General features: G+C 39.7%; 23 protein-coding genes and 3 long non-coding RNA genes across 48 annotated transcripts in view; 14 read left to right on the top strand and 12 right to left on the bottom strand.

Moving 5' to 3' along the window:
- LOC309694247 overlaps positions 1 to 14,679 on the top strand; it is a 16,214-nt gene extending 1,535 nt beyond the window's left edge. The window contains exons 2-4 of one of the 3 annotated variants that reach the window (XR_014272829.1): positions 8,799 to 8,850; positions 12,556 to 12,621; positions 12,722 to 14,679. This is a non-coding gene — a long non-coding RNA (uncharacterized lncRNA). The remainder of the gene's footprint in view (positions 1 to 8,798; positions 8,851 to 12,555; positions 12,622 to 12,721) is intronic. The other 2 variants (XR_014272830.1, XR_014272831.1) reach the window with 2 other exon arrangements.
- A 26,057-nt stretch (positions 14,680 to 40,736) lies between these two features.
- On the bottom strand, positions 40,737 to 42,992 carry foxc1a (forkhead box C1a). Its single transcript, XM_082512271.1, has one exon. It carries the CDS (start codon positions 42,639 to 42,641, stop codon positions 41,223 to 41,225), a length of 1,419 nt encoding a protein of 472 aa, XP_082368397.1. The 5' UTR covers positions 42,642 to 42,992; the 3' UTR covers positions 40,737 to 41,222.
- A 6,109-nt stretch (positions 42,993 to 49,101) lies between these two features.
- foxf2a (forkhead box F2a) lies at positions 49,102 to 52,156 on the bottom strand. Its single transcript, XM_082514804.1, has 2 exons — positions 50,907 to 52,156; positions 49,102 to 49,640 (listed from the first exon to the last, which is right to left on the bottom strand). The coding sequence occupies exons 1-2, from the start codon at positions 51,895 to 51,897 to the stop codon at positions 49,474 to 49,476; spliced, it is 1,158 nt and encodes a 385-aa protein (XP_082370930.1). The 5' UTR covers positions 51,898 to 52,156; the 3' UTR covers positions 49,102 to 49,473.
- Positions 52,157 to 53,308: 1,152 nt separating this feature from the next.
- On the bottom strand, positions 53,309 to 54,626 carry foxq1a (forkhead box Q1a). Its single transcript, XM_082514982.1, has one exon. It carries the CDS (start codon positions 54,431 to 54,433, stop codon positions 53,612 to 53,614), a length of 822 nt encoding a protein of 273 aa, XP_082371108.1. The 5' UTR covers positions 54,434 to 54,626; the 3' UTR covers positions 53,309 to 53,611.
- A 32,149-nt stretch (positions 54,627 to 86,775) lies between these two features.
- Positions 86,776 to 95,569, bottom strand: irf4a (interferon regulatory factor 4a). 2 transcript variants are annotated; one of them, XM_082512270.1, is made up of 9 exons: positions 95,010 to 95,569; positions 94,125 to 94,331; positions 93,736 to 93,922; positions 92,865 to 92,950; positions 92,595 to 92,766; positions 91,989 to 92,069; positions 91,231 to 91,623; positions 89,714 to 89,826; positions 86,776 to 88,904 (listed from the first exon to the last, which is right to left on the bottom strand). In XM_082512270.1, the coding sequence occupies exons 2-9, from the start codon at positions 94,320 to 94,322 to the stop codon at positions 88,752 to 88,754; spliced, it is 1,383 nt and encodes a 460-aa protein (XP_082368396.1). In that variant the 5' UTR covers positions 94,323 to 94,331; positions 95,010 to 95,569; the 3' UTR covers positions 86,776 to 88,751. The 2 variants fall into 2 exon arrangements, with proteins under 2 accessions (XP_082368396.1, XP_082368395.1); XM_082512269.1 differs by lacking the exon at positions 95,010 to 95,569 and adding an exon at positions 94,473 to 94,666 and having other exon boundaries at positions 94,125 to 94,322.
- A 239-nt stretch (positions 95,570 to 95,808) lies between these two features.
- dusp22b (dual specificity phosphatase 22b) lies at positions 95,809 to 100,764 on the bottom strand. The gene is made up of 7 exons (XM_082514142.1): positions 100,572 to 100,764; positions 100,108 to 100,141; positions 99,921 to 100,003; positions 98,987 to 99,036; positions 97,452 to 97,526; positions 96,347 to 96,518; positions 95,809 to 96,198 (listed from the first exon to the last, which is right to left on the bottom strand). Exons 1-7 carry the CDS (start codon positions 100,590 to 100,592, stop codon positions 96,058 to 96,060), a joined length of 576 nt encoding a protein of 191 aa, XP_082370268.1. The 5' UTR covers positions 100,593 to 100,764; the 3' UTR covers positions 95,809 to 96,057.
- A 2,367-nt stretch (positions 100,765 to 103,131) lies between these two features.
- Positions 103,132 to 113,240, top strand: ripk1l (receptor (TNFRSF)-interacting serine-threonine kinase 1, like). The gene is made up of 11 exons (XM_082512135.1): positions 103,132 to 103,372; positions 103,637 to 103,799; positions 104,917 to 105,073; positions 105,218 to 105,355; positions 105,437 to 105,668; positions 105,770 to 105,919; positions 106,685 to 106,761; positions 106,926 to 107,001; positions 107,157 to 107,753; positions 107,885 to 108,034; positions 110,438 to 113,240. Exons 2-11 carry the CDS (start codon positions 103,639 to 103,641, stop codon positions 110,734 to 110,736), a joined length of 2,037 nt encoding a protein of 678 aa, XP_082368261.1. The 5' UTR covers positions 103,132 to 103,372; positions 103,637 to 103,638; the 3' UTR covers positions 110,737 to 113,240.
- A 2,073-nt stretch (positions 113,241 to 115,313) lies between these two features.
- Positions 115,314 to 123,429, bottom strand: opn7a (opsin 7, group member a). The gene is made up of 6 exons (XM_082514591.1): positions 123,380 to 123,429; positions 121,012 to 121,099; positions 119,380 to 119,542; positions 119,159 to 119,286; positions 117,611 to 117,945; positions 115,314 to 116,081 (listed from the first exon to the last, which is right to left on the bottom strand). Exons 2-6 carry the CDS (start codon positions 121,097 to 121,099, stop codon positions 115,440 to 115,442), a joined length of 1,356 nt encoding a protein of 451 aa, XP_082370717.1. The 5' UTR covers positions 123,380 to 123,429; the 3' UTR covers positions 115,314 to 115,439.
- Positions 123,430 to 133,844: 10,415 nt separating this feature from the next.
- On the top strand, positions 133,845 to 137,336 carry LOC309694339 (piggyBac transposable element-derived protein 4-like). Of its 2 annotated transcripts, none has more exons than XM_082514358.1 (4): positions 133,845 to 134,370; positions 135,266 to 135,457; positions 135,650 to 136,587; positions 136,677 to 137,336. In XM_082514358.1, exons 2-4 carry the CDS (start codon positions 135,328 to 135,330, stop codon positions 137,223 to 137,225), a joined length of 1,617 nt encoding a protein of 538 aa, XP_082370484.1. In that variant the 5' UTR covers positions 133,845 to 134,370; positions 135,266 to 135,327; the 3' UTR covers positions 137,226 to 137,336. The 2 variants fall into 2 exon arrangements, with proteins under 2 accessions (XP_082370484.1, XP_082370483.1); XM_082514357.1 differs by having other exon boundaries at positions 135,289 to 135,457.
- Positions 137,337 to 139,339: 2,003 nt separating this feature from the next.
- LOC309694394 lies at positions 139,340 to 143,190 on the top strand. 3 transcript variants are annotated; one of them, XR_014272857.1, is made up of 5 exons: positions 139,340 to 139,374; positions 139,496 to 140,112; positions 140,489 to 140,641; positions 141,003 to 141,090; positions 141,673 to 143,190. It is a non-coding gene; the product is annotated as an uncharacterized lncRNA (long non-coding RNA). The 3 variants fall into 3 exon arrangements; XR_014272859.1 differs by having other exon boundaries at positions 139,345 to 139,628; positions 140,049 to 140,112; XR_014272858.1 differs by having other exon boundaries at positions 139,345 to 140,112.
- Positions 143,191 to 147,969: 4,779 nt separating this feature from the next.
- Positions 147,970 to 156,205, top strand: LOC309693489 (meprin A subunit beta-like). 2 transcript variants are annotated; one of them, XM_082512745.1, is made up of 15 exons: positions 147,970 to 148,006; positions 148,468 to 148,558; positions 148,684 to 148,702; positions 148,797 to 148,847; positions 148,958 to 149,001; positions 149,118 to 149,196; positions 149,815 to 149,932; positions 150,755 to 150,933; positions 151,209 to 151,319; positions 151,541 to 151,693; positions 153,637 to 153,852; positions 153,974 to 154,441; positions 154,568 to 154,747; positions 154,990 to 155,131; positions 155,686 to 156,205. In XM_082512745.1, exons 2-15 carry the CDS (start codon positions 148,484 to 148,486, stop codon positions 155,903 to 155,905), a joined length of 2,055 nt encoding a protein of 684 aa, XP_082368871.1. In that variant the 5' UTR covers positions 147,970 to 148,006; positions 148,468 to 148,483; the 3' UTR covers positions 155,906 to 156,205. The 2 variants fall into 2 exon arrangements, with proteins under 2 accessions (XP_082368871.1, XP_082368870.1); XM_082512744.1 differs by lacking the exon at positions 147,970 to 148,006 and having other exon boundaries at positions 148,441 to 148,558; positions 155,686 to 156,204.
- A 27-nt stretch (positions 156,206 to 156,232) lies between these two features.
- Positions 156,233 to 203,441, bottom strand: phlpp1 (PH domain and leucine rich repeat protein phosphatase 1). Its single transcript, XM_082512743.1, has 17 exons — positions 201,486 to 203,441; positions 171,337 to 171,533; positions 170,086 to 170,211; positions 169,138 to 169,286; positions 166,309 to 166,455; positions 164,829 to 165,056; positions 163,843 to 164,045; positions 163,435 to 163,495; positions 162,718 to 162,813; positions 161,906 to 162,061; positions 161,398 to 161,598; positions 160,500 to 160,662; positions 160,273 to 160,403; positions 159,875 to 159,988; positions 159,318 to 159,512; positions 158,981 to 159,209; positions 156,233 to 158,852 (listed from the first exon to the last, which is right to left on the bottom strand). The coding sequence occupies exons 1-17, from the start codon at positions 203,113 to 203,115 to the stop codon at positions 157,533 to 157,535; spliced, it is 5,346 nt and encodes a 1,781-aa protein (XP_082368869.1). The 5' UTR covers positions 203,116 to 203,441; the 3' UTR covers positions 156,233 to 157,532.
- Positions 203,442 to 203,576: 135 nt separating this feature from the next.
- LOC309693493 lies at positions 203,577 to 222,234 on the top strand. Of its 2 annotated transcripts, XR_014272656.1 has the most exons (3): positions 203,577 to 203,781; positions 204,612 to 204,696; positions 222,006 to 222,234. It is a non-coding gene; the product is annotated as an uncharacterized lncRNA (long non-coding RNA). The 2 variants fall into 2 exon arrangements; XR_014272657.1 differs by lacking the exon at positions 222,006 to 222,234 and having other exon boundaries at positions 204,612 to 206,101.
- Positions 206,940 to 255,604, bottom strand: LOC309693491 (phosphatase and actin regulator 1-like). 5 transcript variants are annotated; one of them, XM_082512752.1, is made up of 13 exons: positions 235,923 to 236,246; positions 235,550 to 235,826; positions 232,632 to 232,796; positions 226,367 to 226,447; positions 224,488 to 224,691; positions 223,596 to 223,944; positions 218,759 to 218,958; positions 216,883 to 217,039; positions 213,457 to 213,512; positions 212,315 to 212,376; positions 210,568 to 210,708; positions 208,018 to 208,094; positions 206,940 to 207,893 (listed from the first exon to the last, which is right to left on the bottom strand). In XM_082512752.1, the coding sequence occupies exons 2-13, from the start codon at positions 235,785 to 235,787 to the stop codon at positions 207,878 to 207,880; spliced, it is 1,746 nt and encodes a 581-aa protein (XP_082368878.1). In that variant the 5' UTR covers positions 235,788 to 235,826; positions 235,923 to 236,246; the 3' UTR covers positions 206,940 to 207,877. The 5 variants fall into 5 exon arrangements, with proteins under 5 accessions (XP_082368878.1, XP_082368877.1, XP_082368879.1 ...); XM_082512751.1 differs by having other exon boundaries at positions 235,550 to 236,039; positions 236,136 to 236,188; XM_082512753.1 differs by lacking the exons at positions 235,550 to 235,826; positions 235,923 to 236,246 and adding an exon at positions 255,429 to 255,604.
- Positions 255,605 to 256,124: 520 nt separating this feature from the next.
- LOC309693492 (NAD-dependent protein deacylase sirtuin-5, mitochondrial-like) lies at positions 256,125 to 261,633 on the top strand. Of its 5 annotated transcripts, XM_082512756.1 has the most exons (10): positions 256,153 to 256,403; positions 256,529 to 256,553; positions 257,390 to 257,494; positions 257,806 to 257,939; positions 258,148 to 258,373; positions 259,044 to 259,131; positions 259,239 to 259,292; positions 260,077 to 260,200; positions 260,360 to 260,475; positions 260,654 to 261,633. In XM_082512756.1, coding segments are annotated over exons 2-10 (921 nt in total). In that variant the 5' UTR covers positions 256,153 to 256,403; positions 256,529 to 256,552; the 3' UTR covers positions 260,727 to 261,633. The 5 variants fall into 5 exon arrangements, with proteins under 5 accessions (XP_082368883.1, XP_082368885.1, XP_082368882.1 ...); XM_082512757.1 differs by lacking the exon at positions 256,529 to 256,553 and having other exon boundaries at positions 256,125 to 256,245; XM_082512759.1 differs by lacking the exon at positions 256,529 to 256,553 and having other exon boundaries at positions 256,129 to 256,186.
- A 13,815-nt stretch (positions 261,634 to 275,448) lies between these two features.
- LOC309694122 (adenylate cyclase type 1-like) lies at positions 275,449 to 315,120 on the top strand. 2 transcript variants are annotated; one of them, XM_082513904.1, is made up of 20 exons: positions 275,449 to 277,751; positions 280,807 to 280,956; positions 281,254 to 281,372; positions 292,709 to 292,820; positions 302,265 to 302,392; positions 303,433 to 303,591; positions 304,064 to 304,205; positions 305,813 to 305,968; positions 307,724 to 307,921; positions 308,025 to 308,122; positions 308,277 to 308,361; positions 308,871 to 308,960; positions 309,453 to 309,715; positions 310,462 to 310,588; positions 311,211 to 311,372; positions 311,456 to 311,602; positions 311,693 to 311,791; positions 311,906 to 312,020; positions 312,183 to 312,307; positions 312,441 to 315,120. In XM_082513904.1, the coding sequence occupies exons 1-20, from the start codon at positions 277,143 to 277,145 to the stop codon at positions 312,864 to 312,866; spliced, it is 3,510 nt and encodes a 1,169-aa protein (XP_082370030.1). In that variant the 5' UTR covers positions 275,449 to 277,142; the 3' UTR covers positions 312,867 to 315,120. The 2 variants fall into 2 exon arrangements, with proteins under 2 accessions (XP_082370030.1, XP_082370031.1); XM_082513905.1 differs by having other exon boundaries at positions 311,211 to 311,327; positions 312,441 to 315,119.
- A 138-nt stretch (positions 315,121 to 315,258) lies between these two features.
- On the top strand, positions 315,259 to 321,336 carry LOC309694123 (insulin-like growth factor-binding protein 1). 2 transcript variants are annotated; one of them, XM_082513907.1, is made up of 7 exons: positions 315,259 to 316,488; positions 316,584 to 316,943; positions 317,024 to 317,127; positions 317,225 to 319,590; positions 319,730 to 319,872; positions 320,031 to 320,159; positions 320,294 to 321,336. In XM_082513907.1, exons 4-7 carry the CDS (start codon positions 319,245 to 319,247, stop codon positions 320,417 to 320,419), a joined length of 744 nt encoding a protein of 247 aa, XP_082370033.1. In that variant the 5' UTR covers positions 315,259 to 316,488; positions 316,584 to 316,943; positions 317,024 to 317,127; positions 317,225 to 319,244; the 3' UTR covers positions 320,420 to 321,336. The 2 variants fall into 2 exon arrangements, with proteins under 2 accessions (XP_082370033.1, XP_082370032.1); XM_082513906.1 differs by having other exon boundaries at positions 315,260 to 316,488; positions 317,041 to 317,127.
- Positions 321,337 to 321,383: 47 nt separating this feature from the next.
- On the bottom strand, positions 321,384 to 326,744 carry LOC309693348 (insulin-like growth factor-binding protein 3). 3 transcript variants are annotated; one of them, XM_082512455.1, is made up of 4 exons: positions 326,107 to 326,744; positions 325,215 to 325,453; positions 324,324 to 324,443; positions 321,384 to 322,417 (listed from the first exon to the last, which is right to left on the bottom strand). In XM_082512455.1, exons 1-4 carry the CDS (start codon positions 326,585 to 326,587, stop codon positions 322,292 to 322,294), a joined length of 966 nt encoding a protein of 321 aa, XP_082368581.1. In that variant the 5' UTR covers positions 326,588 to 326,744; the 3' UTR covers positions 321,384 to 322,291. The 3 variants fall into 3 exon arrangements, with proteins under 3 accessions (XP_082368581.1, XP_082368582.1, XP_082368580.1); XM_082512456.1 differs by having other exon boundaries at positions 325,215 to 325,330; positions 326,107 to 326,743; XM_082512454.1 differs by having other exon boundaries at positions 325,215 to 325,456; positions 326,107 to 326,739.
- Positions 326,745 to 333,996: 7,252 nt separating this feature from the next.
- On the bottom strand, positions 333,997 to 366,191 carry LOC309693685 (tensin-3-like). Of its 2 annotated transcripts, XM_082513141.1 has the most exons (27): positions 365,781 to 366,191; positions 360,116 to 360,283; positions 359,861 to 359,911; positions 359,571 to 359,693; positions 357,842 to 357,906; positions 356,647 to 356,730; positions 355,700 to 355,812; positions 355,138 to 355,198; positions 354,868 to 354,943; positions 354,648 to 354,777; positions 354,331 to 354,396; positions 352,416 to 352,517; positions 346,735 to 347,925; positions 343,271 to 343,428; positions 343,058 to 343,175; positions 342,539 to 342,622; positions 341,047 to 341,176; positions 340,416 to 340,939; positions 340,233 to 340,319; positions 340,026 to 340,157; positions 337,776 to 337,871; positions 337,252 to 337,329; positions 337,041 to 337,118; positions 336,650 to 336,818; positions 336,505 to 336,573; positions 336,142 to 336,171; positions 333,997 to 336,023 (listed from the first exon to the last, which is right to left on the bottom strand). In XM_082513141.1, the coding sequence occupies exons 2-27, from the start codon at positions 360,263 to 360,265 to the stop codon at positions 335,879 to 335,881; spliced, it is 4,110 nt and encodes a 1,369-aa protein (XP_082369267.1). In that variant the 5' UTR covers positions 360,266 to 360,283; positions 365,781 to 366,191; the 3' UTR covers positions 333,997 to 335,878. The 2 variants fall into 2 exon arrangements, with proteins under 2 accessions (XP_082369267.1, XP_082369268.1); XM_082513142.1 differs by lacking the exon at positions 346,735 to 347,925.
- A 713-nt stretch (positions 366,192 to 366,904) lies between these two features.
- Positions 366,905 to 382,844, bottom strand: dspa (desmoplakin a). Of its 2 annotated transcripts, none has more exons than XM_082513139.1 (24): positions 382,404 to 382,844; positions 381,318 to 381,402; positions 381,016 to 381,134; positions 380,623 to 380,764; positions 379,091 to 379,216; positions 378,653 to 378,712; positions 378,347 to 378,514; positions 378,144 to 378,248; positions 377,960 to 378,055; positions 377,741 to 377,866; positions 377,404 to 377,556; positions 377,159 to 377,313; positions 376,805 to 376,931; positions 376,516 to 376,702; positions 375,879 to 376,117; positions 375,513 to 375,694; positions 375,216 to 375,354; positions 374,234 to 374,427; positions 373,945 to 374,107; positions 373,698 to 373,781; positions 373,497 to 373,604; positions 373,094 to 373,192; positions 371,101 to 372,915; positions 366,905 to 370,702 (listed from the first exon to the last, which is right to left on the bottom strand). In XM_082513139.1, exons 1-24 carry the CDS (start codon positions 382,637 to 382,639, stop codon positions 367,481 to 367,483), a joined length of 8,130 nt encoding a protein of 2,709 aa, XP_082369265.1. In that variant the 5' UTR covers positions 382,640 to 382,844; the 3' UTR covers positions 366,905 to 367,480. The 2 variants fall into 2 exon arrangements, with proteins under 2 accessions (XP_082369265.1, XP_082369266.1); XM_082513140.1 differs by having other exon boundaries at positions 372,418 to 372,915; positions 382,404 to 382,840.
- Positions 382,845 to 384,897: 2,053 nt separating this feature from the next.
- On the top strand, positions 384,898 to 425,973 carry LOC309693686 (solute carrier family 22 member 23-like). The gene is made up of 10 exons (XM_082513143.1): positions 384,898 to 388,869; positions 396,620 to 396,723; positions 396,824 to 396,978; positions 413,107 to 413,275; positions 415,266 to 415,393; positions 417,124 to 417,226; positions 418,717 to 418,952; positions 419,862 to 419,894; positions 420,687 to 420,810; positions 421,515 to 425,973. Exons 1-10 carry the CDS (start codon positions 388,435 to 388,437, stop codon positions 422,905 to 422,907), a joined length of 2,880 nt encoding a protein of 959 aa, XP_082369269.1. The 5' UTR covers positions 384,898 to 388,434; the 3' UTR covers positions 422,908 to 425,973.
- Positions 425,974 to 426,659: 686 nt separating this feature from the next.
- LOC309693791 (tubulin beta-2A chain) lies at positions 426,660 to 431,300 on the top strand. Its single transcript, XM_082513334.1, has 4 exons — positions 426,660 to 426,974; positions 427,378 to 427,486; positions 428,583 to 428,693; positions 429,908 to 431,300. The coding sequence occupies exons 1-4, from the start codon at positions 426,918 to 426,920 to the stop codon at positions 430,990 to 430,992; spliced, it is 1,362 nt and encodes a 453-aa protein (XP_082369460.1). The 5' UTR covers positions 426,660 to 426,917; the 3' UTR covers positions 430,993 to 431,300.
- A 2,176-nt stretch (positions 431,301 to 433,476) lies between these two features.
- Positions 433,477 to 441,275, bottom strand: dsg2l (desmoglein 2 like). Its single transcript, XM_082514359.1, has 14 exons — positions 441,083 to 441,275; positions 440,444 to 440,566; positions 439,641 to 439,796; positions 439,423 to 439,564; positions 439,144 to 439,307; positions 438,741 to 438,875; positions 438,423 to 438,608; positions 438,053 to 438,333; positions 437,804 to 437,946; positions 437,486 to 437,707; positions 437,000 to 437,230; positions 436,583 to 436,710; positions 436,152 to 436,490; positions 433,477 to 436,047 (listed from the first exon to the last, which is right to left on the bottom strand). Exons 1-14 carry the CDS (start codon positions 441,134 to 441,136, stop codon positions 435,034 to 435,036), a joined length of 3,318 nt encoding a protein of 1,105 aa, XP_082370485.1. The 5' UTR covers positions 441,137 to 441,275; the 3' UTR covers positions 433,477 to 435,033.
- Positions 441,276 to 444,196: 2,921 nt separating this feature from the next.
- LOC309694341 (desmocollin 2-like protein) lies at positions 444,197 to 449,181 on the top strand. Its single transcript, XM_082514360.1, has 10 exons — positions 444,197 to 444,291; positions 445,097 to 445,187; positions 445,292 to 445,500; positions 445,593 to 445,697; positions 446,037 to 446,192; positions 446,444 to 446,588; positions 446,676 to 446,830; positions 446,932 to 447,066; positions 447,213 to 447,398; positions 448,320 to 449,181. Exons 1-10 carry the CDS (start codon positions 444,253 to 444,255, stop codon positions 448,512 to 448,514), a joined length of 1,416 nt encoding a protein of 471 aa, XP_082370486.1. The 5' UTR covers positions 444,197 to 444,252; the 3' UTR covers positions 448,515 to 449,181.
- Positions 449,182 to 455,074: 5,893 nt separating this feature from the next.
- On the top strand, positions 455,075 to 462,848 carry dsc2l (desmocollin 2 like). Its single transcript, XM_082512375.1, has 16 exons — positions 455,075 to 455,690; positions 455,827 to 455,917; positions 456,027 to 456,235; positions 456,328 to 456,432; positions 456,772 to 456,927; positions 457,179 to 457,323; positions 457,411 to 457,565; positions 457,692 to 457,826; positions 457,961 to 458,146; positions 458,293 to 458,540; positions 458,638 to 458,780; positions 459,242 to 459,460; positions 460,033 to 460,254; positions 460,456 to 460,571; positions 460,696 to 461,025; positions 461,398 to 462,848. The coding sequence occupies exons 1-16, from the start codon at positions 455,652 to 455,654 to the stop codon at positions 461,593 to 461,595; spliced, it is 2,697 nt and encodes an 898-aa protein (XP_082368501.1). The 5' UTR covers positions 455,075 to 455,651; the 3' UTR covers positions 461,596 to 462,848.
- A 107,455-nt stretch (positions 462,849 to 570,303) lies between these two features.
- Positions 570,304 to 576,716, top strand: part of cdh2 (cadherin 2, type 1, N-cadherin (neuronal)) — a 61,512-nt gene continuing 55,099 nt past the window's right edge. The window contains exons 1-2 of the mRNA XM_082512376.1: positions 570,304 to 570,668; positions 572,305 to 572,413. Coding sequence (XP_082368502.1) covers positions 570,609 to 570,668; positions 572,305 to 572,413 — 169 coding nt within the window. The 5' untranslated portion in view covers positions 570,304 to 570,608. The remainder of the gene's footprint in view (positions 570,669 to 572,304; positions 572,414 to 576,716) is intronic.

Genomic DNA, 576,716 nt, shown 5'->3' on the forward strand with positions numbered 1-576,716 from the left:
ACTAGTAATGTAACTAAGTTACTATTTTAAAGTAACTTACCCAACACTGATTACCACATGCCGATAGGTGCTTAGGGGACAGTTTGAAGTTCGGTATCTTGCCCAGGAATAGTCCAGCATGTGGACATGGAGAACTACCTACACGGCCTCTCAAAGTAAAGTTTAGTGATCTGACAAAAAGGTATTAAAGTAGTCAGTCAAATTAACCATGCTTTGTAAAAATGTGTTTATATCCTAAAAATGATCCTAAGAAATTTGAGTAAATTGAATAGTTCTAGTGAGGATAGTATGAGAGAACTGTATAAATTTTAAAGATATATTTCATCAGTATATGGAACTATGGGCTCACACTAAGTTTGACTTTTTTAAATATATGGTTAATGTTTAAGTCTCCATCATAATAAAAGTGTTGGAATAATCCATCCTTCATCAGCTAATAGCACAAGGGAACTGACATGCAGGGGTCTCTGCAGACTTGCGCTTTCAGTGTTTATGGACACACCCGGTAGTTACCGTCTGTTTCTTATAAAGGATATCAAAGAGGGAGCGCTGCCTGAGCCACAAAGCACCTGTTTCCTGACACTTCCATAACACGTGTTTGCCGCCGTCTTCAAAAAGCTTTCAAAGGATGAAGACACCGGCCGTGCTGCCTTAGCTTACTACATTACATGTTAGATCTAAATCACAGAGCTGCGTTCATTTAGTTGCTGACTGAAAAGTTACATTTGTTCTACGCTGTCACCACACTCTGAAATCTCTCTTAATTTTGCTTTATCTTTGCAATTATCTCCTGAGGTATTCACATGTTATACATTTGGAGTTTTTACTCTTCCATCTGATAAAACTACAGTCACAAATGCAGAGATCAAAAGTACAAAAGGACACAGACGGTGTTGTATGCTTTGATACTGATGGTCAATATAGTCAGTATTGTGGCCGTGATAATACCTGAGGACAAACATTAGCAGGAAGACAGGAGGGTTTTTGGTCTTGCTGTATGAATAGATAGTTCCATTTATAAACACACATGTAAAGTGATAAAGTCAAACCCAAAGGAAGGAGAGGAAGCAGTGTTATCTCCCTTGTTGCTGGTAACAACAGGGTGTCTCAGGTAGGATGTGATTGTTTCTCTCTCCATGTTTGTACATGTGTGGTGTTTTTAGAAGATCTGACGCCTTGCCTGCTTGTATTTGATCTAGTGACTGTAATCATGCCTAAATTAACCTTACTTACTACCAGGGGTTAAAGTCGGATTTGGCAGGTGGGGGGAGCCCTAAGATAGATTTATAGGGGCACACTCTGAAAGAAGAATTGCTTAGGAATAAATGAGAATAATTTGTTTTGCAAGCTCCAGTGAACATTTCTTTTTGTATGGACTGTGATCAGTGCTGCTCCTATTGTATTGTGTATTTAGCCAAATGAATTCAACAAGATATAAGAATATACCAACCACTAGACACTGTAAAGTTAGTATAAATGTCAGTGTTGGGCAAGTTACTTTGAAAAAAGTAATTAATTATAGTTACTAGTTACTTCTTCAAAAAAGTAACTGAGTTAGTAACTGAGTTACAATATTCTAAAAGTAATTAATTACTTGAAAAGTAACTATTGCGTTACTTTAAAAAAAAAAAAAACAACCTTTAACCCTCTGGGGTCCAGGGTATAATTGGCCATTTTTAACTACTTTTGATTTTCCCTCCACATTTTACCTTTAAAATCGATTTACTTTGCCTTGTTTGGTATCATCCTTTTCAGCACAACCTCACGTGTCTGAATTTACAGTTATGTTTTCATTTTGACATACTGTATTAACACAACTGATCTAAAATCAGATAAAAAACATAAAATCAGAGTAGAAAAAGTTATATTTTTTACTGTAACAACCACAAACATGTTTAACGAATCATATTTCATAACTTTAAATGCAAATATAAATTGTCAATTTTAAAATCCTATGCACAAGTTTTGCAAACAACAAAGTTATTTGCATCCATTTACCTTTTACCTTAATTTTTTAAATAACCATTTCAAACTATTTACAGAACAATCAGCTGTTCTGCATTCAATATGATGCCACACAAATTATTTGTGCCACTCCAAATATTTCTGTCCACTATAAAGGAGAACATCACAGCCTGATACCTGCAGGTCTGACAGCAGCAGGTGTATCACTCCTTTTTCTACCTGGAGACAGCAGTCGCCTCATTGTTTTGACACACAACACAAAACTATCCACAACACTACATGCTAACTACACAAGACAACACATTAACTACACACTCCAAACACGCTAAACGTCACAAATCTCTCACATCTTAAACCTCGCTCTCTCTGTCAACTTACATTAAAATTGATGTCTGCTGAACTCGATATAACCAAGTAGTAGATGAAACCAGTGCAACATAGTGCATCCCTGTAAGTTTTATCATAGTACTGCAAATTAACCAGTTTAGCCTGCACTAAAATGAATTAGGACACTGTATTACAGTTTAAATTTCAAATTCATAAAGATCCACTGGCTGAGCAGTGCTTACCTTTCAAAATAATATCTTGTCTTCCTCTCCTTTCCTCTCTTTCTTACATCTTTCCCCATCTTTTAGTGTTGCACACTTTCTCTCTGTCCATGTGAAATACTAGCAGGGAAAAACATGCGCACAGTTGGTGAATTTGGTGATATTTGTTGAGCTGCTTGAAAAGTTGTGTTTAAAATTACCTGTGAATTTTAAAAAACGAACAAGATGTTTAAGTACCATGTCCGCAACTTTACAATTGCATAATGAACACATCCCGGGAATGAGAAGGAAAAAGAACATGTTTAAGGTGTAAGCTCACAATGAAATGTCATTTTTTGGTCTTTTTTTACTGAGCAAATATAACTATGCTGTCATTGGAAGCAACATCAGGCTGCACACGAACAACAAAGTCAACTCATTCAGCAGGAACATGCATGAACCTGCCTATTGGATTTAATAACTCATTAACTGAAGGTGCCAGAATGCTGCTCCCCTGCTTTAACCCCTGCTTACTGCCTTGTGGTTGTGTGCCACTAATAATCAGTCAAGGCGCAGTTTAATTCCATGTTGGACTCATAAAATATGTAGTGAAGACTTTAACAGGTGGACACCAATTCAGTATTTTACCAAATATGAGATATGGTCATAATCTTTCCTTCTGTTCCTGAATAATTTATAACATTGCATAATATTTTTTTGCCAAACAATGTAATTTAAGAACAGCACAGTGGTGAATGAGTTTGCATGTTCTCACTGTGTGTGAGTGGGTTCTCTTTGTATAGACCGTCTTCCTACCACAGTCTAAACAAATTCAGGTTAGTTTAACTGGTGTTTTTAAACTGGCCATGAATAGTCATCCGTCTCACTGTGTTGGCCCTGAATTAGACTGGTGACCTGTCCATGATGACCACACAGTTTCACTTCCATTATATACATAAACTGTTAACACTTTGTAATTGATCAGCATTAACCCAGCAATTCCTGGATTATGGTCAAAACACATTTTGTGAGCTCACAGTTAGCTTAAGTATTTAGTGACAAAAAGCAATCAGTTCCGAATGAGTGTGAAGTTAACCCCTAAGGGTGTTGAAGAGCTATCACATTCCCAAAATTAAGATGGACTGAAGCATGCAAGAATGATGCTGGTGTAGAGGCATAAAAAATCAACACTGTGTTTAGGAAGACATTTCATGATGTGGCAATCCAGCTGTCACATCATTAACATCTACTTGTTAGATCTATTCACACACTGCTATAATGCTTTAAATAAATTCTCCTCATTTTAAATACTAAAGATGGATTTCTGCTGCTTATCCACCTGACTTGTAAAGACCTAACCAAATTACCCCGAGAAAATATCAGACCACATACTTTACATGCTGGTCCCACTAGTAAAGCGTTAAGAACCTTATGTAGACTTTAAGTCTGATGTTTTGATGTCACTGTTTTTGAATCTTTTCATTTTTCCACACTTGTGTCCCATCAAATTCCCCAATCTAAAGTCTAATTTAAAGTTCTTGCATTGCAGTTTCCTGATTTGAAAATGTTCCCAAAATCCAGATACATCAAACAACATGTGGCCACAGTCATTCATGCATATCGAGTGTAATATAAACAAAACTCTGGATTATGTTCAAGCTTTAAGTTAGGCACACTCAGACAGTCTGTAAACATGGCAAAAGCATCTACTTTTGCAAGAAAAAAAATTGGCTGAATTTGCTTTTCAGTAATTCTCCACTCTTAGTTGTGGAAATTGATTTACATATGGGATATTTGAGAAATTAGGTTACCTCTGTAGCCCAGTCAGCTATGTGAATGTGTCTGCACTGAGAAACTCACACTTATAGTCACCTGCTCCTTCTTTTCCAGTGAGAGCATGTTTAGCAAAGCAGGGTACTGCATGAAGAGATTTCCCCCCCAGTTTCTGTCTGGCTGTTCAACTGCCAACCCCATCAACAGACATTACCTACCTAACTTTGTAAAAGTCAAAGTATTTCGTCTGAACAACCAACCAAGCCAAGGGAATCAAAGTCAGGCAAACAAAAGGCAACTTGTGGGAGCAAGATCACTTAAAAGTAATTACAAAAAGTAATGAAGCTACATTAAAAGGTGCTATTTGTCTTTGAGCAGTGGTCTTGCTTTAGAAGTGAACTGAAGGGTGTAAGTACATGAACCAGTTCTTCACAAACCAGGTCTGTTGAAAAGTCGGCGGTTCATGAACGAAAGCGGTAAGGTGGTGAGGTCAGGCGAATCAGGAATCAAAGGTTTGTGTACAGTATGTGCATTCTGGTGTGGTTCACAGGCGAATCTTGATTGATGCTGCTCTGTAACTGATTCAAACAAGAAGTTGTCCCAGCAGAAACAAAACAGGATGCTTAGTAATGTCACATGAGTTAGCCACAGTTCCTTGATGACAGATAGCTCTGCATAAAGGGTGATGTTTTGTCATCTGGATGTCGTCAGCTCTGTCTGTCTTTGTCCTCACAGTCTCTGATCCATCTCCCTACAGGGCTAATGGCAGTACTTGTGTTGACCATTACATACAAAACATATTTACTGTTCACATGCATACACACAGACACACACGCAAAAAATCAGATAAAACATCCACATTAAACTACTACCTCTACTCCCCTTTCTTTTTTTTCTCTGCCCTCCCCCCACCCCTGCCTCTCCAGTAATGAAAACAAGATGTTCTTAGTCTCCATAGACAGAGAGTAGTAGCAAGTTAGGGCTCCAGTCTCCGCTCCACAATTCTCTTAAACCCTCATCTGACTTTCTTAAATATGTGACAAAAATGCATTAACGGAGACTTTAGGGGCAGCACCTTGACTGCTGTAAATAAAAACGTGCTGCTCAATGCGAACTTTCCCTCGCCTGTTAAAGGTGGGGAAGTGGCTGAGCCTCATGGAAGTGGGTACTCTGAAGGACTGAGATGAAGCTCGTTGAATAGGACATGAGAAAATTGGGAGTTTCTCTGCCGGCAGGCATCTCTCTCTCTGCATATTTGTGTGTGTGTGCATACTGTAAGCATCTGAGTGTGCACTTTCCACTAAAAAGAGGTGAGTATTACTACCAGACTCTGCACCTGACCTTCATTTTTCAATTTGTAAACCAATCTTCTCACAATTGGGCACCAAATTAAAGGATAAACACAGAAGATATTCATCGTGTTTACTTCAAAGCCCTAAACATCACTATACCTTCCTTGCTCTGTCCCCTTCACTTAAGCCCCCATCAGCAGCATTCCCACCCAATCACTGCTTCTTTTCCTGCCATACATTAGTCCTAATCACGGTCAGTCCTTTTTTTTTTAAGCCAGTTATCGCTTGTCACTCTGTAGCAAGTGTGTGATGAAGACATATAGTTGTTGGTGCTTTCATTTTACATGTACTTTCTCATAATCAAAGTGTGTGCTTGTGTCCTCCTTCTTTAAGACTATGTGCAATTTAAAATATGTGTTAATTGTGACTGATGCACACTGTTAATGGTTCCGATCAAATATTCCTATATTCCCTGTGTTGCATGTCACTGTTTTTTTTAACATGTTTTTTATATATGTAGCAATGTTGCTTCTTTCATGTGATTTTATCTTAGCAGAGGTTAAAACAAGAGAATGACTGTTATCATGTAGTTGAGTAACCCTGTGTTAGCAAGTTACAGGTATCCATGTTTATCCAATTTTAATACAGGAAATTCGTTTTACTTTACTTATCATTAGCAGTTATTTAAAAATTCACTAACAGCAAAGTTAGCAATGTAATATCCTCAACCCAATGTTTCACTGTGCTACACACGACACTATTTTTCCTTATTTGACACAGTTTAATATAGGCCTGGCCATTTTAAAATTTGATTACACTACAGAAATTGTAGGAAGATATACTACATAACACAAAAGCAAGTTGTGTTATGTCTAGATTGTTTCTGATTTGTGAATGTCTGCATGTTGTTGTTTCCCTGTTTCAGAGCTTTCAAGCTTGAAAGCGCAAAATGTGCGTATGTTTACTTGGACTGACACTTGTGTTTAGTTAGCTGCCCCTCAACACATTTTGGGCAGACTGTGTGAGTGGGTGTCTCAGGCCGCCAGTTTTTCAGAGCTTTCAGACATTTTAGTCTTAAATTAATTTAGTACTAGTTTACATGGTAAAAGTGTTTGGGAGAGACATTGATCTCAGTCAACAGTTCATTATCTTTAGTGGGCAATTATCCACATTGTCACGTTTGCATTTATCCCTGTGACTCTAAGGTCACAGGGGTCTAGTGTAATTCAAGCTGCATGGATGACTCCATGGCCTTAGTCTTTAGGGTAAAGTACACCCAAGGGAACTGTCTCCACAAGCACACAAAAAGCCAGTTTGGCTCAACCCATTTTGATACCTTTGCATTTTTTTTAGTGTAGGTTATTTATCTTGCTTTTGTATTTGCAAATACAGATGTGTTCAAAGTCACCTTCACTGGTGTTTTCCTGTAACTATAATAACTCACCATACCATAAATGTCCATCTATCAATTTATTTTCTGCTCGTCTAGTTCAGGTTGGTGGGATGGGGCTGAAGTGTACCTCAGCTGTCATAGGGTGAGAGGTATAGCACACCCTGGACACATCGCCACTTTGTTGCAGGGATAACACAGAGAAATAGACAACCATCATGCATATTGTGAAGAAGCTGAAGGAGAGAACCCACACAGACACAGGGAGATCATGCAAACTCCACACAGAAAGGACTGGATTCAAACCTAGGACCTTCTTGTTGCAAGGCAGTGGTTATTCCCGTCACACCACCATGCTATCCCGTGCCATAAATAATTTTGTAACTGTTGTTTTACATACTTATCTACAAGTTTAAATACCCAATCTCTACTTGCTAACACTTGTTTTATTATGTGCAAATCATTTGCCAAAAAGAGAGAGGGAGTTAAAATCATTTGATTAAGAACTCATTTAAAAACTTTTTTTTTTTTGGCGTAAATACTGAACAGATATTTGATTGATTTGTATACATGATTATAATTAGGACATTATTTGAGTTGCAAGTGCAACCTTTAAAATGAAAACTGTTGTAGCAATACAACATCATAGGAAAATTTATAATAAGCACTGGACTTGTATTTCTAAATCCACCAGATGAGTTACGGATGTATTTAATATAGAAATGCACTTGAATCACATACTTGTTTCTTTTGGCAAGTTATCGAAGATAATATTCGTATGTTGATGATTATGAGCAACCATGTTGTGGTTTTGCCAGGCTAGATGACTCCCCCACCACCACATGTGGCATTTGGCCTTCAGAAACTCCTTAAACAATTTCTCCCTATGACAATACACAATACTTCATACCATAACTGACCCATATGTGTGCAAGTTCTACAGTTGTGTCTGGTAAACAAGATCAGATTTCGATTTCCCTGATTTTGAAGCCAACCATATGTGTTCAGACAGAACGTGCACATTTTCTGATGTGGTTTGATTGCACATGAAGTCAATGAAAATACAAGAGAGGCATAACCAGTTAAGATCAAAACAAAATTAAAATGTTACAGCTTGCAACTCTGGCAGACGCTGGCATGCTGTCAGTGCATTTATCTCTACCTCGATCACTTAGTATGCTGGTTGTTCGAGGTAAATATGCTCAAAGGTCAAGCAGTAGACTGTGAACTGCAAGAGGCAATCCTATATAATCAACAAATCTATACACTGGGCCAGCTTTACTGACTACACAGCAAATTTAAGGATAAACAAGTTACTTTAAGCTACATCATGAACCTGAATGCATAACTAAAACTCTGCACAGTATGTATGTGTGAGTTGTAATAGCACAAAAATAATATCTGTGTGTACAAAGCATTTTCTCTAGGTCCAGAAGCAGATTATCCCCAACATTTCCAGTTGTTTTGCAGGTTTTCAAGTGAGATCATACTAACAGCATAAGCTTATGAATGACTCATTTTTAGTTCCAAAGAGACATGAGGGGTACTTACTAAATCTGACATGCACTGACTCTTCAGCACAAACTTCTCAGTTATGTTACATCAGTTGCTGCTGCTGTTTAGTTTATATGGATCCTTATTAGGTACACCGATGCAGCTGCTATTCTTCATATGGTCCACAAATAGCTTCACACTATGACAATATAATAACTTAACAGAGAACACAGAGACATAAATTCTCTGTGTTAAGCCGTTACAGTGCACTGCTGAAACACTAAACTACTAAACTACTGTTAACTGAATAATTAACTTGAGCAGCAATAACTTAACTATAACTTAATTTGCTTACAGCTGTAAATGTATACCAGCAGAACTGAACTCCCTGCCCTGGTCCCTCCCACCTGTAAGTATACATGCACTGGCACGTAACTATCAATCCAATTATTCATCCATCTATCTATCCATCCATCCATTTTCTGATGTAATGTAATTCAGGTTAGTGTTAGAGTAAGGCTGGGGCCTGTCCCAGCTGCCATAGGAGGAGAGGCTGTGCACAGCCTGGACAGGTTGTCAGCCTGTCACATTCTGACACATAGAAACAGACAAGCATTCACGCTCATATTCACACCTATGGCCAGTTTAGAATAACAAATTAACCTAACGCTCGGGTCTTTGGACTTTGGAAGTAAAGCCAGAAATTTCAAATGTAACTTAGTTCAAGGTTAAAATATAGCAGCTGCACCTGAAGGCAAATACAAAGGTATAATTTGCATGTATAACGTTTAAGGTGTTGAATGATGCTTGGTTATGCAGGATGGAAAGGCATTATGCGGTGCACTCTCAGAAAAATCGCTGTGGCTATATTTCATTAAAAATTTCAGGGGAATATTTAAAATAGAGAAAGGCTATCCAGCACAAATATGAATGGCTGACTTTAAACACCTTAATGGCCCTCAGACCAGAACTTGGCAGTCACTGGAGTTGTGAGTAATATCCGTCTGCAGGCAGCTAGTTCATTTAAGAGACGAGCAATAAATGGCTCAAGTGAGGGGGAAGAAAATACTGTGGTTCATTTTAAACAAGGTATGGGCTTGTCCATTTCCTTTGTTTTTCAGTTCCAGAATGGAAATCATAAATAATAAATAATAGCGACTTTTTTTGGTTTTATATATAGTATGGCACAACAAGGGTGCACTAACAAATAATGGCATCAAATAACTTGTAAAAGATTAACCAAATCCAGATTTTAGGTCACAAGTTCAAATATGCATCACTTATTTGAAGCTTTGCATTCCAGCTTTGACCTTCTAAATGACTTAAAAGTCACAATGAGAGAATGAGTCACAGCGTTAGTACTAAGCACCATCTCCCTGCAGTGACACATTTTTTAAGCAGATCCTCATGTTTTCTTGAGCATTGCCTGTCTTAATCTTGGGAAAAAGGCCTATTTCCTTCTGGTTCCAAGTTCTCCCACTGAGGGACAAAGTGTGTCCCTAAGTTCAAGCGGAACCTCGGGCAATGTAAAGGGGTGAGGAGGACAAGAGGTAGACCCATGTTAGAGCCAGGATATACTGTGGGAGTGTGTGGGAGAAAACTGAGAGGTTACTGACCTTACAGGGAAATAAGTAAAGCTTGAGAAAATACACAATAAACAAGAGACAGATTACAATCATCTTAAGTCATGGAACTGAAGAATATAGCCTCCATGACATAGAAAGGTTGCAGCAGAGAAGAAGCAAAGAAGAATATCCTGCACAGATACAGCACTGCCATCACTACTGCCACCATCCCTGGACTGCGTGTTGTTGTAGATTTAACAACATTAAAACACAATAAAAATTGTATGAGTGAAATGTCTACATAACAAAGCTTAACCAAACATTTAAACATGCTAGCTTAAGTAAAGAACTGTTTGCTGGTGTGACTTTAATGACAACATCTCCCAACAAAGAGACCATGCTTCCAGCAAAAATTTATGCTTTTACAAAATCTATTGAACATTTGATTAATAGTTCATCATTACAAGTGTTCATAAGAAAAGCAGTTATTGAGGAGGAGATCTTTGCTCTAGTTCACACAAAAATTGTTTTTGTGTCATTTGGATTCTTACTTGAAACAAGCAAACCACAATTTCAAATAAAATTCTAGATAACAAAAGAGCTCAGCGCTGTTTCTGATGTAACAAAACCGAAACAGTTTCCTATTAGAGTTTCCAACAATTATGTGTCACCACTTCCCTATACCTCTTATCAGAGCCCATGTACACAATGGAAGTGACTGACCTGTGCAGCTCCGATGACATACAAAATGCTCCCAGAGGCTTTTGGTCATGTAGCAGCACCAACAACCTTAGTGGACGTACTTGGGAGGTTAGCTGAACTCCGCGCAATTATTCAGTATCTCTGGGCATCTGTAAGACATTTTCTATGATATTACACAACTGTAATATTTTCTGTTAGTCGGAACATGTGATCAGATATAAATTACACAGACTTCTTACATTTCACAAATTCATGTTTAACCTGATACTTTAAATGAAAAATGTATGATTGTGAAATATAAATGGAATCACTGCAGCACACACAAACACATGCCTGGATGCCCATTAGCAGTTTAGCAAAGGAGATAGCCCCAGTGTGCAGAAGGGTAGAAAGAGAAATGTTGTCACAGGCCAAGATTAGAAGGTAGGTTGATAGATCCTCTCCTGCTTCTAATGAAGCCCTGCCTCATATTAGCCCTGGGTGAAGGAAACAAAAAGGGAGGGTAGCGTAAGAGGCTACAATAGGGGCCAGGAGGAGAGAGTTATCTCATGCTAACTTAGTTAGCTGATAGGCTCCAGGGATACAGGAGAAGAAGGGTCAAGACCCCTACCAACATCCCTCTGGGGACCAAAGCACAGAGAAGTCAACATTCCTGAGAAACTCGGAGACTTTCCTTCCCTGGAGAGATGGAAAGATGAGGGAAAGACTGATTGAAGGGGGAGACACAGTGGGCCTAAGAGAGCAAAAGAATGAGAGAACTTTGCATGTTCTTTCCATTTAGCCTCCTCACAGAATGACTGCACACACAGACACTCACTTCACTTTATGCATCACATACGTTTTCCAAGCCATTTACAATCCCAGGCATTGTTAGTGACTCATAAACTCACATTGACCTATGTACACTCATTCCTGTCATTATTTGTGAAATATTTTTAGGCGAACTCCTAAAATAGTCTTTCTCTCTCTTCTCCCCTTGGGTAAGTAATTTCCAGAGCAGTGGTGAATGGCGCCTGCAGAAGTCTGAGGGCCAGGAGGAATTCGTACTCTTTGGCAGAGAGCCTTTGTTAAAGCGATATATCAGGCTTATCGGTTGCATGTGCATGCAAAAACAATTTGCATGATCTGTACCTGTGTTTGTTTACAGACAATATGGGGACGCAGCTAAAGTACCAAATACCATGCGGGGGGCTGATTTTCACTTAATCATCAGCCTTGTGTTAGACCTCTCTCAGCTGATGTTCAGCTGAGGCATGAACTGCCAAATATGTGAACATTAAATTTTGGAGTTCTTGAAATCAAAAGATTGAAAAGGTTTAAGTTTGAGACTTTTCCCTCTGTTTCCTTAAGCCTTTTTTGTCGATTCAATGAACAGTGAAAACCATTATAATCAGGGGATTATTTTGACCACAACCCCCCCCCCCCCTTTTTTTTTTTAAAAAACAAATTGTAATATTTTAGAGTCTTTGAAGAAACTACTTAGCATGAATGTGGCCCAGACTGTGTAAACTGTGCCGGAGCCAAGACCTCTAAACACAGCAGATTTCAAGGTCTTACAATGATGCATTTTAATGGCACTTTTTCTGACCTCCCAACTAAATCCCCATCACTCCCCCTACTGTACAGATAGCACACAGAGGAATTTGAATCTCAGCTTCGTGTGGGTTTGATCGTGTTGTGAAATCAGGAACACTTAAGGAGAGTACGCACACTGACACAATGGACATTTGTGTGTGTGTGTGTGTGTGTGTGTGTGTGTACTGTTTTCATGTTTTCAACATTCAGCTGGCAGAGGTGCAGATCAGAAGGCCAGTGCAGAATAACAAAAAACCAATCTTCTGTTTCAGAGTCATTTCCCATTCCAGACTGAGTAAGCACCAAAGAAGGGAACTCCGCCCTGACAGACTGAGTGAGTAAGTCACCGAAAGCAATCATTTGTCTTTGTTCTGCACAGCAGGCATTATTTTGTCCTGTGTGTAAGCATTTGCCTTTCTTCATCATCATCTAATACAGCGAAGCTTTGACAGCCCTCATTCTGCTCTAGAACCCAGCTTGTTGTCTGCATCTCGCTCATGACAGCCCCCACAGCAGAGTCCTATGCAAACATGTAGGAATGTATGAGAAATATACCCTCCTGGAATGCCCCTGGCAATCACTGCTGGCCAGCGAACGAGCAAGAAGGCGGTCACATGTCTTCACAAAGGTCCAGGCAACTTTACAGCATTCTCAATCACTCATCGATGGTCCCTTTTTTTGGCAGTCATCTGTGGGCTCTGTGCAGCGAGAGAAAGTAAATGTAGCATTGCCAGAAACACCGCACAGCGCTGCCGCGCTGCTCCGAATAGGAGCAATGCCCTCCAGGCACCCCTAGTCTGGGCTCAAAGCCTCCAATATCTGGCAGCAGTTGTTAGTGTGCTCAAGGGGTGGAAGGATATTCAAACTTTCATCCCTGGTTAAAAATAGGCTGGCCCTCACAAAAAGAAGGCCCTGCTAATAATCACAGCTCTGTACTGGCTGTCTGAAGCATCTGGTCTGAGAATGTGTCATTTTTTAGGAGGGGCCTGGGAAACTGTAGACACCATGCTTGCTGCCCAGAATAAGAACCATGGGAATGATTGAAGGGGTCTTTTTTTGTGTGTGTGGGCCGCTGAACTAGGACTAGCCTGTCTGCAGGATTGGACAGCCTTCCTTGCTGCCTCCCGGCTGCCAAGTCAGGCATAACTCACTTAATGGCTGGTTTGCCAGAAACAGATGATTTTATGGTAACACATAAATGGCTGGGGACACAATGAGGTCAGGGACTCGTGGACATGGGAGCGATGTCAACTCTTGAAGGTCAAAAAGAAATCTTATATCGACAAGAGAGCGTTTCAGCTGGTTGCGGCACATGTATTCATGTAAATTAAATACTGGGACATTAGATTTGGGCTATTATTCCAGATATTTCCTTTAAACTTGAGGCTCACTTGACTTTTACATGGCGAGAGTTATTTTCTTCTTTTGAATATGTTTAGACAAGAGTTCATTTAGAAGATCCATGCCATTGTCATGTTTATATGTGTGGTAAATGTAGTTGCTAGCCATTTAGGGAATAGAACTGCATTTGATTAAGATTAAAAATATGTATTTTTTGTATGTAAATATGTAGATTTATGTATGTAGATTCTTTTATGTATAAGAAAGATAGCTGTTGCCCTTATTTCCAGTCCTCATATCAATCTAAGCTTTTTGGGGTCTACACAAAATCACATAAAATAATAAAAAGGTTCAATTCACAACGTACCAGCCAACTTAAAAAAGTTTAAAAAAGGAAGACAATTTGTTTTTTCCTGTGTTTTAAAGTGGAATGTACTACTAAATAAATGTGTCACTGTTGCTGACTAATTCCAAATAAACCACTTTGTCTGTTTATATTATATATTACAAAGTGTGGGAATGCTCAAGTATTACCACTATTCTTAATTTACAGGAAATGTGACAGGTGCACTGTGAATTGCCTTTTCTTGAGGAAGCAAACTTGCTGCTGTCATTAACCTGGCTAACAATTAGCTTTTAAAACAGAGAGAGGTGTTCATGGGAGACAAACTGGTTAATGAGTTGTCAGACCAGTACTTGGCTTGAAAAGCTTCCAGAGCTGAACCTGGGAGGGATGAAAACCATCGCAGAGCAAAATGTCACAAATAGTCTGAATAGAAAATCCGTGATCTGCAACTTACATAACCTGTTGTACTTTTATTTATTTATATTTGTGACCCAGTAGTTGTTGCTCTGAAAATAACCATTGCAGAAATGTGTTAAATTTTATAAATAAATGGCATTAATCTGCAACCTAATGCGAACAATGCATGAACAAATCCATTTTATTAAATCCATTTCATCGTGTGAACGAGCCAAAGCTTTTCAGCAGTGCTGCAGTATTAATCAATCCAAATTTCGGTTTAAATGGATATAATACTTGTTTGTTTTTGTAACTGTATATTACTTACCCCATTACTTGTGTTTAAATACTCGAGATCTAAACAGTTTTTGTATTTTTCTCTAACTCTAACATCTTATATTTTAAATGAAACTTTGCACATGTTTGCCAACAGTTGTATCCAATATAAACCTGGCTTGTTGCTATACTAATCAGTTATGATCTGTTATTGATTTTCAATTTTTCTCGCTCATTATGGAGTATGGCCATAATGAGCAAATGACAAACTGTGAATGAAGTACTTGATTTATTTTTGGATTATGGCCCTGCTGAGTATAAAACTGTCATAAACGAACAGAGGATGACCACAAAAGCTTTGTGTCCGTAATTTGTGAAGAATTAACAAAGACACATGCAGTCTCTGTCACGTAGTGAAACTCGTGACCTTTGACACCCGCTGACCCACAAAAGCACAAGCACACTTGGAGCTGCTGGACTTCTGGCTCGGTTCTGGAAAAAGGTGTATAATGATTGGCTGGGTGAAAAGTTTAACATCAATAGCACTTTAAATGAAAAATGACCGAAGTAGGACAAATATAACACGACTTAAAAAAATTGCTTTTGAGAATATTCATTTAAAATCATGCCTGAGGATGGTTTTTTTTTCTAAATCTGTACATTTTGTACTTTCCTGGTAAATAACCTTGCGGTAATGTACAACTTTAAAAATTTATCAGCTTGTTTGTTTGACAGTGAACATGTGTGTCAGTACTGCCTGACCTTTTTTCCAATAAAAATAAATCACATATAAAGTCCAAATCTGTTACTCCATGGTTAGTGTATAACCACAAATGAAGAATTCACAGGAGGTGAATCAACACACAACACCTTTATAAGAACAAAAAGTACATTTCAGATTAAAGAAATACGAATCATTGGTTAATTAATCAATGAAAAATTTTACAGCTTTTGTTGAGTTTGTAAGTCTGTCCTTATTTTGATATTTTTCACTTCTAATAGTTCTGCAGAGGTGAGGAAGATTGTAGTACATTGAAGGAGCTCTGTATGTGTGTTTGTAATGTGTGTGTATCCACTTACTACTAATAAAGCTCCATTACTCTTGCGTTTTAAGGCATTAGAGATGTCAACATTGTTAAGGCATGTGTATTGTTTTCTCAGTCAAGGAAAATTAGAAAATGAATTCCTCTGGGCTGAAGTGGAGTGTGTTCACAAGAGAGGGTAAGTGAGGGTGGTGCTCATGTGTGGGGGTCAGAGGGGAGGTGGTGGTGCTGCTAGGAAAGGGATGCCAAATTGTGCTCAGTCACTGGCAGATCATTTGCACTGAGACAGCTGAATTGTGGGAAAAGAGGAAGCATGGTGGCTCTGCCATTTGTTTTACTTGTTTTAGCCTCTTACCCACACATGCTGAGTACATCCTGGCGTAAACTCACACTTTTCTATTCGATTTAGTAGTAATTTTATTAGATAAAAATATTCCTGGAAACTGACTTCATCAAACTCCAACCCACAGTCTTTTTTATATGATATTGCAGTACATTGTAGTATATGTGTAAGTAGCTTAAAATATTTGTCTTTGCAAAAATGGTGCATTAACTAAACCATATGCTCATTATGTGTTATATTGGTACTGACTGACTGTATACAAAGAAACTCTCTCTCTGCATCCCCTCCTTTCTCCATCCCTGGCAAGGAAAGAGCAGCTCAAGCACAGTTGAGAGCAGTTATGGCATTAGGACAACAGAGGCGTTGCCTGGCTTTAAATGAGGGGACTAATTGTAGCACAAGGAGGGCCAGGAACCAGCAGTGGCACATGGGAGGTGGCCCCTGAGCAGCTCGGCAGGGTCAACCCGGCCTCCCAACCACGTGAACAGGAAAGGTGTGTGAACTTTTGCCTTGCCTCGCTCAGTCCATCATCCAGCAAATGGAGCACATCAGCCACACTGCAGGAGAGAGGCGGGCTGGGGTGGGAGTAGGTGAACACCTCACACAGGCTCCCTTTGTGCTTTGGGCAAGACTTCGCATTACTGTGAGGGGCAGCTGTGGACTTCAGTTAGGGACATGGGCAGGGTATTGTGAAGCAATTCAAGGAGAGGAAAATACTGCTGGAACAATTACCACTTTGGCATTATGATACTCACATGTCTTCTCCATATTTGTTCATTTTGTGTTTAAGATGAAAACTGATCTAATCAGATCTGTGGCTTTAACTACGACCACCTCAACTGACACATACATAACAATTAGACCAAGCAGGAAACGTCTGTGCAAACTCATGTGTTGCTTTCTGTGGCTTTAGATGTTTCTACCTAAAACTCATTCAAATACTTGCCTAAAATAGATCGAACTTTTTTTGCATGTGTACTTAAATCAGGTCCTAAGATGGATTATTAGCCTGTATGTTTATTTTGTATAACTTCTCAGACTTGTTGGTGAGATGTCTCAAACAGCAGCCATCCTAAAATTACTCTGACTTTTCACAGTTTGACTGTCAAACACTGGCATCTTACAATAATATATGAAATCCATTTTTGTCTGTCTGTTTGTGTGTTTCTTTGTCCAGTAACCCCTCCTAGATGGTCAAAAGTTCAGTAACCACTTGGAATTCAGGTACATGTTAGACCTATGAGGGTCTTTATCTATATCAGATGTTATGGATGTAAGGTGCCTAGCAACTACCTAGAAGTGAGCTAGAATTAGCATAGATTTAGCATTTCTACACCTAAAACACCATATAAAAATCATATCATTTTCATTTCACAACAGTCACATCTAATTTATATCCACAAAAGCTGAATGATGCCTGATGTACTATGACATATTGCCTGGTAACCACCTATCGACAGGCTAAAATGAACTGTTTTTTAACCTTTATTCACCTACAGCAACTTATGAAAGTAGGTTGTTGTTTTCATTTCCCTGCAGTAACATCTCATTTACAGCCTCAAAAGAATGATACATGCCTAGCAACCGCATAGCAACAGGCTACAGTAAACCATTTTTTGCCATATCCACAGAACTGACCACTTGTAATATTTTACTTTTCTAAATGCAATTAAGAATATCAGTTTGCTGACAATACCAAAAGCCCAAATAGTACTACAGCATGGGAATGTACAAGTAACAAATAACACAAATTATGGCATTTGCAATGCAGTTGTTCAACAAAAGGAGTATTCTGCAAATGGCTCACAATACATAGTTCACTGGCACACCTTAATAGAACATGGCCATGGTTAATGTTATTAGTCGCTTTCCTTCCACAACTGGTGAGTAAGTCCTGCCACGACTGGTGAGTAAGCCCTCTTTTATGGACTTCTAACTTTTAATTATCTGTAGTGAAAGTACTGGTAAAGTATGCAATACAGCCAGTTTATTTTACAATGCCAATTCCTCCTCCACTCAAACCAGAGACGAAATTTGTTAGTTGTGCACCTGTGAGCAGATTTTCAGACTGTGAGACATCAAAATTAGATTAGAAGTGAATCTTGAGCCAGTCTGATGTGGAAACTATAATTTTTCATCATATGTACACTAAAGCCATTTTGACACATCACCTCTGGAAAGTATCTGGAGAATCGGTTCAGGGCTTTGTCCAAAGTTAATTTTCTTACCACACAATGGGCGCTTGCCTGAATCAGACATGTTCTCACCACTGGAAAAGCATTCTTTAGTTTACGGCGTGTACCTCAGTAGAGCGTCCAGAGCATTAAGAACACATAACTCTGAATTTATGAAACAACAGGATCCTGTGCTATTACACTGGCTCAGTGTGACCTTATATGGCCTTTGTATTAGGGAGCTGGCATGGTAAAATCGATCTACTGTAATATTCTACTGATTTGGACATTAACATTCTCACATAGATCTCTGCCAGGTAGATATTTTGGGCATGTCATTATATTTATAATTTTATGCCTGGGACTGGGGGGTACAATGCTAGCATTGTACCACGTTTGCATTCCTATTTGGTGCTTATATGTTGTATTAAAGTTGGTAGATTTTGTAAGGAGCAAAGTAATAAACTTGTAAAAATGACTCAAATGATTCTTCTGTTCTATGTAGATCAACTGCTGATAATCTATTTATCACATTGCCTCCTACAGCCCTGTGCTTTAATAAAATCAGGGATAACTAAGCCTTTAATATGGTCTTTATAAGTCTCTGATTTAAAAAGGAAAGGAAACAACAACTGATTGTGAAATTTATTTGTGTAATCTAATTAAGATGTCACTGAACAGACGGAATATTGGAGGGGGAAAAGCCACAGATTTTGTCAATCTTTACAATTGATTTAATTAACTGCAAATCTCTTGCTGTGACCCCTATAATCCTGTTTTTTTGCCTTTTTTCACCCGCTAAAAATTAAAGTTTAACTATAAATAGAGGTGGATAATGCAGTTGACCCGAGGGGTTAATTCTCAGGCTTTTGGATGCTTTCATCCCCTAGAGGCCCCCGGTCTATGCTCTCCTCATGTTACATTACCATGAACTCGAGAACCACCACAAGGAAATTAGTTCATATGAAGAAATCAAGCCAGGATTTGGTCTGCTTGGGTACCTTTGCAGGCGCTCCTAAGACAAGAGGCCCGAATGGGCTGTGCCTAAGTCCCGGTTAATGCTCTGACTTTGTGCAGCGTCATGAGGTCAAAGGGAATTCAGACAAAAAGAGAAGCTGGGGAATAAAAGAGGCGAATCGCTGATGAGACTACAGCACACAGGATTGGTGTGTTAGAATGTGGAGTAGCTTTCTTCTCTCAACGCCTGTCAGAAAGACAGACAAACACACGTGTGAGATGGAGAAAACTTAAATGAAATATCTCAATTAATACCAGATGAAAGTTCTTGGTGAGTTCAGCCAGTGTGAGCAGCCTCTGTGAATACTGCACAGCCAGCAGCATTGCTGACTAATTGCTCCTTTACATAATCTTAAAATGTTTTTACATAATCTCCAATAGTGTTTACACGTGAAAACTTCTTAGGATTAGCGTTATAAAGGACTTCCCAGTGCCAGGATAAATATACATCTTGTGCAAGCGAGCCAACCGTTTTAGCATTTATCTTTCTCAATTTGTTCACCTAATCAAAATAGAGTTGGATAAATAGCTATATATGGCCTGAGTATACATACAGAAGTCAAACAGCAGATGACATGTCAGTCAGTCCACACCTTTATTTGCAGTATTTATTTGACCGTGTTAGTGACACATAGAACCTGAGGCCATTGGATTTATGTCACACCAATATGATAAATGCATCACGCTACAACACATTCGCACACCACAAGCTACACAGAGTCACAGTGTACAAACAAACACACGTGTGTGCGCAGCTACAGTCAACCCAAATTTAAGAAACCAAACTGATTGCCTGAGCAGCTGAGGTCTGGAAGCTCAATTCAAAGTGCTACTGTTGGACCTCCTGGAGTGCTGAAGTCTGGGAAAAATGGCCACTGAAGATTTGTTACTGAGGGCATCGAGTGACACAAGACATTGGAACTTAATGGCACGTGCACTTTTTTATTGAGTACATAATTTTACAACAAGCTGGAAAAAAACCCTGTTATTTCCCTTGTATTTTAAATGCAAATCCAAACCATGTGTTTTACACATATATACTAGATAGTCGATCAGAACGGAGAAAGGAAAAGAAATTTTAACTCCCAAAAAACTTGAAAAAATATAAAGAGAGGTCAAATAAAGTATGCATTAATTCCATTAATACAATACGTCCATGCTTTCTTGATTACCTTTAAAAAAAGAAAAGCTTTTTCATTTCTTGTTTTTGTTAATGTTTGTAATGCTGTTGGTCATTTTTTCAACACCAACTTGCAGATTTCCCTGTTACTTTGAAGGCTTCAATTCATTTTTGGGGGGGAAACGTGTTATAGACAAGTTTTCTTCTAAATCTAAACATAATGTGAAGAGTTTAGATTCATAATCTGATTAGAAGATATTCTTAGTAAATGATTGCCTGTTTTATGTTCCAGCCCTGTGATTAACCTGTTCTCATATCAGCTGGGAAATTTCCTTTCCCTGCCACTACTATCTAAAAGATAAGCAGGTATATTTGATAGATGGATAGATAAAACATTTTCGTTATACTCCTTACAGTTGCATCCCTGTACTACAGCAAGGGGGAATAAAAGAAGGTGTAAGATTTCTTCATCCCTGGGTTGTGTACATGTGTGGGTGTGAAAGCAGTGTTGTGATGCCCAACTGAGTCAGTCCAGCCCTTGCTGTTTATCCATAGCTAACTGCATTATAAATGGTCTCAACTGCTTGTGCACTCAGTTACAATGACTTATCACGCTTCAGACACCTTATGGACAAAGCCTGCAAATTCTTCTGCCATTGCAGGACATCCTATATGAGCAGCTCACAGTGTGCAGAACTGTCTTGAATCATTCTTGGTCCAACTGCACATGCCCCCCAAAGTTCCCCCCAGTGTCTCAGAACCCTGAAACCCCCAGTGCATGCATTAATCTTGTACACCCGGGAGGGAAAAATCCAGCAGCTGCCAATGTAGTCCCACCCAGCAAGCTGTGTCCCAGGAGTTCTACTAATTTCAAGGTCATGTGGACACCGCCGCCCCTTTCGCCTTACTTTGCCTGCTTACCTCAGCTGTGAGGATAGGAGAGGAAGTGAGAGAGCAAACAGCAGAAGAGCATGGAGAATGCAAGGCCTTCAAAAGTAGCACTGCCACACGGAGCTCGTTGGCTGTCAAGTGAGAAGTTCCCTCATGCAACAAATCCGAGAGCACAGATTACTGGGGTGTGACAGGGCATGTATTTCTGGAAGAGGGAGGACAGGGGAGGCCCGATGCTGTCTTCAGAGTTCTCTCCATATTCAGTGATTGAATATTTCATTACTGGCGCCCAGACCAGTACCAGACATTCCTAAACCTCCCTCCTCCTCAGTGACCCCTCTCAGGTGGCAAAGGCAATAGATGTGGCTTCTATTAACCCTTGTGTGGTGTTTAATGTTTTTGCTACTCATTATATTTTTGGGTTTACAGCTATAAAAATATATGTAAAAATACTTCACAGATGTTTGCTTTATTTCACCTCCAAGCAGAGAACATATAAGAGTCTACTTATAAATAAAAGTGCATTTTTTACGTGATATGTTATTATAAAATAAAAAAAATGATCATAATGGTGGTATAAGTGAATGAAAAGCTAAAAATGAGATTTTATGTCCTGTACATCAGATGTTTGTGTTGGTCCTTGTTGTAAGACTAATTCCTTGGGCAATGAGACCATTAAACCTGACAACTTTTTGACATTCATATTTCTCCACTTTGTGACTGCTGAGACTAGTTTTGGAGCTGACTTCTGGTCAGGCTCATCCTTGTCTTCAAAGTCACTGTAAGACTCGAACTGATGGTGCTGAATTGATAGGTCGAGGCTGAGTACTGAAGGTTTCAGTCCTGGGGTTCTGGGTTGCCCCAGACCATTTCCTGTGTTTCATTCCCCTTCACTATCTCCCCACCTTCTTGTTTAAGTTTCCTGTCTAATAACAGCAAAAATAAAAATTTTGGCATCTCGGTGAATAAGTGGCTGCATAGGCAAAGGTGTTTATTTATTGTGTCCCATCTCCGATATGCAGCCGGTAGGTAGTGTGAGAAAAAAATCGAATGGTTCCCACAAGACAGGATAAAATGTGTGGGAAGAAGCAGGTGTAGGTGCCTAAAATGTAACAATGTTGGAATTTGTGCGGCAAGAGCAGGAACGCACACACATAGACACACAAACTCACACATAATATTAATGCGGACAAAAGCATTCTAAATGTGTTATTTTATATGTTCTTCACAGAAAATAAGTCAAAGGTAAAGACTCTGGGGTTGAAAGACTAATAAATCATATTTTTTTTCTTTTGGTAAATGTTGAAACGGGTCCCAAAAGACACACAAGAATTAGTCCACGGTGGAGACACAGAGGCCTGACCAAAATCTGCCTTGCTTTTGCAGATGTCTGAGAAAAAGCAGAAAACAAACATGCTATATTGGTTAAATATCAACTGTGTTTTGTAGTAGTTTCCAGTGTTCTTTCGAACAGCTGTGTTAGATGCTACCCAGTCAGGATGCTGACGTTTAGAAATGTTTATATAACAAATATGTACTAAATTAAAACACAAAATAGTAGAAATAATATACCGATAGCATGGGGAATGGATTCACAGAGACCCATTACATGAAAATTTTGCCTAAATTACATAATAGCAAATAGAATTACTTTCATTGTTCTATTATTATATGCTGTATGTATGCAAAACAAATATTTCTTAGTTCACTTGAATCCAAAGAAACGTTTTTTGACCTTTTTGAACAAATTTGACCCTTTGATTGTTATTGACTGCTCACAGTCACTGTACCGTTAAATAACATTTATAAGTTTATATTACCAACAATGTCTGCATGGAGAATGCAAGCTATGTAACAACAACCCAAGACAGTGTGTTCACAAAAAATTTATTTTGCCTGCTGTAAGTCAAAAGGAGATATTTAAAACAAGAAAATAAATGTTTTATTTTGGTGTAAGCCTTTCTTTGTCGTTTCGAGCCAACTCTTATGACTCTATGCTTACATGTTGCCATGACTCACATACTTTGTTCTGCATGAGTGAAGTCTTTTAGCCCTGTTTTCTCAACACTTCTTTCAGTGTAGGAAATGTGTTGAAAGGATGCCTTCTTTGTCTTGGATATAAGTGAGATACTCACAGTAATAAATAACTCCTTCTGTCAGCAGGATGAACTTTCTTGTCGACCTGGGATGTGCAGCAAAAAGTCAAACTTTGGACAGAGGTCTGCGACTCCCTCTCTGCAGAGATGCCTGCTATTTTGGCATAGCACAATATAGCGTTCTGAAAAAATGGAATTACATCAAACTTATCACCTGTTTTAAGTCATGCATAGAGAAAGAGTGTGCTTAACATGTACCGTGGCTAAGCTTTTGTTTTTGTAAGTAATCAAGTACTTTTTTTGTCCATTTGCCAACCCTATGTTTAATTCTAATTCAATCAGCAGGTCCATATGTTGCAGCTTTTTTCTCTTTCAAGAATGGGGCCTATGAGGCTGTTTCATTAATCATGCCTTTAAGTCAGCTCTCCCACCACTGTCCAGCAGACTCATTAGCTGAATCTGAGATGTGGTAGTCATAAATTGTGCTGGGTGGGTAGGCAATGGTATGTGACAGCCATGGGAGGAATTATAAGCTAGGTGATCCTATTGTTAAAAGAGAGCATGGTTACCTCCAAGAGAGGGATGTAGAGGCTGGAAGAGAGACGTTAGGTGTCAACAGACCCCAGTACCCGATTCTCAGCGCAGGTTGGTTAGTAGTAGGACACTGACAGTGGGAGATGAATGGGAGGGAATTATCTACTCACTCGGTCAGATAATTGCTCCATTTGGCCCTGAGTTAGAGAATAGCTTCTAATTAGCTCCCTGCAGTCCCCTAGACCTTCACTCCTCCCCCAAAAGTAAACACTCTCACACATGTTGGATATTTAACCAACTGGGTCACTTTGATGAAACCTACAAAGATGCAACCTCCTCAGCCACTTGGCAACATGTCAAATTTAAATGATTTTCCACTTCTTAAAAAAGTGAGGTTATTTGTTACTTACAACTGATTACCAGTTTGGTGCAGGTTTACTTCCACAGTAACAGAATCCGATAGGTGTGAATGATTTGCAGCTCTGCAATCTCATCTGCATATATGGGAAATGTGTCAACAAGGTGCCAAGTGATATCAAGTAAAATAAAAAGCTTTCTTTGCTTTAAAAGGACTAGTTTAGGGTAATGCTCAGAATTTGGTGTTTATATCATATACTGCAGAAAGCCATTTTCAGGTGCTCCCTTATTCACAACAGGTCCGCACAGCGGGCAGCTATGCATATTTGATTTTGCATATTTATTTATTTATTTAATATACTGGATGCCCTTCCTGAAACAACCCCCAGGGGAGGATCTCTTGCTGGTTAGGTAAATGTGTAAACTACTACACTGTAGATTCCATTTATATCGTTATGGTAAATGTGAAGCTAGCCAGCAGCCAGTTAGCTGTAAAAGAAAATGTTGCACTGGCCAAACCCGGCTCCACCCTCCAAATTAAAAAACTAAATAAAAAAATCTGCATGCCAGTACCAGTAAAACTCACCAATTACTAGCTTTTATCTTATTTGCACAATCCTTATAAAACCATGTAGAAATAACTTCTGGTCTGAGTCAGATACTGAGTCATCCACTGTCTTAATTTTAGATTTTCTCATCAAACCAGAAAGTATTTTCCTCTAATGGTGAACTAGAAGAAACCTCACTTCTGCTCAAATATAATTCAAAATTAATCACCCTTACTATGGAGCTATTTTTTCGTCACCATTAGCTATTGTCTGTGATATGCATACACCTATCCTCTTCCGTTCAGCTGAAAGATTTAGAAAGAAAAACAAATCAAATTTGCTACAACAAACTTGCATGACCTTTTGGGCTGTTATCACATTTACAACCGCTGAATGGCCGTTTTCACCATCAGCGGGAGGCCATTTACAACTGAACTTCTCTAATTAGCATTCTGTTTATTTCTTCTCACAGTTCAAGAGCAACAAACCTCGCCCATTTCCTCCTGTTGTTGATAGGATCCATAAACCCACAGTCTCATCAGTAGTCTAGGCTTTACACTACAACCACAGTCTTCTTCAATATTTGTTGCTCTGTGATTCAATACATCTCACTAAATCCTGACCTCTGTTGAAAGTTGATGAATATCTTTGTGTGAATTCAGATCCCTTGCTTAACCCTTCGCAAATCTCAAATCTTGATTTAAAGACATTTTAAAGCAGAGGAAATAAAAGTCATTCAGAGGGCCATTTGGGACTTCTGTGGGGAAGATAACCTCAAGCGCTGCTGCAGTAGAAGGCGGTGACAGCTTTAGTGCACATGCCTGTGTCCCTGTGAGTGGACTGCGTAGGGACCTCTGACATGTGCAAGCCTGCAGAGTAGCCCAGTTTTGTGCTGCTGCTGCTGCTGCTAGGGTTGAGTGGGGTTAAAGTGGGTGATGATAGCTTCAAGGATTAAAAAGTCAGGAAGGGTTTATAGCACTGTGATAACCACCCTGACAACTTCTCCTGTTAGCTTGAGATGTAATATGGACACCATGCCACGAGAGGCATGATGTGAGTGGGACACTACATCAAATGTAGACATGCTACATTAGACAGACTATGACATTAACACTGTCACTGATGCACCGAGTGCTCTCAAAATGGTTAAACCAGGCTTTGTATTCATGAATTTCTCATGACAGTCTCAATTTCAGGTTCATATTTTTATATTTGTGGAGGTCCATCTCATCTGTCAAATGTTTATTTGAAGTGACTTCAGATATCTCAGGGTAACACGGGAACTACGGGCTTCGGCGATTTCTTTGGCAAATGGGTGGAGATAATGGGGAAAGCACCCTGGGAAAATAAACTGCTGCCAATGATCCTTGTGTGCAACAAAATCCCTTCTCAAACTCCACTGTTTATGGATGTTGGGATTTCTTTCTGCAAGTGTGAAATATTTTTTACCGAGGTCATGTGACTGCTTATTAAAGCAAAGATGGCTTTAAGGCAGGGAAACAACAAAATGCTTTGCTCATTGCCAAAGCTGACATAATTGTCCCAATTTGTGAGTTTAGCAGACATGTTCAATTGCAGGCAAGGATTCACTTCTGACTACAATTAATGAGGGTTCGGCAGTGGTCCTTAGAGACAGGGGGATATCATTAAGTCATTAGTATTGTTTGACAACTAGGAATTTATCACTTTTCCTTTGGAGGACAGTTGGAGTAAATAGGGGGTGAAAAGAACATAAAGACTTAATATGCCTTTAGATAGGAAAAGTGTAGTTACCTGTATTGATAACATTTTCAAGTCAGATATTGTGAGCATGTGCAAAACTCTGGATAAAAATTAAAATAAAATTAAAACATTAGCAGGACATAACCTAGTTTTGGTTGCTCAAATAAGCATAAATCATAATTTACAGAAGATATTGGTGAGTTGAGAATGTGTCACACGTCACCTGTGGGAGAATGAGTGTAGCAGAGCTCAGCAAAGTGGATGGAGCTGATAAAGCTGGATTGTCTGGCTGTAATCAGAGCCAGATGTGGTCAAGCCCCCACCACGGTGGTCCAACCACATCTGCTGTGTCAGAGGGACAGGAGAGGGGGGCACAGCTGGATGACCTCTAACCTAAAGAAGGGAACCACGAGCCTAGGTTGACAGCTGCCATGGATGAGGCAGGCGACCTGCTATCATATCCGTTGTTTGCGTGTTTTATGAAAATTTCACTTCAACGGTGATACTTTAAATGTCGAAGTTTAAAAAAGGAAAAAAAATGAAAGGAAAAAGAAAAAGTGAAAACATGCTTCAAATGTGGACTGAATATTATGTGTAGCTTGTAAACGCACATTTTTGGCCATTATGATTTAAACTGTGTTTCCATGCCATTGTTATGGGTATATCAAGGTAGTGTCCTTTCACACTAAGTCGGCTTCCTGTTGAAATGCACATAGAAGCGTTTCTTTAAGTTTTTGTCCACTGAAGGAGTTGGGTGCAAACAGCAAGAGGAAATCTATCACTACTGCAGCTAAACTGACTGACATTATCTCCACGTTCACTCTAGCCCAGAGACGAAGGGAACTGTAGCCGGGTGATGGACAGCTTTGTGCCTGGAGCTATTAGTAGATCATGGGAGAAGTGTACCCTTCCTATTCTCAGTTCTCACTGGGAGGAGGGGGAAAAAAAGATACTGATGTGATTTAGCTTACACGACCACATTGCTGCTGAGGTTAGCCATTTGTTCCATCTCCATGGAAGGTGAAATCCTACATAAGCATTCATTTGTCTGTTCATTTGTTCTTCAAGTTTCTCTCCATGTTTATCTTTCTAATATTCTGTGTGTTGATTTTCTCCACCTTTTTCCCCCTGAATAAATAATAGGCACTAATCCTCTCTGTTTTTTAATGTATTTTTTCCCTTTAGTGTGCACTGGACTTTATGTATTTTCATTGCTAAACAGTCTTACCCGTATACATGGAAAATATTTGTTGAATGTGTTTAACATGTGTCATCAGAAGCCCACAGTGTAACCCCCCATTTCAGCCAAAAAGATGACACAAATCAAGGCCTTTCATATTTGGTCTTGATTGATAAGAAGGGCAGGCAGTCAAACATAACTCCCTATTCTTGAGGTCTGTGAGGTGCAGTGATAGGGGTGGGTCGTCATCACCGTGGCAGCGGGTGCTCTATCTCCTATGCCTGATGATGGAATTGCCATAAAAAAAGAGATTTATCTGTCTTCACAGCACCAGAGATGAAGGAGGTGGTCCATGAAGTATCACCACCAAAGCCTGTCTCCTTAGTTTCACTGCTTCAGGTGCCTCATATTTCCTTCTCCGTACCCCCTCATTTTACTCCAGTCAAGGTATGCATTTATCAAGAGGAAGAGAACTAAATCATTTCTTCCACCCAAGCTAGGGGTTGGAATGCCATGGCTGATATGGCTGAACACACTTGTGCTTGAGTGTGCATGCCTCTGCTTATGTGCAGTATGTCTTGTTGCTGTTCAGGTTTTCTCTTCAGTGTGCTCTAAAGGACACTGGAGATGACTCCAGGTTAGCCAGGAATTACATATTTACATTTCAGTTTAGGATTTACAGCCTTCATTTAGAAATAATCTACAATGTGTTTGATGCATTTTGGGTTATTCAAGCCCCCCTTTATGCCTGATTAAAAGTAAAAATGTTCCAAAACTATTGGTCCCTGTTACAGTATCCCGAGTTCAAGTCTGCCCCAGGTCATTTCCTGCCACTCATCCTTCTTGTCGAAGCAGTGGAGGGCAATAATAGCAATAATAGCTTGCTGTACATGTAGAATTTCTCCATTTGCTGACGTCAAAAGTCTCAGTTCAGTACAATATCTTATTTGTCTGTCACCAGTTCTCTCGGTGCCATAATTACCAACAGTAATTGTGTAGGAACAATAGGAAGAGAAGCTCAGAAGGGGTGTGATTTTTTTCCCCTTCCTGTTATCAGGACCCAGCACTCCATTACATAAAAGCAATAACACCCAGGACTATGCTAAAAGTAACAGAAGGAGGAGGGCTTGGGGGTGGGATGTAGAAACCACATACACCTCCTTTAGAGCTCAGGTATTTCCTTCTGGGATATTCCCCTATTTTGACCTTTAATGGTAAAAGAAGAAATGGTGTTAAGCAGGGAAAAAGTGAGTGTAAAAGTTGCAGTGTCCATTAAAATGTTTCCTCCTGAGGCTCTGAGGGTTGGAGGGTAGCAAGCTACACTGACCTTTAATGGATTTGAGTGACAAGCAGTCAGCGGTGGATCAGCCAGAGAGGAGTGGCTGGAAGGAGGCTCTTTGTCCATTGTTCTCTCTGTGACGTTCCCTGCCATGCTTCAGTGAGGGCAGGTGCTTTAGGGTGTCAAAATAGGAAGACCCACGGACAGGCTTGGCTGCAGTCCATGCTCCTTTGACATATGACAAAAGCCCCAGTCTCACTTCAGTACAAAAGGGAGACCAAAAGTAAGAGCAGGTCATTTACAAAGAGCTGCTGGAGATTCTCTGTGCTGTGCTTAAACGGGAAAGGGCTGACTAACCTTTGGACCTAAATGAGAGCATTCTGGAAAGATTTTCTCATCTCCTTTTTTTTCTCTCTCTCTGTGTGTGTATGTTGTTGTTGTGTAACTTTGCCATGATACAGGTCACACTGATAACTGTTTCTCCATGGGAGATGGATGATATCACCATCTAATAATTGTTTTGTTTCTTTTTGACTTTCCAACAAAGAGCTTCCCTTAGTAACTTTAAAACATCGTCAGAAATCAAGTGACCAAACCACACTTTAATGGCTTGTGCATGTTTTTATTGAATCATTAAAACACATTAAAACATGGCAAAACCAACGCAAGATAAATAAATAAAAGTCACAGATAATACCAAGCCAGAACTGGACACTACCCAACTGAAGACTGCAAGAAAAAGCCAAGTTGTTATCAAAGCCCAAGTTATTATTTTCCACAAGATTTTCCTGTCAGGATGTTATGAATGTCTCCATGCTCAGTGGTCAGTGATAAATAGTGTCACTTTTGCTGTGCTGATGTCACCCGCAGCCTAAAGCCCTCTTGTCCTGTCCAGGGCAGATGGTATATATGTGTGTGTGTGTGTGTGTTAATTCAGCATGGTGTAGCTTTGTGCTTCCATACTTTCCACAACTGTATAAAGCCTTTAGGAGGATTTTAGCCACGGCTAACCCGCACAATCCTCACTTTTTTCAAGTATTAGAAGACTGAATGCAATTCTGTACAGAAGCAATTGGATCTATCATCATTACAGCTGCTCCAGGGGACATTATTTACACTAGTTACTACATTATTGATTGTATTTTATCCCTAGTATGTGCTATGGGAGAGTGGAATGTATTTTTGTTGGCAGTGAAAAATCCTTCCACCGCAATAATGTATGCCATGGCATTGCATTAACAAGTCTCTATGCATTGTTTGTTTTTATAGGGTATCTGGCCTTTACTTTGCATTTAGGTAATTGGGGTTAGGTTTCCTGCTGTGTAAAGAAAGACATGGGAGGAATGTGAGCATTTCACTGATGCACTGTGGAGGACAGTCACATAAAGCATGTTGAATGGAGATTTCAGTGGATCATGTCACTGCCTTCAAACCGATCTGCTAACTTTGTGCGCTCTAATTGTGGGAAAGGAGTAAAGGTGTACTATCATTACTGTAGCATTAGTAACAAGAAATCCCCTAGAACCCACTTTTAAGTCTTCTGTCCTTTTGAGATAGTGCATTAGTTATGTAAACTCCAAAGAAACAGAGGGGAATCTAATGTGTGCGCATGCATGGAAGTGAATATTCCAGGATTCCTTTCCCTTATTTGCCTCTTAACGTTATCTCTTCTCTCAGTGCCAGCGAGATTGCAGGCTGAGTAACTTTTCCCGATGCCATGGGAGTCTGCGGCTATTGTTCTAGGCCCTGACGGCAGCATAGCTGTCGTTGATGGACAACACCACTGATTCGCCTGTGTTTCCTGTGCAGACCCAGACAGAGCACACAGTTTGCTTCGCTGGCCTTATCATACAGGTCACAGTGCCAAGAGAGAAGGGGAAAAAAAGGGGGGGGGGGAGTCGGGGGAGTATTAAGAGCAAGAAGAGGGTTTTTCCTTTATTCTTCTTTGCTGGACAAAAAGTCCACAGTTAGCCTGAGTTGATGGCGTATTAGTTTCAGAATATCCAATATTTATGGCAGAGCAAGTAGCTAAAACGCTGCTTTCATTATGATTCGGTTTCTCCCTGTTTGGGCACGATGAGGTGCAAGATTGTTGCTGCTGATAAGATAAGAATGTAGCAGTCGCTTTGCTGGTGAAGAAGGAGGAAATTCCTATCTGATAGGATTTTCAAATTGGATTTTGAATGGCCAGACAGGGAAGGAGAAAAAATATTTACATAAGTGACATCTCCATCAGTGGGAGCTGTAGGCATGGGCCCTGGGCAGTATTATAAACAACAGAAACACATAAAATTAAACTGCTGACGTTTGCAAGATTAGGTGACACTTGGCTTTGGGGGATTTGCTGATGTATTTGTCATAGTTTGACTCACTTCTCTCCTTTGTCTTTTAAACTCATTTGATATATGAAGTGTATTTTTTTAAGTGTTGACATGTGCTAAAAAATCCCCTAACTGAACGTTTAAGGTGCAAATTGTATCAATATAATTCAATCTGATGAATTACATTCCATGCTATGATAGCATAACATGTGACGAGAATATTAACACCTAACCTGCATTTACATAAGTCTGAGCATAACTTCAACCCTGTTTTAACTTTAACAATGTCCACTAAAATACACACAGTTCTTCCTCTTTATGAAAAAATACCAAGCTATTTTCCTCACAATAGAAAAATAGAAAAAGTTTTGAATTGCTTATATTTTTGTAGTAAAAGATATTGTGCATAAAGACTCCAAAAGAGAGGGGAAAAAAAGTTTATTAACTCTAATGAAATTTTATGGTTACCCATCAACTGCACTGACGCTGGAAGCACAGCCATGGAGCCACCAGCCCGCATCAGGAAGGTGAAACCTGTGTATACTCCCACATGGCCCCTGTCTACCTGGCCTTACTGTCCGCTAGCATTCACCACCCACCAAACATATCTCTTTCTTTACTCGCAGAGAAAAGGCACTTGAGTTGAGTTGTCCAGATCAGATATGCAGGATGAGGCTTGTGAAGGAAACGGGTTCAAGCATATGTGTACATGAACAAAAGCAAATTTTGTAACAAATAACAGAGGAGACACAAGGCTTCTATTGTGTCTGTTTTCTTTAGAAGTAACATTTACGCTGCGCATTATCCAAGAGTGTTCAAATGCTTCTCAGTTGCTTTGCTAAATAGCAGAAAACCACCAACAGAAGCTAAATTAAAGGCACTCAAATGTGGACCTACTTACTGGACTCTTGACCAGTTGTCAGACCCCATATGTCTGCCCAGTAGTACAGCAAATGCAAGTCAGTTATAGAAAAAGTGCATGAACAGAGGGGTCAGTGTTTTTTGAGAGTTTGCAACCTCCGCACGGCAGATTGATGGCTCCCTCACAACAGCCAATGAAACACGCATCCTGGGACTTTTAAACTTCAGAGTGGCCAGAAACCCTGGCGCTCAATTTGAAGAAGGTGCTGTGCCAGGTGGCTCAGGAACAGAGCTGTTTGTTTCTGTGAACTGCAGGGGACTGCGGTCCTGCAAGCAGTCCCAGAGCCTTCATGTTTCCCCCGTACACCACATGCCCTATGCAATCCGCCTGTTATGAGCATGAAGTAAACAAAACATTAGGTCATCATAAATCACTGGCCAATGACATGTCTGGAACTGAGATTAGACAACCAGAGTAGAGCAGTGGAGCACAGGGAAGCCAGACTCTCCTCCTGCAGCCTGCAGCTCCTTCGCTCCTCCTCGGTCCCAATGTGTAAGATCATTATTAAAATTGCAGCTCAATTAAGATAAGACTAAATTACTTTCTCTGTCTACCTCTTTGATGTACAGGGGATTTTTCTGCTTTCTCCAGATGAAAAACAGGCAGTTTAAAAGGAGCAGGGGCAGACAATTGTTCTGGCTGTGCTTTGATGTTGGAGTTGTAGCATTGCATGGGGCTTGGATTTGATTGGAAATGTGCATGATTATTTTTACCAAGATTATTTTCAGACAAAGCTCTATTTTCAAAAGTGAATGTTACATCTCATTTGCTTCATTGCAAAGACAATTTAACCTTCTGGCAGAATTGTGCATTCACATGTGTTTGCATGTGTGTGTGTTTCATTCCACTTTTCCTGAACTCTTCATTTTGGTGGCCAAAGGCTCTGAATGCTGAAACGTGACTTTTTTTTTCTGGGTCAGCCCCTGGCTATGCTGAAGTCATGTAATTGGGCATGTTTCCTATTGCTTGTAGAGTGTGGTGTGCAGACCAGTGGGTGTAGAGTGTGGTTACAGCTCCCACGATGTTGCAAGAAGGGATAAGAAATAAAATAATAATATTTTAAACAGAAAGGAATTTAGCAACATTGGCAGTGTTTTTAAATGTTTGGTAAACAGAATGAAAAATTAAAATTAGATTTTTTTATGCAATTACTAATGTTTTATCATAAATAAACACCCATTTGCGCGATGGAACAATTATAATGTTTCTCTATAATCAATTGAAGCATTCGGCCACTCAGTCTATTGTTCGCCCTTGTTCTCTTTGTCGTAAAGTTAACATATTTGCCTGACTTCTCACTGTAAACACAAAGGCCGAAACATCAGAGGCCCATGAACTGGGGATGTTTATATGAGCTGAGAACCTGGAGATGGAACAGAGATATGAGTGCTGATCTGTGAAAGGAACCACCGCTGTATCGCTGTTGCTCGCCATCACACACAAACACCATCTGGCTGTCTCTCACCGCACAGAGAAAGCCTCACACCTGCGCACATAACAGAAATTCATGGAAAACCACTGGCAATATTTGAATTTGTCCAAGCAGTTGGCAGTGCCTTTTGAGTGTCAAGTTCTGACTTTTGGGGTATGTTAGGTGTTTTCTAAAGTCAATACTAAGAATGAGAGAAAGCAGAAAGCCTTCACCCCTGCTCCTACATATATGTAGCACATTATATATGTGTGCATGCGTGCGTGCGTGTGTGAGTTAATTTTCTTAAATTATCATACTCACCCCTGTGTTTCTATTTCGAATTCTGCTTGTAGCACAACCAAGAATGAAAACGGAGAAAGGATTACTTAAAAAAGAAAATTGTTAACTGGCTGAAAAGTAAACAACTGACTGCTGAAACGGACCGTCGGGAGGAAGGCTTTCCTTCTCAGAGGTCAGAGGGCAGTTTGTCTGCTTGACACAAACTCAGACAGCTGACATTTGCACTACATTTCGAATCACTGTACACTTCAAATGTAAGAGCACTGCATTTTCCACAGATGGGTATATCGTATTACGAATTTTGCAAGAATGTGTGAGAATGATGGAAGTTTACTTTGTGATTGTAAAACGTTTCATTGTTCTCTGTCTTCTAATATTTCAATTGACTTGCTTCAGGTCACAAATTACATGAATAATGGAGGCAATAGAGCCACTGTTGATGAAACTTCAAATTTGTCCTCATCAGTTACTCTTTTCAATGGTAGCGATTTGTTTTTACTTGCCTGTGTTTGACTGTGTGTGTGTCAGTGTCTGGAGGGGGGGGGGGGGGGGGGGGGGGGGTGCAGGTAAACCCCTGCTTCCTACTATTCTGGTTGGAGATGTAACAGGAAGCAGCATGTGTGAGTGCAAGCCTGTCTCTTGAGCACAGCCACACCAATGGGTCAGCACATACACACTCTCTCTCTCTCTCTCTCTCTCTCTCTCTCTCACACACACACACACACACACACACACACACACACACACACACACACACACAGAGTTAGTGAAACATTGTGTTGTATACTTTTTTTTTTTAATGCAATTTTGACAATTGCTGTTTCTGACCTGAAGGGAAATTCATTAATAAGATCAAAAAAAAACATTTAAAGCTTGATTATGTTTCAAGCTTCAAATTGTGTTTAATCATGATGCCAGCTATCATCACATAAATAGGAGGAATACAGCCGTGCAATTACTGAGTGACTGAAATAAATCCAATGATTACTCTAAACCTCATTTGCCTAAACATCACTTAACAAATCTGTCAGCAATATTAAAAAGGCAGGAAGGACTGAGGATAAGAGGGAGGAAAGAGTGGCGTGAGATTTTCCCTAATTACATGTGTTATTGTTGACATTCTGATTAGCTGTAGTAGCTCTGAATTGTCAGCACTTTTTAATCAGATAATTTCATGACCTGTTGACCACCATGTAGGCCATGACTGAGAGAAGCAATATGCTATCAGATATTTTCATCTCTGACTCGATACATTATATTGGATTAGTGTAACCTCAGGGGCGCAGAGCTGTTGTCAGCATTGTAGTCTTTTTGATTTTAAGATTTTATCTGAAGATATAGCAAAGACCCTTTATAAGACCGTAGCAGACAATTTGGATTGCCATGCGTTTTTTACAAAAACAAACTCTGAATTAATTATTACACACATACTGAATATTACAGAAGAGCGCACTCTGCCAAAGTCTAAATGACAAAATGATGGTTTAAAACCATGCACTGATTTACCTCTTTAGTCACATGTTTTCCTCAGTGATCTACCTCCTGTGTGTGTGAAGCCACGCTCCTATTTCTATTTTAAGAGAGATAGCTTTTACTCTGAAACCTAATTCATCACTGTCTCTGCCTCAGTTGGTGTTACAATCCTTTTTCTTCCATGGAAGTACTATAGAAGAGGTGGAGTCGCGAGTGGGTTTGAAAGAATCACTTCCAGGACTGTCCTTTTTGTGTGTGTTTTTTTTTGTTTTTTTGGTCACCCACCCACCTTCCTGAGTTTAAAAGATGTGAGGAAAAGGTAGGAGTCTGGAGAAAACAAATGAAATGTGTGTATTTGGACTGATCAACTGAAAAGAAAATAAATATTTTAATCGGCATTTCTTGAAAATAATAGTTATATTAACCTTCAATTATTTTTGGAATGTCATGAGCAAATTTATTTCAACAAAATAGCGTTGACCTTTGTTTTTCGGTGTCTTTTTATTTTCCGAGTTTCAGTTTCTTTAATTCAATTATTTTTGACTGGTAAAATGTATTCAGTAAATGAACAAAAATATATATAAGGAAAACTACGTTTGCATTTTATAAACTATATTTTATTCAAATATTCCGATATGTTAGTTTAGTTCTCATGATAAAAACAAATATTGTAGAGTCATAATAAAAAGAGTTGAAGGATTCCGGTTGATATATATATATATATATATATATATATATATATATATATATATATATATATATATATATATATATATATATATATATATCGGACTTACAGCAGTTTAAGTCTCCTGGCCGTGTTTTCATAGCTCAGTGGCCGCCTTGCGCCATAAATGAGAAGAGACCCGCGAAAGACACAGACAACTGCTACTGTGGCTCAAATAGCAGTAGCTCGACAGCTTTGAAGTGTCCCTCTCTTGACACAATGTTACGAAGTTCAAGTTGGTGCACTTTACTGCCTGCCATCAGAAACACTGCAACCGAATCCGTTCGTCACAAGAAAACTTTTTTTTTTTTTTTTAGCTAAGAATTGTTTAAGTATGTAGGTATACATGTATAAGCGTCGTATTCACCCCTTGTAAGTATAAGGCCTGGATTTTTTCAAGTGTTTGTTTGTTAACAGACCGTTGGGAACTTCTTAGATAAATATTGTTAATTTTAAAATTGTGTAAACCGCTTTGTTATAACGTTTCAACTCCATATATGTGTGTGTATATATATATATATATATATATATATATATATATATATATATATATATGTAAAATGTGCTATAATTAGAAACCGCAGGCCTGAGCGGCAGAAAAGCATGTTTTGTGTAACTTGAAGGCAAGTCTGTTCGTTTTTTAGGTATTTCGCCAGGGCTGTCGGGTTATTCGCAGGTCGGCCGTTTCCCAACGGTATGAATTCACAGTACTCCATTATCCCACCCTCCCAGTGGTTATGAAGTCTGCACAAGTACATTTCTTTTTTTTTTATTTGAGGATGCTTTACGATTTCAGGATCATTATTTAATTCAGAAGCTTTGTTTACAGCTCGCTACTCGGCCTGTTTTGACAAAGCGGGGTGAATCATTTCTTTGAAAATTATCATTTGTCTCGAAAATGAGACGTGCAGGATGAGAGGCTGCATGCGGCTGGACCTCCAACCTTTCACTCTTTTGGCCGCAGAGCAGACAGAATTTGAGTCTATGGGCTCCTAATTAGAAACAGATGGCGCTTGTAGCAACCGAGAGCTAAAACACAGCATTTTCCATACTGGGCTGTGCTCACTCAGCCATACAGGTGCACAAAGTCTGCAGGGGCTCGCTGAGCCTTTACCTCATTTACTTTCTCCTTTTCTGCCCTCCCCCCTTTAAACCCAGCGGAACAGGGGGGAACAACTAAAAAAAAAGAAGAAAAAAAGGTGCATATCCGAAATTACGCATTAGTATATTCCTGTTTGCAGGTAGTGTTAGGAGGAAAAAGTTCAGTCAAGGTAGACCTACTTTACGCTTTATACACAGCTGGTCGCAGTCAAGGCCAACGTAATAATCCAGTATTTAAATAGTAGTTGGTTCATGAGTTATAAAAAACAACTGCAAATTTTATAAAGGCCACTGTTTTACGACCTTAAAAATACTATAGAGATGGCGAAAGGAAAGTGAACTGTCTTTTGTCCTGGTAAAATATCCGTGTTTATATCAAAGAAAACTTCAAACTTTTATCCACAGCCATAACAAGTTATGATAAAACAAAATATAAACCTCTAATCTGCCATTCTGCCATCACATTGACTGAGACAAGTCAAATCTAAAGCTGGAGTGAAGCTTTGCCTCTGACTTGCTACCTGCATGCGCATCACTGTTTTTCGTTAGCTGTAATCTATACATTGAGGAGAATATATTATGTAATGTTGTTGCATATATAAATATGCAACAATATATATATATATCTTTTGACTAACACGACGTTTGTTTATATATATATAATATATATATATATATATTATATATTACTCGTATATCAGTTGTTTACTTCTTAGGTGCATTTGTTGAACTTTGACCTGACCCACAAACAAAACCTCCCGCTTATGGACGCCGTAGTGTGTCAGTCAAACCTATGAAACATAAATTACGACCAAGCTGTATTTGACAAAAATCATACTCTATAATATATTTCAAAAGAGGAAGCTCGTGTAACACGACTTTTATCTGCTTTCAAATCAACGATGTAACATATTTAATTTTTTTTTTTAATTCTTTATTGTTATATTAAAGACAGGACCAGCACTGACTCTTTTATCTTTGCTAGATGACCCAAAGCAGTGAGGGATGTTGTGCATTTTCAGGAATGTAGCGGAACGTTTCAGGGAGAAGCAGACTAAAGCCTCTACACAGACTCAGACAGTAGTCTCCAAATGTCTGCTTGTTAGGGAGCCATAAAAAGACGTGCCATGTTTAATGACAATGAGCTCTGAGCAACATCTGATTAGAGTGTTTTGCTGTGAGAAATAACGGTCACAGCCATCTCTACTGTAGGTGGAAATATAGCTGTAAGCAAATGAATAAGAAAAAAAAATTCATTCTAGTCCTTCCTTCGAAAAAGGAAATGAAGGCGAAATTTAATTTGTACCTATTTTGCTGTGGGAACCCTCGGGATGGATGAAAGCCCCCGGGCCCCACGTAGGAAACTTCCAGCATGCTGCTGATTCCCCTGCAGTATCATTCTAGTACCACCTATAATCTTTTTCTTTTCTTTTTTTTTTTTGTGGCATGCCTAAATTCTGCACATTTGAAAGTCGTTTCTGAAACATTTTGTTCACCATGTTTACAGTTTTAAGCAATCGAAATCATATGGGATAAACCAAACTAACTCATCATCCTCTCCCTCTCTCTCTTTCTCTTGCTCTCTTTGTATGTGCTATGTCCTGTTATATTGTTGATGGTGCTCTGGCGACCGACATCCTCCTCATTGACCCCCGTCTCCCTCTCTGCCTTTTCCGTCTCATGAAAAACGATTCCAGCTCTCTGATTGAATTTTATTCCTTCCTGACCTGGTCCATTCTGTGAGAGCGCCATCAATCTTTTGACTAACACGACGTTTGTTTATTAGGCCTACACTTGAGAAACTATCTAATGACTTTTATGAGCCTGATTATGGTGCAATCGGAGACCCGGAAGACGCACATAAGCAGGCTTTTGTGCTAAGTTGGACTTCTATTCATAAAAATATAAACATGCTTTAAGGCCTCATATTATATTCACGTGGCATGCAGTTATTTTGTTCTATTATCCTTCATGTTGATCTAAAGGACTGCAGCTGCCGAAAGAAAAAGATCCAAACCATTTTCCATTTTAGAAACTGGGTTTTAAAACATGCAATAAGAATTGTCGTCAGTCACGGAGTTGTAGACGCGTTGTCCTCCGTTTCTGTTCAGTGGGAAACTATTTTATAGAAATCCTCTAAATTATCCTCAAAAAGTAAGTAAAACGGCGTTAACAGAAACTCGAGTAGAAAATCTGTACTGTAGCTTATTACAAGTTATTTGCCAGCTAAAGGCTATCATTCCTGTTTCATTAAACCATATATATATATATATATATATATATATATATATATATATATATATATATATATATATATATATATATATATATATATATATATATATATATATATATGGTGAGATGCCTTTATTATTATTATTATTATTATTATTATTATTATTATTATTGTTGTTGTTGTTATTATTGTTGTTGTTATGCAAACTGTAGATCTTTATCAAGGCTATTTCATAAAAGGCTACTAAAGTAGAAAAATATTTAAAATAAATTTGTCTGCATTTAATAAATATAACTCGCAATAAATTATAAAGTCAAATAAGATAAAATGACGCTTTAATCATAAATTAGAGCAGTGGGATACCTTTTTTTTTTTTACCTTTTTAAAGGAAATTCGTGAGCTGCATTTTAACGCATGTAAGCGACTCTTACCATTAATCCTACTAAGGAAAAACAAAACTTATGCTATTAATAAATATATATTTACATCACCTTTCAACAAGGACTACAGTAAAACCTCAATTGGACTAACTTCTACTTATTTGTCTTTAGTTAAATACCAACAACCTTTTTAAAATAGCGGTTTACATATATTGAAAAAAAAAAACCGTGACGGTTATGTTTGTCAGCGTCACGTCAGACTAGTCAGAACTCAGACATCAAAACTGAAGTGACAACGGGACTATCTTTGGCATGTGCGGTATGATATTAAGTAAGCGCTGGTATGCGCCAGTAAACACACAACGCAGTCCAAAACAAAGTTGTGCTGTGTGCAGGCTCTTTCCAGGCGCTCTGACTAAAGATCGTTTTGAGTTCTAATCATCTGTTATAAAACTCAACGCCTCTTGCTTGAGATTGAAATATATATATATATATATATATATATATATATATATATATATATATATATATATACGTATGTTGTATGAAGTACGAACAAGAAACAGTACATCCTAATATTTTTCATAATTTCTACATCTCTCATGAAGAAGATATAAGGCGACCTCCAGGGAAGTTTTACTTTTATGTGTAAATAAGGTCGTGTCCTTGCAGCAGATCACAGTACGAATATAGTTAATTGTCTTTAAATTATTTGGGAAACAAAACACACAAACACACACACACACACGCACACACACACGCACACACACACACGCACACACACACACGCACACACACACGCACACACACACAATTAAATGAATTAAATCCGAGGGGTCACTTCACTAAACTAACAGCTCGGGTGTAAAATATCGCGAGCCTGTTTTCAAGTCTGCAAGAAATGAGGCGTAACTTTAACTCTCATAAAATGACAATTTATTAAACAAACAAACAAATCCTTCAGAATATTTTTTTCAACAAATGAAGATTCTTTGAAATAGTACGGCGATATACACGTTCCTTTTTCTTACTTTTATAATGGAACAATTATTTAGGACACTTAAGGCAGTTCAATTTAGAAACACTTTTTTGGTGTTTGGTCCATAATATCCGGCTACAGTTTAGAAATAAATTACTATATGCATTTTACACGTCCATGAAAAGTGACATATATTTAACACATCACATAAAGCCACAAAAGCAAAGGGAGACTTACGTGTTATTTGCAGTAACACTGTTCTTTAGAAAGATCAAGTCTTTTTTTGTTTTCTTTTCTGTTTCATATTAGTCCATGTGGGAGTGAGGGAGGTAAGGAAGGGCAACAACGCTGGATTTAACTGAACGAGTTCAAACACCGTGAGGGGGAAATACTGACCCTGTTTTTGGGCTCTTTTTGTTTTGTTGGTCAGAACTTGCTGCAGTCGTACACGAATGCTCCCGATGTGCGATAGATGGACTGGCTTGGTGGGAATGACATCTGACAGCTGCTATTCCCATTCACAGGTGAATTATTCAAGCCAATTCTTTGGGATTCAAACATCTCTCTGACCGCATGGAAGTTCTGCTGTTGTGCTGGGTAAGCTGCACCCAGATGGCCCAGGTCCCCGGCCTGGTTGAGGTACCATGAGGTCAGCCTTCCTTGGTGGGGATGGTGGCTTTCCTGCCCAGAGTTTAGATTACCGTGGGTCAGGGAGGATGAGGTGGTTGTGACTGAGTAATCTGGCAACGTTTCGTCCACGGTGGTGCTCGGTGCCAAATGGCTAGATCTGTCCCCAGCGTAAAGGCTCATGGCTTGCATGTTACAATGATAAGTTGCATTGGAGGTAGTGGAGATGGAGTTTTGGTTACAGGGTGAACTATAGACAGATGTCTGACTTGGAGAATAGTTTAAGGACAAAGACGGTGTTATACCTGTCCTGGAGGAGGCGGTGAGGCTGGAGTTGAGCTCAGTGGCCCCTTGTGGAGATCCCCGGAGGGAGGTCATGATATTGTCTACGCTGAAGCCCTGCGTCGAGGCCTGGCCGTGATGTTGGTGGTGCTCGGTACTGTCCATACCAATGGACCTATTGGAGGGGATGCTGTGGGGGCTCCCGCTGGACATGCTGCTACTGTCTGGACTCTCGATTTTGCGAACGGAGCTCAAGGAAGGCGACTCGGCCTGTGGTGGCGTGACCGCCCCGTTCTCGGTTTTTATATCCTGGATCCTCACAGGCTGGGAGCCCTGCACCGGCTGCTCCTGCTCCCGGCCCTGTTGCCTCGGCGGTATCTCCTTCTGCAGCCGCTCTTCTTTCTCTTTTAGTGCGTCCTTCTTTTTGAAACGCCGTCTCCTTCTCAAGAAGCTCCCGTTCTCAAACATGTTGTAAGAGTCTGGGTCCAAGGTCCAGTAGCTGCCTTTACCGGGCTTTTTATCATCACGGGGCACTTTAACAAAACACTCATTCAGAGACAGATTGTGTCTGATACTGTTCTGCCAGCCCTGCTTGTTGTCTCGGTAAAATGGAAACCTTTCCATGATAAACTGGTAAATCCCATTCAGGGTCACCTTTTTGTCAGGCGAGTTTTGGATAGCCATAGTGATGAGCGCAATGTAACTGTAAGGGGGTTTGACCATATCCTTGGGCTGAGGCTGGGGTGTGTAGGGTCCATACGCCCGGGCCATGCTGGCAGGGTACTGGTCATGAGCCGCGTGAGAGTACATGTTCATAGGTGCTGGCATCCCCGTGTATCCCCCAGTGGTTGCGGCCCGATAGTAGCTCGGGTCGCTGCTGATGTACGGCACGACGCCCAGTGAGTTGGGACTGGAGACGGAGTAGCGAGCCTGCATGTCTTCACTTTGATCCGGCCAAAATAACGCTCCAAAAAACGCAGAATGAGTGCTCCTCTTCTAACTCCTTTGGAGATAGTGGCGCTCAAATCACAAGACTTCGTTCCTCACTTAAAAAAAAAAGCAAAAGAGGGAAAAGTCTTAACCGCAGTGCAACTTGTTGTGTTTAAGCTGTCCCCATCCTTGTGTCCCAATGAAACGCACACTGAAAAACTTCTGAACTTCGGACATCCGTCACTACAGAGGACTTTTGCGCAGTTAAATTCTTTCCTCCTTTTTTGCTGCCAGGGAAGCTCCGCCTACAAAAGCGCAGGAGCTGTCCAATGGGATGTCCGGGCGTGCAAAGGGAGCAGAAAGCTGCTGGCCAAACTCAGGGATTTTAGAAAGACAAAAAAAAAAGAAAAAAAAAAAGAAAGAAACCTAGGAGGTGTAGCTAACTCCCAGTCCGCTCCAGCCAAAGCTTCGGACACGACAGAGCAACATGTACACAGTCAGCTCATGGAGTTCATTTCCCCGCACTCTGTGTTAAGATCAGACATGGTCTACAAGACATTTAATTAAGCTGAAATGGCACAAACATGGTATTTATATTTCAAATGTAGAAGTGCAGTAACTGTCCGCTATTTTCAGTGCCAAAATATTTCTGATCCCTTTAAAACAATCACATTGTATTTAATTTACATTTTCTCCTACGGTCATTGCTCTGAAAAATAAATTATTTCATTGCAATATTTCCTTTTTGTTTTTGCAGAAAAGGCGCTGACACCAGCGAACCAAATGGTGCAATTTAACATCTTTAAAGTGCATTTGATTGGTTAAAAACATTCAACACCAGCAGTAGGTCAGTGTGAGATCAAAGCGGGAGAGAACCTCACAGTGCTGGCAGTGGGCGTTAAGTGCGACCTCATTACAGCGAGAATCAGAGACAATTTGGGCTTCAGGTGACCAGAGTTGTGAAAGTTTATTCAGGGAGAGCATTTAGGACCGGGAACCAAATGGGACGACACCTTCCATGTGTGGCTTTTCATCAAAAATATCTGAATATTTGTTGCGCGGTGATGGTGAAAGCTCATCTGGAAATTATTATCCTAAAGAAAACTGGACTGTAGAGAATAATTTTAGCATCAGCAAACAATTATTTACACGCACAGTTCTTCCGTTTCTTTACCCAGATTTAATTCTTTGTGTAATTAAAAAAAAACTCTAATGAGTTTATAATGTAAAAGGTCTGAAGCGCAAATCAGATAAATAAGACATTTTGACCAAATATAAAAAACAGTTCAATAAGTCGACCCTGAAGGGCCATAGATGTCCCCTAACTGTCAAGAGCGACGGTGCATGAAATTGTTAATGATCATTTTGAGACAAGGTTACAGTCCCAATATCGCTGTAATCCTTCGCAGGTCGTCTTAATTAAATATCCGTGCAGTGGCCTGGTTTCTCCTTACATGGACCCGGGCATGAACTTTTTCCACCGCCCTGGGCTGTTTACACAATTCACGACGGGCCTTTTACTTAATACCACGGCCTGCTCACCCACTCCTCCCTAACCCTTTATTTACAAAAAGAAAGAAAAGAATTCACGGCTGGATCACAGTGAAAGACATGATATAGTGTCAAATCAATAAACACAACTTCAGGCGCTTTATGTGTGTCTTTTCTCGAACCAGTGGCAGTACAAGTAATGGAGATGTTATTCTCAATAAAAAAATATATATTCCTGATATAATTTGTTTAAAAATTACATTTGCCGTCAGTTTATCATATTTGTGTGTTTATGTTGATCATCACTTTCTGTCTTTCGCCTTCATAATTACTAATAACATTATACTAAGGGCCGAAATCATAGCAAACCACATAAAGAAAATATAAACAAATATAATGGCAACAGCCTAAAAGTGTGAATTTTGAATGAACTAACTATATTGTAAGCTGTATCGTTTTGCTAAACAACCGATGTTTCAAAACACAAATACAATACTGTGAATATGAAAAAATATGTATATCAAACTTGAATTTTTAGTGGAGTGTAAAAAAAAGGAGAAACAGAGCGGGGGGGGGGGGGGGGGGGGGGCGTTGGAGGGTTTATCCCAATCACTATGAACGTGGCTCCCTCTAGCGTTCAGAAAGGGTACAGTTGCAGTTGCAGCCTGCCGTCATGTCAGTCTTAGCTGAGTTCATGAAGTTCAGCTGATTTCTACAAACGCAATAATTTATTAATGAGACAGTGGCGACACTGAAATAAGAGCTGTTTGTGATCACACCACATTTCCCACATTGACAGGGACTTGCTGGTGTTTCGAGGATCAGGAGAATCACAAACCAGTGAAACAGTAAAGCAGTGCCAAGAGACATAAACATACAATTCAACAATGTCGCCGATGCGCTCTGAAACATATCGTTTCCTAAGGCTCACACCGCGCACGAACGATTTGCCAGTGCGATGAGAAGTGCGCCATCCGGTGAGCGCTCTCGCAGTATGACGTACGTTCTCCCAACCAATAAAACCGCAGAATGACAGGGAGCGAGCGTGACCGAAAAAAGTACGGATAGAGCACAGAAGCAAGCGCAACACAAATTTCTGGCCATTCATCCAGTCTAGCGGTCAGTGCAGCGCATACAACTTCCTGTGTGAAGGGGCTACAAGAGTGGTCATGGTGCACAGAAGGCAAAGAGGTCATATAGGGGTCAGAGCTAACTGAGATTAAACTAACTGACCATTACCTCAGAATAAAACAATGATTAATGGAGAAGTTGGGCGGTGACCAGGTTATACTTTTAGGGCGCCTGAGCTGCCATTTCACTGAGTGTGGGAAATGCATGAGAAAGTTCCACAGACAAGTTTTTGGGTTTTTTTTACCACTCTTTGAAAGCAATTTTTATGTTAATTAATGTGTGAATTAATATTGGTAATACTATGTAGGAGTTATTAGATTGTTTTATGATATAGCAGTGAGGATGGTGTTAAATCTTTGTAACGGTTATACATAATAAATGCCAACAGTTCCAGTATGTTCTTACCTTGTCATGTTTTCAGGTCTTGCTATGGCCTCTGGATCACACTGTGAAGGGATGAAATATGACCAGTATGTAAGAATTATTTCAACTCTTGTCAGCTGTTGCTGTTGTGGCCATCAACCCTTTAACGTTAAACCTAACTTTTCAGAGGAACTATAATAAATATGAAGAAAGAAACTTCCTAAAAATCACCCATAGCGGCCAACGAACTAGTCTGTTTATTTTTTTGTGTACATGATAACGGTATATATATTCAGGATATTAATTATATTCAGTGATCCACATGAGCCCCCTGAGCAGCACTGACATGGGTTTCAGAACATTTTTTAGCGGCTGCTGCCATCTCCCGATTTAATTCTGTACTACAGTTGCTGACTGACTGAGCAAATCAGAAAATACAAACAAGCACCTTCAGTTATGTGAAAGGAACAACCTTAAATACTATGAAGCAAAACTGATCATAAAAGCCTGCTTGTTGTTTTCATGCACTAAATGTGCGAATAAACTAAAATAATTTCCACAGGTGTTTCAGGATACCAGAGAAGAGCATTTTCTCTGTGGCTCTCTAATGTTCCAGGTCAGCGTGTCAAGCAGGACTAAAGAGATTCATTAAATGGCAAACAGACAATTTTTGTTGGCCTATTTGAAAGAGTAAACAGGTTGTATATGGATTATGTGTATTTAACTTAGTATGCATAAATAGCATACTAAAGAACCGTTTGGGTTGCGGTGTATAAGCATGACCTTTTAGGTTAGTAAAACAATTCCTTCATAAAAACGTGTATTTTTATCTTTACCTTAATTTTAACAATGACAAGTGTAGTGCCACAAATTCCTTTAAATATTCAAACAAATAGAAAAATAAAACAAAAACAAAACAAAAAGCTTCTTACTGTAGCCAAAGCATTACGATCAGTATTTCACAAGTCATTTGCCTAATAAAGTGACAAACGAAACAAAAGAAAACTGTAAAATTTTACAGTAAATTACTGGCAGCATCGGTGATTTCCTGTAACTTTACAAGGACCATACTGTAAACATACTGTTTATTTAAACATATTTAATTTAATTAATTAATTTATTTACAGGATGATACCCGAGTGTTTATTGGAAAAAGCTGTACAATTCTAATGACGTTATACTTTTATATACATCTATCTGTCTATCTAGATAGATAGATAGATAGATAGATAGATAGATAGATAGATAGATAGATAGATAGATAGATAGATAGATAGCTGTGCTGTACTTTTTAAAGTATTTTCTCGGGTACTACTGTATTTCACTTTTTTTCTGAATCTAGACTTCTTTACAGTGATATTCCGTTTTCTGCTTTTACTTTCTTTGCTTACAATAATAACAACAACGACAAAACTAACAATAACAGTCATTTATATTTTGTAAATAGTTATAGTTGTTAATGATAAAAAAAAGTTTGTCTTATTGTAAGTACTGTATTATGGTAATTTGTTTATATGCAATTAAAATATCTCATGTGAATAACTGTGCTTGTCACTGACACTGACTGTTTCAAGGCGCAAACCACTTCTCTGACCCATATAAATACAGCGGCTCGTAGCTTGGACCATTGTCTCTTGCGGTCTTTGGTCTCATTCCCTTCAGTGACATGTTGAATGAAATTATTTTCATGCGTTTGATGAATTTTCTGCTTAGACCTTGTTTTATCGTCTTTAGCTGCTCCGACGCATGCCTTTCATTCTCTTGGTCAGTTAGCAGTCACTATAAAGAGTAAAGTATAAAGATGTCAGTCATGACTGAAACAAACTAAACCACATCAGAGCACTGATCGAAACTGGAGTCCCAGAATTCAAAATAACCATGTAGTTAATTTGTCATTTGCTGGGCTAGTGAGGAGAATTTGACTGTTCCTCCAGAAATAGAACAACCTCCTATTTCGGTTTTTGTTTGAAATGTTTGTTTTTTCTGACTGCATGTTACGTTATGTTAATTTGTATTAAAAAAAAATAAGAATAATAATGCCAGAATTTTAATCTGTGACTTCCCAATGAAATTTAACCTTGAAGTGATTCATTAGGAGAATGCTTGGATAAAGGAATACGCTTGATGACTCTTATGCTGTCAGCAGTATCACATAAAATCACACCTACAAACACCTCAATATTTGAGATGCAATTTAATACAGTTAACCTTTGCCTTTATCGGGGCTGGACTTGTAAACCCACCAACTTTGAATTACCGATCTCTATATCACATAAACACAGTGTGTGTATTCTTATATACCGAGGGAGTATTACAATCTTAAAAATACAGAAAGTGCCCCATTACTTTTGCGTTTATAATAAAAAACGTATCAAAATAAAAAACACATATTCAGCACCATGGACAGCAGAGCCGTTAATAAGGTTTATGTAGGAAGAAGCCTTTGCTTTTAGGAAATTTAAAATTATGTAGTAACTTTCCAAATATATATACATATGAACATGTACTTTCATACTAACAATGTGGATTATGTTCGCAATAATGTGATATAAATCGATATGTATGACGATAGAACGAGACCCACGTGTGGGTAATTAAGCGAGAGTATGGCTGTCTAAAAAAAATCAGGGTGTACACTGTCATTAGTCTATGTGACATATAGTTTATTCACCTTGTCACGTTTTTATGTCTGGAGGTTCTTTTGGTCTGAAGGTTCAGTTTATACCAGAAGAATTGTTGGGTTTCTTTTCATGTTTTCATGTTTATGTTTTTGATCGATAAATACCGTTTCGTATACCGTCTGCTAAAGTGACTGAATGTCCATCTGGCTGTTCTGTGGGACCTTTAGAATCCTCTGCAAATACCAAACGCAGAAATTTTATTTTAGAATTCCAAAAACTTTCACTTACCACGAGATGGCAGTGCAAGTCAAACCAAAAAGCACTGAAGAAAAATGTAAGATTTTGTCACTTCACTGTTGCTCACTGTACGTGGCCTCCTCTCCCTCTTCTTTCTGGCTACTAATTATGTCAGTATTATATTTTACATCAGTGATGCTGTTGTGGCAGCAGTTTAATGCAAAGAAGTCACAACGTATACATAAATTATCCTCAAAATATGAACAACCTTGAAGATGAACTACTTTTCATTAAGCCCAACTTTTCACAATAAAAAAAAGTGCAAAAGTCGATATAACATTAAATAAAATAATCTATACTTCGTTCATATTTATGAAACTGAGAAGAAAGCACCCATAACACAGCTGGTGTTCCCTGATGAGTGTGTCTTTTACTTTTGCTTTCTCATGGTTTCAAATTTGTGCCTCTGCAAAACTTTAAAGATTACTGTTCTGCTGAGCTCCTGAGAAACAAAACTTACTTTTTAAATCCAACATTTAAAAAAGATCTATACTGTTTCTAGAAAACACGGTGTCTACCCTTTCTTATAGTCATTTAGTATTTAAGACATCACTTCGAAATGGTCCTTTCAAAAATAAATCTCTTTAATGATTAGGGATTATTACAGGCGGGAAGCAACAGTTTAACCATCAGAAAAAACACAAAACAAAATTAAGTGAAAGGTTCAGATATATTGACGTTTTTGGTACAATATAGATATTGCTTATCCATGTGTGTGACGTCAGTCGCATAAGGAAAACGTGAAGTGCTAAAACAAGTCCCCACAACAAAATGATTACTAAAGAAATTGAAAGGTCAAAGTTCATTGGAAAGAAAGATGTGCTTCATAAGCTGCCGTATAAGGAAATGTTATGTTAGAATCACTCCGCCAAGGGCTTAACTTAAATGAAGTGGATTTGTGGGTTTTATTTTAGGAACCACTTTGCCTCTTCTTGTCACATTACACATGGCTTTACGTCCTGATAGACGCTTTGATGATGATGATGATGATGATGATGGAGCTGATGATAATAAGATCCACTGGTGTTGGGATGAAGGTTTAAAACGAATTCCTTCCTGTCACACACGGGAGCTGAGTGGCTGGAATATCGAGACAATCCCACTGTAAACAAACAGGATACAAGAGGTCAAGTAGTCATTTCTTTGGTCAAGCTGTAGATTTATAGAAGCACGCAACCAAAAAAGGAAAGAAAGAAAAAGGGCCACAACTTTAGAGCATTTCCTTTTAGACAATTTTAGACCTAAAATTGGTTGGCGCTACTTTTGAACAACATTTATTTATTTCTGTCTTTCTTTTTATCTTTTTTCTTTTAAAGTTGTCATATTTTCCATAGCTGCCTTTATCCAAAGGATATAAGAGCAGTTCATGTTTACACTGTTAGGCAGTTGATGATGCAAATTCTAGTGGATTCCTCACTCTAACATCCTAAAGTCACAAATCGTAATAAAACAACAGATTTTTCCCATTGCAAACAATAAGGTATTAAACGCATTTTGAGACAGATTCTGATAAACAAATCAAGTCTGCTGATTTTCCTAATTTTATATTTCTAAAAAGAACTACTTGTAAATATATATATATATATATATATATGTATATATATATATATATATATATATATATATATATATATATATATATATATATATATATATATATATATTAATGAATGTTTTTCATTGTATACAAATGTGCCTTTTAGCGTATTTTAACAAAAAAAAACGTGTTTACAGACTAATCAATAATACAATAAAAGCAGGTTTGACATTTTTAGTGAAGTTTATGAATCTGCTTGAAATTTTTTAAAAAGGTTTGTTTTCATAATTAACAGTTTTAATGAGCTGCTGTTATTGTGTATTTAGACCTACATTTGTGTAACACGGGGACCTCTGAAAAGGCTTCTATGCAGACGCTATGGCATGATAATAAAATGTGAAATAACAATGATAGCAATAAATCAGTTAAATGAAACAAAAGCCACGATTGAACACCAATATTTTGATGCGTGATAAAAAAAATAAATAAATAAATATCAAAAAATATTTTATAGCCTTAAAAACTACTTTTCTGTTCATCTTGCTGCTTTTCAATTTTAATTTTAAATATATTACAAATTGATATGTTTTATGTATAGATTTTTAAATAAACCTGTTCGCATAAAAAATACATTGTAAAATCTTGATTTTTCTATGTATTTTTTATGTGTGTGAAACATGAAAATCTGTTTTTTGTTTTGTTTTGTTTTTTGTTTTTTAAAAAGAGCGTTGACTTTATCTGTGATAGATAAATGATCAGTTATTCACGGCCTCAAGTGACTCACTGTGGTAAGCAGAGAATATAAAACAGTGTAGGTAATAAAATGCATACCTGAAATGTCAGAATCTCGTGCATTATGGTGCAAATAGCCCTGGTCCAGCGCGTAAGACGTCATTCCCGCATGTACGGCTGAGGAGTTTGGACTGCTTGATCTCACCGACTGCTGTTTGATGTACGATGACACACCAGGTGTACTCCAATGTGAAGCTGCATTTGCATATGGAGACTGACAGTCCAAAGTGCCTATCATCGCTTGGGAGGACTGCAGGGGGCTGCTGCTACTGTCGGGGCAATAGTCTGAGTTAGAGGCCACCTGACATGCGGCCATATATGACGACCCGGAGCTCGATGACATGTGCGGGAGGTGATGTCCTCCTCCGAGTCCATCGAAGCCACCTGGAACTGTATTACCCATTAAATCTAAGTTGTAGCTGTTATGACATGCTAATGAGCCTGCGGGTGATTGGAAATCAAAGTTCTGGGACAGCATGGATGCACCAAACCCGATCCCATTCATCATCCTGTACATTGGTTTTAAAGCTTGGCATTTCCTCCGGAACCCCCGGGGTCTGCGACGAAACGAGCCCTCCTCAAACATAAACTCACTGCCAGGGTCGATGGTCCAGTAGTGCCCTTTGCCAGGTCTGCCTAGACCCTTGGGTAGTTTTATAAAGCACTCGTTCAGAGACAGGTTATGTCTGACAGAATTTTTCCATCCCTGGTATGATCCCCTGAAGAAAGGGAATCTGGCCTGGAGAAACTGATATATTTCGCTTAAAGTAAGTCTTTTAGTTGGCGAGCTTTGAATAGCCATCACAATTAAGGCAATGTATGAGTAGGGAGGCTTTTCGGGGCGCCTCAAGCCGGAGTTTCCCTTTTTCCCTTTTGCTGATTCATTATGCGCGCTCTCCATCACTGGCTGTGGGCTCAGCCCAGATGCCCTTAGAGCACCGGCCGCTGGACTTGCGCGCAGAGGACTGGGTAGATCCAGATGTTGCTGGGAATTCTCAGTCGTCATAGCCGTGCCTCTTTCTGGTTTCATACAACATGCAACTCTCTTTTCCTGTATTTTAAGCACCGTTAAAGGCTTCCTAACGCAGAATTCACGGAGGTCAGTGTCCCGTTGCGATGCTCGGTAAGATTATAACCGTGAAAATCAAGAAACGCAGGCGCTGAGCCTCCTTCCTCTCTCTGCCCATCGCTGGCAATAATCCCATCAGAGAGGGGAAATAAAGCTCCTAGACTTTGCTTGCGCATATCCACCCGGCCAAACACAACTCGACCACCTATCAGTACTTAAATCTCTCTCTGCCCCTCTATTCCCCCAAATCCCTCCAAGAAATCGCCAGGAACTACTCCCTCCCCATCTGGCAAGTATCCAGCCTAGAAGCCGGACACTGCACATTGGAGTAAGACAAATCTCCTCCCACGACTCACTTTCCAAAACACTTCTGTCCACATTTGACAAACCGGTATTTGTCACGACATCATGATGAATGAAGTCTCAGAGTTCGATTAAGATCAAATTATTTCCTTTTACCTCCCTTTACAGCAAACACTGAAGGTGCCCAATTGCAGCTTTAGACTGTAAAGTTGTGCGGGAGAAGCACCGACTCCTGATTTGGTTGGGATCTGTTCAGGGTTAAGGGCTCTGACATGAGAGGCCAGAGCATGTTTTTTCCATCAGAGCGTGCCAACATACCACACACAGCGCCCAAGTGTCAGTTTACCTCTCGGAGCCTGGATTACATCCCTGGAGAAATGAAAGTAGCCACTCTAACAAAAGTCTTTGGAAGGATTCAGATGATAAAATATGAACATGTCGCTATGCAAAGTTCCTTTCTTCTGTGAAACGTTTAGAGCAATTCGAGTGGCTTAAGACGTGAAATAATGTCACCATCAGTGAAGTTAAAAGCACAATCTGCGCAAGCTGTTACCAACACGAAACTCGTGCGTCCAGGATGCACAGCTGCTTTAGAGGAAATTTACTTTCTAGTGTCAGATGAATAGCACAAACTGGAATACCCTTCTTTCTGCTCTGAATTTGAGTTGAGCTCGCATTTGTATAAACCCTTTCCTGAGTATGTGTGGTGACTGAGGCGACAGCTATTTGCAGCGCCAGACAGAAAACATAAATATTGGATGCCCCTATCCGGCAGCAGCGAGCTTCATGAACATGAAAAAGTAAATACTACTATATGATATTTCTTTTGGCAGCATGAAGCAGAAAGAAAGAGGGAAAAAAGAACAATACCAAGTTTATTATTATTATTATTATTATTATTATACAAATATTGGGCAATGCAAGATTTAGAAAATAGTTTCGAGGAGGCGTCAGACGAATACGCCCTCATGAATAGTGCGTTCTATAATTGCACTGGCAGTTAACTATGCTTTTATGAAGTATCTATAATTCCAGTTATAGATATATACACAACAACAGGAAACAGATATCAGCACAACTTTTTTTTATTATTAATTTCACATTTCTCAAAATAAAAAGACATAAAAACAGTCAAAGTGCATATTTTTAACAGGTTTGTTAAAGAAATAAAGTTAATGCTCTGCTCGGTAACATTTCTAACAGAGTGTGAAATTTCAAGTTTGAAAACGCTTTAAGGATAAACTACTACAAAAATAAAAGGGAACCACCATCCCGCCACAGTTATGTCAGATTAAACTAGCGACTAACTCAAGGTGATCATTTTGAGTCACCGAACAGCAAGTCCACATTTCTTTGTGATATTGCAAATTGTCTATGAAAGAAACCCACCACCATAGGGGGTTGATACATGCTGGGCACTGGAGTCCACATGACAGGGTGACTTAACATATAGATATGAGGCAGGTGTGTTTGAATGATAGGTCATTAGTTCAGTGTAGTAGGGCCAGGGGAAGGCAGGAAAGGGAGGCAAACGTTCGTTATTTAAGTCTCTCTTGAACGGCTTGCTGAGGATGCTGTCAATAGCGAATGAACTGGTAAACTTGGGACGGGAATCAGTCTTGGTGCTCGGGGCAGACTGGTGAATGAGCTGCGGCTCCTCTGTGTGCTCGGGCTCCTCTTGTTCCCTGCTGAATTTTTTGTTAATGCGCTTTCTTCTGCGCCGGAATACCCCGTCAGCAAATGTGTATTCGCTGTGAGGATTGAGCATCCAGTAATTGTCCTTTCCCCAGGGTCTGGAAGGGTCCCGGAGCACTTTGAGAAAACAATCATTAAGAGACAGATTATGACGAACCGAGTTCCTCCAGCCGGTGTAAGTGCCTCTGAAGAACGGGAACTTTTTCATCAGATAGTCGTTTATCTCCGCCAAAGTCAGACGTCCACTGGGTGAGTCCCGGATGGCCATAGCGATTAGAGCGATGTATGAAAACGGGGGCTTGGGTCTACGTGTGTATGGCTTGGACTTGCCGCTGCCGCCGCACGGGGTGACAGGTGGAGGACTGTGGGCCACGCAGTCCCCATCCGACCCCAGCTCCTCTTCAGGAGGGAAAGGAGATCGCCCATGACCCTCAGCATCACTGGACATCTCGAAATGCTTCATGTCATAGTGACTCCCACACAGCACCTCCAGCTTCATTGTTAGTGTGCTGCTCGGTAGAATCTGTCCAGCAATAAACCTCGGAGAGCTCTTTGCGTAAAGTCCGAAGCTTTAGTCAAGCTTTAGTCAGCTGTGAGTCAAGATGCGGAGAGTCTTGGGCTGTATCCAAAGGAGTGTGTCTTCTTAATCATACCTGCCAGAGCGCTGAAGCCCTTCTCACCTTGGGTCCGTGTTAGCGGCACTTTATAGGCGGCTTACCTCAGACCCAACCCAAGGGGGCGGGGCATGTGAGTTTAAAATATTGAGAATATCACAAATACCTTCACATTGCGTTCCAGTGTCTTTAATAAAAAAAAAAAAATCATAATGACCATTTAATATAATATTCCGAACATTCCAACCCACACCTCATTCAAAGCCAGTTTAACAGTCTCACCTGTGAAATGTTAAGGAACACACACTGGGACTATTTTACCTGAGACAACCAGGGGGCGTATATTTCCTTTGCATTTAAGGTGCGGTGCCTACAGGTAGTTTTATTTGTCCCATTCAGGAAGCGCCGTAATCACAGCAAGGGCTATCTGTTTTCGTGTGTGTGTGTGTGTGTGTGTGTGTGTGTGTGTGTGTGTGTGTGTGTGTGTGTGTAATTATTTACTTCATCTTTTTTTTTTTTTAAACAACCGTTTTATGATGAAAACAATCAACTGCACAATCTTTCCATGCTGGTGTGTAATATTTAAACAACACTCGGGTCTCTGTGCCAGCACTCGTCACACATTCACCTGCTTTCGAGATGTCTCATATCAAAGCTCAGTGTTTAGGTGTGAACTTTTAATGTCATGCCAATTTACCAGCCCACATGGAAACTTGTGTTATTGTGTTTTTGTCACTTAAACAGTGCATTCTGTCCTTCCTGTTGCCCAGAATTCACCTACCAAATGATCATTAATTTTCTGTTTTTGGTAATTGCGTTGAGGTTTTGGAAGGCTTTAGAAATGTCTAAGTCTTGCAATTTCAGCCTGAGGAAATTGCAGTACAATTGCACCAGGTGTATCAATTGAATCATGGAGATAGGAACAAACAAGACAAATTGTTGATTTATATTGTACTCTTGTTGGATGATGCCAGTCATCTTCTCTCAGCTACTCCCCCAGGTCAAACTCTGACTTCTGCTGAACAACCCATCTTTGTGCAACATACCTCCGGGAAAAAGATGCAACCAATTGCCATGACAGGCTGTGCAGCCACAGTGTCATCACATAAACGGAAAAAAATATATATCCTTGTAAAACCACCTGGAACTCGGTGTTGACATTACCCTCATGCTGTCACTGTGCCAAGTACAAAATTATTCAACTGCTGTTTATGCAAACTGTGCGTTCTGTAAGTGTTTGTAGAAGGTAGGCCGAGCATGTTTGTGCTGGTGTGAATGTTTTGATTTTCAGGTAATAATCTGTTTGCGTTGAGTGTGACACAGAACCTGTAGTGAAGTCACTACTTTGAATGGTGGCATGTCAAGGATGGAATTCTGTAAGCTAACCACACAATGACAGCAACTCACATACCACCGTATTCACTCTGCTCAGTGCATGTAGTAGCTTGTGACGCCATGTCTCAATGTGTACATACATGGTGATATGTGTATAAAGCTTTAAATCATTTATTATGGCTTTATAATAAGATAATTTAAAAAAAAGTATACAATATCACAAGTGGAGTAATTAAAAGTTACATACAAAATCATAGATACGTATTTATGTGTGTAACTGTTTCTTATGAAGGAAAGACTGTAAATATTCATTTGATAGTATGGTGTACTTAAAGCCAGTATACTAATGAGCAGTTATAGTAATTCTATGCTACTCCAATATTTCTAAAGGCATGTGTGTGCAGTGTTCATACTTAAACAACATATAATTTTGTAAAAATACACAATAATGCAATAATTTAAAATGGTCTATTTTAAGATGATTAGATAATAAATCTGTTTTATAAGCTTCTTCTTTGTGTGTTTGTGAGTTTAGAATATAAAATTAAATGCATGTAGTGTGAAATATAAATGAATTGCATGAAATTTTATTTATGGTTTTAAAGCCCTTAAACCTGCAAAGCTATAAAATTGAAAAACCTCCAAAGAATGAAGAATGCTTTTCTCTGAACAGCACAATAATGATAACATTGTTCGCAAGCATGTTCGTTGAGCAACGGAGACACATTGGCCGTGAAAGCGCCATCTTCCTTTGTCAGAACGTCAACGTTTACTGCCAGCATGGCCCTGATGTTGTTGTTGAAACATAACCTGTTGATATGCTGGAATGAGGAACACGGTAAAGTACATAGCCAGACACTTAGTGACTAATGCCCTGATGGTTGTGAATACTGTGCAGTGATTCACTGGCACCATTTTCAGTTCCAAAACATTCAAGAATTCCAAACTTTTGCCAAAATAATAAAAATGCATGCCAAGATTTTTCAATTCAGTACAATAAAGTCACGCCTATTCACAAGCATGTAGTAGTTTCATGAGAACCCATTTAAGGTAGAGCATACCTGTGTAGCACATGCGATCACTCACAGACTTCATGTGGCCAAATTCTATGAAGTTTAAGTTCAGTCAATCAAAGTGTTGGTTTTGACTCACAAAACAGTCACAACCCAATGATTTTCCAAAGAATCGTTTGTTTAATTGTTTGTCAAGGAAAATAGTTTCCCACTCATTTGTCAGTGAGCACACGGAAGAAGTTAAATAGTTTTAGTTGACTGCACGATTAAAAGACAAAACAGCACATGAAGGGCAACAAATGTGTTGTGACTGTAGATTTAACAGCTATGTTGAGCGCTGCTCATTTCTCAGTGATACACCTGCTTCATTTTGCTCAAGCTGCTGAGTCACTAAGAGCTTTTGATTTTTAAACTAAAAAACAATGCACCCTAGTATAAAAAGACATGGGACAATGAAATAATAATAATGGATTGCATTTATACAGTATATTTATATTTTTAGACACTCAAAACGCTTTACAATTCCACTATTCATTCACTCTCACATTGACACACTGGTGGAAGCAAACCACAGTTGTAGACAGCTGCCCTGGGGCAGACTGACAGAAGCAATATAGCTGCCATATTGTGCCATCGGCCCCTCTGGCCAACACCAGTAGGTAGAGTGAAGTGTCTTGCCCAAGGTAACAATGACCTGGACAGACAGAGCTGGGGTTACAAGATGCACTTCCCAACCCCTGAACCATGGTCGCCCAGTAAAAAACAACAGTGAAATGTGCTTACCTTTGTATATGCATCAAGTAAATATGGCTTCCACTTATAAAAATATGATTGCTTACAGACAGAGTTGTCATGGTTTTCCTTAACTAATATTTATCAGTAGTCTCACTATTGTCTCACATGTCCAGGACAGATAATGACTCATCATTAAAACATATAAGAGAAAAACATTTAAACCCTTCTTAGAATCTCAGTAATCTCAGTGTGTGTGTGTGTGTGTGTGTGTGTGTGTGTGTGTGTGTGTGTGTGTGTGTGTGTGTGTGTGTGTGTGTTTATCCAAACACATTTTAGTTTTTCAGTGCAAAGCTGCAGATCATTTGTGATGCGTTTGGTAAACAATTATAAATGTAAGAGCGAAGATCTAAAGGTAAAGGCATCTTCAGAGGTGGAATTAAAATTAAGTGGTTCAAACAAAAATATAATTTCTTATCTATTCCAGGCTTTTTTCAGGGCTATGTGTGGAAACTATGTTTTAATTATCATTTTAGAAAAGTCTGACCTCAAAATATTTCGTCAGTTACTAATTGCTTTATTTTGACAGCTCAGTTTTGAAACCAGCTTGCCAGTGTCTCAGCACTTAACTGGAGCATTATGGTTTTGCACAAACATTCTTAGTCATACTCAGACAGCTTATAGACATTGCTTCTTCATGTATATTTTGCTCCACATGTTGGGTCATGTATATCTCGCCCCGGCCTCTGAATCCACACATTCTGTCTCTCGTGTAAGAAAGCTGTAAAGTTTAGCCGTTTTCTTTCCCTTTCAATAAGTAATTTGTGCGACACATATTTAAATATGTCAGAAAACAAATTTCAAGTTCTTTCATGTCTCTCAGCAGTTAAAGTATGAGAGAAGGAATGAAAGCAGGCCATTGCCTGTTGCTGGTTTGGGAAGTTTCTATTCCTGAGCTTTCCCTTGGAAGGCAAAGGGTAATGAGGTGCTGCAAAAATGAAAAGAAAAAGTATTGGAGACACAATAAAAATGTAAGAGAAGCTTTCTGCAGGGAAATGAAGATATGTATTTATGTATAATATTACTATTAAACAAGGCAATTCAAACATAGTGAATAATATTACTGAATAAATTAATACTATTTAAAGGAGAATTGCAATACTGCGAACAGAAGCCACTTGTAGAATGCATTTAAAAGTTAAAAGGGGGTGAAGGAGGTAAACATTGCCAAAACAGCAGCAAGATGGAGTTTAGCTTTCAAATAAGGAACAAATTTCCACACTAAATGTGGTTAATATGTCAACAGTTTGAGCGATGATTGTAAAAAACGTTGAGAAAAGGGGTCAGTCCATTATTTATTCTCTCTAGGGCTCTGTGTGGTGAGATCTAGGTTGAGGCCTTGTGTATCAACATACAGAGTGTCATAAGCTGTTACTGACAAGCAGCACGGCTACAAAACCGTTACCACCATTATTCTAGAGTAGAGAAATGCCACGTCAACAATGTATATACATATATATATATATATGTATATATATATATATATATATAAATGTGTGTGTGTGTACAATAAACTCTTTTGCACCTTTGTCGACGTTATAATTTACAGTTTACAACAAAAATAAAATGTTCAGTAAATGCTTTCCACACATAAATCCAGCAACTGTTGAACATTTATCAGCTCTCTTTATCTCACAGTTTATAAACTCAGCATCCAAGAGAGAAACTTAAAATGAAATATGCGCGACGATATGATTAAAGGCCAGGGTTAATCATTCGTGATTCATAGAGTTTTACAATTTACCATTTATTCTACCTAGTGCTTTAGTACCCAGGACATGTTGTAAATCTATATGAGAAGATAACGTTTATTTATGCTTTGTTCTGCGTGGTTTTTACCACAAGCTACCAGTCTGATTAGTGTTAAACTTGCAGCATATAGAAATGTAAAAAAAAATGCAAGGGTAAATTAAAATCAAAGGCAGATTTGTAATAATCAGAAAAGTCCTTACTATAATGCTAGATTTTCAGTGTCTCTGGATACATATTGTGTTGTTTCTATTCACAAAATCATAATCTTACTTTCTCTCTGTCTACAGTGCAACCCTCAAATGTCTGGAGTTTTTAGTTACCATCTGTTTTTGTGCCTAAGGCTTTGAAACGTGGCTTCACTAAAAAGAAATCATTTAAACATGTAAACAAGCGCTCATTTTCTTCCTGTGCCTGTACTTATGATGCCATAGCAACCGGTAAATTCCGTCAGATTCAATCACATGAAATACAAAGACCCAACAAGGAAGCTGTGCCATCAGCAACCACAAAGATCAAAGGCAGGCGGCATGAAAATGTAATAAAATCATTAAATTAACGTATCAAGGCAACCAGCTGATCCTACATTTATAAATATGTTTTGTCAAATTAAACATAATTGTATTGATATTAGTCTGCTCCCTGTATTATTTAAGACATGAACTTTGTGGCTCATCTGGTTGTTTCCTCTCTGTTTGCATGCTTCTGCTGCATGTAACACATGCCATCTCTGCAGTTATTTGAAAGCTAGCATGAAGCTGTGCCAAACTTTACGTTGCAATAAACAGTTATTGCAACTTGTATAAAACATGCTACATTCATACCATCATTATGATAAATCTTGTTGCCTTTTATTTCTTTGCTTCAGTTTTACATACTTTCATCTTGAGTAGTGTCAAAATCTTTGCAAGAATCGCTAATGTTTGTATGTATTTCGGGGTTATGCTTGGATTTTTTGTGTATTATGTTAATTTTAGGTTAATTTAGCATTTGAGAAAATCATCTATAAGCACTTTTCTTGTGCTCACAGAAAACATTATATATATAAGATGTTATTTGAATTAATATACTAATTATCCAAAAGTATTTTGCTAAAGAAAATAATTTTGGGTAAAACAAAAAACTGTAACCGTCTCCGGTCATTACCAGAGTACCTTATCTCTGCAAAGAAGGAATGTCAGGTTAAATAGAAACTGTATGTATTTCCATGCTGGTTAGTTTGTTTTTTCCTTTCTTTTTCTTTTTACAAACAAGTGAATATACCAGTATGACTACTGACCAGAAATCTGGGGCCATTATCTACAGGGACAACAGTTGCGTGAGGCCACGGTCTGCTGCCCTGTGCCTAAACATTTAAGGCAGCTTTTGTAAATCTACATGTGGGATCTTTATGGGAGTCAACATACTATCAATGGTTTAAACATGCCTCATTTGAAGTCTTGGTTTTTCAAGTGTTACACATATAAGTACATACATACATAAAGGCAGACATGGATATTTGTGCCTTTACATATATATAGATTTCCTAAGAACAGCCTAACCCTACTGGGCTTCAGGAGAGGAGAGATGTTTTTATGTGTGTGTGTGTGTGTGTGTGTGTGTGTGTGTGTGTGTGTGTGTGTGTGTGTGTGTGTGTGTGTGTGTGTGTGTGTGTGTGTGTATTAGCACAGAACTTGTACTCCATTCACTGCAGGACATGTGTTTTAGAGTTCATAAAGCCTCCGTACAATTTATCATCTTAACTGCCATTTATCTGATCTGCACTAAACAAAGGTTTTGGATACTTTGAGTCTATAAATCAAGTGAACTTTGTATTTACAGCAACCTGTTAAAAATATTCTAAAAGCTGTTAAGAGCGCTTCGCCTGCCCCAACTCAACTTGTTTTGGCTGCCTTCAGGCCTCCCCAGTCTCATTCATGCAAGCAGGAAACCAACAAAAAAAAATCTCAGTGTTGGGATCCCCTTCAAAAAAAAGTATGCTTAGATAATATCAGAGTTACTACGCCAACAGGACTTGTTTGGGTTATGTACAAATGAGAGAAAAGAAGACAGGAGAAAAAAAGCGCCGGCAGCACAGACAACAAAGAGCCTGCGTGCCAATAGGAGGAACTACTCCCTTTAGGTGAGTGTCTTTAAAATGCTAGCTTTGCACGAAACCAACACAGATCTACCAGCACACACCTTATTTACACCCACTCAGATAGAAGTCAGTCAAAGGGCAAATGCCATCCTGTCAAGAAGATTTAATGCAATATGAATCTAGAGTGATCATGATCTTTATTACAGTGTTTCTTTTTAGTGTTTGGTTGCTATATTATATAATTGTTGCTTTTGTTACCAGGGTTTTCTTTTTTAATGTAATTGCCTGGTCTCATAAGAGATGCAAAAATTATATTCTATTTACCTAAAGCTCTGCCTCATTCCCATGTTTGTTACCTTCTTTATACCAGCAAAACCTTGTCAGTGATCAAAGCATAACTTACCCATTATCCCTAAAGATAAAACTAGATTTTGGATGTAAATAAATGAGGCTATTTGGACGTTTTTCTGCATAAAGTGAAATAAAAGTGACATCTGCTTCTCGTGCAGCCTCTGCCGGGATACATAAACAGATCTCCCAGGTGGTCTGTGTGTGCGTGTCTGTGTGTGTGAGTTTGTGTGTGGATTTCTCTGTGCATGTGCTCACATCTATTTCTTTGTGAGCACTGCGTGTAGCATGTTAGAATGCATGTGTGTGTTTCGGAGAAGAATCTGAGAAAACCTTAAGTGGAAGGCAGCCAAGCCCTTATGAACGGTGACACATTAAGCAGAGCCAAATGCAGTCTGACAGTTAAGTTTAATGATATTTGTATCCAAGCAACACGCTTCCAGACCTGCACTGGATCTGTTCTCTCGACAGGACCTGACCTCAATACAATGCCTCAAGCCTGGTGTGAGTTTGCTCATAACTTGTGTGAGAGAGGGAATGTTTATAACATATTTGATGAGACTGTGTATGAACTGCATGTGTGTGGGCGTGCACAGCCAACACTGCATGTTCCGACTCTTCGTGCTGTCTCAAAGAGTGTTATTGCACACATGCTGACAGCAGTTGTGAATCTTTTATGAAATTTTAGATACAGATACAAACCTGGATGTGTATATACCTCCCATCCCCAGAAGATTTAACATCTTTTCTGCAGTCCACACACCTCCTTTGGGCCCACCACAGAGCCACATCAAGCTGGCGCTCTCCTTACTGTAGCTCAAAATCTGCAATCGCAGGCAAAAAATACAGCACCACCCCCCAGGATGGCAGTGTTGGTCAGCTGCACCACCACATAAAGGATTTATGGGATTGTGAACCAATAAAATGTGAACCAGTGTTTGAGATACTCTTTAGTTGGTAACATCAATTATATTTTCCATGAAGTGATTAGTAAAATAACTTTATTTTATACCTAAATATGACTATTGAAATACTGGCCAACTGAAAAAAAATTCCCAATATGAGACATGTCTGCAACCATGTACACATGGACAATTACCTACTGGTCTTAAAAGACTTTATGATTTTGACTTCTGGTCACTGGTTAAATAGACTGTTAACCATCACTGAAACAATCACACTAAAAGTTGGTGCATATAAAGCAACAATCTGTGGGTGTGTAGGTGTTTTCAACCAATCTGATGTTGCTGTAAAAGAAAAATTTTAGGGTTAGGGTTAGCAGGGCGTATTTGATTTTTATAAGGACACATTGTTAGCCGTTTCATAGTTTGTAGGTCAAGTAAGTAATCCGGTATGTCATTGACCCATTATGTAATTTTGTGGCTTACAGCCATTCAAAAAAATCCTCATTTTTATTTCATTTTGTTGTTTTGTATTCATTAAACATGCTTTCCTTATTTCAACAGAGCGAGAGAGAGAGAGAAATACACAGATAAGAAACAAAAGTATTTTGGTGATCAGCCGATAAGAAAAAAGACAGGATAATTTAAATGTTTGTGGCGGTAGAGAGCGTAGTAGCACATGGAGATTTGACAGTCTTTGACAGTCCAGGATGAGGTGGAGATGAGAATGCTGCTGCATGAATGGGTATCTGGAAAGTATTTTATCTGGAGGATTCTTGGAAAAGGCAGGCATTTTGGGGCATTTCTCTGATTTTTGGATCAAATAAATGACAATAGTCTTAAGATGAGGAAATCCAGACAGTGTGGGAAAGCAGAACTGACAAAAATAATAGAACAGCAGGAAAAGCATAAGCACTAAAGAATGCAGGACTTACTTACCTTAGTTCCTCCTACGCCGGGCGGCGCATCGGGCAGCTAGTGATCTCCATCGATGTTGGTCAGCAGCGACTGCTTCAGCTTCGTCCCAGGCAATGTCGACAGTTCTCAGATCATCCATGAATGTTCGACGCCATGTGGTCTTTTCTCGGCCTTGCTTTCGCTTGCCAGTGCGTGGACGCCATGTCATGGCAATCTTAGCTGGGCAATGAGGGGGTAGGTGTAAAATATGGCCCGCAAAGCGGAAGCGCCTTTCTGCAACAACATCGGCTAATGGACGGGTGCCTGCTCTTCGTAGGACCTCCTCATTTGTTATTCGGGCTGCTGGGCTCGACTCAGGAAGACCTCCAAAAGTTGACCGCGGCCCTGCAGAGGGAGGCGACGAAAGTTGGATTAAGAATCAGTGCCAAAAAAACCAAGGTACTCCGAGTTGGCTATGCATGTGCCCGCATTCCTGTCATGATCAACCAACAACGTGCTGAAGAGGTGGAGAATTTTACACATCTTGGCAGCATCATCTCGAATGACGAGGTCTCTGATCGGGATGTCGACGCCAGAGTAGGGAAGGCAGTTGGTGTCCTGCGACGTCTCCAACCTATTTGGAACTCGACCTCCCTGAATGTAAGGGTCAAGATCAGACTCTCTATCGTCTTCCCTACTGCACTTTACGCTAGTGAAACCTGGCGCTCAACAAGTGCAATTATTCAACACCTGAACGTGCTTCAACAACGTGGCCTGCGGCGAATCCTGAGAATTTCCTACCGGGACCCAATAACAAAGAATGCAGGAAGATGTGAAAACAAAGTTGTTTTTTTATAGCACTTATGCAAAGGCTGTGCTAATTTGAGCTCTGAAACCAGACTGAAGCTCTTTGAATAAACAATTCCTCTACAGACAATTAGTTAGTTGTTTTAAAACTGCTCTTTCAAGATTTTTTGAGATAAAAGAAAGGTTAAAGACTGGCCTATAATTACTTACTTGGATCAAGTGATGGCTTTTTGAGTAATGGTTAAATTGGTTTAATTACTGCCAGCATGAAGGCCTGTGGTACATACCCCATAAAGACAACTCGCAATAAGCTAAACAGCAACTTGTTATAAGCTAACATCATGCCAGCTAATGTTAGGTTTGAGTGTTCTTAAAATCACTCTTTCCCTCTGATAACCAGTTTAATTCGTGTTTACTGAGTTTATGTGCCCAAGTCCAACAGTGCTAAATCGACTTTAAAGAAAGTTTCACTGATTCAGGCTAAAAGCAGGAAAAACAGCAACTGTTAGCTGTTAGCTGTTAGCAACTAAGGATATTCTCAGTATTGCTGTCACAGGACAGAAGCTAGTTTTACTGACTCACTGGCTTGTATCTGACTTTTTTCAAGTTTTTCAGTCTCCTCCAGAGTAAAGAGACATGGACATCCAGCATATTGATAGCTGAGGTAAACAACAGACTGACAACCTATACTGACCAGAGTTGCTTTTCCTTCCTCGACTACCATCGCCAGAATTATACACTTTAATTGGGAGGGTTAAGAAAACAGAATTCAGCCGACTGTAATCTGCAATCTACTGACATCTATGGTAACCTTTACCTTTAAACATTGCACACTTAATGATAAAAGTTACACAAGTAGCAATATTGTCAGCAAATCTTTTGGTTGCCATGTGTGCAGTAATAATATGAACGTGGCACCAATAAAGCAATCCTTACCTCAGCAAGCCAAAAGAGTCTGACAGTGATGCAACATGTATGTATATATGAGCGTGACAGGAAGGAAAAAGGAGAGATGATTTGGTTCTAATTATACCTTTTGTACCACAGTTTTTAGGTAAATGACAAATGGTTGAGATATCTCTCTCTCGCTCTCTCTGTATCTCTATAGAGATTTACTAGTTTGACAAACAAGTGTATATTTTTGGAGGGTGGAAACGCCTTGGTGGAGCTTCTTTAGCGTCCGTGTAGCCTTTTGAAAGTCATGTTTGATTGTCAGGCACCTGATGTCATTGTAAATGACATTTAAAAGAATGCCACTGGTCTAGATGTCTCACCCATTTTAACTATGGATTTGCGTAATAACATCTGACAGATAAAAATAAGTTAGAAACATATTTTGAGAGTTTTAAGTGGAAGTTTCAATTCTCAGTAAGCAGTAGCTTGATCTACATAAAAATAACATGCGCAGATTGCTGATTTGAAGCAGTCTGCTTATTTCGCCAAGTTTTATGTCTCAGTATGCCAGAAAGTGTGGTCACAGCTCAATAGCACTTTGATCTTTAAAACCCAAATGCGATGAACTCAGGACCCAATGTTGACAAAGGATAAAATATCTTTTATAACTAAAACTGTGTTTTTGTTTAATGCTGGTGTGTCAATTTATAACATCTATCTAACTGATAAAAGGCCATATAACAAGAAGAAAATGAAGAAGAAAAAGAAGAGGCAGAAGAAGAAGAAGAAAAGAAGAAAAAATGACTTACTTTTACTTACTTTTCACTCACGGAGTAAGTAAAGTATGTGTCTTGGTGTGTGGTATGTCTACAATGAGGAGAATGTAAACTGTGGTGAAATGTGATCTTTGGCCTCTCATAGTTTTCCCAGGTTTGGAGATCAGAGCGATTAATGGCACGCACACACAGTTTTTCAAGTTTGTTAGTGATTATGAAAAAAATGGCTTCACTGCTTATATAATTTCGAATTAATGAGTCCTAGGACAACATCTTTTAGTTGTGTGAATCTCTATTTGTTTATTTGTGCTTTTCTGTTTGTTTGATTGCTTTTTGTTTGTTTGTTTCTTGGTTGGCTGACAAGGTCAAACAATCTTGCCAGCATGGGTTTCATAAAATTTTCAAGGACAAAATTGCACTATCACCTCATCACACATCAACGAGCGTCAGTCAAGGTGCGTGAGAGACTCTACTCCACCTCTTTTTATGAATCATTTCTCAACCAAATGATCAGTAACATCAGATAAAGCAACACAAATCAGTTGTCTATATAAACATTCCTGATTGTGACGGGTGTATATGAGTGTTTGAAAACGAGCCAAGTCTGTGCATGATTCATGCAGGCAAGGCTCAAATTAGAGTCATATGAATTCATATGCTAAGCTGGAATCCAACAGGTGTAAATGGAAAAATCAAGTCTCATGTGATCTTGTTAGAGCCGCTATTGCTGTGATAGATCAAGAGAATCAAGATGTGTACTGCTGAATATGAATTACAAAATAGTCTTAAAAGCACTACAAGAGTTCATTGTTATCTATCTAAAAACTAACATATATTTTAGGTTAAGGTTTAGGTTAGGTTTAGGGATGTGGATGGAGATGAAACAAAGATCTGGGCTGCATGACAAAAGCACAACATCTAATGCTGAAGTGTGAACTGCCTATTATGTTATATATCAGATGTATGTTTGATAAGAATGTGTTGTTTTTAATATGTTAATATGTAAACATACATTATGATGATGTGATACGAAACATACCACAAGTCCTCTGCAGAAAGGTTAACACAAAGAATATACAGAATATTTCTTCCGCTAATTTCTTATAAGTCTGAAATTGCATTCTTTCTTATGGCCACCAGGGGGCAACTTCTCTGGTTCAAAGAAGGAATCTGGTTGCATTGCAATCTATGGGAAAATGGCCCTATGGCTTACGTGAACTATGATCTCTAGAAACACTTTCTCAATGAGTTAATTGCCCCAGTTATTAGTTTTAATTCTTATTTAGTTCGACAACTTGTTTATACAGTAAATTATGGTCCCTATTATGGTGAAAAAGGAGAAGGGCAAGGTGTCCTTTAGTGAGGCCTTACCTTGGACAGTGAGTACAATGCCATGTCCTGGCCTGCTAGACCAGCAGTCCCCAACCTTTTTTGCGCCACGGACCGGTTTATGCCCGACAATATTTTCATGGACCGGCCTTTAAGGTGTCGCGGATAAATACAACAAAATAAAACTAGTACCGGTACCAAAAAAAAGAAGGTTTATTCATAACACACGTGAAAAGATCCAGGAAAACCGAGTAAACGATAAAAACGATAACAAAATAACGCTGGAACCCGATAAAAACCCTGAAAACTATACATTTGACACCTGAGCCTCAACTCTCGCGGCCTGGTACCAAACGACTCACGGACCGGTACCGGTCCGAGGCCCGGGGGTTGGGGACCGCTGTGCTAGAGTGTTAGGTATAGCCGATGTAGCTCACCAGCTACAGGAACTTACCAACTACTACAGCAAATATACTTCATCAAGTTTTTAGCACCACCTATTTCACAAGGAAGAATATTTTTTTTGTTTATTTTTTGGGCTGCACCAGTTTATGATGTGATCAGGCCACCAGAAGACATTATGTAAATAATAAGTGCTGCGTAAACATTTGCGGTTCAAACTAACTGTCAGTGGTTAATTTCCAGTGAGGATCACATGCAATGACTCACCAGCTGTTGCTGCTAAACTGGGGAGTTCAAGTTCTGAGACACTCTGCATAAGACTGTGTACGTCTTTCCCAGGAAACTGGAAGTGGAACAGCTCGTGAAAGGATGTTTTCTTTGCTACACCCAGTGTTTGTTAGGTTTGAGGAGGGAAGGTGGGTTGTGATGAGGTCAAAGGAGAATTTGGGTGAATTGTCATTTCTATTTTGGTTTCACTAACAGACAGCAACTCCTGTCCTTTGAGGGTTTAGAGTCTGTTGCTTACCTTTGACCCAGACCTATGGGCCAAAAGAAGAGTGAGAGAACCCTGAGGCTTGGACAGAGAAATTAAACAGGCAGATGAAGACAAACAGCACATCTTTGTGATGTCGATGTTGTTCTTTATCTTAAATCTGTTAATATATTTACAAACAAGTAGTAAAATGTGCCTGTTCAACCTTTAAACAGGAAATCAGCGTTTTATAGTATTTATCATAACAAGACGTAAACATCATACCTCAAATTTGTAATAAATATTCAGTGATACTGCGCTCTTTACCTTATAATGATCTGGGAACTCCATCAAAAAGTGTGAAGCCCATAAACACAATGGAGGCCTAGAGTCAAAGAGGCACACACACGATGAAAGCATTTCCTGTCCATTGACCTCTTCTCATTCCCAGACTGCTGTGTTATGTAGGGAGATCAAAACAAACTTTGAAATCTGATCCTCATTTAGCATCAAAAAGCCACTACCAACAAAGAAACAAATGATGAAGTAAAAGGGTTCAAAAAATAGCTGGAGAAAGGGATGTAGCACAATGCTATTGTAAGTAGTTAAAAAAAAAAAGAGGGAGAGACTGGCATTTTGTTTGCTTTGTGGTCAGACACACCTTTGTTTTTTCACAAACACTGTTTTGATCATTTGGCAAACACTGAAATAACGCAGTCAAATATTCCCAACAGTGCAAAAATTTACATCTGGAAAACAACCCAGAGATCGAGTTACAAAGAAGCTAAGAAGCAATACTTGGAATAGCCGAAATTCCATAAACCACAGATGTAAAGTTAGTGTGAAAAAATCTACTCTCCTTAAATCGTCCTTTGACATATTCAAAATGTAATTTAAAAAGTATTAAATTACATGTGAAGTATGTTTGGTGATTTATAGCCCATGTGATCCATGACTCTGATTACTTTCTCTATAGCTAAACTTTGTAGCTTATACTCCTGACAGGTCAAAAGATTCCGTCTTTAATGATTGCAAAGGCCAGTGTTTACTTCAGGGCCAAACGAGTCCAGCTCCACCTCTCTGTGGTTTGCTCTAGGGTGGGGGTGTGAATGGAGTGAGAGACGGAGCCTGACTTGGCTGGTGTCTCAATCACAGTTTAAAAATCAGCAAGCACTCCCTGAAAATATCAGATGATGATGTACATTCGGAAAAAAAAACATGAATGCCGTTTAAGTCACCATGACGCACGAGGTAACAGCAGAAAAACATTTTTCAGTTGCTTCCATTTGCTAGCAAGCCATTCAGAAATTATCAGGAAGACCACTGTTTTGAGACATGCTGTATAAAGAAAAAAACAAGAGCAACGTGAGCAGCATGATAAAAGGAGCGAAATATCAAGTCCTGATTATGCGAAGTGGGTGTATACAGATTGTAATTGTTAAGGTAACATAAAAGAAGTAACAGGCAGATAATACTACCTTGAAGAATCACAAGATAAGCCCAGTTTCAGAGTGTAGGCCAAAAGCGGGCCTGTTATACATGTCACATATGTTACATGGTGATATGAACCTAGAAAAATGCACTTTTTGAAGTTTTCTTCAGTGCTTGTTTGTGTTTCTCTATATTGGTGATGTCAAACTAATATAAACTAGACTGGCGAAAATCCCCCTTTAAAGAAGTTTAATTGCAATTTATACAACAACAAGTCTCAGGTTTAATACTCGATAAAGAAGTGCTGTGGTAGTAATGAAGGAAATGTATATGTATGTGTCTTTGAGCTTAAATTGTTAGAAATAAATGTGTAAAATCAGAGGGAAATTTATGAAAATACAGTCCAAATTTATGCTCTCCTTTACATTTTCCAAAAACATTTAGTAAACAACATTGGTATCTTTGCTGGGCCGATTCTGACCCCTGCTCTAGACTTTAAATCATTTACTTTGGCTATTGAAACTATGACCTCGCTCATGATATTTACGTTCACGTTTGGTCATTAAAAATAATTCCCAGCAAAGACAAGATTTTGGCTCAGATTGTGACACATGCAGTGATAACATGCCGAACTAAAAAGTTTAGACCCACACTTATTTTAAGGGCCTTCATATTGTGACCTTAAAATTTTGCATGTCTTCATTAAATATACAGGGTGGGCCATTTATATGGATACACCGTAAACATTACCAATAAGTTTGATATGTCACATGGCCCTCTTCCTATTGAAAAAACAAAAGTTGTATCCAAGATGGCCGACTTCTAAATGGCCACCATGGTCACCACCCATCTTGAGGAGTTTGCCCCCTCACATATACTAATGTGCCACAAACAGGACTTTAATATCACCAACCATTCCCATTTTACTACGGTGTATCCATATAAATGGCCCACCCTGTACTTCAGTTTAATTTAGCATTTTCTCTCTTTCTTAAATGGTATTTGGCGCTTCTTTGAAAAGTTGTTGTTGTTTTGTTTTGAGGTTTTATGATCGGCAACAACAGAAAGGTTTGCTGTGGTAGCATCACAGCTACTGATTAGCAGAGGCAGTTTATGTCCCAGGGGTATCATAAAAAATGCCGGTCATAGGACAGCAATCTCTCTGGCATACACCACAGGATGTTCTCAGCTGCTATCACATACAGTAACAGGTTATATTGTCTGCCAGTTATTTCTGCTGTGTCACCATACGATCTTTGAAAGGGTTTATGGTGACAAGACACTGTGTCAGAGGATACCATATTAACATATGAATATAAATAAATGTTGTTTTTTAACTGAATTTTTTTGTACTTAAGAAAGACAACATTAGGGGTAGTTCTAAGCTCTATCTCCTTTATTACTCCTGTTATCGCTTTATTACTCCTGTTTTTAACACAGTTTTGTTTGTTTTCAAGGTGATATGTTCACAGTGACCCAGAATCATAAGGTGCATAAAATGTAATAAGTCTGACTCCTACTACTCCAACACTTTGCTTCATGCATCCCAACTTTTTCTTATTAATTTCCTAGTTCTCTCAACTGTAATTATTTAAGTAAATAAAGCAGAGAAAACTTTATTTTTTAAACAGCTGCATTAACTAGAAGAGGAGGACCATAAAGATGAACATTTGTTTCAATGTTTTTATGTCATTAAGGAGTTTTCTTTGTGTAGGCCTTTAAAGACATTTTGTGTGCACTTACTTTTTGGAAAAACTGCCCAACTGGTTCATTTTTACAGCCCCATTAGATTCATCTGTAATAACTGAGTCATGTTTGAAGGTCTTAGATCTGAGAGAGACACATCAAACCACTTTATAAACAAACTTTAAAAAGAAACCGAAAAAAGCATCATCAATGTCATATTTAATAAATGCAAAAAAATGCTTATTTGGTATCCAGATTTGTCAGATGTTCATGATACAGTCAAAATTATTTGTAAAATTGCCCCAAATTCAAAAAAAATCCAAAAGTTTTGTGCGATTTTTTCTCAGGAGGTAGAGCAGGTCATATACTAACCAGAAGGCTGGTGGTTTAATCCCCGGCATGCACTATGCCAAAGCATCCTTGGGTAAGATACTGAACCCCAGGTTGCTCCTGATGCATTCACCTAAATGTGAATGTTACAGAAGGTAGAAAGCATAGAAGACGCAGAAAAAAGTCTCGATGCATGCTCAATCATCCTGGTAAGTAAATCTCAAAAGGTTGATTCTGTTCATCTGGCTAGTCCAGCTCCTCGTAGTCTTAATATAAATATATAGATCTGCTTGTATGAAAAAAATCAATGGAATCAGTTTTCCCAGTGTGTATGAGACGCAGCATTTAATCACCATATGGTTGTCATTTGTAGAGCGATTATTAAAGAGTAAAATCTAGGATTATTGTTTTTTTCAATAAAAGGTGTGTATCCTTGGTTATATAATCACTGAGTATCAACTTCATATAGGCATATCTGTTTTAAAGGTTATATTATGTCTACTGCCCAGGGACAAAACAAAACATGCAAAACATTATTGCAAAACAGATGGATATGATAGCCAAGACTATGCAATGAGACCAAAGTTATAATAAACTGGAATTTTCCTTAAAAATAAAGAAACATGCAGTGCCACAATCACTAAATGTTTGATCGGTAATGCATGTTTATTTGGGAGAGTTAGAGTATGAGTATTTGGAAGGGAGAGTATTAATGAGTACTATACAAAGCATAGTATCAGGGTGGATGTTTTTTCTTTCCCGCACAGTAATGTGATGATTGTAATTGTACAACATCAGTGTCTGTGTAATAACGGCTCTTTGGAAACTTAAATCACTGCTATGTCTGAACAACAAATGATGTTTTATCACTGTTTTTAAAGACATACAAAGTTAAACATGAGCTACCAAGAGACAATGCTAAGTTGAACTTAAAAGACATTAGGTTAACTATAGTTATGAAAAACATCTTATTAACATTTTGGCAAAGGCTGACTGTAATAAACACACCCTTTTAGCATGCAAGGCTATATTTGGCGTGCCATGGTTACTAGTTTTATATTTATAGACTATAAAAAAGTAAAATTATTGTCCAATAAAATCCCTCAGGTGCAGATTTCAGCGGTAGAAGTTTGAAGTTTGCATGCCAGTCAGGAAAAATAAACCTGTCTTACACTTGAGCACTGACATGTGTGGTGACAGAGAAACACTTCAACAACAAAAGCAGCATTGCTTGAATGAGGGCTGTCAGTTGGGGTGAGGCCCAAATCTAAGCAATCGGATGAGAAGCAGTGAGGAACACATATACAAACAGCCCTAAAATTCCTCAGTGTTATTCTTCTAGGGATTTTAAAGCTTACTTAATAAGCTTACTGATGACTAAGACACACAGTAATGACACAAGCAGTGCCTATAGTAAACAGTAATGACTAATGTCTCTATGGAAGGGAATTCTAAGCTTTGGGTTTGGTGTTGACATGGATGACTGCTGTCTGGCACGCGATGTGGGATTAAGGACATAAACAAGTGTTGTCTGACTCTGCCCAGGACTCATAGGCCCAACTCTCTGGCAGGAATGATCTGCCAGGTCCACACAGAGATTGGTTCTGTGTACAGTTCACCTGACACCCCCACTAGTCCAAATGCTTTACTTTTATGGCCTTATCTTCATAGTTTCAGTTCACTGACCCTCCACTTCTCAACTGCCTTTAGCTCAAAAATCTCACTGTTTATCTGTTTAGTGACTCACTTGTTAACATAGTAAATCTTTTAACAGCAAGAGAGACAGATAGCATCTACAGATACTTATAGAGCACAGCTTACGTGCATGAATATTGGATTTACACACTCCAGGTAATGCAATAGTCATAGTATACAATATTATAATACATCAGTGTTTTAGTCAAATAATCAAATAATATATTAATAATATATTAATGATAATTAGCATAGTTAAATAGCATGACAGTGTGGTGGTCAGCACCATCATCTAACAGTTTTCCTCTTGTGTTCACGTGGGCTTTCTTCAGATGCCCCAGCTGCTTCCCACAGTCCAATGACAAGCACATAAAGTAAACTGGTGACTCTAAATTGGCCATAGATGTGAATATGAGTGTGAATAGTTGTTTGTTTCTCTGGGTATAATATAAAATATATATATACAATACATGTCTCCTATTTGTTGTTACCCAAAACCCAGAAGGGATCGCATATTTTCTATTTTAACCTCCTAGGACCTGGCGTCCACATATGTGGACATCACATTTTGGGTTATTTGGACCAAAATACTCAATTTTGCTCTACAAGGGCCTGATATCCACTTACGAGGACATTATACTGCAACTGTTCTACTGAAATTTTAAACGAATGTCCTCATATGTGGATGTCATTTCTCTTAGAAACAAAAATTAGGTAAAAAAAAAATAAAATAAAATCTGATCTGGTAATTCTTTATTTTTACATTCATCGGGTCCCAATCAGCCCAAATATCAAAGAGAAATTAAAAATGCATGCCGTGGAAGAGTACGGGTCTTAGGAGGTTAATGATACCTGATATATAGTCATTCTTTCCGCTACTTCTTCCTTCCCTTCACATTGTATCATAATGTCGGGTAATGCTATCTTATCAAGCTGTTGAACTAAAATGGGCAGTGCCTTGGTTGAACATTAAGCACATTCACTTTATACTGGAAAGTAATTAGGGCGTTATTGCACTCTATGGTACAGCAGTTGGGAAACAATATTTCTTTTGTTGCCATGTGTGGGATTTTAACAAGACATGTCCTGGTTAAACTTTGGCTGTTATGTAAAGTGTTTCATTTATTCCCTTACATACAAGCGGTGACCCTACATAAGCAAAGAGCATTCATGTATTCAAACAGAGCCTTCACTGTTTTTTCCTTATTGCTGAATCCTAATCCTTTTTAGCTGCAGATTGAGGATAGTTTAATTTTCAGCTGCATTACCTCCACCAGTTTTGCATATTACACTGTGAACTTCTGTGTCATTTTATGCTTCCTGTTATCTTCTTTCTTATTCTTATGAAAGTAGCAAATGTTTTGCTCGGATGCATGTGATCGTTCTGTTTTTAAACACGATAGTGCAAATATTTTTCAATTCAGAGTGTGGTCATGTTAACAGTCAATTTAAACTTGGCTTACATCCATGAGGACTTAGAGGTCAACCTGATGATTTATTGGTCACAAACTGACCCAAAAGAAAAAAAACAAACTAAACTTGTAACTTAGAAACTCTGATTCTTACATGTGGTGTGTATTCTGAACATACAGGAAGGGCCAGGTTTAAAGATTTAAAATATTGTGTCACAGTTGACCTTTGACCTCTCCTTCAAGGTCAATAGATTAATCTGAAGGTCAGTTTTTTGGGGGCAACACTTTGTCCGCTTCATATTTATTACTAAACAAATGTACTAAACAGTGAATGAATGCTACACATGCACCGTATCCACATAAAAAAATATATATCTATATATATTTTTCTCAAAAGTATGTCAAATATGTAAAAATGGGTTTTAACAAAGTAGATAACAAAAGCCTGCACTTTGCACTTAATTTTACTGTACAAACTTTTTAAAGTTAAATGAAAAAGAACAACGAAAACAAGATGAATATGTAGAAAATGCAATGCTATTCCCTTAAAAGCAAATACTGCCCGGAGAGTGTGCTGCCTTGGTGGAGGTTTGTGGTTTTGAAGCACTTCTTGTTTTATTAAGCAAATGCAATAAGCTACAGCTAGTATCATGTTTCATACCCTTTTCAATTAGCTGTTGTCAATGTATATGTTAAGCAGACAGAAATAATAGTAACGATATTTAGGTTTTATGTTGTGGGCACCTGCTAAAATAGGCTCTGAATACATCAGGCTAATCTCATTTTATTAGACCATTAGTAATGTATTGTGTTAAATACAACTTTTTATTGCAACCTGTTACATGATCAGGACTTATTCATTGACAGACAGAAGTCCCAAGATATAATATAGAAACAACTCTTTGTGTGTCTGCGATTGTTTGTGTGGATCTGTGTGTGTGTGCGTGTGTGTGTGTGTGTGTGTGTGTGGGTGTGTGTCTGTGTGTGTGCGTTAGTGTGTTTGTGTGCAGCCTCTTGCTAACTGTTTTTGCAGCTGATGACAGCAGAGAGGCCTTTCCACACATCTTGACAGCTGTGTTGTGCTCAGTCACGCTATAGAGGCACTGCAGTGGGCTGCACTTCTGACTACAGAGCCCTCTAGAGTTGGACATATAAATTAAGAGTCCCAGAATCTTGAACTAAATCCTGCAGATAGAATATTTAATAAAACCACAACAAGGTAAGGTGTAAACCTCACCTCTAACTTTGTTCTTTTGTTTCATTTATAAATGAAACACTGACAAGAAGCAAAACAGGACTGTTGGGATAATTAATGCATGGCTTAGATTGATATTTTAACAGGGAGGAGAGAACATTTTTGTCATTGTTATCAAGTTAAAACACTTGTTGAATTAATGATCCACCTACTGCATTTGATAACCCTATTAAAAGATACTTCCTAGTTAAACCCAAGGCCACTCCTTTTGTTCTTACTATATTATAAATACAATAGTATAGTTCTTATAGTACTATGAGAACTTTACATTAACAATGATTAATAATAAATGATTAATCAGGCTGCTTTAATCAAGACTGAAAAAGCAACAACAGAAGATAAAAACAGGGAGCTGTAGGCTGCAAACCTGGTTAAAAACTATGAAACAGTCAGTTCAATATATGACCAACAAGCACGTTTTGATGCTGTTTCCCTTTTTTTCTTGGTCCTCTAAGGTCAAAGCTTCATGTAGAATGTCTCAGCAGAAATCACAAAAAAGTCTGAATCCCTGACGTTAATTTGGACTTTAAGAGTATAAATATTAAGGTAAGAAATGCTTTGAATGTTGTCAGAATATCAGAAAGATACAGCAGAAAAGTAAGACCAATGGTCAACAACCAAACAAACAAAACAAAAAAGAAAACGAACAGTAAATTGAGTCATAAGTCACGTGAGTTCATGATATTATTTACCATTGTGGGAGTTTTTGTTATAAAAGGGTGTGAGTTATTTAAACATTTATAGTACAATTGATATGGACAAAGGCAATTTAGTGACTAGTTAGTGCAGTATGAAGGTGAGGCTCAGAGATGCGTCATGGAGGATTTTATGTACATGTGGTTAAATGTTTTTGAATTGATGTTGCATAATGACTTTGACTTGACATTGGGTGACAATAGCAGCTCCTATTATTTGATCTACCACTGTAGTCAGTTTGATATGAAAGGCTGTTTGCACATTAGTTGTTCTGTTGTGGTCAGTATTCATCAGTCAGTTTATTTGTAGCTTGTTTAATTTGTTGTGAACAGAGTGAAATCAGTTAGTCAACCAATAAATCAATCAATCTCTGCTTCCAACCTCAGTACCTGAGGTTACATTTTTTCCAGTGCTAGTATCCCTAGAAACTGTCCATAGATCATACTCTATGGATGACTGTGTTACATTTCTATATTTACAAAGACGGGGTTCCTTCTAAATTCTGGTTTAGTTTAGTTTTTTGTTTTTTATCTTATCGTACATTATGTAAAGTTAACATGTGCACTAGTACAGCAACTAAACCCAAAAATGGATTGTCACTGTGGAAATGTGTTCTTACTCAATAAGATGAACACTTCATATAAAACTTGTAGTGTCATGTTGAACGCAATATGTGTTATAAAACTTATGTGCTCTAAAGACAGAGTTTCTTCCATTGCTTGCTTAAGAAGGGATTTGTTGAGCTAGCACAGGGGGATTTTTAAATTGACAATAACCAGGAGGCATTTGGAAAAACGAGAAATAGTGCACAAGAACTTTCACAGTAAATTCTGGAGTTTAGTCGATGTAAGTGTAAGGTTAGGGGGAGATTGTGACCCCAGTAGGGTACAGATAAGCTTTGTTTGTGCCACAGCAAGGCAGGCAGGGACACAGTGGGAAGATCAAAGGTCCAGTGTTGTGTCCAAACTGAAGTGGCATACTGACTCTGTCACACCCACACATACACTTGCACTCCCACCACTATGGAAAATTCATATGCTCTTTCGGCTCCATTTGTTTGTATGGGCAGGACAAACATCCCATATTTTGTGGTGTAGTGAACGTCATTTATTGTGTACATCTAATTAACGTCTGATATTCCATTGCCTGCTGTACCCAGAAATGGGAAAAAAAACAAAAACGTATGTCCATCCTTTTCAAGTAATTCTCTGAATGACATTCAGGGAATGAGGCAAAGAATATGTATGCCTATTTTTCGTGATTTAAAACCAAAATTATGCAGTATGTTAAATTCCATGTTTAAATAGTTTAAAATGATGTGTTAAAACATGCCCCCTGCTGGGCACAATGACAGCCTTGGAAACTGCATACAGTTGGTTTGTCTAGTTTAAGATCAAAAGTGTCCCTTGTTGTAGCTACCTTTACACTGCCTTATCTCACAAAGAGCCAAGAACAGCAAAAAGCAGTTTTTCAAAATTTACTGTAACTCAAATAATAGCTGATCTTGAAACAATCAAGTCAGACTGCATCAAAATGTTGCCATTGTACACATTATATATTAAAACAATAATAAAATGTAAACGAAAGAGCAATTTTTTACCCTTTTTGAAAATGTGTAACCATATACCTACGAAACAAAAAAGGAAAAATGTTATTTTGTCAAGTTTGTTATACTTCTGACTTGGAAAATTGTGAAATTTGGAAAAGTCTAACCACATAGCAGTTATTAGAATTATACAGTATAAACAGTCCACCTTAAGTTATGAACAGCCCAGAAGTAAAACAAGTTGCACAGTTCACCTGTTATTACAGTAAATGTCTCGTTTACTTTACTGAATTAAAAGAATAAACTGCCTTAATGCATTAACCAAAAATAAATATACATAACACTTCTATTCCAAATCTTACAAGTTAAAAATATATTAAAACTGCTATTGTTACCAGTAAGCAATCAAACCTGTATTTAGTCATGTAGGGTGAAAAAACAAACAAATTCTAAGTACAAAGGAAAAACTGTTAGTGTGTTTCATGGCAGACGTGTTGGCTGCATGATAATAATTTTTTTTTTTCTCTTTTTAAGTGTAACTGAACCATTGTAGGTAACTTTGTGTGCATTAAATTGAATCAAGTAGAAACATTTTAATGAGAATCAATGCTGGCACTCACAGCTACTATGACCTAGATGACTAAGAACCTGCAAAGACACTGAATAAGAGGAAACATGTTTATTTATATTTATAGTGGGAAAAGTTTTTTTTTTTTTCAAATCTGAAAAAAAAAACATTAACACTAAACAGCAATAAAACTTTTTTCATGTCAGTTGCTTTATAATATTTCTACTTTCAGTTATTAAGCTTTTTGCTTTTTTCTTCTACCGGGCAACCTAATAATAATTAATAGATAAATGTATAAATGGTATTAACAGTAAAACATGCATTACAGACTCACATTTAATAATTTCTATTTTTAAAATAGTTCTAAAGTTCTCAGCAGTAGTGGTTACATTTTACACTGGAAAAACAAGCTTTATTTTTGCATATATGGCCAAAACACACTTAATGTTTTTAATGTTTCTAAAGTGTTGCACTTACAGTGCACAAGGAGTGCACATTATGTCCAAAAAACCCATTAAAACTACTGTATACTGCTGTAAACTAGAGCACAAGAGCTCCGTTCATATTACACTGACAAACCAGCTTAACAGTAATCTTTATCATCACACAGCAAATGAATATTGTCTAGCTAAATACATTGCAATGTTGTTGCTGCTGATGTTCAGCAGGCCGTTTAATCCAACACCAGGGTGTTTCCCTGCTTTACCAATCTGCAGCATGTTGTTCTGACCGGGGTTGTTAAAACCACCACAATGCTGCTAAAAATACATTCCCCAAAGGGCTTTCAGAGGTCTAAATGTTAAAGCGGGCCAAAAAGCTGTAAGTATCATTTAATAAAAAATCAGTAACAGTGCAAAGATTTTAGCCTGTGCTTTTCATTTTTACACCTTGAAGAACATAACTGCAACAGTGCAGTTCTTCCTCAACAAAACAGCACTATTATAAGACATAACATAGAGAGTGATAATAGACTGTCTATTTAAGGAAATTATTATTTTCCATCTTTGCCTTATAGTTTACTTTATACAGTTCACTTCTAGTTTATCTTTGTTTTTTTTTACATCTATCTATGGTGAGGCTAAAATACCTCAACAACTATTAATTTATACACTTACAATTATTTGAGAATAAATTGAAATGGCAATAGTTATTCCCTTGATTTTCCTCCTTTCGGCACAAGCAGGCCAAAAATTTTGGTTTTACAAATAAACATCTCAAAAGATTTTTGCTTATGGTTCCCAGAAAAAAAGAACTCCTTTCCTTTAGCATTCACTTTAGCACCTTTGGTTTTTAGCTAGTTACCCACAAAACGGACATTTCAATTAAACTTAACTGTTCTTCGTTTTTACTACTAATCATTAAATAATCATATACTTGTATATTAGATGCTGAATATGGTACAGTTATATAAACATCACCCTCCAAAGAGCTAAACATTAGAATGTGTTCTCACTGTGAGAAAATAACTTCTTGGTGTTTGTGCTTACAATTTTATGTTTGGAGTCCTAAAATTGAGTAGAAAGGCACAATATAAGCACCAGTCCATTTTTCATTTAGCATTTGGCTCAGTGCATGGAAGTATAGCCGCACAGAACACGAGTACTTCAGTTGTTTAATCTCCTAAGACCCGAACTCTTCCACGACATGCATTTTTAATTTCTCTTTGATATTTGGGCATATTGGGGCCCGATGAATGTAAAAACAAAGAATTACCAGATTTTTTTTTAACCTTATTTTTGTTTTTAAGAAAAATAAGAGCCATATATGAGGATATTCATTTAAAATTTTGATAGAACAGTAGCAGTATAATGTCCTCGTAAGTGGATATCAGGCCGATGTAGAGCAAAATTGAGTATTTTGGTCTAAATAACCCAAAATGTGATGTCCACATATGTGGACGACAGGTCCTAGGAGGTTAAGTGTTTTGTTCTGCCTCATTAGAAAATACAAGAGAAATCAGTCAAATCCACGGCACGCTGTTTCGGAGAATTGCCTGCTGCATTTCACTGACACAAAAAGAAGAAACGCTGTCTCGGAATAATTTTCTGAAATCTCTTACTCTCACAAGGCACTGGTAAAATTTCTGCTTGAGCGATGGCTCATAGTTTTACAGACATTTTCAAAATGACTAGCCGGTGTCTCCATGTGTTTACATTGTGGTTCTGCAGCTCAGTCAAGGCAAGAGAGGATCTGCTGAGCACCGTGTTTATACTGCCTGTTTCCTGTGTGGCTGTTTGGGAGCCTGTGAGGGAAGAGACACTGCAGTCACAGACCAATCAAACATAAACACCGAACAATGGATGATGGACGCTGAAGGATTTGCTCCAACGACTGACTTTTCGGGTGTCTCTGTTGATGCCATCCAAGCAAGACTCAGTATTTTTAACTCCTTTGCATGGATACAGAAAAAATTTAAACCTCGGCACAATTTTCTCAGACTCCCTAATTGAGCTCTGCCCATTCCGACTGAATTATAGCCATTAAGAAACAATGTGATGTGCTTTACAACCATATCTGGAGTGAAAGTGACTTTCATGACACAGCTCTTTGACTCTCTGGGGTAATTACACTAAGATGTGCTTATGTTAGCTAATAGGCCCCATGATGTTTGCTGACTGATAATTTGAGTTATCAAGAAAATCTCCACACTACCAAAGGACTATCCCTCCTTAGAAAAGGCCTGAATTTCTTATCACAATAAGGACCCTGCATCTGCCTTTCACAACTGGACCACATCTCCTGGGTGGTCTTTGGGTTCAGCTGCGTAATAACTGTGCCTTGCTCTTCCAAGAAGCTGTAGAAAACAGTGAGAATGCTTCATTTAAGCCAGATAGGAATCACCTCATAACCATGATGGGATTGATAAAACAAGCCGGGCGCAAAGCTTGGCTGTTCAATATGAAGTACATTAAATGTTTGCAAGGTGAAGACATGCGAACCAAGTAATCTTCCCTATTATCAAAATTAAGGCAATTTTACAGGCATGAGTGTCAAATCCCATCCCATATCAGAATTTTGTGGATGCTTAAGTGAGTCCCACCCTTAAGTAATAATGGGAAAAGGACTACAACAGACTGTGAGGAGGATGTGAAAAAAACAGGCTCAAGTGGAGGGTTGAATTTTGTGTTTCCAGAGGCGTCCATTCTGCCACTGCCCCATGTCTCTGACCTGGACCTGGACCTGGATCCATCTCGGGAGTGGAGGCTAGAAAAAGGAGGTGTGGTCTCCTCTTGTCTACCCCATTTCCTGCCTTCAACACAAGCACTAATTGGAAATTTGGGTGGCCTTGTTTATTTACATGGGTGAAATGCGGCGAGGTTGTATTTATATTTTCATGGCGCGTTCTCAGTGGTGCTGCATTACAAAGCATTCCCCTGAGATCTCTGTGGGAGAGGTGCATAGAGCTGTAAAGTAGCCCAGTGGTTGACTATGCTATGTGCATGTGTGTGTGTAGAGGTTTTACAAGGAAATTCCATCTCGTGATCAATAAAATCGGACTTATTTGTTTTGTCCTCTAAAAATAACACTCATGAGAAGAAGAACATGACAGCATTGATTTGTTTTTATTAAAAATAAAGCAGCATCCTATACTTCTCTGAATGTTAAAAACAGGGAATAAATAGAGGGTAAAAACCAGTTTGAATGACTTTTCTTGTAAACACCGCATGCAAAATCAAGTCTCATGCCAGGAAACTGATGTCCTACTTCGACAGGCTGAGCATAAATGCATGTGGGCATCACTTATCAGTGTGTGTATTGTTCTAAAAAATGCATGCATGTATACTACAGACCTGCTAACTTAAAGGTTTCTTAGGCCCCATAAGTGTACACACAGAAAAAAAGTGGTGGCAGTGTGTGTTTATCTTTCAGACCAGGACTACGAAGTGGTGGACGGCCCAGCTTTCTAGTCAAGCCATGGCTAAAGAGAGGCTGGTCCTGACTCTGGATAGTGTAAACATATGAGTGCACACACACAAATGCACACAGATAGAAAATCTACAGGGCTCTCCCGTCCTGCTCCCTGCCTGTCAGCTGGAGACCACACACCCAGACCACACAGAGTCTGAGAACAGCCTGGCTCACTCTCATGCAATAAGGCCTACTGTCACTCTGACCACCTCTGTCTCTCTGTCAGCAGTAGACCTGTTTGTCACTTGACACATAAAACAAAGAGTCTCTGCTCAGAGAGCAGGAACATATAAGTGCCTGAACATCAGTAGTTTGTTTTACAAGTTGGCATCAAATCCAGACAGCAGGATTTATTAATTAATCTAAATAAAGGGAGGAATTAGACACTTTTAAAAATGTGTACAGGAAATTAGTAATCCTGGATACAAATGCTTGCGCATTATAACAGAGTCTCAGGTCCTATAGCTCTATGCAGACAGCAATTAGACAACCAATGATATATCACTCCCTGCTGGTCATGTATTTTACTACACCGTCTTCAGTGCCCAATCATTTTGGAAGCCCCTGCTTTGTTTCAATTTGAAAACCTTCAGCTTTTCTGTTTATTCTGTGCCTCCGGAGATTACGTTGAAACTGCAGCATTTCTTACTTTGTCTAATGACATTTTAGTATGACATCCTTTGTATCCAAAGCCTTTGTAAGTTGCCAGCCAAACTAAATAGACAGAACAGTCTTTGCATCACCGCCAGATACACCACATTGTTCTGCTTATCCACACTTATCTGTCTGAAGTCATCAGATGATTGTTTTCCATTACTTTGCTGCTCCTTATCCGACAACTGTTATTGCTTTCCTGCCATCATAATATATTGGGTCAAGTGCGTTGTCTGAAGCAACTCACATAAACACAGGCATCTGAAAACAATTCAAACTGATTAATTGCACTGATAGAGATTTTATTGAGTGCCAATTCCCATGCCCTCTGTAGCTCAGATGCAAAAATTATTTTAACTATAATATGGTATAATAATTATAACACAAAGAAAAATAAATGGCATGGTAATAGTAACCAATAGCTATATAATCCTCCCCTAACACAGCTTTTCTGTCTTGTATTGTTCTGTGATAAAAGTGAGCAAATAATCATCTGTCAACAATTTATCAAAGTATTTGCTACCAACACCAACTGGTTGTCGGCTTGCAAGGGCTGTTTAACCCTTACATGCTTTTCATATCTCATGCCTTCACAGTATCACCCCAAGAATTCGCTCATAATAAGTGTATACACAAAATTTTTAACTACAGATTTATTTAGAATGTGGGTAATAGTTTATCTGTCATTAATAAATGGATGATTCATCTTAGTTAGGTTTCAGAGTTAGTTTCAGAGACCAGTGACGGGGTTTTTTGGGTCATTTATAGTATTTGTTTTTGGAGAAAAACATCTGCCCTGTTTAACCTGATATAAATATATAACAGACACAATGATTTAAATAGATTTGACTGAACATTCTGGGTCTGGAACTGGGGTTAATTATACAACCAATGTCTAATCACTAGCCACCAGGTTAAACACTGTTATATCATAAAAAAAATAATATATTATTAATTACTATAATTATCAATATTAATTCAAAAGTAATTAACAGACCACAAAACTTGCTTATTCCAAACTCTCTGTACTTTTAAAGCTGTAGCGGTGGGACTGTGTGGGATTTGTGGGACTGTGTGGGGCTTGTACATGTGTTTCCCACACTCACTGAAATGGCAGTTCAGGCACATTTGCAGTCTTACAACCACTCTTCTGATTTGATCTGGATCTGATTCTGAATTTGAGCTGAATCTTAGGTTACTTAGCTTACTTACCTAGCATGGCTGCTTGTGCTTGCAGGCCCAAATGTAACATGGTTGCATTCATATAACACTTTTCTAGATCTTCTGTCCACTCAAAGTGTTTTTAACTAAAAGTCAAACTTCAGCTGTACATTTCAAGCACTTTATCTACCACATATCAATAGGTGGTGTACAATCCCCACTGTGATTAACCTACCTGTTGCACAGAGCCAGAAAAACTGAAACACATGCAGGCCCAGGGAGAATATTCTTACCATACATGGGGGGCCCCTGAGATTTGAAGCGGTGACTTTCTTGCTGTGAGGTAACAACACTAACCACTGAACCAACATATTTCAACACTGTCTGTGTCAAGGCACCACATCTATAGACACCCTCTGATTTTGGAATATTCTCTTTTCCTTACGTTCCCCATATATGATGATTGTTATTATTTCACTGTTTTGAGATTCCCCCACAATCCTTCAGCTAAACGGTGTCAATATCTGTCACCACTGTTCCATAAAAAAATACAATTTTACATTTAATCATTTTCCTTGATTTGACCGACATGTAGCTAATCTAAAATCAGTCTGAATATATAAAGGTAGAATTTGACCTAGAACAGTTTTGACAGTATCAAAAAATTATACATATTTACAAAAGTAAATACATATTTTAAAATATATATTTTTGAAAATAAATCTCAGAATTTCAGACTAAGGAAAAATTTGTTTTAGCCAAAACACACACACACACACACACACACAAAAGCCCGTTCAGCTATCTTAGTGAGGACCTTCATTGACATTATGGTTTCCCTAGCCCCTTACCCTAACCATAACCATTTAAAAATGAATGCCTAACCCTTACCCTAAACCTAATCATAACCTAATTGTAACCCTAACACTAAAACCACATTTTGAGCCTCAAAATAGCCTTCAAACTTGTGAGGACCGGTGAGTGTGTCCTCACAAGTGACTGTTGGTTCTCACAAGTATAGTAGAATGCAGATTTTTCGGTCCTCACAAAGATAGCTAGACAGGAACACACACACACACACACAGAGATAGATAGATAGATAGATAGATAGATAGATAGATAGATAGATAGATAGATAGATAGATAGATAGATAGATAGATAGATAGATAGATAGAGCGTGTGTGTGTTTGAATGTGTGTTCTGACTACAGCCACTCCTGGTGAGTAGCCTCATGTCTGCAGTTTGACAGGTGTTTAAAAGTTACATAGTAATGGAGTGAGATCAAATTGTATTCTTACAGTTTATTTGCTGATGTTATCTTTGGACTTTTCTGACACTAGTTCTTCAGAATAAACCAATAGCTTTTTTTTTTTAACTGAACCTACACCAACCAGCAGATGTCAGCAAAACATTGTTAACTTTTAATGGGAGCAGACCTATTTATTTGCCTTGACTAAATCATGTCTTTTTTCACATAAATTAATAAATAAACCCCAGCCGTTGTGACACAGCCAAATTTCTGTCACTCTGAATAACAGAATCAAAGGATGTCAGATACACACATGTATCATGGATAAATTCACAACAGTGTTACAATGATTGCTGTGATGTATTTTGCAATGTCATTTTTGAGGTTAAAAATATCAAGTATTAGTTTGTGTATATCGTGCTCATATTGCATTATTACCACAGTCAGATTCATCAAGTCACTGAGTCAAGACGGAACAAACAGAATCACTCTCTTTTGGAGAAAGTGTTGCAGCTGATGTGTTGCATGTGGTTTCATTTTCCTCTATAAAGTCTTTTAAACAATGTCGTGTGCATTAGCTGACTAAACTGTCAGCTCCAGAGCTTCAAGCTGCGAGTTTAGACAATGTCACTTGGAGTAACGGCTCATAAAGGCGGAAAAACTGAAGCCTGACTACAAATTATGTGGCTTCCTGCAAAGGGGGAAACACCATGGCAAATGTGTGAATGTGTTTTTCTTTTCTTTTCTTTTTTGTTTTTCTAACCAAATGTGACTTTTATTCATCCACCCTTTTTCTGCAAATGTGGGGAGCTCAAACATAAACCAAGCACAGTACACATGAGTAGTTAAAAAGTTTATTCCAAAATAAATTTGTTCTCATGGCAGTTTTATATTAAAATAATCTCCATGTTAATATCTGATTCTTATCCTTTTTTTTTTTTAATAAAAAACGTTTACAATAACAATTAAAGAAAATCGTGTGGTTTTAGCTGTAGTTTGCTTTTACTGTAACTGTAACCTGTGACGCGAAAAGGGTGTGTGTTTGTGTTTGAGTCACTGATGCTGTAGGTGGGGGAGTCACATGTTTTGTCCTGAGTCCATAAATGTCACTTCCAGATAACAGTAATTCTGCAACTGTGTGACACACACGTACACACCTACACACATGGACACATGTGCTTTGTCACACACACAACGGCACGTTGTACATTAAGCTGTCTGATTCTGATTATGTGACATTTCTGACTGTGAAGTAATGTGAAACACAATTTCATGCAGTGGACAATCGGGCAGTTTCAGGAGAGCGATCTTTAAGAGGGAAAATTATTTAAGATTCATGAAAAAAAACAAAAACATTTTGGTCAGACATTTGAAGCCATTGTGAAAGTAATGTGGTTTAAGTGTGAAGGAACTAAATGCAGAGATTGAAACTCTGGATCACAGAAGAAAAACATAACAAAACCTTTATCCCTCGTCCTTCAGCATTAACCTCTAGGGCTTCAGCAGCGTGAGGAATTCCACTCGACTCATTTTGGCATTATTCATCTTATACTGCCTAGCGATTCACAAAGTGCCATCTCGTGTCATGAATATCGTTCGTTGGCTACCTTGTGTGTCAGAATCTACCCTCAGGCATGGGAAACAGAGAACTCCTCCCTGTGTAAACCGGCACTTGGACCACAAAGGTAGTTTTCCTTCCTACTTATTAGGCCACTAGTTTCAGGTCAAGAGGAACAGGTATAGTTTCCCTACAACTTACGGGATGAGTGTGATTTTCCAGTCAGCTTCCGTCAGTTCACTTAGTTCAGTGCTAATCATGACCAGCAGTAGAACAGCTCATGGACAACAGCATGGTTTGTAAGCCCTGTAATGCAGAATGCTGTATCTCTCTACGTTTCAATAGGGGAAATGGGTCAAAATTATGTTTTGAATGCTTGACAAAGAAGACAGCGTCCATGGTTACAAAAAGGCTGTTTTGAAACTTTTTTAAAAAATTTCTGTAGAAACTCTAATATCAGTAATGAGCTTTTGACCCCTTAGATTATCTTGCAACATCTTGCAGGAGGGCTGCGTGAGAACCAGATTGAAATTGAGAACCAGTGTTCAAGGCTTTTTGTGCATCTGTATTATAATTTTCTCTCACTTTCTTCCAGCTCTATCAATAAAACTAAGAATTTGGGAAATACATTGGACTACACTATCTTATGATTCACTTCCCTATCTAGCAACTGTTATTTACCATATCATGTATTGTAGTCGAGTGTAGAAATACATTGTGCTAAGAAGTAGAGCTGGCTATTGTCTTCAGTGCCACTTAACTGCATAAGACCAAGAATCACATTTTCAGCTGTTACCTGTAAATAACTAACTAAATAACTATTCATTCATGTTGTTTTATCGCTTTAACATATCAGTGTTTGTCTTAGGGGCCATTCTTCCTGTGCACCTGTGCTAGTACTTCCTGTCTCAGTTGCCCTCCGCTCTCCTCATCCCCCTACCCACAAACCGCATCCTTCACACTGTCACAATAATATTTGTTGAAAAAAAAACTCCACAGTCACAGACACAAAGACTACGATGCATAGGTGTGCAAGTGAAAACAGGGTCTTCCCCATCTCTACCCCTAGCTAACGTGACAGTTTCTACCGCTTACTGTACACAGGACTGCAGTCACAAGCGATGATAAAAAGTTGAAGCATTACATTCACAGTCCTGTACATTTGTATGTATGTATGTATGTATGTATGTATGTGTGTGTGTGTGTGTGTGTGTGTGTGTGTGTGTGTGTGTGTGTGTGTGTGTTTTGTATGCATGTCACTCCTGAATATGCTGCAGAGGTCTCTGGGAAGAGGGATAGTCAATTGTAGGAGAGGTGTTTTGTTCCTGGATGTGTTCATAGCTCCGTAGGTAGTGACCATTGTTCTGCTGGTAATAGTACACGAGTTTCCTGGCAAACAAAGGCTCCACCTAAAAGGAGAACATGACGATGTATGAAACATGTATGTTAACGTACCTATACAAGCAAAGACCAAACAACTAAAACAACCAGTGGAAAAAGGAGACTTTATGGCTTTTATTTCTGATTTTTCCCTCCCAAAAATCATGACTATAACCTCTAATTAATATCAAAAATGGCAAAATAATATATCAGTCTTGTTAGCTAACTAGTTCGCTAGCTTGAAAGAAAATTACGTTTTTTCTTTTTTTTTTAAACAAATAATGGGAAATTAGGCCCATTTGTTATAAAACAAAATTAATGACTTAGGAAATTCTTTTTTTAATTATTAATTTTTAAATAGAATATCGCCTTTTCAGCCACCATCCATCCCTCTCTCCAGTAGCCGTTATGAATGTACATCTCTCACATAAAAACATGCTAATCAATCAACAGTAAAATCCATTTTCTGTTATTTTACGAATGACGAATGAAAGCTGCTGACCTTAGTTATACATCTAATGGTATAACTAACATGCAACTTCCAAGAAACAGACCGTTTTCAGTTACAAATAAAATCTAAGAAAGCAAGTGAAATATAGCTTTAAGTTTAGCTCCAGTATCATAAACAGCAGAGGCTCTTGTTTAACTACACTGATTCCAATTAAAGGATGGTATTCAGATCTCTTGTTTTCTGAAAATATGCATTTTCTAATATTAATACAGACTACTTTGATTGATCATTTAAAATCTGTTTTCATCGCCTACAGTTATTGTTCTTTTTGCTTTGTTTTTTGTTTTATTGGGTAAAGTTTTACAGTTTTAAGCGAGTTTTATGTACCTGTGCTGTGATCATCTTCCTAGGGCGTTGTGGGTCAGGATATTCGTCTCCAAAACATAGCACCACCTGGTGTCTTGGTACATGACGGCCATTATGGGCAAAATCTTGAAGTTCTGTTAGAAAAAAGAACAAGGTAAGAAAGTTTAACCAAAAAAAATGAGGTGTAATAAACACAAAACCCAATATGTACTCAGCCATGACATGTTTAGATTTCAGGTTACTAAAAAAGACATTAAAATCCCCTTCTTGCTAACGTGACATTTTCCTTAATCATGATGACTTTTCTGGAAACTACTGATGAGAATGACGCAAAATTTAATGTAAAATGGCACACCAAGCATTATCTTGCAGTGTGGTGGACCACAGGAGGTGGGTGGGGACTCCACATGCTTCGGCCCCCTGCTGAGAATGTGAGTGGCTTCTTAATGCTACCTCAAGACTTAAGAGGGACTTACCCAGACACACCACCTGCAGCTATCTCCACCTTCTTCATTGTCATCTCCATTATCAAAACCATTATCAATATGATCAAAAGCCATCGACATGCTTTAAGTAACTGAAGCTGTTTACCATTACAATGTTAATTATTCAAACCTGTCAAGGAATTTAATGACCGATTGTTTTTTTTCCATACGAGTATCCTCTACGCTAGGACAAAAGAAAAGATGGAGCAGAAGATATATTGGCTTAAATAGACAAAAATGTCTATTGAAAACAAGTGTGTGTGTAATCTGTATGATCTGAATAGCAAATTGAATGGAAACTCATGAAATCATTTTGTCCTTCAAGAAATATTGTAAAAGCTTGCAATACAATTCAGCATAATGGAATAAAAACACCTCAAATTATGAGTTTTAAATAAGAAAAATAACTAATTCGCAAAAATAACACATTTTACTAATATACTTCGGTATATATTTATAGCTCTTATATTTTAAAGGCAGTCAGTGTGTGCTATACGTTACGTCTAAATTGCCAACAGTTATGGGGAAATTCTACAGTATAAGGCAGGTTTAGTTACTTGTTTCTTTGACGATTCAGATTTTGGATCCGTAATATTGCTTCATTATAGTTCAAACTACTAAACTATGGAGAAAGCCAGGATTTTACATGATAACACTTTTACTTTAACCTTACCTATTTGGCATTTAAAAGCAGCTGTACAGTCCAGATCTGGGCATATGTTTGTTAAATGGATTTGTCAGTGGGCAACCAGTGTATAAGTATAGAAAATGTTTTTTCATCATGAAACTCAAGGTTAACATATTCTGTGCAAATTCTAAAGACTTTTTTTCCTATTTAAAAAAAAAAAAGACATTAATCAGTGAAAAGATTTTCTGACCTAACTAAAATAAAAGCCCTGAAAAGCACTTTCACATTGTGGTCCACAAACAGAACAGAAAGTTAACATTTACAGTTTCACAAAAGCAGAAATATTGCATTGGACTGCATCACTTTTCTTGGGCGTTTTTGTGTGCTGTAGGTGGAAACACTGTAGCACAGCAGATATCACTTACCAATAAGGAATTGATGGGTGTCAAACAATTTGCATGACTGCTCCTTCTCCAACTTGTTGGGTTTATCCATATATGGAGCCAGAGGTCCTTCCCAATATACTCTGCCTTGGCACAGGCGCTTAGCATACAGCCCATCGGCTGCCATCCACAGAAGCACTCCCTTGTCTAGTATGTTAGGAAGCATCTCAGCACCCTGTCTCTGAGATTCAGGGTATGGGAATGGGAAAAGAATGACTTCTGCCCCACTGTGAAACTTGTCCTCTGGGCATGGAGAAGAAGGAGAGGAAGAGGAGGGAGAGGAGGAAGAAGTGATCCGGCATCCTTGCTGGCTGGTGGTGGTAACTTCCTTTACCAAAGTCTCTCTGTAGAATAGGGACACGTGCAGGCTAAGATCTGATGGAAAGAGAAAAGCATACATCAGGAACATAAAAATTTGAGCCTTACTGTATGATAAAATGTAGGTCTCGAAAATTGCTAAACTTAAATAAAACTTTTATTTTCGCAGTCTTTGCATATAGAGTATTGCTTATTTCCTTCTAACCTTTCCCCAAATATTCTCAACCCTGAGTTTTTGTCTATTTTAAATAGACATGTTTCATGTTCTGAGATTTAAAAAATGGAAATACTAAATGCGTAATGTGTTTGTAGTTTCTTACCTAGCCACACAAATAGATGTAGTGTAGATTAGTGAATATTTAGAAACAAGCATAGGAGTTAGTAAGAGTATCTGTTTAAATGGGCCTGAAACAGTTCTTTACCTGTTATGGCATTGTTATGGTCCACTGCATACATGGGCGGTTGAGACTCTGAAAAGTAGGTGTGGAAGGAGAGCTGAATACCTGCATGAAATTAATGAAATAAAATAAATGCGTGCAATGATTAGAAGGGGAGCATGCAAAAATTTAAAAGGGCAGGAAGAATAATTTTAAACTCTTATTTTTAACAAAGGAAGTATGAAGAATGTATCTCATCTAGCGCACCATAGCATGAGTGTGGAACTGTGGATAATCACTCTTAAAGCCAGGTTTGCCTACAGGTGGTAACATCAAATATATATCATGATTTGTAAGGAAGATACTGCAGCTAAATAGTTGTTTATATGTTATTTAAGATTTGCTTTTGATTAACAGGATATTGACATACTTAAAATATAACGTTCTGACTGAAAGTAAATAAACTCCTACAACTACGACTGGATAAAAGCATTACATTACAAAATAAAAAGACATGATTGGAAGTTCCCTTTATACTTAATCTTTTACATCATTCAGTCTGGAACAGAAATCACTGAAACTTTTGAAAAATGCTAGCCCATTCTGAATGTCATATCTGTAAAGCGTAACATGTATAGGTGAATATTGTACCGTTTTCTGAGTGTGACCCTGGCCAGGCCCGACTGATTGATGATGGATAGTGGCACTGACTATACTGCAGCTCTGGAAGTGGCCCGTGGTGATGTGGAAGAGGCTGTTGTTCTGGAGGTGCGTGGTAATCTCTCCAGTCCCTTCTCTCCTGAGAAACCATAAAACCAGGTACCTGAAAGATCAAACGAGTGGTCACTCAGAAAGTATGTCATTAAACCGAAACATTTCGTTCCCATGTATGTGCTAGGCTCAGCCACAAAATCTGCTGACCTGATTGTGCAGGGATGTATATGGAGGAATATAGCTAAGGTTATTTGCATGTGGTGAGGTCTCCTCCACACTGGTCATCTTCATTCCTGTAAAAAAAAAAAAAAACAACCCAAAAATGATTTCCCAAATAATCAATTTAAAAATAAAGGAGAAATAGTGTGAAAAGAAAGATTCAGAACAACAATGCTTTATTGCACAGAGTTGTAAAAATATGTGAGGTGCAATATGTCACAAACCACACTAATCAAATTTATTTTGGCAGGGCTGAACTGTGAATACGTTTTGCACACTTGTGAAGCTGTGCTATTTTAATTTGAGTGACAGGGTTATTTTCAAAGCTAGTGCAACAGATGATTGAGTTCATCTGAATCTTGTTTATTTGGAGAATAAAGTGTTAGTACAGATAGCAAGAATTGCTCTGGTGTGACAAAAAGCGTTGTATGATGGCAGAGACTTAGTTATGCAAGGCTGGAGGTCGTCTGGTTGTGTTATGTGCACCCTGCACTTAGTAACCGAAGCCCTCTAAAAAAAGCACTACGGCCTTTTTGGTACATGCTTTGGCTTCCTTTGTGCTTCCTGCCTCATCACAACTGCAGTGGTGCATATGTATGTAAAAAAAATGCCATAGACTATAAACAATATAAGTTGCTGTGTGAAATGTGTCAGTATTCTGTATGTGCAGGTGAATCAATGCTATGGCTATGGCATGCTTGTAGCCTGTACTACTTGCACAGGAATCCAAATACAACCATTTTACTCCAAGCTACATGTGACATGTCCTACACAGGTTGTTAAAAGTGGTGCTTCATGTAATTCTACACAGCTTTAGAGTATTTTGCATGAACAATATCTAACTATATGTAATACTTACCTTTTTTGGCTCCCTCTGGAATGATTCTGTACACTTTGTACGGCTCAGAGATGTCCAGCTGGCTTCTTTCAACTATTTCATCAAAGTCATTGCTTTTATTAAGGGCACAGCGTAGTCTGGTTTTCCATGTAGGGGGATCTGGTTTATCTACACCTTCCTTATATTTTCCCTTGAACATCGCCCATGCCTGCATTAATCAGTGAAGAGATTTTTCTTTAAACTTCCTCTTTAGTCATGCCAAAGCAAGTCAGGAATTTGGAATGAAATAGCACATGTTTAGTAGCTTACATTTTTCATACTTTTTGCTGCAATAATTCATGCAAAGCGTTCAAAATGCAATTGTCAGATGTTTTAGGTGCACTGTGAGGAGAAAGACGGGATGGTCTGACCTTAAAGAGTGCAGCATCCTCGTCTCTGTTATAGTCTTGTTTTCCTGCATGCTTCCACGGAATCCTAAAGATGCTTTTTTCATCGTTCTCCCAAACCAGGCCAGGATATCTCCCGCTGTCAATCTGATCGATGAGCCACTGTCTCAGTTTGCCATTGCCGCAACTGACTGACAGGCCACTGTCTTCATCCAGGTTCATCTGTGCAAACTGAGATAAAATGAGATCAAACTCAACACATATAAGACCTGTGGGCGCAGTAAACGTTCTAGCTTATTTATTATTTTTGATTCTAAGTTTTAGTCCTCGCCCCAAATCTGATATTATTAATTTGCCGATTCGACCACTTACAACATGTTTGGTTGCAATTTTAAACCGAAAAGTCATCGTTTTTTTTAATTAATGAAAGATTTGCCCTGTTAGTGAGCTCAAGCTCGCAGAGAATTTCCTCATGCAGTCACGCCGTTAGTAAAGGACGTGATCTGGCTCAAGTGAGTAAATATAACAATCACGTTTGGCACAATTTCCTTTTTCTGTCAGAGAAGTGTGACTTATATGAGACGCGTGCATAAATTAAAAAGAAAGAAAGTGTTATGATTCATCCGCAAGAGTTTAATCCCAGGTTTACAGAGGTGTGTAGCGGGGTTTTTTTAATGCTGTATTGTTTAGGAGCTATAACTCTAATTTAATGCCAAAATTACACAAACTAGTTCATGTTTTTGCCCGTGTAGTTAAATGCTGACATTTTCACCTGACTGAAACTTGTGGGGTCTCATAAGAATATTAAATATTTACATGTATTTTTTTTTTTATAATGAAAGAATATATAGAGAGCCAGACAGAGAGGTTGTGTGAATTTTCTTTATAAAATGCGCTGATCTGGCTTACCTTTGAATATGTCAGGTCCACCGTTGAAATCTGTTTTGAAGCTTTCGGGTTCCAATTCTTCAACGTTATCACATCTTAATTTGTTAAAGGGAGGAGCCTATCGGGCTCTGAGAAGTTCAAGAGGAGATGTTAAGCGCTCGGGCGCTCATTTCTGTGAAACTCGGCGCCCACACAGCGCTGCGGTGGGGAATCCCTTTAGAGACACCCTGAGCAGACACCGGGACGGAATGGAACAATTACCTGTAAGCTACGCTCACAAAAATATTTCCCCACCAATTTATTCTTGCAAAAGTCCGCACGTCCAACCTATTTTCCACAAATAAAACTGCTGATGGAAACGCCTTTAAAGTCTTTCATGTGCTATTTGTTAGCAGAGGTAGATGATGACAGGGTTTAATTAATTATCGTCAAAAGAAAAGCCATGGTTGAATTCAAAAAGCTTCTCATTATAGGAGGGCTTTGTTAGTAATACCGCCATCAAGTGGCTGCCCATGCTCCTCCCCAGCTATCTGAAGTGTGTATAGGAGACTGCTGCATACAAAATCTCATAATGGTAAAACAAAAGTGATGTATTTTAGTTTCTTTTAGTCTCTGCGACACCTGCAAAAAAGACCGATTAAAAGAACTCTATCTTGGTGTTTTTGATGCCACCATGCATGACCTCCCCCCGGAACACAGACAAACAGGAAGACAACCAGGAAACAGAGCTGTAAACTGAGCACAGAGTGTGTCTTATCACCTTCAACATGACAGCCCACTGACCAGAAACCTCACAAAACACTTGAATTCATTACTTTTATTGGACAATATGAAATCATAACAGCACACAGTTCAGAACATTTATAAGTTAAGAAAACAGTACCAGGAACATCAAGTAATCAACACTAAAAATGACTGTGGACTGTACACAATAATGAATAGTCTTTTGCAGTATTTTATGTCCATGATATTTAAAGAATCCTTCCATTTGCGATACAAACACAGACTTCCAGATGGGTCTGTAACTTGTCTTTCCATAATCTTCCAAAGACCTCATCAAAACAGCTCATCAGATACCTCCAGGTGGGGTGTTTGCAAGTTCTTCTATTGCTTCAGCCTTGACTTTGGATGCCTGATCAAGCAAGTCACGTATATCAGCTTCATCATTAAAAGGATTCTCCTTGTATTCCGTCCGTAGCCACTCTCTGAACTATAGGAAGAAAAGGTTAAGTCTGTTAAAAGCAACGTAGGCAATTTTACTACATATAAAACAACAATGATGTCAGTTTGAATTGCAAGGGTATACTTCCTGTCTTTTCATGCTTCATTTTCAATATGCTCGCTTTGTTACCACCAACCTGTTCAGCTTCAGTTTTTTCAAATTCCTGGAGCTGCCGCTGGAAGCCCAGGTTTGGGCCAGCGCACGGCCGGACCACCTTCACCGCAGCCAGGGCTTCCTGCCAGCCCAATCCTGTCACCGTCATTATGTAAGCTACAACCAGCGTGACACTACGGGACACACCAGCCAAACTGTATGAAGAGCGGGATGGAAAACAAACACTACAAGATTTAGCAATTATGAATAAATCATTGTCAGTATTCACCCATGACACATTTACTGTAGATAGCAAATGACTCGTGTTACATTTGTACAAGCAAGCGCAATGTCCTGGTTTGAGCAATTTGTCCTCATTTAGAAAAATGTAGATGAATATTCAGAGTGTGCAGATGTTTATTAATAACACAAGCAAATAAAACTATCATGCAAAGAAGTAGTGGTGGTAATAAGGTGGAATGAAAGTCCAATTCTGACAGTAATCACTGCATTTAACACGGCGCATCTTGTTTAAAAAGGAAGATAAGTTCAGGAAGTCCAGTCCAGCAACTGGAAAAAAAGATTTGTTACCAGGAATATTTATAATTCTGTATTCTGTGCACACAATTTATTGCACAATTATACTGCAAGCAAAGGTAAAGGTGAGATACATAAAATAAATGAATAAGTTTTGGCCTTTGCAATGAACAAGGGACTAAGCATTCATAATTAGAGAAGGCATTGTAAAAGCAGCTCTTAAAAATAGCCACTTGTATTTCTGAGAAGACCCTCTGTCTAGCCAAATATAACTTTACCCTGTGAACACTTGGTCAGCTACCCTAGTACACGAACACAATGCAGTCAGACTTGTTACTGTACTCTGTTTTAGGAAGTTCAAGAATAGGTTTTTATCACTTAATCTCTTCTGCAAAGCAGTCACACATGAGTTCATTTGTGCACTTGTTTGTTGTGATCTGGGTTTTTTTTTCCAGCTTTAAATTAACTACATTTAAATTTCACCATGTCTGCAACTGTTTGAGACAGACAGAGTGAATCTATGTAGGTCCGTTATTCAAATTTCACCTCTCAAGCTTGAGTGAACCTAAATTCTAGCTTGCAGGTAAAGATACAAGTAATCTAGGTCTCACCAGTGAACTAGGCAGCCTTCTCCTTTTAGGCGGGACTCGTGCATGAAAACAATACTTTGTTTGAAGTACTGAGATCTGTGGGGTACAAAAAAAGGAATGTAAAAATGGCTCCTGACTACCTAAAAACTGCTATGCCAACACAAAATCGCAGACTATATGCTGTTATTTTATCTTTGCCATGTTTTTGTGAAAGGCATGGGAATGTTTTTGTAACTGGCATGTGAAACTATTGCTCATCCTCTCCCCATGAGAATCAGGGTGTGTTCATCTCAAGTAGCTGGTGTCATATTTCATGCAACAGGTCTCGAACAGCAAATGTCATGTTCTCAAAACCTTAGAGGTATGAGACATATGGGGGTGCTAAAGATGGCAGGTGCACATGTGTGCATATTTGTAGCATATCACATGTACAGCTCTGTGAAAAGATTTCCTCCCTTCCTGAGTTCCTTTGTGTGTTTTTGTCATACTTATGCGTTTCAGATTTTTTGAATTTCACTCCACATCCAGCCTGGATTACTGCCAGACATGTTAAATTTGTTACATCTGGTGTAAAACTAACAAAAGCATCTCATAAAAAGAATATCATAGCAACAGTCAAACATGATGGTGGTAGTGTGATGGTCTGGGACTGCTTTGCTGCTTCAGGACCTGAACGACAAGTCATAATTGACAGAAACATGAATTCTGCTCTCCACCAAAAAGTCATGAAGGAGAATGACTTTTTGGGTGTCAGTTCTTGAAGTTTAAGCACGTTTGAGTTATGCACACACCAGCAAGTCCACCTCTGAAGGGGTCAAAATGAAGGGTTTGGAGTGGCCTAGTGAAATCAGACTGAGATGCTTTGGTATGACCTTAAACAGGCCTTTCATGCTGGAAAACCCGCCAATGTGGATGAATTAAAACAATTCTGCAAAGATGAGTGGGCCAACATTTCTCCACAGTGATGCTAAAGGGTGGCAACACCAGTGATTAGTTTTAGGGGCAGTTATTTTTTCAATAGGGCGAGGTGGGTTTGGATAACTTTTTCCCTTAATAAATGAAACTATCATTTATAAAAATAAGAAATCAGGAAGAGGGCAAACACTTTTTCACAGCACTGAACATGTCTAGGTGTGTTTGTATACCTCTGCTAGCTAGCCAGCATACCATTTGCCAATAATCGTGCTATAATTCAAGGACTTAGCTGCAAGACATTGGTCATTGCTTTTAGTGTGAATATAATTAAAGACTATTGTAACACAAGCACCACCCTTGGCCATCTTCTCTAGTTTCACATAGAAATAACTGCGTGTATTTGAACGTCACACATACCTACCAAAATAAGAGCCAAGAGCTCAGTCCATTTGTGTTACTGTGCTCTTGTCAGAAAATAAATGTTTAGCTTGGGAAAGCATATCATTTACACTTTATCTTGGAGAAAATGAACCTTAGACACCCACACAAAGAAGCCTCAAATGGATGTAGTACTCTCTCACTCTGCCTCAGCTTTTCATTGTTCTGTGCCGTGCTGCTGTGCTGCACAATTTGGTACTTACAGGTTTTGTGTGGGAAGGTCAGCTGCTGAAATGCAGAGATAGGTCATCTCCTGGTGGACAGAGTATACTAGTCAAATGTCACGTTCTCCTAAATATTTAACACAGATCAGCTAACAGAATGAAGAATATAATAAATGTCACCAACACAATCAGTGATTCACGATGTGTGTTGCTTATGGTGAGGGCAGGCTGTGTAACTAAAGCTGATTAGCCACTATACTAAAAACGCCAGCCTAATTGTTCTGTTGTCCCATTAAATTAGCTCTGAGCTGTCAGGTCATGGACCTGGGAACTCTTTGATGTCCTGCGGCAACCTCAGCTGTTCCAACTTATCCCGCTGATGCTTGATGGGATCTTGGAAGTTCAGAAACCATGACAAGACCAACCTCGGGCTCTCTGTTGCATTTCTCTCTTTGTAAATAGTTTGTGCTCTCTATCCCTGCTGTTCAGGAGGTACCATTGGCAGGGTGGGGGGTGTCTTTACATGTTAAAGCGTCAAAATCAATAATCCAGAAAAAAAAGAATAATGAAGAGAGACCGCATAGTCCGAGCTGGTTGAGACAAGAACAACCGCCTACTCTGAAACCCACGCAGGCACACAACTCAGCACACTGACAAACCAACTGCTGTTGACTGGCATTTTACATGATACTCTAAAGAATCACATGAGTAAAAGAAAGTCCCCTGTGTATGTTTTACTCGCACGGAAATGAGAGCTGTTTGCTCAAGGAAAAGAGCTACTGATACACAGTGGTTCCTGAACAACCTGACAGACCGGGTCAACTGTGGAGGGTGTCTGACTGCTCTCAGCCAATCAATCTGCTCAGCTTGTTTGCTGGATGACTCTATTTAAAAATTTATTAGAAATTCAATATGTGTACCTCTATGATACACCTGGGTGCTGAGACATTATAAGGCAAAGGGAGCTTCTCACCTGGAGGATAGGAGCTGCACTGTCATGAATCGACAGGATGTGTGTAATGTTGTTTCTGGCTAAGTGTTCTCTGTCCCTTGCATCTGACAGAAACGCATAACAGCACAGTCGAACAGCGTTATTATATCTGCACACATATAAGAAGTCAATTTAAAAATAATAATAATAAAGAGAAAATGAGACACACCTTTGAAATTTCCCAGGTATAAATCAGGAAGGACCTATAAGGAAAAAGAATACCGATTGCTATATCAAAAACCAATGATTGATACTGAGGTGGTGCAAACTGATTAAAGACCAGTCAGCTACAAAGATAAATGAAACCCTAAAATATGAAGTTATAATTACAAATTGTGTCATTTGATGGTCTGAATAGATAAATATTCAGGCACTAAATGATAATAACTAAAACAACAACAACAACAAAAACAATAACTATGCCAAAAATAATTCTAGTTTGATCACTGAACTGTGCTGTGATTAAGTATTCTAACAGCGATGCTACATTTTCTAATATTGCAAAGTTAACGAGGAACCAAACTTTTTATTCTATGAAACGTCCAAAAATGACCAGCACCTATCTTTAAAACACTGAGCACCGCTCACACAATAATTCCAACCTGAGGAGCACGGAAGAGAGGAAAATCGTACCTTGTTGATGCCATTACCCATGCTGAAAGACCCGCCTCACAGGAGAAGAGTTGGAACAAATGTCACACGCTGCAGCCTCGGCGCTGGAAAACGCGTATCCGGCGTCTCGATGCCTTCCCAAACCCGCTGAAGGGGAGCAAACGCAGTAGGTCTGCGTCCGAGCGAGCCGAGCACTGCTGCCCGAGGTTCCCGAGGTGGATGCTGGGAGCTGTAGTTCCCTAACGCAAAGGGCGTTGCAGACCTGTAGTAGATGTGTGTGGAGGAGTTAAACAGCCCCACATAAAAATATAATTATCGAAATCAACGAAAAGCTCAGTAATTTAATCAATATTGATCATTTTGCATGTAAAGATAGATAGATAGATAGATAGATAGATAGATAGATAGATAGATAGATAGATAGATAGATAGATAGATAGATAGATAGATAGATAGATAGATAGATAGATAGATAGATAGATAGATAGATAGATAGATAGAGCCAGGACAGACAGGAATGGATCTTCTCACCTTCAACCAAAACCTCACAAAATACTTGTCTTTATTTCCTTTGATGTCATTATAACAACACAGTGCAATAACACTGAAGATCGCGGTTTCTAACAAAGCAAAACACAAAGTATCCACAGGTTGTTTGTTCTGTTCCATACAGACGACCCAGTTTGGATGCCATCACCACCACCAGCAGAATGATGGCACCTGTGGAAAGGCTTTTAAGCAGGACAAACAGGAAACAGAATCTGCAAGCTGAGTATAGAATGTGACTTATCACCCTCAACCAAGAGAACCTTGACTTTATTCCTTTTATCTAACAGGTTGAAGTAACTAAAATAAATTGAAAACACAGCGAAAACCACTGTTTGCAACAAAGTGAATTATAAAATATTTACTGATTTATTTATTAAAAAAATCAGTAAATATTACTGATTTCCCCTACAGACCAGCCAGTGTGGATGCCCTCTCCACCAACAACACAACTTTTATTGTGACACCTTTGAAAAGGCTCTTCCAGAAATCGCGCTTATCCAAATGATTTTTCAAACAACATATGAAGGCATGTTTGGTTAGAAAAAAACTTTAATCTATGCTGCAGACACAATCAACTAGATGCATTCTGGCAGTTAACCAGTCTGAACAGAAATAGAGTGTGACTGCTGAAGGAGGCACTGAAAAACCAACGACAGGCTCGGGACTCTACAGTGCTGCTATTACAGAGAAATGATGGCATATGTCAGATCTCTACTGATAATTACTGTGATAAAGACATCAACAGGAAGTGCTGCTACCCACTGCCCAACATTGACAGCACATTTACACCGCAGACACCAGTTCACTTAACTTCCTGGTAATGTGTTGTTTTGCTATGTGGGGCAGCTTGTGACTGCCAGCCTCTACTCTACAGCTTGAATGGGAGGAAAGCATCTGCGACAGAGATGTGATGCACTTACTACACAGAGTAATGCGAGCTGGTTATCAGTCCACCCATCCGGTTTATGCATGAGGGTATGTATACTTTTCCCCTAGTTTTATTGCTTTTAAGAGCTCTGCACACTGGTGAATGTACTCTAATAGTAATCAATCAATCTAAAATGTTACTTGGATTCACAAGAAAACTGGGCAGGAGACAACATCAGATATTTTTATCACTTCTTGTAGTTTTGCCATAAAGTAAGTTGAGTTTATAGAGAGAGTCAACACACTATTGGACCTAAACTCATTTGTAAACTGCCAAAACTGAATGAGAACGCTGCCCGATACTGTGCCACTAAACAAGGTCATCTATGTGAATCTCCAAGCAGTCATAAGTAGGTGGAATTTAAGCTTGAATTCAGTCATTTCACTCACCAGTTTGTTTTTGTCTTTTAATTGTTGGTAAGAGCACTCCATTTCTCCTCAAGTGTCAATTACCACCAATAAATGTAATTAACAGAAAAAAGTTGAAGAAAAAAACTTGCAAGGCAATAAAATGGAGACAATATGAGCCAGGTAAATATGATACTGCTTTGATGTGGCTTTGGTGTGCAAAAGGAGGAATTTATAGTGTGGGCGTTCACAGATAGGCTGCCCAAAATGTAGGCCTACTTGTAGTACATCGCCCACATTGTCAGTGGCTACAATTCAGGTGGTTTCCCGCTCTAGTTTCGCATAAATATTCAATTTATCAATGAACTTGTTTTTTTTTTCGGTCAGTGCTTCATTTTAATTACTCCATCATATTAACTTGTCTTTTGGGGTTTTTTGTTATTATTAAAAAAAATAAAATAAAACGTCAAAGTCCTCATCTTAACTTAGCTTAGCTTACACCTTAATTTTTTAATTCGATGAGAACGTTGTTTTTCCCTCCTATGACAACTGCCGTTTAGATCCAGCTAGAGCGATTCATCAGTGTCACCATCATGAAATATGAACAGGCCTCTCCTTCAAAGAGTTTCACCACTAGGTGGCACCAACGTGACACTCAACGATTTACAGCGATCGGCAAAAATTGCAGTGTTGCCCCCCCCCCCCCCCCCCCCCCCCCCCCCCAGAGAAAAAACAATGTGAACACAACAGATAAGACAAGACAAACGCACACAAAGATTAATAATCTTATCCCGTATTTCTGCTTTGTGTTAAAGGCACCTCCGACAGTACATAGTTGAATCTACTAGCACCCCTGGATTGTTTCTGTCATCGATTTATAAGCCTGCTTGTAGTTTTTTTCTTTTTATCTTGCGCTTTTCACTTTTGAAGTAGGTCGTCGAGGAAATCCCGGAAATAGAAATAAACTGCTTTACTTGGACCTTTCCAGCACATTTTCGGTAACTGTTTTGTTTGATACTGGAAGTGAATGGATGTGTTCCCCCTACAGTTTTGTTTCCCGAGTAATTCATTTAGTTATGGAAGTAAGTCAGTTAAAGATGCCGACACTTTGGGATAGCCTGTGTTGTTAGCTGACCTCTGTCACAGTGTTGTGATTGTTACGGATGTTGATTAGCCGATTCACTAATTAAACTGTGTCCTGTGCGCTTTGTCACGGCTAGGTTTTTTGTTTTTTCCGATGTGACACTGTGAATTCTTCCCAGGGATGGCCACCGCGCCGGAGTCCTCACTTCACATGAGGTCGACGGATCTCATTATAAAAGAACCCCTGGATTACGGAGGTTTTGGAGAAGTTTACCTATGTTATCATGTGACGCTGGGCCAGGTGGTGTTAAAGACTATGTACACTGGACGTCTGCGCAACGAGTAAGTTGTTGTAGTTGTTGTAATATGTTACTGCATGTGCTACCCAAGGGTATTCCCCTTCGTCCAACGATAACTTGAATCATGTGTCCTGCGAAGTTTTCCACGCAACCAAGCGAGACACTTTTAGAGCGTGCAGAAAGTATAATAACACAGATGAATACACACGTATGTAAATGAATGTACTCGTTATTACGGTTGTCTATACCAAGGTAGTGTGCTGTGAAAAGGGACACTACCTTGGACACTACCACTTCCCTTTTGAACAAGGAAATGGAGACAGGTTGATTCAGCTCAATGCCGAAGAAGTCCAAAATCAGTTTTTATATCCGGATATACACGAATTTAAAGAAAACTCGTTCCTATAAAGGGTAAAGTTTTAAAGTTAGGGATAATACTCAGTCTAGCACTAAGAACACAGACTAAATTAGCTACTAGATCCAAGGCCATAAGATTTCTTGTGAGACATGCCTGGACTGTACAAAAACAAAACGGTTCTTTCCCATGAATTATTTATTCTATTAATTATTGACTATTTAGTTTTTTTTTTAAATTGTGAAGAATATCTGTTCACTTTTTATTTTTTGAGACAAAATTTCAAATGTAGTGCGTTGTCCCCATAACAGTCTGCATGTAAATAAATACAAAATGAATTTATAATTGTATTTATGTATTTATAAATACAAAATATTAACAGTGATTATAAAAATTGTTGCTTATATTTTTACTTGTCAGCTTATTGTTTGTATCTCAGATGCGCTGTGAGGCACGTGCCAATCCAAAGTCTTGCCTCAGTACTTTCAATCAGCTCCACCAAATACCAAAAAAATGTTTAACATAATTTAAAAAAATGTTGTCTTTATCTTAATCCCTATCAGTATAAGATGATAAATGTATTTCTGTAGCACTAGAAACAGAATCACTGCTCTGGCTTGTCTGTATGATTATAAATGGTAACAGAAACACAGAATTAAAGACTATATTTCTTACTTATCTGTTACTGCACACCCACACATGCTTAGATGTCAGAATTGGGTTATTGAAGTCGGTAAGAATATGCTCGCATTGTCAGTTTTCCTATGCAAAAGCTTTCTCTTATTACATTTAACAAACTTTCCAGGGAGAGTAAAAAATCGCTACTGGAGGAGGGAAAGATCATGGCGAGCCTGAACCATGAGCGAGTGGTCAAGTTGCTGGGTGTGATTATGGAGGATCGAGATTGCTCTCTTGTCATGGAACTCATCCCCAGAGGCAACCTTCTGGACATGCTGGAGACCGTTAGTAGGCTTAAATCAATAAATACCTGTAACAAACACAGCTTTTGTGGTTTTCATCGATAGCGTGTCGCCTTAAAGAGTTCCACTTTTGTCAGTTTATCATGAACTGGAGCATTATTACACTATAATCTCTGTGTTCTTCAGGTCAGTGTGCCGATATCTATCAAGGGAAGAATCATTCTAGAGATTTTGGAGGGAATGATGTACCTCACAGAAAAGAGTATCATACACAAGGACATCAAGCCAGAAAACATCTTAGTGGACAAGGATTTTCACATCAAGGTACATTACACTCTCTGGGTCATGACACATGTAGGATTCTGTCTGCTGGCATTCACAGTCATGGTGAAGGATTTCTTGCAGATTGCAGATCTTGGTCTGGCCACCTGCCAGACGTGGAGTAAACTCACCAAGGAGGAATCTCGCAGGAAGAGCCGTATGGGGCGATCGACTGGTGTGAGAGGAGCTGGCACACTGAGCTACATGGCCCCGGAGCACCTGGAGAGTATTCATAATCCCTCCACTGAGAAGTCTGACGTGTACAGTTTTGCCATCGTGGTGTGGGTCATTCTCACAGGGGAAGAGCCATATGCAAGTGAGCTGTGATATCATGACATGCCAAAGTTTGCCAAAGATTACCAGATGTAGCATATCCACTGCATACAGCATTTAAAGAAAGCATCTTTTTATGCCCAGATGCCAGGAGTGAAGACCAAATCAGCCAGTGTGTTCGTAACGGTGACCGACCGGCAGAGGATCTTATTCCAGAAGACACACCTTCTGAAATAATTCAGCTCATGAAAAGATGCTGGGATCGCAATCCTGAGGAACGGCCGACTTTTAAAGGTTTCCTTTTTGTATTTGTGAATTATAAGCAAAATAGCACTCATTGATGAAACCACGTACACTCATTAGGTACATTTCCCAGAAATTTTGGTCCATATCAACACGATAGGATCACACAGTTGCTGCAGATTTGTCAGCAGCACATCCAAGATGCAAATCTCCTGTTCCACCACATCCAACAAATGCTCTGTCTGACTGAGATCTGGCAGTTTGAGTGCAGTGAACTCAGTCTGTGGTCTTATGCTGCTCTAACACATCTGCCACAAGACTCGACTTGTTGCGCATTCAGATAAGATGCTCTTCTGTAATGAGTGGTTATGTGAATTAATCTTGCTGTTGAGTAATTGTTGCCTTCCTGTCAGCTCAAAGCAGTCTGTCCATTGTCCTCTGAGGTCTAGTATCAATAGTATACAATACAATAACAATATTTTCTCTTTGTTTAGATCATGTTCATATGTAAATCTTAGAGTTGGTCGTGTATGAAAATTCCCGTAGATCAGCAGTTTCTGGAATAAACAGACCAGCCACTTTGGCACCAACAAACACACTAGATTTAAAGTCACTTAAATCATCCTCAGTTTGAACTTCAGGTCATTTTGACCATGTCTACACATCTAAATGCATCGAGTTGCTTGTTGGTGTTCACGAGCAGTCGAACAGATGTATCTAATAAAATGGCCAGTGAGTGTATAAAGTGAATGCAACACTTTTGTTTGTTGAGTTTTGTTGAGTCAGTTTTCTTTCCTCTTATTTAATGTCTCGCAGAGGCCTACAACATCTTCCATCCTTTCTACATGGAAAACCTTGAACCGCTTGTAGAGGAAGATTTACTTCACCTGAAGGTTGAATAAATATTTTCTATATGTGATCTTTTTTTTAAAATAATCACAGACATTAAGCAGTATTTTAATAAAAACAAACATTATATATATAGTGTAACATATCTTCCTAATGACAGTGTTATTAAAATTTTAGTTTTTTAAAATTTATTTATTTATTATTGCAGAATTCATACGAAGGCCCAGATGATCTTGTTGAGAAGATGAAGTCTTTATCAGTGAGCCCTGAAAGTTTTTCAGGAGGTGAGTGTGCTCCGTAAACCCGGTCGTCAGAAAAAAAACGCATTGTATATTTTCTGATCCCCTCCTTTGCATTCTGTGCTACATTTAATGCTGTTTAGAAATCCTGAAAACCTTTGAGCAGCTTTATTGTTTTACTGTCTCTCCTCAACTTGTAGATTGCCCCGCTCCGTTGATAAGTTCAGACAGAAGTGTGTCCGTGCCAGTTGAAGCCAGTATCGAGGATCTGCACGGCAACCAATATGAACAATGTCCAGGGCATCTTCAGACAGATGCTAAGGCAAGTAACAGCCCTTCAGAGTTGCAGGAGAAGCTGGATCGGGAGCTTCAGTACCACAAACACGGCAGTTATAACTGTGAGAACCACTCCGATGCTGGCAACTCCTTCCATACCGCAAATCCTTTCCTGCGAAGCAACGTCAGCATTTCGGATCACTCTGCACGGCAACCAGAACAAGAAAAATCTTCTGTACTCTCCTGGACAAAAGCTGAGCCGTTCCGGCCCGCAAACCAGGAAGAGCCTTGGTATCGTCCCTCTGCAGGTGCCTTTGAGACCTCTTCCACACCTACTCCATTCCCCTTACCTATATCTTCGAGCACACCCTCTCTGTCAGCGTTTAACCAGCAACATCCCCACTCCCACTTCGACCGGCAGCAGTCCTGGCCAACTTACCCAGTGTCTGATACGTCTGCCCCTGACCTCACCTCTGGACATCTTTTGACCACTTCAAAGAGTTGCCAGATGCACGATCAGGGTACTATTAAAACATAAGTGTTTGAAGAAATTCTGAATCTAATCCCTGAGGGGTGTCTCCAGCTTTTTGTGTTATCTCCTTGTTTTTGGATCAGTTGTGTTTACGTGTGTTTGTTTTTGTTTTCTGACCAGGACCCCTTTACATTCAGAATGCCAGCGGGATTCAGATTGGAAGCAACAACACAATGAGCATCAGAGGTTATGACCCCTCTCTTAGCTTGTCATCTGTATCTGCTAACAGCTCAACTAACTCTCCCATCAAAGAAGGCATTCAGAAATATGGTAAAACATAACATTTCTGTCTGTTTATGAACTTTTCATGCCTGAAGATCACAAATGCACTTTTAATTTACTAGAGCTGTAGTTGAACACGTTGTTGTGATTTTTATTTTTATTGGCTCATCTTTCCAAACCCCGGAGATAGTTTGGTCACATATAGGGATAGGTACCGGTGTCCGGTGCCATCTGACATAAACGGTAGTAACCAGACCGAAAAGCAGCGCACATTTCGGTGCTTTATTTCGGTGCTTTTTTTTCCTGAGCTGTGATACACTTTAGATTCTAGCCAATCATTTTACGTTTCCGAGGATAGTAGGCGGGGCCAGGTACGTACGTTCTGTTAGAGCAGAGCTACAGATTAAAAATGTCCAAGGCGAAGCGGTCAAAAGTCTGGCTGTACTTCATAGCAAAATATGCAAACTCAGCAGCCTGCAACAAGTGCTTTAAGCTGATACTGTGATACTGTTAAAGGAGGTAACACCTCAAATCCGATGAAACACCTGGCGACGCATAGCGTTTTTTTTAAAAGCCCAGAAATGCGCCGTATTTGATAGCTTGCTGCGAGACCTCACACCGAGCACATCTACTGCGGGTGGGTTGCCTGTTATGCAACATCCCCCAAAAACACGAAGAGGAGAGTCCTGGCCCCTAGCCCTGCCAGTGTAGCAGAAATGATGACGGATGACGGATGATGGTGGCAGCAGCAGCAGTTCTTCTCTGCGTGAGTAGCTAATTTACGTTGAGTAGGCTAACCACGTTATTACATTAATGCAGGTAAGGTGAACTAGCAAACATCATCATAGCTACATGCGGCTGTCTTCTTGTTTGATGGCAGATACTCCCTTCACCCTGGCCAAAAAGGCTAAAATGACCAAAGAAAAAGTGGAAAACAGTTAAACATGAGAGGTTTAGGACAAAGTTTGTGTTTTTTCCATTGTTTAAGCACTGCTTCCAGCCAAGAGTGATACCATATATGCCCCATAGCTGCAGAAAAGGCTAACATTGTTATCTTTTTACAAAAAACAGCTGAACATGAGAGGTTTTTGGACCAATTTTGTGTTCTCCATTCTTTAAGCACCGGTTTGAGCACCGGCACCGTTTCAAAAGTACCGATTTGGCACCGGTATCGGATAAAACCTAAACGATACCCATCCATAGTCACATATGACCATTAGAAACCCATAAGCTTTAATTTGCCCTTCTAAGTTTTTCTGTGAGCAATGAAATATTTTTGCATATAGTGTTACAGTGTTGTGCAAAAGTCTTCAACCACTCTTCATTGCTTCATGGTTTGCTAGAAAAAAATGGTAAATAGGTGCAGAAATTTATTGAAACGTGCAAACATCAAAGGAAATCCAGTATATAAGGCAATAATAGAGTTTGTACAAGGTCAGTATTTGGTATTACCATCTTTATTCTTCTGACTGAGCTCTTTCAGTAGTCTTGAGGAGTAGTTCTCCAGGGTTCTCGAAGTACATTCAAAGCTCTTCTTTGGATGTTTGCTGCCTTTTCTTCTGTTCTCAAGATGATCCCACACTGCCTCAATCCATGACAGTGTTTTTCTATCCAGGTAGGCCTATACTGCAGTAATGCATTGTCATGCTGAAAATTCAGGCTGTTGCAAATTAAGATGTTGCTTTCCAGATGGTATTGAATGGCAGATCAAAATCTGAATTAAAACTTTAACATTTGAATTCATCACTCCATATGAGTGTTGTCACTGGTTTCCAGTAAGTTCTTGTGTAATTTGGAATACCTCAGCCTCGTCTCCTGGTTTTCCTTCATTGAGAATGGCTCTAATATATCTCTATCTCTAATATATCTTAAATTAAACTAACCTTAATGCCAAGATATGCCAACGTTTTAGAGAATAGGTCTTTAGGAAACATCTTTTTGTGCAAAAATACTGTTTGTTGGCATTTTTCATCAATTCGACTGGAGAAAATGTGAACAAATGATGTGTTTTTGGAACAGACTGCTAGTAACAAAGAACCTAGAAATACAATTTGAAATAAGCTTTGTGGAGACACAGCACTGGTTCATTTAAAGAAAAAAGATTCCTCTGACAACGGTCAGGTACAAGGAATGCAATGAAAATCTGTGAAAAAAGCAGCCAGTGTCCAAAGAAAAACTTTGAAAGACTGTCAGAAAGCCTGGAGAACTATTGATCAAGACCACTTTTTAAAAATGACTCCTGGCTCCTTGGAAGCAAGATACAAATAAAAGAGTGGTGGCTCAAGACTTTTGCACAGTACTGTATTCACCAAAACGCATTTTGTGTTTCCTTGAGTTCTAACAAACATATTGCATTTCCTTCCTCATAAAACTTTACTTTCTTTCGCTGGATGCAGCATATTCTGTTGCTGCTGGCACCTCTGTAATATATTTATCTTGTGTTTCCGTTAGAGGACCATGCTGTGATGGAGGAGCACCTGGACGTGCTGAGAGAAAACATTGGGACCAAGTGGAAGCGCTGTGCGCGGCGTTTGGGTCTGACCAATGTGGATATAGAGACCATAGAGCATGATTGCTATCGTGATGGCCTGCCAGAAATGGTGCACCAGATGCTGGAGCGCTGGAAAATGAAGGAGGGCTGTATTGGGTGTACAGTTGGGAAGCTTTGCCGAGCTCTAGACGGAAACATAAAGGTAGATGTCATCCAGAAAATACTAGACATCTGCAATTCGTCTTCCTCACTGGGATAAACCTTACAGCAACTGACGTGTCTCATGTTCTCTGATTGATTTATCATCTACGGTGGCCGCAATTATAAACTCTGCTCATGGCTCTGAGCCTGAAGGATCATTTTAGTAGAGGTGGACACACTGAAAACTTATCACCTCATCTGAAATACATTTCTCTGCTTTTCAAAAATGATAAACATAGAGCTTAATGTCAGTTTTCTGTGAGCAAAGAAAACTGTCATTAAGTTTTCTTTAAACTTTCTTAGGAAATAGTCTTTGACAAGTTACTAAACACTGTTTCGATGAAATTGAATGCCTTTGTGATATAGCTTCGCCTGCTAAGAAGATATTAACATGAAATTGTGGATTTTTGTATTGCTCTATATGGTGACAAGTCTCTAAATATTCATTTCAGGCTAAGGTTTAAATTTGAATATGAACTGTTTCGAGGTTGTTGGGTTTTGGTCGGTATGAAGAAGCCAGTGGGTTTGTGCACATTAACAGAATAATGAATTCATGTACAGGGACTGTCAAATGGTGTGTGGCACACGTTTATTCCAGTCCAACACAAACATAATGACTACAATCACAGAACAGGTAAGGCCAATGAGCCTGTGACAAGCTGAAAACATCATCAGCAAAACGTCATAAGGAACAATGAAATACAAATGAAAACGTTTGCTGTCACGAGTAAGCCAAACTGCTACCATTAATCTGATGACGGTAAAGCAAAAGTACGCGTGAGTTGGTGATTCAATTCTTTTAATGTTAATGAAGTGATTCATTCAAACATAATAAGCATTTTGGATTGAAACGTTACTTTCTCTCCGTCAGAATTATAGCGTCTTGCCAAAGACAGAGTGTGTGTGTGTGTGTGTGTATAGTTAGAGACAGTATTGAGGGTCTGCATGTCAAATGTCTTTTCTTCATCTTCATGCAAACTACATTTCAGCATTACAAAAGAACTCCATGTATGAAAAAACCCTCCTTTTTTTCAAACTTTGAATGATTTTTTTAGTCTAGCAGAGTCTTCATCATATTCATTACAGCTGTTATCCTCTGACAAATATGTTTATGAAGTTAGTTACTGATAACTAGTCCCGAGCGGTCACTATATCATATGTTTTAAAACAGCAAAAGGCTTTAATTTCTAAGTGTGTCGTTCTCCAGTGCAGTACTGTGCAATATTCTTGAGCCACTCTTCATATTGTGCGTGAAAAGATTTGTCCTGAGCTGTAGCTCTCCAGGCTTTCTGAAAGTCTTATTATGTGTTTCTTTTGCCATGGGCTGTTTTTCACTCATTTTCAGTTCAGTCATTGTAGCCGACCACTTCCAGAGGAATGTTTTTCTTGTTTTTTAAGTCACCTGACTCTACAGAATGAATAATTCAAGCAAAAGAAATGCACCTAACACAAGGGACGAGCAAGTGTTGTGTCTACACATAACAGACACCCTAGGAAAGAAACTATTTTTAGTTGTATCTTTAGGCACATGTGCTTTTTTTTACTTGCAACAAAAACAAATTCTTGTTTTTCACATTTTAGCTGGGTCTGTGAAAAAGACCAAAGATAAAGCAGTTAGACAGGCATAAAATAGCTTTTTGCACCAACAAGGGGATTTCCAAAGAGCAGTTAGCTGAAAACTTACATCTCAGTATGATGTGGCGTCTGTCCTTAAAAAAATATGAGCAAACTAAATAAATGGAGGACAAACACTGTGGCACGCCTAAAAAATATGCATTTACACCAGATGAATGGGGAGAAAAGGCTGAGGTATGACACAAGAAACACAAGAACTGGGTTGAAAATCAGTGGGTAACCAAATTTAAAATTTGTGGCTCAAATCAATATGTACCAAGTGAGATGTTTACAGATGTTTACAGCAATCTATCTCAGTCATGGTTTTAAGATCATTAGAATTGTATAAACTCTGTTTTTGCCTCCTGTATTTCCATGTTTGCACGTTTCAGTAAATCGCTCTACACTGTTCTCTTGTTTCTAGCAAAATGTAAAGAATTGACAGGTGGCTTGAGACTTTTGCACAATACTTTATGTCACCGAAAAACACATTTTCCTTCCAAGTAAATATTGTGTAAATGGCCTGTATTTGTATAGTGCTTTACTAGTCCCTAAGGACCCCAAAGCGCTTTACACATCCAGTCATCCACCCATTCACACACTGGTGATGGCAAGCTACACTGTAGCCACAGCCACCCTGGGGCGCACTGACAGAGGCAAGGCTGCCGGACATTAGCGCCACTGGGCCCTCTGACCACCACCAGTAGGCAACGGGTGAAGTGTCTTGCCCAAGGACACAACGACCGAGACTGTCGGAGCCGGGGCTCAAACCAGCAACCTTCTGATTACAAGACGAACTGCCAACTCTTGAGCCACGATCGCCCCCAGTGTGTGTTTATTTTTCCGTCATACCCAATATCAATGCCAGTTATATGGCAAACTGCCAGGATACATGGTGAGATGTGAGACACAGGTCATTTTTTTAACAATAAAAAATTGTGAGACAAATCATTGGAGCTGAGTGATCTCTGAGTGAACTGAGCAATCCAGACTATAAAAAGCCAAAAGAAATTCAAACTCGTGTTTTGATGGACTTTTTAATGAATTACCGACATGGTGCTAGTGTACTTTTGCAAATCAGAATTTTTTTCTATGGGGAGTTTATTAGATAAAGAACATCAGTCCTTGAAGTTGATGGTTTAGTGATAACGCTCTGAGCTACAAAGGCACATATACATACTTATATTACATACAAATGCAGATTTAGTTTCAGATTTGATGATGTTTAAATAGTGCTCTCTGGGTCTGTAGACTATCTGATTATGTACTTATGTACACAGGACATAAAAGGAAAAACATGGGAGGGAGCAAAAAAAACCCAACAACAATATTTTATTTAGATGAAGTTGTTGTAGAGTCCTTGGATGACCTCATGTAAAGGAACATCAGCCATGAATCTAAAAACAAAGCTTTATGTAAATGGTCTGTTTGGTCCTGAGTAACTGTCCAGATTCAGATTCACATTACCTTTACAGAAAAGATTCAACCACATCCCAAAGGTGCTCTACTGGATTGGGATCTGGTGATTACGGAGGTCATTTGAATACAGTGAATTCACTGTCATGTTCAAGAAACCAGCTTGAGATGATCTGGGCTTTTTAACATGGTGCATCAGGAGATGGGTTCACTGTGCTCATAAATGGATGCATTTTTTAATTTAGGTGAGCCTGTGTGAATTGTAGCCTGTTTCCTGTTCTTAGCTGGAGTGACACACAGTATGATAAGGCCATCTGCTTCAGTGTTCAGAGATGCTCTTCTGCATACCTTGGTTTTAACAAGAAGTCACTGTTGCCATAATGTCAGCTCATAGCAGACCAGCTATTTTCCTCTGACAAGGCATTCTCACCCAAACGACTGCAGCTCACTGGATACTTTCTCTTTTTCAGACCGTACTCTGTAAACCAAATAAAATCACCTGTCTCTCCTATTCTCAAGCTCAGTTTAAACTTCAGCACGTTGACTTGACCATGTATTGAATAGCTGCCATGTGACTGGCTTATTGGGTATTTGCATGACAGAGCAGTTGAATACATATACACCGAATGAAGTGGCTCATGAGTATATACAAGTAAAAAAAAATATTGTTGCATAAAATATTGAGTATTGAGTATTCTCTACTCAGACTGATTTGAAGTTTGTGTTATTGAGTTAGACTGTATAATAACTTAAAAACAGTATTATGCACAAATATTTCATTTTCTAGATCACATACATAGATAATTCACAAAGCACCATCCACTATTACAGTACCTGCAAGTGGTCAGTGTAAACACTGTTTGTAATGTTACAGTAAAGGAAGTGCTGACTCTCAGTTTCTATCTATACACAGGGGTGTGCTGCTGTGATAAATAATCAAAGGAAAAACGATTACCTTGCAAATCACAAAATACCTTTTATACACAAAGCCATGATTATAAATAGCTTAACTCAATATTGCTATGGGATAATGATACGTAGTATAATATAATAAATGCCTCCCAAACATGCTAAAGTAATAAGTTGGGTGTGTCATACATGCTGAATCTCCAAAGGTCAAACTAAAGTTTTTCTTCTACCTGGAACAAATGACTAATATTTTAATAGTAAAAGGCTGGCAGCTATTTGCATAGCACTTCTCTTAGAGTGCATAATTTCACCTTTAACTGGAGGGCACTGTTAGCCAGAAGAATAGTCAAATATGAACAACAAATCCTAGATATGTAAAGCCTAGAAAGTAGAAATGAATTAATGATGATTTTGAACATTTACAGAGAGACTCCACTCGTCTGACCTAGCCAATGTGGAATCGAAATGTAGGCGTGTTTTTTCCATCAGTGCTTGGAAGAGTGTTTGAGGTGGAGGAATATTTTAATGTATTTTACATATTTAGCTGCACTGAAACCCAGAGCAACACCTAAAAAGTGAATACCTTCAAAGTATCTGATAAATTTCCCTGGGAAGTTATTTCAGTTGGTGGAATCCCCCCAAGAAAGTCATCCGAGCCATGCAACTTGGCACATTTTTCATGAATAGGAAGAGAAGTTAAAGAAGCATAAATAAATAAATAAATATATGACATGGTTGTTGCTCAAACACTTCAGGTATGTATCATTAATGCCTGAAAATATCGATACAGTTTGTGAATAAGCTCACAAATCTAAACAAATATCAGGGCCAGGCCACTTTTGCATGCCTTTGAACCATCTCCAGATTGATACAGAAATTATTCGTTTCTAAAGTTCTTTTCCCCCATGAGGTGGCTATAAGGGATTTCTCTTTTCGGCACTCACTTTTTGCGTTCTGCACGTGCGTTAGAGGAACTGGAATGTCTCGATCTTGTGATAACTCTCTACTGGCAGCTGGCTTAGTGACACCAAATATTTGAGGGCTGTGTTTGAAGCACTCAAACACATCCTTGCCCTTCTCACAGCTCTGACCCTTTAATGTCACTATTGGTGGTTGAGCAGCAGAGTTGGATGAAGCAAAGTGAATGGTCTGTCTGTGGACTGCACGAAGTCTGACCCTGATCTTTGGCTTTAAGCAGCACTTTACTTGGCACTGGCTGCAGATGCAGCCCTTCATAGAGACCTGGCATAGTGCACCCAGATCGCTGCATACCATCCTGCGGAAGTTTGGTCTTAGCATCAGGTAGATGATCGGGTTGTAGATGGTGGAGGACTTTGCAAACATGGCTGGCATGGCAAATGCCATGGGAGGAATGTTTTCGATGTGTCCGAAGGCAGCCCACATGGATACGACAGCATATGGACTCCATGCCGCAAAGAAACCAATGCAGACAGCCACACTCAGCTAGCAGGAGAAAGAACACAGAAAGTGTAATTCAACATTTCTTTTCACCAAATCCAATTAATAAAAAAAAACAAACACAACTGTAACACTTGTCAACTTTCCCAACTATCTGAAAAACATTACCTTATGTCAGAATACTGGATGAAGAAATCACTTAAATACAGGTTGTATCACTTAAATATAATATGTGTGACAGAGTGAAGCAGGCTAAAAGATCCTGAAAGGGTTACAAAGTTCATGATTTAACAATTAGAAAGAGACTGGGCAAAAATGGCATCAATGGGATAGTTCCAAGTTTAAAACCACTACTGACCAAAAAGAACACAAAGACTCGTCTCATATTTGCCAACAAACATCTCGTTGGTCCCCAAGACTTTAAGGAAAACTGGACTGTGGGCTGATGAGACAAAAGCTAAGCTTTCTTGAAGGTTTGAGTCGTATTACTGCATAAGAGTAACCCAGCATGTCAGAAAAGGAAGACAGTAACAACAGTAAAATATGGTTTAGTTTTGTATTGTTTACTTCCCCTTTCTGTAAATAAAGCTGTTTTTTGAGTTACGTCCCATTTCCGTGAGTCTGCTTCTGGGTTCTCTCCTGCCTGCACACAGCTGGTTTCATGACACTAAGTATGACAAATACTTACAAAAACCTACAAAATCATGAGGAGCAAATACTATTTCACAGCACTGGAAACAAACGGCTATTTGTTGTAAAGACAAATTTGAATAATGGTGTCCTTGGAAGAAAATGAAGACACACTTTTACATTTTGAGATTTTCTTCCATGTGTTTTTGTGAGCCTGTGCAATCACTGCTGGCCTTCCCTGTATTTAATTTTGTGCTTTTGACACCCCCTGCCATTCTCTCTAGACTGTGGTGGAAGAAAAACAAAAAACAAATTTAAAGAAAAAAGCTGGGTGAGGAGATCTACCACTATACCCCCATATGAACAGTTTGTATTTAAAAGAGAACATGCAGAGGCCACAAAGATTTAAAAAGCATTCTTCTCACTCCTTATGATGAGTTTTTTAAAAAAAAAAAAATGAATCTCAGATGTTCTTACAGAGAAGAGAATATGATGATTAATCAGCAAAGGCAGCAGTATCCATCACAGTGAAACCAGAACTTCTCTCTTAATGAGAAACTGCATCATGAGGGAGATATATTGAGGTCACTGTCAATTTCTACAACAAATCGAGGCGAGGAACTCTAAACAGGACTCTTCTCTCTAAGGCAGTGTTTTTATAAGCTACCCATAAACCCTGGCCTTTCCACCAATAACTGGGTGATCACACTATGCACGTTTTTTTGTCTTCCTGCACTTTAATTTAAAATTGAAAGTGCAGGTGAAAAAAAACTGCAGGTATGAATAAATTGACTACATCTTTAATTTTTTACTTATTACTTAGTGATTGGCGAGCACTGTATAATCATTCAGTATAACATATTTAAACACATAAACACACATTATGGGGAGAACATGGTAAAGCAGTCCACAGAAGTGTTTAAGTGAAGTTTACCTTAACCCACCTTAACAATAACTATCTGGATGCTGCTCATGTGAGTCGGCCTCAATGCATGTTGCTCCATAGTTCTGCGAGATGCATGCACTGCGACCAGGATTCCTGTGTAAGATGCTAAGATAGCACAGCATGGAAGGATGTAGCAGAAGATGAACAGTGCCACAGTATAAGATCGTGCTGTGCTGAGTTGATTGGACAGGCGCCAGTCAATGCAACAGGCAGTGCCGTAAGGCTCTGGTCCATACTCCCCCCAGTGGGCCAGTGGGGAGCATGCAAACAGCAGGGCGTAGACCCAAGCACAGGCAATAAGCAGACGGCCATGAACAGAGTTAAACCTGTTTCCTGTAAAAACAGACTGTGTTAATATTTTATGATGTGAATGTGAGTTATTATTTATGACACACAACTGCATTTGTGGATCAGTGCATTTTTATACTTTAAATGATGGTATGGTAAATGATGCTTTACCATGTGAAAAATACTCTGTGTGCTCTAAGATGCTTATACTCCATAATCTAGTTAATATACAGCATAGTGCTGAAGAACTGCATCTGAATTCACAAGTGTTTAGCTTTTCCCAATGGCTTTTTTGGACTTCCAAGAAAGGTGTTTTTATTATGTTGCATTCCTTTGCATTCTGCAACTGACAGACAGTGATTGGACTACTGTTAAAAGATAACATAAGGCAACCTGAAGAAGTTCAAATTTTTGCAATCTCTACACAGGCTTGTAAGCCAGTCTGCTGAAAGAGCGCCTCACAGGAATGCCAGTTCTCCTTCCAGGAGGCTAATTATGCCTATTCTCATTCATTGGCAATGGCCTGTTTCTTAAGAAGTGAAAATGGTTAAACATTTTTCAGAGAGAGCTCAGTCCCCAGAGAAGGTTCTGTGCATATCCACAGCATTTTACAGGTCTTTTTTTTTTTTTTTTAGTTTGGTGATAAGTAGGCTGTACCAGTTTCACTGGAGTAGTAAAAGTACATTGGGTAATTATACAGACTGCTAATTTCCACAGGAGCTCAGGTAGAACATAAAGAGGTTAGGTGACTCGAGGCCTCATTAAGCTGCAGCAGAAGACAAAAGATGAGCCCTCTAAAGCAATCTAAGTTCATCAAATGACGAGTGATGTTACGTCAGCCTTATATACTACGCAGATATTATGTCTGTCAGTGCTGAAAATAAAATAAGCACTTATTTAAATATGCAAGGTTAAATATTACAATTTTAAAGCAATTAATGTGAATATCTCTATTTGTAGGCTCATACTTTAAAATTACTTTTGTCCCAGCACTTTTTTTTAAGGCACTGAAAGAAATGCACTTTTTTGGGATGGGGACCAAATAGAAAACCCAGCTGCACAGTGTTAACCAACATCACAAGCAGTACTTATTGAGCACAGCCCTTTGACTTGTCACTTAACAAAGAAAAGCTAATGTGCAGTGCTTTACAGAGGGCTCATTTCCTTCCACAGATAAATCAACACTCAGCCACTTGGGGATAGGGTAGTTAATCCCGTGTCATTTCACTGAGCAAAAACAGCCTCTTTGAAGACTTACCGTAGAGCGGATAACATACTTTCACAAAGCACACCATGCTTAGCAGGGTTAGAGTGGTCAGACTGCAGATGCCAAACAACATGCCACAAAATGCGTATACGGAGCACACCGTTTTCCCATACAGCCACCTGTGTGGGAGGGCGTGAGAAAGAGGACAGCTCAAAGCAAAGATATAGCTCAAAGATCAATGATTGAGAAGGAGTAGGCGCCAAGTTTTGTACCTGTGGTAGAAACTTGAAGTTATCGCCATGGGGTAGAGGGACAGAGTCAGGCCCAAGTCGCTAACAGCAAGGTTGATGATGAAGTACTCAGCGGGTTTCAGGACATTCTTTTTCTTGTAAGAGATGTACAACAGTGTGCTGTTGCCAAATAGTGAACATACTCCTGCAAAAATAAACCAGAACAAAAACCCTGAATGTGAATAAAATACTGATTTGATGGTGACAATGGGAGGGATTTTGTTTTGACTTTTCAGAAATTGCTTCATCAAATTCGCTGTCCGTTTAAAACAAGACAAACATACTGGATAATATGCTTTTTGCCTAGAATACATTAGATATGACTTTTATATCTGTCCAAAAAACATAAAGCCACATAATAAAGTAAATACATAAAGTGCATTAATACAAACACAACACAAAGTGTACTAGATAAAGTGTACTACAACGAAGCACCAGCATGATGTGCTCAAACCTCCCATTCAATCACATCCCAAAGGTGCTCTACTAGTTTGATCGCATTGGAGGATATTTCAGTACAGAAAGCTCAGATCATGTCCAAGAAACCAGTTTGACATGATCTGAGCTTTCTGACATGGCAGTTTATCCGCCTGAAAGCAGCCATCAGGAAATGTGCTCATAACGGGATGGACATGGTCGGCAACAATACTCAGGTAGGCTGTGAAGTTTAAACGATGGCCAGTTGGTACTGAGAGGCCCAAGAACAAAATCTCCCACCCCATTACACCACCTCCAGTATCTAATACAAGCCAGGATGGATCCATGCTTTCATGTTCTTTATGCTAAATTGTGACCCATCCATGCCATCTGAATGTTGCAGCGGAAAGCAAGACTTATCAGATCAGGCAGTGTTCCTGTTCTTAGCTGACAGGAGTGACGGTGCGGTCTTCTGCTTCTGTAGCCCATCTGCTTCAAGGTTCAACATGCCGTGTATTCTCCATAAACCATAGAGGTGGTTGTGTGGGTTGTGTCCCAGTAGATCAGCAGTTTGTGAAATACTCAGACTAGCCTGTCCAGCACCAACAACCATGTGATATTCAAAACCATTTAAAACAACTTTCTTCCTCATTCTGATGGTTGGTCTGAATTTCAGCCGTTCATCTTCATCTTCATCATGTCTACATGCACGAACAAGCACATGAACAGTAGTGGCCACAAAGTGTATATATAACTTTCAAAGTATTATGGATCTACAGAATAATAAGAAACTCACACTTCTACTGTCTTACAGGCATAACACTGGATACTGCTTTATCATATTTACCTAGCAACATATACAAATACATAGAATTGCTGATGATTCTGTAAAATATTAAATGTAGAGTATCTTCATTAATACTGACAAAATCACTGGTTCTATATATATATAAAAAACACACACACCATGTATGACATCTGTGATACAAACAGTAAATGCAGATGGATGAGTACACAGTGGGTGTGGGTATATATAGGTGGAAGTGGAATGCATAACACACAGTAACACAGTTAAAAATAAAAGTGTACTTGCAAGGCTTCGCTGCAGGATGCCTTGCTTCATGCTGCTATTCATTTCAGCTTGAGCAGAACTCAGAGAAAACTCATTGATAGTATTGTAAACTAGATTTAACTCACCAAAAACAGAGTAGACCACGGCCACGGTTATATCCAGTGGTGCCGGTATGCTAGAGTGGAATGCAATGTCTTCATTTAACAACCCCATCTGTAAACAGATTTTAGAAACTTTTCTGTTAACTGTTCTCACATATTGCATGTGCGAAATTTCAGACCTTCTGATTGTGTCTTATGAAAAATGTATCCAAAACTGTGATGTTTTTGTAGAACTTCACATCAAATATTTTAGTCTTTCAATGCAATAAGTAGATGGTTTTCACACATTACCTTAAAGTAGCTCTTACACTAACTGCTCAGAGCAGACGGGCCCAGGTAGAAAGAGCCATGTCAACACGGGGGAGCTTTTAGCACATTGGACTAATTACTATATAGCTCCACAGACCACCAGTGATGGAATGGAACCAGGTACATTTACTGTAATTCCATAATGTGAGGTATTGCAGTTTCATAGCTCTTTATACTTACCACCCTACACAGGCAAGTGTACTTTTTATCTCATTATATTCATCTGATTATTTACATTTTTCATTATTTCATTTGAAAATTAAAAAAATATTCAATACTTTTTTTTTACTATTTTGAAGTATTTCACTATTTAAGTTTTAAAAAGCTCATAGAAGAAAAACAAGCAATTGGTATAATTAGTACATGTTTTGATTAAACATCTGGATGTAAAGTAGATAGATTTCAAACAAATGATGACATTTGATGTGTAAATAAGGAACTTAAACAGTAACATGGAATAAATCTAGAGAGAGACCCTGAATTTTGTCACATTAAAACATTGACAATGATTTATATTATAAATGTAAGATTAATTATACACATGTAATGTTCTTCAACTGAAAAAAAAAGCTGTTTCATATACATATATGGAATTATGTCTTTCATAAGCTTGTGTCAGAGGGGACTAATAAAACAATAACAAAATGCATGGCTGTGTAATTCTTTTCAGCATCGTAAAATATTTGGAGGACCTGTGTATTTACATGCCTGTATAAGCTGCCAGTATCATCAGCACTCCCATTTTTCATGCATCCATTCTGCTTCAGCAACGAAAATCAGATAGTGACCGACAGGTCTAAATCAATAGATGAAATCAGGGTCAATAAATAAGGTGTATCAGGAAAATACATCTCCAACAGACCCGTGAACAACACTGCAGAACTGCTCTACTTTTCTCTGCGAACCTTAATATGTGCAATTAAAACAATCTCAATAATAATAGTGGTTGTGTTCATGCAATCCTGATGTTTACTGTTCATGTCAAGCACAACAGTCTGACGCTAGATGGCAGTTGTGCTACAAAAACCTACAGTGTGTAACGTTTAAGGTTTACATCAGGTTATTCGAAAATAAAATAAAAATAATTAATGTCCATAAACTATTCATTAATTATTATTTTAATATGAATGCAGTGACAATACATAATTTGGCGTGTGTACCTTTCATTTGTGAAACTGCAAACGGCTGGAACACGTGAAAAGACAAATTTAGCGATGGATCAGCAGAGATTCATCAAATCCAAAGTACATCAAAATAACATCATCAAAATATAGCCGCCTCCTGCAGCTCAAGTATTGCTCAAGTTACTGTCCTTAACAGATCACAGATGTGCCTGAGGCACGGCCGGATAAAAGCAGTAATTATAATCCAGCTCCGTGCGTAAAGGCGCAAACCTCACAGAGGCGCACCGTTATATACGCTTTATTAGCTCACAAAACTGCAAACCCGTCTTGTTTATCACTGATTTTTTTGGGAGCTTCAAACGATCACCTCCCACACATTTACTCACCTAAGAACAGAGAGGAGTTTGCACTGTTAAACTTCTCCATGCTTCCCCCCTTTTTCTTCTCTCAGAGATAAGGCAGGTGGTTTGAACAAACACGGATAGCATCATTTAGAAGCACTAAGGGTAATTAATTAGGGTAAATTAGGTAAGTTTAAATGGAGTGTAGCCTGTAGAATTATATCCATTTATGTTTTTATCGCTTATCTAAGCAGGACGGCGGTGGGATGGAATATGTCCTAACCGAAATCAGATAAAAGGAAAATGCACCCCTAACGAGTGATGAAAAGCTGAATCTTTGTGATATTAGTGTTGAAAAATCATCCAGTCTTTCTGTATGAATTTCACCATTTTTCAGTTTCACTTAAACTTTTGCATGCTATTCAAATGCTATTCAAAGAGCATCTAAAGATCGTTCAGCGCCTGTCTCCCAGCCCAGCAGGTCAACCAGTTGCAAATAAACTTTTACAGGTTTGGTGGTTTTCATAACAAATGGAAGTCAACATTGTCACAATTTAGACTTACATTTCTGAGAATTTTGTCTTTCGTTTGAGCTAATTACAATACATTTCGTCTTACCTTGTGCGTTATCACACAGGCTGGAAATGAGTAGTCAGTGAAACGATACCAGCTTCATTCACTACAACAGGCTGCAGCGCCAGTCCTCAAAACTGCACCAATCAATGACGTCAATACGGTGGGTATATCCTCAAGGGGGCAAAGGGGGCACTGGTCACTAAAGCTGAGAATCCTCCCACCTGCAAAAAATTATTTCTCAGTGTAAAAGAAAAAAATCTTGCAGGAAGTGAAAAAAACATGTGAGTAGACTATACTGAGGCAGATGACGCATCAGGTGGTTAGGTCCAGAGACCGCAAAGGAAACATAGAACTGCAGTAAGGGGGTGCTAACAGTTTTGGAGCAATATGTTGGGCCATTATTATTAGAATTATATTATATGTTACATCTCCAGCCAGCACACACTGCACCTGATCCATACAGCACCTCCTGCAGGTGGTGGGCATACAGGAGGTTGAGCCAGTGTCCCTTTTTCGGGATGTGCCAGGTCGGGCTCTATTGACTAAGGACCGCCCATCATACTCTCGGTAATTGGCATCCTCCTTGGGCACCCTCCCTGGGCCTGGCTCATGCTTTTAGGTGCTCCACCTGGGGACTCTATCATCTTACTCAGAGACTTTTGTACAAACCACAGTTTGCCCATAACAAACACCATATTTGAACATAAGGGTGTCCATTAGTGCTCGTGGCACGAGACACCCTAGGCCGCAAGTCGATGATTGATTTAGTAATTGTATCATCAGATCTGCGGCCATATGTTCTGGACGCTCAGGCGAAGAGAGGTGCTGAGCTGTCAACTGATGACCACGTGGTGGTGTTCAGCACCTGCATTCTTGAAGCTTCTGCACTGAGATGCAGCTGCAAGGTGGTTGGTGCCTGTCATGGTGTTCTGCTTGTAGACAAAACAAAGGTGGCACAGCTTGTGCACATACAATTTGGTGATCAGCACTTTCAGCCAGCCAGACTTTCTAAGAAGTGGTTAACTTCTTTAAGTCCTAATTTCCATCCTTGTTTCCTTGCACAAAGCTGTAAACTTTTGGGGGTGAGTAGGTTAAATCAGAATCTTTATTGTTCCAGCACTGTAGTTATTTTGTGGTATTAGCTTCATTTAAAGTCTGTGAAATTCACTTTAAAAGTTAATAGTTGCCAATTTCAGCAATAGTATACTGCTTTTAATTAGAAATCAATATTGCATGCCCCCCAGAAAAGGAAACTTTTTTTTCCACATCTTAAAGGCAGGAATAAATTATCCTCAAAAGAATTACACTCAGTGAAAATGTTGCCTTGGGTGCCACTAGTTCTTCTTTTTTCTCACATGAATTCTCTCTCTCTCTCACACACACACACACACACACACACACACACACACACACACACACACACACACACACACACACACACACACACACACACACACACACACACACACACAAGCTGGAGATGAAAGCTCCATTCGAGGTATAACTGTGTTCTAAAAGAATTAATTGAGATGGCCACTGAGGGTAGGGAGAAATTAATGTCCATGATGGGATACAACAAGCCAACATGGACATCAAAGTAGTGAAGAAAGATTACAAAAGAACCACTTAACACAAACTTTACCTGATCACGTAAAGCCATACTCTGCATCCACATTCACTGACTGCAGAGGACTGGGTAGAATATATTAGGACATTTTGATAATGATGCTGTGTGACTCAAAATGAAATTTTTTCATAGTTAAACAACATTTGAGATGTCACACCACATGGATACTTTATTTGTTTTTCCAATCTTTTATTGTCCAGTTTTAGTGAGCTGTGTGATTATAGCTTCAGTTTCCTGTTCTTAGCTGAAAGGAGTGGCTGCTGTTGCCCATCTGCTCCAAGCTTTGATGCACTGTGTATTCAGAGATGCTCTTCTGCATACCTTGTAACAAGTGGTTATATGAATTACTGTTGCCGTTCCTCTGCTCAAAGCCATTTACCCATTTATCTTTGACCTGTGGCATTTTGAACTTTCTTTGTAAACACCAGTGAGGGTTGTGCGGGAAAATCTCAGCAGATCAGCAGTTTCCAAAACAGTGAGAGCAGCCCATCTGACGAAAACAACTATGATTATTATTCTTTTTTTTTTTTTTTTTCTTTTTTAGCCATCAGGGCTGGGGGGCTGGGAGGAGGTGCTGGCTGTCCGACTGGGGTCTGGGATGCGGGGCCTCCCTGCTACTGCAGATAAGGAGGTGGTCCGCTTGCCTCCACCCCAGAGAGAAGGGTTACGCCTGTGGCCCGGCTGGGCCCCTTTCGGGGGGTGGGATGCCCTCAGGCCTCTGGGCCTGAAGTTCGGACCTCTCTGGCACAGCTGGCTGCCGGCAGAGCCCGCGGGCACGCCACTGCAACCCCCTCTGGCCTCTGCTCCGTAGCTGCGGGGTGACCTCTCCTTTGGGGCTCTACTCAGCTCTTCCCAGGAGGGTGGCACGGTTCCCCCCCCCTTTGGTGGTCCTCCTCGGGTCCTTGTACTCTGGGGCCTCTGGATATCTGGGGCCTGGATCTCCTCCATACCTGCTTCATACCCTGGTGGACGGGGCTGTGGCTCCCCACACTCCCTAGAAGATCATTACATGGAGAAACCTTTGGAATACAAGCATGCTGATCCACACAGGTATGCACACAGGTGTACACACGGGTATTCACAGACGCGGACTACAGCTTTCTTGGCTGCTGCCTCAAAGCACATTGTGCGCTGTCTATCTTGCGTGCTGCACAATATCGTTTATTATTTAGTATCTACTGTTATCTACTGCTAGCTAGTTTATTGTGATGGTGCCGTTTTTTTATTATGTTGCTCTTTGTTGTTTGCTTTCTCTTCTGGTTTTTTTTTCTCCATACAGGTGATCCAGGTGTTTGGTTTTTTGGGGGGTTTTTTGGGGGTTTTTTTCTTTTTCTTTCTTCCCCCCCTTCTCACCGTCTCTTCTCCCCTTTGGTTTTCTTTCTCTCCCTCTCTTTCTTTCATTCTTTCTCCCTGTCCTATCCCCCAGTCATGTCTGTCCCGTTTGTAGCAACTGAAAATAAAATAAATTCATAATTATAATAAAGGTCAATCAAATGGACCAATATGGCAAGGCCATGATGATCCACTTGGTAAAATAAATCCACTTGGCATCTTTCTTGGCCTTAAGACAACAATTCTGATGGCTAAAGATCCAAACGGGACACACACAAAAAAAAAACTATGATTATTATTCAATTATTCAAAGTAATTTAAGTCACTTATCTTCCTCATTCTGACACTGGGTTTGAACTTCAGCAGGTTGTTTTGGTCATGTCTATACACGTCTAAATGCACTTAGTAACTGCCACCTGATTATATATTTGTTAATGAAGAGCTAAACAGGTGCACCAAATAAAGTAGTTGGTGAGTCTACATGCAGCAAATATAGATTCTATTCAGGCTTTACAGATGCATTATGTATGGGCAGAAAGCTTAACTTCATTCAAATTTATAAACATAGAATCTTCTTTATGACAGACAAGAATTTACCACAAAAGACAACTCATACAGTAAACTTTTTTTAACAGTGCTGTGCAGATACCTCCCACATGAGTGGATACACATGAGCCTTTTCCACACAACCAAGAAGCTGTCCACATACCATCATCTATTGTCTTAATGTCACAAATTAGGCATTTTCTGAGATGTAATACAGTGCTAAAATCATCTGTGGGAATTGACAGCGCTGCAGACTTCTGTGTTATTGTGTGGATGCCCTCAATGGGCATCCACACTATTGAGTTCCTGTTTCTCTTTATTCTTTATTATTCCGGGTGTTTCCGTACACTTTTCACCGTGGATCTACTTCCACAATTTTTGTGCTATTTTCACCGTTCAAACTCTAAACTGTTCTGCTCTTTCTGCTAATGCCGGCTATGACTTTTGGTGTTTATTACTATTATACTTTTTAAAATATTACACTTTTTTCCTTTAATTTGTCCCATTGAAATGAATGGGAAACTTCTACAATTCTGCTAAAACTTTCTTGTCTTTGAAACTTAACTACTGCCTCATACTTTCACCTAGAAACTCCATTCAAACTTTAAAATGTTCTCAAATGATTTGGCTATTCCTGTATGATTCAGCTTTTTCAGATCTTCTACCGTTTTAATCTTATCCCTCTTTGAGTTTTCAGTTGCAAAATTGTGATTTTTCAGAAAATACATGCGTTGCTATGGTTGCTATGCAATTAACTCAGAGGGGACAGTGAAACTGTTTGAATTTTCTCTTCATGTCCAAACAACTTCTTGCTACTCGCTCAATTTCCACTCAAGCCCCACAAATTATACATCAAAACGTAGGTATTTTTGCTGGCTTTCAGAAAATGTCCCTATCATTGTTGTGGGACTTTGCAAATCTCCTCAGAGTAACACAAAGTCAGAAAACTCTCCATATAAACTCAATGGAGAGTTTGTTCAAAATCACCGCTGGATTTCTCTAATGAGAGGCATTTTCAAATTGTCATATCTCCTTAACGAAGCAAAGTTAAGACATGAGGCTTGTCCCCGTATATGTTCAGACACTCCTGACGCTCACAATTCAAGAATTTCTTTCTCACCTATTACCGTTCTGAAATGAGTTGGACTTGTTTGAGGGTAGGAAATTTGTCCCTCGCTCAGATTTCATCAGATTTCAAACACTGGAAATGAGGCATTTTTTTCTCTCGTCATATCTTTTTGATGGATTTCCACAGAGCCCTGAAAATTTCCATAACTGTTCACCAAAGCCTGCTGTTTCTTATGGTGAAAGAATGATTTTGATGCTCCATATAGATTTAGAGTTACCAAAGGTTGTTTGAGCGCAAGTCAAGGCAGTTTTTGCTTCGCCTCTACTCAGTTACAGTGTATTACAAGTCATATATCTTTAATAATTTATGTTTTATCTCTGAATTATGAAGACCTGAAGATTCCCCCATCTCTTCTGAATAAAACAATGCCTGAATGACCGTTCTAGCCTCTACGGTTAGGAAATTATGGCCATTTGTTCGAGTGGAATCCTGAATGTCAGAAATACACTGAAGAAAACTCACACCTCTCTCTATGTCTGTGTCTGTGTGTGTAAGGGCTGACTACAGCAGGTGCAGCTAATTTAACTGACCTACATATACCAAGCCCAGACTCTCCACAGCTCCTCTTCCCTTTACTGTCTGTGTATGTGTGTCTGTGTATCAATATTTCTCCTATGTTTAAGTATTACTCCTCAATCATAGTATTTCTGCTAAAACAAAGTACTTCTGCTACGTCTCAGTACTTCTGCTAAATCATAGTATTTTTGCTAAATCATAGTATATTTGCAGAATCATGGTATTTGTGCAAAATCATGGTTTTGAGGCCAAATCATAATATTTCTGTTATTTTATAATATATGTGCTGAATATATTATATGTGCCAAATCATAGTATTTATCCCAAATTATAGTATTTATGCCAAATTACAGTATTTCTGCTAAAAAGCAGAAATAGTCCTTTTTAGCAGGAATTTCTGCCAAAAGACAGTATTTATGTTAAAACATAGTATTTCTGCTAAATCAGAGTATTCCTGCCAAATCATAGTATTTGTACTGAAACATAGTACTTCTGCCCAATCATAGTATTTGTACTGAATGATAGTACTTGTGCCAAATCATAGTATTTGTTCCAAAGCATTGTATTTGTATGGAGTCATAGTATTCCTTCTAAATCATAGTATTTCAATTAAATCTCAGTAGTTTTGTTAAAATGCAGTATTATTGCCAAATCATAGTATTTGTACCCAATCATAGTATTTTTGCCAAATCGTGGTATTTGTGCCCAATTAATAATTCTGTTATGTTATAGTATTACTACTAAGTCGTAGAATATCTGTTATGTTATAGTGTATCTGCGAAATATAGTATGTGTGCCAAATCATAGTATTTATACCAAATTACAGTATCTGTGCTAAAACATAGTATTTCTGCTATATTGTGGTATTTGTGCAAGAACATTGAACTGTTATGTTATAGTATTACTACTAAGTCATAGTATTTCTGCGTTGTTATAGTATTTGTGCTAAAACGTAGTATCTCTGCCAAGTCATAGAATTACTGCAATTTCATAGTTTTTTTAGGAAATCTGTTATGTTATAGTATTACTACTAAGTCATAGTATTTCTGCCAAATCATAGTATTTGTGCCAAAGCATCGTATTTGTATGGAGTCATAGTATTTCAATCAAATCTCAGTAGTTGTTGTTAAAACGCAGTATTATTGCCAAATCATAGTATTTGTACCCAATCTTAGTATTTCTGCTAAATCATAGCATTTGTTCCAAATCATGGTATTTGTGCAAAAACATAGTATGTCTGCAAAACCATAGTATATCTCTTATGTTATAGTATTACTACTAAGGCATAGTATTTCTGCCAAATCATAGTATTTGTACTAAATCATAGTACTTGTGCCAAATCATAGTATTTGTTGCACATCATAGTATTGGAACCAAAACATAGTATTTCTCCCAAAGCATCGTATTTGTATGGAGTAATAGTATTTCTTCTAAATCATAGTATTTCAATCAAATCTCAGTAGTTGTGTTAAAATGCAGTATTATTGCCAAATCATAGTATTTGTACCCAATCATAGTATTTTTGCCAAATCGTGGTATTTGTGCCCAATTAATAATTCTGTTATGTTATAGTATTACTACTAAGTCGTAGAATATCGGTTATGTTATAGTGTATCTGCGGAATATAGTATGTGTGCCAAATCATAGTATTTGTGCTAAAACATAGTATTTCTGCCATATTGTGGTATTTGTGCAAGAACATTGAACTGTTATGTTATAGTATTACTACTAAGTCATAGTATTTCTGCGTTGTTATAGTATTTGTGCTAAAACGTAGTATCTCTGCCAAGTCATAGAATTACTGCAATTTCATAGTTTTTTTTAGGAAATCTGTTATGTTATAGTATTACTACTAAGTCATAGTATTTCTGCCAAATCATAGTATTTGTGCCAAAGCATCGTATTTGTATGGAGTCATAGTATTTCTTCTAAATCATAGTATTTCAATCAAATCTCAGTAGTTGTTGTTAAAACGCAGTATTATTGCCAAATCATAGTATTTGAACCCAATCATAGTATTTCTGCTAAATCACAGCATTTGTGCCAAATCATGGTATTTGTGCAAAAACATAGTATGTCTGCAAAACCATAGTATATCTCTTATGTTATAGTATTACTACTAAGGCATAGTATTTATGCCAAATCATAGTATTTATGCCAAATTACAGTATTTCTGCTAAAACGCAGAAATACTACCTTTTAGCAGGAATTTCTACCAAAAGATAGTACGTCTGCTAAATCAGAGTATTTCTGCCAAATCATAGTATTTGTACTAAATCATAGTACTTGTGCCAAATCATAGTATTTGTACCCAATCATAGTATTTTTGCCATGTCATCATATTTGTGCTGAATCATGGCATTTTTGCCAAATCGTGGTATTTGTGCCCAAATAATAATTCTGTTATGTTATAGTATTACTACTAAGTTTTAGAATATCTGTTATGTTATAGTGTATCTGCGGAATATAGTATGTGTGCCAAATCATAGTATTTATACCAAATCACAGTATTTGTGCTAAAACATAGTATTTCTGCCATATTGTGGTATTTGTGCAAGAACATTGAACTGTTATGTTATAGTATTACTACTAAGTCATAGTATTTCTGCGTTGTTATAGTATTTGTGCTAAAACGTAGTATCTCTGCCAAGTCATAGAATTACTGCAATTTCATAGTTTTTTTAGGAAATCTGTTATGTTATAGTATTACTACTCAGTCATAGTATTTCTGCCAAATCATAGTATTTGTGTGAATTTGAATACTGTATTATCACTGTATTATGTAGTGGCTAAGTAGGGGCTGTTTACTAAGTGCATCAGTGTAAATAGGTCATCTCTTGTGTTGGAGTGCCCTCTTGTGGCGCCTTTTGGGTAGTGCCTTAGTAAACGGGAACCCTGTAAAAAGTGGTATCAGACTGATTTGTAGTGGAGGAATTTGTTGCCAGTTTTCTTAATCTTTAATCTGTATGCATGTTGTAATGCATACCCTGTTCTTAATCATAGAAACCACACCATATCACCTCTCCACATCCTCCTACTGTATGCCATACCTCCCTGTACCATCCATCTGACCGCAATAAACTCCACCTGTGGTAATCTAATCCCTGGATGTCAGCCTCTCCTTCTGACCGAGGATAGTTACTATTGCAGCACCACCCAGCATTAAACTGACGTACACCATTCTGTACAATAGTATTTGTGCTAAAAAGTAGTATTTCTGCCAAATCATAGTATTACTGCTATTTCATACTATTTAAGCGAAATTACAGTGTTTCTGCAAAAACACTGCATTTCTGCTAAATCATAGTATTTCTGTAAACTTATAGTACTTGTACTCAATTATAGTATTTGTGACAAAGTCTAGTATTTGTTCCAAAACATAGTATTACTGGTAAATCATAGTATTTGAGCCAAATCATAGTATTTGTGCTAAAACATAGTATTTCTTCCAAATCATAGTATTTGTGTCAAAGCATAGTATTTCTTCCAAATCATAGTATAACTGCACAATAAAGGTTCTTGAGCCACATCAGTGTTTGTGCCAAATCTTAGTATTTCTTCTAAATCCTAGTAATTCTGCTCAATGATAGAATTTCTGCTATGCTGTAGTACTTTTTTCCTAGATTGTAGTACTTCTGCTAAGTCAAAGTATTTCATGTAAATCATAGTATTTCTACCAAGTCCCAGTGTTTCTACTAAATCATAAATAATGTTTTAGCACAAATTGTAGGATTTGGCAGAATATTCTGTGTTCCAGCACAAATGCTATGATTTGGCAGGAAAAAAAATATTATTTAGTTTAAATGCTAAGTTTTAGCAGAAATACTATGTTTAAACTTTAAAATATTCTGCTATTTCTGCTGATGTTTGTTATGACTTTTGACCATTGAAATGAATGGAACACATTATCAATGGCCTCACTGATTTTGCATGCTGGACTGAGTTGTGTTTTAGCTCAGTGAGATAAGCGTCCGTTCTCAGACTGGGAGGCCTGGGTTCAAATCCCGCTTATGGCAACATTTCTTTCAGTCAACAGTTAAACTTTGTTAACTCTTTTCAACACAAATTTAAGCTTTTTCACCCCTTTTCAACACAATTTTCGTTTTTTTCACCACTTTTCAGCACAAATACCAGCTTTTTCAGCTGTTTTCAGCAAAAACCTCTTTTCAGCACAAATTCTGCTCATTCAACTCTTTTCAGCAAAATTTTCAGTTTTTTCTGCTGTTTTCAGAAAAAAACTCTTTTCAGCAAAATTCTTCTGATTGAACTCTTTTCAGAAGAAATTCTGCTGATTGAACTCTTTTCAGCAAAATTTTCAGAGTTTTCACCTCTTTTCTGCCCAAATTCTGCTTATTCACCTCTTCTGAAACATTTTCAGCCTTTCCACCTCTTATCAGCACAATTCTCAGCAGCTTCTGCTCATTTCAGCACAATTGTCAATCTCTCCACCTCTTCTTTGTGAGAATGACTTTGGCTCAGTGAGCTAAATAGCTGCCCTTAGACCAGGAGGGCCAGGTTTGAATCCTGCTCAGGGCAACCTTTTTTTTCAACTTTTTCAGCTTTTTTCTGCAGACATCTTCAGCGTTAAGGCATCCACACAGCATTTTCGCAGGAAATGCAAATTTTTCTAGTTATTGTTAATTTTCTGCATCCGGTAATATTTTTTGCATATAAAATATTACCTCTTTGCTGCCTGTAAGTCACAGGACAAATATGGCCAGAGTCGGAGGTGCATCAGTTCAGCTCCATTAGTTCTATCTAACCCACAAACTCCTCTTTTAAGTAATATAAAGCAGCAGCCAAGAAATATCAATATGTAATCACCATAGCTGAAAACTACCAAAGCACACAAAGGCTGCATGAGTGTGACAGCTTTGTGATTGCCTGGCCCTGTTTGGCCTAGTTCCACTGCAATCAAGGACAGTGAAATGCACTCGAAAAGAAACGACCCTTATCAAGGACACATGAATGTGTATGTCCGTACAGCAATTTCTTTGCTCAAAAGTGGTAAAGAAAAACTTTCATTTGGAAATTGCCAAAGTATGTTTTCTTAATGCAAGGAACCACGGTGATCCGAGCAAGGGGCCTTTAGCTTGCTATATTGCCATCTGCAGGATGGTGCAAGTAAAACACCCGAGTCCTCTAGTACAACTTGCATCCTTGATTGAACAAAATAAAGCAATCTTGCAGTTTGACCTGCACATACAATTGTAAATATTCCATTTAAAGGTGATGAAATGAATGATTTCTGCCATTTTCATAACTGTTACAATAACTGTGGCAATAGCATTCATTTTTAGTGGTCTGGAAAAGTAATTTTGCAAAAGAAGTGAGATCTTTATGCTTTCTGATAACACTGGAATTCCCAGCTTCTACCGTTCTACCTTTAAAAGCCGGAGAGCAGTCAAGTCAAGAAGGCTTCTACCTGAGACCCCCGCGGAGTCATCATTTTGCGTTTCTACCTTTAAAAGCCGGAGAGCAGTCAAATGCTGGAAGTGGAAGCTAAATTGGCTAGTCATTCATATGTATATTGGGTCGTTACCTAGGAATTCTGGAGGGAGGGGATTGGGGGAGAAATCAACACACATGAGTCTAGGTCCTTTGTTGCTGACATTTATTGATAAAAACAGTAGTTTCATTTCATGTTATTTCCTTTTTCATTTCAAGCAAGGAAGTGGATGTAGTTAGTAAGTAAGATATTTCAGACATTATTCTGACACAGAGGAGGAGATACTGGAATTATAATTAGTATCTATGCATGCATTTGTGATTTTGTTTGACCTTCCCATTGCTCACAATTTGAATTTGTTCACACTGCAGATGAGTGTCTCAGTCCCCAAACAAGCTCTCTTTTTCGGTGGAGAAGCAGTCTCCTCATCCGCAGTGAGTGTGGAGAAATCAACACACATGAGTCTAGGTCCTTTGTTGCTGACATTTATTGATAAAAACAGTAGTTTCATTTCATGTTATTTCCTTTTTCATTTCAAGCAAGGAAGTGGATGTAGTTAGTAAGTAAGATATTTCAGACATTATTCTGACACAGAGGAGGAGATACTGGAATTATAATTAGTATCTATGCATGCATTTGTGATTTTGTTTGACCTTCCCATTGCTTACAGTACAAAAAACCAACCATTTGTACACATATGTACTAATAATAATAAAAAGTGAGTGCAACACTGCAACCCATCACCCCGTCGTTCAGTGGTCGTTGATCAGTGGTCCATTGTGGCACCATTCAGAGCACTGGTACAATAGTACCAGCAAGATATGGGAAGACATTGCAAATGTACTTGGATTTTAGGTTGCAAGCCACCCAAAACTTGATCCCAAACTTGTCAGGTTTACTTGCAATATACTGCAGGAAACCCGTCACCCCGTCGTTCTGTGGTCCATTGTGGCACCACTGATCAACGACCACTGAACGACGGGGTGACGGGTTGCATTGTTATGTGGTCACACCCCCGTCGTTGATCAGTGGTCCATTGTGGCACCATTCAGAGCACTGGTACAATAGTACCAGCAAGATATGGGAAGACATTGCAAATGTACTTGGATTTTAGGTTGCAAGCCACCCAAAACTTGATCCCAAACTTGTCAGGTTTACTTGCAATATACTGCAGGAAACCCGTCACCCCGTCGTTCTGTGGTCCATTGTGGCACCACTGATCAACGACCACTGAACGACGGGGGTGTGACCCCGCTGATCAGTGTGACCTGACCCCACTGATCAATTGTGATCAAGGGTATATATATGATACAATCTCACTGCACTTAGCCTAACCCTTCATTGCCCTGAAGAATCCTGTGGTGTACGGACCTCCTCTCCAAGGAAAGAAAATGCAGAGAAGACTCACCACCCAGCAGGCGTTGGAAATGATCCTGGCGGAAGTCGACCCTTGTGACTCGGATGGAGAAGACCTAGAAGTTCAGCCGGATTCGGACTCAGAGCTGTCTGATCAGTCTTCCGGTTAGTTTCATTTCATGTTATTTCCTTTTTCATTTCAAGCAAGGAAGTGGATGTAGTTAGTAAGTAAGATATTTCAGACATTATTCTGACACAGAGGAGGAGATACTGGAATTATAATTAGTATCTATGCATGCATTTGTGATTTTGTTTGACCTTCCCATTGCTCACAATTTGAATTTGTTCACACTGCAGATGAGGAGACTGCTTCTCCACCGAAAAAGAGAGCTTGTTTGGGGACTGAGACAGCGAAAGATGGCACAGTGTGGCGTGAAGAACATGTGGGGACCCGTCTCCCTTTCACCCCTATAGAACCGTACGCTGCAGATGGAGAGCCAACGGCTAAGGCCAGGAGAAGTATCTTGAGTCGCCTTCAGAGCTTCCTGTGTTTCATCACTCTTGACATGCTTCGTAGCATTCAAGAATGGACTATTCAACATGCACAGCAAACGGAGCATGTTTGTTGGTTCATGGACCTCCCTGAACTAATGGCATTTATTGCTATTGTCATCTTGCGGGGGGTTTACAGGGTTCCATCTGTAAATGACTGCTGGTCAGCAAACCTGGGAAACCCACAGATAATTGGAACTATGGCACGAAACCGCTTCCAAGACATCATGCAACACCTACGCTTTGATGACAAGTCCACCCGCTGTGATCGAGCAAAGACTGATAAGTTCGCAGCAATTTCCAGTGTGTGGGGATCATTTGTCACCAACTGCATCACGTGCTACAACCCTGGTCTACATATCACCATCAATGAACAGCTTTTCCCATCAAAAACTCGGTGCAGTTTCCTGCAGTATATTGCCAGTAAACCGGACAAGTTTGGGATCAAGTTTTGGGTGGCTTGCGACCTAAAATCCAAGTACATTTGCAATGTCTTCCCATATCTTGGCAAGGACCCCAATCGTCCCACTGGGGAGAGACTTTCCGAAAATGTAGTTATGAGGCTGATGGAACCATTCCTGGACAAGGGCAGAAATGTTACCACTGACAATTTTTTCACATCGCTTTCACTTGCGCAAAAACTTCTTAGACGGAAAACCACCATCCTCGGCACAGTCAACAAGATTCGCAGGGAAATTCCTCAATCCACTAGACAGACAGATCGCAATGAATTCACCACTCAGGTATGTTGCAGGTCTTTTGTGGTTCTATGTTTATGTGTTTCATTGTGTGTAAAAGGGCTATGGAATTAACAATTTATCTTATTTCTTAGGTGTTTTCAACCTCTGCTGCCACGCTGACGGCGTATGCGGCCAAACGGAAGAAGACAGTATATATTCTTAGCAGCATGCACAGCGTGGTTCAGACCGAAAACACTACCAAAAGGAAGCCAAACACTGTCACCCTTTACAACAAGACAAAGTGTGGCGTGGATGTGATGGACCAGATGGTTCGGGAGTACACTGTCCGCAAAGGAACACGGCGCTGGCCAGTTGCCGTGTTTTATAACATGATTGACATGGCAGCACTGAATGCACATGTGCTGTATCAAGAATGCACCGGGACGAAGGAAAGACGGGTGGACTTCCTGGTAGCCCTTGCAACCGAATTGGCTCACTCTCATGTAGCTGCGAAGAAGGAAAGAAAAGAACAGTTGCTTCGGACACAACCCTCCACACCGAGCCCTGGAAAAAGGGCCACGTGTCAGGTCAAACACAGATGCAAAAAAAATCAGGCCACTGTGCGATGTGTTCACTGCTACAGGTACACATGTGGTAAATGCAGGCGACAGATACCGTGGCAGTGCCAGGATTGTGAGTGATTGCTGAAAATGTTGTAATGTACTCACTCAATTTTTGTTATTATTTGTAAACATGTGTACAAACGGTTGGTTTTTTTTCTATTTTCATCAATAAATGTCAGCAACAAAGGACCTACATGTGTGTTGAGTTCTCCCTAAGATGGCATACTGAAACACTCCAAGTGTTTGCAAGTAAACCTGACAAGTTTGGGATCAAGTTTTGGGTGGCTTGCAACCTAAAATCCAAGTACATTTGCAATGTCTTCCCATATCTTGCTGGTACTATTGTACCAGTGCTCTGAATGGTGCCACAATGGACCACTGATCAACGACCACTGAACGACGGGGTGACGGGTTGCAGTGTTGCACTCACTTTTTATTATTATTAGTACATATGTGTACAAATGGTTGGTTTTTTGTACTGTAAGCAATGGGAAGGTCAAACAAAATCACAAATGCATGCATAGATACTAATTATAATTCCAGTATCTCCTCCTCTGTGTCAGAATAATGTCTGAAATATCTTACTTACTAACTACATCCACTTCCTTGCTTGAAATGAAAAAGGAAATAACATGAAATGAAACTACTGTTTTTATCAATAAATGTCAGCAACAAAGGACCTAGACTCATGTGTGTTGATTTCTCCCCCAATCCCCTCCCTCCAGAATTCCTAGGTAACGACCCAATATACATATGAATGACTAGCCAATTTAGCTTCCACTTCCAGCATTTGACTGCTCTCCGGCTTTTAAAGGTAGAAACGCAAAATGATGACTCCGCGGGGGTCTAAGGTACTACCCCGAAATGACTGCTCTCCGGGGGTGTAAGTGATAACAATGCAGCACAAAATGATTGTATAATAGGTTAATGTGACTGTACAACTAATGATGTGGCAATACCGGGTTTCAGTCACATATTTTAAGAATTTAACTAAACATATACAAAAGTATTACAGCAGCTATTAGAAAGGGAGAAGAAGAAAAAAGGACTGCATTTGTGACGGTTATTTTCAAAGTTGCACATTACTGCTTTAAATGTTACCAGTGTTTGCATTTATCACTATAATTTCCATATTTTAAAAGGGAAAGTGAAAACTATTCATGATTAAACAGTTTGATCTGGTGCAGAAAACACAGCTCGCTGAATATGAAAGAGTGGGCTTATCACTGGTTGCAGACGGTTACGTGAGGTTTCATGCATCTTGCTTCTTCACAGCAAAAGCTGCAGACTTTGATCATGACAATAGCTTGCCTGTTCTTACTGGGTCTTTGCGGGTTTTCTTTAGGCTGGTCCGGTTTCCATTCTAGCGAATGGGAAACTTTCAGCGCTTGCAAATGTTTGTCTGTTTAGTCTTGAGATAGGCTGATGATCTGCAGAGCATGTCAGCTGTCACTGATGCACACTGTAGTTGGGTTTTCCTTGACTAAGAACAGGAAAAATTGTGTAGAGTATGCTTCTTATGCTTAAGAATGCTTATTTATTGTTGAACAGTGGACAAATTATGGAGGTTACTGTTGTTTGAATTGATCTAACCAGTGTGTACCCATTCCAGAATAAGGGTTTAGATTTTGCCACCACACCTAAGAATGAATATATATCTGATGTATCAGCTTAAAGGGAGTGGTCTCTTAGAATAATTATAGTTTTGAACCAGAACACTTGCTTCAGTTCATTCAGTGGATGATAACACGTATTAGGTGTAGACAGTCCATACTGGTTTATATCTATGGGGCTAATTACTGTTGACAACACCCATTCAATGGACTGATAACATCAAAATTGGGTGACCAGATTGTGTAATGAATCAACAGACTGTTAATGTTAAGTTGATTCATTACACAATGTTAAGCTTTCAAGACAGCTGTAGTGTAATCATCATGGCAACCAAGCTGTGGTTTGTCCTTAATTGCTGTGTTTGTAAGATGTAGTTTTCAGTGTTTTTCTTTAAAAGTACTGTTGCTGTACTGTTCTGATGTAAAGTCTTTGTGTTTCTCTGAAAGTTTACAAGAACAAGAGCCTGCAGTTCTACATTGCTATTCTCAGTGACAATAAGAACCTCAAGACTATTAAGCATTGAGTGTACTAGTATATGTTTAAAACTAGAAATCTTTTATCACAAAGCTCGAACTTCACTGAAAAAAAGGGACTGGCCATCTCTTGGATTTATGTAAGCATCTTGCATGTATTTAACACAATTGCCTCATGTTTTAAAGATAAATGTAACTATATAGTGTAAAAACTACATGATATGCAGAAAGGGTGTATTAAATTGTTCATATCATGTTCAGGTGAAGTAAGTCAATAAGATAGCAACGTTAAATCTCGTGAAACCACGCGTGATTTCATCTCGCGGGCTTTGGATCGTGGTTTAAAAAATGCATCCATCTCAGTCAAGTCGAGCAGCCAACTCTACGTTTTTTGGTATGTCTTGATTTTTTGAATTAATATTTACCATATTTCAGCCAAATGTAGTTAAACGTCTAAAGTGCCGCCATGTAACATGCTAAAAAAGAGCCGTTAGCGTATTTGCTGTTTTATCTGTTATCAAAGAATTGGCGCTTTTTCATTTGAATTTGTCTTTGGCACAAGAGCCGTAATATCACATTAAACCTAATTACGAGGCACTCATAACATAATTTGGTTTTCTGTGTGAATAGATTTGTCAACTGACTCTTCAGTTACATTGTGTATTTACTGCACCGTGGTGTTAGTGAGATTTTGGACATTGAACAGCTTTAGCTAATATCATCAGCGGTATTATGCTAGCTTACATCCCTACCCCTCCTGCCCTCACCTGCTGTCCTTTTGTTTTTGTTTTTGTTTTTGTTGATGCACATTGAGAGACCACATCTATTCTGCATTTCACCAGGAGTCAGCTGATGGATTGTGGGTTCAAGGTGTTATGGTAAGAAAGTATATTCTATTTTCGCTTAAGGTTTCTGTAACTTAATTATAATAGGTTTTTTATAATTATTAGGTGCATGCATACTCAAATAGACCACCCTATTAATACAACTGAGAAATCCAAAATCTGCCATAGGTTTAACTTATACCTGTATGTATTGTCAGAAAGGTGATTACTGGACTCACATTAATGCACACTTGAACTAAAATGAGGTTGTAACTTGTGGGTTCTTGGGTTGCAAATCAGAAATAAACATCTTTGGATTTTTTTAATCCCATAAGATCTGGAAACACAGTTTTTATTCAACAAAACATTACTGATTATTAACCAAGCACAGTGCCTGCTGTTATTTCAAAATAATTTTATGTCATTTCAGATGAAATGCAGCATTCCAGTGCATCCCAACCATGCCTTTACAGTCAAGGTTTCTGACGGAGCTGAGTTTCTCTCTGACAGTCTGCTGAAAGTGTTTGCAAAGTGATCGGGGGAACAGGGCACAAAGCTAAAGGATGTAGCTGCCATGATGACAGTAAGAACTTTAAAATTCTTTAACTACAAAGTGTATATGTATTGCATTAGGTCAGTAAAAGATTTTTATGCTGCATCCATTGAAACAGTCAACTATTACCTGTGAGTACTGATTCCACCGAAAGGATGCCATAATTTTCGTCATGCATTTACTGGCCCACTGAGAAAAATTGATCTTTTTAAAAAAATAAATGTTCTGGAAACTATATATCCATAAAGTTAATGTCAAACAGGAACTTTTGATATTGCTTTGTAGATGCTGGTGTTGCATGTTGACTGGTTTAAGTTTTGGTCTGGGATCATTTTCTTCTGTGCTACTGAAAAGTTCACAAATCTCTGTTTTCTTTGTTATAATACTTTAGGATGACATTAATGCTCAAAGGGAGTCTCATCAAAGTGCTCCGCATCTGTGTGAAAGACAATTGCAACATCTTGGTGCAGGAGTTCATGGTGAGTGTTTTATGAGTAGATTGTGGCTTTGCAACATTTAAAAATGCATTTAGTTATCCACTTGATCCTCATTGGACCAGTTAGGACCAGTAGTCCTCTTTAATAATTTGAAGTTCACATGAGGCCTGGTAGTGAACTCAGCCGCCGGCCCTTGATGCCCCACCCCTGTATTAGGGGTCACATCAGTGTGAAAAAACTTTAAATTTGTCATTCTAGTGAACAAAGGAAAATCCCACCAATATTTACATTAGCTTTTGTTTGAAAAAAAAAAAAGACCAACAGCTAACCAAATTGTGGGGCTGAAAGTCTAAATTCTAACATCTTCTGAGTGACAAAACCTGGATTTCTGATGGGCCGGTGTCTTTCTAAGAAAAACTAATGTAAAGCATTTGAAATTATGTTTTTCACCCTCTCTTAGAAACTCTGTTAGACCATGAATGGCAGCATGGCAGGCCACTCTTTGGCTATAGCTATTTACTATGTTGCTTGCATTGGTTTAAATTACTCTAACATTAGAACTGGTAGATTCAAAAGAGATGAGTTTAAAAAGGAATCTTAAAGAAATGTTTTGTGTTTAACCAGGACTTGACTGAGGCCACTGCACAGATTGAGAAAACCACAATGAACATCTGTCTCCAGAGGATGCACCAGGCAATGACTTTTCTGACGTTGGCATCATCATCGAGGGTATAGTAGTTCTTCAAGATCTGGATAACGTGACCTTTGCAGTAGCCATGCTGTTTGGACCTTTTTTATTCCTTCAATATGAGTTACCCATCACAACTCTGCTACACTTTTGAGGTGATTCAAAGGGTGGTAATGGAGTTGGAAGCAACTCAGCTCTCAAGAAAAGCTCACAACTAAGACAAAACTGCTCCTGCAACGAAGCTCACTGTTATGCATGCAAGCTGATCAGCTCTAGGTGAGAAGACATTTAAATCTCACACTTGTTCTGCTGCATTTTTGAAGCTCAATTCCAGGAACAGATCGCAGGGTTCATTTTTATATACACTGCAACTGCCATGAGGACGAGCCGTTTTTTTGTTGTTGTTGTTGTTTGTTTTTCCTTTTGCTCTGTACAAGTTCTCTGTCTGTTTGGCAGCATTTTTAAATTTCTCTTTGTATTTTTTCTTTCTTTTACTAGTGAAGAGATGTAGCATGAACAGTTATGCAGTCTAAATATCCCATATGGGCCGTGTGAAATGGTATTTTCAGTTTCATTCAGTTGAAGTAAGGAACGTTGAATATTTCTAAGTGTGCTGTTTTGAACCAAGATGTCACAGTATGATCAGTGCCGTAATTTTTGACAGTCACTGTATCAATGTTATTTTTGCATCTCTTGAATAAAGGTTTTGACCTGCAAGTGCTAATTTCTTTAGTTATTGGGGTAAAATGGGTAATGTTAATAGGAAGGTGTTTGCCAATTCAGTAACCTAATTTAATGTTAATGGAAACTAACATTACCTCAAATTGTTTAGTTATAATTGTTGTTTAACTGAATCTTGACGTTAGAGGCCTTAAATAGAATGTTTTGTATTGTTCTTTCCCAACATTTTTCAAAAGAAAGAGTCTAATTTCTTTGCTGTGATTGATTCCAGAGAACACGGAAGAACTGACATTATTTAACTGTTGGTTTATATAGATTCAGTAGTGGAGTAATGTCAGTTTAATTCTTTACCTACTGTCAATGCAGTGAAATTAGACATTTTGTTTTGAAAGGTTACTGGTGGATGCCAGCAACCATCTTGGAAGAGAACAATATAATCTGTTATAAGGCCTCCATTTGAAAATTGTGTATTTGATACTAGAATATAATAGCAAAATGTAATTTGAAGATAACATGTAGTATTTAAGTGACCAAGTAGTATTGGGTAAAAGTTATTGAATGGTGTTGGGATAAAGTGAGAAAATTGTGAAGGATTAAAATATTTCAAGAGCTCAAATTACTTCATCAAAACATGTTTAAGTCACATTTTATCAACACAAATTGCACAGGTTTATTGAACATGAATAAATTGTGTTAATTTAACTCAATTGTTTAAGTTGCTGCCAAAGCAAAACATCTGTGTGCAACAAATGTCCACCATTGAATTAAGTAAATCCAACAACATATTTTTTTCAGTGTTTTGTGTGGCCCAAAAACTTATTTCATGCTGCCACCAAACAGTACCGGACTTTGTGCCCCCATTCTGGTGTCGGATCACACATTCAAAATCACCCCTGGATCAACTCGCTCAACTGGACGACGAAAAAGAGACAAAGACAACGTACAACCCCACGACTCGATATGGGGCAGTGACCTACCACAAGAGTTCAAGTTATGGACTACTGGACAGAAAGTCCTGCACTCACTGTTCCCATGGGTCGGAAATGGAAAAAACATGCTAAGAATTGAGACTCTTGACTACCGATTTGGACTTTTCCTGAACAGCTCAACAAAGATAAACAAGGCTCAGAATGAGGAAATCGACGTGATCAGAATAGAGGTCATGCAACACAGAGTCGCCCTGGACATGATTCTGGCTGAGAGAGGGGGCCTCTGTGTCTTATTCAACCCCACTTGTTGCACTTATATCCCGGACAACGTACACTCCTTGACCATGACCACCGCCCTAGACAAGTTACGACAACTGAGTAATGCACAGCAACAAGACTATGTCACAAACACAGAGGACTGGCTGACCTGGCTGCTGAGCGGCAGCTGGAAGACCCTCGTGATCAAAGGACTTGTCTTGATAGGAGTTCTTCTTTTATTGCTTTGCATGTTCTCAACTTGCATTTTACCCTGTATCAGATCAATGATTGACAAAATGGTACAGGCCACAGTAATCACCTATGTTGGACTGCCACAAGAAGATGAACCGGATGAAGAGGATTTAGTATAGGAAAACACATACACATACTGAATGATGCTACAATTGAAAATGTTATAAGCAAGTGATTGTTGGCTGATAATAAATTATGATTAAGTGTAAAATATTAACTTCAGTGAAATATAAGTGAAATATATTAACATCAGGAGGGAATGTCATGGAGTTTTTACTGTTTTATTTGATTATGCTTCAAATGTTATGTTATGCTTATGTTCACATATTTCACCAGATACAGCTTTCTGCAGAAACAGGAAGCTGACCCTGTGACTTTTACTGAAAGAGATTAGCACACACACACACACGAACTTAGTGACACATACACCCACACACACATTAAAGGAAACTGCTATGCTTGTCCCACCCTGCTTCTGCTATAAAAATAAACGAATACTGCAGCTAGGTGTGATTACTCTCTGAGTTTCACCCGTGCCGCACGTTATCAGTATCAAGTGTCTCAGTGTCGTTTATTCACCTGACTGTTTGTTAACTGTAAATCTCTGACAAATGGCAAAGCATGTTAGAAATAAATGTTTTTTTTCCTTTGTTTTCTTATGTTTGTGGGTGTGCGTATGTGCATGTGTATGTATATGTGTGTGTATTTTATCCATCAATTTATCACCCATCCATTTTCCACTTATCCGGGGCCAGTTCACAGGGGCAGCAGCCCAAGCAGTGAAGCCCAGTCCTCTGTCTCCCCAGCCACCTCCTCCAGTTTGTCTGGGGGAACAGGCCAGCCACCCTTCGCAGAAAGCTCATTTCTGAGCTTGTATCCGCAATCTCATTCTTTCTGTCACTACCTAGAGCTCATAACCATAGGTAAGGGTAGGGACGTAGATAGACTGCTAAATCGAAAGCTTCGCTTTTACACTCAATACTCTCTTCACCACAACAGACAGGGACAACGTCCATATCTCTGCAGCTGCAACATCAATCCGTCTGTGGATCTCTTGGTCCCCTCTTCCTTCGCTCGTGAACAAGACCCTGAGATACTTAAACTCCTCAACTCGGGGCAATACCTTCTTCCTGACACGGAGTGGGCAGTCCACCCTTTTCAAGCTGAGGACCAACTGGCCCCAGACTTGGAAGTGCTAATTCACTTGGCTGCAAACCGCTCACGTGCAAGCTGGAGGCCAACACCCAATGAAGCAAACAGAACCACATCATCTGCAAAAAGCAGAGACGATGTCCTGAGACCACCCAAGTGGAAACATTTTGCAACTGAACAGAAACGGTGGCAAAGGGCAGCCTTGGCAAAGCCCATCACCCACTGGGAATGAGTCCGACTTATTGCCAGCTATGTGGATCAAGCTCTTGCAACAATTGTATAGGGCTTTGGAGCGTGATGTCACGGGGGTGGGCGTGGAAAGGATTTTGGCCCGATCCGCCATTTTGGGGGTCTAGCGCAAGTGAAAAGGGAGCGAAGTCACACACAACAGCCATGGTTCGTATTTGCTGTGTGGTCGGTTGCAATGTTCGATCGCACGACCGGCAAGAGAATAAGCTTGAAAAGGGTTTATCTTTTCATTCTTTCCCAACCTGGAAGCAACATGAGGCAGCTCGTGTATCGATGTTACCAAACGAAGGCGTCTAGTCTGGATAGCAGCTGTGAGACGAGCTGATATCCAGTTCTCTTCCATCTCCAAATATCTGTTGGTGCTCCTGACATTTTCATTCCGGTAAGTTCTAAATATGTTCATATCACTCTTTATAGCCTATTAGTTTTATTTTCGATGCGCTCTGAGCTCATAGCAAATTAGAACAAACATCCTACTGAGTGATTTTGCAGAACTACCTTCTATTTATAGAGTTGCTAATTATTTGGCATTATTGCAGCAAACCAGCCCATGAAATGGATGAAACATCGTGACTGGGTTCCAGCGCTACACAAGGGACCTGCTTCAAACATACCACCATGCCAATCAGATTACTTCTTCCATGTGAGGGTGAAGAGGTGACCCTCCTGGATAAGATGGTGAAGGTTTGCTGCGTTTGTTGAACAGTGTGATAATAAAACCAGGGAAAAATGAAACCTGCTCCTGTTAAATATTCTTAAGTATTGTGCTGTTAAAATTGCTGTATTTTTTCAAAAGATACAGTAAATAAAGTAATGTTAGTAGTGGGTGATATCATGTAAACACTCATGATTTTGTGTAAACATTTTGTCATTTGTAAACTATAAATGACATGGATTCTACACTGTAACTGATGTGATGTTCTATAAGGTGGTTTTAATAAAATAAAAAAAAAAAACAGGCAAAAATTTGTTTGTTTATTCAACTTTTGAACAGTGGTACTCAGTCAGTATATATTCAGTAAATGCAAATTATTTACACAGCAGTGCACTACAGGCATAAATCTAGACCCCTAGATAAAACATTATGGGTCATTCCCACAACCCACAGCTTTACTGTGTTCCAGCAAAGTATCCAATAGCAGTGACAACTCCTCCACATTAGCAGGTGGGATTTTTCTGTTATGAGGACAGCTCCTTTTACCTGTCACTACAGATTGTCTGTTTATGTTTTGATTGAGAGCCTTTTTTTGGGCAGCTGAAGAGGAGAAGTCTATCTTATGGCCAACCTCTGGCTGTATCTTGGTCATATTACCCAGCAAAACCCAGTATGCAGGTTCATCTGTAACAGTCCTTGTGCCACAGATCAACACTGTTGCTTCGAAATTAAACAGAAGAGCAGCGACATGGCAGCAGGTCTCCGCGACTCCGGCCATACAGGTGCAGTGGGCGGCTTCAACCTCCCCTGTGATGCTCACAGTGACCCATGGCTGCAATGCTGGTTCATTCAGTCTTTGAGAGTGCAGGACCTGAAACACACACAGACAAAGTTCATTTAAAGACAAGAACTATGAGCCAAGGCCGACGTAAATGTGTTTTATCTACTTTATCATAAATGTAACAAAGTGTTTAGAAAGTTTGCACATACATGTCATTTTTCATTTCTTTATGTGTCCATCTATAGAACGCTGCATGTTATAGTGTAAATCTGCCTGTTCTCTGTCAGAAACCTGCCTGCAGAAAATGAACCTAAAGTATGTAATGCAAGGATGTCATCACTTTAGAGATGGAGAAAGCATAAAGTGACAATTATGAATCACTTAGTATGATAAGGAGATTCTGCAGGTCATTAATCAATGTATAAAACTAAAATAAAATGTATTTTTAGTGACACAGGATACAAACATGGAAGCAAGATGTATAATTAGAATTATTTATAATAAATATGAATAAATCATTGCAATTTCTTTAACCATAAAGAACAACAAACCTTCAGGACAGTGTCTCATCAATGCACTGAACTCACTATGTTATCCCTCTAACAGCCTCCACATGTTCTCACTGTAATTTCCCCTCATGAATGAATTTATGCTGCACTAATGTGAATGTTTGCAGGGAAATCAAACGCATTCACTCGCAGTACTCAAGCTGACTTACCTTTGTTTGAATGACGACTTGTACGCGCTGACTCCACAGACAAGGTCAGGCTATGTCAGTAGCGGTTGGTCTTCAGGGTTTCTACTCCACGGCCGTATGTCATACGGGTCCACATTTCCAATGCACGCTCTTTTCTGCAAGTACCGCTGCTTCGCCTCTGGACGCAATCGGTCTCTATACAGTTCATTCTCTTTTGAGAGGCTCTTAAGCATCTTTCTTGTAGTCGTCGTTCCAACACAGTGTGTTTGTGTTGATTCGTAGACCCCGAAAATGGCGCTGCGCTCCCATAATGCATTGCGGCGTGACGTCAACTCCAAAGCCCTTATGGCTCGTAACAACAGGCCAGAGCGCCTATACTCCCCGGAGCAGCTCCCACAGAATACTCTTAGGGACACGACTGAATGCATTCTCTAAGTCCACAAAACACAAGTAGAGTGGTTGGGTGAACTCCCATGTATCCACAAATATTTTCGAGAGGGTAAAGAGCTGGTCCGGTGTTCCACAACCGGGACGAAAGCTGCATTGTTCCTCCTGTATCCATCCCAGGGAGCCTGCCACCAAGGAGTTGCTTAACTGCGCTGTGACCTTGCCCTCTGTAATGCATGAGTCAGAACACTTGTCTTCCCACTGGCACGTCTTCCTCTATAGAAGACGTGTCAGTGGAATTAAGGAGGTCTTCAAAGTATTCCTTCTATCACCCAACAATATCCTCAGTTGAAGTCAGCAGCACTCCACAGTGTTGCTGACTTTAATGCAGTGTAGATAGAAATCGATAATAACAGTACATGTCCTGAAAACAGAAATGTACACATAGATCAGGAGGTTGCTATCAATTTCAACATGTCTTATATCAGGCCTGCTACTTGCAAATGTGCAAAGATTTATTGGCTGATAACAGAGTGGATTGAAGTTGTCGTTTAACTTGAGCCCATTATAGCTCTGTCAGTTATTGACTTGTGAACGCATTTTATTTCTCCACCCCAAATGCACTTTTCTGATTTCTTCTTCCTGAATGCCCGTCAGAGCTCAGTAGGTCTTATTTGGACACTCTTGTAGAGGGAGATTCTATGGCATGGCAGGAAGGGAACCTACAGGTGTGCTCATCCTTTACACTGCATGCCTCCTTTGTGGTACCACACTCTGCTTGGTGAGAAATTGTCATTTTGTTTAGTTTTTATTATCAGAAGTGGTCTTAGGAGAACTTGAAAGTTGACTTTTATACACTTGAAAATCAATAACCAGTATTCCTTTTTCATTTATTTTAATATTTAGCCAGCAGCAAAATTATTAGGTAAGTTTTTTTCTCAAACAAGCAAAGGCTACTTTAACTGTTTTTGTTACTTTTTTACTAATTTTCATGTTAAATTACTACTTTGATTTTACAGTCTATGATGTGGACGGTGGACGGGACCTTGACATTTTTGATATCAATGAAGGTATTTTAGGAAAGAAACAGAAAAAAAAAACCCAGAAGAAAATGTTCTCTTTTTCTTCCAAATTCCAAATTCAGTTCTCTTAAACTTTCTTTGTGCTTTAATCTGATCAGAGGCAGGGTTGAACCTTGCAGAAGGGGACATAGTTCTTGATGAGGTAACTTAATTGAACTTCTTTCCCCAACAACACAAATTAATGGATTGGATTAAAGTTCAACAATGGCTCAATATTTTGTTCTTTTGTTTGTGGTTTGTTCTTTGTGGCTGTGGCAGAAGCAACCCCGAAATTCTATAATAGGGGAAGAGTACAGGTGGCCAAAAACAATCCCATACTACATGCAAGATGACTTGGGTAAAAGCGAGCTTGTTTTTTTTTCCTTTTGTTTGTTTGGGGGTTTTTCTTTACAATTTGAAATTATTTAGCTTCATACTTAAGCCTCTACAGTACAGTATATTTGCATATACAGTCATGTGGCATAAATAAAGCAAAATAAATGAGAAAATGTGCATTATTTTTATTAGCTCTGTGTTTACAAGTATTTAATGTTTTAATTTTAATTTTAAAATGAATCTTGTTCCTGTTATTTGTTTTCAAGCACTTGAAAAAAAAAATACATAATCTTTTCAGATTATGTATTATTTTATTACTTAACAAGCCAATGGGATCTGAAGCAGTTAAAAATAAAGTAAAATAGAATAAAGAATAAAATCTTTTTGACTAAATGCAATGTTATTAATGGCTTTTGGAAACAATATTAATGATAAAATTTAGATTAAAAAAACCAAATGTCATAAATTGGATATTTAAACACATTTTATTATCAATATTTTTGTGCTTTCACAAAAATATATGGGTATGGGTGTCATCTGTAATCATAACTCAGCAGGAGCTTACAGTTGTTCTTAAAAAAAGGTACCGTAAAGAACTTTTTTCAACTATAATAAAACTGATTTTTCATTTTGTACACAGAGATCAATGCAAAAGGTGTGATTCTCAAGGCCTTTGAGCAGTACCGGCTCAAGACCTGCATCGACTTTAAGCCATGGAGTGGAGAAGCAAACTACATTTCTGTCTTTAAAGGGGATGGGTAAGGCAAGAAGAACGTATTCTTCTAAAATCTCTTTTTAGATGGATTATATACACTCATTGGACACTCAATTAAGTATACGTTGCTTGTACCATGTTGGTTCCCCTTTGCCCTTCAGTAGTGCCTTGATTTTTTATTGCATAGATTCAATAAGGTTCTATTCCTGGCTTTCTAAGTGCAATATCAGAAATCAAGACTCATCATACCAGCCAATGTTTTGCCTAGTTTTTTCTATTTTCATGTTCTCTACTGAAAGCAGCAGTACTCGGCGTGCTACTGCTGTAGCTCCTCTGCTTAAAAGTTCAACATGTTGTCAATTCAGAGATAATTTGATTGTTTAACTGAGTGACCATTGCCTTTCTCTCAAGTCGAACACGTCGGGCCATTATCTTCTGACCTCTGACATCATGGAGGCATTTTTTGCCAATCACTGGGTATTTCTCTTTTCTGGATACCTCTCTCTAAACTCTAGAGATGGTTGTGTGGGAAAATCCCAGTAGATCAGCAGTTTCTGGAACACTCATACCAGCCCATCCGGCACCAACTACCACAGAACACTCAAAATCATTTAAATTACTTTTCTACCTTATCCGAATGTTTAGTTCAACTTCAGCTGGTTGACTTGACCATGCATAACTGCACTGAGTTAATACCATTTGATTGGCTGATTAGATATTTGCATTAAGAAGCAGATGATTAGATGTACCTAACAGAGAGGCCAGTGAGTGTATTTATTCTGTACTTTTACTACAGAAAAGTATTGGCAAGAAGACACTGGGAGTTTATCTGATCTTCACAAAAGCCTCATTTTCTTTCCATAAGCTGTTTCTCCTCTGTTGGCAACCGGCATGTTGGGAAGCAGAGACTGTCTATAGGAACAAACTGTGACCACTTTGCCACCATTGAACATGAGTTCCTTCATGCGCTGGGTTTCTGGCACGAGCAGTCCAGGGCAGACCGTGATGATTATGTCGAAATCATGTGGGACCGCATTACAGAGGGTATTGTTACTGTTATTCATCCAACCAAACTACAGTGTTTAAACACTGGCTGTTCATCCTCTCATAAAGTTTTATCTCTTTATGTGGTGATTTCTTCATGACGTACCTGTTTACCCAAGTATTGTTATATGAGTACTTTTATAAGTCAGCAGTCTCTGACACCTGTTGATAAGCAGCATTTATGGTCCAAGTCATATGAATCATACAATAATAAGTAATGCAATGTCACAATGGATGAAACTGCAATGGCGCCTTTATGTATGTCCAATTTGCAGGTAAAGGACACAATTTTAACACCTATGATGACACCACCTCCAGCTCTTTGGGCGTCCCCTACGACTACAGCTCCATGATGCACTACAAGCTGAACCGCCTCTATAACTGCAGTAAGATTCAGCAGTCAGTGCACAAGTACTATTTTATTTTCTCCATTATAAAAGTCAACTTGTCCTGCACCTGCAGTACTGATCTGTTCAACTTCATGTTTTGTTACATTCATCAATAATGATGTTCATGACATGGCTTGTCCCTTGATTTTTTTATAGTTTATTGCGGTTCAAAGTGCTGCAACACTTGTTTATGTGTGTTTATGAAATCTGCTCTGCAGCTCAAGGTTCCACCTTTCTGGACTCGTGCGACTTTGAACGTGAAAACATCTGTGGTATGATACAGGGACAAGGGGATCAGGCAGATTGGGACAGGGTTACAACAGCTACTGGAGGGCCTGACACTGATTACTCCAACATGGGCAAATGCACTGGTGAGAACAATCTACTATGAAATGTATGAAAGGATAGGTTCATATTTTTACAATTCTTTCTTAAAACAATGTTCAGATACTTCTTAGTGTACCAAAATCTCCTCTGCATAGAACATTTGAAAAAATATCTTCATAGGAACATGTGAACATATTTAGTGTGGTCTCTTGTTTATGAGATCACACTAAACATTTTTTTATGACAGACTTGTAAAATGTGAAACTAGTCTATGTTTCAGTTTTACAGTGGCTTGCAAAAGTATTCGGCCCCCTTGAACTTTTCCATGTTTTGTCACATTACAGCCACAAACATGAATCAATTTTATTGGAATTCCACGTGAAAGACCAACACAAAGTGGTGTACAGGTGAGAAGTGGAACGGAAATCATACATGATTCCAAACATTTTTTACAAATAAATAACTGAAAAGTGGGGTGTGCGTAATTATTCAGCCCCCTGAGTCAATACTTTGTAGAACCACCTTTTGCTGCAATTACAGCTGCCAGTCTTTTAGGGTCTGTCTCTACCAACTTTGCACATCTAGAGACTGAAATTCTTGCCTCTTCTTTGCAAAACAGCTCCAGCTCAGTCAGATTAGATGGACAGCGTTTGTGAACAGCAGTTTTCAGATCTTGCCACAGATTCTCGATTGGATTTAGATCTGGACTTTGACTGGGCCATTCTAACACATGGACATGTTTTGTTTTAAACCATTCCATTGTTGCCTGGCTTTATGTTTAGGGTCGTTGTCCTGCTGGAAGGTGAACCTCCGCCCCAGTCTCAAGTCTTTTGCAGACTCCAAGAGGTTTTCTTCCAAGATTGCCCTGTATTTGGCTCCATCCATCTTCCCATCAACTCTGACCAGCTTCCCTGTCCCTGCTGAAGAGAAGCACCCCCAGAGCATGATGCTGCCACCACCATATTTGACAGTGGGGATGGTGTGTTCAGAGTGATGTGCAGTGTTAGTTTTCCGCCACACATAGCATTTTGCATTTTGGACAAAAAGTTCCATGTTGGTCTCATCTGACCAGAGCACCTTCTTCCACATGTTTGCTGTGTCCCCCCACATGGCTTGTGGCAAACTGCAAACGGGACTTCATATGGTTTTCTGTTAACAATGGCTTTCTTCTTGCCACTCTTCCATAAAGGCCAACTTTGTGCAGTGCATGACTAATAGTTGTCCTATGGACAGATTCCTCCACCTGAGCTGTAGATCTCTGCAGCTCGTCCAGAGTCACCATGGGCCTCTTGGCTGCATTTCTGATCAGCGCTCTCCTTGTTCGGCCTGTGAGTTTAGGTGGACGGCCTTGTCTTGGTAGGTTTACAGTTGTGCCATACTCCTTCTATTTCTGAATGATCACTTGAACAGTGCTCCGTGGGATGTTCAAGGCTTGGGAAATCTTTTTGTAGCCTAAGCCTGCTTTAAATTTCTCAATAACTTTATCCCTGACCTGTCTGGTGTGTTCTTTGGACTTCATGGTGTTGTTGCTCCCAATATTCTCTTAGACAACCTCTGAGGCCGTCACAGAGCAGCTGTATTTGTACTGACATTAGATTACACACAGGTGCACTCTGTTTAGTCATTAGCACTCATCAGGCAATGTCTATGGGCGACTGATTGCACTCAGACCAAAGGGGGCTTAATAATTACGCACACCCCACTTTGCAGTTATTTATTTGTAAAAAATGTTTGGAATCATGTATGATTTTCATTCCACTTCTCATGTGTACACCACTTTGTGTTGGTCTTTCACATGGAATTCCAATAAAATTGATTCATGTTTGTGGCTGTAATGTGACAAAATGTGGGAAAGTTCAAGGGGGCCGAATACTTTTGCAAGCCACTGTAGCTTTGGATTGGCTTGAGTACTCTTATGTCTTATTATCCACTGTGCAAACATGCTTAGATACCGAACCTATTAATGAAGTGAAACTTATATCTTTAGGCTCTGGGTATTTTATGCACTTCAGCACCGGCAGAGCCAATACTGGGGACAAAGCTCTGCTGGAAAGTAGATTGCTTTACCCCAAAAGAGGCTACCAATGTCTGCAGTTCTTCTATTACAACAGTGCTGGGCCCAGTGACACACTGAAGGTCTATGTCAGAGAGTATGACAAAGCTAACCCCAATGGAAGTCTGCGCCTTATAAAGACCATAGAAGGTGACATTTTTGGAAATCTTACTTCTGTTCACAATCTACTGTCAGAATATTGCTTGAAATATCAGGTTTGTACACTTGCTTTTTAATACATTCAATGCATTTACCTCATGTGCCATAACAGGGTCCCCTCAGGAGCTTTGGCAACTGCACCACGTCAGTCTAGATGCTAAAATGAAATTCCGCGTAGTCTTTGAAGGGACCAAAGTGGAAGCTGGGCCCCCATCAGGTGGACAGTCTTTGGATGACATCAACGTTTCAGAGACCACCTGCCCAGAATTTATTTGGAGAGTTAAAAACTTCAGTCATGTTATGGAAAACACCCCAATAAACACACCTATATTTAGCCCCCTATTCACCTCTAAAGAGGGTTATACCTTCCAAATGATGCTTTACCCCAGCGGTAGAGAGGGCTACCAGGGGCAGTTGTCAGCCTATGCTCATCTGGTGGCCCGTGAAGGGGACACAGGACAGATATGGCCATGTCCTTGGAAACAGATAACCATGATGCTAATGGACCAGCATCCACATATTCAAAAGCGCATGTCCAACCAGCGCAGCATCACCACTGACCCCAACATGAAGGCAGCAGGTGCAGTCATTTTAACTTTTTTCAAAAAGAGTCACAGAAATTGTTTGCAAATTACAAACAAATCATGAAATCATGGCTTTTTGCTGTATTACAATTTTTGCACTCTTTTAATATTCTTTTTAACAGGCTCTGATGAATTTTTCTGGGATGATCCTCGTAAGGTCGGCGTTGAGGTCACAGATACAGACGGATCAAAGTATTTCCGAGGGCCAGGCTATGGAACTGCAGCGTATCTCACCCATCTCAGAGCTAAAAGCAGAGATTTTATCAAGGGAGGAGATGCCATCTTCCTCCTCACCATGGAGGGTAAAAGCACCAGATATACAAGATGCATTTTAATTTTGTAAATGTACCATTTTTTTGTAAATCCGAACATATTCTGTAATGCTAATTCGGCAAGCCGCACAAGTAGGACTATGTAATTCGGCATACATGATCACATCTAGGATTTATTAACCCTCAGGTCAGGTCACAGCAGGTAATCCAAACAATTAGCTCTTTCACGTGGGTTTCTTTAACCTGCTGTCTCATTTGCTCCTCTTCTTCAGATGTGTCCCATTTAACTGTGAGCCAGCCCCTGCCTCCTACAACTTCACAGCCTGTCACCATCACACCTTCTGAAGTTTGCTACAATGTGCAATGCCAGAATGGCGGTGTCTGTGTCGTGGATGAAGGCAAACCTGCTTGCAGGTGAGCACTTTTGATGTCATCCACTATGCTAACTTCACGGCATTTACCAAAAAATGGACGTTAACACACTTTAATATTATATCAATGTGTTGTCCATTTTTGGCAACAGTTGAACACTTGTTTTAAGTGCACCTATTTAGAAAAAAGATTGAGAGGTGCTACTGAACCTCTCATATTGTGTTTTATATCACTGTGAACTAATTATGTCCTGTCAGCAAGCACATTAAGAGTGTCAAGCACTTGATTAGTTTGGACAGTCAAACAACCTGTTACACATCGGTCGGGGGTTCGATTCCCCTGAACAGCTACCCTGAGGTACCCCTGAGCAAGGTACCGTCCCTACACACTGCTCCCCGGGCGCCCAATGGCTGCCCACTGCTTCACTGAGTGAATGGGTTAAATGCAGAGAGGGATTTTCCCCACGGGGACCAATAAAGTACACTTTCTTTCTTTCTCTAATTTCCACCATCACGATCAGCTACGTGGTGAATGCTGGGTAAACCTTCAAGTATGTTTTCTGTCTCTCATGTTCATCCTTTTCCTCTGGTGTCCAGGTGTGACGTGGGTGACGACTGGTGGTACTACGGGGACAGATGTCAGCACAGAGGGTCCAACAGTGACAAAACCACCCTTGCACTTGCCTCTTCTCTATCTGTACTGGCAGTAATGTTGGTAGTTACAGTAGTCAGTGTCATCTGCGTGAAGAAAAAGTATAAAAAACGCACGAATAATAATAATAATAACGCCGTCATCCTGAACTCACATGCTAGTTAGAGACTTCAAGAGGCAGACCCTGAACTTCACAATGACAACTTGGTGAACAGAAGAACACAGCAAAAACAAATAGTTGAAAATGTTTAAAAAAAAATTTCCCTGCTAAATACTGTAAAAAACAAGGCTTTTGATGATATAGAAATAAGACTTTTGTATTCTGTACTGGATCAAAATATTACATTAGACTGCCCCTTACTGGTCATTCAGTGGAAACACAGCAGAGCGATGCATCATTATTAGTGTATCAAAAAAATTAATAAAAAATCATGATAACCTGATTTTATGTATGAATTCATTTGTTAAAAAACAGTCCTAGACAACATGAAGTATATTCACAAATTTAAAATTTATTATACCAAAGACAGGAACATTTGTGTTGTTTCTTTTCCATGTGGATATATTTGTTTGTATTACTGAACTTGACACAGTCATGCCGGTGATAACAGTTACTGTAGGAGGGAGGTGGGACTAATATTAACCAAGTGTCTGTGTATGTGTGCTTGTATGCATGTCATGTCTGCATGGGTGTGTGTGTGCATGCAAAGATCGGTCTATTAGTGTTCAGTAGATGCAGTGATGACTACAAGACATCACAGTTGGAGTGGGGCAAACCAGAGCCACTTAGTGTAGTTATACTGCATGGAATGTTGGGTTTTCTGACCTGCTACTGCACATTTACATTTGTGTGTCTGTGTGTGTGTGTGTGTGTGTGTGTATGTGTGTGTGTGGGCTTACACTGTAAGATAAAGGGGAAAGGGAGGGTGACACCTCCATAACTGCAAACAAACGCATCCTCCCCGCCACTAAAACCTTCACCGACATACAGTTCCTTTAAAAGCCTCAGTATACAACATTTCTCTTATTTACAATCATTGGAGAAAAAAAATCACCATTTCTCTCAGAGAAGATTAGTAAAAGTGACTGAGTCACCATAAAGAGTATGCAACTCCTAGGAGTTAGTATTGAAAATTTCTACAAAAAAATTTCTATGCCATTTTATAGGCCAAGAGCCATGATTTACTGAAGAAATACAGTATTGTAAGTGCCCTATCTACAACAGTTCGATGTGGTATTATTGGTGTACCATTCAACATAGTTCACTGATAATAAAAAGATTATGTGTCTCTGCTTTTAAAAAGTTCTTCCAGAAACTTCACTGCTTTCACATTAAAAGATATGGTAAGTTCTTTAAAAAACAAACAAACAAACCATTGAATTGTTATTTATATTAACAAGTGTTGTGGCAAGCTAATGCTATAGCAAAGAGACTAGTGTTGATTACATACTCAGCTGGTTGTCTAATGTAAAAAATAAATGTTCCACAGTCTGTGAGAAGGGCACGACCATGGACACTTGGAGCTGCGTCCATAGGCTTTTCAAGAGGATTGAGTATCATTAAAGGGCTCATTTGCTTGTTTTATTCTATAACTGGAGCGGGTTACAGTGCATTTCTCTCCAATGACAGGGCTGCGTGGAGAAGAGAGACTACACAGAAAAAGCTTGATGAAACTTTTCAGTGTGCATTTTACAGCCTCTCGCCGAATCTCATTTGTTTGTGTCCATGTGTAGGAAAATCAGACCAGTTTAGTTCATGTAAAGAAGATGAGGCCAAAGTTGGTACTGCTGTTCAGAGAGGGGTGTCATAGTAGTCTGTGGGTTGATCTGTCCCAGCAGGCTTCTGCTGTTTCTGCTGATGCTGCTTCATGATTTCCTTCACCTCTTCCTCCAGCTCGGGTGGGATGATGAACTGGTCGTCTGGGTCAGGTTGGGCTGGAGCTGTGAAGTAACCCCCGGACTTCTTGGAGGGAGCATCAGCAGCCACCTCAATAAGGTTGTGGCTCTTTTCCTGCTGTGCCACGGACCCATTAACCCTTCTCTTGCCTGCTAGCTTCCCTCCATCCCCGCATCCCACTCCAGCTCCCGGCCATGACTCATCCCTTTCAAGCCCGTTCTCAGCCTCCCCTTGGCTCATGTCAATCCCCTCCTCTAGGGGCTCTGGGGTGCACGGTGGTGGAGGAGGTGGGGGAAGTGTGAGCAGGTTGCGTTCCTGACTGGAGGATGAGGGTACCGGTGTTTTGGGTGATGAGGACAAGCAGGACTGTGCTTTCAGGCAGTGAACATCTGCCTCTACTTCCACACGGCTACCGTTAGAGAAAACCCCAGCGATGGGCTCTTCATCCTCGCTGTCCAGCCCATTGTCAGAAAGGGCGCTGGAGAAAGTGGCACTAGAGAGCTGCCTCTGAAAGGAGTGTGCTAAGCAGGCAGGGTGGAGGGCACAGCAGCTTCGGGATGAAGGCAGCTCTGAACCCGGGAAAAGATAGTGGCAGGGCTGGGTACTTGTGTGAGCCTGCTGGTGCTGTAGAGGCAGCAAGTGGGCCTGATGGTGCAAGTGAAGGTGAGGGTGGTGGGACTGCTCTTGCAGTAGGACCAAGGAACTCTGTGGAGGCTCGTCCGATGAGGCGGTAGAGCCCACCTCACTGCTCATCTCACTGGTGCTAATCTCACTGCTAATTTCACTACAGGAGGAGGGGGGAACAGGGAGGGAGCCGTCTGAGGGTCTCTCCTTGATGGCAGAGGACGATGGAGGATAAGGTCCCAAGCCTGGACTGGGAGGTGGCTGGGGAGGGTCAGAACAACAGCAGGAACAGCAGTCTTCACTCACATTGAGCTGCACAACGACGGCGCTGAGGCTGTCGGTGCAGCCGTAGCCCTGCGCCAATGTGCAAAGCTTTTTAGCAGCAGCCAGGCCATCGGGGACATTCCGAACAGCCTCCACCGCCTCTGTGGGGGACACAGCATCCCACAGGCCACGGCTACCGAGAATGAAGAACTCATCCTGAGGGGTTAGAGTGACTGTCTGCACATAGGGACAAGGGATGACAGAAGGGTAGAGGAAGGAGTAGCCCATGATTCGTGTAGAATCAGTTACACCGTTCACTTTGTTGTCCTGTGGAGAAAAGAAAAAAGAAAGAGATACAAATCAATAGTGTTCAGGCAGGATGCAAGTAATACTGCATTTACATGAATGTACTTTACACCAATTTTTCAGTACTCTGAAAAAAAAAGGATCTCTACCTCAGTGATGATAGCTTTGTGCTGCCTGATCCTGCGGTATTCCTCCTCCAGCCCTACATTGTGAAGGAGTGACAGAGACAACGGCTTTCCATCACGGCACAGAATGGCCTGGCACTTTCCCACATTAGCAGCCGTGAGGGTGAAGCAGCCACCAGGATCAGTGGGGTCATGGCGAATGTGACACAGAGCTGCCGAGCCACCCAGTTTCTGTCCTGCAGTTCCAAGCTTCCTGCAAGGGTGGAAGAAGGAAAGACGGGAAGAGGATGAGGTTTTTGAGGCAGAAATGAGAAATTTGTTACACACAGTGAAGACGAGGCATGTAGAATCTATTGCAAACCTTTGCATGACAAGGAAGGTGTTGGTCATATAGTCCTCTTCGCTCTTTGTCTTGTGAATTTCTTCCGCCAGCACATCATTCATTGTGCACTGCAGGAGGTAGGGCACTTCCACATTCCTGTCTCCATCAAACACACCATACAGAGCTTCACGACTCCCACAGAAGCTGTTTACCGAAAGGGCAGCAACACAGAGTCTGAAAGAGGAAAGAATGAGAGCTCTTAGGACCACAACTCCCCTGTGCAACTATTTATCATGTCACTCCATATGCTATGCATAAGCAATGCCTTAAATGACTCCTTTGACTGTAAAGCAGAACCTTGATATAGAAGACTTGCCATCAGAACGCACTTTCAAATGCTGAATTAGCAATTTAGTCCACACAGGATGTGAATGTGCACAGTTCTTGCTTTCAACGAGCACCGCTTTAACATTTCCTTCATTTGAGTCGCACGGCTTTAACGATGTGCACTCTCAAGAGGTTGCGATTAGTGCAGCTTCAACGGGCGAGTGTGGTGGTGCTGGTTGTCATTTCATCATTGATTGAATTGTGCTTACTTGTTCTTGACGCCCGAGGCCTCTGTGTAACCATGACTCCACACAGCAGGCCCACCAGACGCCTCACTCGATGAAAAGGTCGGAGGTGGATCAATACGGAAGCAGCGAATATTGCTGAAAAACAAGAAAACGCAAACAAGGTCAAATTCACCGCACTGTTTTGGGGGCAAAGAGAAACGAAAACCACTTGAAGTATTTCTAACAGCCATACGTGAAATAAAATACTAAACATACATCATGTGGTAACTCAGATTCCCTGTATGCAAAGTACAAATTGAAGCCACATTAACGGGACTATGATGGCGCATATAAAACAAACAAAAAAAAACTGCAGGACTAAATACACCCCCCCCCCCCAAAACAAAAAACAAAAACAAAAAAAAAACCCCCAGACATACTTTAGCTGCTCAAGAGTCTTGTGGTCCAGGTTTAGGCGAGGGTTTCCAGTGAGGTCCAGCTCCTGGAGCTTTGGGGGTAGATTCTCTGGTAGAGTGATCTCACTCAGCTCATTACAGCTCAGGTCCACACACTGACAACAACAAAGAGCAGATGTCAATACTCGCACAAATGCACATGCATTACAAAGTCAGGGCATCAAAGATATGCATTATTGCCCCTGACTTACTTTCATCTCCATCAGCTGCATGACCTCAGGAAAGACTTCAATGGCATTAGAGTGGGCTATGAGTGTGTGCATTCGCCGGCAGTTCATAATGGTGGTGGGGACAGTCTTCAGCATGTTGCCACTCAGGTCCACCTCCTCCAGCTCCTCCAGCTTAGCCATTTTACTGAAAGATCAGAGAGAGCAGTAGGTGAAGTCAAGTGTGTAAAATAGTACTGAAACAATCAATTGCTTAGTCAAAAGACAAATCCCCCCCCAGTACAAATGGCATACTGATCCCGGTTGTGGCAGTCATCTGACCTTCACCTTGCGTGTGTTAAGTTAGTGACATCATACCGATCCCAGAGCAGAAATGGTACATGTGAAAACATTGAGCCACACGTCTTAATCTCTGGATTCAGGTGTTTTCGGTTCTATTGCAACAGGTGTACAACATCAAGCACGTAAGTCATCCAGTCTGACTTGACAGAAAATTTCTTTGAGAATGGGTCGTTCTAAAGAGCTCACTGAATTCAAGCAAGGCACTGCAATAGGATGTTTAATTGCAACAAGTCAGTTGGTGAAAGTTCTTTGTTCCTATATCACTACCAGATACTTACTCGACTGTAAGTGGTGTTATTGCAAAGTGCAAGTGTTTAGGAACAACAGCAACTAAGAGCATGCAACGTTGTGGATTAGGGTGCATAAAAATCTTTAAAAATGTAGTGCTGACTCAATGACTGCAGAGTCCCCAACGTCCTATGGCATTAGCATCAGCTCAAAAACTGTGCACAGGCATCACTATAGCATCGGCATATATGGGTGAGAAGTTTGTGTGTAGGTAGGCGTCACATTGCTTTTGTGCATATATGACAGAGATTAAGGAAAGGAATAAGTCCCCTTTAACATATGACTTTTTTACCTGGCTGGGAAAGTCTGGAGATGGTTGTAGGCCATGTGCAAAACTCGTAGGTGTGTATGGCCTGTTAGCATGGGTACACACTTGTCTGTCAGTCGGTTATTGGTCAGGTAGAATTCCTGCAGGATGCTGTGGCTTTCCTCTGACAGACTGGATGGTGGCAGGTGCTCCAGCTTATTAGCTGATGCATTTACGCATCGTAAGCTGAAAGGAGAAAAAAAAAATCTCCTTCAGAGAGGGACAGACAACACTGAGGTGATTCATTTTAATTGCAAACTACTCCATAAATTCTTACTTAATACTTCACTGCAAAAAACATGTCCTTCTACAGACTGATTGTTTTTTATTTGCCTGTCATCCTTGCCCTTGGTGGTCTTGTCCTTCACAGGAAACTCCTAATTAGAATTTCTGTGCTTTATCTTCATCTACCTGCACTGTCCCTACATTTAATCTTCTTGTCAGGTGAACATTAGTCAAAGAAAAATCACTTTCAGCTGATAATAAATGCTACCTGTCAGATTTGAGGAACAGGTTGCAGGGCAACTCAACCAGTTGATTGTGCTGTACATCCAAAACCTCCAGCAGAGGGCGCTCAACTCTTTCAGGCAGCTTCTGCAGCTGGTTATGTCCAGCACTGAGCTTCCTCAGACTGTTGCTGCATAACAACCTGCAGCAAGAAGAATATATAGATGGTTAGGTCACTGCTAGAAGATTAAAGACAAACAGGAAGGGCCTCGTAAAAACGTGTAAAAAAAAGTGTTGCACAGTGATAGCTAGATGGCTATATAGATGAAGATAGATCGATAGACTGGTTGGTAAATAGATAAGGTGACACTTTTTTTCCACACCGGTCCTTGAACGACTGTAACCGGGGAAGCCTGAAACAGTATTAAAAATGACAATAGTGCAGAAGGATGATGACAGTATGGATAAGAATGGGAGAAAAAAAATATATCAAAAAATAGCAGTGCCTCTAGTGGAGCCCGCGGCTGAAATTCATCATCCTGACACTTATTGGGTAAAAAATAAATCTACAGACAATGAGGGGGCCAGAGGTAGAGAGAGAGAGGAAGAAAGAGAAAAGGAGTGGAGCAAGTTTGACACAGCCGATGTAAGACATAGAAAAGACGAAGAGGTGCAACTCAACTGACCTTCTAAAAAGGGTACATAAAGGAGAAGAGAATGGATGGATGCTGCGGAGGTTAAAGGCTATCTGTGTGATTTATGAGGCCTTTTGGGGGATAAATGACAGGCCAGCAAAGGGCAGGGGGAATAATGCAGTATTGTACAGCATTTACAGGTTTTGCTGTGTGAGGCACTCACCGTGCTGGTAGCTCAGCAATGAGGTTGTGGCTCGCGTCCAGGACTTCCAGTTTCTTAGCTTCACATAGCCAGTCTGGCAAGGACTCCATATGGTTCCTGAGGGAAGAGAAGGAGAGACGATGATGATGAATCCTAGCCGTCTGCAACGCTCCATATATTAAACTTCAGCTTTGGTTTGTTTGTTTACATTTTACTATCTTTCAGATTCAGTTTACCAAAAGATAAACAGCTAAACAAAAGATTAAAAAAAAGATAAATACAACTTTTAAAAGATGCGATCTTTCTTAAGTGTGACAGTCTCGTGGACAATGCCCTTTTAAGAAGTTAAAGACAAAGTGAATAGAAGTAAGCTCTGTGTGACTTATGGGTGAATTCTTTAACACTAGCATTTTGATTTAAAGGTATTGGAAAGTGCAGTGATTAGTTCATGCATTTTATTGACTACAGCTACAGTAAGTACAGAAGGTCAGGATTAGCATGGTTAAAAATGACCTCTCTAAGTTTATATTTCACTCCACTTGCAGAGACCGTGTATTTCCTAATTTTGTGTAGTTGCACAATCTTTAAAGCATCACACTGAACAACTGCTGCCCTTCCGCTCTTGTAGGGCAGATGTACTGTAAATAAGATGCATTTACTTTCAGAAGGAACTTCCAAATATTTCTGTTTTATTTATTCATTTTTTAAATTCATGTACATTTCTGGAATTTCTCTCACCTCGAGATATCCATGTAACTCAGATTGGAGGGCACAGGGCTGACATCTAGCTGTCGGAGCTCTGTAGGGAGAAATCCAAACACATTAACTTACAGCAAGGACAGACAAGGTCTCCTACAAAGGTCTATTATAAATGCAGGTAAATGGAAAATGGGGGAAGCATTAGGCAGGGGAGGATGGTGATGACATGTTAGAGAGGGATGATGTGAGACTGCTGCACTGATGAGGATTAAGGGTGTATGCAGACGAACATGGAAGTAATATATATAAAAACATGGTGATGTCTTTGAGGTGTTACATATCCACACATACACACACATACATTATGTGTTGAAATTCAGAAAAGAAAGATACAAATCGGTGATCTCAGTTTAGAAATGTGTGAGGTCACAGTAAAGCCAAACTCACCATTGTTGGAGGCGTAGATGCCTTTGAGCAAGCAGCCCTTAGCCTTCAGGCTGGTGATGTGGTTCCTCTCGCAGTGAAGCACCTCCAGCCTGGGGAAGACCGAGGCATCCAGCTCCGTCAGCCTGTTATCCCTCACGTCCAGCTGGGTCACGTGCCTCAGTAGGTCAGGCTCGTCCGGCACCATGATGGAGATTTTATTCAACCTGACAAGAGGAGGCATGAAGGAGGCAAAGGTTCATCCAAGTGCACAGACTTTGGCCTTTACAGCAGGGAACATGCCTAGGGTGACTGCTGATATATTGTGCAGTTTGTTTAGTAGTCTGGTCCTGAGTGTTAACAGTTTATCTTGAATTGTTCAAGCGCTCAATCGATAAGAACCCAAGAATGAATAAGAGATAAAAGAAGCATAAATATGTGACTTTGGTCCAGAACTGGCTCTGCTCAGTTTAGCTGGATTAAAAAGTTTACAAAATTTTCCAGCCTTAAGAACAACTTCAAAACCGCCGAAAGGAGCTTTTTAAATTTATTAAACTGAAATTTCTTTTCAGAACATCAAATCATTCATAACTGCACTTCCTTGTTAAGAAAGCAGAGTTTCACAATGTTGTATGAAATGTAAACTCATCAGTGACACCGAGTGATCTTTGTCCAAAAATGTGTTAATGCTGGACAGAAAACAACTAATTTACAAACCCCGGCCAAGAAAAGTAAGAAAAAGTAAAGTATTAACTGTAAAATAGTGCAAGTCACACCAGCTCTGCACTTTTTCAGACAACGGGAGACGCGGTAGGCAAATGATTTCCCCGTTTTGTGCTGTCTGGCAATCTGCTTGTGTTTTGGCCTTCTCCTTTTATTTTTGTTTTCTAGTATTTACGCGTGTGTGCATGTTCTCAGTGTCACATGTAACCCTGGGACAAACTCTTAGGACATGCTGTTCTCGTCTTCATAGTGAATAAATGGGTAATAATTTGGACACCATGTCATACCTTAGGTCGATGTGTTTGACATGGAGCAGTCTGAAATTCTGCAGGGTAAGAGTCTCTAGGTGGTTGCCAGCCATGCAGAGCTTCTCCATGGAGGACAGCCGCTCCAGCACCTGGGGCACGTGGTTGAACTGATTGAAGGAAAGGCCCAAGTAACTCAGCCTCTGCAAGGAACCCAGCTCATTGGGCAGTTCATTTAAGCTGTTTCCATCCAGTAGGAATGTCTGCAAACTGAGACAAATACATGTGATTAGACAGTTGGCATAATTAATGAAAGATCACACAGATCACACAGAAAGACCACAATTGTATTTCTATATATAGTTAGTGTGCTTGTTGTGACATGTTGTATCAAGCAGGACTAACAAAACAATTGCCATTTCCAAAACTCAGTGAACTTGATGCCCAGTAGATGGCAGTAGCTGCATAAATGCACTACTGGCCACTTCAGGAATTTACAGGTATGCTAGATAATTTCCAGAGATTAATTTCTTATGTTCAAACATACCTGTAGGTTTTGAAGAAAGGCTGAGTTAAAGGACCTCTATTATTACCCAGACTGCAAGTGTTGCCCTAGTTACTAGACTGATTCCCGTAATCCCTAAATTCAAAGTGGAGTAAAATCGACCAAACGTGCAAGGATTTTAAAGGTCAAAGTCCTGACTTTATTTTTTAAGTATATGTTTTGTCACTGCTTTAAAGAGCCAGTAATGGGGCTTTTTTCTACAGCGAATGACTAGTAATGGAAAGAAAAGGAGAAAAAAGTGCCATTGAGCTAACAACATTACCTATGTTCCATCCTCTTCAAAATGCTGGCTCAGAATTATGAAATTTTGTACAGCCAAAAAAAGTATTTCTTGGAAACGTAAGTAGCTTGGAATTTAAAAAAAAAAAAACTTAAGGTGTTCACCAAAACAAGAGACGGACAAAACGGCATTCATAACAAATCTGCTCAATAATATAGTAAAAGACTCTGGGAACACTCGAGAACTACAGCAAAAACCACAGAATCACATGTACAGCTTATGGTGTTTTCTTATATGTTGGAAGTAGGAATGTATATATCATTGTGGTTGCCATGTCACGTGACTGTTGCCAGGTAACTTTCAGATTTGACTATGGAAATGCTTGAAGAGGTTGGTCTACGAAAAGGTTCATTAGTTAAACTCAAATGGCATCTATGCAAGTAAGCTTTGCCCCAAGTCAGAAGCTTCGGTTCTGTACAGAACAGAGTTGGGCAATTCCCAAGGACTTAGTGCACTGCCACTGCTGTGCATATAGTTAACAAGCAAGGTAAACACAAAAAGCAAAACCAAAAGTAAAAAAAATCCTTCTGAACTAGAACTCAGATATATTCATGTTCTGACTCTATAAAATATTTTGATTTTACAGTCATGATGACTACCGTTGGTTTTCAAAGTTTTGGTAAAAAAAACAAACAAAAAAACTTCTGTGTTCTCAGTATGTTCTTCTTTTTACTTACTTGGTCATGGCACCCACAGAGCTGGGGACAGAGGCCAAGTAGTTACAGCTGAGGTTGACCTCTGTCAGAGTGGGTATGTCGCAGATAGCCAGGGGGAACTGGCCAAGGTGGTTGTTGGAGAGATTGAGGCTCCGAAGACGAGAAAATCTAGAGACAGTGAATAAAAGTATTAATGAAAAGACAAGGGTGATTGAAAAGTGTGGTTTCATCCTGTTAGTTTTGCAAGAGAGAAAAATCTATACATCTCAACTAAGTGTAGTTTACCCATGCTTTTTAATTAAAGTGAGCACAGAGTGAGATTCAACACACCCATAAACAAACCCTTCCTTCATAGTACAGCTAAACCTTCACGTTTGAATGTTTAGCAAACAAACACAGCAAAGACGCCTGTTGTACGTTTAAACACCAGTGACCAGTGGCTTTCAGCGTGCTGGCCCTTTGGCAGATCAGTGACCTTCACAGGAGTTGGCTCGCTCTGTCTTTATTTATCTATTTACACACATGCCGACACACGCATGCGACCTGCTATCATCTATCACGGAGAGCTCAGCTAGGCATCTGGAGATGAGAAGCGTGCCATATTAGCATCGCACGCTGGAGCAGCTGCTAACAGTGGCACTTGATTTTCCGCGCTATACACACACAGGTTACACACACAGTATATCACAGTGATATGGGGGGGCAGCCAGCCTAGACGTCGGGTTATTGATTAGAGTGACGGAGAATTTCCAGCTGAGGGTGACTCCTGCAGGCAGGGGATGCGGAGCATGTGGGAAAATGTCATTCCACCATTAAATCAGCCCCTGCAATCTGCTGAGTAACGCTCACACCCCCTCCTCACAGTCCCTACGCGTCTTTGTCATGCTGTGACATTCTGTCTTCTCATGTTACTCTGCTTTGACCTTACTTACATTCTTATTTATTTAAAGCAGCACTAATTATTTTTAAAAAGCCAGTGAAGCAACTGTTTGCAATATGTTTTTGCTAAAAGTCGTGTCCTCAAAGAGAATTATCAGTTTATACAGTTAGCTATTTATATGTTTAATTATATGTTTGCTACTCATTAGCAGGAGCGCACCAGTTGGAACTTTAATCCGGTCACTTGGCCTTTCATCGCTTCATTTCAATGACTTTTATGTCCTTCATAACTCGATAAGCTATCATAAATATGTAAATAAAAAAGGCCAAAGGTTCAATGAAATTCATGGAACATCAGCCATTCCCCTCAGTGAGTGGTAACCTCTGTCTCAAAAAGAGATGCATGCTGGGAAGGCAGTCCCATGCCAGAGGAGAGCGCTAGTATCCGAGACAACTGATTATGCATATCTGATTGGCAAATCACCCACCAGTTAGTATTTGGCCAGAAAGAAAATAGAAAGGGGCGGAGGGGGGAGGAGCCATGAGGCAGGTTCACATTCATTGGTCTTGGAAAATTAAAAGACACTATAATATAACCCCACATCAGATGTCAGAGAAAAGCTAGTGTTTATACAGAAACCAAAACAGACTCTCACACAACAGTCCACACAAAAACATACACACACCCACATTCATAGAGGCTGCATACAGAGTATTATTGTTCTTGAGCCCAGCTTTTTGGACTTCAGTCTCTCTGGGGAAAGCGACTACTCGAGTAACTCTGCTGCGCGGTTCTGTTAGAACCTCTCTATTTTCAGCTAACTATTCATCTCTTTCTCATTACTGACCTCATTTTCTGTCATGCTGGGTCAAATGCGGATGAGCCTACTTAGATTTGGCAGGGCTAAATTGATGTCTCTCACTTGACCAGCAGGGGAGCTGTGTTTCACTCAATTATTAAAACTAGCTATTTTCCCTTCACATCATCTTTTTTTAAATATTAGTCATTATGCCAGGGATTAAAAAAAAAAAAGATGACTCAAAAAAATGACTGTGGTAGGAAAACATAAAATCCTGACCTCATTCATTCACAATATTCTATCAAGAAGACACAAAAGGGAGCAAGATCATAGATGCAGAGCTACACACACGCGCGGATTCCTTTAGTGCAGCCATGTTAAAATGAAGGAACACGCCATACTATATCAAGACTCTGTATGCGCTGACCCCAAATCAGTAGCCTGCAGCCACTATTTCTGTTGCATGCAACACGCAAGCAGCTCTCACGTACACTGACACTCCACACAGCTAACACATACTCAGGCACCAGATTCACACTATTCAAATGGTAACAATTTTATGGTAATCTTCTCCACAGAGAGACGTTGAAACAAGTGTGCAAATATATTAATTTGTAAATGCATAAGTGCACATACACACGTGGAGACACATATACAGCATCTTGGCTGTGGTCTTTAATCTGCGACCATGATAAGCATGCAGCAGATGGTGCCCACAGAGAGAAAGAGCGAGGGAGGCCAGGCACATTAAAAGCTTCCCTGCAGACACTTCTACCCTTCTGGGCTCTGGGCTGATTTGGCCTAGCCTGGTACAGCCCTGGCTAGCCTCTTTGGTCCCTATGTGCCAATGGCCCCAGTCCTAGACTGCTCAGGTCGATGGCTTACAAATTGCAGGCAAAAGCTAAAGCTTTCCAAAACCAGCCAGCCGTGACTTGCTGTTCCCACTGAAGCCTCACTGTGTCGGTGTCTTGTCTCCTCCATATTGTACAAAAGCCTATCTCGACTCCAGCTGTTGTTAAGTTACACTAAGCTTTTGTAAACCATATCTTTCTTTAGTTCTCATCTTGCCCGAGCCGGCCCATCCAGACCACCTCCTCAACCTATTGTGAATCTTCAGGTCTGTTCTTTCATTCACAGGTGTGTTTACAGTAGTCTTATAATGGCACTGTACCTCTGCAGCTGCTGCAGCCGCTGATCTGCAGGCAGGAAGTTGTGTTTTAGGTTGAGGTGGGTCAGGTCGTGGCTATAAAAGAGATTGGGAGGAAGATGCTCCAGACTGCAGCAGGACAAATCAACTGAGTGGATTCTCTGGGACACCATCTAAAAAAGAGGTGGAGTGGAAAGCAAAGAAGAGAGGAGAGCAGAGGTAACAGGGAGAGAAAAAGAATGTGGAGTTAAAAAGGATTACCCCGACCACATAAGACTGTACTGGTTCATGATGTCTTTGTAGCCTGCTGATAGGGGCTCAAATGTCATTCAGAGGCAATCTTCTTAGGATTAGAGAGTCAGAAGAAGTCAAGGGACAGTCCAACAGCTTGGTAACCTGACATCACGAGTTATAACATTGGGTAATCTAGTTAACTGCAGGTGTAGAGAGTAGTTAGTCTGTGTCCATTTGATAAGTCGGTTTCAAAGAAACGTGGATATATAAACCGAAACGACATCTGTCATGTTGGAGGAGAAAGTCTACTGTCTGTGAACGGCAGCCTTTCAGAGTTGACTTAGCTAGAGGCTCAGCAGTCGTCACTGCAGCACGTGCCGCTTCTATCCAGGCTTCTATTCTGAGTGGCCCTCAGGGCGCTGGTGACATGCATGTCCCTGTTAATATTTAGAAAAGAGGTTTTCTGGCTATGGCCTACTTGAGTTCAAATGAGAGAGAGGAGAGAGCCATCAGTGGTGTTTATGTGTGTGAGAGCACCCAGACAGGTTATAGAGTACAGACTGCACAGCAGTGAAATATGTGCAGTTTTAACTTCACCGGGTTCATACGACAGCGGCATTGTGGTGGGTGTAATGCAGTTGAGCGTGTTGTAACGTACAGTGCAGCTGACCCAAAAGTAGTGCCCAGGGAGTATATGCTCCTCCTTTTCTTTCTCGAACTCTTTTGCCCACACAATACCTTGGCAGCGTGTCTTTGCCAGCGCAGGTGCTCCGTGAAGCTGTCAAAGCTGACATAGTAGGTTTGACTCTGAGGCCCTGCTGAGCTGAAGGCCAAACAATGATTGTGCTTCTTCACCTCCTCCACCTGGAGACAGACACACACAATAATGTCACTGGAGTGTAAAATACTGACATCCCTTATCCACTTCTGAATATAAATTAAAGAGCTCATCTTTAGGCATCAGAAAAGAAAAGTGAAAGGAAAACATGAAACACGGAGGCCTACATAGGTTAGTTCTCTCATATATATATATATATATATATATATATATATATATATATATATATATATATATATATATATATATAAAAAGGACTTCAGTTGAAACAAATAACACACTAAATGTCTGCAGGCTAGTCAGATTCAGTTACCTGTAAAAAAGAGAAAAAGCACGCACGTTCGTATAATGAAATAACACACACACGTGACTGACATTAGAAACAAAACGTGTGCATGTGAAATTGTTTTTCAGTCATCCACAGTCACATACTCCAGCAGGCTCGGTGAATGGCTGACTACTTATGTTGTTTGAACAGAATACTAGCAGGCGTACACGCAAACTCACTATAGACAAACACAGAGAAACAGAAAAGAGGGTTGACTCGAGGTCAATGTGTTGTGTGTGAAATGTTTAAAAACTGGGCGTGGTGACACACTGAGTGTTCTTTGTATCAGGCAGACAAGCAGATAAGGCTTTTCAGAGGAGCCCTTAGAGCTTGTTTAGCAGATACACACATGCGCACATAAAGCAATAAATGGATAAAGGTCACTTTTGGGAAGGCAATTTAAAACGCTACAGTGACATAAAGCTGTTTTAACGCTATACTGATCCATTACACTAAATATTAAAGTGTGTCTCGACTCCAAATTAGAAAAGAAGAAAAAAAACACACATCAGTGCTTTAGCCCTGGCTTGCACAATTCCTGTCTGACCTTGAGAGCTAAAATGAACAAAGCAGGAAGCAGTATTTGATGTCAAACTAAAGGTGACATTTCATCAAGGACAAACTTGCCTGCACAGGGAGGCATTTGAAGAGGGTAATAACATTGACTTTATCAGGTCATTCTCTGATGATATCATGTTATAGGTTTATGATCCGAGGCATAAACTATATAACATCACCATAAAAAGACCAGGGTAAAAGAGGGAGAAAAGAAAATGATTATGTGACAACAGTAACGCCCTGCCATGGTGTGACTTTTACATACTTTTCCTCCAATGAGGGGCAGGATGTGCATCTTCCCTGTCTGGCTCTCCTTCACAGAGGAGACGATGAGGCAAGTGCCGCACAGGATGACCTGGCGTCTGGTCCAGCGGTTGACTGGTAGTTGAAGCTTCCCTTTCCGAACGTTGTAGGTTCCAGACAGCTGGACCCTCTCTGAGCTCTCGATGCTCTGGGGCTTCCCTGAAACAGAGAAAGAAATGTTTTGTCCAGTTAGCACTGCAGACTTGACGTGAATACAGATTAGACAGAATCAGTTACTGCTGCAGTTAGAATCCACGTGAAACCACTGAAGAAACTTTTCGAAAATCAGAGAAAGTTAGGGTAGTGAAGACAGCTATACAACACCACTCAAAAGCATATACTTTCATGGGTCACTTTGTTTGGTACACCATGCATTTAAGCATGCAGACATGGTCAAGATGTGCAAGCTCACACTAAGAATTGATAAGAAATCAGATTTAATTAATAATGGATTGGATTTATATAGCGCTTTTCAAGGCACCCAAAGCGCTTTACAATGCCACTATTCATTCACTCTCGCATTGACACACTGGTGGAGGCAAGCTACGGTTGTAGCCACAGCTGCCCTGGCTACAACCATCGGCCCCACACTGGTGGAGGCAAGCTACGGTTGTAGCCACAGCTGCCCTGGGGCAGACTGACAGAAGCGAGGCTGCCATATCGCGCCATCGGCCCCTCTAGCCAACACCAGAAGGCGGTAGGGTAAAGTGTCTTGCCCAAGGACACAACGACCAGGACAGAGAGCCCGGGGATCGAACCGGCGACCTTCCGGTTACAGATACGCTTCCCAACCCCCTGAGCCACGGTCACCCCCAGTTGACTATGTTGACTATGAACTTAGCGAGGTTGCAGGTGCCAGATGGGCTAGTCTGAGTATTTCAGGAACTTCTGATCTATTGGGATTTTCTCACACAGCCATCTGTAGGGTTTACAGAAAATGGTCCAAAGGAGAGAAAATATCCAGGAAGCAGCAGTTCTTTTGGCCTCGTTCATGCCAGAGGTCAGAAGAGCTTGGCCTGAACTCTTTAAGCTGAAAGGAACGAGAAGTAGCTTAAAGAGAAGTAACTTAAATAACCAACCGAGGAATGCAGAAGCATCAATGAATGCACAATGTGTCAAACCTTGAAGCAGCAGAAGACTCTACTGGGTGCCACTAAGAACATTAAAATGAGGCTACAATTCGCATAGGCTGACCTGAAATTCGATAACATCCATCCATTCGCTTCCGCTTATCCTTTTCAGGGTCGCGGGGGGCGCTGGAGCCTATCCCAGCTGTCATAGGGCGAAAGGCGGGGTACACCCTGGACAGGTCGCCAGTCTGTCGCAGGGCTAACACATAGGGACAGACAACCATTCACACTCACATTCACTTGCACATTCACACCTAGTGGCAATTTGGATTATCCAATTAACCTATCCCCACAAAATCGATAACAGAAGACTGGAAAACATCGCCTGGTCTGATAAGCCTTGATTTTTGTTGCAACATTCAGATCGTAGGGTCAGAGTTGTCTGGTACGAGCAAGGCATAGTGAAAGTTTCCCATGAATATAAAGCACAAGTCAAACCCAGCAAACAGGCTTTAACCGTTCTACTGATTATTTGAGTCTATATTTTGTTATAACAGTGCTCTGTGCTAAAAGCTCACAATGACACTGGGCTCTGCACTCTGGACAAGTCACTGTCTGTTGCAGGGCTAATACGGTGAGACATTCATGTTCGCAAGTTTACACCTACGGTCACCTGACCACTGCGCCACCAAGCTGTCAAGATGTCACTCAAAAACCAAGCAAAAAAAACAAACAAACAAAAAACAGGAACCCGATGAACATTCAGGCAGCTCAAAATTGGCCATTGGATGCTTTGCTTTAGACTGAGAAGTGAATAGTCCAGATTTGCATTCAAAACAGTGCAGCCCACTCTCAAATTCAACCCCAGGTAAACCTCTTTTAAAATGATGCTTTTACAATATCTGGGTCTCATTTATTCAGTTTCACCCGTCTGTCTGCCTTTCCCCCTTGCATGCATCTCTCACTTCACTGCTAGCCTGCCAAACCTGACAGTCAGGCTGCTTATCAGGCGTTCTGTCAGCCAGGCTGTGTTATCGTTCTGTCTAAACATCTACCTGCTTTCTGTCTACCTCCACCTCCGCAAAAATCTCCCTGGGCTGGCGTGTGCTGTCCTCCTCCCCTCTATCATCTCGCCTTTCTATCTGTCCAACTTGCCTGCCTTTGGATTTCCCCCTTGCTATCTGCAGCTTCAATGTTTTGCTTTCGCAGCATGTTTAACCTCATTGCTTTCTAATTTGGCTAAGAGATTTGTGGCATGGCGCAAGAAGTTTTCCTTTCCAAGCGACAGATGGTTATAGAAAAATGTCTTTTGTCCTGTGGCTCGCTCTAAACTATCCACATCTTTCTTGTGGCGTCTCCTTCACACATTATTCACTTCCTTCTAAACGCTAAGCAAAGCAGGGGCTGGGGAGGTGCAGTGGAGAGTTAATGGAAGAAAGAGTCAGTATGGTAAGCAAGTGAGAACTTGCACACACTCTCATGGCTTTAAATAATTCAGGTCTTTCACATGCAGATTGTATCTTGTGTGGCACTGCATGAGCTGGCGTAGTTAAGACGACGGTCACGAGAATACATACACATTTTAATCTGATGATTATCAGATTATCTTGCGAGAGATGCAGAGTTTCAAACCGACCCAGGATATTTATTTATTTATTTATTTATTTATTGAAATTAGCAAAGCGCCTGAGCCCTAACATCTCCTCAGTGGTGCAAGCTAATCTTGTGCTCACAGCAGAATCAATAGTCTCGTTTGCAAAAGGATATTTGCTCTGACAGAATGCTGAGTATGTAACACAAAACACTGTTGTTAAATGTCAATTACGAGTCGTGCATAACTATAGTGGAGAGCTGTATCGGTATTCTTAAAACTACAGGGCGGCTGACAGAGGGCAAGGCTCTAAAGAAGTTTAAGATAAGAAATGAAGGAGCAGCTCGATTTTAAAGAGAAGAAAAACTTCTGTGAGCAAAATATGAAGTGAAACATGGTAAACACACGCCACGTTTGCAGCTTAACACACACTTCAGAAATGACAGAAATATGTATTAAGCAGAAAAAAAATCTATTTATGTGCATATTATGAGTCATATCGGGTCTGTGGTTCTAGGCAAAAAAGATGACTCTTACTGTTTTATGTGAAGATCTGCCGGTAACAACAGCTTAAACAAGGTTTATACTGTGCACAAAGCTCATTATGATCAAAAGGATTTGTTTGTTTATTGTCCAGTGTATATGACAATATGTTTAACATTTCTTTCAGAATTTCTCTCAGTGCTCTGGCAGCCAGTTTTGACTTCACAGTAGGCATTAAAAGCTGAAAGCCTATTGGTGCGAATAAATGTGCTTTAATTAGCTTAAAAGATGTGAAAGGATATATGTAACATTCTTTTTCTGTTTTCTTACTTTAGGTTAATGCATTAATCCAATTAGGTAATTACCAATATTTTCCAAATATGTGAATAAGCGATTAGCTATCTCTGTACGTTTTAAATTATTCAAATCCTCACAGGCATTTTTTTAACCAAATATGTAATATCATGAATCTGGCATCTGTACTACGTCGCACTCAGCCTGAGATGGTGAATTCGAGATTCAAGGAGATTTTGTGTTAAGTGTAGTGCTTAAATTTATTAGACCAACTGTCATAAAAACAAGAAACACACAAATGTACTTTCTATTTAAAAATAATAATAATAATGTGCTTTACTTTAAAAAAAAAAAAGTAAGATCCATTACAGAAACAAAAAATGTCAGTGAGCAATACTGTTAATTTAGGGCAGCTGTAGCAAAAACCTTACATTGGTGGTGGTTAATAGATTTATTAAGAACTGTAGGTGCTGTTAAAATAATATATATCTGTTAAAAACAAAAACTCAACAAACTGTCTTTGTGACATTTCATGCTTGAGAATAAGGCATAAGTGAACATCACTGGATGTTCTGTTTTTGTCATTCATGCTGCCTTCAAAAAGAAAAAAAAAAAACACAAACTGTTCCCTCTGTGCAACCCCCCCCACAACCCCCACTGTTGATCTCCACACTCATTTAATTGTACTTCTGAAACAAGTGGAGTGTGAAAGGAGCAAATGAAACTGAAGGTTTTATCTCTCTTTAAAGAGACATTATTACCATCCACTTTGCAGGAAACACCATTAATGATTTGTATTATTGTGACTACGTGTATAAAGTATTTTAGGTACAGACAAGAAAATACCAGACACTAGGAAAGCGGTCCCTTTCCCTTTTTATTCTTTTCACAGATTTGGAACATCATTCCTGTTGCATATAATTGCATATAATGATATTGCATGCGCAGCTTCAAATAAGTCAACAAGTCGTCTTGGCAAGACAAGACACGACAAGCCAAACACTTGTTTATACCTTGATCGCATTTCTAAATCCTAATGCCTCATTCACATATCTGAGAGGAAATAAAAGTCTATTACATTTTGCAAAGTTGGTTTCCAATTTAACTTTAGTCCAGTCGAGTGGCGCACACAAATACATTCACAAGGCAACAGACAAATATAACAGGTGTCTACTTTCAATTTCAACTTGTAATAAATGGTTCGGATAAGCGAGGTAAACAGTAGATACGCGTTTCCATTAAGAGGAAACGTGGGGAAGGGGAAGATTGGATAAGGAACTGAACTGATAACGTAAAGATATATTTAACAACTTAAAAGACTGAAATTTTAAGTTAAACTAAGACTGTTACTGTACATAGTTACTATCAGGTTGGTATCTGTGTTTACTTAACTCGACTACTGTACCTGCTTGAAACATATAAAAATGATCCAAATGCCATCCATGAACAGACAGAAAACCCAACTGAGGTACTGAAACAGGCTGGATACAACTTTCTCTTCCAACCTGCTGGCTGGCAGAGGTTACTAGCAGGAACATGTTTTCATGACAGAGCTTATGAGGAGAATGTGTTGCATTAAACAAATTATTCACAAGCTTTTAGCCTCAATATGTCACATGAGCATAGTCTTACTATTTTTAGGTCTTTTGTTGGAGCATGCTCTCTCCCACACAAGCATATGTGCACACATGCACTCATACACCCCACTCCTCCTCCTACTCTTATCCTCGCTGACATAACACACACACACACACACACACACACACACACACACACACACACACACACACACACACACACACACACACACACAGACAGTGTGACAGTGATTAACCATCTTCATGCGTGCATCCATCCAATTCTGACCCAAAATCAGAAAGTGTTTTTTTTCCCTCATAAGGAGAAGAATACAGTCAGCTTGAGTGGGCTGGTTTTGTGCTAAGTTTGATAGCTACTCCTGTACTGACAATGCCGTTTACAACCATCTCACATGGACGTGGGATGACTGGATGGAAGTACATTTCAGTCTAGCCATGGGAATGCACAACGTAGGAAACAGAGAAATGGGTGCGACTCTGACGTGAGCATCCTGTTTACAGAGGTAGATCAGAGAAAACCAGGGTCTTTTCCTGGTTTTTGTAGGGGAAGGAAGTTATAGGAGGCATCTGTCATTATTCCAAATGCATGAACCACATCCCACTTGCAGTGAAAACATGATAAACAACGATGGGTGTTACTCAAGGTGGTTAGCTATCCCGTATTATATGGCCAATGCATAAGACTGTGAATTTGAAAAATAATAGTCAGGCTCTTTAAGGTGGGTGTGCTCATGTTCAGAAGTCAGTCTATTCCTAGCCCTACTGTATGTAGGAGCTGGAGTAGTACAGTTTGTGTGTGTGTGTTGGTATCTAAAGATGGTTTCCTTCCTTTTCCCCAGGCTCAGGAAATAACAGTTTCCCTTCCACATTAGGCTCAAATATTCAAGTGTGTGCACCACTACTGCTTTAACACAAACATAAATATGCACAGACTCACAGGATGAAAGAACAAACGGCACTATTAGAAACCTGACTTTCTCTCAATGTTGAAAATCTTACTTCTGCAAAAGCTTACAGGTACACTCTGAAATCTGCAACTCAATTAGATTTTTCACTAGAAGCTATTCAATTCATCGGTTTCTGAGACGGCCATATATTTATTTATGTGGTATACGATGCAATGGAAAGAAATAGCACAGCTTATCCAATTTTGCATAATGTGCTAAGCATTTGCATACTTCCCCATAGTTTTATTGCTTCTCTATGTAAGAATAACTTTCTTCCTGTAAGCCCTTGTGGGCTCGGCACCTCTGAGTATAGTTAAAAAAAATTAATCATTAGTAAAAATACTTGTTCTGCTTTTACTGTACACACAAATGAGTCCCTAGAATCCAATTGCAATACTTGGAAAAAAAATAAAACACATATAAAAACACCGCTGGTTAATTTCTTCTTAAAGAACACTTCTCTCTATTTTTGACTGCACAATCTTCCAGTAAATTCCAGCTCCAAGAAGCCTTTGAAAATCCTGTACATCCTAAAAATACTGAAACAGTCAGAGCGAGAGTTAGCCTGCAAAGGCAAATTTTGGTCAAATAATGGTCCCACTAGTCTTGCGTCCCAATGATTTGAAATGCAATCACTGATAAGAGAGAGAAAATATCCAGATGACAAAATTATACACGCCAAAGACCATTTTAGTCTACTGCTATGGTAGCACTTCCACTTCTTCAGTTCATTTCAGGACTTCAGCCCTGTGAAACACACATTAATGTTTAATTTAAGATTAAGCACGAAGATGTAACAGCTACTACTGACACTGAGGACCTTGCCCTCTCTGAATACAGACATCTATATTGTATGATATCTACCAGCAAAGTATATAGTTTTTTGGGCAATAACGTCCAGTGACATGAAATAAAGAGCCCTGAGCTGACTCTGGCGCACTAGAAAATCTGACTACTGATGCCCTGATGTCCCCGTCATCCGTCATTGTTAGCAATCAGTCAACTAGGCCAGCCTCTCTACATCCATCTCCTATTTAACAGATCAACACTTCTTTCTTGTGGATCTTCTCGGTAATAATAAGAATACAACCTGACATCAGCACACTATCTGTAAAGGACTGGGCATGCCATACCGTAGGGCATCAATGACCCACATAAGTCACAACCGAGCATGAGCTTGTAAAGACACACTTGTTTATTAGAAGCAATGACCAATCCAATTTAATGACTGGCAAGACTCTGGTGATATATAAATGCTTCCAAGTCAGTATATATATATATATATATTGCTTCTTTAAATGCAACCAAAATGAATCATATAAATATTTAACTGCATAGAAAACCGACTAAAAGAGACTTTGATGAGATGTCTTATACATTTACAAAAAGGAAACTGGAGTTGAGAGGAGTTGTTGGAGATGTAAAACAGTAACGTCAGCTGTTACTCTCCAACACAAAATAGATGCTTCTGCTTCAAACATATACAAACACAATAAGTCAAAATATACCTACTCAAAGGTGACTTGTCTCAGGCAAGAGAGTGATATTTGTCCTACATTTTACTTGCTGTGTCCCTCAGTCTGAGTCTTGCTATTCCTTTCTTTATTTCTTCAGCAGTACTCCTTCTCTGTGGAAGACTTGAGGTGATTACTCAGATGAAAAGTGACAGGCAGTGGTTGATGAGCCATGCTCGAAGGTGGCAAAAGCCATCACGGGTGACAGACTGCTTGCTGTATTCATGTTAATACTCCACATTTTCCCTTACATTACATTTTTACCTCTCTGTACCTTTCAGAGATATACACAGGCTGAACTGTGAATGTGCGGTAGTGATAAAAAACAACATAGTGCACAATGGAAATTTTTAGGAAGGTCTCAAGCCCGTTTAAACCGCACAGTTTCATCGTTTTTGTAATGAGTAACCCTTAATTTGTAACTTCGTAATCCTACAAACCGCTCTTTAAAACTTTCCAGATGTTACTGCACAAACCGGTCCAAACAGACAGAAGGGATTGCTTTGGCCTCAGGGACTAAAGAGGTGTTGATGTGTGAAATGTGTCAAGCTGTCCTTTGTGTAAAAAGTGATAAGGAGATGAGGTGGATGTTTGCATGGGAAATAAGTGTTCCTGCATTATCACTGCGTGACACTAAATTTGCACAAGTGCTTAGAGTTGGGCAAATACAGCATCTGTGTATTCTTACTTACTTTGTGCTGAGCATGAATGTTCTAAATTTCCCTGTTGTCTTAGGGCTCAAGTCTGAATAATTTAAACTTTTAAAGGGAGGCAAAGTTTAATAAAATGTTCAAGGGTCAAAATATGAAACTGTTAAGAATTTAGTTTTTGTTAGATGAGGAAAAAAAGATCCTCCCTCAGCATCATGTACATTATGCAAATGTTATCAGCGTAACATACTAAACTAATAGGATAAACCTTAAAAATATTACACATTCTCAATATTAACATGATAGCGTCGTGAGCCTGTTGAGATATGAGGCCAATATCTTGTAAATTATGTATGATAACATGTTGGCATACATCAAGTGTTATCGTGCAATGTTATCATGCTAAGCATATTAACTTAGCATGATAACATGGTAAGCTAATGTAAAGATGAGATGAACGTAAAAAACAAAAATATAGACATTAACATATGTGAGCCTATTAGTATATGGGAACACTATTGTCTACTTTATGTTAGTGTGACAACATACTGTACTACGATTAACCTGAAAAACATTAAGCCAATATTAACTTGTTAGCATTGTGAACTTGTTAGCATATAGGGGCAGTCTCTTATGCTAAGCTAAGCTAACTGGAAAAAGTTTGAGTTAAAAAGTCAAGAAAAAATGCATTTTTAAAACAATATTGTTCTAGTCTAGTTTAAAGCTCGTTTATGAATGCATCAAAAATATTAAAAGCCTAAAATTAATGGGCAATAATGTAAAAGATCGAACTACTGTGGCTAGCATAAAGCTATATTTTTTCTAACATTCTGAATTATTCAGATACCTAGTAATACCTTATAAATCAGAGAAAGAGAGCCTGCTATAAGTATAAAAATGTCATTTTGATGAGTAATCTTTTATAAGGATATTGGATATGATAGGTAGTCTACTGTCTGTGTTCACTTTTTTCTAGTGCTTTAATTACTGGCTCCAGTTTGAGTTACATTCAGCTTCGAGCTCCTGTCTGCTGTCAGTGGACATCCTTCAGTCTTAACAGCACAGCCGAGGTGATGCCCCCTCCCCCCAACAGTAGCACAGCAGAGCCAGAGAGATGAGAACTGGAGTCTAGGGTATTGTAGTGACCCAGGTGCCCATGTGACATCACTCTATCACAACAGAGAGGATGAGGTGGACAATTATTAGTGTGAAGGATGCCGTAAAATTCTGAAAGCTCATCTCTTTTAAACTTGTCACCAAGGAGGGCAACATGCACACACACGCAGACACTACACAAAATATCACTCTCTCAAACTCTCAGTCCAGTGAAACACATCCTGAATCCAAATGAGGTCACAGCCTGCGATATCTTCTCCATCAAACCATTATTACCCTTTGCCCCTGGGAAGAAGGGAACTAAACAGTCCTCTGCTATTAAAGGCATTGTACAACTCCAGTTATCAGGTCATTGCATTACCACCCACCACCTGCAGGGATAATGCCCGGATGCAGAGCAGCACTGGGTAAAGGAAGGGTTGTCTTATCTGAAGATGAATTTGTCTTTAACGCTGCCTTTTTTGTCACTTCGCTTTTGCCCATTTGCACACTCACTTGCACTTCTGCATTTTTAATTTCTAACGTTAGTTAATGCACGCTGGCGAAAGAAAAAAAAAAACTCAGTCCACTTAATATCATTCCATATCAGATCATATTAACCTGAGATAAATCAGTACTGAAAGGCAGACGCAATTGCAAATGCAAACGATGTATGAATGTGTAACATGCGCCTGACCGTTGGCACGAGGAGTTATAAAGGCTCAACAAGTGTTTAGCGAATCATCCTGTGCAGCTATTTAAATATTAAATATATAAAGTTTGTGCCTTTAAATAAAAGTAACACAGTCCTTCAAGCCACCCATTACACTGGTAACATGCTTCATCACGTTATTTAAAAAACACTAAACACCACTTAGGTGCAGTGGATAGAATTGTATTATGGATGCTTCAAATTCAGGTGCTGGCATCAGGGTGAGAGAAAAAAAGATGTTCCCCAGTGATTTCCTGCCAGTGAAAGGGTTGGATACTGACGTACATTTGTGCTCCCCCTCTCTCTTCCCAGCTCCACTCCTGCTGCTGTTATGTAATGAGTGCGTGTTATGAAACCTTACATTGAAATACACAGGCCTCCCGGTCAGCTAGCTCACACATTCATACACAGACACACAAGAGCTGTGGGGATTTTTTTCATTTATTAGCTTTTCTTTTGTATTCAAGTGAATGCATACAGTTTTTTGCATGGGAGCGTGTACTACAAATTAACTGAAAGCATGGGTGTTATGAGTATATGAGTATAATTCCAAGGCTGTGGAAGTTTGTTGGACTCCCAAATTAATTATTAGTATGCTTGTGCATCATCTTTTTCTACAAATGCAGAAAAAGATGAGGGCCAAAAGGCATGTTAAAAGCATCAATAGTGGAAGCATGGCAGTCTAGTATAAGGCAACAGAGAGAACGATGCAAATAAATGGAGCTCTACGGAAAGAAAGAAAGAAAAGTTGACGCCAACAAGAACAAGATAAAAATGGGCTAAGATGAAGAAGTGAAACGATAATAGATGTAAAGACAAACAGATGCACAATATAAACAGACGGGATGAATTGGCTAGTGGCATGTTCTGTCACCTCAGGCAGAAAGATTCACAAGAGGAAAGTGCAATGAAAATGTTATGGGAGTAAATCTCAGTCAGCAGTAAACCTGAAAATACACAAAATACTGTCGTTTCCAGCTGACAGATTTAGAGTGATAATATAAAATCAGTGAGCTAGGTTTTGTAGTTCAGATGAGTTATGTCTGTAAATTACAGTGGATGATTACCGCTGACGATGAGTATTCATTTTATTGATCATATTTTGTTTAAAATACTCAAAAAAGTTTTTTTGAATAACAAAATAAGTAATAATAGCTCCCCAAAAAACTGTCACTGCGATAATTTAACTGTAATAAACATCTCACGAGAAGCATAACTAAAATGTCACAGTGACTGTCCATCATCTGTTCTGTAAATGATCAGTTCAAGTTATCATCATTGTTATTATTAGTATTATTATCATCATTGTTATTATTATGTTAGTAACACAAATGACCTAAAAAAAAAAAAACACATGTTCAGCCAGTATTGGCGGATTGCTTCAAACAGAAGTAAAACCTTTTTTGTGTGTGTTTTTGTATGTTTTGTTTAAGAAATGAGGCGAGAAGAATCAAGATTCAGTCACTTGCAATAGCTGTCTAATATCTTGCCAGCTAAAAGTCAGATGTAATTCCTGTCAAACCCTTCTTCTAGCCTTTATATTATATACATAACATAATGCTGTTTCATGTGGAGCTGCACTGCATGCTGAATTTGTCCTCTGGTGTGGAAGAGGTTGGCTAAGTAGGGAAATCATAAATTACCAGCAGGTCATGAACGCGTGAGAAACAAACGGGAGGTTGCTAAGCTTTCACACACAAAATAAAGCAAGCCTGCACACGTGTGAACTGAGTTACTGCTGTGTGATAGTAAACTGGCAGGAAAGCCATGGTGTCCAGTTATGTAATGCGTCTCTGTCTTACTTGCTTCCTCTCTCTCTCTCTCTCACACACACACACACACACACACACACACACACACACACACACACAGGTTTCAGCTCTGTGTGTGCGTGCATATGAAATATTTTATAGGACCCTCAGCAGGACCAAAATTCCTCCTTTTTCCTACACATTAGGGCTGAACGATTATGGAAAATAATCTAATTGCGATTTTTTCCCCCAATATTGCGATTGCGATGCGATATGCGATTATTTTTTAAGGTCTTTGTCTTCTGTATTATTAAACAAAGACAAGCAATACATCATATAGTATGGCCAATACTATATTACATTAATTTTAAACTGTTCTTTCCTGGAAGACAGACCTCTGTTATGATGACATGAGGTGATGCATGAATTGATGACTGACATTTTTATTTAACTTCTTCAATCACAACTGTATATTTGAACATACACAATAGTTTATTTTTAGCTTACAAACATCTGAGCATAAAGTGCTGACAAGGAACCCTGGTGTAAACATTAAAATGAAAGTCAGTACAATGTGCAGATTGCAGAAATATACATAAAAAAAAATCAGTGGCTTTACCACACTCAGTTTTTCGACATCTGTGAACTACTAGACAGTCATTAAATTAAAAAATAATATTAAATAAATAAAACTAATAAATAAAAAATACACACATCTTACTGATCTCTGCAGTCAGTAACATTACACATAAAGTGCAAACATAATAGCAATTGTATAAACACACACACAAACACGCCTTTAAAATTTAAAGGCGTGAAATTGGACGGTCTAGTTCTGATTAGCTAATCAGAAGGCTAGTTCTGATTAGCGTCACCGCTGTCTCGGTGGAGTTTAATAAACTCGGCCGTCTGCTTCTTGCTATCTAAAATATAACCAGACACTGGTATAAATTCTCGACTGTCTCATACTTCTGTTTAATAAGTTTTCTGTTTGACGTTTAGTCAGCTGTGTGAAAACCAAGGAGGAACCCACCCGGGGGATTAATAAAGTTTTATTTTATCTAATCTAATAACTTTAATCTCAGCCAAACCGATTTACTCACGAACAAACAAAACACTGAAAAAAGCCCAACAATAACATTTTTAGGTTGTCTAAGTGACTTATATATTACGTTTAACCCGAGCAGCGAAACTCCGCGGTGATCTGAAAATGATGTGCCGGGAGTTGTGCCGTTCTCGGCCGCATCAGTAACCCTCGAGCTCCCGGCTAGCTGTCGAGCTGGTGGGTAGCAGACGCCTCTGAAAACGTCGAAGCACTTTTGCAAATATGGGATATCTTGATAAACCGAGCAGATATTTGATGTTTACACAACTACTTTCTCGCCTGAAAATATGTTAAAAGTTTATTTTGTGACCCTGAAAGATTAGTATGAGTAATTTTAAAACTCAGTAGCAGCCGCCATTGCTGGAAACTGGAGTTTGGCTGGGCCGCGCTATGAATTCTGGGATATGGTAGTAATTTGGACAGCCTTCGGCGCGTCGCTGTGACGTAATCGGTCTACAAATGCGGCCTCAGGAGGATGCAGCCCATGAATTTGGACATGTCCAGAGTATAATCGCAGCCTTTGCGGTTAGAAAATTGCACTTGATCATGTCGCGATATTATCGCAAATGCGATATATCGTTCAGCCCTACTACACATCTTTCTTCATAAACCTTGTATATATAATGTCAGGTTTCAGTATCTCCAGCTGTTATTCACACTTTGTTTTTTCCTCACTTTCTTCTGTCCAGTGGTTCAGTGGCTGTTCATGTGGGTAGGGAATGATTTCTAGCCCAGGTTACTCACAGCCTGACCCCTCTCTTGCTCTCTCTCGCTCTCTCTCTTTTTCTTGCAAACCTATAAAAACCTTAGCCATCTTTTGAAATATACTGGTACAGGCAGTACCCGAAAGCAAAAAAGAAAATTAAAACAAAAAGAGAGAAATGACTGCATTTATATTAGTGCTTTATTCAGCGCTTCTCTCCATTTACAACCCCAACTAGCCCACCCATCCCCTGGCCCCACCCACAGACCTCCACATGCCAGTGGTCCCTGCAGTGTGTCCTCAGCACAACCTGTGCCATTATGTTCAAGGATACACTGTTGACAGCTATGGGTCACTGCAGTCTGGGCACAGGGTGGCACACACTCATGAATGATGCAGCACTCGCCTTTGGTCTTAACAGCTCTTTGACAAACACATGAGGAAAGCTAGCACACAGGAAATGCATGCACAATGTAACAAAGGCTGACTGCAGTGTAGTATGAAGTTGCAATTAAAGAAAATCCCAAAGCAAAGAAACAATGCCGTGTTAACAGCATCTGCCTCGAGGAGTTTTTACTTAAACCCAATATGAACTCAAGCATACATTCACAAGCTCCTTTAGTATGTTGGCTATAATGTTTTATAATTACCATCAGAACTCAGTACACGAGGGGTACCTTAAAATGTGAGACAACATGCTCTTCGGGCTGTGCCAAAAAGTCTAGCAAACAAAGGTTTTCTGTCATAAAAATAAAGGGCTGTTTTTAATCCAGTTCAATTCAATTTTATTTAAATAGCACCAAATCACAACAACAGTTGCCTCAAGGCGCTTTATAGTGTAAGGTAAAGATACAAAGAAAACAGAAGGAAGGAAAAACTCCCTTTTAACAGGAAGAAACTCCAGCAGAACGAGGCTCAGGGAGGGCAGACATCTGCCACGACTAGTTGGGGGTGAGCAGATGAAGACAGGACAAAGATATGATGTGGAAGAGAGTCGGAGATTAATAATATCTAATAATTACATGGAGAGAGGTGTATAAACACATAATGAGTGAAAAAAGTGACTGAAGAAGAAACACTCAATGCATCATGGGAATCCCCCAGCAGCCTAGATTTATTGGAGCATAACTAGGGAGGACTCAGGGTCACCTGATCCAACCCTAGCCATAGACTTTATCAAAAAGGAAAGTTTTAAGCCTAATCTTAAAAGTAGAGAGGGTGTCTGTCTCCTGAATCCAGATTTTTTTTTTTTTTAAACCAAAGGAAGGTCTCTCCAAAGCTGCTATTACTGTTTTCACAAGCTGAGAGAGCACTATGTCTCATTAATGACACTTCGGGGAAAAAGCCGAGCATTTGCTGGTTTCTGGCTTCTGAAATGGGCATCTTCATTTTACTTTACAAATTATACTCAAGAGGCAAGATGTTTACTGTGGCTACAGTTATGCATGTACAAAAGCAAACAAACCATACAAAGATATTGACCAGGCCTCTAGAAAAGTTTTGAGTGCAAATTTTCTCATCACTGAATCAGAAAAAAAATGCTCTCCTTTAGGAGCATTATTTTTAAGATTTACCCAAATCGTGCAAGAGCTTTCACAGACACACATATTATGTTATCGTTCGCAACACTGGTTGCTCATCAGCGCTAACACTGTGTCACTTCAGCCTCCGCATTCTGTCACTCAGCAGTTGCTAATGGCCTGCATACAGCAGCAGCAGCCTGTTTCTGCTGCACTCTATACAGCCTTGATAAAGTGCAGTGCCTTATACTGTATGTCGGGCTTAAAGAAAGTGAGGTAGGGGTGGGGAGGTGGGTACAGTCATCTTAAGCACAGTACAATAACACCCATCCAAACAGAGAGGTTTAGGCTTACCCACCTCACACTCAACCCCCCTGGGAAGTGCATCAAGGGAGGGTGAAATACGAGAGCTAGGGATGAAGAGACGGCGGCGATAAGGAGCAGGCTGACAACACCTCCTGCTGATACAGTGGCTAAAGAGGCGAGATGAGTATAGTAATTGGTAAGCGAGCGAAGGTTTGATGTTGAGCAAAAGGTTAAAACTGATAGCGGTGGGTTGCACAAGCATGGAGACACACACTCACGCATTTGTGTTTACGTCGGTGACTAATTAGCATACAGGGACTCCCATGTGTTTGTCACCTTGGGCTTCCCTGTTCATTTGTACCACAGCATTAATAATGCTGACAGTAATTAAGATGGAACATTTCACATACACCCTTCTCTTCTCATCATCATGCCACTGCCCTTTTCAGCAAAACTAATATTTCTTCTTTCAAATGGCGAGAAACGAGAAAATAATGGTAATGCGTGGATGACAAACTTGACATTTGGGATATTTACATATTTACACACACACACACACACACACACACACACACACACACACACACACACAGTCAAACAGTATGTGGTATAGGCACAGAGCACCATGGCTCTAAAAAGAAAAAAAAAATAACTTCAATAACACCAGAATGAGCCAAAGTCAACTGCAGAGTCGAAATCCCCCTCTGCATTTCAGCACGGTCCTCCCGTATTAATGATAATAATAATAATAATTGTACTTCATATCTGTAAGCCACCAATTTAATTAAATTAACAATCTAAAATAGAGGATTTTAATTGAGATACCAGAACTTCACTTCCACAGCCTGAAGGCCGTCACAGACGCCCATTAGAAGGAGAAAATATTTAAAGGTCACAAAAGAGCAAAACTGCTACAGATAATCAGGTGGATTGTTTGAGTCATGGCAACACTGACGACTGCGATTCCATGACATTTGGAGAGTTCTAAAAAGGCATAAACAAACTACTTGTTAATTTATGGACAGTGTTCATAATGAAGCTCCAAAGGCCTTAGAAAGTTAATGTGACAATAAGTAAAAATCATAATTACAGGAGCAGGAGGATTGCCAACTCTCTGTACATTTATGTATATATTTTACTGTTAACTCCTGCACGGCAGCTAAATCCCTTTTCTTCATATTTTGTTAAGACCGAGACTTTGTGTGTGTACCTGTCAGCCACTCGCACATGATGCCTTTAAAACTCAAAGGCTGAAGGCATAATAAAGTGGGCAAATGGATTAATCTGCCTCTAGTGTATTTCAGTTTACAGCCATGTAGGGCTGGGTTATATCATACCATTCACGGTAATAACGGTGTAATTTTGGGCAACGATAGGAAAATGAAATATCACGATAGAATATGGGTAAAATGCGCATGCGCAGTGCCTTTGTTTACATACGCACATGGCGGCGACGCAGGATGAGAAGAGCGAAAGTGGATCGTTAAATGAAACGGATGAATCAGAATTGGTTTGTAACAATGCTGTAACTTCAGTGGTGTGGAACTGGTTTAGCTTTCGTCCGTCAGATACACAACAAAGCACTATTTTTGGTAGAGCATGCTAGCGGGCCGCCGTTATTACCGTGTTGTTTGGAAAATACGGCACACTTAAAATCAATCCTTTGATTTTTCTGAAAATCGACAGTGCCCCTTATAATCCCGTGTGCCTTATGTATGAATTCTGGTTGTGTTTATTGACCTCGAAATGATTTTATGTGGTACATGTTGCTCGAATCTGTCAAATGTTTTAATACGATTTTGCTAAGCTACGAAGCCGCACCGCTTGATGGATTGTCGGAGCATTACGGCTATCGTAGGCAGGAGCCTCGCGGAGTGATACGTACTGCGCTTCAACATAATATTACCGTATTGTGTGTGTATAACCTCTTTTTAAGTTTTGTGGATATTATACATGGTTATGCTGAGGATATATCGGCCAATTTCCACTGGAAATGCCTTTTGGTTAAACTGTCAGCAAGGAATTTGCACTGTTACGTTTTTATATAACTTTAATGCACATAAAAAACAGCTGCTTGTTTAAGTGAAAATACATTGATGGGGTTTTTTGCACTAATAAAGTTGTGGAGTTGTAAAGTATTTTGTCTAGTGTCAATTATATCATCAGTTATATCGTTATCGCAAATTTTCAAATGTATATCGTGATAAATATTTTTGGTCATATCGCAAAAAAGGTTGGGAACCGCTGGCTTAAACAACATGGCAATGCAGCTTAACAAGTAAGTATAGGTCGTTGTGCTGTAAAATGCTGCACAAAATGCTTTGAGGACAACAGCGATGATCACCATCAACAGATGTGATATTATCGACTGTGTGCACTGAGCATGTGCTACAAATCAAAGTGTAGACAGATTCCTGCTTAGAAAAAAAGAGGCAGATTTAAGTGGGCGGCAGCAACATTTTCATACGTGCAGAACTAGAATAGCACTGGAGTGAGCTAGAGACTGGCTGAATACCAGAGCAGTGTACAAAATCATAAAGAAAGCGTGTGTGAATGGTGGGATTAATATTATGCTCGGCAGACTGAAAACTGCAGGCTGCTTGAGGCTCCTGTCTGAACTTGTTTTTCCTCATATGCAACGTGCCATTTGATAGCAGAGATACACTGAGCTGACGTGTTTTGACCATTACTGCAAGAAAACTGTAAATCAAGCTCAGTTAGCCCTGTCTTTATATGAGCAGTGCATAGTGGCAAAGACAACTTTTTCATTCCTGATTGATTAGCTGTTAAAACAAGCTGAAACACAATCAAATCACTTTCAGTTCCAAGCATTACCTGCGGGTAAACCAGACATACAGATAACAAGATCACTTCTTATAGTAAGTACTTAACCTTTGCCGCCATTTATTATCAGAAGCTATAAATGACCCTCACAGCTTGGCTAAATCTGGCACATATCCACCGAGGTACTGCAGGCATTCAAGTTATTCTGGGATCAAATACATTAAGGGTTGCCATGTTGGCAGCATGGATGTGTGGCGTCACACTAAGAAGGTGCTGAATTTGAATCCACTGGCTGGCTGGGACCCTTCTGTATGGCGTTTTCGTGGTTCGAGTCCTCGGGTACTTTCACCCAAAGTGCTGCACTATGTCCAACAGCATGTCCAACTATGTCCAACAGTATGCTAATTGGTAATTCTAAATTAGCTGTAGGTGTGAATGGTTGTCTGTGTTAGAGCCACAACAGATTGGTGACCTGCATGTGATTTTAAAATAATATAAACATATAAACAAACGTTGAAACTAAGAAATAGTATTGTTGTTGTTTTTTTTTAATAAACACTTATTTGGTATTTAATATAAGCGAACAGACCCTTTCTGTCCGCTCTGTATGGCTGCTGTTGCAGCTCACTTGGTTGAGCAGGAAAACCACATGCTGAAAGGCTGCAGGTGCAGGTCATTCTGCAGGTCATTCTCACTACCCTCCTGTCTACTCTCTACTGTGGCTGTCTAAAAATGACCAAGAAATCAAAAACTCTGTATATAAGGGACAACATTTAAAAAGAGTAAAGCTTAGCACAGTCTGCGTGGCTTCTTTTTGAAAATCCCGGACTGGACATCCTCTTATAGAGAAGATAGACCCAATATAGTTCAAAAGCCAGCACCTGCCACTGTATCATAGTATGACATGGATTACTTGCACAGCTGTGAAGGCACCATTAACACTAAACAACATAGTGTAAATACAGAGAGAGCATCTGCATGATGAGTTTTTTAGTGATCTGTTAATTATCTATTGGGGGGTTTTAGCTTTATTAGATAGCGGAGTAAAGATTCGACAGTGAAGCAGAGAGAGAGAGAGCATGAGGAAGGCATGGGTCAGGCTGCTGTATTTAGCTTTGCAGCACACAAGGCCCTGCTCATATAAGGAAGACCACATTCTGCACGTATCCCAGCAGTATGACTCTCTAGTTACACAATTTGCTGATAAACTGGCCTGACCAGGCCAGGCATCAAAGGAGGCCCAGAACTGCTAACCAGCTGAAACCCCGTATCATCCATTAGCTATCAAAACTGCAGCAACTGCTCTTCTTATTTTCCAAACACAGAAGTGGTGATGCAACACAGTAGTAAACATACCCCTGTCCCAACTTTTCAGGTATTGTCTGCAAGTCACTGCATTTTACAAAGCTGTGCTCAGGCACTAATAAACCAGTGATTTCTGCTTTTTCTCATCCATATTTCTAGCTATTTCTATTAAAAAGCCTACTTTTTTAGATAGGCTACTAAAGCTTGTCCATGAAGACTGCAAGTCAGCAAAGCCAGTTGTTCTTTAATACCAAAGAAGGACAGTCCATGAAGCAATCAGACTCCAGATCTTTGCTTGAAGCCTCAACTAGTCCGACCCAGAGCAGAGAGAGAGAGGACAGAGACAAGAGAAAGCCTTTCACGCCAGTAAATGGACAGAGGGCAAGAATTAAAGGGCTGTGCTCTTGTGATGATGCAGAGGGACAGAACGAGTGAATGAATGAAATTGTGATGTTGTTGCACATTCCCCTGGCCCCACGTGCTCACTTTTCTCTTTCTTCTCATTCTCCCTCCTCCCTCCTTCCCCTGTCCTTTTGTTTTGTTTAAAATTTAACAAGGTCTGGAATAGCGAAGGGCTGAAGCGGGCATCCGGGGTGTTTTGGCTCAGCTTCATGTCACATGCAGGGGCCATGTGAACACAGTGGCACTGAGGGAGAGGGAGGAGGGGTGAGGGGGTGCCAGGGTGGGAGGGCAGTGAGGGAGAGAGAGGGAGAGAGCAAGAGAGAAGGGGGGGTAGTGAGAAAACAAAAGAGGGAAAGTCTTTAATCAGAGGAGCTGGGAAAAATAGAAAAGTGGAGGCCAAGTGAGAGTTGATAAAAGACACCAAGTGTTTATGTGAAAGAAACCACAAATGAAACAGGAACTGCTGACAGAATGTCACTGGGCAGAATAAGCATGCGCAAGAGAGTAAAATCCACAGGGGAAGGACACGAGAGAAAAGTGAAGGGTAACTTCCTGGTGCAGCAAGTGACGCCTTCACTTTTTTCCAGGACCTGGGTAATTATCAAACTGCACAGCTAACAGAAAGAGACTAGCAAATTGCCCTGCTGATGACAGTTTCACCTGTCCATTCTCTAAAGGCTGATGTTGAGCCTTCACCTATACAGACACACCACTATTATACAGTTAGGTCAAGAAATACTTGGAGGGTATACCTATACTGTATGGTTGGACACAATAATATTTAAAATTCTTATTTTAAATACTTGAAACCCATGGACTCAAACAAAAATAAAATAATAAAATAAAGGACTTCCTCTTTTCTGATGCTCTACCAATCCTTTAATGCTGTTTGTTGGCCCCTTTGTGCCAGCAGCTAAAATGCATGCTCAAACATTCACATTGCTAATGTATATCTCTCTGATGCATTTCTTATTTGCATGTATTGCTTCCTAAACAGCATGCAGTGGGTTCACAGCAGCGACTTCAAAAAGCAAATGCTACAGCTAGAATGATGGAATAGACCACACCTGTCTATAAAAAGGGGTCTGAGACAAGCAGTCACTTGAGAAAGAGTTGTGATTCATGAATTTTGACGTAATCCCGTTCAATTAAAGATATGTCACTAAAATATATTTTGATAAACAGTTGAAATGCCAAAAATACATATGAACCTAACTGTTAACACCCAGCGCCTATAACAAATCTTACCTGTATAAATGTTTTGGTAGCTGCTAATGATTCTGTTCAGTTTTGGGAAATGTAACGCATCTGTAATAATCCAACTGGGACAAACTGAAATTGTTACACTACTTATTTTGAGATTCTAAACACCAAATAGTGAAAGAACAACAGTAACCTGTTCTATTAACTCTTAGATGTGTTTCTGGCCAATTAATGAATGCCAGTAAATTATTCACTTTCCTTTAAGATGTTCTTTTCGTTAACTATCCAGTTTTATCAAATAGTTACAATTTGTTTCTTTCTGTCTGGTGTTTGGTGACAGGCAGGTGGCACTGAGTGGGTTTTTGGTGTATCCCACCTGGATACAGGGACTACTTTGGAGCAAACAGCGCAATTAAAGCTATAAGAATAAATTAAAAACACTATGGCCAAGTGTGATCAGATTAAAAGAAGAATGGAGCGCTATGGATATAACATTTTCGAATTTTAAGTATAATATCTGTGCATGTGTCTTGTGCAGTAATCATGCAAATCTGTTCCAGTAAATCACTGGCGTGTGGTGGCATCCTTCTTGTTTTTTAATAACCTTTCTTTCTTCATTCGCTCACCAATGAGGAAGTACTTTCATTGTGCTTCAGCATTTTTTTGAGAGAGATGAACTTCAAAATAGGTCAGTTCATATCAACAGATATGTTGTTGATATGAAATGACAACTCTGTCCACTTTCTATTAGAGCAAAGTCCAAAGAAATGAGCTCAGCTCCACCCAAACACACCTTATCTAACTGTGTCCAGATGACACATACAAAGATTCAAAGACCGCCTGGTAACTTTCTTTACACAATAATGTTTGCAAAACATTCTACCTCCTTAGCTTTTTCTGTTCCGTTTCTACAAAGCAGGAAAATGTATCTGTAAAAAAAAAAGAAAAAGAAATACAGAGCCACCCCAAAAAGCAAAGTGATCCTATCTTTTCTTCTAATGAAAACAAAAAGCTAAGACACTGGATTTTCAAACACAAAGCAAGCTACCCTGTCTGGAGACGTGGGCTTTGTAAAACAAATCAGTCTAAGCACCACTGGAGTGGTGGTATTTAAAGAAACATCCAAATTGATACAGTTCTGTCCAGTAGACTAGCAGGCAAGCAGGCCGCTTTTTTTGGGCCTCTTTAATGCTGAGAGTTGCAGATGTTGTTGGGTATTAGGCTATGCTGCTGCTGATCAAAGCTGCATAAAGTCAGCCCCTGCTGGCCGGCTTCTAATCCCCCGCTCATGGATGTGGTCGGGGCCAGGGGCTGGTGCTCAGCTCGGGGACAGTCAGCCGAGCCCGTGACCCTCCCGAAGGGGGAACCCTTTCATTGCTTTTTGTTTGGTGAACATCGACTATTCCAAACCTCCGAGATTTCCGGGGAGCATTTGGCAAGGGCAGCTTGACAGACAGCTAAGAGGATGGGCTTCTCCCACAGGGCAGGAAAAGCCGCTGCCCTTCCCAACCCCCTTTCCCAATTCCCTATCAAAGATGTGCCGGCTGGCAGACAACAGTGACATATCAGCATGACATTGCTCAGCCTAGATTCAACTGTTTACAAAGGCACTTTCAGCTGCATACAACCCTGTTTCTTTTTTACTTACAGTGTTTACACAGTGGGCATGCTATATACCCAAGCAAGCAAATCCACGCACGGAGACAGCAATCAGACAGAGACTTTTAAGCGTCTAAAAGCAATGATGTTAGCTGTTGGTTTTTGTCATTTATTAATAAGACAACCAGGAGGGTGACCACTAATTGTCAGAATGAAAAGCAATAAGCAAGGAAAGGATAGAGATATGGGAAGATAAATGCAAACTGTCAGATGGTGTGAGGGAGGAGGAGATGCGAGAAAAGATAGCGAGAGGAAAGGGAGGAGGATCGATCATGAGAGAAATTGAGAGAGGGAGGATGATTCGGCGTGAGAGGAGAGAAGGGGAGGGTGGTGGATGTCAGCCAAGAAGGCAATCTATATTAGACAGAACACAGTTCCCCTTGCTTTAACTGCTACAAGCTGACACCACCATCCTCTCCAAGTCTGCCTCAGTAGACACACACGTGAATCCTCCGAGATACTAACATCCAGCTCAGCACTGAGACTCTATGGTCACTATTCGTTTAAGAGCGCTTGCGCACGTGCGGCTCGCATGTGAACAAAAGTAAAATGCATACAGTAAATCTATTCTTTGATCGCTCAGTTTTCTCTTGGGCACACGGATACACTAGTGAAAGCCAGAAAAACCTCAGCGCACACCAACACATGCGTATTGGATTTGAGCTCTGGAACGTGTGAAATCTGGTTACACAATTACATAATGACTCAGCAATGGGCCATTTAGAAAGACCATTAGCTGTCAGGCGAGAACGTGAATGTGAGGAAGGATGAGGCAGCCCCAGTGCCTCACTTCTGCAGAGATGATGCAGGAGCCTTTACACACACGGAGATCCTTTGGTTCGGCTGCGTTTTATAGGTTTAAGTGAAAGCGACACTTGAATATTGCAAATGATCAACATCGCCGAGCACCAATAAAACATCATTTGATTAACAAAATTCACCCAAAGTAAACCGCTGGAAGGCATCCTCCTACTGTTATTATGATAACCAGTAATCGTTCATAAAAACAAAAAAACTAAACAATGACAAGAATCGCGCAGACTGTCCTCCTTCTGCCTTTGAAAATGTTTTCATAGAAATGCAAGTGTGAGTGTGGGAGCAATCTGGCGCGCTGACTGTACGAAGGGAGCAACGTGGCACTGACAAGACAGAGTGAGTGGTTTTCTGCTTGATAGCTGCCACAGAGCCTGCTGGAGAAAGCTGGGAGCTTCATTAAGCCTTTAAACCCTGCACAGTCCTTTAAGTCATCACGTCACTAGCCGCTGCCGCCTCAGAGAGGCCCCTGAGGTAACAGTGGAAATATACTGCCCTGAAAAGAGATTTCACAAAGCTTTGAGAGTAGTCAAACTATTGCAATCTTCATGAAATGTTAACATGTTCCTCACACCGTAGGCAACAACCTGCCCAAGATTCCACCGAGACTTTATTATCATATGATAAATATAATAATAGAAAGCTACAAATCTTTTAAAGATGTGTAAGAAGAGTGACAAATTCAAGGGCAGCTGAGCGTGAACACTTGCCCCCCACACACCTCTACAACAAGAGGTGGTGGCTCTGCTTTGCTTTAGGAGGCCATGGATCATTTGAGTCCACTTGTATCAGAGGGGGAAAAAAGTTGTTCTAAGTGATCACTTTCAACTTTTTACATCAAGAGCAGGAGTGGTCTCTTACAGGATGACTGTGCCCACATACAAACCACATGAGGGGTCACTGAAGAGTTTGATGAGCATGAAAATTAAATGATTAATATGCTATGCATACCAGCTGAAAATGCACGAGAGACTTTGGACCAGAGTGTTAACTTTCTTCACCTCCTTCACTAAAACACTCTACATCAGAATATCTTTTGAAAGAAATTGGTGATCAGTGCCAAGGTACATTGGTTCTGGTGGCGTGCAGGGGTTCAACACATCTGCGTACCAAAATGAAAAGAGGTGATGACCTGATAACAACTATCAAAATTTGGAGAAATGACATATAACAGTTCAAGCTGATCTCACAGCACATTTTTTAATGTTTGTAATGACAAATTTCCCAACATTATTTGGTGTCCCTGAATATGACTGGTGGTGGAGGAGTAAGTCATTCTTGACTTTCACACCAGAGACCCATACATTTCTTCACACAACATTTGTAGGGTATGTGTTACAGATATGTCATATGGTTGTGTTTAGATTTAGCTATTAAAAACTACTTGGTTAAGGTTAGGCATTAATAATAATTTTTAAAAAAGTGTTTTGGGCTGAAATACAACAGTTGCCACAGCTTTTAGAGCTTTGTTTTCCTGGTTGCCATGGTGTCACATGCTCTTTCTGTACAACAAAAAGAAAAATCTGCGAATCTGACACAAAATATATTTCATATTGAAATGCATTACTTACAGAATTTGTGTCCATGAACAAACAAACAAACACACACACACACACACACACACACACACACACACACAGGCAAAGACATTTTCCTGACTATTAGACACGTTACCAAGAGACTGAGCAGGATTTTCCTTTACAAAGCAAAGAAGTCTCTTTAGGAAAATGTATGGCGGCAAAAGAATTGGGCTCAATTAATCTGACACTTTGTTCATATATTGTTTGTTATTTTAGGCACCAAAGCTCCTTGGCTAGGTAAAAGAAAAATGATAGCAGTTTGGGGTAAGGGAAACCTTTTTACAACAGGCCACCTGCTTATACTCTAGATTTAATTTTTTCCTATGTGCTTTAGTTAGTAAAATTACATTTATAGTTCTCAGATTGTCTGTTACACATCTCTCAGCATGAACAGGACACACAAACACAGAGGAAAAAATAAAAAATAAACAGTTGTGGAACTTCGGAGGCTTGTGTTGAAAAGGTCCGGATAAGTGCAGAAAACTCCCCCTCCCCCTTTAAACAAAGCTTTCTGTAAGACGCGGAAGGAATATTACTGCCATTTTTAGATGCAGTGGAATTAACCCAGGTGATGACAAAAATGCAGAATATGTGCAGTGTTAGCCTTGGCCTTGTAGCTAGATCCCAAAGCAATAAAGTAGTCAAGTTATTGCCCGAATGTTGCAAGTAAACACCTGAATATCAGTGAGGCCATGTTTCAGTTGGTCTTGAGGGTTTGCAAAAATAAACTGAAATAAAAATGTTACATTTCATTAAAATTGTGCACATAATGTGAAAAACCAATATTACTCAGATTACAACGTTAACGGCTACCATAAACCTGCAAAGCTACAAACATTTTTAATCAGGAAGATATTGTGTTTCATAAAACCAGAGTCATTATTGGTATTATCTCTGCTTTTATTAGTTCTTCATGGCTGATTCTTCCTGCCAATTTCACCTTCCTGGCGCACAATGACGACATGGGAATTACCTGAAAATTGGGTGCAGTGTGCTGAAACGGCTACCAAAACTGACTTCCACAGAAGCTTGAGCTATGAACCTGCATGGAACTGAAAGGAATTAATACCTTGATAGTTTCTAGGCCCGTGGTCATTAATTTCACTCGTAAGGCACACCAAATCTTCCCACTTTAGACCTACAGGAAACTGCTTTTCAAACATTTCAACTTTAATAGAGTACGAAGTAGAGCTCACAAAAAGTAGCTGGTATGCTTAAGTGCATAGATGAGAGTGTTTGCGACGCCGCGTAGGCTAATGAATCTAAATAATTTAGCATGCTGCTTTGGTTTAGTTAAGAACTTCAGGCTCTTTGCCTCTAGAGAAAACCCTGTGCCAGTGTGTGCATGTCAGTATGCCATTTCTCTTTAAAACAAGTCTACACACACACACACACACACACACACACACACACACACACACACACACACACACACACACATCTAGAGAGAGACAAACACTACTACCTCTGGGTAATGGAAAAGAAGCACCCCAGTAGGGGGTAGGTAACTTCATTAGCTTGCTGGACTGGAGATTTGCAGTCATGAGAGAAGAAACTGGGTTACAGAGTAACATTGAAAAAATATAATGTTTTAATCTGAAATATTACAATTTTTACTAAACCGCACCGTTGATTAACAGAGAACTTCTGTTTGCTTGCTAAGCGATGATGCATCAGCCCTGTTTCCAGGTCAAAGCATCTACTGCATTGACTGAGGCTGTTGTCTTTTCAACATGTTGTAATGCTTTGCGCCTTGTTTTATTTAATAAAACAATTTCCCTCAAAATAATAAGTGTTCATTCTCTAGATCTCCAGCTTTCAGATAGCACTACTTATATGCTATCTGAAACCTTTAACATGCCTTTTATAAGGCTCACAGTCTCCTGAACACCAAATATTTAAATGCTTAAATATTTAAGATGGGCTCATCTGAAATGTTTTCTTGGCTTATGTTTACCATATGATGGTGTTTATCTCCTTCCTCTAAACACGACTTCACTAACCCTCCAAATGTCACTGTTATTTAATTTCCATCTTTCTTTATGTCTAAAGTGATAGCAATGTCTGTTTTAGTTTTTCTTTAGAAACAAGAATAAAAGCAGAATGTAGTTTATCATCTTTAGATGAATAGTAGATAGCTAACACTGATAACTAGTGTAACCAACTACTTTACATTTAAAAAGATAGACCACCAAAAAGCATGACTGGTACAGACTGTTTTGCTACATGGCTCACAGCTAGGAAGGTATCCATCACCAACATTTTCAAGAGCAATAATTAAAGAATAAATATTTGTGTATTCTTTATCGAAAAGGTTTCTAGAATAGTAATACAAGAAGAATGATAAAAAGATAGATCAGAGATCCACCAAACATGTGCTCCAGGGAGGCACTGCCTCTCGAGTTCAAAGGAATTTATTCTCAAAAAGATGAGACACTTTGCTATCTGTGATAGAGTTTTACAGTAGTCGGGGCTTAGACAGCTCTCTCTCTTTCTCACACACACACACACACACACACACACACACACACACACACACACACACAGAAGTGGCAATAACATGCAAACCAAAGCAGATACATATTTTTCTTGACTCCACTAAACTTTAGTTTAATAATAAGTCCAAGTGGCCTTTAAATTGTGTGTATTTTCTGTATTTTTTAAATAATTTTTTTCCCTTATACTCAAATTCTAATAAAGCTGGCTTGGCATTACAAGAGACTCCTGTGTGAGCAGCTCTGAAAGGATCACTCATCAGCCTTCCAAAGAGGACAGCGGCCCTTTGATCTAGTCAGCCTATATGTGTGTGCTTGTGTGTCTAGTAGGGCAAAGTGAGTTTTCTCATTTGACCACTGCAGAGTCTGTGTTCTCAAAGCATGACCTGACCCCTTCCTGGATTGTCCAAAGGATCTATCGAGATGCTCCATGGCAACTCCTCGACTTAACAGCCCCTTCCCATCATTCTCCTGCTTCCCTAATCATGCAGAGTTGCTGAGTACTTCATATGTCACTCTTATTAAAAATATAGCACAGCATAGCGGCTGCTCTCATACTTAATATCTAGGTTACGATTAAAAGTGCATAGAGCTTGTACTGTGCAACAGCGTGAGAAAACATAGTTTAGATACTAAACTTCCTGTATCAAAGGCCACTCTGCATGACCAGACACATAAAACAAAAAGGTCTTCAGTGTGACTGAGGCCTACAGCTGTGGCAGCTGTGGCTGAGATTCAGCCAACAAGTCAGCTGGGGCTAGTCCGATCGCTGCTATTTGAGAGAGAAAAAAGCCATTCGAAGACAGCTCAACATGTGTCAGCGCAGAATTCCTTCATACATCCCATCCCCCTCAGCCCTCTCATTCCCTTCTGTAGAAGACGTGCCTGACATTCTAGAGGAGCCAGCGTACATTCCTCACGTGCTTCAGCGCAGTAAGGAAACAGTGGAAGAGCGGGCTAGTAAAGTCCCAAGGGCATCAGCACTGCTCTCTCTTTACAGTGCATCCCTGTATATATATGTGTGTGTGTGTGTGTGTGTGTGTGTGTGTGTGTGTGTGTGTGTGTAGTGCTCTTCAATGTCGTTCTACATGTGGCTGGACAAGAGGCAAGCCTCATTTGCAGACTGCAGCCTGGGTGTTGTTGAGTGGCACTTTGTGTGGTGGTGGTGGTGGTGGGGGCGTGCCGGGGAGAGCTCAGGTGATCGTAGTTAAGCTGTCTCACATGAGATGTGGAGGCGTCACCATCAGAGGGCCGTGAGGGCTTCCTCTGCCGGCAGTTAACAGCTGCTGTTTGCTACTGGCTCATCTCAGATGACTGCACAGGCTCATGTAGGATTTGATTTGTTATTTTCTCTAAATGGGCATTGATTAAGGAGTCCCAGTATGCACGCTTGTACAGCCTTCCATGTAATTAAATAATCCTAGCAATCGGAAACAATTGGTTCTATGGCCGTTTTCAGCTTCTTATTAAATAACTTCTGTTTCAGCAGCCTCCAGGGACAGGAAGCTACAGAGCATTACAGTTTGCACACTTCAGACCAGTTTCCTCAACTGTCCTGATTCAACTCACATTATCACCCCTCAACCACCACCGCCACCCACACACTCGACTTCCCACAGCAGCAAACAGCAATAGCAGCGGTGGTGGAGGCAGTGGCATGGTGAAGAAAAGGGCTTCCTGAGCTTTGGAGAAGCACGTTAACCCAGCTTGGCAAGCAGTTAGTTAGTGTGACAGTAGCTGTGCTGGATGCCAGTAGGACAGGCAGTGTGCAGCATCTCAATGACCAGAATTCACAGAGTCCACAGAGAGGGTTTATGGTCTTCCCAGCCATACCGCTCCCACCCCTATTCTCCATCCAACCAAAAAGGAATTCAGGCTTTTCATTAGGATGATAATGGGGCAAAAGCCGGAAAGGGCCCCCATGTCTGAGCACCATAAGTTGTGGTGATGGCTTTGTAGCCAATGGCATGTGTGTCCATGGGAGCAAAGTGTGCTGCTACAGGCCAACAAAGATAGCTGAAGCCGGAAGAAGCAACAAAAAAAAAAAAAAACAAAGACTGTAATGCAAGGTAGATCTGTAAAATCAACATCCTTCTGGAACGTGACCTCACTTTGACCCATTAATGCAAGCACACGGATAACCTGAACATAGCAACCCATCACTGGGAAAAAGGCTTAGTCTATCAGACCTTTAATAATGACCCTCTAAAACTGTTGTCGCAGTTATCAGGTTTTGTGCTGCACTCATACTGCACAAGCTCATCCTGTGAAAATATTATCCTGCCTCTGCAAAAAGGATATGGTGTCATACCATACAAATGCCTGAATCCACCAGATTCATTCTTTCACAGGTTAACAACCTGTTCCAAGCACTACAACATTACGGATCTCCACTCCAAACAACAAAGGCTTCATATAAAGGCCTCAGTAACTGTCAGAATGAGCAAAACACACATGGATCGCAATAGGATGATATTATAATGATATTAGTCATATTACACATGTATACACAGACACGTAGTTTCATTTACCTGCATAAAAACGTAACAAGGAGCCAATTTCTGTGTTAAGCCCCTCCTCCTGAACTCTCCACGGGTTCTTAAATCCAAGCTTAAAGAGAAAGTCATTCTGGATCTGCAGAGGCCTCTCATCTGGGCTAAGCCTCCTAACAGCTTCACCATGCAGCTGAACATAGAGTGTGGGGCTGGAATTATAAGAATCTCCATTCTGGTGTGCTGTGAGCCCTGTTTTTACGGCCCCCTGGCCACAGTCCGGATCTTGGATGTCAGGTGTGTTACCTGTAGAACCAGCTCTTGACAATGAGCCGGAACTACTGCTGGGTGGGAGGCTGCCCAGACTGTGTGGGCTGAGTCTGCTATCTGGCCCCACGTCGCTTGTCAAGTCGCTTAAATGTCCCACGTTGCACTGCTTGTAGTTGGCAGTGACAGCAGTGATGCCATTAGTATGATGCTGGGAGATGGGGTCCATGCTTGAGCTCGATGCTGGACAGTCGAGTTCCAGTTCGTCTGACGAGCTCCCGTACATGTCATGGCCCTCTGTGGCACTATCAAAGGAGGGACTGAGGATGGATGCCTCAGTTCCCAGGATCATGTCATCACTCAGGGAGTCCCTGTGTTCACTGAGGCGGGCCCCGGAGCTCAGGTCGTCAAATGCACTGCTTTCCACATCTGAGCCAGAGTTTAATCCATAACTGTCCACACCGTTCCTGTGCTCCGAATCATCGTCATTGGGGGTATCCATGTTAGAGTTAGAATTCAAGTCTGACAGCGAACAGGTTATGTTGTCTTCTGACTCCGGGGTGAAAAGTTTTCCATCAACGTCCTGTTGCTTTTGCCTGACATCTGCGTTCTCCATGAGGAGAAGTCTCAACCTGTCATTTGGACGGGTTCTTAAATCTGTGGTTTCCAGTGGGGTCAGGTGGCTGCATTTTATACTCGAGTCTTCTTTTACCTTGTCCTGATTATCATTATATTCATAATTCATGTTACAGTTCCCATTTTGGTCCGTCTTGGAGGCGTCTTTACAAAAAATGCGCATTACAGAGCTCGACTTGCTGGAGAGTTTACTCAGTCGGAGGGCCACCTCGCCGGCTGTGGTGTCCATAGTGCAAAGCACCGGCCTGGGATACGAGGGCGTCAGTCTGTCGTGGACGTGTATGGCGCCCCGGTGGAGATCTGCTCTCACCCACTCGCGATCTGCGGACTGCAGCTGCATGTTCTGTCGGTGCTTCATCAGAGTCTTCCTATCCAGACTTCGAGTATGTAAAGACGCAGAGGACAGGGCCGAGTTCATCTTCGCGCCGCAAGCGGCGGTGACAGCTGAGGTGGTAGTGGTGGCTGCAGCTGCAGCTGAGAGGTTCCTCTTCAAGCGCCTCCGTCGCAACAGGAGCGAGCTGGAGTTGCTGGATGAGCTCCGGCCATTAGACGCCACGGCTCGGTTTGACGCACTAGTCCCCGCTGTAGAGGCGGAATGAGAAAGGCTATTCCCGTTCTTTGCCTCAGCGCGGGAGGGTGCCAAACATCCACCGCCATCATCCGCTGGAGTCCCCTGGGCGACAGACAGTCCGCTGGGCTTCTTCATTAACTTGGTCGCGCCTCCATCTGACGCGCCATCCTCAGCGACAGCCTGTACACTTTCCATCCCTGCCAATGAAAAGTCCCCCGCTCTAAATAAATAACGGTGCGCACTTGGTTATGCCTAAAAGCTCTACATTTAAAAGCCCGAATACTTGCCCGCCGCGCTAAATGTCCGCCAACTGGGCGGTGTTGCTGAGTTATTCCACTAGTAGTCATTCACTCCTCGCCTTCCTTTCCCTGTCGGAGTCTCCTCCGCTGCTCCCAAAAAACATCTTACTGATTAAATTCGCTGAGAAAGAGGCTGGGCGAGCAGGGACAGATCAGGGCGGAGACGTGACTGTGCGTCCCATTTGGACCAAAACACAGCGCTAGAATATGAAATGAACGTCGGCCGACCTCCTACGCAAATACCGACTAATATATATTCATGAGGAGGACACAAGATGGGGGTCGCTAACAACAACGCGGTGAATTGTGGGAAGAGTATTGCGCTAGCTAGCGTCTTGTAGTCGCCGCTGCCGGGACGAAACTGTTAAAAAAATACATTTCCCAGCAAGCCTTTTTGCACTTTCAGTCAAGTGAGGCGGCGAACAGTTGAGAGGCGTAAACATAGCGCCTATAAAATGTTTGGTGTTGCGTTACAGGAGCACGTCCTGTGTTTACTGTGGCGAACTCACCCTTTGCTACTTGTACGCTAACAGCGAGTAAAACTGTAAGACGCAGTCACACAGTGAGTTGTCAATGTCAACTGTTGAATATGTGAGGAAACTTTCAACTGTTATCGAGGATTCCTTGCACATTGGCTAGCTTACACGGCGGTCATTTATCTTAAAAATAAAAGAGAAAGTTTTTGTTATGCTACAAGGTTAAACTAAGCCTCGCTGTAGGTCTAAATGTTTTAGATAAGTGGTGACGAAGCAAATAACTTCGGCACCATCTCATCAGGACGCCATTTCACAAGGCTCAGTGTACGTCGACTTATTCTGTTGTATTTTCCGCCATCTAGTGGAGCGTTGAGGCCACAGCGAGCCTTACTGTACCAGACAGACTACTTGTTCACATTCTGCCGCATATATTACGGCAGTATAAAGTCACACAATGTAATTTGGTTTAAAAAACTACGTTTTACCTGTGTGGAATTAAAGATCCTGCAAAAAAAAAAAGACTAAAAATATTATGTTATTAACGTCTACTGCTTAGGAGTGGTTATTCATTTGAATAACCATACATATTCAAATGGAAAATGGTATTTCTACATATCGGAAGTCTCAGTGCTTAAAGGATTATAGTTTATTTAAACTGTCAACTTTGTTAGGATCAACCATTCCTTAAGGCAAATATCTAATCAGCTAATCACATGGCAGTGATTCAGTGCATTCAGGCATGTTTATATGGTCGAGATGACCTGCTGAAGTTCAAACAGAGCGTCAGGATGGGGAAGAAAGTAATTTAAGCAGCTTTGAACAAGGCATGGTTGTTGGTGCCAGATGGGCTGATCTGAGTATTTCAGAGATTGTTTATCTAAACTGTGTCTGTCTCTATATGTTTGCCTTGTAACAGACTGGCGACTTGTCCAGGATGTAACCTGCCTCTCTGTGCATGTTAGCTGGGATAGGCACCAGCCCCCCTACGGCCCTGAATTTTGGTAAGCAGAACAAGATGACTGGATTACCTACTAGGATATTCCCTCACACTCATCTCCAGGGTTTGTTGATGCCAGAGGAGAATACCCAGGCTGGTCTGCACTAACAGGAAGGCAGCAGTAACTCAAACAATTGTTGCAACCAACATATTCAGAAAAGCATCTCTGAATGTGAACATGTTGAACCTAGATGCAGATGAGCTACAGTAGCAGAAGAGCCCATTGGGTGTGACTCCAGTCAGCTAAGAACAGGAAATGGAGGCTATAGTTAACTAACAATGTTCCCTGGTTTGATGATGTATATTTAACTTGTGAGACAAAACCTTTAATGTTGCATTTAAATGGCTCTCCAATTTCATTTCTTCCTCCTTTAAAAAAAGGGCCCTTCCCCTGTATTCATAAGGAATTACCAAATGGCCCAAACCTGATTTGTAATATTCTAAACTGAGGTATATTTTACACCTGAATTGAGAATGTAAATTAGTCTCAATAGGGAAGTTTATTGGATCATAAGAAGAAGGCTCTGAAATGTAAATACTATTAGTAAACATTTCTATCAATAAAACATAAGCACAATTTTTACTGTATATACACTAAGTTAGTAACAGCCAAAGAAGAGTGTGTTTTAGTGATCTCAGACTGTAATTACTACAAGGTTAAAGAACAAGCCTAAAATATGTACAAAAATAATAATGCATACAAAGTAAATGCATTCAGAAATGGAGTTTAATTGGCATGATGTATCCTTTACATAGTATTCTGTAGATTAAAAATGGGGGGGGAAAGAGGACTGCATTCAGTTTTTGTTCAGTTGCTCCACAGACATGTAAAAGGAATCAGATTATTGCTGACATCATGTTCCTTGATTCCAGCAAAATGGAAAAACCTCATGCTCAGCCCGTTGGCTCAGGTTGTTACTAAAGAGCTGAAAATGAGAACTGGAGTGTATTTTTAATATAAATTCCTCCCTATTCCTACTATGCTTGTACTGAACCTCTGGACTTAAAAACATGAAAGAACATGTTGAGATGGCTGAATTATACAGAAGCTGCTCCCAACACGAAATACCACAAATATTAAAGTGTTTGCAATTAGATGATCCATTGACATTTTAATATTAAAAAAAAAAAAAGGAGGGGGTGGAGGGACAAGAAAAATACTTGTGTATTGATTCTGATCTGAACTTCTTCAGAAATCTAGCAAACCCCTATCCATTCACATACAAACCATGCAGTGCAAAACTTTTTTTTTGTCATCAATTCCCTGATTTCATTATGTCATCTATCGCTGTCCTTAAAAATAAGGGGAAACCCTGTTAATTTGCAGACAGATGTATTGTAAAAGGCGACCGGCAGCCGTTCAACTCCACTGTTTCTTCATCTGACAATTTCATATTGCAACTTTAAAAGCAATACAGTAGAAAATAATGAAAATATTCTGTGCACATAAAGCTCGTGAGCACTGGACTACTGGTGAAGGGTGGCTGATCAGGTAACAAAGACCACTGAAGTGAAGAGACACACTGGTTACACCTCAGAAATCCAACAATACTTTACACATTTGGACTTTACCTTGAAACAACGGCCACTTTAAAGCCACACTCTTAACAGTGCAAACTATATTTAGGAATAAAAATATTTAAAAATCCTGACTCAGTGAATACACTAAAATCAGTGCTCAAATCTTTTGAAATAGAGAATGCATCCTTTTTCGTTGAGAGTTCCATCAAATCTTGTCCGAATGTGTCGGTAAAGCTGTCAAAGAGGCAGATTTTCAGGTGGCTCAGTCAAGAAAATTGCTGAAAAAGTCCCCCAGAATAAAGCCTTTTTTTTTTCTCTTTTTTTTTTTTTAAAGTAAGGTATAAAAGAAAACTTTAAACCCTGAAGTGTAGGCATAGTATGTACGCACAGTAAAAAACAATGATGTGTGTGTGGGGGGGGGGGGGGGGGTACACCTGCAGTTTAACCTTTTCTCTATAAACGCTGGGTATTGCTTCGTCAAAAGCTTGGGTGACACAAGTATAAAAGTAAAGTGTATAATACAATGCACGTTATGAGCAAAGATCATTTCACACACTTCTGCAAAAGAAAAAGAGACATGTGGTGAGTCATCTCTTGATATAAATCACACACATCAAAGCACTGACATGTAAAGATGTAAATTAATCGTTTATGAGCCGAGCGCCTCTAGAAAAAACAAAAAAAACAAAAAAACAGTTAACACTGTCAAAATAATACAAAACAGGAAACCAGAAAATATCCACCAGCTGCAAATTTTGACAGTAAATTTATAAGACCCACATGAATAAAATGCAGTTAAACGCGATTCTTCTTTAAATTCAACCTTCTTCAGTATAAACAAAATATACATTAAAGAGAGAGACAGTACAGGCGTTAGCCCCAACTCTTAAATTCACAGTTAGCAATTAAATGTCAGCATTTTCGGTACAGTGAGAAGTGCATGAAAGAAGTCAGGACTACATAGTAACGACATAGAGGACACTCCAGGGGGTGCTATAGTCTAAGAAAAGCAGAAGGAAAAAAAAAAAAAGTATTGCACATGATTTTAATGTTGGACGCCTCCTTCCCTCCCGCCCTTCCTCCTGTTTCTCTAAGCTGTTTCCAAAGTCCCAGCAGGTGTAGTAATGATGGAGCTTCTGATGACATAGTGAGCTCAGAACAATCAACCCTGCATCCTGGCACAAAAGCTGTCCGTAAGGGCTAGAGGAGTCTGGTGTGACAGCGTAATAAAGAAGAGGAATAAAAACATGTCCACTGAGACAAGTCTACTGGTGTTATTGACATACCAAGGTACAGTTACCCTCGGTAGATGACACAAGTGTGCCAATCAATCGCAAACGAGAAAACTGGTCTGCTATCCAATCGCCACAGAACTGAGTGCCTGCCTGAGAGCTCAGCAGAGAGGTTTTAGAGATAGTCGAGCAAATTCCACACAGGGCGGGGGCAATGTGAATCGGCTGGAGTCTTTGTGTGCTACTACATGGATGGAGTAGTGGGTGTCTGCGTCTTGTGGCGTAGTACCGACTCAGTTGTGTGGGACTTGAAAAGGCATTTCAGAAGACATGGCCTTATTGTAGAAACGGGCACCATTTTACTGTCCAGCACTTAAGGTTCTCAGTGGAGGAGAGCGCCGGTTGGGCACTGCTCGAGACAGTGGTGGTCTACTATGGTCTGTGAAACCTAGAAAGATATATTTAAAAAAAAAAGAGAGGTTTTGAAGTTTCAAGAAGAAGTCGGCACGTGCGTGCCAATATTTTTGGCTGCATTTGAAGTGATATCAATCATGCAAGCTGGTAGTTTGTACCTGGTTAAATGGCGACTTGATTCGTGCACTTCCATCTCGTTGCTCTTGAAATCGTTGAGTTCCTTCCTTATAGCTGCCTGCAGAGGACAAAGAGGAAGAAGACTGAGCGAAGCTGCAAAGGCTTAGCTCACAAACGGCAGCCTTTAAGCCCCGACTCCTTTTAGTATGCTTCATGCATTATTTATGCTCATCTCAAAGCCATGAATGAGTCTTCTGAATTCTTTTCTCTCATCACAGGAACCTTCAATTTCCCCCTCTTGAGACTTCTAACAGCCCTAACATAATTTACAATCTGTTGATGATTTACTTGGATAGATTCCTCTTTAAATAGCATTAAGTTTTGATAGCATTGATTTATACAGGACAGATAAAGAGAATACAGTTAAATGGAATTTTTAGATTTGACCATGACAGCTGTATTTTTAGAACATCAAAGCGATATCTACTTTTTTACAGTCTTTGGATCCAAAGCTCCAAATAAAGCAGATTTCAGAGTGGGGAAAAAACCCTGCAGTGATCTGAATGCATCAGCAGGGGGCACTGTGGTGTAATTTCACCAATTGGGCCTCACCAAAGCAAGCTTTTGAGTCCAAACCAGCGGGTAGTGAATCATGGCTTCTGTATATAAAAATGGTACGATACAATCTTTTTTAATGACCTTACATCCCCTCTACAATGTCACAGCATGTAACAGAACCCCGGTCAGGTGATTGCTTCTACTATTCAACGTGACGCAAGGGGATGTCTTCTGCCTCAGGGAGGATGCGTCCACAGCAGGAGACCAAACAAAATTCTGTGTTCGACGGCAGAAGTAGCAAACCAAAAAAAACCCCAACAAAATAAAACTTCAGCACAGCAGCGTTGGGGGGCTTCTTGAGGCACTGCTTGTCCAATTACACTCTTATGTAAGTGGAGATGTTGCATAACCAAAATGCTGAATCCTTATGATTTCTCACATTTCACATGAGTGGACCTCAGGTGTGCCCGTAGTGTTTAGGACAATGCAGAATATCTGCTCAGCAAACTCTACAGCTCATTAAAAGTCTTAGATCACGGGACAGTGAGCAGCAGGGTTGCTTCAGGGTGTTTCACAAAGGCAAACCAAACAACAGAGTTGGACTTTTCATTATGAAAGAGGAGGAACACACCCTTCTGCTACTACAGGGAGTGCAGAATTATTAGGCAAGTTGTATTTTTGAAGAATAATTTTATTATTGAACAACAACCATGATCCCAATGAACCCAAAAAACTCATTAATATCAAAGCTGAATGTTTTTGGAAGCAGTTTTTAGTTTGTTTTTAGTTTTAGCTATTTTAGGGGGATATCTGTGTGTGCAGGTGACTATTACTGTGCATATCTCACATTTGATGATGGACCACAGGTTCTCAATGGGGTTCAGATCAGGTGAACAAGGAGGCCATGTCATTAGTTTTTCTTCTTTTATACCCTTTCTTGCCAGCCACGCTGTGGAGTACTTGGACGCGTGTGATGGAGCATTGTCCTGCATGAAAATCATGTTTTTCTTGAAGGATGCAGACTTCTTCCTGTACCACTGCTTGAAGAAGGTGTCTTCCAGAAACTGGCAGTAGGACTGGGAGTTGAGCTTGACTCCATCCTCAACCCGAAAAGGCCCCACAAGCTCATCTTTGATGATACCAGCCCAAACCAGTACTCCACCTCCACCTTGCTGGCGTCTGAGTCGGACTGGAGCTCTCTGCCCTTTACCAATCCAGCCACGGGCCCATCCATCTGGCCCATCAAGACTCACTCTCATTTCATCAGTCCATAAAACCTTAGAAAAATCAGTCTTGGGATATTTCTTGGCCCAGTCTTGACGTTTCAGCTTGTGTGTCTTGTTCAGTGGTGGTCGTCTTTCAGCCTTTCTTACCTTGGCCATGTCTCTGAGTATTGCACACCTTGTGCTTTTGGGCACTCCAGTGATGTTGCAGCTCTGAAATATGGCCAAACTGGTGGCAAGTGGCATCTTGGCAGCTGCACGCTTGACTTTTCTCAGTTCATGGGCAGTTATTTTGCGCCTTGGTTTTTCCACACGCTTCTTGCGACCCTGTTGACTATTTTGAATGAAACGCTTGATTGTTCGATGATCACGCTTCAGAAGCTTTGCAATTTTGAGACTGCTGCATCCCTCTGCAAGATATCTCACTATTTTTGACTTTTCTGAGCCTGTCAGGTCCTTCTTTTGACCCATTTTGCCAAAGGAAAGGACGTTGCCTAATAATTATGCACACCTGATATAGGGTGTTGATGTCATTAGACCACACCCCTTCTCATTACAGAGATGCACATCACCTAATATGCTTAATTGGTAGTAGGCTTTCGAGCCTATACAGCTTGGAGTAAGACAACATGCATGAAGAGGATGATGTGGACAAAATACTCATTTGCCTAATAATTCTGCACTCCCTGTATGAGCGTGTCATAAGAAGCACAGAAGCAGAGCTTAAGAGTGACAAATCAAATTAGGGAAGGGGGAATCTTGAGAATATCAGAGATTATCTAATTTTAACAGTAAGATTAGTAAACTGACCTTATCAGCTGCAGTGAGCCGGGTCCAGGGCTTATCTGCCCGCCGGTCGTAGTCCTGGGCATCTGACACCTCCACATAGTCACTGAATCGAATGAGGATTTTGGCCTGTCTCAGTTCCTCTACAGTGGGCCTCTGGCTCAGCTGGAGCGAAATGAGGAAAATTAAAAACATATATTACATTTCTCATAGAAAGTCTTCAGCCTGCATTGTTTTTTCTTATGCAGGAGGAAGAGTGAGGAGGTCAAGAAACCAGTCCTGATATTTTATTGTGTTGAAAAAGTCTCAAATTAACATTTCAGTTTCTGCTTGACACCGATTACTTTACTCAGATACTGATCATAATTCTCATAAGAAAGTGAGGTTATAAAGGAAACCCATAGAACTTTATTTTAGTTTAAGAAGCAATAAGCAAAATTTAACAAACAATGGATTAGATTAGAGTACCTGCACGTCTATCTTCAGCTGCACAGGGTGCTTTTCATTACTCTAACCTCTCTCCTCTCAGGTACACCCAGCAAAAAATAAGAAAGATGCAAGGGCAGACATACTAAAGCTGTCAAATTGGAAATCTGTGGTTTTATGTAGTTAGTCTTCAGCAAAGTAAGTTATTTATAACATGCTGCACACACATAGTGATGCATGAATATTTCAGGAACATGGAACCATAACAGCATAATGAAAAGCTCCCACTGCCTCATGTAGAATCTCATATATAACCTTTAAAATGGGTGCTGTGGCTCTACGCCTGAGTGTAGATCTATTTTTTTGTGAGGTAACGTCTCCTTCCTTACTTATGAGGTGTCTTTCGGAACGGCTAGACTCAGGTCCTTGCCTGATGAAGTGATGAAGTATTACAACACCCTGCTGTTTAAAAAGCCTGGTTCTTCCATTACTTGGTTTACACATTTGCATAACAAGTGAAAGATCCACAGTTTGATCCTGGAAGGAGACACAAATCCCTTTGGGGTTGTGTCAGAAAGGGCATCTGGTGTAAAAATCTGCCAAATCAAACATGAGGAGCTACCCACTGTGGCGGCTTCTTGTGAGTAAGGGAGCAGCCGGAAGTAGATTTAGATTAATTCCCTTTAATAGCGCTGAAGCAAAAGGGATGACATGACATTTTATTTTACAGTTTTTCCTCCTCGTTCACATATTCTAAGGAGTCATGGTTAGAGTACATATCTTTTACTTGATTTCTTGAGAATTGGGTAGCACTACTTTTTGAAAAAATAGCTCGGTTATGTTGGTTATTTTGACCTTGGTTCACCTTGGAGTAAATCGCTTTCAGTTACAGCCATGTTTCTGATTACAACTTCAAAAAAAAAAAACAAAAAAAAAAAAAAACCTTCTCTCTATTCTTGCATTTTTAAAAACTTGCATATTTTAAAGTATATATCATCATTGGTATTTGTCCAACAGCTGAGAGGTTTTGTTTTGAGAAGCATATCTGCAGGTGAGCAGAAAGTGTTATTCTTTAATTTGACAGGGATGGGAACATGCTCAACACCTCCCTATGGGGTCTAAGAGTTTGGCATCCAACATGTTGAAGGGACAAGGGCAACAAGGGCATCAGTGTCTCCTGAGGGAACCTGAGAAGTACCAACACCAGGCCCACGCATACACACACACTCCATTTCATCAGATGACTCACTGTCATAGTGTTTGTTTATCCTGGCCAACAACTTGCCCCTTCAAGTGCCAAAAGAGCAAGTGTGGGTTCACACTTTTGGAGCTATTTTGGACTCACCTTTCGCGTGAGCCTTCGTTTTATCTCCCTTTTCTCCTCCATTTCCTCCTGCTCATTGCGAGCTGCAAAGAATGAAAGGATGAAGTGTTAACCTTTGAATACAGGCATCCGTACAGTGGGGCTCTTTGTGAAATAAGTACAAGCGTGCCGCTTGCTTAAAATGCCTCATTTGTTCCACACTTAACTGGATAAGTCCCTTAAAGCTTAAAAAGCTTCCATCATTGGCTGTTTTATGCTTTTAGGAGAGGTTAGGCATGAGGAGTGACTGATTGCTTTGTTTCTTTCACATTGTCCCAGAGCTTTTCAAATGTATATAGTTCTCTTTTGCTGATTACATCAAGTTCTTATTCCTCACTAAATTCCTGTATGTGTTGTCCTGCAGATTCCACTGGAATCACAATGACAAACAAAACAAAAAGATAAGTTAAAACGAGAGACAAGAGTAAACAAGAAGCACACTGGGACACTGCTGTTTGCAAAAAGCTTCACCAGTCAGTCTGTATTTATGCTTGTACTAAACACACACTCCATTTCCAGTACTACTTGCAGTTTGGGATTTTAGATGTTGCTTCATTACAAAATAAAGTCCCGTTTGTTTAACCTTGGTTTTGTATGTGTGTGAGTGACAGGGAGGACATGACTTGTCAGTCATAAATTGTTACTTTGTCTTTTTCCCCCTTGTACTGTTGCCAATCATCCAAGAGCCTCTGGGAAAGCAGGAACTGATAGTAAATCAGTCTTTGATGTGAGATCTGCAGAGTCCCAGGAAACAGAACTGCTTCTCTCTGATACTGCATGTGTTTGAGCTAAGAAAGCAGTCTCTGTGGACATGACTCCTCGGGGAACCCTGCTACCTTGCATGACTTTCACAAAAAGGCAGATCGAGGAGGAACAAAAGAAAGAGATGCATGTCCACGAGCACTCACATAACAGGGTCTCATAATAATCATTTAAAAAAAATTAATAAAAAAATGTAAAAAAAAGAAAAGAAAAGAAATTTCCACGCTGCCCTTCATGCAGTCAGCATGCACAAGAAGGCAGCTACAAATGTGGGCCATGTGTTGCTAAAACGCAACGTTTGAGGGACCTTTTTGCACATTTTTAGCTATGTAATGTTAAATACACACGTTTAAGATACTCACGTTTGAGGATGTTCCTTTGCTCTAGCTCCTCAGCTGTGGGTCTCTGACTCAAGCGTCTGATGAGAAACAGAAATCCACAGTCAGCACACAATCAGAGAAAGGAGGTCAGCGAGGAAAGTCTGAACCAATATGGGAGCAGTTTTGAGATTATCACATTTAAAAAAAGAAAATACATCCAAATATTTTACAGGTTTTTCTCATTAAGAGGACTTTAACAGTCACGGGGTTCAATTAATGTTCGCATCAAACATCTGAATGACTTTGAAAACATGACTTTGTTAGTGCCAGACAAGCTGGTTTGTGGATCTCTTGGGATTTTCAGCCACAAATGTCTCTAGAGTTCAGAACCGTATGGGGGGGGAAAAAAACCCAGTGAGGAGCAGTTCTACAGAGGGGAAACATCTTGGTGATGAGAGGCCACAGAACAGCTAGCCTGGTACGGAAAATCCACTCCCAGCAAGTGCAGCTGAGAGCAGCAAAGCACCTCAGAATGCAATTTCAAACTTTGAGGCCAACAGGCTGCAATAGAAATCTGAGGGTGCAGTGGGCAGAGGCTCACAAAAACTTAAGCACAAATGCAAAGACAGTTAAGAAATAAATGTAATCAGAATTTCTGATCCACATCATCAAACCATGGACCAACCTTACTTTGTGGATTGGAGGTTTGAGGAAAAAATAAATTTAAAAAATTCCTTTAACTTTCACTGTTTGACTGCCATTGTGTGTATGAGTATCATTGCTGACCAAGTTGATCTTTTCTTCCTACAAATTACTGATGGCTACTTCCAGCTTGATGATGCACCTTGTTACAAAGCTAAAGTCACCACTAACTGGGCACATCAGCGTGGCAGTGAGTACAGTCACCTCAATAACCTCATTAGTCACCAGATCCGAATCCACAACACCTTTGGGATGTTTTATAAGGGGAGATCCGCAATGTGAATGTGCAGCTGCCAAATTTGCAGAACTGATGTGATGCAGTCACGTCACACATGAAAATTCAGGGTATTTTGAGAGGACAAGAAGTGTTCCAAAACAGTATAGTTCAGGAAAAAGCTGCTAAGCTCATTTTTTTTCTCCCCTACATTCTGCAGAGCATTCACTTCCCAGCTTTGACATAGACTCCCGACAAGTTTATCTTATTGACACGTTGGCTCACAGAACGAGCACTTTTATATAGTGCTGGGAATAAGTCGCGTAGAGTAAGTTTAGAGTAAAATGCATTCTCAAACTGAACTGAATACAAATGACCTCAATTCTCATTCTTCCTTGTGTCCTGTAGAAGTTATTTATGAGCAACAGAGTTGTATATTGTTTTAGTTGAAAGGCTTTTATCTTATTTAAGCTCTTGCCTCATGACAGCTTGACAGGTGAAAATCCAAAAACCTCACTCATTCATGATCACCAATCCCCACAATGACTCAATGATAAAGCAGTGATGGGATGCAGGAATAAGGCTAAAAGCAAAGCCTGATACCCCAAACCACCAAACTCTTATCTGATGCTGTATCAGGAAAATATGACTGTGACACCTTCAGCTGCTGAGTAAAAAGGTCATTACAAATTTACTGCATACAGCACCTACACAGCAAAAAACAGAATAGCCAGATATGCTTTTTATTTTATTTTATACAACATCAGAGTAGATGTGCTGTGTACAGGTTATCTCTAGTATGCTTATTAAGTGGCTGGAAGTACTAAGATGCACAAAGTCAGTCACTCAAAATACTTTCAGCTGGAGACTCTTACAATAGCAATCTATCCAAAACAAGTGGTGGTAGATCTGTCTTTGAGCACTGGATCAATGATTGACTCAGTTTCTTTAGATCTGACCTGTTACTGCTCATCAAAATAAGAGCCTGTAGCCAGACATAGTTCTGTGCAAAGAAAGGTCCAGGCACTAAATCCCAGACTGGGCTTTTGGATATCTCAGCATGGATTGAAGATTATGTAGTAAGCTCCATTTACTTTTGAACCTTTTACCAGTTTAAGTGATGCAAAGAATAGAGATGGTGAAGGTAGATGAGTTTAAATACCTGGGGTCAACCATGTAAAGAAAATGCAGATAGTGAGGTGCATAAGAGAGGTGAAGAAGAGTTTGCAGGCATGGTGGAGTGGATGGAGATGAGTGACATTAAAATATATAGTTAGTGCTATATTTTTATTGTTACATGTTACATGAAAATATGAATACAGTCATTAAATCCAGCGGAGAAAGAAAAAAAAAAACAGCATAAAACCGTGCGTTTATTAACTTTATGAAGGGTAAAAGCACTTCATTTTACTTTCCATACTTTTCCCAGTGAATCAGGTCAGCAGAACTAAGCTGAGGTCAGCGTGTCCTAGATCAGCATTATCATAATCAATTCTAACTGGCCTGGCACAAGCAACTACTTTAAAGGACACAATGCCGCTGGTAATAAAGAGTGAAATGGGAAAGTGTTTGTTAGGTGATACTGTATAAAAGACGCTGTTACAGAGCTGGAACATGAGAACTAAGCAGACAGTATGTCTGAGAACATGTACTGTGCTGCCTTCACAGTGAGGAGTAGTGCCAGTGTCTCTAGGTAATACTCCGTCAGTGCCGCATCTCATATCGAATTGCACTATTCAGATTTTCATTTTTACCGAGTAGCTGGTGGTTTCTTTGCCCCCTTACCACATCATTACATCCGCTTTATTTAGTCGCGCATGTTCATAAAGCCCAGTGAAATCAAATGAGACCAAACATTGCGTTGTTTGATCTGCTCAGTTACTAGAATTCACATTCATGACCTCAACATATGTATATACATTCCTACGACTTGCACACACGGCATCACTGCAGTGTGTGTAAACTGCTGATATGAAGCGGCTTGCGCGGTGCTGCTGTGTGGAGGAGTCGGGTGGAGATAGTTTGGCACATGCATCACTGTGGTGATTCAGTGAGCGAGGCATGGAGTCAGGCAGGAGAGGAAGAAAGTGAGAGAGAGACAGGGTTAGAGAGAGAAATGGAGAGAGAGAGAGCACTCGAGAGAGAGAAGACAAGAGCAGGGAAAAAAAGGAGGAGGGGGGAGTTTGATGCATCACTGAAATTAGGTCAGCTCCATTTTCAGAGACTCGTTTTAACGAAATAAAGCGTTTATCCTTATCGGATATTGGGAAGGAAAAAACTGAAAGGATAGAAAAGACTGAATAAAAATAAGACTCACATGGGCTTTGGACTGAGTCACAATACTGTTAAGCCAGGACATTAGGAATTGTCAGCCCAAAGTAAAACAAATGCTTGCAATGGCTGAGAAAAGCCAGTGCTGTTGCCCAACAGCTGTTATCGGGCTGGCTACAGCAACATCAGCCAGGCCCGCTGGAAATATCTGTCCCAGAAATTGTGGCTGTATTGTAATTGTATTCAGGCTAAGAAGAAAAGCATGTGCGTATGATTCTCACCTTGTGAGTTTGGTGCCTATCTGCTGCCTAGATTCCAGTCTCTCCTCATCTGTCTGCATGGGCAGGATGTTTTTCTCCTCCAGTTCCCTCTTAGATGGACGGTTACTCAGCTTGATGGCCAAAGAGTCTTTTCTTAGTACCTTCTGAGCCAGTGTACCTAAATTTGAAATGCAAAATGTTAAAATAGTTATGGTTAATAGGTATTGGTATGGTAAAAATAAGTATACGAAAATGGGGTTTAATGTACTGATCTTTGCTGTTTTAAATATTTTATACCATGGATTTAAAACAATAGCTCTCTAACATTATGTTCCTTCCATGCATTCTGCACAGTTCAGCAGTTTTTCCAAGAGAATATGCATCAAAGTTTTGGCTGATAATTAAATTCTAGATACATTTCTGTGAATCTTTCGGCCCTACTTTGAAGGTTAGTTTAAATCTGAGTTCCAAGAGCCTTCATGTGAAATAAGGAGCCCTGACAATTATGATCAGTCAAACAAACAGTCTCTATGTCTGCAAACATGAGCTGTCCAAACAAAAACAGTAAGTAGAAGTAAGTAAGTAAAATTTATTTATATAGCGCTTTTCACAGATAAAAATCACAAAGTGCTTTACAACACAGAAAATGGGAATATAAAAACAATATAACAGTAAATAAAACAATGTAAAACAATAAAACTATAAAAACAGCATAAGAAGAAATTAATCAAATGCTTTTCTAAATAAAAATGTCTTCAGCTGTTTCTTAAAAGAATCAATGGAGTCCGTGCAGCGAGGAGACAGTGGGAGAGAATTCCACAACCGTGGTGCCACAGTCTGAAAGGCCCGATCACCACGAGTTTTAAAATGAGTGCGTGGTACCACCAGTAGTCTCTGATCTAATGACCTTAAAGCCCGAGAAGATGTATGTGGTTTCAGCAGGTCAGATAAATCTTGAGGAGCCTGACCATGCAGGGCCCTAAAGGTTAGAACTAAAATTTTAAACTGAAACCTAAAATTTACAGGCAACCAGTGAAGGGAGGCCAAGACTGGAGTGATATGCGAACAGAGAAAGACACTTCTGCTGCTAAGGCACCCTGTTTCTCAAATGCCCTACCTGTGACTTTAATTTGACTTACAACTAGTGCAGAACAAAATGCACATGTTTGGAGAGGTCACACTGCAGCTCGAGTGAGCAATTCACAGAAAGAATGGGGTGTGTTAACAAAATATGCAGCTCATGCACACCACCAACAGCAGTTAGCTTCAATAACTGCACAGAATTGGTCCTATGTTTATGCATGAACAATGCTACATAAAACCATAGTATGATTTAATTTATATGTCTAGAAAAGTTTAATTATACATGACATATTATGATATCATGTTGCCTAACAACCATCTGACAACAACTAAAAAACACAGACCAAGCAATACTGTAGCACAGGTATGTTATAGTTATCTCAACTGACATTAATCCTTAGCTTAACATTTACTGTTATTTTTGGTATTTCATATAACACACACTAACTAAACGAGGCATGCCCCAGTGTGTATGTGTGCGTCACAGTTAATTATCACAAAAAGAAGCCTAAAGTGAGCTACATAATCAAACTAGATCCCCAGCTTTATACCTGCCAAGTATAAAACAGATCACATTTTATAGTTAAATAAAAAAAAAATAAAAATAAAAAACAGGGATTTTTAAATGTTTTGGGTGCATAGTTTTAAAAAAATAAATAAATAAATAACCAACCGTACTTGATAAACTAAATCAAAATAACATCCTCAAAAGTCAGACAGTAATAGCTTAAGGGACAGATCAGGCATCTGCTGATGAGCATAGTGCAGTAGTGCAATTTCACTACTCTGTGTTACCATGACAGCTGCCACTTACTTGTAAATATTGAGTCGTCATCTTCATCATCGTCTTCATCGTCATCCACATCATCATCCTCATCCTTATACATGCTGGGTAGATCTTCATAGTCAGATTCATTAGGCAGGTTCTCCTTATCGTCCTCGTAGTCGATGATCACAGATGGCACTTCTCTTCTTTCTAAGGGGGCACACTGACCACCGCCGTGCAGAGCAGAGCTAGAGGAGCGAAAGGGAGATAAGTTATGATGGTTCTGAGCCAAGCATGAATATTAATAGACTGAACAATTTCCAACAAAAAACGAATGCTAAACAAATAACAAAAAGATGATATTTTATGTGCGTATCACAAACATTGGGTTGTTGTGTAATGCCTAAAAGAAATTTGGGAACACACTACTTTCAGACATAAACATGAGGATGGCGTCACTATTCTGTGAAAGACTACCAATAGCTAATAAGTTCAACAAGTTAAAGTCACTTCTCAATACAAATATAAAAAAAAAAATCAACAGGGCATATCATTAAAAGACTTACGGAATAGAGAGAAATCTCTCTGCACAAGGTACAAGGCCAAAGATTAAGACTGAATGGCTTTTACAGCACCTTTAGCCCCTGAGATAGGACTGCAAAAAATGTAATATTAATGAAATAAAAATATTAATATTTCAAAAAAATATATAAAAAACAAAAACAGATAAATAATGCTCAGCAGCATTTCTAAAACCACTGTTAGGAAGCATGGTTCATCACTGCAAACAGCACTTCAAGAATGTCATTTCTACCATGTAAAAGACAAAACGTTCATTTAATGGGAAGTATGGTAAAGTGAAAAACTGCCCTGTTGTCTGACCAATTAAAATAAGAAATACTTTGTCAACCTCACCATGCAATTCAAAAGCCAACTCCAATTTGGAGAAATATGTGCTGCCAAATACTGACATCTTTTTGAGGGAAGGCTTATCTTATTTTAGCAAGACAATGCCATATCACAACATATACACGTATTACAAAACCACAGCTCAGTAGCTAAAGAGTCCATGTGCTAAACTGGCCAGCTTACCTGCTGTTTAGACCTATCACACACTGAAAACAGCTGGCAGGTTATGAAATGGGGAAAAAAATATGACACTGAAAATTGAAATCCCTAACAAGCAAGACAGACCTTAAAACAGTAAAAATTGTCTCCTTAAATATATATTTTAAAAAAATGTTATATTAGAACCATTGTAAAATAGATTATTTGAAAGTCATTGCACTGTGCTCTTGTTTACATTTTACACAGCATGCCGACTTTTCTTGGAACAGGGTTGTGACAGATTAGGATGGCCATATTATTTGGCCTTGCTAAAAGGGTGAATTTATGAAAACCCTGAGCCAGAAAATCCAGTTGAAATGGGGAAGATCATCATATTTCATCTCCATTATCTTTCAGCATTTTTTTTTCTTAAATTCATACAGTATTATTAAAACAATAGCCCGCACAAAACCCAGAAAATGAAAATGGCTCAAAAACAATAAATTGGCTTTGGGCTTCTGGTGCAGAACATAATGATAGCTTAGTGGGTTTTTAATCCAAGTATAAAGCGAGGGGAGATACACTGTGTAACTGGAGCTGAAAGAGAACTTCAGTACAAAAAGCCTGAATACCAACTAACTGCATTTCTGCGAAGCCCTACGCAATACCATGCAATTCTCTGAGCTGCACAGAAGGAAAAAAAGAGTAACGGATTATACAACTTGCATTATTAACAGCAGCCTGACGAGAATAAACTTCACTTTCACAAGCAGTCACCGGTTGGCACTAGCAAGCAGCAGTGACATATATGACAGATTCATTAATAACGGCCTAGCTGAAGGTTGTTATGATGGGACACTGATGTAACCACGTCAGGCTTTCAGACTAATTGTGAGCAACATCAGGGCCATTACTTCCTTATCCCTACTCGAATAGCTTTGGTGAAAAAGAGATCCTAATGTAAGAGGTTACATAATGTGCAATCCGCTATCATGTCCCTTTTCTCCAAACATGAAGAAATGCAGCTCTTGTAAAGAGCAGCTGGTCATGTTATGTCAGGCCAACTGTTGGAGGGACGCCTACTCCATGCGCCTGTGCCCACACATACACACATTTACTTCAAAATTAGGCCATGCTGCCCTGTGAGGCAGTGTGCCGATTTAGACCTGTATGGTAGTGCTACAGAGCTGGCAGGATGCGACCTCAATAACACAAGAGCAGATCTGAAAGTGGCAGACACAGTGCCACAAAAACAAATACTAATAAAAGAGGACACTCTATGCTAATGACATTTCTCAGTGATTACTCTGATTAGACCTGTTCTAGGGACAGCTTTTAGTAACAAGACATTCATTACTCCATAATGACCAGAAACTCATCAGATAAAAAAAAGAAAAAAGAAAAGAAATCAATTCTTTGTAGAAGAAAAATGTCACTAGCAAACGCAAGGGAAAATCTGCATTAAACGCTATACTAATATTAGCCATGTAACTGTAAAGCCACCTGCCTAAAACTGCAGATCCCCTTTTTGCTGCTAATAAAGAAGCTCTTTTCTGGTGCACAGACTCCATAAGACCTCTTGGAAAGTGTCCTCTCCTATCAGACACAAGGACTTTAGCATCAGATGCATTAAGTTCTACAAACTGTGATGCAGGGCCTGTATAGATGAGACTTTTTTAACAAATACCACTGATGTGTAATTGGAATGATAATCTAGAGGCCAAGTAAAAACAGTTCAGATCTTTGTGATGCTACACCATTTCCAAGCAACTGCCATCAGGAAATATTGCTTTAGTAATGGGGTGGACATGGTCTGCAGCATTGTCTATGTAGTTAAACTCTCTGTCATTTCTACGGTTTTACATATAAGGACATAATAAAAAGTTATCAGGTATTGCCAGGTTTTAAAATGAGGTAAATACCACCTTTAGCAGCAAGAACTTGAAGTAATCATTTTCTGCTTGACTTTATCAGCCTTTCACATTGTTGCTGAATGAATTTTGGACCATTTTTCTTTACAATTTTGCTTCAGTTCAATGAAGCTTGTGGGCATTTGTTTATGCACAGCTCTCTGAAGATACACTTCAGTCAGCTGAGGTCTGGACTTTGACTGGGCCTTAATTATTTTCTTTTTAAAGTCATTCCGTGGGTTTTCTGCTGTGCTTGGGATCATTGTCCTGCTTGACCCAATTTCAGCCAAGCTTTAGCTTTTGGACAGATGGCCTCACATCTGACTCTTACATTTCAGGAGTTTATGGTCAACTCAGTGACTGCAAGGTGGCCAGATCCTGTGGCTGCAAAAGAAGCCCAAATCATCACCCCTCCACCACCTTGCCTTACATGAGGTATTTGTGCTAATATGTTGTTTCGTTTTCATCAAACATGGCACTGTGCATTATGGCCAAGCATCTCTACTTTGGTCTTCTTTGTCCAAAAGACATTTTTTAAGAAGTCTTCTTCACATGCAACATTGCAAACCTAAGCTCTGCTCCCATATTTATTTATTTATTTATTTTAGATAGAAAGAGGCTTTCTACTGGCAGCTCTTCCAAATAAAACATATTCGTTAAGTCTTTTTCTAATTGAACTGTCATGAACTTTAACATTTAGCATGCCAACTGAGGCCAGTAAAGTATGAAATTTATCCCTCTGGGTTTTTTTTTTTTTGCTGACCACTGCATGGTCTGACCTTGGGATGAATGTGATAGGACACCCACTCCTGGAAACAGCAGCTCTCTTGAATATTTCATACTCTATATACTGTAGAATGATGAACATCAAATTAGGAATGGCCTCATAACCCTTCCCAGATTGATGCAGCAATAAGTGCTTCTTTAAGATTCATTACCACCCAAATTGCTGTTTTTATAGAGGTCCTCACACTTGCTGCCAATCAATTCATCAATTGCATTTGATTTGCAGCACCTAGCTGCTACTTACCCTCTTAATTCCCATGGAATCAGTAAGGCTGTACTTTGTTTTTCACTTACTGCTTTTGCATTTTTGCTTATTTTTTTTAAATAAATAGTGACATGTTGTACTATGTCTTTTATTACTGTTCATCTGAGGTTGTATTTACCTAATTTTAAGACCTGCTAAGGGCTCGATTATGATTATTATTATTTTATTACATTCTAAAACCTTGGGTTTGGGTGTACTTTGTTTTTACCATGACATATAATATGTGTATGCAGTTCTGGCATAACATTCCCTGAGAATCACCTCATCTTCTTCCCACAGTGCATCTTGCACTCATGTCTTCTACGGATAACCAATTCTCACACACCCAGGTGTCAACATGATGTAAAAGAAAATGTGACTCATCAGACCAGGCAGCCTTTCTGTTTTGCTCCCCGGGAAGGTTTTGGTGGTATATTCATGCATGTGAAGGTTCTCAGTCATCCAGGTCATGGTACACTAACTTGGAAAGAAAAATGACTGGACTCCTTCAAGTTTTTTGAAGATGTTTCACCTCTCATCCAAAAAGCTTCTTCAGTTCTAGACCAAATGGTGGAGAGTCCCAGATATATTCAACATGTTGAATATATCGTCTTGGTCAGCATCACAATTTGATCAGTTTATTACATTTGTCCATTTTCTTTCTATGTTTTCTGTAATTTAATGTTCTCCTGCTGCCTATCGTGGCCCTCCCCGTGTTGTGACTGATGAGTGTAGTTCTGTTACATAAGATCCATCTGTGTCATTTTTAAACATACACATGCAGCATTGTTTAAGTTTACTTAAGATATTACATGTGATTTACAGACAGAAACTGAGCCATAATCCTTCCCTGCCTTCCCACAATCAGATTTAATGACCAGAACTGAGAGCTACTAACCTTTCAAACCTCTGCATGGAGAGTGCCAGGGTTTTATTGAGCTCCTCGATGATCCGACTGGGGGCGTGTAAGCTGCCGTACTGAAGCTGGAGCGGGTGACCGTGGCTCTGGTGTAGACCGGCTAGACCGACAAGCTGGGAGGGCAGTAAGGTGCCATGTAGGGAAGGCATGCCCTGGGGAGGGGCAGACTTTTGTGGGAGAGTGTTGAGGGGGTTGGGGGATGGAGAAGGGGAGGATAAGGAGGAGTCCAGCCCCCCTGGAGGCACGCAAATCATCACTTTCTTGGGTGGCAGAGGTGGAGAGTGCTTTCCCCCAGGCATACAGGGCAACTTCATTGGCTGGCAAGAATCTAGGGAATTGTTAAAAAATTAAAAAAAGGACAAAAAGAAGATTCATTGGACTTATTATATGAATGTCATGCATGGCATAGCTATTGCAGTTTATGGTGCAGATAGATAAACAAAGAACACAGATGAGTGGAAACGGCTCAAACATCAGCCCAGAGTGGGGGAATTACACCAGAGTAATGCCACTTCTCTCTCCTGACAGATTGACAATGACAGATAAAGCCAGCTGACCCAACCAGAGAGGGATTTAATGAGACTAGTATAATCCTATGAGCATGTGTGGCTGTACAGGTACAGTTTAAAGCCAAAGCAGTTATCAACACAAGTACCTGCTATTTACTTTTAAAATTAATCATTTTTTGACAGTTAAAGCTAATGAAGCAACACCCAACAATGTACACTTTAAGGAAAAATATTAAATCAAGTGTATATTATGTTGTATTTATTCTGCTTGGATTAAAGAAAAGTTCTAGAAAAAAAACATATTGCCTGGAGTGATTAAAGCTGCACAGGCATGGAACGGACCATAATCTAGGACAACTGACCTGTGCTGTGGTTTGGGATCCTAGAGAAAGGCTTTGGGGGGAGAGCAGGAGGCTGTTTATGGTAAAGCGGTGGTTTGGCAGGGTTGTCCTGATGGTCACCTGGATAGCCAACAGATTTCTTAGTGGGCAAGACCATCGACGATTTCATAGAGGGCTCCTGAGTGCAGACGCTGCCATCCATTGAGGATCGGAATTCAACGGTTGCTAAAACAAGGAAAAAACTATCAATCTGCAAACAGTCAAAAATGCATTTGACTACACAAGAAAGACACTTTCTAAAAAGACTGCATAAACTAAGTTTAAAATGAACTTGATGTGTTTTTGAGACACTGGGGGCTTGGACTGTTTACAAACCCGAGAGCTTTTTTATCAGCACACACCAGACCGTGGAACAGCAGCAGACAAGCAGTTTGACAGAACTTTTGAATTTTAATTCTTTTATAGTTCTCATCCATTTGATGTTTTTTTCTTTTGCATGATCACACTTAAAGGCTGACAGTGCAAGTCACAGTGCTGCTCACATATTTTCTGACTGCCAGTGCATTTATACAGCATGCCTCCCATATTCCCAAATTCCATCTTAGCTATGGACTTTGTTTTTTAAATAGAAAATCACAACAACGTTTCACTCCTCTAATCTTTTTAACATTCAAAAAATTCCTCAAGGAGACTTGTTATTTTTTATTATTAACTAAAGATAACAAACTAATAATTTGTTGTAGTTTTTCAAGCTCTTTATTCAGGGATCATTTCTAGGCTTTCATTTTGAGGCCGGTGCTTTAGGAAGGATCTATGATACAATACAGTAGCTTTCAACACTGTGATGGGAGATACTGAACCATTTAACTTGTTCCATGTTTGGAGATGCTTTTCTGCATACCTTGGCTGTAATGAGTGGTTGTTTTAGTCACCACTGCTTAGTAGCTTCACCTGTCTTGTCTTTCTTGCTTTTCCATGAGCTGTTGAGTTTCTGCAATGTGTACTCATTCACTGTCACAGCATACAGTGTTTTCACATTTAGCTATTAAACTCAGTTTTTCAAAAAATAATGAAAGCCAAAATCTTCCATAAACTGTATATAAAAGATGGACGTAGCTATTATGACATCAGTCATTGGTTGATCAAGTCCCATCCTAATTAAGCCCTCTCATGATTGCCATCTTTATATTTTTAAACTGGGTTTCAGAAGTGGTAAACCTGAGGCCTACCATGTGTTTTGAATATCATGTTGTATTCAGTGTAATGAATATCATGTTGTATTCAATAACACATGAAACTAGCAATTATGATCTTGAACTTGTCAAATCCTGTTTACTATACTCACAGATCAAGTGATCAGTAGCGCTGTTTTCCCACACTCTTGTGTACAATTCTTTTTTTTTTTTCCTCAGAAAAAAAAAATTGGGCCATTAAAAAGAAAAAAGTTTCAATGCTTTGGCTTCACCTTTAAGGTCCAGAAGCTGTGTCTATCTTTTATATACAGGCTATCATTTCTTTCTTATCTGCTCTCCTCACATCTTGGCAAGAGTCAGCCGAGCTTCTCTGACTTTGTTTTTGATATCCTGCGGCATCGAGCCCCCTGTTGTGCGATTCAAACATAATAAAATATATCTTTAGGTTGTGTAAAGCACATCAAATCCAGATCAAACGGGGGGTTTTTTTTAAAGCCACAAATTTTCTATAATGAAAGATTCTATCTCTTGAAGCTCTGTGCCAAATCTTGAAGAGTGCACACCAAAGGCTACTGATTAACAAGGAGATGAATAACTGAGGACCTTTCAGTTTGGTACGCCACCGTTACCCTTCTTGTAATTTCTACTTAAATCTGAAACAGTTTCCATCTGTTAAATCAGAGAGAAACTGCAGAAAATCAGCTCACCTTTTTCAAAGATCTCCTTCAGCACTCCTCTCTTGATAAGCTCATCTCTGCTCTGTCGCATTGACATCTTCCTCTCCAAAGCTGATGTTGTAAAGAAAAGGAGTGTGATAAAGAGGTTTTAACACTGTAACTTGTCATTCAAAAAACTATGACCGTTATTTCTTTGTTTAACCCAGGCTAAACAATTCACAACATGGATGTGGTCATGTGTTTCACAACATTTTTTTTTTAAAGACGCATTCACATCAACCACTTTTGATGTAACATTTCCAAATGCCTAGAAATGTAATAAATAAGTAACAAACATCAAAATTACTAGCAATATGCTAACGAAAGCTTCTCGTTTGCATCACAAGTCAAAGAAATATTTATTTACTTGCTTATTTGTTTCCTTTACTCAAAGTGTTCAGCAATCAGAAAAAGAAAAAAAATGACCAATCAAACATCTGGTCCAGCCAAAAACCAAAACAAAACAGGTTTTCTTTTTGTGTGAAATGGATATCAGTCACTATCTGCATTCGGTCACTGTGATAATCCCATAATTAATCCCAGTTTCACCATATACATTTCGTCTGGCTTATTTAGATTTTGCTGTAAAGATAATCAGTCGTCTCTGCTGAACAGTTAGAACAATTAGAAACTGTTCCCTGTTTAACACAGATAAAGGATAAAAAAGATATTCCAGCAATGCTTCTCATCGTAATTCATTATGCAAAAGATGCCATGTCCCATAGCTACTGTTTCCTTCTATTTTTAGGCTTTGCGAGTTGAGGCACTTAAGATCTTCTATCAGTAGGCTGAACAAAAGCAGTAAAATACTAAAAAAAAAAAAGAAAAAAAAAGAGAAGTTGTTACTCATTTTAAAATCTAATCTTGCACAGAAGCTAATTAAGAACGTGAAATGAGGATGAGCAATAACAACAGTTGAGCACGCTGCACAGGAGACTCGTACACCCTGTGCCCAGTATGAGTGCTTGACATATCAGAAGCCCTGACTTCTGAAATCAAAAATGTTCAGTGCTACTACATATTCAGAGCACATTGGACAAAAATACACTGGCATCTTGACCTCTCTATTCCTTGCACATCGTTCACAGCACATTACACTTTAAACCCACTGCTCAAAATAAGTCAAAATCACTACGCTTCTTTATGAGTTTCTCTATGGTACCAGGTGTTCATCATCAATGCTTACTTCAAAAGCTTTCCAAAGCTTTTTGATCAGCCCTGAGCAAGGAATTAGTTAAAAAGTTAAACATATTTTTTGGGGAGCGAGCATACATGACCGAATATTCCCCAATATGCCACACTCCTTTACTTCAGCTGCCAAGTTGGCATATTGCAGTTTTTATCCTTTCATATGCTTAGTCCATAGCCTCGCCACGTGGGAATGTCAGCTCAACAATGAATGCAGGACTTGGAACAGAAGAGTGGATGTGGCCACAGGTTGTTAATTGGATTTTGGATGGGAATGTGAGTCCCTGGTTTAGGCTCACATAGGCAGTACATTAACCATGAGTCAGGAGGTGATGGTCCACTGTTTCTTCCATTCTCAGATTAAGGAAAAAAGCAGCAGGATGGTGGTCTGAGCTATTTGGGGGGTGACGTTGGTTGATGCCATCTCTTGCTCTAATGTTGAGGCCAAGAACATCAATACTTGGTTACGTTTTCAAGCGTATCTCCTGTTCTTTCAGCCCACTAGTATGTGTTTAAGGCTTGCTTGGGGCTGCACACTGGTGACAGGACAGCACAGCACATCATGTGTGGTACTGACAATGATCAAATATGTAACAGATGTAGTCATTCTTAACCTTTCCTTAATTTAAAAACATCCGTATTTTGAGGTTTCTACAATCATCTCTAGCTGTTGAGTAACATGTGGCTAACAAATTTAATCGAAAATAAAATATTTGCACATTACCAAGCAATTTCCATAAAACTCCCACAACCAACTTTAGGTTAGTGGTAACAACTGTACTGTGAAGTAATTGGATTAAAAAAAAAAAAATATATATATATATATATATATATATATATATATATATCTTGGAAAGTTAATATCTTTGCCAGACATTTGCCTCTGCCAGATCAAATAATAAAAGATAATAGGTTTTACAATGCAGCCTCTAAAAGCTTTCTCCTTAAAACTTTCAACTTTCAAAACTCTTGCATTGCAGTTTAACTTAGACTTTGAAATCCCCATCACGAGTCCATTATTCTTTAGTCTTTTGTTTAACAGAGCAAACATTCAAATGAAACTCTAACCCTAACCCTTCTAAAGAAGTACAGCACCAATTTGTTGCCAGAGTGGGGAAACCTCGGGTTAAAGGTCATTACTACGCCAGTCGTTTCATCCAAAACGAACAGCAATTACTCAGAGCTTTATGACATAAGAGCTCTTCTGCGGGATGCACACAGTTATGCAATACCATTAACTCAAAAGCCTTAATGAGGATATTATGTCTTCAGACTTGACAGGCGGCGAATGTTTGCGAAACAAAAGTGGAAGCTGGTAAAATTAAAGTGGACACGTGCAGAACGTGTGCCGAGCATGAAGTAAGGAGATGAAACTCTGGCCATCCTTGCAAACCCCCCTAAAAGCCCCCACTCTGTTTAATATTTAATCAGCACATTATTAGTGTGCAAGAAGTGGATTTCATGTTCATTTCATCAGGAAGGTCCTAGGGGACACACACACACACACACACACACACACAATTGCGTGTGTGCGTGTTTAGTGTCTGTTTAGTGGGAAAAAATGCCACTCCCTCAAAATACCTGACTTTGATACAGAGTGCTATTGACTTGGACACCAGAGTAGTTGTCATCACTTGTCAGTTTGTAACAATGTTTATTATATAAGTTTAGTGTGCAGCTGAGGTACTCAAGTTAAAAGCATCAAACAGGATGCACTCTTATCACTACCAAAGGGTACAAAGCAAACCTCCATATCAGTATATTAGAATCTGCAGTAGCCTTCAAAATCACCTTGAATATCAACCAAGTTCTATTTTAAAAGTCTACCATAGCCCAAAGTGTTATCATGGCCCAACACTCCAACCACTCAATCTGTACCAAGATGAGAAGATTAGACACTCATTGGGGAGACTCAGCTGAGAGCATATTAAATGAAACTGGCATATCTAAGTTCAGCCTCTACTGATCTGAGAACACTACATTTAGTTTTTTAGAAAAAAAAAAGAAAAGAGAAAAAAAAAAAAAAGTAAATTCCACTGCGAAGTGACCCAGATAGTCAGAACACATCCTACAAACCCTGAGGCACAGTAGCTTAAAGTGGAGTCTTTTACTGAGGCGTTTCTCTCAGTCTGACTCTCACAAAAAACTGGAATAAAACTTTGATGGTGTCTTCTATCAATGAGGAACTCAAGCGTTAAACCTCAGACCTCAGAAGCTTGAGTGTGGCTAAAATACACTTTAACACCTATAAAGGACACAGCAGGCATGCAATAGGCAATCAACTTCTCCCTTCATACAGTGTACAATGGACACGTATGAAATATGTCCTTTTTGTTAAAAATCATGCGAACATCCAGCATGAGTAGTGCAATTGGATGACTGCTGTTCATAGGGAAATGTGCTAATTAGATTAAAAATAGACTCCCTGATAACATCAGACTACAACATGCATGTTCTTTTGATAAATCTCTTCTCGCTAAAATCTCTTCCTGATACAAGCTGGCTGTAAAAATTTACCAAGCACAATAAGACAGCATGATAAGACATCCAGCTGTCAGATGCTTCTCCTCCCTCATTCCTTCCTGAGGTAAAGAGTGCAGCCTCCCAGAGCTGGCCTTCATCTGCTTAAGATCACAACACATTAATAATCCTCTACTGTGCCCAGTGTCCAATTATCCATGACAACATCTTCCTGCCCAGTGGCTGGTCTACTCCCTATTGATACAGGAGTTGTAATCAACAATAAGGTAAGCACAGACTACTTCAGACACAAAAGACAAACAAGGACCATCTAAGGCCAAGATCATAGCAATGCAACTATAACCACTGCACATTTTTGCTGATTGCTTAAGCAACAGACAAATACTCTAATACTCTTGCAGACAAAATGCTGTTTTCAGCTATTAATGATGGTGTACTAAAACAAGTCAATAGCTGGTAGTAGCATGTGGCAGCAGTGTTCTTATACCTGCTGACAACAGGTCAGTAATAAAATGAGGTCAAGTACACAACACAGTTTCCTTGATAAGGTGAAAAATTATTCCTTTAAACACAAACTTGCTAATGGTTATACTGCACAGAGTCTTTCTCAGAATCGGTCTGAAAAGAGCAAACTATTTAAAAAGAAGCACTAACTTTTCATACGACTGCATAAAGGCTTATAAAAACTATTTATTTTTCATTTTCCTCACATAACTGTACTTCACAGTCATGGCTGAAGTTCAATACATGGCTGGCCACGAGAAAAACGTTTGTGTGCAGCGAGCCATAGGAAATAATACAGAACAGAGTGATGTTGTTGTCATGTTGTATGTGAAGCGCTTTAAGGGTTCACCAAGAAAATGTTACCTTTTCTAAATAAAACTTTTTTCTTGGATGGATATTTTTTTATTTCTCAATGAAGCAATAATCCATTTTCAGTAATCACAGGATTCCTCTGCACCATACAGTTAACCTACTTTCCTCAAGCTTAGCAGAATTTCTCATCTAGTGACTATACTAAGACAAAATACCAGCCATTGGGCCTTCTCTAAAATACGTCTAATGACTTATTAATCATTCTCTGACCATAAGATTGATGTTTTGTGAACACCTGGTGCAAACTTGCACCACGATGTGCCACTGGAACACATTGTTATTGTCATTAAAACTCTTCAATGATTCATGGTGTATAATTATTTTCATTAATGTTAACCTGGAAACACTTGTAATTATCTTAATAAAAACCAAATGTGCATTTCAATAATAAGGACGTGACCCTGTGAGTTTTCTTAGACGCTCTCTTGCTACAGTTAAAAATCCTTCTGCCAGCTCCTGTCATTTCAATTTATTGCACAATCGCACGCTTGTGGCTTCAATTCTACCACTGCCAGTTGCAGAAGTTCAGGCCACATTCCACTTATTTGGAACTTTCAGAGTTAGGTTCACGCTAAAAATGGATGAGACAGAGCTGTGGTCTCTCTGAGGCCAATGTGCCTGCCTGAGCATCGAAGTCTCTTGTGAGACTGCGTACCACCTGTAACTTAACAAGGTGATCATCAGTGGTATGGCAGCTCAAAAATGCCCATCAAAAAGGATTGAATAGAACAATAGTAGCAACAGCATTATTTGGGGACAGAAGCATTATGCACACAAAACAAGTGGATAACAAAAGCAATGAAAAGCGTCATTTCTCTCAGCTCCACTCAGCATTACCACCATTGAAACAGAAATTATCTTTTGTTGGCTCAGCTTTTGATTACTGTCCTTAACCACAACAAGAGAGATGCTATTATCACAGGGCTGACATGACTGTACCAGTGAACAGACAGAATCTCTGTGGCTGTGTTATCAAGTACACACTTCAAAAATGCAGTTTTTTTTAAGTATTAAACAACTCAAAGGCAGCTACAGTTAAAAAAAAAAAAAAAAGTCAAGCACACATCTTGTACTTCTGACAAATGATGGAGCTGACGAAAAGAGGTCGCAAAAATTAAAACGGTCAAGACTCAAACAGCAGCCAAAGAAACCATGAGCAAACCCAACAGATACTGAATCATTCAGCAAACTCACACCAGAAAATGTTAATTGAATAATGTTACTAAATGAGAACATCCTGTTCTGTTCACACTGGATTTAGCTCCCGTCCATAAAAGCAGGGACGCTTCTTCGAGCCTGGGAGCTACAGTCTGACAAAGTGCCTCCTCCTTTCCAAGAGGCTGACAGAAAAATTCAGGATGTGTCAGTCGAGGAAAATAAATACAGCCGGATCTGAAGAGACCACGTCCTTCACTCGACCCTGACAGCACTGGGCTGAAAGATCAAAGCAACTCTAAAGAGACCTCAAAACATGAAACTCCAGCGCTACACTGAATCAATTTGCTGCATTGTGACTCACCCTGGAGACTGAAAAACGTAATCAATTTTTCTTTTGACCAAAGGATATGCATTGATTCCCCCCGCCAAAAAAAAAACAAAAAAAAAAAAACAAAAAAAACTGAAACCACACAGGGTACAGTCTTTACAAGTATTGGAGTTATTATACTCGTGTCACTATTATGCGGATAAATTATGAAAAGATGTCACGTACCAGCTGATGTCTGCTTGAACTTCTCGCTCTTCTTCTTTCTCCATTTCCAGGGCTTGAGGAGCCGCCCCAGAGTTGCAAACTTGCTCCGCCGACGGATGGGTGGAGTGTGGGTACCAGAGACCAAGGACTCCGAGCGCATGGCGGCAAGCCTCTCTACTTCCTCCGCTGTAAGGGGGAGAGAAAACAAAACAAAACAGATTTAGTTTAGGTGAGGATCCAGAGGAGGTGATGGATAGTCTGGATGATAACTAAAGGCAGCAAACACTTTTGTTTTTTAATATCCAAGCAGAAATAATCTGTGCCAAGCAGCCTCCAGAATTCAGCACTAACTAGATGAGGCTGAATAAGAGCATAAACAAACCTGCACATCATATGGCATTATGCAGGATTTGCTCTGGGTCTAAACAGTTCTAGGCTGTAGACTGACTGATGAGCACCTCATTAAGGGGGAATATTTCAGCTCTTCATCAAATATTCACGAGGCCCGGCCCTATAATCTTTTAAGTACTGTTTGACTTCAGAAGCAAAGAATGTTAAGTAATTTGCTCAAACACAAAATATTACATGAAGAAATAACTGCGAATGCAAACGGCTACAAACAGCACTTAAAATGTAACACCAAGAGGAAAGCTGGCTGCTGGATAAGAATACAAAAGGCGGATGATTAATAACTAAGGGGACTCGAGCTGAAAATCTGACTTAAACCTACTTGGCAGCTTGTGAGATTTAAAAAAAAAAAGAAAAGAAAAAAGAATTACGCAATGCCAAAAAGCTCTTCTCTCTTCTCCTTACTTTAAAACCTAATCTTTAAACTTAGTCTTTTATGTAGTCAAAAAAACATTTCATCAGAATAGCAAAATATCGCAAATGCAACTGCGTGCAAGAACAGCCGATTAGTCAGGACAATGCATGTTTTTTTAAACTGCATTTTTTTCTACTAAGCAGCCAGTGAGTTCCATTACTTTCCATACTTTCGAGATCAGCTCGCCTCGGTTGTTTAAATTAATCATCTCTGCATTTATAATTGCCAAAATACATCATTACTGAATGATAAATGTGCAGACTTTTCAAATCAGTTTGCACATGCACCCATACAGAAACTGCACAATCTTGCAGCGAGAGCGATTAAGACAAACAATAAACAGACATTTTTTTTTATTAGAATGAACAGCATTGCTTGGGAATGTCTTAGAATTCTCTCAAAACTCTTGGAAGCTATTAAAAAGATGACACAAATCACCTTTAAAGTATCTTATGAGCATGCAGCAGAAGCAAACAGAAAAACTCAAAAACCGCCAAAGAAACCCCCTAAAATCAGCAGTGTTAAAAGTCCAGAGCCTGGACGCACGAGGTGACCCTCTAGCACATCGTGTCACGTCTGTTGTCAATGTCACCCGGTTGCATCAGATCATCACCCATGACATGCAGTCAGGGAATCTGAGGGTGTTTGTTTGTTTGTTTATTCTTTTAATAATTGCATCACTTTTGCAATGTTTGCCAACACAGACATGCCGCTTAACAGGACAGCCGCCTCCCTGGGGCAATGAGACAGTAAATAAATGTGGCGATAATGCAGTGCTGAAATCAGTCCCACGGACCATTATTTGAATGCTCTGCAGCATCCTTGGAAATCCTTCCACCACAGCACTCTATAAATAACCCAGCAGTCAGTGTTAATTGAATCCAGGAGAGATTCAAATGGTTTCGTTAGCAGCCTAAAGGCCAGATAGAGACAGGAAGACAACGAGCTCTAAGTTGAGCCACATCCAGGAGCCAAGTAACAAGCTGCTGTACTGTATGACAGAGAGAGTGGCAGTAATGACTCACTGTTAGCAACTTCAGTGCTTAGGGCATTGCTTCATAACATTAAACACTACTTAGTGTTAAGTACCACAACCTTAACTCAAAAAGGAGTATGGGTTTGAAAATATATATTTATATATACTTTTTTTTAAAATTATAATTATTTTTTAAATGCACACAATAGAAACTGCAGTAAAGCAGTTGGGCCTTCCTGTGAAGATGAAACCTCTGGATACTATCTCCCCACAGGTGTAGGTATCTCAGTGTGCACTCAAAAGCCCTCTTATCCCAAAATACAGTGTTTACTACCAGATTTATTTCTTTTTTTTATGTTGTGCTGAACTATTTAAAACCAGTACACATAGAATCAAAGTCTACACTGTAAATGTGTGATGATGCAATTGTAATTGTGAGAAAATCCTAAAATCTGCACAAGAAAAAAATAAGGAAATCCTCTTCCAAGTGTCCAAATTCATTGGATTTTCCCCTTTTCTTCCTCTTCTTGACATCAGTCTGATTGCACGGCAGAATCCTTATAACCTACATTCTCCACCACTGTAACATGAGCAACTGATGCTGCTGGTTTTAATTAACAACACTTTTTTGCATGCCAAGATGGCTGAGTGATGATGTAATGACACCTAAGTGGGGGGGGAAATAGGCTTTGTGCAAACAGCCTGCACAGCTTCATGCTAGAGGTTAATACTGAGATCTAATGACAATAAAAAAAACAAAAGACGCAGCGTATTTTTGCGGTCAAACGACAATTAACAGTTCAAAATATGAGCAGCCCAACCCTGTAAGAAGTTCTGATCCAGTCAGAGGCAGTTTCCACAGCAGCAACAGTGATTCACTCTCCTTCAGGAGAGTGGTGTCATTTCAATGCACATCGACACTAAAATAATATAATCTATCCCTCGAGGGGAAAAAATACTATATCCTCAACTGTATCCTCACACAGCCTGCTTATCAAATCGCATATTAAAAAAAAAACAACCCCAAACAAAACAAAAAACAGAAGCAACGTAGCCATCTTCAGATGTGTGCATCCTGGATGGTAACAGCTACCGCAAACCTACTATGGGCGAAACCACACAAGGTTTGAGCCTACTCACCGTCCTGCGTGTCGTTTCCGCGGCTGCAATTGCTGCAAATGTGCTTTATCTCTTTCCCGATATGACAGTGGATCGTAAAAGGCATGGTGTTGTTGTTGTTATTGTGCGGATGCTGGCCGTGCCCCTTCTTGTTGTTCAGAGACATTATTTTGACCAAGCTGAACGCCTTTTTCTTAGGTTTCTCCACCGCCACGGGCGTGTTTTCTCGGCATCCCGTGGTAAACCAAGTGCCGTGCATGATGGTGGGCGCAGGATCCACGCTCGGGTAATTGGCCGTCTTGAACATCGGGAAGCGAAAACGGAGCGGTGCTTTAAACGGAGCGGCGTTACTACGTTGTGGGTTTAAATTAAAGGGCCATGGATCGAGTCCTACCTGACCTACTATAGCAGCTTCTAAGTATTTGGTCGCTTGTCTCTTCGGTAATCCCACACCTTTACCTGAGATCCCAAAATGTGCAGCCTACTTGGTTGCGCAACGCAGAAGTCGCTGCTGCTGAGAGAGAGAGAGAAAGAGAGAGGGGGAAAAAATCTGCTGCCAAATCCAAGAGAGCTAATAATAAAACCGAGGCTGAATGGCAGTGACTACCTTTCACTCCCAGAGCTGTAGACTGCAGTCGGTTGTGGCTAATCCACGATTAGAGGAGCTGAGGAGTGAGTGCCTGTGATTGGCTGCTAGGTACGCGCTTCTAATAGGCCAGCCTGGACGCAGGAAAAGTTGCTCCTCCATCCACAAGATCACAGTTAACTATTTCTTCTATTATTAAGCTGCCTAATATGACAGTGCCATTTGAAGCAGCCGCAAAAACCACAACACAAACTAAGTAACACATCTAAGCATATTAAGTATAAAACAATTTGTTGTGCTGTGTGTTTGGGTGAGATGGACATATTGATTTTATACTGAGAAGATCTCAAACATATTTAATCAAAATATTATTAGAATTACTTCACAAACTGAGATGACTGGAATAGTAATGGGTCCAAACACTTAGACGGGTGAGTGAATGTTAGACACAGTGATTCAAATGATAACAATGCTACTGATTCCCATAGTCAGTGCATCCCGCAGCTATGGAGAACTTTGTAAAACACAACAATATATATACACACAGTAGATGATGTCATCAAATGTAATAGCTTAAAAGGCATGCTGACATCATTCAGCTTAGAGAGCTTCCGATACAAAATACATAGTGAAACAATGGAACGTAACAAACCATGCAAATTAAGCACTTTAAGGCTGCTTCCATCACACCTATGTGCACACTTGCTGAAGGGCAGCAAAGATGACTGTAGAAAAAACCCCAACACCAATCTAATGCGGGCATGACACCAGACAAGTGCTGAGAGGTCAAATTAAAGAAACAAACAAAGGGAGTTTAATCAGTGATCTGAAAGCAGAATGAGAGGGCTCAACCTGAAGAAAAGAGGCATTATGATGCCCTTTCTTCAAATCACAAATTCCAAATAGCTACGCCCTTGATCCCCAAAGTTACTGTTCACATTCTGGAATAATTGATAGTATTAACAGGCGGTAAATAAGCCTTTAATTGTGAAAAAGATAACGGGAACCCCACGGCATTTCCAAACATGTTTCAAAGCAGCGCATGGTTGTGAAGCTGGGGTGGGGTGGGGGGTATCTTTGATGTTCCTTCAATGAGCTGCAGCTTATTCCACTGACATCAAAGCGCTCTCTGAAATGAGGGACAGAGTCACGCAGATTTACTCACACCACGGTGCAATGCAGTTGTTGCTCTTAGTTGCCTCTCTTTGGTGCAAAGTTTGTTTGCACTGATATGTGTTAAACTTTAGGACCCCGTGAAGCAGAGTTTTTCTTTTTTAATATACAAAACATTTTGCAACAAAGAGTCAGGGTTTAGCAGATAACAGGGACAAAATTATCTCCCTTACTATGCAAGGAAGATAACATTGCACCAAAGTGTGACTCTGTACAGTACATGCGTGCTCGCTATAGAACGAGGAGCAACAGCCCTGATAAACTCAAGAAACCTGCGTTGCTTTCTTCCTGTGCCGGCCTGATAACAGCATTCACTCTGTTTGCTGCCGCCCAGCCAAATAATTCTGATAGAGGAACACAAAATGCACTTAAATCAATAGTGATGTGTGCCAAGACTCATGCATGCTAGCCTGTGTAATTCATCCTCAGCTTTTGTCTTACAAGAAACAAATCAAAGGCAGGCTATATGTCGGCTGCAAGGAAAGAATAATAACGTGTGTCAGTGTTGTTATGTAACTACTGTGTGACGCAGTGTTGGTCAGGGCTTCACATGACTCACTTTTAATCAGCTGACCACAGTTCATGCCTTTTGTGACGGGGTAAAATGTTCTCTTTTTGCTATCTTTCATGAGTTTTTGTTGTTTAAATGTTTGATTTCTTTCACTTGTTTCATTTCACTGGTCACTGTCTATGACAACTCTAGTTATGGATCTTGGGTATGCATTGGCTCCATAGTTATATTCAGCTTATTGGGACTTGTTCTTGCATAACCCCACTAGTGTTCGCAGTGACATTCAATAAAAATGACACACCACGTTGCTTACTGTTCATTACTTTAACTGAACCACAACCATAGGGTTTTAATTCTTTTTTTTCTTTTTTTATTTGGCTTCCATCCATCCATTCAACCGCTTATCCAGTTCAGGGTCACGAGGAGCAGAAGCCTATCCCAGCTGCCATAGGACACTAACACAGTGTTCCATGCATTTCAGCATAAATCTCCAAGATGACTGTGACTCTTAAAAGAAAAAGACTTTCATGTTGATGACAACATACCTGACACTTGTCACAAACTCTCACAATAAACTTCAACTGTCAGAATAAGCTCAGGTACAGCTGCTGAGAAGTGTCTGCCAGTCTATTCCGACTCATGCTCCTTCTGATAGAAATGCTGGCTCACAGCACTGTTTGCCAAGGAGTTTCAGTAAATATTAGTTACCTGCTTTTTTCCCCAAAAACTTGTGAGGCTGTGTAAAATGTAAACAACATCAGAATGCAATGCTTTGCAAATCATTCAAACACTATTTATAACTGACAATGCAAGGTACAAAACCAACATATCAGATGTTTAAAGTGAAAAATATCAACGTTTTTGGGAAGAATGTGAGCTCATCTTGAATTTAATGCTAGCAACCCTCAAAAAATGGTACAGTGGCAGCCAAACACTAATTTTCAACCTAGATCTTGTGTAATTTGGCATAGCATGGCCTTTTCTCCCTGTTTCCCTTTCTCAAGAATGGTTTCTTGACAGCGATCCTTTCCCTGAAATCATTTCTGAGCAGCTTCAGTGAACAGTAGATGGATCAACTGAAGGTCCAGATGTATCTCTCAGATCCTGTGCCAGGTATTTGCTGGATTTATTCCTGTTTCTTACGATATGACTTTTTGATACTGTTCATCTGCTATAGATAGTTTTCAGGCCTTCCAATTCTTCTTTTGTCCTCCACGTGTCCAGTTTTTGCCAATTTGAAAAAAATAATAATAATAATTTAAAGACACACTGCACACCACACATGCTGAGCTATCGCAAGTTTTCAGCTAATATGTCTTTGGGAGTCACCTTGTAAGTACAACCTTTTTTGCTGTTTTTTTTCCTCAAGACAGAGTTTTGTGACTCTGTTTATTTCATATTTTGGATTCTGGTTCAAACTGGTTTCCATGGCTGCTTTGCAGATTTTAGGCTAAACAATCTTACAACTTCCGACTGAGCAGCCTGTCACTACAAATCTGCTGTTCCCATTCTCTGCGTATCTCTCTGTCTCTTCCCATCTGTCATTCTCTCACTGCATTATTATCTGCCTCGCTCACTCATAGTAAGACAGCACCACATTTCCTTGACACAATCTAGAAGATAAGATGATAAAAGTGCAGCGCTTTGCCTTTTGCACATTTTTTTTAATTTGCCACGGGGAAAATGTGAAGGATTTTATGGAACCGAATCTCAACTCTTTTATGAAGTTCCTGGCTCCACCTTCTGAATTAAGCCATATCTTTTTTATCGCAGGCAACAGAGTAATGTGACATGATTATGTAAAAATCCACAGACAGCAACACGTGTGAAACAATGTTAATTTATTTAAAACACGAGCACTTGTTATTTTGTTTGTTTTTGTAATAATTGTGCAGATACTAACCAGCTCAGCCACTTAAGCCGACAGAAGTGTTCATAGAAATGGTCACTAAGTGTCAGGGATTGTGATAACATGCCTGTAACTACCCTCTAGTAAACTGAAAATAAAAAGCTGCTCACTTCTCATTTCTGTCATATTTCATTTCCCTTCTTGTCTTGTTTATGTCTCCATAATCTTTCTTTATTGTTAATTAAACTGATAAGTTTTGAATGAAAGGTGCTGCCAGGATATGCTACATGTGGTAGGTGAAGTTAAATATAATTTACTCACTTGCATAAACTTAACAAAAGCAGCTGGGTAATTGCTTAAATATGAGTATTACTCACAGTAAAAAAGACTTTAGAAAAGTACATGCAGGTGTTACATTCTGCACTGTGTTGACACTGCAATCTGCTAGAAAACAAAAACAGAAGAACCTAAAATGAAATCATTGCAGTAGGAGGCATCCACTGCAGAGCTGCCCAGCTTTTTCCATGCAATAGTCTTTGCAATGCTGCCATCTAGTGGGGTCAGTTGGCATTTTGCCAACTCTAAATTCAAAGCACAAAAAATATTCAGTTTCGTCACCAAACATTTACACTGTGCAGCGACATTTATGGACTCCAAATGTTAAAATATCACGAACACTGTCTGTAATTGGGGGAAATATGATGATTTAACCCTCTCGCGTGCACGTTTGTGCGCCAAGACGCAGTGCGCAGAGTTACTTCCAAAGGAGAAGCGATGTGCTTCTGACCACCGGCTTCCATATTCCAGTTTTGCCATAGCTACGACGTTATTAGCAAGCAGCCATCTTCATCGCTAAATCAGGTTTTGTTAATTCAATTTTGTCCACTACAGCGCAGTGAGCGAGATATTAAAGGTAAGTGTTCAACACCCAACTAAGCATCAATAAATGCCTAAGTTGTGCGAGGTGATGCAGCACTACAGTGAGTTTCTCCCGTTTGCAAGTATCCAAAATCCTTCTGCTGTTTCCATTTGTGCTGCTCGGCTCCCTGCCTCCCTGTTCCGTGCTTCTTATCGTCCCTCCTCTGCAGCTTGTGTCTGCAGCTCAGTGGGAGATAGTGAAGCAGGGAGCTGTGATGTACTACGCTCTGCTGGAGGAATTCATTATCACAGTGCTGGAAATAGTGCCTGAGCCCCCCCCCCCCCACACACACACACACACACACAGCGTACAGCTAGTTACCATGCACTGTACGTGCAAGGTAAGGAGTAAATACGAATATAAAATAATAATACCCAATCTTGATGAAAACGTGGAAGGGGCCAAATTACAAATTACCTAAATGGACAAATAAAAGATAACTGGCAGTCATTACCAAGCCCTCACACTCTGCAACATATTTACCTTCATAAGTAAGTTCCTAAACTGTCTACTGCATCTGAAAGGGCAGGGGAAGATGGCTGGCTGAATGGATTAATTGGTAATAAACGTAACAGTGATCAGTAATGATAATCAAGCAGCCATTCTGCATAATTACTGGCAATGAGTAATTCCCTTTTAAGTGTCTGAATAATTTTTCTACAACCGCTTGGCTGATAGTTTGACCCATTAGAACTAAAGAAGCAATAATCCTCAAAGGCACAAGAGCAAGCGTTGTCGATCACGTACTGCGCTACCACAGCGGACTGCACATTTTTATATGCACATCAGCACAAAAGCAGGCCTCTCTGCTTTTCTCCTGAATCTTGTTCATGGTGTCGAAACATAAACAAATATAAAGTGAAAGCATAGTTTTCACGCCAGATGAGAACAGGACCAGCGCACGCATTTCACACATTCACACTTAACATGCACATTTCCATTTTGACCTCCTCAGCCAGCTAAAATTGAACAACATATGCCACCAGGTGGTGCCAGAGATGTGCCTCAGTGTGGATTTCAGATCCAGTTGCTCTGCCCACAAACTATCCAGTGTCAACTGAGCAGAATGAACAGCCACTTTACAGAGCAGGATTCAGGGGTAGAGGCTCTTGTTAAACACCTGTCTGTCTTATATTTTTATATCTTTCTCTTTGTAAATTCTGTTGTTAGAAAATCTTCCAAATGGAGCTTGGCCCTAAAGATAACTCAGCTCTGCTGGCTAGATTGAAAAAAGTCACATTTTAATCTGAAGAAGTTGGTGCCAGTACAGAATTATTTCAGAAAAGAAAAATGACCATAGTCAATATTTTGAACCCCCCTGAAAAACTGACATTTTTATAGTAGTGATGTGCTTTAACTTCAAGTGTTTAAAGCTTGTGAAACGTGAGACATACAGGTTTCACCTTTGATTAGAGAAAGTGTTGTGCCAAAAACCAAAGTTTGAATGTGAGAAAAACAATTGTTGACACTCATAAAGGAAGAGGTGGATATAGAAAGTTATCACAGCATTTCTGAGTGTCAAGAAATGAAGTGAGAAGTATCATCAAGGAATTAAAGAGAGCCACACAGTACAGAATAAGACAAGCAGACGTAAGAAGCAAAAGATATCAAAGTCTTTGAAAGAAAACTAGTGAGAGATGGGTCTACAGACCCCACATCATCTGGCAAGACACTAACAAATGACTTAGCCAATTCAGGAGTTGTAGTTACAGAGCAGACAATCATTAAAAATGTGCACAGGAACGGACTGTGAGTTTGCAGACCAAGAGGAGATCCACTTCTGCAAAAGAGGCATGTTCAAGCCAGACTGAAGTATGCTAATGACAACCTGGAGCTTGTCCTTTGGGCAGACAAAATTAGAGCTCTTCACCCACAGAGACACTGCATATGTTTGGAGAAATAATGGAGAGGCATACCACCCAAAGAACAGGTTGCCTACAGTGAAACATGGTTGGTGGGAGTATTAGGCTGTGAGGATGCTTCAGTGCATCGGAAACTGGGAATCTCATCAAGTTGGAAGGGCTCATGGAGAAAGAATATGTGAAGATTTTGAAAAAAAAAAAAAAAAAAAAGTTCAAGCAGTCAACAGAAAAAACCCTCCTATTATTTACTATAAACCTAATAAAATAAATGTACAGTCACTGGATAGCAGAGTATTTATAAATGTGCAGAAGTATTGCAAGGAAAGTTTTTTTTTTTTTTTTAAATTAAAACCAATACTGGACTTACTATATTTTACATAACCGTGTTTAGAGTAAAACAACAACAACAACAACAAAACTATGTGCTTATGTTTTTACTGAATATTGTCACATCTATAACTAGTAAGTAAGTGTAAGTCATTCACTTCCCTGGGAGCCATTCAAAGGCATCCTGAGACAAACATTTAGGTCCAGAAGTTTTTGGGCAGTAACACATTTTCTTTTGTAGTTTTGCTTCTGTACACCAGCTCAGTGGATTTTAAATCAAACAGTCAAGTTGTGATTGAAGTGCAGACTTTCAATTTGAATTGAATTAAAATTCAGCTTTACTGTTTTGGAATTACAGAACTGTTTGTACATAGTCTCAAATTTCCAGAGGTATCAATGTAATTAGACAAAATAACTTAATTTTTAAATTTAGGAATTGTTTTTTAATATTTGGATGAAAATCCTTTGCAGTCAATAACTGACTGAAGCTGAGAACCCATGTACATCACCAAATGCTGTGTTTCCTTTGTTGACATGCTATGCTAGACCTTCACTGCAGTGGTTGCTTGTTTGTGGGTCTCTCTGCATTCAGTAATGTCAGTGACTGAAAATCACACTCATGCTCAACTTATTGGGTTGAGGTCACATGTTTCAATTGTCATGAGTTTCAAAAATAAATGTTTTTGGTGGTTAGGTTGCCATTTTTATTCTACAGCTGGTTGCAGCTGAGTCATATCAGCAACTAAAGTTGGACAATGATGAAGGCCATGGCTGTCATATCATGATTCATGTGTATTGCTAAGGATCAGCAGAGGCATAACTCGCTTTGAAGTGAGTACAAAAAGGAAAGAAAAGACAGCCTTGAAAAGATAAATTCAGAAATGATAAGGAATGTAGGGCAGCAGCCTGTTGTTTTGAGTGAACACCAAGGAGCCTCCGTTGAAGTAACACTTCAGCCTTTTAATGAAGGCTAGTCAAATGACAATACAAACAAAAATAATAGTTTTGTCATTTACAAACTCAGAGGAAGGCAACAAGAAACCTTTTGAGTGTTTTGTTCATGGCCAGAGTTTTGGTTCCGGTAGCAAACTAAAAAGGCACGAGATGACTCAAAAGATTTTGGTTCTGAGTGATAAACAGAATTGGTTGCTTGGGTTCTCCCAGCCAAAGTATTTTTTGTGAGAAGATAAACTTACATCCTAAGCCAACAATTTGTATTTGGAAAAATTATTCTAAAAAGTAAAAATGAGCTACCATCAGTGGCTGTGGCACCAACACATAACAACTCTTCAAATTTCAACAATATTTAAAAGAAGACCAGAAGATTTGTGTGACAGCCAACAAAGTTCTACTACCCTAACTCATCATCCCAAACAACAACAGGCCAAAACAACAAGTTTTTCTAGAGTGAAGCAGGACCTTCAAATGTTACAACAGTGTCAAAACCTGCTGCATTTGTGGGATTTTTTGGTAAATTACTTCTAACTTGACAAGACACACTAGACACCTCTCAGTGCAGAGTCCTTGTCATTGTTCTTATTGCTGGAAGGATTTTGATAACTATGAAAAATGCGAGACACACAAAGAAGAAGAATGAATTTAAATGGAATGAAAAAGAAACTGTAGCAGCTGCAGAGGGCCACTTGGTTAAATCTAACACCATCAAGAGCACCATGTGTGATTAGAGACTTTCAGAAACTCATGTAAGACACTAATCCAAGTCAAGTTAGAGACTCGTATCCCTGATACTTTCTTGTGGTCGTGCAAATTGGTTTGATATGAGCAGAACAACAACAAAAAAGCGTACTGGTGTGCTGACTGCCAAAATGTTACACAAGCCAGGACTACTAAAGGATCATGAAAAAGTTCACACTTCATATCTCTCGCTTATCTAATTCTGCACCAGACAAAGAAGACCATTCTCACTGTGGGAAACGGTTCAGTACAAAAGACTGTTTGATACACATATGGTGAAGCGTACAGGGGGGCTACCCATGGTCCATCTGCAGGAAGAAATGCTATCAAAAGACATACCTCAATCAGCACAAACATGCAGGACCGGAGCACCCATTTGTCTGAGATGTGCCAAAAGCTTTACAAGAAAATCTCACCTCTGTGACCACAGAGAAAAGGTACATTTGGAAGTCAGTCCTGTGGACGTATTGAAACTACTTATGATTTGTTTTCAATCTATAAATAATCGTCTTGTGTAAATGCCTGAAAAGCTCTCATATAATATTTCTGCACTGTATACATGACAAATTTTATAATCCATTAACAGATTTGCACATAAACTAAAACATTTAGTCTGACAATGTGAATGGTTCATTCTGCAGGGATTGTAAGTCTAAAATATGCAGATCTCTGGAAGATTTCTCCAAGAGCTCAAGAAACCCAAAGCTGTATAATTTAACAAGGCGGAGCCAGACTCTTAATTGGAGTGATTCTACATGAATTCATTCCAAATGGGAAGTCACAAAGACTGCTTCCTGTGAAGTGCACATCCACAAGGGTTATAAAGTGCTGAATTATCTTTAATGACTTACTCACAGCATGAAGAAACCTAATAACTGTAGAGCAGAAACAAAAGTTAACAGCCGACAAGTCAAATGAATAATTTTTCAAGCAAATTGTCTGCATGGTAAATTTGAGACATTACTACTCGAGGTTCTGAAAAAATCTGAAAAACTGCATTGTGTCCTTAAAAATGGATGATTTCATCAGAGCCAGGGTTCTGAATCATCCTCAGTTTAACAGCCTTCTCACTAACTAAATGACATTACACGTAACGTGCTGTACTTCACCAAATTAAGTAACAGACAAATCTGTATATAACAGAAATATATTTTCACTGTTTGTTTACACGCGCACACGCGCGTGCACACACGTATGGGTCCTCAGTTATTTAGAAAAAACAAAAACAAACAAAAAACAGGACATTTTCTGTAAAAAAAATGGAAAATTGTCCACTTGATGAGCTGCAAATCCTTTCTTTTAAAGACTGAGACAGTCAAATCGCTGTTCACCTGTGTTAGGCAACTAATGATTTTTCTTGTATCAGTCAGTTGATGAAATCAAAGGAGCTTGCAAAGAAAAGCGTCTGGACTTCTTTAAGTTGCTTGAAGACGTTTCACCTCTCATCCGAGAAGCTTCTTCAGTTCTAAGGTCAAATGGTGGAGAGTCAGGGGGGTCCTTTTGTCCCTATGTGGGGGGATACTCCCACTAGGTTTATATCTGGGACTCTCCACCATTTGACCTTAGAACTGAAGAAGCTTCTCGGATGAGAGGTGAAACGTCTTCAAGTAACTTAAAGAAGTCCAGACGCTTTTCTTTGCAAGCTCCTTTGACTACGATGACCTGGATGACTGAGAATCTTCACAGACAGTTGATGAAATGTTCATAAAGCTCTTGCGAGCAATGTATCTCTTTTATGTAAATGACATATTCAGTTAATATACATATTTTTAATCAGTAACTAACACAGTGAGCTTTCATTAATAGAGCTTTGCAACACTTTTGAGTGTATGAACATTTAAATTGCAAAAAGTGAAAGTTGCACCAGCAGGGAGCAGTGGTGCTCCAAGGACTGCCCTAATTTCATCTTCCAGAGGCAGACTGTAATACACTGACATATCATATTCATCTCCATTATAATGATATACATTTTCACACATCCTCTCTTATGAAATGAAGACAGGCAACAGGCTTTAATGACTGCATCTTTCAAATTTGAAACGATTTTTGGACAGAACATTGTGCTGCTGAACATTTGTATCTGTCTTTTATGGTTTTACAGGACAAACACACGACTTTGTAAAACTTTCCTTACATTGGTTGTCTAAACCACCAGCCTCTTCTGTCCCAGGGTTTCAGGTTTTCCTTTTTACTGTTTTTTTTTATTTGTCTGTCAAGTAAATAATTGTGTTGCTATTTGATAAATAGCAACTTTTTGTTTAAAATCTCTTGTTGTAAGAGCACATTAGATGTTAATCCTATTTGTGGTGATCGTGGCTCAAGAGTTGGGAGTTCGCCTTGTAATCGGAAGGTTGCCGGTTCGAGCCCTGGCTTGGACAGTCTCAGTCGTTGTGTCCTTGGGCAAGACGCTTCACCCGTTGCCTACTGGTGGTGGTCAGAGGGCCCGGTGGCACCAGTGTCCGGCAGCCTCGCCTCTGTCAGTGCGCCCCAGGGTGGCTGTGGCTACAATGTAGCTTGCCATCACCAGTGTGTGAATGTGTGTGTGAATGACTGGATATGTAAAGCGCTTTGGTGTCCTTAGGGACTAGTAAAGCGCTATATAAATACAGGCCATTTACCATTTAATAAAGCTAGCAGAAAGGAAAAGGACAGAGTACCTCATATTTCACTACCAGCACAGAGTCTTTTGTAATACAGTTTGATTATATTTGTAAAAAAACATCACAGTATTTGAGAGCAGGTTAGTGGAAACTGAAACAGAAGAAATTCCACAAAATCAAAGCAATCCCCAATGAGCTCTGCAGTAATTAGTGGCAGGCAGACTGTGCCACTCCTCTTGGATGTTCTTGCTGTCTGTGTCTGCAGACGCTCTGAGTTTTCTCTGACTAAGTCTTTCATCTGTCATTCTCTCAGAGAGCAGCGCACTACAGAGGGGGCGCTCAGCTAAAGAGCTTTGGTCCCCTCTGGCCTCTTCTGGCTCTGATAAAGTTAAGACGAATATCATTTAGTTTCAGGCACCGGTAGCTCAGTAATATAAAAAAAACTTCACATCAAGAATTTTCCTGATTGCTGATGACCTACTGAATGACCGCTGCCACATATTTTCAAAGTTTAAGGTGTAACGCACTACAGTGGTGCCTGCATTATGAATGGCTGAGTGACAGGACAATATCTTTAATTAATCATAGTGACTCTGAATGTCCCAACAGAGGGATAACAGCAACAGTGAAAGGGAGGATTTTGCAAAATGGTACAGAGAGCTGGCATGATGTATGGTTTGGAGATGGTGGTGCTAACCAAATTGCAGGTGGTCGAGCTGAAGATGTTACTTTGGAGAAAAGTTTAGAGAGGCAAGGCTGAGATGGTTTGTGCAGAGGGAGGATATACTAGTAGTGGATATACTGGACAAAGGTTGTTGAAGGTGAGTTGTTGAGAGTTACCAGGCAGGAGGGAAAGAGGAAGACCACATAGGAGATTCATGGATTTAGTGAAGGAGAGGGTTAGTGCGGAAGAATAGGAAACTAGGGACAAGGTGAGATGGTGGCAGATGTTATAATGTGGCAACCCATAAAGGGAGGAGCTAGAAGAACAACTACAGTATGGATGAAAAACCCACCACTGTGTTTCATATTTTTTTAAGCACTGATAAAAGCAGTCTATATTAAATTAATATAAACGCTTCTGTAAAAGTGTAATGTTCTTGTACTTGAATGTTTTAAAGCTCACATGTTGAGAATTAGTATGTGATTACACTGTAGCTATTTGTTGTTAATAAACAAAGAATAAAAATGATGCAGTCTATGTTCTGCTTTGAGGCATTTATTCATGGTGTCACTTGAATTTGCTCTGCCGGGAGAGAATGAGGTGGTACAGTACCCATCTTGATGTTAACGCTAGAAATTGCCAATGAACCTAACCCTTTAAAGCCAAGTGTATCATATTTGATGCATGACATTTTGTGAGTTTTTGTCTTCTACATCAGCAGCGTGATCCTCCCCCGCCTGAAAAACTGAAATCAACTGCCTGATATAGCAAATAGGATTCCAACTGAACAAACTGAAACTCATATATGCAAATTAATATTAATTTTTGTAATTAGTCAGAAGGTTCACTAAACAATCCATTTTCAAAAAAAATACTTTTAAAAAATATTTTCTTATTTCATGGATCAGGCTTTAAAGGGCTAATCAAAAAAGGAGCATTATTTAGCTATAAGAGATCCTTCTTACATTTGGGAAGTTGAAGCTGGGCTGTATATCCATATACACATATATAACATATACAGATGTTGACAGTTGATGTTTTAAAAGAATATATTTGACTTAGAAAACAATATAATGGCAGATTGCATACTGCCTGGAAAATGCAGGCATGATTTACAATATTGTTTTCTTAAGGAAAACACAACACCTTTTTATTTCATTTGAATAGTTTCATTCCAAAATAAGCTCTGCACTATAACATAAAGTAACTGCTGAATATTATTTTAACAAAAATTTAAAAAATGCCTTTTTTTTTTGACTACATAACAACTAATAATCCAAAAAATTATTCCATCAATATTTTTGTTGGAATAAATATTCACCTAGTTTAAAAATATTTGTCACAATATAGCTTAGGTTTACCATTAGAAAAAGGATGCAATCTTAAAGGAGGGCGAGTGGTGCAATGCAGCTTTGATTGAACTGAGTCCCAGGTTTGCGGCAGTGTTGAGGGGATTCTTACTCTGTGAAGACACTTACTCAGCAGAAAGATCCTAAAGGGCTGGTGCACTCTGGGAATTGCATTTGTGACACCTGTATCAAATTTCTGTCTTCATACATTCGCCTTCTCCACTTAACAGATTACACTGTATGTCTCTCAACTGGCTGACACCATCTGCTGAGAACATACATTTTACTGTCACTGCAGATAACAGGGATATCATCCACCCATCCATCTCCTGGATCCTGTGCGCAGTCTACGCTTGTGTTTTGCATTTTATTCCTTCATACGCAAAGTCATTCGATGCATGTGGCCTTACATTCTTTCAAAGCAGCATTAGAGAGTAATAGTGATTCAGACAGGGTTCTCGAGTCTAGTAATAATTGGTCCTTGGCCATGCTGCCTTTTTTATTGCAGCGGAATCCTTACCCATCTCTATCCAATGTGCATACACACTTACTATAAATAAAGCCCATAAGTACATCATCGTGCTGCGTTCTTTGGCTTGCGAGGCTTTTTGAAAAATGCGTTATTTCTCAGCTGGCATGTGGAAAGCATATCACAGCCAGAAGCCTTTTCCACACTTAAAAGTGTGACACGGAGAGGGAGAGAGATGAAAAGAAAGTGAAGAGAGAGAAAGATTGTTGAGAGAGAGAGAGAGAGCTGCAGCTTCCTGCAGGCTGTCGTAGAAGACACCTGCCTGTCTTTTAATTTTTTTTTAATTTTTTTTTTTTCCTTGAGAGGTTGGCAGGTGTTCAGGCCAGGTGACACTGATGGTTCTCTGATGGTTCACGGAGCAGGAACATCCAGTAAGAGTTCTGGATATAGCTTTGCTATTTTCTGCTCTCATTTACCCACTCATGTATTATTCAGACCCGAGATGCTTCAGCACAAGATAAGATAAGATAAGATAAGATAACTCTTTATTGTCATTGCACAGTCATACATAGTACAGTAGTACAATGAAATTGGAAAAACTGTCCTACGTTGGCACTACATATAACACAACACGACACGATATGACACATCACAACGTAACAAACAACACAACACAGTATATTAACTTAGTATAAAAAAGAAGAATAAGTGTATGTGTATTGCACACTGTTATTATTGCACATTAATTATTATTGCACCTTGTTATAAATATAAATATTATTGTTATCGTTTTAAACATTGTTACCTCCCCCTAAAAAGTCCAGGGAGGTATCCAGTCAGGTCAGCTATTTACATTGATCAGGGCTATTGCCCTGTTGTAAAAGCTGTCCTTGAGTCTATTTGTTCGGGACCTCAGCAGCCTGAACCTCCTGCCAGACGGCAGCAGCTTAAACACCCGAAGGCAAGAAGGCACATTTGCAACCAAATAGAGAAGATGGGTGCCTGTTGTTTTTTCAGTCTCTCATAAGATGGTCTAAAATGTCAGCCACGCTCTGTATGCTCGTGTTTCAGAAATTGCAATGGGGGCTATGCGATAAATCACAAAAGACAGAGATTGAGAACTGATATAGATTTCTTGCTGCTTATTATCACTACTTTGTTAAACACATTCGCTAATTCCCTCTAACGTCTCTACAGACAGCTGAAGCATTTCAAATTCTACAGCCTCTGCACTTATTTCAGCCCCACTAGGTCATCAGAAATTCACTTTTCCTTTTAAAAAAAAAGGGCTGACAGCTTGAATTGATGATTGCTAATTCTGGTGGAAGTTGTCCTTGCAGTCACCTTTTACATTAAACTGGCTTAGATCTTCTTCTGTGGAAACAAATATGTATATTTAAATGCTGAAATAGCAAAAGGTAAGACAAAATAACTGCTGGCATCTTGCAAGGAAAACTACAGTTACATTTCTCCAGTCCAGTACAGACATACTGTAAAAGCTGTCATGTAAACCCAGCTGGCGAGCAGAGCTCTGCAGCAAAAATTTGCCCCGTCCCACCATGCATCTGTGTATTGATTGTACTCTTTAGGACAGCAGGCACTGCAACACGGAAAGAGAGAAGTAGAGAGCGGTGGGTGGTGAATGAGTTGAATTTGGCTTTTTTTAGCTTAATGTGGTTGCAGCACAGAAGCCAGGCTCAAACATCAAATTGTGAGACAGACAGAACGTGTCCAAGTGAAATGTTAATGCTGCTTCTCTTTGCGTCTTTCCACGTTTGGCTGTACATCTGAATTTGCAAGAATGTCTAGGATGAAAAGCCTCGGCATGCACATTGTGCACAGGCAAGACTGCAAATAAATATTAAATAAAATTTGCACAAAAGCCGAGGAAAGTATCCCAACATCTGCAGTGCAGCCAAGTCTGAGTTTATTTACATGCAGGCCAGGTATAAGAGCGGGAGCTCCAGCCTCCAGGCATCCCCACACAACATCCAGCTGTTTGCCATAACTAATATTTGTATAGTGGGTGTGCTGAGACTATTGTGGGGTATGAAAATCTTTGAAAACTAGGTGAGGAAGCTGGACTGTGTGTTAAGTCTAGAAAAACAGAACAAACAATGTACACCCACAAAAATATCTAAAGATAATAGTGGGAATCCAAACTGCCATAAGCAGGATTTTTGTACTAAGTGTTTATGAAATGATTAGCTAGAGGCAAGCTCTGTGTGGATAACATTTCAACACATCTCAACAGTGTGACAAAGTAAGAAAAGTGAAAAATCTATCTACTCCATAATATCAAATTGTGATTTTATCAATGTATTCTGGTATTAAAACAGATTGTATCTGACAATAGAAATATGGGAATCAATTATTTTCAACAAAAGGAGAAATGAGGGACTGAGACAGAATGATAGGTTAATTGTGATGGAAAAGATGTGAGAAAATTCAAAGAAGTCTGATCAGTTATCAGAGATATTTTAGTAGAAAATCAGAAGTGCCAGCTCCTTTTAACTGGGAGACTTTCTTGTGTGAAGCAGACAGAAAACAGATGGGGCTGTAGTCAAGCAGCTGAATGATAAGCGAATAAAAAACCAACAAGGCAAGCTCTTCCAGTTAAACAATGCTGTGTCAGCTGGCAAAGCGCTAACAAAGAACTGACATGTATGCACACTTTGTCTTCACGAAAGTTTACAGTGAAACGAATGCACGAGCACAAATCTCTGTTTAGTTTTTTGTTTTTTTGTTTTTTGTTAAAAACCCATAGACAGGATGCTTAGCTAAACAGTGATGATTCTCTGTCAGCTCACAGCTGCTATCCCAGACACCACGCATGTCTGTGTGTGTGTGTGTATGTGTGTGTGTGTCCTAATAATATAAAGCATCATGACAAGCGGTACAGACTGGAATCAGTCTTGACACATAGGTCAGCCGTCTGTCAACACCTACACCCCCTTTCGTGTTTTATCGTTGACAGCAACGCGGTAACTGATGCCTTTATGTTATTATGTCTGTGTGCAGAGCCATTTAACTGCAGGGCAAATTAGATAAGCACTGGCTCTACACAGGTCAGTGCAATAAAGCCATGTTTCATACGTGAACCCTAATTCCATTACAAACCCTTATAGTACCTCTTATTTGTAAGCCTCAGCCTTATCTCTGTAAAAGTCAAAGTTACAGCAAAGACTGGGGATGCCTGATCCATGCATGGGCTAGCTAAACCTACTTTTAGTCTTAGGGGATAAAGCAAGACAAGATATGAACCTTCAGTTCATCTTCTAATGATCGCACAGATAAACCTTCCCAGATAAACTTTGCAGACATGAATGAACACAAAGCATAATAATCCCGTACAGGATTAGTGGTGTATTGATCATAATCTCATTATGCTCTCTTTCATTTATTAAAGGAAACAAAAACAACAACAACAAAAGCCAAAACATTTGTTTTTCATTTACCATATTTTCTTTCTGTGCAGAGAACTGGGGTGTGTTTAAACCATTATAAGAGTTTAAATGCATGACAGGTAACTATTCAATGTCTTGCTGTGAACTACAGAGAGATAATTGCTTAGTACTTGCTTCACATACTTGGCAGCCCTGGTCATTTATCTTTATTAAGCACCTGGGTGCACAAGCACAAGACTTTTGGTTTCCTTGGCAATAAGCAAGCTAAATCCTGCTCCACTTCTACAGGTGGAAGTGAGTCAACAGCACTGTTGTACAATTCGCCCCCGTACCATCTTTATGCTTTGTGTGAGCTCGATGGTAGAGTAGGAAAATAAAAATGAAGCACAGAGACAACTGACAGTGTCCTGTCACTGACAACAGGCTCGTCTCCACAGGCCAAACACTCACTGGTGAAAGCAAAATAGACTCGAACTGTTTCTTTTTTCCCCTCTTTTTCATATGTCAAGAAAAACACAAGTGAGCATCCGGTGCTGCCTGGGCTCGCACTGCACACCTGGGAGCTGTCAATACAGCTGCCGTGCAATGACAAGCTGCACTGGAATCCAAGCTGTCCTGATGTGAGACTGCACATGCTCCGCTCTTCAAGCATAAAACTGCATAAAATACTCTTAACAAGCGACCATTAACTGATTTCAAGGTTTGGCTTTTCAAATAGGATATGTACTTTGTTTATCCCAAAAAGCTGGGAAATTACTTTGTTGCAGCAGCCAAAACATGTAAACCAGCCTTGAAGCAAGTATTAGAAAGGTGGGAAAAGAAAAAGCTTAATTTAACTGAAAAAAGAAAAAGTAAAGATCTGAACAAATCAAAATCTAAATATAATACAATCTAACAAAGGACTTCAGGGGTTGTGGTATGAGGCAGGAAAGATTTTCTTTATGGGAGCATTTTACTGCTTATTTTTCTTGTAAAGGACTATGATGATGATGAGATGAGAAACACTTTATTTATCTTACATTTGGGAAACAATGATGATAATGATAATAATATGTGAATAATATGTGTAGATGATTTTCTTCCAAGCAAATTTCCTGTATTTTATGAATGTCTTACTCTTTGAGATTTGGAAGTGTTGCTCGGGGTGATGGGGGAGGAATTAAAGGTGCCACATTGGGTATTTTCACTCATTTTTAGGACACTTTGCAACCAAATGATTCATTGATGAATTACTAACACATGATTTCATAATGACGCGACACTGCTTTATCACTGTTCAAACTTCTTCTCATTAGCACAGTAATTTCATCTAAAGCCATCCTTTATAAAGATATTTGTGATATTCAGGTGAAAATATGTGCCATTGTGTGGTAGTTTCAAATAAAGAAAGGATCTTTTGAAAGCTACAATACATGGACATCTGGCCAACATCCAAACCTTACACACTACAGACATGGCAGCTTCAGCACCCTATACATTTTGCTGAGTGGATGATGGGTGTGATGCCAGCAAGCTGATACAGCAGGACAAGAGGAACTTCGCCAGCTTATTATATAGAAGCTTTATGAGAAACGAAAAACAGCAGGGCATGTGATTCAATTAATGAGACCAATAAGAGAAAACCACATTTTTGGCTGTGATACAAAACAAGCTATCAAACATCCTTCATAGTAGGCTGCTAACTGGCGTGACTGTGATGAGATCTGTCGCCGAAACAGACTGTTGGATGCAGCTTTGTAGTGTATCATAATCACACTGTAGTGCAGAAGATCTGAATCCGGTTGACTCAGTCAGCATAAAATGCCAAATCACCATGGTAACAGGGGATGCAACACACTTTGCACAGGGTGATGGAGACGGGAGACTGTTCGCCACCAGCATCATCTCGGATCAATGACAGCTGTTTATAATGCAGTGATTAGAATCCGAGAGAGAGAAATACATGCAGGACTTCGGACATCCCACCTGATTTTTTGTGCACCACAGCCAAAGCTGGGGCTACTACAGGGTCACGTTGAAGATTTTTTTTTTCATTATTATGTAACTGCGTTGAATTACAGTGGTAGCAATTACCAAACGCTGACGAAATCAAAATCCACACGAGACTGCTATTTAAAGCTATGAAATAAATAAATAAATAAAAATGTAAAAATCTGTATATTTTCTGTATTCTGGAGTTTTGCAGCGGACACCATGCCTCAGCGTTAGTCTACAAAGTTGCATAACATTTCACTCACATTTCTCCCTCCCTTTCAAAAATATCTAAAGCTACCCATTAACAGATTTTGAGGATTAAATCCCACACCCCAAAACCTGTCCTACAAATCCACACATTCTGTGGAAGCTCATTCGCATAAAAACAGGAGCGTATTTTAGACCGTAATCTCCTCACTCCACCCACATCATTGAACGACATCTGGAAAGGGGGACAGAAAAAACATCCAACAAGAAGATCTGAGAGCATGACGGCTGGATGGATGTGCTCTTACCTGTCCGCATGCTGGAGGAGAGTCGTGCTTCTATAAGATATGGTGTTTCACTCTTGGAGCGGAGTCTCCTTATCGGTCTGCGGTCTGTGCTGTTGGCTGGAGTGGTCGCCATCAATTTTCACCCAGTGTCCAGTGGAGACTGCTCTGGCCGACTGGGGGCAGATGCAGAACCACGGCCACTCTCACACGCTGGGAGGTAGCTATTGATGACGGGAAGGAGCGAGAGAGCGAGAGAGGGGGAGAGAGAGAGAGCAAAAGAGAGAGAGAGAGAGAGAGAGAGAGAGAGGCGTTGGTGGGTTATGACATGCATACACTACACAGTGCGAAGGGCTATATAAAGCCATGATATGATCATTTCATTATCATTGATCAATTCAGATTTTTTCACATGTAAAAACTGAAACATATAATCTCAAATTAGAAGAGATTAGGACTTTATAGGTTACGATGTATACAATTATATTACGGTTAAATACATTTGTGCTGTATGGAAATAAATATTTTTTTCGAACCAAAATAATTACTTATAATATATCTGAAATAATCTTATTTGATAAAATCTCTATCCGTTTGTCAGAGCTTTTATTTTTTTAAGCATAAAAAGTTGAAACCACTGAATCGTTAAACCTGAGAATGAATGAATCATCTTGAATGAACTGCAATTTCGCCAACGCGCCAGCAGGTGGCGGTCACGCTCGCGAGTACTATTTACGACAGTTTGATACGTTTACGGCTGCTCACGATAATCAAGCGTACAGGTAAACAAGAAAACTCGTTGTGGCACTCTGCTCTGATAGAAGGTTTATATCGCAGCGAGGTGAGCACAATAAATGTATTGTAGCAAGTTTATTTAAAACACGCTCATATTTGTAGTATCAACAGATACATGTTCGGATGGACTGGCTACTTCCTGCTTATTTGACAGCGAGCACGATTTGATCCCTGTGGCTACTCCTCCCCCCGACTTTAAAACGGGTACATGTCGACGCAGCCGATGTTTGGAGTTTGTTAATGAGTTTGCAACTTGTTAGCTGCAGTTAACAATGTCTTCTTTTCATTAATTCATCGGCTGAAACGCTTCTTTGGGTTATTTTTGGAAGAAACGCGCGACAAAGAGCCGCAGCAGTAAGTAGTTGTAACGTGTACTCGGATTGTGCAGAATCTTTATAGCCTTTAACGCCTAGATTAGCTTAAGCACCTTTTGACATGTTTTTTAACCTTAGGCTTGACATCTCGTTAAACGTAATAGGTAGTTTATTCAGGTTAATGGGCACTCACTTTTGTCATTTTCTGTTATTTTCCGTTGGCCTCAAAGTAGGAAGAACTGGCAACCTTCTTTGGGTTTAATACGCGACATTCGCGTGTCTTATCGGGGCCTAAAAAGGCAGGCTATCTGAGTTACGTTGCAGCTGTATTCATTTACGTGCCTTTTTTGTATTTATATTTCACTGGCATATAAAGCAAAACAGGCACTGAATTTTGCATTTATTGTCCTTTCGGAAGCGCCATTTGTGTCTCGTGGCGACTGTCAGATAAATACAAGTAAAGCAAAACAATAAGTGCTGCAGCAAAGTGAGCGACTCTCATATCAACTGGATTTGTTCATCAGTTATGCTACAAGGTCTAAAAGACCTTCCTCCTGATGGCAGTATGATGTATTTATCATGTGTTGTGACACATCACAGAGGATGTCTCACCCTGTCACACCACCCAGGACTCCCAAAGCTGCATCATACTGTTTTGTTGCTGACCTGTAATCCATGTTTACGTGGATTACACCACTTAACCACCAGCTACACATACACTTCCACTCACTGATGTGCTATGATTTAGATCAAAACCTCTTTTATACTGTGCTTAAACGGTGACTCTTACACTGTCCCTTCAAACATCTTGTGTGAGCATGCGTGAGGTTACACATTGGATTTTCAGCCTTTTTCTATCTTTATCTGGTCTTCCAGTGACAATGCTTCTCCGAAATCGAGCTGTCGTTGCTCTTGGGCTTCGAATGTGCTCCTCTCATGTGACCAAAGGACCGCTGGCTGATGCAGTGAAACACAGCTCAGGTAAAATGAACACTTGTGCATAGTACTACATAGTACAATGTTTGAGTTACATCATTCTGTGACATATAGAACCCGAGTAAGAAGTCAGTTCATGAAAAGCAAACAACTAAATCCTGATGCGCTTAATTAAGAAGTAGGAAGTGCATCACGGTAACTGAAAAGAAGACAGGCTGCTTGATTCTATCGAAATTAAAATGATTATGTTTTTTTCTTAACTCATCTGGGTATCATCATTATGTCTGAAGGGTTTCAACGCTTGCAATTGTGCTTTCTGCTCTGATGTAAAAGTAGTTTTTATTATATTTTCCTAGACATGTCTGAATTCCGTGAGGTGTTTTCCAAAGCCAAGCACATAGCCATCATAACAGGAGCTGGTGTAAGCGCAGAGAGCGGAGTACCAACCTTTCGTGGAAAGAATGAGAAGTGGAGGAAGTGGCTGTCTCAGGTAACTCATAAAGAAGCAGCACACACTTTTACATGGATGCATTTTATTTTTTCTTTTCTTTTCTTATTTCATTTTTTTTTTTTTTTTTTTAGGTTGTATTTGTGTTTTCCCTTTCAGTTAAATATGCCTTTGGATTGTGCATTTTGATGGCAGCCTTCTGACCTTTAAAGTCTGTGCTTAAAACACAACCATGTGGATCTGTCCTCAGGACCTTGCAACGCCAGAGGCCTTCTCTCGCGACCCATCTCGAGTCTGGGAGTTCTACCATTACAGAAGGGAGCTTGTGATGAACAAGAAGCCCAGCGCTGTCCATTTGGCTTTAGCAGAATGCGAGGCTCGGCTGAAGAAGCAGGGACGCTCTGTGGTCATCATCACTCAGTGCATAGATGACCTGCACCGTCAGGCTGGGTCCAAACATGTGCTCAACGTTCACGGTGAGGAGCAGAGCAAGTGACAACAGATACAAAATGCAAATAGCAGCTGTTTAATTTCATTACGTGCAGGATTATGTAAAAACTACCAGGAGGAATTATATGAAACTTGGTTGCAAGCTGGAGCATGACAGCATGCCTTGGCAGAGAACTGCACTGTCAGAATGGCCTTGCTGTTTTTGTGACTCACTACCTCCATGTCTAGTTTTGTGTGCTAATATTAAAAGAATTTCACTCTATAGGTATCTTCAGTTTCACACTCAGTTTTAAGTTCTGAAATTGAACAACTTTTCCAGTTTGTGTTAACAATGTACAGTCATCCTAAAACAACTTGTGTAGATATTAGTGGAAACTTTGACAGCGCTGTTGTGGTTTCGCTGGGATATGGAAAAATCTGATTCATAGTGGTTGGTCTCTCAAGCCCACAGATTTAGTCAGTAATTTAATGTCAGTGGAGAAAAGTCCAAGAAGTGTCCTGCTCAAGTGTTAAGTTGGCCTTTTAGAGGAACATTTTGACTGGCTTCTCTATTTTCATACTGTTTTGAGAGTGGCCAGAGTGCTAAAACGTTTGACTCACCTGCTAAAATCTTTCTTCTGTCTGTTCCCACGAGATGTTTTCTGTGATCCCAGCACTCTAATGTGCAACAGCTGTGTTTTCTGTGTGTAACTGCAGGCAGTCTGATGGAGACGCGCTGTATGAGTTGCGGTCATGTGTCAGTGAACAAGAGAAGCCCCATATGTGCTCCCTTAAAAAACAAAGGGTGAGTAACAGAACCTTTGAAATACCAACTCTTACATTGATCAACATAAACCTCCAGCATGGGTGGATCACTCTTTAACCCACAGTCTTTGCTGTATTAATGTGCAGTGACCCTGGCCCAGATGTTCCTGATGCCCAGATTCCTGTGGATAAGCTGCCAAGGTGGGATTACTTTCATGCCATATTAATAACACTGACAGACAGATTTGCTAAGCTTTTTGTTTTGCATATACTGTAGTCGGTCAGACGCAAAATTAGTTTCCTCAAATTCTGTATTCTGCACCAGTCTAATAAGCAAACTTATTCTAATTGCATATGATTATGCAAACACTAAGCAATTGTCAGCTTGGCTGTTTATGCACTGTGTGACGTTTACATATTTTTTTGTGTAATTCTGTGTGCCTCACCGGGAAATCTTTCTCCCCTTTCGAAAAGCGTGTGCTTGTTAGAAAGGAAACAAATATCAAAAACATGGAATCTTTTTAATAAGAAAACACAATAGCTACGAAAATGCACACTTAAGGGAAGCATGCCATCTGCATTATTGTGAAGGTTTAGGTTACCCATCATCTCCACCCACCTCCGGTGACCCTGTTGTCTCTTTGAGCTGCTGCAGGCCTGCAGGTTTTTCCTGCTGAATGAGTTTAAACTCAACTCCAATGTTCCTGTTAGTCAGGTCAGTTCTTCCACTGGGGGGCAGCAGTGCGCTATAAATACTTCAAATCCAGTTTTGCTTATAGGTGTCACTGAAAATATGGCTGAAAAGTTGCACATTGACATCTCCTGAGAAAACGGCTTATTCTTAGATTTTATCATCTTTAATTATCAAGCATTTGGCTTTTCTGGCCACATCTTTGTCAGTCTGGATAGAATTTGAAAAAGTATGAGACCATTAACATGAGGACTTTATACTGGAGGAAATGAGGTTTTATACTGCTCTTTGTAGGTGTGAAGAAAGAGAGTGTAATGGTCTTCTGAGGCCCAATGTGGTGTTTTTTGGGGAGACGCTGGACTCTCACATTCTTACCAAGGTGGAAAAAGAAATTGAAACCTGTGATCTTTGTCTCGTGGTGAGTCATTTTAATTTCAATATGCACGTGTGATATATACTGTATTCTTCCTGTGTAGTATTGTCATGTAACACAATATTTGCTAAGAAATTACTCGACCTGTGTTTTTCCCATATAAGTTGCCACTGGAGGTCATTGTTGATTGTTGTTTTCCTATAGGTGGGAGCATCTTCTATTGTTTACCCAGCAGCCATGTTTGGCCCTCGTATTGCATCCAGAGGTGTTCCAGTGGCGGAGTTTAATATACATACAACACCGAAATCAGAATATTTCATGTAAGTCAGTCAAATAACACAGTCCTCATTAAATAAGATGAAGTTAGACCACCTACACGCCCTTCAGACGTACAATTCTCACCTTCAATGTGTTTCTGTGTGTGTGTGTGTGTGTGTGTGTGTGTGTGTGTGTGTGTGTGTGTGTGTGTGTGTGTGTGTGTGTGTGTGTCTGTCACAGGTACCATTTCCAGGGTCCATGTGGAACTACACTGCCTCAAGCTTTGGCACAACATGAGTCAGAGGTTTTTTAAAAAAAACACCGGGCTGACTTTTTCAACATCAGTTAGATTCAAAAAAACAAAATAAAACCTACAAGCCAGTGCAGCCCAGACATTTCTTAGCAATACTCCAAATCTCTTTAAATCATTGTAGCTGTTAATGTGCTTTAAGGTATTTTGTAAATCATTAAGCTTCTTGACAATTTTTGAGATGAATTTCTTAATACTTGAAAATGTAGCTCACTAACTGGAATCAGATCATGATTTTTTTATGTTACATGATATCGTGTGAACTATGCAGCTTAAAAAGGAAAGGGAGAACATGCATGTAAAAATCAAAACAAAAGTCAGACATCAAAGGGTATTCTTTCATAATGGATGTTAATGAGAAGATCATTAAATGTTAGCACTGTTGTTCTCTAAAATGAAGCTGTAGATCAACATATTACTTCTGGTAGAGTATTCCACTTTTCTCTTTCTACTGCATGAAGAGATGTACAAATCATAATATAATCTAGTGCCTTTTCAGACTGTTTACACAACCTTGACCAAATGCTTGCTTTAAGTTTCAAGTACAAATCTTTCAATGTTACAGAGATTTATTCCAGTGTACAGAGTTTGCTGTTGACCAAGAACAGAGAGGAAGTGAAAAATTCAGGTTATGCCTGTCATTTACTCTCTATGCTGGTTAATTGTGTTTATTATGACATGGGTCTTGTTATGTTACATGGATTATCCATCATGCATTTGATATTTTTTTTTTATATACTTCTCAGTGTCTGTATTACAAAATGATGTTTCTCATCTCTTGGTGGGACGTGTCTAAAGAACAAAAACATCTTCTTTGTCCAAAACGATACGCACAATGTGTCATGATGTATTTCAGTAAGACTGCCAATACCTTTATTAAAAAACTCAATACAATAAAACACTAAATTGATATTTGGTGAGAGCTTATTGTGTTGATTTTAAAAAAGTCATAAATGTCTTTGGTGAATGGTAAATGGGCTGGTTGTTGTATACCTGTTTCTACTCCACTTCAGCAATGTAAAGCCTTGGTAGGTTACAGTACCGGGCATAACGAACCACTTGGCAAAGGAAAGGAAAAAAAGAATCTTTTGGCACTTTGCTACTGTTGCAAAAACAGGTTTGGGGCTGCATTTCAGTCAGTGGTGTTGAAGATATTGTCAAAAATGATGAAACTAGGAACACAGAAAAATACCATTTGTATCCATTTTCCTAGCAAAATACAAGGAAGCTACTCTTGTAGAGTCCTGCATGTGCAGAAAGTGAACAGTAGATGCCAGCGTGTAGCTTTCTATCTCAGATGTTGCTTACATAGTGATGTATAATTCTGCACTGAGAGGGATACGGTGGGAAAAAAAGGCCTCTCAGATTCGGCTCTTAGCATGCATGAGTGAGAGGAAATGCAGATTTAAGTACCCCTAGGCCATCAGTGAACCCAGAGTTGTTACGACTGAGCTGAGCTGAGGAAACGATATCAAGCTCAATCATAATGCTGCTGAAAATGGAAACAGTTTGAAGTGGAAAGCAAGGCGACACAAGGTGGCCTCTGTTGTCCAAGCTGATTTCTTACAGGGATCTTGATAAATTGCATGTTTTAAGACTATTATTAGAATTAGTGTGTCTTTGTGTTACTTTTTTGTTAGCCGATTGCTAAAGTATATTTTTCCTTGTGTAGTTTTTATTTTTCCCTAACTTTCTCTTGTTCAGGCTATGACTAATTGCATCATGCAGTGTTTAACCCCATAAAGCGAAGTTAACCTGCAAACACTGGTGACTGTTTACAGAGATGCTTTAGACACCTACTTACAGAAACTAACAAACACGTCACCAAAAGAACCACCACAAAGGCTACAAAACTGTTAAAAGCTGCTGTGTAACAAAAGTCTCTTCTCGCTGCTATGTTGTGTTTTCCCCGGTTTGGAGACACTGGCCCGGTGCATGCTACTGGAAATGCTTCTCAAGTGTTTTATCTTCATTTACCGACTGGGCTAACATTGTTAAGTCATTCAATGGAAATGAGAGAGACAGAGGGTTAGGAGTCATTCAAATTAGCTTTGGAAGGTTATGTGCATTAGACGGTGTTATGTTAATATGATGACAGTCATAAAAAGAGTTATCCCAGGAGAGCGTGCGTGTATGTGTGTGTGCGAATGTAGCGGCGAGCACATGCGAACTCACACAGGTACGTAATCTATCTTTGGTGTCTCAGGGGAGGCTCTTCGGGTTGGTTCGTTTCATGCACGCTGTAGTTTCAGCGCTGATTATAAATTTTTTAGCTCACACAGCATTGCAGCACCGCAAACCCAAATATAAAACCACAAACACACTGCAGCTGGCCCACATTGGTTAAAGAATAAAAAACCCCCACATCCATAATATCCTCCCTCCCTCCCACTGTGCTGCTGTTGTTCATCAATTAGCATCTAAAATCAATTAAGCATATCAACTGTATCTTATAATATATGTCATCATCACCATTGCCATGATTAGATTTCCTCATTTCCTTTTCTATTATTGGTAGCCCCCTTTAAGGAGAGGTAAGGCCAGGTCCCATTTGTCATCAGGAGAAAAGTACATGGAGAGGCACTTAAGAGAAATCTCAACTGTCTGATACAGTCATTTCTGGAGCTGATGTGAGCGAGGCTGCCAGAGAGAGGACAGCTACTCTGCCAACTCCTGCAGCTCATTCATGAATGCAGTGGGCAAGAGGAAAGTGTGGAAAAGTTCTTGACTGCTCCAAAAGCCTTAAGGTTAACAGACTTGCCATCTTTGGTGGAAAGGCAGGAGATGTTTCTCTGTCTCTGTCTCTGAGCGAGAAGGCAGACTAAGACAGTAGGTGGCATGTATGCAGTTGGATCTATAGAATGATACAGTTTTGATAATTCTGCCTCTGTACCAGCAGAGTGCTTTGGAAAAAAATAAAATAGAAGAATTATGCTGCTCCCTTGTATAAAATGCTCTGCAGCTGCCTTCAGTTGCTCCTTGTTTGCGGGCTTGTCCTCATTCAGTATTCTCTGCATTAACTGAAAATCGTGCTCTGTTGGTTGTAATCAGATGACTGACTTGGCCAATAAAGAATATCTAATTTCTTTTGCCTTGAGAAACCCATTTGTGACCATCTATGAAGCTGCCAGAAGCTGCAGCTTTTGACTAAATCTGAGCAGAGAATATAACCCTGCACGCTTCAGAATGTATCCTGCCACTTCTATAAACAGACACATCATCAGAAAGCGCTATTTGCACTTGCAGTCATACATACCTGACCTAACAGTTTAAAGCCACATATTGCTTTTAATGAGAGGAACTATATGCATGATAGAATCCATAACTTGTTTTGTTGCAGTCTCTGCACATCAAAAAAAAAGATGTTTGATTTGATGTTTGATTGGCAGCTGGACTAATGTTTACATGTGCTTGCATCAGAGGTGTAAGGCGCCTGAGAGTGTGTGTCTTGTACTGTATTTGTGCTGGTGTGATTTTTCATTCTGTATACATGCATATGACAAGAGGAAGTGTCAGACCAAACCAGGTCAGGCTGGTAGAGGAGCTGTGAAAATTGCACAGAGACATACTGTACCTTTACAGTTACATCGAGCTTGTCAGTGTTAGGCATGACATGACTCATTCTGCCATTTCAGTGTTCATTTTTTTCCAAAGAACTTCTGTTTACATATTGGTTATATAAAAGGCATTGCAATAATAAGTGGGCAAGTCTTAAAAAAGTAACTACATATTAAAGGATCTATTGTTTATAAAGTTAAAGCTATGTAGGATGAATTGTAAAAACATGGCCGCCCCAGCACAAACTAATTACCAACATAAAAACTGACCAGTTATTTTCTTACAGTTAAACAGTTTGTCACAGTTTTTCTGGCTTACAAACTAGATTTGGTTTGATACAGGCTTTTTGACAGACCTGTAAAATGTGTGTGATAAAATAAACCAGCTATTCATTTTAGGCAACAGATTGGGGACTATTGAGTACAAAAACCTTGTAATTGCTGTTTATCCTTGCAGTATATACAGTATATATACAGTACCCCCAAACCATCGTATTCTATGTCTAGGTATGAATTGCATATATTATATCGCAGGCTGGATCAGTTTTGGGACTCCTGCATCCAACCATTTTCTTGACCATATATCACAAATAGATAACTGGATAAGCATTCACGCTCACATTCACACCTAATACAAATTTTAAAGTCACAAAATAACATTGATGTCTTTAGTCTGCTGCAGGGAGTCTGAGAAAACCTACTCAGACAAAGTGAGAATGTGCAAACTTCACACATAGTTTTGCTTTTCTAAAATTTGTATATAAATGATGTTTCATGATATGAATGTAAAATATACAGTTAATGTTTCTGTTTCTGTATCCCAACAACTCCGCTTAGAAGCTGAGTTTCGAAGCTAAGTGTAAGACTGGAATCGATGACCTTTCTCTACAGGGGAAAAAAAACCCCTTCTATATTAGTTAGTAGGGCTGTAGTATTGTAATATTATTTTTGAATTCATTTATTCATTTCAGTTTAGTTTCAGTGAGTTTCCTAAGTGGATTTGTTTATTTTACTTTGGATTTTTTTTTAATTGAAAATATTTAAGTTAGTTTAGTTTTTTTTTTTTTAGTTTATGTGTGAGTTTCTTGACAGTACAAACAAACTCACACTCATACAGACATTCAGTCTCAGTAAACATCTGCACCAAAGCCTCTTCAGGTTGATTGTGTTGACAAATTGTATCACACTGACACCAATGACATTCCCTCTGCATATTTATTTTGTTTTATTTTATGGCTTTACAATAGCGTCTCGCCTCACAGCAAGAAGGGTTCCCTGTTTGAATCCCGACTGCTGCCTTGAATGACATTCAGAGGTGTTCTTTGGATGTTGGCTTTCTTTTGTTTCACTGTCTGCTTTGATAATGTTGAAATTTCACATTTGGACACATCACTCCACAAAAGCTGTTGCCGCTGATTTTTCAGTCCAGTTTTTCTCTAATCTGGCATACCTCATCTCACCGTTCCCCTTCCTTAGAAATGCCTTCTTGACAGTCACCCTTCCACGGAGACCATTTCTGATGAGGCTTCAGTGCACAGATCAACCAGATACATCTCTCAGGTCCTGCATCCGGCCTTTTTCTGGATGACTTTCAGATACTGTCCATCAGTTGTAGATATTTTTTTTTAGGTCTTCCACTTTATTTAGCCATATATTAATCTCCTTACTGTTTCCTCTTCCTATACATTCCCTGAGTTTGGCTGAAATAACAACAGTTTGCAGATAATCCCTCTGTTGCCATGATGGCAACTATTATCATGTGGTAGATTGTTGCTTCTCACCCTCCTCACATCCTTCTGTGATAGACCCACCCACTTTTGGCCTAAATTTGATATTCCCAAACCCAAACAAACAATAAAGCAAAATGAGTGGAAAAGATTGATACTATTCATATGCAGACAGAGTTGTTTTTCCCAACAACTCAAGCACATCCCTGAATAACACTGGTGCTTCTAGGTAGCCTGATTGGGAGGGAGTTGTTGTTTGAAAAAGGCTGAGATAGGGCTCAGGTGCAAGCTAATCTGCTCTAACCCTGCACTAATTAGGATCAAGGCAAGCGGCCACTTTCTCCTAGTTATTGATCACTGGCCCCGCCTTGCACAGACAAGTGTATGGCTCCTATGAGAACAGCAACACAGGGCGCACATAAGAGGAAGCTCTGCCCTCTCTGCCTGCTGAATGTTGTTTGTGTCTTTGAAATTCAATATCCAGTTCCTATTCAACATCAAGCCTTTCGAAGTGTTGTTGAGTCTCATCCGTTAGGCCTCCAATCAGCCAGCTCTGTTTTGGCCTGTTTCCTAGATCAGACCCACTCAATATTCACTGTATAGGTGTCTGTTGACCAGCATCACAGGCATCTCTGACTCTATCGCTTATTTATGCATAGATCTCGCTCACTTTTCTCTCTCTTCACAGATTTAAAATAGGCTTTGTGGTGACATACAGCACACATCTAAATCAATGTGATGATCCCTTTATTGTCTGCTTGCTACTATCTGCCCAAGATTATTTGATAAGGAGTTTATTTTATCTTTAAGTCTGTACATTTGGATATTTCACTTAGTGTGACACACAAATACTTTGACTACTTGTCATTTTACTACTGATCTATAGTTTTTATAAAGACTCGTGGAAAACAGACAATGAAATCTGCTTTTGGTCTGCTTCAAGGTCTCGTGTATAATGAATGCTGCTAATCTGTCATCAAGATTTATTTTTAATTAAAGTTGTGGGAAATAACTTTCATCATTTCACTGTTAACTGGTACAATATGGTAATGCAAACTGACACAAGGTTTTAAAACATGTTCCCAATGATCTGAAAGTACCATGAAAAAAAAAAACGCTATTGGAAAGACTACATTATCTGAACAAACAGGGGTGTTTTAGTCGTGTGGTGTGGAGGATTCTTACCAGTATTTCAGGTGTTCTTACTTTCATTTTTGCTGCCAAATAAAGGTCTTTTTATAAAATAGCCAGCTAATTCGCCACCAGTGTTCCCAGGCCACATGTACACACTGAAATGAATGTTAGATAAAATGAGAAAAAGTTCAAATTAATGCGACAGATCTGACACATGAAGTGTCTACTTGGTTAGCTGGCTCCGATGCTTCTGTGTTTATAGTGTGTGTGTGTGTGTGTGTGTGTGTGTGTGTGTGTGTGTGTGTGTGTGTGTGTGTGTGTGTCTTTATTTTCTTTCTTGTCACTGATCTTATGCGCTGCATGGCGAACACTTCAAGAGCTCAAAGTCGGCGAGGCACGTGACCCTCTGGAAGACCGCCATTATTGGAGGCGACAGGGCACGTGGACTAGACGCAAACACACACTTGTTGCCTCTCCCAGATTACTTGAACTATCAGAAGCTTTAAGAGGATTTCACAGTGGGAGCTTGCTGGACTTCAATCTCATGCACCTGATGGCTATTGATCCATGCTAAGCTTTCACACAGAAACACACTCGCGTAACAGCTGTTACTTCATGGCTTCATAAACATAAATAAATGGTTTCTAGTTGTCAATACTTCAGTATCTCTGTGGTTGTCTTCTTTCTCTTCTCTTTCCTTTTACCCCCTCACCAGCAGAAGTAGATAGCTGCCCCTCATGGAAGTCTCTTCCTGTTAAAACAGAGCTCTTCCTTCCCACTTTTGTAACATTTGTAGTCACAGGGGAATGTTTGATTGGTGGGGTTTTCACAGGCCTGCATTATAACACTGGATTTCTTTGATAAACACAAAACATCTGAATAACAGTTCATACACTATTTAGGAAAAATAAATAAATAAAAACAGTGAGAAAATTAAACTGTGTCATTTTCTATCTAGCCCACCCTTTAAATAAATCAGTCCCTCAACAGTATATGCATGCATATTAGCAATGCTGATGTGAGCGGTAGATTAGAAAGGTGGTGTCTGTAACCACGGAGACACTGAAGGAGTACCTCAGATGTGTAGGTTGATAGGTAAAGGGCTCGAATTAGGAAGCTGACATGTGAGAAAACAGGATATGAATGCTCTTTACAGGCAAAGGCAGGTACTGCATTGGCATTACAATCATTGGTAATACATTATGTTTCATAAGCTGAGGATGCAACACCTTTAACTTTGAAAAATAATGATAAGGAAAAATATCCCTAGACAGGCTCCAGCCAAAAAAGAGAATGGATGGATGTTTGGAAATCATTCATTGTTCTATTTTATCCTTGATCTATATCTATCTATATATATATATATATATATATATATATATATATATATATATATATATATATATATATAGGGAGTGCAGAATTATTAGGCAAATGAGTATTTTGTCCACTTCATCGTCTTCATGCATGTTGTCTTACTCCAAGCTGTATAGGCTCGAAAGCCTACTACCAATTAAGCATATTAGGTGATGTGCATCTCTGTAATGAGAAGGGGTGTGGTCTAATGACATCAACACCCTATATCAGGTGTGCATAATTATTAGGCAACGTCCTTTCCTTTGACAAAATGGGTCAAAAGAAGGACCTGACAGGCTCAGAAAAGTCAAAAATAGTGAGATATCTTGCAGAGGGATGCAGCAGTCTCAAAATTGCAAAGCTTCTGAAGCGTGATCATCAAACAATCAAGCGTTTCATTCAAAATAGTCAACAGGGTCGCAAGAAGCGTGTGGAAAAACTAAGGCACAAAATAACTGCCCATGAACTGAGAAAAGTCAAGCGTGCAGCTGCCAAGATGCCACTTGCCACCAGTTTGGCCATATTTCAGAGCTGCAACATTACTGAAGTGCCCAAAAGCACAAGGTGTGCAATACTCAGAGACATGGCCAAGGTAAGAAAGGCTGAAAGACGACCACCACTGAACAAGACACACAAGCTGAAACGTCAAGACTGGGCCAAGAAATATCTCAAGACTGGTTTTTCTAAGGTTTTATGGACTGATGAAATGAGAGTGAGTCTTGATGGGCCAGATGGATGGGCCCGTGGCTGGATTGGTAAAGGGCAGAGAGCTCCAGTCCGACTCAGACGCCAGCAAGGTGGAGGTGGAGTACTGGTTTGGGCTGGTATCATCAAAGATGAGCTTGTGGGGCCTTTTCGGGTTGAGGATGGAGTCAAGCTCAACTCCCAGTCCTACTGCCAGTTTCTGGAAGACACCTTCTTCAAGCAGTGGTACAGGAAGAAGTCTGCATCCTTCAAGAAAAACATGATTTTCATGCAGGACAATGCTCCATCACACGCGTCCAAGTACTCCACAGCGTGGCTGGCAAGACAGGGTATAAAAGAAGAAAAACTAATGACATGGCCACCTTGTTCACCTGATCTGAACCCCATTGAGAACCTGTGGTCCATCATCAAATGTGAGATTTACAAGGAGGGAAAACAGTACACCTCTCTGAACAGTGTCTGGGAGGCTGTGGTTGCTGCTGCACGCAATGTTGATGGTGAACAGATCAAAACACTGACAGAATCCATGGATGGCAGGCTTTTGAGTGTCCTTGCAAAGAAAGGTGGCTATATTGGTCGCTGATTTGTTTTTGAATGTCAGAAATGTATATTTGTGAATGTGGAGATGTTATATTGGTTTCACTGGTAAAAATAAATAATTGAAATGGGTATATATTTGTTTTTTGTTAAGTTGCCTAATAATTATGCACAGTAATAGTCACCTGCACACACAGATATCCCCCTAAAATAGCTCAAACTAAAAACAAACTAAAAACTACTTCCAAAAACATTCAGCTTTGATATTAATGAGTTTTTTGGCTTCATTGAGAACATGGTTGTTGTTCAATAATAAAATTATTCCTCAAAAATACAACTTGCCTAATAATTCTGCACTCCCTGTATGTATGTATGTATGTGTATGTGTATATATATATATATATATATATATATATATATATATATATATATATATATATAAGTTATTGTTACTGGAAGAAAATATGGAAATTACACTGAATTCAATTACATTTTAGAACACAATTCTAAATGAAAATAAAATAAGCTAAAAACTGTAGTGAGAGGAGTGGTCCTACAATCAAATCTGAAATGCTTTGCTTTAGTACTCAATCACGCAGGGCTAAAAATCAGTCAGCCACCTCCTGGCAACCACCTATTGTTAGGAAAAATCTGCAATGACTGGATAGTGAGTGGTTGCTTGCGAGGTGAAATTGGTTGCAAAAGGGTTGCTAGTAGAATACCAAGGCCACCAGCTCACATGCTAATCTCAGCAGTGTGAAAAATGGGATGCACACTGAGAGTTGTCTCCTTCAAAGTAAAAGCTGAAACATGTTGGTTGCAGTCAAGCCCCAACATTTCCTTAGAAGGAACATGTTCTCCTCTTCTGGTTTATGTTGCACTGTTCACAGTTTCTCACTTTTTCTGCTCAAACCTTTTTGGGTGTAGTTTGCAAGTGTTTGCAGACAAGTCAGCTTCATCCCTGGAAACTACACCTGATACACCTTTGCAACCAGTTTTACGTTAGCAGCTGCCAGTAATCACTCACCAAACTGTATTTTTACATTTTTACAACAGCACATGTAACATAAACATAGTTTCCCAGTCAGATAAATGAAGCTGATAATTGACAATTAAAAACGTGGCTCATGGTCAAATTAGCCATGCATTTTATCTGAATCCTTGAATCTCTCCATCTATTTTCTTACCATGTTAATTTCTTCTTCCTCTGTCTCTTCTTCACCCTTTGTTGGGACTGCTGTCCCTCCTTCTGCACTTCTCCACAGCTGTTGCTAGCAGCAGCAGCCTCCTGTGACTGTTAGGGCTGGTTATTAGTTGCTGCTGGTGCTGTTGTTGACGGTGAAGCAGCAGCAGCCCGACAGCTAACATGCCAGTTAATTTGACACATTTTGCTGCATCTATTTTTAGTTTCTTTTTCTCACTTAGCTTTTCAGTTCCACCTTTTTGGTACTTCTTCCACACTAAACTCTGTTCTACAAGGTGCATGAGCACACAACAGAAATGTGATTAGGCAATACAGGTAAGTAATTAAAATTATCAATGTGTGTATTGTAGAATACACAGATTTCACACGTGACCGGCAGTCGTTAGATGGTTGCAGGCTCGTCTCTAGGCCTTAAATATTTTGCACAATTATTTAGTTTTCTAAACAATGACTGCAAATAAATTGCTATTTTAAAGCAAAACAGTATTAAATGGCCGTTTCATTTTTTATTATTAGGATACAGTCAAAAACAGTGGTATTGCTGTCAGTGCGATGGCAAGTACATCAAGAAATGAATCATGTTCAAAGCATTTATATTGCTTCTGCATTTATCTCTTGCAGCATGTTTTGAAATGTGTTGAATGACGGATAGGTTTGTGGATTTTTCACCCCCAAGGCCAGTTTTGATTTGGTAATTATTAGTATGTTCTGTTGCTGCCGGAGGTCACGTTTGGACACATTTCTTTTCAGGATATGTGAAAGCTAGCTAAGTTGTGGTTAAATTTGATTTATTCATTGTATTTTATTTCACGAAAAAAGGAGAAGAAATACATCTGTGACCAAAAGCAATGAAACAAAATACCACACAGAGAAGTCCTCCCAAGATGTAGCAGTTTCTCTGATGTAGGCACGCATCTGAATGACAGAAAAACCTGCTGTTTTTTTGTTTGTCTTTTTTCTTAGCACATTTTAATTATGGCTGACATTTGCTAATTGACAACATGCATTACCTTTTCCTTTTGGCTTTCTCTTGGCTATTTCACCTGCTGGTGCTGAATTAGTGTGATTGTTATAGTAAGAAATATCATGCAGAGAAATCTCATTCCGTCCCTTTCATTTTGTAGCTTGCATATTTTTCTTGTACAGTTTTTAATTCATCTTTTCTATCCTCTTGTCTCCATTCTGGCCCAAACCAGCAGATTCTGAAAACCCAGCTGGCTGGAGAATTAAAGGCTGTGGAAATCTTTTTGCAGCTTTTCTTGAGAGAGTGAGCGAGAGAGACAGAGCCAGAGTGACATTTCTCACCATTCAATTTACAAGAGAAGCCAAATATGAGGCGTGGATCAAAGTGTCTGTATAAATTCAGCCTGCTAAGGTTCATGTATTCTATAGATGAGCTTTCTAGAAAGAAGTAAAACAACTGACATGTGGTGGAAAAGATTTTAATTGCTCCAAAGAGCTCAAGTTGCCTAGTCATCAAACTGTTATTCAGATAACAATTTTGCAATGTAAATATGTCAGCTGTTTTATATCATTTCTGATACTCAGCTGTTTCATGTCTTGCAGTCTGAGGTTTGTGTGTGTGTGATGAATGAGTAAGAGCCTGAAACAGAAAGGCAGGCAGAGGAAATAAAAGGATTTTTAGTAAAGAGACATACATCAGGAAGCTGGCTACTGTCTCCATATCTGATGCCCTTGCAGTACAGCCTTGTGGCACGAACTCCCAAAAGACCTCTTTGTTCTCAGAAGATGAGGGCTAGCAGAATGTGACTGTGCACTTACACCTGAAGCAATCAAAAGCAGAGAGAATAACACATTTATACCGCACGATGGCTCTGCTCTCATCCTACAATATACCTGGCACAAACAGGCCAAGAAGTCCTCCTGGAATACTGCACACCTTCAATCAGATCTAAAGAAAGTATAATTGTATAAGCACGAAAAGATATATATCCAAACCAGCACATGCAGCTCCATGAATAGAAATCAAAGGTTGCTGATTTTTTATTTTGTTTAAATGCACTGTGCCTTATTTGGCTCTGAACATCAGCAGTGCTCATCTTTTAGATTAATTTAGGAGGTGCTGCTCAGCAGAAATTGAAATACAGATCGAGGTGACTACAGAGAAACTGTGCCAGATTAACGAGCTTACAATCGTGAAGAGAGACTATGACAAATAATCCCCATCTTAACAAAATTCAGATAGAGTCAAAACCAGTTAACTGATGTGAATCATAGAGTCTCGGTTTATGTAGTGGATTGTGTAAAAAAAAAAAATGAAAGTACCTTCCGATTATGATCCACCATGCAACATCATGTGATTGGCAGCAGCTTCATTTTTCAACACGACAAACACATTGCCAATGCAGTAAAAGCATACGTTGACAGAGAACACACAGTAGAACACTATCAGTCAGTCAGTCATCACGCCTTTACAGAGCCTGGACAATTTTATTGAAACAATGTGGGATCATCTCGACAGAGAACGGAACAACAGATCATCATCCAGAGAAGAGCTTTAAACATCTTTGAGGAAGCCTGGAAAACTATTCCTGAAGATTAGTTAAAGAAATTACAATAAATCTGCACTAACAGAAAGCAATCATAGGAAATATTGTTTTTCAGTGTCAATACTACAAATGTTGCCTTATATGCTACATTTCCATTTATATTTCTATGTTTCAATAATTCTCTGCAGCTATTTCCCATTTTCCAAGCACAATATAAAGAAATGAGGGGTGACTCAAGACAGACAGAGTACTGTAGCTTCAGCATTTATCATCTGTGACTGTAAACACTTTTTTGAGAGGGGACAAATCATTCTAATGTGGATCCTTCTGATGAAGGATACGCTTGTGGACTTTTTCCTCAAGTCCAGTTTTGATTTGGTAATTATGTGTGTATTGTGTTTTCAGCCCTGACAAATGGAGTTCTGCAGGTTCCTGCTCAGGGCTGGAATTGCACTCATTTCTTTTAAGTTTATGTGAAAGCTAGCTGACTCGTGGCCATATTTGATTTATGCTGTGTAATTTATTTCATAAGTAAAGGAAAAGAAACAGATTGATCACCGTGTGTTGAAAGCAATGAAACAAAATACCATTCACAGAAATCTTATATTCTCACTTCATCTATTTTGTATATGCCATATTATTCTTGTCCTTCCAAGATTGTGGGTGTTTATCTGAGGGGAATACACACCTGAGTGGCAACTGTGAGAACACCTGCATTTCTTTTTTCTTGGCACATTTTAATTATGGCTAACATTAGCTAATTCATGACATGCACTGCTTGTCCCTCTTGGGTGTCTTTTAGCTGTTTCATTTGCTGGTGTTGAACCAATGTGTCTGTTATTACAAGACCACCAATACGTCAACCGCATGTGAACACTGGTGGGATTTGCCAGATGCTTAGCTATCATGGAAGATGATCTCTTGATATCAGCATGTGCAAACAAGCACTGAGATGGACTTTTGTTATTCTTACTATTGTTATTATTCTTTCTTCCCCCCTAGTGGTGTGTGAGCATTTTATTTGTACATTCTGAAAACACCTGCCTAAAAGCAGAAGCCTAATCGGAGACATTGACAAAACCCATTTTGAAAGGAAGCTATACAACTGACGTGTGGCAGACAAGCGTTTAACTGCTCCAGAGATATGAAGCTGATGAGTCATCATCCTGTTAAATAACAATTTTGCAGCATAAATATGTCAAATATATAACAATATAATGCTGTTTCACATCGTTTCAGATGACAAGCTGTTTTTAGGGGGTGGGGGAGGGGGGCTTATGTGATGATGGCGTTAAAGAGGAAAAATAGAAGATATTTGGAAGAGAGGCAGCAGGAAGCTGGCGTCTGTCCAATACCCTTGGAGTGCAACTTTGCAGCGTGAACTCCCAAAAGACCTTTTTTTGTTCTCAGAAGATGAGAGCTGGCAGAGTGTGACCGTGCACTTAAACCTGAAGCCATCAAAAGCAGAGAGAATAACACATTTAAACCGCATGATGGCTCTGCTCTCATCCTTCAATATACTTGGCTGCAAACAGGACAGGAGGTCCTCTTGGAATACTGCAATCCTTCAATGAGATGCAAAGAGATCCGTACAAATCTGTGTCAGACAAAATAAATATTTGGAAACCTGCACATGCAGCTATGCAAACAGCACGGATGTTGCTGATTTTGGTCTTTTGTTGAGCGCACAGTTTGGCATTCGCCTCAAAAGACTGTGGCTATGCCATGCAACACTGAAAAACTGCAGCCCTCGCTATTGTGATTAATTTAGGAGATGCCACATAAGGAATATTGAAAAATTGATTAAGGCAATGACATAAAATCGGTGCCACTTTAATTACACTCTAGTCAGGAGACTGTAAATGATGCCACTGTTTTCTCTCATTTGCAGATCACCTGTGCGAGAGACTGAAGCTGACAGCCGACACACAGCAATGTGAATGTTTTTTTTTTTATATGTGGGAGCTAATAAAAGCTCAGTAAAAAGGGAGTAAAAGCCTTGTAGATAAGACAGATTATCAGTGTAAAAGCAATGTGTCCTACATCTGGTGTCCCATATCTTCCTCTCAGAGCAGCAGGGACAGATAATACAGACGTGAGCCTGGCAGGTCCCCAAGAGGGAAAGGTGAACTCTATTGTTATGCAGACAGCTGTTTGTTCATTTAGTGTGACAGCAAGCAGGCTTGTTTAAGATTTCTCTTTAGCTAAAGTTTAGCCTAGTTCAGTTTTAGTCTGTGTCAAGTTTGACTCGGTAATCAACAAAACCTGGTTAAACCTGAATATTCTATATCATCAATTTCCAGGTGACATTTTCCAAACCTTTTTGGATTTCAGAAGCTTGAGCTAGTGATTCTAATTATGTTTTTTTTAACTAATGACCAAACATATCAGCTCCAACACCTCATGTTTGCCACAAATTGTCTACTTCCATGTTGCTGGTAGCACAAGTCTTTTATAGAACATTGTTTCCCTTTTTGTCTCAGAATTTAGTAGGCTGCGAAATACTTTACTGCTCTGTTTCTATTTTTGCCCCATCCCTTTCACTCTCTCCATCTACCTGTCACACTGTATATAGCTGTGCTGGATCAGTGAAAGCTAGAACACTAACAGCTGAGAGAGAGAGAGAGAGACACACACACACATAGTGAGAGCTAGGGAGGTGGAACAGAAGGCATGTGAGTGTCCTGGTAGCATGGTAGAGTGCTGGACTTTGGCACTGGCCATCAATCTGTCACTTTCTTACATCCTCTCTGGTACCGACGGGTCGTGGCAATGGCAGCCTGTGACGGATGACTAATCTTCTCCTGGTAATGAATGAGACACCACCCCCCTGAATGCCAAAAGAGTGCTGATTGTGAGGGTGGCTGCCTCATGGCAATACAGGAGTCTTATTATGAATGCTATGCAATCATGTTACTCTGTGTCTGTGCCAACCAAACGCAGTAGCTCCCAGTTTATGAGAGTATAGTCGTGTCTCGAACACGGTGACGTGCGGTAGCGCTATTAATTGCGCTTCTTTCTCTCATCTTCTGTGCTTGTGTGTGAGGGAATTAGGCAGAGGAAGGCAGCGCGTAAATGAATCAGAGCATAGTAAAAGTCACTGCACGGGCTTTAACGATGGAAACACGTCGTGTGCAGGTGGAAAAAGGAGACGTTGCTGTTAAGGATGATGCATGTGCTGTTCTGTCAGGCTGAAGGGGAGCTCTGTAGCCGCGCTAGTCAAATCGTCTTGACTGCGTGTGTTGAGTAGCTGAGACCTGTCTTATCTTCACCTCATAATGCGCAGGCGTGATCCTATCTGAGCCCCGCAAAAAAAAAAAAAAAAGAAAAGAAAAGAAAAAAAAGCTGTTACCGTCACAAGTAGACGACGTGCTCTTCAGTGGTGCTCAAGCGAACGCTGAATTCTTATTATAGTAATTATTTTTTAGTAGGCTACATGTATATGGCACATCGCCTGGAACACTGCTGGAAAATGAAGATTTGCTTGCCAGCTAATCTTTCCGGACAGCACAGTCCAACCTGTGGATAGTGCCGAGCGCGTCTGTGGCCACCGGCCAGTCTCCTCCGCTATCTGGGACGCTCTGCCTTGAGTCTGTTGTGCGCGTCTTTTTACGTTTGCATCCCGGGGTCTGTGTCGGCGCGGGAGCCGCTGTTCTGTTTAAGCTAAGCTGTGAGCAGGTATTCAGTTTATGAATGGCACTGACATGGAGGAAATACCGTTTCAGAAAGTCAAAACCAGGCGGAAGAGAAGTCACTGTCCACCGGGTGTCCCTTTGACCACCATCGTATGCGAGGACGAGTTCGACTGCAAAGAACTCGAGTCTCTCTTCCAGAACTACAACCTGAAACTGGAGCAGACGTCCACTCTTAAAGCCCTGGCCGTGCTCATATTCTTGTCCTCGACGCTGGCTGTGGTGGAGTTGCTGTCCGGCCCCAGCATCACCATCTCCAAGGGGTCCCATCCGGTCCACTGTGTCATCTTCGTGTCCCTGTTTATTGTAACTAATGTCAAGTACCTGCAAGTGACTCAGCTCCAACAGATTGTTAACCTGACGCTGCTCTTCGGGTTTACTTTCTCCTTCCTTTGCTGTCCCTTCTCCCTGGGCGCCATGGGGCTAGAGCCCCCGACGTCCCCGGAGCAAGGCATGTGGCAGCTCATCCTGGTCACCTTCGTCGCCTATGCGCTGCTACCTGTACGGACGCTTTTGGCTGTTGTGTTTGGAATAATGGTGTCCATCTCCCATTTGATTGTGACTGCCACTTCCGTCACAGTGAAAACACAAAAACTATGGAGAACAGTAAGTACATGTTGCACATGATTATGGTGCCTCTAATACTTGGTAACCTTGGAGCTTATATTATTATGCGTGTGAATATAATAATCTATTCGTATGAGCTACACACTGCTGGAGTAGCCCGTATTAGGATATGAAGCTCAGGTAGAGAGAAGCAATTTAGATGTCAGTTCAGCACCAAGGATAGCTCCATGTGGTAAGACATGATGGGCTTTGCTTAGGTTTTAATCAAATCCGGCAAAACAATAACACGAGACAAGTTAGAGCATGTTTGCTCTCATAAGACAAAAAATGTTGAGAATTTGTAGCTTTATCTTGGTGGTATGTAGTGGAAGTGAATGTAACGGTGACTATCAGTTCACATAGTTTTTCTCCCTCTTCCACACAAATTCCATGCGTGTAACACATTTATGATATTTAGTGGTGTTAAGCTACTGTATATTATAGTGTGGTGAAACCAAGACTTCCCTGCAGGCACCCTGATTTAAAAATATATAGTAAAGCAAAACAGTCTACGACTGTTTTCTATGGGATATGATTCAATCCCAAAGGAGCAGGTCAGGAATGAAGAACTAGAGTGACATCCTCCAAGCACCAGAAGTATGGCAAAGTGGAGGGACAAGCACACACACACATAAACACACACCCACCCACACACAGAGGAAGACCACTTTGACTACTCTACATATGCTTCCGTTAAGAAATAGGGCAAAGTCATGCATGTCATTGCAGAGCCGGAATAGAAATTGGTACACGGCTCTCTGGAAATGTATAGCTTTTGTACCTTTTCCTGTCACAGTCAGACACATATGCTCACATTCCTGGCTGTCATCAGCTGTGGGAAAAGAAGATATGTCACATCAGTCAAAACCTACCAGGGGTATAATGGAACATGTCTGCCTACGTGCAACATATGACACAAATATTGGGCATTTCTTGGAAGTGAAACTGGGATTCTGTCGTTTCATCGTGCTCCCAAATGATGACAGCCTATTTACAGAGCTTTGTTTTCCTGTATGTAGGCTATGCGGTACCTGCATAGCCATGTGAAGGACACTGCTAGCTGTACTACCGGAGATAGCTAATCCATTAAGCTTAGAGATGAGCTGTGTGGCATGACCCTGCACAGTCCAGGCTTGCAACAACCACCCACCTAGGTCCCAAGCACTCAGTCTATGGTTGTGTCTACTTCTACATGAAATACCTTATTACTAAAGCAAGTGTTGACTATAATTTCAAATGCACCTTATTGTAGGGCCTCTTTGGTCTCATCATGCATCAGGTCCTTTTAGTAGCATAATTTATTCATTTTTGGTAGTTTAAATACCATAAAATGTTAAATGGGGTATGGGTTTATAGCCTTACCTGTCTAGATAAAGCTTAGATTACAAAAACAATAAAACTAAAAATAGGTACTTTATTAGACCCCATTGAAAGAAATGACAAAAATATAATTGTAAATAAACTCAGCAATCATTGGCATTTTTACTTATTAACTTATTGCTACTACTATTACTATGAAGTACAACAGCAAAAAAAAAAAAAAAAAAAAAAAAAAAACTAAAGAAAAGGGGAGGAAAAAGCATTGCAAATAAAAACCTTGTATTGTATTCAGTGAATACCTGTATACATCATAATGAGACACCTTGGAATTAATCATGTCGCCGAATAAAAGTTAATGTACTCCTTTTATTTTTTTACTGCATCGTAAAAGTTTGAAGATCTTCATTACTGCCAGTGAATGGGTACAACAGCCGAGAATGAAAGATTTTGTTGCTAGTGCAGTAAGGTCAGTAATGAGCACACTGCGTTTAACACAACAGAGAAGCTCAAGAGTATTTTACACCAATTAACTCTGATGTCCACATTTATTCACTCCGGGCTATAAAGTTACTTGAGCATCGTTTGAACATGCTGATCCTTGCCAACAGTGCTGCCAAGCACAAAGCCAGACTTCTGCTGCCAAAAACAGCGTTCTCAAGGCAATCCGTTATTCGTCGCTCTGGGAAACGTGCCTGTCTGTGGCAGTAAAAGTTTCTTAAAATTTTACAAGAAGTGGATACATCATTTCAAAATATGACAGTGTTTTCATGATGCTTAGTTAAACATATAAGCTATATTTTAATAAAGTATAAGGTGTTTTGGGGTAACATTTCTTAAAGTCAAATAAGCTCCATCACTAAGTTCTACAACAGAAAATACTAAAGGTGAATGAGGATATGAGTTAACATATTTATTTTCATCAATATATTGTGTATTTATTACCTGCAGTGACTGCTTGTTAGTCTACACATCATAGGCAATCGCAGAACTGTGTCAAGTAACTCAGCCAGCCTCAACCAAGCAATAGGAATTATTATATACAGTCATGCTGCTTTGTGTCTATTATAAGAGATGTCACAGATTTTCTCATAGAAAATATTGAATAAAAAATTATATATTTGAAAAATATCCAGGTAAATGAATTAACTGGTATAACACCCTTAAACTGCCATTCAGCCCGTTTAGGGTAGTGAAACTCCAGTTTCAGGTCCTTGAAAGCAGGGGTAACAAAACCTGGCAAACATCCACATGTATACATGTAGTTATATGAATGCCATGGATACTTTAATCAGTGTAGTGTATAGGCTGCTTGTTTTTATTTATTGTTATTCAGCTTTGATTTTAAGCATTATGATATGGGGTTTTTTTAACCATTAGCGTTGACTATATACACATCTGTTCATGCAGCTTAGTGTTATAGTTCTGTGCTTGCCCCTTTTAAATAAAGTAAGAAATTGAAATAAATTACTTCCTGTGCTGCATTGTGCATCAATGCACACAAACAAATGCACAAAGATGCCAAATGACAAAACATATTTTACATTAGAATATTTACCATACATCCAATATATGGAAATATACATGAAAATACATTTTTCATTGATCATAACAACACACGTATAAATATTTGATCTAACTAAAGTGATGTAAATATTTCCTAATGGTTTCTTAAATATTTGGTCTTCAACAATGTACCAGAGAAGTAATAGTGTGTAATGTGTGTGTGTTTTTGCAGTTGGTTGCCAACACAGTACTGTTCACCAGTGTCAACCTGTCAGGGCTGTTTGTACGCATCCTAACAGAACGAGCCCAGAGGAAGGCCTTCCTGCAGGCTCGCAACTGCATCGAAGAAAGACTCCGCATGGAGGATGAGAACGAAAAACAGGTATAGACACCTTTTTTGCTGCACAAACTATGTGTAAAATTGGATGTCTACCCCCACCGCCCCATGCCTCAAGTCATTTTGCCACATTATTCATTTCTGTTAGATTTCATGCCTTTTTGTCTAGCGCATTTCTTATCACCGCCAACACTTTGCCCTATGATAACTTTGCCGCTTTCGACTGTATAAGTGACTTACTTTATCTTTTTTCCCCTCTCTTGCTCTGTTTCTCACACACAAATGTACACACACACACACACACACACACACACACACACACACACACACTCATATTCTCAGGAGCGCCTGCTAATGAGTCTGTTGCCCAGGAATGTAGCTATGGAGATGAAGGAGGATTTCCTGAAGCCCCCAGAAAGGATCTTTCACAAAATCTATATCCAGCGTCATGACAATGTCAGGTAGGACCCTATCATCAAGGCAACACTGCTGTGAACTTTTCCTAGAGACATTTGTGAATTAAATAAAGCCTTTCCATTTTAAAACAGTCATTTAGAGATTAGTATACTCATAAGAGATTCAGTGCTAAGAAAAACTAAATAATGTCCAGAGGAACAACTATAGAATGTTGGGGTGGTGTTTATGTTTACACTGAAGCCTTACTTGTATTTTTTACTGTTTTTTCTGAATGCTTAAACCCTAACTGTGATTCCTGTAGCACAATCTCTAAAACTATTCAGACTTATAGCAAAACCACTCACTGAGTTTGCAAAACTAAAAGCACAAAAACTGCTTTGCACTCAGTTTGCAATTTCATAACACACACTTTGCAAAACTGTAGGCACAATTCACTGCACAACACTCAATTACCAAATTTCCAACACACTCCTAGCAAAGTATACACATGTATGGCTATCATTAACACTAATTTGCCAACTGTCTGGCACACTTTCACATGTGAAAACTTTTTTAGATAATTCGTTCACTTTGCAATCTGCCTAAGCACTATAATACAGGTAAGCTGTGTGTGCGGAGTACAATGGAGGGAGCAGAAAGAGTGAGAAGAAGAGGAGGCCGAGGAAGAGGACGTGGAGGTGAAGAAGTAGGATGAAGAGGACGACAAGGACAAGGAGGAGCAAGAGGAAGACGAGGAGGGGGGAGAGGAAGATGAGGAGGGGGGAGAGGAAAATGAGGAGGGGGGAGAGGAAAATGAGGAGGGGGGAGAGGAAAATGAGGAGGGGGGAGAGGAAGGGTAGGAAGAGTAAGAAATAGAATTACTGATGACATCAGAGCTACAATAGTGGACCATGTAATCAACCGTGGAGTGACCCTGAGGGTAGCTGGCCAACGGGTCCAGCCTAACTCGAGCTGCTACACTGTAGCAAGCACCATAAGGACATCTTGAAATGAGAATCGGTTAGTTGTGTGCTTAGTAGATGATGGCTTGTGTGTACTGTTTGATACGGAAACACCACTTTTACGAAGGTGTGAAGAGTTAGTCTAGCTGTGTTTGCTTTTGCAAGAGAACTACAATGTTTTGATGATTGGGTGACAGGTTTTCTTATTTGTGTGAAGAGTTTTGCAAAATTAGCCAATAGTTACAAAAAATGTGCTTAAGCAATCAGAAAAAACTGTAAATTGTCCAGGTAACACTGATGGCCTGGAAAAAGATTATGTTGCACTTTCTACTAAAAAGTTCCAAGCACTCATTCAAACAGTTCTGTTTGTGATATTTATTATATTACTGCATTTTTACATATGGCTGATGTGTTCACATCACTAAGGAGCATTTTAGTGTTCCAGCCTGTTGCTGCTTTCACAGCTTCATATGCTGGATAACTTAATCTGAAGTAACTAATTATATTTTAATGCAGAAATCTATAAAGTAACTATAACTCCTTCTAAATGTAATAATTCCCTTTGAAGTATGAAATTAATTTACATTTTATTTACGTAAATTTTCTTTTAAATAATCTGATTATTTTGTTAAGCGCGGTGCTTGGATATTATTTATTATATATAACTTCTTCCCTTTTCTTCCTCACTTTGTAGTTAGTTATGTCTGACCTTTAACCTTTGATTAGAAATGACTAAATATGTGTGTTTGAGAGTATGATTTTCACTGCTTCATTCTGTGGGGGGGAAAAAACAAAAACTTGATGTTCTGCATTCTCATTTTCATTACCCATTTTGGTATGCCTCGGTAACTGTTTTGCTACCTTTCCCATTTCATGCTCTAGCATTTCCTTGTTACCGTTTCTTATCTTTTTCACTTCCTCCTTTCCTCTGTGTTCTCAGAGCAGCAGGGAGGCTTGAGGAGGAGAGTTTGCTTAGCCTTAGGATTAAGTTGCTACAGGGGATTAAATGCAATGGAGACCAAATTCTTGTTGCATAACACTTTGCCAGTGTGTGTGTGTTTGCTTTTGTGTGTTTGCTTTTGTGTGTGTGTGTGTGTGTGTGTGTGTGTGTGTGTGTGTGTGTGTGTGTGTGTGTGTGTGTGTGTGTGTGTGTGTGTGCTTTTGTGTGTGCTTTTGTGTGTGTGTGCTGGTTAAATATGGACAGATCTCAGTGGAGCTCTGCTGATTGCTTTTGTGCCTTGAACTTCTTCAGATAGCTCCACCCTTTGAGAGTGATCTGGACTGGATGCAGGCATGATTTATGTGATTTGGAGGGCTGTAATTAGAAACTAAACTGTGTGCAGCACAGTTTATGCAGTTTTATTTATTATGTTTTGAGACTGTGGCTAGTATCTTATTAAAACTAAGCCAGAGGGATATTGTAGTAATAGTCTTCAGCCAACCTGTGACCCTGAATTGATAAGCTGTTAGAAAAACGGATGGACGGACGGATGAATGTTTGGATATTGTAGTTATCAGCTACTAAAAAAGAATATATTTAAGTGTTATTTAACACAATACAAATTGTATTATAGAACCATACAGGTATACATTTGCAGTGAGTACAGTATACACAAACAGAAAATTAACTTACATAAACTTACAGTAATTCACTTTTTTTTTCAAGGTCAGTGATTTGTCAAGTCATTTTAATAAATTACCCTTTTTATTTTTATTTAGTGATAAATTATGATCAGAAATTAATACTGCCTACCTCTGGATCAAAGAGCCATCAGATTTATTAGGATTTAGCACTTAATTAAATATTTCTACCACTCTTTGTTTTTCCATATATAACATTTCCATAGAGTTGACATTTCCTTTATCCTTCCTGTATGGAGGATCAAAAGTGCCAAAATGAAACCAACAAATACATCTTTGGATAGTTTATCAAATGTGTCATGAATCAAAGTTATAAACAGGTAATTTATTAACACACAGTTAATTAGATATATAACTTAATTAATGAAAACATAAATTCATCATAATTTAGAACATATTTATTTATTTTACTATTGAATTAATTATTATTTAATGGTTCCTGATCAACAGACCTTAACATCTGATTAGCTATCCTGCAAGTCAAGACAAATCGTTCGCAGATAAATGATACATGCAGTATCACAGTCAGTTGGTGGTGGTGTGGATTTAAGACAGACAGGTATCCCAGAATGCTTATAAACCTAAAAATCACAATGGTGGAGGAAAACACCCCAAACTGTAAGTAAAATATGAAATACTGTTTCTGTGTCCATCTACAAGAGAAAAAAGAAGATAATTATATCTGCATTCATTTTTCATTCATTATTTGTCACTGAGAAGTAAGAGTTATGTATACATTGAGAGATTTGCCAAATAGTCTGTTGAATTATCATCAATATTTAAGGAACTAGTATACAGCTTTTACCAACCTTTCCCAAATCAGCCCATTGTTTAAAAAAAATCACATAAATGGGCCTTTTATGAGCATTTATGATCAAATGTATTTTAAAACAACAAAGGTAATTAAGACTGTTGTGCTATTTTTATTGTAAATATTAATCGTAAGGGTAAAAAGACAGTAAAGGACAGAGTTAAAACGAACTGTTGTTATCAAGTGCACTGCTGTCTCACTGTAAGCTGTGCTTTTCCATCCAACCATCCCATCTAACCCTAAGTGTACTTACCAAGCAAGTATGCAACTCCAAACTCCGTATTTGGAACTAAGAAGGACCAACTGAAAGAATCGACTACGGACCAAAGTAACGGTTCTAGCTTTGGCCGGATTTGCCCCACACCCTGGCTTTGAGGTTGACAGATACAATAAATACATGATGCACTGCACTGCAGGAACTATGGAATAATTAATTAAATACTGAAATGTTTAAATATGTTTAAAATGAAATTAATTGATAATCAAATTAATTAATGATACATTGAATCAATTAATTATGTACATAATAATTTATATATCAATTTATATATCATTCAATTGTAATTCTTAATTCATTTAAGTCATGATTTAACAGTTTACTTATTTATTTTATTTTGGCACTTTTAAGCTTCCAGATTTCCTCACCCCAAACACACACACACACACACACACACACACACACACACACACACACACACAGATACTGTTTATACAAAATCCTTATTAAGACAAATGTTCACCAGTAAACTTACTGTATCCAGTTTCATCTGACATTATAACTAATGATTCTTAGAAAAACAGCACGTGAGAAGAATCCAGGGAACATTGTGTTGCAATAAATGGCTTTGCTGTAAGATGACTTTTAAGGTCACCAATTAGAAGTTTTTGATGATGTGAAGTTTGAAGGTGCTCACTCACACTGAAGAAACTACAGTTTATTATTGCAAAATTTGTTGTAAGCATATTTCCCACTCCTCTGGGTTCACCCCTTTATTGGTCCAGCATCAGCACATCCACTGCCCACATGCTGTATCTCCAGATGGACCCATCCAAAATTAAACCTTGAGTTTTCACTTGGCTAGTGGCTTCCACTTTGTGATTAAATTGATATCACGTCATGCCATAAAGCAGTAATGACTCCCACAGGGAGAAATAAGAGATTAGCATCATTAGGGCAATAATTTTCTTCAAATATGTGCCATTGGAGAGAAAATGATGAAAGAGTATGTGAGAAGGATTGGATTACACAATCTTACATATAAAAGTTGCAGTTACCACCAGAGATGGGCAGTAACGCATTACTTGTAACGCGTTACTGTAATCTGATTACTTTTTTCAAGTAACGAGTAAAGTAAGGGATTACTATTGCAAAAACGGTAATTAGATTACCGTTACTTTCCCGTAGGAACGCTGCGTTACTGCGTTACTAAAACCGTGATTTTTTGCATGAATGTCTCACGACAGTGACGTAAGCGAGTGCGCCGTTAGTGACAACAGCTGTGTGGAGATCAACAATGGATCACATATCGATTGTGGGAGAGAGTATGAGCGTGCAGCGTTTAAAGCGTGGAAGTACTGACCTTACTTTGAGTTTGATTCCATAAAAAGTGACAAAAACATTAATGTCCGTTGTGCGTGGGAAGAAAACTTCTTTTTACAGCGAAAAAAATCCCTAAACAAGCATCAAGTGCGCAACGACGTAATGGGAAATTCACAGAGAAACTCGCGGATTCTTCAACTGACCGCAGCACACCTGCACCAGGGTAAACCTCCGCCTACCTCAGTCCTGCTTTACAGGTGAAAATAGAGCAAAAGGACCGCTGAGTCTTTAACTTTATTTATTTTCTGCTGTGTTTTACTTGCATCTATTTGAAAGACTGAGTGTAAACACAAAAAATATTTTATTTTATGTGCTGGAATGTGCAGAAAATAGGTTTAAATGTTAAACTAATTTATTCAAGTCAGAGAATGTTGCATATAATTAAATTTTTGCTTGATGCATAAAGTTAAAAGATTAAAACTGATAAAACAAGTTAAAAAAAAGAGACTTTTCCATTCGAATCAATCAAATCAAATCAAAGCACTTTTATTGTCACATCACATGTGCAGGTACATTGGTACAGTACATGTGAGTGAAATTCTTGTGTGCGAGCTTCACAAGCAACAGAGTTGTGCAAAATACAATAATGTAAACCAGCAAAATACAAGAATGGCTACATCTGAAACTAATAAATATATGTACAATATATAATAGTATATGCATTTCTGGATGTGTATACTAAATATTTTTCTACGTGTGTGTGTGTGTGTGTGTGTGTATACACAAATTAAATAGAGTAAACAATAAATAAAATATATAAAAATATACAGAGTTGAGACATGTGCAAAACAGTGGCATTACTGTACAGTATGGAGTGCATAATGTTAAAGTTCCAGTAGTGAAGCTGAGGTGTCTATGACGTGTTCAGCAGTCTGATGGCCTGGTGGAAGAAGCTGTCTCTCAGTCTGCTGGTACGGGACCGGATGCTGCAGAACCTCCTTCCTGATGGAAGCAGTCTGAACAGTTTATGGCTGGGGTGACTGGAGTCCTTGATGATCCTCCCCGCTTTCCTCAGGCACCGCTTCCTGTAGATGTCTTGGAGGGAGGGAAGCTCACCTCCAATTATCCGTTCAGAGCACCGCACTACTCGCTGGAGAGCTTTGCGGTTGTAGGCGGTGCTGTTGCCATACCAGGTGGTGATGCATCCAGTGAGGATGCTCTCAATGGCACAGTGATAGAAGGTCCTGAGGATGCGGGGGCTCATGCCGAATCTTTTCAGTCTCCTGAGAAACTGTTTTGTTTGTGTGTTCTGACCACGTAAGATCCTCAGCCAGATGTACACCAAGAAACCGGAAGCTGCTCACTCTCTCCACAGCAGCGCCGTTGATGGTGATGGGGGTGTGTACTTCTCTGCACCTCCGGAAGTCCACTATCAACTCGTTTGTCTTTGCGACGTTGAGGGTGAGATGGTTGTCTTGACACCAGTGGGTCAGGGCGCTGACCTCCTCCCTGTAAGCCGTCTCATCACCATTGGTGATTCGATTACATTTTGTATGATGGATTATGCAGAAAAAGTAGAATTGGGCTGAAAGATCTATCACTTTATCACCTCTTCAGGTTGTAAATTGTGTTTTTAAAAAGTAACTAAGTAACTAAGTAATTAATTACTTTTGAAAATAAGTAATCAGTAAGGTAACGGGATTACTTTTTTGGGGAAGTAATCAGTAATTAGTTACTGATTACTTTTTTCAAGTAACTTGACCAACACTGGTTACCACAGGAGTAATTTTTTGTAACTTGCTTATTTAGGTTAATTTTAGCACTTTGCACTGAGTCAATGTGATGTGGTTCTGTAGGTTTTGGCAAAAGAGAGTTATAGCTGTTGATGGACATTTAAAATCAGACAGTTTGCAACCCAGGAGTAGCTAGCTAATTTAAAACTGAATGCGTTCAAAATGTCAAAACTTAACAAATATTTGGCAACATGTAGTGGTCCAATAATTACAGAACATATGTATGTTGTGACTGTAGCGTCTTTCAGTACAAATTCATACATTTCGTACACTGAGACTAAATGTATGTCATGTATTGTAGATATATTACAAAAAAAAGAGATCTAAATCAGGATGTCTTCTGATTAGAATTCAATAAATTGATCCCCAGCTCCTCCAATCTGCATGCAGAAGTACCCTTAGGCAAGATAGTGAATAAAAAAAATGCTGCAGCTACATAGATAAAAAAAAAAAGATATACTTAAAAAGTGCACAAAATAAAGGACTGTGTTAATGCATCTTTGTGTGTGTGAATGAATGTGGTTTGTTTTGCTTACTCAATAATACCAGCCCATTTACCACATATATTTAGATTTTTCTTTTGATTTAGGTTGCTTGTCCATACAGATGTACAAGGGTTACAAACGTCAGTGTAATTATCCTAGTTAATACATAATTAGATTTACGTGCCTTTATGATGTGCTAAGTGGAACACGTTCCTCACATTTTTCTGAACTGAGTATGCAGTTCCTCGTGCAAACAACATTTAGCTTATTCTAACTGCACCATCATATCTTTAACCGCAGTACACGTTAGCAATATATTAGATATTAGCAAATATCTTTATATCAGTAATGTTGTATGGTTTTATATCTGTATTGTTTGTTGCCTATAAAAAGGTCTAGCATTCTGATTTAAGCACTTTTCTGTCTTGTTTTTACAAGTAAGTGCACTGTGTCCTAAATGACCTGGACTTTGAACAGAACACAGGATTCATGCTCTGTGCATCAGTGCATGTGAGTGTTAAGATAATGGTGTGTGTGTGTGTGTGTGTGTGTGTGTGTGTGTGTGTGTGTGTGTGTGTGTGTGTGTGTGTGTGTGTGTGTGTGTGTGTGTTTCTGGTTGAAAGAAGGTAAAAATAAATAAATAAGTGACTGTAGCCAAGGATCACATGAGGTTATGAGTCATTAGGACTATGCAATCAATGGGATGCATGGCTGATTCATGCACAGACACTCATAGGGGCCACAGTGATAGATTCTTCATATGTCCTTATATTTTTTCAGGAAACATATGTGTGTGTTTTGAATATTAATTACCATAACAAGGACCATCTAAATAAAAGGGTACTGAAAGCAAGGAGACGTGTGCTCCAGGCAGACAGTTTAAAAATAATTAGCATTTTTGTGTACTCAGCCTCCGCTTCTAATACTCATTAGTGCATGTGTAAAGATGCTCGTGAGTGATGATCATGATAATAATAGCGTGTTTTGCAGCCTCTCTGTCACTCAACTGTTCTGTTCCACTTGTTTTTGTGGTGTCGTTTAAATTGAAACAATAGTGACTTAAAGGTTTAAAAAGCAGGTCACTGAATCAAGTGAGAATTCGAATCCTTGAGTAAAGTGTTGATTTTCACTCAGCTTTTCTACATTTCACTCCTCTGAAGGCGGCAAAAATGAAAGGAATAAAGGTGAAAATTCTTGCAAACAACTTAACTTTTAAGTGTTATTCAAAACTACTTGCATGAAAAATTACAACAGTTTTGGCTTGGAACTGAGCTCAAGTATCAAACAAAATTAGCTGTGTTAAGTTGAGGAATTAAATAAGTGGGCATGTGTTGTGTAGGCTGATCACTCTAAATCAATTTGGTTCTTCTCCACCTTTTTCTTCAGCTGTTCTGTAATTCACTGCAAAAATTCCTCTGCTGGAAACACCTTTCCATTCATCAAAATTTGGCCTATAACTTCACTAATCCCTTTATCTTTGAGCTACCCTTGACTCCGTCCTTTCTCATATGTGGCACACAGCAGGAAATATTCAGTGGTTTCAGTGGGTGCGCTCTTGCTAGAGGTGAATGCATAGTTATGTTATACATCATGTCATGTTAGTTTTTTTTTTATCACATCTGAACAGTTCAGCATAGAAGAATTCTGTATATATATATATATATATATATATATATATATATATATATATATATATATATAATCATAGTTGATGCATGAACATTTTAAAAGTAGTGAAGAGATGGGAGAAACACCCTTCACTGCATAGTTTGTCCACTAGAGGGCTTTCTGCAAATTACCTATTGGCTATGTATGTATTTGGAAATTCACAAACACAACAATCAGCTAGTCATTTGCCTTTATTAGGCAAATATCATAATAAAAACATGTTTTATATCCAAATTTGTGCCAACACACTTGACTGGGAAATGAATCAAGCATAGCATTCAACTTATTTATGTTCAGCCATGTTAGTAAATGACAAGAAAAAATAATCATAATGTCTTCTACTATTTTGTTCTTCCTTTTTGTAAAACAGAAAAGCTGAAAATTCGTGGATCACAACAATCATTATATTTTAGCATTAGCATCTACTGTAACCAGTAGATATTTATTCTAATGTGATTACAAATCTAGAATAAATGTAACTGATACTCTAACCTGCACTTTGCTCAGTTTAGTTCTCTTTAGAGTTTTAGTCCATTCAAGTTGAAGTGTTTACACTAACATGGTATTTAACATTGCAAGTATTTGTCAGCCCCAGATGGTTGCCAATTAAAACAGTAACACAAACTGAGTCCGCTGCCCCTCATTATGGTGACATCTGTGAGACAGCAAGATGACATTTAGCAGCTCTCTTCTCTCAGAGATCCAGCACTCTGTCACTTTGTGAAAACTCAAGCCTACATGAAAGCAACAGTCTGCCATCAGTATGAGATGCAGACATGCTGGTTGTTCGGGACAGTTAGTATTTGGTGACTGATCGAGTTCACACTCTTCACTGCCACATAGAACTCATTGCGAACACTTTTCATCACAGAGTTCTTTGGGGTATCTGCTCAAGCTGTATTAAAGTATTAATGTGCACAACAGGATGTTAAACTCTTCACACTTTTGGAAAACAAAAATATAATCTGAAATAATTCTATGTCAGTTCTCTGACAGGGGACGTTTTGCCTATACACACAGGATGGACCTACCATTTGAACTACTATAGTGTTAATACAGAATATTTTGCGTTTTTTCTTTTTTAACCAAAGGGGCAGCAGGGCTGGTTTTAACCTGAACCATCCATCTAAACCATCAGGCTACTAAGCTTGTATCTCACTTACAAAGTCAAAACAAGTAGGTCTATGCTAACTACCTTACACTATGGAAATAAGTGCTATCTTTCATGATTCCTCTCACATTTTACCTGTTCAGTGTTATTATTGTCCAGGATTAGATAAAGACTGGGCCAGCTAAGTAAAGTAAGCTGTCTCTCTTTTCTGGGTCCAGTTGTGATGCCAAAAATCAGGATTAGACTACTCGATGATTAAAACACAGGTGGAATTATAGTTGTGGTTAGGTCGCAAACCACGCAAAGGGCAGAAAAAGCAACGACTGACATTATTAGTCTCGCCCGGGCTCACTGGTTTTCAGACTGTATCTGGCATGCATTAATTCAAATGCAAAAAAGAAATTTCACCCCCACCAAGCAAGTTTTTTTAATAAATTGGCAAACAATAAAAATGAGTTTAGAATGGAGTGTTTTTGTGAAATAAAATTTAAATAGCATCAAAAAAACCTCTGGGCCTCTAATCCACTGGCACTATAACTCACTAGGTGACCTCTATGACACTCTATTATGTGGTCTGGCCAGTCATGGGGTGAGAGGCAGGAAATGCCTTGGATAGGTGGACAACACAGGGAGACAGACAGCCATTAAAGATCCAATTCACACTCGACAGAATCACGAAAAAGAAAAAAAGTCAGGCACAGGGAGAACAAACAAACTGCACACAGAAAGGCATCACCCTAATAACATAATATTGATATAATAATTTGTATTTGATTTCTTTAGAAAACTGTTTAAATCTGATTCACATTTTGAATAAAATCCACACAAAAACACCCAAATGTGTTTTCAGCATACATTTAAAATGAGCTACTGAATCAGCTGACCTCAGGAAGGTTATTCCAATTCACTGACAATGCCAGAAGAGCAAGTGAAACTTAGATGGCTTATTTTGGGTAAAACAAATGCCAGACATGTCAGTTCAGGCACATTCAGTCCTATATGCAGCCTGTCAAAAGGGAATACCAGTACTCTTGATGGCTGCATTATATCCTAGAATGTCTCCTCTGTGATCCTCGTGAGAATGCTCTTGCTTCTATTTTGAGTGGCTCTGCTTGACTGCGCTGCCAGTCAGTTAGAGAATGGGGCAGGCTCTCTCTCTCTATTTATCTATCTATGTATCTATCTATCTCTGTATATCTATCTAGACTTAATTAATTTAAATGTTGCTTGCATCATTCCAAAGCAATACTCAAACTGATTTTAAAAAGTCATTTTAAGCACATTTCTTGCAGCTAATCTGACCAGGCTATTATTCTTGTTTCATTGATGCAGTTTGCTGTGATTAATTTCCTACATTGACTCAGATTGTTCTTTCCTTTGTCTTTTACAGCATCCTGTTTGCAGATATTGTTGGCTTCACCAGCCTGGCCTCTCAGTGTACAGCCCAGGAACTGGTTAAACTATTAAATGAACTGTTTGGAAAATTTGATGAGCTTGCCACGGTGAGTCAGTCTCCCTTCCTTGAAGACATATCCCTCACTTGCAGCCACTGTTGACATTGTTACAAAGTGGCTTTTTCTCTGTGTGCACACTTTCGCCGCAACACGACACAACTATAGTGTATTGTTGTGAGCATGTGGGGTTTTTGTGCGTATGTGTGTGTGTGTGTGTGTAATGCTTTGGCCACAAGCTGTTGGCACATTCCACTAGCTTAGCATGATGTCACTATGAATATTGGAAGCCCATATGATGCTTAATATGATTATCCAGTGCTTCATTTTGAGGAAGAGTTGACAGACCTCTTTAATCTGAGCCAGATTTACCCAGGGCTAAATCTTGCATCCTCTCTGGTTGTTTGAATGAACAAAATGAATGATTTTAAGAGCAAAGTTGTACTGGCCACAGTTGCTCTTGGTTTGCATGTGAAAAAGGTTTCAGCCAACCCATCTGTCGATATTTCACTCTTTTTGATTTTGGTGCTGAAAATCCGCTCGGCTTTTGTCATTAAGTTTTACTGCCACAGTTAATCTATTTGCTTTTCTATTTGACACCATCAGCACAAAATCTTTTAATCAAAACACTGTGCATACTCTGAACACATGCTTCCAAAAAGGTATGATATCACCCCATCACCTGTCATGTAAATTTGGTTAAAAATACTGGATGTTTGGTGAGGAGGTTGAGCCCCTGCAGATCACCCTGCCACAACCTTAGTAACATATAATCTGGCCTCTGTTACTTACACTAGCCACATACCCTTGTCAAATCCATTAATCCACGGGATTACAACCAACCCCTTTTTTGCTTTCATAGAAGGTTTTACTTGGCTGTGTTGAGAGCTTGTATTTTTAACTTGTTTGTTTACAGATTTAAATTTAGAACTGCCTAAAACGAGAGCTCCATGCATTTGACATATTGTCAAATAAATGTCATCGCCTTTCTAATTAATCTGTGTTCAGTTAGTTTCCCTTATTATTGTTGGTTTGAATTTCTGTTTTCATCCCATGGAAAGTTGCTGTTACTCTGCTATTTTATTAACAAAGTGATTCCTTGTTCTAAAACATACCAACTTGAAACGACGTGGCAGATACATTTTCATCACCCACAGATTTTTGGCTAGAAGACGTTTTTTCTACATTCTATATCTAGAAGATGCCAGTTTTATTGCTGTTGTGAGTTTTGCTGTCTCACTCATTTACTTACAAATAACGTGAATGGGCTGATCATCTTTCGGCCACTTCCTGGGAGCCTCATGTTACACCGAAAGGTTGTCCCCAGCCACGAAGCTTGTCATCAAATGCCCTGACCCAAAACCTCGCTCGTATTGATCGACTTTGGCAGGAAGTGGCAAAGCCAGTGACTCATAGCTGTGGTCACTGTGGGCACGCAGACTCCTCTTGCTCCATACGAAGAGCGGGCGATGCCACATGGCCACCAGGCATCATCTCATAATACCATTCCAGCACCATCCCCACACCACCTGTCCACGCTTTGGACTTGTCAAGCTGCACGGGAAGTGGGCCAGGAACACAGCGTTCTCCTAAAGTGCTGTGGATGTAGCAGACCAAGTCTTCTCTCTTCTCTCAAAAATTCTCAACACAAACGGAAATAAGGCATCAAATCTGAAGCACGCTTTATGAGAATGCCTATACTAACTGTAGTTTCATCTCCTTTTAACCAGAGGGAGCTTGGGAGTCTGAATTTTTATACCACATAAGCATTAGAGTGAAAGAAATACAATAAAATTTCAGCATGTCAGCTCTTTCACCACTTTTGAACTATGTCTTAAGATTATTTAGGACTAACATATACAGAAGTAATGGGATATCTCTGCTAGAAAGAGAGTGTAATTAAAGACGATAGCGGTGAGAATTGTTTTCTCAGAAAACGTGATAGGGAGTGGCACGCCTGTTTGGTGCTTTCATTGGTGCATCACCATGAAAAAAAAAATTACATAAAAAAATTACATTAAGCATCGATTTGCTTCCACTTGTCTAATTCAGGGCGGTGGTCTGGCTGGAGCCCATCCCACCTGTCGCAGGTTGATGGGTGGGGTGCACACAGGACTGGTCACCGTTCTGCAGGGGTAGTGCATAGAAATACACAACCATTCAAGATCCACTTCACACTTAGGTCCAATTTGGATTTACCAACATGTTTTTAGATTGTGGGCAGAAGTCATAGTCCCTGGAGAGAACCCACACAGACATGGGGAAGAACATGCACAACGAGAGCCCCCGGCCAGCTGCTCGATGATGAATTAAATGTCAAAATTGATCATTTAATTTTTTTAAACAACTGGAGGCTATACTCTTTAGTGTAATTTGATTGGGATGGACTTTTATATGTATGTCTGTCGATATCAAAGGTGGACGTACCTACCATGAATCACCCATTAGTTTCTGAAGTTTTGTTTTGAACCCTTTGAAGCCATCTTGGTTTCAAAAAACCAGGTGTGACAAAAAAAGTCTGACTGTCAAAGTGGTTTCATTCATTGGATTATGACCTGTCAATCACAATTCACTAGCTAGCGAGCACACCACAGGAAATCCTCCATTTTAAAACACAGTATGGTCAGTATTTACAAAATAAACTTTTGTTTTTATTCAGTATTACCTAAAAAGACTGACTGAGCCCATTAACTCATCCGGAAAGTGTTTACAGAGGTTAAGACAGAAACCTATAGCCTTCTATAGAACCAGAAGTCTTTTTGAAACCACAGCTATCGCCACCTGGTGGTCCAGAATGCAGGTTTAAGGCACAGGTTGACCACAGTGGCATTAATTTTTCTTGATGCTCGCTTCTTGCTGGATAAAGGGTGACGAGAACAGTGAGGCTGAACAAAAACATAAAGGAGAAAATCCAAATGTGAGGCCTAATAATGCCAAGACACCGGTGACAGTTTTCTCTGAGTCTACAACCAACACCTATAACTGTGACAGTGGTCTGGGTCCCTTCATACTGTACCAAGGGCTGCATGTAAATAAGCACTGCCCAGATGGTAAGAAAATACAGTACATGTGTTGTCGCACAAGTTAATGGTAGTAATAAATTTTTTTTTTTTTTTAAAGCTTCAGGTCTTGGATCAGGTCCAGATTTTCATTTTAAATTTGACGGTTTGACTGGAGCAGCTCTTGAAGCTACAGGTCAAGGTCAGGTTTAGGTCTCAGCTGTAGTCTTGTGCAGAATTCTGTGACCTGTCTATTTTATGACGCTACCAGATATTCGCCTCTTAGCGAGCTCATCTGTTACAGTACGCGTGCCGATAACACGTCATCAGATCTTTAAAGGTGTGATTCTTCGCTGGGCTGACAGGAGTATAACATATTTTATGCTCCTGTCCCCTATTTTTTTAAGAGACAAAGCCTGTATTTCTTGCGCTGTGTCATATTAAGTTGGTGTGTCTGTTGGAGGGGGTAGGGGGTAGCTTGAAAATTGAAGTTTACAGGAAACCCACTCACACTGATCAGTATTTGCTGTTTGATTCCCACCACCCACATGAGCACAAGCTGGGAGTAATTATAACTCTTCACCACCAGGCTGACTACCACTGAGACCAAACACAAGGAGCGCATCTCAGGAAGGCTTTGAAACCTTATCGTTACTCAGACTTGGTGTTTGCTGAAGCTGTGAAAATACAACACACGATTGACACCCAGATTATTATTCCATACATAGCTGAAGTGATCAGATTTACTGTACTGTAGAAATCATCTAAACGTAGCTAGATGTTTTACAAATAATATAGAAAAAATATAGAGAGAGAGACAGAAAGATTGACATTTGCAGTGGTTGTTTTTTAAGGATATGAAGAGATGAGGGACATTTATTTCAAAGACATTAATGTCATTTGGCACACCAAATGGTCTTCTTGAGCCCCCCTCTCACTCTATAAACACTTCCTCTCCCTGGCTGAGTTTCCAGCAATCTGTCCAGCACCCAAAACAACAGTTTCAACTGTGAGAGGAACTGAGATTAATTTATGGTTGTTATGGGTGCCATATAACATTAATAGCTCTGTACTGGTTGAGCTTTTGTGCCCGTATGCGTGCGTGTGTCGTGGCTGTTTCTGCGACAAAGTTTCACAAAGCTTTTCATTCTTGTCTCCCTTTTCTCTCCTCTTGCAACACCTCCCTGCATCACAGCTTTCAGACTCCTCCGCTCCTTGTTTCTCAGCTTTTTGATTGACATGCAGCAGCCTACTTCTCTCAACTCTGTCTTTTATGCCCCGTGGTTCTCCGCACTCTCTTCCTCTTTCATGTTTCCATTTTTAGGATGGCTCAGTGATGTATCTATCTTCTGTCTCTTACTTCCTTGACAAGTTATAGGTTCCTTTTCATTCACTCATACATGACTGTTAGAGCTTATAAAATAACCCTTTTCTGCATGTGCAGGTCATGAATGCATATGATTTGAATGATTGATTATGATTTTAAGAGGATAGCAGTTCACCTAGCTGACAAACAAATGGCTGTACAATTATTTCCTAGTTGAGTTGTAGTAAAATATCTGCAAGTGATGACTCACCTAAGTATGCGTAACCTAAGATCCAACAATAACATACCTCAAAACCTGTTATTTTCTGAAAAAAATAACTTTAGAAAAGCTGTCTGTACGCCAGTTAGTATGAGCCAAATACAACTGAATAAAATATTAGCCAAAAACTGGATTATTCTTAAATGGAGCACAGGAACTTGTCACTGCCCACATGATGACAGCTGCCTGCCAGAACGGAAAATCTGGGTGTAGACACAATTAAATAACACTGTTTGGGTTTGTCCCATGAGCAGATGCAAAGATTGCTGTCAAGTCCTGCTGCTTCCTTCAGACTCCTGTGCGCTAAACCCAAACCAAACAAGCCAGCGTGGGCTCTTGACTAGGAGAAAGTGGGAAAAAGTGTTTCTGTTTCAAGAAAAAAAATCACATTTAAGGTTTCTATTGCAGTTTTAACAAAAGCTAAACTTACATAATACCTGAAACACAGCATGGTGTAGATTTAACAGGAGGGTCAAAATGTAGCAGGATGAAGCTGAGATTTTGTGAGGTTTTATGATTTTTCTCACACTGTCTATAATGAATCTTTCTGTTGTCTCATTATCTCTGGTTTTAAACAAAGCAATACCACTTATAGAAATGTTTTTCTACTCTCCAGGATCATACACGGATCGTATTGTACTAGTTTACACATTTGTTTAACAAGCAAAATATCCCTGGTTCAGTGCCAGGAGGAGACACGAATCTGTCGGGGTCGGATCAGTGAGGTTATTTAGTGTGAAAAAAGAGCCAGCCAAATCAAACATGCCAAGCTGCCTGCTGTGGTGACCTCTTCCCTTGAATAAGCAACTGAAAGTAGCTCTCTTGCTATCATTTTGACCTAAGACCAGACAGAAAGCAAAAAGAAGCAAATGAATTAGGTAGGTCAAATAAAAGGAGGCTGTGTGCTACAAAATAAATGTAGCATCCTGTGAGCTGGATTTTAATTTAGTCCCATATATAATGGCTCTTACATTTTTTGTAACGATACTTCAATGAATGTTGTTTTCCTCAAAATAACTGATATCCTATGAGACTGGTCTTAATGTTGGTCTTAAAATGCTGCACGAGACTTAGTGTCCAAAACGACATTAGCTTCAACTCAGATACATTTTCACCAATTTCTTTATGTTAATTAAAGAAAAACGTGTGTTTCCAATTCTGATCAAACATTCAATAACACCAATGCCATCTTTGAAAATAAACCAGTCCTGAAACGCCAAACAGTTGGTATTTGCCATATCTGTTAAATGCTTCACATCTACATTAATAGATTTCTTTTTTATGCCCACTCACTCCAGCCCACAAGGCTGAGTTGGGAGGAGGAAGTGTTGATATATTTTTCATTTGTTGTTGCACAGAAATTAAATTCAATCATTAAAAGAGCTGGTGGCTAAAAGGGAAACATCCACGCATATGAAGGAGATGGAAAAGCATTAATGGGGCAGGGGAAATATTGAGTTACCCCTGTAATAAATCACTCCCTGTATTGATGAAATGTTGACATGAAAAACTTTATAAGCCAAAAAAAGGAACATATGTAATGGCCTTATGTAAAATTCATAAAACTGTTTGACTACTTCTAATTAGCTGCTGCAAAAACATTGCAACTACCAATATGAACAACCACAGGGCACATTCAGGAACACGTGTGGGGAGGGGCATTTGTCTTATGTCCTTTCAGCCCCCAAAAGTTGCAGGAATGGAATCTTTAGCTCATCAACACAGCAGTGATATTTGTCTTCGTACCAGAGGCAAAGAACTGTGTGTACTGCTCTTTAGGGACTTGTAGGAAATTAAGAGATGAGCTGGCTCATCTTTTTGCTTCATAATCATTTATTGAATGTTCCGCTTCCCTGTATTTGTGTCTCTCCTTCCCTTTGTCTGTGTAGACTGAAATGTGTGCTAAGTTACATTCCTGCTAATACTACCACACAATAGTTCTGATTGCAGTGCTCAGTATAAATCCTAATCACATTAAGACATGGCAAAAAAGGTTGTCTTAAAACTGCTTTTCTTTCTTTGTAAATTGAAGTAAGTGTCAAAATCTACCTAATGTTCTGTAACTAGTTACACTGATGACCACCCAGATTGCCCACAATGCTTCAGTCATATGACACTGGTAATCCTGCTTGGGTCTGAATCAGCTCCTAAGCCCTCACACTGCAGCTTAGCACAGGAAAAGTACAAAGTAGGAGACACTGTAAGCACCGGGGCTTTCCCCTGTTTCCTGTAGCTTCAGCTGTGTCTCACTATAGCCCCATCTGTTATTGCTCCACTTTGCCCAGAGTTAGGCTGAAGAGACCTCAGTGGCTCTGTTACAATATTTTTTTTTTTTTAAAAGTTCTTAGTGGGAGTCTTTACAGTGCTGTGCAAAAGTCTTGAGTCACCTCTAATTTCTTATTTCTAATAGTTTCCTTCCAAGGAGGCTTCTAAGGCTGCTTTCGCTACTCATTTTCAGATGATTTTTATTTTTAAGCCACATTTCATTCACACACAAACACAAAAGCTAACACATAAATGAACCAGTGTTGTGGCAAAACAAAGAAGACAGCATGGCCACAAACTAGCTTTAAATCTTTAGGCACTCTGTTACTAGCAGCCTCTCCTTTTGTTTGTTTACAGATTTAAATTTAGAACTGCCTAAAAAGAGAGCTCCATGCATTTGACTTATTGTCAAATAAATGTCATTGCCTTTCTAATCTAAAAAGATTTGGGGAAACTGAACAAGTTGAGGGCTACTGTTTGCTGAGTCCTAATCAGAAATGGTCTCAATTGAAACGTGGCTGTTTGCAGTCATCCTTAAGGAAGGGAAACAAGGAGAAAAGGAATCCCAGCTCATACAAGAGCTGGACTGAAAATCAGTGGCAGCAAATCTTGGAGCGATTCATCCAACTTTGATATTTTTGGTTCAAGTTTTGGAAATATGTACAGATGTTAGGAGACGGCACAACAGAGAGTGTCTAGTATAATGCTATATTTATCATTTAAAAAGAATAGAATTAGTCGCTGTAGAAGGGAATATGCTAGGATTCAAAAAAACAATTTTTTGTTGAAAGTTTCAAGAGTCCAGTAAAGGCTAGATCATGCTTCTTTCATAGTTGCTGTAGTAAATTCATGCTTTTCTTAATCAACTATATCAAGTGTCAAGAGCGACCAAGGCAGCAAAGGTTAATTGCAGTGCAAAAAAAGAAACCAGGAAGGCAGATAAAAACAGACCAAATTTAGAAAGCTATACATGTTATGTAGCACAATAATGTCATTTTATTTTCGTATCTATTTAAAATAGGCTATTTAAAATTGTAATCCTCATACAAATTAGTTGGTATTCTTTTGATCTTTAGTTCTATATATGGGGCTTTAATTTAAGAGAAAATGTCTTTCACAGAGCAAAACTGCCAAGAGCCGCTCAGCACACTGCTGCTGCATAACACTCGGTCTTTTGTAGGTTTGTGTCTAAGAATATATTTTGTACAAACAGCCGCCATGCCACTGAGTACTTAAAAAGCATGACCACAGCAGGTAAACTTGCACAAGACAAAGAGCAGCTGCTAACGAGCCCTGGCTATCTTGCCGAATTTCACATGGCTCCCATGTTAAAAATAGAGCACCCGTCTTGTCATGTGCCCACCGATGTGCATAATTATGAGTCTTTGTGCTCTTCACATGCATGGCCAGCAATCCCATTACCTCCATGGAAACAATGAAGGGTTATGAGAAGGCACCCACGGTAACCTGGTCTCCCTGGTAAAATGAATGCCTGTTGCTCATATCCTGTAATAATGGGTTATATTTGTAAGCTGTTTTTTTCATGCCACTGCTCATTGTGTCTAAAGAGTGAGAGTGAGTAGAGAGTGACTCACCTTATTCCCTAAAATGAAACTGATCCTTTAATATATCACAGCATTGTGGGAGCCATTTTTAGTACGAGTCCATATTTTTAACATTTTTAATGAGATACCAATAAAGAAGCGCAAATATCTTTCTGTCGCAGTCTTGATTTGTTTGGCCACAGAACTGTCTCGTATACACCGCACAGTCAGTCTCATCCCGTCTTCACAATCAGCTTTTATATTTTAATGTATGATTAGCACGACCATGTCACTTTCGTGACAAGCTCTCTAATTTAAGTTGCAGGACCATAGGTGGTGTCGATACTGAATGAGCATCAGGCAGTTTCTCTCAATAGCACAGAGGTTAAAATAGAGGGGATAAAACTAAAAGCTGCTAAGCATCTCAAAAAAGATATAGAGCCACCAAAACATCAACTTTTGTCTTGGGAAGTTCTGTTTTAAAGCCTCAACTTCACTATTTAGTTGTTTTTTGACCTTCTCACCATGCAGTGCACCTTTGAAATGGTCAAAGACACTTAAGAACAAGTTAGAGGCATTGCAGGCCTGAGTTAACAAGGAGTTTCTGTAATGAATTGTTTAAATAATGTGATATTAAAAAAAAGGCAGAGCTTTTATAACTGTAATGTGATCACATACTGAGTGATAGTGTATTTTGACATAATTTAAATGTACTCAAATCTTATATTAACGATGTTACCATTGCAAGTCTGCAAGTCTGAAACCACCTGCATCATGAACCTAATCATTCTTGGAAACCGAGCAGCCTGAAGCTACACTTAGAAATTAAACTGCTGGGTATGGATCACATTAATCAGTGTAAGGGAAAAATTATATTTGAATGACAGGATGTTTCAATCAAAGCATCCCTGCTCTTAGATGCCTCTCGTGTGACTTTGATTAAACTGGAGGAAAGTTGCTTTTTAATGTGTATTTTTTCAGCATGACTAATTACTATTTTTTTGTATACGTTTAAAACTGCTGTAGCATCAGTTTGATTGTGTAAGTAAGGGTGATTTCTTTTCTTAAAAATTCTCCTTAAATTGTCTCTGTGACTGACAGGAGAACCACTGTCGCAGGATTAAGATCCTGGGAGATTGTTACTACTGTGTGTCTGGACTGACACAACCCAAGACCGACCACGCCCACTGCTGTGTAGAAATGGGTCTCGATATGATTGACACCATAACGTGAGTCTCTTATGCCTGTGGTTTTCATGTGTGACCCGAGAACACATTTACCCCTTCCAAACTCTGACGCAAAAGTCTTCAAAAAAACAGCAGTGTTCAAAGTCGGGAGGGGGGGGGGGGGGGGGGAGCTTTAGGGGGGAAGTAATAGGCTATGTTTTTCTTTTTCTTTTTTTTAATTTAATTAGAAAGTCGCTGTTTTCTTTGTATAGTTTGGAAGTGAAAAAAGATGCACAAGAAAGTTAGAGACGGAGAAGCTCCAGAAGATTACATCAGATGCTTTTCATGATTTGACTGTAAGTCTGTTAATTAAGATTAAGATCAGATTTCTCCACCAACACTGATTAAATAAAAATGCCCAGCTTTTCAGTCTTTTTGTTCTCGGTCTATTTTGGTATGTTAGAGCAGAGCAGAGCATTTCTGAACAGCTTCTGGTCCTTGAAGACATCGTGACAGATTGTTATATCTATTTATAAAGGACATTTGTGGAAACAGATTCTTAATTTTGGATGTGTGTATCACCTGCATTCAACCTCAATTATTTGTGATCTTAATGTTAATGAGATCGTTTGCTGAATGAATGAAATCAGCGCCGGGTGTACATTTCAAACCATGAAAGAGTTGGCAAATTAGTTGATGTAAACTTCTTATTTAATTACTATATGTGTTCATATACAGTCATACATACATGTAATACATTGTTATTGTAACACTGTGTTTTTTGTGCTGTTTTTAATGCTCTGCCAAATTATAGGCAAACTATTCGATTTAGACAGAGTTGGACAGTTGGGAAAAATGTAGTCACATTATTTGCCAATTTAAAAGATGACAGTTAAAAATTATGGAAGTGTTTGATATTGAAATGGTCCAGATATCATTTAAAAGTATTCAGATTAAAATACACATTGTTTTAAATCCAGTGGATTAGGTTATTAATTATTTTTTAAAGTAATCTGACCAAACTCTGGATATAGATAAAAATATATAGATATTGCCCTGCCATATTACCTCACTGAGACTCTCCATGTTTTTTGTCTGTACAGGTCAGTAGCAGAGGCCACAGAAGTCAACCTAAACATGCGCGTGGGCTTGCATACCGGTCGAGTGTTGTGTGGAGTGCTGGGTCTTAGGAAATGGCAGTATGATGTGTGGTCAAATGATGTGACTCTGGCCAATGTGATGGAAGCTGGAGGACTACCTGGGTCAGTACTCAGCATTTTAAAAGCATACAAGCCTGAACAGCTTCAGACTATTTGTCTCCGCTCTGTTATGGTACCCTGGAAAAAACATCTTGACACATTAAGTGATTTCTAACAAATAAGGTGTTAATATTTTTTGCTCTAGAATCAGTCTTGTTCCCTGTGTTTTTAAAGCATTAGTCGGTGATTTAAGCTAAATCAGGAAACAAGGCCAACTGCAGGGAAGACCCTTATGGTTGAATTTTCCCCACTGGACAAAGAAATAAAGAGAAGCACAGAAGCAGATTCAATTCATCCACAAACTTCAGGCAATGCAATTGTGTGTATCATTACAAACAAATTACCCAAAGAATCTTATTAAGACCCACCAAAGCAGAATTTCACAAGTTATTGTGAACACATCCTTTAGCTCTTGACTCTTCTGCTTATAAGACTTGTTTTAATATTTGCTCTGCTTCCCTTATCTGTACCACAGGAAAGTTCACATTACCAGATCTACACTCGAGTGCCTAAACGGAGACTATGAGGTGGAGCCTGGAAACGGCCATGAAAGGAGCGCCTTCCTTCAAAAACATGAAATCGAAACCTTCTTTATAGTGCCATCTCACCGACGGAAGGTACCCAGTTGCACTTCTGTGTTTAGTAATATACTGTATTTATATCTTCAGTAAAAATGAATGAAATCACAGCAATAGTTTTCTATTTGTTTAAACCATTGCCTTGGATGAACCTTTTCGTACTGAGACAGTTTACTGTACATATTAGCTTCCATAGGTAATCCATATTAATTGACCTAACTGGTAAATCAGAACAGGACAGGTTGACAAAGCAGGTTTATCCTGGCCAGTCACTTCAGTAGAAGGATCTACTAGAAAACATGCTTCAAAGACTGTAGAAATGTAGTGCAGTTTGACTACAGAGCTCTCACCCATTTGTTGTTGAGCTGATCTCACGTTCAGCCTGTAATGGATTGGACTGGGGCTACAGAGAGAAAGAAGAAGAAAAAAAACAGCCCGTGGCATCTATCATCTTAAATTTGCACAGTCCGACAAACTTAAAGAGATATGTGTGTGTCAGTGCATCCACATAAGCATGCACATTTCCAACAGATGTGCCCCAAGCAGCTGGAGAGGGAATTTCAGTCTTGTTACTGTATAACTCTATAAAGCCTTCCTTCTCCTCTCTCCTCTCCTCTCCTCTCCTCCCTTCTACCTGCCTAACAATATTTCTTGCAGCAGGTTTTATGCTATGCAAGCCCACGCTTGCACATAGGTTACATGGTGCCTTATATGAACCTGTTGTATCCCCGTTGCGTGTATTTTTCTTTGAAATGTGAGAGACTTGGCTAATCCTCTAGCTGATGGTTTAACTTCATCAAAGACACGGCTCAAAATAAGATAGGCACAGACTGTATTGTTGGATATGCTGATATTCTCACTTAGAGACATACGGTGGGGTTACAGATTAAAGGAAAAGCTCAACCCTTGACCCCAACAATTAAGGTTTGAAGTAGTTTCATAATGCTCATAATGTTGCTGGGGGCATTTTGCTGGCATGGTTTGGTTATTCTTGTGCCCTTACAAGGAAGGTTCAAATAGTTTTTAGCAATCACTTATAATATATATTAAATCATTTTGTATCTAAATAAGCGCGATCTCTCCCACAATTAGAGTGCCCCCATCCATTGGGTGTCACTGAGTGGTTTGATGAGTATGAAAATAATTGGCACCACCAGCTCTCAACCTTGTTGAATATTTATCAGCAATTTTGGACTGATTTGTCAGAAAAGGCTTGTCACTGTCATCACCTTCCAATAGCTTTTGGAAGAATGAATTTCTGTGTTTCCAGTAGATTTCCAGTGATCTGAAGCTGGTGGACAAATGGCCTTACTAAGAAATGCTATGTTGCATTTTCCCCTCAATTTGCCATTTGTCTCTATTTTCAGCTTTATGTGTTGATGATGACATATTTTTGTTGTTTCAAATGGTGCTTAAACACACGTTCTTCAACAGTTTACTGAAAGAGAAACGAGGGCATCAGAGTCACCAAAGGACTGATGTACCTTATTTTAACTGCATTGTTGAGCATGAGCATGATAATAATGACTGGATGCATGTGTCAAGTCCATAGTGCCTGTGCATGAATTATAGACCCTTACATAATATATATTACTGTATGGGATATCATGACTAAATACTTGTTCCCATTTCTTATCTGGTGGCAGATATTCCCAGGATTGATTCTTTCGGATATAAAGCCCGCCAAAAAGATGAAGTTCAAAACTGTGTGCTACTTACTAGTGCAGCTTATGCACTGCAGGAAGATGTTCAAGGCTGAGATTCCCTTCTCCAATGTCATGAACTGCGAGGACGGTGATAAGGTATAAACTCTCAGTGTCTGTGTTGACGTTTCTGTGTTTGTTCTTACTGTGATTTCCGAATAGACGCAACACTGAGTGAAAACCTGGTGAAAAAATTAGGCTTGTGTGTTCTGTGTCATAGGAAAAGGGGTAATGGAGCGTCCTTTTTTAAAGGTCCCTATCCAGTCAGTATGTTGGTCTTGGCAGAAATGTCAATGAGCCTGTTAACCCTTTCAGGCTCAAATTAAGTTTTTGTTGCTAATGCACAAAAGAATACCTGCAGTGGTACTTCTGAGTAAAAAACACTCATAAAATATGTATGTGGGGTAATCAGGTTGTTAGCTTTTAACTGTTGCAACTCTGCAACGCCTGCCTTGAGAGGGTTAATATGGCTAACTGTTAGAAGAAGTGTTGTGTTATTTAACCTTATATGTCTGTAAATTTTTGCACCTACTGCTTAAACAAGGAGTTTCCTGGGTCCGTGTGTGTGTGTGTGTTTGTGTGTCTGTTGTACATATTTTCCTGTTAGTAAGGTGTGTAGAATTTATATATAAACTTAAAGGTACAATAATGTTGGTTTGTGTGTAACATATTTTACAAGTGGCTTTTTTCCTAGAAATTTATGGAAGTTTCAGTTTTTAAGATGTTGGCCTTTTTAAGATGTTCAAATAATCTTTACCTCACACTGCATGATTACATGTCTCCCCATTAACGGTAATCACAGCATCCTCCCATCAGAGACAACAAGCAGATTAGCATAATACACAAAACAGTAAAAGCTTATGGCCTTTGTCATGGGCGGTTTAGTTGTAGTAAACCTTCCACTGAATGGTAAATTCAAATTCAGGCCACACACACTAGTGCTCAGTGAAAAGATGTATGCATTCAAGACACGAATGCAAGCAATATGAGGGACGAGGGATGAATGAATAGGATAGCTGGTGCAGCAGACACGGTTACATGATGTGTCCCGTGCTGCACTGAGCACAATATAGAACATAAGGAGACGTCAGGATCTGCAGGCCACTGTGTTTCTGCCTTATAAATAAACCAAAACAAGAGAGTGGGGAATGCAAAAAGAAATGGGGGGAGTGAAAATGGGCCAGATATAAAGACTGGACTGGTGAAGGGGATATAAACAGAAGTGAATATATGGAAGCAGGTAAGAAAATAAGGAAATAAATATGAAAAAATAAAGAATGAATATACATACGATGAGTGAGTAAGAGCAAGGTGAGGTAAGAAGATGGTATTACAAAAAAACTGAAGTTGAAAATAAGAAGTAAGCAAGTGGATACACTTAGAGAAGAGACAAAGAAAGGAGACAGTGGCACAGGAAACGAAGCAGAAGAAATCAGTGACATCCGTGAGCTGAGCACATCCATGTCATGTCACGAGCTCGTGAACACCGGTGATCCTTGATCATGCTCTGATCACCTACTGTGCTGTGTTCAGATAGCATGCTAACTTACATGAACAAACACACCTACACGTACACACACACATACCCAAGGTGTTTGCTAAGCTGCTCACTTTGGCTGCCGAGGACACAGCAGGGTGCTTTCAGTAATGAAGTTAAGTGTGAAGGCAATGTCCTAATTTGAAAGTATAATCAGCTGCCTGTGTTTATTGTTGACTCTTATTCACCCTTGTTCCTAATATGATAATACTCAGGCATTGCAGAGAATACAGGGTGCTGTATTCACCAAACTATTGTTGTTTAAGCTCTGCATTGTAAAGTGAGTGGAGATTTCTTTTCATTTTGTTTTCCACCAGCGGAGGGCCATGCGAACGGCTCCACAGAAAATGAGGAACCGCTCCAACGCTAACCAGGCTAATGTGATCCAGAGCAGCCCCAGAACACGGGTCAACCGCTACATCGGTCGGCTGATTGAAGCCCGTCAGACCGAGTCTGACACGGCAGACCTCAACTTCCTCACGCTCATGTATAAATGCTCTGAGCGTGAGCACAGGGTGAGGGATTTGAGAAACTGCACTGAGATGTTGCTCAATCATGTTACAATTCCACATTTTATTGTTTGGTTACTCGCTCTTTTTGGGTTTTGCCATTGTGCAGTACCACCAGGTGCCTGATGAGTACTTCACCAGCGCAGTGGTCCTCTCCCTGATCCTAGCTGCTTTGTTTGGCCTTGTCTATCTTCTCATCATACCACAGTATGTACCAAAAATGCTTCTGTGGGTCCCTTCTTTGTCTTTCTTTTTTTTTTTTTTCCCTTCCCATTATTTTATCTCTCCAGCTGCCTCTTTAACATACCGAAGTCTGTCTTACTAACCCCATCATTCCCCTCTCTCCTTTTTTCTTTCTCAGGGGCACAGTGGTGCTAGTTCTTCTCGTCTTCTGCATCTGTTTCCTTGTAGCTTGTATCATGTACCTCCATATCACTAGAATACAGGTAACTACAGATGCTTTCCTTATCCTATTGAAGTGAAGGTCTTTTTTTTTTCATTTATTAGAGCATTAACCTACACCACAGATGCATCTACCTTCTGTTATCTGCAGTTTAGAAAACCTGGCAAGGGAAATGTTCTCCTGTATAGGTTTTTGCTGACCAAAGACAAATTATAAATGTATTTTGTGAAGCCATGTAAGAACAATTTAATAACCACTAGCTTTGAGGTTACATCTATGCCCCTGTGTTGTATTTAAATTAAAATCGCTCTTCTAGAATTTGACCAGTTTAGAAGCTTTTTTAAGCTTTGTAGCTTCTCACATGCTTGTCTTTTTTCTCTTTTTCTTTCCTCAAACCCAAAAAATTCTTGTCCATCATAACATTTGTTCTTCCTCAAGCTGTACTTATAGTTATTAACACTCTGACAGATTATATTGGTGTTGTCTAAATGCATTCAAGGTATTTTAACTAGGCAGTATTTATATAATAGTCTCTATATTTTTTTCTGTCAGTGTTTTCCAGGGTGCCTGACCATTCAGATTCGCACTGCTCTCTGTATTCTCATAGTGCTCTTAATCTACGCTGTGGCCCAGGCCTGTGTGGTAAGTGTAAATGCAACAGTAAAAAAGTGTCATCTGCCACAAACTACCCACCTGACTGGCCAGCCAGCTAGTAAGAAAAATCTCACCGTGTTTTGAGCTGCTGCTGTTCCCTCTGATTTAACGGTGCCAGTGGGCTTATTTTAAAAATATGTTTAATTATTATTTTAGAGGTGTTGCTTTAGATGATGTGCAGTTGACTGTGAAATTAATAAAGCTAAAATTGTGGCGTTATCATAATTTAATTATCACATTTTTGCTGTGTTTACATATGTCATGTATAACATAAATCTGAAAGCATTCAAAGTTTGAATTATGGTCATGCTATGTATTTAAACAGCTTACACTATCCAGCTGTACAGTGCTGTTCAACTCATGTGTTTTGTTTTTTCTTTAATGAAATGTGCAGACAAGGCAGACCGTGAATGTAGATGAGCATTAAGCCTTTCTCCAGAAATATTTCTCACTTTGCATCGCTGTGTTTGCTTTTGACAGGTGGGCTGCATGCCCTGGCTGTGGGGTAGTGCCAATACAAACAGTTCCATCATCATCATTGATGTGGATAGCGGCGCCAACCACACCATGGCAGAACTTCCTTGTGACGGCGCCCGCTACGCCTTTCTCTCATGTGTGGTGGGCACACTTACCCTGGCGCTTTTCTTGCGCGTCTCCTGGATGCCAAAGATGGCGCTAATGCTTCTTCTGGGGGTGCTGTATCTCACCGTGTTGGAGCTCAGCGGCTTTCGCAAGACTGCAGGGTGAGAGGTTCACGCCACGACGTATTCAGAAAGCTCAGACACATTCCTGACTTTCCCTGAAGTTATATGACAACAATGAAGTGAGAGATCTCGCACAGTTGTTATGCATCATGCATTATGTGCGTCAGTCGGGTATCAGAGGTAATGCCTGGCTGTGTAATAAACAGATAGGCAAGAGTTGGAAGAGCATTTACAGTACATGTGCTGAGATGTATGTGTGTGGAGGAGTTGTTGCTTGTCTTCAGCCCACACACTCTTTCATTTTCCACCCTTTGAAGCAGCACACATGCTTATTAGTTCCAAATCAGAAGCCTAAAAGGACAATGTGGGCTGCATGATGGGACCACGTTAGCTATTTCAACCCAGTACTGAGGGACCATGCCAATTTTATTAGAGCTCAGATCCCAAATGTGCAACTGAAAAAAATGATTATTCTGAATTTGTTCAGGTCAAGGTAAGGATTAGTTTTGAAAAAAAAAAAAACTTTTAGATTTAATCATGCACAAGTTAATAGTAATATTCCATGATTTCAGAATACGTTATAAGCACAATAAAGTTGTTTTGTTTTGTTTTTTTTGCTTGCTTTGTTTCCATGTGCTTCTAAAAAAGCCCTTGCTTTCATACTTTTGTGAAGTAACTCTACTTGTGATCACTCCCGACGCTGTGGGGGGTCCATTCAACCCTCCTGTGTAGTTTTCTGTGTGGTCTGGTCCAGTGCTGACTTGTGCAATTGGTCTCTTCCGCAGTGGGGGGTCCTTCCACATCCGGGGCTATGAGCCCATCCTGTCTCTGTTGCTCTTTGTCAGTGCCCTTGCCCTCCACTCCAGGCAACTTGACCTCAAACTACGTCTGGACTTCCTATGGGCTGTACAGGTCAGGAAGTGTGCAATGATATCTCTGTGCATATGAAAAAAGGCTATGGATATACATTTCTGGAGGATGTGCAACCATGCTTCCAAAGTAAACTCTGAAAAACCTTTTCTAGTTTTTGTTTAAAGGTGTTGCAGGGATCACATTTAAAATGAGCAAACAAATGTTTGTGTGCATGTTTGATCAAACACAACAAAAAAAACTTCCGTTAAAATGATTATTGAATCATTGCAATTGGATTTTTAAAAAATTATTTGGTTTGTTTTTTTTACTTTTTACAACGCAACCCAACTTCTTTTGGAAATGAGGTTGTATATTTATAGGCTGCCAGATGTCTGTTCTTGGCAACAAAAAAAGAGTAAGAAGCTTCTTCTGGCTCGGTTTCATTTGGCACTGAGCGTTTTGCATAGGGGGATAGAAGTGTTGAAGCTGAATTTAAGCCATTTAACCCTTTAACTAGCAGGATTAGTCATGTAATGTACCCAAGTCTATTAATCATACTGTGACGCTTACAGCAGTCTGATGCTCACAAGTCATTTTAGTGACACCATGTGGTGGAAATATGAAGCAAGCTTTGGTTCTCACAGCTATATCTGGATATTTTGTGTGCTACTTTTCCTGCCAGGCGGAGGAGGAAAGAGATGGAATGGAGAAAGTAAAGCTGGACAACAGGAGGATCCTCTTCAATCTGCTGCCTGCACACGTGGCTCAACACTTCTTAATGTCAAACCCAAGAAACATGGTGAGCCACGATAATAGACAGGCAGGCAGGCAGACAGACAAACAGGTAGATAAAAAGGCTGAAACCAGAAATGACTAATGAGCACATCTAAGAATATTTTTTACTGTATTGTTTTTCTTTTCCTTTAGGATCTGTACTATCAGTCCTATGCACAAGTTGGCGTCCTATTTGCCTCAATCCCGAACTTCAACGATTTCTACATCGAGCTGGATGGCAACAACATGGGAGTGGAATGCTTGAGGCTACTGAACGAGATCATTGCTGACTTTGACGAGGTCTTAGTATTTTTTTATTTCTTTACTTTGTAAATTTGGAATTGTTTTTGCCTTGTAGTGTCAGGTGTTTATTGAATGTGTGCTTCACAGCTCATGGATAAGGAGTGCTACAAAGACATAGAGAAAATCAAAACCATTGGCAGCACATACATGGCAGCTGTGGGACTCGTCCCCACCATTGGGACCAAGGTTTGGATTTTCCTTTTTATTTATGTGTTTATCTTCTGTCCTAGTCTTTAAAGGGAATATGAAGGATCCTTTCTCACATGTACACTAACTGCTTGGTGCTCTTTCCCTCTGTAGAACAAGAAATCTGTGTATGACCATCTGAGCACGATAGCAGACTACGCCATTGAAATGTTTGATGTTTTGGATGAAATCAATTATCAGTCATACAACGAGTTTGTCCTGAGAGTTGGTAAGTAGACATACAATATAAACCACCTTGTTGGACTGTTGGGTCCGATTTGATGCTATATAAATAAAATTGAACTGTTTTGGTTCCCTGGCAAAGACAATTTAAATGTGACTGACTTTCAATGACTCTGTTTTAGTTTAATGTTTTTATGTCTGTGCACAGGAATCAATGTGGGTCCAGTGGTTGCAGGGGTGATTGGAGCACGGCGACCTCAGTACGATATCTGGGGTAACACGGTCAATGTGGCCAGTCGAATGGACAGCACTGGAGTACCTGGGAAAATACAGGTACTTGTTTTCAATTACAAATGATCCACAAATATGATGGAGTCAAGTGTAACCAGCTTGCCAAGCTCCGCTGTCACATCTACCAACACTTACAATAACAAATATCTATATTTCCTATGCCTCTATTATCCAGGTGACTGAGGAGGTTTATCGGCTACTGAATACCAACTATGACCTGGTTTGCCGCGGCAAGGTCAGTGTAAAAGGCAAAGGTGAGATGCTGACCTACTTCCTGGAAGGGAAGGTTCAGGGAGTGGGCACTGCAACCACTTCTTCGGTGATGCGTTCCGCCAGCCTGGCACGTCGGATCCACTCCTGTGGAAAGACGAGCGTCCCGACCAATCTGGCCAGCGTGTCCTCTGCTGCCAGCCTCACTGCTCATCCCGGCATGGGTAGCAACATGCAGATGAACACTGCCAACAGCAGCAGCAACAGCCAAGCCGCATGCCAACCCTCATCCTGTGTGCCCGCAGTGGGTAAGGTTGATGAAGAGAGGGCTGTAGAGGTGACAGAGATTGAAATTGAGACGGTGGCAGCTGCTGCAGATGTGTCAGTGTAGGAAGAAAGAAAATATATTCATCTTAAATAAAGCAAGAAAACCTGGTTGGAGGACTAGAAGCGTCTAGTCTGTACTGGCACAACCCAGGATACACCCATTCAGGATGTGAACTTCCAGAAATATGAAGTCATTGTATGGATAATCATACTTGCTTTAGGGATTTTTAACTGCTTGCCACTTTTCAGAGACAAAATGCAGAGTGCAGAGACGGGTACCCGGAATCTCAAATCCTCTTTTAACATCTCTGTAACAGATGATTAGATGTGTGGTTTTGTTGGGTTCCATCAGATCCAGGTATAATGAGCATATTTATTTTTTACTATGTTGTACATATTCCGTGTTCGGGGGATATGTGCGTTGATATCCAGAAAGAGACTGATCATGCTATTGCTTTTGCACTGTCTTTCTTATTATGCCAAGGATTCATTGCGTTATTTAGCGTAAAATGGTGTTGTTTCTTTTTGGTGTATGTAAGCATGCAAGTGTGTACTTGTGAGTGTGCGTATGCATGTGTGGTCAATTCTGAATTGTAACAAAACAGCACAAAACAGTCTCTTTTCTTTTTCTTTTTTTTACTTGGAGCTCACTGGATGAAATATGCTTTTTATGATACATATTTACAATTAATAGTGCATGACTTTTTAAAAGTTGACAGCCATAGTAATGATACTCCTGTTGAAAGAAAACCAAAGTACCGAGCTTTCCATAGATCACTAGCGATACTTATATTGCCTCAACAAAGATGAGAGAGAAAGTTGCAGTAGATGTTTACCACATGCTCGATCACTGGTAGAAGACAAAGGTGTGTTTTAAACCCTGGAAAGACAAAATCAGTTTTCCTTAATACATGACATTCTTTTGTATTGTAGTGCAATATGGCATGTACACATAATACACAGATAGGGGCAGCTTTGTTGATGAGGAGGCAAAAAGATAATACGAGGAAAAGACAAAGGTTAACAAACCTAAACAGAAGTCATACTGAGTTGGATTTGTGGTTCTATGGATGCTAGTTTATGCCAAAATGGGACCAGCGATGGAGTATTGTAGAACATCACACAGAGGGCCCACGCATCCTTACATACAGATATCTAAAGGAGTTAAGAATGGCATTCATCCACACAGAAGAGAGCATATACTATAAGCACATGACTTCCACAAATGCATGACTAACTCCTTTAGCCTAAACATTTCAAATGCTGTAAGTACTTTCAAACATTTCCTTGAGGCCACAGAAGATTTCCTGCAGTGTCTCGCTGCTGTCGTCTTTCAGGCATACACATTACTGTACTATTGCTTTTTGTTATCTAGCAGCTACATTTTTGAGTTTTCCTCGAGAAATTTTAGCTTTAGCACATCTCTCAGATATACTGGCAGAAACATGATGCGCTTCAGATTATCTTTATAGCCTGTATCTTTATCAGCACATAGAACTTTCACTCGATCTGCAAAAGTGTAAATACATCACGTTTCAAGTTCTTGCCTTACTCAATAAGCTTACAGTGATTGCAACTTGCCTTTTTAGATATATTCACTTTGATATGCAGATCATACTTTTTGTAAATAGTCAAAAGTTGTAAACTATGTTGTATCTTGTACAGTGTAAAGTTGGGTTATTGAATATTTTGTAATAAAGACAATATTGGTGTATAAAATATCATCAGTATCGCTATGATAAAGAAAGTAGTTTCTTGAGTTTTGGCTACAAATGTGAAAGATCACCTTTTTTATTTTTATTTTCTCAGACATTATTTAATCACTTTCGCTGTAAAAGTTTTCTTTCTCAACAGGAAACTATTTAAGACAATAACATGTTTATCATGTCGGTCAATGTACTTTGACAGCCCACGGCTAGATGGATGTCATCATGTGTCAAACACGGGGCAGGGGCCAAAACTGTTTTCCTGGTACGGATGTAAAGTTTGTTTAAGGTTCACTCAGTGTAACAGTTAAGTCAACAAACACTTCATTTGCTCACCTATTTAGCTCTTTTATGGGCTTGGAGAGAGGAAACAATGCTTCGTTTATGTAGTTTTATGTTGATTTACCTTGATGAAGTTCTTCATTTACTAAAAGGGGTGATATCATTGAGCTTTTAAGTTCATGTCACCTTCACTCTAATTGAAGTCGAGCTCAAACAGTAAAGGGAAACTACTGCAAATAATAGTTAAGGAGCAAGTCTCGTCATGGTGTCATCAGGGCCAAAGGGGATTGAAATGAGTAATTTGGTTGTTGCACTCCTGAATGGTTGGAATTACATAAAGACAAATAGCATATGTCACAAACAAGAAAATGTAACTTGATTATATATATATATATATATATATATATATACCCATAAATTAATGATTTATGTGAACATTTTTCTGTGAACAAAGAAAATACAATTTGCTAGTCTGTATTAAGAAAAAAAAAGAGCATTTGTAACACATTTCTACTTCAAAATGAATTTTGACCACAGTTTATATGCATTCATTCTCTCCTCATCAGTAGTCTATAGAGATGCAGAAATCCATGATAGTCAGACAAATTTAATCTTTGATGTGTTGGCAACCAAATGGAAATCTTGCACACTGTCTGCCTTCTGCCTGTATATTTATTAAATTACTGTGGTTAAGTCTATTGGACCTTAACCAATAACTCCACATCCTGGGTTATATACACAACACAGAATTATTATTTTATTTATTGATATTTTAATACATAGATCAAAATCTTCATTCCTGAACAATGCTGTAACATATTGATATATGACCTTTTTTGCTTTGATACCTATTAATATGTGACATGATGGAAAAGTCTGAAGTTAATGATTTCACTGATGCTATAAGTTTACAACTGATATATACCTGAAAGTATTCACTAATCAGACTAAGTAATTGGAAGTCATTTGATACGATGTTAGACTAAGGCATTTGCTATACTAACCTCAAGAATGCTTATTAGTTTCTTTTTTTAGCCAATTGGAATTAATTAATTTTTAAATGGTAAATGGCCTGTATTTATATAGCGCTTTACTAGTCCCTAAGGACCCCAAAGCACTTTACATATCCAGTCATCCACCCATTCACACACACATTCACACACTGGTGATGGCAAGCTACATTGTAGCCACAGCCACCCTGGGGCGCACGGACAGAGGCGAGGCTGCCGGATACTGGCGCCACCGGGCCCTCTGACCACCACCAGTAGGCAACGGGTAAAGTGTCTTGCCCAAGGACACAACGACCGAGGCTGTCCAAGCCAGGGCTCGAACCAGCAATCTTCCTATTACAAGGCGATTACACGGCGAACTTCCAACTCTTGAGCCACGATCGCCCCGTAAATGGTAAATGGTGCAAAATTAACATTGCTGTCACAATAATAGTCACAATAAGCTGAGTGACTTTAAGCTGCATTGCTTTATTTTGCATGTATATTGTAAAATTAGGCAATGCAAGTAATTTTCTCATGCACCTGCAATGACCTGTCAAAACATCTGTGAAAAATGTTAAGCCTCTGCACCTGATTTCAATAATCAACTGATGACAAGGAGGCCACACTCACACCAGAGACTGCAGTATCTTTACTCTGGTTCCAAAAAGCTCAGCCATCCAGCTAAATGGACATTCAACAGCCAAATGTAAGCCTAATCTGTTATCACTATTCTTTGAATAAAGTAAATCAAATGATAAAAATGGTAAATGTCATGAGTAAATAGGCTTTTTGATGGAACAGAGACCTGGTCTGGAGCCCATCCAGGAAGAGTCAGAGCTTGAGGATGAAACTGAAGGGAACAGAACAAGAGAAGGAAATGAGGGCGATTTTCCATTTCAAGTAGGTGTGGAGGAAGAGGATGCGCTGGCAGAAGATGAGAGCGATAAAGATGACGATGCTGCTCAACTGAGGGTTCTGAGACCTGGGAGGCTGTCTCGTTCCCTGAGCCAGTTTTCAAACCATCCACACGAAGGAACCGAGAGCTTTTCCGTGTCTGATGTGAGCACGCTTTCTTTTCATCTACGTGGTGAAGCTACAACACCAGGACAGCCGAAATTTACAAATGTAAGGAGATCCAATAGCAGTAAGGTGAAAATAAAGGTAGGTGTTACTGAGTATTTACTATTTGCTTCTATTTAAATAAATAATAATAATTTTTAAAAATCTGAAAAAAAGACTAGTTTATTTTTGCTTCAAGGCCTCCAAGATTAAGTGGCAGAAACCGAGAAGATCTAAACAGCCAGTCCCGAAGCCAAGGGAACGCTCTAAGAAGAATTTAATAGCTGTGAGTATAATTTTAAGCAAAGCTGTCTTGACTTAAAAAAAAATATGGACCTTAATTAAATCTCTTTTCCACTAATGCCCTCTAACATATTTCAAAGGAGGAACCGTTTCCCCCCTGGCTAGCGGATCTGATGGTCAGCATCGAAGAGGCAACAACTCATCAGCTAGTGATTGAGTGACATCTCGTGAGGTGAACGTGAAACATTTGGGACACACCAACCTGGGACCTCATTCGTGACAAACTGAACGTTGAACAAATTCTGCCTAATGTGCCTTATTTAAGGAAGCCACTGACAAGAGAGTGAAGTCCATGTGCGGGCCCGTTTCGTTTGTTGTTATACGTGAATAAACAAAAGGCACGATAGCTGGTTTCATTACACAAGAGTTCAATGCTTAGAGAGAACATGATGTGTATATTTTGTGCAAGAGTTAATTGTGTCATTGTGTTATCTTCAGTTTGGTATTTGTGCTTCTATCCCGCTACTGTCTTCGCTGTATTTTTATTTTGTGTATCAATCCCTTTTTCAACCAGCACTTGCTGCTGTTAGGTTCAAGCTGAACCCGTTTACCGTTTCTTAAGTTACTAGATTTGGATGCCAGTGAAGAATGTAACACGAAGAACCAAAGCTCTCTTCAGCAAGCATAGCAACGTCAAAGCTGACCCCTCCCCTGCTGTGTGGGAGCAACATGGCTGGTGCACTTTAGTGTACCGTCAGTCAGAGTTGACTCAAAATAAATCAATAAAATTTATTTTTCTATTTTTTATGAAAAGAAAGTGTTTTCACCCAACCTATGTAAGCTAAAGTAAATCTGCATTAAAATATGTTTCAGTTCATGCACATGCAAACGTAGTAACGCCGTGGTCCTTTTCTTACATCATGATTATGTTATTAAATTAGTAAAATGTGTGCGATTCACGCATAGTCTGCAGTACTTTAAAGAGGCGCTAATGCAGACTTCTTTTATATACTGCTGGGTGTACACATTTCTAGCAATTTAAAGGTATAAAGGTTTCATTTAAAAGCATATTTTTCTCTAGTTAAGATTAAAAAAAAATTAAGATATTCAAAGACAACATATTTTACTTTCCTATTAAATGCAAAATGTACACACACAATGTGCTCATTTTTGTTATTTCTCATTGTGCCCATATCCTCACATTCATCAGCATTTTATCTCTTTAACTTCATATTTTTATCCCGGGACTGTACACATAGTTTTGTTATTAAGACCTGTGTTTTTAGTAATTGGTCCTGATGACTGTATCTGTTTCCATGGTGAATAATTATTAAATTAAAAAAAGCAATTAAAAGTTTGCAGGGTAAAAGCAAGTTCTTCAGTGAATGAAAAGCACGGGATCACTGCCTATTGAAATTTGTGTCACACATCGTATGACTAAAGGTATGTGGCATTTGACTTAGGTATTTATGACAAATATTACAGCAAGGAAACGGCCATTTACTGCCATCTTTTCCCAGATAAATGTGTCGTTTCACCATTTCTGGGTTATGCAAGGCAGACTGGGTTATCACACAGGTCGATAAACAAGGTGGAGGACCTTGTTTGTTTGCATGTGTGATAAGAGGAACCTTCACCAACAAGACTAAAAGGACAAATAGGACTTTTTTCTGTCAAAACAGTGTCAGCACCTAACCTGTCAGAATTACTTCACAAGATAAAGTTTTGACAACACCCATAAGACAGTTTTTAACATTAACAAGCCATTGTAGCAAAGCCTAGAGCTCCTTGGATCACGTGATGCTCTCTCTTAAAGACGTTATTCACTATTCATCATTGTACTGAATTTCAGCAGCACTGTTCAGTTGTTTTCATAACTCTAAAGTTAAAGAAAGATGACTAATGCACGTCAAAAGTTGTTTTGATGTGCATTCCAGCGTCAATATTGACAAATGACCTCAAACTACGCAAGGCAAGCGGGGTCATCCACCTTTTACAGCAGCTTTGTGAAAAATATTTTATATCTGTGCTGAGTCAATTATTAACCCTTCTGGAGGCCAAAGCTTTCATATAAATACTGCCAGTTCAGAGAAGACTTGTTAGAAGAAACTGACAGTTTTAAACAACGTCTAAAAAGCTAAAGAATTTCATCAGAAGGAAATGTTTGGATTAAGCGAGAAGCTGACGTTTGTGGCAGCGGCGGCTCTGGTTGTCTTGTCCGTAGTGAGGTCATCTCCGGTGGTGGGGCCAGAGCCCATCCGCTGTGCCCCCTGTACTCAACAGAAGCTGAACGACTGCCCCGCCATCCCAGCAGACTGCAAGCAGGTGTTAAGGGAGCCAGGCTGTGGCTGCTGCATGGCCTGTGCGCTCGAGGAGGGGGCTTCCTGTGGAGTTCACACAGCCCACTGTGCTGAGGGTCTCCGCTGCACTCCCAGGCCTGGTGAAGCAAGACCACTGCACGCTCTGACCAGAGGACAAGGAATCTGCACTGTAGACCTCCGCCAAGGTAGCCTGGCTGTTTCATATGTGCTCATATTGATATTCATTAATTTAAAAAAGTTCACAGCATTGAAATTACATCTTTAGTGCAACCCCATTCCATTTCATGTGCCATGTATGCTCTCTGTTTTCTAAAAATTCTACAGAGGAAGATGGAGGAGTCCCTGACCATGGCTCGTTGCAGCACATTCTGGGACTTAACCTTCCCTTTGATCACCAAGATTTTGCTGAAGGCCAGGAGAGTCTCAAGGCTAAGGTCAATGCCATACGCAACAAACTGGTGCAACAGGTGAGGGGAAAAATAAACAATCCGACTAACTGGTTATTCAAAGTAATTCATCTCTCTTTCCACAAGAGGGAGTAGATGGCTCTGAGGGGGTGTAGATAATTTGCTGGTGCATTTGTGTTTAGGAGACTGTAGCTCTCATTGTTTCTCTTCCTACACAGGGTCCATGTCACACTGAACTGCACGAAGCACTGGACACGATAGCCACCTCTCAGCAGAGGTTAGGAGAGAAGTTCACAACTTTCTACCTTCCCAACTGTGATAAGCATGGCTTCTACAAGGCCAAGCAGGTGAGAATTTAACTTTTTGTTTGTTTTTTCAGAAATTTCACCATAACAAAATGAATTTTGACTCCCAAAAGGGATTTATTATAAAATAATGAGTGATTTATTTGTGAGAGATGCCATTTTTATTTCCTTTTCAGTGCGAGTCATCTCTCGTTGGACCACCCGCTCGCTGCTGGTGCGTCTCGTCTTGGAATGGGAAGAGGCTCCTAGGATCGAGCGACTTGGTCGGTGACTCAGAGTGCCATCAAGAAGTTACTCACTGAAGGATGGACTCTGTTGTCACTCAAAAACCAACTTTCACACACACAAAGGCACACACATTAACAGCAACAGGAGGTCAGCCGCCTGATGAGCCGGCTCTCCTTTGCAAAAATGAAACTGTGAAAACTTATTTGAGTGGAGGAAATTTCCTCCCATCTTATTTACGTGGTGTATGTATGATCAACTTATTTATTCGCTGCCTGTATATTCTTACAAGCATTAACCATTTGTCATTTTTAGATCTTTTATATGTTTGCCTGTTTTATTTTTTTCAGTTGTAAATATAGGGCGACACTGTATACATTTGTGTTTCTGACTAAATAACTCCATTGCTCAAAACCACAGGTCCATTACGGTGCCAAGCCCATTTGAGAGACTTCAGGATAAATTTTTGTTTAATTCATTCATAACTAGAGCTGTGCACGGCAGCAAACAACACAGCAGCTCATTCATTCATTCTGTTGACATTGTCTGAATGTATCTCCATTGGCGTTTCCTCAATGGGTATTGGGTGAAATGCTTAAAGTGCCACAAGTATGTGCATGGTGGCCTAGCACAAACATATCAGTGCTCTTCCAAGCCACGCTGAGGTTTGGGATGGGTTGTTCATCATTCGTCTACCTCTGCTGGTCTCTGCAGGTCCACAGTTTGAGCAGAGGATTTCTGAGACCTCTTCTCAGCTACATCTTCTCACATTAGGGACTTTATTTGACCTTTTCTTTATCTGACTACCTACTCTAGTATTTATTATCATTCACTTGTGTTTAAAGATTTGTTTGTTGTTGTAGCTATGTGCAGTAGATCCAGTTTCAACTGAATGCTAATTGCCCTGGAATGCTGCTTTTTCCATTATTGGGTTTGTTGTATATACTCTAATTCTGTGGATGTGCATCTTAATAAAATCTTATTTTATCACAAAGGAGTTTTGTTTTGTGTCTATCTACAAAACATTAAAAACAACAATACTTGGGTAACTTTATACTGCCTTTATTAAGTAAAAATAGACTTCTGAGGGTTGCATTGTACATGCAAACAGCATATTTAAACTGACCACTTAATCCAAGACAAGTGCTAAAAAAATATCACTGGCTACACAGAGACTGGAGATAACTGTAAGGACCCCTTATCTCTTATATTCAGCTTATGCAAAGCGACAACAAAACAAACAAACAAACAAAAAAACCCACACACGCACACACAGTACAGATCATGAAACAAAATCTCTTTTTCCGTGGCGTGAGACCCAGAGTAAAAAATAACTTTCTATGCGCTGTGTTGTCTGAGCTGCACGGTCCCAACCAACTCCCTACTTGGAGCAGGAAGCAACCGGAATAATGGAATTCATACAAATAGGAGTTCATACTTAAATCACTGCATGCTTACTTATTCAAATATACATACATTGTCAAGACAAAACACAATGGCTTTATAACAAATCACAAGCATACAAATAATGATTACAAATCACAAGCATTTACACATATGCAATGCCATTTAATTGTGCGTAAATGAAGAGCTCTCTTATCACTGCTTGTGACATGTCTTTGTGCTTTAAAATCAGAATAAGGCCTCTGAGATAGTTTCTTTAGGTGTAACATTATTCCAAAAGGTGTCCGGGTTGAATCTGAGACAAACAGGTTATGAAGAATCCATCCATGTACAGAGGCTACAGGCTTTTTCTGCCCGGTACTCTTCTGCTGCGCTCTGCGCTGTGCCTCAGAAAAAGGTCCCACAGGCAACAGTTAGAAATAGCAAACATCCATATATCGGCTGAGCCATCTCTTGACCTCTCTTCCAATATCCTCGGTTTCTTCATTTGTTTACAGTTCTTGCCGTTCAATCTCAGCCTCCCTCCCTCCCATCCTGCTCTGCTCCTATTGGCTGTCAGAGTTGTAGTACTGGGTATCTCCTCGCTCCCTCCTATCAAGACCTGGCAGAGGCTGCCCATATTTGTCCACACACCAACAGTAGCCTCGCTTTCTGCCTTTGGAAGGACGGCACTGAAAGTGAAGGAGAGAACAAGGTGAAGCGAGGGAAGACCGGTGGGGGGAGGTGGGAAAGCTGAATGTACAAATCCGGTTGAATATGAAGCATTATGGATAACAGGCCACTTTAGTCAATGAAGCAGAAAAGCATAGTTAAGAGTCATTAATGGTCAGATTGTGCTGAGCCTTTGCTATCCAACACGCTGTGGTATTTTGAGCTGCTTTTATGGTCTACCTCCTGTTACACACACATATAGAGACCTTTAAGGTAAACAGAAACCTGGTAAAATATTTGCTTAGTCCCGTTTGTGAACAACTGTGAACCAAGATCTATTTTCAGAAGCTGGTGGCCAGTACGAATCATCTGTTGCTGATTATACCCCACAGCTCCAAATTATGGGTAGGCCTACTACAAATGACTTACAGAGTCTGTGGAGCTACCCAAGGGCTGTTATTTTACTGCCAATTTTACTAAAGGTCAACCTCCACTCTAGTTAAACATACAGCCATTCATTTCAAGGGCTAAAGCAACACTTGCTGCTGCACAGAAGAGACTGGTCACGCGGGGAGACATCCTTACTCAGTGAGGTCTGATCTTAGGTGGAGAGTTTCATAAACAGTCTTTATCATGATGAATGAAAAATTCTTAGTGAACCATAAATTTTGGCGGCAAGTTAAAAAAAACAAAAAAACGCAGGCTGTCTATTGGGGAAACAAATACATTAATCAATTTATTTATTTATTTTTATAAATGCATCTTCTTCAACACCAAAATCATTATTGGGTAGTTTGTTATGTTCCCTCTAAGAGGCATTTACTGTTAATAATCATTGTAACAAGAGCTGTTTTCCCTTAGAGTCATCCGAGTGTTCAAATTCAACTGAACACCACAACATCTCTGCCACTCCTTCAGTGCCTAAAGGCTTAGTGCGGTGCAGAAGGTCCGTTCTGCATAAACAAAGACAATGAGCCTGGCGTTGTAAGGCTGGTTATGAGATGATTGCAGGTCAATAAGAACACTTCTATTAAGCGGGAGGGACTGCTATGTAATAGGGGAAGCTGCCTCTGTGATGCAGTGGTGCGGGAGCCCTAAGTGCCTCCATATGAATGCGTCAGAACCACTCATTTATTACAACCCGATCGTGGGTGAACCATGTGAGCGTTGGGATGGCTTCGGCTCTATTTCTGTGTCTGCCTCTCAAAAGTCCAGCAATTATGGGGCAAGCACATGGGGTGCCGGCGGCCACCTTGACGTCTGTCTCCCTGGGAGGGTTTCCGTTAAATGGCCATCGTCCCTGCCGTCAACCCCGCTGGGGTTTGGTCCCTGTGGTTCCAGTTTCCAGAGCCAGTGGCTAGGGTATACCTCACTGGTGTGGTGGTGCAATGATGAGGCTCTAATAACTACCAATGAATACATGAGGACAGCAACAAATCTGTAATTGGGCTGCAGGAGACCTTAAGTTTGAGTCATTCGTCTTGTAATCATTATGAATGTACTCCGCAAATGCTGATTTCCTTTTTACAGCATTTTGATTCCGTAACCAAGTTTGCATTAAGCAGATCGTGAAATAATGCACAGCCCTTCGTGTCCACTGAATAAGGATGCACTAAGCCAATGATTCTCAAACTGCTGGGCAGGTCCCACTAGGGGGGCAATGAGCCACTGGTGATGGGCACAAACAACTAGGAGAAACTAAGAAGACTGACTGTGATGTGTTTGCTGATGAAACTGCACTGACATTTTTTTAAAAGTAAAATTCATCTTGAATTCTTTTAGATTGTTAAATGTCGATAAACACTGTAGGGTGTGGGGTGCAAGCATTCTTTTGGCTTTTGTACTGAGGCCTGCCAGAAAAAGCTTGAGAACCACTGCACTACTAAAACACTCAAATATCAAATTATTAGGTATACTTTTTCTCACCTGCTTTTTCTTATAGAAGCCCTTCTTATCACAGTTTGGTATGCGGAAACCTCGGGGGTTGAGAATGTTGGAGATCTTGAGGTTGCTGAGAATGCTCTCAATCTCTCTTCGGCAGGGACCCTGTGAATGAGGGAAGACATCACCAGTTTTTAGTACCTTCCTTTAACATCAGAAATTCTATAGTTTCATTTTGAAGACAGATAAAAAGCGAATAAAGCGTTTATACTTCCTCATTAGCAATGCCATTTGGCAGTGGGTTTTTGACATTAATGTTTTGGTGAATTAACACTTTAATAAAGCTGACTCACGCTGCCTTGCTGTAATACCTAAACAATGGTGGCTGCAATATGAAAGAGGTGGCAGATGAGGAATGAATTCATCTGGCTTGTGAAGGTTTAGCAGTTTGCCAAAGCTGCTTAGAAGTCTTACACAAAGACTGGGGGGGCTAAAGTGAATTCAAACAGCTCAAAGACAGAGTCAAAAGGCTTGTCCTCAAGTCCAAGTACTCAAGTCACTAATCAGAACAGCCAGTCAAAGCCCATTACTACAGTGTGCTCACTTCTCGGGCCAAAGAGAAGCTCAAAATAGCAGCAGGGCTTCCCAACAGGCACTCACATAAGCCAATCCATCATTCGCTGGCTCTCAGTATAGCCGGCACGCGGACGCCTTGTGGCCAAACAACCGCCTGACCCAGGTCAGCCGCAGGGCTATGGCACCCGCTTGCTGCCATGCCATTCTACTGGCTCACAATCTCTGCCAAACGTCAGCACCGCTACCCAAAGCATTTCATCACCCGCAGGGGGAAAAAAACACCAAAGCACAGAGGAAGAAGAGAAAAACATTCCTCCAGTGTGCTCTGAAGACAGAAAAAATATTGGTTGTGGTACTTACATACTCAGGCTCCCGCTTGGTCTCTAGAGAGTTTTGTTGATCTGTGACGAGTGGTCCCGGTAGCTCCCCCGTTTTAAAGAACTGGGTTCTTCTCTGTTGTTCCCGTCTCAGGATGTCTGGGGGGATGAAAGGGTGAAGTGGAGGCTTAAATGGTCCAATAGGTCTGTGGGTGCTGTATGTAGTGGTCTGAACACCCGAATCAGTGGAATTGCGCTCTTCATCCTGAGTATCAGCATTCTCTGCTAAAAAATTGTGAAAATAAAAATGTGTTTATAAACAAACATAGCAGAGTGTTAATTTCACATTTTTTCAACAGGCTAGGGTTCAGGGGAGGGACATGGGTATTGTGTGCTTTAAAAGCATCTTCTGAAAAACTTTAGAAAACCTTGACTTCCAGTAAAAAATAAAAAATAAAAAGCCCACCTTTTTTGTTTTTTTAATTTGATTTCATTCAAAAGTACAAACTAGAAACCATGCAACCTTGAAGATGCAGGCTAGGCTTTAACATTTATCTGACCTGAATTCTTTACAATGAATTCAGGGAGGGTTCAAGTCTTCCCTCTGCGGCACAAAGAGGCACTTCTTCTTTCCACAATCGAAATCTCTCCAGTGCGCACTGCTTAAAGCCTTATCCACCACCTTCGTTCCTCTGATGTAAAGACGTTTTAAACACATCAAAGTGTTTTCACATATTAGCTGGATTTTTATTGCTAAAAGAAAAAAAGTTTTCTCTTTTTATACAACATCTGGTAATTCTTACATTGCCCGACGACCACTGGCAAAGATTTACCAGTTCTTCTGCAACTACCGAAATTGTGGTCATTAACCAGTGATACGTAAGGTGTCTAAAAGAGCGCACTTTGAGGCATAAACACTCACGCTGATGAATTACCTGGTAGCTCATTGACTGGCACTGTTGGTCTGGTAGTTTGTCGCTTGTTAGTAGCGTTTGCACAAATACCCCGTCCCTCCAGCAGAGCCTGCAGAGGTTTCGTTTCACCGGGTTGATGTTGACAAATCAGGCCGGAGCCACATCTCCCGGTGTACACGCCGCACGGCTGGCCGAAACTCAGCGCGCAAGTCATGCAGCAGCCGCAGCCCGGTTCGCGGACCTTCTCCGAGCAGTCCTTGGGTAAAGGTTTGCACAGAAGCCGTGCAGCAAGATCACATGGTTCGCATCTGATAACAGGTCCGAACGCACCTGACCTCCAGGTGAACGTTGCCAGGACAAAAGTCATGCAAAGTGCGCGAAAACAGGAATCCATGGTGCTGTGTCTGAGAGCGAATGAAGTGAGGAGGTGCGCTGTCCTGCCGTGGGGACTTTTCACTGGGCAGCTTCTCTCCCATTCACATAAAGACAGCGGACAAAACATCTCAATATATAGACCCCAATGACCGTAGTCACACCCCCGAATAGCTTGTGGTGTGCTGCTGAATTGCGTCTACTCCGTTATTCCTTCAAGACATCAGAGAAATATGCTGGGGTTTTGCTGAAAAGCAAGGCAAGATTTAAGGTGTGGCTCTTTAAGACAGATATTAAATAACATTAAAAAGGAAAAAAAGAAAATCACAGGCCAAGGCATTTATTTCCTTCACCCTCTCACTCATGACTTTTAAGTGAACAATGTAGTTGAGATCTTTAAAAAAATGGAATAATCAAAATGTAATCAAGAGCATTAGAAGCACGGTACTAATGATGTTCCACAAAAATAAATTAAATACTAATCAAACACATACATATTTGCAGTTTACTGACGGTGCATATAAAGTCTTAAGTCCCCACACGAGAGGAAACTCAGCAATCGGCTATGTTCGCCTTAATCCATAGGGGGAGCCAGTTGTCATGTGTGTCAAGCATTATTATTACAATGTGCCTCTTCGACTTTTACAGTAATTCATCAACACTTACTACTAAACGCTATTTAACATTGAAAAGCCAGAATCATTTGTTTCTTTCCGTTCTTTTACGTGGAAAAAGGTCACATGGCTGCACTTAACGTTTTGTTCCAGTAGACCAAAGGTGTCCAATAGGGTGATCCAAATCCTTTGTAAATAATTTAAAGGCCTACATTATAAACAATCAAACAGTTACAAATTTTAGTATATTATTTGATATATTATTATGTATTATTAAATTATTATTTATGCAAACAGTACACCCTGAGGTCTAAAATATTAAAGAATAACCAAAATCAGTGGTGGCATATATATATATATTTGTCTCTCTGTTTTTAATTTCGTTTTATACTTCACAGACTACACAGACTAGATGTATATGCTGTGTGCATTAGCTGCACATTGACCATATTCATTTATCAAATACTGCTCAATGATGAACTTCCTTGTGCAGATAATGCATAATAATTCACATCCACTGATTTCATTCACTTATCAGTAGAGTTGCATGTCCAAGGCTGATTTTGGGTACAGCAAAGACCTGACATGACCAGAACCTTTCTTCTGTGAGCCACTAGTGCCAAACACTGCACCATAGTGCTTTCCCCACACTATACATCATCTTTAGAAATATTATGAATAACAGTAAACTTATCTTTTTTTTTTAACTTGTTGTTTTGCCTCTATTTGCATGAAGTAAAACATTCCATAAATATAATTAAGGATCCCATCTGCTATTTGGTGTTATTGTGTCATGCAAAAAGTCTACCTTGTGTACCTGCTCCTCACATGTACAGCCATGTATTTGTCTCTTGACTTGTTTGTATGGGCGACATAGCTGGTTCCGTCCCGGTCATTTGTCTCCGCTACAAAGCAGTCCTTAAAATAAGGATGCATACCACACATGTAAGTGAGAAAATTCCTGAGTAATTACATCTGTGGTGTTTTTAGGTCCACTATTGGTTACAGATGAGAGAGCAAATACCATAGCAGAAATTGTCCAAAATACCTCAACAGAATAACAGCAGCAGAGTTGAGGTGTACAGTTCAGGGTTTTTGGTTTTTTTTGTATTTTTTACATTTCTGAGAAGTCAGTGTCAAATCCATTGCCAACCAGCCCTGCCATTTGTTAACAGACAGGCCTACAGCAGAGCAGTGCTCTCTGGAATGCAAAACACTTGGTTCATATGCTGAAAAAAGAAAAAGCTTGCTGATTTTCTGCCCTTTCCTCTACTCATAGCTCTTTGAAAGGGGGTCTCTCAGCCACCTGTGCATATTCAGCATAGCAGAGGAGACTAAGAGTAATGTACTGGAGGAATGTCGTCTCGCAGAGCAGCCTCTCAATAAAGAGGGAGTGTGAAGAATGTACGTTTGCACACACAGGATATTACTGTACATGTGTTTAACATAACCTGCTGTCAGAGGCAACTATGGCCAGCTGCAACAGCTTGTCAAATGGTACTATGGAGCAATTTTCCACTGTTTTAAGACGATTTGGACAAATCAGATACACTTGCTTGAAGACCTCAGACTGGGCTGCACTAGCTCCAGCAACCCGACTGTAGCTCACATTAGCCATAATGCCCCACTTCCCACAGGTAAATATAATCTATAATAAAATAAGTAGGTTTTATTTCACTTTAAAACCTTTACATAAGTTATACCAAAATTTTCTCCACAGCTATTTTCATAATTCTTCTTGTGATTATCTCTGGTATTGTATTTGGCATTTTAACACAGCAGCTCTTTTAGTAGCTTAAAGGATGTAAGGAAGTAAAAGCAAAGGAATGTGCAGTACCAACATTCATAGATAAATAAATCACGTACTGTAATCAGATGGATATCTGCAAAACATGCCTGAGTTAGCCCAGAAGAACAATGTAAGAGAGAGTGTGTGTGTGTGTCCCTCACTCTCAAACACAAAACAACCCTTTCCCTATTTTTGCTTGTCAGGGTCCAGTGCGTCTGTGCTTGTGGAGAGAGTGTGTGGAATACACACAGTGTGGAGGTGTGCTGGAGTAGGAGAGGAATGAGGCGGTTGCAGATCACATGACAAGTCTGGTACATTTAAAGTTATTCTTTTCCCTGAATGGTCTCATGACTGTCTGTCATGTAATTGCTTCTGTCTGAGAGCTTTTTGAGCCGACTAAGATCACAGATAAATTGGAGTCTCTATAGTGATTAATATGATAATTGTTTCTCTTTGATTCTGCTCTGACCTGGACCCATACATAGCTTCAGCTATTATGTGATTATTGGATGTTGGTCGAATGGCGAACAAACTAGAGGCCAGCTTTCATCTAATTCCAAGGCCAGTTAATCATTTTCTTTCTTTTTTTTGTTGGAGTGGTCTATCGTGGTCCCTGTTTCTGGAGGCTTGGCCCCTGAGGCAGTCCAAAGCTGTAATTAGGCCTAAGCAAAGTGAAGGACACAGAGAAAGAGAGAGGAACTCTCAGCACTCACCCTGACAGATTACAGAGTAGTCGGAAGTGGGCTGTGAGTGGCACCACTCAATTTGACCCCAAGTCCCCCCAAAGACAGTTACACTTCCTATGTCTCTGTCTCACCTAGACTTATGAGGATAGTTGAACATGTATTCATACATCTTAGGGACATTTTCCCACATGTGTAAAATACCTCTCTCTTTTTTCTCACCACTGTTATATGACAAGAAACAGATATTCAAATGTGACTTGGACATGTGTCATTAAAATTAAAATTGCAAAGTAGTAGACATCATGCATTAATCTACAAACAAATGTGCTTTTGGTTTTGAGGTAGTTTGGGTAGATGAGTCTATGTTGGAAACCACAATCATCCAATTAGCACAAATTCTAAAACCCTGTTGTAAATGCAAATTTACACCACGAAGGAAGCTCTTTATCCCACAGTTTTTTGTTTCTTGTTCGGAGACCATGACCTAACTGAAACCCCTCCACAGTCTCAATCAATGACCTTGGAGTATGCCCAGTTTCACCACGCATGTATGAGCGCTGTGATGCCACAGACTCAACCTACTACCAATATTCCGTTAGTAACATTACGAGTTATGATGAAGTGATCTACTTGTTTGTCACCTCAATGTGACCTGGACATACCTCAATTTAACAAGCGTTATGAAAGCCTACAGTTTTCTCACGGTGCCTTTCCAGGTTTTGGCCTCTGCTGAAAGCCAAGCATGGGCCTCAAATTGTGCAGCCATCCCAGAATCCAGTTTCTATTTCTGTCCACAAACCTTTGTTCTGGTTCAGAGGAAAGAGATGGGCCCTGCCCCGCCAATTAAGTGGCTGTAAAAAAGCTGCAGAACTGGGGTGATCGAGGAATGAGAACTAGTTCTGTCAGCCGGGTAAACAAGGCCTCCAAATTATCTGCAAAATGAAATTTGGAGAGGCTGGTGTAAATCTGTAAGGGGTTATTGCAAAGCTGGTATTTGCTGGGAGAAGGATAATCTATGTGACTTAATCTTCATCATTGTTTCTTATAGTTGTTTTTTTCCCCATAAGGTCAACTAGTTCTTATAGCTTCAGAAAGTTGACAAAGACACCCACATGTAGTGTCTGGTTTTAGCCATTCTTATATAATAAAACATAGCCTGGGAATAGTAAATGTAAAGATGTATTAATTAATCTTAATGGGAAATTATTGCTGCATTAGACCTACATATCTTACATGCTAACACACACTTATTTTTCCCATGTGAAATGGTGTTTCTCCTGACAGTTTCCTTTGTAATCTGATAATGTTGGTTGCTTCTCTGGATTTTCCCCTGCTCCTTTTATTTCAAGACCACTCCACACTAAATAACAGAGGAAGATGGGCTCTATGCAGTCGCCACAACTGGGCCTTCACTTCCTTCCTGCCCTCCCCGGGAATTCTTCACTTTCACCACCTGCAGACACACAGTAATGTGGGTGGAGGGGTCCTTCACTGCACACCTTTCCTCCTTCTTATCTCTGCAAATGTATTCCCTCTCTGCACCTTAAGAGCAACCTGCCCAGGCTTGCCTGGAGGGAAGAAACTCTTTTAGTGCACTTTGTAAATGAGGGTGGACATGTGCATTGGATATGTGCACACGCAACAGGTAAGAAAGGTGCATTCACACTCTACAGTGATGGAATAATTTGCCCATGCACATTAGAGAGGCCCCTTCACTGTCCACTTTTAAATCACGTCTTAAAACCCACTTTTATTCCTTGGCTTTTAACCTCAGTGAGACTTAGTTTCTCTTTTAATTGAAGTAGTTATTTAATTAATGATTTCACTCTTCTTTTATTTGGTTTTTATTTATATCTCATGTAATTTTATTTTACAGTTCCAATGTACAGCACTTTGTGTCAGCTGTGGTTGTTTTAAAGTGCTTTATAAATAAAGTTGATGATGATGATGATGATGATACAGACATTTGTGTGTCAGACGCATCAAAAGATGTGGTGTTACACTTCAGTGTGTAATAATTGCTAGCCTGTTTTGCTCTAAAACAACAAAGGTGATGTCGACTTGGGACTTTCACAGTCACAACGGTTTTGTGTCGCTAGTGTCCTCTGCTGGCCACAGATTGACATGAATCATACACAGTGTGTCCACTTTAATAGGTTCAACTGTCCAATGTAGTCATGTAGACTCGGGGAAGACAACCTGCTGAAATTCAAAATGAGCATCTGAAAATGGCAAAAAGGTGATTTAAGTGACTTTGAACGTGGCACAATTGTTGGTGCCAGACAGGCTGGTTGCTTCAGAAACAACCAATATACTAGAAATTTCTTGAACAATCATCGCTGGTGGACCATCATAGAAAACAGTCCAAATAACACAACATATCTAGTTAGCAGCAGTTCTCTAATAATAATGGATTGGATTTACATAGCGCTTTTCAAGGCACCCAAAGCACTTTACAATTCCATTATTCATTCATTCAATCTCACATTCACACACTGGTGGAGGCAAGCTACAGTTGTAGCCACAGCTGCCCTGGGGCAGACTGACAGAAGCGAGGCTGCCATATCGTGCCATCGGCCCCTCTGGCCTACACCAGTAGGCGGTAGGGTAAAGTGTCTTGCCCAAGGACACAACGACCAGGACAGAGAGCCCGAAGATCGAACCGGCAACCTTCCGGTTACAGATGCGCTTCCACAGCGCCACGGTCGCCCTCTAGGCCAAAATATCTTGTTGATCTGGCCCCTGAGGCAGTCCAAAGCTGTAATTAGGCCTTAGCAAAGTGAAGGACACAGAGCAAGAGCACACTAACTCTAAGCAGATGAACTGCAGCAGCATAGGGCCATACCGGGTGCCACTTCTTTCAGCTAAAAACAGAAAAGGCTACAATTTGAACAGGCTCACAACAGAAGATTGGAAAAATGGAGCCTGGTCTGAGTCTCGATTTCTGCTTTAACATTCAGATGATGGGACTAGAATTCAGTGTAAGCTACATGAAAACATGAATCAACTATATCAATGGTTCAGGCGCTGGTGGTGTAATGGTGTAGGGGTTGTTTCCTTGGCACACTTTGGGCTTCTTAGTATCCACTGAGCATTTCTTTTAGATGTCGTTTGTCCTCACGTCTTGTCTCCCTTTTCTGTTTACTTGTTCCCCTCCTTGTGTCTCATTCCATGTCTCCCCTGTCTGAGTTGTGCGTTGATGTATGTTCTCCCCAAGCCCATCATGTCCCTCTCCATTTCCTTCCGTGTCCCTTGCTCCCTCTCGTCACTCCATGTCTCTCACTCCTTGTTCTCCGTATCCAGTCATGTCAGTATTTTTGTCTCTCGTTTCTGCTTCGGTGTTCCAGTGTCAAGTCTGTGTGTCTTAGTCTGCGTGTTTCCCATTTTATTTTGATAGTATCACGTCCTGTGTGTTTAGTTTTGCTTCCTCCTCTTTCATTATGTTTATTTGCCCCAGCTGTGTTCCCCGTGTGTTTCCTCTTCCCTCGTCACTGTTCAGATATTCATGTTCCATGTTCCAGTATTTAGTTTTCCCAGTGTATTCCGGTTATTTTTGCTTTAGTGTCCTCCTGTCTTGTCTTTTGTATCACTCAGCCTAAATAAACGGCTCACTCTTGGTTTAAGTTAAGCTTTGGTTTCCACACGTCTGCTTTTGGGTTCACTCGTCAACCATCGCCACACAGTCTGCCACCCCAGAATATGACAACATGTGTATTGTTGCTGACCATGTCCACGTCTCTTTATAACTACACTGTACCCATCATCTGATGGCTGCTTTCAGCAGGATAACACACTATGTCACTAAGCTCATCTCATCTCAAACTGATGTACTGGCCTACAGTCACCAGACCTCAATCAAATAGAGCAAGTTTGGAATGTGCTGAAACAGGAGATTTAAATCACGGATGTGCATTTAACAATGTACATTATCAAATGCATAATGTAGCGGCACATAGTACATGTGTGACACTATCATGTCAGCATGGACATGTTAATAAGAATTAAAACAGCTCTGAAATTTAAGGGGATCCAACACAGTGTACCTAATACACCGATCTCTGATTGTATACCATTTATTTCCACTGATAAAATAAATTTACTGGGTCCACAGCCTTTTTTTTTTTACTTATCATTTATTTTCTGAGAAAATAGCCAGATACCAAATACAGTGGAATGTTTATATAGAAGCCTAAAACTAAAATGCCTTAGCTATCAGTTCAGCTGATGTTGCTAAGACCTGAAAAGCTGGAATTGTGCTTAGAGTCTTTGGTTTAGCAGCATTCATCTGCAGCCTCCCTGCAGTTATGACAAACTCATAATATTCAAATGTATTCAATATATTTCAAATGTCACAATACCAATACCATTACATTTACAAAGTTACTCTTAATAATCCTGAACTATTTATTTATGTATTTGTTTACCGGATTGAAGCCAACCAACAGCGGTGTATTCAAATTTCATTTATTTGCTCCTTTGCTGGTAGATATTACCATCCTGGTGTCTCTATACTTACATAAGGCTGCACAGCATAGCTTAGCACAGAGATACAAGGACACAAGACAGAGCTAACCCTTTTCTAATAAAAGGGATTCAATTACCCAATCTACCACCGCTACAGTTCATGCAAAAACCAACAAACAGCCTGATATTTACAGCTCTGGGTACAAGGCTAATACTCCCACTAGTTGCTGAATCTAGTGGATCAAGATTAAATAAATGTTTCATTATGATTAGTATTTACAAGTCAACAAAAACATGGAAATGCCCATATACAAATAAATCGTTCACATGTAGCATGTTTTACACCGAGGCACAGTATTGAATGAGATAAGGATGAGGTACACATAATAGGTCATGGAAAGTGATAATAAGCGTGCACTTGATGCAAGAATAACACCAGCTGTTAGTGTGGTTGTCGATCCCTCTCTGGATAAAATGGTCAGGAGCAAATGTGTATCACTGACAGATGACTAGCTGAGTGTGCTAAACACTAAACCTATTTGTGCAAATTCCAACACTGACCTCTTTCTTTCTTCTTTGTTTTCTTTTTAATAACAGCATTTGTTCTTGTAACATAGCAGCCTGTGTGTGGATGTGTGCTTTTACACATTTAGTATAAATATTAAAAAAGGGGGGAGGGGGGGTATGTGTATACTGCTTTATTTTTGACACTGAAAGATTGCAGTGTTGATCTCAATCTTCAATTTGTTACATATTTGATATGTACAAGGATAATCCCAATGCTATTCAGGGCGTGTGGACAGACACTCTGGCTCACTTATAGAGCACCTGTGCTGGCGTGAAATCACTGATAATTTGATCTCCAAGCAGCCCTAGAATTGGCACAATCGACTCTTTACTCAGAGAACCGAGGTCACAAGGTAACCCTACATTCTTAGTCTTTTGTACCATCTACAAAAGTACTGATGTGTTTTTAATCGGTTACTGTCAAAGCAGAATATATATAATAAAAGAATATTATGGTTTCATTAAAATATCTTTCTACAATTTCTCTCATTCAAACACTCGCAAATGCACGCTCACACTTTCATTAAAATGTTGACAGCTTTAAAAGTGGTCATACTCCAATACATCTTATGGCAAAATTGATTTAACACCTTCAAAAAAGCCACTTACATGCAGCACATTTTACAAAACTACACGTTAAAAAAAAAGAAGCAAAAAGAACATTTACATTGCATAGATAAAATAATCATGCATGTGATGAAGTTAGGCACAAAGTCCAAATCATACACATTTGCAACACTGCTTTTGCATGTTTTTAAATCCACAGAGAAATCCTGCCTGCTTGGTTAGATGAGGTGTTTCTACATCAGATACAACTAAAGAAATCTTAATGAATGCTTGCATGAAGTTTTTTTTTATCCTTTCTTTTTTGGTTAAATATGAGAGAAACATACAACAATGTAGGGTTTTCTTGGTTGGTCCATAAAATGCTATGAATGAGTAAGAAAAGCAGCTTTAGTATGAGGAACTTAAAATATGTTAATAATGATTGTATTACTGTGTAAGACATTACAGTTGTAAACAATGTGAAAATGATAATGATTTTGTTATTTGTTATGTAGCTAATTTACAGTTCATGCACTGAAAGGAACAAAATTTTTAAAAAGTTATTTATACTTTTCGATTAAAGGTGTCGCTGAATGTCCTCGTACAGTGATCACTTTACATTTGCACGTTTTTCAGTTCAAATTCAGATCATCACCATCTCGAGTCATTATATTTAGTCCGTTCTTCAGCCTCTCAGTCTTTCATTCGTTGTTCTAGACGTTGCAAACGTCTGTCCAAGTGATCTGCTTTGTCCTCTACTTACTCTTATGTGAACCAATCATCACCTTTGACACAAAGTTGACAATAGCGCTTGCTGGCTGCTCGGGGTCATGCTCAGCAAACAGGTGGCATACGTTGCCCGTCGAAGTGCCAGTTTTCCTCGCCACAAAGCCGAAGATTCTGCAGAGGAGGAGCAGTGTAGTTAGTAGCATTACTGTCATCTGCCTCAAACAGGCAGTGCACCTTTAAAAAGAACTGCTTTCATTGTCTCTGTGCAAAAATATAATTATCTACATACCTTGCTGATGGGCAGCCATCTTTTTTCCACCTATTGGAAGTAAAAAAGGGATAATAGTGTCATTTTTGCTACACTGAATCCACCTAAATACTTACATTCAAAAGTGTCAATTAGATTTGCATGAAGTTATTTAAATTAATCTTTTGCCATATTTTGGATTTTCCTAGATACTTTAGAGAATAAAGGCCAGTCAGTGCGACTTGTAGTGTAAAAGGGATTCAAGTGGTCAAAAAAATGAAAACCATATTAAATAAATACCCATCACCCATTCACAACATGCAACTGACATACTTCTCTATAATAACTAGTGAAACACAAATAGCAAGTGGGCATGTGTTTTGACATTAAATCAACAATACTTACTTTCTATCTTGAGGGTCCAGAGCACAGTATATTACTGTATTGACATTGTAATGCCTCCTGAAAAAGAGCCTAAAAGAAGCCAAATTATGGTAAGAAATTGCTAAGCTATGCATATATGAAGAATGCAAAAACTATGTTTACTCACTTTCTCTGGTTGTCAGTGAGGGTGATTCCCTGAGAAGAAACTTTGAAGTGGACCACAGTGGAGGTTGGTGTAGCGTTAGAGTTCAGGACCATAGTGGTGGCCTTCTGCACTGCCTGGACACCCGTTAGTGACTCCATTTCCACAGAGCCCAGGAACCAAACATTACAGGCTGCAGCAGCAGACAAATTCAAAATTACACTTGGATTTGCAAAGCGCAAATAACGGCAAAGCGAGTGCATTGGGTGACACACGGCATAATAACAGGACAAGGAAAATGGCTCATTTCTACAACAGAACAGCACACAGAGATTGCGTCAGCGTTCGTATTAAGTCAGGCCACCTGTTTGTGACAGTGTCTTTTCATAGCAACTGATATAAGAAACCTGATTACCTGCTCCCTGTTTTAGCAGCTCAGCGGCAGAGTTTGTTACTGATTGCGAGGTGTTCTCACTGACATCTTCAAGAGGATCTGCGAACAAGAAAACAATGAGATTATCCAGCAAAAAAAACCCTCAACAGTTACATCAGCAGATGAAAACACTAAGCTGGCAGACAGTTAAACATAGAGAGGCAGATGTTGGTAGCCACAACTTGAATACTACCTTTGTCAGGTATGATAAGTTTACAGGGCAGGGCCAGAGGAGTGATTGAATGTTGGTAGACCAATGCGGTTAAGCTTCCTGTAAAACAATACCATATTAAATTAGAATTCTAGTTATAAATCTGTTTTGGTTAATGACATGTTTATTTAAAAAAATGCAAGATTTCATGAAAAATTGCAAACTGTCAGAAAAAAGAAAAAGAAGGAGAAAAAACAACAGAGAAAAACTTCTATCACCACGATAAAATAAAATTCTCATCAGTGGAACACTTAATTTGATTATATATCTTCAATAGTTGCTATATTTGAAGAAAGCGGGGCACAAAAAAATGCCACAGAAATCAGACATAAACCATGAAACACTGTATGGGTAAATTCCAGTCTATCACAGTCTATGATCTATCGTTATTTGGCGTTCATGAAATTCTCCTGCCCTCTACTGGTGGTGGTACAATACAATTTCTGTAGTGTAGCCAAAAATCCAGATGGTGTCACTGATGTTTGCTAACCATGTAAAAGTCTTACCAAAATATGGCTCATTGGGGCAACCCTTCAGCCGCACTCCTTTCTGTGTGCACTCAATCAGAAAGTGGCGCACTAATTCATTGGCCAAATCTCCTCCTGTTAGAAAAAGAAAGAAGAAATACGTAACTAGCTAGAATAGTATACTTTCTTTTCAGCAAACTTTCTTGTATTTGAAAATCTAGAATTGGGGGTGTAAAACTTGGCGCCCCTGGAGCCTGCCCAAGAATCCTGTCTGGCCTATGGCAAGTTTGAAAACTGCAGGGAAGTCATTAATTATCACTTTTTCTTTCTTTCTGAATAAAAAAAAATACTCGTCTGCACTGCTATTCCTCGTTGTTCGCATTACAGAGAAGTAAATTACTAGTTCCAAAATAGTCAAAGATGATGGAAATCTGTTGTGATCTTTCATTAGGAACTCATAGCTAATGAAACATATTGTTAAAACTGCGCTTTTTAAAATTTAAACTTGTTCATCATCATTTTTGTAAAGGGACAGTTCAAGAAATGCAAACATTTTCCAGAAACGTCTTTACACAAAAAGAAAAAAAAGAACATAAACATATGAGTTATAGTAAAAGGTTTTTCCGACCCACTTCACATAAAATTGGGCTCTATGTGGCATGCAAACCAACAAATTAACCTCTGCTCTACACTTACTCTGACTTGCATAACATCTCATAGCAGTTATCTCAGTACCACACATAATTTCCCAGCCTTTAAGTGTTGCGTCAAACACATTAAATTGCTACATTCATTCTCTAGAGAGATTAGGTGGATTATGATTCAACAGAAGCTCTTCTGAAGGGGCTGGATGAGCGTATGTGAGGAACGTCTTGATACAAAAGCTTGGAGAAAAGCCTGCTCCACAAAGTGGGTTGGGTTTCACACTTATAAGCAGTCACAATACCCAAAGCTCAAAGTCTGGAGATGGTTTGTGTCATGATGTCACCACAGGTGCTGTTGGATTGAAGAAGGGTGAAATCAAACAAAAGGGCAGGTGTGAATCGGGGAGAAGGGAACATGAAAGGACTGCAGACAGGGCATAAGGGCATCCTTTGTGCCCCTCAGAATAAGCAGACTTTTTCCTGACACACTGTGTGGGGTTTAGTGTTCTTTCCTTTCCTTTTCCAAATAAGAAAATTGGGTCTGTATTGTAATTTGGTCAGTACTTCCTTACATGTGGAAACAATCCAGAGAATGTTTGACCAGAGTCCTCTAGAGACTGCGTGTTTGTTACCAAAAAAACAAAGAAACAAACAAAGAAAAAAAAAACTTTAGCCTATTTTCTAAATATGCTAAACCAACAAACCAGGAAGTTGATGACCAAACAAAAATCTTGTTTTGACTTCAGTTGTGGGACTGACAGACTTCTCAGAAAGACAGTTACAGTATGTGGGAAAGTGCACTTGCACAAGAAGACACTGGGATTATAGCAGGCTTACAGACCCAGCACATCTTTTGTTAATGAGTGAAACGTTAGCTGTACATCTAAGAGTATCAGGCAATAGGGGTCCCTTTGGCATCGTGATGATGATGCCCAGGAGAGAGAAACAGAAAGACAGGAGTTCACTCACAAGCAGAGGGAGAGAGGGACTCTTAGGTTCCACTGTGATGGTGCGCACAGTGGGCTGTAACTGAAGATGGCTTTGTCTGTGCTTATGCTATGCACCATTCCCAGGATTGTCCAGACCACTGGACCAATCTCTAATATCTTAACTATCAATGAAATTCTGTAATACTGTGATGTATGTTTATTTCCCAGAGATATTTATGTATGTTGTGTATGTGTTATGTACAATACAAATACAAACTGACCCGAATGATCCACTTAAAGTATATTGCACATTCCAAGGGAGCTTTAGGTTACCTTTGCACGATTATTCAAAGCAGAAGGACCGGTCAACTGGTCGCAGCAGATGGCCGCCAGAGATTTCTCCTTGTTTAAAGGGAGTTTTTCCTTTCCACTGTTGCCAAGTGTTTACCTTAAAGTGACTGTTGTTGTTATTTGACGCTATATAAATAAAACTGAACTGAACAGAACTGTATTTAATAAAATTAAGTGTTGGATTGCTTTGCTTGTTGGGATTTCTGTATTAGAATCGCTTCCACCCACTTCCAGTGTCTTACGCAAAGTTATTCACACAGATTTTAACTCAATATTTAACACACAGACATAAAAAGCCAGCAAATATGTCTGTCCCAAATGTTGAAGTGCTCATGCCGTCTTTTAATCACCCACATGTACCATACCTTTCTTGTTCTGCTGAAGAACTGAGGGAGGGGGTGTAGCCACCTTCATAGCCAGACCGTAGGCCCCCCTGAAGGAGTGGCTGTCCCGCACAATAAAGCAGCCTGGCTCCTTGTCTTTCAAGACTGAAATAGCTGAAGAGAGAGAAACAATGATTGAAGTAGCTCGAGAATTTTCTTAACAAAAAAGTGTTTACATTTGGCACCTACCTTGATCCCTTGAGATGTCTGGCTTGTACCAGAATTTTGATGTATCCTGCACAAATTTTACAGTAACCTGCTTGTTGGCTAGCACATCTGGAAAATACACAGACAAAGAAAACAACAAAAATCACTCAACGAGCCGTATGACACCCACGAGGCTTTCAGTTTCTTTAGCAGACCCTAGCTTACCTGGCAGAGGTGAGGCTGTGCCTGGCGTCTGAGCTGACAAGTCAGGCAAGATGTTAGGGAAAGGAATACTCAGGGAGCTACCACTGTGGGGACTTGAGAATCCACTGAGGGCTGGAGAGGCTGTTCCCAGCGAATGCTCCCCATCTGACGTCCTCTTCTTTTCAGGCAGAAGTGGAGGCTGCATTTGTGCTAACTGATTCTGCCCATCCATTGAGGGTAAAAGATCCCTGTCCAGGTTTGGACAGTCTGCGCCATAGCCGAGACACGAGTCATCCTGTTCCTCAAAGCTTTGAGCAGGACTATGGTTGAGAGTATAGTTAGCCATATGGCTTCGCTGGTTGCTTCGAGGAGAGCTGTGAGCATTCGGGGCAGGGTGGATGTGGGGGTGGTTAAGGGGAGGAGAGTGGTGGCCATAGTCCAGTGACACGGAGTGTGGCAGAGGTTGTCTTGCAGAGGGGTAGCTACTCAAAGAGGAGTGGTGGCTCAGGACAGGATGCTCTGGCCAGTGCTGGTTCTTGTTTGAACTGGGGAAAAACAGATTATGGGAGCATTTTATTACTGCTGGTGTTAACACAGGATCTAAAAAAAAAAAAAAAGGTGCTTGGAGTTTTTGTGTAAGTCAGAGCTCTACCTGTCTGTCTGCTGAAGGCTCCCAACAATAGAGGCAGAGTATGAGGAACTTTGTGTCCTGTGGCAGTTAATGGAGGGGTCTGGCAAACTCTCCACTCCGAAATGGTTGATCTCTGAATATTCCCTGGGTTCTGTGTAAGACGAAATACAGAATGTTAGAAAGCACATTTCTGCACAGAGTCCGAGTCAAGGTATGCATTTTATAATTTTAAAAGAACACAAACATAAGCAGGGATAAGTATGGAGAGAAAAGCTGCAAAAAGAAAAAAAAAAAAGAAAAGAAAAAGCAGCTCTGAAAAGTTTAAAAGAAAATTTCTGCAACACGTGAAATAAATCACAGGGAAAAAGGTTGGTGTTCATTCAAGTAACAAATACTTACAATTGTAGTTGAAATGTAACCAGAACTGTTCGTATGGCCTTATACCCACCCAGGTGTTCAGCAAATAAGACTTAACGGTAGCTACAAATTAAACGCCTACACCAACAATTACCTAAAGCTTTATTTCAGTCAGTCTGGGCACACTGACATCCCCAAAAACTCAAACTGTGTCTTTGCAGGCAGGTTTTCTCTGGGTTTATGGAAACAAGAGGTGCAAAGCTGAAAGAGTAACTGGTTTCTTCTTGTCCCCATTTCCGCTCGTGTACACAGAGACACTTTCATGGGGAGGAGAAGTTGTTTTTCTTCCTGACCCACAGTAACCATGGAGATGTGGCAGGGCTGAATGCAGCGATTCTTGCCTGAATATCTGAGGTAGTAAGAGGCACAGCAGGGACACAGATCTGCTCCCAGGACCTACAACCTTTAGACATACTGTAGATCTCTATGGAAACAAACGGGTTTGATCTATTTTATCTCTGTATTGGATCAAACACCAGACTTTAGATTGACGTTTAAATCAGTTTCATAGTTTTGAGAGAGCTCTATGACAAAGAGTAAATATAAAAAAGGTAACATTTAAGAATTCTGGAAAGTCCACCAGGCCTGTAGGAACAAAGTGCTATAAATGCACTCTTTCTTAAACTCCATCCATCCGTCTCTAAAAACAATCTCACAGTCTGGATTTTTTTTCTGCACTGGATAAAGACCAAAGTAAAACATGAAGAAAAAAAAAAGATTTTAATATAAAAAACAACACAGTTATGTCCCAAAAAAGGGGTTTTCTGTGCAGGTTGTGATCATGCAGACATTCTTTAAAAACCAACCATGAAGGGCAGACAATGGTTAGGAATCTCCCTGCTTTCGAGACAACTTTTACCATCTGTCTCAAAACGGCTGATGTTGCACAGAAAACAATGCAAGCATTATTATAATATAACGCAGAAAAAATCCAAAATGCCTGTCCTGTCTCTTTTGTAATGAAAACATGCTTAAAAAACATACATGTATATTATTATTGGTGTGTTGTTTTTCTGTCATTTCATTTTAATTTCTCAGAAAATGGACAAAAAAAACCCAAAAACAAGCTCAGTTTGAAGAACTTTGAAGAACCCACCGTGGTCGGTTCTGTAGCCTCCAAAAGATTGCATGCTGGGAGATGGAGTATTCCTGTTGTGAGTCACTTCTGAGAAGATTTTCACTGAAAACCCAAAGCACATGAGCATGGGACAACACACATTATCAACTGCGCTGAGAAATCCGGTGACAGTTACAGAGACAAATAAGCTGTTTCCCCACGCTGGTAGGATCATCGCCCACCGCTGCCTGTATTCACATGGAGCACACGACACAAATCAGTCACATTCTCAATACTGGAAGTAATGGATTGGGTGAGGGGTGCATCTGAGTAAAGCATCCAGCAGGCAGGGAACAGACCATAACTTGAATATTATGTTATTCTCACACTGCACAAGCAGACACAGGTGGAAATCACATGGGTGCCAAACTGCATTTGTATCAGAGGGCTGGTTGATCCTTATTCCAATTCGTCTATGGTGGTAGGCATCTAGATTATTGCAAACATCTCCCTAAGGCCTTTAGTGCATGTATGAAAACTGAACTGCAGTGTACTCACCATAAGGTGTTGGTGGAGAGATGGGGAATGCAGGAGTGGGTGGAGGTATGTCACTATTATCTACATCTGGGCCGTTGGATCTGTAATCCGCACTGTCACTTCGACACAATATGGAATGCTGAAACAAACATTACACACGTATGTATAACCGGAACTGAAAGTTAAGAGGGAAAGAGGTCATTTAAATATACTGCACACATGTGCTGTATCTACCTGGGACTGTGGCACACAGGGGGGACATCTCTGCTGGCCTCTGTACTCCTCTGCTTCAGCCCATCTTGAGTTACAGAAGCCTGAATGATCTATGACGTCCCTTCCTTGGCAACTCAGAGTCTGTGTTATGCCCACTCGTCCGTCACTGGATTGGACAGCTGCATACACACAGGTAGACAGCAGCAAGAAGGTCATTAAATGTTAACAGATTTACATGCATCACTGCTTTCAAGGAAGTGAAGTGCCTTAAAGACACCAATGAGAAACAGTGGTGCTTTGACCTTTGGTACCTTTGAGGAAAGTACGCACAGTGCAGACAGGGTTTGTCTAAACTGAATTCCTAAAAAACTTTTTGAAGCAGTATGGTTACACAGAGTAATCACAGTATTTCTAACACTTTTTTTTCTGATTACAATGAATCAAATGGCAAATTTCTTCAATATCAAAGCAGTTTAATGGAACCTCCAGTCTTCACCTCTGTCATGTTGGTAGTTTTTAATTACATCTTACTTAGCCTCCTTAAATCAGACACAGTATAGCACAGGAATAACTATATATTATGATAACACAATTAGTTTGGGAATGTGTTACACCTGAATTTGGGCATGCACAAAAGTGAAAAGGTTTGCCACTTGTGTAATGTTTTGAGTGGACAGCTGAAGAATGCCGGAGGTCTAGCTAGATGGTGTTCATTGTGTATTCGGGGTGAAGGGTGTTCAGTGTTGTGACTGCTCTGAAGAGTGTGGCCACTCAGCACCAGGGTGTTAATTTGAGCCCTCCCAGTGAGTTCTGACCTCTCAGGCCTGAAGAATGCTAATGCCTTGCCTCATTAATCACTTTGCCTGATCTACAGATGACACAGACAGAGCTGTATGCATAGATGACATTATTTCTTCTTACTGCAGGTCTATGTAGAGTACTTTGCAAAACTCTTGAGCCACCCCTTATTTCTTTATATTTTTCGTTCTAGGCGGCCAAATTTGTAATATGATCTTGAATAGTTCTCCAGGCTTTCTGAAGGTCTTTTAAAGTTTTTCTTTGGACATTGGCTGCTTTTCCCCCCTTATGTTCTAGTCCTTGTAGCTGATCATTTTCAGATGATTTTTTTTTTTGCTTGTTAAACCACTTTAACAGTGATGGGAATAACGGCGTTACTTTTTTCAGTAACGAGTAATCTAATTCCTAACGTTACAACGCCGTTACCGTTACGAACAAGAAAATGAGGTCGCGTTACTATTTTTCAACAAACAGACGGTTGAAACTGTGTTCAGGTGACCGCACCTTATATCAGTTGCATGGAAGTAGCTGACTACGTAAGTAATCTGGGCGCTACAGCTTTCAGCGGCTGCGCGCGCTCCCACAGACGACAATCACTTTCTGGCAGATGATCACTTTTTGGCACAACACCTGGAGCTAAGGGGGGCAAAACAATCGCATGAGTGTTGCTGTTTGACTGAGGAAGAATATCTTAGTCGTGGTAAGCCAATCACATGACCACTTTAAGATGACAAAGCAACAATGTGATATATACCAGTTTTTAAATTGTGTTGATAGGCCACGTAAAACCAGAGTCATGGTAAACAATATATACGCGGCGTTTTTTCCTCAATAGTTTTGTCACGTTTAACGTCTAAGGACAGCGCAAGCAAGCACTCTCTGCTTATGAACAAACAAAAAACAGCTCGATCGTGTTCGTGGAAAAATGCACCATATCGACCATTATTTCTGCAACCTGTCATGACTTCAAGAGTAAGGATGGGATGGGAAGTATAATACATTATCTACAGTATTGTGGAGGGATACCTAGACAATAACCGATAAGGCAGTTTGTGCCATGTTGGAATTATGTTGATGAATGCCTTTTCATGTTGCTTGTCACTTGACCAGGCTAATAATGAATTTCAGATGATCATTTTTAGTTAACACTATAAGCAAAAAAACACAACTTCTCTCCTTAGCCCTAATATTCTTTTTACGCCTTTTAACTCCGTTAAGGTGTAAAAACAGCTAGTGTTATGCTTAAAAGAGTAACAGCATGGAAGCTACAAGCAATAACATGATGAACACAAGCAAAAAAGACGTCTAGCTGCATAGATCCTAGATGCAACTTCGAAAGTGCAAAAAACAAGGCCCAAAGCATGAACTTTAAACAGACATCCTATATCGTGAAGAACTTTTATAAACAAACACTCTTATGCTTCCCACAGGTTATTTGCAAATTAGAAAAGTTAGCGCCTTTGGCATTTTTTTTTTTTTTTTTTTACTTGGAATGGTGCACCCATGTAGTGGATATGTGCAGACAGGTATGCCTGTTGAATCAAACGGAAAGAAACATCGCCTGCGGGCTGACTTGTTTCTCTTCTGGAAATTCCTCAGGCCTCCCTATTTTGCACCCCCCTCCTACAACCACGCATGCATGCTGTGATTTATCCACGTAGATAGCTTTCTGAATTACCTCTGCATTACTAGTTTTTAGTAAAATTGCACTAAATGAATAAAAATGTTGCATTTTAATTTAAAAAAAAAATGCTGTATGTTTTTTTTTTCTGGTTTCTGAATATATTTATCAGAAATGTTAGGCTCTATTAAATTTTACAGATGTAGACAGAAGCAGAGAGGTACGGAAGGAGATAATGTGAATTCTTTTGCAGCTTTTCAAGAATCTCAGCATGACTCCAGGAATCAGTTTCAACTTGAAGAAAGAGGAAATAACTTTATCGTTGTAGATACTATAGCCATCGTGTTGCATAACCCGTGTTTGCTCAGCAAGTCTAACAACAATCAAAGCAGATGTTTCAGCGTCACAGAATCATGGATAAGAACTCAAAAGAAAAGATGGAAGCGTGATGCTGACTACAACCGGCACGCAATAAAGATGATTAATGTTAAATGAAGGAATGAAGTGCACATTTCAAATGTGGTGCTTTGAACATCTATACACAACAACGAGCTTTCGGTGCACGATAGTCACTGATTGTGGACATATCTGTGTGCACACGATGAAATCTCTATTAACAAACACTGAGACGGTAAGGTTCAGAAGAGAGGACGATAGCTGCTCTGTCTGTCTTCATGTACCACATTGATCCCGCCCTCAGATAGCTAAACACACAGCTAAAAACAAGTCAGGACAGCGCTCTTTCCTCTGAAAATATCTGAAAACCTGGCAACAACCCTGCTATTTCTGCCCCTAAAACACGCCAGGTGGGAAGGGGAGAGAAGGTGTGCTTTGTTATGTTCGCTCTTGAGTGAAGTGGAAGAAAAGTGGATGGTGCTGGAGAAAAACAACTTGGGATGAAATAGGTCTTGCTGCTTATATTTTTTTTTTCTGTGTTTATTTGCTGTATCAAGGCAAACAACTTCCTGTCTGAGATTAGTCACACGTTTTTTTCCAGGACAACACCACATCAACACCATCACCACCACCACCACCACCACCACCACACCCAGACTGACTATCTTACCTGTCTGCTGTGTGCTTTTCAGGTCTGCGGAGTTATTATCGCTGAATCTGAGGTTGATGCCGTTTGAACATTTGCCGACCGAGCCGTTAACCGGTGTTCCACCTTTTCTCTTAATGGAGCTGCCGTGGCTCGGCACAAACGTGGGATCCAGGTCCATGATCAGCTGATTGAGCTGGTCGATGGAGTTGTCAATGTCCTTCGTGAGAGATTTGAACTCCTCATCCCGTTTGTTGTTATTGTTGTTGTTTATCGACGTTTGTTCTTTGTGGGGTGCTGCGTTTCTAATAAGATCTGCTGCGGAGTCCCTGGTAAGGCCCTGTGGTTCAGTGGGCAGGCCTGCTTTAGGTAGACTACCACCCTGCTTGTTCCGGTGGAATCGATCTGCATCGTTTCCATCCTCTGGCATATAGGTAAAGTGTTGCGCGGCAACCATTTGCTGCTGCCGAACCCAGGACTGTGTGGAATAGCTTCCCTGTCTGTAGACATGCTGCTGGGGTACAGGGGCATTGCTGGGATTAGAGGAGGCTATAGAGTTGCTCCTGTAGCTCAGACAGCCCCTTCTAGCCTCAGCATAGGATCTCTCATAGTCCTCGATAGGATGAGGTGCGATATGGTGGATGTGGTGCTGGCTTTGGCTTTGCTGCTCCTCTCCTCCAGGACTCCCAAAGCCATCTGACAGCAGGGAGTTCTGGCTGCTCTTGTGGCACGATGACGACAAGGTTCCCAAGCTGTCCACACTGTGCAGATCGTGACCTGTAATGACTTCATCATCAAGAATGTCTGTTTCCCTCTCTCGGGGTTGTGGGTCTCCATTGATGTGCACCTGCGCTGGGACTACCTGCTGGACGCCCACTCTAGCGCCTTCGTCAGTCATCTCCTCCAGTGACGGATCCTCAAGGCCAAAACCACTCAGGAGGCGCTTTAGCTGGACCTTTTCCTGCTGACTTGGTCCCTGGTTAGCTTTGACGGAGGTGGTGGTGGTGGTAGCACTGGCGACAGGCGTGGGTTTGTCCGCCCACAGGGAAGTGCTAGATAAGCCTGAGTCACTACTGACAGAGAGAGCGTGGTCACTGTGGTCAGGGCTAGAGGTTGCGGAGGTTGTGCGCGGCCCTTGGGCCAGCGCGACGTTTCCTCTGGTGGGGCTCCTCTTGTTTGCCGTCCTGTCCTGTGTTAGGCCTTGAGATCGTGGTGCTGCAAAACAGAAGAGATGTCGCGCTTCATACAGTCAGCTGGTATGGGCACACACAGAGACGCACAAACAGCAGAGACGCACAAACGGGACAAGAAACCACAGACAAGAGAAGACTCTGTTAACGAGAAGACTCGCTACAGACGCCAAACACTCACGCCTCACATGACCATGACAACAGAGACTACAACACAGAGTACAAGAAGAGAGAGATGTGACTTATAATACTGAACTGAGACAAGCCATTAAATTAGATGTGTTGGGAAAAAAGTGTAATGTTATGTAGACTCAACCACATATTTTTTCTGTAATCTAAACTTACTTCAACTAAAGATATTCCACTCATCCATTCCCAATAGGCCAACTGTTAGAGTGCTTGTTTAGTAGTAGCAGTAGTAGAGTAGCGTGTATAACAGGCAAAAGGTGTTCTTCATTATATAGATTATATATGAGATGTGAAGTCTTCTATCTGCTGCTGCAACAGTCGGACAGCTGTGGATCTTCTCTGACCCCTGCATTCCTCACCCAGCTGTGATGAAGCCACCCAACTCCCTCGCTCTTGCCCCTTGACCCTCAGCATATGTCCAAACAAGCTCCTTAATCCTCAGAAGTAACAGATAAATCTCAAGAGGTCAGTCATTTTGAAAGGCCGAGCTAAATCACGGCATGCACGACAATAGAAAAGTCTGGTTTCAGCCACGCTAGACATCTTGCAAAATGAGGTCTGGAGTTGAATTCCAAGGGTGAGGGAACAATGTTGCCAAGTAAGCAGAACTGCCGTCTCACTGTCACTCTCCCTCCGCTACAACAAAAGAGAGCAGGGAACATGACTCCTACAATTCTTCCTTAGCCTACTGCTTTAAAGTACTTGCTTTTCAGTCAATCCACAACCAGAGGATTTGAATGCCAGACATGCATGATAAAAGCCCCCCTCCCTCTCTCTGCATGATTTGTCCCTCCCGTCACACAAAATGCACTTTTTAACACTGCTTTCAGGCATGTGCTGCTGGGATTTTTCCCCCCCAGTCTTAGTGGAAATTCCTTCTACTAAGGTTTAAGCGGGTTTGAATCTGAATACTAGCCATCTTTCTTCATCAATCCCTCTCATCATCACCACCCCCCCACACCTTGCCTCCTCCTTCATGGCCACCCATTTGGCTGCAGAATAAAATCTCTTACCTTCACGGTCCCTGCCAGGTAAGCAAACAAGACAATCCCAGCCTCCGGTGAAATAAAACTTGAAGAGCTGAACAGGCGATGAATGCACAGAGGAGCAGACATTGTTTTTAACACGCAGGTAATCGTAAGGGGCAAATTCAGAGACTTCGAATAAGTTGGCCCTGCTTTCTTTCACTGCCAGGAAGGTGTTTGCACTCTATACAAGGGAAGAGGGAGGGCTGGGGTGGTGGCGAGGGGAGACCTTGAGTTTTCCAAATAAGGGCAGAGGAATGTAAACAAGTGAGGCGGGACTAAGGAGCTGAGGCGGGCTGGAGGAAACCAGCCCGCCTCAACCTCTTGCCTTGCGTTAGGGGACTACCCCATAGGGGAGAGAAGAGGGGGAAGAAGAAAAAAAAAATCAGGGAATGAAAGAAAAGAGAGAGGGCAGGCCAGAGAAGATCAAAGAATGAAAACAACATTCTTGTACTTCAAGAAATTTTCGCTCCTCAAAATAACACTTTTCAATTAAAGCAGTCATTAGCGTCTGCAGGGACCTCGGGGCAAATTTCACGAAAAGTGGCAGCCAAGTTTGTTTTTCTTTTACTCTTGTGTGTCGTGAAATTACACGCCCGATGCCCTCATGCACAATGCAGGCAAGAAACAGATGTGCCTCAAACCCAATTACGGGGTTCACGCATTGTTTTCAAAACAGTTTTACCAATCTTGACATTAAGAAAGCCATAGATGGTTTACCAAACGTGTTTTTAGGTAGCAAACCTAAGAAAATCAGTCAAACCATTTACATCAAGCATTCATCATTTTGGCTGTTGTGGTATGGTCAGTCTCTGAATAATCTACCAATTACAGTGCACGAAAGCAGCGAAACCAGGACTGCTCCTCCAGCTGCTTTTGTATCACAGGAGGAGGTCTGGTTGTGTATGCCTATGCAATTACCCAACCCTTTCCATTCCTTCTCAGTTACTACCATCCTGCACCCCACGAATGCCAAAAATGTGAGTCAAACACATAATGATGATGAGCATCCTCATTTGCTTCCACTCAGCCTTCTGCATGTGCCTACGATCTGTATACTGCCGCACACAGGGAATCACTTTAAATTCCACTGTACAAAGAGATGAACAAATAATGACTATTATTGAACAATACTCAACCCTAGCAGTATCTCACCATGAGGAAAGTTTTATTTTCTTAGTTTTGGAGTTGACATGGTCAACACAGTAATCAGAAACAGAAGAGATACAGTCTTTCAGTGCCTTAAGTCAAAGGTTTCATTTTATAGGTGTATATCTGATGCTAGTCTTTCCTAAAATTCAATATACTTAGTTAAATTGAGATTCTCCACGCTTCATAAAACCAATGCACAAGTGTTGAAAATTAAAGTTCATGCGATTCTTCCAAATATGAGTCAATCTCCCATCTCATGTTAAGATGCTCAACTTTACAGAGGAAAGAAACACTAGACACTCAACTAATATGTCACTGAACTTGACCTTTTAAACAGTTTTATAGGATTTGTGCATTTTGTAGCTTATTTTTAAAATAAAGTGAATGTAATTTGGCAAATAACACAGCTTGCTCCATAGTTAATTTGACACTTCACCCTCAAGTCCAAATCATCACTTCAGAAGAAGACAAAAACAAAATGTAACCGTCTATGATTTAAAAAGAAATTAAAAAAAAGACATCTATCCATTTTTTTTAGTTAATTTGTCAAAGGATTTCAAGTATCAAAGTATCATTCAAAACCTTTCCAAAACCATTTAATCAACTTTTACAGGATCTGCTTTCATTTAATGTGGACTAACATTTTTGAACTATTTGTATTCTATGTTATAATTAGGACATTATATATTGGTTGCTGTGACCATATTATACAGAAGTGCATTTAATTAGGGAAAAAGTCCAATGAAAAATGCTGGATTATTTACAGCAAAGAGGAGACATTTCCATGGATATCCGCCTTTCTATTTAAATTAAAAAAAAAAAAACAAAAAAAAAAAAACAAAAAAAACCAACACTGCCGCCACATACATTTAAAAAAAATAAAAAAAATAAATAGTCAACAACCTTTCTTGAATTAACAATTTTGTTAGCCATCAATTCACACAAGGAGATAAACACACACTGACGATTGAAGAAAAGCCACTGAAGTAAATGAGGTTTTCTTTTCAAAATATTAGCACTAAAGTGGCAAACGTTTCCTAGACTTCCTCCTCCTGAAGAAGCTCCGAGTGACAGCCTCACGGAGGTAAACTAGTCCTGCCAGAAGACGGGGTGGTAAGTGGATGTAGAATTCCAACAAAGCTCCTAGTCTTGCTTCTCAAATGTAGCGTTTACATGAGAAAAATAAGGCTGTAAATATCCCACATGAATGCTCGGGAATCGAGGCAATAGAAAAAAATGCTTCTTTGTTGTTGTCATTGCTTTGCTTTGATGAATTCTTAAATTTGAGTGGTTGTGTTTTTATTGCATTCCCACAAGTGAGCATGAAGAAATCTATTGGAGTATTTCAAATGAAAGCAAAAAAAAAAAGCAAAAAAAAAAAAAAAGGCATGCTGAACTTAGCTTATAAAAACACTCAATGAATTCTGGAACAGGGTGGATCTGTGTTTTAATGCCACTACCACGTTGCTCTATTCTGGGAGGTTGTTGTGAATTCTGTGGTCGAGTGGAGAGCAACAACCACAGCTAGGACGGGACGCCCTGACAGGGTGGCTCTGTGTGTGTGTGTGTGTGTGTGTGAGAATGTATATATACCCGCACATATATATATATATATATATGTGCGTGTGTATGTGTGTGGGCGGTAGTGAGAGTGTGTATGTGTGAGTGGGTTAAAGCATGCCTTTCATTTCATGAAACAACAAAACAGAAATCTCCTGAGAACTGACTGCTCTTCCTTTGAACCCAGCATTTCCTGCGTACAACAACAATCCTCCCTCTCCCTCACACAGACACACTCCATGCCATCTCCATCACCCTGAAGTCTAAAAGGTAAGTTTAGCTTCGAAAGTGTCATAACTTGGATTGAAGTCCCACTCCTATAGAAACACCCATAACATGTAGTGGTGACTGCGTCGATGTTATTGCGATCACGCTGTAGCCACTCACTAACATGCACAACAGGCCCTGTCAAGGGGGGTTAATAACCAAGAGAGGGGGGAAAAAAAAAAAAAAAAAAAGGGTGCATGTGTTCATGTAAATGTAAAAGAGAAAGAACGCACTGCAAGCTGGGAAAATGATAAGGAAATAAAGTTGGATGAATACTAGTCTTGTGAGTCATGTAAAGACCACTGAGGCATCACAACAGTACCTTCGCCATCACAGATGTTCTGGTACGAGTCCCAGCGAGTTAGAGGATCTGCTGTGTTGTAGTTCACAATAACATCTCCTCCATTTTTCCACTTGTCAGCACCTGGAATAAAAAAAACCCAAAAAAACAAACAAACACACACATTACTGTCCAGTTTGCATGCTATGTTAAGCTGGCTGTAGTGTCATATATATCGTAAAGTGACTGGAAAGTAGCACTGACCCTTCTCATTAATCTGATAGCAGGAAAGCCATGTCATTTCTGAACATTTTTATTTTTAAATTTTAAAGAAACTCCATCCATCCATTCACTTCCGCTTATCCTTTTCAGGGTCGCGGGGGGCGGGGGCTGGAGCCTATCCCAGCTGTCGGGGTACACCCTGGACAGGTCACCAGTCTGTCGCAGGGCCAACACACAGAGACAGACAACCATTCGCACTCACTTTCACACCTAGTGGTAATTTGGATTATCCAATTAACCTATCCCCACAAGCTGCATGTCTTTGGATGGTGGGAGGAAGCCGGAGTACCCGGAGGGAACCCACGCAAACACGGGGAGAACATGCAAACTCCACACAGAAAGGCCCCGGCCTGATGGTGGAATTGAACTCAGGACCTTCTTGCTGTGCGGCAACAGTGCTAACCACCGTGCCACCGTGCTGCCTTTTAAAGAAACTATTTTATTTAATTTGTGGGCTGACTACAAACTAAGATAAAATAAAATTAAGGTTTTTATTTAAGACCCCAAATCATCAGCAAAAATATTATTGGTAGCTCTTTCTATTACAGCTTGGTAACCTTGGTAGAATATGTAACTTCAAACAAGCTGAATGCTATTACAAATGAAAACGCAAATTCATATTCAGAGAAACTGTTTTATTATTAAAAGGCAGCCAAGCTGAGCTGTCATATGGTCAGGATGTTAAAGGGTGCTCATTTTCTTCTTGCATTTACTCAACTCTTGTCAGAACCAGAGTGGCCTGTATTCTATTAGTGTAGCAACAAATAAGCTGTATAGCATAAACCCACGCTTGAGTCATTATTATTTACTTACATCTAGCAAATACTGACATATTTTTAGAGTCCTAGGTTTAAATGCAGGAAACATTACTAAAAATGTGAAGTTTTGTATTTTACACTCATGATTGCTGGTTATTACACATAAACTACTGCTCATTGTCCACGTCATTAGCCACAGCGGCAAAAACAATATTTAAACTGCTACCTTAGAGGAGAAACAAAGCACAATCAACTAATATTAGTATTCAGTATATTTCAGTATATAAAAATTCACATGCTCAGATGTTACTATGTTATTGCTAGAAGGTGATTATATTGTTATTATATAACTTATAGCCCTATTTTATTACTAAGTAGTGCTGTCAACCAATGCAGTTTGTTTCCACACTTCTTTCCTAAATATGTAAATATCAGTTTAATATTACTCAAGTATAACCACTGTTGACAGAACATATTACCTAGTTATTACTCGGTATTCTTGGTATTTAAGTGTTAATAACTTGTTATTTCCATATTATTACCTTCTTATTACCCCTCAGGAACCACATTATTACCAAGCTGTAATAGAAAGTGCCACCACAATATGGCTGATGACCAAAAGACTTAATCAAAAACAGAGCAGACAATAGAAATATATACATTTCATTGTATACCAGACCTGCACAGAGGCCCCACATAGTTTGTGGGGCCTCTGTTGCAGCTCATGCTGTGCTTCTTTGCCTCTCTGTCAGCACACACTTCACACTACATTTCCCTTCTCATCAGGGGGCAGAGGGAGATGACCAGAGGAGGGGACAGCACGTAAAAAAGTAGAAGAGAACATTGTATCTGGTTTTCAAATTTTCCTACTACTCCCTATAGTAATTTTAAATAAAGATAAAGAGTTAGAAGTCTACCTGGGATCTTCTCTGGTCCCTCGGAGAAAACCAGCTCCACTTTACCATAATCTGGAAATCTGGGGTCTGAATTGACAGCACAAAGGAGAGAAGTGCATAAATGAGAGCCAGAACCAGTAAGATGAAAGTTGCTGTTAGTTTGCAGCTCTCTCGGTAATTGTAACATGTTTGGGGAAACCAAATTATTGGTCTAAAAGCAGAATGTCTAAATTAAGTTCAAGCTGAACCTCGCAGATGCTGTGCAGAGTTGAGGAGTTGCTGTTTACTATCAGCGGGGTGATGAGATCTGTTCATGGGATTTTTTTTTCTAGGTCTACCTTTGTTGGCAGTCTCCATGTCCTCTTTTTCAAACATCAGGTTGTAACCCTGTACTGCTCCCGTGTGAAACTGCACCCGGAAAATAACCTCACGCTCTGAAGTCACCTCACTTTTATGATAGCATTTAATCTACGAGAGACAAAAAAAACAAATGTCACAATGAATACAAAAGCGCAGATTTCGCAACTTCTGAAAACGCAGTTTGTTTTTTTTCCCTACCATGATGTCCCCTTTTAGGAGCTGCGCAGGCTCCAGCATGATGCATACACGGTCTCTGTGGCCTGGACCAATGTGACTTAAACAAAAACAACAGAAGTCTGTCGCATGGAGCCGGAGTGTGGAAGCAATTACAGATATTTACAGAAAGCAGTAACTAATTCAAATTAACATTAAACTAACTAAAACAGAAAACTGCTTTAAAGCCTTCCTACATACTTTGAAGTAAACTATAATGTTCAAATTACTGTACCACATGTGTAAGCTACTTACTAGAATCCAGATGAATACACTGCTTGCATTCCCTGGTAGACCTTGATGTAAGGACAGCACACTATATATAAAAAAAGGACAAAGTGTTTTCAAAATGTTAGTCACAGGTTCCTTCTTATCAAGACCTCGAGAAACCAGTTAGCTAAAATATTCAGGAGATGCTTCCTGGCTTGTTTTGCTCACAGCTGAAGTGTGATAAGCTGCTGCTGTGAGAAAGGGATTTGAGCTCCACGATGTGATGAAAACCTTTTTGTTGTTTCAGTAAAATTAGTGAAAACAGCAATTTACGTGTACACACGAAAATGCGCATGTGTGTGTTCCCATGGTTTCACTTGGAACTGGGAAGTTCATTTCTTCAGTTCTGTTTATGTAAACAACCTCTATCTGTTTGAGCATGCTTGTGAGAGTTGGAAAAAGAGAGACACGGTTCCAATCAGACTCCACTTTTGTTTACCCCTCGAACTCTGATGTGGCTGTCTCCGAATTCCTTTCTTTGTGCCATGCTAGAAGTGATGGTATTTTCTTTGAAACAATATACAGTGATAAACAATATGTGTTTAACCTCTTGCGGAGTTGAAATCTGGAATCCCGTGAAGGATGACGCAGTGCATGAACAAGGGGGAGGCATTGATCTTCATGGATCCGCTTAGCAGGCTGTTGAGGATCCAAACGTACCTGAGAGGAAAGCGGAGGTGGATATCAACATTACACAAGACTTTGTATTGCTTCAGTGATTTAGTATTACATATTCAATGCGAAGGGGGACTGAAAAGTGAGATATAAAAAGAACAATGTCATTGTTCATTGAAGCCAAGATATCCTGTCGTTTAGCCACTACAGTCAGTCTCCAAATGTTGGCTCATTCAACACCCATAATGCAACTTGATAATATCTTTTCATTACATTGACCTTGCCTAGTAAATACCCCTGATTCTATTACAGACCTTTCTGTAAAAAAAGATGTATTTTTCACAGGTAAAGTGATATCGCTAAGATATTTTTTCCAAACCTGACAGCACTTCAGCATTTTGGAAAAACAGGCTTATTTGCTTTTTTTGCAAGGTGAGAATGGCACATCAGCTTTGCTTATGCTAAATATGTGAGGGGGGGGAAAAAGAAAACGGCCAACACGACTCTGTTGAAATAAATCAGAATCTGCTGTCTAGCATCTCTAGAAAACAGTAACTGTCATCATTACTGTTTATCACTGATAAGCAAAGAGACTAGACAGAAATGATAAACCAGTTTTGCCCAAGAGCCATGAGTGCGAGCGAGATATGTAGGTTTACGATTACATCAGGTTACCATGGGATCCTATTAAAATGATAAACAATGACTAGCTGTCAGCTCAAAAAGTAAACAAACAGCATGGGGACTGAATGAATTGTATGGTATCAGCTGGGTCTGGGATCTGATTGTTTGGATGGAGAGGTGGGTCAATGAGGAGCCAAACACACTGCTAGAGCTCTATTACCAAACGGAAGGGCGTGCTTATGTTTTGGGTCTTACCGCTTCTGTGAAGGTGTCATCAGAGCTGAGACCTTATCATCGTAGTATTTCCTCATGGCGAAGCGGTCCAACGCCTGGTCAGCACTTTGACAGAAAGAGAGAGACGCGTAAAACGCTTTAGGTAATTATGACTCAAGAGAAAGATTATACTCTCCTCTATAATTGAATAGTGTGGACTGTAACATCCAATTAAGGCAATGCATACATACACAGAGACACACACACACACACACACACATATGCATGCATACATGCATAGACAAGAGGGAAAGTAACCAGAGAAACAGAGGATTCCAACAGAGAGGAAGGGAATGCCAGCTTTAAGTAAACACAGAGGGGGAGAGGAGGACACAGAGAGGCCAGAGTGTGTGCGCAGCTTGGCTATTCAGACAGACCTAAAACCAACAGGCTCTGGAGCCCTTTCACCAAAGCTCTGTTACTGTCATCGGCCATCTCGCTCATCTCCTCCCCCCCACCCCGGAATCTATTCCTTTGTAAATCTGTCCCATTGTGTTTTCCTGTCTCTTTCTCTACCTCTCTTTTGCCCCCTGTCTTTCACATTCACCTTACTGCAATGGTATTCCTCAGTGGGAAGTGGGAAAGAAAAGTGCTAAGAAATGCACAAACTGTCTGAATTAAGAGCCAATATATGGCCATGCCACACTGTCTGCTGTGTGCAGAAAGAATCTACGCAATGCCATATCAGCAGGTCGTGTCAATATCAGCCCTTACTTAAACCTTCGGCACTTCCGAATTTGCTTGCTTGGTCAGAAAATTATAATCCGTTTTCTTCATGATAAAAAAATACATTGAAACTGACACTGTGGCTAGAAGGCATTTAAGTAACTAACATGTTTCTAAGTTGATTCACGCAATTCAATACGGGGTGATTCATTGCTTAAATTGTGTGGCTTTTCTTTGAATCGGAGAGAAGTGACTTTTCTTTTGACTCACTTTCTGATTCACCTTAACCCGAAATTAAAGGAGGTGAATAAACCACTGGTGGTTGGTTTGACATTGCTTATCGTCTACAAAAACACAACATATCGAGTCTTCGTGAACTGCTGTGGTTTGTTGTTCATACTGCTTCACCACCAGAAGTGAGCGGTCGCACATAGCATGATGAGCCATGACTTCAGAGCAAAAAGAAAAAACATCATTTATAGTAACAAAACATGAGAAGTGTGTTGGTTACCTGGCTGACACGTCAGTGAAATGCACAAACGATGAGATGACAACGCCAATTCGACCCTTGCCACCCTGAAAAAAAAACCCACACAAAACAACAACAACAAAAAAAAAAAACAGGAGATGATTCACTACACACGCAGCAGTCTTACTAAAAATGAAACCAAAGCCAAAAGGCCCCCCACAGTCTTCATAAACACAAGTTCCAGCCAAACGAACAGTATTGTCCAAAAGTCATGAGTCACCTCTCATTTCTTTTATATTTTGCTTCCACTGAGCCAGACTTTTTTTTGTAAAGATTAAATGTTATTTTTAAGATAAAATGTTTTAAGGTAGTCTTGAGCAACATTTCTCCAGGCTTTCTGGAGGTCTTTCAAGCTTTCCTTTGGCTATTTGCTGCTTATTCATTTTCAGTCCAGTCATCCAGTCCGTGTACTTAGCTATTTTCAGATGAATGTTTTTTTGGTTGTTTGCCAACCCATTTAACACTGACCTAAGAATCATTCAAGTGTAAAAATGTACCAACTTAAGGGGTGAACCAGTGTAGTGTCTACACATATCAGACAACTTAGCAAAGATCTTTATCTTTAGATACTGCCAGGGATAACACAGTTATATATACATTAATAGTGTTTACACATATAAGAAACTTTCCAAAGAGCTTATAGCTCTTTGGAAAGCTGATCCATCTATTGTTTGTCAAATCCTCATCAGAAATGGTCTCTGTGGATGAAAGGTGGCAGTCAAGAAGCCCTTCTTAATTAAGGCAAACAGAGAAAAAAGGCTGAGGTGTGCCAAATTACACAACAACCTAACAGAAAATGAGGGGCAAATTTGAGATTTTTAGTTTCATCTGTTGTACGGAGGTGACCAAACTGCTGTGGAGTGAGTGTTTACAGCAATCTATGAGGCACGGCGGAGGTATTTTCAGGGTATGAGGCTCTATTTCAGCCAATAGTGTTGGGGATCTTATCAAAATTGATGAAATTATGACTGCAGAAAAATACCATCAGATTTTGATTCATCAGATTTTGATCAATTATCTAATACCATCTGGAAAGCATCTGATTATGCTTTATCGCACTGTAAATGCAGTAAAAGCATACCTGGATAGAAAAATACAACATGGAACACTATCAGTCATGGAGTCACTTCCCCAGAACCCCGACCTCAATATTACTGAAACAGTTTGGGATCATCTTGATTAAGAACATCCAAAAATGAACTTTGAATGTCCTTCAAGATGCCTGTAGAACTATTCCTGAGGACCAGTAATAGAAATTAGAAGAAATCTTCCCCAATCGAATTCTGGCTGTGTCAAAGAATAAAGGTGGTCGTAGCAACTTGCTGACATTCAAGTTTGTAAGAACTGCACAAACTCTGTTTTTTGTTTATTTGTTTGTCTATATATTGTATTTCCAAGCATTTTTGCACATATTCCAATAAATCACTGTTTCCCATAGCAAAGCATTAAAATGAACAGGTGCCTTGTGACTTTTGCACCACACTGCAGAACCACATTGTTTATTTCACATAACTGTTTTCTGCTTATTGTGTGTTTTTCCTTTCTTGTTTCACTGGTTTGCACTTACCCAGATTCAGCAAACATGTAAAACCACATTCTCATGACAGACAGTTCAGTAGATGTTAACCGAATCTGATCGAATCACACTTAGTCTTAAACTGTTCTATGTTTTACAATATTATATTTGTATAAAGGTTCTGTAGGTGCTCACCCTGCAGTGTATAACAGCCACATGTAGCGGATCAGCATTGAGCCAGCTCTCCATGGCCTTACAAATGGTGCAGATCTTATCCAAAGGTGGAGCATGCAGGTCAGGCCAACCTGTATCCAGGGTCTAAAAACAACACCATTAGACACACACATACACACTCATCATCCTCTGTCCCTATGCTTTACAAATCAATAATATCTTGCTCACATTAGCTCACTAGCCTGAGTTAATCAAGTAGACTGACAGAGGTGTACAGTTGCGCTATTTGAAGTAAATGCCAGATGCCTTACCTTTGGGTTCATTCTAGAGAGATCTTGTCTTTTCTCTGACAGGTTTATGATCTAAAGAAAACATAACACAACAAAGCACAAGTCTTAAAATGTTGTCTCTAAGATTTCTGCATTCTTCCTTAACAAGAGTTCTTACAAATGCATGAAATCACTCTGGGATCAAGTCAACATTACATCAAAGCCCACCACCTTTCAACACTTTCAACACAGTTACAGCACTTTCCAGGGGAAAGCAGCAAATGGACCGGCACTGACCAGGTAATTGTCTGCATGCTTGGACTTGAGCATACGCGTGACATCCTTCAGGTTGTGTGAGTAGATCTCCTCGGAGCACCCCCGGGGGAAGGACACAGCTATGATGCGCTCTGTGATATACGTAAGGTCGAGTTCATATCCCTCCTCCATTATGAATCTTTGGCTTTCCTGTTAAAAAATATCCAAGCAGAGACACAGGAGGAAAAAGCCTTTCAGTCTCACAGCACTGCAGGTGACTCAGGTCAATATTTGACGCTCAAAGTCCTCAGCTTGTGTCATTGTGTACATGTTCTCATAGATAACTTTAGGGAGTGACTTCAATGCCAGATTGTATGACACAGCATACTGTGTTTACACAGCAACGGTCAGCAGTGTGTGCCACAGATACTACAGTATACTCTCTTAGACAATACAACATATCGCAATCTTTTTAACCTTTTGAGCACGACAGATAATTAACTTCTCTGGACTGCAAAAAGACACACAGGAGAAGACTGGACATGAGCAATCTAGGAACCGCAGTCAGTGATCCACAGCAACAATGACAAAGACAAAGAAAACTTTCAAAGAACTCCGGTTGAAACCAGTTTCTGTAAATCCCTGAGTGACGGCGTGTCCCTGTGACCTCATGGCCATGAACTTCCTGCTATGGTGGTCTAGGAAGAGCCAGTCTCCCACTGCTACTCAACACATCCCACAGACTCTTCTCTTGCTCTCTTATCTCGGTATCTTAGTACGGCCTCTTTGTCACTTTGTACAGCTCAGCAGCGAGAGAGTAGCAAGTTGTTGCCAATTGACCTCATAGTCATAAGTTAGTGTGGAAAACCTAAATCCAGCTTGGTTACGGAATTCTGTCTCCTGCTTGTGACAAGAAATTTTCAAATTAAAAGGGAGTAAAATCGTTCCAAAAATTACGTTTTTGATTAATTAAAGTCTTCAATTCTTAAGCTTTGTTTCTTTCGTTCTTCATGTGCTCTTACATTTTAAATTAAAGCCAGTACTGATCTGTCTTTCAATTTAATTTCCTATCAGTGAAGAGTTAATTAACTAAGATTTGAGATCTAGATTTTTTTTCTTTTTGGAAAACTGTGTTATGTTAAATTTTATAAACAGAAAACTGTCTGTAAATGAAACCAAATCCCGGGTTAAGAAATGATTTATACTCCTGTCTTGCATTTGTAAGAGACTACTGTTCAACAGAATCTGAATCTTATATTCAATTTTTCACAAGCACACTCACAAAAACAGAAGCACATTGCTAAAGCTGCCAAAGATATCATCATCGCTCTTCTTGACTGAACCCAGTTGTTTGTTGTGATTAAACGATCCTGTCGAGAATGCGTCCATTAATTAACTCTGAGACGACTGCAGGCTACAGCCCATCACTTTGAACGGGCACAGTGAGGGAGCCATAAATCAGGGACAGTGTAGCCATGGCTTAAATGAACCCTCAGAGCGGAATGAAAGAGGCCATGTGAAGAGGTCATCACTGGTAGGGACTGTGCTGTGTTTTTGTGAGTGTGTGTGTTGTTGGAGGAGGCGCTCAGGTCCTCAGGTCGTTGAAGCTAATGACCGGGTTAGTTTATTTCCCTAGTGACTTTAAGGAAAAACTGTTGACTAATGGGAAATTAATGAACAGAAAGGCCGGGACTTAGGCTCTGCGTCAAGGGCATGGCAATGGGAAGAAGGCCCCGTAATATTTTGAAAGTGTCAAAGTACTGTGCTAACTGTGTGGAAGAGGTATCAACTTAACCAAAGAATGATACTGGCTCAATTTTCTGCAAGAAGCAGTATAATTGTATTTTAAAGCATAACTCTAACGTGTTCCCTTCTTCTTTAGAGACATAGCTTTTAAGTTCATAAAGTAAAAAAAATGAAGCTTTAGTCTGGCTTTGTTCAAAAGTTAAAAAAAAAAAAAAATCTGCACATTTTCCAACAAAAAACTAATAAATTTTTAATTATACCACCAAATTGAATAAGACTAAACAGAGTGAAAAAGGAAAGGTTTCCACCCAGTTCAAATGGGCGGATCTCTAAAGATGTGCAAATGTAGCCAGTATCTAAAAATGACATAACACGTGACAGAACTTCTAAGTAGTATTCGATTTTTCATATGAAACATTCATGTGTAGCGGCACTGCAGTAATCGGCATTTTCCTCTCAATTCTCCCACCCTTCACTCAGTCCACCGAGAGCAGCTTGCCCCAGCACGCACTAAAGATAATTGGTCTTTAATTTGCACTGACTGCTTTTGTTCCTGGTTTGAGGCACAGCATTAGCTCACAAAGACAGAATAAGCAGTACCAAGGAACTCAAATCCAGAGCCCACCCATGGCACTGTGAGAGCAAGGCTGGTAGAGGAGTGCGGGAGACGGAGAGAGATTCGAGGTTGCCAGGTTTTACGGTGAACAAGCTGCAACAGGTTTACTAAGGTCAGGATGTTGGGGGATTAGGGTGTGTCTGGCTCCCCAAGCTCCAACCCTTGCAGGTAGGTGCTTGATTAGGCTGCATTGCTGCTGTCAGCCACGTTCACACACGCATGACCATCACTTACGACTCATTCCAAATGCCTTTCTTACCTGGAACCTTGCTGAAATTGAATTAATCAAACGTTCCTTTATGAGTAATGAAATGTTGAGGAGTGTACGGTGAAGCGTGCTGGGATGAAGGCCTCTTTAATGGGCCACACCCGTCACCTGGCCATCACATGGAATCTTCCACTCTGCACGAGCAGGTGAACCATGAGATAAAAGAAGCGGCATCGTGGAATAGGGCATAAAAACCAATGAGGACCGTCTTTGTATCCAGACATGGGCAAGCCCTGTGGGTTAAATGACAGCCTGATCATGTGAGCAATGACCTCATGGCTGTTTATTTTAAAGTCTATTGTGATAACAAGAGTTGGCAAAAACTTTACATACTTGTCACTCACAAATAATAAGACTCTGCAGAGCCTCGGCAACTAAACTGATTTATGTGCAACTTTGTGATTAAGCTGTCTACAGTATCCCTAACTGGATTTTCCATTAGTGAATTTAATATGTAACGTAATATGTGCACAAACTAGCAGAAGAAATAGGCTTGTTGAGATTAAAGAAAGAAAAATGTAATTTTCAAGTTTAGGGTGAATGCTGCATTTTTTTTTTTTCTGAAAACATCACTGCTACAATGACAAATAAACCCTAAGCTTTAAAATTTGTGCAGGATATGCGATTTTCTGAACTAATCAATGCATTATTTTCTTGCTTGTAAAAGCCTATTGAAAATATGACACATTTCCATTACAAGCCATTATTAGAATCCAAAACAAATCGGTATTACCTAACTAAATTCCCCAATGCATAATCAAGCGGATAGCTTGCAAATCACTAAGAAACAAGATGAGACGGAGCGAAACAAACAAAAAAAAAAAAAACAGCGCACATATGAAAGCAATCAGGGCAACCCTTCCCCCATTCACACTCCCAAATTGGTTCTGTTGGCTCAAACTTCAGTCCTGTGATTGACATGCTGCGGCAACAACCTCCATTTCTGAGACAACTCGAATATTTTCACAGGTCAATTAAACTGAAATGATGGGACTGAAATGAAAAAAAAAAAATCATCAAGCTTGCTTTATCTGGTACAGAGTGAGCGCTGCCTCAGCCAAAGTTGATGTGATAAACCTCAAAACTTCCCAGCACGCAGAAGTCCTCTATTAAATACCTATGGAAAAAGCAGGTACACATGCATAACACTGCTGTCTCTTTGGGAGAATTTGGAAAGATTAACAGCCTTTGAAGCTGTTGTCTGCAAACCTGAGTAACACCTAAAGTGCCATAAATGCTTCAGGAAGTCTGGCTGCAGGCTGCTGCCGGACAAAAATGTTTTCCTACACTGCATTTAGCTTTAATTCTTTCTTTGCCCTCTCCAGCAAGCAGAACCCATTTGTTTTTTTCTCCCTCTGTCGTGTGGCTGGAGTCTCCTGATAATATTTAGCGATTACATCTAACAGCCTTCTAATAACTCTGATACCATCAGCTTCACCATTCGAAAACCGCCATGTATTCATACTTGGCGTGAGTGTGGCACCATGCTGTGGAATAACATGCTCACAGAGACATGACAGGCTTTAAGAGCCCAGAGAAGGACAAGGCCACAGTTTGTTCTGGCCTTTTCCTGTCAGGGGCTCTGTATGTTTATGCTGTGGCTTTGACACCCATTCACTGCTGAAGGACTGAAATAAACAAGCCCTGAGAACTATTGAAAAAAGCCACAGACGTGGATGCGGAGTATTTTTAGTACGTTTATTTTGTAACTCTGGAACTCTAGCATGTATTTGTCTCACATTTTCACGAGGCATTTTGAAGGAAATAAAAATGACAGCCCTGGCTCTGAGCAAATCTGTGCACCCAGAAGGCTCCTAAAGCAGTCCCTAATTACCATTTTCAATCCCAGGGTCAGCGTGGAATGTGCTCCAGAATGGATTACGTTAGCACTCTCCCTTTTTCTATCCCCGCCACCCTCTCTTTTTCTTTAAAACAATTTTTGCCACTTTATTGCTTTCATACTCCAGGTCTCCTCTCTGTTTAATGACTTGCACATGTACAAAGAGTGGTGCTGTGACAAAATGAAATGCCCCACTGCTCTGTCTCCTGCTGGGATCACAGTGTTCTGCTTACAGTACATAGTCCCAACCCTCTGCCAACCCACCTGTCCAAACTACACTATCGGGATCCCCATTCATGTGTTGCTCTGCCAGCCCTTTCTAAGTGCCTCCTGTTACCAGTCATGCAAAATAATAATAATAACTCTTTGTGTTTCTGACTCATTTCTTTTCGCCTGGAGGGTTAGATATTAGTCATGCAACTCTAAATTAAACCAAATCTTGGAAGAGTTCAGCCTGTAAAATGCTCACAACAACTCACAAACTAGTTGCAAGAGGGTGTAAACGCAGGAAGACGTAGACTCTGTACCTGCTATCATGTAAGGACACTTGTGCATGTCATCAACAATGGCTGTCTGAGAATCATAGCCTTAAGGCTGCACATACCATGCAGCAGCTCTAGCTCAAAAGACAGACAGAGAGAAAAAAGACAAACTTTCTTAATCAGTCATGTCTCTCGAATACCTGTTCACGAGTACAACACCCCAAACAGAAAGGTAGGCCCTATCTCTGTTGAAGCTTTCTGGACTACTGGACGCAAGTCCTCCATAGTCCCATATGTTTCACATTATAAAAGGTCTTCAGCAGACCATAGCCCACAACAGCAAGGAACCCCAAATTATAGCTATTGTAGAATACAATCCACTGGGGTAAACGTTTAAAAGCTAAAAAGACTACTAAGCCTGACTTTAGGAAGTTTCAGTAAAAGGCATTTAAATAGTTCTATTTAAAAACATGATGTAAAAATAAAGACATTAAAAAAATCTGATCAGAATGAATGACTCGCTTGCCTGTTTTCAGAATTTTTACACCAGAGCGCGCACACACGCACACCCTGTTTCTAGCCAAAGTAAATACAAAGCATTGCCCTGTTTTACTCTGTGGACGACCTCACTGCAGTGTGACTGTTGAAAAGTTCTCCACAGAGTGGAAGTCTCATCCCGCTTTTTAAAGCGCTGACCAGCCCCAGTTAAAACTCTTGTCTTCTTCTGGCGAACTGTTTCGGGTAACATGCCTTACCTTTTTAAAGTGAAAGCAACGACTTGTTTTTTTTCGGGGTGAGTCTTCTTTTCCTCCTTTTTTAAGCAAGTTTAAGCTGTAGAAAGAAAAGGAATATGATAAAGTCCGGAGTCTCAAAGAGCCCTCAGCCGTCAAACAGGCTTACTGCGGGCTGGGAGGCTCATTTTCCTCTGCTGGAATGCGCTCTGTGGCTATTCGGAGTTTGCTTGGACCCAGGGGCTCCTTTCTGTCACTGCTGGTAATAAAATAAAATCTTGCTCGTATCCTGAAAAAAAAGGGAAAAGCTGCTGCTGCTATTTCTCCTATGCCTCCAAAACACTTCCTCTAGTCCAGGCTACCGCTGCAGCCGCCACAAGTCCTGGCATGGGATAGTCCTCCTACCGCTCCGCCGTGGGTGTCTGCCTTCTTCCCTCCCCTTTCAACCTACCTCCCCTCGCTTTGGCCTCCTCCCTCTGCCCCCTTCCATTTGTTTGTTCTCACCCTCACTACTCATACACAGACTTTAACTTCCTGCCATCCCACACCCACATAATCACCTTTCATATGGCTGCTGTACAAGTAAATACATATTCATGACATAATGAAATATATAATTGTAAGAAATTATAACCTATCGTTTAAAACCTTTAATATATAAGTAAGTTTAAATTAGGCAACAACTTTTTAATGTTTCATAAAGGTACATTTTATTTCCTCAGTAGTTCACAGGTGTATTACGAATATTCAAACCGTTAGTTTTTTTTTTTTTGTTTTTTTTTAGAATAGTCACTTTATTACATTAACATAGACCGAGTTCAAATTACACATATGAGGATCTCCAGTGATCCAAATCAACCTCCTTCAGAAGGTAAATCATGGATCTTTCATGATATCTTATGCAATGTTTTTATTTATTTATGTAGTTTATTAACAGATATTTCAAGCCACCATCAATCAACTGAAGAGTGAAACTTCACTCTCAATCTGTGTAAGATCAAGGGTAATATAGTGAGTTGCATTTAAACAGGGATCCCAGAACAACTTTAGCATTACAATCAGAGTCATCCTTATAAACAATGCTGTCTAGCTATCTTCTCCTCATACACGCAACAGCTAATTTAAATGAACCAGGACAAAAAGGCATGTAAAATTCTGTAACAACTTTATTTTGATAGCGGGCAACAGCATTTTAGTAGCAACAATTTTCTACAGTTACAATGTAAAATATGTTGTATTGCAATGTAAAACATATATTGCTAAGCCTCAGGATTTCCAATTAACAACAACAACAAATGTTCTTTCAATAATGCATGAATTAACCTGTCATGTTCACACAACACAACAAAAGCGAAATTTATTCAGAGGTCACGTTAAAGATGAAATCAACAGGCATTTATTATATATTGTTATAAAAAGTCATCATGTAGTAAAATGAACTGAAATAAGGTTATATCTACTAAAAATCTATTGTGATAAAGGTGTAAATAGCACTCAGCATCTAATATTGAAACTTATCATTACAACCTGCAAACAAAAAAGGTCTAAAAAAAATAAAAAACCAAACAAAAACAAAACACCTCCCCAATCTTTTAAGTACAATACTTCTTTTTTGTTTTGTTTTTTTTAAAAAATGGTTATAAAAAAAAAAAAAAAGCAAACAAGCAAACTGCAAAAGACATGCTACTCTTATGTGATTAATTATTATCATTCTGTGGAGTGAATTAAAAGTGTGTGTTAGAACTATAAATGGTACTGCTGCTGGATGTAAAGGTCATAGTAGAGGTGTAATCCACACTGCCTCTACGTGATCCACTCCTCGAGCCGGTACGAGACCCAGCCCTTGAGCCAGAGCGAGATCCTGGGTTAGAGACATTGTAAGGGCTGCTGATTCCCTTGGTAGACACAGATGAGGCTTGCAGCATCTTCATGCCATTGCTTTCCTCCACCATGCAGCTGTCCATGGCTTCTTTGTAGGATATTTTCAGTTTAGTCTTGGGACAGGTCAGGTTCTTCTGGTGGTTCCGAGTGTCTTGAAGCTTCCGGGCCCCCTGACCATCTAGCCATTTTCTGCGGATAGCCTCTTCAATACTGACGCGACGTCCAGTGCCAGGTTCAATCAGGCCCCCTGTCAGGTACTGAAACTCCAAAAATCTCTGGCCAGCCTCATAAGGCAGCCATGTCTCCTTGACTGCTTCTGCCGCAGACATCCTTCTTTTAGTCTTCACATCCTCAAAGCCAACATAAGCTTTCTGGGCAGGTTTCAGTTTACTGGCCATGCTTTCATCAATGATGCTCTGATGGACAGCATCTTGCAGTGACAGTCTCTCACCAGTAGCAGGGTTGATGATACCACCTGTGCATGCCTGGGCCTCCAGCAACCTCTGTGCTGTAAGAGTGTCAACTATGCCTCTTCTAAGCGCTTCACTAACAGTTATTTTCTCCAAGGTCTCTGTGTCAAATATAGCCCCCACAGGGCTGTGGTCATCAAACATCTCAGGGGGAGAGACTGTAATAGATATACTGTTGAAGCGTTTACGGACAGTAGGAGAAGATGGTGTTGTGTGGGTGGGGCTGCTGCAGGTGATCATGTCATCAACATTGCTGGCTGCAATGGTCATTTCAAGGCTGCTGCTTCTGCTGGCAATTTCGTCAGCAAATTGGGTCAAGGTCATTGTTCCAGCACGATACTTATCCAAAGTGCTCTGGTTAATGACACCACGCTCTAGGCAGTCTTGAATATCATGTTGGATTCCAGTTTTTCTATCTACTATAACCAAGCGTGCAGCGCCATCTGACCCTGTTATAGTTATTTCCTCCCACTCACACTCCTGCTCTGACAAGTCCAGGAAAGTATCGTAGTCAATCAGCTCACGGTGGTAGGCCTCTCTCACTGACATTTCAAGCCCAGTGTCTGGATCAACGATTACAACCCGCCTCTTGCGTAGGACATTTGTGCGGCTTTCCTGCGTCTTCTGGGGCTTTCTCTTGTCTCTTAGTGGCAGCAGTAATAGACCTGTTTTTTCATCTTTGATGCACCTTTCCTTCAGCTGAAGATATGTCAGATTTTCCTTGGTATTAGGATCAAAGAATCCTTTTGTGTCATCCCCTTCATAAGATAAGATTTCATTCATCTCCTCATCAAAGTATCCTCTCTTATAGGCAACAGCAACATCAATACGATGGCTCTCTTTGGGGTCAATAATCCCACCACTGGCAATCTGAGCCTCGAGCAGTCGGATTCCATGACCCTTCTCAATAAGATCTTTCTCAATAGCTTGGAAGAGGGATATAGTTTTTCCTGTGTTTGGGTCTCTGTATCCTATTACTGCCTTCTCTGCAGACAACAGCTTGTTCTTAAACTCCTTCCCTATCAGACCCCTCTTGCTGGCGTCTTCCACTGTCAAGAAAACATTGTTGACTGGATCAACTATGAAGCCAGAAGCAGCCTGGGCCTCAAGAAGCTCCAACGTGGTGCCTCTCATAAGCAGACCCTCCTTCATTGCCTGATAAAAAGGTAGTATTCTGTCATTGGCTTCATCATAGATCCCGGCAATACAGGTAGAGCCATGGAGATAGGTCTTTAGCTTGTCTTCAATATCTCTGCTAGTGAGTTTGCCCTGACTGAGCTTCTGCAAGTCAGTTTCATCCAGAAGTTCAGATTCGATGAGTTCCGAGACAGAGACTTCACCACGGAGACCTTTCACTGTCAAGGGTTTTTCTGGACCAGAGATCAGAAGCAAGCCAGAAACAGGTTCCACTGTACACTTCATCCGAAGGTCATTGTAAGTTGTCTTCTGTCCAGTTGTTGGATCCAGATAGCAGGTTGGTTTTTTAGTCAGAGCCCTGTAGAGGTCCTCGTCAATAAGATTGCGGTCCAAGGCCAGATCTTTTGGTAGGAAGACACCCAAAACAGGATCCAGTATACCCCCAACAGACTCTTGAGCCTGGAGCAAGCGGATGGTTGTCTCTTTGTCTATGTGGCCTTGTTTGCAAGCCTGACCCACAGATAACACTTTGCCAGAGTATGGATCTTTGAAACCTGTGCTAGCAGCTTCAGCTTTCAACAAGGTATCTCTGTCTTCTGTGTCTACAATCCCTCTTGAACAGGCGGTATCCACAGGCATCTTCTCATTAAATGCAGGATCCACTATGTAGCCTGTTGCTGCCTGAGCTTCCAGAAGCTTAAGGGCACTCTCTGGGCTGAGCATATTCTTGTTTTTGGCTTCAGTGAACGGGATTTTCCTTTGAGAAGTAGATGTCATACCAGCAATGATGCCACTGCCCTTAAGGTTAACCTGGATGTCTGCAGCTACCTCGCTCACTGTCCGTCTTCCCTTTAGGAGTTCATCTAGAGTAGCTTTACTAATGATACCACAGTCGCAAAGCTGATGGGCTGTAACTTTGCGGCGCACGCTGTCAAACAGAAGCTTTGAAGGATCAATGGTTTGGACCTTATCATCTGTCTGGGTCTGCATATTCAGAGTGTTGGGTCTCTGCTGCAGTCTGCGTATTTCTCTTTCCAGGGACTCCTTCTTGAGAGCCAGCTCTTTTGCCTCTTTCTCTGAGCTCAACAGACGGCTCTTGTACCTTTCTTCAATACTCGTTAGCTCCCTCATGAGCCTCTCGATCTCGCTCTTGAGGGAAAGCCTCTCTCGATCGGCTCTATCTCTGTCTGACTCGCACTGCCTAATCTGAGAACTTTTCAGCTCATACTGGCTCTTTATAGTGCTTAGCTCCTTGAAAATTGAATTTTTCTCTTCCTGCAGCTGTTGTTTGTTTCGACGCTCGGACTCTAGTGTGACTTTGATGCGATTGAGCTCCTCTTCTAACCGCAGCTGACGAGTCTTGTCCTGCTCCAACAGTTTAATCCTGGACAGAAAACTATCCTTCTCCAGCAGCAGCTCACTGTATTTGCTTTGGGATTCTTGCACCACAAGCGAAGTCTGTGAAGAGATAAGAAAGTATATTGTCATGTATGCAAGACATTTTCCCACATATAGAATACAAACAATTTAGATTAAATTACATGTCCTTCATTTGTTAGACCTGTCTGAACTAACGTACATATTTGTGCATACCAGCATGTTAGTGTTAAACTGTTTAATGGTAAGAATGAAGTTCATAAGTGCCATAAGTGAATGGGTAAATGAAATGCATAGCTATTTTGTAAGTAAGTAAAAACATGCAAAAATGCTAAGCTAAAAGAGGCAAATCACAAATTATAGACGGCTACTCTGATATCAGGCTCACTTTTATTGCATGTATACCAAGTCATGCAAGGAGCGCTTATTATCATTAGATGTGATGATTGGTAATGATCCGTCAGTACAATCAAAAATACCTCAATTGACTGCTTTTGGAATTTGTTTATTTCCGATTTAAGCTTTTCTCTCTCGTTGGTTAGGTCATTGATGAGACCCTGGAGCTCTGACGTCCTCTTGATGCTACTCTGGAGTTGGACATGCAAGGCTGAAATCTGAGTAGCACTTTCTCCATCAATAGCATCTTTGCTGAGCTTCATCTCATTTTTCTCTTGTCTAACGGTTCTCAGCTCCTCCTCCAATTTCAGTCTCTCCTTTGTGAGGTTCTGTGTCAGAGTCTTTAGCTTCTCAATCTCTGTGGTATACTCATTAAGTTGGCGGCTCTTCTCCTCAATAGTCTTATAAAGGCTTTCATTACGCAGGTTTAGTTCTTGAATACGGGTCAATTCCTGCTGGAGCTTCTGTTTCTGTATCTTCAGCTCAGCTGTTACACTTGCCAGTTCCTCCTTTGTAGCTTTGTGATCCCTCAGACTCTTATCCAGAGCCTCCTGAAGAGCCTTGAGATCCTGCTCATACTTTCTCCCAGAGGTGGAAGCCTCTATCTGAATTGATTTTAGCGAGCTAATTGTGGTGGTATGCTCTCTGCAAGTATGTGTCATCCTCTCCAACTCAGCCTCCATTCGCTTTCTACGAGTGAACTCCTCCTGAGTTGCCTGCTTCTGCTTTGCCAGCTCAGCTTCTTTCCCATCCAGAGAGCTTTGAAGTTCCCTGACACGGCTCTGCAGCCTGGCATAATTCTGCTCAGCCTTAGTTTTCTCACTGGCCTGCTTTTCCAGCTCCACTCGAGTGATACGGATCTCCTGCTCAGACACTTTCAGTTTGTTAATTGTCTCCTGATATGAAGTGTTCTTTGTCTTCAGCTCTGCCTCAGCTTGTTTCAGGTGATTTATTTCCAACTCCAGAGCTCTCCGCTTCTTCCCTTCTTCCTCCAGGTTAAATGTTAGGACGCTGATTTCCCGGGACTTTTCCTGATTGTTTCTGGTGGATTCCTTCAACTTGAGCTCATTCTCTTCTCTCTGCTGCTTGAGTGTTATCAGCTGCACCTCCAGCTCACTGCGCACCCTAGTCTCTTGTGCCACTGAGGCCCTCTGCTGGTTGACCTCCTGTTCTGCCCTGCTTTTCTGCTCCTCTGTAATAGCAATCGCCTGCCTCAGTCTCCTCAGCTCCTCCTCTACATCTCTCTTCTCAGCAGCGAGTCTTTCAAGTTGCAGCCTCAGCTCTGTTGCGTCTTCTTCTTTCTGCTGTGAGGCTTTCAGGATTGTGGTCTTGGTAACGTGGATCTCTGTCTCGTATGTCTGCTTAAGTTGATTAATCTCCTGGGTGCACTGTGTTCTTACCTTTGACATTTCAGATTCAGCATTTCGTCGACGTGCTGCCTCCTCCTCCAGCTGCATCTTCATCCTCTCAACTTCACGTTCCTTGTCTTTCACTGCCTTTTCTAAGTCAATCTTAGTCCAGCTGAGTTCTTCCAGTTCTTTCTGTCTGCGGCGAACAGCCCCTTCATACTCCTCTTGTTGGCTGTTGTAGCGCTCCTCTGCCAGCCTCCTTTTCCGTTTTTCTTCATCAAGTTGGTATTTAATACGCGTCAGCTCATCATTAAGCTCATGAAGCTTGCTCTGTGTGCTGTCCAGGCTCTCCTTGGCAGCATTAACCTGTATTACTGAGGTTCTCTTCACTTCCTCAGTACAAATGACTTGATCTTGTAACTGACTAAGCTCCATCTTATACTGGGCCATAGCATCCTCCAGAGACTTGTTTTTCTGGTTACGATCATTGAGGTCCTCCTTCAGACGCCTCAGTTCCTCCTCAAGCATCTCAATCTTGGTGTTCCTTATCTGAGGAAAGAAAGGGCGAAAACAGAAAGCACATCAGTTACATCCTGTCATACTCTCACATAAACCTCTTTTTAAATTTATCATTCATTCTTTTCTAATATTAGAATTTATTATTAAAATATCATTAATTAACAGAAATACTAGTTTTTAAACAACAATATGCAAATTCATTAACCACCTTCAGCTCTTCCATGTTCTTCAGCAACTCCCCTAAGAACTTGTAGTAGTCACTAGAGCGGGTAAGTAGCTCTATATAATGAGTCTGTAGGTCACCTGCCTGATGAGACAAAATGAACAGATGATGAGTAATTTGGTAATGATTACATGTTTAAAGGACACAAAGAAATAAGGGAGTAACTTTAATTATATTATATAAACCTATAAAGAAAGTATCCACTGTTCAATTCAACAAACAAATGGCAATTAACCAATAACTCCAAAAATATACAACGGCTAACTTGTTTTCCAAATGTACAATACTAACAATGGCAATGCTCACAATAAACATAAAGTTAGAATATTAATAAATATGCATATGAAAAGGTGATTAGAGCAAAGTGTTTGAAGGCCAACGTCCATACCTCTTGTCTGACAGCAGAAGCAGGGGACTGCAGCATAGTTCTCTTGATGGGAACATTAAGAAGAGTTTCCAGGCCTGAACTGTAAGAAGCCAGCTGCAGCTCATAGTCCTGAAAACATACAACGCAACATAAACTTTCATTTTGCTGTCTAGTCTAGCACACTTTTAGATGTATAACTGCATTTTAAATTCAACTACCGACCTTTATAGAGGCTGCACATGTGTCTGCATTTTTCTGTACATCCTCTACTTTCTCTTTCTTTCCTTTGATTTCACTGTGAAGTGCCTATACATTAAAACAAAACAAAACAAACAGAGTTGTTGCTGAATAATACAAAATCCATGAAACACATAGCAGTAAATAGTAGATATTTCCAAGTCAAAATCAGACCAGGCCAGTTCAAAACAATACAAAACAATAAACATGATGTAAACAGAGAAAGACATACCTTCTGCTGATTAAGGTGGTCCATTAGGGTCTGGATGTCACTGATCTTAATGGTCTGAAGGGTGTCCTGGCGCTTCCTGGCATTGTCTATCCACTGTTCCAGGGAAGTGCTGCCCTGCTGATAATGCTTTAACTGATTCCCCTGCTTCTCCAGGTCCCACACTCTGAAGGAAAAGGAAGTGGAAGGAATGAAAGAATATTTTTAGTGTTGTTACCAGCAATGATGAATGGGCAACACAGAAAAATAAGTATTGGACCAATATGAACATGGACGAATAATTCTACCATACCTGCTATCTATCTGTGATTGGATGCGGCGCCAGCGGTCAGTCAACTGACGCACCAAGACTGAGTATTTGGATAAATCTATGTCGCATTTGTGGAAGGAGTCAGAAATTTGACCATTCAAGTGCACTGCTGTAGAAAGCTCAGACTCCATAGATGTCAGCAGGTCTCTTTTCTGTTCCAAATCACTCTTCATTTGCTACAATACAGAATAACAGACGCAAAAAAAGAATACTTAGAACCATTTATCTAAACCACATTACATTTTTAAAACTGGTGCTGCACACTTGGACAATGTATGTCATGATTTTGATATATTAAAAAAAAACAAAAAACAAAAAACTTAACTTGAGACAAAAGCAGACATTGGCATCTGGTTATTTCATACACACAAAAAAGGTATCAAAAGACTAAACTCTTAATAGTGTTGAGTCAAAGTAAAATCTCAGGTTTTTATCACCAAAATGAACTGGTTATTATTTGATCACTGCTAGTAAAAAGGAGCCAAGCAAAATGATTGTAGATTTCGATCCCTACATGCAAAAAAGCAGCTGCAATGTCAAAACACTCCTATAAAAATTTTAAGTGTGCCATTTAAAATGTGTCATAAAGAAATGGCAGCAACTCGTCATGCAGAAAAATGACCAGAATTATAACATTGTTATAACACATTTTATAGCCTGATGAGCCATTTAATACTGGCTCTGAATTATAACCTTCAGAGCAACTTGCTTTCAAAGAAAGCTGAAAAGCTTATTAATAATACACTATTTTTACATCATTCAAGCCATATTAGTAGCCTATATTACTCTACCGCAGACATACTGATACTGGAATATAGGCTGATATTATTTATTTACTCATGTATTTTTTGTTCTTGCCCGCCTAGATGATACAATTCTAAGATACAGATGGGAGCTCAGAGAAGGATTACATTTCAGCAAAGCAAGAGACAACACTTGTGAAAATATAAAATGTGCATCAAACCTTTAGTGTGAGGCGCTGGTTTTCCAGCTCCCGAGGATCCAGAGAGCTGGTCTCCTTCTCGGTCAGTCGGGCCTCGTGAACTTTAATGATATCCTCGACCTGGATAAGGCTCTGAAGCAAGGCCTTAAGTGCTGATAGTCTGTTGCAAAAATGTAGTCAAGACATTAAAAAATAATGTTAAGGATATTGAACTTGTGAGAACAACTACAACTTCTGTTCCTACACTTTATCACTTTTTTTTTTTTTTTTTTTTTAAAACAGCATTTACTCAATCATGACAGAATGGATATAACGTACCTCTGAAGGTAGGTTGACTGGAGGTCCTGCAGGCCTGCAAGTTTTTGACTGATTACATCTAATTCAGCGCGAAGGAACTTGGCTTGCTCCGAGTCCGCAGGAATCCCTTCCAGCTGCTTTGTAATCATCTCTCGGAGGCGCAAGTACTCATCGTAAATTGAGTCCAGGTCTTGGTTCATAGTCTAGAAATTAATATTATCTGATATTCAGTTAAATCAAATCTTGAAATTTCTTTTTTTTTCCCTTTCAAAATGAGGGTTTCATGATGCTATCATTGCTAATAGACTGCAAATTATCTTATGTAATACAATGTGAGTATTATCTATATTTTGTATATTTTATTTATACTTTATAAGAATAAATTACCTGGAGCTTCTGAATATGCACTGAGCACTCATACACACTGTTATCCCCCAGAGGAATGTGGAGATGACTGGTAAGACCGGATTCAGCCAACTCCAGCCTGCGTCGAAGCTCATGCAGACTAGTGAGCAGTGTGAGACTTAAGGAGGAGCTCGGTGGTGCAGTCTGGTTATTGGGTTTTGGGGTAGAGATTTTGGTCACCTTGACCTTTTCCACTTTTTGGGATTCTGTCTCTTTCTCCCCTTTATTGAATGACAAAGATGAATTTATTGACATAAAAGCACTATTTTCTTAAAAAATCAACTTCAAAGAATTGTGCTGGTTTGCCCTTATACAACATTCATGGGTGAAGCATACACCCTGGTCTTTGGTTTTGGATTTTTGTTTTACACTTTTAACAATGGCTCATAATGACTAATACAACTGCTAAACTCCAGAATATAAACTGATTACAAAATACTGATTAAGATTAATATAAATGAATAAAAGTAATTTTTATTCATAGTTAAATCTGCTGCTCAAAGCCAGCTTTGCTAGCATGGTAAAGCAGGCAATTGTAACGAGAAGAAAAAGGTCATAACAATCCAAAGTAACAAACCGTTACACTCGTAGGAATAGGGCAAAGAGAATTTAAACTCACTGTACGCAGGCAGCTGGATGACCAGTGTATCATAGTGGGCCTGGGCCTTGTCAAAGTTGCCCTGGATTAATTTCTTTTCTTCTTCCCCAAACATTTCAGAACCTTGACTGGTACGCATGAACTCCTGGTAATGAGTCTCCAGTCCTTTGATGACGTTGCGGTACTCCTCAGGACGCATCTTTGACAGCTGCAGGACAATTGAGAAGGGTTAGACACAGCACCAGGCACGATGAAACAATGGAAACAGGAGCAAACAGAAACTTTGCTTTAATGTTTTTTGTGATCTTACCATGGTGATGGTGAGAGAGTTGATGTAATCGATGTCTTTCAGGCAATACTGCCAGGAAATGAGACTCTTGATGTTGATGAAGAGTTGATTCCAGATGCTCATGATGGCTTCATAATACTGCTCATTTCTGGGGAACGGCACAAGCAAACAGTCACTTTTTAAAAGAAACTGCAAATGTAGAAAGAATTATGACAAAGTCACCACAAGGAAGAACTGCATAAAGCAAAACTGCAGAAAAAAATGCCCCACAATGCATCCAGTACTGTATATGAAGCAAAGCATCACATTCTATAGAACAGAAGAATAAGATGAGCTTCAGCAGGCTAAATCAATACGTGACTGAATGTTTCTTACTTGGTGGCGATTCCGATGCTGAGAGGGTTTGGCGGGGGGATGAGCAGGCACACCGAGGGAATCATCATGTCGAGACCTCCTGGCCCCGTCACAAGCCACTTGCTGCGCTGTGAGTTGTCCTTCAGGATGCCCTCATTTCCTTTCATAATACCTTTCTGAAACACGCAGATCATACTGAATTATACCTGCAAGATTTAACTCTTCTATTCTATTCATATGTGCGTGGGTGTAAAAATGCATCTTACCTGGTCTTGTTTAAAGTCACATAAGGCCTGGACCATGATCGGGCCGCTGCTCTTTTCCTCGGGGTTGCGAGGCTTCAGCCTGACAATAGACTTGGACTTGCTGACCAGACTTTGGACCTGCCTCTTATTCTCCATGATGCGTGCTTTCTCTGTCTGTGTGAGAGCAAATTGAAGTTCTTAACTGAGCTATAAAAGTTAGATACTTTCATGTAGTCTTTAAAAAACTGGCCTTAATGATTTCCATGTCACTTAAGAGGAAAAGTTTGAGTTTAGCATGTACAGGAATAACATTTAGGTTTTTCCCGTGGTATTGTAACCAAGCACTACAAAAATATACCTCCAGGTTTTTCAGGAGTTCGGTGAGTTTGTCCAGGGGTGTGTTCTTGTCACAAGTGAATTTGCTTCGAATTGTCTCGTGCTGCTTCTGTAGCTTCATATAGGTCTCATTGGCCTCCTTGAAAAACTGAGGAATAAAGGTTTGTTATTGGTTACATAAAAACATACAAGGCTATATACTTTTTTTTAAATCAAACCAGAGGTAGATATGAGCTTTTACTTGGCTGTAGGCAGAATTCTCTTTCAAATGAACATGGATGCATTTAGTGATCTGCAGAAGCCAGCTCCACTGGGTCTGTAAGGTGTCCATGTAGGCCTGTGAGCACAAATGGACATCTCAGCACAAAACTGCAGAATAATGCACTGTTTGAAATTAAAATGAAAAAGAAACCAGAACACCTTACATCAATCTTATCAGAGGCAGGATGGCTGTTGGCCAGAAGGCTGTCTGATTTCACCTTCAGCTTGTTTAAATCTTTCTCCTTCACCTCCAGGTCTCTCATCAGCCTCTGTCACAAACCGAAACAAAACAGAAAGTAAGGACTCCATAATGCCCAGAGAACCAAAACACACAAGACATAAGGAAAAAAGAAAAGGCGATTCTCACAGAGTAGCTCTCTTGCTTCTTAGGGATGTAATAGTCAATGTTCTTGTCTCCCCAGTCAAAGATTAGTTCTTCCTCCTCTCTCTCGTTCACCCAAATGATGGCCTGGGAGATCTCCTCGATGATGTTCTGAAGCTCACGCAGCTGATTCAGACGGCTGTGGGACATTTTCTGAAACAAAGCAAATTTCAAATTGTAATAATGATAATAATGTGAAAACTAAAGACTCCAACAAACTAAAACATGTTTCTAAGAGGTTATTTATTTATTTAGGTTTTATTAGTATTGTTATTATTGGTTTTTTTTTACCATCATGCTTTCCCATTCTTGGTCCAGTAGGGAGAGGTGGTACTTTTCACCATTTGCACTCTAAAGAAAGAGATGTTTAATTTAGCTCCGTTTTGAAAATGCCCACAAAAATACTTAATGCACAGTGGGCATAGAAAGCAAGGGGTAACTTACAATACAATAATATCACATTACGCTACAAATGCAACACTTAATAACAAAACATTAAGTAACTCAAGACGGATGCATTATGGTATTCATTTAGTCATCTATTTTTCTGTTATTCAGTTAACTGTCAGATTGGCTCCCTCCCCTGAGTTTCTTCTTCTGCACCATTAATGCACCCCTAATGCAAAGAATGGCATGGCATTTTTATGTTTTAAAGAATAACCTTTGAGCTAAAACATAAGCTTTATGAGAAACTTCATAGCGTGGGTCAGGCAGAGGACAAAAACTTACCAGTTCATCTCTGGCACGTTCCACTTCTGAGCTCCTTTGAATGGAGCTGTGGAAGCTGTTGTGACTTAGGATTTGCTTTTCTATGGCAGCGGAGTCATCTCCCCATGGAGCAGTCTCAACCATGCGCTATAAGATGAAGAATAACAGTTTATCTAACATGCTAAACTACACACTGAACTGGAAAATAGAGTGTTATGTGGAATACCCAAATGCTTGGCCCTATGAAGGTTTATTAAGTATTAAAATGAATGAAATAATACGGTAAAATTCATGTCTTGACTTATTTACCTACCCTACCCTGTAGGTCCTCTAGGTGTCAGTATAAAATCATTAAGTGCATTGTTAAGCAACTATTCCAACTATTCCCCCCCTGTTGAAAGCACTTAGCTTTGATAGGAGCTCTGCCAGCAAACCAACTCAAGTCAGTCTCTGTTCTTTACTTGAATGTTTTTTCTCTCTCTCTCTCTCTCTCTCTCTCTCTCTCTCTCTCTCTCGCTCTCTCTCTCTCGCCTCTCTCTTAAGGCTTTCGTTCTTTTGCCACTCCCTTTTTCTTTTATGAAAACTTAACTGACGCTACAGACAAAGGGTCTGACATTAACCAGCATGGTTTAAAGTCTAACAGGAAAAGGTCAACAAAGGCATGTACTGGAATGTCAGCACATTAGCTGAAAGCCTAACTAGCAGCACAAGGCCACATTAGGTGATCTGTCTCTAGCTTTGTAGCCATTTAAGAAAAGCAATGCATAGACTGATAGAGAAAATATGTTTTGACAGCAGGTAAATGAATTATGACACACAGAAGGGTGAGGCTGGACAAGCTGAATGAATAATAGGGTGTGTTTCTAGTGAGGTGAGAGGTCTGGGGAGGCCATTTTCCCACGAGCATGTTAAGAGATAGGCTAAACTGCCCTGTCCAATAGCAACTGACTCAGTGAAGGGTGTCATATATCACACTCCCTTACTTTTTGCAGCCACAGCTTTTTCACCCTCTCTTTTCCTGCTCTATTTATTTCTACCTCTCTCTTTCTCTCTCTCCCTGTCTATCATTGGCACTCTCTTCCCTGCTTTGTTTCAATCCTCCTACACCCCTCTCGGCTTCTTTCACTCACGGATCAGGTTTTGGCAGGTTTTGTCCAGATGGTTTCAGTTACGAGTGGTCAGAAAGCCTGATAGAAAAAGAGCACAACCTTGCCTTCCTCCTTTTGCATAAAAAATGATGCACACTAGTGCACCCACGTAGGCATGCATGCACAAAGAGTTACAATTATTCAGCCAGAACAAACAGCTCAACTCGCACGATGACCCTAAAAGCGTCAGACGTGGATTCTGATGCTAGTAAGAAGGAATTGGTGTGCAAAAACTGTAATTGTGACAACTGATTTCTAAAGTTTTTGCATTTTTTAAAGTGGCACAAAGATCCCTGAAAGGAAGGCAGGGTTACTCTGCAGAGATCACGAGTCTATCCCATGGCTGAGTTTAACCATGCAGCATATATTTGTTGTGTTTATTGTCTCTGAACATGCGGGGCTCACCTTTTGTTGGGAAATCCAGCCCATAGCATCATTAAACAACTTCCCCCCCTCAAAGCTTCCACTGCCTCTATTTCGTCTTATAGTCACACTGCCCACAAGCTGCTGAGCAATAGTGCCATGCATGTGCTGGAACTGTTCGATGCTGCAGAGTTTTACAAAAGAAAGAAAGAAATACTTTGAATCTTTTAAAATAAACACTAATACACAAGCTGATTATAAGTGCATGTAATCTCTAAACCCACATACATATACAAAAGTGTATTCAGGATTACTCATACTGCTACACAGTAATGAATTAATGCATGCAAATGCAAACCAACACAGTACACAGACTCACTCACACGAGTGTACACCTGCACTTTGCAAAGACAAACATACTGCATCCTGTTTTACCTTCTGAAAATACCATTTGGTATACGCAATTGATTCATGGTTTGGCTACAGTTCCTCAGCTGCTCGATGGATTCTTCAGCAAGAAGTAAAAACCTCTCAGCATCCTTCATGGAACCCCCCTATAAAATCACATAAAACACACACTGACATCTTACATGCTGCAAAATTGTGTTAAACTACTGTCACACCTAAATTAAGAAGACTTTTTTTTTAGTATTCTATATGATATTTTCCCCAAAACAAAGGTTAAAAAACACAAGTCAAATCTGTTGGGTTCCGCGTAATATGCCAAAAATACTTACAGTCCGGAGAATCATGTTGGCTCTTTCCAGCTGTTCATGACACTGTTGTTGCAAGAATGCGGCTTTTTGCTGAATAGCATTTGCACTGCACATGGGGGGAAAGGATTATTATTCAGAAAACAATGAAGCAGTATTTATTTCTTTATGTACACAGAGAAAATTTGTTTAACATGATTGTAAACGACTCGCGTAACAACATAAGCAGAAGAGGTAAAAATGAAGAAAATGAATGCTAGGTTCTGGGGATTTTTAATGCTTTGAGTACACAAAGTTTCAAAGACAGATGCTGTGAATTGCTTTTCACGGAAACTGAAGTGAACAGACGCAGATCTAACTTTCTTGAAATAAAAAGGACTTAAAAATGACTAGTCTGCATTTTATTCCCGTCCACAGTAGTTATGGAGAAAAAAGAGCGATTAGTGCAAAAGGGAAAAACAGACGCTGTAATCTTTCAACTCCACCACATCCACCGCAAAGTATTTTTCTTTTTATTCCACCACATTATTGGAAGCGAAATAGCTCGACAGTTTTTGGTGCTGACATCACCATGAATTACAGTAGTGGGAGGATGTTTCAATGTGACTCGGAAAATTGCGCAACACGTCAGGATTACTTGGGTACGTATTCCTGGGGGAAATGAGAAAATGACGACCCAGGTAAGGAGATCGAGGCTGTGTGACTGACGAAAGACTAGTTTTAACCACTAATGCAGGCCAACGTCAACTGTGCAGTTTCCATTTTATGTGTGCTTGTTCTAATCAAAGGTGGGCTTCCAGTGATCCCCCCCCCCCCCCCAGTTATCTGCTTGATTACATGTTCAATTATATAATTTAAGAACTACTTCATCAAAATAAATAAATGCTCCCAACTTGCCAGTAATCAGCTGACAAAACCTTGCACACTATATAAACTAGTTTCGCTTTCTCCCAGGTAATTCCATTCTTTTCTTTTTTTTAATGCGTCACCCAAGACCCCGGCTACTTTTCTCCGTCGTATATGCGTATGCATTTCACACTTTACAATTACAAATACACCGGCAATTTTCCCACCACTCTCAAAAGCAACAGGTGATTTCAGGGCACTTACCTGATAGCACCGCCGCCTCCACCCATGCTAACTTGCATGTTCTGCCCTCCGACACCTCCGCCGTGCACGGAGTGCCTGGAGAAGGTGTAGGTGACTCCGCCGTCCCCTGCTTGGTATTCCCCTTGGAAGCCGTTTCCACCGAACACGTCGTTTCTGTAATTCGACAACTCCGGTCGTGAAGTACTTCTGCTCATGCCGCTCATGGGCAGTTTTGACTGGGATCCGTACAGACTCATTGTTTATGAGTTTGTTTTGGGTAGCTCTCTATATTTAAAATTTTAAAATAATAACTTTTTCGTTGTCTTTTTTCTCTGCTTTTCGGACAGCGGAAAGACCTTGCGCCTCTCCCCGCCCCGTCTCCTGTTGCGCAGATAATGGTGTGTTGAGAATAGACGGAAGCTGGCTGCTTTTGGACTAAAGAAACCACACCTTGGTGTGTTTACGAAACACAAGCGAACACAGTCCTGTGTGGGAAGATAAGTGCTGGGCATGTCCTTTCACTCTGCAGAAAGTGCGTATTTTATGTTGTAATACCACTTGATAGAATTATAAAGTACAGTAGAGGTCCAACTTTACGCAGTAGAGCTGGGGAGGCGGGGGGACTAACCTGACTCCAATAATCACATAGGCTTACATTATATATTTTGCTATTCCGTTTATCCTGTGTGGAGTCGCTCCATACAATTCACATTTTCCATGAATTTAATTCTTGAAATGTTTTTGTGTGTGCTTGTGAAGCCTCCCTGTTACTTTATTGATCTTGAGGGTTAACTGTAACTATTTTTCTTCCCACAATTAATAGCTCCTTGTGTCCTCCTGTTTGCTCCTTGCCTCCCTTTATACAGACCAAAAATAAATTTAAATGAAAGCCTGGCAAGTACTGACAGTAATTAAGACGCAATGCAATCAGCTCACTGAATCCCCAGAGGAGTGCATGGAGGTTGTGGTTACATGAAGCATTTATCATCTTGAGTTCAACATTCTTGAGGTCAGAATGAAATTCATGTGAGTTTTTAGTTTTCCAGAAGTGCTGAAGAAGACACTTGTGCCTGAGCTCTGAAGAGTGAAAGGGTGTGAGAAAGACAAAGAGGCATAGTAGGGAGGGGTAGACACCTACAGTGTCTGTGTTTTAAAAAAGATGTTGGTGCAGATTTGTAGGTGCAATCACTTCTTGGAATGTGATTGTATCTTATTTTGCTGATAGGTGATAAAAGTAAATATAGATAGATCTGACGAGGACAAAATATCCTGTAAAGTGTGTGCAATTATCTTTTTCAGCAGAAAGTGACAATAGTTCACTTTGCTGATTGAGTGTGCCCTCTGGTGTTTTAACCTATAGCCAACGGACACATACTTACTCCCCGACCTTCCCCTCAGACATGCGATAACAGGGAGGAGGAGATAGTTGGGGGAGGGAGGCATGGACGCCGGTGACTTTAAGGAGCCAACGCCCTAAACTGGAATTTTCATACCATTTTCAGTCGCTTAGTTTCCCACGTCAAACTTTTTGATTGCGCTTGACAAACTTGGCATAGCTTGCCTATGCAAAATATTTTCAGCAGTAGTGCAAATGTTTCACCGAGATATGGTTTCATTTATAAACGCAAAGCAACACAAAATGAATATGTGATAATAAATGTTTCTCGAAAGTCCAGAGTCCCACTCTGGAAAGACACACCCTATATCGAAGCTCAGGTGGGTTGTGTGTGTGTGTGTGTGTGTGTGTGTGTGTGATACATGATACCCAAACAAAAGACACTGCAAGACTGAACTTGTAGAGTTTGTCTAAAACCAGTCTAGTAACAGCTTTTGTTTTAAAAGCAATAAAGTGAAAACTGGGATGGTGGACTTTCTGTACTCTGTCATTAGATATTCTGACATTTTACCCTGCAGGATAATTCCTCTGGAATCTTTTTGTTGCATCAGATAAGTCAAGGTGTTGCAACTGCTGCAGACATGGTTCATTAAGTCAGATTTGGTAATACTCATCTGTCATCGTGCAGTGGAGAAGCCACCCTTTATTCTTTCCGTCTGCATGATTCATTCAGATATACATGGAAGAGACGCTGGTGAAAGTAAGCAGGCTGTTGACTTTCTCTTTAGTTCACCTTATAGTAAATATATAACCTAATGTTTGTTTCCAGGTCTCAAATCCATCATGGACTTTGCTAGTACACAGATGTGAAGGTCACTAAATCAAATGCAAAAGCTGAATAAGAATAAGTTCACTCAACCATCCAAATACGTTCCAACATTATGTCTAATTAGTCACACTTACCCTGATACCAGCTAATACTGTAACCTCACACATTTGATATCATTTCCAGACACTGATACTGACATCATGCGCTGAGTAAACAGGAAAAATGAACCCTGACAGCTGGTATGATTAACTGCAGGCAAGTGACACTGTGTCACCCATTAACCTCTTGTCCACACAGATGGTTCTTCAGACTTTCCAGTGTGCAGAACAATACTGTAAAAGAGACATTTCTTCAAGATAACTTACAAGAAAAACAAAAAACAAAATGCTGTAGTGCATGAGTCAGGGATCTGGGATTGTCACGCTTGTTAATCCAGCAATAGAAAAACAGAAACTCTGCTCACTTTTTTTAAGGCTTTGTTTGGAATAAAAATAAATAAATAAACATAATTAGCCTTGAAAAGGCCAATCCTTTAGCAGGTCATTAAACTCCCCCAAATTCCTGACACTATAACAGAGGACATGACCTTAGCCAGAAACAGCATAATGACCATGCCTCAGTCGTCAGTTCCCAAAATAGGCTATTTCATAATGAGCCTCCTTTTTTTGTCATTTCATTTCTTCAATAATATTTGAAAGAATTTTAAAACCAAGATGCTTTAATGTCATGATGTGTGTTTATCATTTTGCAGTGATAGTGTCCACAATCATTCTCATTGTCTATGATTTTATTACTTTACTTACTTTGACGATGACCCCTAAAGAATAAATCAAACATTTACTCTGTGTTAGACTTTGAATCCAAACTGCACTAAAACACTATCATGATGGCTCTTTTTGTCTCTGTGAAAGGTTATCCTATGGTTTTGATCAGGACATTATTGGATTGCAGTATTTGAGCACATTAAATGTGGCCTACGTGAGATTACTTAGTTCTGGAATACTGAGTGCTGTGAAACTGCAGTGATAACATTTTGCAGCTCATGTGTCACTAGCTGGTTTGTGATACAGACACCGACAGCCAGAACAGCATCACACCTGTTCATGCAGACATGAGCTGACTCATATCATCATAAGGGGCGGATCCTGGACACACCTGTATGAGTTGCTAGGGAGTAATAAGCGAGCTTGAATGATAACAAACAGCACCGCCGCAATGAAGTGATGGTACAAGGGTTGACTGGTTTCTGTTGACTCACAAGCATGCTGGATTACAATCAAAAGCATTGTGTGAATGGAACATTTGGATAGGATACAGAAAATAAACCCTGTGATTAATGATTTATTTTTTTGTTACCTGGTAGACATAGTAGAGTACATAAAAAGACAAAAGAGGAAAGGTCAAGATAAAGTAGATTTCTAATTCACTCATTAGATGTTGCACAATACAATGATAATTAATAACAGGCCTTTAACCATGAGAAATATGTTTTCCTGTATTTTGGGAGAATTTTAGACTCTATGTAACAGTCAGGTGACACCACAAACATTATGAACATGTTCATATTTCACCAGCACTGACTTTTCTGTAAATAATAATAATAATAATAAAAATATTTTTGCTTTGGATGTTGCGTGGTTTAAAAATGGTCTGCATACACTACAATGAGAAAACAGCAGTGCTGTTGTTCCAGTCTGCCGCCAGGGGACATCAGTGTGCAACAAAAGACTACAAGACACCGCAGCCCATTTGCACCCTTAATCGTCCTTCCATTGCCCTCCAAAAAATGGTCACGCTTCCAACCCACGGTAAAATGTATAATGTACAATATGGGTCATATATAAAAGATGTTTGCATGACATCAAAGTTTACCTAAATATATTTATTATAATTGCTTTATTATTAATCGTTTAGGAGGAACTGTACACACCTGAAATAATAATAAAAACAAACTAAGTAAGTAGTAAATGCCTTATTTGAGAAACGAAGAAAAAATACTGTTAAAAAGTTTTAAAAAAGATTTAAAAAAAGAGAGACAAAAATAAATAAATAAAAATACACATGCACTAGCACATAACGGCCAGGAGGGTGAGGCATTGCCAAATGCACATGTGGTGTAGATAAGGAGTCTACCATCACATGGTCAGATAAATATAGGTTATGAAGATATGAATCGAACCTCCCCGACAATTAACCGAGAAAAAAAAAAGTTATTTATTCAACATGTCTGTGATGTTGAATTTGTATATTTGGGGGGGGACTAAGTGACCAAGTAAATGTAGTCTTTAATTTTGTGACTGTGGGCCCTGATAATAATTATCATAGTGAGTTATGAACATGTCTTCAAGGTTTAAAAAAAGGGATTTGCTCAAAATTTCACTGAGTAAAATGGTTGCTATTTAATGTGGTGATGCTTACTAGTGATTACTGCAAAACCGTTTCTAAGCTGTAGTCCATGTTTTGATTAAACATTTTAAAAGCAAAGTAATCATCCATCTGGGGTTCTGGGGTGATGTTAGGTTGATATAAGGCGCTAAAAAAAATCTGGAACACAAACCTGAGCTGCTGGAGGTGGCCAAATCATTTATACAATTTAATAACCTCAAATCTGGTGGTGAAAAAAAAATCGATGATTATTTTCACTACTTTAAGAAGAAAAAAAATAAAAATATTTTATCCGTACCATATGAGCATTGGTTTAAGTACACTTGAACATACTAATTTATATCTTAGTTATAAACATACCACACAGGGAATCAGGGGCTGCCAGTGTTTAGAAGAAAACCTACGTGAGTTTTTAATTACAATAAGACAGCAGTTTGTGGTCATCGTCCCAAGCTTCTAAATAAACGTTGTTATGTGCTACAGTTCAGTCTTAGACAAGGTAAATTATTGATTTCCCCGTCTCTCTTGGAGTCAGGCTACAGTTAACTAGGAGAAAACGAACTCCGTTTACTTTCAGTTTGAAAGCAAATTAAAACCTGCTCCCACTCACTTAATTGTCCCGAGTCATCAGTTAAAAATCAGCCCACTAATTGGTCATATTTGTGTAGACCTGAAGCACTACTTCTTATTGCGCGTAATACTGTTTGCTCAAATTGCTGGCACGCACAGTTGTTTTGTTTGCTGGAAATATAGGCGGGGACAACACTACAGTCCCTCCCCCTTCCCATTACAGAACATAATCTTACCTGTTGTTGATGTTTTAAATCTGAGAATATGTGGTTTTTATCTATGGTTTACGCTTAGACTACTTTATTATACCCAATCCTTAAATTATAGAAATATATAAATAGGCTACAAAGAACACCGAGACAGCAATGTGGCCGTTTATCAAAAATATATAGCATCACTCAGACAAACTTTGTACTAATTCCTTTTTTTTTCTTTATGCAGGGCCTATTTTAACCTATGTGATTACATTACGGTTCATTGTCTGACTGCAAGAGAAAGTGGTAGTTACCACTGGTTACAAGTGGCCACGTTAGGTTAAAGTGATTAGCCACATCCTACATGGGCAGGTGCGTTACCTGTGGCTTTCCCAGGAAGCAATTCTTTCGCTCTGGTGCTACAGCTCACCTTCACAAACAGAATCAGCCGACAGAAAAAAGCGTGGGATAGTTTATGTCGTCGTTTCCCAATTCATCGCAATCCGCCTTTTGTTTCAGGACGCGTGTCTGCAGTCACTCCCGCACGGGTTTTGGTGTCAGACGGAGGGAAGTGCTTCCTGATAATAAGGAGGTGCGTCTTATTTCCATTCCAGTGATTGACTGCGCACGGCTTTCACCGCCGGAACTGGAGGTATTGACGCATTGTGGAGTCGACAGGGGGTAGCACTGCAACCCCGGCTTCGCTACACAACGGAGGCATCTGTAGGGGAAACCGCGATGGCCGTGGTGCAGCTCGAAACGGGGGACCATCAACCTGAGAACGGCTTCGTGTCACCCGAAACCACGTCGCCGGATTTGCTGACACGCATCGACAGCTCTGTTCTGCCATTTCTAGGTGGATTTGGGAAGTACCAGAAACAGCTGATTGTGCTGACATGGATTCCGGCGTTATTTATTGGATTCAGTCAGTTCTCTGATAATTTCCTCCTCGCCCAGCCAAACAGCACTTGTATCCAGCCTTTGGCAAATCTGACTAACCATAGTAGAGCTCATTCCTCGCTGTTAGGCAGGCCAAAAAACATTAGTGAGCGACCGGATCCAATTTATGTCAATGGAAGTTCCACAAACAACATCACGACCAGAATGTCTTGTAACAACAATGAGTTGACATTCGAGCTGCACACAGGACTTAAGGAAAATGTGGTTACTAAGGTAAGCTATCCATCTTGAGGATAGGGTGGGGGGTCCTTTGTATAATTTGTTATGCATCCTAATAATAGGGTCGATATTACATTAGTAAGATGCGCTTATTAACGCTGCAGTTACAGTGAAAAAACAAAACAGTTAGCCTTAAACGGCCAGGTTAAAATTCTGTCTGATTGTGTTGTGAAAGCACCTCGGTAGTGGTCGTGGTTATGCCTCCATTGTTGCAGTCTTCTCTCCACTTTGGGGCGTCTAGCACCGTCATCTCCAGTGCGGATTTACACAGCCACGAATTGGCTCACGTTGGACCTAAAAGTAGTAGGATTCAGGTGAGGGCATGCATGGTGCTGACAGTGAGTCATCGCACCATCTGACACAATGGGTGACCTGTCACAGAAACAAGCCACCATTGGCACATGGGGCAAACTGCCAGGGCTAGTGGAATTTGCCGGTCGGTTGTCGTAATGGATATAATAGACAGGGAGCATTTGATTTGGAGCAAAGGTCATCACTGTACTCTCTAGAATAATGCAACCCCATCCCTGATCAAACATCACTCGGCCAATTGCTGTCCTAACCAAACAGCAGTAAGATAATCTTATGGCTCTCATATTGGACACTTTCGGGTTGTTTGTGACTCAGGATTGAGGCCTTTGCATTCCAACATCTGTGCCTGCAGTCTTTGTAGTTGGACTGCAAGCTGCAGGAGGAACATTTTATATCTCCTTTTGCCAGTCTGCTTGTCTCCAGCTGCAGATGCTGCATGTGCATATGAGGATACAAACATTATTATTTTTGTACAAGAAAAAAGAAGAGCAGACCTTTTTCATTATTGGAAATATGCAAAAAATAATACTTATTAATTCTTAGAACAAGGTGCAATTAAACCTTAGAAATAATCTAAATGTTGTATAATCAGTTTGTTTAAAACCTTTAATGTCCACTATTGCTGTCACACACACACTCAGTTGAAGAGCACAGCAAGTCACATTCTAGCTGGCAGCAGCTGTACCTTTTCAAGGGTTTTTAAAAAAAGGATGAGCTTGGAAGCTTCACTGTATTGCACACTGCTCGCCTCCATTGTGGTGTCTGCTTTTCATTGATAATGTCCCTTATTACAATAAAGCAAATAAAATGCAGCTGTGGCATTTTAATTTAGCTGTGGGAGCTGGGGCAGTTGAAATCTTGATTTCATTTGCTGTCCACAGGGTAATTTGAGGGCCGGGGCTGCATAAAAGGCCAGCGTGATAAACTGTTCTCACGCACTAGGGGATTCTCACAAGTGCAGCTGAATATAAAGTCATACGTGAAAGAATTTGACTGGGTGGATGCAAATTACTAATAATCAGAACATTTCAGTTTCCCTGTGGCTAAAGCTGAAAACAGGTTTCCCATATGAAGGCTGATGATTTGAAAACAGTCATTGCTCTCTGCTCACGCTGCCGTTGCAATTTTGTACATGCTAAGATTTGTGTTGACACTACCACCTCTGCAGATCAGTAACGGGCCTGGACAGTTGCTAAAAGTGTCTGGTAATGCTCGTCTTCTCTAACTCCTGGCTGTCCACATTCAGACAAGGTCACGGTGAGGAGAAGCTGAATCGAATGGCACGCTGTCAAAATCCGAAATTGAAGCAAAAATATCTCTTGTGCTTGTACTTGTCATTTTCTTTTTCTATTTTGACACTGTCCCTCAGTCTTCCAGGCCTCCTTTTTTGCTCCCCCGCCATAGAACACAAACTATAGAATGTAGCACTCGAATAGGAAGTGATGACTTGGCTTTTATCCCTGTGTTTGGATTGCCACAGAAAAACTGCACATGCCTGGGTCTGAGCTATCCATGACACACTATCCCTAAAAAGCAGAACAGAGTGCCAATTCTGACGAAACGCCTTAGTGTCTCTTACACACTGTCTGAAGACAATCTAATCCCACACTGCTCTGCACGAGGTCGGCACTTAAATACTTGTAGATATTCAAACTCTGTGCCATTTTTCCGAACTTGACACGTGATGAGGTGCCACTGCTCACACAGTGCTTTCTCAGGGTGACACAGAAAGAAGACAGCGTTGAAAGATCCAAAGTGGTTAATGTGGAGACCCATCCTAATTGAGTCAAAGCTCTCCTCAGGGTCCTTCTTAATTGAACCGAGCCTTTGAAATCAGAATATACCATTACTCAGACACAGTCTCTGTGCAACCTACCCTACTCATCTTGCTTTGGGATGGGCAGCAGCTGCACATACTGCCTGAAATAGTGGCCTGTGAACCTCTTCAAATGACAGATTAACCTCTCTAACTCATGCTTTATCAATTTGGTTGTTGTATGATAATCGGATGCACCGGGCAGTAAAGGACTGATGATGATGTAATATTTACATGATGGATTCTCCTCTTGGGAATTGGACTATCATGACACTTTAAAAAAGAATTACTTTTTCATTGTCAAAAACTTAAAACAAAACAAAAAAAAAAGATGAAGTATCTCCTGATGTGTCTCTAAATTGCACTGCATTGCATTGTAAACCAGTTGTGTATTCCTCGCACTGAAATCAACAAGAAATGGCATTTTTAAATAATAAATGACCTAAATGATTAAATAAAGAACTGCTAATTGCTGAGCTGAAATGGTTAGCCAGTTAATCAGTTAGTTAATTGGAGCCCCGCGCTTTATTTAATAATTGAGAAATATAATTGAGAACATTAGAATAACTGTTAGGAGCAGACGGATTGATTAACCAATCAAACAACTGTTTAGCTGTGCCCGTACTGCACTCATACAACTGTGCCATCTTCATGTTGTTCTCCTCGTAGTGTAGGTTAGGTTCTTATGAATGTGATAAGGACGCTATGTTTTAAAAGCCTTGGTGGGTACACCCAGACACGGTATCTCTAACTCGAGGCTGCACACCCATAGATCTGAAAGATGATACTGTAGCTGAACACCCATGCAGGCCCCTCTGCTCTGTGTCCCTTCATGCTGTTTACCCAGCTGGTTGGCTCCTTCCACAGACTCTGGATCAGTGCGGGACACTTTGAAATAGCCTCAGCTGTCGAAAGGCGACGACCCCGCTGCAGATACCCAGTCAGCACACAATGACAGCCTCTCACAGTGTCAGCTGGGAGGAAAGATGCTTGTGTGACCAGATGATAAAACTCTGCTGAGGCGCTGTGTGTGTGTGACAAGAATGTGTGCTGTGCCGCTCTTTTCTGATAAGTGCTGTTTTGGAACAGGGAGGGGTGAAAGCTGTGACCCTTTGCTCTGGTTTAAGTTTGTGTTTTCTATGGATGGTGTGATGGAATTTGGGTAATAGGAGTAATGGCTTTTCAATACATATGAAGTCTGACTGTTGACAGATATATGTAGTTGTGCTAACTATCAACAACAGGAGGGCATGAATAATACATGGTCAGGCAAAGGTTTGTTGTTTCACAAGCTGTCACTGTTGATCACAGTAAAATAACACTGCCATCAGCCAACTTGTCAAACATGGTATGGTATCTTATGTAATGTTTAGCATAGCCTGCATCTGAAACATGTTCACACTGATAATGTGACATCAGGTTCAGTCCCTAAGGCTGCAGATCCAGCATCACATGTGTAATGTTTTGACTTCTTTTACCCCATATTTTCAGTGTGTTATGGGACGCATACTATAGGTCTATGTTTTTCCAAGAACTCACCCTCCTTATACAATAGTTTGTTATATCCTCACCCAGCTACCACCACAATATAGGGTTTCACCCCTCCAGCGGTGGTAAAACTTGCACTTGGAAGCAGACAGAGTCAGATAACCTCAGTGATGGTCTGTTGCTAGGCAGTAACTATGCAGCAGTCTCTCCCTGTGTTTTCTGCTGTCTCCTCACAACTGCTTTTGAGCATTTCTTTCCCTCTCTCTGTCTCTCTCTCTCTCTCTGTCTCTTTCTATCCAGTTATCTTTTGCATAAATGTGTTCCCTGCTTTATTTTTTTGCTTCTCCCTCCATATCTTTGTATGTTCTGTGGTTACATTGTACAATTATGCCTCCTTCCCCCTGTGCTTGCCTTCATCTCTCTCTCCCCCCCTCCCTCCTCTGTGGCCTGCTCCCTCTCCTTTGAAACCCCCACCCACCACTGTGTAGTTCAGCGAGTGCAAAAATGTGCAGCTGTGGTTGAGCATCTTCATCTCAGTGGACTCGATGGTCTAGACTGATCACTGGTGGTCGTTCTTTTGTAAGAGATCAACAGATTTCCTTGAGATTTTGACTGATTTGATCTTAGCCCTTTCATGGTTTGCATCTTATCTCAGCTAAGTGATTCATGTGTACAGAAGCAGTCTCTCTCACTGACTTCTATTCATTACTCACAAAATGAGCAAGACAATAGCAAGGAAACAAGTGACAAATCAAACCTGACAAAAAGCATGGATCTGACTCAAGGTGATGATGAATCTAAATTTTAAAGATGCTATTTTTCTGTTATGGCTTAAATATTTGTCATCCCATGTCTCCCTGGCTTTTCTAAAAACCGTATGCCCAGTAATGGCTGTTGCACAGATAAAGAACAAGGTTTTAGTCAAAGTTCGAAACAGAGTTAAATGATCTAGAAGTAACCTTAATAACAGCTGGTCAAGCCTTCTACTGTAGAAAGGTCCTTTATGAACACAGGATACAGGGACACATACTTTATGAAAGGAAGGCCGATAATACGGTCCAACAATTCAAAGAGACATGTTAGCTGACTCTCCCTGGGAACAAGCATGTAATACAACTGATAAGTGACAGAAGCCATCATGCAAATTACACCCGTGTTTTCCTGCTTCTGTTAAAGCGTGTTAAAATGCAGATATTTTTGACATTCAGCAGGTTTTTTTTTTTTTTAATTCACATGCAAAATAAATGGGCAAAATAGGAATTCCACAGTGTGTGAGCTGTTTTTTCTTCTTCTTTACATTAAATCTACAGATACATTATGAATGTTTTTATATGCTCCTATAAATTTGTTGCCTTGTGTGTACTTGCACTGAGTCTTTAGAAAAATGCTCTATAAATAAAGATAATTTGTTATATTGAAATGATCCAAGTGGTTGTTGTGTAACTCTGTCTGCAGTGGTTACTTCCTCATGTTGAGTGCTGCTCTATTACCAACCTTTAAAAATGATCCCTGTTTCATTTTTAGGCTGACTTTGTCCAAATGAAGGCAATGGTTAAAGTAAAAATATGAGCAGACAGCAGGGTGAGCTTATTTATTAGTCAGTCCATTTCCTGACTAGTAAGTTATATTCTTTTTGTAAATTCCATTTTTTAATTTTTTAATTTTATTTTTTAACTAACATTCATATTCTAGACTGGTTTGGTCACTTTTATAAAGGTTGCATAAAACAGCCTGGTATATTAAAAGCATTGAGCAAAGTATGTAACCCCGCTTTTTGTAATTTGTAGGATTCTCTTTTCCAAAACTTTTAATTACCGTTAAAGTTAATGAAGGCTTTGAAATAAAGCACATTAATGATGCCAAGCAATCTAAATGAAGCCACAGACAGTTTAAATGCCTTTAACACACGTAAGACATTGCTGCTTTGTCTGTAGCGTGTGATTTGGGGAATGCTGATGTTCGTGTTTTATAACACTGGTCATCTGTCTGTGGTCGCCTACATATGTCAGTTCTGCTCAGTCACCAGTCTTCCAGCTCTGCTGATACATGTCGTCATAGTGTGTTTTACTGTAGATTGAAATGCGAGTTTTATTTTGGTAGTCTCTCCAGCTTCCAGTTTCTGTTTTTTATAGTCTTTGCTGTCTTGTGGTTGCGCAAAAGAAACTTGTTTTCTCCTCTGCGTTTTTCTGTGTCTGACATCGATACTGAAACCATGCATGAGTGGCATGTGTGAGTCATGTGACTGCTTGGTGGCTCTGTGTAATTCCTGGGGCATTCCATTTTGAGCACGTCACTATGGTAGAGTTTACGATAGGTTATGACCCTTCAGAAACAACCCAAATACAAAAGTAAAAGAAACAAAAAGCCTTTTGCTAATTTCACTTTGTACTTGAGCGTATGGTAGACTTACTACATACATAGACTTGCCTGAGCCAACCTTTATGTAAATTTGAAAAAAGCCCCTCCCCCCATCCAAACTACTACTGCTACAGCAGATGATCTTAAAGTAATGTCCTTCAGAGATCTAAAAAATAAAAACTGCTAAGACCTGACACAGGACCTGGGAGATACATCTAATCCTTCAGCTGGGCCATATACTCTTCACTAATGCTTTATTATAAATGGTCTCAGTGGCTATCAAGAAGCCATTCTTAAAGAAGCAAAACTGGGGGGAAAAGGCTGTGATATGCCAAATTACACAAGAAGTGGGGCTGTATTTCAGCCAGTGGTGTTGGGGATCTTGTCAAAACTTGTACAGAAAAGCGTACAATGTAACACTTCCACTCATGGATTGACCTCCCCAGAACCTCAACATTATTGAAGCGGTTGCAAATTATCATCACAGAAAAGGAAACAAAAGGCAGCCCACGTCCATTTGAATGTACTTCAAGCAGCCTGGGGACTCCTGAGGACTGCTTAAAAGAATTTACAAGAAAGCATGCCTAAGGTAACTGGAAACTCCTTTTAACCCTACAACCTAACCTTCCATGTGACCTGACATGCAGCTCCTGAAAAGTATAACTACACGTCGGGATGACACAGCCCACAATGACTGAATGGCTTGGAAGGTTAAGGTGAAAGGTTAAAAGGGGTTTCTGGTTACAACACAAGTTACACACACAAAAAAAAAAAAAAATCTACATTGTATCTCTAAATCACACTTAAGAGAGTTCAGGCTTTTGAATAAACGCTGTTAAAGAATAAAGATGGGCAGACTAAATAATAACTTTTCATAGATTATACAAATTCAGTTTTTGCCTTTATATACCGCATTTCCACATATGCTTACACACACATTAGTACATTTTTTGTAAACGTGCCAACTTTTACCCCTTCCTCAGATGCATAATTATTACAATGCCAGTGATAGTCAAAGCTGTAAGTTCAAATCTAAAACGTGCGTGTTGAGTCTGCTTGTCACAACCTCTTGCTGGAGAGAAAAAAACAGGGTGTACCTACATGCAGAGACAAGTCTACACCACATCGTTGTCATATTCTAGGAATCACTTTTTTTTCTCTTTTTTTTTTTTTGCAGGGATTCAGTCACAAAGTAAAAGTAGAGTTACTGTATTATAGGTCACCATCTTGACAGCCTACATAGAAACAAAAATAAATGATGTAATAAGAAAGTGTTTGCTTATGTGGAGTTAACCTTGATTATCGACTTAAGTAAGGTTCTCCAACTAATAAAGGAAAACGCCTAATGTGTAATTCATCATATATATATTGCATTGCTTTTGAACCAGGCAGAATGTAATTGAAGAATTTGTGCTTAAATAAGTAATCATAAGTGAACTATAGCGAAATATCATGTTTGGCAAGATGCTCTGTTTTGGAGCATTGGTGTCTTGTCGGGATTAAATAACAGAAAAAAAATATGTTGATATTGTGTCAGTGTTGCTATAGACTAAATACCAAGAAGCTCTTCTGTTGCAGGGTATATCCTTCTTACATATCAAAGCGTTATGAGTGATGATATTTGTCAATGAATTAGACAAACTTAGAGGTGAATGTTAATCAAGAGATAAAAATGCAGCATACTCAAAAAATAATATTGATCTTTGTCCTCTACATTATCTACACAGCATCATTTTCTTGAAACTAATACCTGTTTATTTGTCTCTACAGTGGAGTCTGATTGGTGAGTCAGCATGGAAAGTCCATATTGCAAAGTTTTCTCTGTTGGTTGGATCCATCTTTGGATATCTGGTGTTTGGAATATTAGCAGACTGGTAAGACTTTCACACCATCCTTAATTGAAAGATCATGCAAACCTTAAAGGTGTTTTATGCTTATTACAAGTGTCATTTTTGCTCTTACCTTATTCTGTAGGTTTGGCCGCCACCCAGTGCTGATCATATCAGTACTGTTCATGTTGGTGTTTGGTTTTACTGTGGCCTTTTCTAGGAACGCCCCCATGTTCAGCACATTGCGTTTCTTTGAGGGCTTCTGCCTGGCAGGAATCACCCTTTCTCTCTACGTCCTTAGTAAGTAATTCAGTTACTCCCTACTAAAAGTCCCTTGGGTTCCTTTGTCAAACACCTTATATCCTCAGGTAGTTGCTAAGGTTGTTTGTTCATTACATGAAAGAAAACAATGGAAGGTTTCCTAGAAAAACACAATAACAGTTTTGTTACATGAAACGGCAGCTTTTCAATTCAATTCGGGTTTTATTTATATAGCGCAAAATCGCCACAGAAGTCACCCCAAGCTTTACAGTGTCAAGTAAAGACCCTACAATAATACAGAGAGAGCAGAGAAACCCCAACAATCAGATGACCCCCTATCAGCAAGCGCTTTGGCGACAGTGGGAAGGAGAAACTCTTTTAGTGGAAAGAAATCTCAGGAGAGAAATTTCTCCCTGCAGAAACAGGGTTAGGGAGATGCACTCAGCTGCCTGCCAGTTGGAGGTGAAGGAACAAAGACAGGACAAAAGGCACGCTGTGAAAGAGAGCCAGACATTAATAATAATCTATGATTAAATGTAGACTGATATATAAACACATTGTTAGAAAATCTTACCTGTAGGTAGCTTGTTAGTTGGCTAACTTACACTCTGTTGTGTTATTTGAAAATTTCAACCTCCAAGTTGCTCTTTTTCACAAGTCCAACTTCATACAGCTGTTTAAATATTCATATGATGGTTATACACAGTCATAAAGAACTAAGTACACGTCATGAATCAGTATCTTGTACGGCCACCTTTAGGAGCAATAACTTGAAGTAATGGATTTCTGCTTGACTTAATCAGTCCCTCACTTGCTTGTGGAGGAATTTTGGCTCACTGTATTGCTTCATTTCTTTGAGGTTTGTAGGCATTCAATTATGCACAGCTCTCCTGACGTTCTGCCACAACATTTCTTGCAGGATGAGGCCTGGACTTGAGTGGGCCATTGATTGCAACACCTTAATTCTTTTTTTTTTTTTTTTTTTTTGTAGAAAATCTGCAGATTTTAGGCTGTGCTTGGGACCTTAGGCCCTCATTCACTAAAAGTACTTACACAAAAATCTGTGCACAATTTGCATGTACAAAAGTGTCACACATAAATCTGTGATTTACCAAAATTTTCTTACCCGAGTTTATTTGTTAGTACTAGTAGTAGGTAAATTAGAATAAATTCAGGTTGAATACTATTACTACTACTGCTACTATTGTTACTAATATTAATGCTACTAATACTAATAATATGATTGCTAGTTTTTGGTCATTATTTATAATTTTCACAAACACCATAAGCCACAAAATACTTGGACTCCACCATTTAAAAAAACAGGCTTTAATCCTTTGGTTTAAATATATTACATTATTCTCCTATATCATCTTATCAACAGTGACTTCTACCATTGTTGGATGTCATCAGTTAGTCTAATTTTTTGACTAAGTGACTGCTGATTTATTTATTTATTTTCTTATTTGATGCCCCCACTTAGGCCAAATTGAATGTCTTAGGCCAAAAGTCATTTCAAAGACCAATATTTAAGCCTGAGGCTCAATTTTTTTTTTTCCATGGGAGTGATGACTCTCTGGAACGCTGTGCCTTTTCTGCCTTCCTAAACACCTTCCTTATAGAGAAATTTGAGTGTGGCAGTTGGTATGCAGATTGCACCAGGCTGTTGGTCTGGAATGATTCTGATTTACTACCATACACATAAGAAAGAAAATAGGTTGGTGCGCATGCTTCATAAATCTGACAGTAATTTATTTTGTACGCACGTATTTTTGGCTAAGGGTAAGAATGTTTCCACACACATACTAGTAAATGAGGAGCGTTGTCCTGTTCACTTTTGGTCAAGGTTTAGATGTCAGGCATTTGACTCTAGATTACTTTGGTAAACAGAAGAGTTCATGGTCAGCCTAATGACTGCAGGGTGCACATGTCCTGTGGCTGCAAAGAAAATGCCAATTCATCACCCCTCCACCTCCGTGCTTGACAGTCAGTATGAGGTCTTGAGGTCTGATATCTTTTGTTTGCTTTTCACCAAACATGGCACTGTGCGTCATGGCCAAACACTGGCGTCTTTAGTCTCATCTGTCCAAAGGACATTATTCCAGACATTTTATGGTTTGTTCAGATGCAACTTTAAAAACTAGGCTGAGCCTAACCTATACTGATTCACTCTTTTTCTCAGTGTTCTACAGATTCTAAATCTGTATAATCTGGTATGTAGCTCAGGTTCTACAGACCTTTTGCAGGTTTCTGAGCAGTGCACAGTCTTCGGGTACATTTCCAGGAAAGACTGTGGTTGTGTTAACACTTATCTGAATACCCCATACCAGCGAACTGCCCAAACCTCTGCTTTCATTGAAGTGGTCACACTTATTAATGATGAGTTAATCAAGTGGGCTTGATTAGCAGCATCTGGCTGCTTGCTGCGTACCCTCTTAATTCCTATGGAAGCAGTAAGGGTGTACTTGATTTTTCACATGACTGTGTAGTCCTTTCTGGAGTACTTTCTTTTTCATGCGACTGTAGCTAAGTAATGTTAATGGAAATAGGTTTAAGCTAACAGCTTTCTGAAAGAGCTCATAATTTTATAAGAATGTTGCCTTGAAAAGAGTCTGCTGATTAAAAGCGCTTTTTGGCTGGACTGTAATTAAACTTCTGTAAATCATGTTAAGGGCACGACCCAGTGCCATCACCATACTTAATTAAATGTGCTACAAAGATAATTTGTTTACAGTGTGTACCTGGATTTGAACTTTTACTAGGTGCCAAATTACTTAACTGCTCATGCAAATGCTTACTGCATATGAAAACCAGTGTATTCATAGTACTTGTTTTTGTTTTTTAATAATGATAAAGTAAAAACATTAATGTAAAAAAGCAGTAGATCACTCAACAGTTATTCACAGTGTCCAATGCAAGAACTGCTTGTTAACAAATCAAAATCTTCCCTTTCACTCCTCTGTTCATTCCTAAATAACATATTGGTTACTTGTTGGTCTTGGTGGTTTAGTTAAACTGGTTTGTTTTCGGTTTGGCTGCTTGCAGAGGAAGTAAGAGCCAGTTTGTTTACACATCATGATCAGAGTTCCTTGTTGATACTGTGCGAATCAGGTGTATTAAGTCTATATACATCATACAAATACGTGTTTGCTTCGGTGTCTCTGTCTATCTGTTCCCTCTTTGCGACACTGTCACTGTTTTTACTAACAAGCTTACATGCTTGTCCCCCCCCCCCCCCCACCCCCAAAAAATAAATAAATAAAAAATTATTCCCTGAAAAGCCTTCGGTTAATCCAAATTGCAAGAGGTACTGACAGGGACCCGAAAGAGAGAGCACATTTCTCCTGTTTTGGCTTCCCTTCATTGGCTTCCTGTTAAATCCAGAATTGAATTCAAAATCCTGCTCCTCACATACAAGGTCTTAAATAATCAGGCCCCATCTTATCTTAATGACCTTGTAGTACCATATCACCCTATTAGAGCACTTCGCTCTCGCACTGCAGGCCTACTTGTTGTTCCTAGAGTATTTAAAAGTAGAATGGGTGTCAGAGCCTTCAGTTTTCAGGCCCCTCTTCTGTGGAACCAGCTTCCAGTTTGGATTCGGGAGACAAACACTATCTCTACTTTTAAGATTAGTCTTAAAACTTTCCTATGTGATAAAGCATATAGTTAGGGCTGGACCAGGTGACCCTGAATCTCCCTTAGTTATGCTGCAATAGACGTAGGCTGCCGGGGGATTCCCCTGATGCGTTGAGTTTTTCCTTTCTAGTCACCTTTCTCACTTACTATGTGTTAATAGACCTCTCTGCATTGAATCATATCTGTTATAAATCTTTCTCTCTTCCACATTATGTCTTTATCCTGTTTTCCTTCTCTCATCCCAATTGGTCGCAGCAGATTTGCCGGTGGTTTCTTCCTGTTTAAAAGGAAGTTTTTCCTTCCCACTGTCTCCAAAGTGCTTGCTCATAGGGGGTCATATGATTGTTGGGTTTTTCTCTGTATCTATTATTGTACGATCTACTGTACAATATAAAGCACCTTGAGGCAACTGTTGTTGTGATTTGGCGCTATATAAATAAAATTGAATTGAATTGAAGGTATTCCACTTTAATACTTGCCTGTAGCCGAGGATAGTGATCAGCTGAAAGAAGAGTAATTATGTTGCACTAACCTATTAACATCTATTAAACTGAATGCCTATGCGGGCATAAATTCTCATTACTTACAAACTACCAACCTGCTTAGCTCTAAATTGAACTTTTCATTTTCATTTACGTGAACCACCATTTTTTTCCTCCTTTAATCTTTGTTACTTCTAATCAATAATCTAATAAGGACAAAAGTGGTTGTCTTCACTACACTTTCCCATCACTGCAGGAAGAGTCTGTAGACACTGTAATATTTCTGGAGATAAATCATCTCTCTTAATGTGACCTTCAATCTGAACGGTAAAGTAATAGTTTGTGAATATGTTGTGCTGTGCTGCGTCCTAGTAATTGGCGATGCAGTTGATGAACGTTCTCGGCTCAGCGGTGGATCCTTAAGAGCCTCTTTGGCTACAGTAATTGACCAGTGCAGAGGCAAGGGAAAAAGGACAAATGAGAGAGAGGGAGCAAGGACGAGATGATGAAGGACGGGGCCCTCAGCATCCTTGTCATTCTAATTTAATCCACGCTGCGTACCTTGAAAAGCTTTACAGCACACCCAGAATGGTGGGACTGTTTTTGTCTGCTCCCAGTACAAAGGGGTGAGATGGAAAGAGGCAAAGGGGTAGACTTGAACCCATCAAATTTAAATTAACCTGACATTTAGTCATCGTTTTCAACAAGTTTGTGGTTTAATCATCCTCAGTAGAGTGGTTGGAGAGTTTTGGAGTCATCATATTTATTTTTTTATGTTTTTTCCTCCCCTCTCGCTCTCTTTTTTACATTCTTTTTTTTTGTTATATTTGTCATCATTAAACAGACTGCAAAACGGAGAGTCAAACAAAACAAGAAGAGTAATTATTGAATAGTTGAGCTAGTCATTTGTAAATAAAATGGGATCATCTCAAAAGCTTCATTGCAACATTCCAGAACCATTTTAATGAATCATCTCTAGTCAGAGACCAAGATAACATTTGTTCCCCTGGTTCCAGTGAACACACAAGTGCATAAAAATTAGTTATACACTTCCTCGTTGAAGTAGCTATTCTGATCAAGAGAGGAAATTTTAGTTTTTTGCAGAGGCGCTATAAGACGTAGCGCACATTCTACATAACCTACAGCATAAAATATGCACACAGATTACTGTTAGATGTTTTCCACTTTAATCGCATTCAATACTTTTTCGTATTTGATCTAATATAACTTAACTTTGGCTTAACTTTATTGCAATCTAAATGGTAGTAAAGTGAATAAAGTTGTCATAAACATGCTGTAATTTGATGTGTTCCTTCTCCTTTCTGGGAGGTCTAGTGTTTGCCAATAATATATCAAACATTATATTTAGAGTCTTTATAGCTTGATAGAAAACTAACCCTAGAGGTAGTTGGGTTCATCATAAATCCCCAGGGCCAGGACTGGAGGTGGATAACGCAATCATTGATGTTGATCCATTTGCATTAACTGTAAACAGAGAATCTTCTCAGTTAACTTGCTTCAGTCTGTCATTAGAATAAAGATTACTAGTTCCTCATTTACATATAAAAATGAGGCAGTTAAACCCAAACAGCAGTCTTACAGTATTATATAATAATCCTTCCATGATGGTGCAGGGTTTCCCATTTCATTCCATACTTATTAAAAACACATTCCTTAGCAAAAAAACAACAAATCAGTTTCAGTAGGATTTGTATCTTTCTAACATCGTTATGATTATCCTTTTATACTACAGATCTTTGTAGTCCTGCTGCACTGTAAGATGTAATACACTCAGGTTGCGCAGGGATTAGCTGGACAGCTGTATGTTTGATCTTTGTGCAGGTTTTGTGTTGCCATACTGCCGCCCTTATTTCTAATAATGTTCGGCCCCTGTCACGTGATATTTTCCCTGCAGCCACTCTGTATTGACAAAACTGCTCTACAGCTGCTCGAAGAGTAGGAACACGGTCATGCAGTAACATGTTGTTAGAGAGAATGGATCATTTTATTTTGTGGAAAACATGCATTGCCTTCGCAAGTGTGTCACATATTTAAAAGTTTAGGAAACATTGTAGTCTTGACACTCAGTCATATCACATGCAGCATTGTAAACCACATGACCTTCGTTTGTGGCTTGCTTTGTTTTATCCTGCTTTCAACAGGAAGCCAGAGTCAAATCCCAAGTTCAGCTGTGTTTGCACTGGAGACATTACACTAATCCCCCATTTCTCATCCATCCATGTGCTAGTTTCATTATATGCACCATGGAGAGTGAGAAACATCATGTGCAATAATTTTGATCTAGAAAATCTTATGATGATTGCAATCTTCCTGTTTAATTTGACTGAAAGTTTTAATCATCTTTATTTAGCTAGTATATGCTAATGGAGTTAATAGAATACAGCTCCTTCCCACCCACCCGTGTATATTATTTCCTTGTGCCTTTGAGGCATCATTCAGGAAATCCATTAGTCTTTGACTGTTGTAAGACTGTGGAGCGACTGATACATATCTTCTCTGTTGTGCTAGGGTTCCCAGTCAAACTCCGTCTCACTGCATGGTCCAACATAGCAGATGCAGAGTGACAGCTATATGACTCTTACAAAAGAGACACAATAAATTTAAAAGGAGCATTTTCTGGTTGTGTGGAATAAGGCAGGTTGTGGGAAAGGTTGATTAGGCTAAAATAAAATAAACCGATCAAGAAGATTGAGAGATTTGTGGAAGTTGCACAGCTGCTAGAGTAGCATTTTTCACATCTGAAGAATGCTTGACTAAGAGATAGTGTGATGCAATTACAGCAACGCCACAAGTGAAGTGTTTTGTATATTAACATTAGCCTCTTTCATATATCAACCAAGTTGATGCATCTCTCTACTTCACTGATTCGAAGTATAACGAGCACAAAAGAAAGGCCAATGGCTATAGAAAGTCATCTGATGCAGCGCTGCTATTTATACCCCACTGCTCCATCAGTGTAAGCTAGTCTTTTTAGCATCACGCCACAGGCCTCATTGTGCTTATAGCTTTGTGGTGCTGCGCACTAATGCATTTTTACAGTAAACATCAAACCCCTCCCTTACCCCTGCCACACAGTTTCCAACCCCCGCCCCCCCACTTACAAACAGGCTTCAGCTAGCTGAGTCATGGTAGCAGACTGCACAGGCTGCTGGGGAATTTTGTGATCAGGTTGAGAGCACAGTGATTCTGATCTAGGGCAGTAGTCCACAGCCCTTATGACTGTGTGAAACATTTATGAGTTAAAGTAGTTTCTCTCTGTTACAAAACACTGCCAGATTAAATGTTTTTGTATGTATAACTGTGCACACTAGCTCAATGTTTTTCATCTTACTGTTATGAAAGAAGGACTAGTTTGCATCAAGCTTACCTTATGAAGAAGAATGCTTGCTCACTTTCTGAATTATTTGCATGTCTAATCATGTCATGGGTGTGTGTATAAGAGCCTAGATGCCTTAATAGAGAGAGAAATGAAAAGCGACGGAGAAAAAAAATGACAGACGTTTATCTGTTTTCCACGTAGAGCCCATCTGAATGTTGTAGTCTTCATGACTCGTGTGGTTTGGGGGATAATGGAGAACTCACAGTTGTTAGCTGGCGCAGCTAACTAGTTTTTAGCGCATTGTTTGTTAGCTTGATTTGCTAGTCCACCTTTTTGTATATTTACAGATTTGCAAACTAAAAACCAGCACAAAGTGTCTCTAAGGGTTTGAGCCAACATATGCTGCCAGAATAAGTCTACAAATGCATTACAGCATTGAGTCTCTATCAGAAGAGTGGAAAACCATTGCTCCAGAAAAAGATATCCCCTCATTTTGATGGCGAGTACTGTCAAACACATCAATCCTGAAATCACTGTTCACTCATGTTCACTTCAGCTGGGATCTGGCACCTCCAAAGTCTAGTGTATGAAAATGGTTGCTACCATTTAAAAAATAAATTACTGGTTACAGCCTCACCAGATGAAAAAAACAACACACACACTTTGCTTGGTTACGTAGTATATCTTATGTTAAAGTGGGACTTTGACAGAAAAAATTATTATTAAGTTCTGCACTGAAAGTTTTTTTTTTTCTTTCATATTTGCTCTTAGATAAAATGCACACTACACACTGTGTTGTCCCAAAAAGACTTGGCTTTTGTTTAGCTATAAATTTCAGCAGCAGTGGTTACTTTGGGGAAAAGGGGCATTGTTTTTATTTGCATCAGTGTGGAAATATTGCTGCTGACATGCCGAGAGACTCGCTGTGTGGATATTGTTTTTACTGTCACACCTTTGGTATATGCACTGGGCTTATATGTGTAGCTGGTAAGTACACAGGTGCAACTGGAAATTATCTAGATGGACAGAAAGGGGAAGTACAAACTGCATGACATGAACTGTATCATAGCACTCTTCAGCACATTTTTTTAAAAGTCATACGGTGTGGAAAAAATTCAGAAATAGGGTGTCAGAGGAATTTTCTTTTTTAAATGCCCAGAGCAAAAAAAATTGGTTGATATTTTTACAACATGCCATTGTGAGATTTGATGTTGCACAGTGTCCCTTTAGTTCTCTGCTGGGATTTTTTTCCTTCTTTCAACAGAGTGGCAATGCTCTTCTGGTCAGGCTGGATGATCGGTCTTTTACACTTCCTGCTGCAGTGCTCTGCTGCCTTTTGTCAGTTTAGCCAGGCCAGGCTAACCCTTTTCTCATCTCTCTCCTCTGTTAGCTGATATAAGGTGCTTCCTGTCAGTGGCACCCTCCACTTACAGCAAACATTTATCTCTTTCACTCATAAAGATACTCAAGGCACAAAAAAAACAAAAACAAACAGGTCTCTGCAAATTCATTTATCCTCAGTGATTTCCTTTGTGTCTGGGGCGAATTCCTGCTTTGACAGACGGCGTTCTTTGTTGGTCTGCTTATTCTCCTTACTGTTCATGTAATTATTGCTCAGTGTGGGCAAGATCTGGACTATTAAAAACAGAATTTTTTCGTTAAGCACCAAGTAGCTATGTTCCCTAAAATCACAGCTAGGTCTGCCTCACACCACTGCTAATATAGTTTACCAACATTTGGCAGACCATGCTAATTCAACTGTCTTTTCATTCTGTATGCTTAGAATGAATTAAAGAAACTGAACGGTGAAATACCCTAAAGAGGCAGTCCGGGTATTGAGTGGAAATTCTTTCACTCAAAAAACAAACAAAAAACAATTGTTGCTGATGAAACACTGACCACAGTCTTCCTCATGATCCACTTTAGCTGTCTGCTGATAAATGAGTGGAGGGTTAAACTCTGAGCAGGGTTAAAGTTCCCTTTTGTGCTAAGATTACATTTTTGGTGGCTCAGCAAATGCACTTTGCTAAAACGTTAGGCTGCATTTATTTTTAAGTTTTAAAGCAGTAGTACTGACCTAAGGGTCATGTTCTAATTGGCCCGGAGTGGAAATAATTTTAAACCTTTGTTGCATGACATAACCTCAAACTATCTCAAACCACAAATTCCTGAGTGAAGTCCAGTAACTGGTAAAATCTTTACTGGCAACCTTTGCACTTTCTTTTGATGAGTGGAAGAAAAAAAAAATCAATGCAGTTTCAGTTCTTCTTTGGTTAGGCTGAAGTTGTGTTTAGTTAAGCAAATCTAGGACTGTGACAAATGTAAGCTCAGTCACTCACAAACAGTGTCTTCTGAACAGCCAGGAGGTTGTTTTGTGTTGATCTTTCTTTAATGGAGTGGTTTTGGAATATGCTGTGCGCCAACACAGCACACTAACACAAGAATATACTCTCCAGGTGGGGATTTACTGTCCTGATTACTGAGAATTTGAGGACATGAATCAAAGGAAAGGGCTTGTGGATAGCTGGAATTGTTTGACATTCTGCTCGGCTCCTGAGACTAATCAATAAGCATGACCTTATTCTTAGTCAATAGCCCCTATTTGGAGCTTGAAAAAAGGGAGAGAGGAGACATCAACATTTTTGTGTGTATAAAAATACACAGCAGGCAGAAAAAATAAAGTATCAAGGTTATTTACCAGAATGACTTATCAGTTTGCTCTTGTTCATTTATACCCAGAATTACGGTAGTACAATTAGTACAATTGTCTAACTGCACTAATTCTAAAGAAAGGCCACAGGAGAGAGAGACAAGATAGTTTTACTTTGCCCTTTAATTGACCCAGGCCTTTAACCTTGTCAAGATAAATGTTTTCATGCTCTGTTAGAGAACTGGCTTTCTGCCATGTCTTCTTAGGTGATTATGTTGTACTAAAATATGAAGGATATCTTAAGAGCGACATTCCTTTTTTCTCACAGACTTTCATGGCTAACTGCATGGCAAACAGCTTGTACATCTATGCCAGTAATATTTTATTTCTTCTAGATGTCCTCCACAAAGGATAGAGTTTACCCCTATTGGGGGAAAAACACCTTATTTGATCTATAGTAATGCCAGCCAGTTCACCCTAATCAGGGAAATGCTGTTTGCTGACAATGCTTCACTGGTCTGCCACTCAGAAGAAATGCTTCAGACGTTCATCAGAAACTTTAAACATGCCTGATTTGAGTTTAGCCTCACTAGGCATTTCCATCTGTGACCATCCATCCTTTGAACTTTAATGGTGTATTGATCATGCAGTGAATGGCATACCTGCCCAGTAAGGTTTGGATCAGCCTGGTGGCGCAGGGGCTGATCATTCATATATATATATACAGTGGGGCAAAAAAGTATTTAGTCAGCCACCGATTGTGCAAGTTCCCCCACCTAAAATGATGACAGAGGTCAGTAATTTGCACCAGAGGTACACTTCAACTGTGAGAGACAGAATGTGAAAAAAAAAATCCATGAATCCACATGGTAGGATTTGTAAAGAATTTATTCGTAAATCAGGGTGGAAAATAAGTATTTGGTCAATAACAAAAATACAACTCAATACTTTGTAACATAACCTTTGTTGGCAATAACAGAGGTCAAACGTTTACTATAGGTCTTTACCAGGTTTGCACACACAGTAGCTGGTATTTTGGCCCATTCCTCCATGCAGATCTTCTCGAGAGCAGTGATGTTTTGGGGCTGTCGCCGAGCAACACGGACTTTCAACTCCCGCCACAGATTTTCTATGGGGTTGAGGTCTGGAGACTGGCTAGGCCACTCCAGGACTTTCAAATGCTTCTTACGGAGCCACTCCTTTGTTGCCCGGGCGGTGTGTTTTGGATCATTGTCAAGTTGGAAGACCCAGCCTCGTTTCATCTTCAAAGTTCTCACTGATGGAAGGAGGTTTTGGCTCAAAATCTCACGATACATGGCCCCATTCATTCTGTCCTTAACACGGATCAGTCGTCCTGTCCCCTTGGCAGAAAAACAGCCCCATAGCATGATGTTTCCACCCCCATGCTTCACAGTAGGTATGGTGTTCTTGGGATGCAACTCAGTATTCTTCTTCCTCCAAACACGACGAGTTGAGTTTATACCAAAAAGTTCTACTTTGGTTTCATCTGACCACATGACATTCTCCCAATCCTCTGCTGTATCATCCATGTGCTCTCTGGCAAACTTCAGACGGGCCTGGACATGCACTGGCTTCAGCAGCGGAACACGTCTGGCACTGCGGGATTTGATTCCCTGCCGTTGTAGTGTGTTACTGATGGTGACCTTTGTTACTTTGGTCCCAGCTCTCTGCAGGTCATTCACCAGGTCCCCCCGTGTGGTTCTGGGATCTTTGCTCACCGTTCTCATGATCATTTTGACCCCACGGGATGAGATCTTGCGTGGAGCCCCAGATCGAGGGAGATTATCAGTGGTCTTGTATGTCTTCCATTTTCTGATGATTGCTCCCACAGTTGATTTTTTCACACCAAGCTGCTTGCCTATTGTAGATTCACTCTTCCCAGTCTGGTGCAGGTCTACAATACTTTACCTGGTGTCCTTCAAAAGCTCTTTGGTCTTGGCCATGGCAGAGTTTGGAGTCTGACTGTTTGAGGCTGTGGACAGGTGTCTTTTATACAGATGATGAGTTCAAACAGGTGCCATCCATACAGGTAACGAGTGGGGGACAGAAAAGCTTCTTACAGAAGACGTTACAGGTCTGTGAGAGCCAGAGATTTTCCTTGTTTGAGGTGACCAAATACTTATTTTCCACCCTAATTTACGAATAAATACTTTACAAATCCTACCATGTGAATTCATGGATTTTTTTTTTTCACATTCTGTCTCTCAGTTGAAGTGTATCTCTGGTGCAAATTACTGACCTCTGTCATCATTTTAAGTGGGGGAACTTGCACAATCGGTGGCTGACTAAATACTTTTTTGCCCCACTGTATGTATGTATGTATATATATATATATATATATATATATATATATACACACACACCGCGGATCACCCCGTGCGTGGGACTGGACGGCCAACACGTTAACGAGCTAACTGCGCTAACGCACTAGTACCCATCAATGTAATTGAGCATTGCGTGGCACATCCAACATATTGTTTTACTTTTGTCCATTACGCGCTTACCTTCAGGGTCATATGTCACATGAAAACCAAAATGGTTCCAAACGGCAGATCTCAATGAGGGTGGGGGAGGTTCAATTTGCCATGTTGCAAGGAGAGCTTAACTTCTGTCTCGCTAGCTTGCCCTGCGCTCAGTGAATCTGCGTTCGACTACTCCGCCTAGGCTGCACTGTGCTTTTTAATTTAGATTTTTTTTTTTTTAAACTTTGACAGCATTTATGGTGTTGCCAAAGGCAAAGTATCAAATGTTTATTGTAGGTTTCTTACCTTACTTTTTAATGTGGTCACTCAGACTATCTGTAACCTTTTTTTGCCTTACCATGTAATCAGACAATGCACTCTGTAAACCACTTTAAGCATACCACAATCTCCAGAGAGTGTGCTCCAACTATTATCACTACACACACTGAAGGAATTCCATTTGGAAATACTGTTTAACTAAAATGTTAAGAGATTCTTCAGGATATTGGTTAGAATCTGCAAGCTATAAACGTTACGGTCCAGGATTGATTGGAACTGCTGGAGGCACTGACACAGCCTCATAGTCTGTTCATTTTAACTCATTTCTGTGTGGGATGTTATTTGTGTTTAGTAAGGAATTAGTAGCAAAGGGATATGCACACCCTGCCTATTTCCTTTTCACTTGATGCGGAAGCTGTGGCGACAACTATTTTTGGTGCCTTCTTTTAAAACAATTAGCAAAGAAATATGCAGATTTCAGCTGTGTGACAGATGTACAGCTGAGTTGATCCCATTCCTGATTTCACTGTGATTATTTCCTTTCACTGCTGTATGTGACTATAGCTTGCTTTACAAGTATATGACTTTTTTTTTTTTTGTCCCTTTTTAACCCACCAGGAGCGCTGTAATTGATTCATTGTTTCTTTAGTCGGGGGAAATGATATTTAATGAGCAGACGCGAGATGTGTTTTAATTGCTGAGTGAATCCGAGAACTCCTTGGTGATTCAAAATCAAAATATATTGATGCTGAAGCGTAGGTATTCAGAGCAAAGTGTGGGAAACGTGATGAGAAGAAGGGCGTAATTGATCAATGGCAGCCTTGTGCCTTGTGATGCCTGCAAGAGGGCTAAAAGACAAATGCCGGATCTGCTTCACCCCATTAATAACTTTGATGAGCTGATGATTAAACACATAGGCTACACAGTCAATCTTCTTAAAGGGTTTTACTTTTATTTATGCAATTAGCTAGCAGCTTTATGCAAGGCAGTTGTGAAATAACAGCTGAGGGTGCAAGACTGCCAAATCTATTGTTTTTCAGCAGTGGCACACACACACATATCAGTGTAGTATTGTACTGTAATGTGGAACAGGAAACATGCACGCGTGCCGCTAAAAGGATAAAGCCATATGTGGCCTGGACCACTCTGAGGTGTTCTGAGTGGTCACATCTTAATGTATCCTCAATGTATCTTGGTTACGTTCTCGCTCATTCTGCAGTCTGAGTTGTGACCAGATCTCAGAAGACGCATTTAAATCCCTGTTACAAAGAGGGACTCATGAGCTACTGGTGAGCTGCTGCACTTTGTGCTTGAGTGTGATTCACATTCTCACATTGCCAAAGTCAGCAAACCAGCCAAATCTTCTTTGGGGATTATCATTGTCATTAATTGGATTTTTAGCCTAATCATTGATGATGTAATTTCTATTTTTTACTAATGGGAGTGGTACAAATACATTTAAATGTTTGTTTTTTTCCTATTATCTTTTATGTGTCACTTTTCCGCCACCCTCGGGAGGCCTTTGGTTTCCAAGTTTAGTCAATTTCTTATATGTAACATTAGAGTTGTAATTGGTAGATTTATGTCAGTAGGACAGACTCTGCCACAGAGCATTATGGGAATGCTGATCTAGCAGGTTGTGGAGGATTAGGGTCAACATGAGTAAGAAGCTCAGGCCTCTTTTCCACAGCTTCTGCTTCTTATTCTGCATTTAGTTTAATTAAATATCCTTATTGTCATAATTGATATCTTAATGAAGTTTGTGCCGCTTTGCCTAACGCTTTTCCACACCTCACCACGGGATGTACTTTTCTGGTCAGAGTGCATGAGTCTCAGTGCCTCATGCCTTGCGTACATAAATACAAAACCAAAGAATTCAAATCCCATGCGGTCCTTAAACAGTGAGCCGGTGCTATTCTCCCACAGGCACACAGTGAAGGAGTCTTGAGGTTAGTTGGTTCAAACTCAGCAGGTCTTGCACCCATCGCCCTGCTCTCCACTCATTGGCTTTGTCATACCAGCTGCGATAGTGTCTGTGAACAGAGAGCATTATTCATGTCCTCAGAGGGGGGCAAGTCCTAATTGAAATTCCAGTCTTTTCCACTGGAATGAAGTGAAGCAGCCGACATCCACTGTATTATCCTGGGCCTGTCACCTTGAAAGGCCCACTGGAGACGGTTAAAATTCCTGGGTAGAAGAAAAGTGATGTATAACAAAAGGGACCAATGAAGCAAGACAAAAGATTCTGGTTGTATGAGAGAAGCGGCATTACAGCAGCATTGGCTTTCTATGGTGTGGTGTGAACTTCTCCTCTGTACTGCAGTAACTAAAGGGCTGAACTGTCTGTGGTTGCTTGCTGCCAGTGGGGTGTGCATGCTAATGACCGAGTGAATGAATCAGTGCCATTCTGATCGAGGGGAAAGAAGCACAAGGAACCCCTTTCTTGTTTGTTCAGCAGCCTACTGTCTTCATCTCTGTACTGTCTCAGAATAAAAAAAAAAACTGTACACAGTAAGCACTGGAGTTATATAATTTTCTGACTGATGACTTAAGCGTTTCATTAATTAAATCTCAAAAACTAAGATTAGCACAATAACGTAGCTTCCATCCTCCTGTTTTGAGAAACTAGGAATATTCCAGACTTATTAAAAAGATAACAATTTTCTCGGATGTGTGAGTGTTTTTGGTGTCAACTTAGTTTTACTCTGTGTAAAAAGCCACGCTGCAACAGCAGTAATTTCTGGATTTTAGGATGTGTTGCATTGAAACAATAAACCTCATTTGCTGATGACAGTGCCAGGATCCCTGTTCTGACCTGCCTGCCTCGCCTAGTCAGAGTTGTTGCTCTGTTTTTTTTCCCGTTTACTCATCAACTTTGCTCTAGATTGCACATTTCATTCCCCCAAAAGTCAATGAACGCATTATGCTGTTCTCAGTTTTCTCTAAAGTGATTGAAAATATTTTTCTTCATTGCAAAAAGGTAAATATCATCATTATAATGTTACATTTGCCAGGTAATTCAACTGCATATGAATGGGTACAAACATCTCAGAACAACTCATTTATGGGAACCCTTTTATTTGAAGCAACTTCATTTTATTTTGTGCTCCAAAATTTCCAAAGATTTTAGCTAGTTTGAACATACAAAAACTAGTGTCAGTCCCATGTGTCATCTTCCCAAGAAATTTTGAAATTCTGGTATTTCCACTCGTTTTATATCATTTTTCTAAATATGTCTCGACTAGAAAAAAAACACATTGTACTTTTTTCCCTTTTCGTCGTTCTCTTTGCCAGGGATCGAGCTGTGCCTGCCAGGATGGCGATTTTCCATGACCATGGTGGCCAGCTTTGTGGTTTTGGGTGGTCGGCTCTTGATGCCTGGAGTGGCGTACCTCTGTCGCAACTGGCAGGTACTTCAAGCTGTCATCATCTGTCCCCTGCTGCTTATGCTGTCCTACATTTGGTAAGGAAAAGACCTTAGCATTCGCTGCACTTTGGTACCGGGTTATCTTATCTTGATTTTAATATTCTGTTAAACTTAAAATATTTTTTTCAGTTACACAACAGTTTAAAAAAGACACATAGATGCATCCACGGCGATCAGGTGTGACTTGATTTATTGATTTTCCTTTCAGTAAATTAAGCACTGTTTAACAAAAGATACACTTGCAGAGGTTTTTCTTATTATTATTATTTTTACAAGCTTAAAAATAGTACTAAAGTCCAAGCTGAGGTATCTTTTACACTTAAACCTCTGCTTTGACTTTTTCCAAAGCATAAGCAATAAATACACCATTTATTCTACCTCACTGAACACAGTTCTGTAATACTGCTGATGTCTACAAAGATGGCAGGAATAGGTTCAAGGTTCTTTATATATAATATAGATTTTGCCAGAGTTTCAAAGGCCTTGGTATCTTTGATGTCCCTGCAAAACAAAGGGGGTTCTGTTCAGTAACAGTCAGAAGTAATCCAAAGCAAACATCTTGTCAAACATCAGTCTTTGTCATGCAATACACTTTCATTAGCATAAGAAACAGTGTGGAGAAGGGATGGAAATACACCTCGGGCACATGTCAGGTTAGTCATTGTGATTTGGTAAATAAGAAAATGTTGATATGTCCTCAGTTCCATTGTTCTGATCATAAAAAAAAAAAATACAGCATTCATTATCACTCAGCATTTTGATGGCTCAGCTGTTGAATGGGATTTGCAACAGTTGTATGCTGTGACGCAATCATGGCTTTGTTTGCTAAAGACTACACAATTCAAGGACATGAAGCAGGTTGTGAAACTTGTGGAACTTCTGTTGATATCACAAGTTTGGACATTGCACGGTGAACTCAGCCCGAGAGGTTCTCTGTAAACTTTTATTATCAATCCAGCAATCTAACAATCTGTCATGTGATACTGTGTCATCAAAGTGTGATATCTCTGTCACACAGCACACATTTTTTTTAGCACACAAAAGTTGGCAAGAGCCTTTAAGGTAATTTCCAAAGCTGTGTTAACTTTCCTGATTAACTGTGGCTGACTCTGCAAACATCTGGAATACAGCTGATTTGTCATGATAGCTGTGTGGCAGGCAGGATGAGGACCCAAAATGCAAACTCACGGACTCAGGGGATAAACTCAAAATCACAGCTTTAATGCTGGAAGGCAGATCACAAGAAATACAAAACTTAAACCGGGAACAATAACTAACACTTGCAGAGAGACACAGGGAAATCCACGCAGCTATGAGGGAGACTACGACACAGAACTGAGGGAGACGCAGACATAAATACACAGAGGGTTAACGAGGGAAGTGGGAGCACACGGGGAACACAGCTGACACAGATAATCATAACGAGACAGGGCAGGAGTGAACACAACATGACGCATACTGACGAGAGACTGTCAAAGTAAAACAGGAAGTACACAGAGGTTCAGACAGGAGGAGAGAGCACGGGGAGAACACAGACATAACAGGCTGGGGGAAACATGGAATAAAACACGAAAGGGGGCAAGGGCTCATGAATACATAGAGGGGCACACAGGGGGTGAGAGTCACAAAGGGAAAGCACACAGGGAACAACATAACAGGGCAACTCAGGAAACAGAACCTAAACAGGGAACTGAATACAAAAATACAAGAGAACTAAGAATACTGGGCCAACACGGCCCAGGACCATGACATGATTAGGTTGAAAATTTAAACGCTGCAGGTGATCTAATGACGTTGGGTGAGGAGGGGGAGAGGGATAGTTGCAAACCACACATGTGGAAAATGATGAAACCTGCACATCTACTTTGTAGACAGAGGTTCATCCAAATGCAGCACCAGTCGTTATGTTATTGACTGTCTTCATATACACATGTACTCTTTCTGCAAGCTGATACCTTGACTCATTTTTTCCCCTGACTCATTTTTCATGTCATATTAACAAGGACATCCCCCATCTTTTTGACAGGATCTTCCCTGAGTCACTGCGTTGGCTGCTCGCCACTCAGCAGTACAGTCGCTCCAAGTGGATCATGGGACACATAGTAGAGAAAAATCAAGTGAACGTGGAGCTTGACCCAGAGAACATCCTCACAGGTAATGAATCCTTCAACAGTAATTTAAAGATATCAGACTCAATGTCTGCATTTTATATTTTGATATGTTTTGCGCGACATACTGCTTCCCTGCAAAGGTGTCTGCTAGGCCTTTATTTTGAATGGCGTGGTCTGCATTGTTATTCCCAGCTTCGCTTATCCAAATGAGACAGATTGACAAGGTTATATGCATTTCCCATCTTGCTAACACAGAAATAATCCACTACAAAGGTAGCATTGGGTGTTGAACATTGGATTATGGCACTCTCAAATGTTCATTAATATCATTATAGCTTGGATGGGTGGACATGAGCTGACACAATAGTGGGCAGATGGCAGATGGTTGTAGGTCAGGCATTTGACCCCATGTTAACTGTACTCAGACCAGCCAGAACAAAGCAGTTTGGATTGTGTTGTTGTGAAAATCAATAGCAGATTTGTATAAGTGTTTGTTTATTATATATACTTTGTTTCCCTGTTTTTGTCCTGCCATTGCGTAGTTATCACTCCTTTTTGAAAAATGATGGAAGGGAAGTGCCACTATGAGATAAAAGGCTTTAAGAGGAGCCACAGTGTGAAATTGACTGCATATTTTTAGAAGTCGGAGTCTCTGTGCTGACTCTTAGCATTTAGGGACATAAGTGCATTACCATAGACATAGATTTATCTTTTTTTTTATGTACAAACTTCCCCATATGGTAGAGAAGCATGAGCTATTTCTCTACTTTCAATTGCTCAGCACTAAATTATGCTATAGAAGCAGACTGAAGCATGTCTTATTCATGTAGAACAATTTACTTGATCCCCTTTGAAAAAGTGGAATGATTTGCACAGCTCTGAGCACAGTTGATCTTACTCAGGGGATCACTGGAAAACCTGAGTGGTTAGCCAGAGATAACCTTCGCATGCCTGAGTCAATGTGAAAAATGAACTAGCATGAGGCAGAGGTGTGTTACTGTGGCAACCTGCAGACTGATACCAAAACATTAAGTGTGTTATATCATGTATCACGAGCAGCTCAGGGGTGTTGCCCGCTGGTAGCTGCTCTCCTGTTAGTGTTACCATACCTGTTTGACAAAGCTGTGGGATGGTACCTGTGTGGAATGAATGAGCTCACCAAAACATAGAGTTTCTGTGGTTTCAAACCCAGATAACTGTCCAACTTTTACTCATTATATTTACAGTACTGTCATTCAAATACAAAACTTTCCAGAACCCTATTCTTTAGAAGGGTTTGAAACATTTGAATTTTGCCTACACTTTAAGGTAATTCTACTTAGTTTATTATTCAGGTTTGTGTACTACTGTACTGCACTGCAACAACAGATGGATGTTGACTTTTCAATCGAAATGCCAGGAAAAAAAAAAAGAAATATTCTACCACTTTCACTTTCATTTCATTCCTTTTTCAATGTATTTATTAAATAAATAACAGTTTGTTAATTTCTCTAATGTTAGATAGGAAGCACTTGGTGAATGAGGCAACTTGTATAAAGTGCTTTGAGTGCTCAAGAGGAGTAGAATAGTGTTATATAAGAATAGAATAGAATTGAATAGAAGTATCCTTTATTTAATGTCCCTCAGTGGGGAAATAAGAACCAGCCCGGTTGTATATGTGAAACAGTAAATAGGGGGGGAAAAGAAACAAATGTGAGTTCTATAATTTTTATGATTTTTTTATTTTTTATTTTTGGCAAAGCTTTAATAATATCTGTGTTTTCCTGTTCCCAGAACTACAAAGATCTCTTCAACAGAGGCCCAAGAAAACATGCATTGTGAAAATGGTTGGGACGAGGACCCTTTGGAAGAATATCGTTGTGCTCTGTGTCACCTCGTAAGTGGCTGTCTTAAAATGTAAAAATAATTCTGTGTTAAAGAATGCAAATCATTTAAATCATGTAATTATTTGAAATGGTAGATCAGTGACATAAATCAAGAAGCTGTATCTTTATTTGTGTCTCTAACTTTTTCTGATAATTGTTCACCTTGAATTTGATGCTAGGATCATTTAAAAAGAGAGTTCTTATTTTAATGCATTTTAACACTCTGTAAGCATGAAGCCAAGTGTGTGGTTATGAAAGCATAATGCTTTGCTTCCTTGATATAGGATTTCTGCTGCAGTTTGCAGACTCTTTTCTGTCATATTTTTAGTTTTATAATGTAATGATTCACATTTTTCAGTCGGTCACAGTACTCGACTACAGGCACGCTGGTTTAGCCTCTGGACTCTTGTACTGCAGACTTATGCAGTTGTAATACATGTGTACTGTGTAATGAGCAAGTATTTCGCTAAAAAACATGTGAATGGGGACAATCATCTCTCCAAAACCCATGTACTGTAATAATATACAGCGCTAACAGTGCCTTTGCAGATGTGTTTGTTTTCCATGCCAAGTGCACTAATGCCCTCTTAAAGCCTTTTAGATAATTGCTTTTGAAGTTTGGCGCAATAGTGATTGATTTAAAAAGGAAAAAAAACACAGACGTGTATACTGGTAACAAGCCAATCACCCTCCTCTTTAACCCAAGACACACAGAAACATCATTTCCTGTTTCTAACACATGTAGTCTAATGTACATAAAGTTCATTTTCAGTCCAACATAGGATCCAATAAAGGGTCTGCTTTTTGCTTTTTCCAGTCTATTCTGCCTTTTTGAGAACAGGGTTATATGTGTCAGTGTGCTAACGAGGGTGTGTGTGTGTTTGTGAGTGTGTCAGGACTTGAAAAGATGTATATAATACAGGTACTTGGAGTGCAATGCCACTCAGACCTGCCATTTTGTGGAGTCAAGATGCCACTATTAACCTGCGGGCTGGATAGAGGATTGATCTTTAGCTGTTTCTTCTTTTGTCCTTCCATATTTGTGCTGCTCTCTCTTTTCATCTCCAATGGACTCTTCCTTCGATCTGAGACCTCATCTCTTGTCTGGCAGACCAAGCTCTACCTCTGCTTTGGTGCACAGTGTCCCTGATTCCCTGTTTGCATAAATTTTACATGAGCTTTGTCCTTATGAAACATTAGACAACTCGGAAGGAGGGTGTGAGGGCTTGCTTTTGTTTGTTTTTTTTGTGTGTACATAGGGTGTGTTTCTGTGTGCCAATAAATCCATGTTTACACATGTGAGGTTTTTGGGGTTTTTTTTTTTTCAAAATACACTGAGATTAGAGAAAGCATGAAATAAAGCGGCTCTTCACTGCTTTACACAGTTTACTTAGTACCCTTACGAAAGATGTAGTTCAGTGTCTCCTGATGTAGCCGTTGTATTGCTTGAGATGTCGCTTTTTTTGACTTGCTTTTCTCTTTTCTCTGTTTTTTTATTCAGGTTAACTGGTTATGGGATCCACCACTGCTTTGCCCGCAGCATGATGGATCCTGAAGCTCAGGGAACCACCATATTCCCTGACTTCTATACACACTATTACACAATGGCAGGCATCGCGGTTGCATCATGCATTGCACTATGTCCAGCGGTCTGCCTGATGGGCCGTCGCGGTGGCCTTCTTCTGTTTATGATCATCACTGCCCTCGCATCTCTGCTGCAGTTGGGTCTACTTAACTGTGAGTATTACATAGGAACTCCTATAACATGAAAAAGCTCTAGCGGTTCTTGAGGAGGCCACTCTCATGCAGTTTATTGAGATTGACTATGGTCTAAAGTCCACAATATAAAACCCCCCAAAAAGAACTCTTAGTCACATAAATCGAAGCAATAGTTTAACATTTTGGGAAATAAAGTTAGATCAAAATCAGCAAAATCTGAGATCTGTTAGTTAAAATGCAGTCTCAACTCAACAGAGTTAGCAAAAAGCAAGGCCAACCAGCCAGCCTGGCTGTGTAAATGAAAAAAGGCCACATGGAGAGCACATTGTTATGCTTGTATCAATAACTACAGTGGTAACTATAAGGTAATTTACTCAATATAAACAAAGCAAAAGTAACAACAGCAACAAAAACAGAACCCATAGAAATGTGTATACTTCACAGATATTTTTAAAGAACAACTGTGAGTAATAAATGTAATTCTGTCATGCTACCTAATACTGAGCTATTCCTTCTCCCAATTCTAACATTTTTACAAATGTTGTGTAAATGACACATGCTTACAAGTGCATACATCTAAAAAAAAAAAAAAAGTCCTACATTTTTGCTATTCATGGACACATTAAACATGATGGTTGTTACGAGATTTGCTACCTTTAGTTGTTTTGTCCCTGTTCAGTCCCTGAACTTGATTACATTGTCAGTGAGTACCAGAAGTGCCTCAGATGATCAAAACAGCCAGCAACAGTTTATTCAGTTACAAACGAGTTACACTTAATGTTTAACCTGAGTCAACACATCAAGGTTATGCTCATGTTCTATTTTCCCTTTGTTACGCTGTGCTGAAAGGCTTAGCTCAACATGTGTTAATTCTCATTATTTGTCACTCTTTTCTAATGATTCCTCATATTTTCAATATTTTTCTAGTGTTGGGGAAATACAGTGAACACCTGAAAATAAGTAAGTCTATCTGTTCATATATACTCATATATTCATATATATTCATAAGTGTTGCATTTTGTAAAAATATTAGCTTATGTTTTATATATATATATCTCAATCTCATAACTCAGACTGTTGCATTCCTTGAGGTTTAGGAAAATATGCTTCATGCAGATACCCAGCATTTTGTCAGGCCTATGCAAGCCTTGTGGAGACTCATGATGAAGTTCTAGGCTCTCTTTTTATTTATTTATTTATCCCCTTATGTTAAAGAGGGCGAGCCTCTTTGTTACAGAACCATGAACTCACCACCAGCCTTCCTTTACTTTTCTCTTCTGTTTATCCATCGCCTGTAATCTCTCCACACTAATCCCCCTGTGGTAAGCGAGAGCTGATTTCAGGGTAGTTCTCCTCTACACCTCTTTATGCCATTATGCCATCTTTAGTATGTCTTATTTGTAAAACACCCTATTTAAACCGTCTTTGGGCTAAATTGGCTCATTGTTTGCAGATTCATTTCTCAACAGCTCCTCATTCTATATCTCTTTTTGTTGAATTTACATCAAAACAAAAGCTAAAATAATAGCCTTTGTTGTCATTGCATTGCCTGATCTAACTCCATTGAATTTACCAGAATTGTTGTAACATTATAATTTTTGAAAATACTAATTTTGGCAAATACTTGCAATCATTTTCCCTGAAAAGTAAATTTAACACATTTTTACATATAAACCACTGTTGTCCTTTCACTGATTACACAGCATACTGAGTGAAGAATCTCCATGTTTGTGTCTCCTGATTCTTTTGCAGATACCACAAGTACAATGAATACGCATTTCACCATTGGCTTCTCCGCTATCGGTATGTTCTCCTCCCACGCAGTCAGCGCCCTGAGCATCTTCTTCTGTGCTGAGATCACTCCCACTGTGATCAGGTAAACCCACTGCAAGAGCAAGACCGTACCACCAGAGGAGGGGAGATAATGTGGAAAATGTGTTCTTATTTTGCAGAGGAGTAAAACAATATTCAGGCTGACAAGTGTTTCACAATTCAAAATCTTTGTTTTAAAAATCTGTTTCATTGTTCTGGAGAACTTATAATTCATTTTTTAGTGTAGCTGTTGTTTTTGTTTTTAATCGTGACCATCCATTCTGCTCCTCCTCCTGTTTAATATCGGTATGAAATTCCTGAACTGCTAGAAAAGACAGACTCACAACTCCGTATCAAATGTAATCCACAACTTGCACAAATTATCTAGCCTTTTGAGGATGTGTGACACAGCACTTGATGTATAAAAATATAGTTTTTTTTAAAGCATTGCTCTGCTAACAATGTGTGAAGTGCACCATCTAGTGGCCAACTTTGGCAATGACAGGAAAGCGAATTTGAACATGGGGTAGAGGGTGTAGACGGTGCTGCAGCACTCTCTGCTGCTCCTCGGGAAAAAGGCAGAAAAGAAGAGGAGGGTAAAACAAAACTGCTTTTAAATACCAGATTTAGCTTTCCAGAACAACGTGCAGGTTGTGATTCACTTAAATTGCAGTAATTTCAATATTTGTGAGAGGTTTTAAAGGTTTGTGAGGTCATCCCAATTTTCTATTGATATTACAAGCTAATAAATATTCTGTCTTCCCATAGGGGTGGTGGTTTAGGCTTGGTCCTGGCCAGCGCTGGCTTTGGCATGCTTACTGAACCCATCATGGAACTCCACAATCAGAAGGGCTATTTCCTTCATCACATAATTTTTGCCTGCTGCACTCTCATCTGTATCATCTGCATTCTCCTGTTGCCTGAAACGCGCAATCAGCCACTCCCCGAGACCCTGGCTGATGTCGAGAACTACACCCGTCCACCCCTGCTTCCCCCGAGGAAACCTGGATTGCTGCACACGTCTGACAGCACCAGGGACTACACAAGAGTGCGTGACACACCACTTCATGAAGCGCCCATCATCATCATGGACTCTACTGCCTCTTCAGCTATTGATTTGACTGGAGGTATGCAGTTAATCGAGATGCACTCCTTTGTGGCTGGCCCTAAAGATCCCAACGGTCACTCGGTTTCATCTTCATCTGCGGGCAACATGATGACACTGGGTAAAGACGCCGTCACACAGGGCAGTAAAGAGCACCTGCTGTCTTCCACTCCTTTACACAAAGCCCCATGTGTCACAGACCCACTTTTAGCTGCTGCAGAAGAACCTCCTGCAATCGTCCTGGAGTCTGTGGAACCACTGTTAGATTCATCCCTACCTGAAATGAATGACAGTGGTGAATCCCCAACAAGAGAAGCAGAAATTACACCTGCTGCTTCATTGGATTCTTCCACTCCCCCCGTCCCTCAAACTGTACCCTCCTCTTTGCTGATCTGCACCACGCCCATCATCGAGCCCCCACCGAGCTCCACTTTAAAATCTCCGAACCCGCTGGATAATGACATCGAAAATATAAGCACAACATCTGACCCGCCTTTGCTCAAGGATACTCACGCCACTTCAGCGGGTTCTCCTTCTCCCCCTTCCATAAGAGACAGTCCTCCTTCTCCTATGGATGGAGGAGATGAGGATTTATCTCCTCCTTCCGTAAGAGATCAACCCACCCTCCTTCTCATAGACTCCCGGCCACCTCAGTTAGATTCTACCTCTCCCTGCGTTGAAGAAAAATACGTTTTACCTCCAAACACACCTCCTCCATGCATTGACTCAGAGGACTCTTCCACTCGCGCTGTCATAAATACAGTCAACAATGCAGCACAGTCTCCTTCCATTCTCCCCGTCACAGACATTGCACGTAGCTCCACTCTAGAATCAACCACTCTGACTGTCACAGACACTGAACCACGATCAGCCGCTCGCCTCGTCTTAGATTCAGTACCATCTTCCATCACAGATTCAGCCTCCACAGACGCAACTCCCTCCTCTCTAATGGACTGGACGGTGTCCTCCCCCATAGACTCGGGTGTTCTCTCGATCAGGGACAGGGACAGTGCCAGCACAGAAAACAGCACTGTCAACGGCATGGCATCATCGTGATCCACTTCTTCAGCCAGGAATTGAAGCTTTAATTGTCTCACCAGGAGGCAGCCACCCACATGAACATTGCATCAATGGGAACAGGAACTGGCCTGCTTAGACTGCAGGCACTTAATGAAGACTGTTCCCCACCTGGAGTTGAGTTAACATGTTTGCAAAGTTTCATTTTTTTTTGGTTTTGTTTTGTTTTGGGTGTTTTTGTATTTAGTTTTTTCAGTGCTGCTGCACCCTTCTGTGCATTTAGCCACCTAATGAGACCATGCAAGCGGGAGAATGCCACAGGCTGGTATGTGACAATGTGACAGTAACTTCTGCGCTTCGTTGAATGTCACTGGAAATCACCAGCGTTTTAACTACTCTGACGTAAATGTAAGAGACTTAAAGCAATTCCCATAATTACTGAGACGTGTCATCAGCACTGGGGAACAAATGCAATGGTACTAATAGCAAACAAACAAACAAAAATCACTGGTACTTGTGCTCAAAGGTAATGTCAAGATATTTGTACAAAAAGGTTGCTTTATATGTATGGACAAGTAAATCTGAATGTTACAAAGTGCTTTTTGTTGCTATAGAGGTAAGCAATCAGAATTGGAATAGTTTTTTTTTTTTCTTAAAAAGAAAATGCCAAAAAACTACCCTGACCAAAATAAAGTGTAGAAATAGTGCCAAAACTTTAGTGATATAGTATTTGCCTGTTTGGGAGAATACTGTTAAGTGCTCTCTCCTGCTATAGGCTATATGTGGATACCTATTCCAAAACTAGGAAGTAAAGAAGAAGAATGAACAATTTATCACCATTTGATGAATTAAAATTGACAGAAAGCATATCTGTGATGCATATGAGCAGTGATACTGGTGAAAAAGAATGACCCACATTTTGTCGGTCAGAAGAAACTTTTATTTTTCCAATCATTCAAGCCAATGAAATTTATGGTATGCAAATGTTTTTTGATTTTTTTTTGTAAATGTATTAATGTAAGTATATTGATAATTACTTGTTACGCTTGATTGTTTTGTTTTTTTTAAATTCAAAGTATTGTTTTGAATAATCTCTCATGGCGTGCCCTTATTGTACAGAGCTATACTTCATTCTTACAGTATTTGTGGCACCTCGGTGTGGTGGCACTTTATCTTTCGAAGTGGGGACTAAGCATGAAAATTTATTGTGAATGTGTCGGCAACAAACAAAAAAGCTTAAAAAAAAGAAGAAGAAGAAAAAAAAAATCATTTCCTAAAAAAAAAAATTATTTTTGAACCTAAACCCGAAAATGTTTGACGCGATTGCCAAATGTCGCAGCACCACTAACCTTGTGTTTTTCGAATCGTGGTCCGACATTAAGAGCTTACTAACGTCGGGGTGTTCATACTTTCACATGCACAACTAAGTTTACCTTAAAAGAAGGAAAAAAAAATGCAATACTTCTTACATTTGTCAAAACGACATTTTAAAAATACAGGTCACAACCGTTCAGTCAGATTAACCGACTGATATTCTTAAATTGATAGACTTTTGCTTGAGGAGGCACTTTTCCTTCCAAAGCCCATGTCCGTCTGCGGACAACATTATACTTGACTTAAATGTGTGTGAAACTTGACAGTTGTTGTAGTACTTTGTGCTTTGGAGGTTGTAATATTTGTCTAAGGAAGGATGTGTGATTACAGATAATCCACTGTTTACAACAATCCTCGTAATAATGATCATTATTATTAATAATAATAATAATTACACTGTACTGTAAAACTTTAGAGCCAACTGAGTGATGTGTTGTCATTTCAAATGTGCTAAAATGATCACAGTGTATCATAATTACTTATATCCAGGGAGTATTTGGAGTTCTATTAAGGTGTCATTCAGGAGTCAAACGCAACAGCCGACTTGACGGAAGATTTTCCGTAAACCTTACAGCTACTTCAGTCACTAGAATTAAGTTTTGCTTTTATCAAACTCAACTTTGCACTGACTAAATCCTGCATATCCTTTGATATTTATTTGAATGATTGCGAAAGCCTACCTGTGGTTGTTTTACTCAAATGCAGCTTAAATCGCACCACGATGGCTCCACTTTTTGATTGATCTAGGGTGGCTGTGAACGACGACCATCTAGTCATTAATATTGTTTAAATATTTCTTGAGATCATTTAAACCTGTGTATGCTGTGCTGCTACACGTGAAAGCACAATGACCTGCAATCGTGTGATGTCAGATTTTGTTGGGGTTGACAACACACTTTTCAACATTGTAGACTGCACGCAATAGATCAGCATGCAGTCTACAATGTTGAAAAGGGTGTTGACACTAGATTTAATAAGGAAATCTTGGCATCTGCAGTTGAGAGTGGGTGGGCTGCAGTGGTCAGTAGCTTCATTTTACTCGGAATCCTCCTCGGTGAATGTTGATCTCTCTCTATTTCAGTGTGTATTGCAAAAATTGAAGTGTGTATCAACTAAATCCCACGCGACATCTGTAACGTTAATGACACAGCACGATGCAACCAGTGTCTTCTGAGATATGTTGCTTCCTCACTTTTCTCCCATGCAGATGGGAGTAACTACACTTTTTGTTAATAATCCTTTTATTTGACTCTGTTTGAAGCAAAATGAAAGTTTAGTGAAAGTAATCCAAAGCAATGTTAGCACCAGCGATAGAATAGGATTTTTTAATTGTTGGAAAAGCAAGCAAAAAAGAGGAGGAAGAAGAAGATTATGTCTTTTGTAAATACGGTAAATGTGTGGAAACATCGAGCTTAAATAAGATGAAGGATCCTGGATCTTAGCAAGGACTTGTTTTGAACCCGGCAGATGAAAGTCTCACATAGGACGGCCCCAGTATACACATTTCAGGTGTTGCTTCTCTTAACCATGCGACTTAAGATCTCTTTAAAGGGGAGATTTAAATGAATGTAAAATAAATAAATAAAATGATAACAAAAAAAACAAAAACATGGATTGTACCATTTATAAATTCCAGTTGTTTGGTTTCATATTGTTTTCAGTTTAACAGTCATCATGCACTTGTATATAAGCCATACCTGTTGTTAAAATAAACCACTATTTATTGATCAACTGTTGATATTGATGTGTTTTTATGACATTTATGACTTCTCTGTGTCTTTTTAAAAAATCATTTTAAAGTTAAAGTCTATTCAAGTATTCTAATAATGGCGTTCAAAGAAGATGAAGAAGGGGGGAATGGGCGAACTTGAATGCAGTCTATTATGACTCGAAGCCCTTAGGCTTCAAGTCGTTATAGACAAGCTGAGACATTTCGCAATCAATGGCATCAGAAAGTAGGATTTATAACTCCTCACGTTTCCTGAATGTTAAGATATTTTCCTTTTTAGCCTGCATCAAAGTAATGGAGGTATAGTCACATGGAAAGTTCCCTAGGGTTGACTTTTACCTCTTATCTCTTGAGGACCAGTCCTACATAGAGTCGGTTATTTAATACATTTAGGTAACATACAGTGGCACAACTAGCTGGAGAATCTGTGCCTTCTAAGGAAAGGTTCGCTACTAGCCTTAGCTAAGTCTTAAAACCCACAAAAGCCTTAAAAACTGGGCTCGTTTCTACAGGTAGCTGCTTAAAAGACGACTGGGATGAATCAGCAGCTGCAGTCTGGAGCATTAAACTGGTAAAGTCTGACATCTTCTAATAGCGAAATTAATTATGTGGATCTTTTAAAACATCCCCATTCGAGTGAGAAAGCAGCCCTTTTTTTTATGCTTGCCTGTATGGGACAGGGTGATGTCAGGGCCATGATGCGGCATGATCCGCTGGTCCACTGCATCAAACCGGGGCGCTCCCATTGGCTAACAGGGATGCTGAGGATGCTGCGTTGTGTATAACGTCATCTGACCAGCAGCACGTTTATCTATCTCGCCGGCTCAACACTCACCCGAGAAATGAGGCAAGTCCTGATTTTGAGAAACACCGCGGCAAGACGCTGAAGAGTGGACGCCAGTTAAAGTCGAGAAAGGACGCTGCCTGCACGCATCCGCAGTTCACCATGAGGGAAATCGTTCACATCCAGGCTGGTCAGTGCGGAAATCAGATTGGGGCCAAGGTATAAATGTCTTCATTTAATCTCTGAAGAAGGGATCTAAAGGAGTAATTTTCATTTAAATGTGGAACGTCACCGCGTTTGTGTGCCTTAATAGTTTACAAAGCGCTGTTAGTTCGGCACATTTAAATCGAAGTGATTACAAATCTGTCTTTAAGAGTTTAATATCGATCAATCACGGATTAACATACCTATATGGAGCGGTTCAGTCTGGTTGATCTTTCAGGTGATGTGGCCTGCGCTGCTGCGCGTCATTGTGCCACCAGATGCGCAAAAACTAAAACAAGGCCTGACGCACACACGTCAAACTTGCTTCATGTTTTCGTTTTTGCTGTGTTACTCTAAAAAAATAAGTAAATTAATGATTTTTTAAAAATGCTAATGAATAGTAATGGCTTTGTCTTAGTTCTGGGAGGTGATAAGTGATGAACATGGCATCGATCCAACCGGTAGTTACCAAGGTGACAGTGAGCTGCAGTTGGAGAGGATAAATGTCTACTACAATGAGGCATCAGGTGAGAAGGAAAATGTTGCTTTAATATAAACCACATGCTTGAATTTTCCACTATACACAAAGCAGCTTTTTTAACCACTGATCATTATTCTTGCATGGCCTTATGCTACACAGACCTCATTTGACTGTCACAGTTTGCTCATGTCACTAATTTAGCTGCAGTGGAAACTAGGTTCTGCTATGAGTGAAGGGACACAAATGAGGACAGTGCACCTGCTAAAAATCTCTTTTTCTGTGTCCTTGTCTCACCCCTCCCCCTCTGTCTCTCTATAGGGAGCACAGGTATCTGCAGTCTCAGTATAGCTGAACTCATGCTCAGTATCTGATTTTACTGGTGCCTGTGTTGCAGGTCCTTCTAAATACAACCTGCTTTGTTGCTCACAGCTGTCGTACATCAAGCAGCCAATCAGTGCCTGGTAAATAAAGGCGCAGGGATAATAAAGAATTAGTATTTGTGTTTCATCATTAGGCCTCATGTTTTCGGTCAACATCTCAATCCACATGCACCCAGGGTTGATCCAACCTTTTACTCATCTGCATTGGCAATAAAGGACAACAATCTACCCATATCCTATTTCCCAGCAGCATGCATTATTGATTCTTTGTTTCCACGTTGCATGCCGGCTTCAGTGTCACGGGGGGTAACTACCTAATGCAGACTGAACAAAACAAATTGTCCTTAAAATAAAAAGTGCAGATTCATAAGCAACATTAAAACTTCAGCACTGAGCAAGAAAGTGAAACGAGGCAAAGTCAAGGAAGACTGCTTCTGTGTCTGAATACATCCTGCAAGACTCAGCACTTTGAAAACCCCACTGGTTTAGATTAAGCTGTGCAGCACGCTGCAGCAGTTTTGCAAGAAGGGTGACAGGCAGAAAGGGTGGGGCAAGACAAAAAGCAAGAAAAGAACAGAAGACGCTTTGAATTCCCAGCTTAATTGAGAGGCTTGTATCTTTAAGGAAATGCTGCTTGCGAATCTTTTGAAATATGCTGAGGTTTTTCTTCATGGTTTACTGCCGGTGTTGCTGAGGTTACTGAGACTGTTGATATTTCCATCCATTACCCCTCCACATCCCTCCCTGTCCTCGTATTCAAAGGCAGCAAATTTGTGCCCCGAGCCATTCTGGTGGACCTGGAACCAGGAACCATGGATTCAGTTCGCTCTGGTCCATTTGGGCAGCTATTCAGGCCTGACAACTTTGTTTTCGGTGAGTTGACAATAAATCTGGATCAGACCATTCATCCTGAACCGACTCCACATGTGTGAGTCATCCGTGCATGTGTGCAGCATGTGTCTGACCTACTGTCACAGACAATGAAGCTGCACTTCGTTTCCACTGCACTGCACAGTACTATATATTCTGAGCACACAGCTCCTGCAGTCCCTCGGTGATGCATTGCCCATGTGTCGACTGAGACAGCTCTTGTGGTGACTTAGCAAAAATACAGTCTATGTGGAGATTCTGCAGCAGAACACAAAGCAAATAATAATATGAGGGCCAAAAACATTTATCCCAAGATGACAATCTATTTTGTCACTGGATAACAAGTGCTAACAAGTTGAAAATGGCAGATAAATCACTTACTGATGCTTTCCAGAGAAATAAGTTATTTTGAATTACAAATTGGTTGCCAAGTTTTAATCAGCTTTCTAAGAAGTTTTGTAAAACTACACCAAGGCTCACTTTTGTTTTGAGTGAACTGGTAGTGCACACATGGAAATATTATTAAGATGGCAATGCTGATGTTGTTACTTAGAAGATCTAAAATTTCACAACAGCTGCTGTTTTCTTAGCTTGTCGATACATATCAGACAAGTGGGAACCTTTATTATCTTGCCAGTTTCATTTGGCAACGTTTGACAAAATTATGGCAGGTGTTGACCACTGGTCTTAATTTCATGGCGAACCATCCAGTCGATGATTTTCAAGACCAATATAGATACCGATATTCTATGATCTTTGTAGTGCTGTGAATATCTACTGCGTACAGGGAAGTTGAAGAGTGCCCTCTGGTGGACAAACTATGCAGCCACAACACTCATAACATGGTTGAAGGGTGTTTCTCCTGTCTCTTTTATTAATGCTGATACCGATAGACTGGCAAATAGAAAATATCAGCTGATAGTATCAACGTATCGATAAATTGTTGGGCTATAATTATGAATAACTGTAACATATTTTGTATCCAACAACTGACAAGACATATCAAAACTATCAACTTCATCTTGATGCCAGATAAAAAGTTATATAATCACTAATTTATTATGATCCATTGCGTATCACTATTGTCTGTGCAAGACTTCGTGTCAGTCAATTCATTCTTTGGTCACAAATGTAAAACCTTTATGTGTAAAACCTAGATGTATTAACTAAAACAATATTTTTCAACATCAATTGTCTTTAAAAATTATTTCATGCAGGTCAAAGTGGAGCAGGAAATAACTGGGCTAAAGGTCACTACACCGAAGGAGCTGAGCTGGTGGACTCTGTGCTAGATGTGGTGAGAAAGGAGTCCGAAAACTGTGACTGCCTTCAGGGCTTTCAGCTCACCCACTCCCTGGGTGGAGGCACAGGTTCAGGAATGGGCACACTGCTCATCAGCAAAATCCGTGAGGAGTATCCTGATCGCATTATGAACACCTTCAGTGTCATGCCTTCCCCGAAAGTGTCTGACACTGTGGTGGAGCCCTACAATGCCACTCTCTCTGTACACCAGCTAGTGGAAAATACAGATGAGACCTTTAGCATTGATAACGAAGCTTTGTATGATATCTGCTTCCGCACTTTAAAGCTAACCACACCCACCTATGGAGATCTTAACCACCTGGTATCAGCCACCATGAGTGGTGTGACAACGTGTCTCCGCTTCCCTGGACAGCTCAACGCTGACCTCCGTAAGCTAGCTGTCAACATGGTGCCCTTCCCCCGCTTGCATTTCTTCATGCCGGGCTTTGCACCTCTGACAAGCAGGGGCAGTCAGCAGTATCGTGCCCTCTCCGTGCCAGAGCTCACACAGCAAATGTTCGATGCCAAGAACATGATGGCAGCGTGTGACCCCCGTCACGGACGCTACCTCACCGTGGCAGCCATCTTCCGTGGCCGTATGTCAATGAAAGAAGTGGATGAGCAGATGCTGAGTGTGCAAAACAAAAACAGCAGCTACTTTGTGGAATGGATTCCAAATAATGTCAAGACTGCAGTTTGCGACATTCCGCCCCGTGGCCTCAAGATGTCCGCCACCTTCATTGGCAACAGCACCGCCATCCAGGAGCTGTTCAGGAGGATCTCAGAGCAGTTCACCGCCATGTTCCGCCGCAAGGCTTTCCTCCACTGGTACACAGGGGAGGGAATGGATGAGATGGAGTTCACTGAGGCCGAGAGCAACATGAATGACCTTGTGTCTGAGTATCAGCAGTACCAGGATGCCACCGCTGATGAAATGGGTGAATACGAAGAAGATGAAATGGAGGATGATGAAGAAGTCCGCCATGATGTTCACCACTGATTCTAAAACACAACGAGCCAGTTCCTAATAATAACAGCTGTTGGAGTGCAATGAGACCACAAGATGTACACTAGGGATGCTGATTTCAATAAATGTTGTGGTGTGCAGATTATGGTCAACTATACTTGTTTAGCCTATATTGCGCTGAATATAAATATAGCCTTTACTGACAACGACAGTGAATGGTGTTAGAATCTAAAGTTATCCAAGTCATGCTATGTCAGTGTCAACAAGCAAGTACAGTTTTGTAACAATAACTCAAATGTGCATTCTTTTCCTCATGTCTCTAATAAAAGATCCAGTCTGTACGTCTTGTCAGGTTTCTTTTTTCAAAGGTACATAATGTGCAAAAGCTACGTCGAAATATGTACAACCCACATAGATCATGACATCTTGATCTATTGCCTTGTTTTGCAAGCAGGTATCAGATTGCCACCCATCCAATCAACGACAAAGAAGCCCAGCCCAAGTAGGAAGGTTCCCAGCAACAGCGAATAAACAGCCTGTACAGTGCACAAAGGAAAGGTTAAAAAATAATTTCAAAGCACACAGTGATCGCTGATAATCTCACACTATAATGCGTAATATCAAAGGAACATGTCAGGGTTGTGACTTTCACACACACACCTTTCAAAGTGCGTGAAAAGTTTTTTAAATTTTTAAAATATTTTATGCTTCTTGACACACCCTAGTCTGAACTGTGAATCCAAAATTTTCCATTGGAGAGAGAGAGAAAAAAAGGAGACAGACAGAATGTCAATAAATAAAAATTTTATTTTGGGTAAATCATCCAGGGAATAACACAGAATACTACTCTGAACCAGTTATCCCAAAGGAAAGAAAACAAGGAAGTTGTTTTTATGACTGAGAAACAGATCTGGCTCGTTACAAGCTTTTAGTCAGATTACCTTACATGGGGCCAAATTACAAATTACAGGTCATAAATTGAGCCACCTTTTTCTTGTATGTCACAAAAGAAGAAAAGTTGATTAGCAAAGTTGCTCAGAGCTGTGTCTACTTTAATGCTTTGTATGTTGACAGCTCAGACTGAGGTTTGAAAAGAAAAACTTTGCAAGTGATCCACTTCTGTCCACAGAGGAGCAAAGAAACAAAGCAGTACATTGTCGCCAGAAACAAAACATTAAATGGGTTTAAAAAAGACGGTTGGAACTGTTGAATAAACTATGTATCACAACTACATTTTATTTTGGGAAGTAAACAAAACAACCCCCGATAATTTTAAAAAACATGTTTAATGATTATAACGTTAATGCCAATTTTGGATTTCAGTGGCAACAAGAGCTGCCTTCTTCCACATCAAAAAGGCCATACGTCAAGAACCCTCTGAGAGCTCGAAACAATGCTTCCCCACATTCAATATGGATAAACTGAGCCTCGGCTTCTCAAATACACATACTTGACAGGCTGTGATCTGTCCCCTGTGCAGCTGAGCAGCCTCTGTGATGCTAATGTATTCTCTAGCACTTGAAGTTATTGAACAGTACTGTTTTCTTAATTTGATTACTATTCCTGACATTTAATGACACATTTGAAGTTGTAACTACTGTTTGTTTGTTTCCATACCACACACTAGCTCAGTCGGTCAAGCATTAACACCCAGACACCCTATGCGGACAGACTGCTATCTGAAATTTGAGCTAAAGGCAGAACACCCTCTTACTTTGTGCACTTCACAGATAGCGAGCATATAATGCTTACTTTGTTTCTCCAAGGGAAAAAAAGACACAAAAAAAGGAAAGCGCTGTTCCTGCATTATCAGTAACTGAAACCTGAGTTTCTACTTTACTTTCTCCTCTGTTTATGTGAAGCATGAATGAACCTTTGTCAGTCAACCACAGAGAAACCTGTTGTATCCCTTCTATGCAGAAACACTCCTGTCGGGTTGGAAAACCCTGAAGCTAATGCTTACATTTTAACGTCTCTACCTGTGGCATGTTTTAGTTGACATGCAAATATGCAGTTAATTTGTTGGTGATCACCAAGCCATATGCTTAAAACACATTATTGGGAAAAAAAAGTTTTTAACTTTGAAGAATTGCTTTACATACACTGTCTCTTTCAATTAACAAACTATGTAGAAATATTATATCAGCTTATGGTCAGATTTAAATAAGGACTTCCATTTATGTTTACTATTGTATAAACATTTTCAAATGTAACCAAAGAATCTGAAACTAAATTGTTTATATATGAAATATATAATAAAATATATTACAAATATGTTTATATAAATAACTTAACAATAACAATGAAATACCAATTAATGCTCATTTTCATTCTATCTGGCAAATAGTATAATTTTGCATATCACATGACATCCAAAAGCTTATAATGTTGTAAAAAGAACAGTTAGGGTGATATGCAAGTAATTTCTGAAACATAGTTCTTAACTTTTTTTTAACTCAAAGATGTACGATAAATCGTGTCATGTGTGAAATCAGAAAGTAAAAAGTGTCAAGCAGATTCTTTTCTGTTTGAGTTTATTGTGATACAAGTTGAAAAACCCCTTAAAATAAAAACATCTTCATTATCCCCGTGGATTAGCACTGCACTGCTATATTCTTACAGCATTTTAGAAAGCAGGTTTAAAAATACAGGTCAGTAGCAAGAACAGCAGCATTAAACTGGCAAGCTCATCCCATCCCATTACACACACACACAGCCACACACACACACAAAATCAATCTGGTAATGATCCCACAAAACACATTTCTTCAGCTTTGGCACTTAGATCTCATGGAATTAATACTTATATATATATATATAAAAAATGCATACTTTCAGGAAAAATATAAAAATAGTGCAACAATTCAAATAGAGGATGTGTTATTTGAGCACACTCAGTATTTATCTAGTTTCTGTACAGCTTCTGAACACATTATGAAGTAGGCGAACGATCTAACAGTTAGCACGACAACTTTAGTCATGGCTAAACAAATATACCAATGTACAAATTAAGCACCTTAAAAATCACAACACACTAAAATAATACATCAGTCTGTGCAATAAATCTAATATTGACAGCCTTTAAAGATAAATGAAAAATCTACAGCCTCTCCCTCTGCGAAAAACCGTGTTCGTTTGAAGACTAATTATATATACATTATATGTTAAAAAATTATCGCTAAGCAGAGAACACTCTTGTGTGGGAATTTTCATTGCAAAAAGGCTTTACTATGATTTATAGCGCTCACGTTGTGTTTTTTTTGGTGTGGATGTATCTGTTTAGACCTATCTGTTGCGCTTTAATTGAATATCAAGTTCATGCATGTGATTTCTGGCTATTGACTAATTCAGTACCGTAACCACTTAAAAACAGTGCAGCAGTTCCTGCTCCTATAGCAGCTTGGCAGGCTGAATAGACAGGAGATGCAATGATCTGACAGCTATTGCTGCCCAAGGTAAGGGTGTAGACTTGTTTTTACTTTGTGTCCTTTAAAAAGAGAAAGTAAAGTTTACGTAAAACTGGTTTAGGACTAGTTGTTTTACTGCCCCGAAGCCATATTAGTTTTGTACCTGAAAAAATGTAGCACATATAGGTCTGTTAAGTGCACTCAGTGTTTTGTTTTTTTTCCCTCGGTTGGGTTCTAATAACACAAGTCATGTAAGACTGTGTAGAAATGTTACCCTTTTTTTCCTCTCTATAGTCAACACTGTATTGTATTTCCCTGCTGTTGACAGAACTGAATTTTGACATATCATTCAAAACAAATACAAGCTTGGTATAGAAAAAGAGGAGATGTTATTTTAACTAGTTTCAGTTTGAAATTCCAGCCTCTGATGGCTAAGTGCACCTTACAGTCTGTATTACATACTAACTTCTCAGGTCGGTGGATGAGAACCTACAGTATAAGACTTTAGGTCAAGCAGACCAAACTCCAGTTTATAACGCAATTAATAATCTGCATTAATAGAAATACAGCATGTTGATGTACTGTAGTACATTCCAGTCCAGTCAGTATATCATTACATGTCAAAACAGGAGTAATATTTGTAGCGAGGCTACAGAAAATGGTTGCTCTAAGCTCTTGAACTAGACTCCAAATTTCTCTCTGTCACCAAGACCTTTTTCTGCTGCACAACCACTCTCTTGGTCCCATGTGACTTGGGTGTGACTGTCAGCTTAGCTTCCTCATTTGACCCTAGAGAACTGTGCGACCCCACTGAAAAACCCTGAGCTTTCACTGGCACACTTCGGACTTCAAAGCCCTGCTCTGCAGACCTTTGTCCAGTCTGCACAACGCCCTGCGCTAAATGCACACCTTGCTCCCCTCCTGAGGATCCATTCTCCACCACTAATAGTTGTCTAGACCTGGAGATGGTTCCTCGTGAAAGTCCTTGTGCTGCCTGCCCTGTTGCTTCACCCATTCCTCCCTGTCTATCGACAAGTACCACACCCTGGGAACTTTGGAGGCCACCAACTTGCACCAGCCCATGACCTAGCCCAGCTTGGCCTACTGAACCCACTGCCTGCTGCGTGCCTCCTGCCACAAGCATTACTTGGGGCTTGGACTCGACTACGTACATGGGCGTAGCAGCATAGTACATAGCAGGTTGCTGTATGAGCAGTGTCTGACTGGGAATCACTATGTTGTCCTGGACGTGTACATTGGGAAGAGTTGCTGAACTCTGTGCTCTCCCAGTGATACGTTCCTCCTGGATAACGGTAGAAGAGCCGGATGATACATTGGAGGTATTTAGGGTGTTAATATTGACGCGATCCCTGTCCCTGATGGTTTCTGTGTGACTACGGACATGTGTGTGTGTGGATGTGGAAGGCCTGAAAGGAGAGACGGGTCTGACTGGAGTGGAAGAAACTGCCACATCTACAGATTCAGTGACCATGGTTGACCCCTGGCAAATCTCAGCCAGGGTTTTGAATTTAGGCCCGAGGTCATTAAGGAATGCAAGATCATCATCATTTTCAAGAAGGCTGCAGCAGCCTACAGAACCTGCCAGCGACTCTTGTCCCTCATAGTTGTAGATCAGCATACTGTCCTTCACCTGAGGTTGCTGTGCAGCATGATCGGATTTCTGCAAAGAAGTGGGGATGAAAAAGAATATATTACAGCTTCAGACATAATGTCTTTATCTGACCTGAAAGACTGCAATTTCAACTTAACTTAGGGATCACTTACTCTTGAATAGTAGTCCCATAGAAATTCCTCAGATAGAGCTATGCCATCCCATGCCCCACCTCTGTATTGAGAGAAATTCATATCTTGTCTGGCCATCGTTCCTGTATTCAGGAAGTCCATATTCTGTCCACTGGAGTATTTGTACTGGTTGTACAGGTTCATGTTGTCAGCTGTCATATTGGATGTGTATATAGCACTGCCTTTATAGGGCCCTCTTCCACCTGCTCCTCCTCCTAACTCAGCCAGCCCTCCAAAGTATCCATGTCCCTCAAACATGTTGACATCCTTAGTCACTGCACCACCATCAACCTCCACTGGGACATGCATAAGAGGAACCTCCTGCAAGAGAAGTGTGGGATCCAGTCAGATAAATTTGATTATCAAACGTTCAGAGTTGAAGGTGCCTGCACACATCAAAACTACAGTAATACCTTGTCTTCTCCCTGTCCCTCAGTGTGATATGAGATCAGCTGTTGCTTTGTGTCGTATGGAATAGACTTGAAATCGCCGATAGCCGCTGTACTCCCACACAGGCAGAAGAGCAACAGGAGAGGCACCACTGAAAAACAGGCACATTTTCCACTAGATCAAAATAGGCTCGACTGATTAGGTCAAATTAAGTCCAATAATCAATGAATTACTTTAACTGAATAAACAGATTTAACAGGAAAGGAATGTATTTATGAAAAAACCGGCATCTGTGCGTGACACAACTACTCACATTAGTCAGTCTCTCTAGGCCTGCTACAACATGTACGATTAGGCAACCTTTTAAGTGAAAGTATGGAGAACACCCCCCCCCCCATAAAATAGGAAGAGTAAAATCCTCAAACAAGGGCTCTACTCACAAAGCAGCAGCAGCAGTCCCAGCAACATCAGCAGAATACCCGCAGCTCCAAAAGTTGCAGTCGACGTAGAGCGCGACACACAGGATTTGGTGTTTTTATTGCAGGTACATACAGTCAAATCTATTATCTGAGCATCAGCACATGACTTTCCCTGCTGGTCTGTGATCTTCAGTGTCACTTTGTGGACGCCAGGCCACACATAGTTTTCTTCTCGCAGAATGACTGTAGTTTCTGAAGAAATAAATTAGTAAATTAAGAAAAAAATACTGCACAAAGTGTTTACTTTTTGTCTTGCAATGTGTAAGGAAGTGCACATGGATAACACTCAAAATAAATGCTTAAAAAAATAGCAAGAAACAATTTTTTTTCTAAAACACAATATACAATTTGTCCATAAATGCCTTTACTCTCAAAGGAAGCTCAGACGGTTGATCTAACAAGCGTTTGCTGGATTTTGCCGTACAGTGATTGTTTACATGGCATTACCATTAAAATGCTCCACTCTCCACTTCCCTGTGGTGCTCTCTTCAACCACAGTAAATTCAAATGGTGATGAATTGGGGAAGTGGTCTTCATCTACAGCAGTGACATAGATCACGCTATCCTGAAGGCACATGGTCTGAGTTTTAGAGGTCAGTCTTGGGCAGTGATCATTGAAGTCCTCCACCTGAATAGCTATGGTCCCCGTAGCAGTTTTTGAGGGCAGATCTGAAAGCCAGTGGAATGTAAGATCAATATTAATCTGTTGGGTACGATATTACTCCTGATTAGACTGATGTTTGCTGCCGTGTTAACAGAACTCACCATTGCTGATGCATATAATTTCTGCGTAATATGTTCCATTGATCAAGTGCACGGACTCTCGGTCAGGGAGTTTACTCAGCCTGATGTCTGCTGTCTTTTCATCGATAATCAACCAGTTGTCAATGTCACGGTGTTTGGCATACCTTGAAGAACACACGTAAATTAATGTAAGAACAAAAATAAACTTTTCATATTCAGTGTAAGAATCGGTTGATATATGCGCAGGCGACACTTTCAGTTTAACTGTACCTCACGTTGGTGGCAATCTTTTGTGTGTCAGTGTCAATAGCAGCGTAATTAGTTATGATTTTGCTGAGGGAGGTGGATGTGTACTCCTCTGAGACAGTCACCACTTTTACACTTGGTTGGAAACGAGGTCCCTCCTTCTGATTGACCACATTAATTGTGACTGGGTAGGTTTTGATACCTGTTGCCCCTGTCACAGACTGACTGCTGCCAAAATTATACGCTGCTTTGTTGGAAACCATGACACGCAAGTTCATCACCTTCAGTTCCTCATAGTCGAGAGCCTGTATATAAAAGGGTAATCCATGAATTTTGACTCTTCTGGTCGAAACACATTTTTCCTTTTACCTCTAATTTACACAGCACTCTTTACCTTCCGAACCATGATAATTCCCTCATTGGTTTTTTCATCCGTAGTGATATCGAAATAACCTCCCTCATTGCCTGAAACAATTTGGAAAGCAGCCAGCCAGTTGTCTGTGTGAATTAGGTCCATATCAATGGCTTTTATCCTCATAACTTCCACACCGACAGTGTTCTCTTCAATACGCCCTTCATACTGCAAATAAAGTGCACATGAACAACAACTGTTTTTGAAAAAAGCTTACTGTTGACCACTATGAAAACAAAAAACAAGAAAAACTTTACACAAGAATAGATGGGCTGGATGTGGTAAAGGTGGAAGACCTACTATTTCTTTTTCCAGCGTTGGAATGTTGTCATTTATGTCGAGAAGTCGGATCTCAACTTCTCCAGTTGACGTTCGTCCTCCTGGGCGTCCATTTAAATCACAGACTTTAATCATTAACTTATATGTATCTTGTTTCTAAAAACAAAAGTTAGAAATGATTATTTCACAGATGAATATGTTGGAATATGTACATGCAGTGTGGTGAATAAAATTTGACTAATTTCTTACAAATTACGTTTATAATATGAGGTCGTACTATAACGATGAACTTGGGGGCTGTGACAAAATCTACATACTGTTACTGATTTGACTACAGTCTTGTGAGTTGCAAGCTTTTCCATTAAATAATTGTAGAGGCACAAGATGATTTTCACAATACCTAAAAGGTCATAAATGAGCTCACCTCCCGATCCAGTGAGGTACTTTGAACCATGAGCTCTCCAGTGCGAGAGTTCATCCAGAACAACCCAGCTGTGTTAGCCTGCTCAACAATGCTGTATGAGAGCTGGGCATTCTCTGTTCTCTCATCATCGGCATCAGTAGCGATTATTTTCATGATAACAACACCTAGGAAATCGAAGGTAAATGAAAAATAGCAACTCCGGTAAATGAATTCAGTTAAGGACAGGATTGTTTTTGTGATCCATCAAATAAAAAAAGACACAAACAAATCTTAACATACCTGATCGACTAGATTCATTGACATATCCAAATTGCTGTAATTGAATGACTGGCGCGTTGTCATTCTCATCATCAACGGTGATATTAAGGTCAATGTAGTTTTCAGCCTGGGTCCCATTGGTGTATCTTGCCACACCTCTTAACTATAAAGCACAACTGTATTAAAAACTGATTCACTTTGTAACTCATGGCTCTTTATAAAGAGGATTTGACTCTTACACGATAGAAGGCAATCTCCTCTCGATCCAGAATGGAATAGACTCTCAAACAGCCGGTGCTATGGTTAATACGAAATCTACCAATAGGGTCCTGGTCAGTGCCAGGCCCTGTTATATAGTAGAGCATCTTCGCATACTCGTCCTTATCAGAGCGAATCTGAAATTCAGATACACAAACAGAATGAATCCATCTGGAAGGCCAAAACCTTCAGTTAACAACGTAAGAAAACATTTACTGAACATATTATACCATATATTTAAAAAGTTGTATTTTTAAAATCATAATTATAGTAGAATATATTTATGATAAATATAAGCATGACAAATATTGCAGGTTCTCATTCAGACTGCTTTGAGACCATCTGTGCATACATCAGTTAAACTCTGCCGTTACTTAACATTAGTAGGTGAGTTATGAAGATTAATACACTTTAGAACAATAAACAGGGTTGTGTAAAAAAAAAGCAGCACACAAAGCAGTATCTGTCATTTGTCTCTGTGTCTGAACTGACTCATTATGAACATGGCAGTCTGCCAGTGTCTGCCTCTGAAGCAACTCTCACATATGCTTGTTAAAGGCAAGTAAGTGAAAAGCAAAGGTGGCTGAAGGACATGCAGCTTTTGAAAATGATTTGTTTCACACAGTAAAATACATTAAAACACATTAAACTGTTGCTTTGCCAGCATAAAAAAATATATTTGTATGACTGTGGAAAATAATATACATATAAATATGTATATTTATATTTGTAAGATGAAAAACATTAATTTTACAATGGAATTCTTCAGAAAATAAATACACACTCTAGCAATGCAATCAAGGCCGGTGTAATCATAGTTCTCAATTAGCTTTCGGGGCGGTGCGATCCAGTGTCTCTTCTGCCTGTGCAGCAGTCGTCCATTTCCTTCTGCTCCCACAGGAACAAGCTGCAAATGAACAAAAAGCGAGGAAAAGGGACATTATTATACAAATCTATCTATCTATCTATCTATCTATCTATCTATCTATCTATCTATCTATCTATCTATCTATCTATCTATCTATCTATCTATCTATCTAATGTGAAGTCCACCCCACTTGCTGCACATTATTCCCACTGTGTTATGATGTAGCAGAATATCTAATAATGAATCATTACGTCTGCCTTACAAGTGGACCTGATTAAGACTTTGTTCCCCGAAACTTTCCTCCCACGTCCCGTATGGCGAAATAAACCAAATGAACTGTCCTGTGACTTTCGAATAAAAGTGATAAAAGTGATGAAAACGCTTCTCTTTTTTTCTTTCTCTTTTTTAACAGGAAGATTAAGGACATATCATCTTCGGCATCTTTAGCGCTCACATACACACCACAAGCCAGAGCCACACCTGTATAGATCCGCTTTTCTCCATTCGACACTAAATGCGTAGCAATACATTGCACGTACTGAATGTGTTACTTACAGCTTGAAAGAACGCCAGGAGAATAAAAATGCTGCTTTTCAGTAGTGATCCCATCGCGTCTAGAAATAAAACAAAACGTTGTCAATCCTCGAGTAAGAGTTCGGCTTCAGTTTGACTGCATCTGCAGCCTATTGTTAACTGCGTTTACACTTTGACCGTCCGAGGGGTAGGACGAAGTTTTACAGCGCTGGGCGGTTCTTCCCCCCCCCACTCAGGTTACTCATGACTGCTGATAGCAGGCGGAGAAAGGTGGAGTCCTATGTCCATTTTGTTCTGGTCTGTAATATCTCCGAGCAGCCCATTGTTTGTTATGAAAAACAATATGAAAGTCTCCAAAATGGACCGCGTGAATCCAAACTATTCACGTTTGACCATCTAAAACTGCAATTTTACATTTCCACTTCCACACTACATTCTTTTTTATTTTCTTTCCTTTTTTGTGCACCTAAAAATGTATCACAGTCCTTTTGGCTATCGTGCTTTCCCACTTATATGAAAAACTTTACCAGTGCCCGTGAAATTCCTAAAGAGTGCACCGCTAGTTTCTGGGTTCCCAGCTCGACTAGCTGTTGGCACACTCACAGTTTGGTTGCCAGGCTACACGCAAGGTTTATCCTGAATGGTCAAGGCGTGTTGCGACAGTACAATGGGAATTTAATCGGATTACTTATTTTGCATTAACGAATGAATCAGACATGTTTCTGATAATACTGGAATTACAAAACAAAAATTACAAAAATTTTTCTTTCTTTCTTTTAATTAAGACTAAAATTTATGTAATACCTTTCTTGGTGAGCATTTAAAAACACAACACAGAGGTGGATGGTTTCGATTGTGTCATGATTTATGACAAAAAACATCATAAAAAGTCTGAGGGTGCTAATACCTGCTAATAAAGGTTCTATCTTAGATAATGACCAAATAATTGTTTAATTTAGTAGTCCTTATGAACAAAGGCTAGTTCAACTTTTTAAGCAGACACATGTGACAGTCTTTGAGGAACATTTTTGATTATGACACCTCACATTCTTCAGTTTGTCCAGCACACACTCCCAAACACGTAGTTGTTAGTAATAATACACTAGTATTAGTGATTCAATCCTCTTAAGCATCTAGTTTCACCTGAATACTTCTCTCCTACACATGACGTGAATGCCTCATTTGGCACTCATCCAAAGGGTGATGAAAGCTGGGTGTGGTAGGTGTTTTAGGTGGATTTGAAGAACTTTCTTACCTCGGGGACATGTGTGTCACTGTTGCAAAGTGAGCTGTTCAATTAGTGCTAGCACTCGGTACCTTTAAAACTTTGCTTCTCAAAACATTTGGTCTCAGCCCTGCAGCATTTGGGTGGAATCCTGGCAAACAAACAAGGAGATTTCTTCGTCATCATTTTGCAATTGACGTGTTCAAACTAGAAGAGCTAACTGGATGAAGACATGTTTTAATGACAGAAAAGACACTGGGTGAATTTAATCGGAAGTGAGAAAAATGGCTGAAAATATTTCAGAGAAAGTTCACATTTTCGGTTTCTCCAAACTGCACAACTCAGCAAAAGCAAAAAGTTGGTTATTTTAGAATGTAAAAACATCTGTTATGACTAATCTTACCAGGATACTGTAGGGAAAAAGTAGTCAGAAATAGGGAGACCGGCTGAATAACCAAAAGTACAATAGGTTTCTTCCACACAGGCTCGCTTAGACTCTAAATTCTGTAAACACACAGAAGCCTGAGCACAGCGATAATTAACCTTTTTTTTTATATAATAAAATCACATGGTATTTTGCTGTGTCTGTTTTGCATTTGCTGGTAAAGCGTTAAAGCGGTAAGCACTTTCATTATGTCCACGCCCATGACTCCCACCAAAAGTCTTCCTGACATTTTTCTCACCTTTCCTGTTGCAGGCCCATATATCCTGCCTTCAAAATGCTTTCATAAACAAGGTCAAGCCAGTAGAGTATTTCTGAACTGGACGTATTTTAAATGACGTAGGGCCAGTGTTTCTGCTGCTTTACTTTTATCAACAGTTTATAGAGATAATGAGTGTTTCGCTGTGGTTACACAGTCTCCCCCACACCAGGCTTCATTCAGATCAAATTCCTGTGGTGTTCAGAGTGGAGCTCAAGTTTGTTCCTCCTACACAGTAGAGCTGCAGTCAAGAGAGGAGGAGCAAGCAGGGGTCAGTCTCTGTAGACCTGAGATAAGCCACCACAAACAAGCAGACAGACCAGTATTTCTTCAAGCGCCTATACTTGTAGCATGCCATAGTGTTATAAGACCATTACTATTGCTTTGTACTGATGCATTCATATGCAAAATGCATGGGGTGATCTGATGTAACTGCACTGTCAACAGTGTCCTGCTTTGTATAATATGGATCCAAATGCAAGACTCAGAAGCAGAACTAAACTAAAAAAACACAGCTTTACTGCTGGAGCTTACAGAAAATATGAAACAAAGACACCAAACTGGGAAATTAAAGGGGAAACACAGAACACTGGTTTAAACAGCATGTGGGGAGGATGAGACCAAGAAAAGAAGTACACTGATAGTCTATGGATGCATATTGAAGTCCAATGATGGTTCCCAGACAGTTAAGCAACTAGAAAAAAATAGAGGGGTATATAAAGAGTATCAAATGAGACCACAAGAACAAATTCACTTTACCCTTACTTAGCAAAGGAGTTGACCATCGTTTATTTGACCTTTACATGCTAAATACAAATCTGGTATACTGGTACATTTATATATATCCTTTTTATTTTTTAATTTGGACACCAAACTGTCCACCCCCTGTCATTTCTGACATGTCCCACATTGGCAGACACAAATACAGTGTTTGGCTCACATTTACTTTTTTGGAGACCTGGTCACTTTGATAAATGCAACATGTCTCACGTGTTTTTGTAGCAAGGGAAAATTACATTTTTAGTTGTGTATTGCAGTAAAAGAGTAATGTTTCAGGGAAAAAACTATATATATATATATCGTAAAAATATTTGGAACTTTTGGGAGGAGTTGTTTTTCACAGTTGGCAATGAGGAGCACAGTCCAAAGGTACTGTGCTTGTTTGAAATTTCACTTGTTGCAACAGATACTGCAGCTGATAAATGACCACCTGTTAGAAGCGGGGGCACAGACAAGTGACAAAGCTCCTTGTTTTTTATTCAAAAATGGCAAAATGTTTTATTTCCAGCACCTGCCTAATGTTGGTAAGTGTTTCTAGTTTTCTTTATTCCACTGTTAGGGATGACCATGGGTATTATAACAAAGGTTCAACGCAAAAGCTAAGTAAGTAGGGATTACCTAACATGTAATTAGTTTCATGTACGAAAACTCACTCTGACCTTGCAAGTGAAATTGCAAAGCTGTGTGAAGAAGAATTCAGAGTTTACAGTAAAATCGATGATTTCCAGTATTTTATTTCATCACTTGTCTACTTTGATTAGTACTGATACTTGTTAAGTCGTGTAACCTGTATTCTTTTAAAGAGCCACGTCTTAGGTAAAATTTAAGGCATTCCAACTATGCTAACTTTAAACCACTATACTGCTACAACTAGTTTTAAGTATGCATGACTGGGGTAGGGAGGATTGTAAAATCATATTAAAAAGTGTTAAAGCTATCCTACGGATAACAAATAACTACATTTTCCCTGTACTACTCATTTTTCAGCTTTTCAAGACAGTCGGTGATAAAAGCATTATCGCTGTGAGAGGGAAATGAACTGAATTATAATTGTGATATACTGATAAATATTGCCAATTTGTAGTTGATACACAAGGCTATTTTTAATGTCAATATGTAACAATCCCAGCACAAATATTCTGTGAGCCGTAATTGCATATACACAAAGGGCTGCAGTCATCCTCAGTCTCGCCTACAATACATTTCTCTTAATGCTTGCTGTCTGTTACTTCTGTCAGTGCTGTTTGCTATAGCAAAAATGTTAATGCCCAGAAGCATTAACAACATTTAAATGCGACAAGCCCGTTTGAAACTCACTTTCACCTTCAGATCCTGTCCTGTGTGGAGTCGTGCTCTCTCCCGAGGTCTCTCTACGTAATTGTACCTGAAACAATTCCACCTGAATACCAAGTAGCAAAAGGTGCTGCTCTGCTTACTTTTTTTTTTTTTTTTTTGAAAAAGTGTTGTAGGCCGACTGTTTTGTGTTTTATGGCTCTTTTTAACTTTCCCTTTCTCGGTTTTCAGTTGAAACCGTCGGCTGTGATGCCAAATCAACGCTGTTAACTGTGAAGGACCCGAGTTTTACAATAAACAGTAATGGAGCAGTGGTAGCTTTAACGTCTGTCTCAGTGGCAGAAAGAGGACGGACATTTTTTGTGTGCGCTCAGGACAATAGTAGACCGGAAAGTAAGATGAAAGTTCACCTTGTCCGCAGTACAATGCCGACAAAACATGTAAGACAACTGCATATTGTGAGCCGTTTATACAGCTCAGAAAGCACGATGCGTTTTTTTCTAACATATCCTAACTTGTTGGAATGTCACAGCAACGAGGCCAAGGATTCCTGATTCGATCTAAAAGACGCTGGGCACCTCCGAACCTCACCGTAGTGGAGAATTACGTAGGACCCTATCCAAAACTAATTGAAAGGGTAAATTAAATGTATAATTCATATCATTTATAAGCACTGTGCTATTCAAATGTTTATTTTCAGTACACATTGTTCTCTTTTCTCACTTCCCCCCTCAAATTATCTGATTATTTCAGGAGTCACGCCTGTTAATTAAATTCAGTGATTATTTCCTTTGATGTTCTTTTTTAAGTTACATTACCAGCATGTCAGATTGGGAACTGTCTACAGTTTTGATCTATTTAAAAACGCTACGAGCTGAAAGAGCTCACAGTAGGCTGCTTTATGAAAATTGAATAACAGAATTTTTGTTGTTTTTGTTTTCTTTAATATGTGTGTTTTATTTGGTTTCTCCTGTAGCTGGTGTCAGATACCTCAGCCAGATATAAATTGTTCTACACTGTCGAAGGAGAAGGATTCAATAAGTATCCAACTGGAGTGTTCAGACTGGACAGAGACACAGGGGATCTGTTCTTGCTCAAAGCAGTGGACCGTGAGGCGTTCCCAGTATATAGTGTGAGTGTGAACATGAAAATGATTTAAGGTTTTTAGTCAGTTGCATTATTGTTCAGCAGTCATTCAAAAAGAACGATTTATCATTAAATAAAATAATGACAGATTGTCAACTTGTTAGTTTTGAGTTTTGATTCTCTATTACGCATTTTTTTTATATTGTTCACTCAAACCTGGAAGTGACACAATTTATATATGTCTTATAATGTTTTTGCCTTTAACTTTGCTTACACGTTTGTCTTTTTTGTTTATAGTTTGTGGTGCGTTCTTGGGACACGGTCACAAACAAGGAGACAGATGAGAATCTGCCATTGAAAGTGGTTGTAGATGATGTAAATGACAATCCACCGGAGTTTGTAGGTCTTCTACAGTTTATGGTTCCTGAGCACTGTAGTGTAGGTGAGAAAAGCAAAATAGAGTAACAGATAAATCTGTGGTGTTTGGCCTCAGTGCAGTTGCTCTAAATGATCGTGGTTTCCAATACAGGGACTGTGGTGGGAAAGGTGAATACAACCGACAAAGACCAAATTGGCACCGACCATGTGAAGATTAGGTATACACTCCTAACTGGAACAGACATGTTTGCCATTCATGCGGAAACAGGTGTCATTTCAACAACAAACAACACCCTAGACAGAGAGGTGAGCACTGCTTCTGCATCAGTGAAACCTGTGAACTTTATTTAAATGACAATAGCATTGACATGTTCTCCTTATGATATTTTGCAACATTTCTTTTTAAGTTAAAAGACAACCATTTGGTGGTTGTACAAATCCAGGATATGAATGGTGCACCAAGTGGTCTGGTTGCCACATCAACAGCAACAATTGTTCTGAGTGACATCAATGACAACCCGCCAACCTTCATGAAAACATCTGTAAGTGTTTGAAAAAACTGTCAGTATGTAATCTGGCTGAATAAGTGAAATCATATTTGTTGAACAATAATCGTTTTAAGGACTTTTTTGTACTTAATTTTCAAGAACATTTGTTGTCTGATAACATAACATCCTCACTGTTTTAGTATGATGTCGCTGTGCAAGAGAATGAAAGTGAAAAACTTCTACTTCGGATTCCAGTTCAAGATAAAGATTTGATAAACACACCAAACTGGATATCAAAGTTTGTCATTACTCAAGGAAATGAAAATGGAAATTTCAGGATTGTTACTGACCCCCAAACAAATGAAGGGCTTCTGTACGTCTCAAAGGTGAGACTGACTTCTTATTAAATTTGTTATTATCATTATAACAATCTTATATTATTGTACGGTACAATATAAAGCGCCTTGAGGCGACTGTTGTTGTGATTTGGCGCTAGGGCTGGGCTATATCATACCCTTCACGGTAATACCGGTATAATTTTGGGCAACGATAGAAAAATGAAATATCGCGATAGAATATGGGTAAAACGCGCATGCGCAGTGCCTTTGTTTTCATACCCACACGTCGGAAAAAGCATGGCGGCGAAAGCAAATCGTTGAATGAAACGGATGAACCAGAATTGGTTTGTAAAAATGCTGCAACTTCAGTGGTGTGGAACTGGTTTAGCTTTCGTCCATCCGAGACACAACAAAGCACTATTTTTGGTCTGTCGTTATTACCGTGTTTTTTGGAAAATACGGGACACTTAAAATCAATCCTTTGATTTTTCTGAAAATCGACAGTGCCCCTTATAATCCTGTGGGACTTATGTATGAATTCTGGTTGTGTTTACTGACCTCGAAACGATTTTATGCGGTACACGGCGCTCGAAAATCTGTCAAATGTTTTAGTACGGGGCAGCACGGTGGCAAGGTGGTTAGCACTGTTGCTGCACAGCAAAAAGGTCCTGAGTTCAATTCCACCATCAGGCCGGGGTCTTTCTGTGTGGAGTTTGCATGTTCTCCCCATGTTTGCGTGGGTTCTCTCCGGGTACTCCGGCTTCCTCCCACCGTCCAAAGACATGCAAGTTGTGGGGATGGGTTGATTGGATAATCCAAATTGCCACTAGGTGTGAATGTGAGTGCGAATGGTTGTAGTAATGTTGGTAGTAGCATTTTACATGGATCATGGATCACATTTAACGGAAAGTCCGCCTTTATAAAACTAATTTATATTCATGAACTTTTAAATGTCTTTCTTTTTTTCAGCCATTAGATTATGAGAAGACCAACAATGTGCAGCTTCAGATCACAGCACAAAATCAAGCACCGCTGAATGGCAGCAGTGCCAGTTGGCAATCCATCCCTGTGAATGTCAGTGTCACCAATGAAGGCCCAGAATTCTCTGCTCCTTCGATCCGCTTCATTGTCAAAGAGAACACACCAAATGGCACAGTGATATGAACTTATATAGCTACGGATCCTGAGACGAAGAGCAGCAAATCCCTTAACCCTTTAAAGCCGGTTGGAGCGGGCACGCTCCGTTTTGCTAACTATTTTTAAATCCCGGTAGCACTGCAACCACGTAAGCTAGCGCAATAATTTTTTTTGCATATGAAACCGGAGGAGTTGTACTTACATCTTATGCCATCAGCTTGTCCTAGGTCACAGTTTCCTTCCACATATAGCTTTGCAAAAACTGCATAAAAAGCACTGGCAGCAACAAAAACATAATATTCCAGAAACACGCTTTGCCGAGCCGATCAGCTGTTCGTAACACTTCCTACGTCCATCAGCGCAAACTATCGCATGTCCGCCATGACCTGCCCGAAACCAAAAGTGACATCATTTTGCTGAAATGTAGCTTTTTACTCATCAGGGCCTTATGAGCCTATACTGGTGTTTTTAAGTTATGTTTGACTTTATGACTTTCTGTGTCGTTTCTGGGATGCTGAGGACTCATATTGCACTGCTGGAAACAGTTTATTTTGATGCATATGCTGTTTATTTTTTTTTGCAAATTTGCATTATAATATTCATTTTCGTTTTTCCTGCAGTATATAAAAATTGGTGTATTTCAAAAATAAAACTATGAAGACACTTAAAATAAATTTCCTGTGGTGGGAAACTATTTTGTGCAACTTTTTTGTATTTAAAGTTTTGAGGGATAAGCTTCTTAAATTTTTGCAATTTATGTAATTACTATGCACTTAATGCAGACATATTATTAAAATGTGGGCTATAATGGTTGTATTGATGTATATCAACTTGAAATGCTCCCCAAAATGGCTCTACAACATGTAAAAATATAATATAAGCTCTGACGGACTTGGTTCTATGGTAGGTCTTAAAGAGTTAAATGGAACCCTCTCTGACAAAGTAAAGCATGCTAAAAACCTCAAAAATCTACACATTGTTTCACCACCTAAAGAAGCAGCAAGTCTTACAATGCCATTTCTATGGCTTTGGGACTCCAGAGAACCACGGTGAGAGCCGTTATTCACAATTGGAGAAATCCTGGAATAGTGGTGAATCTTCCCAGGAATTGCTGGCCGACCAAAATTACTCCAAGAGTCCATCGACTACTCATCCAGGAGGTCCCAAAAGAACCCAGAACAACATTAAAGAACCGAAGGCCTCACTTGCCTCAGTTAAGGTCAGAGTTCATGAGTCAACAATAAGAAAGAGACTGAGTAAAAATGGCATCCATGAGAAAGTTCCAAGGTAAACTCAGTGCTGACCAAAAAGATCACAAAGGCTCATCTCATATTTTCCAAAAACATCTTCTGGAAAGACATTGGGGAAAATATTCCATGGACTGACGAGACAAAAGTATCTTTTGGAAGGTTTAAGTTCTTTTACATCTAGCATCAAACACACAATTAAGAAAAACCAGAAAAACCATGATACCAGCAGTCAAATATGGTGAGACCATGCTGTGATGGTCTGGGGCTCCTTTGCTGCTTCAGGACCCGGATGCCTTCTTGTAATTGATGGAACCATGAATTCTGCTTTGTACTAGAAAATCCTGAAGGAGAATGTCCGTTTGTCACTTTGTTGCATAAAGTTCAAGTGCATTTGTATTATGTAGCACGACAATGATCTGAAACGCATCAACAAGTCCATCTCTGACTGGAGTGACCTAGTCAAAGTCTTAGCTTTCTCAACTGAAATTGGCCATTCATGCCTGAAAACCCTCGAATGTGGTTGAATAAAAACAATTTTGCAAAGAACAGTGGGACAAAATTTCTCCGCAGTGATGTGAAAGACTCAATCCCAGTTATTCTAGTTGCTTGACTGCATGCAGTTCTTGGTGCTAAGATAATTGCCCCAACCAATTATTTTGTTTAGGAGCAATTACCTTTTCACACAGGGCCAGACAGGTTTGGATAACATATTTCACTTAATAAATGAAAAACAACATACAAGACAAAACAAAAAAAAATACAGGATATTGTATTTACTCAGATTATCTTTGTCGAACATTAAATCAACATTGATGATCTGAAACATGGAATTGTGACATGTGTGCAAAAAATATGGAATCAAGAAGGAGGCACTGTAGGTGACACTTCGTAATTGCAATTGTTCCTGTGTGCCAACATGTACACATTTTCTACATTACTGTTATATTGCAGGCTCCATGACAACAACAGGAACTGTCGTCCTTCTGGTGGAGAATCATACGAGTCCAGTCAGCATTTTATTAAAAACAAAGACTGTGCAAAACAAAGAGGTTTGGAGGGTTCCAGGTAATATGTTTTGAGAAACTGCCCGTTAAATTCTTAAAGTGTAAAAGTGGTGAGCTTGGAGAACCAAACATCCACAAAGGCATTAACACTGTGACAATAAAGATCGAGAACACAAATAAAAATCCAGCAGTCGATATTCTGCAAAATGGATTCTGGGTAAAAATATCTCTAATATTGACAGTTACCCAAATTTCAATTTGTTATTGCTATTATCAATACAAGTCTTAACTCAGGTTTACAACTGCCATACAGCAATTTTCATTTACTTTTTATTTTTTACAGGGACGTGCTGATCTGCTGCCCTAAGAGATTGTGTAGACTTTGTTTGTTTTGTCATTTTTCCAGTTTCACTTTGATAAGGAGTCAGTCGTAGGATTGCACAGTAGGTTTAACTGGTTCATTGCTGTTTTGTTTATTTTAGCTGGTTACTGCCCTGAAGCCACACTAGTTTGTATATAAAGTAAATGGAGTGTATTTAGGGCTGTGATTATATATCTCAGTATTGTTTACCATCTTAAAATTTACAACAGTTAAACCATGGCAACAACTTAACAATAGTAGGTGAGATGTGAAGGTAGATTCACCTTAGAACAATAAACACACACACTCACACAGACACACGGACCAAATTTACACAGAAATGCTAATAGCAGGTGATCTAGGAGGAGGACAGGGTGAAAGTGCTTCTAGCCTTGTATGACCCTTCGGTTCAGTGGACTCAAACATGTGAGGGCTGGGTGGGTCGGTGAGAGTTTGAAGCCACTTAAAATATTTTATATGTTCTTCACACAAAATGGGCCAAGGGCAAGGAATCTCAGGTTGAAATAATAATCTTCTTTTTTGACTGTACCCTTAAGGGTCGCCACTATGGATCATCTGCCTCCATCTCACATTATCCCTGTTATCCTCCTCTCACACACAAGCCCTCTGTCACGATCTGAGGAGACAGACCATGTGGTGGTGTGTGTGGTGGACCCAGGTGCGAACACAAGAGAGTAGACCGGAGTAAACTTAAACTGAAAGCGAGCCTTTATTATGGCTGATGACAGGTTTCAAACAAAGCAGAAATACCGTGACTAAACTGAACTTAAACTAAACTGGAAGCAGATAAGCTATGAAGACTCAGAAAACCATGACGATGACTGTAAAGACTGGCTGTGAGCCCATGGAGGGCGGGAACACAGACGACGCGACACAGACTGCATGAAACACAGAGACTAAATACATATGAGGGATGATCAGGGGAAGTGGCCACACATGGGAGCACTGCTGACACACATGAACCTAAATACAGGACAGGAGAAGTGAAACTAAATACACTGACATTGAATACAGACTTTCAAACTAAAACAGCAAACATGGAGATTAGACATGACATGAACTAAACATAACCACGCAGACATGACGCATGACAGGTAGACGCACGAACCAGGGAGACTGAGTACAGGGAGATGACATAAACAACTAAGAAACAAAAGGCTAAACAGCACCCTAGAAATTAACTAAGCTAAAGCATAAATGAATACAAAAGATACATAAAACACTGGGTCACACGACCCAGGACCATGACACCCTCTGCATGTCCTCCTTCACTACACTATATGCATGAATCTGTGGTCTTCTTCTTTTCATTTTCACACATTTTTATGCTATTCAGGGTTCTCTCTGGCATCATGGATTATGGCCATGGCGTTCCTTCATTGCTCTCTCTAACCTTGCTTGATTTCGATTTAGACTACCTATCCCATGAAGTAAGATTCACAACCATAATGGTGAGAAAGAAATGCCAGAAAAAAAAGAAAACTTCCAAGAATTTGGCTTGAGCCACCTGTGTATATTATATTATCACCATTTATATCTAGTCATGACCACCTTGTTATGTCGATCCTGATGTTTTGTGCCATATATGCATATTTTTTGCAACAAGCTATACAATAGGTTGTGATATATGGTATCACAAGTAGCAAACATAGCTTATGCTGGTATTATTTGCAATGAGAAATATTATAACTGACTTTTTTTTTTAAAAAATGTCTTAGTTTGTGAATAGATCGGAAATTCTTGGTGGAGTCTAAGTGAAATCTTGGTGGTGATACAAGTGCTGGTTGGCCACAACTCTGAATGCTGATAGATCTGTAGCAGCAGACTGAAAAACCATTGGCTGTTACCAAGAATTCCCAATGACTTTTGGGTGGTAGGGAGCACCACGGAGGCAATATATCACATAATATGGGGGAATTATGCAATTGCTGTTTTGTTTTAATTTTTATAAGCAATCAATCATTCATTTCATGGTTTTCTTAGCATTTAAATAAAACAGAGTGGTTTTGATGGTGTCACATGATTTATGACAGATTATTTATAACATCATGAAAAGCAGGAGACAGAAAAAAACGAGGCTCTCAAATTATGCGGTGCCAAACTAAAACTGAGTTTTGAAATGCAGCAGAAGTAAGCTGACAACACTGAAACTCTGAGAAAAACAACAACACTGAAACTTCTTTGGCCGATTTGAGTGCAGTACACATTCAGGAATACATAAAGAAGGATATTTGCTTATGCACTGATCAAATAACTGGTTGATGTACTAGTCCTTATGAACACAGACTAATTCAACATGTCTATGTAGACACGCATGACTGCTCTAGAGGAAAATCTTTGAGGAAATCATTTCACTTTTCAGAATGACCAGTCTAGATTACAGAGTACACGCTACAAATCACAAAGGTATTAGTAATAATGACTTTGGCATCAGTGAATTAATCCTCAAATGGTTTCAGTAGAATACTACTCTCGTACACGTGATGACGCGAGTACTGTATTTGATACTCATGCAAAGGGTGGAGAAAGCTGGGTGTTGTAGCTGCTTTGGGTGGATCCAGAAACTTTGTAATGTCAAGCACGTGTGTCACAGTCATAAACCGAGCCGCTGAATTAACCCTTGTGTACTGTTCATATTTCATGTCCTCGCAGTATGTTCAGGATCAAACTTGACTCAAGTCAATAATTTGCTGATATTAAGTTTTTATATTAAATTCTGAACTATAGAACTATTTAGAATATATAGCAAGCCTATCTGACATTAATAAACACAAGATTAATCTTTAATTAAAGCAGGGTTGCATGGCAAGAGTATTTTTTGGGATTAAATGTTAACAAATGAAATAAAAATATTCAATTTCATTGAAGAATCCTCATAACTGGCATCTAATTATCAGCATTAATGCAACATTAATAAGCACTTAGAACACAAAACCTGCTTAATGCATACTGGTGTGTGCTTTCAAAGCAGTGGCAGGAAACCTTGCATGTGTGGGACTTGAACATGTGTTGTCCACACCCAGTGAAGTGGCAGCTCAGATACCTTTATACTCCCTCTGTAAGATTTTCACTTCCTTTAAAACACTGCATCTCACAACATCCTGTCTTAGCTCCCCAGCATTTACGTGGAGTCTTGGCAAAACACACCATTTCATAACAGATGAGTTCAAACTAACAGAAAACTGCACTTTGGGAGTAAAATGCATGAGGTCATATGGCAATGACACCAAGACATCTTAGGAATTTCATTTGAAGCTAAAAAAAAAAGAAAATGTCTTCCAGAGAAAGGTTACATTTATGCTTTCTCGTCACTGCACAACTCTGCAAAAGCAAAAGTACAATCTAAAAACATCAGTTATGAGTAATCTTATCAGGATACTGTGGGGGATGTTTCATCAGTAATGATTAAACCAGCTGAATAACTGGAAATATGATACGTTTGTTACACATAGGCTTGTTTAGACTTTTAATTCTGGGAACACACAGAAGCCTAAGTACGACAGCAGTTAGCTTTTACTTTTTTATCTCGGGAATAACATCACATGGGGTTTTACTGTGTCTGTTTTGTATTTGCTGGTAAAGCGTTAAAGCCTTAAAGTCTTCATTATGTCCACGCCCATGACTCCCACTGCCTTCCTGACATTTTTCTCACCTTTCCTGTTACAGACCCATATACCCTGCTTTCAAAAAGCTCCTTTAATAACAATCTAACTATTAAAGTATATCCAGATGGACATACTTTAAAAAAACGTAGGTCCATCGTTTTTGTCTCTTCACTTTTATCAGCAGTTTATAAAGATTGTGAGCGTTTTGCTGTGGGAACCACAGCCTCTCCCACACCAGGGTTTCATTCGGCTCAAATTCCTGTGGTGTGCAGAGAGGAGCTCAAATGTGCTCCTCCTACAGCGGAGAGCTAAAGGAGAGAGGAGGACGTAGGGGTCAATTTTCTGTGTAGACCTGGGACAAGTCTTGACAAAAGGCAGACAGACCAGTATTTCTTCAAATAAGTGTACCTGCAGCATGCGCTAGTGTTATACGACTATTGTTTTTGCGTTATATGCATGGATTTATACAAATAGTGCTTAAAGCTTTAATTACATGTATTTTAGCTCTTATGCTCCTGCTAAAACTCTTTAATTGGAAATAAAAGAGCGGTTTAATGTCTTCCAGTAAAAGAGTAATGTTTCCCCCTGCTGGCGGGAAAAACGCGAATATCAGCAGCTTTGAGGGAGTTGGCTTTCTCAGCAGACACCAGCGAGCACAGCCCAAAGGTACTTCGCTTGTTTGAAATTTCACTTGGGTGTGTCAGCAAAGGTGTGTCCGCTGACTCACCCAACAGCGACAGATAGAGCCGTCTGAGAAACGCCTGCCTTTTCGCATTAACAGAGAAGTGAAGCAACAGACAAGAGACGAAACTCTCGAGTAGACTAGACGCATTTGTTTTCTATTACTCTCTGAAACACTAACCGGACTCTCCCCACTTGGACCCAGGACAAAGTCAGCCTTTTACTGTTTTTTTCTTCCAAAGATGGGGAGAGTTTTAATTTCCACCATCTGCCTAATGCTGGTAAGTGCTTCTAGTTTGGTTTTAAAGCACTCCTACATCACCAATACGCTTTGCTGTCTGTTACTTCTGTCAATGCTGTTTGCTATAGCAACATTTAAACGCGACAAGCCCGTTTGAAACTCACTTTCACCTTCAGATCCTGTCCTGTGTGGAGTCATGCTCTCTCCCGAGGTCTCTCTACGTAATTGTACCTGAAACAATTCCACCTGAATACCAAGTAGCAAAAGGTGCTGCTCTGCTTACTTTTTTTTTCATTCCGTCTGTGTGAAAAAGTGTTGTAGGCCGACTGTTTTGTGTTTTATGGCTCTTTTTAACTTTCCCTTTCTCGGTTTTCAGTTGAAACCGTCGGCTGTGATGCCAAATCAACGCTGTTAACTGTGAAGGACCCGAGTTTTACAATAAACAGTAATGGAGCAGTGGTAGCTTTAACGTCTGTCTCAGTGGCAGAAAGAGGACGGACATTTTTTGTGTGCGCTCAGGACAATAGTAGACCGGAAAGTAAGATGAAAGTTCACCTTGTCCGCAGTACAATGCCGACAAAACATGTAAGACAACTGCATATTGTGAGCCGTTTATACAGCTCAGAAAGCACGATGCGTTTTTTTCTAACATATCCTGACTTGTTGGAATGTCACAGCAACGAGGCCAAGGATTCCTGATTCGGTCTAAAAGACGCTGGGCACCTCCGAACCTCACCGTAGTGGAGAATTACGTAGGACCCTATCCAAAACTAATTGAAAGGGTAAATTAAATGTATAATTCATATCATTTATAAGCACTGTGCTATTCAAATGTTTATTTTCAGTACACATTGTTCTCTTTTCTCACTTCCCCCCTCAAATTATCTGATTATTTCAGGAGTCACACCTGTTAATTAAATTCAGTGATTATTTCCTTTGATGTTCTTTTTTAAGTTACATTACCAGCATGTCAGATTGGGAACTGTCTACAGTTTTGATCTATTTAATAACGCTACGAGCTGAAAGAGCTCACAGTAGGCTGCTTTATGAAAATTGAATAACAGAATTTTTGTTGTTTTTGTTTTCTTTAATATGTGTGTTTTATTTGGTTTTCCCTGTAGCTGGTGTCAGATACCTCAGCCAAATATAAATTGTTCTACACTGTCGAAGGAGAAGGATTCGATAAGTATCCAACTGGAGTGTTCAACCTGAACAGAGACACAGGGGATCTGTTCTTGCTCAAAGCAGTGGACCGTGAGGCGTTCCCAGTATATAGTGTGAGTGTGAACATGAAAATGATTTAAGGTTTTTAGTCAGTTGCATTATTGTTCAGCAGTCATTCAAAAAGAACGATTTATCATTAAATAAAATAATGACAGATTGTCAACTTGTTAGTTTTGAGTTTTGATTCTCTATTACGCATTTTTTTTATATTGTTCACTCAAACCTGGAAGTGACACAGTTTATATATGTCTTATAATGTTTTTGCCTTTAACTTTGCTTACACGTTTGTCTTTTTCGTTTATAGTTTGTGGTGCGTTCTTGGGACACGGTCACAAACAAGGAGACAGATGAGAATCTGCCATTGAAAGTGGTTGTAGATGATGTAAATGACAATCCACCGGAGTTTGTAGGTCCTCTACAGTTTACGGTTCCTGAGCACTGTAGTGTAGGTGAGAAAAGCAAAATAGAGTAACAGATAAATCTGTGGTGTTTGGCCTCAGTGCAGTTGCTCTAAATGATCGTGGTTTCCAATACAGGGACTGTGGTGGGAAAGGTGAATACAACCGACAAAGACCAAATTGGCACCGACCATGTGAAGATTAGGTATACACTCCTAACTGGAACAGCCATGTTTGCCATTCATGCGGAAACAGGTGTCATCACAACAAAAACCAACACCCTAGACAGAGAGGTGAGCACTGCTTCTGCATCAGTGATACCTGTGAAATTTATTTAAATGAAAATAGCTTTGAAGAAGATGATACAAGTGCTTTCCAACATATTTTCCTTATGATATTTTGCAACATTTCTTTTTAAGTTAAAAGACAACCATTTGGTGGTTGTACAAATCCAGGATATGAATGGTGCACCAAGTGGTCTGGTTGCCACATCAACAGCAACAATTGTTCTGAGTGACATCAATGACAACCCGCCAACCTTCATGAAAACATCTGTAAGTGTTTGAAAAAACTGTCAGTATGTAATCTGGCTGAATAACTAATACTTACATTTGTCATACTTATTTTCCATGAACATTGGTTGTTTAGTAATCTCCCCTCCCCCCAAAAAACGTGTTTTTTCTTTTAGTATGATGTCGCTGTGCAAGAGAATGAAAGTGAAAAACTTCTACTTCGGATTCCAGTTCAAGATAAAGATTTGATAAACACACCAAACTGGATATCAAAGTTTGTCATTACTCAAGGAAATGAAAATGGAAATTTCAGGATTGTTACTGACCCCCAAACAAATGAAGGGCTTCTGTACGTCTCAAAGGTGAGACTGACTTCTTATTAAATTCGTTATTATCATTTAGTAATGTTGGTAGTAGCATTTTACATGGATCACATCTAACGGAAAGTCCGCCTTTATAAAACTGATTTATAGTCATAAACTTTTAAATGTCTTTCTGTTTTTTTCAGCCATTAGATTATGAGAAGACGAACAGTGTACAGCTTCAGATCACGGCACAAAATCAAGCACCGCTGAGTGGCAGCAGCGCCAGTTGGAACTCCATCCCTGTGAAGGTCAGTGTCACCGATGTCGATGAAGGCCCAGAATTCTCTGCTCCTTCGATCCGCTTCAATGTCAAAGAGAACACACCAAATGGCACAGTGATAGGAACTTATACAGCTACAGACCCTGAGACCAAGAGCAGCAAAGGCATCAAGTAAGGACTTCAATTTGCCCCAATAACACTTGTTCTCGTGACTTGGACTACAAGAGTGAACATGCGAGTAATGCACAAGTACTTTTTTGTCTCTTAGGTATTTCAAGATCACAGACCCGGGCTCCTGGATCAATGTTGACAGAGACACGGGAGAGCTGAGGGTGGCAAACACAATTGACAGAGAGTCACCGCTTGTTCACGATGGGTTTTACAACATCACAGTGAGGGCTGTTGATGCTAGTAAGTTTTTTGTTGGCACTTCAGTACTGATGAAGAAAACACAACCTTCAACAATACACAAGTGGTCCTTTCTGTACTCAATTCTATATTACCTGATGGATATTTGCCAGATCATTTGAGGTAGTGCCTTGTGTGACTAAATAAACCTTATTGCCGAAAGTTGTTAAAAGTACAAGCTCCACCTTGAGCTGTTTGTCTGAGCGGCTTTATTTTTCATGAGAACACCTGTTGACAAGATAAAACCTGTTGGAAAAAAAATCAAGTGGCTAGTCATTTACAATGACTCATGTTCCTTTGAGTGTTTTGTGGAAATTGGGCACATATCCCAGTGCTTGGCAGAACTTAAAACTTGCACTTAGGTGACACCGCGTTATTGTAATGAAAATGGTGTGTTCCATTGTTCCTGTGTGCCAACATGTCCACATGACTACGTGAGAACCAGTAATGCTGTTGTGTTTCAGGCTCCAAGTCAGCAACAGGAACAGTTGTCATTTGGGTGGAGGATGAAAACGACAACATTCCTACGATTCCTAGTGAGCTCACGTTTTGTCAGGAGGATGGAGTGCTCGGCTCTGTGGTGGTGGTGGCCGAAGACAAAGATCAGAGTCCCTTTTCTTCCCCATTCACCTTCAGTTTACCAAATAACAATGATGGCACATGGTCTGTGAAAAGTCTTAATGGTAAGTGGCTGTCTTTGTACACGATGAAGCGCAAAGTGTATCTTTTTAATCAAATGTGAACGAAAAGATTTTTTTTTACAAATGTTTGTAGTACCCTATGTACAGCATGATCCAAAAAGTGACATGGTATCATTCCAGTGGTGAGAAAAGAAACAAATATGTGAGGGTGTTGTGGAGCTGTTTTGTTTCACAACTCTGTGAATACTCTGTTTTCAGAAGTAAATATGTAATGAAGAACAAATGTAGTTGAGAAAAAGACTTGGAACTGCGTGAACTTGTCGACGCATCTTTTGTTTTGTTTGTGCACTTTTTAAAACGAGTAGATTAGTATATGTTGGGGGCTAAAAATGTGGACATGGGTTTTACTGCATGGACAGTAAAATCATAAATCACATACATTCACACAGTAATACTCTGTTTTATGAAGTATAAATATTTTATTACAAATCTTAGTATTAAGTATATGTTAAAGTCACATGATGTAGCCTGAAACGATATTCTTCAGTCTTTTTTTGGTGCTTTTCTTGGTTAAGCTTGAGTCTCTTTATAATTATCACGTGTTTCCTTCTTAGACACTGCAGCTACATTGGAGCAGCTCAAACCGCTTTATTTGGGGATGCACACCGTTGACCTGACTGTTACAGATCTTCAGGGTAGTGGCAAAACACAGACAGTGAATCTGAGAGTCTGCAAGTGCAAGAATGGCGTCTGCCCTGGCAAGGACAGGTCCGTGTCGCTCGGACCGCTGGGAATACTGACTATGCTGTTGCCTGTGGCCCTCCTCCTACTGCTCTGTGAGTCTTCCACTGTAATTATAAGTAGTAAGGGTTAGCTGGAGGTTCTTTCATAGTTTGTTCAGTTTCCAATATGCAAAAAGCAATTTTGCATACAATAGTGTAGTGTATAATGCTGCTATGCTCATTCTTGTGACGCTTACCGCACATAAAAGTACTCTGTGAGCTATCATTTTGAACACGCTTGCTTTATTGTTGCAGTCCTGCTCCTTGCATTTTTCTGTCTAACAAAGAGAGAGAAGTTGCAACTTGACGACTCAACAGACACTGGAGGAATCCTACTCAAATCCAACACGGAGGCCCCAGGGGACGAAGTGGTAAGGACAGTAATGCGGAAGCATTGCCTTGGCTTACCGTTACTCACAAGGAAACCATATTTGCTTCTTTTCTTTTCCCCTTCTGCTTCATTTATTTAATTGCCACGTTTGCTTTGATTGACAGGATGCAAGTCTCATCAATGGTCCCCCATTTGAGATTGACCAAGCAGTAAAGGGTTCTGTCAAGGGTGTAATGATGAATCCTTCATGGATCGGGAACAAGAGTGGAAGCACTATTGGAACCCTTGGTGTTCACGAGAATGGGATGCATGGAAGGACTGATATTTCTGCAGCTAATATGCAGGATTACTATACCGGCCAGTATGACATGACCATAGATCGTCAATCCTATGGTCAGCTTGTTGGTAGTGGTGTAGACTTTGACTACAGACAACACAATATGGACCCAGCTCTTCTGTATAATTGGGAAACAAATGGCCGCTATCTACATCAGGTATTGTTATTTTATGATTACAAACATATTATTTATTTGTTTTAGTGGCAGAAGTTTGCATAAAAAGTCAAAAAGAGAGCAGCAGAAGTTTCTTTTTCTGCGGTTTAATAATGTGTTACCTGTTACAGATGAGTTAACTCCTATTTGTAATATTATCTTCTTCTCTAAGCTGTGATAGCATCTTGTGTAAACCTCAATATTTCTCACCTTTGGTGAAAGATATTATTTCTCTAACCTGTTGGAGATCTGTTTGCTCGATGTGTAATATCCGTCCGTCAGTCATATCCCGAGCAGCTTTGAAAGTGTTGTATGCTTGCTCCTATCATCCAGGCTTAGTCCAAGGAGTAATAACAAACTGCCTGTGTCTTCCAGAAATTGATCCAAATGGGAACAGTGGAGGATGGGCGATACGCAGATGATATCATCCACTCCTACGGGTTCGAGGGACGTGGCTCTGTAGCTGGCTCTGTCGGATGCTGCAGTGATAATAATGACAATGATAACCTTGACTTTCTGAACACACTCGGACCAAAGTTCAAAACTCTTGCAGAGGTCTGCAGAAAGACATGAAAAGTGACACTCCAGATAATATTGTTTACTTTAAAGCTGTAAAAGATGCAGATTGGGCTTGAATGCTTGGCTTGTTACTGGGGTAAGAATATAAAAAAAGAACAGGCAGGTGGTGCTGGTGTGTATATGCTATTGCTCTTAGTTGCTTTATGTCTTTGTTGTTGTTATTTTAGTTTTTTTTATGTAAAAGTCATTTGCACTGAAAATGATGTAGATGCTGTTGGTTGTGCATACTTTATGTTGTATGTCAATAGCCGCGTTTCCACCACAGGGACTGCAGTCTTTTGGAGGTTTGTACCTCAGGAACCAAGGTCTAAATGAAGTTCTTGGAAAAGTGATTTCATATCTTTATATTTTTGGAGGGTAGCACTTTGTGACACTTCAGGAGCCTTTGGTCCAGGGATTGCACTGTTTCTGGTTGGAAAGCAACTTCTCATAAAAATCACACTGCCTTCAAGGTTTACCACATAAATTGTTGGTAATCATTAACTTAAACTTACATCAGAGAGCAGTGAAGGGAGATGGAGAACAACAAAACTGGTGTTGCTTTTTCATATTTAATTGCACGACGTCTGCTTAAGCTTTGTGGGTCTGAATACATTGGTGGGAGTACAGACAAAAAAGCTCTTGGGACTAGAACTTTTTGTTATTTTGGGTTGAAATGCGGCTACTGAGTATTAACATGTTTGTTAGTAGGAACTTCGGTATTTTTTTAAAAAAAAAACTTTGTTTATTAATCGTTGTCTGGTGTAAAAAAAGAATGCATTTCTATTTCAGTCATGTTGCTGTTTTTTTTTATCCTTATTGAATTTCAGGCTTTGTCGATATATTTGAAGTAAAACAAATAATGAAACAAAATAATCTTTTCTAATATTTCACAATATTCAATGTAAAACTACACATTTATAATGGTGTATTTTAAAAAGTGTTGATTTACTTCTGAACAATTTCCCAATGCCACAGAAATTGTGTGTAACCATGATTTACTTCAACTCCCTGACTGTCAGACGGGTGCAGTTTGAGCTCGCTGTCAGTCAGGTTATTGCAACATTCCCAACAGTAGTCCTGTTTAAATCTGCACAAGGGTGTGAACCGGAGGCGTAAGGTGTTACTGACACTGCCCGAAACTAAATATAACTGGCTGCACAGGAAAAACCCAGTCAAAAAACTGTATACCTTATATGTATATTATGTGGCTTTAGTTGTAATTTGACATTAACATTAAAGAGTGTTGTTTAATTTTTGCAACAGTAGCAGTTGTTTTTTTTTTTCTTTTTCTACATTTAAAGGAACTATAAGTGCAAGATGAAGATTATAAAATACCATAGCACACATGCAATAAGCATTTATGTAGCTGTACAACTATAAGCACTACTGTTTGTGCTTATAGTCTTCACTGTTTATTTAAATTTTAGTTTGTTTTTAAAAAAACGTTCCTTATTCTTTTTTCTGGTTGTACAGAAAGGTCGCAGTCTGGTTGCTTATTGTGCTCGGGCTTTGTGTGCACCCTGGTGAATATTTTACAGGGTGGGGCACAGATAGCTTGCGTAATACAATGAGTTCAATGTTCCAACTCCTTGGCTAATAATTACTTTCAGTCTTTGGCAGATCCAGTTGGTGCACGGTGTTATTATGGCAACATTGTTCTACCCTATTGTTAAAATGTTCTAACTGTAATCATGGTAACAAACTCTATTTTGTAAACAGTAAATGACTTCTTTAGACATAAAGTTTCCGGTTACAGGAAATTTATGCAATGGCCCAATTAGTGTAATTTAACAATTATCAATAATTAGTTTTAAATTGTCAGATAGTATAGATAACAGACTTTGCTTTGTTATTCAAAAACCTCTGTAAATAAATAATATTCAATGAAAAATGTATTGAAACCTCAACTGAAATTCCCCAGAGTTCTCGTAACACTTTGGATTAATTTATAGATAATGTAAATACGCACTGAAGTTATAAACAAGTCACCAGTCTCTGATGCAATTTATCAATATGATGACGTACAAAGGACACCTGAGGCTCGAAATATGCAATCGCAGGCTCTGGAAAGGGCCATCTGTCACATTGTGATGATGAGTATAAAATATGATGGCAGAGAGAAGAATAAATGGTGAAATTAATTCCTGGAAAAAATGTCACCCCGATCAAACAGTGAAATCTTGTTAGAAACGCAACAATATCTGTACAGATTAAAATAATACTGTCACAATTATGGGAAGATGTGAACAACATGTGAACATGAAGGGTTTTTGCTCAAAATCCCAAAGGGACTAATTAGGTGATCTTGAACATAAGTCGCCTAACTGAAAATAATGACCCCCCTCCACAAAAAAAAAAGCTTAACCCAAAAATCTGAAGAATGCGATCCAAGCAGAGATAGCAGCTCTTCTACCCATATTTGAAAAAGGAACTGTTCTCTACTAAGGTAAAACCCTTTTGTTGATGACTGATCTTGTAGTAATCTGCAATAAAAAGTGTCTTTATTTCAGATTCCTAAGTATTTTTAAAGCCATAACCCTGATTCTTTTCTTTTCAAGCAGTTTAGATGTTTAAAACTTGCTAATATAGCAACTCTTTTGCTGTCATGAACTCATGACTCTGGAATTGCTCACAGTGATGACTAAGCCCCGAGGTCAAGGGTGTGAAAGATAGCTGATAAGCAAAATCATTTGACAGTTTAATTATAGGTGCTGACCACTCAATGACTGTGATATGTCTCAAGTATGTTTAAACTGAGAAGCAGGGTGGGAGAGATTGACGTGGCAGTTTCATCAAAATGAAAAAGACCTCATCCTGCCTTACTAGTTCACTACAAAGATTTTATTTTCACACATTTTTATATATAAAAACAAAACAAAAAACCCCCATAACAAACATAAGAAGGGCCTGCTGTACAAAACAGCATGCACAGCCGCCCTAATGCAATACGTGCTGCTGGAAATGCATGACAAAAATACCCAACCAGCAATTAAAATAACAACAAAGAGAATTTTAGATAATTTTCTTTAATTGCTATGAAATGCCTTCCTACGCAAAGCAATGACACTGATAAGCCACAAAATTCAATAGACTATTTTGTGTGTCCACCCTTATCAGGCCCGTTTGAACCATCACTTCCAGTTACTTCAGTAAGGATGCAATTAATTTTAAAGCAGTAGCGTGAAATTAATTTATTGCTTGTAATTAGTTTTTGTCATACTGTGAAAACAATCTTTCCAGATAGGATGTTTTCTCCTTCCAACAGACTGTCTGAGGACACTTGGCTAAATCCGAGTTCAATATGGAGTAGTGCCTTCCTGGGGCACTGTACATACATTTTGTATGTATTGTCGCAGTACATTCAAAAAGGTGTAGGGCTGCAAGAGTAAATGCTCAAAGTGCTAATAGTTCCTCTGTTGTGTTGTGCATAAATACAAATGCTCAGTAGATATGCATAATTTAAAAGTCTACAGACCACATAATCTCATCAAATTACTTGTATGATTAACTTACGCCTTTTTGAAAGGTTCAAGAAACAAAGTATTTCCAGTATCCTGGTCAGTTTTTGCAAAATCCTTTTGACTTGTGTGCAGCTCATGTTTGAGATCATCCAAGTCATATATCTCTGCAAATAAGAAAACAAAACAGAAGTTCTTATAAAAAGCTGTCACTGTTAGGATGGAGTGTCTGAACACCTCTCAAATTGCAGTTGGGCTTGAAGAAATGCTTCTGCAAGTCACCAGTCAAAGAGTCAAGGATTGGATTGAAGATGCAATTTCTTAAACCATCTTTGTCCTATTGGTCACGCTTACCAACAGCTGAGCCTTTTAGTCTGGTGCTGGTCATCTGATGCCTTTCCGCCCCCACTATTCCAATACTAATACTGTGTTTGTGAGCTGCCTAAGACCTCTCTCCATAACTCATCAAAAACCGAGTCATCTTTTTAATTCTGAGATGTGTCCTGAAGTACTTCAACAAGCTGAACAGCTTTTGATAGAGCTAGATCCAGTAATGGTGACTGAAGTATGTCAGATAGCCCCCTGCTGGTTGCGGCAGATGACTATCCTTCCCAGAGCCTGGCTCTGCTGGAGGTTTCTTCCTGTTAAAAGGGAGTTTTTCCTTTCCACAGTCACCAGTGGTTCCTTATAGGGTGTGGTCTAATTGTTGGGGTTTCTTTGTGTTATTATAGGGTCTTTATGTTACAATATTAAGCATCTTGAAGCATCTCTGTTGTTGTGATCTGGTGCTATATAAATAAAATGGCATTGAATGGAATTGAGTAGAATCTTGGAGGTGCCCAAAGGTTTGTGGAATGTAGCTAGAAGCATAATGAAAGGTAAATCAATTTGGACACGTAGTCCCCAAGCCTCCACAGACCTTTCCCCACTTCTCCCATTAGCAGCATCTTCGAGAACATGGAGCACTGTAAGTAGCCTGTCCATCATATTGTGCAAAATGCCTCCATACCATCTAAGCTTGGGTGAAGCTCTCTGGGTGGGCATCTATATATTTCTTGCTGAACATATAGCTATTTGTGAATGCATGAGCCTGACATGAAGATGCATAGCTTCTCAAGTGAAGAAAAGAAACAGACTTCCTGAGGTACTGATTTGGTTGTATCATTTAGAACCAGACTGAAATAATGTGCATCCCAGTGCAGATAGAATAACCATGTATGATTTAGCTGCACAAATCCAAGATGTTATTACTATGAGAGACACTAGATGTCACACTTTCCCTTTATGTGAGTAAAGCACCACCTGAAGAGGCAGCTTTGGGGACTACTTATAGAAGATGGCTGATTTTTGTAAAGACTCCTCGCTGTCTGTCACATGTGTTACTGAACACCTGAAATCACTTCAATTAGTCTTTGAGGTCTCGATAGGGAAACGATTTGAGGAGTTGTGGCAGAAGCCTCATCATACTCTGATGTGGCATGCGCCAGACTATAGTTATACACTCTTTAATGTTATTTGGTGTCACTTAACCTAACAAGATTCTCTGCCAATGGAGTGAGTGAAAGCGACTAAAGTAATTATAGTCTATTTAAAGCTCGTAGTTTCACTGATTCAGACATTTTATCACTGTTAGTGGTGTATGGATGGTGGGCATGGCATAAAATGTGTATGGCTATTTTTTAATGTATGTACATTTCTAATAACTATATCGATTTTCCTAGAGAGAAGATAATTAGAGAAGATATTTTTACTAAATATTTTTATGTGTGGGTTTGACTGTCATCTTAACTCTTATTTTAAAATACAATTGAGCAGAATGTGCTGATTTAAACTTGTACTTTCATAGACCCTAAAGCACTTGTTACATTATTTGCTTGAGGTATTGTTTTTCTTCCTGGAGTTCTGTATCACTGAAACTCAAGTGCACTGTGCGACTTACATATTAATTAGATAATTCTGCCCGGCAGCAGAAAGCCTCGGTGAGATATCTTGGTCTTAATTAGTCAAAAAGGTTAAAATAAAAAGTAGTCTAAGGAATATATGTAAAAATGCTATATTAATTAATTGAAATGAACCTGTAATTACTGACAGTAGAGTACCTACACAGAATTCATTCTCTTGTTTTATTGCAAGACAAAATCAGTTATTTTATTTTACTTTTTATTTGCTGTGCTGATATTAATCTGTGATTAATACAATATTACAGTTACTTCAGAAAGTACTGAGATTCATTCACTTTCTCCACAGTTAATTAAGGTATGAAACACCATCCATCTATTCATCTATATTTTAACTGCTCATGAAATTTAAGGTCACATGGGGGTGTTGGAGCTTATCCCAACTGTCACAGAGTGAGAGGCGGGGTACAACATGGACAAGTCGCCAGTCATGTTCACCTTCACACCTGCATCTCTTTGGACTGTGGGAGGAAGCCAGAATAACTGGAAAGAACCCACGCAGGCACAGGGAGCACATGCAAATTCCACACAGGCCTCAGCTGGCTGCTAGATTCAAACCCAGAATCTTCTTGGTGGAAGGCAACAGTGCCATATGGATTCTTTTTTCATGAATCCACACTAAATAGCTCAAAATAACAAAACTACAAAATTTCTCTTAAATGCATCTTGTTGGCTTTAAATATCCCTGAGATGCATCCATGCTTGGAGTAAACCTGTGGTAAATTGAATTATCTGGAAAAAGAACAGAGAAACATATTTTTGTAGGCTATTCATAAAAGATTCCAGGACAAAAATGTAATTATAAGTCCAAGGAATTCTATTTACACCCCTGTAATAGAAATGGGCAAGGATTAGATCATGACAAAGATATAAAACTTGTTTGTTTTATATAGTTTTGGGTGTTCTCAGCAGCACACTGGCTTTGAACCACCAAGGCTCTTCCCTGTTCAGATGAGAGGCCAGCCAATTTGAGTTACTGAAAACCGAAGAAAGAATAAATGCAGCCAAAAACAGAGAAGTCTTTGATGAAAACCCCCCCTCCCTGACCTGAGATTCTTTCTGTGCACAATCGTGAACCAAAGTGTGCAGTGAAGGCAATTCTGGAATGTCTTCTGAACAAGTCACTGTCTGTCTTTGAGTACCACAGCCAAGTGCAGACTTGAAAGCTCCAGAATATCTGTGAAGAGACCTGAAGATAACACTTCGCAGATGCTTCACTTCATAACTTATGAACCTTCACAGGTTCTTCCAGGAGGATGGGAAAAAGTGCAAAAATGCAGGATTGCAAAACTGATAGAGACTTACCCAAGAGGGCCCGAAGCTGTAATATCTGCCATAGAGACTGCTACAAATCATTAGATCAGGTGATCTGATCAATGGGAAACTTTCGTTTTTAATTTTTAATCAATTAGTTTTGATTTTGTCATTATGTTCTATTGAGTGTGGATGATCTCAGTAAATACTTATGAGTTTATGGTCTTACTCTATTTTACACACTAATGCCATACAAAATAAAACTTCAGGTAAAGAACATTGTAAAGTGCATACTGATTGGTTAAAGTCCAGTTTCAAAATACCAAGATGGCGATGATGAAGTTGCTCAGTTTAACTTTAATAATGAAGCTCCCCTGCCTGCTTTCCTGGGTGTTCTGCACTTCCCCTTTCCCACGCTTTCAAATTCAGCGCTGACATCATTGCTCTAGTCAACCATCTTCCTGCCTTCCTGCTCTGAGTCAATCAGCTTCTGTTCTGGGTACTTTAAATCTCACCGCTCTTCTGTAACTCTGCCTTTTAGACTCTCCTTTGTGCAACTCACTTCCTCCCCATCGCCAAGCCTCCATCTTCATCTTCACCACCACCAGCGTCTAGACTCTGGAGGGGTCCTGTCCTAATTCCTATTGCCGATTCTGTTCTGCTGTGATGAGTCATCGGAGTCTAATAGCCAGGCAGCTTAATTGAATTCTGAATCTCAGTAAATCATGTTCAATTCTTCCAAATGATCTCTCCTTATTGAACTGCCTGGGCGGTCTGTGGGAATTGACTCACTTTTTGGAGCCGCACATAAGTGGCCACCAAAGGGGATGCAGTTTCTGGTATTTTCATGCTGGCTTAATTTTCCATTGTGGCAGGTTGTTGCTTTGTTGTAATCAGTGGACACAAGGACGCCATTGACTCGTATTGGGAATATGGTGAAGTAATTAGTTAAGCTTGGTGACAAATTGTTTTCCCCTCAAAACAGTTAGTGACACAACAATATAGTGAGTAATAAGATAGTGAGAATAAACTGTTTTAGGTGTCCATCACAGCAACAAGCCTCAAACTGATACCTTAAGCTCCACACTCAGATTACTGTTTAGATTTGTGGTTGAGGATCCTGCTTGTGTTGGCCTTTGTTGAACACAATACAGAAGTACAATAAGTCGAATGCTAGAGTGCAGCAGCAGGCATGATGATCATAAAGTGTGGTTCCTGTTCATTACTGTTCATCCAGCTGAGGTATACACACATCTCACTTTGGGATAGGTGGTTAAGCTTTGAACGATGTTCTGAGGGAAACTCACAGCTTGTTTTGGTCTTGCTGGTATGATGCTGAAATCATTTCCACAACTTTTGTCTTTCAAAAGTCAGCACGTCATAATCTGTTTCATGATTGCCCCCGCACACACACAAAACACAGACAATAAATGTAATATCAGTAGGGCATTATTAGTGCAGGCAGACTCCAGAAAAGAAGGAACATCTAACCAAGCCTCTGTGTGATGCTGCCCGTCAAAAGCGCCGCATATTAGTACAGTGGCCCCGATACATTTGCTTTGATGAAATGGAAAAAAAGGGGACCTGACAAAGTGTTTTCTTGTGTAGTTATCACGAACAAAGTGAGCCCTCTGCAAAATCTTGGTGTCGTGTTTGACAAACTGCTAGAATTTAACAGCTGAACATGCAAGGATCAGCACTGAGCAAGTTGCCTGAGTAGAAAGAATTAGATGTAGGTGGTTCAGACAGGCAGAGGAGGGGAGGATAAACAGGTAGATTAAGAGCATAAAGAAGACAGGCAGAGTGCCTGACATACGCACCCGAAGAGGGGAGACAATTTTCATGGGAGTGAGTTGATTTCGGGGACTGATGTTAGGCATTAAGTTGGTGCAAAGACTCGTCTAACTAGGCTCTCAGTGCGCAACCCCTGCAGTGAAGATCTATAAGGCTGATCAGACCACCTTCTGCGGGAGCTGCTACTTCTTGCCTCACCGCCTGTCTCTTAGCTGGATGCAGAAAGAGACTTCAGCTGACTACAAAACATAATCTCGCCAAGGGGTTATGCCCTGATAACCACACAGTTTTAATGTGGAATTTAATTGGTGCATTGCGCGTTTTACTCGGGGAGTATTTTGACACCATAGGTGTCAAAACAGGATGAGCAAAAAGCGTGCAGCCAAATCTCAGCCCCCTCAAATCTCTAAGCTCAATGGCCATAACAAAAAATTTACATATTGATGAGGATACTTGAGGAAGTTTTAAGCCATAAGTAACTACTCAAATTAAAAAAAAGAAAAATAAATAAGATTACTGAGGTAAATATAAAATATTAACCATTTCAGGAATTTGCCTTTTGTTTAGTGTTTTCAAACAAACACATCCCTTTCCACTTATTCTGAAAATACCATGCCAAACATGAGCATCAACTGGGACTGACCCTTTCTGAGGTTATTGACAAGGCTCAGTGGGACAAAATAAGTAAAAGCTGCAAACACAGCATGCATATAAGGACGCATAAGTTTGCAACTTCATTATCTTTGAATAAATATATCCACCATGGTAGCAAAAAATCCAATATGGCACAGCGGCAAATCTCCTACTAAGCCCTGTGACCACTTTGCTGTTTCTTTATACCAAAGTCTGGAGAAGTTAAAGCACACCAACACTCCTTACATGTTGATCCCTTTCGTGTTCTGAAACTGAGCTCTAAAGACTTTCTTAATATATATATATATAAATCCACCAACACTGATTCCAACAGTATACAATTTATTGATTTGCTGTCAGCCTTCATCCTCCTATCCAAAGGCTTTTAATGTAACAGCAGTGCCATCAGATAAGGAGCAGAGCAGAGATAGAGAAAAATGATGATGTTTACTGAGGAAAACATAGGGTTTGACCCCATATCTCATTAAAGTGACTCAAAAGTAGTAACATCACTAAAATCTGCGGTGCCCCATTGAGTTCACTCATCTTGCGTTCCCAGACGATTGACAACCAAGTGATAGATGTCTGTGAAGACCTGATTCAACGGAATAGCTATATTGAATAATCAATTGATAAAAAAAAAAAAAAAGAATCAGAGTATTGCACTGTACTTCAACAGATGCATCTTCTTTTCTGGAAAGTTTAGCATCTTCCAGCAAGGTCAGTTTGGTGCATTTTAATCAATTTTAACAACTATGTTTATCAAATCCAGAAACCATTTATGTACACAAACATTCCCCTCCATACCGCTGCTTTATAGCATTTTAAAAAAGAGGTCTGTTCATAATAAAAGTCAAAAACTGACTAAAAAATGGACAAATAAAATTATTTCTGCTACAGAATTTGATGATGAGATTGAAATTGCTCTCACATCTGTGGTGTGTAAACTGCAGAAAAGGCAGGCAATTAGTTTGGCTTGGCACAAAGATTAGAAATAGGGCAAAACTGCTATTCAGGCTCTGTTTAAAGCTGTGTCTATATTAAAATCCTTGCAGCCGCATAGAGTGGTAACGATAGAGTGGTATATAACGATTCACAATTCATCTGTGATTTATGTATGTAAAAGTGTATTTTTATGCTTTAAGTCAGTTTTCCCTCGATTTTCTTCACTTCTTTACAGAAATTGTGTGTACAGTGATGCCAAAATGTAGGTGACCTATAGCCCAGTTCTCTGAGTGATCCCCCACTATGAAGTCATGCACATATACACACATGTAGACAACCACATACAAGCACACAAACACACACGCTATGCCTTTTGTATAGATGTTGCAGAGAGAACAAAATCTGTCTACCAGCAGCTCTCTAAATCTCAATGGTTGTGCACGGACGACAATTTGCCATTTTGCACGGGGTTGTGTGCCGGACTCTTTCTTGGCTGGATGCAGTAATTTCCTGGAGTCTCCACAGGATGTCTGGCAGTTGCTCAGAAACAGTCTGTGACATAACTCTGAAAATGGCAAATCGTTTTTTATATGGATAAACAGAATTGAACAGATTTGTGTTGGTGTGGGGATTTTGCACTGCTACTGGTTGGTCATTTTAACCTCCATCTCACTGGCCGCAAGGTAATCTAATGCAGTGCTGTTGTCAGCCTTAGTAATTACCCTTTGTCACAATGTTTCACTTTCCACATCTGCTCACCACACACATCTCATTCTGCAAAGAGGCAACCTCGACCTATTGTATTTGCTTAACATGCAGGATCACCTGTTCCCCTGCTGTTCCTCTCTGTCTGTGCCTTTCCCTTTAAACAGGGACAAGGTTCCTTTTTTCCCTTTTCTCCTGCACACCAAGAAGAAGAGGTACTTCTTCTTCTTTCATTGATTGCCAGACCAACATCCCAGAAATCACTCCATCCACTGTGAGTGGCAGGTAGACGAATAATGGAGGAGGAGAAATCAATGCAAGTACATTTGGCAGTCATTCCTTTTCTCTAACCTTTCATCCTCTCTACCAAGAGGTCAAATCAAAGCATCGCTATCAGCAGTTCCAACAAGTAGGGAATGAATGTAGCATTTTGCTTTAATTCTACTCAGTGGTGTGAAATGTGTCTGCATGTGGCTCTTTTCCAAAACTAGAAAAACTATTTTAATAAAACATTTAATGCTTAAAAATAAGAAGCAAATAAGAGATTGGTAAGAAAGTAAATAGTTTCTTTTAAATGTTGTAGATTGCCAGTTATCCAGTGAATAATTTCTGTACATTAATAGGGTTCTTTTAAGCGCATTGAATTTCAGTCTTGCAAGGGACCTTCTTAATATGTACATATTGATTAAGTGGTTCTGAGTGAGGAGCACTCATTGCATAGTGCAAATACACATCTCAAAGAGTGACCGGCACCTTGGGAAGTTTCACCTTTTGAGGGTCACTGTCACTGAATGAATACATTACCAGGTGCCTGTGATTAATTACTTGCAGGGCCTACAGCGAATAGGTACCACAGATGTCAGCTTGTGTGATAACTTTTCATATTGGCGATCTCCCTCAGCCCATCCGCAATTTACATAAATCGCACACACCAACAATTAATGTGATTGTGTGGAATGAACTTGCAGTCTTGTCGCCTTTGAAATGGTTGCTTCAAAGGGAGAGGCCGTCCCTGTGACCGCTCGCAGTCAGATGCCATCTTCTTTTGTGCACTGCGTGAAAACGACAAAATGATGGAGTCAGTCTCCTATCAGGCTGCTATTAGTTTGTGACTGAATGAGGTCAAGTCAGCAATTACATGCCTACAGTGACTAATTGTGATAAACTGGGGTAAACTGCAAATTTGTCTAAATTCACATGAATTTAATTCAAATAGAAATTCACATTAACTGCGTTTGTTCAGTCTAACCAAAACCTCATATATCTGAAACAGAGATTCAGAAATTGTGATGCAAATAGTGACATAGTTGCTGCAGAATGGCAATTTCACTGCTATATGTCACAGGTGCTTGGTGATCTTGTTTTTATACAGGGATCTAACCCAAATTAAACCAGCTAACAACCCATTGTTGTCATGGTCCCTGTGGTCTCTCGTGTTGTCCTGTCTGTTTTTTTCTTTTTCCTCGTGCCCTTGGTTTTTCGCTCATTCTTGTTCTCTCTATCTCTCTCTGTCTAAATGTATGTGTGTGTATGTGTTTTAATGGGTGTGTGTTATTTACCTTTGAAGTGACTCCTTCCTGTTTTTTAACCGCCTCCCAGTAAGTCACTCACCTGTAAGCATTTAGTAATGAACTCACCTGCAACACATCAGTGGCTCTGGAAGCAGATTATTTAAGGGTGAAGCACAGACTTGGTCATTGCCACGTTGCTACATAAGCCAGGTAACATGCTTGGCCTCAGTCTGCTCTGTCTGTCTGTTCATCTTGCCCTGGGTTAATCACTCTTTCTGTCCACACCTCTTCACAAATCCAGAGACCTGTAAGCCAAGATAGCAGTGAAAACTTGTGAAAACATTCCAGTGTGGGTCCAGTGTGGGTCCGTCCTTCTGTCCGCTCTTAACAATCAAGTCAAGTCCCCCATTGAAAAGAGGCGCATCATAGATAAGTTGCTCTCATTGGTACAGACTGGCTCTGACGCTGAACGACTGCAGTCCATGTTAGACTGGGATTGCTTGGAATCAGGCTGCCTCCCACCAAGTGACCTGTGGAATTACCTTGCATCTGAAAGTGGTCATCCAGAGGTTGATGGGGGACTGCACACTCAACATCTGGGTGATCAGTTGGTTGCAACAACTACTTGCAATCAGTTGCAGATTATTAAAAAAAAATCCATCTGTCTGTCTGGGGTGGCTGTAGCTCAGGAGGTAGAGCAGGTAGTCTACTAATCAGAAGGTTGGTGGTTTGATCTCTGGCTGCTCCTGTCTGCATGCCAAATATCCTTGAGTAAAAAATGCATCTGTGTATGAATATTACATAGAAAGCAAAAACCTTAGAAAAAAACTGCTTTGGTGAATGAAACAAGTTGTATAAAGTGTTTCGAGTGCTCAGTGTAGAAATGCTCTGTATAAGAACCACTGAATGTTTGACTTTTAGCTCCGCATCTTAAGGAGAGTCAAATATTCAGTTTTGACTTGATATCAGTATTTTATGTACACACTCTGGAATCATTGCTAGAATGTGAAATTCAAGGTTGTTGCCAGAGCAAGATATGTAGCTTTGAAGAGCTCCACTGTGTGTAAACAGCAAGTATGCAATACCAGGCTCTAGGTTGGTACCTATTTCAAATCTGTGCATACAATATATCAGCATATTAAATTCAAACGCACATAATGCACATGCTCAGAGAAGAGGGAAACAAGAGTTGCTCGCAAATAAAAGGGAACCTTAATTTATTTGAATAACTGTTTCAGAACTTTTTCAATATCAAATCAAGTGAAGAGGCCCTCATGCAATCTTATACAGAGTTCTATGAAACAGTCAATGAAAGGCAGCATGGCAGGGCTAAATTTATCTATAGCTGTTATTTGTGTGCCCGTGGACTCGTGCATCTAATGGACAAAAAAAGAAGTCTGAGCGAAAGCTGCAATGGCACGCAGTGACTCAGTCCATTGCCAGCAAGTAGCCACAACAATGGAAAATGGGGCAGATCAAGGTTGCCAGTAATTACACCTATCTGCGGGCTTAATTAGGTCACCCTTAAGTGAGCATTGTGTGATAGTATGCGTTCATAATGGCCATGAGTGAATGTGTGTGTGTGAAAACTATCTCCCAACAGACCACGGGGTCATATCCATGAATCACAGGATCAGAGTGAATGTACAGTGGGGGTGCTGAAAAGTGCCTCTCTGTACGGCCAAGGGCAAATTTAGGAAAGCATACACAATGAGACTGCTTTCACGCACACAATTAGTTATGAGTCAACAGCTGTTTTTCATCGTTTTGTGGTGCATATGATAGAACACTGAGGACTAAGGTTTTTTTTTTTTGTAACATGCAAGTTTATATTTTAAATTTCTGGTGATTGTCTCTTTGGTGGTCTCTGATTGCATTACCTCAATAGCTGAGCGTGATTACAGTAAAAAAGTTGACTTAAACCAAAGACTGTGTTCCTGTCTTCTTTTTTTTCACGTGCAAAAATGGATTTTAAAATGCATAACACGTGTACTTGTAGAACTGGTATTGTTTAGAAGATGTATTCTGTACAATATAGTTTGTTTCCAACATCTTTTTTATGTAAGTCAGGTCATGTTTGAAGGCTAAACATGACAGTCTTGTCTTTTAGGGTGGAGATAGAAGAATTTCGCGCCCAGCTTCTTTACTTTTTTTAGATGCTGTCATCACACAGGTATTGTTTGAGCTACTCATTTAATCATACTGAAATTATTCCAAGGTGACATTACTGAATGCATTCCACATGCTGTTTTTTTTTTTTTTTTTTTTTTTTTAACCTCTATAGCTTCCATTTTTCATAGTCATTTTAAACTGTCAACCTTTTTTCCTGTGCTATATCTCTGTGATGCTGTGTCCTTGTACCCACTTCTTAAGAGCACCATTATTACCGTGCACGGCTGTTTGCTGAAAAAAAAAGAAAACAAGACAGAAAAGCTAATGATGTTGGCTTGAGCTCAGAGCTAATTAAAATTCTATAAATATGGTGGAGGTAGGTGGCGTGATGGATGTAGTGTGTCAGAAGTCCGGTGAGCAGGGAGGTGCGTGGAGATGTCCGGACGATCAATACTGGCATAGTAAATGCATGACACTGCATATGCATTTAATGAACCAACAGTTTTATCTGTTAATTACACGCCAGGACTCACCTTCGCATTCCTCACACTGTGCTAAACCTTCCTGGCTGTCCAGATAATGGCCCGCTATTTCACACAACAAATCTGCAAATGGTGGGAGCACTCCTCTATTTTTACCCTCTCACTTTATCTCTTCCTCTCCTGCTTGCACTTTCATTTATTGCAGGTAATTCTCCATGCAACACACTTTATGCTGTATTTGTAAATGTAATGCATTTCTTCTTTTGTCCTTCAACCAAATAGTTTAGAGTAGCATCTGCATTCATCCCGCAAGCATTATATGGCTGAAAATGCCAGTCGTTTTTCACTGTGCTGGGGAAATTATGTAGGCAGACAGGAGTGTAGGTAAGCTGGGCAAACAATCAGTTGATATAAAGGAAATGAAATTCTCATGTTACAGCCAACACATAACTGAAGCAAAACTTAAAAAAAGAATAACCTGATGTGCACTTTATTTATAGGTATTAAAACTCACATGAAACAATATCTCAGTGGCTTACCTCTCTCTACCACAACAAGATGTTTGCTTCTCCACCCATGCTTATATTGCACCAGCCTAATTCTTCTATTTTGAGAATAACATTTCAGCTTCTAGGGTTACAATCCTATAGCTGATGTTTGGTCCAATATGACAAACTAACACAATGGTGAATTATTTTGGGATTTAAGTTTTAAATAACATGTTATTAGCAGGAGTTTACCTTTTGCTTTGTTCCTGATGATACTTGAAGAGAAAAGCATTGTGCAGCAGTCGGACACTGAATGTGTTGCGAAAAAACAACATGAAATTACAAATGTGTTGTGTAACATACGTACACGCAAAAAATTGCTACTCAAAAAACACACTGCAAAAAGAAATTTACGTTGAGTGAGTTGATGAGCTGGTTCGGATGTTTCTAAAGAAGAATAGGAGAAAACTGAGATTCTGGGTTCATCCACCTCATTCTCAAGAGAAAGCAGAGCAGGGAGAATTTCATGGTTGAAGGAGTTGAAGCTGTATCACGACTGCTTTCATACACATTTCAGAATGTCGGCGGGGCAGTTTGAGCTCTTGTTGACAGAGTTCGGTCCACATCTGAGGAGGCAGAAGAAAAAGTAGAGAGCTGAAAGTATAGTATATTTAGTATCCATGCAATTTTTGAATTCTGAGAGCAATTTTTGCCAAATGCAGCCATCTGATTGGTTAGATCTGTTTATTCTCATGCAAAAAAAAAAAAAGAAAAAAAGAAAAATCAAGCTTAAGCCACAAAGAATAAATAAATACTGGAAATTAATGCAGTAAAATTACATGGTCCGTGTGGACAGCTGCATTATGAATGGGTGAGTTTGAAAAATACTTTTAACATTCGCACAAATTTTATGTAAAATGTACTATAGTAATCAGTGAAGATCTAAACAATTTCTAGCATCCAACCTCATACAGAAGATGGGACACAAATAATAATAATGACAGTAAAAATTAGGGGTGGGGGAAAAAATCGATACTGTGTAGTATCGTGATATTTTGTTTGCTAATAATGTATCGATACAGGGACAGCAGAAATCGATATTTTGTTACAAAAAAAGTTCTGTGTGGGTCCACACCACTGACTTCAGAGCATGTTGATCCTTTTTCTGAGCAAGAATCCTGACATTCCTTCACTGTCCAAATGTGTTTAACTTTTTTTTGGCAGCAATAAACATGACAGTTTACTTATTTTAATTTAAGACATGTTTTATTTTAATTAAGTTCAAAACTTTTTTATTTAATGTAAAATTATATTTTGTTTTAATTTACTTTCAAATTCTTCAGTTGCTGAATGGGCTGCATAGTTTTCATAAATTGCATAGCTCAGAATAGCTATAATTGTACCAGATGGTTGCATTCAGTTAAGTTGGACTAGACTGTAATACAAACCGTTCAGTTTGTCAACAATAAAACTGACTGAAATGAGAGAAAGACTGAGTGCGAGACTTTGATATTAGATAAAATGAATATTGATAAAGTTTACTTTTATGTACAGAATCTGAATATCGCAAAATATTAAAAAAAAAATTGCAATAATATCGTATCGTGCGTTAAGTATTGTGATGATATCGTATCGTGGGATGTATGGTGATTCCCACCTCTAGTAAAAATGGTGTCTTGATAATTGTTGGGATTGTTCCAAAAACAATAATCCGACTATATGTTGTATGGATAAATTGTTCCTATTAATAACAATAATAATACATCTGATTCCCTGATTATTATATACCTTCCCAATTCAAGTGAATGAGAGGACTAATTAACCAAAAGAGAGGCAGAATAAATTTTAATGAAAATGAGTTGACAAATTTTCCACTATATAGCTGTCACGTTACCACCAAATCAGAAATAAGAAAATTCATCTTCCTTCTATTGAGGTTTTCCTCAAAGCCGAAAATATATACTTTTGCTTCTGGAGGTGTTTGAGTCAGAGGAATGCTTTCTATTTATCCAGTATAGTCCCATTATATTTTCTCAGTGACTTGTGTAATCACATTTTGACACACATACATGCACAAAACAACACAAAACAGTTAAAGTTAAAGTTATACATAACTCAATTTTCATTTGCTTGCACAATATGTATGATATTTTTTCACATTTCTTCAACTAGAAAATGTACAAAAGAGAGCACTGGGGCATTAATTCAGTTAGGTGGTGTAGCTAAAGAGCCAGGATATAGTGCTGTTGATAACTTACTTTTGTTACTGCAATTCTTTCAACATATCTGCCTTGTCTACCCAGCTCACATTATCAGAGAAGCATCTTGACAGCTGCCAGTATTCCCTCATGTATGACATAAAAGCTTTTTTCTCCCTCTATCTTTTTTTTAATACACCAGCCCATAGCGGGTTGCAGCAGAATCTTAATAAGACTAGATAAAGACATTTTTCATTTATTATTGAAAGTGTGCTGGTATTAAAATTGGTTACCCACAATCCTGAGTGGAGATGAACATTAAAAATGGGGAAGAATTCAACTGAATGAATGTTTTTGTATTGTTGCGTTTTTATTCCATGTAACTTGATGTTTATTCACATGCACATCATCTGTATTTTAAACACATATTATATAAAATACACTATTTGAATGTGTTTAATGTGGAAGTTGTATATTTTCATACAAGAATGAAAAAAATATGAGTTGAATTCAATCAGAACTCTGTCTTTAGCAGCCTTTTGTGCTGGAAAAGTTTGTTCAGAACTTTCAAAATTTGCAGACTTTCTAAATCATCTCTCTTCTGTCTCTGTCTCTCACACACACAGTGCGACCTCTAGGCCATGAGGTCAGAGCCTCTTGAAGCTGCCTCTATAAAGCTCTCCAGCTCTCTTCCTGTAAGTGCAGTTTCTGTTTATTTTTAACTTTGGCAGCTGTATCTTGTCTTTCCTTTCGCCCTTTTTTGTAACTCAGACATGTTTTCAGATAAGCTCAGATGGAGGAGGCAAAGCAAACATTCCTCAGCTTCATCCACTCCTCCCCCAAAAGAGCAAGGAAAAAAAGAAATCCTGTTAAAATTTAACAGCCTTGTGTTTCACTGTGCTGCTGCGAGTGGTAATAGTGCAGGCATTTACAAGCCAAGCATTAGACTACCAATATATTCACACAATGTGGGTCACTCTTCTTTGCTTAACTAGACCCATGAGTCAGGAAATGCGACCAACAGATGGCTCACTACCTCTGATAATCAAGTAAATCCAGTAAAATGACTACTGACCAGCACTCGACAGTAACACCCCCCTCTACAAAATAAATAATTAATTAAAGTTTATTCTAAACCTTTCCTACTATAATTAAGCATTGCAGATTATATGTCATGTTGTGGTTTGCATAATGTTTTTAGAATAATTGGGAGCCTCTGGGGCTGAAAACTTAACCCCAAGGTGCCAAAATGTGCAATCTACTTCATGGCCACCATATGGGTGCAAAAGCTAACTTGTAAAAGATAACGGCTTTAAAACTGTCTTACCAATGCCTGCTGCTAGTTGTTCGTGCATTTTAGTGACTCATTAAAATTTATTCTCAGTCAAAACTTCACCAACTAATGGCTGGCTTCACAGCTTTGAATGGTAAATGGACTGGTACTTATATGGCGTCCCTCTACTTAGTTGAGCACTCAAAGCGCTTTCTACTGCAAGCCTCATTCACCCAATCACACGCACACATTAATACGGTGCTTTCATCGATGCCTAGCACTTTCTAACATTTGCACACACACTCACACTCTGATGGATGCATCGGGGGCAACTCAGGGTTCAGTGTCTTGTCCAAGGATACTTCGGCATGTGGACTGGAGGAGTCAGGGATCAGTCCACTGATTTTCCGGTAGGTAGTCGACCTGCTCTACTATCTTAGATACATGCACCCTTTGTGGCTAATAACATATTCTATATAGAGCACTGTGCAGAGGTCATTTCTTTATGTTTTTCTTCCACGGAAGCAAATTTTCTTATTTTTGTGTCCAATTGTTGTATATAACCATGATTACAGGAATATTTCTTTGCTTGTTAACTTAATTCTAGCATAAACAAGTAACTTAACCAAATTAATGAAACACACAACTTAGTTTAAAAAAAAGAAAGAACCTGTTTTAAAATGTATCCTTAGGCACTGTGTTAGTAGCCTTTTCCTACCAAATCATCATATTAAGTGCATATAATTTATTCCAATTTTGTTGGTTAAATCCAGTAGAAATCATTGGCTGAAAAAAAAGTGACATTTCGCTATGATTTCTAAGTGTAGACAGATTTTGATCCACTGTACATCTGATCTTATTTTTCAGCATGACAATAAACCCAAACACGGTGCCAGTGCAGTAAAAGGATACCTGGTTAGAATTACGCACAGTGGAATACTAGCAGTCATAATGAGCCTCCCCAGAGCCCAGGTGTCAATATTATTGAAGCAGTGTGGGATCATTTTGACAGAGAATGGAAAGAAGAGCTGTGAATGTCTTTCAAGACACTCGCAGAACTATTCTTGAAAATAATTTAAAGAAATTACAAGAATGCTTGACTAAGAGAGTTTGTGCTGTGAAGAATCAACGTTGACAGTATACACAAGTCAATATATAGTACATATAGTAAGTAATAATAGCACTGTACAGACCATGCATTTTATTGCATTTTATTTGCCTAATTATACGACTGCAACCCAGCAAATAATTGAGTTTTACCTCATGCTGATATGTGTCAACAGCTTTATTATTATTAAGCTGCAATAAGTCAAAGTGAAGTCCAACATTTACAGTGGGGGGAATCATTATTTGATCACCTGCTGAATTTGTAAGTTTGCGCACTTAGATGGAATTCCGTCTCCCACAGACTGGCTGTGTGCCTATGTGACAAGCAGATTACAATCAATCAGTTTAAAATACTCCTTATCTCAGCTCATTATGTGTATAAAGCACATCTGTCCACGAATTAAATTTCTCAAAAATAAAGAAATATAAAATGGCCATATTATCCACTTCTGAACATGCAGAATCACACTGCAGTGCAGAAATCGGCCGCTATCAATTGGTGAACTCCCCCCCCTCCCCATAAAACTAGAGATTCAGTCAAAAACAAGCCAAAATTGCTCTGGTCGGCAGGGTACAACCCAGCAGGCAGGCCCTTCAACAAAAAGCAGGACCATACAGCATTTCCTCCACGATGAAGGATTCTGCCTCACAGGCAGGGAAATATTTCTGCATCTCTCTGATCAGCAGATTGTTCGTCATACCAAGTGATTTTTTTTCTCTTACAGTTTAAGTCACAGTTCCACTTTCAAGAAAGGTTTGGACACAGGAAGTGGTTCTGCTTCAGCCAGTGTCTCGACATCCCGTTTCTGCCTCACACACACAATCTTGCTTAACATGGCAGCCAGTGGACTTGATAACGGATACAGCAGGCGATCTGCAGAAATAAGAAAGCCATGAGCAATTAGGAGAGGTGCCAAAGAAGGCTTGCAGCACTCTATTATGCGTGAGTGTGGTCCAAATTAAAATCTAATTTAAGGTGGCACCAAGATAAAAAAGTGTGTTTCATTTCTTCAATTTGAACAACTATTCCATTCCATTAGACATGTAATTTCTGCTCATCAGACACTGGGTGAAATTGGTGCCCCAAAGGAGAGCTTTTTTCATTTAAAGTAATTAGTCCTGGAGAAAAGGGATGAGCAAGCATGCATGCGTGCATGTCTGTAAATGTGGGTACATTTAGGAAGATACAGAGAGAGTAAGAGAAGTAAGGCAGGAGGAAGGAAGGAGTTTGGAGTATTGATTGAGGTGTATTATATTTGAAAATCCAGTGAAGGCACAAACTGTTGATGTTTTATATGACCTTTTTGTTCAAAGAATTTTCTTTAGCTAACCAGATGATGAAACCTTTGTAATGCACATTTCCCTTTCTTTGTGTGAGTGTGTGTCTGAGAGAGAGAGGGAGAGACTCTGCACCCCTGAACTGCCTTTATTGCTTGACATTATAATCTCTCACGATTATGCCTAATGAAACTTTTGGATGACACTGTACTGTCTGTTCTTACAATACCGACACATAGATAAACGATACTAGATTATCAAATAGAAATATAAAATAGAAATATAATTTCAAATAGGCCCTCTAATCTGCCATTTCAAGGCAGATAAGACAGAACAGGGCCTGCAAATTCTGTTCCGATACCAGTATCAGTTAATTTAATTCTAAATTCAATAATATTCAATAATATCACCTTTGTTCTCTATTTCTGCTTCCATGTTTTTTTAAAAATAGAAATGTTTTGCAGTCCCAGGGAATCCCAGTGAAAAGCCAGTGCACATACACAAATAATTTTAACTAATAATGTTGTTGATGTTTGGTTTCTAAATTAAAGTAACCGTGTATCAAACATGGCAGGGGCACGTTGTCATTTTAAAGAAGCAAAAATACCATCGCTGCCTTCACCTTCTAGATAGAGAACTTGGAAGTTATCAGGACATTGGAGACATCTACCTAAGCTGGGGCTTTCCTTGGTCATGCCACATATGAAAAGGAGAGCTACATTGCAAACTCCAATCTGAACAGCAATGACTCTCCTACGAGTGAGTTGGCTGTGACTAAGGCTTGGTTGGAAAAACCTACTTAAAAGATGTGTTACCTTTGCTCTTGATAGGAAGGTAGTGACTGTTTTCTCCTCCTGTCACATGCCAGCGCGGACTGACCATAGCATAAGGAGAATCCTGTGCTATAATTGCCTGTAGTGTGTGTTTAGCTTTAGCTGTTAGTTGATTCCAGTCTCTATACAATTATAGTGAGAGCTTTGTTTGCGTTGCCAGCAATAAGTCAAAGTCAATAACTCTGCTGAGGGTCTCTGCCCTTTGTAACAGATTCTGTTCATAATATGTATTGAAAGATTTTTTAGGCACTGCCAGTGGGTGGCAAATAGATAATTGGGCTTTCTCATCTCTGGTTTTTGCAGATGATTTGGTTTGCTTGGCTTCATTGATAAATGACCTCCAGATGGCACTGGGTGGTATGAAGCGGCTTGGATGAAAATGAACACCTCTGTTCTCAACTAAAAGAGTCGGAGTGGCCGCTTTGGAACAGAAACGAGTTGCTGCCCCAAGTGGAGGAGTTAAGTGTCTCCGTCTTGTGAGGAGAAAGTGGAGGAGGAGATTGACAGCAATGGCGTGTCCAGCGGGGTGGCCTGGGGGGGCACAGGCCACCCCCCAAACCAGACTGGCCACCCCAGGTGCCACCCCAAAGGCAAAACAATAAAATTCAATCAAATATCAAATGTCCGATTATGTTTTCACGGTGACGCTCAGATATCCGAGTGTAAGTGAATGCAGCATCGCTTCTGCGCTATGCGCATCACGTTAGCAAAGGTAGGAGAGCCAAGCGCGAAAGATGGCACTGCAGGAAACAATTTTTCGGTGAAAGAAAATGAGGACAGAATAAATGTCCCGGTAAGTAATATCAAGTTTGTTGAGTTTAGTAAACTTCGGTGAAATTAGAATACCAAGGAAAAAAATAACACTTAAAGAATTATTGCAGCTGTGGAATATTTCAGACAGTATGCTACTGAGGGCAGCTAACATAAGAGTTATGAGTTATAAGATATAATCTAAGTCGTAACATTGCTGTATGGAGCTGCAGATTTGGTTGCAGGTTAACATAGCTGGACTGGCCATCGGGCATACCGGGCATATCCCCAGTGACTTATTTTTTATTTTTTTTGTAATGGCATGAACAATGAGAGGTGGTGGATTGGCCAGATGCAGGTCGATGTGTAGAAATAACTCCGTTGTTTGGTGGTGGCTATGACGGGGCTTCCACAGAGGCAACAGGTGGACGAGGGAAGGGGAGGCAGGAGGAGAGACCCGAAGCAGCCGCCAGTCCGAGTGTCAGGTGAACTGAACTTCAGGTAAGAAGTTATGACCTGCAGTCTATCTGGGTCAGATATAAACCAAGTTTAGGTGGAGTTTATTTTCATGTTGCTGACTTTTTACTGTCAGTTGCAATAACTCATACTGCGTTCTAGCCAGTTTGACGGAGTTTTTATACAGCTGGGTGGGTGCTATGATGTTACTGATAGTGAACTTTATTTTATTCATAAGGTTAGTAGAGTTGCCAACGGCTCCTTAAAAAAATGGAATGGTCCCTCATTCAGAGAAAATATTACGAGTTTCGTATTGAGCTGAGAAGAGACGCAGTTTGTCCCGGACTTTAGCTAGAATGGAAAAAAGACACAAAGCTGGATTTATTCTGTCTTTATGCTGCACAGCTGCCTCTTCTTCTCTCATTCTCTCCCCCTCCCTCTCCTGTTGCTACTTCAATCATGAAACTGATCAATGATCAGCTGATCGGCTTTTCTCTCTTGTTTGTTTATCGCCCACTTTGCGCCAGAAAGAGGAAACCAGCGGATATTGCGCTAAACAACAGCAGCACGTTTAAGCTTGATCAGCTGTTGTTAGAATGTATTTAATATTAATTTCTAGTATCAGCTGATGTTTGCTGGAGCCACAGCTGTAAAAGCTGCTGGTCATGATGTCTGTTTAGATATGTGGTGAGAGGGAAACATGAAGATGAAACCAGGAGATGTCCTTACTGAATCATCAGAGCTGAACAGGTGATGGAGAAACAGGTTTACCTTTTAGGTGACATGAATGAGTTGAAGTTATCAACTGTTTCTGAGAGATAAATAACACCAGGATCCTTTTTTATGTAGCTGACAGCTGGTAACTGTGCAGGGGCGGGTCTAGCAAAGTTTTGCCAGGGGGCCAGGTAGGGCTTTAACCCTCCTGCCATCCTTTAAAAAACTCACACCCATCACCCTAGGGACCATTCTCAGCCACGCCATAAAAAGACCATATATCCATATCTTATTCCACTTTAAATTAGCCAACCTTGTAAAACTACTTCTCCCTGAAATATTCATGTAAAGTTTTAATTATATTTTCGTTGTTTTAACCCTTCAAATCCCAGTGTTATTACATGAGCGCCCTGTGTTATAAGCCCCAAAAACCAAAAAACGAAACTAAATATTTCCACAAAAAACCAGTTGAAGTAATATGTGATTGTCATTATAAGTAGGCCTTTAGATGGACCAAAGATTGGCACCAACATACATTTTGACCTGCCATTATTTTTTTGCATTTTTTTTGCAATTTAAAAATTAAAACTTCAAGGCCCTGAGTCTTCATTGACATCCAAGAAAAGAAGAAAAAATAAAATCATATGATGATAATTTGGGGTTGAAAAATAGCATTTATAATGGAAGTCAATGGGCAGAAAATGGTCCCCAGGGTGATGGGTGTGGGGATTTCTGCTGCTCAGCCATTTTAGGCTGATTTAAGGAATTCACACTGGAATATTAACATTGACAGGTAAAAACTATCCTGTGGCAAGTTTGGTTATATTCCACTGAACACAGTGGAAATGGCAGCCATTTAACACATAGCAGTGGCACAAAAAGGTCCCAAGAAGGCAGGAAGGTTAACAGGGAAAGGGGGGCACAAAGAAATACTTTTCTTTCTTATTCTCATTTAAAATACCTAGTTTTTATTAAATAATTATCTAAATCTTACAACCAAAGTTTTTATCTGACGTAAAATGTATAGAAATCATACATATACCAACAAGACTGTACATCACTGTCACAACAGCATTTGTTTTCATTCAAAGGCTTTATGGCTTTAATACCTGGTGGGCCGGTCTGTAGTCAAAATGCCCGATTTTCTGTCCCAGTCCAGCCCTGCAGGTTAATACTGGCAGTGTCACCATGCCAGCTGACTGTATTTTATCATCAGCCAGTGTTGTTCTTTATCAATATTACCAAAGTTTACCATAAGGCAGCATAGAAAGTATTTACTTGCTTTCAGGTTTTATTCAAATGTTAGTCTTTTCATTTGTTTCCCCACTTTTTTCCTGTTTCAAAATCAAACACCAGTTTGTGAGAAGATTATCTTCTTTTTTTAACAGGCAGATAAAGTTTTGCATTGGCATTGGCTAATTTGTCAATTGTTTGTTACAAATGTTCGTATTTTAATTTTCAAAAATGTTTTTGCCCAAAACATATGTGCACTATATGTCAGTAAAAATACTATGCAAATATTGATGTCCTTGAATGCTGAGTAAGCACTGACAAAGCACTGATTGTATCTCTTGTACTTTATCAACGCAGTATCTAAAAACTTTGCACCGTAGTGGTTAAAATCTCATTCTAATAAGAGTTAAAAGTGCATTTGGTTATTAGGTTTATAGGATTATTGAATTATGGTTAAGGGTTGGTAGAATTTTTTTTTTAAACATTATCTGCCAATTAAATCTGCCACCCTTCTCCAAATCTGTGCCCCTACCTGGCCCCCCCAACAAAAATTTTCTAGACACGCCACTGATTGACAGATGGATTGGTTTAACATCTCCAGTAATGTGGACCCTGTACCAGTCAGTTGTGATGAAGAGAGAGTGAGGCTGTTGATTTAAAGATCCTACTCTTACCTATGGCCACGAGCTGTGAACTGTGACTGAAAGAAGGAGATTGCAGGTACAAGCGTCTGAAATCAGCTTCCTCCAGGCCGCAGAATTGAGCCAGAATTGGCTCCTTTCTTCCACATTAAAAGGAGCCAGTTGAAATGGTTGAGTATGTGACCAGGATGCCTCGCGGGTGCTTCTTAGTTGAGGGGTTTCAGCCATGTCCTAAGAGACCCTGGGGCAAACCCAGAACATGCTGGAGAGAACACATCTCTGGGCTGGCTGTGTGTTTATTTCAGTCATTTTATATTGAGGTCAAAATCACCCTGATTGGTTTCATCATTTAAATGCAAGATAAATAATGTTTAGTTGAAATTACTTGAAATCTAAGTGATATTAGAGCTAAATAATCGTAAATATAATGCAAAATAATAATGTGGGTTGTTCTATTACAGAAAAATCTAGATTTTAATTAATTTAAACTTTGCAATAATAACAGTAGCCTCTTTCTTTCTTTCTTTTTTTTTTAACATGGAATTAACTTCATAAATAATATTGCTTGAGAAGAAATACGTTTTCCTATTCTATTATTTCGTTATTATGATTGCTTCTTACAGTAAATTGTTTTTTTTTTGACATTGGGGACCTCAGTTGGTAATACGTGGGTAGGATGACAGCTAAAGTAGCCTGTTTTCTGCATTCTTTTAGTCCTAAATGTTACATCTTCACTGAAAGGCATTCCACTCATTCTGTAGTGTTAACTGTTAGCAACAGCAGCTTCCCTTTATTGTGCAGTTTGCTGAGAAAGCTAGTTTCCCAAAGGCAGAGGAGAGACATGCTTGTATATACACATCCTCAAACATGATTACACTGAGTTATAGCCTAGCTTGCTTCCTGGGTATACGTTAATGCATGACAGTTCTGCTCTAAGTACATTTAGCTTTATTTTTAGACCTCTGTTTCTAAAGTTCAGATAAATATCAAGGCCCACACACATTCCCTTCTGAAAAAAGGGGGAAAAAAAGCAATGCCTCTGAAATAGTTTTTCCTCTCAAAATCTGTTGTTTGGCAAGGTCAAGCAGAATTTTTTAATTAACAACACATGGAAAGCTACAGCATTCAGTCAACCCACAAGTGAGGAATAAAACAGTTTTCTTCACAGAGTTTCACTCTAAGTGTGCTCCGTCTCTCGTGCCCTGCAGTAATTGTAGCAGAGCTATAGACGATCATGTGCTATTTACGTGACACGTGGCGTTATCAGCAGCTTCCTTTCACCTGCTACCAATGAGCTTCAGCAGGAAGCTCTAACACATGATAGGTTAATGTGTTCTCCCACATTTCCACTCCCCACTGTGCAGGCACCCAGATCATGCGCAGAAACTGTGCCTGCTTGCAAATACAGTCAAATGCTTCCACTTGAATGCACGAGAAGCTCGAGGTACCACTGAGAGGAATCGTGACATTTTAAATTAAAGTGCTTGAGGTCTAAAATATTCTCACTCAGTGACAGAAGACAAAATGCTATTAGGAGCTTTAATCAAAGAAGATTCTTGCATGCGACCGCAGTTTAAATTCTTATACTATCACCTATGTCTGATGACTGTAATGAAGCAGAAACCTTCCTGAAATGTTAGATCAACAAGCGCAGGAGAACGTTCCTGTCGTGTACTCTTGACTCTGTGATCGAAGGTGTAGCTAATCTGTCTTTGTAACCCTAAACGTTGATTCCAGTGTTAAGGAACGAAGAGAGTTGAATACCCAGCAACAGAACACAGTGTGCTCAAATAACCAACCCTGTCAGCAGTAGCTGCCCTGCCAGTTTGATTAAACTATGTACATGAACAGCTCTGCAACCCAGAGGTAACCCAAGGGCAAGGCGCTGTAGGGTGGGTGAAGGTTGTAGACTGCCGCCTTTTATCTGTGTTAGAAACAAACTACCGACCAAGGTGGACACAAGTGGTAAGATTTCAAGTGTAATTCTGTGGCATCACTAGCTGTGAGAGAATACCAGCTGGACTGTGAATGTCTTAGACCCACTGAGCTGCTGATGAATCTCTGCTCAGCTATCTCACCAGGAAGTGTTTATCTACCATGCCACACCCGCAGAACAAGATGTTCTCACAAATCCATCTTCTTCTCACCCATGTTAGTATTAAAGAGAACTCTCCGTGGAATCTCACATGATGCCTAAATCAGGCTGGGAGGCCTGACCTAGTTATGGCATCCCAGCATCACACAGCAGCAGCCAGCAACATCAGTAAAGCACGTCACCTCTCTCTTGCTTGAACAAAGTTCTTTCTGTTACCGTTGCGCCTTCTGTAGAGCTACAGAGAAAAACGCTGCAGAGAGACAGAAGAAGTTTTTGAAAAGAGTTAGTGTATCTGAAGAAAATTGTGCAAGTGTACACTGCACAGTGAGGCAGTCGAGACACTTCTTCAGTCCCCCCCCCCCCCCTTTTTTTCCACAGTATATAATTATGGTAATTATAATAATGTTCTCGAAAACTGTTGGGAGAATAATAGTGTTCATTTACATAAGTGGGAATGCTTTAAAGAGTTTAGGTCTCCAAGGTAAAAATTAGCAATTGTAGTGTTCTTTTCTAATCTGCAACTACTCCAGTATTTTTCCTTTTAACATTTTGAAATGTTTTCTGATGATCATGCCATACAGTTACATACAGGAAAAAAAAAGACTATTGTGTAATAAAAATATTTTTTAAAATGATCTGATTTGTCTTGCACCAGCTTCTAGTATAAAAAGGCTAATTTTTGTCTTGTTAGGCGTATAACACATGACCTTTGGTGAAATTAAGAAAACCTTTTATGATCAAGTACATAACTAAAGAAGGGAAAAGATATTGTGAAGTAAATCCAACGAAGCTGCTCAGAATGAGAAATGGGTAAGAACCGGCTCATTTATCAGCATTAAGTCTAATAAAGAGACGGAGAGAAGCAGTGCGAGTGGAGGGTCGGGGTGAGTGGGGCGATAGTGCGGGCTGAGTACACATCAGTAAGATAGAAGTATTTAAAAGAGACATCCGCACATAATGGATCTCTAATTTTATCTCTCTGTCATGACTTAGTGTGGAGATTATTAAAAAAAAGACTGCGTTGTTGTATGACAGGATTTTCTTAAGGTCTTAAACATAAGATCATGCAACTCTAATTCATCACGCCAACACAGAGCTTTAGATTTTTTCATTCACACACACTCACATACAAGCACATATATATTGCCTTTATTTCACGTGAGCATGCACAGCTGTTCCCACAGGTCCTTCACTGTTGCAAAACGAAAAACACTGATAGTGGCTGTGACAGCTTCATCAGTAGGTGGAGGGTGCTGGTGAGCTGATGAAGAGTGCGTAGGTGGATAATATGTAGTCTACATCGACGCTTACCACGGTAACACTTATTAGCACTGCTGGTGGTATAAAATTGTCTAAGTCTAATTAAAGGCAGCATAAGATTACTGCTATTTATGTTCAACTAGTCTAAATTCTTGCCTGTGCCATACTATTATTTGGTACCTCACAACTGCTCATTAGCTCTTGAAGAATCTTGCTAAAGAGTGCTTTATAGATCAGTTGTTTACTTTCGTAGAAAGGAAATGCTCAAAGATATTAAGAGAATGCTTAAATGAAATATATATATATATCTTCTCTGTTACTTCCCACCTCTTGCACCTTGTAAGGACTTCATTGCCCCCTACCTGTACAGCATGTTTGAGCACAAGGGTGTTCATAAGTGCAGTTGGCACTAGAGATGGACCGATCCGATATTACGTATCGGTATCGGTCCGATACTGACCTAAATTACTGGATCGGATATTGGAGAGAAATCAAAAATGTAATCCGATCCGAAGTATCACAAAATCACCTCACAAAACGCGCTACTTGGCTTAACCCAGCTCGGCGCATCGGAGCAGTATGTGTCACGTGATAGAGCGTGACCTGTCGGCGGTCTCTTGGAGCATTTGGAGCCTCGCTACATACTTCCTAACCGCGGCATTTCATCTCGGCGAAAACTGTCCCAGAGAAGTAAAGCAAGTGTGTAAGTTCATCCCTGAATGTTTGCACAGTATTTCCACGTTAAGCTTAACAACTGATATATTGAGCCACAGCTGGACTGGCCATCGGAGTTCCATATTGAGGTGAAAAGGAAGCGATTTTGTCCCGTACTTCAGCACAACAACAGCAGCACGTTTAAGCTTGATAAGCTGTTGTTAGAATGTATTTAATATTACTTCCTAGTATCAGCTGAGGTTTGCTGGAGCCACGGCTGTAAAAGCTGCTGGTCATGACATTGGTTTGGATATGTGATGAGAGGGAAACATGAAGATGAAACCAGGAGATGTCCTTACTGAATCATCAGAGCTGAACAATGATGGAGAAACAGGTTTACCTTTTAGGTGACACGAATGAGTTGAAGGGAAGTTATGAACTGTTTCTGAGAGACAAATAACCCCAGGATCCTTTTCTGTGTAGCTCAGTGATTCTTGAGATAAGGGAAAAAACATGTCCGGCAGATAAAACCCAATTTTGTGGTTAAAAATATGCATACAAGTGTTAACCCAACTGCCTAAAAGACAAACCAAGGCAATTTTTATACAACAAAAGTATGATTTTGCATTTTTTTTTTTTACATATATATTTATTTTAAATGGTACAATACATTACCAGTACCTTAAAAATCCATTGTCCAGAAGCAGGTGTGATAATATTAAAATACAGAAAAAAAATTAAAAGTAATGTAAAATTAAACATCATGGCTCTCGTCACTAAGTATTTAAGTCAATACCTTATATAATATCAAAATATGCAATTGAAAATTTATTTTTACATATTTTTTAAGTGATTAAAATCGTGTCCAGAGTTTTTGTCAACACCATCAGATTTTTTTAAAAGTACAAAAAAATCAGGAATTATTGTGGGTAGCTTACACTCTGAGGACCCCTTTACCACTTCCTGTTTCATACACATGCCATGAGGTCACTGCTGTGATAATTTTTTTTAATTTTAATTTCATTTATTGCACACCTTTCTGATAAAACTCTGCGTCACAACCATAGTGCGTCAACACCAAAGTCGATGTAATCCAAGATTTAATTATTTTTTTTTGTAAAAAGGCTTTTTTTGTAAATGTGGCTTCTGTCAGAAAAACCTGTGTTATGAGAGAAAGTAGGGTATTTTGTCAACACCATCAGGATTTTTGTCTGACGGTGTTGACCCTTTTTCTAATGTTGTTGACAAATGCCAAAGTGTGCTATTCACCATTTATATTAAGTTATTTTTTACTAATATTTCAGATATATTACTTCCTGTGTATTTTACTGATATTTCTGCTTCACAGATGTGTCAAATATTATCAAATTTGTCTAATCTTGAATCTCATTGTTTATGTATACATTATTAATCCTGTAGGAAAATGCTTAGTACTCTGCATTTAACCCATTCACTCAGTGATGCAGTGGGCAGCTACAAATCCAGGATAGCCGCTGTCCGTTGGATTTGAACGCCCAACCTTCCGATCATGTGGCATCTACTGAGCTAGCTGTGCCCCGAGAGTTGGTCTTTAAGTGATGATGTATGTTTCCTGCTTCCGGGCCTAAACTACATGTGTTTATCAAGCCTGTTGTGCTGTTAAAATGTTTTAATGCTTTTTATCTTGTTCTATTACATCTGAACAAGCCCCTAAAAACAGTCAGCGATCACTGTCAGCCTAACCATTGGGAACCCTCACGTTAACTTTTATCAAGTGGAAAAAAGTTAGCATTCATCCTCCAGCTTCACTGTGTTTATATTATGCTAACATAGCTGTGTCGCTAGCGATCATGTAGCACATCACTATATACCAGTTAGCCCAACTTCAGTAACCTGACAATAGTCACTGCTGTTTAGTTTTCTGTCTCCATTTATGTTGGAAGTGGTAGCAGAGCTGGTATATCATGTTCAGGTGGAAACAAGCAATCTACCTTCTAACTCTGTTAAATTTCATATATTCTGTTTTCATGGATGCCTGGATGTTACACCTGGTAGAGCAGCCACACTGATCATTTTTAATGCATAATTGTGTTGTGAATATTCATCCTTAATCTGTAAAAAAGCATAAGGTTCAAAAAATTATAGTAATTACAAAATGGTACATTTCAGGCTAGAATAGCAAAGGGGAACCTGTCAGTAGAGGAACAAAAGAGAAGGAACAGGGATGATCAAAAAAGAAGGAGAGAAAAAAATAACAGCCAGCCCAAGTTGAAGAAAGAGTTTCTCATAAAGGAAAGGGAAAGATGGAGAAATAGAGTGAAAAAGAGAAAAATAAAGAACATCAGTGATCTGAAGGAAAGAGAAAAAAGGCAGAAGAGAAGGTTTTGGAAGAAAGCACAGAGAGACAAAAGGAAAGAAAGTCCAGCAGGGTCTAAACACACAACCACAGAGTACTTTAGGAATCAAGGAGTAGTAGGTAGCTACTTGCTGGTGAACTGTTAAGGTGTAGAACTTGACATGTGCAAAAACAGAATTGTTATTATGTGTCTTGTGATATTACAAAGGTTGCTAAGGTTTAATGGTCATTTTGAAAGAAATAATATCTTGTTTTCTACTAGTGTGTCACCACCGTCAGATTTGTGTCACCATCGTCAGCACCTTGTCAACTCCATAATATGGAGTTTTGGTTTATTTTTCTCTTTTGGAGAACCATATAGTTTCCTCCCTCATGATCTCCCAATAAAATATGTAATTTTCTCAATAAATGTGTAATTTCCATTCTGCTTAATATGATTGTTTCTTATAGAGATTAAATACAAGCTTCTGAAAATATGTATGACTGTAACTCTAATAATAAAAACCCAAAACAATCTTACTTTTAAATGTGGTATAATTACTTTGAAAACATATGTGCATAAACAATAGAATAGAGAAGCTGCTAATAGCCAAAATAGCTGAAACAACTTAATTTAAAATATATATTTTTGCATTTCTTTGTGTCTGACGGTGTTGACAAAAAACCTTGCTCTTCTCCAGCAAAAACATAAATTATTAAAAAATGTTACACCTGGGAGATTGTACCAAAACATGGTGAGACAGCCAAAACTTTGTGTAACAATTATATATAAATATGTTTTTGAAAAACCCAAAAATATATTTTAGAAAATTAAAACCTGTTTTGTGCCTAATCTCAGGAGTCACTAACCTGACAGCTGGTAACTGTGCAGGGGCGGGTCTAGCAAAGTTTTGCCAGGGGGGCCAGGTTGGACATTAACAGGGAAAGGGGGGCACAAAGAAATACTTTTCTTTGTTATGTCATTTAAAAACTTTGAATAAATAATTATCTGAATCTTACAACAAAAGTGGTCATCTGATTAAATGTATAGAAATCCATTATTGTATATAGTAAGGAATAAGTCATATATACACCTCAGTAAGCTATAGTACTATTTTCTTTGGGAAGGTACCATCTGTGTAGTCTGCAATTCTGTTGAAGAAAGATGTTGAATATATTTAATTATTGTAGAAAAATAATTCATTCCTGTGCATTTGTTTTACACTTGCATTAAATTAAAGTTGATTACATCGATTAAGCATCATGAGATGAGGGCGGGGGGTGGTTCCCTAATATTTTTGCTGGGAGTTGGCAACCCTATTAGATAGGTTGCTTAATATTTTCACTAAGTACTCTTTAAAATACCAGAAAAATACCAGAATAGGGGGAATGGTGTAGGTTTAAATTTAGTAGATTGATGGTAAATGGCCTGTATTTATATAGCGCTTTACTAGTCCCTAAGGACCCCAAAGCACTTTACATATCCAGTCATCCACACATTCACACACTGGTGATGGCAAGCTAAATTGTAGCCACAGCCACCCAGGGGCGCACTGACAGAGGCGAGGCTGCCGGAAACTGGCGCCACCGGGCCCTCTGACCACCACCAGTAGGCAACGGGTGAAGTGTCTTGCCCAAGGACACAACGACCGAGACTGTCCAAGCCGGGGCTCGAACCGGCAACCTTCCGATTACAAGGCGAACTCCCAACTCTTGAGCCACGATAATCAATCAGATTGATCAGTGTTGCTGAACTATAAAATGTTTTGGGTGCAGTGTATGTTTTGCATACAGGTATGCCAGAATAGCTTCAGTCTCTTGTTTTTTAAAACGTGATAATAAACTTATATAAATGCATCAAGATATATATAAAAAACTGTTTTATTGATTACAAAATATCGAATTCATATCGGTATCGGCAGATATCCAAATTTATGATATCGGAATCGGTATCGGACATTAAAAAGTGGTATCGTGCCGTCTCGAGTTGGCACCAGGACACCCTAGGTCAGAGGCTGATGACTGATTTTGAAATCATATCTTCACATCTGTAGCTGTATGTCTTGGACACTCAGTGAAGAAAGGAAGTGAGCTGCCAGCTGATCATCACCTGGTTCTGAATTTAACACTGGAGCAACTCTTTATCCTTTCAAGGACACTTGAGGGAATATATAGATTTACTGAACCCGTCTGATTTGTGGTCTTGAAAAAAGCATCAACCGTATCACTCTGGTTGTCCTGTGGTAAGTGCCATGGGAGTATGGAGTACTGGGAATGCTGTTATTGGCTATTTAGTCCCCGTGCAACTGTAGTGAGAGCTTGGTCTACGCTGCCGGCAATAAGTCATACTTGTTCCCAGTTGGCATTGTATTCCCCCAGGACTGCCCTTTGATATCGATTGCGATAATAAATTTTATGGCCAGAATTTTTTTTATGCGCTTTGTATAGCTTGCATAAAAAAACTGCAAGACTTCACAGAAAATATTGCTATATACTTTTATTTGCTTAGCTATAGGAAAAGTCCAAAGAAAGGTCATAATCATGGAGAGAAAATCTGGAATAAAATAGAATACATTTGCTGAATTGTAGGCTCTTATGCTTGTTCAGATTGTTCAGTGGTCTTTCTTTGTTAACAGAAGCACTTTGTGTTGCCTAATTGAGATTTTTTCAAACTGCTGTCAAATAAGATTAATACATCAGTAATACCACATTATTCTGAAAACATTCAAATCTGCCCTTCCAGTTTTATTTTGCCATTAAACATTGGCTTTAGACAATGGCTTAAAAGCTTTAACAGATAACAACACATTTTCTCAGATATTCCACGATAGCAGTTATGGCCTGTTTATATCCAAAAACTGCAATCTCTGCACTCTTTGCAATCTGAACAAGTTTTTACCACTATAAAGTTACACAGTTACAGTGCAAACACTGCTGAGTTTGTTTGTTTGGGTGTTTTTTGCTATTAAAACAAATGAAATTCGTTGAAAAGTTTCTTTTTTTCAGTCAGGGAGTTATTTCAATCGCAGCGCCCAAATGAAAGTGTTTGAAAATTAATTCCCAGACTGAGACATGCATCTTCCCTCTCGTCTAATACCCAGATTAACATTTTTGACACTTGGCATTTTTTTTTCCTTATCAGCCCAAGACAGTGGGAGATAATTACATGCTCTATCACTCTATTGCCATTACAAAACATTTCTTCAGGTACTTCTGTCAATATAATTCATGTTGAAAACAATTAAAACTTTGCCTGTTTAGAACAAGTTACAGCATCATAGGTGTCAAAGCAGATGACTATATGACCCATTCCTGATTATGAAGAAACTTTCACTACAATAAAAAAATACTAAGTTTAAGTCATTTATTGTATATAACTAATATAAGTTAGGCAAAACACAAAGGCTGCCTTGAACACAAAAGCTAAACATACCTAGATTTTCATCCAGTGATATTCACATCTTCAGTAGAAACACTACCTTTTTTTCTTTTCTTTCTTTCTTTTTTTTTTTTTTTTTTTACCTCAGTACTGCCTTCTTTTGGGCTGAGTGACTGCTTAATGTTTTATTTATTTATTATTTTTGTTAAATTGTTAATTTTCTGTTTTCTTAGTGTATTCTATGACATTACTATGAAACGTGTAAACACCACGGATAAACACTGAAATATGACTTCATTGCTTTATTTATATAGTCATTTTGTATCAGTTTGTTGAAAGACTTTAAAGACTGACTTAAACCTAAAGCTACACTCGGACTCAGTATACTTACACACACTCACAAGTCACTTTGTTAGGTACGCCTATTCAACTGCTTGTTAATGCAAATGTCTAATCAGCCAAACACATGGCAGCAACTCAATGCATTTATGCATGTCAGCATAGTCAAGATGACCCACTGAAGTCCAAACCGAGCACCAGAATAGAGAAGAAAGGTGATTTGTGACTTTGAACATGGCATGGTTCTTGGTACCAGATGGGCTGGTACCTGATGTGAATATATTGTCTAATACATCTAATTAATTTGGAGCACTTTTTTAAAAGTGTTAAATGTGTTTACTTTGAACCTAGTTAAAAAAAAATCTGTCCTTCACATCTTTGTAATTGCCTGTCAATCCATAAAATAGGGTTTTGATTTCATTTATCAGAAATACATGGAACCATATTAAATAACACTTTACAGCTGTATGGAGTACTAAGCATGTTCAAGTATGCCAGCAACCACTGAAGCTCAGGAGTCTCTTGTTCTCACTTTTAATTAGCTCGCCTGTTACTTCGAATGGTAAAGATGTAAACCAACATTTGTCTACAAAACAGGCTGAAATCTTCCGGGCATGGATTCAGATTGTGAGCCGGGCAGGAGTAAACAAAAGTTGCTGCCATGGTCTTTAACTCTGTTTGGATGAAACCTGTTTTAATGCGTTATCCTTCCATTGTATATATTTAACACAGAGTAGACTAAAGCATCTGCTCTCAATCACAGCTTAGATTATTTTTTTATTTGTCCCACAATTATGGGTTTGGTGGTGTGCCCATTTTCAGTTAGTTTACCTTGAATGGTCAGAAGAGTTCTGCTGGCGGGGTGTGTGCACAGACAGCATAGATTGAGAATGATCTCTGCAAAAGAACAGCAGTTTAGTCTCTGCATAAACACAGGAGGCATTGAGGATGGATTTCTAGCTCACACACGATTGGGAAGCACCCAGATCCCAACTTTATATTTAGTAGGAGTAAAATCTGCGATGTTACCTCCCTCTGTTAAGAGTGCTGGATTGATTGAAATAAGAGTTGTATGACTTTCTATTTTACCGGTATAGCAAGATATCATTGTGATCAACACACAGGTCAGTTCTGTTAAAGCTAATAGTAGAAACAAAGCTCCTAAATTGCTAATGGCATGTGCACACACTACCAGACTGACTGAATGAAGTAATACAAAATTGCATATTTGGTCTACAAGCAAAATAACACTCTGGCTTCTCCACATTGCCACTGTGAACATCAGCGTATGAAGCTATTTACCTATGTTTAGCTTAAATGTGCCCTGCAGTTCCCCCTTGTTTCCTACACCAAAGCAGGACTTCTCTCTCAGGCATCTTTTTCTGTTTTTCTAAAAGATCTGCTGCATGAAAACCCCAAGGGTGCTTGAGGTCACAGAGTATTCAGAGATGCTAGAGGCATATTGGCCACCTCTCTACACACACAACACAAGTTTGAATCATTTACAGTATATCACAACTTGCCCATCTTAACATTTAGTCAAGCAGGAAATGAACTGGCCACAGCTGTCTGCACGCTTTATACTTGAGGTTTATTTACAAGGAAATGACTGGATGGATGTGTGAGCTGTTAGTGTTCAGGAGGAGACTGAAAACAAATGATTACCTATTGCAGCCTTCATCACTTCAAGTCATTTTCATTGCTTGAAATGTTAAATTACCTTCATTCCAAGCTCAACCGCAAACATTTTCAATTGCCTATCATGCTGCATTCATGTTTCATGCCTAGTCCTTGGTTACTCTTATTATGTGAAATGGATGAATGATGCATTGAATTTACCATCAAGCTGAATGTAAATGTGATAAAACTACAGTCGAGTGCAAACCTTATTGAGAAAGACATAAAAAGAGGATACAAGATGGGTGATGCTGTCCATTAAAATAGTTTCTGTCCTCATACATTTTGAGTATAGGTTAATATAGCTGTTTTAAAAAGACTTAAAATTGTAAGTTTAGTTTTGAAGTCAAGCCATCTAGTGAGTGAAGTGAAATTTGATATTCAGCACTTTTGAAAATCTAAGCAGCAATGCACCTATGACTAAGAAATGGAAAACAAAAATAGTCATCCAAACCCCCTTCAGTCCAAGAACACATGCTGCTTTGGTATGGCAAAGCTATTAACATAAACATTGATAATGACTTCTCACTGAGGAACAGGGGCCCACAATATGTTTTCCACAAAAAGCTACACCATCCAATTATCTACAGATGTTAACTTCACATAATGCTGGTTCGCCACATCTGTTTGTTGGTGGGAGATCTCATTATAACAAGCATGTTTTAAGCGCCAGCACCAAGCACTGCTTGGCACATTTTATAGCAGCATGTTGAACATTTACAACAAACATTCCTGACTGCGGTAAAACTTTGTATGTTAGATTAAACGACTTCCAACAGTCAGTAAAATTCTCCTTGTCATCAAGACGATGATTTCGATGTCAACCTTTGTTTCACGTTGCAAATTCAAATTGCCAATGTGATTTGCTATGCAGTACTTTACCTTATAAGATACAACTTGTCTGTGAAAAGATGCAAGCCAAGTACTCTGCAAGTGACAAATTGAAACTGTAAATAAACTAGGGATGAAAACAGACATGTTCTTGGTTCCAGGATGGATACGAACTACAGGAAGATGTTTATCAGTGATGTTTTAGAAACAGCCAAAAATGCACTCCATACTCTGGCTCATAGGCTGAAAAAATACATGCAAAAAGCTGGGGCCTAGAAAATAAAAGAAGAAACATCTTGGGTGAACTCCCAGCTGCAAGGGGGGAAAAAGGGCAGAAAATAAAAAGGCCAGAGCTGAGATTGACCAATTTTGGAATGACACCTTTGAGAGAAATGCAGAAACTATGTGAAGTGGATGAATTTGCAGGAAGACAAACATCCAACAGTGAGTATCAGAAAGCAGGACAGAACTGGGAAACTCCTACTGACTTATAACATTTAGAGCACTATATTATAATCATGGTAAAAATAAGATTTTACATATCAGGACATAATGAAACATCATCTGGTTCTGGCTCAGGGGCAGCTGTGGTTCAGGAGCTTGAGCAGATCGTCCACCAATCAGTGGCTCAATCCCCCTCTTCTATAGTCTGTATGTCAAAGTATCTTTGGGGAAGAAAATGAAGGCTGAATATGTTCATCGGAGTGTGTGCGTGTGTGTGTGTGAATGTTAGATAAAAAAGTGCTTAGACATAGAGGAAATCACTTCTGTAACTGTGGACTGTGTGCGTGTGATTGGGTGAATGAAGCCTGCAGTAGAAAAGTAGAATACATAGACTGGCATAAGTACCAGTCAGTATCTTACCAGGTCTTAATATTAGGTAAATACAACCTCAAATGAGCAAATGACATATTACACCATGGCATTTATTTAACTAAGAAAGTCAAACTGAATTTATTTGGGGAAATCTAGGTATAACCCATAGCCTGGTAGTTTGTAGACCATGTTTATCAGTAATAAAACGAAGTAATCATTTCCTGCATGACCTTATTAGTCATGTCTTATTATATCAGTGTGGAGAAACTTTAGCCCACTTTTCCTTACGGTGTCGCTTCAGTTCATTGAGTTTTTCAAGTTTTTCGTTTATGCACATAAGCTGTCTTAAAGATTAAAACCATAGCATTTCAGTTATGTTGAGGTCTGGACTTTGACTGGACAACTGCAAGAGCTTGATTATTTTCCTTTTTAGCCATTCTGTTCTTGATTTACCACTGTCCTTGAGAACATGACCTCAATTTGGGCCCGGCTTTAGCTGTTGGACAGATGGCCTCACATTTGACTCTAAAATACGTTGGTTTACAGTCGTCTCAAAGGCTGTGGCTCGGAAACAAGGCCAAATCATCCCCCCTCCTCCACTGTGCTTGACAGTTGGAATCTTATGTATCTTATGAGTTGTTATTTTTTTTTATTCAGCTGCAACTCTCCTTATAAACCTTCCAAAAAAAGCCACAAATATGTAGACTTTGTGAAATTAAAAGAATTTAAATTTTAACATACCTGTAGAGTCTGATATGTAGCTTTTTCGTATTTTGCATTTTCTTCTTATGGTCTGATATTTGGGTGAATTTGCTGGAGCATCCACTCCTAGGAAGATCGGCATCTGTCTTAAATGTTTTCTACTTGTGAATAATAGTTCTCAATTTAGAATGACGGACTCGAAATTGTTTGGAAACAGGCTTATAACCCATCTACGACTGTTGATGTCTTTAATGAGTAAATAACCTTAGCATTGTGTTGGCACACACCTGAATGTTCCAGACCTGCCAAAACATCTGCTATTATAGACGTGCTCACACTTGCTGATGATCAGTTAAACAAGTGCTTCTGATTAGAAGTACCTGGCTGCTATTTACACTCTTAATTCCTATGGAGCAGTAGGAGTGTACTTGGTTTTTTCAAAGGCTGTTTTTGCATTATGGCTTGATATTTGTTATGTGACACAGTGTAATATGTCATATGTTGTTGTTCATGTTAGGTATTTCTTTCTTTATTTGTTATTTAAACTGACTATTTAAGTTTTATAAGCAGATCAAGTTAAGGACAATACTGATCATGCAGCTCTTCCATTCCTACAATATTCTTTCCAATTCAACTTTAAAAAAAAAATATGGACCACAAAAGCGAATTTCAAAATGTGGAGTATAGCATTCTCTGCCTCCACAAGCTGCCCCTCGAATTGGTTGCCAGGGTCGCCGCTCCCCTGTGGAGAACGCTCATCTCCACGGTATCTTTGAAAACATACCTTTCACGCAAATTACAGAAACTGCAAAGTAGACATATCCAAACGTCAAGGACGCAGTGGGGGCATGTATGTGAAACCTCTTTTATTTCATTATACCATCAGGACATGCGATGTCAAGCCGAGGTCCCACGCTGATAATATAATTGGCTCCTTGTATGGCAGAAGCAAAAGCATGACACCGTTCTCCCCATGAGAAAGATGACGATCTTAGGAAGAAACGTGGAAACCTTGTTGACGTGCGCACATGCATACGTTTGTGACAAGTTACAGCATTAGCAAGTAATTACGTTGTGTCAACAGGAGAAAGAAAGCGAGAGTAAACAGGGAAACAAGAGCTTGCTGCTTTTATTTATTTATTCAGAAGTGCTTCGGATACTTGTAGTGTCAGTGTTATTCGCAGAGACGTGCGCCTTCCATAAACGGGGCCTTGCTGATGTCATACAGCATTTCACACTTTCTTTCTGAGTCAAAACTGAGGCCCCTTAGGCTCGCAGCATAAATCACTGTTAATACAGAGACTTAAAATGAATTTACATACAGGACTCGGTTTCCAAAATGTGCCTTCTATAAGGATCTTGTAGGCATGGCTGCAGCGAAAACATGACCTTTAAAAGCTGCTTTGTTGAGCAATCCATTCTTGCACACACTGCAGTATCCAGCCGCCGTGTCCCCTGTAGAATTAGGTTGATTGAGCATGGCCTAAATTGGATCAACCATATCTTGCATGCTGGAGCCCAGGGCTTGCTAAATCGCCTGGACTGTGATGCAGCCAAATACTTGGCTATTTAGATGAAGAGACGGTTTCCAATTCAAAGCCTGGGAGAATTATAAACCCATGAGTCCCTGTGACTGACTGCTGTCATATTGCATTGCTCATTTAAGGAATGCTTTCTGTTCCACTTACACATATTTACCAAACCTACATACTGCTTGTTGCTATTGTGTAGCTATGTTTTGAATGTAGCAAACCTGTCGTTGTGTATTTTGATGCCAAACGAGTCCGAATTTGCCCGGCAGAGGAATTGGCAGCGGACTGGGAAAAAATATTATCTCAGCCACTAAAAATACACAAATGTACCAATCACCAGCATGAATATCAGCCGAAGAACTGAGATTGTGGTCTGCCTGAACTAATGCTATGCTCAATTAGCTCAACCGATAAAGTTTGCATTTTACTCAAAATTTGCTCCATTTTATCTTTTTTTTTTTTTTCAATTAAAAAAAAGATAAATAAATAATTGCCCTATTGGTGTATTGATATCTTCATAGCAAGTTCAGATGGACTTTCTGAAAGGCTTCCAGCCTCACCACCCTAAGAGTAACATTACAAGAAAGAGAAATTTACAATCACACTCTCAACTATTTGCATTAAAAAATGTATCTACTATTAGGAAGCTATCATTGTGGAGAAGGTCATTTAGGGGAAAATGAAGCTCAAAAATAATGACTTATTGCTGCTGTTCAACAGCAACCTCTATCAACATCTCCTTCTTTCTGTTGCCTTCTTATTACCTTCTCTCGCATCTCCCACTCCTTTCCCAAGTGAGCCCCTCTGCATCACGCTAAAGCCTGATGATAAAGGGATGGGCAGACAGTTGCACAGTTGGGGGCTAATGCAGAGAGGGATGGCTGATGATCCAGTCTGCAGATGGAGACCTGCCATGGGAGATTAATCCCCAGCACAGTCAGAGGGCTCCTGAGATTTTAATTATGCCTCAAAAAAAAAGGAAGAAAAACAAGGAAAAAAATAGGAAATGCCATCACATTAATTATTTACAAGCAGCAATATTTTAGCTAAGGGACAGTTTTATTTCAAACTGCATAGGGACTCCTGTCAGATGTGGCTTCCTTGTGTAGCTGACATGGTTGTAATAGGAGTAGTCACAATACCACTGGGTTAAGAAGGGATAAGATGAAGTAGTAGGCGTAGATGCCAACCTCTATATTTTTGAAGGTAAGCAGACACTGGTGCCATTGTGTCTGAGTGCCAAATAACATGTAACGTGACATGACCAAAACTGCAAACGACTTTGAAAAGATGAAAAGAGAGAACGCCACTCGTTCACAAGCTGAACAAGCAAAAAGGACCCGAGCAGCTTTTAAACTTTACAGTTTCTTTTTCTGACTGATTAATGTGCAGCAATGAAGTAATGTTTTTTAGAAAAGCAAAATTTCACATTATGAGTGCATACAAAAGTTATACTCATGCTAATTGTTTTCACTATATGATGTCTGATTACATTTGATTAAAATTACAATTAAACTTAAAAAAACAAACAAACACAGAGTGCAGCTCTCCTTCTCCAGTTACATGTGCTTTGAGAAAGGTTTATGTAATATCTCGCATCTTCACAAGGGATAAATGAATAAATGCTATTTTTACTCCAGTAATTTGTAATATTGGAGAGAGGCTTTCAAGTACAAATGAGCTCATTTGTTTTCCGTTGAAAAGTCACTAAAACTGCTGCTTATAGAAATAATCTCAGCACACTTTCAGTCTTTGTGAGGCTGCTTGAACCTGTTTGGTTTCATCTCATTGGTCAGCTGCTTATACAATTATCCTTACTGTGCTAATCACAATTTAGTTAATATGTATCTGAGATATGCTTCATTGTACAGTACATGGGCTGACTACTTTATAGCCTCCTGGATGATTTATTCCAGAGGGCAATTATTAGCAATAATGCTGTACTGAAGACAAATATACAAATAATGAGACAAAAAGATCAATAAATAAGAAGTGAGCATGAAATGAGCACATATGCACACAATTACAGAGGCGCCCTCACACATACACACACGCACGCACGCACGCACGCACGCACAAACACACACACAGATCAGATAAAGAATCAGGACTCTGCAGTTTGAGCTGGCAGACTGCCCTCTTCTGTAGTCTGTGTGATATACAGACTGACAAGAAGGGAGACATGAAGAAGCTGTTAGCTTTCTGACTCATGCAATTACACATTTCTGACTAATGGGGGCCACCATTAGCCAGACATAAAGATACCATGTGAACAAGTCATCGCCATTATCATCCGTTCAACAAAGCAGACGGTGCTCGGTCATACTCATACATTTTATTTAACAGAATGGTGAGATCAAAGAGAAGTTACATCTTATAAATGAGTATAGTTATTTAGCTCTTGATATTTTATTTGAAAATATGTCTTAAGGGACAGAAAGTTGCTTTGATTATTTTTTCTTATGTGATAAAAAGGACCAAATGCGACTTGAATTAATTGCACAACTTCTTTTCAAGTCTAATGTAATTTATTTCAGCTGATTAGGATGACTGAGCGTTAACAAGCGCTGCAAAAGTGTGAAAATGTGAAACTAGATTAATTACTTTAGAGTTTTAATGAGTGCAATGTGGACTCCATGTCCACCAAGAAAACACCATAATATTACATGTTTCTTTAACCGTGCAAATGATTCTTGTGCTTGAAGGGTATTGAAGAACAGCAGCAGGAGGCATGCCTTTGTCCCACTTGCCTTGCTTATCCTTCTGATGTTATATGTAAAGGTAGCGGCTATTAATTTGACCGCTTGGTTTGATAAAGGGCTTCTGACTTGGTTAAAGTGAAGCTTGAGAATTTAAATTGGTTGAGGGGGTGGGATAAAGACCAAAAAGGATTGGTCAGAGAGATAAGGTAAAGGGCCAATATACTGGATAGAATGAGCAGTCTGGTGTTGTGGCTGACAGAGGTGATGGAGTGCTGTGATGTGTATGATGGGGGTGGATATGTCACCTGCCCGGGCTTCACTCGCCACAGGGAAAAACCATTACTATGATCGATTCTTCCTCGCTATCCGTTCTCTTGTTTTTCCTGTCTATGGAGGAAGGATGCTGATAGGCTGGTAGGTGGTAAACAAAGGCGTAGTTAATGCTTAAACAATGCAAACTGAAGACCGCGACTTAGCATTCTGTTGTGTTAAAAAGATATATTTGGAATTAAAACAGCGGTGGGACTATTAAGACATCTGCATTTCATCTTCATAGACATCAGTGCTTGGATGTCATTATTACCCTCTTCATCACTGCAATCAAACTTGTCTTCAACCCACTTTGAAGTAGCTATTTTATGCAAATTCGCCCATATTGTGCTGCACTTTCTACAACTTAAAATTCTTATATTTCACCTTAAACACAGTGGGCCTTGAATTCACGAAGGATGAAAAAAAAATGCTGGAAATGCATTGTTGGCGTGTCTCAGATCACAAGACAGCGCTGAACAGTGTGTGAGCACGGGCCATGTAAAAACCTTAAAGGCAAGGTACTGTGTGGGAGTATTAGTCAAGGCCAAAGTATTTTTCAGCTGTAAGGAAAAAGGAAACAAAGCATTCCTCTAAGTGGGTCAGATGGACTCTTTCGCCTCTTTCGCCTCCCAAAATGAATCACTGTCAGAAGAGACAAAAGAAACAATTCAATAACATCTACTGAGACGTGCTCCTGAAGTGACGTTTCTGAGAATTAGTTTAATTAACTGGCTCACTTGAAAAAGTGTCACTTAGTTGTAGGTCCCATATAAAAGTAGCCAACATTTCGTTTTTTCTTTCCCACTGAAATGTTTCATTGTTTCAGTGTAAACCAAAAAGAATTCCACTGAACTAAAGCGCTGTCTTTACAAGCTGTGCATCAGGATTCCTCGTTGAGCGTTTGTGAGCTATATGAACAGAAAAGTCCTCTTTTTTTGTTGCACCCCAAGTACTCTTCTCTTTAAACTTCTATCCCACTGGACTCCAGTACATGCAATCCAAAAAGACCTCTGAAAAATGCTCCACTGCTTTACGCTCTGTCTTACCTATTTTGCGCTGACTCAGTGCCCATACCAGAACTAGTTCTGCTTTGGTGCCTTTTGAGAACCAAGAGACTCTCACTTGGAGTTTCTTGAAGCAAATGTTACATACAGAGTAGATGTTGGGATAATTGCCGTGGAAAGAACATCATGGTAGACAAAAACTGCAGGCTGCATCTGTTAACTACGGGTGAATTTATTGCAGTAGCAGCTCCCGTTGCTACTGACGTCAGCGGTTCCAACTTTCCAAATTTAGCCCTGACAATTATATGGTGTTGTGCTGGTGCCAGGGTTTTGACGCTAGCACAAGTCAGTCGTTTTTTGAGATGTTTTGGGGGTTTTTTGGTCATCACTCAAAAAAAATGCAATACATTACATTTTTATGCAGTAATGCATTATGGGACTTAAATGCTCTCTGAAGAAGTTAATTTGTTACGCTACCTGTTATAATACTTTTGCATTACTCTGTAACATGCGCTGAAATGCACTTGCACATAATTACCAGTTAACAATATGAACCTTAGTCCCACACACCTACACAAATCACTATCCTAATGAGGACATAAAAACTGTCTTTTTTGTAGTGTTTCTTTTAGTTTAAAGACAAAGCTGACAACACTCAGCAAAGCTGAAATCCAGCCCAAAGAGACTTCAGAGTGATGCTTCTACCATAGCAACATTTACAGGGAGAAATGGAGGCCGCAATACCACAAGCTGTTCATTATTGCCTTTGTTACCTGATGACGATCAGGCTCTGGGTGCTGAGCTGAGATGGGCTTATGCTCAGCTCCGACTGAATTTTCTGTACTTGATGCACTTTGCAGTCAACCCCTGTGCTCTTATCTTTTCCTGCAATAAAAACAAAACAAAACAAAAAAACATTGCCCATATCTCCCGTCCTCAAAAGTTTTAGACACTGCACTATTTTTCTCTTCCCTGCACACAAGCTGAAATCAGCTGTTTGCAGTGAAAGTCAGAAGGAAGAGAAGGGCATGTTTGGTTTCTTTATTTTTATTTCTTTATGTATTTTATCTACCCACTGTGCATATAACTGAAGAATCTTTGTACTGCCAGGAGTGACATAAGTGTAGATGTATTGTGATTACTAAAATCTAGTACAGTAATGCATTTTTGCATTGTTGGAAAATGTGATTATAGTAAGCATTAGATGTGTTACACCCACATTGAGCAGCCAGGCTACAATCACTGCAGGCAAAGACAGGATTTAATACAGCCCAAGTTTGCTATTTTATTTATCAAAGCTTTAATTTACAAAGCTTAACATGACAGCTCTGTGGAGCACTGGTGCCCTATACCAGCAGCAAAAAAGAAATTCCGCTGTAATTGGCAGCCTTTTATACCCTGCTGCTGATGGGCAACATTTTGCTCATAATATGCCAGGGGTGTTTCCAAAATTCCCAAACAGGCAATTAAGCCATATAACCATTTTGTATATTATAATTTATAATTAAGACAATCAGCCAAAAGCACCCATAAACCCTATATTTTCATTTAAACAATATAATCCTACAAATCTCAAACAGCACTTAGAAATGCCAAGCAACTCCCCCCGCCCAACTTCCTACTTGGTTTATCCCATGATCTTTAAATACGGTTAGACCCCCAGGGACACATTTCCCCAGACCCTGGAGAGGACAAAGGACATAGCAGGTGAGTGATTGCTAAGCCAGAAATCCACATGCCCTAAAATCAGCGTCCGTATTCACAAAAATTGCACAAATACATTACCTACACTTTTTTGACCCAGGTGATAATCAGTTACATTTGTGGCTAATACTGTCTCTTTAAATTGTAGATTCTGAGTAGCTGTTCAAGTGCCTGCAGTACAGAATCACACAAATCACTATAATATTTAAGCACCATCAAGTATGTTTCTTAATGCGCACATTTTTTGCCTAAAGTGCAAATGTGCCCTCTTTTTTTCCTCTTTTTCCCTTTAGGTTTCCTTGTTTAGCTGGTCCAACTTCAGCTAAACTCTCTTAACTTGCCATAACTTGCTTACTTAAACATAATGAATGCTATTTAAGTAAGAGCTGATGCCTATTGCTAAGATATGATCTTTAACATCACTGGTTCCCAGAAACTGGGGTTGTAAAAACCAAAATATTCTCAAATAATTTAGTGCCACTTAAAAACAAATCTGTCCACATGAGTGTTATGAGGGTTATTTTCTCAGTATTGAGAGATTTTCTCCTCTTATGCGTGCTTTTGTTTTCACATTCTTTCATCACAGCATGTGGATTCCAGTGGGCCTCTCTGCTTTATTTTTCTTGGATAAAAACACAGGTTTGCTGTTTATCTGTACTATCGGCATCTGGCACTTATTACACAGGGATGGGAGCACAAGCTTGGATTATTAGGATTACTGGTGGATTGATAGAAGGAAAGTGATTCATAGCAAGGTTAATAATAGCAAACTCTCCTTTTACCCGTATAACACCAGATAGACCGGCCTCGGGGCTTTCCCTACATTATAAACGTCTGAGCCTACCCCAGTCTTTTAGAATGCAGTCCATGAGAAAAATTCCCAGAACGCTCTCTCTAAAGCTGCTTTGATACCCCGGAGAATGCTAACACGTGTACCAAGGTACATACAAGCACAATAACAAAGCATACGGAAAGCCTCGACGTACAAATACAACCAAAATAAAAATGTATAGGTTTCTTACATAAACATGAAGATGACTCATAATTTGCTGTAATTTAAAAAGAAATTCCTTTGCTCTTTGAAAAGCACATGTATAGCTTTAGCACCTCATTGCTATCAACCATTGTACATATGTGTATGTGTGTGTTAAATGTGTGTACTGTACCTAGTATTCTTCAAGACAGATATAAAACGACCACTAATCCAGAGCGACAGAGGAATAAACACAATCCCTAATCTCATTGATCCCCTCACAAAATCATTCAATTATACTCCACCGCTGAGTATAGCACCATGCACACCAGGAAAAAGCAGCAGAGGTAACAATCTCTTTTTCCCCCCATTACAGAATAAGAAAGCCATAACTCAATGGAATATGATAATGGAATACCACACACGAGGAGACAGACAGGCCGCTCCATTCAGCACGGCGCTTCGTGATGATAAAAAACACGGCAGTCAGACATGTTCTCTATAACCAGCAGCAATACTTGGTGGTATCACTGGAGAGGAATGTAGTTAATTTTATCAGGGGTTGGGGGCGATAGTGGGTGGTGTTGCTCTGCTGAAGCAATAAAAGGACTATGGGGTGAAGAGCGAAAATGAGAAAAATGAGACAAAGGAGAGGAGAACTCTACTGTTACACGTGCCACTAAATGACCCAGTTTAACAGCCCTAAGCCTGCTACCTATTATCACAGGGGAAGGGTTTTTTCTCCTGCAGCTTCGGCATGGAGGGCAGACCTGCTCTGATATCAGTGTGACAGCTACAGGGATGCTGCTGCCTGCTCACTGATTTAGGGGTTGTGTTTTTATTCTGTTCATTAGAGCTTTCTAAGCGGTTGGAGTGCTTGTAGGTTCATGACATTTCTGCTAGTCAAATCAAAGGCTTTGGCACGGGGGATACACGGAGCAGCTGGGGGTATCGGGGTGGGAGCCTTAGCTTGGAATTGGTTGCATACACACCTACACATGCACGCACACACGCAAACTAGATGAACAAGCATTCCTATGCACACATTTCCTCTTTTTCAATATTTCGCCTAAAACCAGGCAGATGCAGTAGACTTGCACTTCTTGGACTGGCATCGACCTTTAAAAAGATTCTTGTTCTGCCTCTGGACCCTTCAGTGCCCCTTTTCCTCTGTAAAACAAATGTTAGTTTTAGAAGTTAGTTTGATCGGGCCAGCATTCAGTGTGTTGGGCGTGGAACGTGGAGGAGCTAGTTTGATGTATGGCACCAGATGCCTGCTGCCAGATGTTGTACAGGCTGACATGCAGGTCTGGCATGAGGTTTCCAGGGCTGGCCGTGAACTAATTAATCTACTCCCGCTCCGGTCCCTCAGAAGGTCACACTGAAAATATGCAAGGCTGGGAATGTCTGCATTGTATCACATGCATATTTTGACTAAAGCCTTTGTTTTGGGGAAAAGCAGGCACGGCTCCCTATTAAGTGCACAGTTGTATGAGACTATGTCTAGTGTACTCTTTAGAGGGGTGTATTATGGCCAAAGAGCATGTCTGCCAGTGAGAGGAAAAATTGAAACAAGATGTGCTGGCCCCTCGCTCCTTTGAAGGTGTTCCACATCATACCTCTGATTCTGAGGAGAGTAGGAGTACTACCATAAAAGGACATTCTGTTTACCTTAACCTGCCATCATCTGCTTGCCAGATGTTCCCGAGTTTTTCTTTCATCTCCTCACATGAACCTTATTTTTATTTTCACAGCAAGTTTGTTGCTCTACGTTTTTCACGGGTGGGAGAAGAACAAAAGTCGTCTTTCTTCAGCTGGAGGGTGGAGAGGCTAAATTTGAACATTGTTTAATTTGCCCTACAAAGCTTGGTAAGGCTGAAGGATTTTCTGCAGAGAGGCGTACTTGATGGAAACACTGGTACCACAGACACAAGAACTGGGAGCTATAAACATGGTTTCCATTAAGTCCTCAGCTTTGGCGGATGCATCTACACATGCAAGATTTTTTTTTCTCCCCAATGTCTGTTATTCTAACAGACGTGTTTCCTTTGGATTACTTACTAGCTGATTGCTAATGATGGCTAATAGTTATTTAAAGTAATTTTCTTTTTCATTTAGCACAAGGATACATTGCAGAAAGGAAGTGGGAAATCTCTTGACTCCAAAGAGAGTGTGCTGCATGAAAGAGAAGAAAATACAATAATAAAAAAGTATAATACGGTCTCTTCAATGGATAATTAAGATATGAATGAGTACAACATGCAGAGGTTTGGCCTCATATATTGTGTCAGCAACATCATGTCCCCAAGTTGAGCGCTGCTCTTTTGACAACATTTTATCGTGTGAATGATTTATCTTATGATGCTAGCTTTGGTTATAGGCAAGGAGAATGGCATTCAAATGAGATTGAAATATCCCAGTGCCTGCTTTTAAACCAAATAAATGTGTTATTTGGATATGATGTGGGCTGCCCCCTATACTTTTATTTACATAGCAAGTAAAGTAAGTAATTGAGGGAAAAAAATATTATAGGCTTCAGGATAAATATCACAAAGTGCTTCGCATAACAAATGCTAAAATGTAGCACCAAATAACAACAGTGGTGCACAACCCTGTGAGCAAGTACTAGGCTCAGTGAGGGGGTAGTTATCTGCTTGGGGAGTGAGGGGAAAGAAATAAAGGAGAAACAAACAACAGGAGCGAGAAGGAAAAAAAATGGCAATAGATCTTTTCACTCCCCAAGTGTTTGAATATCCCTAACTGAAGAAGAATATCTGCGCATCATGGGCAGTCCCATAGCAGCCTTAGCCTATAGCAGCATAGCCAAAGGTGGCTCAGGGTCATCTGATGGAAGACCCCTATTTGTCTACAAAACGCTTGCCATTAATTCTCTGAGCAGTAGCTTAACAAACTAAAAGACCACTCTCCTTCACATTAAAAGTTGTGTCTTTTTAAAAGTGCTAGTTGCTCAGCTTTTATTTTGAGAGCAGTTGTCTGTTTCTGGTTTGCATCACACTTTTCACAGATTCAGTTTACATACAAGTTGTCTGCTAGCAACCAAATTAATTGTACATTTTTTCAGTGCAGCACTATGTACCTCTTTTTGACCAATTTTACCCTAGAAATTGCCAACAACTTCTAGCAACCACTCGCTAATCAGCTGGGGAATAAACATTTTTAACATCGTAACCAGTGGCCACCAGATGGTCACCGACTGGTCTCTAGGCCTGTGTGACTGGGGCTTAGACAGCTGGCTAAGTAATGGTTTACAGCCAGCTTATCCTCTTTGTATTTATCTTTTTTTTTTTTTTTTAGCACAAGTTAGAAAATTCTTGGCTTGGTCTTAGACTATGAAAGTGTATAGATTCAATACTACAGCTAAGAGGGAATGTAGCAAAATATGAAGCAGACAGACTTTAAAGCTTTATTGTTAAGATTCAAAGAAGGTGGACTGTACTGAACATTCTTCCACAGTTCCCACTTTTACTATTTCTTTTTCTCTTTCAATGAATTTCCTTCCTTTTAATGTAATTGTGGACTTTTCACCATGATGGGTTTAATGAAATTATTTAGAATAAATGATTAAACTTAAACCTTGAGTTATTTTGACTTGAAAGAGAGTCATTGAAATGCAGTGGCAGTAAAGGCCAGTAATTATGAGACCCTTAACTGAGGGGAAAGAAAAAAAGTAGAAGGTCATTTGCTATTGCTGTCTCACTGCATCATGCAACACTAGAAAAAAAAACACTGAAGGAATAAATGCTTTACAGGAATGCAGGTGTACCAAAAGAAATGAAATAATTCAAGCAGAATTGTAACAGTGGTATTGTTTTTAAACCGTCAGGAAAGTCAATGTGATCTATTTTAAAATCTTCATTATATATTTCTGTGCCAAGTATGGGACCTTTTTCCAATTCATAGTCTCTAAACGGTGATAATATACAAAATAGCACATGACTGAACCAGTCATCTTCCCATAACATTACAATGAACATCTCAGTGATGTGTTTGGGAGCGAAAATAAAATATCTCCCCAAGGTAGAGAATTATTTCTGTGTTGAAGATGAAAGGTTGAAGCTCGTCTCGTGGCTACAGAGAGGACATGTCAATGAAAAGAATGACTGTCCTTCATCACAAGTTCTTCTTTTTTTTTTTTATCTTAAAGTCATTTAAGAATACTTTTTGGAGCCATATTGAGGATTTTTGGTCACTAAGGTTAGCTTTCAAGGTTTTAAACATTTTTTTTTTGTCTAAATCCACATTTGGCATATTCCGATGCTCATTCGTTGCCATTTAGATTTTACAGTAGATAAAGAGACGGGGTAAGTCTACACTAACTGGCAGAGGCGCTGTTAATTGCCCTGAAAACTGCTATTCAGTGGTCACATGACGACATTCAAAACTTTGCACACTTTGTTTTTCTTGAAATGCTCATTGCAATGAATCGGGCCCAGTTTTCTACTAATCATGCTTGTATTCCTCTTTTCTAAGCTCTGCTCTGCTGCTGCTCATAAAACAAAGAAACAAACAAAGCCCTCACTCTTTTTTAAATATCTTTCTATTGTTTGCAAGGACACCCGAAACTGTATTTCCACACTCTTCTTTTTACCATGTTACAAGTGATAACGTTTTCAAATGACTGCTTGATTAGGCAGAGTGCAGTAGTCGCTGGGCCCTGTGGCTGTTGTCAGGCTCGTCTCTGCACGACTGCCTCTGCTGGTGAGATTTATCCTGTTTGTTTTGCTACGGTAGCAACATGTTTTCTCTCTCTGAGCAGATACGCACCTTCACACCTTCGAGAGAAAATTCACAGAAAATAAGAGGCGTCGAGGCAGGTACTTGTCCTGCTTCCAGGAAATACTTTTCACCGCAATATACAGTGCATAACACATTCCGCGTTCCTTTATCTGTTCTGCTTTGAAGATATTTCCACACTACACACTTATGTAAACATTGGCTTATACAGTAACACCTGGCAGCGCCAGCATAAATTGCTACTGTAACTCATGCTCCATGATGTCGGGCTCACTGGTACTACACGTTATTCCGGTGTGTGTCACAGAATCCAATGTCTGTGTGTGTAAGCGGTATTTGAATATAAAGTCTTTGTTAATACATTTCGGCATATTTAAAGCTCAAATGTTTTGCATCGTACCTTCACCAGCGATTAAATGTCATTCAGCTGCTTTTGGGATTACTTAGCTTCTGCTATTGTAGATGATTGTGTGGAAGCCGACTGCATATTTAAAAAAAAAAAAAAGACATGTTGCTCAGTGTGCTCGCTCTTTTGAGCAGACTTTCATCCACCAAAGCAGACTGGACAAGCTAGTTAACATTTCTTGCAAAGCATCTCAAATCTTTTTCAGAAGAAACAGTGTCATTCCTGTTTATTACTTAAAATATATTACTTTATTTTATGGTATTAGTGGTTGAAACATGGACAAGGATTATTCTGACTTGACTCTTAACAGAGAGAATTGTAACCCTGGAGACAGCTTGGCCACAGCGCTGGACTCTACACGTATTAACTGAGGTGCTGCTTTCTAAATGTCTTGAAAGAATGTCAGATATTATAAAGACTACAGCTAAATTAAGCAGGAGAAAAAATCATGTGGCTACTGTATATGCCTTTCTGTGCACTTTTATAATGATGTTGGTGCAGATCCACAGTATCTGACTGGATGATTTAAGGTAACTAGTTTTGCTTGTGACAGTTGCTCCCAACAGGAAATGCCTCAAGAGATACCATCTGTCTAGGCTTTTTCTGACTTTCCTAATATTCATTAAACATGGTGTGCCTAGCACAGCGCAGGCACCCTACAGCCCTCTCTATGATTCACATCACACACAGCTAGCGTGTCTCATTAATGGTGCCACCATGGCTATTGATGTTGCACTGGCCAGGGTTACCTATGGGCCAGTTCTGCGGAGGGTCAACAAGCAGTTGAAATTGAAGGAGTGTGTCCATCCTAAGGCACACTGATGAAAATGAATGAAAGTCACTTTAATGTGTGGCCTGCTCCGGGATGGATCACTGGCACTTAGCATTCAGCATAAAAGTAGAAGGTGTACTGCCTTTTTGCATACATTCACAAATCTAGGAGAGGAGACTGAAACTAGGAACGAAGACAAGTAAGCTTATGGCTCTGTACAGCTGATCTTGCAAGGCTGACAGTCTGTGTCCACAGAGTGTGAATTGTTATGGCACAGAAAGCTTAGCAGCTGCTCAGCGCTAATTGTGGGCCTCCGGTGAGTTGGCAGCTTATTCTTTGTCAAACACCTGAACAGCACAAGTCAGAGTAAAGTCACTGCTGGAGCAAAGCACATGCATATCTTATACAGGTGCATTCTCATTTAACATAAGCAGACAAACACAATAGTATACTAAACACTGATTTTTAAAATATTTTACCTGATTCTTTCATTACTTCATGCCAAATATTTAGAATCTTAGAGTATTGTGAAAAATTATAATAGACAGTCTATAGTAGACCATATAGAGTTTATGTGTTACTTCTAAGCACTTTCTTGTAAATTTTTTTTTTTGACGTGGTCTTGACTAGTTGCACTTTCACCTAGACATTAGGTGTTTTTTTTTCTTTTTAAATATTATTTTCAGTCTAGTCCTTGTACCTGATCATGTTTTCTGTTTGTTATGCCACTTAACACTGACCTATGAAACATTCTAGCATAAAAAGACACCTAACAAAAACTTCTCAGCACGGTGTACATTGTGTCGTTAAAAAATCTAAGGAAACCAGATAAGGAGGACCAATGAAGTAGTGAGAACTATTTATGAACGGCATCTGAAAATTATATCCTTAAGAACTACTGTTTGCTGAAGCCTGATGAGAATGGAAATTTAGATTGAGTGATGAATCTAAATTTGAAATTGCTGTCCCTCTGTGTGGAGGTCAGGAGAGAGGTACAACAGTGAGTGTCTACAGCCATCTATAAAGCACGGTGGAGGCTCTGTCATGGTCTGAGGCTTGTTTGAGGGGATCTTATCAAAACTGATGAATGCAGAGCAGATTTTGATCCACTGCACAACAGAATCTGGAAAATGATTGACTGGCATCATGATTATTTTTTTTATAAGAATGACCCAAAATGTCACGGTTTGCGGGGCAAGCCGTGTGGATTTGTAGTAAGGACCAAAAGGGCGGCAGTTCTGGTGCAGGTGAGTGTTTATTTATGATAGTGGGTCAATACAAACAGCAAGGGTGGCAAAACATGAAACTAGAAACCTAAACTGGGTAAACTAATAAGACAAACCAGAAACGAAGATGCAGGGAGGTCTGGGGAAAAACATATGGAGAGACGCAGGGAGACCGAGGGGAAACAACACAGACGAACCAGCAACTACCATGACAGAAGACACAACTTAAATACACTCAGAGAACACAGGGAGATTACACACAGGTGGGGAACACAGGTGACACTGATAAACATAACGAGACAGGGCAGGAGTGAACACAACATGACGCATACTGACGAGAGACTGTCAAAGTAAAACAGGAAGTACACAGAGGTTCAGACAGGAGGAGAGAGAGCATGGGGAGAACACAGACATAACAGGCTGGGGGAAACATGGAATAAACACAAAGAGAGACGAGAGCTCATAAATACACAGAGGGGCACAAAGGGGGTAAGAGTCACAAAGGGAAAACACTTAGGGAACACCACAACAGGACACCTCAGAAAACCTGGCCTAAATAAGGAGCGAAAATACAAGGAACCAAGAATACTGGGCCAACATGGCCCAGGACCATGACACAAAACCTGTTTATCATTATTCTAACAAAATATGAATTAGTGAAATAAAGTCTTTGTGCAATACTGCATATGAGAGAAAGGGACTATATATTCATATATAATGAAACATTTACAGAAGTAAACACTGTAATATAAAAAAATTGTTTCTGTTTATGACCCTTCTTGTGTTAATGTGAATGTGTGTGTGTATGTGTGCGCTTTTTTTAACCTTTTGAAAAGAAAAAAGAAAAGAACAGAAAGGGCAAGAAGAGGAAGAGGTAATACTGCTTAGTATCGGTTTTTGCCCTGTGATGATGACATGGTCTGCAGGAGTTTCTCCATTAGTACATGCTGACCTAATGTAATAAACATCCAGGGCTGATCCCTCCCAGACCACGGGTACTTCATCACAGATGATAAACCCTGTTCTGGTAAGGCTAGCGGGAGGAAAAAAGGAGGGGATGTTGGGGGTGTTGCTTAAAGGGTGACCACAGCCATCACAAAGGGCAGAGACAGACTGTCATGCTTTTGCGTCAGCCTCAAACCTCCTTTTCTCCCTCTCCGTCTGTATTCTGCTTCAGTTGTCAGGAAAATTGGCAAGCAGTGAGAATAAAAAAGCGGATCAAGTTGAGCAAGCTCCCAACTCAGGGGCCATGCTCAAGCAATCAAAAAAAAAGAAAGTAAAGGTCCTCCTACTTGACAAAACAAGGGAAGGAAAAGAGGAAGAAAAAGAAAGTGCACGGTTATTTTTAGAGAAACTCGGAAAATATGTTTATAGCACTCGAATCAGCCGCTGAAGAATTATAAGTAATCACAGCTCATAATCATCATCTGTGGTGAAGGTTAAACTCTGCAGTTAACATCAGCGTGCCCCTAACTGAGTTGTGCTCAAATTGAATGTATTGGCCTGTGGTGATTGGTTCTGATCTTTTTTTTTATCTGGTGCAGCTTTCCAGCAAATTAAATACAAGGAAATGATCCTTTACACCAGTGTTAAATGGGTTATTATACATTATTGCACTGCTCATCTCTCCTTACAAGTTCCCACTTTAAGAAGTGCAGATGCGATGCAGAAGGTGTGATATCTGCCAGGCATGGAAGGTGTTTATCTTACCAGAGTTTCTGACAGTATGTGCGCAAGAAGAAAAAGGTTTAAGCTCACAAACCCGAGGCCTGAACTTTACACAAACACAGACACATATGCACACATGCTCATCCTTTGAGTGCTGTAAATAAAAAGAAATCCCCAAAAAACAGTGTGCCTGGTGTTACTAAAGACTGACCCTTAGTACTATAAAACCTAGCTAGGTGGGCTGAGTATAAAAACAAAAGAGGATTTTGTGTCTCAGTGTTGAGCTTTAGTGATTAATATGCCTCCCACAGCGTGCTCTCATTTATCAGACAGCTTGTGAAAACCGTGGGAAACTCTAGACTTCAAGCAAATATTAGGCTCTCTGTGGTGTATGTTCACTCTTACTTTGCTAACTTAAGTCCACTCACAAGAAAACATTAAATATGTGAGTTTCCGACATGAGTCATATACTGTAACAATTGACCGTGTCTGTTTGTCACTCTGGATATGCATAGCGGTTCCTTGTAGCTTTGTTTCAATAAAGAAAGTTAACTTATGTTGAAATAATACTGCATTTTTTCTCTCTGCATAGCTCTACAGTGAGATTGCTGTGAAAAGGAACAAGAAAGAAAAAGAGGAAAAAACAAAAAGGCTTGCTTGGGCCGGCTTGGCAGACGTCCAGCTGACATCTGCTGACAAGGAGACAGTGGACTTCCACACATTCACGAACCAACTCTTAGCGAAGACACATTACAGCACCTGATAAGCGTGTTTCCTACATTCGGTCCCAGCTGTCCAAAGGAAATCATTTGGGATTGTATTACCTCTGGTTAGGGTTGGAGTAATTAGCAGTATGAAGCCAGAGAGTACTCTGGGATAAATCCTTAACAAGCCACTAGTACACTAGTACCATTTATAACCCTGATAAGTACTCAATGCTTTCACAGTATAGGTCTAGGTCATGTGTCTATACCAAATTTTAAACTATATATTGATTTATAATCTATAAATGCATTAGTGATCTGGGAGAGTCTATTTTTTAGACTTTGGAATGGTCATTTTTGAGGTAAAACATCTATTATCATACATGTACTGTTTTACTTAAGACATGAAAAGATAATTGCCGCAATGACTGAAATATATTTTAAAGAAAATGGCAAACAAATTCTAAAGCTGTTGGATCTTTTCATACAATCATGTATGACCGTTACAGTGATGTTCTAACTGCTATATCATAAAAATCATCATAAATATCATGTGTAATAATCAACACTTAGAAAACAAATAATACTTAATGAAACACTTGTTTTGTGCAGCAGCAGTGGTAGGAAACTGTGTGTGTGTGTGTGTGTGGGACTTGGTTTCCTACACTCATTGAAATGGCTTCTCAGCTGCCTTTATACTCTCATGACCCTCTAACCCCTCTTTTGATGTCTATTTTAATCTCAATTAGCTCTCAGTTGGTTTAATCTCAGTTAGGTCAGAATAAATTCATTCTTTTTTAAGGCTATTTTGTTAAATTGCAGGTTCTTTTAAGTGCAGATGCACCATATATAATCGCTCTTATGGCCTCTGCACATTTGGTTTTAAATGGTCATGCATCACAGTGTGCCACAGTCGCTGAATGTGTGAGTGCTCTCTGGACAGCATGCTTGTACTGCTCCATGCTTTGCTCAGTGCAAACTGTGCATGGGTGGGGCAAACCGTAGGAAATAATGGGTTTCAGAGTGCAGCGATACTGTTGTTGCATTGCATGTGAAGCATCCTTTATGCTGTTTTACTCTTTCACTGTTTCAAATTTCCTCCGTGATCCTTCAAAGATCAGCAGGTGCCTGTCTCTGTGGGAATCTGGGCAAATGTCATGGGAACAAAAACACTGTCTTCTGATAGTGCCAAGTTCATCCTTGAATTCTGTCTCCACTGTCTCATAAAAATACACATATGACATGTACAGTGTTTCAGAATTCACAAAAAACCATCACTGGTCTGGGGGATCAAAAATCCATATGAATGGATACTTGTGAAATACGAAGCAAAACACCCTCAACGTACAAAAAATTGTATTATGTGCAGAGCAATCTAGAACTTTAACATATTTTCATTTTTGTGTATTTTGGATCACTTACAATATATAAGGGTTAAACTGGTTTTGCACAGCAAAGTATACCCACAATTTTAATCTGTCATATAACTGGAGGTTCATTATTGAATTGGGTAAACACAGAAAGTGGAGGAACAGTGCATTTGGATGTGTGTGTCTCTGTAAAACTCCATGTCAGAAAGAATATTACAACCCAATAACATAATCTGTGAACATATATTCTCTGGAGTTTCTTTGTTTCCTGCAAACTTCATTAATTCACCAAAATGAAAGAAAAACAATTAATTTCTCTCTTTAAATACCCCAGCACACATCGTAGTGGTGCACTAGGTGCTTTAGAGGTAACTGAAATGTTGAGAAGGGAAAAAGGAGGAATAATCGGTGTGTTTTGGCCACACAGCAACTATTTGAAAAATGTAGCAAAGAAGCTTTGCAAACAGCCTGAAATAGGAATTAGATAATGAGATCTCATATTCAAGCATCTCCATTCCAGAGTTTTGTCTCAATCATTATACACATGTTAGCATTAGCTTCTCCTTGAATACTTATAGATAGATAGATTGCATGCCTATCTAAAGGGTACTGTTGCAAATAAAAGTGCACTTATATAGCTTTTCTGCAGGCGTTTTCGATATGTAAAGAACTGTCAGAGAAGAATGTTGCATTTTAATTTGACATGATCAGTTAGAATAAAATCAAAACAGTACTGAATAGTCATAATTTTCAATTCTCCTAACATTACACACAACCAGTGGTTAAATGTTTAAAATAAGCTAAAGGTTCCCCCCTGAAGTCTGAGTTTTTAATGCAATTCTATCAAATCTTTTTGTATGCCAAGACAGCTGAGTGCACTTCCTGCTGATATATTTGCATTTTCATACATCTTCTTACAAATCCAAGGGGATACAGGCCATTAGGAACCTGGGCTAAAGGTACTATACATGAATGCTAAATGAGCTTTTAAATAAAATCACCCTCCTCATATTTTTTATCTCGAAGGGTTGGCAAGACCTGTCCTACTAGCAGTGACATATTGCTATAAATGTGAGTGAGTGGAACATATGTCTCACAAATTAGGGGAGTCATTGCTTAGCTATGCTGCTCATGCATCATCTCTTAAAACTCATATGATGTTTGTATATTAAGAAATCATATATTAAAAGCAAAACAAAAAACAGTATATTTATATATTTCAGGCCACATATTGAAGAGAGGACACGTTTGGATTCTCGATTGTTTACAAATCACAAAATATTTTACTGCTTTTTTTTCTTCACTTATTACTTTTATTTATTAAATAGTTTTCGGGGTTTTGTTTTTGTTTGTTTGTTTGTTTGTTTGGTTGGTTGTTTTTTTTTTTACAGAGAATAGACATTAGCTGTTCATAGATTTTTAAAAATAAAAATGTTGCAAGTTAAAAAAATAACTCTTCCTTATTAATACACTGAATCTCTGGCAGCACCCCCCCCCCCCCCCCCCCCAAATGCAAAGCATTTTATTTAGAGCATACACATTATTAGGGGCTATGCAAGGCTCATCTTGTTGTCTGTTGGTTGCTAAACATCAGTAAATGACTAATTATGAAGATGACCCGATTACACTTTGTTGATAGTGCAGTTTTTCCTCCAGTGACTTTTCTTCAGTACTCCTTTACTTGAAAGGCTTTTCTCAGGCTTGAGAGTGTAGATTCAAACTAACATGGCCTTCAACTTAATACTTGCTTGTTCCCTCTCTCTGCCTGTCTTCTTCTCTCAGTGTCTATGCATCTAACCACACATCAAAGCGCATGCTGTCGAAGCCCTGTGGCGAGGGCTCTCGAGGCCCTGCGTAGTATGCATCCACTGAGGTGTCTGCTTGTACAGAAAGTTTAAAGAATCACCGGGGCTTTCAACAACTTAAAATCTTGTAAAAGCAGGATTATGATTTGTGATTCTCTTTTAAATCCTTGAGTCTGACAGCGCTGTTGGGCGAATACCAATTAAAACAACCAATTGTTGAGTCGACAGATAGCCCTCGTTTCCCAGGTGATACCAAAGCTTATAAGAAAACTCAATTTGGCAGAATTTCCACAGAATAAAGCTACTCAGATATTTTCTCACATACTACAAGTTAAGCGTTTTTTTACCACCACATTTCTCAGACAGGTTATTAAAATATTTTCCCATCACTTCAGACAGGAACGCTATCCCACAGAAAACATTACATAAATAAAAATGTTCATATACACGTCTGCCTTTACATGTATATGAACTTCCATTCTTAATCCATAGGGTTTAATATGGTGTGTGCCCACGCTTTGCATCTATAAGAGCTTCAACCTTTCTGGGAAAGCTTTCCACAAGATTTTGGAGTGTTTAGGGGAATTTTAGGTCTTTCTTCCAGAAGCACATTTGTGAGGTGAGTCACTGATGTTGGACGAGAAGGCCTGACTTTCAGTTTCTGCTCTAATTCATCCCAAAGCTGTTCTGTCAGGTTGCGATCAGGACTCTGTGCAGGCCAGTCAAGTTCTTCCACACTAAACTTCTCATTCATGTCTTTATGGATCTTACTTTGTGCACTGGTGCGCAGTAATGTTGGAACAGGAAGTGGCCATCCCCAAACTATTCCCACAAAGTTTGGACCATGAAATTGTCCAAAAGTTCTTGGTATGCTGAACCGTTAAGAGTTCCTTTCACTGTATCTAAGGGGCCGGGCCCAACTCCTAAAAAAACAACCCCATAAATCTCCCTTCACCTTACTTTACACTTGGCACAATACAGTCAGACTAGTGCCATTGCCTAGCAACCACCAAACCCAGACTCGGCCATCAGATTAGAGTAGATGGAGAAGCATGATTTATCCTTTCATAGAACAAGTCTCCACTGCTCTAGTGTCCCTTGGCAGAGTGCTTTATACCACTGCAGCTGACGCTATCCTTGCACTTGGTGATGTAAGGCATGAATGCAGCTGCTCAGCCATGGAAACCCATTCCATGAATTTCTCTACAAACTGTTATTGAGCTAATGTGAAGGTCACATGAAGTTTGGAAAAGTTGGTCAAATTTGCACACTATGCACCTCAGCATCCGTTGAGCCCGCTCTGTGATTTACATGGCCTATGACTTTGTGGCTGAGTTGGCCCAGTCTTTTCCACTTTGTTGTAATACCACTAACAGCTGACTGTGAAATATTTAGTGGCGAGGAAATTTCACAACTGGACTTGTTGCACAGGTGGCATCCTATCAGAGCACCATGCTGGAATTCACTGAGCTCCTGAGAGCGACCCATTCATTTGCAAATGTTTGTAGAAGCAGTCTGCACGCCTACGTGTTTGGTTTTCACACCTGTGGCCATGGAATTGACTGGAAGACCCGAACTTATTGTGAGCGTGCCTTGAGGCTTGCGTGATTTTCAGCTACATAAAAGAAGCTCTTAATTGCTGCAATATCTTTTTCTAACCATTACTCTACCAGCCACATACAGATGACGAGCACATGCTGTGTTACATGTGATAAATGACCTGTCTAAACTTACAGCTATATTGCTGTGTCCTGTTGCTACTACAGCTGCTGCGTAGCAGACTGCGAGTGTTATGTTGGTGTTATTTATATGCTGAAGCTTCGCGTCAAACATTTGTGTTTGAAACTGAACAAATTTTAAAGCACTTTAAACATTTGTGATTTAGAAAATATAGAATGTACATTGCTGATGTACTCATGCATGGTGACACGCTGGAAGTTGCTTTGCGTGATTTGTAAAGGAAAGCATGAGTCAGCTGACTGTGCTTGGATTTAATTTTAGACTGATGAAAAAGGCAAAAATGATCCTAAAATCTTCAGAATGCCTTCAAACCTTGAAAAGCTCACAGGAGCTAGTTACATTTTTAGTAATATGGAATAATTTTTCACACAAAGGGGAAACTTTGTGTGACTGAGTGTCTATATACTTTTGTGTCTCCATGTGTTTAAATATAGCTATTTATTTTTTTATTGAAACTTTGTAACTGCCACTGCAAGAGGTTTCCCTTCAAAAGGAATTGATTGTATGATTGCAGTAAAACAAAAAAAGAGAAACCAGTCAAGATTAGTTATTTAGTTTCCTGAAAAGTTTTTGGTTGATCCAGAATGCTACACTGACAGTATTATGTCAGACTAAAAAGAGAGATCATACATCTCCCATGTTAACTTCCCTTTATTAGCTCCCCGTTACATTCAGACTTCAATTTAATATCTTTAGCTTCACATATAAAAGATTGAATATTAATGCCCCTTTCATATCTTAAAGACCTCACAGTACATTATAATAATCCAAACAAAGCAAATCGCTCTCACAGTGCTGGCTTACTGGTGATTTCTGGAGTTTGTAAAAGTTCAATAACCAGCCTTTAACTATAGGGGGCTTAACTATGAAACAAGCTCCCAGTTTGGATTGAGGAGACAAACACTCTGTGCTGTTGAGATTAAGCTTAAAACTTCTCTTTTTGATAAAGCTTATAGGTAGGGCTGGATCAGGTGACCCTTAACCATACCTTAGTTATGTTGCAATAGGCTGCTGGGAGGGCTTCTCGTGAAGTCATTACCTCTTTTCACTCCCTGTGTGTTTACACACCACTGCTGTATTTAATCATTAGCAATTATGAAACTCTGGCTCTGTCTCTCTCCTATTTTGTCCTGTCTCTCCCTGCTCTCTTCTCTTTCCCATCACTCCCAAACGGTCGAACTTTGTGACTCCCAGTAGCATCACATTGTTTATTTTGTTTACTTTAGTTAACTTAGCTAGTAGGATAGCCTAGCGTGACTAACTTTATACAGTTGGGTTTAGTTCCCTAAGAGAACCTTAATGATAAGGTGCTGCATTTTGTAATATGTGCATAAATAAGTTATTGGATAGTTTTATGGCCTAATATGTATATTCATGGGCACTGGTACAGCTCACTGGGGTGAAGTATACCAGTGGCCATTAGCCATATGCCATGAAGCTAATGCAGAGTCCAGGGTTTGATTCCACCCTGAGGGCATTTACTGTGTCTTCCACCTGTTCTTTCTCACAGATGTCCTGTCTTTGCTAAGACTAAGCTAAGAAGAGGGAGAAGGTGTCACATAGACATTGATTAGAGTGGACAGCTTCTTTTAGACAGATGGAAAGTCTGTTTGTCTTTCAAATGAATGGTGGGGGCAGGAGAGTGGGAAACTGGGGATTGCCTTGCATCTGTAAGCACCCCTAAGTCTGAAAATAATGTAGCAGTGCTCCAAACACAGTGTTCTCAAAAGCAAATCTTGTCAGTGCAGCAATAGACATGTTACAAAATGTGAGCTAGGTGGGATTATATAGAGACTACTGTCATTACCATTAGCATCTTTTGCTGTGAATGCATGTGTGTGTGCACTCTACGTAGATTTATTAATAAATAAAATAGTCAGTATCGCAATACATGCATTTGAATTTGAGTGTAGCTTGTAAGAAGTAGTAGATTTCTTTAATCTTGGTCTGACGATCAGATAGATGGTTACAGTTATTTGTCTTCTTGGGGAAATTGGCTTGCAACATAAGTCACCTGACATATGTACATGCCACAAAAAACAACTAAGCAAAATCACATCAACATAAAATAAAAAGATAAGCACACAACATGCAGACACTTTTGCTCTCCTTGCATCTTGGAGATGATTTTGGCCACAACAATTTGGCAACAAATGTGTTGTTCAGGGGAAAAAAATTTGCTAGCTTTAGGAATAACAGATAACTCGGACATGTTTTTGTGAACAAAGAGGGGACAACAGTGGCGTGCAGATGGTAATAGATCATTTGTGCCCATTTTAATTATGGCAAAAACTCACAAAAAAAGATTATGATCAAGACTTTACAGTGCCATTATACAAGCATAATGAAATTACAGTGACAGTGACAATGCCACTGAACATTTTAATATGATTTGAGATAACTGAGGTGTTTGATAAGACTGATTAACATTTCTTTGAACCTGGTTTGATCACAGAGTACCTCAGTTTTAGAAAACTGGTATGTACAGTTAAAAAGGTTACTTACCTCTCATTTCAGTCCATTGTTGTCACTGGGCTGCTTGAGGTGCAGACACTTGAAAAAATTGATGAAGAACTAAAAATGTTTTGCATGGTTGCAAAGTGACGCTGTTGTAGACACATGCTGAATACAGGATCAGATCACTGAGAAGGCGCTGCCTATTATTCCACTAAATGAACACTTTGCATAAGTAAAATGTGTCACCTGTTCAAGCTTGTCAGCTTAGATTTTTGGTTTTTATGCTCATCTAACTTTTAGTGAAGACGGACAGCTTCATTCATTCCCAAATGTTATTTACGATATTACTTGTTATTCATGATTTGTCTTCCGTCTTTTTCGGGTTTAAGCTTAAGTGCTGCAGATCCATTTCACTCCTTGACTTAATGAGAGTTTTTATTGCTTCTGCCAAGGAGGTTATGTTTGCATTACTATTTGTTTGCCACATTGACTTCTAGTAGGATTACACAAAAAGTACTCAACTTATTTACATGGAAGTTAATGGAGAGATGAGAAAGGGAAAGAACCCATTAAAATTTGGTGTATGTGCCTCAAATTTTGCAGTGCTGCCTACAGACTGAAGTTAGAGGTGAATTTATAGTTTGCTTCAATGAACTATAAGCCTGATTTTCGCAAATATGATACTTTTAGTTAGTAATTAGTTTACTTTTTCTTTTACTCAGGCCTTCATTTCTTACACTCTTTACATGAAGACTGTAAAATCTATTAATCAGAATCCCAGGAAGTTCAAACTCTGGAACTGATCTGGTCGCTTGACAAGAATGTGCCTTAAACCTATATTCTTTTTAATGATCACCAGTGGGTGATACATGTGGTAAACACTTATAATGAGTTTGTGGGTTCAGTTGCTCAGTTCAGGTCATAAAAAGTCTAATTTTAAAATTTTGGTCATATTGTGTCTTGGAAAGGAGGACTATCCGGGGTATGTCCACTGGGTAACAACTTGTGATTAACAAGTCTTTAACCAATGAGCACGCAGTTTTACACTCAGGCTTTCCCCTTCTCATCACATCGAAACACCAAAAGCAGCAGCAGTGAAGACGTTCACCTCAATGCTTCGAAATGGGATTTCACAAACCAGTGGGTGACTCATACTAGCTACATCCATCTTTTAAATGGTCTATGCTCAGGACAGTATTTTAATGAAGCGTTAACAATATTCTAGTGTTTGCCACTAGCATGAAGAAAAAGGCATATTTTTACAATGCTATAATCACTTTGGAAATGTGGCCTGATATTTATGCTTTTAGTGGATTTTAGTGGAGGTATTTTCCCTGTTATTGTTCATTAGTTTTTCCATACACGTAAAATGTTGTTTTACTTATATTTGGACAGGTATAATGTCTTTTGCCAAAGCATGAGCGGAAGAAAATATGAGCTTGTGCCTGAAATCACTCTGCTCAGAAGTGCAAGCTTCCATGACTAAATCTTAGTGGCGAAGAAGGAAATGTGTCTTGCAGTGTTTACATGAAACAAATGATATTTTCTCTTTTGCCTTTCAGAAGAAAAGAAGCACAGCATTTCAAAGAGGAATTAATTTTAGCCTTCAAACTTCCATATCTTATCCTTTGGTTTATCAAGTCGTGTTAAATCTGGTTTCAGAATAAACAATAACCATTCACAAGCATAAAGAATGAAAAAAACTACTGTGGGCTTTTGACAGTTTGATTACAAATAAAAGGTAAATTAAAATAAAAATGGACTTCTGCTGCATTCTCCATATTCAAATGTATAATAGTTAAAAAAACAAGCAAACATGGTGAACAAGTGTGAAGACACTTGCAGAATTGCCTTTCTAAATCTTTGAGACTGGTTTTAGGATTACCCCAATGTTGTTATCTATGTCTGAAAAGGATTTGCGAAATTTTGTTAATGTGCAAACCAGAAATTCAGCCCTCCCTTTTCATTACTTGTCATTCTTTCTCCTTTTAATGCAATAAATCACACCGGAATGAAAATATGCAATGAAACCCAGGTACAGCAGGCAAGTGATAATTCTTCACTTTATCCACATCAGAGCAATGCCTCAGGGGAGGGAGATGGGTACCACAGATAGAGTCTGTGTAGTTCTGTTTGTGATGTGTAGAAAGACTTTAAAAACTGGCACATCAATCAGTGTTTTTTTATTTTTATTTTATTTTTTGCCTGCTAAAAGCAGTAAATCACGTTTGTTACTTTCTCATAATACACACTTGCACATTAACAATTCTAATAAAAGGGTCAACAGCACCTAGGTTGTCATTTCTCATAATAAGCATTTGTAACAGTCAGTTAAATTCAGAGAGCTCTGTTCAATTATCAGCTCAGCACAATAGAAATGTGACAAATCATTAACCACTATTTTATACCTAAAGATTTGACAGTGCAATTTGCCATCTGGGGCCTTGGAGAAATTTGTCTTGATTGCTTACCAGTATGTTTTTAGCCTCTAAGTTCAACATCAAGTAGCTTCTAAAGTAGATGCAAAGAAGCAATTTTATGCAAAGTACCTTTGTTTGTGGTTTAAACTGGAGGTGATTGTTTATGCAAAAATCCTGAGCAGGCACTACTTGAAAAGCATCTTGTTATATACAACTAGATACTAATGCACAATTAGGATATATATATCCTAATCTGCAACTACTGTTATACAGATCAGTGGTTTAATATCTAATCAATCTGAATGAATTATGAGCTCCTGTCAGCTCTATTAGAAATACAGACTTGACCATTACATTTTTAATTAACCTCAAGTACAACATATTGGAGAGCTGTCCCAGATGTCACCATGTATAACTCTGGGTAATAGAATGAAATGGCTCCACATATTTCACACAGTGAATTTGAAATTATATTGGAAAGTGAATGTCTTTGGCAAGACGAGAGCAGAGTTTGTACTACTTATCAAGTGATTAAGGCAATCTCTTTATTCAACTCCAGTTTCCATGGAGACATGGCTTGATTTGATGAGTACAATGTGTATATCTGTGTGTACATGAGAATATGTTTATGAGAGTAGAAGCTAGTAGAAAAGAGAGATAGCTGAAAGTAAACCCTAAAAACCTTTATTAGTTTAAATACCCATTCTATATGATAAGAATTACCAATAACAATATACCAATAACGGCAACATGCTGATTTTAATACAATACGGGTTTGTTCAACTCTTTTCCCAAAGAGCTGTAATTGATCCAATGAAACACACTATGAATCTGACACACTGTGTTATTGGCCCAAAGCAAGCAGTGCCTGAGAGGATGTGGTTGTAAGCGATAGAGAGGTTTTTCCACAAACAAAAACAACTTTCAAAGTTGCAGGGTTGAGAATTTTACCAGAGGCAATTCTTGTTTGATGAATAATGCAGCCATCTAACAAAATTGGTGAAATCCTTACAGCACATATTTGTACATGATTCTCTTAATTTTAATATGCCAGGGCTGTATGAGCTAAATGTTTAAAAAAACATCAGCGTTTTCATTTATGGAGAAACAAAACACCAGAAAGGTATCATTTCAGTACTGCGTATAATCTAGCATTACTAATGAGAGAATATATAACCCTGTAATGTTGTAAACAAACCTAATAGCACTCATTTTTAGAGGTTTCACAATGTAGGAAGTCATTTCAAAGCTGGTTTTGAGAAAAAGGTTTATATGAGTTTTGATTGCGGGTTAAAGGTAAGCAGGTGACCAGCTATACAGTTAAACCCTATTATAAACACACTCTTTCTTGTTTTCTCTCTCTCTCTGTCTTATGCACTGGCACAGACACACAAACGCAAACTCGCACAGCAGATGTGCACTAATGCGCTATCTTGGCTAAATACAGTGTGGAAAAAAGGAGGGTTCGGGGACTGCCTGAGGAGCTACAGAATTTGCTTGATCCTAACTGAACAATTTTGCTGGGGAGAAAATGTACATCAATATAGCCATTAGTTATAATCATAGCCAATTAAGGCCAGAGCTGGCATGCGCTTGGGCAAGCCCATCGACCAACACAGTCTAGCTATTCAACCATCATTACATGTGACAAGAAGCAAGGCAATGTAACTACTTGCTTTAATTTCTTCTTCTTTTTTCTTTTTAATCCCATGTGGACTTTCATGTTAAGGCATATAAATGGCATTGTTTCACAGGACAGAGTCATTTATAACAGGAGATGATTGGTAGGGTATGCCATGTGTCATAGGTTAATGGTCACAAATGATGGATAATGACAAAGCTGGATCGAATTTTCCAGAGCTTAAAATGCCTTTGAAGGTTGAGGCTCTGTGCCTTAACCTCTATCCGTACTGATGGGCACAATATGATTCGGTGGCTTTTCAATATTTCAACCAGGTATTATCTTCAAGGATCATATCCCAGCTTTAGTTGCAACAAGAGAGCCCATACTAATCCCCTGAGTGCATCCTTTCTCTTTGGGTACATCTGTTACGCTATTCTCTTAGGGTACACACACATCCTGCAGCAACAGAGCAGTAGAGGTCATCTGCAGTTCAGTCTGCAATTAACTCTATGCAATTAATTGCTGATTTCAAGAGAATAAACTGTTCCGAACATAAGGCACGCTGTGGAATTTGGAAGGCTATGGTTTGATTGGCTTTCATGGTAGCTTAGGCTCAAACGGTTCATGCATAATGGGTAACACTGTGCATTAGTATGCCATTAGGTCCCCTTTTGCATATGGGGATGAGTATGCATTTGTAAGGAATATATAATCAAATAAAGCCTTGTGTGTTTGAATTACTGTGGAATACAAGGTCTCTTGCTGCATTATTTGTCCAGGCTGTCCATTAGTTATCCTTGACTTTCATACAAATTAATTTAGCCCTCAGCACCCAGCCCAAGACATAGGTATTCAGCATACGCTGTCTACTAAATTATGATTGTACAGTTTGCGCACAGGCGCAGGTCAGAGGTGCAGGTCAATTACAACCTGCAGTGGCTGAGAACTGTAAGCCCTGGGGGAACCTGGGTTTGATCTGTAGAGGCATGGGGAAGACTGGAAAAGAGTAAGCACTGCAATACCAAAAAGAGAATTGGACGTTTTGTCTGCTGGAAGGAAAAGACTTTGAAACAGTTATCCCTTTACAATTAGTTCAAGGTCTGGGCTTTTTTTTTTTTTTTTTTTTACCAGGAGGGGAGAGGATACTGTTGATGAATTTAGACAGAAAAGAGTTTGTGGCCTGTGGAGCATTTTAGAAATGGAAATGAAAAAATAAAGAAAACTAATCACAGAAAATCTAGAAGCCTCAAAGACAAGAGAATAGAGATGACAGCCTAATTAGTTAGGTTCCAGCGTGGTTCAGGAAAGAAAGTACTGATGCTGTGCTGTGAACCAGGATGTAATGATGAGAGAGCTGGAGTGTGATTGCCAATGTGGCCCTGAGACCCAGAAGTTTTCAAAAGGCGTGGGAGGAAAGACAGCCAAGCTCTCCTCCCTGACTTGACAGTGTTTGTTTCACAATCTGATATTTGACATAATGAGCAAAAGTATGTGTGCGTGCGTGTGTTCGTTTGCGTGCGCGCGCGTGTGGGCTAGAACTTACTCGTAAGCATAGATTGTGATGGTAATAAAAGGAAAAAAGAAACAGAGCGCTCCATCTGGTGCTAGGCACTACAACTTCCCCTGTCAACAATCCCTAATCATTGGAGACAGGCCCTATTAGAGGACACAGACTGTCCAGCCCTCACCAGAGCCCCCTCTGAGTGTAAATCATTACTCTCTGTATATCTCACTCTTTTGTCAGCACGGGTCATTAGCCAGCATAAATATGTAATGCTCTGACATTTAGGCTAAGGAAGAGGGTGTAATGTTAAAGTAAAGTTAAACTTGGGCAATTAGGGAAAAGGGAAATGTGGAGAAAATTAAAGGACAATGATCCACTAATGTCACGTTTTATTGTTTAGCAGAAGAAGAGCTAGAAACACATTTGCGTTAAGGTTTTGATATGTATTTATTTCACACAATGCCCATTAAAGTTTACAATGTGTAATATCCACTATTACATTTTTTTCAAAGTAAGCGTGAAGCATTTCTTTCAGCATTTGAAAACAGCACTTTACTTATTTACTCCTTTTACACAACCCATTACTTCTGTGTTAGCCAGATACATGAGGCATTATCAGATAAGTACCAGTAAACAACATAATCTTAGACTTCACCTACAGGTATAACAATTATTTCTCCTAACAAGGAGGACAAAGGGCGCCAGCAAAGTGAATGGATGGATATTTTACATATGACTTTAAAATAATATATCACTTTGCAGTCTGTTACTCCCAACGTCACTGTGACGCCTCATTAATCATTTATTAGTTTCCTATATGTTCTTCTTCATTTGCCAAATGCTTTACTGCAATTTAATTATAATAATTGATGGCCGTTAACTGGAAGAGAAGACATTTGCGTGTGGCTGCTTATCATATATTAATATACATACCACTTGCAAATTTAAAAAGTGCCTCTCATTTTAACATTTCAGTGAGTCACTGTTTTAAGACAATAAATGTTTTATTGGCTACAAGATCATCAAGGCTGCCTTGACATACAGATGTAACCACTACTGACAGCTGACTATTTCAATCATGTAGTGTATAAAAAGCATGGATCTTAACCAATTCATGAAGAAAAAGCACTAATGTGTTTTAGTGTCATGGCTAGTGGTGACTGTGCCTTGTGCATAAATTCAAAGCTAGTTTTTAATCGTTTGTGTGCACCAGAAGGAGACAAAGAACAAGTTGTTATTTTAAAATCTAAGAATTTTTTTTTTAAGTTTGCAGAGCAGATATCAGGAAAAGTCTGAGGCAGTCTCAAAAAACTATTTTGATTGCTAGTTAAACTGGGACTTAAAGATCTAGCAATCAGCCATCGAGGCTGTATCACACATACCACTTATTGCTTGCCACCATACTACCGATTGTGTGCAATTGTGCAAAAAAGAAAGGCTGACGGCAAAAAGGAGATAACGTTTGCCTGCAGACTTTGATTTTTTAATTAGGGAAAAATACGGAGCAGACACAATCTTTTCAGTCGCATACTTTAATGTAAAATGCAAAAATCTTCCTTGTTAAGAGTAAAAACTGTCATTGCAGGCACAGAAAATGAATTCGATTTAGGGTGGGAATATTACATGCAAACAGCCTCGCTGTTTTGAGCAAACCAGAACACTGGTGATGTTCACGCGCTCTATTTCTGATCAATTTAATCTGTGCGATCAGTGAATGCCTGTATTTCCATAAGATCAGTCGAGTCTTTTAATATAGGTTAATGTGTGTTGTTGAATGTCAGGCGTCGCGTCACGGTTGAGGCTTGAGAAAGCCAACTCTGACCACCTGTCAACTTAAAACCCATTTAAACAAACAGCTCGGTGAGAAATGCTGGAAGGATATTGACTCGTGCTAGTCCCTGGAGATTGCACAGCAACAGGAAATAAAGAAATGTCAAAGAAATCTGAACAAACGAGGCGGGTTGTTTCCAGCACCTTTGGGTGAGAAAATAGTGATGATAGTTTCTTCTTTGAGAGAAATACAGGCAACCTGGAAACCTCATAGTCATTGCAGCAGAGAAAGAAACTCTGGTGTATTGTAGTCTGGAGGATTTAGTCTGTTCCATTACTGAGACGCTTTAGTGTTCGACACCATATCTGCTCAAGTCACTCATTCCATCCATCATATCCTTTTAATATTAGCTTTGCAGGATAAGCAATTTAGAAGGACAAAAAGGGCAGCCCGTGTTAATTCCACGAAGCTCCAAACTTTTAATTAGGACAAGCCACAAAACAACAACAACATTAACAATAGAATACAACACAATAAAAGGGTAATTATCGTGAAGCTATTCTCTGGCTGCCAAGAACACCATAAAACTAATTACCAATGTCTGACAGCAGATGGTTTGGGGGTGGCAAGCAAAACTGGGAAGGTATATGTGCATCAGAGTATGTGCTTGTGCATGCATGTAAAAGAAGGAGTTGTTGACTGCAAAACAAGAGACCTGCTTGCAGTACTACTGAGCCTTATCTAGCTTTACTGCAACAACAATCTGTTTTGGAGTGACAGAAAAGAGAGAAGATTGACAGTTTCTCTTTGGTAGTCAAATAAGACACTGTTTGGTAGGAATAATTTACCGACTTTCACAATAAAACCTGTTCTAGTTTTCTTTAGGAGATGCAGAATCACAGGCGAGATGGGCTGAAACTTGGGAATAACAGACTTTCTTTTTAATTGCTTTCACATGCTGAGGAAAGTGACCTCTATTTCCAGCAACACAAGTTCAAGTGGAGGAAAAAAGTTGGGGGAAAAAAAATCATCTAATCTGCCAGTTAAAGACAAGAACAAGCAAACAGTGTAGTCAAAGCAAACATCCTGGGAGTGTTCTCCAGTTGACATTAAACAGAGCCATGTTTGATGGGTACACAATGTCAAACTAGTGCAGCCTGTCTTGGTGGCTTCGATAGCATAAACTCTTCTTTAATGAAGAAACAGTCTTTCTGGACCCCACTGTATGGACTGGGTGCACGTGGCAGTTATTATAATAAAGCCAGTATTTCATTTAGTTTCATTCATTTCATTCAGACTTTATCTATCTCGCTTTTAAACATCTGTCTTTATTCTGTGTATGTCCATGTGTGGCCTGTCTGTACTACTACTGCTTATTGAATTTCAGGAGTGATCACTCAGACTCATTTAAAAGGCTGGACCTGGAACATGTTGAGGACACCACTTTATATTCCTGAAAGCATCGTGGCTGTATTCCAAAAGCACTGGAATAAATGTAATTAACAATTATGGACTGCCCTGCTTGACATCTCATTATTTGAGCTTTCCTGGTGTCCTCTTCCTTCCCTGCCTTCATCTCTTTGTCTCTGCCACGGAAATGTTTCAGCCAGTCAAAACACACAAAGACAGCCACGGGGTAAAAAGGAGACAGGGGTCTAAGGGAATGCTCGTGTCTAAGTACATTTTTGGCTTGGGCTTCAAAACTAGGGGGTTGAAAGATCTTCTAGCAAACAACTGGATTAAAAAATCCATTTGTGAGCCCGTACACGCTGCTGCCCACTGATATTTTGACATAAAAGGAGTAGGTGGATATGTAGTATGCACACATCAAACACACAGTCAAACATGCCTGTCTGCAGCAGGCCATTAGGCCCAGGTGAAGTGGCTGATGGATGATATCTCTGTCTGCCTCAAATCATTCACATCCAGCTTAGTCCAGAGGGTTGACTAACGGAGGTCTTGTAGAACTTCTCAAAGTCATGCAGTGAGCTGAGTGTCTGTACTAGCTCACCCCTGAGCCCAGTGACAGAAGCACAGCATTTCTTACATTGCTCCTGAAAAGGAGCAATGTAAGAAATGTGAGGTTTTTGCTTAACATCACATATCAACTGTTGAAAACAGGTGAAACTGTTTTAGACACTGTGGCATATTTGCATCTTTAAGATTAGTTAATGAATATTCTCAGTCAACAAGTAAAGATATGACCTGAAAAGAGAACATAGAGGATATAGTATTGAAAAAAAAAAAACCCAAATAAAACATTTTAAAAACTGGCAAAAAAGTGATCCCCCATAAAAAAAATCAGGATAACATTATTCACTGTCTTTGGCCATGTGGATCAAAGAAAAGTTATGAATGAGTGATGAAACGTGTGCAAAATGACTTTTAAGTACACTGAGCTGACGAAGAGCAGCATGATCATACCTAAGGTACTTCACCGCTACAGACAAGCACACTCTTTGATTTTCAGGGCAGTCTCATTTAACTAAATTATTCAGCTGGTTTTGGAAAAATTGTGTCTTCTTCATTCTTAGAAAGATGTAGACATTCAAAGAAATTCTACAAACAGGATTAAAGACGAATATCAAATGGCACTTGCTAATATTTCAGTCGGCTGGATGAAAGAGGAATTTAGAAAAAGGTATGGTAATGAACAGTTATCTGGTTGCTGAGAACTACAGCGACCTTATGACGAACTACACTTGAAAAGCAAAATGTGTTTTTGGCAGATGTGGATGACTAGTTAAAAAAAAACCAACAACTGTATAATAATTTAATATTATTAAAATGACTATAATGTATGATAATGATAATTATACTGTATTTTTACATTTTAGCTGAGTGACTGCACATACTATGAAAACACCCTGCTAAAGTCCTCTATTATTATATATCATTATATAAAGTAATGGACAGATGAATAAAGCTTATATGTCTTAAACCAGTCAGAATATTCAAAGGCAGCCCTTCATCTCAAAACATCTGTTTTATATACCATCAGAGTATGAGTCACAGGTTTTTGATGATTACCATGTAGCACATTTGTTTAAATTCTTCTTGTGGAAATGGGTCATTAAAAAAAGGATAGCACGGCAAAAACTGCTTGTCCTTGACAGCTTATTAATCTTTGGGTTGTGAAAAGGTTTTAGCAAAACAAACTTTTTTCTGTATGTGTACTGATTGTTTTATTCTGAGTAACTGATTACTTCTTTGAATTAATTCACAGATCAATTGGTACAATCCTAAAGTGGTGAAAACATAATAATAATGCTCATGTAAATATTATACATGCATATTATTTAGGTTTCTGCGATTTGTGTGTTCTATAGAATCATAACTATAGGTGTATCCTATGATAATGTTATGCGTGCGGTGTTAGCTTTGTGGTTATTAGATGTCACTGTTTAAAGCAACTAATGTTATATTTCACTATGACACCAGAGTAACTGCCCAACTCCATCCTAGCTCACTTACATTAGCTCACTAAGCAGCTAGCTATTGTAGCTTAATTTACCTGTTTCAGTAAGCTAAGCAACTGCACATTAGCCTCCCTGACAAACGTTACTGCAGTGGCAATGTGAAATATTTGCAATAACAGTAGAAGGCTCCGCCTCACTGCACTTACTTTATGCATAATTCTGTTTAAACAAAACTAATGACAACAACAACAAAAACATTCATCAAATAGGACGAAAAGCTATCCTCAAGCCAGTGCTGAGTGGATCTGATAGTAATGATCAAATATGGTAAATAACTATATGCTGCTAGTCTAGGGTTAAATGTAGGGGAGACACACTTGAATGACATCCCTTCCACTAGGATTATATTATTTGTTTGTTTACTTTGAGGTTTCACATGAATTAGCTTAGTTTGGAATAGACACACCTGCTGCTGAATTGTTAGCATAGCTAGCAGGCTGAAAGAAGCTATCATTAGCGCTTCATAACCAATTAACTTGATCGCATGTTTTATGGAGTAGAAAATTTGCAGGGGTAAATTTAACAGATTTGGACACTACCTTTTTCTGTAGTTAACTGGTGAAACCTGCGTCCAACTGAGTTAACTGTCAAGTTATGAAATTTACATATTGCTGTTTTTTCTTTGTTTTAGGTTATGTATTATCGAATGGTGATAAACATTGGCTAGAGGGGCACCCTGTAAATTTTTGCCTAGGGCCCTAACAGATGAGATTTTTAATCTCAATGAGATTTGGATTGATAACAGATCACTGACCCCAACACATATCTTGGTCTTCCGCAGACCCAGGAAACTGATGTAAAGTGCATGGTCTTAGACAGGAGTGCATAACATTGAAATAAATTTTTTTAAATTAATATATTATAGGGAGATGTCATCAAAAATGGCAGCTTGTTTTCTTCTGGCTCGTCCATTGGTTTATTTATTAGTACTTTATATGTGACGTCTTTAGGGCTGCTGTGTGTTGTTTGCATATCCATAGGTCTGCATGTGTATAAACAGCAGTGTAAAGGGAACTTTTTGCTGCATGATTAACTAGGCACTTTCTGTTAAAGCACATGAGCCAGTGACCATGAAAGCTTTGTATAGACTATTGTTGTCAATAAACACAAGTATTGAAACACTGAGGTGTACCGCCAGAAGTTCCATCTTTCTGAATTCCTTCCAGTCGATATGAGTTGGAGTGGGTGCATTTCATAACTCTGTGATATTGTTTTCCATAACTGCATTTTGTTCTAAGTTTAGATCTCAAACTGCTGTACCAAGCAAAACTGGCAAAATCATTGCAGAGCTGTAATAAGATGTGTTAGACAGGCGCTCCAGTTGTTGGCACACTTGGATAATGATCCTGATTTCAGTACTAGATCACTGTTAATATATCACATTTTAAATTTCATACAAGTAATGTCTCATTTTCTTTATTTAAGTTATTCTAAGTGTATTATTCTTCATGCATTATACCAGATGTATAGATTTATGCTAGATTAAACCTTTGCTTCCAGAACCTTTGCTTATTTGGTGTACTAAAAAATAAAATAAAATTGGTTCAGCACCTGTGGTGGTTAATGCACTTTCACTTTACTGTAAAAGAAAAAATCAATTTGCTGTAGAGTTCACTATTCAGTTGCTTGGATTTAATGCATACAGTGAGTGTGGCCCAGGCAAATAGGGAGAGAAGTATTTTCTCTCACTGACACAGAAATCCCTGCTAAGAGAGAAAAAGAAGCTACACTTAGAAGAGATCAATACCAGCTCTCGCCAAAGTAAAATGGATGACACGTCTGACCCGCTGAACTTGTTGGAACAAAAAGTCATCAGACCATTATCAGAGCATTCGTGCAAGACGCCCACAACAACAGAGAGAACAAGGGCAGCTTGTTGTGGACAAAAAGGCTGCACTTCCCGAAGAATCATCTCCTGTAAACCTCTGGCAAATATAAAACAAATCATTGAGTCATAAGACAAGTGTTGAAAAAGTGGTGATGATCATATTGATGGTGCAAATCTGGAAAGACGTAATGTCTGGAAAGAGCCGTTTTGTTAATGAAATATGTATTATTGCAACTTTATGGCATAAGAGGCTAATGTATTGTATTGTATTGCTGCTGCTCTGAATAACTTTGTCTTAATTGATTTGATGGAGCTTATTCATCAAGCTTTTTATTCAACATCCCCATTGTATCGATCAGGTGAAAATGTACAATTGCCTTGCTATGCCATAAGAGAGGAATCACTCGGGGGAAACTGTCCGGTAATTAAGAGCCTGCCCAAAACCATTAAACTGCTCAGTAGCCTCTTTAGTTTGAAGTGCACAGCCTCCAACAGTCCATTACTTTGATCTACAGGTCACAGTGGAACAAAACTCAATACTCGGCTTAGATAGTTTTATGAGCTATATCAAGTTCAGTTCACTGTTGCTTGGAAATCCATGACTTTTCCATTGTATAGCAGCTGTAATTTCTCAATACGATGGAGAATTGAGATAAAAATAGCTTAAGACTGTCACAGCGCATCATTTCAGTAATACAGCTGAGCAGCTCGATGGTGAATAAATGAATGAAAAGCCCCAAGTCCAAACAGCTCCATCTGAATCCCCCACATAACGATAACTGAATTTCACCACATTTGAATTTCAGAGATGTATTTGCTGATCGTGTGCCATACTTCACACATTAAATTGTATTTCTAGATGCCGTGCTCATAACGGCAGTGCTCTGCTTTAAATAAAAATGTGATCACCAATTTTAATTGCATGTTTAACTTTTGATTATGCCATAATCAATAATCTATAAGACTATTGTAATGAAGTAAAAAATAAAATAATGAAATTCTTACAGCCATCAGGTTATATTTTTTCTTGCAATAAAACAGTTTCATTATCAGTGCACTTACTACACAAGTGAGAAGGCAAGGTACTAGATTTGACGAATTATAACAATAAACTCTTTACATAGCTGATTGGTGCTGACAATTTTTAAGAAGACTAAAAAGGTAATTCTGTAGAGTCAAGCCCTGACAAAATATTAGTGAGTGAGAATATGGTTTTCTTTGATTTCTGATGGAATTTTTTGTGAGACTTGATTAGATAGTTTGTGGTGGGCCACTAGAGGGCTCCACTCACACCGAGTGTTAAGGAAGTGTTTTTCTGAGTTTTGAGGCACGTGGTCAGTTGTTAAGAGGTGAAGAATAAAGCTGGAGTGAGAAGTGAGCGCTCTTGTGTCGTCTGTGTTTACCTCCACAATGGTGACCCCGACGTAATGTGCGAGCGGTTTCACCGGTCACTCGAAGCCACGCTCCAGGCTTCTCTAACAGGTGGCAACTGGGTTGACTGTCTTCTGTGGGATTGTGCAGCGCAGTTAAAGAAGACCTCAGGGTTTTCCCGGCTGAACTGGTCCTCCAGGAATTCCTCCCTGAGAGCCCCCCATGTGTTTTGATACCTCTGTGCTGTCTATCCATCCCCCAAGAAACTCATTTTCTGTTCCTGGCCCGGTCCACCATTGCCTGCTCGACGCTATTGTTCCAAGGTCGTTGGACTCTTCTCAGACCTCAGCCCATAGACCTCCATTGCATCCACTGTATGAAGGCCCGTTCGGGGTTATTCAACCGGGCCAAATGCATTTCCTTTTGGACTTTGGCGATCGGCAGGAGGTTGTCTCTGTTGATAGACTTAAGCCTACACATGTTCTGCAAGATGATCAGGTGGTGCCGAAGAACTACACAGTTTACAAAGCAGTCTCATTTTCCTGGACATGCTGAAGTAAGAACAAATAAGTAAGACCAATGTATCCTTTGCTATCTCTGCATTCTTCTAGGAATTTTTGAGTGCATCTGTTTACATAACTCTTGTTTTAATGTTTGTTTTTCCCCCAATGAAAGATTTAATCAGTCTAAAGTGTGGTGTTCAACAGTTGTTGTTGGCTGTGTGAATGATGTAATGCTTTTTTTAAACTTATCTGGCTCTTGCTTGCTGTAGACAAACAAGGTGACGCTGACAGCTGAACGTGAGAAACGTGTTGAAGATGATGAACATGGTGTGAAGGAAAGTACTTGAATCTAACTGTGATGATAGACAAACTCTTTATATTCATTTTCTATATATAAATTGATATATATATATATAGAGAGAGAGAAATTATTCTTGTATAGTTTCTTGACTTTTTTGTGTCTAAACTTTTTCTCTTATTTATTTTTTATATTTCTACTATATCTCTAATTCCTGTTTTCTTGTTGACCCATATGCTGGTGCAACTGTGGATTTCCCTGGTGTGTGATTAATCAAGTCTATGTCTAACAAATTCAGTAGACCACCATTGGTAATTACCAAATTACCATTTGGTAATCACCAAAATCAATTTTAATGCTTCTATAATGGTAAACCCCCCAGCATGTCCAAGCTCTTTAATTAAAGTGGTATTTTTAATGTTAACATATAATTATTGTTGTTATTATTTTTTAATTAAGCTGCCTAATTACAGTTATTTATTTGTATTCCTCAACAATAAAAATTGTTTTACTGGTTGATTTTTTTTTCTAACTGCACAGAGACTGTACTTCCTGAGAATTCTCAGGAGGAATAACATCACACAGAGACTGCTGGTGTCCTTCTACAGAGCCACCATTGAGAGTGTTCTAACTTACTGCATATGCATCTGGTACACTAGCTGCACAGGGGCTCAGAGGAAAGCACTCCAAGGGATCATTAACACCGCCCAAAAGATCACTGGCTGCCCTCTCCCCACACTGGAAGTTCTACACAACGCCCACTGTTTTAAAAAGGCCCAAAACATCATAAAAGACACCTCACATCCTGGCCACTCCCTGTTCGAACTGTTGCCCTCAGGCAGACGGTACAGGGCAATCAGAGCAAGGACTAATAGACTCAAACACAGCTGTTATCCAACTGCAATAACACATCTGAATACTACAAAAAAATGTCCATCACGCCACTCTTGTGTTAATCTATGCACGGTCTGAAGCATGTGTGTGGGAATGTATGTGAATGTTTTACTGTTATATCTTATTAGTATTTTAAGTATTCTATCTATTTTATTTATTGAATTTTATTGTTTTATTTATATTTTGATATTGCTAGGGATGATGCAATGATCGGGGACCATTCTTAATTTCGTTGTTCTCATGACAATGACAATAAAGTTTCTGATTCTGATTCTGAAATCCAATGTGCAGGTCAATATGAGATGAAAAAGGTGCCTAATAAATAACAATATCATTTTTAGTTTTAAACAAGCTATGGCAGGTTTTTCTAAATTTCAAAATAGTTTTTTTTTCATTTGTAAGATGGATTTTGTCCTAAATTAGTTAAGCACTATAAATATATTTATCTTTCTGACACAAATACAGTAATAAAGTTAGCAGTGAGTCACAAAATACCAAATATTATAGACGTTAGATTTGTTTATTGTATGTTACAATAATAGAGAATATCTTTACACAACATGTGATTTGGCTTGGATACCTATTTGTGATGTGTGTACTGAAATGCCTTTAATGTGTTCAGAAATTGGTTTTCCAATTTTCCCACAGTTGGGATAAGCTGAAGTGATTTGTCTCCGTAATTACCACCTTAATTCTACAGCAGCAGCCTGAAAAACCTATTTGGCCTCTTGTACAGCAGTACCATTATAATATCTGATTTCACTGGTCTTAACATGCAGGTACAATAAGTGGTAAATGATGCAGAGTTAGTCTCCCTGCAGAGAGGAATGCCCTGACTACTGCAATGAATTTGCAAAGCCCTTGTGAGCTAATTATGCTGTATTTCAGGGCAAATTTATCTAAATCAATCAGCACAAAACAATAGCATCTAATTTGTGCTCTTGTGTCCTATTCTGTTCCTCCCTGGAAAAAAGAGGCAAAAGGCTCACCATTCTTTTAGTGTTATTAACAGTTTAAGCACTCACACAGACACGCAAGATACAAAATAAATTATCCTTTTTTATACCCTGCTGATAAATACCTACAAAACAGAGCCAGTACAATACAGAAAACTGCATTATTTTGGAAATGTGGGGACCTTTAATTTCTTGAAATTTAAAAAATACAATCAGGAAATGTAATCATGTCATTTGTTAGGTGAGTTGATTTCCCATGTCAGGTGAACAAAAATATTCTTTTCACGATCGCACTCTCTAGATCCCAACTGTCATTTCATGTGACAACAGCAGCAGTATCCACATTTTTGTTTGAAAACGTAATTTTTTTTGTAATACCTTAATCATTGCTGTTCAGTGACAGTTTGACACCAAAAGATGCTTTGTTTTTCTTATCAAAAAGCCCTTTTCTACAATCAGCCGCTTGTTTGTGTTTCCAGTACTAGAACATCTTTGATGACAATCTTACCCATCTAAATTTAGGCATCAAAATTTTCTGCAGTTCCTTTCAATAAGCCACGTATACCCAATAACTGTTATAAGCAGCGGGGGGTATAATAGTGTTCCTCCAGTGGTGGCCATTTAATCTGTTCAAAGTACTGTGGCATTTTATTGACCCCGTTCAACAGTTTTTGAAATATTATTTGAAATGTAATCTCTGCTCAATGAAAGAAAAGATCATTATCGCTATTGCAGTCTAAAAATGAAATCCAGGGATCAAATGCAAGAGTCTGCAGATTTGTTAATTAGCTTCTTGTGGTTTTGTTGTGTTTTGAATGCTATGAGGATAATGTTTTGCATGAGAACAAAAGTGAGAACTTTTCTATAATCCTTCAAAACAATAACAACAACAAAAAAACCAAAAATGAAACTGCCATTATCACCTGCCCACACTTTATGTTGAATGACTTTGTAGCAAGAAGGTTTGTAACAAGATCCCAAGAGCCTTAATGTGCTCGTGAATGTTCGTCTGTCTCTATATGCTTTAGATTGGAAGCCTTTCCTGGGCGCATGAATCAGAATACCTTATTAATTCCTAAGGAAATTATGTCTATGACTAGGCTATGACTATGTAGTCCAGCCTATTCAGATTCAAGATTCCCTTTAATGTCACTGTAAAAAATAATACAACAAAACTGAATTTCACCAATGTAAGAAACAGATCTCAAAAAGGGTGGTTTCCATTAAGAAAACATTCACTTCACACACTAAATACACATTTTGCACACATCTAGTCAACATGTTTAAAAGTCCCATATGCTATATGCTAGATCACTATAAACAAGTTGTGTATATTCCACATGAAAAGGTATCACTGCACATGAACAAACATTATTGCACAGATTTGAAAACTATTTCATAGCAGCATTCAGTATTTTGATGGCTTTTCAATAAAAACAGATCAATCATCGAGAGGAGAAACTGTTGAGAGAACTACAAGAAGTAAGGTGGTTATTGAACAACGCTCAAGACAGTGAGACGAAACTATTAGAAACAACAAAACAAACAAAACCAAGCTCCAAGAGCAGGATATGGCAGAGTGAACAGGTAAGACGATTTCAATAAACAGCATTTATAGAGTTATTATAAGAAGTCAGCGAGTGTGAATAAGCACTGAAAAATGTTAGTGGTTGTGTTGAGCAATACAGCGAGTGCTGATATAACAGCTTTAAGAAGCACTTGTAGATAGTATTACTTGTTTTACACTCTTTATGGTGCTAGCTTGAAGATTCAGTGTAAAAGTTAGCGTCTATTGTACTTAAGCGGTCACCATTTAAGGGATGTTATGACCGAAATGTCTCTCATGGCTAATTAAGATACTAGTTAATTAAGTTACCAGTAAAGTGATTAATGAAGTTCACACTTCAAATATGTGGAGGCATCATCAGATTGGAATCATGGATGTGTAGCAGACAAATCTGCCCCAACTATGTGATGCAATCACTACGGACCGAAATCTCAGAGCAATATTTCCAGCATCCTTTTGAACTATGTAACGAAGAATTAAGACTGAAGGCAACCCAGAACTACCAAAGTGTACCTAATAAAGTGACCAGTGAATGTGTGAGGGAATGTTTTATAATACACAGAGGGAGAAAGAATGTCAAAGTCTGACAGTGTCAATCAATACAACATGAACAAAACATCAGGTTGTCCTCAGTGTTGTACAGGTGTGTTGACCTGCTACAAGAAATAGACCAAAAACATCCTCTTACTTACCTCATGTGCTCTTAAAACATTCTCACCACATCATTGAGGAGAAATGATATTATCCATATCCAGATTAGGATTTAACCCCCCGTATGAATTAAATTATAATATCAGCATGGAACATTGCGTCATATACTATCTTGTTTACCCAGTTACCTGTTACCTGTTTACCCAATGTTATTGTTTCATGGGATCAAAAAAACAAACAAACCAAAAAACAGGCTAGAAAAATCCCCCTAACCCTCATATGTAAGAGAATTATGAGTTTGAATTATGAGTGTTTGCCAATGTCAGGCATTAGCTCCTAACAGTCATGGTTTCCCAGACCTCTACCACCCATCTCTTCTCCATCCTTTTGCTCTCTCACTCTCTCCTCTGCCTGTGTATGCAGGTATGTGTTTAACTCCGCTTGTGTGTTCCAGTGGCGGAGCCTTACCTGGTTCTTCAACTGTCCTGCCTATTCACCTGGAGATTGTTTGATTGGTAGCGTGGTTCAGCACCTAGTTTTGGTATAGTGATGATGTCAGTGAAATCTGTCATGCTTGTGTTTGGACTTTCTGGTCTTTTCCTCTCTACACACACCTTTGAGGAAAGGTCAAGAAGGAAAGGACACATGTGGAAAAAAACCTGAGCTTGGAGGAAAACCTCTCAGATAACCTGCCCTTCCCCTAAATTATCCAAACACTGAAAATATGATGAACTAAATGTTTCCACGTGTTGATGTCCAGGCAGAGAGGGATAGATACATTAGGGGTTTTGTTTGTTTGCTTGTTTAGTGGTCTAAATAAATGAAATTCCAAGGCCTTAGAAAGACTTTGAGTAGTGAAAAACATTTCTGAGTCTATTCACACTGACCTTCACTCTCCCCAGTTATTTTAATTGTAAGTCCTTTTTTTAAATTCTTTTTTTCTTCTCTTTCCTGCAGTTTAGCTACAGAAACACCTGCTTAAGGTGTTATCAGTCCATTCAATGGATGTTATTAGCTGATATCAGATCGAGGATCACTAAGAGGAGTATGGGAAGACCCCAGAATCCACTCTCGCTGAATCCACCGGAAGTCAGTTAGAGCGGATATAACAGATTTGAGATATATTTGTAGATATTATTACATGCTAGCTTAAAGTTGCCTTGTAAAGGTTAGCATATATTGCAGTAACGCAGTTACTATTTAAAGGATGTTATGACAGAATTATTAGCTTCTGTCATGGCTATTTAAGTTGATAGTTAATTAAGTTACCAGTAAAATGATTAATCACAGCCACAGATTTGAAATAAAAATCCCGATTAGCTTAAGTGCATTTATATTCAATATGTGCTAGTTCCAGCGCTTCATTTAAACTGTATGAGACTCAGCCAGGGTCGATAAAATAAAATTCCACATTTCTGAACAAAGTCTGACTCCTTTAATCCTGCATGAGAAACCTCAGGATACAGATTTATAGACCTTCCTTCCTGCTGGCACATCTGTCACACGTGAGAATCAGCTAGAAGTTTACACTAACATTTATATTAAATGCAACGACAGCCAGACTTAAGTTAAGCTCTCTGTCTGTGTGTCTCTGCTGAACATTTATAATCAGGTTTGAGTCAGGCTGCATTGATTGTGAGACTTTTTTCTGTAGAAAACAGGTTGAAGATGGTTCACAATTTAGGAACCTAATGATATCCACCCAGGCTCGTGGTGGGGTTGAGCTCTGTCCTGGCATCCTTGAGTGAAAACCAATGTACACCCTGGCCAGGTCTCCTTTCTATCATAGTCATGTTCAATATTTGGTTCAAAAATATGAATGCAAACAAAAATCAAACAAGGATTCTTGCATGAAAAGACGGCTGTGCATATTTAAGTATGTCTTTGACTGTATCGTCCACCTGACCCATCAAATCTCCAGCAAGTAAACCTTATTCATGACATATTTGAAGGTAACAAAGTAAAAAATTAAACAGTGACGGTGCAGGCTGAATGCAATGTGCATTTTAAACTACACTTCAGTGAATTATAGGAATGTGCAAGGAGCCATGCAGGACTGTAAAACATCAACTACAGACCCCCCATCTTCATTAAACCTGTGGATGGTTCATCTTCCTTTTTATATCCATCCATCCATCCATCCATCCATCCATCTTCATCCGCTTTATCCGAGGCCGGGTCGCGGGGGCAGCAGCCTAAGCAAAGAGGCCCAGACCTCCCTCTCCCCAGCCACCTCCTCCAGCTTATCCGGGGGAATACCAAGGCGTTCCCAGGCCAGCCGAGAGATATAATCTCTCCAGCGTGTCCTGGGTCTGCCCCGGGGCCTCCTCCCGGTGGGACATGGCTGGAACACCTCACCCAGGAGGCGCCCAGGGGGCATCCTTGTCAGATGCCCGAACCACCTCAGCTGGCTCCTTTCGATGTGGAGCAGCAGCTGCTCTACTCTGAGCCCCTCCCGGATGGCCGAACTTCTCACCCTATCTCTAAGGGAGAGGCCAGCCACCCTTCAGAGGAAGCTCATTTCTGCCGCTTGTATCCGCGATCTCGTTCTTTCGGTCACTACCCACAGCTCGTGGCCATAGGTGAGGGTAGGGACGTAGATCGACCGGTAAATTGAGAGCTTCGCTTTTACACTCAGCTCCCTCTTCACCATGACGGACCGGTGCAGTGTCTGCATTACTGCAGCTGCAGCCCCAATCCGTCTGTCGATCTCCGGCTCCCTTCTCCCATCACTCGCGAACAAGACCCCGAGATACTTGAACTCCTCCACTTGGGGCAGGAACTCATCCCTGACCCGGAGTGGGCACTCCACCCTTTTCCGGCTGAGAACCATGGCCTCAGATTTGGAGGTGCTGATCCTCATTCCCGCTGCTTCACACTCGGCTGCGAACCGTTCCAGTGCGAGCTGGAGGCCCTCACCCGATGAAGCCAACAGAACCACATCATCCGCAAAAATCAGAGATGAGATTCTGAGGCCACCAAAGCGAAAGCCCTCCGCCACTTGGCTGCGCCTAGAAATCCTGTCCATAAAAATTATGAACAGAACCGGAGACAAAGGGCAGCCCTGGCGGAGCCCATCACCCACCGGGAACGAGTCCGACTTATTGCCGGCAATGCGAACCAAGCTCTTGCAACGGTTGTATAGGGATCGAATGGCCCGTAGCAATGGGCCAGACACCCCATACTCCCGCAACACCTCCCACAGGACACCCCGAGGGACACGGTCGAATGCCTTCTCCAAGTCCACAAAACACATGTAGACTGGTTGGGCAAACTCCCATGCACCCTCAAGTATCCTCGAGAGGATAAAGAGCTGGTCCAGTGTTCCGCGACCAGGACGAAAACCGCATTGTTCCTCCTGTATCCGAGGTTCGACTAGCGGACGAACTCTCCTTTCCAGCACCCTGGCATAGACTTTCCCAGGGAGGCTGAGGAGTGTGATCCCCCTGTAGTTGGAACACACCCTCCGATCCCCCTTCTTAAAGATGGGGACCACCACCCCGGTCTGCCAGTCCACAGGTACTGCCCCTGATCTCCACGCAACATTGCAGAGGCGTGTCAACCAGGACAGCCCTACAACGTCCAGAGCCTTCAGGAACTCGGGGCGGACCTCATCAACACCAGGGGCTCTGCCACCAAGGAGTTGTTTAACTGCCTCAGTGACCTCGCCCCCGGAAATTGGCTCTAAGAAGGCTGGGTACTCCGAACTGCCACTCGGCGCATAAGCGCAGATGACAGTCAGGACCCGTTCCCCGAACCTAAGGCGCAGGGAACAAACCCTCTCGTCCACCGGGAAAAACCCCAACGTACCGGCAGCAAGCCGAGGGGATATTAGAATACCCACCCCAGCCCGCCGCCTCTCACCAGGGGCAACTCCAGACTGAGACAGAGTCCAGCCCCTCTCCAGGAGACTGGTTCCAGAGCCCAAGCCATGCGTAGAGGTGAGCCCGACTATATCTAGCCGGTACCTCTCAACCTCACGCACTAACTCAGGCTCCTTCCCCACCAGAGAGGTGACATTCCATGTCCCTATTGCCAGTCTTGGCAGCCGGGGGTCAGTCCGCCAGGGCCTCTGCTCCTGGCCGCCACCCGGCACACAATGCACCCGACCCCTATGGCGCCTCCTGCGGGTGGTGGGCCTGCGGGAGGATGGGCCCATGTCTCCTCTTCGGGCTGTGCCCGGCCGGGCCCCATGGACTAAGGCCCGGCCACCAGACGCTCGCCCTCGGGCACCCTCCCCGGGCCTGGCTCCAGGGCGGGGCCCCGGTAACCCTATCCCGGGCAGAGTAAACTGTTCCCTCGATATTCTTTTCATAAGGGTCTTCTGAATCGCTCCTTGTCTGGTCCCTCACCCAGGACCAATTTGCCATGGGAGACCCTACCAGGGGGCAAAAGCCCCCAGACAACATAGCCCCTGGGATCCCTGGGACACACAAACCCCTCCACCACGATAAGGTAGCGATTCAAGGAGGAGCCTTTTTATATCAGATATTTTAAAAGTTTTAGTAAAGCTGCATAGTCATGGTGAGGTAAAGTGCTTTACATGTGTGTGTTTGTGTGTAATCAATGGCTATAAAATGATTTTCTTAATGAAAAAGTGGCATTTGAATTTGATTTATGGCAGACTGGCAGCTACATCACTTTGTAATGGGACATAGCCCTCCTACGCAGATAGCTACCGACAGGAATCAGTCTGCCCAAAAAAACTGTGGCTGCAACCACCACAGCAACTGCCTAGGATGACCTTAAAACATATTCAGCCTTCATAACTACCAAAAATATAAAATGATTTGCTAACAATGAAACTGTTACAGCCGCACTGGGCTATGGTGGTATCTTTGGAAGCTGTTTACAAAGCTAATAATGCACCATGTGATGTAACCACAGAGACAGAGAGTGTTAGCTAGCAGTCAGTGTTTACTGCAGTGAATGAAGTGATTGTGTGCACCACCTCAACACTGCACAGGTTAAATACATTACTTGAATGTTGTACTAAAATGTTTTTTTTTACTTTCTGTTGATATTCAATACAAAATCCTAGCATGCACTAATATTACACATCTCCAAACAACAATCCATATTTCAAAGTTTTTTATCAGTAACTAAAGACACATGTTGCTTTTAAAACCATGTGCAGTGCGTGACCATGACTGGCACACTGTGCACTGAGACCATTAACGCCACTTGTTTGAAGCGTTCTTGTTCTTGGCGTCAAAATGAAAGTTGCAGAAACAGCATGAGCTACTTTGATCTACCAAAAGGAAAAAGAAGAATCTGTCAGGTGAAATGACTCAGGTGTCGTAATTAGGATTTACACAGCAATTCAATGCAGTGTCACAGGTAGCTTAGTCTTTTACATCTCTTGATCTCAGCTCAGTACAAGTAACACGCTGTGGTAGGGAACTCCTGTTTGGTAACTAGTGGTTTTTATGTTTGTAGTCATTTAACTTCTATTCATTTAACCATTTAACTTATGCATTTAACTTATGGGAAAGAAATGTCAGGTTTGTGCAGGCTAGTTAGAGGTGCTAGGTACATTTGGTGCCGTATTGTCTTTAACTAAATGAGTTAGTTCACCTTCTGGCTGGGGTCTATCTGGGGTTATATTATGTCAGTTTGGCAGGAGTGCCTGTCCTCAGTTAGGCCTAGCAAGTTTCTCTAAGAACTTGTTGTGTTTAGGTAGAAGTGAACGTGGATAGAGCTTCTAGCTCAGAAGCACATCTGTGGCTGTGCAGGCTGCCAGTTTTTTGGTTGATCTTTTTACCCAACTGCATTTGAGTTTGGAAATACCCCTCACTAGTTAGCACTGACTGCAGACTTGTGCAGTAGTGGTGGGTCTCCTGTGACAAAAAGAAAAACAATTATCTAGGATACATAAGTGGTTCATTGCGACATAGAAACCTTTTAAACGAAATCCCATCACTTGATAACAAACATCAAAAACATCAAACCTGTAAAAGTTGTTTCATTTTGTAATATTTTTGTAATCGTAAATAAATTCGAACATGTGAGCTTTTCTCTATGTGTTGAATATCAACAGCAGACCTCTTAGACTAAGCTTTATTCAAGGACAACCAAAAACTGAGTTGTAGAAGCTGTCACTCCAGATGTCTTATGATAACAGGATAAAATACCCTTTCAGTACACGGCCTCAAATATTTCTTCCTCAACTTCTGAATGCCATCGGCCTTGTAGGCTGGTTTGAAGATAATAAAGTACAAAAAACAGGATTTTGTCATTTTATTTGCATCATGCAACTTCAGTGTGTAATGAGATTGAAATGCCATAGTTATCCCTCCCCCCGTGTGAGAAGTATTGTACTGTACAGCATCTGATTGATATGTAAGAAATACTTATGTAATATGATAACAACCATCTGGTCTAACAGCCACATACAATTTACTAAATAGCAGGATGAACATGAAGAATATGTCCATCATTGCAAATGACGATAAGAGTCACTCGAATAATATTCAACTAAAGATTTAAACGATGTTCTTAAATGTCCTTTGAGTGGCAGAACAAATGAACAAACCGTTGTTAGTCACTTACTTGAGATGAAATCTGTTCAGCTACTTTAAAAGCAGCTTCTAACTGGTTCCTCCCTGGTAAGGCCATCATGCAGTCCAACAAACTTTATAGTTCTGCTTTGATTCACCAGGAACTGGTAGGGGATCCTTTCAGCGCCTCAAGCCTCCTCTGAAACACCAGGGCATAAACATGTTCGACAGTGTTCCACAGTTTGATCGTTTTGTTTTTCTCATCCTGTGGGAAACTACGTACATGGATGCAGGTTGTTGTAAGGTTTATTTATTTAACATATCCACCTCCAGCACCTCTGTGATCCTGAACTGGATAATTAGTTAAGAAAATGTGTGAATACATGTGCGAATGTCTCGTGCTCATAGACTTGCAAACTTGACAAAACTTTTTCAGACTTTTCAGACTACATGTAGCTGTCCTTGTATATCACGTGTATGTAACACAATTACTTTTTCTGTCTGCTTTCCTGTTTTTGTAATTGGTCATTACTTACATTTTGATTACATAATGTAAGTTCTTAAACTATCAGATAACATAATTAGAAACAATGTTTCCAATTCAGGGTCAGCTGTGCCCTCAGTGCAGTTGTCTCTGCAAGTACTTCTGCTTCTTGTCTTCTCCTAATATTGACTGCCTGCCTTTAGTATCATTCACTGTCTAAAGGAAAAAAGGACAAACACTTGTCTTCGTTTAATAAATATATTCATACAATCTATGGAAACTCACTAGCTCACCCTATGGTAGAGAATCAATTTCTCTAAAACATTTCTGTAAATGAACATTGTGTGAGAAAGAATGAAATGAGTTTTTCAGGGGACACAGCAGTCCCACACTGATAAATGAAACTTCTGTGGATGAAGAAACTGCCAGACACCATCCTGGAAAATGTCGAGTGAATACAAGACTGGTATATAAATGAGAAATATGTTAAACGTACATAAGTATTGTTGCTCACCTTTGTTTCTCAGAATGTCACTTTAAAAAAATTGCATGCCATCAGCGCTCAGGATTGAGGCAGAAAAAAAAGCTTTTAAAGACCTTTTGATTTACAATCCGGCTCTGAAAGAGCAACAGGAAAAAAGCGCAGTGATGTAATAATTAGACATGCTGCCTATTGGTGCAGCACTAAACACAGGTTTCCAAACTGTAGCCGATGCAACTTAAAAGTATTAAGGATGAAGCGACAATGGTTCTCTTTGCTTTTCCTCTGAAATCTGTTCTTTGTACTAAACAAAAACAAACAATGTAAAACTTATTAATAAATTTATCATTAGGTTCCTAAATTGTGAACCATCTTCAACCTGTTTTCTACAGAAAAAAGTCTCACAATCAATGCAGCCTGACTCAAACCTGATTATAAATGTTCAGCAGAGACACACAGACAGAGAGCTTAACTTAAGTCTGGCTGTCGTTGCATTTAATATAAATGTTAGTGTAAACTTCTAGCTGATTCTCACGTGTGACAGATGTGCCAGCAGGAAGGAAGGTCTATAAATCTGTATCCTGAGGTTTCTCATGCAGGATTAAAGGAGTCAGACTTTGTTCAGAAATGTGGAATTTTATTTTATCGACCCTGGCTGAGTCTCATACAGTTTAAATGAAGCGCTGGAACTAGCACATATTGAATATAAATGCACTTAAGCTAATCGGGATTTTTATTTCAAATCTGTGGCTGTGATTAATCATTTTACTGGTAACTTAATTAACTATCAACTTAAATAGCCATGACAGAAGCTAATAATTCTGTCATAACATCCTTTAAATAGTAACTGCGTTACTGCAATATATGCTAACCTTTACAAGGCAACTTTAAGCTAGCATGTAATAATATCTACAAATATATCTCAAATCTGTTATATCCGCTCTAACTGACTTCCGGTGGATTCAGCGAGAGTGGATTCTGGGGTCTTCCCATACTCCTCTTAGTGATCCTCGATCTGATATCAGCTAATAACATCCATTGAATGGACTGATAACACCTGAAGCAGGTGTTTCTGTAGCTAAACTGCAGGAAAGAGAAGAAAAAAAGAATTTAAAAAAAGGACTTACAATTAAAATAACTGGGGAGAGTGAAGGTCAGTGTGAATAGACTCAGAAATGTTTTTCACTACTCAAAGTCTTTCTAAGGCCTTGGAATTTCATTTATTTAGACCACTAAACAAGCAAACAAACAAAACCCCTAATGTATCTATCCCTCTCTGCCTGGACATCAACACGTGGAAACATTTAGTTCATCATATTTTCAGTGTTTGGATAATTTAGGGGAAGGGCAGGTTATCTGAGAGGTTTTCCTCCAAGCTCAGGTTTTTTTCCACATGTGTCCTTTCCTTCTTGACCTTTCCTCAAAGGTGTGTGTAGAGAGGAAAAGACCAGAAAGTCCAAACACAAGCATGACAGATTTCACTGACATCATCACTATACCAAAACTAGGTGCTGAACCACGCTACCAATCAAACAATCTCCAGGTGAATAGGCAGGACAGTTGAAGAACCAGGTAAGGCTCCGCCACTGGAACACACAAGCGGAGTTAAACACATACCTGCATACACAGGCAGAGGAGAGAGTGAGAGCGCAAAAGGATGGAGAAGAGATGGGTGGTTGAGGTCTGGGAAACCATGACTGTTAGGAGCTAATGCCTGACACTGACAAACATTCATTATTCAAACTCACAATTCTCTTACATATGAGGGTTTTTTTAATCATATGAAACAATAACATGTATAAATATACAGGTAACTGGGTAAACAGGTTAGTAGGTGAAGCAATGTTCCATGCCGATATTATAATTTAATCCATACGGGGGGGATAAACCCTAATCTGGATATGGATAACAGAGTTTGTCCTCAACTTGTATGATGCAGTCAGTGAGTCAGTACTTGGAAAAAATAGTTTGTATTTGGAAAAAAGAAAGCAGATTACGAGGACCAACAGCTGCATCCTCAATCTGTCATAATGTCACTGATGATGTGGTGAGAATGCTTCAAGAGTGCATGAGGTAAGTAAGAGGATGTTTTGGTCTAGTTCTTGTAGCAGGTCAACACAGCTGTACAACACTGAGGACAGCCTGATGTTTTGTTCATGCTGTATTTTGTCAAAGTCTAAATCCTGTCCCGAATTTCTCTAAAGGATTGACACTGTCAGACTTTGACATTCTTCCTCCCTCTGTGTATTATAAAACATTCACTCACACATTCACTGGTCCCTTTATTAAGTACACTTTGGTAGTTCTGAGTTGGAAACCCTTTTGCCTTCAGAACTGTCTTGATTCTTCATGACATAGTTCAAAAGGATGCTGGAAGTACTGCTCTGAGATTTTGGTCCATAGTGATACCATCACACAGTTGGGGCAGATTTGTCCGCTACACATCCATGATGCCAATCTGATGTGCCACCAAATATTTGAAGTGGCCAGCAGGTCATCTTGATCCTGTCAACATGGTTAAATGCACCGAGTTGCTGCAATGTAATGGGCTTATTATTTTCGATAACCTACAGTGGCCATTGAGTGTATATTTGTAAATAATCTATATCGTTTTCTAAATTGTGGTGAAAACTGGTAAAAGATAACAGGCATTTAAAGATACAAACTGATAGGTGATCGTGACACAGAGCAGGAGTTCTTAAACTTAACTTTAAGTTAGTAGTAGTGTTAAATAGTACCATTAAAAGCAATTTTAATGCTAATAAAATATTAAAGTGAAAAGTCAGACATGAAATCAGGTAAGAGCAATCATCAAATCTCCTAGGACACCAAAATATTCAGAAATGATGCTGTATTAATTAGCTCCCAAAAATGAATCAATGTAATAATTACACATCAATGTTGAGTAATTAAGAGTCCTAATTGACTTCCTACATTTTAGTTACCACCTTAGTAGAGGCTGGTAGCCTTTCCTCTGCCTGGCGAGACATATCATGTACCTTGCTAGTTTGTAACCATTTTAAATTTTTAAATATCACTTTTTAGACCCCTTATAGATAAATGAGACTCTTCTGAAGAATACGATCTGGCTTGCACTCGTGTTCTTTGACTGCTTACTGTATTCATCTTATTTGCACTAAGTACACGGAGAACATGTGGCAGTGTTAGTGCCAGGTTAGAGAGAATATGTCACTGTCAGTCCAAGGCAACCCCCCCCTCGTCCCTGTCCCACAGTCAAGGCACTTAGTGCAAGGCCTTTATTAAAGATATCTCAGGGTGAAACTGAAGCAATGCCAGCAATGCAATTAAGAGTTGCGAAAAAAAAAAATCAAAGTCAAGCTGTAAGGAATTTAATACGTTATTTTATTTGCTCAGCCTATCTCAGATTACCTCAGTGTTTGTTTTATGACGTGAAGCCAAACTTTCTGTCAGTGCTGAGAAGGAAAGGGCAATGTTAAACCGATACCAGTTGTGAGCATCTGGATCTTGTGAAATTCAGAGCAGCAAACGTGTTTTATATGATTTCCGCTTCCATCTATACACAATCTTTCAAGTTTGCTGGAGAGCAAAGGGTCATTTTAATTTTCCACCTACAAAAACAAAACAAAAGAAAATTAAAAAAAAAAAAACAAGAAGAAATGAAGTAAAGGTTTATCACATTAATTACATGCAGAAAAACTTGCTGTTTAACGGAGCTGTCCCCTGAGTCTACCGACCAGGACGATGGGAACTTGCTGTGCAGTTAATAGTGGTGCTCCATCTTTGCCGCCTCAAATAAGCTGATCATACAGCTACCGAACTTTCTATTTGTCATCACCCTCCAGAAACTTCTCAGTGTGGCAAGTTTCTCTCAGTGGAGATTAAACCCTCCCAAAACAAACATTTTTCAGCATATCTCATTTCTCACTGAGCAGATACCGTTGTAGAGATATGGAGATATGCTGTAATAGAGGTCTTTTAGAAAATGACTCATATACTCTATACAATAATTTTGGCTGCAGCAACCTTATGCAAAATCATAATTTGTTATCATGCCAGCATCGGACATATCTCATTTAACAGATTTAAAGGGTTACACATAGCCCCTAGGTTTTTACTTCTTTTTTTTTTTACAATACATGCATAAGGCCAGACTAATCAAGAAGCTAAAGACAAGAAAATTAATTCTTAGTGAGAAATAACTCGAGGCCATGTGATTAACATCATTTTAGATCTAACTGATGAGCTCTCTACACAGACAGCGAGATGTTTCCACTCTGTTGGAAGGATTAATAACAATCATAAACATGGGTATGGTCCATGAAGGACACTGGTAGGAGAAGCCTGTTTAGCATGTCAGTATTTGTATCAGAAATCTAATTAGCTATTTTAAGATAACACATTTTTTCCTACTTTGGATGCAGGGAGATGTCACATTGTCCTTTCAAATTGTAAATTGCAAACACAAATTAAATTAATATCATAATATAGCAAGGACAATTTTCTGAATCTGCTTCACACCATTTGTTATTTTTATCCTGCTGTAGTACCGAATACATTTCAGATGTTTGATGTGTTTGAGAAGCAGAAGAGACATAGGAATGGCATAGAAAAAAGTGGGTTTTCACAATAGATTTCACTAATCTTTAGCCACATGTTTGGCCTATTTTTCCCTAACTCGCAGCGAAGGTTAGGAAAGGACAGCAAAGATGTCCTGCTTTTCAGCTGAACGCTTTGGCAGGAGCTGGATGATTATGACCGAGAGCCACAAATTTGTTTCTCTCACAGTATAAGAGGAATCATACATGAGCAGTAAATCATAAAAAAGCAGCTTTGAAAATATATTAAGGGGATTAAAGCATCCAAAATAACCTGCCTTTGAAATCAATCATTTTAATCCCATAAGTAATAATTCAGGTTAACAAGGTGATTTGCTGGATATTGAGCAGCATTTTAATTGAATAAAATAAACAAGCGTATAAAATGTGCTAAAAATATAAATGTAATTAATAGAATCAAAGAAAGTATATCGCACTTAAAAACAACAACAACAACAGTGAACAGTGGAAAGACTTGGAAAGATTTTAAGGGGCATAAATGTGGAAACTGAATGAATAGTGAAGTTGCACATACATATAAAAGCACAGCCAACTTGAGTTACTTTCCTAGATCCAGGATTGCTCAAAGAATTGCTAAAAATAACATGCAGGTAATGGAAAGAGGTAAATCTCAGCTGGTTTCTTTATTTTATCACCGTATTTTTCTGATTCCAACATGGTGCCGTGGGGTGATTGAATGTTACACCTGTTCCAAGTTTATACTGGGGATAGGAAGGTTTGATAAGCAAAAGAGGTTTAAACTTTAATCTGATTGTTTCTGTGTGATATAAAGGATTTTTTCCCCCCTTTTTGACACATGGCTCTTAAGTGTTTCAGCCCGTGGCATCGCGGATTCCAAAATGTGGTGGAAAAGGTGGATTGGTGAGTCAAACTGAAGAAAATGCATGAAAATCAACAAAAGCAAATTTTTGGAAAAATAAATCACAAATTATTATATGTGTTTTAAGCATGCTTATCTGCATGATTAATATGTACTGCTCAATCTGCATGTGTGTGGGTTTTTTTAATCTGTTTTTTGTTGTTGTTGTTGTTGTTGTATGCTGAGGTCTCTCAGCCACTGTAGAAAAGTGCAAAGCCCAGAAACTGGGAAAGAAAAAAAATGCTTGGCTGCACCGGCTCTTCCACTCCGAGCATGAGCAGCGTAAGCTTGTCAGGAGTGAACCGACTCATCTGCTGACTGCCTCTCTCCACCTCAGTGCCACCTTGTTTAGCCTGATCCGCCAATCTTCAGCAAGCTAATGCAAGATGACACTTTGTCACCAGAATCCTAAACTCTACCCACAATACAATTTGTCATCGCATTCAGGATCCCGTGACATTCATAAGAGCTTCTCTGTCAGTATCAATTTCAGTCTTACTTTAAGGGGGTCTGAGCCCTGGCATTCTCAATAACAGATGCTCCAACAGTGTCCCCAAGGTTCATCGCCACAGTATCCTCAGAGTGCTCAAGGCCCTGACAGCTGGTCATATTCATAGTACAATATCTACATCTGCTCTGCGTCTTTAGCTTGTCCTAAATTAATATAGTCATTTTTAGTTTAGTTTTTAAATTGTGCTATGTTTAGAAACCTGTTTCAAAAATAATTTCATACATCAACACACACTTTTATAATTGTACATTGATTTATACTGCATTTACTAGCCTATGAGGCTGTAACATCCATCTCTAATCAAGGTGACACCTGTCTTATACTGGCCTAAAGGCAGAAGTGAAATACAAGCGTAATGATGCATTTATGAGAAGTAATGTCTGACCCTTGAGGAAACAATGCAAATTAGACACCCGGACATTAACATACTGGCTCTTGACCTAACCGACATTATACTAACATTTACATTACTTGTTCAGCCCATAATATGATCACTGTGGAGAAAGTTTTAACTGAAGGTTGACGCAACCTTTTCAAGAGTAAGGCTGGGCAATCAGTCTTAATCTTGGGGGAGCAATGTGCGGTTAACCTACTCAGGTTACATCACATCTAATATATCTGCTTTTTGCAATCTGCCTGTATTAGAAAAGCAAAGTAATGAATTGAACGTGGAACCTAATTAAAAGTAGACTGCGAATCTGTAAGTCAAAAGGTCAGCAGTCTGTTTCACTGTATACTGGGCCTCACAAAATTAACCTTGTCAAGTAAGATTAGGATAAAAATACTTGTGTGCAAATCAAAAAACACCAGTAGAACCAACTCGGTGAAATCAGTGTGACTTCAAAAGGCGAATGGCTGTAACCTTCTCCGAGTAACCGCTTCCTATAGCCAGGCCTGGCAAAGCGATTAATCTTTTTATTTTTGGATCACTTTTCTACTTCTCTATTTCTTCATTTGTTAATGCAAAAGTCAGACAACAGTTCTGCCAGAAGAACTACTTTGTCAGCAAGTTAATTGCATTTACATGGTAGAGTGAAGCCAAAGCTGGAGCAAATTAGAGAACTCAGCCATGGACTCTGCTGAAACAACAGGCACTTTGCAAAATGCCACGTGAAAAATAAACACTCGACAATACTTTAAAAAAAACAACATTTGTCAAAGTTACTCGCCATCTGCATTTATACAAGATCTTTTCAATATTTTTCCTTCTGATTTGTCCACATGCAGATCATTTTATATCCTAAAACAAAGAAAGAAAGAAAATAGTCCTCCGAGGGAAAACAACAGGATAAAGAGGACTGCAGACAACGGCATATGGCCAGTATTATAACCTAAATCTCTGAGGGACGAAATCCATAATTTGGATATTGGGCAATGCATCCAGTTGTGGTTGTTGGTATATGAGACATTTGAACACTCAGTCAATGTTTTAAATAATAACGGCTTGTCATTTACAGTGTTGTTTTACCCACTTTATCAGTCTGATAACTGTATACTCAACAGTACCTTGATTTTTGAATTTCTCCTTTTCCTGAAATTGGGTTTGATTATTGCAAGTAAATATACTTCCAAATGGCCAACGGTATAATTTGAGCACAGCAGTCGACCAGTTTTTGAAGATGTCCCTGCTGATTTAGAAGGGTTGATGACTCAGTGTTTACCACTAATGTTTTCAATGAAGTATTTCCACTGAAAAACATTTCCACTGCTGGCAGCACTTGAAAACTCTCAAGGTGACCTCACCTCACTTCACATAGTTTATAGCTGGCCAGTACTTGCCAGTAACACGTCATCAAGCACCAGGCCCCGAAAAATATCACTTCCTACATTATAAATAACATTTGGGGTTTGGATTTTATTTTTCTTTTCGCTCAGCAGATTAGTGAATCTAGTTAGTGAATTGGAATAATGAATCAATAAGTTAACATTTTAAGGCAAACAAATTATTAACAAATGTAGCTTTTATTACTAGGGTGAGAAGCAGATGTTTATTTATATATCCAGTAAAGATAAAGTAACTTCACCAATAATTTGAGAGTAATACTCAACATAATTTCTCTAATTAATTCTGTTTTCAGTTCCAGGAAAAATCTGTCCCTTTCACAGCCTCATTCAAGTTAGTTGCACGCATCAGGTGTTTTCTGTGCAGTTTGTGAAATGCTTTTAGACATTTGCAGCAGTTTTTAAATATGGTAATATTTAACAGTTAAGTTGTAGAGATAATGAAGACGCTAAAACTTTAGGCACAATTAAAGGGAACCAGATAGTTGCTTGTCGTTTTTCGTTTTTCACATTGCACCCAGTCATTTATTACGGAGCCCCGCAGGGGACATGGGAGAAAAAAAATTAAGACGGACTTTTGCGAGATCTCGCAAAACTATCTCGGGATCTCGCAAAAGTTTTGCGAGATCTCGCAAAAGTCCGTCTTAATTTTTTTTTTCTCCCATGTCCCCTGCGGGGCTCCGTAATTATCAATATAAAGTTATCAAGCAATTTGAGACTGGGCAGTCTTAAACTTCAATAAATAAATAAATGTTAGAAGTAAAGAATTGACCACATAGTGCTGGGTGTATCTATACTGCTGTTAGCAGGAGTTAAAGTGCACTGGAATGATGTGGAATGGTGTTCTGACACCTAAAGTAAATGAGTATTTAAGTAGTAGTTTAACTAGTAGTAGTTTTCCATCTGCACCATTTATACATTAATGGTGCAGATGGAAGAGCTGCTCTCGTGGTACTGCAGCATCTAGCTCGTGCTACTAAAGAGCAGTGAACATAAATGGAGTACAGTGGCAGGTACTTTCAAATGCGTCTTTTCAAACAGCTCAACAAATCACAAATCACCCAACGAAAACTTTGTTTCTGTGCTGTTTGTCATACAATGTATCTCATTAGCTAAGTTTAAACTGGCTAGAAAAAAGTGTGACGGTCTAGCAGATATAGAGATGTAAGAAAAAACACATGAGAAGAAGATAAGCGATTATTTTTCAAAGGTAAGAAATGCTCAGCTCATGACATTTGATAAACTGAATTTTAAAGCTTGCATGTGTAATGTCCTAATTCACTATTACTTGATGTGTTGCTGAAGTGATGATCTTTTCATGTTGGGAAACATCTTGCATGAAAAACTCTGCAGCTTAGTGCAGGGTTGATCACAGTAATGCACTTTGTTGGACTGGTGCAGAGTATGGTGTGGCGTTCATGGTCAATTAGGTTAAATAAAGGGTCGCAGACGTCAATTTAAATTTATGGTGATGTTGTTGATTAGATTTACTGACCAAATTCTACATTTTATACTAGCTTCGTTCTGTGAGGGGTCGGAAATCAGCCATGATGGCCCATGAAACATCTGCTTGTAGCTTGTTAAACTCAGCTAGCTAAAGCCACAGAGAGCAGGAGAAGCGGCAGGACAGATCAGCTGATCACAACCTGCAAACAAAGTAAAATCTACTGAAGCTCACAATATAAATCATTGGCTGAGTTATTTCTAACTGATTCTTTTTCCCACGCTCCACTGCTGCACCTGATCTTAGGGTCCCCCCACCTGCCAAAGCCCACTTTAACCCCTGCCTGTAAGGTATGATTTGTAAATTGTCTTTGCAGTGTGCTCCAGGAATCCAAATCAGCCCATCCTGTCCATTAATTTAAAATGAAAAAAAACAACATTAACCAAAAAACTATTTGCAATTACAACCTCATGAGCGCACCAGGGGCCATTGAAAATTTAAATCAAACAATAAAAGCTTAATTTCATTTGTGCGTTCAGATCATAGGACTGCGAATACAACAGCTGTGTGAGGCTGATTCATGTAATACCCCCCTCTCTCTGGTTCCAGAATCCCGCTGACACAGCAGCTGTGAGAAATCCGTTGTGGTTGTGTGTGTGTATGTGTGGGTGTGGGATCTGTGTGTGAGTGGGAGGGTGAGTGTGGGTGTGTGCACCTCTGCCTGCGTGTGTGCATTTGTGTGTGTGTCACTGTGTGCGTGATTGTGTGCCTGTGCAGGTGGTAAGAGGGAGGGACAGAAATGCCTGTGAGCTGAATAACAAATCTAGCATACGGCACACCTGAGGAGCTGTCACTGTCATAATCAGCCGTTTATAATGCATGGCAGAAGGGGGACAGGAGTCGAGAGGAGGAAACGAGGACACAGTTGGTATCAAAGCTCTGTCAGTATTATATCCTTTTCTTTTATCCTCTCTATTGCTGCATGCAGAATTGAAAAGGTGAGGCAAGACTCTTTTTTTCAAATTCATTTTCACTCTGTTCAAATGTTCTATGAGTGATGCTGTGGATTTTTTGCTCAGCCACATTTGTCACATGTGAAAATCTGGACAGCTCTACTTCCTCCTTGCCTTCATCCTTTCTTCACACCCCACCTGGCCCAGCAGGTTTATGTCCGGACACCTCCTCCAGAGAGAACTCAAGGTGACACATAGTTCCTCAGGCACAGATGAGAGGCTGTGTCCCTCGGCTTCCTGACAACCGCCAGTTGGCCCCCTCGTTTCTTCCTCTTCACAACCGCACCAGAGTCTCTGCCCAGTGTGTACACGCCACCCCCCCCCCCCCCCTCTCCACCCCCCCTCTTGAGCCCTGTGTTGTTTCAGTGCTAGCTAATCTATGGTTCAGCTGTGAGGGCCACAGGAGCGGCAGGTTGACTCAATTCCAGCTCACTGACACAATCATTCACTGCTTGCACTGGGAGTGCTGGGGTTGTGTCCGGGTAGCCGGAACGCTGCCTGTTAGACAGCCTGCCTGATATTTTTCTGCAGGGTCAGCAGAGACTTGGCCAAGCTAGCATCGTGATGGAGTAAATCAATGAAACCCAATTAGATACCAAGAAAGATGAGGGGGGTATTGAGGAGAAAAAGCACAAAGAGAGACAAAACAGGATCCTTAAGACTTTTTTTGGATGAAAACATCCTAAAGCACAGAATATCATATTTTTAAAAAACGGAACTGCAGATAGCTTCAGTGAAGATCCATGAGATTTCAAAAGCATTGTGCGAGACGTGCTTTGTCTGTTTAAGGAGTGTGGATTCTGTGAGTCACACTGATGAATCATTCTTTGGTTTAACCAAATATAGTAAAGCTATGACTAAGGAAACACCAGAAACACTGACCCTAAAAACTCTTCACTTCAAAGTCTTTGCTGTGTCCTACTGACCCTTCCTCAGCATCCCAGCGGGTGAAAGGAACAGTCATGAGTCTGTGTGGAGGGCGAGAGTAAAGGCAATATGTCTCATGATCACCTCCTGAGTGAGCCAAATGAGGCACCCTTCGCACTGAGCAACCTGCCACTAACATCTGCTGCTTTGGCTACAAGTGCCTTTCTATGCTATATAATTTGTGTGCTGCTTAATGGTTTGAAGCATTGTCTATGATACAAGGAAAGAACTGAATACAAAAACTACCATTAGTTTAACAAAAAAAATGCATTTTCTTATTGACATCAGTGGATCGTTTTTTATTTGTTTTTGTTTCTTTGGATGGCAGAGAGTTGCACATATTGAAGGCAAACACAAGTCTATCACTGGATGAAATCCAGGCAGAATCACAGAATGAACAACAATGCATTACAACCTTCTCTATATTGCTCATTTTTAGGTGCTTTATTTTTCAGCAATTATCTGTTCCAGATGAAAAGTGCAGCAATATTTTCAAAGTTAATGAAAGAAAAACATCACTTTTGATAACCTGCTGACTGCTAATGGGCTGTAAAGATAGCATTTTGCACCAGACAATAATCCTGTTCATACTACCGGTAATGGGGAAAAAATAAATACTAATATCCACGGGCAAGCGTGTTGGAGTAGGTACTATGACAATTACTGTGAACGAGGATCATATTTTAATCTCATTAGAGCACACTATAATGTATCAAATCAACAATGTTGTCTTCAGTAAAATTCATAATGATCTTAATTTGGTTGTCCCTAAGACGATTGGTTTTATATTAAAAATAAGCATCTTAATTTTCTATGTTTAATCTATAATGATACACTATGATGATGTTTTATATTCACAAACTTTCTTTTTATAATTTGTTCCCCTTGTAATTGTAATGAACACACTGTACCGCTTTAAGCAGTCTGACAAACTCCAAGAACAAGCCAGACCTTTGCCACCTTTTTAAGCCTGCAGTAATTATTAACACATTTTTGTTACCAGGCTTCTCCTTCATTTGCATTAAAGCAATCTAATAAATGTGAAAACTAAACTCTCCCAGCTGAAAACATGAAGATAACCAAAAAAAAAAAACCCCAAAATCAAGCATTTATTGGGATAACCTCTAATCTCATTACCTCTGTGATTACAGGAAAAAAAAACTGTCTTATTCCCCAACTGCCTCCAAAATTAAGCTCCTAATAAGAAAGCCCAGTGTGAGGTAGAGGGAGATGCAAGGGGTAGATCAGCAGCAGCACCAGCCTTTGTGTAAATCCACTGATGCCCCTGTGCTTAGACAGGCTGTTGGTCCACTCCTAAATCATATGGGCTGGGCTGTCACGGCCAAAGACCTTGTCTTCTTGCAGATCAATAGTGATAAGGGAAAATACATTTTTGAGCTGGAAATACTGAAGACAAAAGAGACAACAGATTTCAGAAAGCTCAGGAGGAATGTTAAAAGAATAAAAAGAAATGTTATGTGTCAATTTGGAAATTGATAGTCTCCCTGCATTAGCTTATCATTTAGGCAATGCAGTGTGGCCATGCAGTCGAGTGCTGTGAGTGTCTGTATATGTATGTGTGTTTTTTTGCAGAAGCCTTACTTTGATCTGTCATATAAGATAACATGGTGATATGACAGCATTATTTATTAAAGCAAACTTTCAAGTTTTGCTCCAAAAGCTCAAGTGACAGAATCACAGACGTGTAAAGGAAACTTGTTAAGCTGCTTTTCTCATTACCATTAGGATGTGCATGGCAGATATTTTATGCCATGTTTGTGGGTTGGGTCTGTGGATAGACTAAGATGTCTCAGCGCCTAATGACAGAACACTCCCATTAGCTTGTACTGTAGGTGACTGTGGGTTCTGTGCTAATGAGCAAATGTAGCACGCTAACACTCTAAGCTGAACTCTGAACAATAAATAATTGGGATAAGTGTCTTTTTGCACATGCGTGTGCCATTACAAATCAATAGCCACACTTTTATTGCATCACTAATTAAAGATGTTTTCTTCTCTCCTTGGGTTGCTCGGGAGTTCAACACAATTTCCCTCAATCAGGCAATCAATCACTATTAGATCTGTGTGGCACACCAGCATGCAGCAGACAGATGTGGCCTCCAGCAAAAAACTGCAATCCATAAATTGGGGCAGACACACACTTGTAAAAGCCCCGTGACTCCGTAGACATTGCCAGAGCTGCTTGCAAAGCAGCATTTTGCCTTTATTTGTCGACAAAGGGGGTGGCACCAAGCTGCTTTACTGACATGTCTTTTCACAAGAAATTACAGAGAGAAAATGCTCAGCAGAAATTTTCGTGCATGTCTCCCTTGCTGTTTGTCACTTTGCAAATAATAAAATATAATCAGATCCTTTCAAGGTTACAAAACTTCAGCCAAGTAACCGTGCAATATTTTCGTCAACATGCCACGCACTATGTGGAGGATGCGAAGCGGAAACCTTGCTAAAAATCATTGTAAAAAGCAGGAAAAAAACAGGCATATATCTGTGTACATGCTATACAGAGTTGCAGCTACACCACGTCTCTTTTTGGCTCTATTGTTCAAATGGAATAAAAGACTCAATGAGCTGATTTGGAATGAGAGGAGAATAATCAGAGCAATACGACGGTCCTTAGAGATCCTTTATTGAATGCATAACAATGAAGCTTGATTGAAATTGATAATGGCGTTGAGGTGCTCCTTTCCGCTCACTAATTTGTTCCAAAGCAACCTTTGACATGCATAGGACAATGACAGTGACAATGTAATTAGCCAATTGTTGAAGGAGGTCAAAATATGTGTGTTTTTACCCAAAGGGAATATATTTCAATGCTAAATACTACCATTTGCAAGATACAAAGCTGGGCCCACAAGTGTCATTGAATATTGTGATATACAGTAAATTTGGCTTTCGCAAGTAAATGCCTAAGCTCCGCATTACACTATGTGCGAGCAGAGGGTGAACTGTGTCATATTCCTGTATCAACACAAAGTCAGCATGAAGAAGTGCCGCGGATGTGAAAGTGCTGCTGACCTCGTCCATTTTTCTTCCAGTGCGGTCAAGGCCACCGTGCTGCAATACACCACACAACATCCAATTGTGCAGACTAAAAGGTGTGGAATCGAGGGCTCCTCCGGGCCACCGGCCCCCAGACACCTGTGCTTATGAGAGTCAACAGCAGTGTCAGCATCACCACCAACATGCATCATATAGCTGCCTCACACACGCTTGCAAAACAAAGTTATCTGTCTGCACACAGAGTCGCTCAGGCCGGAGAATATATTATCCACAGACTGCAAAGTGACCTTGATGGCAAAAATGTTCTCCTCTACATTTTGAAGCCAAAACATGTGTTGCACGAAGACTTCTTGGGGGTCTCAGATTGGTATTATGCATCATGCAATGTGATATTGTTTGATTGAATGCACCAAGTCCAAATTGGATTCCCACTAACGCCTCCTCCCGTCCCTGCCTAGACAAGTACTGATGAAAGATAACCGCCTCTGCATTAATCAAAGAGATGGAGCATTTTGATCCCACTCTCAATTAGATTACATAAATGTAACAATTTGTACAAAATGTGATATCAATTATCAGCAGGTCATTCGGTTTGATCTCTTGCCCTATTCTGTCACAGCAAAGAAAGGAAGGGCACGTGAAATGTGGCTGCCTTTGGTAAATAACTGGCTTTCCTTAATCGACGAAAGAAAGGGAAACGTGACCACAACAGTTTATCTGTGACAGGTGTGTGTTATATTCATTTTTGATGTGCATTCTTCTTCTTCTTCTTCTGTTTACATTAATGAACGGTTTAATTATTACTTTTAATCATCAGGCGTGTTAATTGATAACAGAAGAGTCAGAGGTGACTTAAGTCCCATTTCTGCAAGAAGGAAGCACTTAAAAAACTGAAGAAGCTTCTCGGATGAGAGGTGAAACAACTTAAAGAAGTCCAGACGCTTTTCTTTGCAAGCTTTGACTACAATGACCTGGATGACTGAGAACCTTCACAGACACACTTAAAAAAACAAAACTACACATCGTTTGCTTCTCGTATGTGTGTATGTGTGTTGCGTGTAAGAGGAATTTAATGGTGCTTGCTGTTGATTTAGGATTACAACAGACTCTCAGGAGTGGATGGTTTGATTTGTAGGAGTGGAGGCAGCATCACACGCCTACTTGTCTGTACCTGAAACCGCCAATAACTTGGAAAACAATAGATTGCCCAGGAGGGGGTGAACCGAAAGTCAGCCTTTGTTTATTATTTGCAGATGGAATAAGTATTTTTTTCCCTCTCCCCCATCTACAGAAATAAAATATCTCAGATGCGATCTCTTTCGTGGAGCTATCTCATGATAGTTAATTAGGTGTCAGCAGCACAACCCAGGTGACTTAACCTTCATCAGGCTGTATCACATGAGGAGGCAATTTAAGAGAATTATTCATTGTGTCTTTGAGTGGAACATGAAAAAAATATCTTTGCTTGCAAATTCTAAGCTGAGGAAAGATGAATAGACTGCAGAATTCCAAATTCCAGAACGAGTGAGCCATTTATGAAACAATGAGCTTGTTAGCCTGTGATGGGGTGCTCAGTGTATATGTGTATATGCATGTGCACATGTGTTTGTGTGTGTGTTAGAGAGAGAGAGATATCAATAAAGGATAACCAAAGCAGATTCACACCCTAATCACCGATAAATACCATACCATACCATACCACCTTTATTTATAAAGCACTTTAACATAAAACCAGAGTTCACAAAGTGCTGTACATGCTAAAAGCATAAGTAAAGAAAATTTAAATGAGATAAGATCAAATAAATAACTAAAAAACTAAAATAAATTGAAACATGTCAAAACAAATTGAGTCAACCCCTCTAATCAATGCCAAAGGCTTCAGCGAATAAATATGTTTTAAGACGACTTTTAAATTCAGAGAGAGAAGAGGCCTGCCTAACATGCAAGGGTAGATCATTCCACAACTTTGGAGCAACTACAGCAAAAGCATGATCACCTTTAGATTTATACTTAGTTTTTGGTACCTTAAGGAGCTGCTGATTGGCGGACCTAAGGGAACGGGGAGGTGTATATGGTTGTATACACACACACACTGGACTTTCTGGACATTGTTTTTGCACAACACTGGTCACTATATTCTTCATTTCCAGTTAATACTTGTACAGCTGCTGTTATTGTGTATATATTTATTTATATTTAGATTTCTTCATACATTCTTATATAGTTCTATATATTGTGTATTTTGTTGTACAGTTATTTTATTTTCAACTTTAATTTATATATTTTATCTTATTCTTCCCAGTTAAATTTGCCCTTCATTCTAATTTGTGTTGTACAGTTATTTCATTTTTAACCTTAATTTATATTTTATTCCTTCCTAGTTAAATTTACCCTTTTTAATTTTTCATATTTATTTCCTATCTTATTCATAGCCTTTCCTTTTTTTGTTTTCTTTAGGTCACGAGCAGTTGTCCAAGCATTTCACTACATATCGTACTGTGTATGACTGTGTACGTGACAAATAAAATTTGAATTTGAATTTGATTTGTAGTAGCTCCGAGAGGTAGGAGGGGGCCAGGCCATTAAGATAAATGATAATCCTTAGGATGTAACATGCAGCAAACAATATTTATCCCAGGGCTGGTGTGATCTGAATGTCACACCTAATGATCGGTAAAATCTGGGCTGTTTTTCATGCCAGCTGACAGACAGCTAACTGGTTTACTGATGCCCATGACATTCAAAAAGCATTTTCTTTCTCAGAGGAGTCTGGAGCCAATGACCAAAGAGTTTGGCTGGGAAACTATAAGGAAATACCAAAATGCTCCACTAAATGTGTGGCAATCATCGCTAAATAACTGTGTGAGTCTTTGGTTTGATACACTACTAAAACTTTTTAATACCTATGTATATGAAAACCATATACTGCGTTTGGAATCAGGACACTAATGTCCAATTAGCAGTTTTGTAATCGTGTATCTTTTCAGGCTGGAAATGTAAACCTATAGTTGTTTCTTCTACGTTTGAAAGCATACTTTCATTTGATGCATACTTTACCTATAAGACAGACAACAAGAACAACAACAGCAATAAAAATGCCATGTCAATAGTCATTAGACGAGATAGCTAAAGAGAACCCGCTCCTTTCCAATAGTGAAATTGGCTGTGTCACCGGCAGGGAGAGACAGTGAGATGGGCGGTTTATAGACTAGTGGCCGGGGCTTTTTTTTTTTTTTCGTTTTCGTGTCGGACTGGATGGGAGGGCGCAGCAGCCTCAGTACCAGGCAGTGCTCTTCCCTCCGTCAGCTACGGACTGGATAGATAGAGACAGAGGAGGAGGCTGCTACATGCTGCCGCTGCTCCTGCCTTTGTCGTAGAAGGATCTCTCTTTTTTTCTCCATCGAGGGCTGTACTTGAGTCAGCGGGATATTCTTTTTTTTTTTTAATTTTTAAATTTCTTTTTTTCTCTCCCTTTCTTTTCACGGATTCGGAGGGAATTAAGCATTCACGGGCGTCCAAATGTGTTCCTTACACGAGGGCAGCGGTCTGCTTCTGCTGCTGGTCTTGGCAGGACTGCAGGTAATGTAACGTGTAAAGCGGCTTCCAGCAGGAGTTACACCGGACAGTTTCGCCGCTTGTTTTCTTTCGTAGCGACGCTGTTAATGTTGAGTTTGGGGAAGCCGGGCACGGTGCTTAGACCCTCCAGCGGCCACTTTACATTGTGTGCAGTTTGATTAAAAACAGTACACAAAAATCCGCTGTAAAGTGGCTTTGACTTAAATGGCTTCTTTCTTTCTTTTCTTCTTTTTCAAGAGATGCTGCGTGCGCATTTTAGCCAAAAAAACAAAGAAAATAATCATTTGGATGATTTGCAATCATTTTGCAGGCTAATGTGTTCTCAGTTGGGCGATACAGGCCCACGTTAACCTAGTTATGACTTGGTTATATTTAGTTTGGTTTAATATTTATGTAGATTGCTGCAGCGTGTCTCTGTCCCCCCGGGCGAGTTAATTGCATCTGTGGTAGAAAAGAAAAGTCTTTAAGATGAACAATGAAAAGTAGCCGACTACATGTTATTGTGGTAATTTCACCTCAGTGATGGGATAATGATTGTTGTCCAGCCTTAAGGTTGGAACCCCTCTGTGTAATGGGGTGACTTGTGGAAATGTATTTATTTTCATTAGTCAGACACTTTGAGCAACAGGGGAAAAAGCAATCAGGCAGTTAAATGAAAGCTTTTTGGGATCTGAAAAAACTGCAACTGTGATTTATGTTAACATTTGTATCTAGAAATATACATCCCTTATTCTAACGTGCCAGACTTCCAGCTCTGCTCCTCCTCCTGCTCCCCCAACCCCTCCTCTCTGCCAGCATTTTCCATTTAAATTCCTCTGATTAAGAATGGCAAGTGGCACGGATACTCACAATGCTCTTTTTCAGCGGGGCTCCTCTCGTCTTACATTCTTTTGAGAGTGCACGCAAAGAAACAGGGCCAGGCCTCCCTTCCTAAGAGCTGTTAGTTGGCTACATTTGGGCATGCCTGGAGACCAGAGCATTTTTTCTTAATAAGTATACCCTGCGTGTGTTCTTCACAGTCGCTGTTTTCTTTGTTTGGCGCAAAACTCACTCTTTATGGAAACACAAGTTTCATAAGCTTTGTTTTCTTTCTTTACAACAGCCACATTACTCTCTAAATATCTTGTCCCCCCAACTACAGCTTTCTTCTTGAAATTGGGGGGGGATATAAAAAGGAACATATTGATCAGTCACAACCTCGCAGAGTCTTTAGAAAACGCTGTGGTTTGAGGGTGTTTATTCAGACATTCACACGTAAATGTTTATTCCCTCAACAGTGGATTGTTAGCATTTACTTTTTATTCCCTTGTTCCTGTACTTCAAAGTGAAGAGTGTTTGTCTAGAGTAGTGTGTTGATCAGAGGGGCTGGCCAAGAGTGTTGGCTATTACCCTGTGCCTGGGCCCCTACACAGAGACAAATGGAGCTTGTTCTTGCCTAGCCATGCTTTTTGGCTAATGCTTAACCCTTTTGGCCTCATTATCCTAATTGCGGTCCCTGCTATAAAAACAACAGATGCTTTTGTACAACTGTAGGGACTTCAGAACGTGACCAAGGGGTTTCGGAGGCAACAGGAGTGCATTTCTGAAGGTTGATTTATGACATTGTTGCCCCTTTCCCACCCCCACCCCACTATTACAGATTGCAGCAGAGGGCAGGGGTGCCCCACCATGCAGGCCAGGCTTCTCTGAAGATGTATACAAGGTTGTGGTGCCAGATATCACCGAGAAAGGACAGCCCCTTTTTAACGGTAAGTAGTGAAACATTCCTTGCCCTGTTATGTCTCTCCTTGAGGGTGCGAGTGTGTGCATGCATGCATATCAGTTGAGCGTGCTCACCTACCTCCATGTGGTACAATTCAGGGAGGATCAGAACAAGCCTGACAGATTTAAACAATTAGCTTTAGTGCTGTTCTGTGGTATTGCAAGTCATGTAGTTTGCCTTGTAAACCAGCTTAAATTTGCCTCAGCTTTTTATGGCTCTTTTCTGCTTTGCTTGCATGGTGGTTTTTTTTCTCATCTCAGAGCAAGTTGAAAACCAGGCACATTGTTAGCTGACTGCTGGGCAAACACTGTGGCTACATTAGTATTATTATTATTTTTAGTTTACCTTTTTAGCAACTAATATCTGGTGGATCAAAACTTGTTGAATCCAGTGAAGATGTGACTCCTGTTGCAAAGCGTTGAAACCCAATTACTCACACATTCGAACACTTACACAACGTTAATCAAGCAAATAGTTTAGTTATTAAACATTCCCTGCCTTCCAATGAAGGGATGAATCATTTTCATTATCTTATGCCATTGCATTGCAATGTGTTGTCATAATTTATCATCACTTCTGTACAGATTTCAATCAAACTCGTTAAACATTTTGCCTGTTAGGTCAAACACTCAAAAGTTCCTGCTACAATGGTAGTGTTCTCAACTACAGGGTGACACTGCTAAGCCCACTCAATAGCAGTAATAACAGCAATTTAAATATCCTGGGGAATGTTTGTTACAGCAGTAGTCCTTCTTTGCTGAACACAGAAGTGGGTTTTATGTTTTTTCCAGCATATAAACTGGTGCAAACAAGAAAGTAGCAGTTCATTACGTTGCAGCAGGCATGACCAATACTGCTTCTTTAGAGTTTAATATTGGTGAAATGAGGATGCAGCTACTGTGAAATGGTACGCAGGTCTGGAGACGGTAATAAAAGTGGAATATATCACCGTTGTGCCATCAGAAGGGTTAGAGCCTTGAGGTCATTTGGACTAGTAAACATTCTCGATTTCACAGCGCGTGCCTAAAACTCGCACGCTGCCGTTGGTGTGAGTCTGTGGGGTGGAGGTGGCGGGGTAGCAGTGCCGAGGGAAGAGAGTGCTCCGATGGGTGGGTGCAGCTTTCACTGGGCTTTACCTTGTGCACAAGTTCCTGTTTGATCCAGCAGGTGATGGATTTCCCTCCGTCGGCTCGTGGATGAGCCGTGACTGGGGGTAATCAGGTTCTCTTTTGTTTGCCCCCACACTACCCCCCTTACCTCCTCTTTTCTCTGCCCTCCCCTCCCCCAGACACATTGCTGCTCTGTGGAGATTTCCTTGACAGAGTGGGGCACTCCTGTGTCATTGTAATGCAGCAGAGCTCAGCAGCGTGGGATGATGTTAATGAAACTGCATTCTCTAATGAAAATCTCCTGTGGCATGTTTTGAAAGACAAAGCCCCCACAGTGTGAAGAGTATTCCCAAAGTTTTACAACGTTGCTTTCACCATGCTGGTGTAGAATATTGCTTTTCACTAGCAAGCTTTTATTTTTTTAACTAATGCTTTTTTAGCCACGCTGAGCAGGCTGACGCTTTATGTTTCCTCGCATTTCATTAACGTCGTCAATTGTGAGCCTGGAGGTTTTAAATAACGAATCGGAAAGACACTGGCTGAATTGTGGAGTAGCTGATTAACCAATGAAGGTTCATTTCAGTATGCAAAGTTTTCTCTTTAAGTTGTTGGTGAAGGGTCACCAGATGTCTGATGGTTTGATTAGTTTATTTGAAAGAGGATCTTCTGGAGTGGCCCATGTAATACTATCAGTGCATTGCGTCTGGTGTCAGTAACATGAGTCCTTTGATCATATGATTTTGCATTTGACCCCAGATGCATTAGACACCTCGGAGGTGAGTCGTCTGACATCTTTGTCCCATCTAATTGCAGCGTCGTCTTTGCCATTGAATGACAATACACATCCCGAGGCCTGTAAGACCTGGAAATGGTGGCGGTTCACATGGAAACTGCTGACATTGTATGCGCTAATTTAAAGACATCCTGTGGATTTAATGATAGGAACTGTGGCCAGCCAGTTAACAATGTGTATTTAGTAGTAAGCGTTAATCAGGTTTGTGTAAAGCAGACTTTAACTGTTTGCTAACCACGTGAAAGCCCATTGATTTTCATTAGATTGGTAATAATTAATTGCATCAAAGTAACATGGCGGAGCAACACACAGAAAAGTCAGGGAGTACAACTATTCTTTTATGAGGATTCCTCTACAATGAGCCATTCAAGGGAGGCTGTGCTCATTGTTTGTAGATGCCAAACCACATCAGGCATGGGCAGTTGGGCGCTATGTCTCCACGGGGCTGGATATGACCTTGCTTTTAGGCCGGAATATTTGCTTTGGCCTGATACTACCGAAGAGAAATGACCAAACATAGTTGTTTATTATCAGACCATCACACATGTGAAGGCAGTGCTTCCCCCTTATCTAGTTTAGTTGTTTGACAAAGTGACTTTACTAAATTGCATTTAATTTCAGGTAGGCTGCGGCTGCGGGTGGTTTGCTCCTGGGTTTCTAATGGAATCCTTGCGGCTTTGGAGAGCTGACACACATTGTGCCGTTTTTTTCTAGATGAAGCCTTTAAAGCAGGGTTGCAAAGCGAGTTTGTTGAAGCATTATTCAGCAGAGGTTTCCCTCCCTAAAAACTGGGTTAATGAAAAGCCCAAAAGCTTAATTGAGTTTAATACACTCTCTTATGCTGCTGTTCTGCTATCCCCACCCCCTCCCAACCTTCTATGCTGCTTTCATTTTTCTTTCCTCCACCCCTGAGCCCCGAGTTTCACTTATTTTCTTGACAATTATGGGAGCTCTGGTGATGAAAAAGAAGTATGTTTATAGTCAGCTTTGGCCTTGGTTCAAGTGCTTTAAATGTGCTGGTGTCAAGAGGGCCCAGTTGGCTGGCTGGCTCCACGCATGACTTGGAGGATGGATTTACAGTTGACCGGTTTAATAAAGGGATTGAAAAAAGCAGCATCAATATCAGCGAGTAGAATACATCAGGAAAATGTTTCCAGGCTAAATATATCTTAGAATTTGTAGTAAATGTATTATTTTGACTAAATGCACCTCTTTGCTATGTTTGCAAACCTTTTAGACAAACCGATTTTACTCTTTTGGCAGAAGAACAAATCTGTTTGGAAATTCTAAAATTCTGAACCAGATAAACCCAGTATGTTGTTTTTCTGTCTCTCTGCTCTGTGTTAACTTTCTAATACAGCCGGGGCCACTCATATGTGTTCAAGGGGCCCCAGTGTTTGGTGAGACATGACCCTGCTCGACCTGCTCTGTAAACTGGACCTAGTGCTCAGCAACACACTCAACCTTTCTGCCTAGCCTCAAATTGGGAATGAGGTTGTCGGGGGTTTCCTGATGAAGTATAGATAAATGGAATACCAGCCAAAAAGGTCCTGACCCATCACCGGGGGAGGCCGCAAATGCATAGCACTTCTACCTTATGTTATTCTGACCCGCAGAGATGATCATTCATCACTTAGAGACACAAACGCAAATTTAAAACCTAGGGTTTTTGAGACGTATGCAGGTTTCTAAGCATTTGCCCTCCAACAGCATGATGGACAGTAGGTAACTATTATGGTTTTTGTTGAGTGGACCGAGAGTTGTATGGATCTGCCTTAGGAAAAATCTATAGAGCTCTTTTGTTTGTTGAAATATTTACTGATAACTCCGAAAAACAGGAGAAACAGGATATTTACTGAGCTGTTGAGATCTCTGTTTTTGGGATGTGTGAGATGGATCTATTTTTTGAAACTCTGTGGCAGCACTTGGCATTTTAATCTCAAAAAATGACTTTATTGATATTCAAATTCATTTTCGAGACGGGATCCATAGGCACAGAGTAACTACCATGCAGTATGGGAAAATTAGGAGCATTACGAGGAGACGCTCGTCCTTTATATTATATTTTCTTTGTATTTCATGTATATTCTTTGTCGCTGCGGAACAACGGGACCATGGCCATCTTTCTCTTTTTACCTCCCTTCATTTTTTTAAGCTAAGGCAGCACTTTCACTATAACTTTGTTCAAAAGAGCAGTCCGCTGCCCCTGCCTCCCTCTTTTTTTTTTCTCAAAGTGAATCAATGAATTCAGGGTCTTTGTTTGCTGAGATCAATATGTTGTAATGAAGGCTGCGCTCCAATTCCCAGCTAAAGAATCACTGTCGGGTTCGGGTTGAATTTGTTTTATTCTTTATTGTTATCAGCCTGCATACATTTGCTTTCATCTG

Source organism: Aulonocara stuartgranti, assembly GCF_965226115.1.
Source record: "Aulonocara stuartgranti genome assembly, chromosome: 18".
NCBI classification, from domain to species: Eukaryota; Metazoa; Chordata; class Actinopteri; order Cichliformes; family Cichlidae; genus Aulonocara; species Aulonocara stuartgranti.

Excerpts from the sequence above, each read along its gene's own strand:
- LOC309693489 (XM_082512745.1), top strand. The coding sequence starts at position 148,484 with ATGGCAGGAAGGGAACCTACAGGTGTGCTCATCCTTTACACTGCATGC. Across the intron at positions 148,848-148,957 it reads CATTTTTGATATCAATGAAG|AGGCAGGGTTGAACCTTGCA; the intron begins GTATTTTAGGAA and ends TAATCTGATCAG. Across the intron at positions 153,853-153,973 it reads CCTTATAAAGACCATAGAAG|GGTCCCCTCAGGAGCTTTGG; the intron begins GTGACATTTTTG and ends GTGCCATAACAG.
- LOC309693791 (XM_082513334.1), top strand. The coding sequence starts at position 426,918 with ATGAGGGAAATCGTTCACATCCAGGCTGGTCAGTGCGGAAATCAGATT. Across the intron at positions 426,975-427,377 it reads GAAATCAGATTGGGGCCAAG|TTCTGGGAGGTGATAAGTGA; the intron begins GTATAAATGTCT and ends GCTTTGTCTTAG. Across the intron at positions 427,487-428,582 it reads CTACTACAATGAGGCATCAG|GCAGCAAATTTGTGCCCCGA; the intron begins GTGAGAAGGAAA and ends TCGTATTCAAAG.
- LOC309694122 (XM_082513904.1), top strand. The coding sequence starts at position 277,143 with ATGAATGGCACTGACATGGAGGAAATACCGTTTCAGAAAGTCAAAACC. Across the intron at positions 311,373-311,455 it reads GCAGGCAGACAGACAAACAG|GATCTGTACTATCAGTCCTA; the intron begins GTAGATAAAAAG and ends CTTTTCCTTTAG. Across the intron at positions 312,308-312,440 it reads GAGTACCTGGGAAAATACAG|GTGACTGAGGAGGTTTATCG; the intron begins GTACTTGTTTTC and ends TCTATTATCCAG.
- dsc2l (XM_082512375.1), top strand. The coding sequence starts at position 455,652 with ATGGGGAGAGTTTTAATTTCCACCATCTGCCTAATGCTG. Across the intron at positions 456,928-457,178 it reads AGGCGTTCCCAGTATATAGT|TTTGTGGTGCGTTCTTGGGA; the intron begins GTGAGTGTGAAC and ends TTTCGTTTATAG. Across the intron at positions 461,026-461,397 it reads ATGGCCGCTATCTACATCAG|AAATTGATCCAAATGGGAAC; the intron begins GTATTGTTATTT and ends TGTGTCTTCCAG.
- dspa (XM_082513139.1), bottom strand. The coding sequence starts at position 382,639 with ATGAGTCTGTACGGATCCCAGTCAAAACTGCCCATGAGCGGCATGAGC. Across the intron at positions 375,355-375,512 it reads CAGTCAACCTACCTTCAGAG|ACTATCAGCACTTAAGGCCT; the intron begins GTACGTTATATC and ends TTTTTGCAACAG. Across the intron at positions 374,108-374,233 it reads CAATCACAGATAGATAGCAG|AGTGTGGGACCTGGAGAAGC; the intron begins GTATGGTAGAAT and ends CTTTTCCTTCAG.
- LOC309693492 (XM_082512755.1), top strand. Across the intron at positions 257,495-257,805 it reads TGCAGTGAAACACAGCTCAG|ACATGTCTGAATTCCGTGAG; the intron begins GTAAAATGAACA and ends ATATTTTCCTAG. Across the intron at positions 260,201-260,359 it reads CCTGTGATCTTTGTCTCGTG|GTGGGAGCATCTTCTATTGT; the intron begins GTGAGTCATTTT and ends GTTTTCCTATAG.
- dusp22b (XM_082514142.1), bottom strand. The coding sequence starts at position 100,592 with ATGGGTAATGGCATCAACAAG. Across the intron at positions 100,004-100,107 it reads ATACCTGGGAAATTTCAAAG|ATGCAAGGGACAGAGAACAC; the intron begins GTGTGTCTCATT and ends CGTTTCTGTCAG. Across the intron at positions 96,199-96,346 it reads AAAAAACTGAAGCTGAACAG|TTCAGAGAGTGGCTACGGAC; the intron begins GTTGGTGGTAAC and ends TTCTTCCTATAG.
- LOC309693686 (XM_082513143.1), top strand. The coding sequence starts at position 388,435 with ATGGCCGTGGTGCAGCTCGAAACGGGGGACCATCAACCTGAGAACGGC. Across the intron at positions 396,979-413,106 it reads CCTTTCTCTCTACGTCCTTA|GGATCGAGCTGTGCCTGCCA; the intron begins GTAAGTAATTCA and ends TCTCTTTGCCAG. Across the intron at positions 419,895-420,686 it reads CAGTGAACACCTGAAAATAA|ATACCACAAGTACAATGAAT; the intron begins GTAAGTCTATCT and ends ATTCTTTTGCAG.
- LOC309693685 (XM_082513141.1), bottom strand. The coding sequence starts at position 360,265 with ATGGAGGAGGGATATGAACTCGACCTTACGTATATCACAGAGCGCATC. Across the intron at positions 359,694-359,860 it reads TCTCTAGAATGAACCCAAAG|ACCCTGGATACAGGTTGGCC; the intron begins GTAAGGCATCTG and ends TGTTGTTTTTAG. Across the intron at positions 354,778-354,867 it reads TCCTAAAAGGGGACATCATG|ATTAAATGCTATCATAAAAG; the intron begins GTAGGGAAAAAA and ends TGTCTCTCGTAG.
- LOC309694123 (XM_082513907.1), top strand. The coding sequence starts at position 319,245 with ATGTTTGGATTAAGCGAGAAGCTGACGTTTGTGGCAGCGGCGGCTCTG. Across the intron at positions 319,591-319,729 it reads CACTGTAGACCTCCGCCAAG|AGGAAGATGGAGGAGTCCCT; the intron begins GTAGCCTGGCTG and ends AAAATTCTACAG. Across the intron at positions 319,873-320,030 it reads GCAACAAACTGGTGCAACAG|GGTCCATGTCACACTGAACT; the intron begins GTGAGGGGAAAA and ends CTTCCTACACAG.
- foxc1a (XM_082512271.1), bottom strand. The coding sequence starts at position 42,641 with ATGCAGGCTCGCTACTCCGTCTCCAGTCCCAACTCACTGGGCGTCGTG.
- foxf2a (XM_082514804.1), bottom strand. The coding sequence starts at position 51,897 with ATGAAACCAGAAAGAGGCACGGCTATGACGACTGAGAATTCCCAGCAA. Across the intron at positions 49,641-50,906 it reads ACGAGATTCTGACATTTCAG|TGGGATTGTCTCGATATTCC; the intron begins GTATGCATTTTA and ends GTTTGTTTACAG.
- irf4a (XM_082512269.1), bottom strand. The coding sequence starts at position 94,508 with ATGACTTTTCGGTTTAAAATTGCAACCAAACATGTT. Across the intron at positions 92,070-92,594 it reads AGGGTCACACTCAGAAAACG|GTATTCAGCTCTCCTTCCAC; the intron begins GTACAATATTCA and ends AATTTCATGCAG. Across the intron at positions 89,827-91,230 it reads CACCCATCAATTCCTTATTG|AACTTCAAGATTTTGCCCAT; the intron begins GTAAGTGATATC and ends TTTTTCTAACAG.
- dsg2l (XM_082514359.1), bottom strand. The coding sequence starts at position 441,136 with ATGGGATCACTACTGAAAAGCAGCATTTTTATTCTCCTGGCGTTCTTT. Across the intron at positions 439,308-439,422 it reads CAATGAATCTAGTCGATCAG|GTGTTGTTATCATGAAAATA; the intron begins GTATGTTAAGAT and ends TCGATTTCCTAG. Across the intron at positions 436,491-436,582 it reads AGGGACAGGGAGAAGACAAG|GAGGTTCCTCTTATGCATGT; the intron begins GTATTACTGTAG and ends CTTCTCTTGCAG.
- ripk1l (XM_082512135.1), top strand. The coding sequence starts at position 103,639 with ATGGCCACCGCGCCGGAGTCCTCACTTCACATGAGGTCGACGGATCTC. Across the intron at positions 107,002-107,156 it reads CCCTGAAAGTTTTTCAGGAG|ATTGCCCCGCTCCGTTGATA; the intron begins GTGAGTGTGCTC and ends CTCAACTTGTAG. Across the intron at positions 108,035-110,437 it reads AGAAGGCATTCAGAAATATG|AGGACCATGCTGTGATGGAG; the intron begins GTAAAACATAAC and ends TGTTTCCGTTAG.
- LOC309693491 (XM_082512750.1), bottom strand. The coding sequence starts at position 235,835 with ATGTTCAAGACGGCCAATTACCCGAGCGTGGATCCTGCGCCCACCATC. Across the intron at positions 226,448-232,631 it reads GTTCAAGCAGACATCAGCTG|CTTTGGAGAGGAAGATGTCA; the intron begins GTACGTGACATC and ends TTACAACATCAG. Across the intron at positions 208,095-210,567 it reads GGCTCACTGCAGCTGATAAG|GCAGCTATAAGGAAGGAACT; the intron begins GTCAGTTTACTA and ends TGTCCTCTGCAG.
- LOC309694339 (XM_082514357.1), top strand. The coding sequence starts at position 134,242 with ATGCATGCATTTGTGATTTTGTTTGACCTTCCCATTGCTCACAATTTG. Across the intron at positions 135,458-135,649 it reads GCTGTCTGATCAGTCTTCCG|ATGAGGAGACTGCTTCTCCA; the intron begins GTTAGTTTCATT and ends TTCACACTGCAG. Across the intron at positions 136,588-136,676 it reads GCAATGAATTCACCACTCAG|GTGTTTTCAACCTCTGCTGC; the intron begins GTATGTTGCAGG and ends CTTATTTCTTAG.
- LOC309693348 (XM_082512454.1), bottom strand. The coding sequence starts at position 326,587 with ATGTTTTGTCCGCTGTCTTTATGTGAATGGGAGAGAAGCTGCCCAGTG. Across the intron at positions 325,457-326,106 it reads GCCAGTCAATGAGCTACCAG|CAGAGAATGCTGATACTCAG; the intron begins GTAATTCATCAG and ends ACAATTTTTTAG. Across the intron at positions 324,444-325,214 it reads CCAAGCGGGAGCCTGAGTAT|GGTCCCTGCCGAAGAGAGAT; the intron begins GTAAGTACCACA and ends CCTCATTCACAG.
- phlpp1 (XM_082512743.1), bottom strand. The coding sequence starts at position 203,115 with ATGGAAAGTGTACAGGCTGTCGCTGAGGATGGCGCGTCAGATGGAGGC. Across the intron at positions 166,456-169,137 it reads CGGCTGCAGCAGCTGCAGAG|ATTTTCTCGTCTTCGGAGCC; the intron begins GTACAGTGCCAT and ends CACTGTCTCTAG. Across the intron at positions 163,496-163,842 it reads CATCTACGCCTCCAACAATG|AGCTCCGACAGCTAGATGTC; the intron begins GTGAGTTTGGCT and ends TTCTCCCTACAG.
- foxq1a (XM_082514982.1), bottom strand. The coding sequence starts at position 54,433 with ATGAAGCTGGAGGTGCTGTGTGGGAGTCACTATGACATGAAGCATTTC.
- opn7a (XM_082514591.1), bottom strand. The coding sequence starts at position 121,099 with ATGGGGTTGTTAAATGAAGACATTGCATTCCACTCTAGCATACCGGCA. Across the intron at positions 119,287-119,379 it reads ACTTCAAGTTTCTACCACAG|GTGGCTGTATGGGAAAACGG; the intron begins GTACAAAACTTG and ends CCTCCCACACAG. Across the intron at positions 117,946-119,158 it reads AGTATGTTATCCGCTCTACG|GAAACAGGTTTAACTCTGTT; the intron begins GTAAGTCTTCAA and ends CTGTTTTTACAG.
- LOC309694341 (XM_082514360.1), top strand. The coding sequence starts at position 444,253 with ATGGCAAAATGTTTTATTTCCAGCACCTGCCTAATGTTG. Across the intron at positions 445,188-445,291 it reads TGAATACCAAGTAGCAAAAG|TTGAAACCGTCGGCTGTGAT; the intron begins GTGCTGCTCTGC and ends CTCGGTTTTCAG. Across the intron at positions 446,589-446,675 it reads TCCTGAGCACTGTAGTGTAG|GGACTGTGGTGGGAAAGGTG; the intron begins GTGAGAAAAGCA and ends TTTCCAATACAG.